We start from the raw sequence: 576,716 nt of genomic DNA, 5'->3' as shown, positions 1-576,716 counted from the left end.
GTACATATACACCATGGAATATTACTCAGCCATTAAAAAAGAATTCATTTGAATCAGTTCTAATGAGATGGATGAAACTGGAGCCCCTTATACAGAGTAAAGTAAGCCAGAAAGATAAAGAACATTACAGCATACTAACACATATATATGGAATTTAGAAAGATGGTAACGATAACCCTATATGCAAAACAGAAAAAGAGACACAGAAGTACAGAACAGACTTTTGAACCCTGTGGGAGAAGGTGAGGGTGGGATATTTCAAAAGAACAGCATGTATACTATCTATGGTGAAACAGATCACCAGCCCAGGTGGGATGCATGAGACAAGTGCTCGGGCCTGGTGCACTGGGAAGACCCAGGGGAATCGGGTGGAGAGGGAGGTGGGAGGGGGGATTGGGATGGGGAATACGTGTAAATCTATGGCTGATTCATATCAATGTATGACAAAACCCACTGAAATATTGTGAAGTAATTAGCCTCCAACTAATTAAAAAAAAAAAAAAAAAATGACGAAGAGAAGGTGGCAATAGCTTACAGGAAATGGTGTCAGATTCATGATTTCCAAAGAAGATTTAGCTTTGAGTCCAAAGACCAGGCTTGATCACTCAAGAGTTTTTGTGTAGCAGAGTTTTATTAAAGTGAAAAAGGGACAGAGAAAGCTTTTGACAAAGACATCAGAAGGGGGACAGAGAGTGACCCCCTCACTAGTGTTACTAAGGGAGTTACATACTTTTTAAATTAGTTATTACAATAAATCAAAAGAATGTCTCAAGATTGTAAAAATTTTACCAGACCCACATCCACAATTTACATTTTAGGATAAACAGGATTAAAACTTAACAATAGAAAGATCCTAGCAAATCCACTCCCATAATATACATTCTAAGATATCAAGGTTAGTCAAAATGTTTCCAGGAAGATATTCAGGAAGATATGCTTTTCATTATAGGGGACCGGAATGCAAAAGTAGGAAGTCAAGAAACCTGGACTAATAGGCAAATTTGGCCTTGGAGTACAGAATGAAGCAGGGAAAAGGCTAATAGAGTTTTGTCAAAAGAACAAACTGGTCATAGCAAACACCCTCTTCCAACACACAAGAGAAGACTCTACACATGGACATCACACTGGTGTGTCAATACCATGGTGATCAATACTGAAGTCAGATTGATTATATTCTTTGTAGCAAAAGATGGAGAAGCTCTATACAGTTGGCAAAAAAAAAAAAAAAAAAAAGACTGGGAGCTGACTGTGGCTCAGATCATGATTCCTTAATTGCTAAATTCAGACTTAAATTGAAGAAAGTAGGGAAAGCTACTAGACCATTCAGGTATGACCTGAATCAAATCCCTTACAATTATACAGTGAAAGTAAGAAATAGATTCAAGGGGTTAGATCTGATAGACAGAGTGCCTGAAGAACTATGGATGGAGGTTCTTGACATTGTAAAGGAGGCAGGGATCAACACCATCCCCAAGAAAAGGTACTGCAAAAAGGCAAAATGGTTGCCTGAGGAGGCCTTACAAATAGCTGTGAAAAGAAGAGAAGCAAAAGGCAACGGAGAATAGGAAAGATATACCCATTTGAATGTAGAGTTCCAAAGAATAGCAAGGAAAGATAAGAAAGCCTTCCTCAGGGATCAATGCAAAGAAATAGAGGAAAACAACAGAATGGGAAAGACTAGAGATTTCTTCAAGAAAATTAGATATACTAAGAGAACTTTTCATGGAAAACTGGGCACAGTAAAGGACAGAAATGATATGAAACTAACAGAAGCAAAAAAATATTAAGAAGAGGTGTCAAAAACACACAAGAAGAACTATATAAAAAAGATCTTCATGGCCCAGATAACCAGGATGGTGCGATCACTCACCTAGAACCAGACATCCTGGAGTGTGAACTCAAGTGGGCCTTAGGAAGCATCACTGTGAACAAAGCTTGTGGAGGTGATGGAATTCCAGTGAGCTATTTCAAATGCTAAAAGATGATGCTGTAAAAGTGCTACACTCAATATGCCAGCAAATTTGGAAAGTTCAGCAGTGGCCACAGGACTGGAAAAGGTCAGTTTTCATTCCAATCCCTAAGAAAGGCAATACCAAAGAATGCTCAAATTACCGCACAATTGCACTCATCTCACACACTTACAAAATGATGCTCAAAAGTCTCCAAGCCAGGCTTCAACAATATGTGAACCGTGAATTTCCAAATGTTCAGGCTGGTTTTAGAAAAGGCAGAGAAACCAAAGATCGAATTGCCAATATCTGCTGGATCATCGAAAAAGCAAGAGAGTTCTAGATAAACATCTATCTCTGCTTTATTGACTATGCCAAAGTCTTTGAGTGTCTCGATCACAACAAACTGTGGAAAATTCTAAAAGAGATGGGAATACCAGACCACCTGACTTGCCTCTTGAGAAACCTGTATGCAGGTCAGGAAGCAACAGTTCGAACTGGACATGGAACAAAAGACTGGTTCCAAATAGGAAAAGGAGTACGCCAAGGCTGTATATTGTCACCCTGCTTATTTAACTTATATGCAGAGTACATCATGAGAAATGCTGGGCTGGATGAAGCACAAACTGGAATCAAGATTGCCAGAAGAAATATCAATAACCTCAGATATTCAGATGACACCATGCTTATGGCAGAAAGTGAAGGACTGAAGAGCTTCTTGGTGAAAGTGAAAGAGGAGAGTGAAAAAGTTGGCTTAAAGCTCAGCATTCAGAAAAGTAAGATCATGGCATCCAATCCCATCACTTCATGGCAAAAAGATGGGGAAACAGTGGAAACAGTGACAAACTTTATTTTTTTTTTTGGACTGCAAAGTCACTGCAGATGGTGACTGTAGCCATGAAATTAAAAGATGCTTTTTCCTGGGAAGAAAAGTTATGACCAACCTAGACAACATATTAAAAAGCAGAGACATTACTTTGCTGACAAAGGTCCATCTAGTCAAAGCTATGGTTTTTCCAGTGGTCATGTATGGATGGATGTGAGAGTTGGACTATAAAGAAAGCTGAGTTCCAAAGAATTGATGCTTTTGAACGGTGGTGTTGGAGAAGTCTCTTGGGAGTCCCTTGGACTGCAAGGAGATCCAACCAGTCCATCCTAAAGGTGATCAGTCCTGAATATTCATTGGAAGGACTGACTGATGCTGAAGCTGAAAGTTCAATACTTTGGCCACCTGATGCAAAGAACTGACTCATTTGAAAAGACCATGATGCTGGGAAAGATTGAAGGTGGGAGGAGAAGGGGACAACAGAGGATGAGGTTGTTGGATGGCATCCCCGACCCAATAGACATGAGTTTAAGTAGACTCTGGGAGTTGGTGATGAACAGGAAGGCCTGACTTGCTGTGGTCCGTGGAGTCACAAAGAATTGGACACAACTGAGTGACTGAACTAAACTGAACTGAACTTTCAGAAAAAGGAAACTGTCCTCAAGCAGGATACATTGTTGTTATATAATCCTTAGTACAGAGTTTGAACTGAGCTGTTGGTTAGGTAATCATCAGTTTAGAAAAGAGTGTTCTATGTGACTAAGGCTAAGGAATGTAGAGGGAAAAAAAAATGTTTGTCCTTTCCTCCTCCTTGAGAATTCCAGACCCCTATCTCCACTTCCAGAGTACCAGACCCCTTTCTCCTTCTCAGGGGACCCGGACTTCTTATCAACCTGCCTAGGAATTGACTCTCTCAGTGGCAAACTTATGGTTTTGTTGGAAGTTTTTGACCTCTGATGTCTGGTGTAGTTTGGTATCTTAATAAATGGAATTTTGTTAGAGCATCAAGGAAAGCTCAAATTTAGAATTTTTCTTTTAAAGATATTTCTCAAGGAAAAGCAGCATACAAAAGTAATGATGATTGAAAAATACCACAGCAGGTCTATTAACTGAATAGTACCTCTTCCCACATCCAGGCTTTTTGATAAAACTTTTAATAGGTCTGAAGTCTCTTATTTCTTTGTCAACAATGTGGAAGGAGAAAGAAGAATGATACTATAACTATGTGCTTGAATGTTTAATGCAATATAGCTCCAACCACTGCTAAATGTGGCTAACTTACAGTTCTGAATTCTTTCCAAATATCAATAAATCCCTCTTGGATTGTCACAAGCAAGGCAGAAGGGTAAGCAAAAGAAAGTCTTTCTCTTTCTTCTAAAATATAATAAACTTTTTAAAAGAGTTCCAATGCTCACTCTTTATAATTAACCTCTCTTTTAAAACTCCTTCCTTTTAACTTAGGCTCTTTCTAGTTGCCACCAACTTGTTTATTATCACTATGACCTGTAGCCCCTTGACTTACTCCCTAGAAGATCCAGCCAATATTTCTCAATGTGTGATTAGCACGCTATTTCTCAATATGTGGTGCAGAGCACCTGTGTCAGAATCACCTGGGGGGTTCATTACAATGCAGAAACCTGGTTGCACCTCATTCTCACTGAATTAGCAAATCTACCATGGGGCCAGGGAAATCTTTATCAAACACAACAGGTTAGATTCATACCTGGTATGAGAAATGACAATGTGAGATCTAGGCCATTTCAGACTATAAGCAGCCTGGTACCTCACCCTGCCTCTAGAGTATACAGAAGATTGTGTCCACTATACCTCAAAAGCCCACAAATCACGCTGATTGCCAGCTCTGGGAAATCCTCATTTTCTGTATTCAGTACTCTCTCCTAAGTCACCTGGTATTGCTAGAATTTTGCAGAAATTCTGCTAATCTAACAGATGGCAAATACTTGCTTCCTAAACTTGGTTAGTTTGTGTGGCCTATTGATTACTTACTAATTGCCTCTCAGAATCCCCCAAAAATACTCTTCCAAACTCATCATCCTCATCTCAAATCTTCATGCTCATCCTTCATGTTCTTATTCTCATCACACAAAATTGGCTACTGATAGAATTGTATGAGAGCATTGGCCTTCCTCTGCCGCTCAGCTATCTCTGCTGTAAGCCCTCTCTCTGTCAACTCACAAATCTGAGAAACAAATTTCATTCTTTCTTGCCAAAGCCAGCACTTCTACCTTTTTCCTTGGATACCCTTCCCTTTTGATAGATGCTTCAGCTCCTTTTACCAGTCCCTTCCCCATCTTTCATGGCATGTCGTGTCCATTCCCTAGAGAAATTGTTGTTGCCATTCCTTATAAACATGTCTCCCTTCAACTAGCCCACTGTGCTCCTTTCATTGCCAAATATTGTTGTAGAATATTATGTCCTCACACCTAATTCCTCTTTCCTTCACGTACCTTTAGAAATTTGCAGTATTTTTCTCCATACTTCACCAGAGGGAAATTATTCTCAAGGAACCAGTGGTTTCCTGTGATCTTCAGTGGTGATTCTTTGCTTTCAAACTCTTTGTAGAATTTAATGCTGCTATAGCCCCTTCTTTCTTTCAACTTTTTAGTCCTTTGGTTCCATGGTACAGACACATCCCTAGTCCTTCTCTCTCATCTCTATTTGTTCTTCACTACACTCCTCATCTGAAATGTAAATGCTTCTCACTGTTCTGTCCTTAGCTCCCAAGCTGTCACTGAGGGAAGATGTTGACACAACAGGGAATCAAAATTCTCATATGTTAGGCGTTTTGCTGGGAATGAGCCCAGGGAGCTGCGTGCTCAGAGCATAATCATGTTCCCAAGACTTCGGAGAGTTCTTCTGCTGAACTTGAATGATGAACAGGAACTATGGAAGGATTTCCAGCAGACCAAACCAAAGGAAAGACAACAACATATAAGAGGATGGGTTCAATGTCTTAAAATTTTTTGGTTAACTTTTACTCTTTTAAAGCCCTAGATTACACGTTCTTCAATCTTTTGTAAAAATGAGCTTCTCCTAAAAAAAAAAAAAAAAAAAGAAGAAGAAGAAGAGGAAGGAAATGAAGGAGGAGGAGAAGCGGGGGAGAAGGGGAGAAAAATTGCAAAGCCAATCCTGACGCCTTCTTTGAAAAGGGTGGATAGTGTCTGAAGTAAATCAAAGTTCTTACCTGTATTTTCATTACTTTTTATTATGCTTAGGAAATTTTTTTTAAATTAATTTGTATTGGAGTATAGTTACTTTACAATGTTCTGTTAATTTTTATTGTCCAGCAAAGTGAATCAGTTTCCCATATACATATATCCCCTCTTGGTTGGATTTCCTTCCCATTTAGGTTACCACAGAGCATTGAGCACTTCTCATTGCTTTACATTAGGTTCTCATCAGTTCTGGGCTATCCAGTAGGTTCTCATTAGATCTCTGTTTTGTACATAGTAGTGTATATAGGTCAATCTCCACCTTCCAATTCATCCCATTCCCGCTTTCCATTACTTTCTATATGGGATCAAACCTTATGAAATAGCAATTACTCTCTTGTTTTCTTACATAGAAGAGATATTAAGAGGTTTAAATGCCATTTATCAAGGTAAACCAACATTTTTCCCCCTCATGGCATGAGAACTTATAAAAAATAAATTTCCAACAACATTCTCAGAGGTATTATTAGGTAGGTGTTTATTTGCTATTGAAATGACAAGCCGCAAATCTCTGATTCCCTTTTTCTTTTTCATCCAGGGTGAAATAAACGGAACACATCACTATTGATGGAAAAATGTTTTGGCGGACTCTTCTTTCTCATCTCTCTGTTAGCATTTTAATACCATTCAGACTGAGTTCAAGAGGGTCACTTTTTAATAAATGTAGGAACATGTAAAGGCTTTTATAAATAAAACTAAGCCATTTCGCTTTTTGATAGCTTGCTTATGTTTTACAAAGTTGTTTTTTTTTGTTTTTCTTCCTGTACTAATGACATTCTTTCCTTTTATTTTTCTCAGCCCCAACCTCACAACATAATAATGGATCAAGCTTATTCCATACCATGTAATACCTTGCACTATTTAGGATTTGTTTAAAAAAGCATTACCGTAAAATAGAGTGGAGGGAGAGGAAAGTACAAAAGACCAGTTCTGTCCCTTAATGTCATTAATGGAAAGATTTATGGTCACTGAAAATGGTCTATTGTCAACAATAGCCCTGGTGAAGCCACATCTGTTTATCCTAATGTGTAAGGAGCAGGATATGTGACAAGGAATGAGAATATGCCATTTGATTTGCAGCTATTACCTGACTACAAAGACAATGAGTAGGTGCATAAATAAAGACAAATCATTATTATAGTGCAGCAACTAGACCTCACTGCAAACAGCTGAAGCCTGAGTTCTGGCGAACTGAGGTGTCCTGCTCCATAGTAAACAATGTTTTAATACATCCTCTTAATGTCAGGATTTCTCGTTCTCAAACAAAATTACTTAAAAAAATTTTTTTGGAGATGGCTTTCAAATGTCATTTTTAGTGTGAATTTCCTTTTATCATTTTGTAAAATTGAATCATATAATAATGTCTTCTTTCTCAAGCAATTTTTAACACTTCTGTCCAAATAATTTATTGGTCAGTAATATAGCAGTGTATTTTAAATTTGCTCCATCTTGACAAACAAATAATGCATTTCAGGGGGTGGAAGGTAGATATACAAGGCTTCTGGATGTTGATTGAGATGAAAGAGAGTTCCTTTGAAGTTTAAAATTGGTTTTAATAGAAGGTATGCTGATTTCAAGAAATGGTATAGAGTTTTAGGAAAATTATAAGATTGTAAATATAACACAGGTTTGGAGATAAATTTGAATTCTGACAATCAGCAATTCTCAAAGCCAGGATTTGTTAATCTCACTTAATTTCATGAAGGAATTAGCCAAGACATATAAACATGTCTTTCTTAATGGTAGAGTGCTCCAGAAGTGATGCAGATAGAGAAATTGGAAAATAATACCTTTATATCACTCAGCTTATTCATGTGCAATCACTTGCATTCCTCAAATAACTGTTAAATATTTAGACTGGAAAAAATAATTCTAGGCATTTTAGTTAGACAGTAAAATTAAAATATAGAGAAAACAAGTCCATTATGAAGTTATTTTAATTAGTTCTTACCCAGAGTGATAGTGGATAGCTCAGACACCAAACTGTCACTTTTTAAATACTTGCCATGCTCCAGGCACTATGTTAGATGATATATTGGTTACTTGCATGAATATAAATGTGTTAGTTGCTCAGTCATGTCCAACTCTTCACAACTCTATTGACTGTAGCCTGCCAAGCTCCTCTGCCCATGGGATTCTCTAGGCAAGACTGCTGGAATGGGTTGCCATTTTCTTCTCCAGGGGATCTTCCTGAACCAGCGATTGAACCCAGGTCTCCTATATTGCAGGCAGATTCTTTACCATCTGAGGCACCAGGGAAACCCAGACATGGCTATGTGCAAAGAAGATCATTTATCCAGAAAAGAAAAATAAAAATTCAAACAAGTCACCTTAATTAAGCAATGGATATACTGTCAGAGGGTCATCCTGCTTGGGAGCAGAATAGAGAGCATTTAATTCTGCCCAGAAAGGGTAAAGGAATTCCAGGCCTTAGAGGATGAGTAATTGTTAAGCCATTCAAGAGAGGAGAGATAATTCAAATCAGAGGTCGTATCCAGAATGAAGGTACAAGAATGATACAGTATGGCATTTTCAGTAAAGTGTGATGAGTATTTGAAAGACAGAAGGTGAGGCAGGAGGCAGATGGCCCCACCTCCTCCACCCCTCAGTTCAGTTCAGTTCAGTCACTCAGTCGTGTCCCACTCTTTTTGACCCCATGAATCGCAGCACGCCAGGCCTCCCTGTCCATCACCAACTCCCGGAGATTACTCAAACTCATGTCCATCGAGTTGGTGATGCCATCCAGCCATCTCATCCTCTGTCATCCCCTTCTCTTCCTGTCCCCAATCCCTCCCAGCATCAGGGTCTGTTCCAATGAGTCAACTCTTCGCATGAGGTGGCCAAAGTATTGGAGTTTCAGCTTCAGCATCAGTCCATCCAATGAACACCCAGGACTGATCTCCTTTAGGATGGACTGGTTGGATCTCCTTGCAGTCCAAGGGACTCTCAAGCATCTTCTCCAACACCACAGTTCAAAAGCATCAATTTTTCAGTGCTCAGCTTTCTTCACAGTCCAACTCTCACATCCATATATGACCACTGGAAAATCCATAGCCTTGACCAGAAGGACCTTTGTTGGCAAAGTAATGTCTCTGCTTCTTAATATGCTATCTAGGTTGGTCATAACTTTCCTCCCAAGGAGTAAACGTCTTTTAATATCATGGCTGCAGTCAGCATCTGCAGTGATATTGGAGCCCCCAAAAATAAAGTCTGACACTGTTTCCATTGATTCCCCATTTATTTTCCATGAAGTGATGGGACCAGATGCCATGATCTTCATTTTCTGAATGTTGAGCTTTAAGCCAGCTTTTTCACTCTCCTCTTTCACTTTCATCAAAAGGCTTTTTAGTTCCTCTTCACTTTCTGCCATAAGGGTGGTGTCATCTGCATATTTGAGGTTATTGAAATTTCTCCCGGCAATCTTGATTCCAGCTTGTGCTTCTTCCAGCCCAGCGTTTCTCATGATGTACTCTGCATATAAGTTAAATAAGCAGGGTGACAATATACAGCCTTGATGTACTCCTTTTCCTGTTTGGAACGAGTCTGTTGCTCCATGTCCAGTTCTAACTGTTGCTTCCGACCTGCATACAGGTTTCTCAAGAGGCAGGTCAGGTGGTCTGGCGTGCCCATCTCTTTCAGAATTTTCCACAGTTTGTTGTGATCCACACAGTCAAAGGCTTTGGCATAGTCAATAAAGCAGAAATAGATGTTTCTCTGGAACTCTCTTGCTTTTTCGATGAACCAGTGGATGTTGGCAATTTGATTTCTGGTTCCTCTGTCTTTTCTAAAACCAGCCTGAACATCTGGAAATTCACAGTTTACGTATTGCTGAAGCCTTGCTTGGAGAATTTTGAGCACTACTTTACTAGCATGTGAGATGAGTGCAATTGTGTGCTAGTTTGAGCATTCTTTGGGATTGCCTTTCTTTGGAATTGGAATGAATACTGACCTTTTCCAGTCCTGTGGCCACTGCTGAGTTTTCCAAAATTGCTGGCATATTGAGTGTAGCACTTTCACAGCATCATCTTTCAGGATTAGAACCAGCTTAACTGGAATTCCATCACCTCCACTAGCTTTGTTCATAGTGATGATTTCTTTTCTCTTCGTTTTTTTTTTTTTTTTTTCCATTTATTTTTATTAGTTGGAGGCTAATTACTTTACAATATTGTAGTGGGTTTTGTCATACATTGACATGAATCAGCCATGGAGTTACATGTATTCCTGATCCCGATCCAAGGCGAGGGTGGGATGTTTTGAGAGAACAGCATCGAAACACGTATATTATCTATAGTGAAACAGATCACCAGCCCAGGTTGGATGCATGAGACAAGTGCTCAGGCCTGGTGCACTGGGAAGACCCAGAGGAATCGGGTGTAGTGATGATTTCTAAGGCCCACTTGACTTCACACACCAGGATGGCTGGCTCTAGGTGAGTGATCACACCATCGTGATTATCTGGGTCATGAAGATCTTTTTTGTACAGTTCCTCTGTGTATTCTTGCCACCTTTTCTTAATATCTTCTGCTTCTGTTAGATCCATACCATTTCTGTCCTTTATTGTGCCCATCTTTGCATGAAATGTTCCTTTGGTATCTCTAATTTTCTTGAAGAGATCTCTAGTCTTTCCCATTCTGTTGTTTTACTCTATTTCTTTGCATTGATCGCTGAGGAAGGCTTTCTTATCTCTCCTGGCTATTCTTTGGAAATCTGCATTCACATGGGAATATCTTCCCTTTTCTCCTTTGCTTTTCACTTCTCTTTTTTTCACAGCTATTTGTAAGGCCTCCTCAGACAATCATTTTGCCTTTTTGCATTTCTTTTTCTTGGGGATGGTCTTGATCCCTGTCTCCTGTACAATGTCACAAACCTCCATCCACAGTTCATCAGGCAATCTATCAGATCTAGTCCCTAAAATCTATTTCTCACTTCCACTGTATAGTCATAAGGGATTTGATTTAGGTCATACCTGAATGGTCTAGTGGTTTTCCCCACTTTCTTCAATTTAAGTCTGAATTTGGCAATAAGGAGATCATGATCTGAGCCACAGTCAGCTCCCACTCTTGTTTTTGCTGACTGTATAGAGCTTCTCCATCTTTGGCTGCAAAGAATATCATCAATCTGATTTTGGTGTTGACCATGATGTGATGTCCATGTGTAGAGTCTTCTCTTGTGTTGTTGGAAGATGGTGTTTGCTATGGTCAGTGTGTTCTCTTGGCATGATTCTATTAGCCTTTGCCCTGTTTCATCTGTACTCCAAGGCCAAATTTGCCTGTTACTCTAGGTATTTCTTGATTTCCTATTTTGCATTCTAGTCCCCTATAATGGAAAAGATATCTTTTTTTCCATGTTAGCTTTAGAAGATCTTGTATGTCTTCATAGAACTGTTCAACTTAAGAATGTAGTCCACCAGGCTCTATCCATGGGATTCTCCAGGCAAGAATATTGAAGTGGGTTGCCATGCCCTCCTCCAGGAGATCTTCCCAACCCAGGGATTGAACTCACATCTCTCACATCTTCTGCATTGGCAGGCAGGTTCTCAACCACTAGCACCATAGCAGGCCAAAAAAAGGAGGAGGATAGGCAAACCTGCCAGATCACCTATTTCTCATCCTCAAAGTCAGGAGACCTTCCTGACCACACATACACAACATGTATCCACACATACACAGAAAGGCTCCTTCTAAAAATGATGCTGAAGCTGAAGCTCCAATACTTTAGCCACCTGATATGAAGAGCTGACTCATTGGAAGAGACACTGATGCTGGGAAAGATTGAAGGTGGAAGCAGAAGGGGACAACAGAGGATGAGATGTTTGGATGGCATCAGGGACTCGAAGGGCATAAGTTTGAGCAAACTCCAGGAGATGGTGAAGGACAGGGAAGACAGGTGTGCTCCGGTTCATGGGGTCACAAACAGTTGGACACTACTGTGTGACTGAACAACAACAAAAAGAAAAGAAAAGTGATAATCTATTTAAAATGTATACACATCATCCCCATAAATTTTAAAACTCTGCAGCACTGTATTCCCTACTCTATGGAGAAATTTGAAATTCATGGAAACCAAGTAACTTGCTCAAGTTTCATGGTTTTAATGGTATCTGAATTGGAATCTAATAGTGGCTGCTTCCACTGAACATCTACGCAGTTGCTATATTTCTACCTGCCACTGTTTGGTTGAGTCTTATGGCTGCAGGGGTCAGGGACTGGGGTTGGAGGGTACTTCATAGAGGAGGTTCCAAGTAAATGAAGTTTTAAAGTTGAATAAGAACTGAAAATGCCAAAAAAAAAAAAAAAAAGTAGTCAAATGAAGGGAGAGTTTGCTAGGGAAAGTAAATATCCAGTACAAAGTTAACCCAAATAAAGACAATACACAGGGGGTAGAAAGCCCAGTTTTGAGGGTGATATTCATGGATGCTTTTGAGGAAATGGAGGGAGAAGGAGAGGAGGTCAACACATGCCCAACCTAGTAGGGCTTTTTGTGTCATCTCATCCTGTGGTATGATTTTTTCCTCCTCAGAGCCATGGGCCATCATTAAAACTTTTTGAGCTGGAGAAGGATACAGCTGATCCTTGCCTAACACAGGTTTGAACTACATGGATTTTTTACTTTGGCAGGGTTTGCTCCCTGAACCCCCTCATTCTTCCAGGGTGAACTGTAATATGATTGATTTTTATTTTATTTTTTTGCCACACCAGGCAACATGTGGGATCTTAGTTACCTGACCAAGGATCAAATTCATACCCTCTGCATTGAAAGCAAGGAGTCTTAACCACTGGACCACCAGGGACCTCCCAGCTTTGGATTTATAAGAGCTAACTCTGGGGACAGTATAGGAAGAACAAGGCCACAGACAGGCAGATCTATTAGGAGCAGTGGGATGAGTGAAAGAACCAGCACAGAATACTGAAGGACAGAGTGGGTGCACAGAAATATTTGGATCTAAACATTTCTTAATTTTTCCAAAGGTCAACACCACCCCCAGGACCTTCATGATCTCTGGTGCCCTCCTGTTGCCTTATAAGAGTAGTCATCATGTTCTAGCTAGAACTATCTTTCTGAACAGAGAATAACTTATTTCCTTTTAAAAATGTTTTCTTTAATTATATCAACTTACTTGTATCCCTTTTTACTATTTAACGTGATACTACTTTCAATTTGCATTTTATTAATAGCAAAAGCATTTTCTAAGCTATTCCTCAATTGAGAAATTTCTTCCTAAAGTTAGAACTTAATGGCACTGAATTTTGTTTTATGATAATTAAAGAAAACCAAACAAGTGAAGGGTGCCTCGTATTCTTGAATGATCTCACAGTTGAGCTTGGAAATTTTTGCCAAAAGTACTGTATTCAGATGTTCATCAAACAGCTTTAAATTCATGCTGTGTCTCAATAGTGGGCCATAATGTCTGTGGTTGCATTAATGATCTTATAAGTCCTCTAATGATATAAATTGCATCATTTTATTTCATTTTAACTTTAGCGTTAAATGTTCAGGAATTCAAAGTAAACGTTTCAACTTTCTAAAATTTTATGACTTTATTTGACATGTATTTATTTATATTACACCAGAAAACTCAAAATATAGAAGTGATTGGCCTCCAACTAATAAAAAAGAAAAAAAAAAAAAAAAGAAGTGTCCCAGGCCTCTTTTTCAAAATCTGGGAGACTTTCTCAACATGTTCATTCAATATCCAGGTATGAAATGCCATATAGTATTTCTAAGCACTAAATCTGCAGTCATTCTTTTTTTTTTTTTTATCTTATTTAGTGTGGGCCAATCTGTGTTTAATCATTGAGGATAAGTAGACATGGCTCATGATCAAATCAATTGGGGTGATCTATAATATATAATGGGGCTTCCCTGGTAGCTTAGCTGGTAAAGAATCTACCTGCAATGCAGGGGGCCCCAGTTAGATTCCTGGGTTGGGAAGATCCCTTGAAAAAGGGATAAGTTACCCACTCCAGTACTCTTGGGTTTCCCTCATGGCTCAGAGAGTACAGAATCCTCCTGCAATGTGGGAGACCTGAGTTTGATCCTTAGGTTGAGGAGATTCCCCAGGAGGAAGGCATGGCAACCCACTCTAGTATTCTTGCCTGGAGAATCCCATGGACAGAAGAGCCTGGCGGGTTATAGCCCACAAGGTAGCAAAGAGCCGTTCGTGATCGAGCAACCAAGCACAGCCAGTACATAATAAATAATGGATTTCAAAAATCAAAATACAATAAAATGGATTAGAAAATAAAAGAGTGTCTGAGTGAGTGAGTGAAAGTTGCTTACTCTTTGCGATCCCATGGACTATACAGTCCATGGCATTCTCCAGGCCACAATACTGGAGTGGGTAGCCTTTTCCTTCTCCAGGTGATCGTCCCAAACCAGGGATCAAACCCAGGTCTCCCACATTGCAGGAGGATTCTCTACCAGCTAAGCCACAAGGGAAGCCCAAAGATTAAATATAACGTTTACCCACAGAGTAAATATAATATTGTCTTTTAATAATATAGTTTCAGCTATATATGTGGGGGGAGGAGAGGGCACATTTGTTTGAACAGTAAAATATACCCTTTCTTGAACATCAGAATCTTAAGTTTGTAGAGCTCTTATCTAAGTTAGTGAATTAATCGATATACCTCTACATACATACATACATATGTGTATGTGTATATGTATATATACATATATATATATATATACCCACACACATCTATACACACACACACACATATATATATATAAGTATATATAATTTTATCCTCAAAAGAGCTTGGAACTTAATAGAGAAAAGACATGTAAACATAAATTATAGTGTAGAGCAATGTATGAAGATGTGGTGCAAAGAGCAGAGGAAGTATAGGATTTGGTTCAATTTCTCTGTGCCAGGAAAGAGCCTGACTTTGTTTTTCCTTTTTCTTTCCCCCCCTCCCTTCTCTCCCTCCCCTTCTTCCCTCTCCTTCCCTTTCTTCTTTTATTAAAAAAGAAAGGCCATCTTGCCCTAAATTTTGGAAAAATAAACTGCCTACACTTTATTCCTTGAGAGTGTCCTTACACATTTCAGCCTTCATTCCACTAAGGGCAATATTTTAAAAGAATTATCTTGCCCAGGAATGTAACCCGACAGATGAAAGTTCGGAAGGCAGATATCTCATACACACAATGAGAGCCCTTCTCCTCCAAGCTGATAATTGTCTCTGGCCAATTATCTTTAGCTCTACCCCATCTAGAGATTCCCCTGCTCCCTTTGTTATCTAGATCTTCACAAATTCCAGGGTTTCAAGGTGTTTCTAAATTATCATTTAAATAGTTCATGTACTTCAATTATTTCTTAGTTAATGCAAACATAGACTCCTTTTTTTGTATTCATTACTAGGTTTAGCACTTCATGCAAAATTGATCAACAAAAGAAACCGAATTCCTGCCATCAAGGGATTTACTCCCTAGTAGCCAATAATACTTTAAGTGCATACTATTATGCATAAATATATAATTATGTGCTATCTTATGAAATGGCAGAAGGCTAAAAGAATATTTCTGGGAAAATCAAACTTAAATTTGGGGTGGAATTCACATAGGCTCTTACCAAAACCATCATCCTTGACTGAAATTGAAGGCTGCATTAGGAGCAAATAGAAAGGTGGACGATGGAGGGAACAGTGAGGAGGAGGGTGTGAGTGATAGAGGAAAGGATATCTGTGACCTGTATGTGAAGACCCTGAGGTGGAAACTGGTGCATTTCAGGAGCTGCAAATCTGGCCATGGTAGGAAAAGGAAGAGACTAAGGAGAAAAACAGCACAAGATACAACCGGGGACGAAGGGACACAAAAGGTCTGACAGGACCTTTCGTATATATTCAAGATTTGGGATTTTTGTTCTGAGCAATGGGAAGTCATTGAAGAATTCTGAATAACCAGATTTGTGGAAACAAGTGCAAAATATGCGATGCACCTGACATCTTTTCTTTATAGTGACTCATTGCATAGACATTATTTGGCTTTTGGCAGCTATGCCCAGTCATATATTTATAGGTTCTTAGTTAAAAAATGCATGAAACTTCATGCACACATACCTTTTTTGAAGATATCATTTAAAGAGATTATTTGATGCCTCCCATAAACAGTAATAGCATACTTTGTAGTAAAGTAAATGGTGTTCACTTGAGAGTACTGTATTTGGTTTGTTTCTTTGTACTCATTGGCTCACTGATTATTATCACAAGATGATATATTGAACATGTCTTCCTTATCGCTGTCTCATTGTTTGTTTTTTTTTCTTACTCAAGGTGATTTCTAAATACCAAAGTGCACAACCAAAGAAAACAACTTCATTTCATTACCAACTCACACTTACTTTTTCTCCTTTCCTCAAAAGTGATTTCCCTAAAATTCTCCACAAAATAAATTTTAATTTTTCAACCGTCAACTGATATAAATAAATACCAGTTTTATCAAAATTAATGGAATATGGAAAACCCACTGAAATAAGACTATTTTAATTATTCTAATTTTAAAATTAAAACCTACCAAGTATACTTATCTCTGAAAGGTAGTTTGAGAAAAAAAAAAGAGAGACAAAGGAGAAAAGATTGAAAGGTTGAATGGTCCCCAAACTTTAGAGGAACAAATTTTTCCCAAAACAAAACTTAAATCGTAAATCAGAGTTGTAAAGATAACTGCAGTTATATAGTTTAAGTTTCCTCAAAACAGTCTCTAATGTTTTGGAGACTGAGTTTGGGAATAGAGACAAAAACAAAAGCTCACAGATATGTAGTCATAATTCTGCTGGAAGAAACATGTTTTATTACTTTGTTTTCATTTTGAGACATTTATACAAATTTCACAAGAAACATGTTATCTTTGATTTCAAATTCTCATTTATAAAAGAATAAAAACATTCTTCCACTAAACCAGCAGCTCATTGTATTATGTATAGCTGTGTTGTAAAGGAATGTGAATTGAAAACATGTTTCTGCAGGCTAAGTTGAGGTTGCCCTTTATGGATCTAGATTTCAGATATGTGGGTGCTGCATTTGTGAGCTGCAGTGAAAGCTCCAGTATTACTACGTCCAGAGAAAAGGAATTTGGCTGCTCTAGGGCTCGCCCGCAATGGCAGCTTTAAACCCAAGTTGACATTTAACAGAAACAACTAAGAGCCTGGAAAAGACCATCCTCTGAAACTGTTCTCATAAATACACGTTAAGTATGTGAATATTGTGAGGCTGAAATCCGTATTAAGCTCTATTATAGAAAAAGGACCTGATCTTGATATCTACCAGATTAAAAATGTGCTCTCAAGCTAATGAAAAACATCATTGCTACAGTGACATTTGCTTTCTCTTGCCTTCTCTCTTTCTTCTTCTAGCATGGTGAAAAAGCCTTGCTTCTTCATGGTCTTCACTTACCTGGAGGAATCTTTTCTCCTCCCTGTAAAGTGAACTGGAGGCAAAGATATTTTTTTTTCAAAAAATATATACATATATGTGCATATTCATGTACACACATACATGGGATTACCTGGTGGCTCAGTGGGTAAAGAATCCTTCTGTGATGCAGGAAACCCAGGTTCGATCCCTGGGTCGGGAAGATCCCCTGGATGAGGGCATGGCAACCCAGTCTAGTACTGTTGCCCAGAGAATCCCATGGACAGAAGAGCCTGGTTGGCTGCAGAACATAGGGTTACACAGAGTCAGACCGGAATGAAGTGAAATAAGTAGCATATATACACGTTGACTTTTTTATTTGTTTCTATTCAAAATCTTTCTAGAGGCACTCATAAAGTTCTACAAAGAATACTGTAGTGAGAGTCTAGAGATCCTCACTATGTCATAAGCTGGGTGTCCTCAGTGGCTCAGCCATAAAGAATTTGCCTGCAATACAGAAGAGACGGGTCCAGTCCTTGGGTTGGGAAGATTTCCTGCAGAAGGAAATGGCAACCCACTCCAGTATTCTTGCCCTGGAAATCCCATAGACAAAGGAGCCTCATGGACTACTCTCCATGGTGTTACAAAAGGATTTGGACATGACTAAACAAACAACTAAACAAAAACAGCATTTCACAAGCTAATTCCATGACTCTAACTTGACCAAGCCATTTAATTAAAATGCAACCAGGTAGTGTTAGCCCTGAGTTGGGTCTTGCTTCCCTGAAATTGACAATTGGACTCCACAATGAAGAATAAAAGACATTCAGTTTTCCACATACCAACTGCAAACAGAACAACTGTTATTAGAGTTTATACATTCCCTGTAATTGTGCAATTCCTCTTGATATAAGCAAGAGGAACACATGAAGACATAAGAAGATTTTGGGGAGGAGAGAAGGTTTAGCCTTCTCTGTGGCTCAAATGGTAAAGAAACCTCCTGCAATACAGGAGACCAAGATTCGATCCCAGGGTCAGGAAGATCCCCTGGAGAAGGGAATGGTTACCCACTCCAGTCTTCTTGTCTGGGAAATCCCCATGGACAGAGCAGCCTGGCGGGTAATGGTCCATGGGGTCGCAGGAAGTTGGACACGACTGAGTGACTAAGCACACACAACACGAAAGTTTACCAAAGTAAGCACAGACAGGTCATCCTGTTTCCTTATTTTCCTTTAGAAGAGGCAAGATTCTTTCTTTCTATAAAGTCTTGGGTCAAGGACTCAGGGAAAATTAAGTCTGCAGAACTGCAAACATTTTCCCTTTACTAGTGGGGGAGGAGTGATCATATCCCATCTGGTATTGAGCAGTAGAGGAAAACATCCTAAAATGATGTTAGGGACAGGGAGAGCAGGACAGTCCAGATCACTCCACTGTAAATGAGCAGGCCCTTAAAGTGACATCCAAACTGAATCCTCCATGAGAACACAGGTCGAGGGGTTCACGTGGAGAATAACACAACTGGTGGCCACAACCTTGTCTTGAATGAACACAGCAGGGGAGCAACATGATGGTGACATGGAGGAACGTGATGCAATGCCACTAACCAAAGCAAACTCCTGAAATTTAAGACTCCGACATTTATTGAGGTTTTGTACAGTGATTGAGTCAGTACTTAGTACATTTAGTCTTTGTACACATACACACACACGCACACACACAGACAAACCCACCTATTGAAACTGAATCGGTACCAATTATTTACAGATAGAAGTAGTGAGGCACAGAGAAATGATATAACTTGTCTATGGTCACACCGCCAGTACCTGCTAGAGGTGGGGTCTAACCTAGGCAGCATCTCTCCTGAAACATGGTTAAACTGTGCTAGGTAATGCCAATGTTTCTCTTCACTTGAAACCATCCACACAGCTAGATTGCAGTGAAAGGAGCATAGGAGGAGCATTTTCAGTTGATTAATTTTGAATTTTCCCAATGAGCAGAATAAATGCTTAGAAATAAAAGTCTGTTTTAATACCCAATGGTGTTTTAAAAGGTATAGAATTAGGATAAGATGCTGTCATACTTTTCCAGTAACTTGAAGAGAAATATAGATTTAATAGAGCACAAGTATTGGTGTTCATGGGGGAAAAAATGAATCCATTTCATATTTCTACTTTCCTAAATTGATATTCCTCAATAATCTGGTTACAATCAGCTGTCTCACTTATAAAATGAGGCAGCTTTGAACACAAATTTTGCAGTGAGCAAACTGGGTTTGAAATAGGGATGTTTGCACTTCTCTCTTAAATAATTCAGCCTCCTCATGGTAAAATGAATATATACCTAGTCATCAATATTGTCATAAGAAATAAATGAGACAGGGAACATAGATTATGCTACTTAAGTAATAAGGCCCCATTTCAGTGGCATAACAGACTACAACATTATTTCTTATTTATACGAAATTCTTAGATATTCAGGTTTAGTGAGTATCTCTCCATCATCAGAGAACTAGACTGACCATAGCTAAGTCAGTAGAGAACAAACAGAGAGAAAAGAAAAGAAGAATTGCACACGGCAGGTTTTGTTAGCAAGGCCCACAATGGTGAATTACATATGTTAAGTTCACAGTCACGTAACTGTACTCACCTCCAGGAAATACCGAGAGATATAATCTGTGTGCTTAAGAATGAAAAAAGGAGGCTGGGGATAGATGGCAGTTTTTGTCACATGTACATAAAATGCTTAGCAGACTGCCTGACACAAATTGCATTCAATTTAGCTGTTGCTGCTATCTCTCAAAGCCCTAATGGGTTTAAGTTCTAAGAAGTAAAATGGAAAATTATTTTAATTAAGCCACAGATAGCAACATTTCTTGTAAACAGGACACTGTGAGCACTGTGATAAATTTTACTCAAAGATAAGTACACACACATTGAAGGGAAGGATGATAATTATTTCCAGAAAAATATTAGTTTTAACATTGTATAATTCCTTCCTCCCAGAACTGGTGAAAATAGATATTAAAATTTGAAAACAGGAGAGAAACCAGAAAAAAAAAAAAACTTTCACGAGAAAAAAAAAAAAAATTGTTAGGCAGCAAGGACCTACTGTATAGCATTACAATATTATAATATCTTATAATCTATAATTGAAAATAATTTTTTAAAAATATATGTAAATATCTGTATCTATATTATATATGTATATATAACTGAATCACTCTGCTATACACCTGAAACTAACACAACATGGCAAGTTAACTGTACTTAAAAATGTTTTAAAAATTGTTAGGAAAACATAGCATCCACCCTATAAATCACTTGTAAATTTCTGCTAAATAACAGATCTATAATGGCATAATATCAACATACACCTTTTCCTCTTAAGTGGTGACTTTTCCACATTTCTATTTCTGGTCTCTTCAGGCTGCGATCTCTAAGGTGCTAACACTGACCTACATCCATTAACTCTCCAGTTTTTGATCTTATATGAAAGACCTAACATCATCCAAGTAAATGTTTAAAGGAATCAAGGGAAATTTACTTATAGTATTTGGTAGGTAACAGAGTGACGGGATAGACCTCATTATGCTCAAGAGTGAGTTAGTGGGGGAAAAACAAAGGGAAAAAATCAATACAAAAAAAATAAAAAAAATAATAAATAAATTTAAAAAAATAGCTGAGGTAACATAATAGGAGGAAAATAACATAGTTGCTGGGGAGAGAGAAATTTTCTGTAGTATCTCCTTAGAGATTCCCATGAAGTTAAATAAAACATACACTTTATGAAGCTGGAGATAAAAGGTAGGCTGATGATATACAGACTGAAATGGAAGGTTAGCTGTCAGATTTAGGGAAGAAACTTAAGGAAACAAATGATGCTTTAGCAGAATGTAAATGATAGAAGAAGCAAGATTTGAAAGAAAATATGCAAATGTAGATATGAATTCCCCTGGCTCTAGCTATGTGATGATTTTTCCCCTTCGTGGGACACAGAAAATGAGTATCATAAATATTTTTCTGTAGCAAGCTGGGCTTAAAGTTTCTATACCATATCTCACAAGGCGGGAGCTTCAAACTTTGATGACCACTATCTAGAAAGAAAATGACATTTTACATCATGATCTTAGGCCTTCACATGCATGCGCGCGCGCACACACACACACATACACAGTGACGGTTGTCTGAAGCAATACTATGTGTAATGCTGTCTGGCATTTTCTGTTTTCTTCTAATTCATTTTAAATAATGCTGATTGAGTTTCATCAATTTGATCTGACAACCAAATGAATCCTGACAACTGCTAAAAGTGTCTATGAATTTCCACTGAAAAAGAATGAATACTGATTCCAAGCTTGAAGTTTCTTTTTGTTTTATCCTTCTATGTGTACCTAATCTACTTAGGAGCAGCCCCATACCTTTCTTTAAGCACTCAGAGGATTCCCCTGAGCAATGCTTAATGGGAATTTACCTAGAAAATCTTATTAAGGAGACAGGGAGATGTGAGTAGATTCTACCTCATCTCAATCTGTATGCTCTTCAAACCCGGGGAACTCAATAACGGGAGAGGACTAATTAAAGTGGGAGACCAAAATCTCCTCTTGAGATGCAGCTGAAGGCTAGTGGCAGCCCCTTTTGTCCCTAACAAGAGTGAACATCACCAGCTCAGGTCTCAGACATTTTAACAATTATACTTTCTTAGAGTACTGACAACAATGCACTGTAACGTCATCCAGTGCATTTTAAACTGCAGGATACCTCTAAATATTGAATCTTGAAATGAATGTATTATGTCATGACAGCATTTTATAAAAATAGATTAAAGGGAATAGAACAAGAATATCTCATAACTTTGCAGATTTTATATGATAATTCAAATTTTTTTCATTTATGTAGCTATGTCTGTCTAAACATATATATCTATGTATTTGTACATGACATAAATTATCTTGCTTATAGTAAAAAGCACTGTAAACTGCTTTAAGTTATTTCATCACTGCATTTAAAGGAAAGTAAAAGGACATATGAAAACTGTTTTCTTTGTGTTGGGATTATAAAATTTCTATTTTTTTAAGTATCAAGACCCAAAAGAAATAAAAATAGGATAAGTCAGTCTAACCATTCTGAATCATCTCCTCAAAAATGGCAGCAAAACAAGAATATAGCCATGATAACTATGTTGCAAAAAAATCAAATTAGATTTATTATAAAAATGATATATAGCACTTTCATAACATATAATGACACTGCTATGAATTTTAAAATCAAAGAATTAAAAATACATAAAACTAATAACAGACATAAAATATAAAATATATCGGTAATTATTATTGTTGTGTGAACAAAAATTGGAATAAAAATAATATTTTTAAAGATTTTTTTGAAGTTCAAGTGAAGGAAGACTAGCATTTAGCTGTTTTGAAGGACCTTATTATAAGCCAAAAGAAATCAATACTGACCATCTACTAGACAGGTACTGGTGATTTAAAACCTTAAAAAAAATTTAAAACTGGTGTTTACATGGGAAAAGAAAATAGGTCAAATGACAAAGAAATGGAATTTTGCCAATATTTCCACTGAAACCAGAATCTAAAATGCAAAATATGCTTTTCAAATAATTAGAAAAAATAAACTCATTGAAAGAAAAATAATGGTCTTATTCAAAAAAATGGGAAACAATGGAAAAATATAGTCATAAATGTGCAATGCTGGCATAAATAAAAATGTATTATGCTCTGTATAGGTAGGTTTAATCTGTCAGTCGCATCTAACTTTTGTGACCCTATAGACTATAGACTATCAGGCTCCTCTGCTCATGGGTTTTTCCAGGTAAGAATACTGGAGTGGATTGTCATTTCCTTCTCCAACACTATGTATAAATGAGTTAAAATTTCCCGTTGAAAAAATCTAAAAGTCACTCACAGAAAAACTTAAAACAAATGAATAAAACCGTTCAAAGTGAAGATTCAGGAGGGAAAAATCAGATAGTTAACAATGAAAAGAAGAAAGCAGAGCTATTGATATTTATCAGATAAAAAATTAAGGTGAGAAAACTCATCATTACATGATAAGGGGACAACTTGCAATTCACAGTTTTGGAAACTGGAAGACATAATTTTCAGTTCGTACTTAACCTGAAATCTGTGTTCCTGGAAAACAGTAATGATCATTGCTAATTATTAGAGAAATGCAAATCAAAACCACAGTGAGATATCACCTCACAATGGTTCAAATAGCCATCATCAAAATATCTATGAATAATAAATGCTAGAGAGCATGTGAAGAAAAAGGAACCCTTCTACACTGTTGGGAATGTAAATTGGTGGGACGACTACAGAGAACAGTATGGAGGTTCCTTTAAAAACTAAAAATAGAACTATCATATGATCTGGTGATCCCACTCCTAGGTATATATCCAGAGAAAACTATAGCTCAAAAAGATCACGCACCCCAGTGTTTACTGTAGCATTATTTACAATGGCTAAGACACAGAAAAGTCTTCCTGGGTGGCTCAGATAGTAAAGAATCTGCCTGCAATACAAGAGACTGGGGTTTGATCCCTGGGTTGGGAAGATCCCCTGGAGAAGTAATGGCTACCCATGCCAACATTCTTGCCTGGTATATTCCATTGACAGAGGAGTATGGCGGGCTACAGTTCATGGTGTCGCAGAGTCCCACACGACTGAGTGACTAACACTTTCACTTTCTTTCACATGGAAGCAACCTAGATGTCCATTGACAGATGAATTAATAAATATATGGTACATATGTAACCAATGGACTACTACTCAGCCATAAAAAGAATAAAATATTATCATTTGAGGCAATATGGATGAACCTAGAGATTATCATACTAAGTGAAGTAAGCCAAAGATAGATATCATATATTTGCTTACGTGTTGTCACTTAGTCATATCCGACTCCTTGCAACCCTTTGGACTATAGTCTGCCCAAGGGGTTCCCTGTCCATGGGATTCTTCAGGCAAGAATACTGGAGGGGGTTAACATGCCCTGCTTCAGTGATATTGCTTATATGTGGAATCTAAAAAAAACGATATGAATAAACTGATTTATAAAAAGTGATAACAAACTCACAGACAAAGAAAACAAATTTAGGTTGCCAAAGGGAAAGGGTGGGGAGGAGGGATAAATTAGAAATTTGGTATTAAGTTATACACACTGCTGTATATAAAATAGGACCTCTTGTATAGCACAGGAAACTACTCAATATTGTATAATAACCTATAAAGAAGAGAATCTTAAAAATAATATATATATGCATATGTATAACTGAATCACTTTATTGTACAACTGAAACTAACACAACATTGTAAATCAACTATACTTCAGTAAAAAACAAGAAGATAGAATTTCTCCCAAAATTTATATTTTAGGAAACTGCTTCCTATACAGAACCATCCTTCCCATGTGACTTAAGAACTCACAGATGACCCAATTGTTTGCCTACAATAAGGCCAGACACAGACCTTAATTCCCATTTTTGGATTCGTAAATGATTAGTTGAACTGTTTGTTCCTACTGGCCAAACTGGACAAAATACTCAATAACTTGACTTAGCTAGTCTGGTTTCTCCCCTCCCCACAAGCCCTAGGAACTGAGCATGCCTTTGAACATTGAAATAATTTCTCTTTAACAGTCCCTCCAGAAATCAGCTGATGTTAGGAAAAACATTCCCCAGTCAACTGACTGATGATCTCCACCTGACTTTTTCACTCCTGTTCATCCCATTCTTTCTAGCCTTATTTATTCCTCCTTATAAAATGAGTGTGCTTTCTCCATGTTTCTATGAGTTTGATGATTTTTTTGAAGATTCCTCATGTAAGGATATAATGCAGTATTTATCTTTTCCTATCTGGTTTATTTCACTTAACATAATGCATTCACCTTCCACCCAAGTTGTTGAAAATAGCAGAATTTCCTTCTCATGGCTGAGTAACATTCTACTGTAAGCATGTATAGTATATATATATATTGCATTTTCTTTATTCATTCACCCATTAGTAGACACTTAAATTGTTACCATATCTGATTTTTGTGAATAATGTTGCAATGAATATTGGAATACAAATCACTTAAATTGTTTTCAATTACTTGAGATATACACCTGGAAGTGGAATTGCTGGATCATACTGTAGTTATCTTTTTAGTTTATTGAGAAACCTCCATACTGGTTTCCATAGTAGCTACCTTTTTCCTGCTTCTTTGATAGCACTTGTCACCTCTTGTCTTTTAACAATAGCAATTCTAAAAAATGCGAGATGATATCCAATTGTGGTTTTGATTTGCATTTTCCTGATAATTCTAAAAAATGCGAGATGATATCCAATTGTGGTTTTGATTTGCATTTTCCTAAAATGTTGAGCACATTTTACTGTACCTGTTGGCCATTTGTAAACCTTCTTTGGAAAAATGGGTATTCAGTTCCTCTTGCCAATTTTCAAAGCTTTTTTTTTTTTTTTCACCGTTAAGTGGTCTGAGTTCTTTGTATGTTCAGCTTATTGTTGTTGTCTTGTCTAGTCTAGTCACTAAATCATGTCAGAATCATTTGCAACCCCATGGACTGTAGCCAGCCAGACTCCTCTGTCCATGGGACTTTCTAGGCAAGAATACTGGAGTGGGTTGCCATTTCCTTCTCCAGGGTTCTTCTATCCAACCCAGGGATTAAACCTTCATCTTCTGCATTGGGAAGCAGATTCTTAACCACTGAGTCACCTCAAAAGCCTCATGTGTTCAGTTATAAGGTGATTACAACTTGAGGATTTGATGTATAACCTGGTGACTATAGTCGATAATGTTATGTTATATAATTGAAATTTGATGAGAGTAAAACTTTAATATGCATGCTCAGTTACGTCCAACTCTTTGCGAGCCTATGGACTGTAGCCCTCCAGGCTCTTCTGTCCATGGGAATCTCCAGGCAAGAATACTGCAGTTGATTGCCATGCCCTCCTCCAGGAAATCTTTCCAACCTGGGGGTAGAACTCCTGTCCTGCGACTCCTGTATTGCAGGCAAATTCTTTACCACTGAGCCACTGAGGATATATATATATGTGTGTGTGTGTGTGTGTGTGTGTGTGTGTGTATACATATATATATATATACACTCAGAGAAAAACATAAAAATAAACATATTTATAAAGACACAATGAGAGAGACTAAAACTTTCATGTCCACGTGAAAAAGATGAATTTTTCTATAATTCCTCTTAAGACTGCACCTGCAAATAAGGGAGGGGAGAAGGTATTTTTAACTTTATTTTCTTTTAAAATAAATTCAATTTTCACTAAAAAAGCCTAAATGACCTAGAAGGAAATTGCATACATATATTCATGGGTTATATAAAGTTTTTCTTTGTACTACACAGATAGGAAACTCCAAGAAAAGATTAATAGATCTGGTGCATGAAAAATATGTAGGTGTATATGCATGCCTATATATATACCATATATATATATATATATATATAGATATAGATATGTATATATATACATATATATCTCTAAGTCAATTTGGGCTGCTGTAACAAATTACCATTGACTAGGTGGCTTAAACAACAAGTATTTACTTATTTTTCATATTTCTGGGAGGATGGAAGTCCATGATCATGGTGTCAGCATGATTGCACAACTGTGTGATTGAGTTCTGGAGAGAGCCCTCTTCAGAATGGTCCAAAGCTGACTTCTCCCTGTTTTCTCACATGGTGGAAAAAGAGTGAGCTATCTCTCTGGCCTCTTCTTATGACAGCTGTCCCATTCGTGAGAACTCCACCCTCATAACCTAAATTGTTAGTAGCTCAGTCATGGTCTGACTTTTTGTGACACTATAGCCCACCAGGCTTCTCTGTCCATGGAATTCTCCAGGCAAGAATACTGGAGTGGGTTGCCATTTCCTTTCTCTAGGGGATCTTCCTGACCCAGAGATCAAACCCAGAGCTTTTGCATTCAGACAGATTCTTTACTGTTTGAGTCACCAGTGACATGAAGTCACTCAGTTTTGTCTGACTCTTTGCAACCCCATGGATGATACAGCCCATGAAATTCTCTAGGCCAGAATACTGGAGTGTGTAGCTGCTCCCTTCTCCAGAGGATTTTCCCAACCCAGGGTTCAAACCCAGGTCTCCCACATTGCAGGCAGATTCTTTACTAGTGGAGCCCAAGAATACTGGAATGGATAGCCTATCCATTCTCCAGGGGATCTTCCCAACCCAGGAATTGAACCAGAGTCTCCTGCATTGTAGGCAGATTCTTTACCAACTGAGCTACCAATAATGCTTCTGAGAAGAGTGTCTTCTTGCAAATTTCAGGCAGTCCAAGAACTCTGCATGTGTGCTAAGTCACTTCAGTCACGTCCAAGTCTTTGGCTCCTCTGTCCATGAGGATTCTCTAAGCCAGAATACTGGAGTGGGGTGCCATACTCTCTTCCAGGGGATCTTTCCAACCCAGGAATCAAACCCACATCACTTATGTCTCCTGCATTGGCATCTTTACCATGAATGCCACCTGGGAAGCCTCATAACCTAATTACCTTTCAAAGACCTCACCTACAAAATATCATCACATTAGGGACTGGATTTCAATTTAGGAATTTGGCAGGGGCAGGGGGATGAGCAACTCAAATATTCATTCAGTCTGTAACTATATACAAAATATAAATACACAAACATTTACACTGAATGTTTATACATGTGTGTATATATACAATACATATTTATACACACACACACATGGAAATAAATTTGATCAAAAGTCTCTGAAAATACTTTGAAACCCATGTTTTGGCCAAGTGCTAAACCTTTAATTGGTCCTTATATGAGTAAATTTGTATGACACCACTCCAAGGGACAAAATTTGCATTCATAGTGCTTGTAGATTTGTTGATGTAGATACTGTAGATTTGTAAATTGGACAGTTTGCTGGCAGATTGCAGACAGTGAGGTGTCCTAAAGAGGGGCTGTTTCTAATTCATACAGTGTGCTGTTTGGGGGAATGATTGTTGATCCTGCCAGAGGAGAGAACACACTTCAATTTTTATTATGTACTGCAGTTTTATATTCAGGTTTACATCATTTGTCAGTTGAAATTATGCAAACAATATAATGTGCTTCTGTTCAAGTGAATATTTGCAAACATCAGGCTCTGCTGGTTCCTGAATCAAGTTCTCCAGCAATAGCAAGGCTACATCCCAGACTTTAAACATCTCAGAAAGTTGCCTGCTATTTCACAGTTTAAATTATTTTTCATTTAAAAGGAAATACATATATATAAATTGAAATAAAAATAAAGCTCCATCTGATGAAATTGAATTCAATACCACTGTTACTAAAGTAATGAAAACAAAAATGAGATGCTATTTTATTACTATCAAAATGAAAAGTTAAAAGTAATGAAAATCCTAGTACTTTCATAAAGATAAGCAATTGCTTAATCTTTTCTTAAATAAAAAAAAAATTTAAAAAGAAATCTGGCAAAAATACTTTATGTTATGACATTGAAAACATTGAAATGTGAAGTTCATGTAAATCTTAGACTAAAGAGAATATGGCTGGGTAGTGAAAAAATAAAAGAATGTGTTCAGTGCCTTTCAAAAAAACCCAACTAATCCTTAACATCATTAATACTTGTATAAATTAATTTTTATCCTGAACCAAATTTTTAAAAATATTATCATTTACTTCTAGGAATTCATCATAAGGAAATATTCAGGGGTACAAATGAAGATGTATATACAACAATGTCAATATACTATTATTTTTAACAGCAAAAAATATATAAATCTCATGGTTAAAAGTGAAAATATTAAAATGGAATTTTAAAATGCATTTTCAAGCTTAATAGGGAGGTAAGAATATGTAAATATGATCATTATTATAATTTAATATATATATTTAAATAGAATAGACTGTATAAAATATAGTTTTACTGTATAATATCTAGGAGCTTCCTTGGTGGCTCAGATGGCAAAGAATTTGCCTACAATGTGGGAGACTCAGGTTTGATCCCTGGGTCAGGAAGATCCAGGTCAGGAGAAGGAAATGGCAACCCACTCCAGTATTCTCTCTCTCTTTTTTTTTTTGCAACAGTGAAATCCCACACAGTGAGTTGGTTTTTTTTTTTTACAGTGAGATTTTTAACTGATGAAAAGTTGATGGAAGAATCACAGAAATCTTCGTAAAGTGCAGACCAGCCAAGGCCTGTCTCCACTTCCATTTTCTCTTTAGGAGCTTCAGCAGAGGAAGCAGGAATTATGGCCCGCTGTTTTGTCGACCCTAAGGAAGTTTTTGTTTCATGTCTATGAATACAGAATTTTATATGGAATTATATAATATTTATTACTTTTGCCTGAGATAATATTTCCTAAAATAAATACCATTAGGTCAGTTCAATACCTTTGATTTTTCTACACAGCCTATTAAATCTATTTCCAACCTACCCATTTTCATTTAAATTGAGCTACAATTGGCTCTGTGGGAGAATGTATGGATGGGATGATTTGAGAGAATACCACTCCAGTATTCTTGCCTGGAGAATCCCATGGACAGAGGAGCCTGGCAGGCTACAGTCAGTCCACAGGGTCTCAAAGACTTGGACACAACTGATCGACTAACACACACATATGTAATACCTACATAGTATAACTATATATCATGTAAGTCTCAAAGAGTCAGACATGACTTAGCAACTGAACAACAACAAATGTAGTATATTGTAGACCTAAAATGTTGTTTATGTTGTGATTATATCATGCATATTATATTATCATTTGAAATATATTTCATATTATCTTAATATATTACATAATACATTTTATATCATATATTATATATTATACATAGTTTACCATATTTGACTATAAGTTTACCAAATATAGTATAATTAAATGCTATGTATTTTATATCGTATATTGAACACATTTGTATATTTAGCTTCTGCTATGGATTGAAGATTTGTGTCTTCCCCAAATTCATATATTTACACCTTAATTTACAAGGTGACTGTATTTAAAGATAAGGCCTTTAAGGAGATAATTAACATTAAATGAGGTCAGAAGAATAGGGCCCTGATCCTATAGATTTATTGTCCTTATAAAAAGCCATATCAGAAAGCTTACTCTTGCTCCAGGTGTCTGCACACAGAGGTAAGACCATGTTAGTGCACAGTGAGAAGTCTGACATCTGCAAACCAGGAGGTAAGCTCTCATAAGAAACCAAATCTGTCAGCACCTTGATCTTGAATTTCTGAGGCTCTGGAAGTGTAAGAAACAAATTTCTGTTTTTTAAGTCACCTAGTCTGTGGTATTTTGTTACGGCAGTGTGAGCTGACTAAGAGCTTCTTTCAGATTTTCAAATTTGCTGCATTTCAAATTCTTATAATGCTTTTGGTTGTTTTAAGTAGAACTCCCCAGCCCTTATTATACGTTGGCAGCAGCTTCAGAATATGAAATAAAAGTAGGTGGAACAATAAAGCCATTGATTCTCTCAGTCAATCAAGGAGTCAATTTAATGTAGTTCCAGTTTTGGTCCAGTGGTTCAGTGATATCATGAAGGCCCTTCTCATCTTTCCCCTTTCAATTCTCAGAAGATCACTCAGCCTTAAAGTAAGAAGATGATCTCTATGATCCGGTCCTTATTAGATATCACTCAAGATAGGAAGAAAAGAGATAGATGAAATAAATGGATTTCCATGGCCACAAACTGAGTCTTTTCCTCTCCTACAAGAAGGCAATTATTAGCAACAGAGTATGGGGTCAGCGGGCTTCCCAGGTGGCACTGGGGGTAAAGATCCCACCTGCCAATGCAAGAGACCTACGGGACCCAGGTTCAATCCCAGGGTTGGGAAGATCCCCTGGAGGAGATTATGGTACTCCTCTCCACTTGCTTGGAGAATCCCTTGGACAGAGAAGCCTGGTGGACTACAGTCCATTGGGTCGCAAAGAGTTGGACATGACTGAAGCTACGTAGCACACATGTATGCATGGGAGAGGCATGACTGTTTGACTAATAAACATTTATACCTTGGGTCTTGGTCCCAACATATATCTCTAAAAATTACATCCTATTGCTAAAGAACAAAATTAGGGTTTAGGGGATATCATTATTTGAAGTGTAATTTAATATTGTATCACATTTAACTCTAGCCCACTTTGGGGGTGGCTGTCAACCAAATAACATGAGCATTTCAACAACCATGACTTAGACTTATTCTTAAATGAGCATTAAAACCAAAAGAAGTTTTCCTTGTATTGTTGCAATTTCAAAATTCTGTAGAATATTCCATAAAAGGCTAGTTCCTATTCCCATCCATGTGACAAGGGACCTGGCAACTTGTCATGGGTGCTGTGGTCCCCATTTTCTCTTCAGGATAGAAGCATATATTCCCCAGCATCCAGCATTGTTTGTTCAAAATGATAGTCATATGAGACTAAACTTTTTCTCATGGTTTCTCTACAAGTTCCCATTTCCAAATTATTAAAGAAGTAAGAATATCTTTTTGCTCCCTTATGAGTTTAAAAAAAACAATATTTCCCAGTTGACATGATGCTATTTTGCTACAACAACGAAATTTGGTATCATATAGTTTGGCTTTATTCATGTAAACTGTCACTCTAAACATTCATAATTGTCTTTCATACCTATTCTTGCTTTGTGGAAATCAGGGACTGAGGTCCAGATAGGACAAAATTTAGCATAAGCAGAAGAAAACAGCCATGGAAAATGTGGTGGCAAAATAATAGTCCTTCAAAGATGTACATATCCTAATCCCTGGAACCTGTGACTATGTGATTTCCCATGGCAAAGAGGTGGTAGATAAAATAAAGGTTGCTAAATCATCTGACCTTAAAATAAGGAGAGTATCTTGATTATACAGGGCTTCCCAAGTGGCCCATTGGTTAAAGAATCTGCCTGCAACGCAGGAGACGCAGGTTTGATTCCTGACACATGTTTGAATTGGATATGACTAATGTGACAGAGCACACACACCTGATTATATGCACAAGCCCAGTGTGATCAGAATGGCCATTTAAAATCGAAGAGAAAGGCCAACGAATTCATCAGAGTAATGCAGTGTAAAGATTTCAAAGCACTCTTGCTGACTTTAAGATGGAGAAAGGAATCTAGGATGCAAAGAATATGGCCAGTTTCTAGAAACTGGAAAGTGCAAGAGGTCTCTCCCGTAGACCCTCCAGAAAGGAATGTGGTCCTGCTGATGCCTTGATTTTAGCTCTCTGACACTTCTAACCTCTAGAACTATTAGATAATAAACTTATGTTGTCTGCGATCACTATGTTTGTGGCAATTCGTTATGAGAGCAATAGCAAACTGACACAGAAGACTGAAATCAACTGGGTTAGGGATTGAACCCACAAGAATGCAAGGGCACAAGAATACACAGAAATTTGGGAGGAGCATGGAGATTGTCCAGAGAATGGAACTGAGAAAACAAAGTCAGCTACATACATACCTCAAGACAGTCTAACCTTACCTTAACACTAACTCAAGATTTAGCTCTAAAAGAAGTCCTTGCTGCTGCTTCTGTTACGACTGTTGCTCTTGCCACCACTGGTGCACTGGCTGACTTTGGATATTTATATTTGCATTTACCCAATTCGGGGTTTGGATTCATGATCCTATGTTCATCCTACCCTCTAAAACCAATCACAAGGCTATAATTTCTCTTTGACCACATATTCCGCAAAGACCACAGTCCAGCTCACCTTCTAAAGCTGTGGTTCTCAAACCAAAGTTTGCTAAAAACAGAGATAGCCAAAGACTAGCCTGGGGATCAGTGAGGCCATATAACCTCTAAAAATAATCTTCAGGAAATATCTTTGAGTTTTACTCAAAGAACTTAAATAATTTTTTATACTAAAACCAGATAAGAAAAACTACAGACCTAGCTTTCTGGCTTAGCCAATATAATCATATTTTTTTTCTTTCATGAATAAAACAGTATTTCTATGCAATCAGGTATTGGAATATTGGCTATTTTTGTGTGCTCATGTGACACAGTGGCTTTAATACTGTAGCCCTGGTTCAGTCAGTATGAACTTATTAAAATGAATTAGGGAAATTAGAAATCATTTTAAATTATTAAGCTTTAAAATAGACATGCTGTCACCTTTCAAGTGGAGGAATCAATGTTTGCAATGAATCTCTTAGCACTACACCAGTTATTGTTGGGCTTCCCAGATGGCACAGTTGGTAAAAATCTGACTACCAATGCAGGAGACACAAGAGATATGGGTACTATACCTGGGTCAGGAAGATTTCCTGGAAGAGAAAATGTCAACCCACTCCAGTATTCTTGCCTGGGAAATCCCACGGACAAAGAAGCCTGGTGGGCTGCAGTCCATGGTGTCTCAAAGTGTTAGACACAACCATATATATCACTATGCTTAGTAAATTCGTAGAAGCAGTAGTTTATCTAAATAGAATAATTTAGATGTTTACTTAATGTATATACTTTATTATCAAGGAGATACATCTTAGTTAATTTCAATAGACCTATTTTACAACTTCTAGAGTTTTGTCATCAAGAGATCTTACAACGTTTATTCTACCACTCTTAGAAATTTTTCTTGAGATTACCACATACAGAAGCCCTAATTTATCTAATGGTGAAGAAGCCACAGGAAGCAACCATCAGACAGCAAGCAACAACTTCAACATACATAAATAAGGCCATCTTAGATTACTGAGCCCCAGTGAATTTGCCAAATCCACAGTTGCTTGAATGAACCTAAGTAAAACCATGCCTTGCTTTGCTGAGCCCAAGCCAAGGTGACCTTCAGAATCTTGACCAAAAAGTTACTATTTTTGCTTCCAAGTTTGGGGCTTGTTTTGTTACACAGCAATTAACCTCTGATACAGTATGTTTATTACTAAGCATTCCTTCAAAATCTTGGAACATCAAAAGCTTATGAGAATACACTAAAATAAATCAGTTGACCTCTTTAATATTTGGCCTGAAACCTCCTTAGATCTGTATGTTCATTAGAATACTTTTTTACCTTCCATATCACTAGGATGATCATGTTAAGTTTTTTTTTTTTTTTTTTTTTTCCAGAACTATGGAATATGGATCACTAGTTTTTCGGCTTCAATTGGCATTTTTCTCACTATTTTTCAAGTGTCCAGAAATAATTCATTTGCCATTTCTCCAGCCTTGCCATTTTTCCAGCCTATCTTCACCGTCCTACCTCAAAGCCAATGACTTGTTTGGGATTTTTGTTATGGCACTATCTTACATCTAGGTCCTAATATCTGTACTAGTTATTTATCAACACTTAATAAAACTACCCCAAACTTGATGGATGAAAACAAACTAATTTTCTCAATATTCTGTCAGCAATTTTGGCTAGACCTAGATAGATGGTTCCTCTGCTTGTCTTGCCTGTATCCCCACATGCAGCTACAGTTACATGACAATTGTCTGGGCTCAGTGCTCTCCTATCTTCATTCACGCCTGGCAGTCTGGGCTGGGCGGAGACCAATGAGCTTCTATAGGAAGAGTCTGTCTTCCACGTGACTTTTTGTGACTTAATAGGCTAGACTGGACTTTTTTACATAATACTCTTAGGACTGCCTTCAAGGAAGATAAAGCAGAAGCTAGAAGCCACTCAAGCCCATGTTTATTCTGCCATAAACTGTCAATCAAAGCTCATCAAAAGACCAAAAGATTTAAAGGATGGTATAGTGTGTTGAATGGCAACCTTTCAAAAGATACATTTATGTCTGTATAATCAGATTGTGAATGTGATAGTGTTTGGGAAAAGGGTCTTTGCAGATGTAATTAAATTAAAAGATCTTGTGATGAGACCATCCTAGACAGCTTCAGGCAAAGCCCAACCCACTGATGAGGATCCATATTAAGGACAATAGAAGAGAAGATAGACTGAGAAGAGAAGAGAGCATGTGAGAATGGAGGTCCAGATCGGAGTGACGCAGCCACAGATGAATGCTGATAGCCACCAGAAGCTGGAAGACACAGGGAAAGGTTCGCCTCTACAGTCTTCAGAGTGTGATCCTGCTGACACCTTAATTTCAGATTTCTGGCAGCTAGAACAATGAGAGAATAATTTTTATTGCTTTAAGTCTCCAAATTTATGGTGATTTGTTACCATGACCAGAGAATATAGCCTGCAATTCCTGATGGGAGCTATGAATAACAAAGTTGCTTTTCTTAGGGGTTGATATGGGAATTTGGAGAAGGAAATGCGATTCACTCCAGTATTCTTGCCTGGGAAATCCCATGGTTAGAGGAGCCCGGCAGGCTACAGTCCATGGGGTCTCAAGAGACACCATCAGACATGGGAATTGCAGACATTTGAAAACAATCTACCACATGCATGAAATCATTGCTCTTGCTGCAACATGTGAAAGTTATTTCCATTAAAAATGAAAAATTGAATGGAAATAAGGGTTTTATTCAATTAAAATGAGAGAACCCTTGCCTAGAAACAATATTTACAAGTTCAAGTCAACAAGCTAATTTTTTAAAAGCTAAAATTGTCTTATTTATCAGTTTCATGAACTTCTAGGAAAAGCTTATGTAACAGGAGAAAGTTTGGTTAATTTTTTTACTTTTAATAGATGAATTAGTTTTGCATCAGAAAGAAGCATTACTGAAAAAAGATGACTTTATTTTGAAAAGCTAATGATGCATTTAAATAGTATACTTGAGCTGTAGATTGAAAGATAGTTTCTCAGTTCATAGTAGTTATTATATTTACATTTTGCTTATATTTACAATAGTCTCTCAGTTCAGTTCAGTTCAGTTGCTCAGTCGTGTCCAACTCTTTGCGACCCTGTGAATCACAGCACGCCAGGCCTCCCTGTCCATCACCAACTCCTGGAGTTTACTCAAACTCATGCCCATCGAGTTGGTGATGCCATCCAGCAATCTCATCCTCTGTCATCCCCTTCTCCTCCTGCCCCCAACCCCTCCCAGCATCAGGGTCTTTTCCAATGAATCAACTCTTCGCATGAGGTGGCCAAAATACTGGAGTTTTAGCTTCAGCATCAGTCCTTCCAATAAACACCCGGGACTCTACAGAACAATTAATTTGCAAATTGTTCTATTAAAAAGAAAAAGATGTGGAAGATATTTTAACAAGATATATGAATTTCCTTAGCAAGCAAAATTGAGAATAAAAAAATAATAATAAATGCTGGAACCAAAGCCAGATGGAGCTGAAACTATGTAGAGCTAAAGAATGTGAGTGGCATCTCTAAACAAAATTTTTGTAAACCCAGATTATTACCTGCATTAATCACCAGCGATGTCTCAAATGCATCATCTCTTAATTATCACAAGAGAGTCAATGGAATGATAAAATAGGAAGTTTTTTGCAAAGAAAAGCTAGCAGTTTTAATTCTTGTGTTTGAAACAAATGTATAATACAGTAGAAATAATTTTTGGAAAGGCACCTTGCTACACCCTGTCAGCACATGGAAAGTGTTGACAATTTTTGAACCCAGAGTTTAATTCTTGTTGCTGATCTTGTTTGTTCCTTATGAAAAGGAAAAATAAATAAATAAGAAGATGCAAAGGACTTTATTCAATTAATGAAATTAATTCAGTCTTCTCCTTAATGAGCAATACCCCATTCTGTAAGGTAGCTTTGTGGACATATTTCCAAGGTTAAATACTCCTAGAGAGCAACTTCAAGGCAAAAGTTAGAAATTTGCTTATGGTTTAAAGCAAAACTAAAGAATAAGGCAACAAAACTACAAAAACAATAAAGCATAGGAAGTGGATAAGGAGAAATGATTATGGGGACTATGATCTGTTTGGAACTCAATTCATTTGCATGTGGTTTAAATTGCAATTTCAATGGGAAGGTAAAGAATAGCATTGCCAATTATTTTTCTTCACCGAAAAATAAAACATTTTGGTAATTATTGACTTGATGCCCTCAAATACTGAGTGAGTTAAAAACTTGTTCAGTTTGGTCCAGAGCAAACAACTTTGTTTCCCTCCCCATTCTCCCACCACCCCCTAAAATAAAATTTCCACTAATGTTTTTATTTATTGGTTAGTTTCTTAGACAACACAACTTGGTTATTACCTGATCATAATGATTGAAAAAATGATTGTTATTACTTGCAATTATTTATTCATGTAAATTTATCAAAGTACTATGAAAACATAACAATGAAAAAACTTGCCAGAATGATGTAACCTATTATAATCCCAGGCCATTTCTTTTAACTGATGCATTCAATGTAACAAACAGATGTTCTTCCATTTACTATTAAGATAAGTAAGAAACTAAATCCTATCATTTATTGATAACTTACAATATTGTATATAAAACAAATATTATATATTTTTATGGATAACTTCAAACAGAACCATCTGGCTTTAGATATTCATATGAGATATTATGTCCCTAGATTCCTAATGCTTGAGTTCACCTCTCCCTCAGCTATTAGGTTTGAGAAGTTTGAGGCACACTGCTTCAATACATGTTTGTCAACACAGTTATATTGTGCCTTTTTCAGACACTATTTTGGGGGCACAATTCTGTCCTCATCTATTCTATGGATAGTTAACAATGTACTCTAAAGTTCTTTAGGATGCTGTATTTATATCAGCCCCACACATTTGGGAAGAAAAAAAAGTTTTCATTATTGCCACATGATGCCAGGAGGAGTTTCATTATTTCTAAAATTCTCCTAAATTTTCTTTAAACATTTGTTTTGACAACTTACTCATATGCTTACTCAATGTTGCCACTGCACATATTTACAATGGAGTTAAAAGCTCCCCATCTGGGAGCATCAAAAATGGATATATATATAAATGAAAACAATCGCATACACTTATTTCTCCATCCATACACACACACACACACACACACACACACACACACACACATACACTCTCACCTTTGGAAAGCATTTGCAGATCAAAATTAATTTAGAGTTAAAGCTGATGGTGTTATTTAAAGTTCACTGATGACCCTATGAAATCCAAGCTTTCTCCAGATTTCACGTGAGGACTTTTACTAGAAGTTCTTTTCCTAACTTAAAACTCCTTGAATTTGAGGTTTAACATTTATCAGTTAATATAATGACCTTTCTAAATTTTCATTAACTCTGAGAATGGCACTATCATACTTTTTACACAGTTCATAACTTTACCTAGATTATAAGTGTCTTTTATATCTTCAACAGACTCATGCTAAAATAAATGGTAGCTTAGTCCTTTGTGTGCTATTAAATTCCCCTTATGTAAATTGGAAGGAATTTATTTGCTGCATTTTGATAAATAAAGCCACAGTATACACCATATATCAGTTTAGTCTTTCACATTTTCCATTTAGTATTTCGAGAAATGTTGCAACTTTATAATATAAAGAGGCAAGACTCAGTTGGAAATGTTAAAACTATTTTTATTGAAGAGATGATCAGTTTCTGGTGGTATTGTTAGAAATTGACAAAAAGTTTGTTTTTAAATCAGCATATAACAAGTTCAACATATAATAGGCGACTTTCCAAATAATACATTATCCTGAAGAGCACTACATAATCAAAGGTATGCTGATCCCAGCTGCTGCCTTCTAAAAGTACACCAAAAAGAATAGAGAAATTGTTATATGCAGTAAAATTTCAATTTATTAGAATTGTTGTCTTGTTAACATACTACTTTTGTGGCTTGCATCTTGCTTCACATTATTCTAAATAAACTATTTTTAGCCTTATCAATTTCTTTACTCTTTTGAAGAACCTGAGGGTAAATGATATAAAATTCAAGTCACCCAACATGGTTTTAACATATCCATATGTGCATAACTGAGGTAAACATGACATTTAACATAAGCGGATAAAATTAACTTTGTTACTTGCTTATTATTGTCTCCCATAGTTTCCAAACTGGCTGTATGAATAATTAGGATTTATCTATTTTTAGATAATTGACATTATAATGTGAAGGATCCTTTGATTCTTGTAGATATGGTTCCATAATAATGGCATATTTGTTTCATGTTTTGACATGGTGCAAGCACCAAGGCATCTCCTTGCAAGAGATATTGTTATACTTTTGTAAAAATAAATCATATTAATAAACTGAAAGGAATTTTGGCACTTTGACATAATGTGTTCATTGTATAAGATTTCAGTATTTTCTTGGTAAGTGTAAAGACTTATTAAGTGAGCTATTGTAGGATAAAAAGAGTCGCAAAGTTTATTTTGCTTACATTTTTTAATTCAAATCAGACAATTTTGTAAGTTTGCTCAGTCATTAAGTAACAGAGACATCAGAGGATGAGACGGCTGGTTGGCATCACCGATGCAGTGGACATGAACTTGGACAAACTCCAGGAGCGGTCAGGGACAGGTAGGCTTGGCATGCTTTGGTTCATGGGGTTGCGAAGAGTCAGACATGATTGGGTGACTGAATAGCAACAACATCAGTAACATTTTGTGTCTGCCTTCCATAGTTCAAGCCCTCTTCAGGGGATTAAGGATCATAGTAAAGCAAACCAAAATCACTATTCTAATGGATTTTACACTTGTGTGTGTTGAAGAAAGAGTATTAGATAGAAAAAATAGATATGTGAATAATTTGATAATGTTTCAGTTGTTGATATAAAATATGGTATGATAAGGGAGATAGTGGTACTTGGGTGAGTGTTGCTAATTGACAGAGGATGTCAGGGAAGGGATACCTGTGTGATACAGTGACATTTCAGTAGAGATATAAAGCAAGAGAATGAGCCCTGCAGATTATCCTGTCAAAACAGCATGCCAGGCACAGCTGGTGCAGTAAGGCAAAGGCAAGAACAAGATCTTGCTTATTCTTGTCGAAGAATAGTAAGAGGACAATGAGCCTAGGTTGCTTTATGTTTTTATCACCAAAGTTTAAACTTTAGAATAATAATATTGATAAATCACTTAAGAATATTTTATAATTAAATAAGTATTTGCATACTTGTTAACTTATATTGTATGATTTATAAAATGTAAATTAAACATTTATATAGTGTTGATTGACACTATATGCCTGCAATATGACTGAGAATTGTTATCCCAATATTACGAAGGAAGAAATCAAAGTCCAAAGATATTAAGGGCCCTACCTCCATTGACAACTGCTGAGTGAACAAGCTGGGACTGTAATCAAATCTCCTCCTTCCTGGCCCATTTTCTTCCTGCTATTTTACATTTTGCATCAGAAGTTAGAATGGACTGAGCCTTGATTATTCTCTCATATACTCAGCCTGACTTAAGGATCTAGAAACAAAACCTACGTGGAAGTGCATACCTTGAAGCAAACATAATGCCCATCTATTTAAGTCTTCTTTCCCTGATGGCTCAACGGTGAAGAATCCTCCTGCAATGCAGGAGACACATATAGGAGATGCAGTTTCAACCCCTGGTTTAGGAAGATCCCCTGGAGAAGGAAATGGTAACCCATCCAGTATTCTTGTCAAGGAAATCACACCGACAGATGAGTCTGGCAGGTGACAGTTCTTGCGGTCTCAAAAGAATTGGACATACTTAGTGACTAAACAACTCCAATCTCTCTTTGGAAATATGAGAAGGAGGGAGTGGTAGAAAATTAAAAGTATAGTGCCTATTGTACAAATGCTTTTTTTTTTTTTCAAATCAACTTCTTTCAGGTTCTAAACTAATACATTAATATATTATTCTTTAAAAATTCAAGTATTAGAAATAAATCTATTCTCTTGTCTCACTACTACCACTACTATACTAACATCTCCCTGTTCCTCTACTACTAGCCCTTCTCCCTGAGATCTCCCTGAGGTCTCTCAACATTTATGCACATATCCATGTGCCCACAGAACAATATTCACTATCTTGGTTTGTGACAGAGAGATAGATGATAGATACATAGATAGACATTATATATATATATATGTATCTACATATATACATATATATATATATATATATAATGTTTGTATAATATAAAGGACATCACTTACATATTCTCTGCAACTTTTTATTTTTACTCACTATTTTTTGGAAGTACTTTATGCTTCTACCCCACGTCCAAGGTCAGGGGCGGTGGCTGAGAGTAGCTACCCCACGTCCAAGGTAAGGAGCAGGGGCTGTAATTGCTGGAGCAGCTGTGACGAGATACCCCACACCTAAGGTAAGAGAAACCCAAATAAGATGATAGCCACTGAGAGAAGGCATAAGAGGGCAGACAGATTGAAACCACAAACCCAGACAACTAGCCAATCTGATCACAGGACCACAGCCTTGTCTAGCTCAGTGAAACTAAGCCATGCCGTGTGGGGCCTCCCAAGACTGACGGGTCATGGTGGAGAGCTCTGACAGAATGTGGTCCACTGGAGAAGGGAATGGCAAACCTCTTCAGTATTCCTGCCTTGAGAACCCAATGAACAGTATGAGAAGGCAAAAAGAAAGGACACTGAGAGATGAACTCCTCAGGTCGGTAGGTGCCCAGTATGCTACTGGAGATGAGTGGAAAATAACTCCAGAAAGAATGAAGGGATGGAGCCAAAGAAAAAACAACACCCAGTTGTGGATGGCACCAGTGATAGAAGCAAGGTACAATGCTGTAAAGAGCAATATTGCATAGGAACCTGGAATGTTAGGTCCATGAATCAAGGCAAATTGTAAGTGGTCAAACAGGAGATGACAAGAGTGAACATCGACATTCTAGGAATCAGTGAACTAAGATGGACTGGAAAGGTGAATTTAACTCAGATGACCATTATATCTACTGCTGTGGGCAGGAATCCCTTAGAAGAAATGGAGTAGCCATCAGCGTCAACAAGAGAGTCCAAAATGCAGTACTTGGATGCAATCTCAAAAATGACAGAATGATCTCTGTTCATTTCCAAGGCAAACCATTCAATATCACTGTAACCAAGTCTATGCCCTGACCAGTAACGCTGAAGAAGCTGAAGTTGAACAGTCCTATGAAGACCTACAAGACCTTCTAGAACTAGCACCCAAAAACGATGTCTTTTTCATTATAGGGGACTGGATTGCAAAAGTAGGAAGTCAGGAAACACCTGGAATAACAGGCAAATTTGGCCTTGGAGTACAGAATGAAGCATGGCAAAGGCTAATAGAGTTCTTCCAAGAGAACACACTGGTCATAGCAAACACCCTCTTCCAACAACACAAGAGAAGACTCTACACATGGACATCACCAGATGGTCAACACCAAAATCAGATTGATTATATTCTTTGCAGTCAAAGATGGAGAAGCTCTATACAGTCAGCAAAAACAAGAGTGGGAGCTGACTGTGGCTCAGATCATGATCTCCTTATTGCCAAATTCAGACTTAAACTGAAGAAAGTGGGGAAAACCACTAGACCATTCAGGTATGACCTAAATCAAATCCCTTATGACTATACAGTGGAAGTGAGAAATAGATTTTAGGGACTAGATCTGACAGACAGAGTGCCTGATGAACTATGGATGGAGGTTCGTGACATTGTACAGGAGACAGGAATCAAGACCACTCCCAAGAAAAAGAAATGCAAAAAGGCAAAATGATTGTCTGAAGAGGGCTTACAAATAGCTGTGAAAAGAAGAGAAGCAAAAAGCTAGGGAGAAAAGGAAAGATATACCCATTTGAATGCAGAGTTCCAAAGAATAGCAAGGAGAGATAAGAAAGCCTTCCTCAGTGATCAATGCAAAGAAATAGAAGAAACAATACAATGGGAAAGACTAGAGATCTCTTCAAGAAAATTAGAGATACCAAGGGAACATTTCATGCAAAGATGGGTTCAGTAAAGGACAGAAATGGTATGGACCTAACAGAAGCAGAAGATATTAAGAAGAGGTGGTAAGCATATACAGAAGATCTACACAAAAGATCTTCACGACAGCTAATCACGATGGTGTGATCACTCACCTAGAGCCAGACATCCTGGAATGTGAAGTCAAGTGGGCCTTAGGAAGCATCACTATGAACAAAGCTAGTGGAGGTGATGAAATACCAGTTGAGCTATTTCAAATCCTGAACCATGATGCGGTGAAAGTGCTGCACTCTATATGTCAGCAAATTTGGAAAACTCAGCAGTGGCCACAGGACAGGAAAAGGTCAGTTTTCATTCCAATCTCAAAGAAAAGCAACTGCAAAGAATGCTCAAACTACTGTCTGATTGCACTCATCTCACACGTTAGTAAAGTAATGCTCAAAATTCTCCAAGCCAGGCTTCAGCAATACATGAACCATGAACTTCCAGATGCTCAAGATGGTTTTAGAAAAGGCACAGGAACCAGAGATCAAATTGCCCACATCTGCTGGATCATCAAAAGAGCAAAAGAGTTCCAGAAAAACATCTATTTCTACTTTATTGACGATGCCAAAGCCTTTCACTGTGTGGATCACAATAAACTGTGGAAAATTCTGAAAGAGATGGGCATACCAGACCACCTGACCTGCCTCTTGAGAAACCTGTATGCAGGTCAGGAAGAAACAGTTAGAACTGGGCATGGAGCATCAGACTGGTTCAAAATAGGAAAAGGAGTACATTAAGGCTGTATATTGTCACCATGCTTATTTATTTTATATGCAGAGTACATCATGAGAAATGCTGGACTGGATGAAGCACAAGCTGGAATCAAGATTGCCGGGAGAAATATCAATAACCTCAGATATGCAGATAACACCACCCTTATGGCAGAAAGTGAAGAAGAACTATTAGGCCTCTTGATGAAAGTGAAAGAGGAGAGTGGAAAAGCTGGCTTAAAGCTCAACATTCAGAAAACTAAGATCATGGCATCCGGTCCCATCACTTCATGGCAGATAGATAGGGAAACAGTGGAAACAGTGGCTGATTTTATTTTTTTGGGCTCCAAAATCACTGCAGATGGTGATTGCAGCCATGAAATTAAAAGATGCTTACTCCTTGGAGGGAAAGTTGTGACCAACCTAAACAGCATATTAAAAAGCAGGGACATTACTTTGCCAACAAAGGTCTGTCTAGTCAAGGCTATGGTTTTTCCTGTGGTCATGTATGAATGTGAGAGTTGGACTATAAAGAAAGCTGAGCGCCGAAGAACTGATGCTTTTGAACTGTGGTGTTGGAGAAGACCCTTGAGAATCCCTTGGACTGCAAGGAGATCCAACTGGGTGTTGGATCAGTCCTGGGTGTTTATTGGAAGAACTGATGCTAAAGTTGAAACTCCAGTACTATGGCCACCTCATGTGAAGAGTTGACTCATTGGAAAAGACCCTGATGCTGGGAAAGATTGAGGGCAGGAGGAGAAGGGGATGACAGAGGATGAGATGGCTGGATGGCATCACCGACTCAATGGACATGGGTTTGGGCGGACTCCGGGAGTTGGTGATGGACAGGGAGGCCTGGCGTTCTGCAGTTCATGCAGTCGCAAAGAGTCGGGGAGGACTTCGTGACTGAACTGAACTATGCTTCTGCGTCCTGATATATATACATGATTTTAAATAAATGCTGTACAGTGTCTCCACAATAAGGAGTACTACATTGAGTGTATTGAGTCATTCTCTGAAAGAAAAATATTAGGATATTCCAAGGACTTCCTTTATAGTAAGAATCAGAGAATTATTCTCCTTGAAGCTCTCTGAAAAATTTCCTTGTTAGTGAGCTAAGCATTAGCAGTTCCTTTACCAGCTGGACCCTTAGTCTCCCTAATTATGTCTCAAGGGTTTAATAACCTGGCAGACAGAGGAAAATAAGTTTCATACTTATTCCCCCCCAAAAAAAAGAATTAAAGAAAGGAGCTGTATATTGCTTTATGCATTCAAGGCAAGTCATCTCTTTAACCAAGTTTTTTTCTTGGAGGGGGGTGCGGGGAATTGGGAATGAATAGCATAATGGAAAACATAACCCAAACCAAGATGTTTACTAAAGAGAAGAAATTTTCTAATAGTATATGAAAGGGTCAAGGTGATAATTTAAAACACAAATGAACTCAGAAGATGTGAAAAACATAAGCAATCAGACAGTTATACTTTCCTATAATCAATGAGTCACAGAGAAATAATAATCCACCTTTTATTGAGGAGCTTCTTATTGATTTAAGTAACTCAATATGTGGGTATTAAACTAGAGTCAGATATTCAGATAAACAAAATGTTTTGGTTTCAAGTGTGGATACTGAAGACATATAATCAAGGAGAAAAACTAAATTTAATATTGTCCAAGATACTTCAGAGAAAGTAGATCTGAATCTGATTGCAGGGACAATTTTTTATGATTTAGAATGGTGATTGACAGAAATCTAAGACCATGGTTATCTCCTGCTAAAGTCTTTCATGATCCTACACCACACAGCACCACACACAAAACATGAAATGAAGAAGAAACCAATCAGCAAAGTAAAGCATTCATTGAGCTTTTTTATTTCAAAAGATAGATGAAACCAATGTAGTCCTAACTTGGGAAAATAGAACAGAAGCCTATAATGGGATGTGAGATTTGGATAGGTTGAGATGTAGCATAATAATCTTGAGAATTTCTAATTCCTAACTGAATTTATGGCTCCAAAGAGTGGTTTAGAGACATAGAATCTTTCAGCAAGTTGAATACAATTAAATACAAAGGATGAAATACAATTTTAAAGGAAAGTTAAAAGAGAGAGCAAGAGAGACAGAGAGAGAGAAAAAAAAATATTCAGGGGAGCAAAACAATGCCCTGGAGAAATTATAAACAAAATATTTTAAATAAAGCATAATATCTCCACTTTTGCACCTTAATTATGGTGGACAACCTGTAATTTGAAGATACTTTAAATCACAAGGACATCTCAAATAAGCTTGCTTTGGTGTGTAAATGAAAGTGAAAGTCACTCAGTTGTTTCTGACTCTTTGCAACCCCATGGAGTGTAGCCCAGAGGCTCCTCTGTTCGTGAAATTCTCCAGGCAAGAATACTGGAGTGGGTAGAAACTCCCTTCTCCAGGGGATCTCTCTGGACCAGGGATTGAACCCTGGTCACTTGCATTGTGGCAGATTCTTTACTGTCTGAACCCCCAAGGAAGACCCAAAAGTAATGACTATTCAGAAAGTCAGCAAACCCAGAAGATGGTAGACTAGTTTTTCAAAGAATGATCTTCCCGGACTTAGAATTCCAGGTTCGTTTATAAAAGGGGAGGGAGAGGTCCTGATTTAGTCAGACTCCAGAGGGGAATGTGTTATTTCCTTCCTGCAGCCATTCACAGATTCACAGGTGGGACTGGTCAGGATGTTTCCTGTAAGCTATACAAAGGTATTTTAGGTTAATGGCCATTACTTCAGAGACAGGGTTCCTAGAGATGGGCCATTATGTGTACTTTAAGCTTATAGGCAGCATACTTTTGGTGAGTAACTTGTTCTTCCCTACGACATACACATTTTACATAGTATAATATAGTTGACATTACATTGTAGGTAATAAACCTGGTATGTGCTAGATTAAAAGAATAATGGCAATAGATATTGTCTGAACATTTACTATGTATTAGGTAATGCATTAAGCATCATGCATAGATTTACTCATTTAATCATCACAACCACCACATGAGGAGATATTGTTATGCCCATTAATAAATGATAAAATTGTAGCTTAGAGGCAAAAAACAGGAGAGTAAAACAAGAAAGAATGTCAGAAAAAATGATACAGACTTATGGTCAAAGGCCCAGGAAAACTGAAATAAAAAATTTTAGCTATTTCTTCAGGGCTATACATTCCACTAAGAATTCCAAGATGATTGTCCCACTACCAAATGGTTCCTAAAATCTATCATTAAATAGAAAAAAAATTAATTAGTTCTAGAAAGACTTTCATTTAAAGTCATATACTGAAAAGTAAGCCAATTATTTCTGGAAAGAACTACTAGAAATCAAATATCTAGATCATAAAAGTAGTAACCAATGATTGTTAATAATATTTGTCAAAATATTTGTCAAAATATATTCATGAGGAGCATTGTGTTTTGTCAAAAGCTTATGTGGCTTTTTCCTGATGAGCACTAGATGAGTACTTCATCTTTTTCTGGTAATATATTTTATGCTTAATTTAAAGGAAGACAGATCTAAACCAGAGATCGAAGAGTTTCTTAAAATGGTGGCATGTTGCAATCTGATATTTAGGTTATATGTACAACTGGACTTTTTAAAATTAGGGCTACAAGGTATTGCTTTATATTTAGAAGAAAAAAAAATTTACTTGAAATATTTCCCATGATTCCTCCCCAATAATCATTTCCCTAGATTTCCTTTTCCTTTAACATTTTTTTGTGAAGAAAAGGTATAGTGGCACTTTCCCTAAGAAGGTCAAATTACGCCAATGGCATATGTTTCACATTAGAATTTTCTTCCCTTTTGTGAATAATGCAAGCATTAGTTAAAACCATAAATTCTAAATAGATGTTTAGTAACAGTTTGGCCAGCAAAGTATTCTAAATACACTACTAGTTTCAAGACACATTCCCCTAAGATTCTGCGCAATTTGAAGAAATCTTAAAGTATAGGAATTCTGCAATCATAAGACATTAAAGGGAAAAAACAGAACTGGTGATTAGGAAAACTGGCTATTCCATTATGGTGTAAAAATATTTCTCTTATTTAGGGTTCACTCTCACAAGGCTCCTTTCTTTCCTTTATCCCCTTACTTTAACTTCCAGAACTTTGTCACATGCTCTGCTCTTTTTAATTCTTAAAATTTGCTGCCAAACTTTGTTACTGTGGAATTGTTTGATTAAGGCACCTACCTATATTATTGTCCAATCATTGAGACACAAATTATTTTAATTTTCTGAATATTTTTCTTTATAACCAAAGTAATTATAGACTAAAAAGAAAATAGCTTAGAAATGCATTCTCACACTTGATTGAACAAACATTGCCAAATTATTTTCTACTTGCCCCATACAACTTTCCTTGTTCTTTGTTTTGTTTTTCCCTCTAAGCAACTCAATAAAAAAGCATTTTATTAATAAGGTAAGACAGAGAGGAGCCTTTTTCCTCACCATAGATGTTATGTTAATTATAACTGAGTCCACCCCAATGTACAATTCTTGTACATTGTCCAGTTAGTAATCATTAATGTATTAATGTATCTCTCTTTCTGGTTACATATGACCTTTGTCATGAATTAGCCTCTAAATACTTTTCATTATCCTATTCTACCATGTAGAGTCAGTTGGGATTCAAGATTTTCCCCCATTCAATGTCTCCCTCTCTTGGCTTTCATGAGCTACATTAATCAAAGAAATAGTTCTTTTATCTTAAGCAACAAATCTCAGGGAATAATTCTGGTATTTTTCTTTGATACCCCATAAAGTGTTCCGACAGGCAGTAAATTCTCAAAAAGTTAGAAAATAACAGACAGTTTCCCTGATTCATATTCAGTCACAAGGGTGCAATTTTCCATTTACCTGTTTTGTTATATAGTACACATATTGGAAACTCATTTTTGTTTAATGTGATGTAAACTGGTCTTGCTAGGAAGTATTTTCACTCAGATAACTCTACAGTCTTGTTTGTCTGCCTAGACAAGCTAATCTGATTGTAATCATGTTACTTATCTTTTAATTTCTTTTGAAGCTGATGTACATCAGAAGTGGCATTCAGCTGGGAATCACATAGGTAAAATTGATTTTATCAAGTTTAAATGTTTCAGGGCCTGGGCACGTGTTTTTATATATGCAATCTTGGAGCACCCTGGTGAGAGTCCAACAGAGAAACTGTAGGCATAAACTCAACAGTAAAATATCACAAGACTCTAATAATGCAAACATGGTCATAAGTAGGGTCCTGGTGATTCTGATCCCATTTATCCTTTTCGAGTGAATTGACCATAAATACTTGTCAAAAATGCACAATATTTTATTAAAGAGGGAGAGAAACTATTGTCATTCAAACAATGCTCAACTGGCATCTTCCTCCTGAATTGAATCCACCTACAATATCAAAAACAAATATTAGGGAAAACAACAAAAGTATCTTTCATTTCTAAGCTAGATTCATGAGAAAAATTGATGAGTATCAATTAATGGCCAAGTCATTTAAAATGAGGCACATAAACTGAAAATTTTACTTTGATACCCACTACTTGAACAGGAAAAACTAGAAACCATAAAATGATAATAATAATTTTGATTCATGATCTTGCACAAACTATTTGAGCTGAGAAAGAGCCAAGTAAGCTTCAGCTTCAGGATACTGAGTTATATTATCTCCCAAAGTCCCTTCTTCAGAAATTTATTGCTGAGAGCATTTACCATGGTGAGGGGGATCCAGGTAGGACGATGGGTGAATGCCCAGCCATGCAATTAGAAAGCAAATCAGAACCATGGTGAAAATCATCCAGTGGTTGAAATCACAGCAGATGGCTGAACTTCTGGAGAGTGATCAATCACAGCATTGTTTGTAGTCACTGAAAGTTGGAAATAACTAAATGCCCATCATTAGAGAAACAGATGAATAGAATGTGGAATACTAATGGAACAATTAACAATAATATATTAAATATATAATGAGACAGAGAGGTGCACACACATGGACACATACACAGAGAAAGTGAAAGAGACTTAAATAAAATAAATGAAAAATCAAGTCCCATCATCATCTGTATTTTTTTAATGTCACACTCCAAAGTAAAATTGTTACAAATAAAAATATATCTATGTAAAACACAGACTAGAACTATATACACTGCCCTCCTGATGATATTTTTTTCTCTGGAAACATGGGCAGGGATTGTTATAAAGGAAATAAGATTATAACTATTATTATTCTTGTGCCTTTCTGTTATTTGTACATATATTTAGGCAACAAAAAGGAAAGAAAGAAATATACGATGCCAAGAGAACACCAACAATGAAATACATGATACAAAAAGAAGCAGATATTTTGTATAAGGACTTCTGGAGCTTTACCATATAGAGCTAACATGCATATGTGTTACTGGGGAAATCACTTGCTGTAGATGATTGCATTACTCAGGACTCTTGGTTACAAATAACAAAAACCGTGCTTAAGTAATTAAATAAGGAGGCCATTAGACTGAGGTGGCTCCAAAGCACTGGTAGTCTCTATAAGCAAAACAAAACCTAAGCCAGGGTCAATGCACTTGAATTTGACAAAGTGAAATTTGAGAAAAGACAATCACAGTCAACTAGCCTTCCCAAATAAAGCAACTACTTAAGATATGACCAATCTTTTTTTTTTTTTTCCTTTGTTTCTGCATATAAACCTTTCCCCTACCTTCTCCTGCCAGTGGAGTCATTCCTAACCACTTTCAGCTTGGCACTGCCCTGCTGAAATTGACACATACCTGAATAAACTGAAATTTTGAATGGGTCTCAATTGATCTTTAGTATCCATTAATGCCAACTTAAATATGTGAAAAATATCTTTAAAATCCAAGCACATTGTACAGGTAGGCTCAGGACAGAGCTGGGTCATTAGAAGTAGCTTTAAACTCAGGTGGCATAAGAACTTGCTCAATTTTGCCTTTTCCTTTTTTCCCCCTCATTTTTCTCTTTCTCCCTGTAGGCTAGGTTCCTTCATCTCTCCACATTAGATATCTCTCAGTTCCAGCTCCAGTTTCTTTGTGAGCAAAATTCATGCAAACTGGGTCTTTTATTCACTTCTGGTTCAATTGAATCACATCTCAAATTAGAAAATAAGGAGGTGAAGAGGAGTCAGTGTTTGAAAAAGAATGAAAGGAAATGTAACTCTCCTGGTAAATATATATTGAAGGACAGAGGAACAGTTTTAAAGTAGTAGATTCTGAGAGTCCCTTGGACTGCAAAGAGATCCAACCAGTCCATCCTAAAGGAAATCAACCCTGAGTATTCATTGGAAGGACTGATGCTGAAGCTGAGTTCCAATACTTTGGCCACCTGATGTAAAAAGTGGACTCTGTGGAACAGATCCTGATGCTGGGAAAGATTGAAGGCAGGAGGAGAAGGGGACAACCGAGAATGAGATAGTTGGATGGCATTACGGACTCAATGGACGTGAGTTTGAGCAAGCTCCAGGAGATGGTGAAGGACAGGGAGATGTGGCATGTCTCAGTCCATGGGGTTAGAGAGAGTCAGACAGGGCTGAGACCGAACAACAGTATCACATTTAATGATTTTACACATGCCATTCTTTCCATTTTAAATAGGCATGTAGGTCTTGACACCTATTCTGTCATTACACCTATAAGGCTCTATATAAATTTTTTTTCTTTTTTTTAATTTATTTTTATTAGTTGGAGGCTAATTACTTTCCAATATTGTAGTGGGTTTTGCCATACATTGGCATGAATCAGCCATGGATTTACATGTGTTCCCCATCCTGATACCCCCTCCCACCTCCCTCCCCACCCCATCCCTCTGGGTCATCCCAGTGCACCAGCCCTGAGCACTTGTCTCATGCATCCAAACTGGACTGGCGATCTGTTTCACATTTGATAATATACATGTTTTGATGCTGTTCTTTCAGATCATCCCACCCTTGCGTTTTCCCATAGAGTCCAAAAGTCTGTTCTGTACATCTGTGTCTCTTTTTCTGTCTTGCATATAGGGTTATCGTTACCATCTTTCTAAATTCCATATATATGCGTTAGTATACTGTATTGGTGTTTATCTTTCCGGCTTACTTCACTCTGTATAATGGGCTCCAGTTTCAATAGAATTTAAAATTAGTTAAATTTTAGTTAGTATCTACTCTAATATTCAATTGTTAATTGACTATTATGTTCACATAATTCATATATTTTATAGATATAAGAATATTGCTCATAAAATTTAGTTCTTTATAGGATTATATATCTTACCCTTATTAAAACAGATGAATTATTTAGTGTAGTGATTTTGAGTATCCCACATGATATATTTGTTTTTATTTAAAATATGTGCTTGAGTTAATTTAATAATGGAGAATGCCTGTGTGCTCAGTCTCTCAGAGGTGTCTCTCGTTGAGACCCCATGGACTGTAGCCTGCCAGGCTTCTCTGTCCATGAAATTTCCCAGGCAAGAATATTGAAGTGGGTTGTCATTTCTGATTTCAGGGGATCTTCCCGACCGAGGCATCAAACCTGCCTCTCCCATCTCCTGCATTGACAGGTGGATTGTTTACCACTGAGCCACCTGGGAAGCCCATAAAAGAGGATAATGAATAGCAAACTCAGTCATTTGGGGACTTGTCATTCTATTTAGAGCAATTCCTTTATTGATTAGCCAAGTATTTTGTGCTTGACTGAGATGAAGGATCACTTAACCACCCCAGACAAGCATTACAAAATTTGTGTAACTGATGCTGAAGCTGAAACTCCAATCCTTTGGCCACCTCATGTGAAGAGTTGACTCATTGGAAAAGACCCTGATGCTGGGAGGGATTGGGGGCAGGAGGAGAAGGGGACGACAGAGGATGAGATGGCTGGATAGCATCACTGACTCAATGGGCATGGGTTTGAGTAAACTCCAGGAGTTGGTGATGGACAGGGAGGCCTGGCGTGCTGCGATTCATGGGCTCACAAAGAGTTAGACACGACTGAGCAACTGAACTGAACTGATAGAATCATTGAATTCCATGTACATTATCTTTTGTATCAATGCTCAGTTGCTCAGTAATATCTGACTCTTTGTGACCCCATGGACTGCAGTTCACCAGGCTCCTCTGTCCATGGGGTTTCCCAGGCAAGAATACTAAAATAGGTTGCTATTTCCTACTCCACATTATCTTTTACTCTGAGGTATTTTGATTAATATAAGCTAAAAAGCCCTCAGTGGAAACAGACAAAAAAGGTAATAGTTCATCAAAAAAGTGAAAACTTAACATGCTACAATGAATTCACATTAAATTTTCATTTTTGAATTTTTTGAACATGCATTTATGTTTAAAAATATAGCTACCTCATATTAACATGAGTTTGAGCAAGCTCTGGGAGTTCGTGATAGACAGGGAAGTCGGGCATGCTGCAGTCCATGGGGTCTCAAAGAGTTGGACACAACTGAGTGACTGAACTGAACTGAACATATGTCTTCTGCTTCTCTGAGCAGTCTCAAAGGTGTCAGACAAGACGTCAAGAGCTCATCAAGCTCACTTAGCCATTCCAATTTATTATTTGTTATTATTTTTTCCTTTTTTCCTTTTTAGATTTTCACTTTTGGCTACTGAAGGTATAATTTATCTTATTCTTATAACTGCTTAACTTCAGAAAGCGTATCCAAGACCTAAAAATTACAAATATAAGTATACATTTTCCAAGTAGGAAGGGAGAATAAATGAAAGATAGTGTGTATTACTGGATTATTATAGATCTGGGCATATTTAAAGATGTATGGAGAAATATGGATATAGACAGTGAAATGAAACTCTCAGAAGGAGATGAGAACAGGAACAAGGTAGAGCAATACTTTAAAAGATAAAAGGTTAAGAATTTTCTAAATTTAATGAAAATATTTTAACCTACGCATGCTATAACCAAGATGGTCAGTGAAGCTCACAAAGAATACATACAACAAAATCTATACCTAGGCACACATAGTTAAATGTCTATAAAGTAAAAATCAATCAAAAGTTTCATCACTGGATAAAGATGAAAAAGCACATACCATTTAGAATAATCCTGAGAGTTAAGGCAGACAGTTCATTAGAAACAGTTAAGATCAGAGGAAAATGATACAGAATTACCGCAGTGCTTAAAGTAAAGAAAATACCAAGCAAGAATTCTATATCCAGTGAAAATACTCTTCAAAAATGAAAATAAAATAAGAACATTTTTCAGACAAAAGCAGAAAATATATGCTTCTAGCAGAGATGTACTTAGTTCTTCATGCTGAAGGCAGGTGGAAAATAACAAAAACACAGAACTCTGGATGTTAAGAAAGAAATAACCAAGGTTATTCATACGTATAAATAAGCAGATTTTTGTTATGTTTATTTTTATAGATATATGTGTATGTGTGCATTCATATGTGTTGGTACACACCTATGTTTGTGTGTGGCTATAGATATACTTTATAAAAATTACTGTAAAATAATTTTAAAATATAGAAATAATAAAATAGCACAACTAAAGAGAGAAAAATATAAAACCACAATCCTGGTTGGATACATAATATTCTTAATGGAAACTGATATTTTTTAATGGAAAAAAATAGTATGGCATGGAAGATTTGAGTAGAATTATCCACTAACTTATTTGGTATGGAAAGGCTACTATGCTCAACAACAACAACAACATAATCATATTTTTTTCAAGTGCATATTGAGCATTCACCAAGACTGAGCATACACTAAGCCAAAGAACAAAACTGAATAAATTTCAAAGGACCAAAATATACAACATGTGTATAAATCAATGATGAAATACTATTTCATTTTCATTAGAATAGCTAAAATTTTAAAGTCTGACAGTACTGAATAGTGTCAAGAATGTAGAACACCACAAAGTTTCATCCTTGCTGACAGAGGATTGTAAAATGGCAAACTTTGGAGCATTGTTGTGATGTCATCAGTGTCCGCCAAAGTTAAATAGATATCTCCCTTAAATCAGCACCAGAGAACAAATAAATATTTTGTATTGTAATCATATCATGAGACACCACTAGTAATAAACATTTGGTTGAATGAAAGAAGTCAAAAGTAATTGGCTTCTCAGAGAATAAGAATTGATTGTTAGGAACAGAGGAAAACTTTTGGGGATGATGGAAATGTTTGGTATTTCATTTTGCATAGTGATTATGTTACTGCATAAATTCAAAAATGCATTCAAATGAATGTTTAAAACCTGTGAATTTTATTTTATGTAAATTACACCTCAAAGGAAAACTATAACAACAAAGAAAAAGTGAAATTACATATAATCCAATCAAGAAGTATTTACTGAGTGAATAAGAGCAGGGTCTCCAGGTGATGGAGGTGTAGTCTATGCCAGCAAAAAAAGATGCTTAAGCTCTTCTCAAGTAACTGATATTTTAACTACAGTGAAAGAGAACACACACAAGTTAAATAATAATTTTAAATACCAATATAAGTGATAGTACAATACATTTTATTGTTAACTCTAAGTTGAAGTCTTGCCTTTATCTTCAGGATAGAGAATAAGAACACTTTGAGAAATTAAAAAGGCTTCTTGTCAGTATTATGTTTGAGTCTGGCATTTCAATATTAGTTAAGACTTTGTTGAAGGAAACAAAATAAAGATGGTACAGTAGTAACCTCTTAAATTTTGCTACATTTTTTGGAAACATGAGTGAATTAGTTTCCAATCATTGCTGTAAAAAATTATCACAGACATAGTGTCTCAAGGCAAAACAAGCATATTATAACTATGGAGGTCAGCAGTCCATAATGGGTTTCACTGGGCTAAAATAAAAATGTAGAAAGTCAGTAATCTTTCTGAGGGTGCTAGAAAAGAATGTATCTTTTCTAGTTTCTAGAGTTGTCTGGCATATGACAAAAGTTGTAAACATCCCCATTCAAAAAGTAAGAAAATAAGAGGGGGAAAAAGGAAATCACCAGTACTAATATCAAAATCCAGCCTGGAAAATCCCACTTTGTTTCAGAGGTCTGGAAATAATCCTCTTGTGATTCTGGGCCCATGAACCCACATTTATTTGAATATCTGTAAAACTGGACTTCCCTGAAGCTCAAACAATAAAGAATCTGCCTGCAATTCAGGAGACCTGTGTTTAATCCCTGGGTCAAGAAGATCTTCTGGAGAAGGGAATGACAGTCTACTCCAGTATTCTTGCCTGGAGAATCCCATAGACAGAGAAGCCTAGCAGGCTACAATTCATGGGGTAACAAAGAATCTTAACTTCTATAAAATTGTGGGTGGGGGTGGTCTTATATCTGTCAAGTCCCTTTTACCATGAAAGGCAATATATTCACAAATTTCAAGAATTAGGATGTGGGTGTCTTTTGGAGACCATTTTTTTCTGCCTACGCTATTGGGCTTTAAAAAAATCCTATGATTTTCATTAGCATAATTTCTTCAATTGATTATAAGTTGTGTAAACATATTAATTGCCCATATTATAAACCTGAGACACACTTTTAAAAAAGAAGAGGAGGAAGTTGTTTTTTTTTTCCATTACAGCAGGGAAAATCGTTTTCACCCTTGAATGAATTATCCCATTGACCACAGCAGTGACTATTTGTATATTAAGATTTTCTTGAATCCTTAAAATATCACTCCTTCAAATCTTTCAGAGAGCAAAGTTTATTGGGCAGATGTTTTAATTACCTATTGCTATGTAATAACTTACATCAAAATTTAATTACTTTAGACAAAAATAAACATTTATTATTTCACGGTTTCTGTGGATTAGGAATTTGGGGATAGTTTTAGCTGGCTGGTTCTAGCATGGGGTGTCTCATGAATTTATGGTTAAGATGTCAGGGGCTGCAGTTATCTGCAAATTTGTGTATGCATGGCGGATCCCCCTCCATGATTTCTTACTCATGGCTGGCAACTAGATTCTTCCTCTTGGCAGGAGGTTATGGTTTCTTACCACAGTTTATCGCAATAGTGAAGCTTGACACGGTAGCTGGCTTCCTCCTAAGTGAATTATCTAGGAGAATAAGGTAGAAGTATAAATTTATTTAACCATTATAGATTCTACTGGTCACACAGAGCAATCCTGATACAATTTGCTGGAGACAACACAAGAGAATGAATATCAGAAAGCACGTTTTATTGGGGGCCATCTTGGACATGGCTGGGCTGCCCCATACACAGTACAGAAGTTACAAGGAAATATATCAGACAGAATCTCAACTTTGAAACAAGTTCCCACAGGCAGTGAGGGGAAAGCATCCGTGATCAATAAAGGATTTGAAATCAGTATTAAAAAATAATTTTGTTCTATCACCTCACTTATTCTTATATTTGCTTTTGGAGAAGAAGACTAAGATGAAGTATTCAGAAGACTTCATGAAAAATAGAATATTGTTAATAGGTAAAACATAAATATGGAAGTATATCTAAGTCACTGAAAATATTTGCTCCATATCTAGTATATGAGAACTAGATACAGCATCTATCAACTGGGTGTTTACGGAATTAATCTTGCAAAAGTAGGCACAGCTTCTAAAGACTCATTTTAACACATTTTCCAAAAATGCATTGTTTGAATGGAAATTTAGTCGGTATTCCATATATCCCCTTGGTTCTAAATTTTTCATTATGAAATAATTGTAATTGAAAGGAAAATAAGTCATCTAATCTTTTCTCTAAGCAAAACTGTTAAGGCAGTATTCAAAATTTATGGATAATTATTTGGACATCTGTTCCAAATCTTGTCTTCTGCTGGTGCTAACAGTGACCTAGGCTACGGCTAAAATTGCTCTTGTATTGCAGCAGGTATGTTTATTTAGCATTTTTGGAAAGATCAAGTAAAAGTAGGTTGAGAATGAGGACGAGAATATGGTTGAGTAAATAAAAACTCTATGCTCCGCTTCATCTACAGGCGTTATGGTCTGATTTTTGCAATATTCCTTTACAGAAAAAATCAAAATAACAAGACAATTGATGGCCTTAGTCAGAAGATAAAAACATCATAATCCTTTGTATACTCATTCAAAAAATATATATGCAGGACTTATTTTTTCTGATACGAGGCTGGACATTATAGAGAAAAGGTACTCGACAATGCAACATCCTTAACCTCAAGAAACTATGTAAAGTGTCCTGACACTTGTTTTGGAGACATCAATTAGTGACCTTCTTTCTCTCTAGATTCCACTTAGGAAAGCCTGAGCAAAAAGGAGTCAGAAGAGAATGAAAATATCAACTTTATTTAAGGCTACCCAAAATGTAGATGTGTCAGTAAAGGTGGGACAGGACAGCACTGGGGTGTACCACCAGGGTGTGGTGGACACCATCCTCTACTCTGAAAACTTACTTCTCTCAGCTCCAGCGCCCCTCCAATAATCCACCACTGATTTTTCTCCATTTTCCCACATTTAGGCTAAATCTGACAAAACAGATGCTTATCCAGGACAACAGCAAACACTGTTTATCCTTAGGGATTAAAATGCATTTTATCTCCCTGTCTGAATGTCTTAAGATAAACCTAGTGCTATAAGCAGTTTCTCCCTCTGTGACAGGCTCTTAGCCACCCTAAGTACTCCTGGGATGCATCAGCCATCTGACACCTAAGGTCTCTATTGTTCACATATCTCAGGCCCTGAGTCCTGCCAGTGATGTACATGGTGTGATTTTGCAGTTCACTGAAATTTACAGTCAAACTCAAACAGATGAATAGGAAGATTTTAGGAGGAGCCCAACACCTCATCTGGTATGACTACATCAATATAGATCTAGTTAGAAAAAGCAAGCAAATTACAACACAAAAGCTCCAGAAAATCCTTTGGAGTGTATATTAAAAAGTTGCTTTGAAACTTAGGAAACATGAAACGAGACTGAATTAAACTGATATGATTTCATTTCACTAATGAGCAAATATTTAAACAACTTTATTAGCCATCTAGATAGCTGCCAATATAAAAACTCCTTCAATAAAGAATTTCTATCCCCTTGTTTATTAGAGTCGTGTTTGTTACATAGCTGTTCTCTTGCGGGTCTTCAGTTTAAAAATAGGAATGCATTAATATAAAAAGTTCAGAGGTCAAAACCTTAAAATATTTTAGGTTACGCCATAGTCATATGAATTAATTACATTAATATATAATTATTGAAACCCAGATTAACAAGTAGGAAGAAAGTGATATAGATAAAGGGAAGCTGAAATAGTCTAATGACTTGAAGAATATTATTATGCACTAACTCTGTTTCTAACAATGCAGAGAACTAACAGACTCAGGTAATAATACCCTCACAGCAAGATTCTCTTTGTTTTTAATTTTACGATTGCCCACTATTAACCAAAACATAGCCTTGATAGTGAGTACATACACCAGCATACTATCAAGGATATGTTTGGCGCTAGTGGTTAAAGAATGCAGGAGACAAAACGACTAGGGTTTGTTCCCTGGGTCGAGAAGGTCCCCTGGAAGAGGGCATGGCAACCTACTCCAGTATGCTTGCCTGGAGAATGCCAGGGAGAGAGGAACCTGGTAGGCTACAGTCCCTGAGGTTACAAAAAGTCAGACATGACTGAAGCACCTTAGTGGAAAAGCACGAACACTAGAATGGATTTATTTTTTAAATCAGCTGTCTTTCATTCTGTATGTTGTGATCATTGTCTATGGAAAGAACAGGTGGCATGGATACTTAACACTTCTTAAAGTTATAATAAAGGATGTCAAATGTTAAGAAGTAAGTATTAAAATGAAGTCCTGATTTTCAATACTAGTGGGCCAACCATTTGGGGTCAAATGTAATAGTCACCATGAAGAGCAGACTCATCATGGCTTCACTGTTGGCACTGACTAAATATTATTGCTCTGCTCTTTCAACAGCAAGCGGCAGCCCTTTGGAGCCAGCAGGCTCTGCTCAAGGACTTGCTGATGTGTAGCAAAAATATTTTAGTGTGAAAAAAGTACTCCCTAGTGCATTTGTTTGCAAACTGCTGAATTTCTAGATAACTCTATGTTTGAGGACTATTTTTGATAGTGCAGATATGGTGCTGAGATGCCTCTAAAAGAATCAACACTTCTTTTTTATTTTTTTCCCTTTTTTTTTTCTTTTTCTTTTTTTTTTTTTTAATCACAGCATGACAAACCCAGTAGAAACACAAATCTGCTTGGGTAGCAATTTTTTATTTTATACAGTAATTTGTTGCATTGAACCCAGACCTCCCTGCTTCATGCTTGCAAAACAGCAAAAAGCAGGCAAGTGAAATGCAAATTAATATAAAACGCAAATACTCTGTTTAACAGCTTTCAACTTAGTAGACTCAATTGCCAAAAGAATGTAAAGCAAAGCTTTAACACTGCTGTTAATTATGCTTTTCTTGCCAGAAACACTTTAGCCATTACCTAGAAACTGTAAAGAATTGTTTTATTTCATACAGAAATTTCTGTGCAATTTAATTACTGTTTATTTGTTTCATCTTCATCTGCCTTTGGAAAATGCAATTTAGCAACTAAGCAAATACTTTTCTTAATGTTTCTAATGAGATGTACACTAAACTGAAGTCCACTTAATTACCTTGAAAAATTCTAAAGTAAGAGTAAATGTACTTTTCAATTGTTGTAATTTATACAGATTAAGTAAACTCTTAGTTTTGTGTTGTCTACCACTGGGAATATGATTTTTCATATCTAATTCTATTTGTTCTAATAAATTTCTAACACACCAAAATTTAAGTATGTTTAAGAAAATGAAATTAATATAGATAATTGAGACCATTATACAATCTTGTGTTTACATTAAAGCTATGCATTAGAAAAAATTTTATCATTTTTTTGCATGGGTTCTATATTTCATATTATGTTCTACTGTAGAAAAGACAAGAAAGACATTGTGTTCCTTTTTGTGGAATTCAGGATCTGGTGAGGTGATACACATTCTTAAATAAAAAATAGTAAGTATTACGAGTATCTTTTTTTATAAAATCAACATATTTTGTTCTATTATCAGACACTTACCCATATGCAGTGTGATTTTTTTTTAATTCCTCTGGATAACTGACCCAAATAAGTCAGGTGTCTGGTGAATGAGATTTTCTTACTTTATTTTTCTATCAAATTAGGTGCAGCATTATTTGCCCAATTCAATGCCATTTCCACCACCCCATATGTCATCTAGAAGGCCAGTATATCTCTTTGGTCACCAAAGTCATTTAAGTTTGAGACCCTGAAATGGCAGTGCCTTTAGTATATCGCATAAACCACCATGTTGATCGTCTAAACTTGACTGGGTTTGTAGCCCAAATATTCAACTACAATTGGATACCTGACAAATCTCCATTTTACTTTTCAAAATCAGAACACATGCCATCTTTTATATGCTAAAGTCACATTCCTGACCTACCATCTGGCTTAAGAATTTTTCCTATTGGTAAGAATAGATTTTCACTGATCCACATATACCAGGTCCCTTTTGTGATAAAGAACATGCATTCTGGAGACAGCTGGCCAAAGTTAGTGGCATGCTGTGTGGTTGCAGAAGAGGGCGCAGTTAACTGGCCCACATGGGGACTGGACTTTGGCCTCATTAGTTATATACAGTAATCAGGTGAACACAATAGTCACTTAACAGCTCTATTGAAAACCAGCAATATGCTCAACCATCCACAGTGAATATGCTCTTTAAATGTGTTAGACCAAAGAATCTCTATTTTAAATTTACTCTTTCATTTTCTCTTATTTCCAATGAAAGAAGGTCTCACTACTTACATTTTCTTCTATTTTTCTCTAATAATGTTTCTCTCCTTCAGTTTCCTTTCTGATGCCCATGTTTCTCTGGGTCCTTCCCTATTTCAAGCACTCATGTTGTACATGAGCAATTAGTGGTCTATCCTAATATGCACTGATGTTACACAGCTTCCAAGTGTGGGTCTTAAGTAATATCAGTCTCTTCATGGGGCCTGAAAAGAGAGGTAGACATTGAAATTGAACTTTTCTTACCAGACAATATTAATACAATTATCTCCCTAAATTAATTTGATCCTTCAGGCATTGTGAAGATGGGATGGTTATGGTAAGAGATACCAATGATTTCCTATATTCACACAAGCAGTTTTAGGTTCATGGACATTTCAAGGTGGAAAAATTATTCAGTTCAGTTCAATTCAGTCACTCATTCGTGTCTAATAGTTTGCAAATCCATGGACTGCTGCATGCCAGGCTTACCTATCCATCACTAACTCCTGGAGCTTGCTCAAACTCATGTCCATTGCATCGGTGATGCCATCCAACTGTCTCATCCTCTGTTGTCCCCTTCACCTCTTGTCTTCCTTCAGTCTTCCCTAGCATCAGGGTCTTTTCCAATTAGTCGATTCTTCGCATCAGGTGGCCAAAGTATTGGAGTTTCAGCTTCAGCATCTGTCCTTCCAGCGAATATTCAGGACTGATTTCCTTTAGGATTGACTGGTTTGACCTCCTTGCAGTCCAAGGGACTCTCAAGCATCTCCAACAACACAGTTTGAAAGCATTAACTCTTCAGCACTCAGCTTTATTTACGGTCCAACTCTCACATCCATACATGATACTGGAAAAAACATTTTTTTGACTAGACGGAACTTTGTTGGCAAAATAATGTCTCTGCTTTTTAATATGTTATCTAGGTTGGCTGTAACTTTTCTTCCAAGGAACAAGAATCTTTTAATTTCATGGCTGCAGTTACCATCTGCAGTGATTTTGGAGCCCAAGAAAATAAAGTCTCTCATGGTTTCCATTGTTACCCCATCTATTTGCCATGAAGTGATGGGACAGGAGGCCAAGATCTTAGTTTTTTGTATGTTGCATTTTAAGCCAGCTTTTTCATTCTCCTCTTTCACTTTCATCAAGAAGCCTTCTTCACTTTCTGCCATAAAGGTGGTAACATCTGCACATCTGGTTATTGATATTTCTCCAGGCAGTCTTGATTCCAGCTTGTGCTTCATCCACCCCGACATTTCTCATGATGTACTCTGCATATAAACACTTAGTTTTATTAGTTTTATATTCACATAAACACTTAGTTTTAGGATCATGGACATTTCAAGCTGGAAAAATTCTTAGAGCATGTCTAATCCACTGAAATCCAAAAAGACCAAATAATTTTTCAGCAGTAGAAAAGCTGCTAATGATAGAGTCTTTCATTAGTTAAAATATAGCTTAAGCTTCTGTTACAAAGAGACCAACATGGAATTAACTTTGCATTTCCCTTATCAAAAGGATGAAAAAACCAACAGTTATTATGGTACAAGTAATAGTAGATTTCTACTATTCTGCTATAGTATAATGCTAATGTCTTTATCACACATTAGGAGTCTTTATAGAAAAACAGACTTTCAACTTGAATAACATTTTATTATTAAAAACTTATTATGCTATTAAAATTTCATATCAGAAAATTATCTCTGTGGTCACCTTCAACAGTCTTTCCTCCTATATTTGTAATCTCTTTGTGCTACCATTTATATGGGAAAAAGTGAAAAATTTTATGTATATATAGTGTAAACAGTATAAAAAATATCATAAATATTCAAAAGTCCAGTGTTTGGACCTAATGAAGAAAATTAGATAGAGGTAAAGACTCACTGATGTGAATATTAAACCATCAATGTATCAACTTACAGTTTAATGACATTTAAACCGAGGCAAAGGAATTTCTACATTTTTGCAAAACTAACTTATGGTACCAAGTAGTATATGTAGAGACATGTAAAATCAAAGAAACTTTACATGTCTAACTGGGCAAATTCTACTGCCTGTGATATTTGAAACAATTTAATTACTCAAATAAATTTGTAAATAAGTGATTGACTGAACCCATGAGTGAATCAACCAAGAGAAACTTTGAGTGTCTCATCATTATAGTGATCTATACAGATAAAATACTTTAAAACTGCTTGTTGAATTAATAAGTTCCCTTTGAGATGGTTACCTACTGACATTCTCTCTTAAATTGTTAAAAACAACTTGCATTCTTTCTGACTTTGCATTAATAATTTGGTTATCAGAATGTGTGAATCTATACTAAATCCAAAATTTGGCTGATATTTTTGCCTACATATTTAAATGCCACCATTTTTCATATCAGGTGGCACTAGTAGTAAAGAATGCACCTACCAATGCAGGAAATGTAAGAGATGCTGGTTTGGCCCCTGGGTTGGGAAGATCTCCTGGAGTGGGAAATGGCAGCCTGTATTCTTGTCTGGAAAATTCCATGGACAAAGGAGCTCATAGAGCTGAAGAGTTGGGCATGACTGAGTGACTGAGCGCACACACACACAATTTTTCACATCAGAACCTTAGAGAGGGAGTGATATAAATGTCCTTCTATACTTATCAACAAAATATCCCAGGACACTTGCTATCTATACACCCAGAAGTAACAGCAGACTCCAATAACATTTGTCCTCTGCCTACTACTTGTATAACATAATGCAGTGCATTTGCTATATATTTTTTTCAAATCTCTAAAAGCCATCTCCTTCTAGTCCTTTCTTGTTTTTTTGTTTTGTTTTTTTTTTTTTTTTTTTTGATCCATGATCTTCGTATCATTTGTCTCCCTGGCTTATAAAAACTTATCCCAAAGATTTCCCAATGATATGCTGTGGGAGTTCTTTTAAGAGATTCTCATTTTCTTTCTTGGCTTTAGGGTGGGAATTGAAAAAAAGAAAAAAGACCACTGGAGACAGTGGGATGTACAGTACCACTGGCCTGATTATCAAGTCTAGTACTGTTCTTTTTTTCCTTTTCTCTTTGAAAAGCTCTGGCCTAGAGCCACAACCCATTCTTTTCCTTTATGCCTCCAACTCGGCTGCAGACCAGCTGACGAGCTGGCACCGCACCCTCTGGAGCAGGAATTCTTCCCTTTATAGGGTTTAACTGTCATTGCCCAGGCATTTCATGCAGTATGGTTGCTACTCTGCTTCCTACAAATACAATCTACTTTTAGAAGAACTATTGACTAAACTGTTGACCACTTTAAAATATTCTACACAAATATTTCAAAATATGGAAATTATTTTTGAAAACACATGCCATATAATCTAGTGGGAGCACTAAGAATGCATTAAAATATATAACAGATGGTTTTATTGTAAAATTTCCAATCAAATAATCAAATAAGTTACTTTGTGTCTTTTACAAATTCAATTTCAAGAGAATTTCAAGTCTGATTGTAATAAAATACCTCTTCATTAGTGTTTCGCTTCCTTTTAACTATATCTGGTGACATCAGTACTTTTCTATTTCTTGAGTTTATATTTTAAAGAAAATTTAGAACTATGGGGTTATTTTGCTTTCTATTTTGTTAATTCACTGCAAATTTCAAGCATGTAAGTAAAGAATAAACTACAAAGATATAATATTTCCAAATCTCTGTTCCTGGACATATATTGAAAGCATACAAACAGAAATTGGTTTTATTAAGAGGACATGCATAATTGCATTAGCGTTTTTCATGTAAACCAATTTTCATGACTCTATATAAAATTTCTCTGAAGCCAAATTAGCCAAAATAGAACCAATCAAATTTAATAAATCAAATTTAAGAGCATATATGTTCAAAAATTTGCAAAATTAATGAAACTTTTTTTTTCTGCAATTAAAAGACAAAGAAATAGAAGGAGAAAAATACACAAGATACCAGTTGGAAAAAAGAAAAGAGTTTATTAGAAAACATTACAACTTCCTTATAATATTTGAATAGCTGTACTATGGAGATGGCTTAAACTTTTAAGGACCAAAGTGTAGACATAACATTATTAGATTAAAAAAAAGGAACACACAGAAAATTTGACTGCATTTTATTATGGGAGTTTTTGATGAGTTATTAAGTAGGTAATCAGGTGCCTTATGAGGTTGTGAGGATCCTATCAGGTAAGTTCCATCTTAAGACAACAAAATGTCATCTCATTGAGTGTTGTACTGAACCAAACTTTAGCCACACAGGGTCTCCTTCACGGATCACAGCCGTGTCTGGAAAAGGGGCTTGTGTCATTCAATGAAGCTAGGAGTCACGTGTGCAGGGCCACCCAAGATGGATGAGTCATAGTGAAGAGTTCTGACAAAATGTGGTCCAGTGGAGAAGGAAATGACAACCCACTTCAGTATTCTTGCCTGAAGAACCCCATGGACAGTATGAAGAGGCAAAAAGATATGACACCAGAAGATGAGCCCCCCAGTTGGAAGGTTCCAATATGCTACTGAGGAAGCTGCTGCTGCTAAGTCGCTTCAGTCGTGTCCGACTCTGTGTGACCCCATAGACAGCAGTTCACCAGGCTCCCCGGTCCCTGAGATTCTCCAGGCAAGAACACTGGAGTGGGTTGTCATTTCCTTCTCCAATGCATGAAAGTGAAAAGTGAAAGTGAAGTCGCTCAGTCGTGTCCGATTCTTAGCGACCCCATGGACTGCAGCCTGCCAGGCTCCTCTGTCCATGGCATTTTCCAGGCAAGAGTACTGGAGTGGGGTGCCATTGCCTTCTCCTGCTACTGAGGAAGAATTGAGGGCAAATACTAGTAGCTCCAGTGAGATTGACGCAGCTGGGCCAAAGCTGGGATGATGCTCAGCTGTGGATGTGTTTAGTGGTGAAAGTAATGTCCCACACTATAAAGAACAACATTGACTAAGAGTCTGGAGGGCTAGATCCATGAATCAAGGTAAACCGGATGTGGTCAAGTAGGAGTTGGCAAGAGTGAACACCAACATCTTATGAATCAGTGAACTAAAATGGATGGGAATGAATGTGTACAAGCATGCTAAGCCTCTTCAGTCGCATTCAACTCTTTGCAACCCTATGGACTATACTCTGCCAGGCTCCTCTCTCCAAGGGATTATCCAGGTGAGAATACTGGAGTGGGTTGCATGCCCTCCTCCAGGGGATCTTCGCAGCCCATGGATTGAACCCAGTGTCTCTTAAGTCTCCTGCATTGACAAGTGGGTTCTTTACCACTAGTTCCACCTGGGAAACATGGATGGGAATGGAGGAATTTAATTCAGATAACCATTAAATTACTACCATGAGCAAGAAACCCTTGAAAGAAATGGAGTAGCTCTCATAGTTAACAACAACAACAACAAAAAAAAAATCTGAAATGCAGTACTTCAGTGCAATCTTGAAAACAACAGAGTGATCTCAGTCTGTTTCCAAAGTAAACCATTCAACATCATAGTAATCCAAGTCCATGCCCCAAACACTGATACCAAAGAAGCTGAAGCTGACCAGGTCAATGAAGACTTACAGCACCTTCTAGAACTAACACCAAAAAAAAAAAAAAAAATTAAAAAGATGCCATTTTCACCTTAGGAATGAATGCAAAAGTAGGAATTCATGAGATACCTGGAATAATAGGCATTGGAGTACAAAAAAATTTGGCATTGGAGTACAAAATGAAGCAGGGCAAAATCTAACAGTGTATTGTCAAGAGATCATGCTGGTCATAACAAACACCGTTTTCCAATAATCCAAGACACAACTCTATGCATGGATATCACTAGATGGTGAATCCAAATTTAGATTGATTACATTCTTTGCAGCCAAAAAGGGAACTCTATATAGTCAGTTAAAAACAAAACAAAACAAAACCTGGGCTGTAGCTCAGGAGCTCCTTTTTGAAAAATTCAGACAAATTGAAGAAAGTAAGGAAAGCTACTAGACCATTCATATATGACTTAAATCAAATCTCTTATGATTATACAGTGGAAATGCCAAATACATTCAAGAGATTAGATTTGGTAGACAGACTGTTTGAAGAACTATAGACAGAAGTTCATTATATTACACAGGAGGGAGTGACCTAAACCATTCCAAAGGAAAATAAATTCAAGAAGACAAAGCGGTTGCCTGAGGAGGCTTTACAAATACCTGAGGAGAGAAAAGAAGTGAAAGGCAAGGGAGAAGGGGAAAGATACATCCAACTGAATGAAAAGGTCCAGAGAGTAGCAAGGAGAAATAAGAAGGCCTTTTTAAATGAACAATGCAAAGAAATAGAGGAAAACAATAGAATGGGAAAGACTAGAGCTCTCTTCAAGGAAATTGGAGATACCAAGGGAATATTTCATGCAAAGATGGTAAAGAATTAACAGAAGCAGAGAGATTAAGAAGAGGTAGAAAGAATACAAAGAAGAACTATACAGAAAAGGTCATAATGACCTGGATGACCACAATGGTATAGTCACTCACCTAGAGTCAGAAATCATGTAGTGTGAAGTCAACTAGGCCTTAGAAAGCATTATTAGGAACAAAGTGAGTAGATGTGGCAGAATTCCAGCTTAGCTATTTAAAATCCTAAAAGATGCTGCTGCTAAAGTGCTGCTCTCAAGACACCAGAGATTAATCCTTTGTCTGTTTCTTCATTTGCTATTATTTTCTCCCAATCTGAGGGCTGTCTTTTCACCTTACTTATAGTTTCCTTTGTAGTGCAAAAGCTTTTAAGTTTCATTAGGTCCCATTTGTTTAGTTTTGCTTTTATTTCCAATATTCTGGGAGGTGGGTCATAGAGGATCTTGCTTTGATTTATGTCGGAGAGTGTTTTGCCTATGTTCTCCTCTAGGAGTTTTATAGTTTCTGGTCTTACATTTAGATCTTTAATCCATTTTGAGTTTATTTTTGTGTATGGTGTTAGAAAGTGTTCTAGTTTCATTCTTTTACAAGTGGTTGACCAGTTTTCCCAGCACCACTTGTTGAACAGACAAAGGATTAATCTCAAAAATATACAAGCAACTCCTGCAGCTCAATTCCAGAAAAATAAATGACCCAATCAAAAAATGGGCCAAAGAACTAAACAGACATTTCTCCAAAGAAGACATACAGATGGCTAACAAACACATGAAAAGATGCTCAACATCACTCATTATTAGAGAAATGCAAATCAAAACCACAATGAGGTACCATTACACGCCAGTCAGGATGGCTGCTATCCAAAAGTCTACAAGCAATAAATGCTGGAGAGGGTGTGGAGAAAAGGGAACCCTCTTACACTGTTGGTGGGAATGCAAACTAGTACAGCCGCTATGGAAAACAGTGTGGAGATTTCTTAAAAAACTGGACATAGAACTGCCATATGACCCAGCAATCCCACTTCTGGGCATACACACTGAGGAAACCAGATCTGAAAGAGACACGTGCACCCCAGTGTTCATCGCAGCACTGTTTATAATAGCCAGGACATGGAAGCAACCTAGATGCCCATCAGCAGATGAATGGATAAGGAAGATGTGGTACATATACACCATGGAATATTACTCAGCCGTTAAAAAGAATTCATTTGAACCAGTCCTAATGAGATGGATGAAGCTGGAGCCCATTATACAGAGTGAAGTAAGCCAGAAAGATAAAGAACATTATAGCATACTGACACATGTATATGGAATTTAGAAAGGTGATAACGATAACCCTATATGCAGAACAGAAAAAGAGACACAGAAATACAGAACAGACTTGTGAACTCTCTGGGAGAATGTGAGGGTGGGATATTTCAAAAGAACAGCATGTATACTAACTATGGTGAAACAGATCACCAGCCCAGGTGGGATGCACGAGACAAGTGCTCCGGCCTGGTGCACTGGGAAGACCCAGAGGAATCGGGTGGAGAGGGAGGTGGGAGGGGGGATCGGGATTGGGAATACATGTAAATCCATGGCTGATTCATAGCAATGTATGACAAAACCCACTGGAAAAAAAAAATAATAATAAAAATTAAAAAAAAAAAAAAAAAAAAAAAAAAAATTAAAAAAAAAAAAAAAAAAGACACCAGAGAATTTGGAAAACTCAGCAGTGGCCACAGGACTGGAAAAGGTCAGTTTTCATTCCAGTCTCAAAGAAGGGCAATGCCAAAGAACCTTCAAACTACAACAATTGCACTTATTTCACATGCTGGCAAGTTAATGCTCAAATCCTTCAACCTAGGCTTCAACAGTATGTGAACTGAGAACTTCCAGATGCACAAGCTGAATTTAGAAAAGGTAGAAGACCCAGAGATCAAATTACCAACATCAGCTGGATCATAGATAAAGCAAGAGAATTCCAGAAAAACATCTTATTCATTGACTATGCCAAAGCCTTCAACTGTGTGGATCATAATAAACTGTGGAAAATTCTTAAAGAGATAGGATTACCCAACCACCATACCTGTCTCCTGAGTAACCTGTATGTGGGTCAGGAATTAACAGAACCAGAGATGGAACAACAGACGTTTCAAAATTTGGAAAGGAGTACATCAAGGCTGTATATTGTCACCCTGCCTATTTAGTTTATATGCAGAGTATAATGCAAAATGCCAGGCTGGATGAATCACAAGCTGGAATCAAAATTGCCAGGAGAAAGAGCAACAACCTCAGATATGCAGATGATACCACCATAATGGCAGAAATCAAAGGGGAACTGAAGAGACTCCTGATGAGGTGAAAGGAGAGTGAAAAAGCTAGCTTGAAACTCATCATTCAAAAAACTAAAATCATGACATCTGGTCCATGACTTCATGGCAAATAGAAGTAGAAGCAGTGAAAATTTTCATTTTCTTGAGCTCCAAAATCACAATGGAAGGTGACTGCAGCCATGAATTTAAAAGATGTTTGCTCCATGGAAGGAAAAAATATGACAAACATAGACAACAGGTTAAAAAGCAGAGACATCACTTTGCCAGTTAAGGTCTGTCTAGTCAAAGCTCTGGTTTTCACAGTAGTCATGTATGGATGTGAGAGTTGGTCCATATAGAAAGATGAACATCAAGGAATTGATGCTTTCACAGTTTGCTTTTGGAGAAGACCTTTGAAATCTCTTGGACTGCAAGGAAATCAAACCAGTCAACCATAAAGGAAACCAACTGAATGTTCATTGGAAGGATTGTTGCTGACATTGAAGCTTCACTGCTTTGGTCATCTGATTCAAAGAACTGACTCATTGGAAAAGACCCTGATACTGGGAAAGATTGAAGGCACAAGCAAAAGAGGGTAATAGAGGATGAGATGGATTTCTGTCCACGGGATTTTGCTGACACTTGGAGTGGGTTGCCATTTCCTCTTCCAGGTTATCTTCCCCACTCAGGGACTGAATCCACATCCCCTAGGTCTCCTGTATTTCTGGTGAATTCTTTACCCGCTGAGCCATCCAGCAAGCCCTAATCTTTCTATATTAGTCCATAAAGAGCTTTCCTATTCATTTTAATAGCAACATAGTATTCCATCCTGTGGAACACTACAGTTTATATAGTCATATTTTAATAAACATTTGATCTATTTTTCATTATTTGTTAGGACAAATATTATTGAGTAAATAACACTTTTTCACATATTATTTCCACAGTGCAAGGGTACTTGTATAATATAATCCCTGAAACAGAATTATTTAATCAAAGTGGATTTGTGTTTGCAGTTTTGATTAATTTTGCTAAAGTGACCTGTGGGTTTCCCAGTTTGTACTAGTGGTATAGAGCCCATCTGCCAATGCAGGAGATGTAAGAAACTTGGCTTCAGTCCCTGGGTCAGGATGATCCCCTGGAAGCAGGCATGGCAACCCACTCTGGTACCCTTGCCCAAAGAATCCTATGGACAGAAGGGTCTGGCGGGCTACAGTCCATGGGGTCACAAAGAGTCAGACCCAACTGAAGTGATGTAGCACACACAGCACACAAAGTGGCCTGTACAGAGACTATATCAAATTATTCTCTTACATTGATTGTATAAAACTTGCCTTTTAGTTTAGGTGTTATGGTGATGAATTTTTAAAATTTTTGTCAATGTAGAATGTAAAAAATGGTATCTCAGGGTGATTTAGTTTGGATTCTTGCATGGTTAAAATTGTTTTCAGTAGTCTTCATTCTAGAAAGACCATAGAGCTAGATAGATAATCTCGGTTCACATTTTTTCTCCATAAGTATTACAGACATTGTTTCCCTGTCTTCACTGATTGAATTTGCTATAGGGAAATTCTAAGGTTTTAACTTTCCCCTGTAAGAGCTTCTGCCTTTAAATTCCTATATTTTTTATGTTGCATCTTGGTGTTAACCATGCCCCATCAATTTTTCCTCACTAACAACAACATTATTTTTTTTTTAATATTCTAGCAATGTAATTTTTGTCTCCTTTTCTTTTTCTTGAAATGTGTCATGAGTTTCATCTCCAAATATACTTTTGTACTTCAAATATGGTTATAATTAAATAATATATTTTCTGATTTTCTTCTTTAGGTACCAAACTCATTCTTATGTTGAACCTCCTTCATGCATCTTTTATAATTACTGCTTACCTTTCCTATATTTATTTCTGCTTTTCTCACTTTTATTCCTTTTACTTACACTGTAATTCTCCCTTATGCTCCTAAACCCTTGTTTATTTTATTTTTATAATGATATTGTTTATTTGTTCTCCTTCATTCTGTTCCCAATTTTTGTTCCTCTCATTATACTAGTATCACTTTCTTGAGATTTTGCATCTCTGTTGCTTGTTTTTCCTTCAAAGAGGTGATTGCTTCATTTCTTCTTAAAAAGTCTTGGTTAAATGTTAGTCTATAATTTTCATATGCTTTCTCAAAACAACACATTTTGGGTGCAATTTTTTAATCTTTTTTTAAAATTCTTCATCCTTTTTCCAACTTCTTGTATTTGTTTTAATGTTATCTTTGCTACTTTCCTTACTACCCCTTATTAAGTGACTAACCTTTTTCAGAAGAATCCCATGGAATATATAGAAAGTAGGGCACCAAGATCACCTTTCTGGTGACAAAATAAAGCTTCATTTCTTCAGTTTTGAAAGGGACCAACTTTCAAATACAACTTTGTTAAACTCTGTACGGCTCTGACTCTTTCCCTATCGTCTTCTGCCCAGGAGGGCTTCTCTTGCTATCCCTCTTTACTCCAAAATCACAATTATTACCACTCATAAGGGGCTTCCCAGGTGGCATTGGTAAAGAATCTGCCAGCTAATGCAGGAGACTCAGGAGATGCAAGTTCAATCCATGGGTTGGGAAGATCCCAGGAGGAGGTAATGGCAACCCTCTACAGTTTTCTTGCCTGGAAAATTCCATAGACCAAGGAGCTTGGAGGGCTATAGCCCATGGGGTTGCAAAGAATTGAATACTACTGAGTGACTAAGCACACATATGCACCCACACACCATTCATAAGAGATTCAATTTTTACACTTTATAATATTGCCCTCATCTGCAGGAAACATGTTTTTCTGGTCTTTTTGACATCTGCTACCACTTGGCCCTTTTTCCACTTTTTTTTTTTTTTAAGTTGGCTTCCTCCAATTCAGTTTTTTTTTTTTTTTTTTGGTCCCATTTTAGATATTTTTAATATAACTTATCCTTTTTTTTTTATCTCTGAAATAAGTCCTCAACTTTCTTTCAAAATCGAAACTTTTTCTTTTGAACTATTGGAAGGAAAGGGGCTAGATAAAAGTTTACACAGCTCTGCTCTTTCCAGAAGTCCCTACATTGACATTTTCATTTAAAAAATAAATAGTTAACTAGGGAAGATTGGAATGGGAGAGAAATGGATTTTATCTTTTGGGTCTCATATCTTCAAAATGGTAATAAGCAATAATCCAGATATCAAACTATTTTGTATTGATTTTTGTTATGATCAGATACAGAAAAACATTATTCTTGAGGAATTAAAATTTATTTGAAAGGCAAAGAATATGAAAAGCCTATGATTTTTATTAACAGCAGAAGTTTTCTTTACTACTACATGATAGATGCTATGAAAGCCAAATGTTAGCAAGTTTAATTTTTTAATACTGGAGAAAACTCTTAAGAGTCTCTTGGACAGCAAGGAGATCAAACCCATCAGTCCTAAAGAAAATGAACTCTGAATATTAATTGGAAGGACTGATATTGAAGCCGAAGCTCCAATACTTTGGCCAGCTGATGTGAATAGCAGACTCCATGGAAGACACTGATGCTAGGTAAGATTGAGGGCAGGAGGAGAAAGGGGAAACAAAAGATAAGGTGTTTGGATGGCATCACTGACTCATGGGACATGAGTTTGAGCAATCTCTGGAAGATAGTGAAAGACAGGGAAGCCTGGCATGTTGTGGTTCATGGGCTCACAAAGATTCATACACAACTTAGAGAATTAGCAATTGAACAACAACTGATAAAATTAAAAAAAAAAAAAAAAAAAAAATGGAAAGCAATCTTGAAAGTTCCCTGAGCAGACAAAACCAATTTAGTCATACAAGCAAAACTTAGTTTAGCCTATTTTGCAAGACTAACTTGATCTGGCTCATTTCTCATCTACACCTCTGGAAATTGTAAGCAAAGTTTTACTGTTTCCTAAGGTTGATACGAGGTAACCACTGATCAATTTTCTATCATTTAAGTAAAATTTAATATTATGATCAATCTCTGGGAAGAATAAACAGTCAGTTCCTTCTCACCATATAAATTGCTATATAGCAAATATGTCAATATCTCTGAGACTCATTCGTATTTTGGTTTGAGTGCTCCTAGGTTATCAACTGGTTTTATTTTGATATGTGCACTTTTACTAATTACTTCTTCAGTGTGTAAAACACTAATAAACAGAAACCTCAGTTAAAGAGTATCAGGAGAACAGAAAGGGGAACTTTTGCACCCAGCAATAACAGTAGAGTCCAACAGAAAACACCCCTCTTCTTGGAAAGGAAGCAGCCAATGAAACTGTAGCCCTCCAACTTCATTTTCCTCTCTATAAAAGTGTTCTTCCCTTGCCATGTAGATACTTGCATGTGACTCACCATGGTTGCATAAACTGAAATCCTTTGCTGATCACAAACAAACCCATCTTTTTTGGGGAGATATTTGGCAGTCTATTTCCTTTAGATTAACAATTGAGTCAGTGTCTTTGTTCCTATTATTTCTAAACTTTGACACTACCTTTTGTTTTTTTTTTTTTTACTTTATTTTTAATCAAAGGATAGTTGCTTTACAATATTGGTTTGATTTCTGCCATCCATCAACATGATTAACAATACTTTTTAACTTGATTGCAATGTAGTTTGAAAACCCATACAATTTGAGATTACATTTTTAACAGAACTCCACCATTCCTTCTTTATTCTGTTTCAATAATTGCACCCGCAATCAACCAATTTCCTGCTCAAGAGGTTAATTATTTATACCTGTGTTTTTTGCACATGCAATTATGTTGAACTTTTGCAATTAATGTGTATTTCTTTATTCATATTTCTAACTTGCTAGGCTTACCAGATAGAAGGTTTTTTGTGGATTTTTTTCCTGCCTAAGGTCTTCAAAAAAATTTTTGTGTGCTTCCAAGGTGAATCTAGAGGCAAACAATAGGTGAGGTGAAATTGATTTAGTGAAAAAGTTAAGTTCTTTTTATTATAAAATAATGATGACATTTTCCAAAAGGGCAGTCCTTACAAATACAACAAACTTAGAGATCATTTTAAAAGGGTTACATACAATTATTATATATTAAAAAAGTATCATTTTAAGAACAATAAGCTATCTATCTCCTAAATCTTATAAACATCTTATAAATTATGTCTATTTTTGTCTTTATGTGTGTCATGGAAAGTTAAAAGTTTACATTGAATACATGTCCTTTATGCAACCTAAATGGTCACCTCCATAACAGGGATTAATAATTGGGCTCCTGGACCCTTGAGATTTTTATCTTTTGCCAAATGATGTCTAAGTTCAAGTCCTGATAATTTGAAATGAAGTCAAATAGACAAACCACTTAACCTGAGATGAAAATTAATGGTTGGAAATGAATTAACTCCCTAAATATTTAATTACTTACAGATATAAAAGTCTGTGGTCAGGATCGAAGGCAATCTTTTGACACACTATTGCTCATCAGGGTCTTTTATGACTAAATCTTTATTTTTAGGAAATATTTATAAGTAAGTAAATTATTAAAAATAATAAGTCAAATGGTAACTCTAGCTTATTCTTAGAAATTACTTGAATCTAATGGTCTCTATTCTACTGCATTTTTTAAAGTGTTCTTAGTAATTGCTGAAATTCCACTAGCATAAACCTGAGAAGAAGCACTAGCTTTTGAGATCTTGATAACCTAAAGGTAATAAACTAACCAAAACTGACCAAATGTATTGTCAACTGTGAGGCCAGACATTTCCTGTGTCTGTTACTCTTTTATGAAGATAAATTTGCAAAAAGCCAGAAAGGAAGATAGATTTATTACATGTTTTTCTATTATCCTTCCTGTTTGGGGATTTGCCAGGTCTATGGTCCTTGACCAAAAATTGTGCTATCTGAATCATACTTAGGTAGTTTGCTATTGTTCAAATTGAAGGAGCTCATAAGAAATTGCCCCTGAGAAATGCTGCAATGTTTTTTCTGTAAAGAAGTTAGTGGAACCAGATTCACCGGGTTATACATTGTTCTTTTTATCAGAACCCTGGGGAAAATGCCTCTGGATTCTTCCAGATTAGCTGGGTTTCCTGTGAGTCTGGAGTTCATTTCTGTCTTACAGATACTATGAATATTTTGAGCTGATTGATTTTCCTCTTCTTATTGGCTGCCAAGAAATTTAAAACTAACATTATGGCTAACTTTTAAGAAGACATTGACATGCATTTTATGTATTCTCCATCTTATTTCCTTGCATGTATTTTCTTTTTAATCCTTATATTCCAGATTTATGAGATATGGAATGATATACCAGCTACCTCAAAAAATCAGTTATATTCTCTAATTAGAACTTCAGGTTCAGTTTGATTTGAACATTTGCTCAAACAATAATTAACTGATTATTAGCACTGTAAACATTTTTTTAACATTTTTAGAGCCAAAAGAAAAAACAGGAAATTAGTGAGAAGAGAGATGACAGCTGCTTTGTGACCCTCGTGGTTCCTCCTGTAGAGTACTACTGTGTGTATGTTTACGTGTGTGTACACCTATGTGACAGGAATAAAGGGTGCTCACACACCACTGCCTTGCTAACAGAGCCATCATTTTCTCAAGGCCTCAAGAAGAGATCCCTTGATCTCAGATAAAGCGGGCCTAAAATTCTTGTTTAGAGGATGGTCATTTTCCATTTCTCATGCAAGAGAGAATTCTGCCAAGGGTCTTTGGACAAAAATAATTTTACAAGCAGGAAAGCAACATGAGAAATTGTCTTACTGCTCTTCTTATATGCCCTGTTTTAGAATGAGATCTTGATATCTGGAGTTATAGTAGCCTTATTGAAACTAAAGAGCCAAAATTCTGGAGGCTCATAGAGAAGAAATATGGAAAAATCCTGAGTTCTTTGTGATACACTGAATAGTTGAGCTCACACTACCAACTTTTCATGTCTAAACTGTTATGTAGAAGAAAAAATATTTATTATATTTATAATTTTTTAATGTTACTAGCAATTGGATGTGTTCCTTATGATACAGTCTTACAAAAGTTATAAAGTCTGGCAAATTTTTCTTAGTGATTGATAAGAGAAAGAAGAATTATCTCTCCTATAGTCAGAATACTGAAGTTTATTATCATTTCTTATATGATAAGTAGTCTCATAACTTTCTCTGCTTTTATTAGTATCCATTACAAACAAAAATGATTGTCAAGGAAATCAAATCAAAAGATATTTTCAAATTGTTAAATGTTACATATATACATGTGTATATATATACATATATGTAAATATGTTTATGTTTATAATTTTTAGCAGTTAGTAATGAACCCCACTGGTTATCCTTCCAAAACAGATATTTTCAATGCAGGTGTCTTTTATATTTTTGAGGTAGATTTATCCAGTTTACATTGATTTGAAATAAACAGTGGGAGGCCATTTTTCATTGAACACATGCTAGATGTGTTTTCCAAGGAGAGTTTAGTGTGTTTTCCAAAGGAAAACCAGGTCAATGTCACAACACTTTTGATTAGAAATGGGACAATAAGCATAGACATAGACAGAAGTCAAAGAAAACATATAGAAGACTTCAGAACTTCTCCATAGGAATGAAAAGGAAAGTAAATTCATGGAAGTCAGTAACATTACAAAGAGTGAAAGCTATTCACGGAAAGGGTATGAAATAAAATGCAGAACTGTGAACAAGAATGTGACATTAAACAATGAAACAGAAAAAAAAAAAAAAACAAATACATGATGGATCATAGTGTTTAGAAAGCATTTATCATTTGCTAACATGATGCCAAGAAGCTTGCTTACAGAGTTGTATTTAAGACTTGCAACCACCCTACTAAGTTTATTAATTATCCCCATTTTACAAGTAAGAAAATTAAGCTCTGGATAGATTCACAGTTACACAGCTAACAATGAAAGCAAAGATTGACTCATGTTTGAGTGTAATTGTACAGTCTATACTCCTAACAGCCATATTATAGTGCTTTCCAGCAATACACTAGGACAGCAGTGAATATTCCTATACAGATCACATCTGCATCTTTGTCTAGCATACATTTGTATATTCATCTATGCCCAAAATTCTATTTTCCCACTAATGCTTCAGAGATTTTATAACTAAAGTCAAATGTTATAATTTGAGTATTCATGTAATACAAATTTTTACCATTGTACATATCAGCCAAACTGTTTTCAGCCACCATTTTCATTTCTGCTCCTCAATTAATGTTAATCACAGTGATTATGCTAATCTAGGTTGATACAGTATACAAGAAATAACAAGGAGAACCATTTTAGACTAAACAGCCAAAACAAGCTCCATAGTAGAAACAAATACTTGAATTGTAAATAATTTTAATCAGGTCATATGCTGAATAAATAGCAAACATTTTAAATATTGAAGTGTAAGCAGAATTTTCTCTTTATAATGGCACATCATAGTATTTATATTTTGATGTTTATATGTTCACATTATTTCTGCCCTTTATGTACTTTTATATTATTGTGAAACAATATATCAATCTAAAATATAACAACAGTTTTGTTTAAATAAATATTCAAGTTGATTTCCACCAACAGTACTTTTTCTCCGTTATGTAATATAACACAGGATGATGGTGAATTTCATGTACACAACCTCTGGGGAGCTAAAAAAGTGACTATCAGTGCTTGGTCAATGGACATAAACTTGAACAAACTCCGGGAGATAGTGGGAGGACAGAGGAGCCTGGCATGCTGCAGTCTACAGGGTCGAAAAGAGTCAGACGTGATTTAACGACTGAACAACCTCTGTGCTTGGCAGCAAAAGGCAAATGCAGTTGTGGGGGAAAAATGGAGCCTGTAGAAAATATGCTGTCTTACATACACTTAGATAATATTCTTACATGATATTATCTAATTTAGAATCAGTTGGAAAAATGTAATGGAAGTTCTACAATCAAAAAACATGACGATGCATTACAGTCTATATTATCCAATCTGTTCCCTCACTGATGTCGGCTCTCAAAATTAACCCAGTGGGACCATGACATCTACCCAGCATAGGAATTTCAAACTGATAGTTTTCTTTTTTTTTTTTTTCTTTTTTTGCAAAATTATGCAGGGTAGAGAATAAACAAATGCCATTTTATTTTTAAAAGTTAATATTATGGACAGCATGAAGTTTTGCATTGATTTTGATTTGCTTAATAACTTGCTTTATAATATTATTTATGTTGATGATTAAGTATTTTAGGCATCTTAAACTTTGTGCCTGCAGTAAATGCCTCACTCACCTCAACTAATCCCAGGCTTATGCTGTATGAATCTATTCTAATTTTATACGATCAGATTCATAGAAAAGTCCAGGCATGCCCAATGAGCATTCTCTGCAAATCTGATTTTCAAGGACACCTTGCCATATGTCTTTTGGAGAGTTGCAGATAAAGAAATAATGACAAGCAAAAACCTGAACTGAAGTTTTTCTTTAAAAATGGAATAGGACTAAGAGGAGGAAGATAATTATCCTATCCTCATGCCCTTGGAAACAACATGCGGGTAAAGGAGTAAAGCTATTTTACAGTTGTCTTTTGTAAGAAGCTAAGTCTTGTTTTTAAGTAAAGATGTGGCCACTAGAGGGTAAAAATTTAAGGAAATGTATTAGAACTATTAGCTCCAAATGTGTTTCTTGCAAAATGGTCATCATATTTATTTATTAGTTCCAGTGACATTCCCATCAGCAATTTGAAATTCATTCCCATGTCTTGCTCTCAGAGCTAGATTAGGAGCCTCAGGAATGAAGCAGCTTTGTAAATCTAGAGACACAGCACATTTTGTCTTAAAATAATTTTGCCAATTTAAGTGCCTAACACTTGCATGAGATGAATGTTGACTACTACTAGAAACCAAGTCTACTCGTTAAGAATGGCCATATGCCAAGATTAATTGAATTTAAATGATTTGAACAAGCTTCAAAGGATATTCCAAAAGAAGAAATTAGAAAATATATGAATATAAATGAATTCTGAAATAAGAGAATGGGTGCCAACTTTTAAGAAACTAGTTCACACTTGTCTATCAATGCCCAAATAGGTTTGTAAAAAATTAAGTTGACTAGCATATCATCATATCTTAGATGTTATGTTATTGGCATCTGATGTTCTTCAATAGTCTACACATTGTTAGTTACTCTGGTTTTCTACAGTAAACCATAGAGTTAAAAAACATCAACCAAGGAAAAGACATGCATATAGTCATATACAGTCAATAATACCCTTGAAGATTCCCAGACATTTTGTTCTCATTAAGTTCAAGTTAGCAGGCAGTTGAAGGTATAACTTTCATCCTTGGAGTAAATTGTGATTTCTTTAAGTTGAACACTGGGTGAAGTAGTTGGATTGTATTTAGGAGAATGCTGCCAAGAATGCATATCTCTAAATACTAGAAACCCACCCAGTATGGTGATCAGTTCACACTATGTAATATATATGGGAACCAAGGCCAAGTAATGGAAAAACATCTTTACATTCTAGTTTTTCATGGTAATTCTGGAACATTCGTTCTTGAGTAGAATATTGGGTAAAATAGCCTACACCATTTTAAAGGATATTTTTTCTCTATTTTGTACATGATATATGAATTAATTTTTGGCAGTAAAATGCAGCTGTGATGCATCCTCACTGTATTTAATTGAAGATTTTTTTTGAAGTTGCTTTGTAATGGATGAGCTAGACCCCACTAAAATTAAAAACATCTACTCTGGAAAAGACAATGTCAAGAGAATAAGTAGGTGAGCTACAGAGTGGGAGAAAATATTTGTAAAAGACACATTTGATAAAAGACTCATCCAAAATATATGAAGAGCTCAAAATTCAACAGCAAGAAAACAAACAACTTGATTAAAAATAAATGAACTGAAAACCTTAAGAGATACCTCACCAAGGAAGATATCCACATGGGAAATAAGCATTTGAAAAGATGCTCAACACTTTACAATATCATCAGAGAAATGCAAAGTAAAATATCAAGATGTCACTATATACCTATTAGAATGGCTACAAACTGGAACAATAATAACACCAAATGCTGGTGAGGATTTGGGACAACAGTAATTCTCATTCATTTGCTGATGAGAAGGCAAAATGGTACAGCTCCATTGAAAGAAAATTTGGCAGGTTTTTACACAACTAAATATACTCTTACCATACAACCCAGCAATCGTACTCCATGGTATTTACCCAAAGGAGCTGAAAACCTATATACACAGTAAAACCTGCACCTACATGTTTATGGTTACTTTATCCATAAATGCCAAAACTTGGAATCAACCAAGCTATCGTTTAGTACGTGAACAACTAATTGTAGTACAACTAGAGAATGGAATATTCTTCAGTGGTACAAAGAAATGAGCTATCAAACCATGAAAAGACATGGAGGAAATTTATGTGCATATTATTAAGTGAAAGAAGCCAATCTGAAAAAGTTTCACACTGTATGCATGTCCATCTTTTTACTGTATGTGTCCATTTATATGACATTCTGGAAAAGGCAAAGCTATACAGAAAGTAAAAAAAAAAAAAAAAATCAGTGGTTTCTAGGGATTATGGTGGGGAGAGGGATAAATAGGCAGAGCAAAGAGGATTTTTTTACGACAGCGAAAAATATTATGTATGATACCACATAATATTATACACCTATTCAAACAAATGGAATGTGCAATGGCAAGAGTGAAACCCAAGGTAAACCATGAACTTCCGATGATTATGATGTGTCAGTGTAGGTTCATCAATTGTAACAAATGTACCACTCTACAAAATACAAAGATTTTTGCATTGTTTTCAGCCATGAAGAACTTGGAGATGCTGACGATGTTTGTTATCTTGATGATGGTGATGTCAGTGTGAGTTTGTTAGTCTCTCAGTCATGTCCGACTCTTTGTGACCTCACAGACTGTAGCTCGTCAGGCTCCTCTGTCCATGGTATTGTCCAGGCAAGAATACTGGAGTGGGGTGTCATTTCCTCCTACAGGGGATCTTCCCAATCCTGAGGTTGAACTCTCATCTCCTATGTCTCCTGCACTGCAGGCAGATTCTTTACCACCGAGCCCCTGAAAATCCCCAATTATGGTGATGGGCAAAGCTTATCAAGCTCCACACTTTAAATATATCCAATTAAAGGTAACAATATAATTATGATTGGTCATTTCTTAGGCTGTCAATGTTTGGATGAGAGATAAAATAAAGTCATATATAATTCACTGCAAAAAAAAAAAAAGAACAGTAGACAAAGAACTGTGCCTTCAAAAAGTTCCAGTTCTGACTACTCTGGCAATTGTGACACTGTTTACCAGTTATGCTTAACAAATAAGGATATAGCACAATATTCAAGGTTGAGGGACACTGCCAACTTTTCAGTCAATTAAGCACTGGGTTAGGCTCCTCTGTCTATGGGATTTAATCAGCAAGAATACTGAGGTGGTCGCCATTTCTTTCTGCAAGGGATCTTCCCCGGGGATCAAACCCATGTCTCCTGCGTTGGCAGGCAGATTCTTTACCACTCAGCCACCTGGGAAGCCCCACCTGTAAATGCTTTTGCTCCTAAATGCCTAGAATGACTTCTATGAGCAGCCAGACTCATCAGTTTCATCAGAACCAAGTCTCCACCTGAGGCTTTGACCAGTGCACCAGGCAGATGATTCAAACTGAGTCAGAGTTCCTTTCTTCGGGATTTAGAACTGGTAAGAGGAGACACCAGCTGGGGTTTGAGAGAGAAATTTCGAATTCTAGAAAGCTCTTATTTCCTGTTATGATACCTGCACTGCTTCCTATGAGCTCCAAAAAAACACACCTATGTCCTTAGAACATATCCTCCCTTGTGCCAACCTAGCTCAAGTTTGTTTTTACTACTTGGAACAAAACTTTCTAATTTATGTAAACAGCTTTATTTATGTATTTGTTTTTATTGGAGTATAGTTGATTTATAAAGTTGTGTTAGTAGCAGTGATTCAGTTATACATACACATATATTCATCTTTTTTACTCTTGTCAAAGTTAAAAGTTTTATTTTATTTATTTTTATAGTAGGTCCTTGTTGGCTATCTATTTTAAATATAGCAGTGTGTACATGTGAATTCCAAACTCCCAATTATTGTACTAAGTGAAGTAAGCCAGAGAAAGATAAATGTATGATATCCCTTATATGCAGAGTCTAATAATAATGATAATACAAATGAACTTATCTACAAAACAAAAATAGACTCAGAGACTTAAAGAATGAACTTTCGGTTACCAGGAGGGAAGGGTGCGGGAAGGGACAGATAGGCATTGATTTAGTGTTTATTCATTCTTTTTTATATTTTTTTTTCTCATATAGGGTGTCACAGAATATTGAGTAGAGTTCCTTGTGCTATACAGGAGGCCCTTGTTGGTTATCTGTCTCATAGATGGTAGTGTGGATGATGAACACCTAATTTTAAATTGATAATACTTATCAAGTAAGTGGATATTTCCAAAATAAGAAAGACACTTAAGTAAGTGGTTAAAAACACATGACTGCCCATATACAAGCTCTCCACAATACCCAGATATATCCAGGATTAAGAGTACATTCCAGTCCAAAACCCCTTGGGGAGCACAGCTCCTTCTCTGACCCACTCTGAGTTAGAGATAACAAGTCTAGTTTCTTAGGGCAGTAGATTTGCCAGGTGATATTTTATAAAACTCAAGATTATTGGTCAGTTTATATGCACTTCCTGAGATTTTTTGTCTATGTCTAATAGACAAAAATTCATTCTATGTCTAATATAATAAATCAAAATAATACCTTTCTCCATGAGCAGAATTGGGAGAATGTCTTTTATTAAATTCCAATCCTGAGTGAACTAAGAAAAAACTTTAGATCAAAATTAAAAGCTGAGTAGATTTCATAAGGGAAAATATATACAAGGAAAAGCTTTGTTATTTGCTATTTTATCAACTGGATATCTCAAAAATGCTGCATTCCTGACATGCTCCTTGCATGTCTGGTCTCTGAAAAAATCAGAGAGATCGACAACACTGTTAAGATATTTTGAAGGATGCCTGACAAAAAGGCAAAATAAAAATGATGTATGGCTGCTTAAATTAAGTGACTAAAATTAGAGGGGATAATAAAATCTTGTAGGAAATGCCACACAGATGAGGCAGAGCACTTCAAAAGTCCAGTGAAAAGGGTTGTTTCTGTTGTTCAGTCCTAAGCTGTGTCTGATTCTTTTTGACCCCATGAACTACAGCACACCAGGCTTCCCTGTCCTTGACTGTCTGCCGGAGCTTGCTCAAACTCATGTCCATTGAGTCAATGACATCCAGCCATCTCATCCTCTGTCACCCTCCTCTCCTCCATCATCCAGTCTTTCCTGGCATCAGGGATTTTCCAATGAGTTGTCTCTTCGCATCAAGTGGCCAAAGTATGAAGCTTCAGCATCAGTCCTTCCAATGAATATTCATAGTTGATTTCCATTAGGATTGACTGGTTTGATCTCCTTGCTGTCCAAGGGACTCTCAAGAGTCCTTTCCAGCACCACAGTTGGAAAGCATCAATTCTTGGGTGCTCAGCCTTCTTTATGGTCCAACTCTAATGTCCATACATGACTAACGAAGAAAGTCATAGCTTTGACTATATGGATGCTTGTGAACAAACTGATGACTCTATTTTTTAATACACTGCCTAGGTTTGTCATAGCTTTTCTTCCAAGCAGCAAGTGTCTTTTAATTTTGTGACTGCAGTCACTGTCTGCAGTGACTTTGGAGCCCAAGAAAATAAAATCTGCCATTATTTCCACTTTTTTCCTATCTATTTGCCATGGAGTGATTGAACCAGAGGCTATGATCATCCTTTTTTGAATGTTGAGTTTTAAGCCAGCTTTCTCACTCTCCTCTTTCATCCTCATCAAGAAGCTCTTTAGTTCCTCTTCAATTTCTGCCATTAGAGTGATATCATCTGAATACCTGAGGTGGTTGATATTTCTCCTGGCAATTTTGATTGCAGCTTGTGATTCATCCAGCCTGGCATTTTGCATGATGTACTCAGTATATAAGATAAAATTACAGATTTAAATTGAAGAAAGTAGGTAAAACCACTAGACCACTGAGGTATGAGCTAGATCAAATCTCTTATGATTATACAGTGGAAGTGATAAATAGATTCAAGGGATTAAATCTGGTAGACAGAGTGCCTGAAGAACTGTGGATGGAGATTCATAACATTGTACAGGAGCCATTGACCAAAACTGTCCCAAAGAAAAAGAAATGCAAGAAATCAAAATGATTGTCTGATAAAGCCTTACAAATAGCTGTTAAAAGAAGGGAAGTGAAATGCAAAGGAGAAAAGGAAAGATATTCCCATTTGAATGCAGAGTTCCAAAGAATAGCAAGGAGAGATAAGAAAGCTTTCTTAAGATAATAATGCAAAGAAATAAAGAGGGAAAAGAAAAAAAAAAACAGAATGAGAAAGACTAAAGATCTCTTCAAGGAAGAGATACCAAGAGAACATTTCATGCAAAGATAGGCACAATAATGGACAGAAATGGCAAGGACCTAACAGAAGCAGAAAAGATTAAGAAGAGGTGGCAAGAATACAAAGAACTATACAGAAAATGTCTTACTGACCTGGATAACCACGATGGCATGGTCATTTACCTAGCGTAAGCCATACTAGGGTGTGAAGTCATGTAGACTTAGGAAGCATTACTAGGAGCAAAGCTAATGGAGGTGATGGAATTCCAGCTGAACTATTTCAAATCCTTAAAGGTGATGCTATTAATGTGCCACACTCAATATGCCAACAAATTTAGAAAACTCAGCAGTGGCCACACATCTTGAAAAGGTCAATTTTCAGTCCAATCACAAAGAAGGGCAATGCCAAAGATGGTTCAAACTACCACATGATTGCACTCATTTCATATGCTAGCAAGATAATGTCCAAAATTCTTTAAGCTGGGTTTCAACAGTATGTGAACTAAGAGCTTACACATGTACAAACTGGACTTGGAAAAGGCAGAAGAACCAGAGATTGAATTGCCAACATACATTGGGTCATAGATAAAGCAAGAGAATTCCAGGAAAACATCTGCTTCTTTTCCCTGACTACGCTAAAGCATTTGACTGTGTGGATCACAACACACTGTGGAAAATTCTGAAAGAGATGAGAATACCAGACCACCTGACCTGCCGCCTGAGAAATCTGCTTGCAGGTCAAGAAACAACAGTTAGAACTGGACATGGAACAACAGACTGGTTCAAAATTGGGAAAGGAGTACGTCAAGGCTGTACATTGTCACCCTGTTTATTTAACTTCTGTGCAGAGAACATTATGTGAAATGGCGGGCTAGATGAAGAACAAGCTGGAATAAAGACTATCAGGAGAAATAACAATAACCTGAGATAGGCAGATGATACCACCCTTATGACAGAAAGCAAGGAGGAACTAAACAGCTTGTTGATGAAAGTGAAAGAGGAGAGTGATAAAGCCAGCTTAAAACTCAACATTCAAGAAGTGAAGGCCACGGCCTCCAGTCCCATCACTTCATGGTGAATAGATGGGGAAAAACTGGAAGCAGTGACAGACTTTATTTTCTTGGGTCCAATATCACTGCAGACGGAGACTGCATCCATGAAATTAAAAGATGCTTGCTTCTTGGAAGGAAAACTATGACAAACCTCAGCAGCATATTAAAAAACAGATATATTACTTGGTCAAAAAAGGTCTGTATAGTCAAAGCTATGATTTTTCCAGTAGTTGTGTATGGATGTGAGAGTTGGACCATAAAGAAAGCTGAGTGCTGAAGAATTGATGCTTTCAAACTGTGATGTTGGAGAAGACTACTGAGAGTCCCTTGGACTGCAAGGAGATCAAACCAGTCAACTTTAAAGGATATCAACCCTGAATATTCATTTGAAGGACTGATGTTGAAGCTGAAGTGCCAATACTTTGGCCACCTGATGCAAACAGCCAATTCATTTGAAAAGACCCTGATGCTGGGAAAGATTGAAGGCAGGAGGAGGATGATAGAGGACAAGATGGTTGGGTGATATCACTGACTCAAAGGACATGAGTTTGAGCAAGCTCCAGGAGATGGTGAAGGACAGGGAAGACTGGTGTGCTGCAGTCCATGGGGCCACAAAGAGTCAGACATGACTGAGTGATGGGATAGCAACAAGGGCTTCAGCAGTCCATGAACTGCGAACTTCCATATGTTAAAGTTGGATTTAGAAAAGGTAGAAGAACCAGAGATCAAACTACCAGCATCCACTGGATTACAGAAAAAAAGGGGAATTACAGAAAAACATCTACTTCTGTTTTATTGACTACATGAGAGCTTTCGATGTATTGATTACAACAAACTGTGGAAAATTCTGGGACTACCAGACCACCTTATCTGTCTTCTGAGAAACCTGTATGCAAGTCAAGGAACAACAGTAATGACGTGGAACAACTGAGTGATTCAAAATTGGGAAAAGAAAGGGTGAGAATTTTTAATACATGGTGAAGTGAAGTGTAGTGTAGCTGCTCAGTCATGTCCCACTCTTCGAGACCCCAAGGACTGCAGCCTACCAGGTTCCTCCATCCATGGGATTTTCCAGACAAGAGTACTGGAGTGGGTTGCCATTTCCTAATCCAGGGGATCTTCCCGATCCAGGGATCAAACCCGGGTCTCCTGCATTGTAAGCAGACGCTTTACTGTTTGAGATACCAGGGAAGCCCTAGGGTGATTATAAATATAACAACTCATAAGTCTTTGTCAAAAGGAGAATGATGAGGAAATGTTTAAAGAAATCCTTTCTCATCAGGGCAAAGGTCTGGTGAATTAAGTGCTGGCTCCCCTGGAATACTCAGAGATTCTAGTCATTGGTTTGAAACACAAGATCAATCAATTGGACTTTGCGGTGACATCATCTCAAAAGTAGCATAATCAAGGGAGGAAAGAACAATGTGATTTCACCAAGTCTTGAAAGGGAAGAGGTTTGAATTTCAAAGTCCAGTTAAGTTTTCAGCTTACTTTCTGCGAAAGAACTGGGAGCAGTAGGTGAAGAATTATTATTTTATGAACTTTTAAACCTCTCTGTTAATTTTGTTATTACCTCTATTTTTCTCATGGGAAGAATATCAGATGCCTCTTCAAAGAAAAAGGTCCGCAGAGCTGTGTGGTTAATAAAGAATGAGGGAGGCTGTATCCCACAACAAGGGAAGTGCATTGAAAAGTCAAAGAACATAGTATACATGGAAGCGACTCTCAAAGGTGGTAGGAGGGAAGAGCCGAGTGAATCCCTACAAGTTATCTCTGCAACTTTCTGGGGAAAAAAAGCAACCATGATTTCCAGAAGGATCCACACATAGTAAAGAATACCAGTGTCTGGTTTGTGTGTGTGTCTATGTGTGTGTGTGTGTGTGTGTGCGCGTGCGACCACACAGACTATATCTCACCAGACTCCTCTGTCCATGGGACTTCCCAGGAAAGAATACTGGAGTGGGGTTGCCATTTTCTTTTCCAGGAGATCTTCCTGACCCAAGGATTGAGCCTGTGTCTCCTGCATTGACAGGCAGATTCTTTACCACTGAGCTACCAGGGAAGCCTTAAAGTACTTAATATAAGAAAGCTATTACAGGCATATAGGATAATTCTTTATGTGAATTAGATATCCACATTCACGGAAGAAGAAAGAAAAGGAACATATTCTCTGCTGACTTTGCAGCCTAGTTAAAATTTGTTTCAATTTAAGGGCCTCCATGAAACATGAAAGCTATGTTTTTCAGCTCCGTATGGACTCATTGCATTACATGAAATATTTGGCTTGGTTCTGTGTCTGAATCCAAAAATACCTCCTTATGTTATTATGGCTGCTGGTATCTCTAACAAAATTAGCTGAGCTGTGGAGATAAGAATGTTCTCATGTTTCACACATGGCATGCACACCCATAAATGTGTAGACATGGGAGAATAAAGGGAGGAAGCAGACACATGCAGATCTTTCCTAACATGGAGCACAAAAGTAAATTTGATCATAGATATTCTGTTCTTGAACAGTGGGCCGCAGTCAGAGGATTATATGGAAATTTACCCAATGCTGGTAGAATTGATTTATCCTTGCAGAACCTAAAAATACAAATAAAAAAAAATTTTAAATATGTAGGCTAAATGTATTAATATATTTAAGATCTTTTTGACCATTAAAAACCAGACATTTTGCTTTGCAGAATATCACTAGTTCTATGAGAAAATAGGGTTTGGCAACTCAATTTTGAGGGCATTGGCATTGAGGATGTAGTAAAGACTTTATGTAAAGTAAAATGGTTTAATTTGATCTTATACTGATTTCATGTAGTCAGAGACCCCTCTAATTAAATCCAGTTGCCTCAGTTATTAATGAGGGCTTGTGTACTCTTAAAAATAATATTACAGAACATAAACAGTCCCTAAAAGCACATATGTTTAGTTTATTTACAACTCAAAGGACTACTAGAAAAATGCAGCAAACTGTGATTTTACCTGAGCAAGGAACTCAGAAAAGTGTCCAGAGGACATTGGGGAAATTTTACCTGTTTTTTTTTTTTTTTCAGTAAATACTTATTTTGCAACTACAAGAGAGATGAAAACAACACATTTAATTTAGGAATTTGAACTAAATACCTCTATTTGCATGATGACTGAGCACTAACACTTTCACTTTCTTTACCACTAGCACCACTTGGGAAGTATGTTAGTCTATGAATTTCTGGATCAATTCTTAACTTATTACATAATTTTCCACAAAGACTACTTTGTAGAATTACCCTCGGAGGACAGGTTGCATATCAATGTTTAAGAGTAAGAAGACATCAAATTCTATAACATCTGCAAGTCTGATAAATATCCACAGAGGGGTTATTCTGCCCAGGTGCATTCCTGAGACAAGAAAAGAAAAGAACAATCACTTATAGGAGACTAAATTTAGCAAAACAGATACTTGCATACAATCACTAAAATGGGTTGTGCTATATATTTTAATCAAAATATGTAGACTGTACTACAGGGACTTGGATGAAACAGCAATTAATTCTGTACCACCAAGGACAGTCTCACAGAGCTGTCCCTTGAACCAGGCATAAAGAGAAGAAAGATGCTTTCTAAAACTGGTATAAAAAACATAATGTTTTCCCCTAGATAATACCTAGGGATTTTTTGGTCTCTCCAAATCATACCCTTCTTCATTCCTGATACACATGGAAACTTAAAAAAATAACCATTTTAACACTGATATATAATTGCCATATAACCTTGTGTATGTTTAAAGTGTATACTGTGTTGATGTGACTCATTTATGCATTACAATATGACTACCACCTTGGAAGAGAACTTTAGCCATGCATCAAAGAGGAGATGTCAAGAGTCTGAAATCTATCCTAATTTACTTAGGTTTTACATGGCTTTAGGGCCACATTTGCTTTTATTTGAACGCACTCAGTCATTCAGAGACACACTTTTCCCAAGAATAGAATTGTCTAAAGACACTAATCACAAAAAGATAAAATAGAATTGTCTAAAGACACATAGTCACAAAAAAATAATATGAAAAACTATTGTTGTTGCTAAGCCGTGTCTAACAGTTTTGTGACCCCATGGACTGTAGCCTGCCGGGCTCCTCTTTCCATGGAATTTCCCAGGCAAGAATACTGGAGTGGGTTGCCATTTCCTTCTCCAGGGGATCTTCTTCCCCAGGGATTGAACCTGTGTCTCCTGCAATGGCAGGTGAATTCTTTACCATTGAGCTACCAGGGAAGCCCAGTGTGAAAAATACTCTCACTCAAAAACACAAAAAAAGTTGATTTTCAAGATGCATTCAATAACAATTCTGAAAAAAATGAATAGAAATATAGATAATTTAAGTGAGTCCCCCCAGAAACATATGTAAATCTGGAGTTTAAGCATGTCTTTAAATGTATGGTAAAAGTTATTAAAGATAGTACTTTAACCTTAGCTCCATGTTGTGCATCTCAGATTAGCCACACAAAAAGGAACGATGAAGACAGTCTCAGATGATTCAAAATGACTCCCCTTGACTACTGTTAAAAAGAGCGAAAAGATGCTTTTGTATATTAAGTGTGAGCAATTGTCAATCACTGAGAGAGCTGAGGCTGAGACAGTGGAAATGAAAGAAAACAATAGAAGAGAAAGAGAAAGAAATGGTTGTGGAGCGAAGATGATAAACTGAGGATAACGCTTAATGAGGACTCATTTGACAACAGGCGCCTTTTGACACCCTGTGTGACTCTTCCAACAAGCAAAAGGTAGAGTCTCCAATGTGTGGATGAGAAAAATGGGTCTCTGATAGATCATATAATGGATCTTGGGGCCCCACCAATGAGGAGAAGAGCTGGACTTGACAATCATCACAGCCCCATTCAGAAGCTAGTGTTTGCTGTACCTGCACGATCGTTCAGGGTTTAAGTTCTGTGTGAGAAACAGCAAATATTAGTCGGTGGATTGCAGTGAAAACCACGTGGGAAACCCTGTGATTTGTATATTTCCAGACATTCTGACAAAAGCAAGGTGTACTGTGTCCAATTTTTTATTTTTATCTTTTCTCCTACCGTCATGCTCTAATTTTCAAGTTAAATAATACATAGTGACATGAAAAAAAAGAGTGACAGATATATTCCAGTGGAATGACAGGATGCTATCCCTCATTTTATCTCATAGAAAGCATGCAAACACACTTGCACTTTTTTTGTACTGAGTTTAAAAAGCAAGCGAACAAAGTAGACTCTAATTCAGGGCACTGGCATTAACCTAATAACTCTTTTTTTTTTTTTTTTTTTGTCATGTTGGAAAATTGCATCACACTTAACAAGTTGTGGTTTAACTTCATTACTTTCATGCACTTCATTAGCTTACAGAAATTTAAGATGAAATAATCTATGCATATATTATAGTCCAATGGAAAATATCTCAATCTCTTGAGTTGAAAATATATTCAAAAGATTTTACTGCCCTTATATTTAATGAAGAAGAAATCAAATTACTTTTATTTTCTGGGGGAAAAAGTCTCAGATGATGTATTTGGATATCTAATTAAAACACTTATGTACCTTGCCTAATTAAAACTAGACACTTATTCAAAATAACAGGACATCTAACATATCTATTTAAAAATAACTCAGAAGAAATGCATAAATTCTAGGAGAAGCAGAGTAACTGAACTCTGCTCATGCATTAACTTTCATTTCCCTCCACCCACTTCCTTTTCACAGGAAAAACTTCTGTAAAACAAGCCCTGTTCTGATCAAACTTTTAAAAACCTTCCACTGGTGGCAAACATAAAGGCAAAACATCTAAAGTTAAGAGTTTAATTTTTTTTTTTTTTTTTTTTTTCAGCCTCAAGTGTTTTGACCACAACCTAGAAATGCATTAGTCATGCTCGGATTAGAAGATGACTTTTCTTAAAGAACTTGAATGATCTCATGAATGCAAAATGAATCCAAAGAGTGTGTCTATTCTCCATTAGCTTAAATGTCCTTAATCATAGAAAGGGCTTCTATCTTAGAAGACAGAAACTATTTGTAAAAATCCTAGACAAATCTTGGATGAAGATCCAAGATCCAAGATCCATGCTGTAATATTCCTAAATGTTTGAATGAATAGAATATGACAATGGAATTTTGCCTGGAATAGGGAAGAACTCAAACTTGGTTTTAAGACTCTACATAAGAACACTCCCAGAACCTGGATCAAAATTCATTTTGTTGCAATCGATCTGCCGTCTTTGTTGCCTTTATAAACTCTTAGATATGATCCATGATATACCTTCAAGTTTTAAATATTAAGAGCTACAATTTGAGAGGCAACCAAAAGAGAAAGACAATGGTGTATTTAATTGTAATAATTTTGTATGTCCTACATGGAAATTATAGATGTCTATAGATTTTTGTGAGAGAAGTGCTTTTTCTACAACATAATTTGAACAAGTTTGGTGCAGGAAAGGACACTTGAGAGTCCCTTGGAAAGCAAGGAGATCAAACCAGTCAATCCTAAAGGAAATCAGCCCTGAATATTCATTGGAAGGACTGATGCTGAAGCTGAAGATCCAATACTTTGGCCACCTGATGTGAAGAGCTGACTCATTGGAACTGATGCTGGGAAAGATTGAAGGGAGGAGAAGAAGGTGGCGACAGAGGATGAGATGGTTGGATGGCATCACTGACTCAGTGGACATGAATTTGAGCAAAATCTGGAAGATAGTGTAGGGCAGAGAAGCCTGGAATGCTGTAGTCCATGGGTTGCTAATAGTCAGACATGACTTAGTGACTGAACAACAATAGATTTTTGTGAGAGAATTTCTTTTTCTGCAAGATAATTTGAACAACTTTAGAATGGAGAGGTAATTTTGGTGAATTCATCCTTTCTAAAGCAGGCTAACGCATCTGAAGATGTTCATAGTGAAAATTATAAGACCGTTCATCTGAGGAATTTTCCATTAGAGAGCAGGGGAAACTAGTTAAAAGATTGTCTTCTTTCCTCCCATTTTCTCCTTCCCTCCCTCTCTGCTTCCACCTTTCTTTTCATGCTCTCTTCTTCCTTCCTTTGTCACCTGATATTGGGCATCAACTATGTGCCATGAACTGGGTTAATTAAATGCTGAGTCATGTAGATATGCGACCTGACCTCTGGGAACTTAGAATCTGTTGTAGTTACTTATGTTGAAGTAAGGTCCTTATAAGTCTAAAGTTGACCATCTGAGACATATTTCTAAGATTTGAATAATCATATTATTGACTTGGATTTATGTCTTGTAAACCCTATATCTTGAATTTTTATTAATCTCACTTTTGAAGTTTGAGTTCTGTGAATTATAATCAAACATACATAGAAGTTATAATTCACAGAAATTCAGCAGTCTTATGTAGGCCAAAAACTGTGCTCATAGCACCTCCAGAATTATTTAAGTTCCTTTGCAAAGATGCTGTACCATAAAGCTGTGTACTCTGTCCACTTGGGACCACCTCTGAAGTCAGCTTTTCCCTGGCAACTGAAGCCCACTAGATTATTCAAGAGCATGAGATGCCTCTGATTTACAGGAAATATTTTTTGAAGGAGATATATATCCAGAGCCCAGAAAGTCTGTCTTGCTGCTGAGAAGCATGTGCAAATAGTCAGCTATCCTGTGTCTGAAGAGCTGGAGTGAATGTGACTTTACTTGTCAATGAGGTGGTAGTAGATAGTGGTGAAGGGCAGACTCTAGAGACCAATGGCCTGGGTTTGAATTGGGTGACCTTGGTCAACTTGCCGAAACTTTCTGTATCTCAGATTTCTTACCTGACAGTGGCATAATTACAAGCAACTTTCTCATAGGGTTTTTTCAAAGGTTAAATAAGTTACTATTAATAAAGCTCTCAGAATAGTATCAGATATATAGTAAGCCATGTTTATGTGTGTGTATGTGTATGTACGTACATGCTAGATTACTTTATGCTAATTTGAAAATGAGCTGTTGCTGACATGAACAAAGAAACCCAGAAATAATCAAATAACCACAGGTTTGAAACTTCCTTTTCTCTTATTACAGACAGATATACCTCCTGGATGAATGGAAACATCAAGAAAAGCAAGCTGAAAAAAAAAGTATGTAGTTCTAGGTCAAATAACCTGGAACAAGTGAAAGTGTTAGTTACTCAGTCACGTCCAACTCTTCAGCCCCATGGACTGTAGCCCACCAGGCTCCTCTGTCCATGAAATTCTCCAGGCAAGAATACTGGAATGGATAGCCATTTCTTTCTCCAGGGGATCTTCCCAACCCAGAGATCGAACCCAGGTTTCCTGCATCGCCAGCAGATTCTTTACCATCTGAGCAATCAGGGAAGCCCAGAACAAGAAAGAAGCCATACAGAAATGACACTGGAAATGTCATTTAAAACTCTCTCTCAGATTATTTCTTGTACTAGCTGTGGAAGACAGTGCTCACAATGCATCTCTCCCTCAAAAAAACATCTTAAGGGTAATAATTGCTTCTGGGTTTTTTTTGTTTGTTTATTTTTTCCCAAATACAGATCAGAGGAAATATTCTGTCCCCAGTCGCCCTAGTTAGCTCTGAAAGTGAAAGTTAGTCACACATTTGTGTCCAACTCTTTGCATTCCCATGGACTGTAGCCTGCCCATCTCCTCTGTCCATGGAATTTTCCAGACAAGAGTATTGGAGTGTGTTGCCATTCCCTTCTCCAGGGGAGTTAGCTCTAGGTAGAGGAAATCTTTCCAGATGTAATATTCTTACTGACCAGGCTTAAGACACAGAAGCAGTTAAGCAAAATTCACAAAGAATTTCAAGAAGGACTCTGTTGGTTATTTTAGTTAACCAACTAAAGCACAAAACCAAGCACAAAAATGATACTTCAAATAAACACAGTGTATGTTATCATTATTCTCACATGGAATCTAACCATGACTAATGATATGAAAAACCATCGTGGTCATTCAACTACAAGAACACTAATTCGAAAATCCCACCCACTAATAAAAAGTGTAAACAACGCATTCATTGGCCTCCCAGCTCCATCAAACATCTCATCATGATGAAACTTAGGCTCCCTGCTAGGAATCTGCTTAATCCTACAAATCCTAACAGGCCTATTCCTATCAATACACTATACATCCAACACAATAACAGCATTCTACTCCGTTACCCATATTTGCCGAGACATCAATTATGGCTGAATTATCCGATACATACATGCAAAAGGAGCAACAATATTCCTCATTTGCCTATTTATACATGTAGGACAAGGCCTATACTATGGGTCATATGCTTTCCTAGAAACATGAAACATCGGAGTAATTCTTCTATTCACAGTGACAGCCACAGCATTTGTAGGATATGTCCTACCATGAGGACAAATATCATTCTGAGGAGCAACAGTCATCAACAACCTCCTCTCAGCAATTCCATACATCAGCACAAACCTGGTCGAATGAATTTGAGGGGGCTTTTCAGTAGATAAAGCAACCCTAACTCGATTCTTTGCCTTCCACTTTATTCTCCCATTTATCATTGCAGCACTTGCCATAGTCCATTTACTCTTCCTCCATGAAACAGGATCCAATAATCCAACAGGAATCCCATCAGATGCAGACAAAATCCCATTCCACCCTTACTATACCATCAAAGATATTCTAGGTGTCCTACTTCTAATTCTTTTCCTAATACTATTAGTACTGTTCGCACCAGATTTGCTCGGAGACCCAGATAACTATACTCCAGCAAACCCACTCAATGTGCCCCCTCATATTAAGCCCGAATGGTACTTCCTATTTGCACATGCAATTCTACGATCAGTTCCCAATAAACTAGGAGGGGTTCTAGCCCTAATCTTCTCTATCTTAGTTCTAATTTGTATGCCCCTACTCCATACATCTAAACAACGAAGCATGATATTCCGATCATTCAGTCAATGCCTGTTCTGAATTTTAGTAGCAGACCTACTAACACTCACATGAATTGGAGGAAATTCTAACTAAAACCAACAAAATGGTGCCATTTAGAGATGGCACCATTCTCTACCGAGTTTAGAGATGTGAGTAACATTACCTTTAAACCTAAATTCACTAAAGAGGTAAGAAGTGGGCAGACTCCAAGAGAACAGAGAGATATGTGATCTTTTTACATGTCTGTAAGAAGCATGTTTTTTTCCCCTCAATAACTTGCTAAGATTTCAAATTAGTTTCAGAGAATAGCATATTTTCCTACAAGTTACTTATGTATTTCAATACTAGAGAGTCACATCTATATATATATATATTTTTTAAGATAATGGTAAGTAGCTAAGGTAATCCAAAGTGAGCAAAATACTCTTCTGACTTTAAATGTCATGTTTGTTGCCTAAACAGCTTAAGGTCTGCTGCATTTTATTTAACTCAAATTACTGCATAAAGAAGGATGACCACCGAAGAACTGATGCTTTCAAATTGTCATGCTGGAGAAGACTCTTGAGAGTCCCTTGGACAGCAAGGAGATCAAACCAGTCCATCCTAAAGGAAATCAACCCTGAGTATTCATTGGAAGGACTGATGCTGAAGTTGAAGCTCCAATACTTTGGCCCCCTGATGGGAAGAACCAATTCATTGGAAAAGACCCTAATGCTGGGAAAGACTGAGGGCAGGAGGAGAAGCAGATGACAGAGGATGAGATGATTGGGTGGCATCATTGACACATGGACATGAGTTTGAGCAAGCTCCAGGAGCTGTTGAAGGACAGGGAAGCCTGGCATGTTGCAGTCCACGGGGTTGTAGAGTCGAACACAGCTTAGCATATGGATTCTTCTTCTCACTTAAAAACTCTTAGTATCTTCATCAAATAAGAAAAGACAGCAAATATTTAAGAAAGAAACATTTACTCTCAATATAACCATCTTGTAGCTCCAATTGACTCAAAGGAATTGCATACAGAAAGAAGAAATGGCTTTTTAACTAGGTAGTAAATGACTCCAAATATACTTGGCTTACTGTGTTTAATAAGTACCATTTAAATTGCTGGACCCAGCACTCTCTATTGCATTTTATCTTGGTGAAAAAAGAAAAGAAAATATATCAGGAAACTGTTATCTACAGAAAATTAAGACCAGTACAGATAGATGTTGTAATTCAAGCATCATTTGTAGCAATTGATTTATTTCAATTCCAATGGTGGTATGTAATTTCCCATTAAAATAAAAGTCTTTTTCAAAACTATTTGTAGAAAATATGGTATGAGTCATTCTGGAGTCTAAATTCTCATGCAAATTCACAATCTCCCAATTATTTAGCTTTTTTTTTTTCTCTCCAATTGCTGAAGTGACTAGAACATTCAAGACTAAGATATGCATGTACTGCTGAAATGCACTTGTCATTGTGTTTCTTTTTAACCTGTTTCAGCAATGAAAGGAGAAACGAAGGGAAAAGGAAGAAATAGAAGGGGAAAAGAAGGAAAAAAGGAAGGAAGGGAAGGAGAGAGGAAGATAAAGAGAGGAATCAAGGGAAGGAGGAAAGAAAGAAGGGAAGGGAAAGGAAGAGTATAGAGACAGGATGAGTAAGGAGATACAGAAAAGGAAACAGTGACAGAAATAGAGATAGCTTTCTAACAATTTCTTTAATGTATGTTTATAAAATTGACTCCAATTCAGAACATTAATAATCTACTGTATTCACTTTCTCTTAAATGGCATACTGGTTTCAGAAAATATGTATTTAAAAATTCTACATTATGGGCACCATGTAAGATACTGCAGAGCAGGTATTTCTCAGTATTGTCCTGGAATTTGGCCTGATTAAAGAGAAAATGACCTCTATAACAGTGGTTTTCAACTAAGGGTAATTCTCTCATTCTGGGAAGAAGACATATTTGGTAAGGACTGGAGACATTTTAAAATTGTAATCACTGAGGAGGAGGTACTACTGGCATCTAGCAGGTAGAAGTCAGGGATGTTCCTAAACACCCTTGTGTGTGATTTATCTGAGCTGCAATATTCACAGTGTCACTGCTGAGAAATTCTGCTCTAGAAAGGACCTCTCATCCTGTCCTCACAGTGTGTGCTGTGCTAATTAGGAGAATTCTCTGCACAAAGCACAACTACTAAAGCAGTTTTGAAAGTCTGCATTGGAAGATGATGGGGGATGATATTAAGCACATGGAAGTATGAACCTTGAAGTCATTCTGATACTTTGTGGGATTCCCAGTTCTTTCAGTTAATAGCCAAGCAGTGTATTTTAACTTGATTGACACTCAATTTCTCCATCTGAAAATGGAGATAATAAAAACTCACTTATGTACTAAGATATGATGATGGGATGATATTAAATTCAGAGCCTGGAACACGGGTAGTTGACAAATAATGGTGGCTTTTAATGTTATTTTTATTGTTATCATTCTGAAAGCATAAAATTAAAAAAAAAAGAAAGAAAGAAACTTCTAAGCCTTCAGTAATTTTCCTCCTATCTCTACAAATTAACTGAAATTAACCTCAGTTATAACATAATATGGACTTCCCAGTTGGTGTTAGTGGTAAAGAACCAGCCTGCCAATGCTGCAGATATAAGAGACATGTGTTTGCTCCCTGGGTCAGGAAGATCTCCTGGAGTAGGAAATGGTAACCCATTCCAGTATTCTTACTTGGAAAACTCCATGGACAGAGGAGCCTGGTGGGCTACAGTCCAGGGATTGCAAACAGTCAGACACGACTGAGCATGTATGCAGGCATAATAGAGTCTATGAAATGTAAATGTAAATTAAAAATGCATTTTTTATTATAAGCACAGAATCTCCTGTTATCTCACTTCTTTCTAGTTTTTTATAAGTTTATCGATTTCTATCCCACTATTTCACCAAGACATGCTCTTTTGTATTATGAACTTCATAGTCATTCCCTAGGTTTAAAAATACATGTTACAGCTAAGCATGCAGATAGCTATTTGTCTTCAGTTGGAATTGACAGTATTAATGTATATTATATGTGTGTATTTGTGTATATATATATCTCTCTCTAGAAATTGAGATGCTGCATAAAAACATTAAAAAGAGCAGGCAGAGGATGTGTGTGTATATTGTACTAACAGATTATTAAATATAAAGCTCAGAACATATTAATCAGTAATGGGTCTAAGGGAGCTTAAAACAAAGAACATTTTGATATAATTAATTTACATTATTCTCAAAGCAACATTAGGGATGAATGCTATTTCTTGTATATTCCAGATTTTAAAACACATATTCAAAGTTTTGCCAAAGTGTATCATAAATAGTGAAGCTAATCTCAAAGAAAAGCATTATGACCCACTTTTTTGGCTCTTTGCCTTATTATAAATCACAGTCACTTTTCATGAACAATGAATAAAGATACCTATAATCAGCAATCAGTCACTCAAAATTAGTGCATTAGTGAATATTGAGACTGTTGAAATATGCTGAATGATTTAGCAGAAAATGTGCTCAATTACTTCCAAGAATATTGTTCCATAACTACATGTAATGTCACTCTTGAAATTCTTCAGAATCGGGACATGATTTTCCTTACTAAAAAGAGACCTCAAAAGCAAAGATGATATTATAGTAAGTATTTTACCAATTTGGGGAGCTTGAAATTTTTATCAGTCTTGGGAGTCTTAGGGAGACACTGTTTTCATTAGCATTCATGTAACAAGAAATCTGCAGAAGATGCTTAGAAATCTGTAGGTTATCTCTGTCTCCATCTCCAACCCCATTTTTATCTAACAGCCTTAGCTTTATAACAAAATCTATGGGATGGGGATGTAAATAAATGCAAGAAGCAAATGTTCTACCAGGGAAAGGAAAGAAAAATATAATCCCCTCTGATCAAATAATCCCCTGTGGGTTATTTTAATTGAAAAAGAAAAGCAAATTTCTTTGGATTCAAGAAAGAAAATGGGCAAATGTCTGTGTCTCATCCACAAATCAATTTACTTTGCTGCTGTGAGAAGGAGCGAGATGTGCGGCAAGAAGTCGAGGATTTTGTGAAGTTCTCTCCTATAGGAAATGAGAAATGATATTTATCTCCCAAATTGGTTTCGAGGAATTAGATGATTTTTGAGCTGAAACAATCAGAGAAAGTGGTGGGGAATCTAAGGCTGAGCCAGGCCTTGTACAGTGGGCAGGATTTGGGGGTACACAATTGGGGGTGGGGGAGAATGACCTAGAGCCTGAAATCTCCCAGGCAAATTCAGAAACAGTGAAGATGCTTAACTAGGGCACTGAGTGGTCATGAAGAGATTAAGGAAGATTCAACTCAAAAGGTAGAAAGATAAAACTGAATGAATAAAACACTGATAATATGCATCCATTTTCCAGTATTGATTTTTTCCTCAAAGAATATCATTAAGCACATATTGCAGGTATTAAGATTAAAATATTTGATAAAAGGTAAGTAGTAGGTAAACTCTAACAGGGCTCTTCAGAAACAGCCCTGGGGCTCTAGGCAGCAGTCACTAAGGAATAATCTTCAGCATGACACAATCAGAATCGATAAGCTAAATCATTTTCTGATTTTGGTTCTCCTCTGCATTGGAGAGAGGGTCAGATTAGCCCAACATGAGTTACCCAATATGTGACCAGAGAAAATGAAACCCTTTTAATGCAAACAACTGGTAAAGAAAAAGTGAGGTGATTTTTAACAAAAGAAGTTAGAAAGACTGCTTTGTTGATGAAAAGAGCCAATGAAAAGAGCCATTAGTGATGTATCAAAATAGTGTGGAAGAAAAATTAAATGATATACAGTGTGAGTATAAAAAATGGAACTAAAACATAGAGCTGGATGCTGGGCTATAAGGACACCTGCCTCTCTTCCACACTGTTCTCCTGGAGTGCTGGACCCTGGAAGGTACATCTGATTTCTCTGTTTTCTTACCTTTAACCTTTAGCATTGCTGTTCACTCTGCTTGGAATATCTATTTTCTTCTTACAGTCTAATTCCTCTTAATCTTTCCAGGTGAATCTTTAATGAGCCTCCTTTGTTAGCCTCCCCAGCCAGATCAGTCTTTTTATGCCCTAACAATCTTATATATGTATTTCCCTACTGTGGTATTTCTATTGCATTTAGTATTACCAGTGTTCCAACCAACACATTCTTTAAGTTCACAGAGCACGTCTTCTTCAATGTTGTATCTTTGGCATTAATCATAGCAAATATTTGTTGAAATATATATGATATGATGCCTGTAGCCTCCTTCTGCCACTAAAAGCAGCAGATTCAAGGATTTCCTTCTGGTTTGGTTATAATTTTTTCCTTCACCTCACCCCCTACTCAATCAATTGCAGCAGAATGACCTCAAAGGTCACTGCAGCAAGGTCACTGCTCATTGCAGCAGCCAATGAGCTCAATCATTCTGTCTTAGTCAGACTATAACAGAACTGAGACTGAGGAGTGTTAATTGAATTAAATTCATTTTTAAATAGCCATGTGTGGCTAGTGGCTACCATATTGAACAGAGTACATCTAAAAAACATAGCTATGGACCACAACAGCAAAAATGACAGCAGAAGAGATGAGTCAAGTCATAGCTGTGGCTAAGAATGGATAAGGTGATCCATGGCAGTCAGGTAAATGTAAGTGTTGAAACTGGATGGTTTAATGAATAAACATCCAATTCTCTGAGAGACAGAGATTCAGCTGCTAAGATGGATTCTGTATGTTCTTATTTGTCACAACTGGGACAATCTGAGAATGTCTCGGTTCTTTGAAATTGGACACTAAATAATTCAATCATAATATTCAGATTTTTCTCCAGAAAAGGAGAAGAGAGCAACCTCTGGGTGGTTCATCCTTTTCTTACCATTATCCCCATTATACTTACTCCCTGTCCTTCCATATTCTACCCCCAATTTGTGCATACCCGTCCTCCTCTGTCATTTCACTATCTTGAACCTCTTTCAGTTCTTCAAACTTTCCTGCTCTCTCTGAGCCCTGTTCTTTATACACAGTTATTTTTGCCTGTAAAACCTCTTCATCTCTCATTCTATCCATCTTCATTTCTGATCTTAGAATTCTCTGAGTGGTTATTCCTACTACAAAATTCTAAGGATAAATGTTGCACAAGTTATCCCAAGCAACTTCTATTTTCTCATCATTGACCATGACAAGTTCTTATCAGTTTCAATATTTGTTTTCCTCTGGATATATCCATCTATTTCACAGCACTACAAAAGATACAAACACCCTCTTCCAACAACACAAGACAAGAGTCTACACTTGGACATTATGAGATGGTCAATACTGTAATCAGATTGATTATATTCTTTGCAGCCAAATATAGAGAAGTTCTAAACAGTCAACAAAAATAAGACTGGGAGTTGACTGTGATCAGATCATGAATTCCCTATTGCCAAATTCAGACTTAAATGGAAGAAAATAGGGAAAATCACTAGACCATTCATGTACGACCTAAATCAAACCCCTTACAATTATACAGTGGAAATGAGAAATAGATTGGATGGATTACATCTGATAGAGTGCCTGAAGAACCATGGATGGAGCCTCATGACATTGTACAGGAGGCAGTGATCAAGAGCATCCCCAAGAAAAAGAAATGCAAAAAGGCAAAATGGTTGTCTGAGGAGGCCTTACAAATAGCTGATAAAAGAAAAAACATGAAAAGCAAAGGAGAAAAGAAAAGATATACTCATTGAATGCGGAATTCCAAAGAATAGCAAGGAGAGATAAGACAGCTTTCCTCAGTGATCAATGCAAAGAAATAGAAGAAAACAATAGGAGGGGAAAGACTAGAGATCTCTTCAAGAAAATTACAGATATCAAGGGAACATTTCATGCAAAGATGGGCACAATAAAGGACAGAAATGGCATGGACCTAACAGAAGCAGAAGAGGTGGCAAGAGAACTATACAAAAAAAGATATTCATGACCAAATGACCACAATGGTGTGATCACTCACCTACCAGACATCCTAGAACGCAAAGTCAAGTGGGCCTTAGGAAGTATCACTACGAATAAAGCTAGTGGAGGTGATGGAATTCCAGTTGAGCTATTTCAAATCCTAAAAGATGATGCTGTGAAAGTGCTACACTCAATGTGCCAGCAAATTTGGAAAACTCAGCAGTGGCCACAGGACTGGAAAAGGTCAGGTTTCATTCTAATCCCAAAGAAAGGCAATCCCAAAGAATGCTCAAACTACCACACAATTGCCCTCATCTCACATGCTGGCAAAGTAATGCTCAAAATTCTCCAAACCAGGCTTCAATGGTATGTGAACTGTGAACATCCAGATGTTCAAGCTGGAATTAGAAGAGGTAGAGGAACCAGAGAGCAAACTGCTGACATCTGTTAGATCATAGAAAAAGCGAGAGAGATCCAGAAAAACATCTACTTCTGCTTTATTGACTACACCAAAGTCTTTGACTGTGTGGGTCACAACAAACTGAGGAAAATTCTGAAAGAGATGGGGATACCAGACCACCTGACCTGCCTCTTGAAAAGTCTGTATGCAGGTCAGGAAGCAACAGTTAGAACTGGACATGGAACAACAGATGTTCCAAATTGAGAAAGGAGTATGTCAAGGCTGTATATTGTCAGCCTTATATGCAGAGTACATCATGAGAAATGATGGGCTGGATTAAGCACAAGCTGGGATCAAGATTTCCAGAAATGTCAATAACCTCAGATATGCAGATGACACCACACTTATGGCAGAAGTCCAAAAAGAGCTGAAGAGCCTCTTGCTTAAAGTGAAAGAGAAGAGTGAAAAAGTTGGCTTAAAACTCAACATTCAGAAAACTAAGATCGTGGCATCTGGGTCCACACAGCATCTGAGTCCATGCCATGTCCCCATCATGGCAAATAGATGGGGAAACAGTGGAAAAATTTAGAGACTTTATTTTGGGGGAGGAGGCTCCAAAATCACTGCAGATGGTAGCTTCAGCCATGAAAATAAAAGACGCTTGCTCCTTGGAAGAAAAGTTATGACCAACCTAGACAGCATAGTAAAAAGCAGAGACATTAATTTGCCAACAAAGGTCTGTCTAGTCAAAGCTATGGTTTTTCCAGTAGTCATGTATGGATGTGAGATTTGTACTATAAAGAAAGCTAAGCACCAAAGTATTTTTTTTTTTTTTTAGTTGTAAAAAGGGTTTTATTTTATTTTTTTATTTATTTATCTATTTTTTTAATTAGTTGGAGGCTAATTACTTCACAACATTTCAGTGGGTTTTGTCATACATTGACATGAATCAGCCATGGAGTTACATGAATTCGCCATCCTGATCCCCACTCCCACCTCCCTCTCCACCCGATTCCTCTGGGTCTTCCCAGTGCACCAGGCCCGAGGACTTGTCTCATGCATCCCACCTGGGCTGGTGATCTGTTTCACTATAGATAATATACATGCTGTTCTTTTGAAACATCCCATCCTCACCTTCTCCCACAGAGTTCAAAAGTCTGTTCTGTACTTCTGTGTCTCTTTTTCTGTTTTGCATACAGGGTTATCATTACCATCTTTCTAAATTCCATATACATGTGTTAATATGCTGTAATGTTCTTTATCTTTCTGGCTTACTTCACTCTGTATAATGGGCTCCAGTTTCATCCATCTCATTAGAACTGATTCAAATGAATTCTTTTTAATGGCTGAGTAATATTCCATGGTATATATGTACCACAGCTTACTTATCCATTCATCTGCTGATGGGCATCTAAGTTGCTTCCATGTCCTGCCTATTATAAACAGTGCTGCGATGAACATTGGGGTGCATGTGTCTCTTTCAGATCTGGTTTCCTCAGTGTGTATGCCCAGAAGTGGGATTGCTGGGTCATATGACAGTTCTATTTCCAGTCTTTTAAGAAATCTCCACACTGTTTTCCATAGCAGCTGTACTAGTTTGCATTCCCACTAACAGTGTAAGAGGGTTCCCTTTTCTCCACACCCTCTCCAGCATTTATTGCTTGTAGACTTTTGGATAGCAGCCATCCTGACTGGCGTGTAATGGTACCTCATTGTGGTTTTGATTTGCATTTCTCTGATAATGAGTGATGTTGAGCATCTTTTCATGTGTTTGTTAGCCATCTGTATGTCTTTTTTGGAGAAATGTCTGTTTAGTTCTTTGGCCCATTTTTTGATTGGGTCATTTATTTTTCTGGAATCGAGCTTCAGGAGTTGCTTGAGTATTTTTGAGATTAATCCTTTGCCTGTTGCTTCATTTACTATTATTTTCTCCCAATCTGAGGGCTGTCTTTTCACCTTACTTATAGTTTCCTTTGTTGTGCAAAAGCTTTTAAGTTTCATTAGGTCCCATTTGTTTATTTTTGCTTTTATTTCCAATTTTCTGGGAGGTGGGTCATGGAGGATCTTGCTGTGATTTATGTCGGAGAGTGTTTTGCCTATGTTCTCCTCTAGGAGTTTTATAGTTTCTGGTCTTACATTTAGATCTTTAATCCATTTTGAGTTTATTTTTGTGTATGGTGTTAGAAAGTGTTCTAGTTTCATTCTTTTACAAGTGGTTGACTAGTTTTCCCAGCACCACTTGTTAAAGAGGTTGTCTTTTTTCCATTGTATATCCTTGCCTCCTTTGTCAAAGATAAGGTGTCCATAGGTTCGTGGATTTATCTCTGGGCTTTCTATTCTGTTCCATTGGTCTATATTTCTGTCTTTGTGCCAGTAGCATACTGTCTTAATGACTGTGGCTTTGTAGTAGAGTCTGAAGTCAGGCAGGTTGATTCCTCCAGTTCCATTCTTCTTTCTCAAGATTACTTTGGCTATTCGAGGTTTTTTGTATTTCCATACAAATTGTGAAATTATTTGTTCTAGTTCTGTGAAAAATACCGTTGGTAGCTTGATAGGGATTGCATAGAATCTATAGATTGCTTTGGGTAGAATAGTCATTTTGACAATATTGATTCTTCCAATCCATGAACACGGTATGTTTCTCCATCTGTTTGTGTCCTCTTTGATTTCTTTCATCAAAGTTTTGTTGTTTTCTATGTATAGGTCTTTTGTTTCTTTAGGTAGATATACTCCTAAGTATTTTATTCTTTTTGTTGCAATGGTGAATGGTATTGTTTCCTTAATTTCTCTTTCTGTTTTTTCATTGTTAGTATATAGGAATGCAAGGGATTTCTGTGTGTTAATTTTATATCCTGCAACTTTACTATATTCATTGATTAGCTCTAGTAATTTTCTGGAAGAGTCTTTAGGGTTTTCTATGTAGAGGATCATGTCATCTGCAAACAGCGAGAGTTTCACTTCTTCTTTTCCTATCTGGATTCCTTTTACTTCTTTTTCTGCTCTGATTGCTGTGGCCAAAACTTCCAACACTATGTTGAATAGTAGTGGTGAGAGTGGGCACCCTTGTCTTGTTCCTGATTTCAGGGGAAATACTTTCAATTTTTCACCATTGAGGGTGATGCTTGCTATGGGTTTGTCATATATAGCTTTTATTATGTTGAGGTATGTTCCTTTTTTTCCTGCTTTTTGGAGAGTTTTAATCATAAATGAGTGTTGAATTTTGTCAAAGGCTTTCTCTGCATCTATTGAGATAATCATACGGTTTTTATCTTTCAATTTGTTAATGTGGTGTATTACATTGATTGATTTGTGGATATTAAAGAATCCTTGCATTCCTGGGATAAAGCCCACTTGGTCATGGTGTATGATTTTTTTAATATGTTGTTGGATTCTGTTTGCTAGAATTTTGTTAAGGATTTTTGCATCTATGTTCATCAGTGATATTGGCCTGTAGTTTTCTTTTTTTGTGGCATCTTTGTCTGGTTTTGGAATTAGGGTGATGGTGGCCTCATAGAATGAGTTTGGAAGTTTACCTTCTTCTGCAATTTTCTGGAAGAGTTTGAGTAAGATAGGTGTTAGCTCTTCTCTAAATTTTTGGTAGAATTCAGCTGTGAAGCCATCTGGTCCTGGGCTTTTGTTTGCTGGAAGATTTCTGATTACAGTTTCAATTTCCTTGCTTGTGATGGGTCTGTTAAGATCTTCTATTTCTTCCTGGTTCAGTTTTGGAAGGTTATACTTTTCTAAGAATTTGTCCATTTCATCCAAGTTGTCCATTTTATTGGCATAGAGCTACTGGTAGTAGTCTCTTATGATCCTTTGTATTTCAGTGTTGTCTGTTGTGATCTCTCCATTTTCATTTCTAATTTTGTTAATTTGGTTCTTCTCTCTTTGTTTCTTAATGAGTCTTGCTAATGGTTTGTCAATTTTGTTTATTTTTTCAAAAAACCAGCTTTTAGCTTTGTTGATTTTTGCTATGGTCTCTTTAGTTTCTATTGCATTTATTTCTGCCCTGATTTTTAAGATTTCTTTCCTTCGGCTAACCCTGGGGTTCTTCATTTCTTCCTTCTCTAATTGCTTTAGGTGTAGAGTTAGGTTATTTATTGGGCTTTTTTCTTCTTTCTTGATGTAAGCCTGTAATGCTATGAACCTTCCCCTTAGCACTGCTTTTACAGTGTCCCATAGGTTTTGGGTTGTTGAGTTTTCATTTTCATTCATTTCTATACATATTTTGATTTCTTTTTTGATTTCTTCTATGATTTGTTGGTTATTCAGAATCGTGTTATTTAGCCTCCATATGTTTGAATTTTTAACAATTTTTTTCCTGTAATTGAGATCTAATCTTACTGCACTGTGGTCAGAAAAGATGACTGGAATGATTTCAAGTTTTTTGAATTTTCCAAGACCAGATTTATGGCCCAGTATGTGATCTATTCTGGAGAAGGTTCCGTGTGCACTTGAGAAAAAGGTGAAGTTGATTGTTTTGGGGTGAAATGTCCTATAGATATCAATTAGGTCTAGCTGGTCCATTGTGTTATTTAGGGTTTGTGTTTCCTTGTTAATTTTCTGTTTAGTTGATCTATGCATAGTTTTGAGTGGGGTATTAAAGTCTCCCACTATTATTGTGTTACTATTAATTTCCTCTTTCATACTCATTAGCGTTTGCCATACATGTTGCGGTGCTCCTATATTGGGTGCATATATATTTATAATTGTTATATCTTCTTCTTGGATTGATCCTTCGATCATTATGTAGTGTCCTTCTTTGTCTTTTTTCACATCCTTTATTTGAAAGTCTATCTTATCTGATATGAGTATTGCGACTCCTGCTTTCTTTTGGTCTCCGTTTGCATGAAATATTTTTTTCCAGCCCTTCACTTTTAGTCTGTATGTGTCTCTTGTTTTGAGGTGGGTCTCCTGTAGACAGCATATATAGGGGTCTTGTTTTTGTATCCATTCATCCAATCTATGTCTTTTGGTTGGGGCATTCAACCCATTTACATTTAGGGTAATTATTGATAGGTGTGGTCCCGTTGCCATTTACTTTGTTGTTTTGGTTTCACGCTTATACAACCTTTCTGCTTTTCCTGTCTAGAGAAGATCCTTTAGCATTTGTTGAAGAGCTGGTTTGGTGGTGCTGAATTCTCTCAGCTTTTGCTTGTCTGTAAAGCTTTTGAATTCTCCTTCATATCTGAATGAGATCCTTGCTGGGTACAGTAATCTAGGTTGTAGTTTATTCTCTTTCATTACTTTAAGTATGTCCTGCCATTCCCTTCTGGCCTGAAGAGTTTCTATTGATAGATCAGCTGTTATCCTTATGGGAATCCCTTTGTGTATTATTTGTTGTTTCTCCCTTGCTGCTTTTAATATTTGTTCTTTGTGTTTGATCTTTGTTAATTTGATTAATATGTGTCTTGGGGTGTTTCGCCTTGGGTTTATCCTGTTTGGGACTCTCTGGGTTTCTTGGACTTGGGTGGCTATTTCCTTCCCCATTTTAGGGAAGTTTTCAGCTATTATCTCCTCGAGTATTTTCTCATGGCCTTTCTTTTTGTCTTCTTCTTCTGGGACTCCTATGATTTAAATGTTGGGGTGTTTCACATTGTCCCAGAGGTCCCTGAGGTTGTCCTCATTTCTTTTGATTCTTTTTTCTTTTTTCCTCTCTGCTTCATCTATTTCTACCATTTTATCTTCTACCTCACTTATCCTATCTTCTGTCTCTGTTATTCTACTCTTGGTTCCCTCCAGAGTGTTTTTGATCTCATTCCTTGCATTATTCATTTTTAATTGACTCTTTTTTATTTCTTCTAGGTCTTTATTAAACAGTTCTTGAATCTTTTCAATCTTTGTCTCCAGGCTTTTTATCTGTAACTCCATTTTGTTTTCAAGATTTTGGATCATTTTTATTATCATTATTCTAAATTCTTTTTCAGGTAGATTCCCTATCTCCTCCTCTTTTGTTTGACTTGGTGGGCATTTTTCATATTCTTTTACCTGTTGGGTATTTCTCTGCCTTTTCATCTTGTTTAGATTGTTGTGTCTGGAGTGGGCTTTCTGTATTCTGGAGGTCTGTGGTTCCTTTTTATTGTGGAGGTTTTACCCAGTGGTTGGGGTTGGACGATTGGCTTGTCAAGGTTTCCTGGTTAGGGAAGTTTGTGTCTGTGTTCTGGTGTGTGGAACTTGATTTCTTCTCTCTGGAGAGCAATGGAGTGCCCAGTAATGAGTTTTGAGATGGGTCTATGTGTTAGGTGTGACCTTGGGTAGCCTGTATGTTGACGTTCAGGGCTATGTTCCTGCATTGCTGGAGAATTTGCGTGGTATGTCTTGCCCTAAAATTCATTGGCTCTTGGGTGGTGGTTGGTTTCAGTGTAGGTATGGAGGCTTTTGGACAGTCTCTTATTACTTAAAGTTCCATGTAGTCAGGACTTTCCTGGTGTTCTTAAGTTTTGGGCTTAAGTCTCCTGCCTCTGGATTTCAGTTTTATTCTTCCAGTAGTCTCAGGACTTCTCCAACTATACAGCACTGATAATAAAACTTCTAGGTTAATGGCGAAAAGATTCTCCCCCATTAGGGACACCCAGAGAGGTTCACAGAGTTACATGAAGAAGAGGAGAGGGAGGAGGGAGATAGAGATGAGCAGGAGGAGAAAAAGGGGGACTCAAGAGGAGAGAGACAGATCTACACAGCTGTCTGTTCCCAGAGTGTTCTCCATAGCCCAGACACCCACCAAGATTCACAGAATTGGATTGGGAAGAGAAGGGGAAAGGAGGAAATAGAGATGTTCTGAGGTAGAAAACGGAGAGTCAAGATTTGGAGAGAATAATCAACACACTCCTGAATAAAAAAGGGAACTGAATATTGGATTCTTAAATGTTCACAATTTATATCATATACTGAAAAACAAAAATTAAAAATCTAGAGTAGAGGTTAGACTCTTAAAAATACTATATTAAAAACAAAAACCAAAACACACAAAAAAATTTTAGAAATATATATGAAGTTCAGTTTAAAATAGGACTTCTCTTCTTTTTTTTTTTTTTTTGTAAGGTTATAGTGTAATGAAAATGAAAATTAAGGAGCAGTAGAGGAGTAATAGAGGACTTTAAAAAGAAATAAGAGAAAAAGAAAAATAGAAAATAGAAGAGAAAAAGGAAAAAAAAAGAAGAAAAAAATGAAACAAAAATTTTCCTAATTAAAAAGATCATAAAAATCTATGAAAATGAAAGTTAAGGAGTAATGGGGGAATAATAGGGAATTTTAAAAGAAAATAAAAGAGAAAAAAGAAAAAAAAATTTTTTTTTCTTACTTAAAAAAAAAAAATTAAAAATATATCTAAGAATTTCTCTGGAGCTGTTGCAGTCAGTGTGGGTTCAGCTCAGTTTCAGATAGCTCCTCGTTCCAGCTTACGCTTCTCGATATCTACAGGCCCCTTCCGGTGTAGTCGGTGTTTTCTACAGAGATTTTAATCTGTTGCACCAGTCCCTTCTGAAGTGGTTCCCTTTTTTTATTTGGCTTCTGTTTGCAGGTCTCTTCAGAGCCTCATTTCCGCCCTGACACAGGCGGGCGGAGGTGGACTCTTATTCAGGTAGCTAGTTCCGTCGCGCTGCAGGGAGGGGCCGGCGCTGCGGGGCGGGGCTGGCGCTGCAGGGAGGGGCGGGCGCTGCGGGGAGGGGCCGGCACTGCGGGGGCGGCGCTGGCGCTGCCGGGAGGGGCTGACACTGCGGGGGCGGCGCTGGCACTGCGGGGAGGGGCTGGCGCTGCAGGGAGGGGCTGCCGCTGCTTTCTCCGTCTGCGCTGCTCAGACTCCCGGCTGCTCTATATGGAGCGCGCCCGGCGCTGCGCGCGGTTCCAGCCCTCAGATGTTCCACAAAAGTGCAGAATAAAAAGCTGCGCCTGCTCTTTGTGCCTTCCCCGTCAGAGCGGTCCAGGCAGCCAGAAGCTTGACGGGCGCACTCTCTCCGGGTGCGGTGCGCCCACTCCCTTCCGCGGTCCCAGTCTCAGTTTCTGCCCGGGTCAGTCAGGTGCGTTTGCCTTCTGCCCTCCGCGTCCCCAGCCCCAGTCCCCGCCTGCGCTGGTCGGGTGCCTGCACCCTGTGTCTCGCCGCGACCCTCCCGGCGGGTGTCAACCATCCAGAATCTCAGGAGGTCTTCTATTAGAAACTGGAGGCCTGTTTGCAGTGCCGCAGGGGATGCGGTCCTTGGGGCCGAGCCTGCCTCCTTCCCCTCCCCCCTGCCTCCTGCCTCCGGCGGGTCTGGGCCGGTCCGCAGCCTGCGAGCTCGTCTCTGGACTTGCTCGGTCCCTTTGTTCTGCGGACGGCTGGCAGTGTGTTCGGGCCGGTTAATTTTCTCTCTCTCTTTTGCTGTCCCACAGTTTAAGCTGGTAACTCACAAAAGCTCCCTTCGATTGTCCTCAGGGCACTCAGGCCCGGTCCTTACCCTAAGAAATGCCACCCGCTCCTCTCTGTTCTGCCCCCACTTGCTGGTGGCGGATGTGGGTTTCTGAGGTACTTTTCTGCTGGGAGTTGCTTTTAGGCTCATAATATGCGGGTTTTATTTATGTTCCCCTCCCAGTCAGGTTGCCGTCTGAGATTCAAACACTTCCCCCAGACCCACCAGTGCGAGGGTTTCCTGGTGTCTGGAAACTTCCTCTATTAAGACTCCCTTCCTGGGACGATCTCCATCCTTTGCTCTTTTGTCTCTCTTTTTATCTTTTATATTTTGTCCTACCTCCTTTCGAAGACAATGGGTTGCTTAGATGGCGGAGGAATAGGACGGGGAGACCACTTTCTCTCCTACAAATTCATCAACAGAATAACTGAATGCAGAGCAAACGTCACAAAACAACTTCTGATTGCTGGCTGAGGTCATCAGGTGCCCAGAAAAGCACCAAAGTATTGATGCTTTTGAATTGTGGTGTTGGAGAAGACTTTTGAGAGTCCCTTGGACTGCAAGGAGATCCAATCAGTCCATCCTCAAGCAAATCAGTCCTGAATATTCATTGGAAGGACTGATGTTGAAGTTGAAACTCCAATACTTTGACCCCCTGATGCAAGGAAATGACTCACTCGAAAAGACCCTGATGCTGGGAAAGATTGAAGGCAGGAGGAGAAGGGGATGACAGAGGATGAGATGGCTGGATGGCATCACCAACTGGATGGACATGAGTTTGAGTAAGCTCCGGGAGTTTGTGATGGACAGGGAAGCCTGGCATGCTGCAGTCCATGTGGTCACAAGGTTTAGGACATGACTGAGTGACTGAACTGGAAAAGAGAAGACACCTTTGTTTCTTGCTCTATGTACATCAAAATTCCATCACTGTGTTTTATATACCTCACATTATTTTAAGTTAATAAACTATACCAACATTTTCTGGAGGAAGTGCACAATGTTAAATACTTCAGAGGGAAAAAGATTTATTAGCAATTTTTCTGCAAGGATATGATACATATTAGAAATGTTATTCTGAGTTAAGTTACCTAACTTATATTTTGGAAAATGAACAGAAATATCTTTAAAAATCACAATGACAGAGACCATTTTAATAGTTAACTTTTCCCAAATGTTGTTTCCCTGAACAACTGGAGAAGGCTGAAAAGTGGCATCCCATTTTTAAGAAGAGGTTATTGGAATACACTTTCTGATTGGAATCTTAGCCTGGAAATTATGGTAGGCTTCACATAGTCATAGCTAAGACTTTCCCACTGATTAAAATTGCATCAATTTACAGCTAAAAATTAAGTTTAGGACTAAAAGGAACATATAGAGTTTCCTGTAGAAGTTGACCACAGTGTAAGTAGAATCAATATGTTCCATCTGACTCCTCTATGCTGGTTATTTTAAACCTGTGTGGAAAGAGGGACACCTCTGGGAACTCTTTGCCATGGTTTTGTGGGGTAACAAGTGGTATAGACATCAAGGCTTTTCTTCATGAGTCAGATGAAAGAAAGAAATGCAAATGATATTTCCAAGTTAATTTCTGGCAACAGCTTTAATCCACTATCCTGAAAAATTATTTTATATTTGTAATTCAGGTTGAAATTAAACCAGGGTATATGCTCCTGTTTACATATCTTTCTGCCCTTCTTGAAGAGTTAAAGTATAAATTGGTGCCTTCATCTCCACTGAAGCACTAGAGCAATGCATGATTCTTCTCAGTGTTGGGTCTAATTACAATAGGGTGAAGATTATTTTTCCACCTGCGACACTGGCATTATAACTGTCTGACTTATATTTACAGTCAAGTGGGAGTGTTTCTCTGATGACTTAAAGGCTTTAAACCTGAGGATAACAAAACACTGGCTGTGAAACACATATAAATCCTAAACAGAGAGAAAAATCAAATCACCTGTTATACTGTTTGTTTTCATCTAATAAAAAAATGAGCCTGGAGTATTCCAAGCAATTTAAAGAGAGAAGTCAATAGGCGGTACACTAAACATCTCACTACGCATCCCAGTATTTGACATAGCAGCAGCAAAGCATAAGTATTACAAAAAAGACAGTTCACTGAAAGATGAATTTCTCTGGATTAGGGCTATATTGCTTGTCCTGTTCATCTTCTCTTTGTCAATAACACCTATAGCTTTGAAGTGTTTCCCAGTATGCTAGCATTCTCAATTGCCCTTTCTATTTCTTAAACCATCTGTAGACTGGCACTACTCATTGTTATGACTGAAAATTTATCTTTTCTTTTCTTCAGTTACATTCACAGATTACTTGAATCAATGAGAACATCTATTGTTTCTAGACCAGGCATAGATTTTTATAGTAGTTTTTTTCAATAGCTTTGTTTCTCGAGGTTTAACAAAATCAACTAGTGCTGACGACTACACAGTAAAAGTTTTTCTACAATAATTCCCAGATTGAAACTTTAGGGATAGTCATATTAGGAAAGTATATATTGATATAATACAGTTTACTAGTTGAAGCACTCTGCACTCTCTATGTTTATCTAACCTTAGACAATAGGTTCATTGTAGCTTCTGATTTTTTTCTTTGTGGTTATATGTTCATTTTCTCAAAATGTAAACTTCATATTTAATTTACAGGTTTAGCAGTATATTAGTTCATATTTAGGATTTCTATAAGATTATTTCCTTTGCACTATCTCAGTAACAACAATTGCTGAAGTTATTTAGCATATCACATTTACTTTGCCGAGATAGGAAATAGCTAATGTCAAATGTCTCACAAGGATGATAATCTAATATTTTTTTTAAAAGCAGTTTTCTTTGGAGGTATTAACATATGAAAAGTATTTAATGTTTTAAAATTAAATTGTTTATCTTATTATTCTTTTCATTCAACTGCACATAACTTTAGGATACTTTGAAATGCTCACTTTGTTATATTGTTCATATAAAATATATTTACATATACAATTTGGAAAACATAAAAAAGAACTAAAAATAACACCTCACTCCAAAAATGCCTGTACATTGATCACAGTATTTATTTTTATGGTATATCTATTGTGTTCTAAATATAAAACTTCATATTATTTGTTACTCAACACAAATAAACTGCATAGACAAAATAATCAGCCCTGTCCATGGCATTTAAAAGGAAAAATGTTTAAAGCTTTTGATCTGATAAAATCCAAAGCAAAGCTCCCCACCTTTAAACCAAACTGGTAAATTCCAGGACTCTTAGTTTTTGTTTTTGTTTTTGTTTTTCTGAAGTGGACAGTGATAATCCCCTCATTGAGAAGATTAATGAGACATTTTCCTGATGCCTGAGGATGTCTCACACATCAACCTGTGTCTCTTAAGGAGATTACCTATTGTGATCTAAGGATGAGACTTTTATGTAGCTGATCAATGAGAAGAAATGATTCTGGTAACCAGGGTAATCACATAGTCTAACACCTAAGGTTGATTATTAGTGAGTTTGCAGGATAAAGCCATATACTAGCACAGTCCAGGTCAAACAGAGGAATCCTGAAGTAAGATGAAGAAGAGGAATTTTAGTAATGAATTCTAAAATTAATCTCAATTGCAGCAGTTTGGAGTATATCAGGGTGTGTGTGTGTGTGTGTGTGTGTGTGTGTCTGTGTGTGTTCAGTCTGGTCCAACTCTTTGAAACCCCCATGAACTGTAGCCCACCCGGCTCCCCTGTTCATGGAATTTTCCAGGCAAGAATACTGGAGAGGGTTGCCATTTCCTTTTCCAGGATGAACAAAGTAATTTCTTGATCAAATCCAACCCACTTCTTTTGTATGTCTCCTCACCTAAGAATGGTATTTATGCATTTAAATGGCTGAAAAAAATCTAGTCTCTTTTTTTCTACACAATATCCTTGATTTTGATTCTTGAATTGCAAAGTCTAAAATATTTGCTATCTTGCCCTTTATAGAAAGTTTGTGTTTGCTGGTATCTTCTAGGCCAATCCTTCACATTGTTTAAGACTTTGCTTCTTATCCAAATCTCTGATTTTGGTTTTTCTCACAACTGAACTAAAATATGGACCACTGTAAAGAGGAAAAAAAAATTTCCTTTGGACTCTAGAGAATATAATTGTTCACACAATCGATGGCTAAATACTGATTTGCAAAGTAAATATTTTATTTCATTAAATTTAGCTTCAACTGAAAATTATCACTGAAAACTGCTGAAAGATTACTCTAATCATCATATTAATAAAACTCAAAACTTTAAAAATTCTCATGAAATACCTGGATCTCTAAAACTCAGTGAGCCAAAACTTTCAGCTTAAGAAATATCATTTTAGTATATTCCAGCTGTACTACAGGGTCTGGAAAAGCACTCAGGTAAGTGTTTCTCTCTTAAAGGCAGGTTTTAAAACTGTAAGTAAATTTCCTAGGCATCTACTAACTTCATTTCTAGTATTTTTCTAGTATTTTTGCCATTACTTCCTTTTCATAAATGTATTATAAAATGATTTAAATACATGGCCAAATTTTTATAACAAGCCATAAAACTAATAAAAATATTCCATGTACTACTGCATAAAGCACATTTAGAAAAAACTTCATTGTCCTATCAATTTAGTACTTCTTTTACTAAGTCTGGGAAGTTGTACTGTACTTTCAATTAAATTGCCAGAATAAAACATCTTGTTTCTCTTTAGATTGATCATTCAGATGTTCATTTCAATGGACTATTTTTTTTTTTAATTAAGCACCTTGATTAGCATTTTTGTTTTTCAATGCCCATTCTAACTTCCGAGATTATATCTGCATTTCTCTGTCAACCTCATGCATCTATCATATAGCCTTTTTGGTGAGACATCATTTGAATCATACCTTTTAATAGAAAAAATAAAACTGAGTATCACAGGTGAACTATAATTCTTGTCTAGCATCATCTGAAGATGTTTGGGGTAAATTTTACATTTATGACCAATTGAGCATCTTCTACATCTTCCCACAGGAGGTCAAGTAAAAAAGACAAAATTATTTCTTTGTCACATATTAAATTCAATCAATGAAGAAAATTTATATTTAACAGCAGCAAGACAGGAAAAAATGAAGTTAGGGATAAAGGAGAGCATAAATTTTTAGCTTTTCACATTTACATTCATATCCTTTCCTCACTCCCTGCAGCTTAGGAAATTTATATATCTTGGTTAATCACTTTTCTCCACACAGTTTATAAACAAGTATTAAAGTAGGGATAAAGATGAAAGAAAATAAACTAATGTAAGTTCAGTCCCTGTTCACTCTGCCTCCTAAGAACTCAAATAGTGACATTGTAAGTTTCTATTAAAATAAAGCTGATTGTGTTGCAAATCCTCTAGTTCTTGGTTAGTTACCTAACATTCCTCCATCTCCAGGGAAAACTAGGTTTGTTTTTGAAAGAGGAAATAAACTCTTTTGAAAGAGAATAAATAAACTTCTGAGAATAGGGAAAAGGGCTTTGAGATGAGGACACAAAAAGGTGAAATGTAGAAAAGAAAGGTACAAAACAAAAATTCAATGAGCAGATTTCTTTGTGAAATCAGCTTATTGAAGCAAAAGTAAATTTGGGAATTCTATGATTATCTGATCTATTTTAACAGTGCTAATTGTTGGTTGTGATCATTCATTTCTCAGTCCTAGAATGACTATCCATCCAAGGTGCACTGAAACCTTATTGCCTCATAGATTAGGCTAGGGGTATTCAGCATAAAAGTTAGGCTATGATATTTTCAAGATTTATAGTTTGCTGCCAGAAATTCCATATAAGGTACATTACTACCAGGGTAGGTTGTCTGATGTCAAGTGATGAAAACTACTTGCCAATCAGAGTAATTGGTGCCCCCCCCCAACCCACCCCAGATGGTAAAGAATCTGTCTACAATGCAGGATATCCAGGTTTGATCCCCAGGTCAGTCGTGAAGATTCTCTTGAGAAGGGAATGGCAACCCACTCTAGTATTCTCGCCTGGGAATTCCCTGGACAGAGCAGCCTGACAAGCTATAGGCCATGGGTCTCAAAAAGAGTCAAACACAACTGAGTGACTATCACTTCCACGTTTTCACCCCTATTCCCACTTTACCAAATGCCTGTTTTTTCAGGTAAATTGAGAGAGTTCCTTTTCTTTGTCATTTGCTAAATTATGGAATATGTTTTCATTAGTACATAATCTAGTGGAGGGAAAATGTTAACTCTGGCAGAATTTTGTGTTCAATTTGCTTTTAATCTAAAAATAATTTAATACAAGTAAAATCTTTCATACATGACTGTTCTAATAGATCATTTGGGTTATGTCACAAGTATTATGCAAATAAACTTATTAAAATGTTTATAAACCATAATGTGTGTTATGTACGTGACATATTGTTGCACTGTCAAGCATCTAAGTAACCAGATGGAACTCTTTAAGGAATCAGAGGTGATGGAATAATCACACTTAAGTCAGAAGCAATACACACAACTTTTGTTGGCCTGCTTTATGTCTATCTTCTTTCTAAAATGTATCCCTGTATTTTTACATGTTCATGATTAAAAAAAAAAAAATAACCCAAGAATGCAATCTCAGGGTAAAGAGTAACATATATTTGTCAAATCTAAATTGAGAATTTAAAAGAAAAATAGTGGTTTTATGTTCTATCTTTGTACCGATGTTTGGGTCTCACCATTAGATGATCACAAAACAAATTAACACATTTATCATTTGTTCACCTTATTACAACCTGCATCAGACTTGCTAACCATAGTTCATCCTTAATTCCTTCTTTAGAGAAGGAAGGCTGCCAGGCAAAATCAGTTTACTAAGATATCTTTGGTTTAAGAATCAATGTGTCATTCCACATAAATTACTTTGAATTTTCAACCAAAAGAGAGGGAAAAACTGGTAGAGAAACTTGAAGGCAAGCATCTTCAGAATATTTATTTTTTTCACATCTGTAAATTTTAGGAGTTGGGAGATGTGGCAAACATTCCTTTCAATCTATTAGTTTATTTAGAAAGTATTTTCTTTCTCTTTTTTAAAACTATGTATTTATTTAGCTGCATCCTGTCTTGGTTTTAGCACATGGTCTTAGTTTCCCCATGGAACATGGGATCTTAAGTTTCCTGACCAGGAATCAAACCTGTGTCCCCTGCATTGCAAGGCTGATTCTTAACCACTGGACCACCAGGGAAGTCATTTTTTTTCTCTTTTCAAGTCTCTGAGTTAGATTGGAGAAAGCTGCTTGCTTGAATAAATACTAATTTAATGAACGAAATAAACACTATAGTTAGAGTTATAATCCGACAACAGAGAGTAAGTGCAACAGTTTATAATAAGATAGTAAATGATCGAAAAAATATAAAAAGTAGAGACAATTAACCTACAGAAAAATAAGTCAGGTAAAAATTCTATTGTTTGCTTCATGTCTTTCTATATCTCACATGATTAAAGGGTCTTTTTAAGTCTCTTTTTGTATACATCTTTACTGTAGATTAAAAAAAAAAATTCCTTAACATAGATATATTTTGACGTAGAATTAAGTTTATCTGAAATGTGAAATTTCTCTAGACAACACCTGAAAAAAGTCAATTTTTACATTACTGATGAGAAATTCTTCCACTGTAGACATAAGGTTTCAAAGACATCTAGGTAACTGTCTCAGGAATTACTTTGATGAAACTTAAAAATCCAAGTTCTATTTTATTACAAGCCAAAGTAATAAACAGTTATGCCCAGTGCCCTCCAGATCAACAATTACTGCAGCATTATCTTCCTCACTCAATCTTAATTTAGCAGAAATCAAACCATTTAAAATCCAAGAGGTATATGCATCCATTCACTTCTCCTCCAATCAAAACCGAATGGACCTGTCAACAGAGAGGCAGACTTACAAGTGTGAAACCATTTGACCATGTTATATTTTAATTTGCAGAGACAAAAAAGACAAGCAATTTATTTACATAAAACTGTACAAAAGCAAATTAAATTATGTAAAGTATTTCATAAATAGTTGGACGAGTGTTTAATACATTTCGCCATGTTTAGCATAGTTGCGTGCATAGTGACCCATAAGAAATGATGATAAATTGTTCTCTGCTTCACTATCAACATCCAAGTAGCAGAACAAGAGTCAATGATCAACATTACAAACGGATCGTACCACACTGAATGCAAGTGCTTTAAAATGTAGGAAAAATTGTCTGAAAGTAAACCCTAGGTAGCTGAAAAAATGATGCCTTCCTCCAGATATTATATATACCTCTGCCAGATCACAACGAACAACTTGACAATATTCATCATCATCTTCACTGTTTTGTTTTGCTTTGTTTTTCCCCCTTAAGTACTCCTCTTATATTTACTGCTGATACAATATATCTAAAGCTGTTGAGGTCTTCAGATTTCTCATGTCTGTTTTAGGATAGCTGTTTGATTCTTGGCAGTTTCTTCTGGTCTCTCTGTTTTATTTTCCTATAAGACAGCTTCCTAGGGTAACCTTTCAGCCAGACATCTTCAGTACCATCTTAGTTTCTCTTCCCATAAAAATAGTGCCTCTTTTGTTTTCTGAAACACAGGCAGCAGGCCAGTCAGAAACCATAATGATATCTGGAGGTTCAGAATGAGCCTCAGAGGTTCGGATTTTAGACTGAAGCTAAAGATGTTTTAATACACATAAATTTATATAGTTACTCAATTTATAAATGTGTCCTAATGTATAATGCATGCAAAGTTCACTTGAGCTTCTTGGGTACAGAAAACAAATATGGTTTATATAGTGCACAACCAAAATGAAACAGCAGCTAAAAGAAAAATAACAACAAAAGAAGAATAGAAATGGGAAATCAGTATTTTACCTTGCAAAATGGACTGATTTCATCCCTGATAATCTCTTTCTGTATTACTATTACAATAAATTCATTAGCCTTCTAGACCAAATTAAGCAGCCCATATAAATTTTGTTTTATGAATGAATGATATTTAAGACTGGTCCACTATCTGAGTTTGTCAGAAGGCAAATTTTTAATATATTATTTATTATTTTCAGAAAATAAGCATGGATAAATATACAGGATCAAAAAAGTTGGGAATAGCCCATTTCCCCTCATTGTCGAAACCCAACAACCGTTTTTTTACCATAACAACAGGTATAAAAGGCACAGTTGCTTATTTTGCATTCACTCATTTATTATTTTTTTGTTTCTTTTTATAGATTTTTTTCAAAAGCACTCTATATATGGAGTGGCACCAGATTTAACCTATTCAAAATAAAAGTCATACAAACACAAAATAGATTTCTGTGTCATGCCAGCTCATTATAATAATAAACATGTTATGATAGCTAATTCTACTAGAATTACTGCGAATACTTACAGTACACTGAATTTTATTCTTTCACACCCATTTTAGTTCTAAAGAGGCTCACGAGTTAAATGATGATGACATGGCTATCTTGTATGTGGTGCAAATGTCATTGGGGAATGTGGATCCAATTAATCCAAAGGTCCCATATGACCCGTATTAGCTTTATAGACAACAAAAGGGTTTTAAGATAGAGTGAAATGAGCTATCTAATGTTTCAAGTGTATCATGAAAGAAAAAAATGCATTAAAAAAAGTCTGTTGCACACCTGTGTTATGCAATTGAATATTTCCTTTGTAACGTGCAAGAAAAAATATGTATACATTTCATAAGTATCTTTAGAAGTATTTTGTCTTAATAGGTACTTACAGATTATACAAGGCAGAACTGCTTTAATGCAGTTTCCTAACAAAGTACTAGAATTGCATCTTTCCATAATGTAAATAATAATCAACCATAAACATTTTCAATTATTGATATTTTAGTCCAATGATTTTTTCTTCAATTACATATCTTCTTTCATCCTATTATACATAAACTAACATCAAAATGAAAATTCCATTTAAGAAAGAGTATAAGGAAATGACCCCAAAGAGTACCCCACCAAACAGAGAGGTGATTTTCAAAGATAAGCATTTTGATGACCTATAGTGAATTAGCAACCTGTATACCAGGCTGCTTCACTTTGTAGTCTAAGAAATACTGCAAAGCATGAAACTACCCAGAGCTACATGTTTCTACAGTCTGCTAAAGAGCCATCAAGGCTATGCCTTAACTAGGTTACAAACATTCAGTAATAGGAATGTTTGCTCTCTTCACCTGTTATCCCCTAGCCTGTCCCTGGATTGTCACTTTTTCTGAATGCCCCAGCTTAGTTTCCCATTGTACTAAATTCTCCTCTTGAGAGGAAGTGACCCTAAAATCTGCATATTCTCTTTCTTCATATTACACTGAAAAAAAAAAAAAAAGACTGCATATTTTTGAACTTTGAGATGCGTATACCATGAGACATGTCACTGCCCAGAACTCATTTCTTTCATGTTCAGTCTGGATTAGTTAAAGAGATATGTTAAACAATGCTCAAAATCACATTAGTGACAAAGTCAACTAGGGGTGTCACCTTGTTTCAAAGTTGTGAGTCTCGAGATAGTACTATATTGCACAGAATGCAAAATTAATGCACTTTTGTTACTTGGAAGTGTACACTGAACATGTAAAAAAATGCATTTGGTTATTTCAAATGGGGATGAGACCAGTAAGTACAAACTGATTCTCAAATGATCATAGTAAACTTAACTAAGACTGTTATGCCAATGTATCTTTCTCTTCCTACCTACCCATAAATATAATGTTAAAAAGTAGAATCTTCCCTGATAACATTTTAGAAACTAAACTTTAACCTCAATCAATTGCCTATTATAGTACCAAACATATGTCTCACTGGTTTTTCAGTTTCTGAACTTTCAAAGAAAATTCATGCTTTCTGGGTGCAGAGAAAATGTAAGATAAACTGGCTTTTGAGGGTTTCCTCTGTGTGCCCGCTTAATGGATTTCCACATCAAGACCAAATCTACTCCATGATTTCCCTGATCTGCCTTATGATCTTTGGCCTTTTAATGATACAATTGTTCCTGTTAGTTGATAATAGTGGTGCCGTTCCAATAACATATATAGTTTTTAAAAGTTATAACTAGTGTAATTCATGTGATCAAAGTAGCATGTATACTAAGAATATTCAGTAAATGTATGCTGACATTGATGCTCCCGACTTGAGAAAAACAACCTATGCCAATTTGGGACTGATGTCTCTGACTGGGTATTGTTTATTTTTTCAGGCTTTGTTAGAATGTTAAAGCTGTGATCTTCCCCCAAACACTTCTTCTGGAGTTCCCCTCTATAAGCACTGTGCCATTAGAGGGACTCTATCATGTTTGAGGGATTGCCCTCCATGGTTATTCATCATATTCTGATCGTATATCTGAAATACATTTCACCTGATCTGCTTTTTCTGATCAACCGGATGACATTCGAACTGAATCAAAGTGACTAAAATCATGTTTCAGCTTAGGGATAATGAGAGTATGTGTGTTCTGCTAATCAGGCTTTTTACCATGAAAGAAACTTGCAACCATCTTTTTTTGTTTGTTTGTTTTTCTGGTTTTTGGAGTGGGGTGGGGAAGAGAGAAAGAGGGTTTGGGGAATCAGTGAGGGGGTTAGACATGCAAGTAACAAGGATGGTTTCTACATTGTACATTTCAATCAGGCTGAACAGTGTCGCTCACTAAAGGCCTGATCTGGAGGCAGAAGTGGCAGGCAAAGCTTTGTCTCTTTGGTAGCCCCCTCTTTTTGATTACAAGGTTTCATTTTGTAAGGTTGTTCACCCCTTATTCTCCTTCTCATACATGAAAAGAACTTTGCTGTTGCTTCTGTATAGCCTACAGGTAAACTTCTCTTCTAGTGAGAGTATTGACAGGAGATGGCTTGTATTCCCCCGTTTTTGTAAGGGGAATATCCTCAGTGTTGGCATCCTCATTTTTGCTGAAACTAGCCGCACTGAAGGTCTCATAGGATGAGGTCAACTTTTTGTTCAGGAGGTTTCTGTTGCGGTCGCCCATGATGGCGGCCTCACCATTAGCCAGCTTTTCCTGGCTTCCTCGTTCATCAACAGGCATGAAAGTGGAGAGTTTGGGCTGGCTCTTCTTCCTCTCTGGAGACGTGCGGACGGGCATCCAGCAGGAGTCTGAATGGCCGTACTCGTCACACTCGCGGGTACACTTCCCAGTCAGGGCTACATCTGGAAGAGGTCTTGAATCTGAAATTCAAGGAGAAGGAGCCTTTAAAGCAGGCCATTTCTCAACAGCCTTTTCCAACCTATATGAAACTGGGGTGGGGGGGGCAGTTATGTATAATATTATATTACATATACATTCCCTTTACCATATCCCCTTTTTCAACACTCTGCAATTCATTATTCCAAAGAACTGTTTTTATTTCATATCCATTAAAGATAAGGTTTTGCAAAAACTCCAAATATTATAGAAAGAGAGAAGTGGACAAACGGATAAATTTAAGTGTGTGTTGAACAGACAACAGGTATATGGGTTTGTTACAGGACAGGTACGTGTGCATGTTCTCACATAGAAATAAAGCATGCAAGTATATTTGTACAGAAGTAAATTTTTCCATAGTCATAAGTTATTAAATCCAAAATATAATTTTCTGTATTTATAAATTATCCCAGAAATCATGTACTTTTGCCAATTGAATTGCTTTGCTTCTCGTTTATACATTATTCATAGAATGCAAATATGCAAAACCTTATATTTAAAATATATTATAAAACATCAGGGTGACTCAGAGGTAGAACCTAAATTGACAGCACATTGTGTGGTTAAAAAGTAAAAAAAAAAAAGAAAGTACCAGTGGGTTCAAGTGTGAGCATACTAGCAGAATTAGCACTTACCCGACCCGAGCCCACATCCCACCCCATCTCCCACCTTGTTAATGACCTTGTTAATGACCTTGTTAATGTGCTGTAGGATAGTCCCTTGAGTGTTCACATAGAAATATACCTGTCAGTGCATTTGCTGAATGGAAATACTATGTGAAATGCAATGTACTGGGTAAACTGAATCAAACTCCTAAAATTTTGATGAAATGACACGTATTCCTAATTAAAGATTGTTGCCTAATACCATGGGGAATATCTTCTATTTCTATAAAGCTGTACTATCATTGTATGTGTCTGTCTTTGGAGAATCGTTATATATTTTCTTACTATTACAAATATTTTTTAACGGATTTGTTTTTGTTTGAGAAAGAGAGTGAGAGAGAGAAAAACCTGCCTCACCTCAACAGATTCTAAGAAAACAACCTCTAGGGTTTTATTTAATATATTTGATAGTTTCTTTTACTGCCAAACAAAAGAACATAATATGACTGTGCTCCAATGTATATCGTTTGGTATCATTTTATTACAAGGCTTGGGACTTAAAAGACTGACAAATTTTAACCTCTGTAAATATTTTCACAACAGAGGAAATCCATGACATTTGCATATGCATCCTGGGTAGACTGGTTTAAAATAAAAGAAGGAGTTATTTAACTTATTCCCGATATATTTAAACCTACTGCTTTCGTCTCCGTACATCAACTCCTGTAGTGTAAAATGGTATTCTCATTTGGTTATCATTTGTATTAGGTTATTTCAGAAGTTTCACATCATTGAAACTCCTAAATCAAGTCAGTCCAATATTGCATGTCATTTTTTTTCACTTTAGTAATGGGTGGCTAACTGAAATATTGATATTTGTGAGCTTAATGATTTTTGAACCATTGTGACCTGAGATTTTTATGCTATGTGCTCAGAGTTCAGCAAGAAAATGCCATTGTTCACAGGAAATCCAGAATTGCTTTTCTCTTTTCCAAAGGCAAAATGCAAAGATAATTATTTATTGCGGTTGCAAATGCTGCTCTTTGATTTTAAGTGGACAGATCCTGTTAATTTTATCATCAAAAGAAAAAGCACATTCCTATTTTTGTGTATGTGCTAAACTCCCTCTGTGTCTCTCAAACACAAATTTTAGATGCATTTTTTTAAAAAAATCAAAGTATTGACAAATTTTATGAATGGTTTTTGTAATCTGGTTAGTTTAAATGAGCAAACTGAGTTATTGGAATATTTCCTGTCTTGGGATACTTTATTTGAAGCTGACCTAAGCGCTTTGAACAGGAAAAAAAAAAATCTTATAAAAATGCAAAGTGTGAGATCAGATCTACTTTTTACTCTAAACATTCCTTTTCTTCTTCACTGCCTTAATAAGTTCAAGTTTTTCCTTTTCTCTTATGAGAGTGCCTACCAAGGACACAAGACAGTAATCAGAAATTTAGCTACTGAAGTAGGAAAAGGTCTTTATAAATGTGTTTGTCATTCCCTGCAGGGATGATACAGAATTGTCTCTAAACATCTCTGCGTTTACTTAAGTATGATAATTTACTTAGACCATGACTTACACAGGTCGCTGCTTTTGGGGATTAATTTGTGTTTCCAGTCTGAAATTCATAGCACCTTGTGTATCCTTTGTTGGAGATGTACTTAGAGATAGCTCACAAAAATACCCTAACACTCTAACACCTCTTTCTACCTGTTATACTTAATTTGTGTACCTTGAACTCCCAGTAGCTCATAAAAAATTATATTCATTTAAATTGACTCAATTTCCAGTCAACTAGAAATGAGATGCTCTTCAGTTCATTCCTATCAGTCTTTACTTCATAGTCCGGATTATTTCCTGCTAAGATTGATTTCCTCTTTTTGCTTTTAAGGAAGGGCAGCTTATCTTCTCTGCCATAAGCCACATGTGGGCTGCCACATCTCTATCCCAGAAGGATGACTTTTAATAAGGATCTCCTGTCACTTCCAAAGTCAAACACTTGATTGGGGACCACAGTGGAAGTTTGACAAGCCTAATTGGCTGAGACATGTTGCAGTGTTTGTCATCAAATTTAGAAAATAATCAAGAAAGGCTATAAGAGATTCATCACAAGCAATCAAAACTTCTAATCTTGATGACTCAAATCCTCAAAAGAAATGCCAATGATTAACAAATGCAATTTGTATTACGATGCAGTTTATTAAGGGAAGGCATGAGTAGAATAGTATTTTTTTCTGTATTTCCTTATTTTATTTTTGCAAGTAGATACTATATATATTTTTAAAAGACAGGAGTTATATAGGGTCTTACAGAATTATTAAACACACTTTTTCTCCCTTTTCTTAGAAGATACACTCCTAAAATGTCTTCTTTTTGTGGGATTGTAGAGGCAGATCTTCCACAAATAGTAATCCTTCTTAGTCTTTCACTGAAGGAGGTGTTTTCTTATATCTAAGAACATTATTGCCCACTTCAGTTTAGCACTCTTCCCTTTCATTTTGACCAGAGTGAAGACGGAAAATAGTTAATCATGACTCTTTTTACACGGTACTGAGTAAATTAATTAAAAAAGCAAAATATTCTGTATCGAAATATTGTATTCTCTATCAGCATTTTCCGTAAGTAAGTGAGTTCCTCAGAGGTCCCCCCTTCACATGCACTTAATCATATTAAATCTTGAGATGACTGAAAGTCAAACTGGTATTCATTAGGTCTTGTTGCTTTAGCATTATATGCAGTTTTCCACTTTCAGCTAGCTATGCTATTTACTAGAAACATTATATATAATAACTTTGGAAAGTTAAAATCTGTTCTTAGGCATAAAGTTAATTATCCCCTCAAAAGTAAAGAGTTTCCAGCTATCATAATATCAAACAATGTATAACACATAAAAAAATTCCCTGAACTTCTTCCTTCTTACTTATCACCTCAATCCAACAGCAAGCAGGATGGAAGTAGCGAGGGGTTCAGACGATGGGAGAGCTGAAGCCAAAGAGCAAGTGTTTTGACTTTCACTTTAGTGTTTCCCATAACACCATATTGTTCCTTCTTAAAATGTAACAGCAGAGTTATTTAGAGGTCAATTACTGCTACCCATAGCCATAAGAAAAAGTTACAGTCTCCTAAGAAAGAGGAAAAAAAAATCTAAGCAGACAGGAATGAGATGTCATGAAGACAAAAATTTTAAAAATACTTTAAAAATAATTCAACCTTTTTAACAACTGTACATTTCCTAATGTGAAGGAAATTATAACTAATTTAAGAAATCAAGTTCTTTCTCTACCAAGAAATGTACTTCATCTTACTAGGCAGGACAGATGAGTAGGTGGTGAGAAGATACTGCTACACAATGACCTCAGCAAGAAGTGACAGATAATATGCAGCATCGTTAGAAATACAAAGGAAAGCCCAGATTTAAGGAGGCATTTAATGTTTCCAGAATCTGTCCTATGCAATTCGGAAACTTTTAGAGGAATCAGTTTTACAGGAGAGCAGTGGTATTGTTAAGGCTTTCAAAGACAGCTCTGTACCAGTGACGATTTGGATAGACTCAGTTATGCATTTTGCCAGAATCCTGATCACCCACTCCTATTCCAGGCCCTTGTCTTGGGGCTGAACATATAAAGATATTTCCATTTCCTAAAAGAATTGTGAAAATGTTTCATTTAGTTTTTAAACATTTCCAATGAGTTTTTTCTTTGTTTTGTTTTAACCTCAGATACCTAAAGCTATGTGCATCAATCACTTATTTGTTAAAAATACAAATCACTTAATTCTCTGATCGCATGAAATAAAGGGATTCTTAACAGACATGTAGACGTCTCAGACAGTCACACCCTTCCCATGCACTTAGCCCATTCTTAACATTACTTGACAAAATTTTGCAAATAAAAGACTGTGCTATTCTCGTCTTTGGGGGAGATAAAAAGCACACACAGGCACATTTTCCTTTTGCCTTTTTAAATAATTTATTTTTCTGTTCTTTGGCTTGACTTCCTATTATCTGAAGACTTCCTTTTCTAGAGACATACCTGATTCTGGTGGAATTTGGTGGACAAGGCACAGGTTTTACAAAAAAATTAACAACAGCAAAAACAGCAGATAAATTTTGTTGATTTTCCAACTAATATTTTAATATTAACTTTATTTTCTTTAATTCAAATAAAAGTATCATTTTTATTCCAGTGATTCAGTAGAGTATTTTAAAATAGCTGTCAGAACATGATTTATTCTTGCCTTATATAATAGATCTGCAAACAAATAACTACATAAACCTTTTATTGGAACATTATTATTATAGTCAGTGAAGTTTAGGAATGAGGTTATGAGATCAAAAAAGTGCATACTGAGTTAGACTTGGCTTTTTATATAAATGATCTAAAGATCAGGGTTTCCTCTAGTGGCGTTAGTGGTAAAGAGCCTATCTGCCAGGGCAGGGGACATAAGAGATAAGGGTGCTATCCTTGGGTCAGGAAGACTCCCCTGGAGGAAGGCATGGCAACCCACTCCAGTATTCTTGCCTGGAGAATCCCATGGACGTAAGAGTCTGGCCTGTTACAGTCCATAGGGTCACAAATAGTCAGCCACGCCTGAAGCAACTTAGCATGTACACTCAACTAAAGATCCTTGCCTTTTGTCTGTTTGGGGAATTTAGGAAGGTTAGAAAAGTGAGCACATTAAGAGATTATGGAGAAGGGAGAAATCATTGCCTCGGACAAGCAGTAGATGATCTTCTGAATATTCCAGAAGTTTCTGTAAGAAGGGGAAATTTGTAGCTATGCAAGTGTCTCCCAGATCTACTACTAGGTGGTTATAATTTTCTACACTGTGTTCTAATTCATCATGAAATCACTTGATTCTATTGAATTATAAGAGATAAGTGTCATCTATCCAACCAGCCCTTACTTCAGTCTCGTCTATACCTTTCCTGAGTGCTTGCTTCAAGGGACAATGGGACTCGTGGAGCAAACAGGAGGCTGTTTTCAGTGTCATTCTGGGTCCATCATGTGTAAGCTGTGTGACTTTGGATATAATTTCTCTGAGCCTCAAGTTCCTCATTTGTGAAGTAATAATACCTATTCTGCCATTTTTATGGGGATAAACGAGTAATGTATATAAAGTTTATAGCATAGTGTCTGATGCTGTATGTATTTTAGGTATATAGTATGTCACAGCCCCTGGAGAGATGTAAAAACATATATATATATTTTTTCTCTCTGCAGTCTTCCCTGAATGAAATGGGTGTTAAGGGAATAGGCACCACAACCAGGATCCCTGAATTCATATCCTAACTTTGTCACTTAGTCCATATGTAACTTTAAACCAGTTACTTGATTCATGTAAATTTCCTAATCTTTATAAAAGACATAAGAATGAATTAACTTCTCAGGATAATTATGAAGATTAAATGTATTAACACAGGTAAAGTTAATAGTAAGAATTCTTGACACACAATGGGCCCTCAATAAATATTAGATATTTCAAGTGTACAATCCCTTATCCACAATTCAGTTCTCAAAATAGCTTCAATAACCAAAAGTTTTTTTCCCTATATATTTACAATAAACCTGACTTTTAATACAATATTATGTTTCATCTTTATTTATCTCACATAGTGTGAATATATGTTTTGAAGGAGAAATAGTGTTTAATTAAAGGCTCTATCTCAGACTCTTAGATCTTCAAAATAATAGGAAAGTGAAAGTTCACTCAGTCATATACAACTTTTTGTGACCTCATGGATTATAGCCTGCCAGGCTCCTCTGTCCATGGAATTCTCCAGGCAAGAATACTGGAGTGGGTTGCCATGCCCTCCTCCGGGGGATCTTCCCAACCTAGGGATTGAACCAGGGTCTCCTGCATTGCAGGTGGATTCTTTACCAGCTGTGTTACCAGGGAAGCCCCCCAAATAATATAGATGCATGACATTACCTTTTCTGGTATATAAACAATTCTTATTTTAAAAATATGTTTGTTCTCAAGGGTTTCAGATAACTTACTGTGGATCTAGCAGCAATCATCAGTCAAACGGACATGTATTTGGAGTTATTTTTTTCAGTAGCACTCATGGACTTATGCTGATAGAGTCTGCAATATACCAGAGCTACCACCCACTGAGGAAAGTACAGTGGTCATGGGTTACTTCATATCAGATATTCCCCTTAACACATCTTTATTAAGATTTGGCCAGAGAAGATTTATTCAGGGTATGTCATAGTTGCTCAAAACTGAACAGCAAATTCTGTTAGTTGCAGTTATCTTTACAACATAAACAGATCAACCCCACGATTCCTCATTTTCATTTGAAAGAGACTTGCCCCTGAGATACTGGGTTGCTATTTTGCTTTGCCTGCACAGACCACAACATAAAAAAGAGAGAGTGAGTTTCATTTTAACATGTTAAAAATTAGTAATAAGCTAACCTCAGACAAAGAGTTTGAAAATCTAGAAAAGAGAATAAAAAGCAGGGAAAATACCTCACCTTCAATGCACCCTTCAGATATCAAAATTTATGAAACAAAAGCATTCAGGTTTTATGGATTTTATGACGTATGTATATGCTTGCTTTAAGTCACAAAATGAGGCCAGAAATTCCTCTCATCTTCCTATACACAGCCCTTTGGAGTGTGCTATCACTTCTGTCAAGCTTCTGTTTCTGCAGCCCTTGAAGCTGGACTAGCTTTGACAACTAGAAAGACACTGCACAATTTTCAGGATAGGTCTCAAGAGTCCTCACTGCTTCTGCTTTTGACCTTGAAAGACTGCCATCTCCATCCTGACAAAAAGCATGATCTAGCCTTTTTGAAGATAAAAGACTTTTTGAGAGAGAGAGAGACCCAGTTATTTCAGTTGGTCCAGCAGAGCCTACCCTCAGCCAGCCCCCTAGATGATGGCAGCCCCATGAGTGATCCAGACAAAACTTGCAGAAGAATCAATAGTCAAACCACAGAAACATGGAAAGCAATCACTTTTTGTTGTTTGAAGCTCCTAAGTTATGTTTGTTTTTGATTGTTTAGAGGGTGAGGAGAATTCCTTGATGTGTCAACAGATCTCTGAGGTCATGATCATGGATATATTGTATTATCTGTGATTAAAAAAAAAAAAACAGCCTGACATATAGAAATAATATATTCTACTTTTACGTCTTCTGATCATGGGCAACAAACTGAGCAAACAAACTTTTAGAAAGAATAAACATTTTCAAGGATGTAAGCACATTTAATTTGAAGTTCAAGTAGAGGGCTCCCATAGACATCTGGAAATTTTGATCCTGTGATTATAGGATTTTACTAGATTTTTCACCTAAGAGTGCTCTAGTTCAGGCTGGCATGCTAAGACAATATTAAAATGTTTAAACATGTTTGGAAGCATCAGCAACTTTTCTCTGGACCTTAGGCTAAACTCAGTTAAATAGCAATTGAATGTATCTCAAGAAGCATTTACTGCCCTGAGGCTTAGACCAATGTCATTCTGAATGTGGTATTATCATATACAGTGGAGACTGCAGGCCAGATTTCAAGCAGTCCTGCTGAATCAACTCAAATATGATTCTGCTGGTTGGCACATGAAAACTGCACTGCAGCAGAAAAATGTATGGTGACTGCTGGAGAGTGATCTATTTACACACTTCAAAGATGGGGCTTCACTTTGATTTCACTCTTCACGAATGCAAAATTTGAGGTGAGGTAGTGGAGGTTAAGCGAATATTAAGGGAAGAGAGTGAAAGGAAAGGAGTTGCTGGAAAATGCGGAGATGCTCTAATATTGATCAGAAGAGTTTATAAAACCCCAAAAAAGATTGAGGATATTTATTACACAAGTTGACAATTGATTATCCCACTGAAAATAGATGGAATTCTGGTCATTCAGGCCATTCATGTTTGCTTTTCCACTGCAACAATAAAAGTTTTCATGATTTTTTTTTTTTCCTAGTCTCTTGGGTTTCTTTAAGTTAGAAATTACTTGCTTTGGGTGTCAAAGACTAGTAATCTAATGAAAAGTAGAAGCATTGCCTCCCTCCATAAACTAAGATAAAATTTGTCCATAAAATTTGCATAAAAATTTGAGTGGAGTTCAAGATGCCAGTTAGGGCTGCAGCATGTTTATGGATGGAATTTTTACATTTGTACTTTTTTCCTTTGAGTTTAAATCAATGATTAAGAAATATTTAACAAATCATAATCTATCCTTGAAATTTAGAAATTTACATGTGGAAAATAAATTGGCCCTCAGTGACAGAAAGATTTAAAACAAACAAATAAAAACAAACAAATTCTGCAACACAGAAGTGAGGAAAACAATTTAGATTTGGTTATGTTAATATTGCAGGTAAGTCATTTAAATGCCTCTATCTAAAAACCCCCAATAATTTATAAAGCTTTGTGTTGATAGCAGATTAATAATTGCGGGTAGATTTTACTGGTTGCTGATCAACTTGATATGTATTTCTTTCCTAGAACGTACATCCAATTGCACCAGTGTCTTGAATCGTGAGCTGCAGGATCTTCACTCACCATGAGAAGGGAGATGAATTAACGAATCCTTGACATGAAAGAATTATATACAAAACAATAATGATCCAGATGAGTTGTTTAATTAATAAAACATGTTAGCCACTGCACATTAGTTTTATGGTAAAGCGAAAAGTGGGTACTTCTAAAAGAATTGAAAGTATCTATTTAGAATCACTTTCCTGTAATGACCTTAAATCTTTAATGTCTTCAATATTGATTGTAAAATTGTAAAATATATATCCTACAATAAATGTTAACTTTTGGAATGGATATTTATTCTAAAAATAATATATAAAGTTTCTATTAACTGTAAGAATATTATATTTAAATGGTAGTCTTAAAGGCAGTGCCCATTTTATCTTTGCTTCTACATATAACATATGATATCAATATTTCATTTTTTACAGCTGAGTAATATTCTATTGTATATATGCAGCAAAAATCACAATACCTTTTCATTTTCTCCTTCAGTGTAGTGATCCTGTGAAACTATACAATTATTGTTATGATATGACCATTTTAAAAATACATTCTCAAGTTATTTGCATGGAATTACTTATTGAAATGTATCATAATCATACAATGGCGTATCTATTGAAAACACTCCTGTAACAAGAAGTTGAGTGGTAACAGAATTCCATTAGTTATTGTGATTGAGGAGAAAGACAAAGAGTTCCTCCTTTGTGTTCTTTATGAGGACGGTTTCACAAAAGTCTTGAGTTCTGGAGTACTTTTGAGAGGTGAGATCCTGAAGGCTTTTAATAGGCGCTGAAATACCATTTATGAGGAGAGTTTTAAAACTTTTGGAATGCTGGCTCCTTACTCTCATCAGTAAGTTTATCAGTTAAAACTAAAATTGGCCATCACAGTTAGGACCAAAAGAGTGTTGAAGAGCTTGGGAGCTTAGAGCAGGTAAATCGAAGAAAAAAGAAGGAAATGATTTCTGATTACTAGCAAACAGGACTCAATGAGCAGCTCAAATGGGGGAAATCAATGAAGCAACACTGGATCAGTTTGCTTCATTGATTTTTGCTGCTCATTGAAATGTTTTCCTTTATTTACTTCCAATTTCTTCAGAGAGTGGTGAAGCCTCATTGCTGATCCTCCCTTGGAGCCTGTGATGGGAGGATGAGCAAGCTTTGGAGATCCTCTCATGCTTGCATTATACCTTTTCATGCGGCATGAATTCAGAAGCACTTCTAACGCCCCCTGGTATGCTGCAAATGCCATCCTTCGCCCACAACCTTACTATGGTAGGCAGAAAGATGGTTCCCTCCCAAAATATCCACATCCTGGTCCCCAGAATCTGTGAGCCTGTTAGATGACAGGACAAAGGAGAATTAGGGTGGCAAGGGGTATTAAGTTTCCTAATAACCTGTCCTTAAAATAGGGATTTTATAAGGTGGCAGGTTATAAAACAAAGATGTGAGCACACACTAATAATTGAAAAAGATAAGGAAACAGGCTGTCTCCTCCAGCTTCCAGAAAGGGAGGCAGCACTGCAGAGACTTTGATTTTAGCCCCCAGAGACCCAGGTCAGACTTCTCAGGTACAGAACTGTAAGAAGATACATTTTTGTTGTTTCAAAGCACTATGTTTTTAGTAATTTGTTAAGTTGCAATAGGCAACAGATATATACTCCCACCACTTCTCAGAGAGGAAGATCAGGGGACGATCAGGGTAGACTTGAAGCATTTGGTCCTTTCTACCCATATTTATCCATTAGAGGGAATGGAGTAGAAAAACTTTGATTTCTGAGTTATATTTACTCTGTTCAGGATTTTTTATACTTTTAAAAATTTTTCTATACCTTAGTATCTAATTGTCCAAATTATTTGTATCTGACCAATCAATAAAGTTCAGCAAAGTACTAACAGCTCACCTTTCTGAGTGATACCATGTTCTTCCTAGTTCCTCAGTGAGAGCTGTTTCGGGAATTATTAAGGCTTTCTCTCTCTGGGTAGTGTGATTCCCCAGAAGAGAAAAGAAAAAGAACTTGACATAACATACAGGAAGGAGAACCAGGTACCAGAGTACAATCTTAATGAGGTCTCTGTCAAATTATTATGATGCTTTTGTGATTTCCTGATATTTATTCCTTGTGTCATATTTGTCTCTTTGTTAAGCCTGTTCCCTCTTAGTAATTAGTAGGAGAGCTTCTAATAAAAAAAAAGGAACTTTATGATTATTTTAAGAACAGTAAGTAGAATAACTCTCTCCCTAGTTTAAAACTCTCTTCTGAAAATTTCAGTATAAGTTTCAAACTTTGTATTTCTACATAGAAATTCCTTCAAGATCTGAATCCTGCCTACTCTTGACCCTGATCTCTTTCTAGTCTTACATGTTCCCTTTTACCACTTCAACAGACCTACTGTAGTTGTCATTTCTAGAAAGTCCCTTGCTGTTCCATGCCTTCATGGCTCTGATGTGCTGCCTCTTCTGCTATTCCTTGGCTTGTCATCTGTCTCCCACAAATTCTTCAAAACCTAGCTTCAACATGTCAACTTTGAGATTTCGCCTAACCAGGCTGTCTAACTCTGACTTCTCTTTATGTCTCTAGTCCTCATCATGTGTCTCTCCCTTGGAGTTGTTCAGTCTCTAAGTTGTGTCCAACTCTTTTGTGACCTCACGGCCTGTAGCCCGTCAGGTTCCTTTCTCTGTGTCCATGGGATTTCCCAGGCAAAAATACTGGAGTGGGTTGTTGTTTCCTTTTCCAGATCCCCTTTTCCAGGGGACCTTCCCAACCCAGGAATCAAAACTAAGACTTCTGCGTTGGCAGACAGATTCTCTACTGCTGAGCCACCAGGGAAGCCCGTCTCTCTCTACCACAGCATTTAATATATTGCACTGAAATCTGCTACGCATTCATGTGACTTTTTCTGTAAAAGGATACTCCCCGTGGCTTGAATTCACTTCACAAGTTACTAAACTGTGTACTTGGGATGCTAGCACCAAGCTGGTAATATAATCAATATGTGCTTTTTGAATGATGGATGAAAAACGTGGTGGGGAAACAGATTGCATGTCGTCTCTGATGATTCTGTCTAACTCCACAATGGCCACGGGTAAAAAGAGGTAAAAGGAGGATAAGGACATATGCCAATCACAAACACAATGCAATTGGCCAAGCACAGAAGGTGAAGTAGATTCTATTTGTTTGTTCACTATATACAGATCTGAATAAACTTCTCTACCCTTAGATGGGGAAACAGTGGAAACAGCATCAGACTTTATTTTTGGGGGCTCCAAAATCACTGCAGGTAGTGACCTCAGCCATGAAATTAAAAGATGCTTACTCCTTGGAAGGAAAGTTATAACCAACCTAGACAGCATATCAAAAAGCAGAGACATTACTTTGCCAACAAATGTCCATCTAGTCAAGGCTATGGTTTTTCCAGTGGTCATGTATGGATGTGAGAGTTGGACTGTGAAGAAAGCTGAGCACCAAAAAATTGATGCTTTTGAACTGTGGTGTTGGAGAAGACTCTTGAGAGTCCCTTGGACTGCAAGGAGATCCAACCAGTCCATCCTAAATTATATCAGTCCTGGGTGTTCATGGGAAGGACTGATGCTGAAGCTGAAACTCCAATACTTTGGCCACCTGATGCAAACAGCTGTCTCATTGGAAAAGACCCTGATGTTGGGAGGGATTGGGGGCAGGACGAGAAGGGGATGACAGAGGATGAGATGGCTGGATGGCATCACCGACTTGAAGGACATGAATTTGAGTAAACTCCGGGAGTTGGTGATGGACAGGGAGGCCTGGCGTGCTGTGGTTCATGGGGTCGCAAAGAGTCGGACACGACTGAGTGACCGAACCGAACTGAACCCGCCCACTCTCCTTACCCCCTTTCAGAGCCTGTCCTATAATTTCTCTAGCTGAGATTTATTTTCCAGTAGAACAATGCAATTGATTGAAATAGCCCATGGATATATTTTAGAGAACAAAATGCAGTCCTCAGCCTGGGGCAGGCTAGTGGGATCACTAGAAGCAGTAGTGGGTGCAAAGTAAAGTCTAATGAGAAAAGCTTATACTTAGTAGTCACAAGATTACACATATGAACTAATTTGTTAAGCTTTTTTGCTCACAAGTGGTAGCTATTTTATAGTTACTTTAATGTTTTCAGGACCTCTAGTTGGCAGTTCTATGAATCTTTCAATAATAAACTTGGGAAATGAAATTTATTTCTGGCTTATACACAGCTTGTATCATAGAAGAGAAATTTCAAAGCATGAAGGAAAGGTATTCTATGTGATGGAAAATGAAAAGAAGAAAGCTCTCTTCTCTCATTCTTGTAATGTGGGTGTATTTTAATAGGAACTATTGTAGGCAATGTGCCAACCTATTTCAGTTCAACAAATTTTATTTGCCTTTTCATAGTGACTTTATGGGTACATGTTAAGTGAGTAGGATCATGGGCAGTTTAGATCAGTACTTTTCAAACAGAGAACCAAGATCACCTGGTTGGTGGCTGAAGCTATTTATAAGGTTATAACTGGCTCATACTATGTTCACATTATTTTGCAAATATTTTATTGTAGATTTTTCAATAAGGGTATGTAAATTTATATATATGTACTTGGTCCCCATATAAAGTAGACATATTTTTCTGGGCCACATTGAATCTATAATTCAAATAATACCATGTGGAAATCAGTATATTTGGCTATTTCTGAGGAAGTTATATATTCTATGATATCTAATATAAAACATAACTTTAATTTGCACACAATGTCAGGTTAATTTTCAATTGTACTTTTAGCTGTCATTTCAAATTGTACTTTAGAGACTAAAGTGCTATCCTTATTAAAAAGGATTTCAGATAACTTAAAGAATGAGTTAGCCACATCCTCAATAATCACTTCAGGAAGTCTACTGTAAATACAGTCTCTTATTTTGAGACATTCTGAATTTACAGTTAATTCTCCAGATCCCAATTTCCTAGAATTATATGTAATTGTGATGAGCCTTCTCATAATCCAGTTAAATCCTCTGATAGACTTTATTTCAATCAGCAAAATGGCAACAGACCCTTTAAAAAAGGAGGACTTAATGTGACTTCTTAAAAGTCATGTAGACATTAAGATGTAGGACACATTTAAGCTGTCTACTTGTACCACTGGTCTAACGCCTAAGTATTAATCTGTCACAATGTCAAATTACATACATTTAGGTTTCTTTTTTTTTTTTTAAGTAAAATGTGTCTGCGCTTAACAAACTCAGAGTGAAAAAAAAATCAGGACTGCAATTAGAATGTCATCTCTTCTGCAGATGACATGAGAAATGCATGAATCAGAGCTTAACAGTCAACATAATTTCACAGATAATCATTGCAAAATTATGGTAATGCAACAATGCAGAGTACAGTGAGATTAGCAGACAGTGATGATCAACTATTTATCTCTACCATCTGCCATGCATGCTTTTTATTTAAGTTTTTTTAATTTTCTGCCAATGTTGTCAGTTTGGAATTTGCCAGTAGTGGGCATCGCATAGGAAAAGAGGTTTCATGGTGTAAACAAATTTTTCCATGTGTTCAGTGAATTAGCTTCACTGGCTCTTAGGCAAAGAAGACTGGTTGGATGGAATTAACTTTAGCAAGCTTTGTTTTGCCCTGAGTCTTGTACGATTCAAATGTGTCAATCCTATACAAAAAAAAAAAAAAAAAAAATTAAGGAAAAAAAGGATAAAACTACAAATATTGCAATGAGAATCATCACTGAGGCATATGCTTTGGGAATTTCCTTTAAATGACATACTTAAAATTTACGTGTACTATATTAATCATTGGATTGTACCCCATGAGTACTTCAGTGAATTATTTGGTGAGAATGTTGCTAATTTGTCAATATTCTCTGTCTGCAAATAAGCCAAGGACTAATGGAATCAGGGCTTGCTATGGCAGGACAGGGGAACTCAGAGGAATTTCCACTATGCAGAGAAAATAAGAGATGAACTCTCCTTCACAAAGCTGGCATGAAGCTTTCAGGTTCAGGGAAGGTAGATAGCACTATGGTAACATAACCTGAAAAAGTATATTCATTCACTCAGGAAATATTGATATATCAGGCACTATTCTAAAAGATATATTAGTTCATTCAATTCTCACAGCAATCTTGTGAGACAGGTTGTATACTGATCCCATTTTACAGATGAAGAAAGTAAGACATACAGAAGTTAAACGAGTTTTTCACAAGTTTGCATCTAAAGAATGAAAGAATGAGGTTGCAAACGCAGACATTCTGACTTCAATGTTGTGCTGTTAACTGCTATACATACTCCCGTTCCATTAATAACACATTAACATACTGCAAACTCGTGTCATAAGCTTGAAAAGAATTATCTATTTCTAAGCTGAATTAAAGCAGAAAAGCATTTTCCTATCCATAGGAGAAGAAAGCTGGAAAAACAGTATCTTCAGGTATACTAAGAGTCTCAATAGACTTAGCTTGAAATAAGGGGAACATTTTTAGTTTGGACAGAAAGAAAGGTGAAAACTCAAGAAGCATGTGCGTAGAGGTTCCAGGACCAAAATGATTTTGGGAAACGACTGTTTTTCTTGGCTCCTTCTCTCACAGCTATCCCTCAGTTGGTCTCTGAATGGATGAAGAATTTTGTATCTAAGTCAAAATAAGGAGTCTAAATTACTATGTTGGTAAAAAGCCTCAAACTTCTCCTATTATTAAAGCCATATTCAGCTAAGAAAAGGTTGCATCTTCACAACATTGGTCTATTTTTAATTCTACATGGTAAAAAGACACCTCAATTATGAGGTTTGGATCACTGTCATCCCAGAGACAGAAAAGCCAAGTTTGGAAACCATAGCATGCTGGGCTGAACTTCTGAGAATAGGAGATGCCAAGCCACTCCTTGGTGAGGTGAATGTGAGAAATGGAAATAAATGCTTTAAGAATAGAAGAAAGAAGTATGATGGTTATTTCTAGCAAACAAAGCATCAGAGAGATTATGTAGGACATAATAATCACAATTGGGTTGGTTAAATTGGGAAAGAAAACCTGACTGTACTGATTTCTTAAGAGAAAATGAACACAAAGAGATATTTGAGCCATACTTATTTAACCCTGTATTAATCAGGTAATTGCATACATATTTTTAGATGACTTGAGACTATATAGATGCAATCCATGAGTCTGAGATTTAACCTGTAGGGATGAGGAAAATGCATGTATATTAAAAGAGAATGAGGTAAAAGTGGTGCCTTCAAGTATACTTAATACACGTCACACTTTTTCATGATAGTATCTTGGAGCCCAAACCAAGGAACCACACACAGTGCAAACTTTTACTTTCACTGTGGGAAAATCTTTACTTTCATTCCTACACTAGTGGGAATCAATGAATCAGTGTGATTAACACCCTGGGATCTAAGCTAAGGAAGTCCGATTGAGTCCACATTCTGCCACTTACCAGCAAAGTAACCTCGGGCAAGTTACTTAATGGCATCTATCTCATGGGTTGTTCTGAGGATTAAATGAGACAAGCATGTTTTGTGCTTTGCATAAGGATCTACATATAGAAACACTTGGTATATTTTCCTATTGCTATCATTACTGTTGTTCTAACTTCTATTCTATGTCTTATCCACACATATATTTAGATGGGAGAATACTGACTCCAAATTATCAAAAAAATACATATTTTTATAAATGTCCTCTTTTCTTGGTATAATTAAAGGTTACATTTTTAGAATATTTGCCAATTAATTATACAGAAATACATAAAATATTTCACATATGTGCGCTAAGTTGCTTCAGCCGTGTCCAACTCTGTATAACCCTATAGACTGGAGCCTGCCAGGCTCCTCTGTCCATGGGATTCTCCAGGCAAGAACACTGGAGTGGTTTGCCATGCCCACCTCCAGAGGATCTTCCTGACCCAGGGACCAAACCCTAATCTCGTGTCTTCTGCATTGGCAGGCACGTTCTTTACCAATAGCGCCACCTAAGAGGAAGCCCACTTTCACATATGAAAGATTATAAATTCATGTTTTTGCATTATCAGTTAGAGTGCCAAAAAATATCTTTTAAATAAAGTCCCAAAATAGTTTGTGAAAAAAGACATCTTTTAAGTTTCTTTTTAAATTATTTAAATCAATACATGTAAAAAATGCATATTATAGGAAACAGAAGAAGAAATACAGAGTAATTTAATTTCACAGATTACGCATACATAAGGTAGCGATTTTTCTGACAAACAGCATTATATTTTATAATTACCAGCTTTTCAATGCTAATTGAAACAATCTATTGTTACTTGCAAGAATACAATATTAAAGGCTGTAAATAATAATTAGTACTCTGTCATCTACTCAACTAGGTATAATCTCTCATTTCTCCCAAAGAAACAATTTTTACATAATTATTATTTTTCTCACTTTAAAATCACATTTTTACTGCTTAAATTCTAATTTGCTGCTTTAAAAAAATATAAGGCCATGGAACGATGGTAAAATTGAGAAAGTTAAAGAGATTATGTGCCTTCAACACAGTATAATCTTTAAATTATTACTTGAGTGGACTTTACAAGTGTATCAGCATTTAAAAGAAAAAAAAGAAGAGTTTAAAGAATCTTTAAACAGATCAGAAAGTATAAAAGGTGCAGAATCTCAGTTAATGTGAATTAAATTATCTTCAAAAGAGGGGGAAAAAGTTAAGAAACAGCTTTCTGTTCTGCATGTTAACTAGCCTAAATAATGCAGAGCTTAAGTGAAAAAGCAAGAGAATTTAAAAGGGAAAACAAATATCTTGAGACAACTTGTCTTTTAAAGTAACTGTCAAGGAGAACTTGCCTCTCTGAATAAAAGCTAGCAGTGACTTAAGGGATTCATTTCTCCTTTAGGCTGTATTAAGAAATGTCATTTAACTATTTAAAATGTTGTCCAGTCAAAATAAGGACTAATTATCTGCTCATGATATGCCTATATGGCTTCCAAAGAACACATGGGGATTTGGCATGATTAAATGCATTTAAGAATTGCAGTCAGGTTGAGGATTCAGAATTAAGATGATCTGAGAAGTATGACTAGTTATACATTATTCATGAATATGGGAAACTAGTAAAATAAAACATGCTCGTGCTTATGGTGTGTCCAGATAGTTAGGGCTAAACATTCCAAAATAGTCAGCATCAGACCTGCTTCTCCTTCTTTGCATTAAAAAACTTCTGGGTAAATAGTGATTCAGATGTAATAATGATGATGTTGAATATTTAACCCTGTGTATGTTAGTCGCTCAGTCCTGTCCGACTCTTTGTGACCCCATGGACTGTAGCCTGCCAGGTTCCTCTATCCATGGAATTCTCCAGGCAAGAATACTGGAGTGGGTTGCCATTGAACCTACCTGCCTATGCAAGAGACACTGGTTCGATCACCTGAAAGAGGAAATGGCAATCTGCTCCAGTAATCTTGCCTGGAAAATTCCATGGACAGGAAACTCCTGGAGGGCTATATAGTTCACGGTGTTGCAGAGTCGGACATGACTCAGCAACTGAGCACACACACACACACACACACACACACACACACACACACACACACTACCAACCAAGAAGAAGTACTGTAAATTTTTTCCTGTTAGGAAAGACCAATAAACCAGCTAGCTTGTGGATAAATGAAAAGATCCACATTTCTTTTGCTACAGATTGGACCTACAGAGGATCACCAAGCCACTATCATGATGCTAGATTTGACTATATCAAATGATAAGAAGTTTTAAGTAACTGAAAGCAAATAATTTTTGGTGTGTGATATGTCTTACCTCCTCACCTGGTAATTGTTCTAAAATGTTCAGTGTAGTTCCTATTTGGAGTTTGGGAATGTTTTTCTCAATAAGGAAAACTAACAACAACTACAATTTCTCAACTAGTAATCATGTTTGCCTGACTATACCTCAAGAGATATAGGGACATAAGAAGTCTGTAGAAATAAAATACCTTAAATAGCTAAGCATCCCCAGAATATTACAATGCTGTTTAGTACAAACCTAGCATATCAGCTCTAAATAACCAAGTTACTCTTTAATTAATTATTCTTGAATTTTTAAGTTATCATTTGCATGGTAGTCCTTCTGATTTGTTCCTCTACACTGAAGAAAACTCTCCATAGCTATTGGTATTTTCACTTTTCCTTCTTTTCTTATGCTTTTCTGTTATATTAAAAAAAAAAAATAGCCTGCCAATTCATATATATTGCTTCCTCTTCTCAAATTTGTCTTAAATCAACATTCTATTCAACTTAAATTGAGTTTGGTTGAAAATGTCCTTTTTTTTTTCCTTGCAGCACCTGGACATGGAAATAAGGACACAATTTGCACAAGTTGTAATAGCCTGGAGACATCTTTTTGTCTAAATATGGAATAGTGCACATGCTCAATCGCTCAGGTGTGTCTGACTCTTTGCAACCCCATGGATTGTAGCCTGATATGCTCCTCTGTCCATGGAATTTTCCAGGCAAGAATATTGGAGTGGGTTGCCATTTCCTCCTCCAGAGGGTCTTCCTGACCCAGGTATGGAAGCTGCATCTCCTGCATTGCAAGGGGATTCTTTACCACTGTGCCACCTTGGAAGCCCTGTGAATAGTGACCATGTGCTAATTATACTCAGTGCAGCAATGTTCATTAAGATGAATAGGTAAACTGCCACTCTGAATGGATTGAATGTATCAATATAAAGTGATAAGGACTGCTTTGGGTACACGCAAGGCTATGTAAGGGCAAGCAAGCATCATCATAATCACCTTCTAGAGACTAGGTCATCTCTTTGACTGAGAAGATAAAGAGGCAAATGTTGTGCCCATTTCCCAGAGGGCTAAAATTATGAAACAGTTGTCAAGTGATTTGCCTAAAAAAAGAAATCTATAAAGTGAAAAAGGTATAAAGAATTTGGCTCAGCTGGGATTCTGTAGTGGATGGTCACGTTCTAATCCAACCACTCATTGTATAAGCTTGTTGCAAGCTAATTAACTTTGTTTAATCACTGCTTCCCTAAATATTTCTAGGAATGTTGTGAAGAAAAACACAATTCTGTACCTCACATTACTAGACACGTACACATAACATGTTTTTAATAAACATGTTTAAGAAAGAACAGAATGAAGGGAATAAGGAAGCAGGCCAGGATCTTCATTTTATCATCTATTTTTTTTCCATTATGCCTACCTAGTCTTCAGCGAACATGTGGTAAATATAACATAGAGACTGAAAAATATACAAAGAAAGAAAAGTAATAGAAGAAAACTTTAAGGAAAATAGTGGGAAAGTCAGGGAAGACAAATTAATTAAAAGAAAAAGAATGAAAGAATACACAGGGGGAAGGAGAGAAGTAGGGAGGAAAGAACAGTAAAAGGCAGAGGAAAGGGGATGGCAACAAGGAAAAAAGGAAAGGAGAAAAGATTAGGAGGAAATTAAAGAAGAAAGAAATGAAAATAAAGCAAAAAAAACGGGGGGGGGGGGGGGTGGGCAGGCAACAAAATAGAGAAAGATAATGAGTCTCTCAGCTTGATGTGTGACCTGTGGAAGAATTTATATTTATCACTAGCTTTATATAGATTCTCAGCTTTGCTTTAAGATATAGTGTGTAGATTAACTACAAACATTGACTCTCAAGGGTTACAGATTTATGACAGATTAACCTAGGTTAAATCCATTAGAAGCTGTGCTGTAGCTAGCAGTCCCCTTCTTTGTTATGTGTATGGGAAGGCAGTAATGTAAGCCTAAAACATAACTTAAAAAATGACTCTACATTAGCCCATCAGCATGAAAAATAACAGAGAATGAGTGAGTTGATCAGTCATTTCCTATCATAAAGAAAGAAAATATATAAAAGCCTTTGAAATGAATCTAAAAGCAGCACGTGGTAGACAAGTTAATGAAAAACCACGGGTGAAATAAGAAACAAAAAACTGCATTAGGAAAAAAAAATGTGTAGATCCATGATACAAAAAACTTGCACATTTTACAGCATCTGTCTTTCATTTCAAAAAGTTTTAGCTGTGCTCTAGTGATTAAAAAAGGGGTAAGGCAAGAGGAGCTGTTAAATACATAATGAAATTTACAATTTTTCCTTTTATTTCTTTCAGTTGGATTTTCAAGTATCAAATCTCATCTAGCGTTTGCAGGATGTCTTAACCAGTCCCTTTGTTGTGTTAGAACATAAGTACTTTAAGCTTCTTCTAACTTTAGTGTTTTAAGTGTTTTCAATAAAAAATATCACTATTGGTCAGAAGGTCTTCCTGTGGCCCGTTTTTAGCTTTTGTTCATTTGCATGGTCAGTACTCAAATTACAGCTTTCCGTTGAGGGCAGAACATCCGAAAACAGGTTTTAAATTAGATACTAGTCAGGATGACATTCTCTCTCTCTTTTTTTTAGGAGTTTCTAAACACTAAGCATGTTTTGGACTAAAGCATGTTTTTTAACTGAAAATATGATGAATTAGCTTCTCAGAAAGGAAGAACTTCCAAATGACTTGTCTAGGCAGAGCATATATTTTAGAATAACATTAAAAAAAAGTGTTATTTGATAATGGTTTAACATTCCTAAAGGACAGCTAATGACCTAAAATTGGTAGAGGGTATAGAGTGTTCCCAGTGGCTGATTTCAGTTCCCTTTCATAGTAAATCTGAGCATTATAATGAAGGCAGAACTTTTGTCAATTTCCACAAGCTTTGCTACTATCTTATCATGGTGGATGTGGATTTCAAAGGGAATGGTGAGTTTTTATAAGACTTTGGAGAGGGTAGTCTCACTTAAGTATAAAACTTTACACTCAGTGATTTACTCAAGAAATAGTTACTTGCCTCCTCCTATCGAGTCATTGTGGGAATTACACTACTAATTTAAACATGGATTCTGTCTTAAGATCCAGAGAATCTAGGAAAGGAAGACAGTGTATGAAGAAAGTTAATCCAGTTAGAGAGCAATGACTTTCATAAGAGAAGTAAAATAAATTATGTGAATTGCTGATCTTTTTTGTATTTAGAAACTATCTATTGGGAATTTTTGAGTCATCATAGATCAAAATTTGTTAAAACTATGACTGTCTGTTTTGGGTCTAGTATTTCAGTAACATGTCTGGCATTGTCTTAAATATTTAGGAAATAAACAAACTCTATATATTCCATTTTATACAGACTGCTTGGTAATCACTGGGTATGTAGATATCAATTTCTTATTCAGAGTGAATCAATTGTATATCAGAAAAGTCAAATGGCTAGTTGAAGGAATCCTCCTTTTAATAAATAAATTTTAGTTTTTCACTGACCTTGTCATTAAAAATGTCTAGGTTAGTCCACAATAGTCCCCACCCACATTCGAAACACACATCATTAATAACATCTCCACTCAGCCTACCCAACACTAAGACTGACCTCTACTTCCAAGACCTTCCAAACATCATTACTCAGTATTGGATGAAAGACAAAACCATTTTTTCACCCTTGAATATGGTGAAAGAGATATTTTTTCTTGTAAATTTCAGCCAATTATCTCCATCTGTCATTTTATTCTATAGGGAAGCAGAGCCTCATCCAAGTTGGAAATCTTGCATTTTTAGCAGTATCATAATGATGCTAATATACTAGTAAGAAAAAAAAAATATTGGTTTGAGAAATATCCTTCCTAGAATATAACTTGGCACATTTAGATACATGATGAATAATTGTGGAATAAATGAATTAATGAATAATAAAATATTAACTACATCTCAGTATTATGATACTTATTGCTCAGTTGAATGTATCAAATATATACATGAGTTTTGAGTATTACCTGTTGAAAAGCTCAATGCCTTTAACAGAACTAAAGGAAATAAAGAGCTCTAACATATATCACTCATCGCTGGTTTGAGCTGGAACCTATGGTAGTATGGAAGAAGAGGATAGCCTAGGTAAATCAGTTAACTAACCTTTTACTCAAGACAGATTCCAAAGTGCCCTAAGTCTTTCTTTTTGGCCTAAAATTGCAAAACACAATCCAGCAAACATGATAATAAAATTCACAGAATTTCAGTCAGAATGTTCTAATTCAGTTAACAGCGGGGCTCACACTTAGCTTGATTTACATATTTTACAGTTGTAGTAAGGCTCACTGTTTTTTGTTTTGTTTTGCTTTTATTTTTTCATCCTACTCAGCCTCCTTTATTCATTTAGCATTTTAAACTATATGGAGAGAAAAAAGGAAGGAGCAAGAATTTTCTACAGATGACAAAGTCATCATGACCCGAATGGAGTTTTTCAAGCAGCCCCATAAACCACTTGTGCAAACCATAGTCAATACTGCTGAAAATGCCACATAAGAGGTCAAGACACAAATTCTATCCACCTCAGTTCTCCCAGATGAGAAGTGATAGTATCAGTGCTTGTGTGCTAAGGCACTTCAGTCGTGTCCGCCTCTTTGTGACCCTATGGACTGCAGGCTCTTCTGGCCATAAGATTCTCCAGGCAAGAATACTGGAGTGAGTTGCCATGCTCTCCTCCAGGGCTTCTTCCTGACCAGAGATTGAACCCATGTCTTTTGCATCTCCTGCATTGGCAGGCAGGTTCTTTAGCACGACCTGACAAGTCTGATGTCAGTACTGGGAGGTGAAGCCTTGGACAAATGCTGGTGGGCTTCCATGAGGTTACAGGTTTGTATTAAACTCAAAATGCTCATAAAAATAGCATTTGGTTACTGCCTTTAACAGTCAGAAAAGTGTAAAACAGTGTTAATGGACCTTTTCATAATCAAATTCATGTTAAACCAAAGATGTCTCATGCTTTTCCAGAGAATTACTATTCTAAGGGTATAAGATATGATGGTGCTTATAGAGACTCAACAAAGATGAAAAGACATTTCAAGATATTTTAAGTACAAGACAGACTTTGTCAGGGTCAGGAGTGCTTTCTTAGGGAGGAAGGCTCAGTCCTCTTAAGATAATTGTTTTCCCCTCCCCTGACCAGGCCTGATCTTGTAGGTATCTTTTAAAACTAAACCCAGAGGATTTTTTTTAATGTATTCTATAGCTCCCAGGAATAAGAGAATGAAGAGTTGTCACATCATTATCTTTTTTTCTAGGCTCATGTAAATAATATTATTTGGAGGGAGAGAAAAAGAGAGAAGCATTAAACCATACCTAAGGCATCTGGATACAATGGAGGTTTTTCTTATCCATTTTGCAAGAAAAGAATATATGTGAATTCAATAGCAATAACAGACTGAATTCTCTGAGCTAGCAAAATGTATATTTTAAAGTGATTTTCTGTTGTGTAAGACCCAATTACTTTTGTTAAACTGCTTTAAAATTCAATATCACTTTCTCCTGTCCATGATTATTAGAAGGAAGGAAAGCGCAGAATATGCATTTTTAAAGAATACTTTTCCTAGTTTTGTGAGTTATGATAAAGAATTCATTACCTTGTATTCATAGTATTACAGTAAAATTTAAGGAAAACAAAGAGTCCTACAGTTTTCTATATAATGAATGAATATAGCTTATATAATATACACATATGATAAGCTTTTAAAAATAAAATTTGTTAGATGATCATGCTAGTCACAGAAAATTAACAAACGAGCTGAAAATAAAGAATTCATACTAAATAGCTGCAAATAATTCACAAGGAAACTGTGAAGTTATCATATCAATCATCTTACCAAACTGCTTTTTCTTCCCCAATTGAATATATTAAGTGGAATAAAAAATATCCACTGTAATAACACAACAAAAATTCAAAGGAATGATAATAATACTGAGCACCGTTTAAAAAATTATTACATACAAAAAAATCATCAAATTATACTGTTTGTTCATCAGCTTCTGTGTTCTTTGTTCAACAGATGCAGTTCTGTTAAATTCAAGCTAAACATGACAACTTAATTTGTGATGTGCTATTTACTTTGTACTATATTATACTGTGTATGTTGTTTCTTTTATTTGTAGATTTTCAGTAAGTGAAAGTGGGGGAGGGAAGGAAAGAGGTCAGAACTGACAGCAAAACTGAATCAGTGCATCCCATGCCAATGAAGTAATGAAAACCCGCACTGTTCCTACAGCGGCAATAATGAATATAAATAGACAAAGAACGTTGAATAGCTACTGGGAGGAAAAGACTGAAGCATCCATTTTAAGAAAGAACCTTTTTCTGCCATCACAGATAGCTTTGTGGACTGGCTAAATTAGGATGCCATATAACAATTTCATGCTTTAAGAGAAGTCTTTGAAAGACAGCTCTCACATATTTTATTTAAGGGATCTGATTTAATAATAGGAGTTCTGCTTGTTGTAACAGTTGTACATGCCCAAGTCTCTCTCTCTCTCCCCACTCCCTCCCACTTTTTTATCCCCTTATCTCTCCCTTTCTCACAAAAGGAAAGTATTTTGAATACAGATTTGAAAGACTAATAGGATTATGATCATTTTACCTGGGAGGCAGTATCTCAAGGATTCTGGATGTTTCAAATGATATTAATGCATACATTTATTATGTATCCACAGATGCCACACAAATATGTAATAACCCATCAATTAAATGTCAGAAGTAGTAGCATAGCTGTAATTACATGAGGTGATTTCTTTGATTAGACAAGTTTTTAACTTAAAAATAAAGACAGAATGATATGAAAACCATTTAAAGATAGGCTTATGTACTTACAATGCTTAACTTTTAAATTTATAAAACTGTCTATAAATTGACAATGCTTTAAGGGTATGGCAGATTATCACTGAGTTATTTTGTGATTTGCAAAATTTCTCATAATCACATGGTCAAAATTCAATTTGTAAAATATCCTGTTTTATTTATGGGAACATGTTAAACATAATTCTTGAAACTACACAGAATAAAGTAAACGTCTGATTGTATTTAAGTAAACTTTTGGGTTGGCTTATGCAGTATGATACTATAAATGGATAATTTACAGAACAAGCCATAAAATTGCTTAATTTTAGCTCTCCTATGTCACAAAAGTCAGAGTTAATTTACCAGTGTAGAAGAGGAGGAAATAATATGCAACATGTTCTTGTAGATAAGGATTTATTCTGGTTAAGTTTTTCAGATATAAAATATAAATAGTTTATTATATTAAAACACAAAAAATATATTTAACTTTAATAATATAATTATTCCACGGTTGTCTCTTAATAGAAAGTCAAATGAATGATTCCTTCAGCTTGTCATTTGACCTGGCTGATATACATTCCATTCCATTTGAAGAAGGAATTTACATACATATATATACACACACATACATGCATAGGTAGTTACCGTGTGCTGTGCTGTGCTAAGCTGCTTAGTCATGTCTGAATCTTTGCGACCCCATGGACTGTAGCTCACCGGGCTTACCTGTCCATGAGATTCTCCAGGCAAGAATACTGGGTGGGTTGCCCTGCCCTCCTCCAAGGGGTCTTCCGTACCCAGGGGTTGAACTGTGTCTGTTGCATTAGCAGGGGGGTTCTTTGCCACTAGCACCACCTGGGAAGCCCTTAGAAGTTCATAAATGCTAGGCAAGAGATATTCTAGCAAAATACTGAACAAAAAAAAACAGTCAGACTTTGTACAGACTTGATCTATGACAATTCAAAATTTTCAATAGATGAATTCTAAGTACAGACAAAAGAAGGTCAATTTTAATATTAAATAGCACTTTTGCTTGCAATGCTAGACTTGTTTGCTTAAAAAATAACAATAAGGATAAAAAGGGAGCGTAAAGGAAAACCTGAAAAAATGAATCAGCTTTCATCTAAACAGGATCTGAATAATTATCCTGAAATTCATGTAGTGTAAAGAATAGCAGTCCTAGACAGTAAATCTAACTATTATCCCAAATAGCATAATTATCTCCTCTCTACTAAATACTCTGTGCTCTTTTCAAAAGGATGGGCAGAGGGACTAATTCTCTGTAGTTATGCAAATCCCGCCTAGAAAGAACACTATCGATAATAACCACAGGTCAGTTTATTTCAAGACAATATACCAGGTGCCTTCATTGTCAAAATACCTGCATTATGATTCCATTCCAGTTGCTGTTTTTAATTATGAGGTTCTTCTCAACAGGCAACAACCCCACAGAGAACTGAAACAATTTATTTTAAAAACTGTAAACAACAAAGAGGCTTTGCTTCATGGATTTGCGATTCCTCTTCATCCTAAGAACTCACAGCATGTTACGCCAACTGAACATATACTAATGATAAAGACAGATTCTCATTCCAAAATGCTTTGCCTCATGAAAGGCCTTAAGTAGAGATTCAAGTGGCTTTGATTCTTTATAGTAATTCTAAATATTGCATTTTCTTTGCTCTCCTAGTAATAACATTTATGGAGATACAAATCATTGTACAAATCAAATACACCAGTTCTACATAAATTCCAAGAAAAACATTTAGATAAGACAGCTCTGGACACAGGACTTCAAACCTATACATATCTAATTTTTGGAAGGATGACATGTCTATAGGGTTCTGGTATCACATTCTAGCAATTAAATCTTATCTGCTTAAAGAACGACACACAAAATCACTGAACCTGATCAGTTTAGTCAATTGAGGGAATGTTTCCATTGCTGTTGTAGGTGAGTAAATAAAAAGGCAGACAAATGGCATTCAAAGAAACTTCAAGAAAAATAGACATCTCAATTACCTAACATCTCTCCCCACACTAAACTCCTAGAATTTATAGCATTTATAGAATGCTTATAAACTGCTTATATACCTGAAGAATCCCATGGACAGAGGAGCTTGGCAGGCTACAGTCCTTGGGGACGCAAAGAGTCTGACATGACTGAGTGACTTTCACTTTCACTATTATATGCCAGCCATGGCTCTAAATGCTTATTTATTAACCCATTTAATTTTTTTCCTCACTTTTTGATACCAGTTTTGATGAGTCCCATAAAGGTTAAGTCACTTATCCACATCTCTGCATGTTAGTGCTCTCATTTGAATTCGAACTCAGTCTATCTCCTGAGTCCATGACATCCTAACAGTAAAGTTGAAGCCAATAGCTAGAGTATAAAAGAAAAATATATAAAAACTATAACTCTTTATGGGAATGATTCAACATAGGGGAAACTCCGAATTAATTACTATAAGGCACATTAGGGTTGGGAGATGCCTCATTTTCCACTACTTGTTCTTAGGGTGTCCATAACACAGAATGACTTATTATCATCAGAATATATGATGCTTGAACTTCTGTGCCTCTGAGTGGAGTTCCTGCTATTCTTGTTTATTTTATCATGAATGGAGAGGTCCACATATGAAAGCTGGGAATAAATATACATATTATTTATATTTAAGGTAGTAAATTACTAAAAATATTGAACTTCTTCTTAAATATTATTCTCTATTGCAAATAACAAAATATGCTTTAGGCCACATATAAGGGACATATAAGAAGGGGACAACAGAGGATGAGATGGTTGGATAGCATCACTGACTCTATGGACATGAGGAGATGGTGAAGGACACGGAAGCCTGGCATGCTGCAGTCCATGGGATCACAAAGAGTCAGACATGACTTAGCGACTGAACAACAACAAGAGGCATGGAGAAATTTGTAACTTGTGAGAATAATTCAGTTTTCAAGAATAAGTATGAACCACATATTTTAGAATTAAACCTTTATGAAATCACAAATATCCCGATCTCAACCAGAGTAGACCTCAAGGAGATTCTATTATATCTGTAATGTGAATCTCAATATGAATTTCTATTGATAAAAACAGACTTAAATAATTTTAAACAGGTCATGACAACATTTCCTATATGAATATTAACTTGACCCTTAGATGATATAGATTGCTTTTGGTGTTCTAAGTCTTAAGATTTGTTCTCTGATATCCAAAGTCATGAACTGTTTGGTGAAAACAACAGATTTCCCTCAGCAATATCTTTTGTGGTATACATGAGATGACAGACTCATTTTCAATCTTTCAGCTTAATCAGCACAACTCATTTTATGTCTAATGGAACGTCACATCTTTTAGTTTCCATAATGAACAAATAAAATATTTGCAGATGCTTTTCAGGAAAAAATGACAAAACATAAGGGTTGCCAGCAAGTCGTTAACATAATTCACATTGTAAGAAAGTATCAGATATTTGATGAGTCTTTTTTCCTCTTTCCACTAAACAGCTTAGTCAAATAAACATATTCCGTAGCTCATTGGAAAAGACCCTGATGCTGGGAAAGATTGAAGGCAAAAGGAGAAGAGGGTGGTAGACGGTGAGATGGTTAGATAGTGTCACCAACTCAGTGGACAAGAATTTGAGCAAACTCCATGGGAGATAGTGGAGGACAGAGGAGTCTGGTATGCTACAGTGCGTGAGGTTGCAAAGAGTCGGGCTCAAATTAGTGACTGAACAACAATAACATAGTCTATATTTCTTATTTAATTTTTCAGGCATGGTAAACTTTGCCAGTAGAGAGTCACTAATTGAACTTAATCTCAGCCACACGTTAAGTATCTGGCATCAATTTTCTTGGCAGGAAAATACTATATAATCAATAATAAATCATTGGTTTCATGGTGGTTGTTTGCATGAGGTGGCACATCCATTATCCAGGATGGTGAGTGTTGTAACTTTGCAGCCAATGTCTGTATTGGAATCGTAGCTCCAACAATAAGATATATGACCTTGGGAAAATTTTAATACTCTTTGCCTGAGTTTCCTTAGTCGCAAACTAGGCTAAAAATAGTTTAGCCCATATCTTGCATTGTTGCTTGAATATTTAATTCAATGACTAATACATAAAACAAACTTAGAGGGGACTCATGCAACCAAGCTGTTTTGAGTATTCAGTAAATGCTCTGATGGTGATTGTTCTATCCGTATTTTCTGGTGAACAACATTGAGCCTTCAGCTACACCACATATTCCCTTTGACACCAGTCAGTTCACACTAAAGCTAAAAATACCAGATAGCTTTCATAAGTCTAAGGCAAGATTCTTATGAAATCTTCCTAATTTATAGAAAAATGAAAGAATAATTTATGAATCTATCACTTAGATTATCAGTATCAGGTGAAACACTGCCTGTATCGATGGCAAGCCAGGGCAGAGTGCTCATATTGGGTATTCAGTAACACAATTTTGGGAAAGCAAACCATGTCTTTTATAGTTTCAAACAGGAGACTATCTGTGTGCTTAAAATTTCAAATAAGTCCCTGAAATTGTTATACTTATGAGAAGCCCATGGCAAGGAACATATTTTTGTCCTATCCTCTGTATACTAAAATTTAAATAAATGTGAAGATGAACAGTATGTGAGCCAGGAACTTCCAGATGTTCAAGTTGGTTTTAAAAAAGGCAGAGGAACCAGAGATCTAATTGCCAACATCCGCTGGATCATTGAAAATGCAAGAGAGTTCCAGAAAAACATCTATTTCTGCTTTATTGACTATGTCAAAGCCTTTGACTGGGTAATTCTTAAAGCAATGGGAATACCAGACCACCTGACCTGCCTCTTGAGAATGCTGTATGCAGGTCAGGAAGCAACAGTCATAACTGGACATGAAACAACAGACTGGATCCAAATAGGAAAAGGAGTACGTCAAGGCTGTATATTGTCACCCTGCTTATTTAACTTATATGCAGAGTACATCAGGAGAATACATTGGGTTGGATGAAGAACAAGCTGGAATCAAGATTGCTGGGAGATATATCAATAACCTCAGATATGCAGAAGACACCACCCTTATGGCAGAAAGCAAAGGAGAACTAAAGAGCCTCTGATGAAAGAGAAAGAGGAGAGTAAAAAGTTGGCTTAAAACTCAGCATTCAGAAAGCTAAGATTATGGCATCTGGTCCCGTCACTTCCTGGCAAATAGATAGGGAAACAGTAGAAACAGTGACAGACTTTAGTTTTTTAGGCTCCAAAATCACTGCAAATGGTGACTTCAGCCATGAAATTAAAAGATGCTTGCTCCTCGGAAGAAAAGTTATGACCAGCCTAGACAGCATATTAAAAAGCAGAGACATTGCTTTGGCAACAAAGGTCCATCTAGTCAAAGCTATGGTTTTTCCAGTAGTCATGTATGGATGTGAGAGTTGGACTATAAAGAAAGCTGAGAGTCGAAGAATTGGTACTTTTGAACTGTGGTGTCGGAGAAGACTCTTGAGAGTCGCTTGGACTGCAAGGAGATCCAACCAGTCCATCTAAAGGAAATCAGTCCTGGGTGTTCATTGGAAGGACTGATGCTAAAGCTGAAACCTCAATATTTTGGCCACCTAATAGGAAGAACTAACTCATCACCGACTCAATGGACATGAGTTTGAGTAAACTTCAGGATTTGGTGATGGACAGGGAGGCCTGGCATGCTGCAGTCCATGGGATCGCAAAGAACTGGACACGACTGAGCAACTGAACTGAACTGAACTCAACTGAAATGTGAAGAGTCAGCCTAAGTTCATTATGGTGTTTTAACTTCTGAATAAATTAATCTCCCTCATGGAGCAACTTAACAACAAATTTGATCCTATTATATCTATCAGTTTGTTTTATGGCTCAATTGTTTGGGTTTCTTGTTCTTGTTTGTTTGTGCTGTTCTATGTGGGAAAAGATAGGATGACAGCTTCACAGTAGTAAAAATTGTTATAGATATTCCAAAATTAGAGTTATCAATGATTCGTTAGTGTGATTTTCATAGAAATTTCCTAAAATGCTCACAATTTTCTCCCCTTTCCTGTACGATTTTCTGCCTATTTTGCTATTTAACTTTGCAGCTCCTCCCATCATGTGGAAGAGTGTGCCTTCCCCGACTAAATCAGGCCTGGCCTTGGGACTTGTTTTGGACAGTGGAATGAGGTAGAAGCAACACCGCAACACTTCCAGTGGTTGGGTACTCCTGGCTTTTGTTTTGTTTTGACCAAGCCATGAGAAAAATATAACCTTCTGAGGTAGAGTCACCCTGTTGCTCCAGCATAAGACAAGTGAGAGAGTCTAGCCAAGTAAAACAACCCCCAGACAACCCCCAGTAGACCAGAGGGGCAGAGAGAGCCCCGCCAGCAAGAGGTCACCATGGTCCAGATGAGAAGAAGCACCCAACCACTAATAAATGCATATTGTCTTAAGTCACTAAGTCTTGGAGTGTCCTCCGAACAGTTTCTTCTTTCTCATTATATGACTAATGCATGTAATTCTCATTGGGAGAAAAGTGAATGAATCAATCAATATTTGCTAATACATTATATCTATAATTTATCTCCAAGTCACTTTGTGCCAGGAATATTCCAAATATTTTACATAAATTGTCTCCATTCTTTTCCTCACCAATAAAAATAGCAATGGTGCGCCTTACTTTCTGGTTGTGAGCTAGGTGCCTATGGAATCACAAAAACAGAGTTTGTCTCTTCTTGTGGAATTCTCATTGAGAATGGGTGTCCAGGTTTCCACGTGTCACAAATACTGAATCACTGAATTAGTGGCTAACTTAATTAAGAGGATAATTAAATTGCTTTGAATCCTTTTCCCCTCTCTTTCTAATTAGACACTGTATTTTTTGCTGGATGCCTTATGTTACAGTTTACAATAATCTTAGATCTATTTTTAGACTGTTGGTATACAGTGGCTGAATTCTGCAAATTTCTCATTAGTAACTTTTTCAGGTATCTCTGTGCTGTGTTTTGTTTAGTCTCTCAGTCATTTCTGACTCTTTGTGACTCCATGGACTGTAGCTCTCCAGGCCCCTCTGTCCATGGGGATACTCCAGGCAAGAATAATACAGTGGGTTACCATGACCTCCTCCATGGGATCTTCCCAACCCAGGGATCGAACCCATGTCTCCCACATTGCAGGCAGAATCTTTACCGCCTGAACCACCAGGGAAGCCCAGATGTCTCTACTGTCATAAATTTCATATTTAAAAAAGAAAAGTTCAGGTTTTATAGTGGGAAGCATAGAAATAGAGTGAACATTTACCAATTCCATACTATAAACATGGCCTTGGTCTATTTTAGCCTTGGAGATTAAGGTAATTTCAAGATAAGCTTTTCTTCAGGCTGTCATCAGTGATACACACTTCTTACTCTGTAATTTTTTATAAATACAAGCTAAAAAGAAGCAAGTATATTAGGGTTTTAATTTAAGGTGGTTCATTTTGCTGGCATAAAATTACTCACTTTTTGCTCATTTCGTAAGTGAATTTAATCACAGCTACAAACAAAAAATATCTGCTAATCATGTTCTTTCATGCAAAGGCATTTTACATATATTTAATTATCAATGTCTATAAAATTACAGTGAGAAAGGTCATTTTGGGCCCATTATAAGGATTACAAATTCCTTATTCAAGATAACATAGGAAAAAAATTAGAAGTCCTGACTTTCACTGACTTCAAACAGTATTATTTCCCCACTAGACTATAAGCTCCTTTTATTTCTCCCAACTAAGAACTGCTAACTTTTTTAGATATATATTGATAATGGAATCTATTCCCAAAAAGCCCAAAATAAAACTGAAGTAAAGAAAAAGATTAGAAACGCTAGTCTCAGACGCCTAGCTCAGTGGTACCTGACTCAAAGGAATATTATACTGACATCTCTTATCATTTTGACTGATGTCCTGCTTCTATCTCAGAAGAAAAGAACATTTTCCTTCCCCGTCATCGGTACAAACTAAAGCAGGCAGGAGATTGCTTTTGACTCATTCTAATTATCAAAACTATTTTCTCACTCTCATTACACACCTCTGGTCTCTCCACTGAACTACGGTGCTTCAGCGATTTTGTATGCCAGCTAATGGGTCTTCTGTCACATACATTTGTATCACCCTTCCCCTTTTCATTGTGAAAATAAAAAAAAATGCAAATGTGAAATGCATTTCTATTGCCATTTAGCCTTCAATTTACATTCTATCACCCATGTATTCACATCATTACTTGTATAGTTTAGTGCTCAGCTATAACAAAAATTGTCTGGGTAATTTTATCGGATATATGCACACTGCTTTGGGAAAGTGTGAACATTGCAGATAAGGTTAAGTTTTACAACAAGGGGTATTATGGAAAAACAATTTGAAAACTAAAAATGACAAAAGAAAATGTAGATAATAAGTAAACAATATTAGGTTTTCATACTATGAGTAATTATCTTAAATAATTACCCAAAAGTTAGTAGAGATTACAAATATCAATTGGATGAAGAAGTTAAAAGGTTAGTGTTTAGAAAACCATATTGGATTACTAAGAGAAGCTAGAATGGCATCCTTATTAAACTTTTTAATGTACTGACTAATATCAAGGGTGAAACCCATGCTTTTTAATAAATCACACTGGATGCCACTTTCAGAAAATGAACACTATTCTAAATGACTCATATTTCTGACCTGAAAGGACAAGTCTACATAAGATCCTTTTAAAATAAGTGTGGCCATTTTATCCACTATCTTTTTAATTTTGCAAATAATTTATGCTAACTGATGTGAAATAAATAGTCAAATACTGGTTTTCTGGGGCCAGGAAGTATGGTTAATAATATTAAATAGAAACGATCATGGCATTTATGTTTCAGCCCAAAGGCAGATCCACTTTTAGCACAGAATCCAATCAGGAAGTGGTTCATCCATCTAAAAGAGCAGAGTATTAAACCTCCTTTTCATCTCCAGAGGACACAGGGAAATCTCACTTCATCAGACTCAGAGAGAGCCATGCACATAGCAAGAGAAGCTCTGTTCTATGCGTGACATGTATCTGGTGGCCAGCACACTGCAGAGACCAAAGGAAGAAAAGCAAATTCTTCACAGAAGCACATATAAAGATTCTGTATATTCAGAGGTTTTTTTTTTTTTTTTTTCTTGTATAAATGCCAGTATAGAGTTTGAACATTTCTGCAAATAACATTAAGGATTCAACTCAAGAAAGTCACTTCCCAGCATAGACACAAGGTCAGGGAAGGTGGAAAAAGAAAAGATATGGGAAAAACCTCAGGATGAAAAGGAATAAAAATTGGACTGAAACATACATGATTATCTTAAACATACCCTGCTAAGTATTTGTTTTAACTAGTTTCAGTCTTAAACAACATAAAATTAACATAATGCTCCTACTACATAACATTTAACATTTTAAAAATTATGCATCCCATGTTTGAGCTCAAATCACGTAGAATGAGCTCTACAATTATTTGTAATATGACAGCTCCAAGTTTAACACACACACGCACACACACACACACACACACATACCCTACAGGCAGTGTTATCAAAAATATTCTGTACTAGTGAGTCTTACTTCTTCATTGCAGTAAAGTTCCTATTCCCCAGAGTAACCAGAGCAAGTTTCTAGAACAGGCATTACCAAAGAATATAGTCCCAGTAGGAATATTCCAGTCAGGTTTTTTCTCACTCTTTACTTAAATTCTAATACACAGTTGATGATTTTCTAAATGTTCTTTTGATGTTTCCCTGACTTATATCCAGGCAGAATTTAACTTATGTCTGACTCTTTGCAACCCCATGGACTATACAGTCCTTGGAATTTTCCAGGCCAGAATACTAGAATGATTAGCCAGTTTCCTTCTCCAGGGGATTTTCCCAACCTAGGGATCAAACCCAGATATCCTGCATTGCAGGCAGATTCTTTACCAGCTGAGCCACCAGGGAAGCCCAAGAATATTGGAGTGGATAGCTTATCCCTTCTCCAGTGGATCTTCCTGACCCAGGAATTGAACCAGAGTCTCCCGCATTATAGGCAGATTCTTTACCAGCTGAGCTCCAGGGAAGCCCTAACACAGACATAATCCCCTTTTTTATGTGGACCATTTTTAAAGTCTTTTTGTTATAACATTGCTTCTGTTTATGTTCTGTTTTTTTGGCCACGAGGCATGTGGGATCTTAGCTACCTGACCAGGGATCGAACCCTCATCCCCTGCATTGGAAGGTGAGGTCTTAACCACTGGACCGCCAGGGAAGTCCCTAACAGACAACCTTGATTTTGTGAATCATCCACATGCATTATTTTAAAAATAATACTATTATTATAGTTGTTCATGAGCCAGATTTAACATATAACTTTACTGTTGCAATAGATATATTGGGCTTCCCTGTTGGCTCAGAGGTTAAAGCATCTGTCCGCAATACAGGAGACCTGGGTTTGATCCCTGGGTTGGGAAGATCCCCTGGAGAAGGAAATGGCAACCCATTCCAGTATTCTTGCCTGGAGAATCCCATGGACGGAGGAGCCTGGTGTGCTATAGTCCACGGGGTCACAAAGAGTCAGACACGACTGAGCCACTTAACTTCACTTCACTTTATTGTTGCAGAGCTCATAAAGTAATTGTTACGAAACTGGGTTAATAGCTTTATATTTAAAGCATCCTTTGTTTATGAAAAGTGAAAGAAAGTGAAAGTCGCTCAGTCGTGTCTGACTCTTTGCGACCCCATGGACTATACAGTTCATGGAATTCTCCAGGCCAGAATGCTGGTGTGGGTAGCCTTTCCCTTCTCCAGGGGATCTTCCCAACCCAGGGATTGAACCCAAGTCTCCTGCATTGCAGGTGGATTCTTTACCAGCTGAGCCACAAAGAAATAAGTGAATTATGGCAATTAGAGCAAAAATAGTTCCATTCAAAGCTAAGTTTTAGACTGGACTCTTTACACAAGCAACTTCATTCCCCATCTATATTACATATGAAAGCAAGTACCATGCTCTTGGTCAAAATTAATCTCTTTTCCACTTACTGCAAATGAAATGCTATCTTTGAAATATCATATACAAATTGTCATGCACTTCTTAAGGTATACTCATGCTTTCCTATCGAATAGTTTGTCCCAACCTCTTACCATCTATGCCAGCCAAATTTCACCAACATAGCTTTGCACACAACTCTGACTTTCCTTTAGGTTGGCATACTCCTTGTTTGAGCTGGCACTAATCGATCAATAGGCTCAGACTTCAGCTGTTCAGGCAGCAGCTAACCAGGCAGCCACAACAAACACAATCCTGGCAGCTCCTAATGTGTGTCTCTGCCTGCAATTCAGATGCTGTTTGCAAAGAGTTTAGATGTAGACCACGTAGCTCTCAGAACGCTCAGTGCTAGGATTTTAAACAGAAAGCTTATTAGGAACACAGTCCTGCAAATTAAATCATTACAAGTTGTTGCTCAAAATAGTTTAGGAAGACAGAGTGCATGGTTATATATTTTTATACACAAAACCTAACATTTTCTTGGACACGGCCACTGCTATAGCAAACGATAACATTCTGGCAAGAAGCACTGAGCACTGCTTCAATAAAGTACCATATTATTTACCTATAAGAACAAACTGATTTCTTCCCAATTTAAATCACAGAGGTGGAGAGGACAGAAGGGGTATTTATGAGACAAGTAGATTTTTTTTTTTTTTACTTGTTATAGATGTATTTGGTGGTGGGAAGTATAAATTGGTAATATTAGAGATGAATGAATCTACTTAGGACCTCACACAAATTTGTAGAAACTCTTTGAACAGACTAGACATTAAAATCACTATTCTGGGTGCTATAATGGTAGAAAAATAAATAGAATTTGGTGTCTGCACTGTAAGAAGTTACAGTATATGAGATAACACAAATACTGAGAAACTGTAAATGCACAAATTCTTGTACTATAGAAGCCTATATCTGAGGGAAGAAATTTGCCTGAGATTTAATCTAGATTGAGAGATGATTGACTTCTGCCTACCAAGGAATTGTGTAGGGGTTAATAGAACACTCCATTGACAGGGCAGCCAAAATGAATGCTTGGAGGCATGACGTGATATCAGGTACTGCGGGTTCCTAAACGGATTCAGAATGGATAGTCCAGGTTATATGAGGGGATAAGGTTAGAAAAGGAGGTAGGAAAGGTTCTTTAGTGCCATGCCAATCCCATCTCAAATACTTATTTATTTCTAAATAATATGTGGTATGATGAGATATGGGCTTCCCTGGTGGCTCATGGGTAAAGAATCCACCTGCCAATGCAGGAGACATGGGTTTGATCCCTGGGTTGGGGAGATCCCCTGGAAAAGAATACGGCAACCCACTCCAGTATTCTTGCATGGGAAATCCTATGTACAATCCTGGCGGGCGACAGGCCACGAGGTGGCAAATGAGTCAGACATGACTTAGCAACAGAACAATAACAACAATAATGAGATCTATTTTGAGAGGAGCATTATTACTTTGTAGAGATTGGACTGGAACAGATAAAATATTCTGGTAATCTCGGTAAACTAGCACCGGCAACTCAGTTGGAGAAGAGCAGAGAAACTGGAGAAATATTTTAAAGACAGTAATTTGAAACATAGGGAGTAACGTAGAATAAAGAATCAAAGACGACTAAATCAAACATACTTTTAAAAGTAAGTGAATAGTAAAATATTATTGCTGCTTATTTGATACAGAGTTGAAAGGACTATACAAAGTTATCTCCAAATTAAATAAATAAGTAAAATATCCTTCAACATCAGCTAAACTTTCTAATTATAGAAACATTGCCAGGAAATACAAGAAAACAGATGTATAAAATAATTTGATATCTCTCAAGCAATATAATTCTCAAATGATAATGGATTCTTGTCTGAAAATTAACAATATGGTTTCTAAACAGAACTTTATTATAGCTAATACTAAATATTCAACCATGAAGATAGTATAATGGACATTATTATTTTCTCTCTGCCACATGAGAATAGTAATGAAAGCATTAATTAAAAAAAACTTATTCCCAAACATTTATAACCCTTCAGTGATTATGCATTATACCAACTAAATCATATTTCTTTATATAGTTCTGTAAAATATAGCATGGAAAAGGTAGTTATTATCCAATGTGAATAATCTAGATCTTATGGTGACTCTAAATTACGGTCTCCAAAAGTAGATTATTATTACCACTTATAATATATACAATCCAATGAAGGCACAGGACTGGTGAAAACCACCTGTTTTTATTACATATCAGATACACTTACAGGGATCCCCTAGCATGATTCTTGACTGTCATCTTGACATCCCTTTCATGATTATTTTCATTTTTGTTTTCAAATACTTTTCCTCATTGTCCCACTTTCAGAGGAAATCTTCAATATTATAAACACTGATGCTCCCAGAAATGCTGCCTCTTTCTGTTAATCTCAATAGCCCTAGAGAGGCTAGCAAAATAAGACATTTCATTTCTACATTTTCACTTGACTTGGCTTAGACTGATACCAGGTGACACTATACTTTGGGTTGTGGATGTTGTTTGGGGAAGAAGAGAGTAAAATAAAAGATAAAATTATCATTTCAAAAGTGGCTACATTTTGGGACTACCTTATCTACCAGCTTTCATTTAAAGTAACAACTCTAAGAATGATTGCCTACTGCTGGAATTCTCAATATCTTATTTCATTTTAAATAATTCTCTGCTACTGGCAGATATGAAAACATTAATAGGGCTTGAAAAATGCTCCACAGGGGTAATATTTAAGTCATTAGGGTCAGAGCTATGTGAAGTTTTTCATGCATAAAGAGATGAGTTCGTTATGGCAAAGTATTCCTCCCATGTCTTTTCATTTGTAATATAGAATTATGCTTGGTTCGTCCATATTTTACTGTGAGACTGTACAGATTGCAACATACACACACAGGGACCATCTCATATATCTTTGAATCATTCAATATGCTTTGTGGTGCCTTGCATTTATAAAAAGTATGCTCAATGCATTTATGTAATATGCTCAGTTTTTTAACATTTCAGTTGAAGGGGAGATTTAAAGGTCAATGCTTACTCTGCTAAGATAAGACATTTCATACTTAGAAATAACACCCCACCATGCAGGACTTTCAACACACATAATGTTAGGAACCTAAAGAGTAACAAAGAATAGATTTTTCAGGACACTTGAATATATATAAGGCTTAAGGCACTTGAACTTTGACGGACTTGACGATTGTTAATTGCTTTTTCCCAAAGTATGCTTACTGTAAAAAAGAAAAAAAAAGCTGTGTTTGGTTACATCGCATATACACACCTACACACACAGCCTCCACCACCTCCAAATCTTCTCACCTAAATGCATGAATACCTGAATTATTTATACGTGTAATTTCAAGGGATGCCTAGAAAAAGTTCTCTAAAAACATCTCTAAAAAAATAAAATAAGATAAAAATTCCACTTTAGATATAGCAGTTCAAAACCCAGTAATAATTAAATATATATGATGGATCTTACTGAGTGCTTAATGCATGTAAAATTTCCTTCGACAATTCAAATTTAAACTCACTTTAGTTCTTATAAATCTTGCAAGAGTATAATCGACCTAACTTTTTTTTTCAAAACAGCTAATACATTACTTTCATTTCTATTTGGATTTTCATATAAATGAGAATAAGAAATGAGGAAAAAAATGCTACCTAGTAATAATCAACAGAGAAGCAGCTTGGGAAAACCTGGTGTATTTTTTTTTTTCTACTGTGCAGTCTTTTATATAAGTTTTTGGTGATTTTGAATATGATTCATTACAACCAACATAGTAAATAGGGTAAAATTAATTTTTGAGTTGCAAATGTTCTGATAGAAATCAGCAGAGAGAAGGCTCCAGGCAGAAATTAACAACCTTTCTCCTGAGATTATGAAACCAATTTTCCACATGCCAAAGATATTAGTAAATGCATGTGCAGAGCTATCTAGATAAAAGAATATTTTTCTATAACCTTAAGGACAATTTCTATCGGACCACAGTTCTATTTTCCTGACTCATCCACTGATAACTGGCACAGAAAATTGGACTGGAGTCAAAAAAGCACGGAAGAGGGAACCAGGTATTTTAGAATCCAGTTCTGTTTCTGCTCCATAAGATTGAATTAGCTCTGGCTAATTTCTCTATAAATCAGTCTTCTCTAAAAACAGAGGAAAAACCAGATGATCCCTAAAACAGCAAGAAACTCAAAAATTCTGCTTCTGGCTTCCAATGCTAACCAGGTGAGAAAGGGCAAGTATCTTGCCTAACCTGTTTTCTATCAAAATTTCTCCAGTTGTTATACTTCAGATATCAAGAGCAAGCATACCATACCCTCATGTAATAAAAATCATGCGATAGTACATTTCTTTTGGGACTGATTATCTCAGCTCAGTCTTACTAAAGGTCTTTGCCTATAGAAATACTTAGCCTTCTATTTACACTTTTGTTTGACACTGACTTCAATCACCTCCCATTATTTTTCTTCAAGCCCCTTTCAGCCCCATTGATCTCCTTACAACATTTATGTATATCAGCTAATCTACTTCTCTCTAACTAATCTATTTATCAATATCTACCACTCTTTGAACCCTCAGTTGCAATTTTTATCTTCTTGGGATATTTCCTGAACTAAAGAAACTAGAGCTATTAATTGAATAAGTGTCAAGCTACAATTTGTAAGAATTTGTATGCATTTGTATATGATGCTTGTTGGAGTTTCATGGCATAAGCGCAGAAGAATTGATGCTTTTGAACTGTGATGTGGGAGAAGACTCTTGAGAGTCCCTTGGACTGCAAGGAAATCCAACCAGACCATCCTAAAGGAGATCAGTCCTGGGTTTTCATTGGAAGGACTGATGTTGAAGCTGAAACTCCAATACTTTGGCCACCTGACGCGAAGAGCCGACTCATGGGAAAAGACCCGGATGATGAGAAAGATTGAGGGCAGGAGGGGAAGGGGATGACAGAGGGTGAGATGGTTGGATGGCATCACCGACTCAATGGACATGGGTTTGGGTGGACTCCGGAAGTTGGTGATGGACAGGGAGGCCTGGCGTGCTGCGATTCGTGGGGTCGCAAAGAGTCGGACATGACTGAGCGACTGAACTGAACTGAAGACAGAGAAGCAAGAATGAAAACCATACTCAGGTATGTGTTCAAACCTCCCTTTCATCCTTCACCCCTTCCTTCCTGGTCCACTCTTTACCTCAGCTTTACCATGGCATAGGCATGGTGCTAAACACTGTCAATGTAAGGAAGAATCAATCATATCCCCTTCTTGCAAGAAGGGACAGGAACATGTAGATATGAAAGACAAGACATTACTATGAAAGCTAATAGAAACACATACCAAGAAATCTTTTCATATTTTGGTTTGTTGGTCAGTATGGTTTAGAGACATGGACTGAGAAATGTAAGGGACATACCTACTCCACTGCCAGCTGTTTGGTCTTCAATAAGTTTCTTATCTTCTCAGGGGCTTAACTTTCCCATACGTGAAATAAGGAAAATAATATTTTGTTCTTCCTCTTTTAAAAGACTTAAGCAGATACATAACCCAGTCCCTGACACAGTAAGCAATAAGCAACTGCACATGATATATTTTTAAAGATATCAGTATGTGTACCACACAACTGTATGTATCTTGAGACAAAGCCTCTCATCCATTATCAAAAGCATTTCTTAATGTATATCTTGCATGTTGCAGATAATATTTGTAAATTCAAATACACTATAATAAATATATGTCTGCCCAGGTTTCCATAACATTTTTCTGAGTGTATGATATGTCCATCAGAGCAAAACAGTTTTAGGCAGATTCCTTCTGTAGACACACACTGCTTGTTTAAAGGAAATCCACGTTACTTAGCAGATTAAACCACACCCAGACCCACAATATAGGGTAATAGTGACTCCACCTTTGCTTCCTTTTTGGCTGCAGAACTAATGCAACATCCATAGTCTATACTTAAGTACTCCAGTGTTTCCCAGGCTCTGTCAATAACAAATCAAATTATATTCTCTCCCCTTGTGTTATGGACCAATTTGTATTACCTTCTAATTCCGATGTTGAAGCCCTAAGCCCCAATATTTGGAAATGTGGCCTTTAAAGAGGTGATTAGAGTTAGATGAGTCCAGGGCTGCTGTCCTTATAAGAAGAGAGACACGAGGAGCGTGCATGCAAGGGAAATAGCCATACAAGCGCACAGTCAGAAGGAGGGTATCCACAAGCCAGAGGAGAAGGTATCATGGAAAACCAAACATTTCAACCTCTTGGTCTTGGACCTCCAATCTCCTGAACTGTGAGAAACAAATGCCTATTGTTTAAGACCCACAGGTTTTTGTTATGGCAGTCCCAGCAAACAAATACACCCCACATTACAATACTGGTCAAGTGTAAACCCAGGGAGTGCATTCTATTTTAGAGGCAGCAGGAACTAGTAGAAACAAAGTTACCTTTCTAATAAATGAAGCAAGGAAGACAATCAATATTCATATTTACTTTTTGCTATTACTATCTACTGTCTTCCCAGGTGGTACTAGTGGTAAAGAACCCACTTGCCAATGTAGGGGACATAAGAGACATGGGTTCTATCCCTGGGTTGGGATGATCCCCTGGAGGAGGGCATGACAGCCCGCTCTAGTATTCTTGCCTGGGGATTCCCATGAACAGAGGAGCTTGGCAGGCTACAGTCCACAGGGTCGCAAAGAGGTGTATACAACTGAAGCAACTTAATATACATGCACACACTATTTACCAGTTAACTGGCTTTGAAATGATCCTAAAGTGACCAAACTAGTATGAACCCACATGGTCTGGTGGCAGACCCTGTACTATAACCTCAGTACTGTTCTTGCTATATTTCTGAAGTGAAGAGAAGTGAAGTCGCTCAGCCGTGTCTGATGCTTTGCGACCCCATGAACTGTGGCCTATCAGGCTCCGCCATCCATGGGATTTTCCAGGCGAGAGTACTGGAGTGGGTTGCCATTTCCTTCTCCAGGAGATTTTCCTGACCCAGGGGTTGAACCCAGGTTTCCCGCATTGTAGGCAGACGCTTTACCGTCTGAGCTACCAGGGAAGTGTACTTCTAGCAGTGGTTAATTTGGGGACTCTGCAACAAGTAGCCAGCCTCTTTGAGTCCTTGCAAATGGAGTGTAATAATATTTACGTTGCAAAGTTGTAAGGAAGACCAGAAGTACTGTATATAAACTGGTAAACACCAGGTGCTCAATATATGATAATTATTATCGCATAGTATTTTCTAAACACTAATTCAAATTGTACTAGAAATAACTTTCATAAAAATAGCTTTGATTAAGCCTGTGTTATTCCAGTGGTCAGCTGTAAGAACTAGAAACTAAAATAACCTCAGAGATGATAATACAGTTTAAATATGGGAACAGGAAAGCTAACTGGTGTCCCTGGCCTGCCTATGTGGGCAGTGACATCACTTTGTAGGGTAACTGGCAGCTGTGGGACATAAATCCAAGATTCTGGTCCATGTTTGTTCTTTCTGGGTGAAAAAACAAGCCTACGTTTGTCTAAATAGAAGTAGATGAAGAATTTTGGATTCCCTGATACTCCCAAATATAATGACTTAGGATAATCCATGGCCTGAAAGACTTTTCCTAGAAAATTACATATTTAGGTTAAGAATCATCTTAAAACATATAAATTTCTTCATGAGGATAAAATAGCAGCAGCCTACACTTTCAGCATGTCAGATCTTTGATAACTTTGCTTTCATTTAAAAGAAGTATTTTTAAGACAAGAGCAAGTACTTAATGGGACTTCCCTAGTGGCTACGCAGTAAAGAATCCACCTGCAATGCAGGAGACATGGGTTCAAACTGTAGGTCAGGAAGATCCCCTGGAGAAGGAAATGGCAACCTACTTCAGGATTCTTGCCTGGAAAATCCCAAAGACAGAAGAGCCTGGTGGGTTACAGTCCATGGTGTTGCAAAAGAGTCAGACAGGACTTAGTGACTAAACAAGTACCTAACAATTCACATCTGAATAGGGAAAAATATGCATATACATATAAAGGCCTGGCCTGCCTTTAAAGGAGGCCAGCTCTTTTTGCATTATACTTTCGTGATACTTGTTGGATTTATCAGGTACATAACAAATTGCATATAAAGTCATTAAGCCTCACTAGGGAATTACAGAAAAAAAAAATCCATGACATATTTTGGGGGAAAACTATAGCCCCATGTAAATAGTTCATGTGTGTTGAGAAAACAAGGTTTTTTTGTTTTTTTAAGATAGAAATATATCATCATGTCATATTCTAAATAAATAACAGGCACATGCCATCCATTTGTCATAGTTTAGTGGATGTCTAGATGAGACAACCTCGGAAAAACTTATTTCATCTGAAACAGAAGTTACATAATAGTGGTGAACAATTCTCTTTCTTTCTCCACACACACAGCCTAATGGAAAAGCAATATATACACATAGAAAGAAAAACCCATTGACAGTAAACATATAAAAACTCAAAAGAATGTATTTTTTTATCATCATTCTCAAGGTGATCAATTATGGATTTTAGAGAAAGTATACTTACGGGATTTTTCTTTTTTGCTTATTGATCTCTTCTAGGACATAAACTCAATAACAAATTTTGTGACGAGAGAGCAAGGATGACAGAATCTACTGCCCACCTGGATTGCTCTTTACCTCACACTGATAAATGTCTAAGGTTTGAACGTGTCCTCAGTTATATTTTACTTTGGGAAAAGGTTTTCCTTGTCCATATATCACTTTATGCCTGGAGGCATGAGATTTGATTATTCCTACACCATCACTTTTACAGCCATGAAATTATCTATTTGTTTTTAAACTCTAGACGTCAATTTAACATAACATCCGGAGGCTGTATATCCCACAGGTTGATTATATGCTACAAAAGGAAATTCTAAATTTGCTACCCTTTAATTGAGAATGTCTACTTTTACCCAGCATTTTGGAGCAAGGTAAAAAGGAGGTTCTTCTCTAGGTCCTTTATATCAGTTCAGTTCAGTCACTCAGTCATGTCCGACTCTTTGCAACTCCATGGACTGCAGCATGCCAGGCTTTCCTGTCCATCACCAACTCCTGGAGCTAACTCAAACTCATGTCCATCAAGTCCTTTTTATATCCTTCAAATACTTCCCGATTTTTCCCCTTCCAGATCCAGTGATTCAACTTTCTAGTTTCATGTAAGCTTAATTGTATTCTTTTTTTATATTGGAAAGGTGACTCAAATTTTGGAAAAAATATAAAATAGATATTCTTAAGTATTTAAGCAAAATACACTCTAAAGACTAGAAATAATTCTGCCAAATTTCTCACAACAAGCAAATAATTTTATATAATGCAAATAATTGAGAATACTTTGGGGCCTAGAGGATATCTTTTGCACACATGGTTTGGTATGTTTTAGACTATCATATGCATTGCCTGTGATGTTATATAATAATTCAGCACTTATTAAGTGCCTGAAATGTTAGGCAGTTTATTTCCACACAACAATTTTCTATTTACCCCGGATCACAGTGTGTTCAGTTGCTTAGTAGTGACTGACTCTTTGCGACCCCATGGACTGTAGCCTGTCTGGCTCTTCTGTCCATGGGATTTCCCAGGCAAGAACACTGGAGTAGGTTGCCATTTCCTTCTTCAGGGACTTTTCCCGACCCAGGGATTGAACCTGTGTTTCCTGCATCTTCTGTGTTGGCAGGCAGATTCTTTAAGACTAAGCTATCTGGGAGAACCACCTTAGGTCAGTAGCATTAAGGAAAATGAATCATCTGATGATGCGAGCACCAAGGCAAGACTACCTCAGGCTTAATGAGGTAAGAATTTATAATATCCTGCTCAATGTTAACAAAGGAACAATACATTGATGAAGGATCTATATATTATAGAATGAAACAACTATTCTGTAATAATTATCAGAAGAAACAGAGCTAGGTTACAATTTAGTATATGTGCTGCTGAATCGAGCACTGCAGCTAGGTTACAAATGAACAGAAAATTTCCTAAATTTATAGTGTATAGGGATTCTTAAATCTTTTTTCAAAAACGTATTATCTCCCATGCAGAAAACTTCAATTGATTGCTTTACTTCCAAGCCTCAATCTACCAGTACTTGGTGCTTTGTTGGGACCAGAAGCTTTTCTTTTATTAAAAAAGAAATATACTGAAAACATTTTTTGAAAAAATAAATATGAATAATTTCTCAAAATGCTTCATTGCAAACAGAGACCCAGACAAAAGATACCAACAGAAGTTATTTTGGAAGACAGAACAAATACAAGTGTCTGATAAGAAACAAGGCTTCCTTGTAGGGCACTCAAAGAACTGCTCTAGGCTCAGTTAGTCGATTCTCAGTAGGAATAGAAAAGTTATAAAATCCCCTGCCTGCGCCCCTGTTGAACGGCTCCACTGTCTTTGGTTCCCTATCCTTAATCATCCTCAGATTCAATACTCCAGGGTAAAGGTGAGTGTAGCAGAGAGGGACTCACTAGACCAAAGAAATGTAATTTAAACTAGGTACAAAATCTACCAGGGGACCAATCCTTACAACCACAATTAATAGCCTGAAATAAAAGGAAAGAAAATGGCACCAGCGATATTTAAAGCTAAGGTATCAACCATAAAAATACCCTGTCTAGTAGATCTACAATTCAGCTCTCTATTACATCTTTGGCTCTTATACAGGTAAAGATTTCTGTTTGTCTGTTTGTTTCTGAAAATATACACTCCACCTCTGTATTTGATTTTTCACCTATAGCTATACCTTTACTAGTTTGATGACTAGTTTGGCTATCAATATTTAAGCCCAAGGATCTTGTCTTTTCATATAACAAAAGAATCACATGGCAAATTGACATTTGATGCTAACTCTGAAGAACTGCCCTCAAGGCACAACACTTTTTGGTAATATTGATCAGAAAAATGAACTTGAAAGTATAAAGGATTTAAAGGAAAATGTGCATGGGCCTCAGGCACTGTTTGGAGAAGCAGCCCTTGGCTGAACCATCCGCCTTTCATTGTTGTTGTTGCTGAGTTCCCTATCAGCGGTGTCTGGACCCAGGGCAGGATTTTCTCTAAAGCTCTCCCCAGTTCCATTTGCCTCTAACAGATGCTGTGAAACTGCTCCCAGGACCTCTGCTGGATGTGCCTTGCTGCTTTACTTCTGTTTATCAGAAATACCTTCTCTTATCTCAGTATGACCTATGTGCGATTCTGCAGTATAAACTAAAACATTTCTTAGCAAGAAAATACATGTTTCTCCTTACAATCCATTGTGAAGGTTTTTCAGCCTTGAAGACACGCTTTGCCCATTTGGTAACTTTTTATTGATTGGTTTTAACGTGTACTTATATAATATCGGGTGAAGCAATGGTCCTACAGCTATCTCTATAATACAAAATCTAAATGGATTGGTTCAGCTTTGTGTCGGGAGGCCAGGGATATTTCTGTTCTAGAGATCATTGCACAGATTCAAATATTTGGTTCTGCAGACTGAATTAGTTTTGATGACTTTACTGAAAGATTTTTTAGATGGTGGAACTGTCACCTCATTTTTCTCTTTAGCAATAGTAACTGGCAAATGGTTTTCACCTATATTATTTCACTCAATTCTTCTTAGGACTCTCAACAGGCAGGTATTATAATCACTATTTGGAGAATGTGAAATTTGTTCAAAAGGAAGTTACAGAATATCCCCAAAGACAGTGACCAGTACCTTGAATTCACATCTTCCAACAAAGTGCCCATGGTAAACTAGAAAGGAAGAATTGGAATGTGAAGATCATTTTAGCGTCTAGCTATTCATTGATGATAGACTCAAATGACACATAAAAATTTCTCAATAGTTTCTGTACAATCTTGCAATGTTTTGTTTATAATAGGATTTTCCATATATTATCCCATTTAATATTCACAAACCATAAAGGAAAGAAGGAACTCTGGCTCATCTTGCTGCCTTTCACTGTCTTAGAAGATCACAGTTATAGGAGGAACTTGATTACAGGATTAAACAAAGACGAGTCATAATGTAGTAGATGCATCTGCAGTGACGCTTTAAGAAAAAAACTTATGTTTGATTTTTAAGTTTATCAATTTGTCTTCCAACTGATGTATAGACAGAAAGGTATCTCTACTTTGTGATTTCATTTCTATAACTTCCAAAGGAAGTGGTAGAAGAAAAATACACTTCCCACATTGCTCAAGAAAATCTCAGCTCCACACAATATTCCACTATCTCAAGAGATAAGCTCAGAGATATGTATTTTTAAGGAGTGGAAAGAAACCTGGAAGTCATTTTCTCCTTACCAAATTTCACAGAACATCTTTTCTAACAAGAGTAATACAAAAAATAGAACTTACCTTTTGACTGTCACTCAAAGCAAGTGATGCTGACATTGACATTCCCTTAAATTATAATTAAATGAAAATGGTAAAAGTGACTCCTGCTATTTTTTTAGTTGTTGCAAAGCTCTTACTCTAAGAGGTTCAGGATAAATCCTATTGTTTATAACAAAAGAACATCCTATCTTGTTTGAAAATCAGGTAATATCTGTGAAAAATAAGAATACCACATCCAAGTGCCTGCCACTGAATGACAAATTCCCTTTCCTACATTATTCTTTGGAGGACAGATGCAGAAATAAACACTTGAAAGAAAGATGGGACAACTTAGTTTAGGCACTGAAATGGTGATGGCCATGCATAAACACACATACATATACAAACACTTGTACGAAAGAGAAAGAACAGAACACCTTTTCCACCTATAAAGAAAAAATTAGGTGGTGAAGCTAGATTAGTCTCTAATGGAAAGTTGAAGTTACTTCCACATATTTTCATTTCTTTTGATTACAGAAATAGAAAAAAATGAGCATTAAGTGGAAGTCTGTTTGGAACATTATCACTGCAGATGGCTAGACAACTTGAGAGGTAGTAAAAGGTCAGTAGAATTGGAATTAAGGAGTGTTGTTTTTTTTTTTTCTCCTCTCTCTCTGGAACTGTAGTGAACTTTGAATAATCAGAGGCTCTTAAATCTTGTCTAAGGGTTGCCTGGATTAACTAGAATTCCTGGAAATGTACACATAATTGCGTGCAAAACTGTTTCTGGCAAGTGTGTAACCTTCCACTGAAAGGGTCTTAAACCATCACTGTATTTACAGAGCACATTAAAACTCAAGTTATTTAAGAACCACTGGGCTAGTTGACGTGCAAAAGTCCTTTCAGTAGTAATGTTTTATGAATTTAATACAACAGCTTCAGTGGAATGCAACCAACCTCTTTTGTGAACAGAAATGTTACCACTGCTGATAGATGAGAACTTATCTACTAGGTTGGATCCTACTTGGATCATTAGGTATGATCTGAAACATGCCATTTTTGTAGCTTTTTCTAATTCATCTTTTTCTTTCTTTAATGTCTATCCCTACAAAACTCTTTGAATTTCATTTATTATATAATCCTTATATCCAACATAGATAAAGATTTGGCATTTGCCTTTTTATATTTATTTGGAAAAGGATAATCTCATTTCTTAGAGATAAAGAAACATGTATATTTTAGAGTATGTATCTATGAAAAATATTTGTACATTACTTTCCTTATTTAAAGAGAAACCTTATTTCATATCAACATTGTACCAAACACTTCTCAGAACATGGAATTAGGCAGTTTCTTATAGTGTTAAGTATGCAGAAATTTGAACACGTGCATGGGGAAAGAATAGTAACTCCATCAGGCGAGAGATTACTGAAGCGACCACCGGAATGGAAATCACAGTACTTCAAATTGAGCCTGATTATAATTTCACAATTCAACCATTATAAATACTTGTAATTTTTCATTTCCTTTAATCACACAAGCATTTAGCTCCACTCTTTAATTATATACATCCAGAATCTCACTTTCTGTGTTTTTAAGTTGTGAAATTCTTCATGAGTTGAGTGAAAACTTTATTCATAAATGTGTAAGTGGAATGAGAATTATATTTTACATATAATTATATTTTTTTGGCTGAGCAAACCTTCCTTACAATAATTGTGAAAATCAATGAGTGTCAAACTAGGATATGAAGCTATCGTTTTTATCCAACTCATTTTTACTTTATCTTTTTCACTTTAATAATATTTACTACTATGATTTCATTCAAAATATAGAACATAAATTAATTACTGACTAACAAAATTTGAAAAATCAGTGTGAATCCACATGTTAAATAGGATAACAAAAAGTGAATAACTTTTAAAAAATCATCTATTTTCATATCCTTAATCTCATAATTCAAGTCCCTTTCTAAATTTAAAAATATTTTCCTTAATCATTTTTACATTTTGTTGTAGCAATCCACAAATAAATGAAGTCCATAAACATATATAAAGCAGATTTTAAAATATCAGCAAGCTCAGGAGACTGTCTTCAGATTTTGATGACAAAATGTAATAACATAGCCTGTCTAGAAATATTTTTCTGGAGAATAAGAGTTTAAAAAAAAAGGATCTAAACTAGAAATGAAAAAAGTTGAAAATAACTGATCAGAATATCAATAAAAATATTCATTATGTTAAGAGATAATCTGTAATTATGCTACATGTCAGGTTTGTTTTATAAAAGTTTTTTGACTGAACAAGTTTTGTATTCATGAAAATTCTGATATCTATTTAAAGGAATATTTTGGAGAAGCAAAAAAGAAAAAAAAAAGGATCTAGATAGCACCTTCCATAGATATTCTGTAAGGAGACAAGGGGTTACATTTTATTTAAACATTGATCAGTGAGTTCAGAACAGAAAACAGTAAAGAATGAGCATAAAAATAACATACTTCTCATCAATTTGTAGATCTCAAAGATTGAAAAACAATCTTCTCATGTGTAAAGTAGGTGTCCAGTTCTAGAGAAAAAAAAATCTTTTTTGGCATCCTTAGAGTAGTACACACCTACTTTACTGTAACTGCAAATATTCTTACTGTTTGAATTACAGTTTTAGTAATTGTTAGCATTTGTATGAAAGATTGCAGTAATTCCTTTCCTCCCCCATGAAGTCTTTCAGAACAACGCGTACATGTCATGTTTGCACACATCGAGGACTCTCTTCTCGTTAGGTATGTTTGGCATAAGTGCAATGACCTGAATAAACTCTAAACTGGCAGGTTACTCCTAAGGCCACTTCTCAGCCTGCTGACTTGGCTATTAGCCACTGAAATCAAAGGAGAGGAAGGGGTGATGACTCGTGGTTTGCATATGTACTGGACATCTGAGTCAGGTGTTTCTTAATCACATCTTGAGGGGTAATTATTAGGTCAAGTTACGGTTTGACAAGCAGCTCTAAAATCCTACTAAGTTATCTGAAGCCTGAAAAGGAAAATTAGCTCACTTTACTCAACAGAAATGTATGAAAGCTAAAATGCGGAGCTCATTAACACGGCCATTTTTTAGGATCTTTCCTTATTGTAAGACTCTGATAGTTGATGGTTCTCTGAGTATAATGTTACTTCTCCATTAGCTAAAATTGCTATTCAGAGAGCATCATTAAGTAGAATTATGGGGGAAAATGAAAACTTTTATAGGAAGCTTTTATAAATTGCTTTAAAGAGATCTTCAAGTCAGAAAACATCTCTAAATATGTAACTATTCTAAATTTAACCTTAATATTTCTAAACTGGGAGTTGAAAAGTGTAAAAACACAATTATGATTCCAGCCATTCCTGATATTTTACACACTGCATTTAATACAGCACCTATCAGCCTAGAGCTTTATTTACAATCTTACTCAACTTCATACATAAGGGATGCCAAGAAAATGAAAAAAATAAGAACAATTTTTCTTGGCATTTTATGTTTTGGTGAAGTAGCCAAAAAATCCTTAAGTTGTTAAAATAGCAGGGTGGCCTTTAAGAGGCATTTATTTTTTTTCTGTATTTATTACAAATTCTTTTTCTGTTCCTGAGATACATCATCTTATATGCCTTAGAAACCATAACATTTTACAGTTTAAACTACAGAAATAATGTTTTGAAGACATTGGCCAATTATCCTTACAGGTATAATTTTGCCAACTTTGCCAACAACACAATGTCACTGCAGTGTGGCCATTTTCAGCAGAGAGGTGATGAATGACCAGGAACTCATTTATCTAAAGCAAACAAGTAGTGCTCTTAGCTGTTTTCTGACTGAGTCAGAACTACAAGATAACGTGTCTGAAATAGTTTAAAAATGTAGTGTGCAAGTGCACCATATTAGGAAGTAAAAATGGGATACCTAAGAGTGTAAAATATTTTGGGTGTTACACATGCTATATCATGTAACTAAAATAAGTCTTGGAGCATAAAATCAGACTTTAGTAATACCATTGTTCCCTCTACTAGGTAGGTGTATAGAATTATGAAAGCCTATTTCTAAAAGTTGACTCTTTTGTAATAAGTTGATCACACTGAAAAAATTGCAGACCTGGTACAAAGTTTCTAAGAGAGCAGATGCACTTTTACCATCTCTATCTTTTACGCACTTTAAAGGATTCAGCAGTAATGTTTTAAGTCAAAATACAATGTAAAATGTTCTTTACATTGCTAACTGGGGGAATTATCACAGCTATCCTTGACTCATGTATTTTTTCACTAGCAATATTTGGAGTAATAAACACCATTAAATAATGACTCTTGCCTTCAAGAAGACTAGAAAGAGACATATACATTTATAACACAAAAGGTATGACATGTATGAGTTATAAAGACAGGCTTGGGGAAAATCAAGAGAAAGTCACAAAACTTTCTTTAGTTATTTATTTTACAAGTCTGAATTTACCTAAATAACCATGCGGCTGTTTGCCTTACTTGCAATCTGTTTATAGAAGTATTAATAGAAATTCTCTAAGTCATATACACCTCTCAAAATTATTGGAAGAAAATGAGCCTTTCTATTATATCCCTCTGCATGGATAATATCAGGGCACTGTCCCAATGGATGATCTACTGAAGTATAAGAGACAAACATCTTCATTATGAATACAGAGCAGTAGTATACTCTGGACCTAAAGACATCTATATCCAAATGGTACCTTGGCTCTTTTCATATATAATAGTTCAAGGTGGTTAGACGCACAGCATGTGGAAAAAGAGGGTTGGATTTAAATCAGTGTACTAAGTGACATTTGGCCTTTCGCTTCAAGTCTCTGCCTCAAGCGTTCTTATGGAAACAATTGGTGATAGTAATTGCATCTACTCCTTAGAATTCTTTTAAGAATTAAATAAATTAATACATATAAACTGCTTAAAAGAATGTTCTTATTATGTCATCACTCTAATCCCTTCATTAACTAATTATTGAACACCTACTATATGTTAAAATAATAGTCGTGTCCTAATAACAAAGTATGATGTTCCAGAAAATTGAATAACAATACAGAGATTTCCAAATTTCCAAGAAACCCAAATAAAACATTTGCATATAATTAGTTTGAATGAATAAAAAGATCACCAGACGTTGAATCAACCAACGTTTTAGTCCCCTCCACATTGGTTCCAACTCTTTTCAATGAGTTCAGTTAAAGGAATCAGAATAGTTTTATTAAAATTTGTACATCTATTATTACTTCTCTTACCATGCTCATTGCTCTTCCTACTTTCTGTTCTATGCCTTTCTCATTAGCAGAGGTCATTTCTACGTTACCAGTTGTTTATCCAGATATCAGACTGCTTCCCTAAAAAGGACGCAGAGTCAAACTTAGGCACATTCTAGTAAAGGCAATTATTTTTATTATATAGAAAAACACACCTTTTCTAAGAACACCAGATTCAAGCATAAAGTGTAGAATTGCGTCTGAGTTTCAATTTAGGGACAATTATCATTCATTTTTTTTTTTTTTTAAATCTCTCATTGAATAGCACACAGCCATCATTCTACTCTCTTTACAAAACATAGTAAGTGACAGAGAGCACAATGAATTCCGAGAGTGAATAAACAGACACCACACATGATAAAATTATTTTGATCTACCTACAGCTGGTAGTTGACATACTGATTTAGAAATTATTCAAACAGGGTGACTACATTTATTTACTACTGGCATCATGAACCATGCCATGTAATTAATCACATCCTGCACTAAAAGTGAAGTCTGCTCCCCACAATGCCATGAACAGTTATTTGCCACTATCTCACTTGGTGTCTCTGCATCCCTATTGTGATTTTGTTTCCAGAAAGACTCTGTCCCTGCTGTTTGGGGAAATGTATCTATAAAGTCTTGATCCAAGATTTTCATATTCAACAGATGGTATTCTTGGCTATGTATTCACTGTGGTTTCTCTGAGAAGAGCTAGGTGCTTAATATTGCTTGTTCTCTGCCAATCATCTCCTAGCCTGCAAGTGAATTTTGATCAAATATGTATTATTCCTTTTGCTTTGGCTCTGACCTTTTTGGAATTCTGACCTCTATCTAGCATGAGTTACAAAGATACCATGCTTGTTATTGTATGGTTCTGTCTTAAAAGAGATGCCCAAGACTGTATGTTTGTATGCACAGATAAATATAAAATAGCCTTCTACTAATAGAGAGAGAAACATATACATATGATTATTCCTACAAGGTCCAATTGTTTCCAGAAAGTGTAATTTTCTCTATATTATATTTCTCTGTGTATATCGTATACATTTACACCTGTCTTCAAATTTTGCAAACCAAAATAAGATGTTTATTATTCAAGGCAAGGTATATAGGATTAAGAATCTTTTTTAGCATATAAATACTAATGTATTTAGATAATACATCTGTATAAGAATGAGATGGGATCATGATGCAGATGTTTACATTGCATGCAAATACAGACTTCTTAAAATACATAAAGGAGACCATCATCTGAAAAGTCTTTTGAACACTGTAGATCAAGGATTAAACTTTTTAGAGCAATTTTAATTTATTTACTTAATAAAAGCAACTCTCCTCTACTTTCTTTTTACATAGGTCAAGACAACAAAAAGACAAATGGTAGGAAAGAGTAATAGGGATAGCACAGGCTTCACAGAGAACAGGAACTCAAATCTCATTCAGTTTTCTGCCTCATCTAACAAGCCTCTATAAGGCTACAAGAAAAAGATTCTACCTTTCCAAACAAAGCAAAACCAAGAGTGAACTACATTAAATGATTCAAAGTCTTCAGTTTCCTGATGCCTACCTAGCTGGAAAAAATCCACTCTTCATCTTTTTCAACTTACTTTTTTACTTTCTGGTATTCTTTAAAGAGAGTCTTCTGGAAGCATTAAATCTACCATCAACAGATTTGACAATGTCTTTTGTAGAAAAATAAGCCTGTGATATCGGAGTAAAGAAGAAAATATGAACAAAAGAATAGATAAGGAGGATGTCACAAAATGTTTGGACTTTATGATCAATTTTAGAAGTTTCCAAGTCAAGATACTTGTTTAACACTTCTAGCCATCAACTGCTGAATTAGTAAAGTTGACAAAAACACCCTACACTTGTTTAGATGAAACAAGTGATCGAATTCAACCACAATGCTAACTTCTCTATAACAGGACTCAACAGGCATACATTTAACTAAGTTCACATCTCAGGTTATTGATGCAGGGAAATTAAATTTCCATCCTTATAAATGAACTTATCATATATTTCTCAACCTTTAAATATTTCCCTGCAATCTGTCTATAAAATACATCCTCCCCATCCAACCCCATTTACCAACTCATGCTCAGTCATGTCCCACTCTTTTTGACCTTATGGACTGTAACTTGTCAGGCTCCTCTGCCCACAGGATTTTCCAGGCAAGAATACTGGAGTGGGTTGCCATTTCCTCCTCCAATGGATCTTCCTGACCCAGGGATCAACTCTTGTTTCCTGTGACTCCTGCACTGGCAGGCAGATTTTTTCAACCACTTGAGCCACCTTCAGTTCAGTTCAGTTCAGTTCAGTCGCTCAGTCGTGTCCGACTCTTTGCGACCCCATGAATGGCAGCACGCCAGGCCTCCCTGTCCATCACCAACTCCCAGAGTTTACTCAAACTCATGTCCGTCGAGTTGGTGATGCCATCCAGCCATCTCATCCTCTGTCGACCCCTTCTCCTCCTGCCCTCAATCCCTCCCGGCATCAGGATCTTTTCCAACGAGTCAACTCTTCGCATGAGGTGGCTAAAGTATTGGAGTTTCAGCTTCAGCAACAGTCCTTCCAATGAACACTCAGGACTGATCTCCTTTAGGATGGACTGGTTGGATCTCCTTGCAATCCAAGGGACTCTCAAGAGTCTTCTCCAACACCACAGTTCAAAAGCATCAATTCTTCGGTGCTCAGCTTTCTTCACAGTCCAACTCTCACGTCCATACATGACCTCTGGAAAAACCATAGCCTTGACCAGACTGACCTTTGTTGGCAAAGTAATGTCTCTGCTTCTTAATATGCTAGCTAGGTTGGTCATAACTTTCCCTCCAAGGAGTAAGCGTCTTTTAATTTCATGGCTGCAATCACCATCTGCAGTGATTCTGGAGCCCATAAAAATAAAGTCTGATACTGTTTCCACTGTTTCCCCATCTATTTCCCATGAAGTGATGGGACCAGTTGCCATGATCTTAGTTTTCTGAATGCTGAGCTTTAAGCCAACTTTTTCACTCTCCTCTTTCACTTTCATCAAGAGGCTCTTTAGTTCTTCTTCACTTTCTGCCATAAGGGTGGTGTCATCTGCCTATATTGAGCCACCTCACTGGAAAGCAAATGCAGCCTTACTTTTCAGTTAGTATTTAAATACCAATCATTTACGCAGTTTAGTTTCCGTCTTAATATACTTTTGTCAGAAAGTATAGAGGCATTTCTTAATCACCTGAATCAAAATTGTAAATCAAATCTCTGCATGGAATTCCTGGGTAATATTTATTCTTTGGATATAATAAGTATAACGAATAGAGTAAATGTCAGAAGTGTTGGCCAGGGGTTTCCCTGGTGGTCCAAGTGGCTAAGAATCTGCCTGGCAGTGCAGGGGACATGGCTTAGATCCCCGCTCCAGGACAATCCCACGTGCTACAGAGCAACGAACTCCACGTGCCACAACAGCTGAGCCAGCGCCCCAGAGCCCATGTGCGGATCTACTGAAGCCTTCATGCCTCAAGCCTGTGTTCCAACACAAGAGAATTCACGGCAACAGGAAGGTGCTGGGCACTGCAATGAAAAGGAACCCCTGCTCACCGCAGCCCGAGAAAGAGCAAGCACAGCAGTGAGGATCCAGCACAGCCCAAAATAAAATAAACTATACAAATAAATCTTTAGGAAAAAAGTATTGGCCAGAGTACCCTATACATAATATATGATTATGGATTTTTAAATTTAATTTTCATTTACACTTAAAAATATTTATGATGCTAGGCATTTTCTATTATTTCAACATCACTGATTAGGACTGGGGAGGAAAGTGTCACAAGCAAAAATTAATTACTGCATTAATTCCTTTGGCATTACATAATAAATTAAAGGTAGTCACACTTTGACACAGCTGACTTCTTTGAGGAGGTCAAGGATGTAGAAGTTCTGTTCCGCCCTGCCCCACCACTGAGAAATGAGCATATTGAAGATACATTGGAGTGCTCTCAGAGACACTGCAGTCTCTCTCCTTAATCCTGCTGGAACATTTACAACATCACGGGATGTCTCCTTTGAATGTCAAGAATAAGAACGTAATCCTTTAAAATTTGGCTCACACATACACAAAAGTGAAGTTAGGTTTTTCACTTTTAAAAAGGATGGCAGAAAGTTATCCTATAGGTAAGTTTCAGGGAAAAAATGATTTTGAAAACAAAACAACTCAGCAGGTGGGTGACAAAGATAAAAAGGACATGATTTTTAAAATCCATTCTTAAAATTGACTATGACAAGCTATAGCTCATATCTATATTGTGCAAAAGATATCACAAGATTGAGAATAATTTCTAAACACCAATAATATATTCTAATTACTACTGAAAATTAAAATAAAATCAAATTCTGATTTCAAGATTCATTTTAACCTTGCTGCTTTCTATTTGTTTTTCCTTGTGATCGAAGTGCTTAACTTTATTTTTATTTATTTTATTTTTCACTCCACCACCTGGCTTGCTGGATCTTAATCCCCTAACCAGAGATGGAACCCATGCCCTCTGGAGTGGAAGCATGGAGTCTTAACCACTGGACTGCCAGGGAATTTCCCCTTTGTGCTTTTTAAAAAGGTCTTTCTCATCAATATCTACTAACCGTTCAGACACTCAAACTTTCAGTTCAGTTCAGTTACATTTAAAAACTTGAAAATATCTGAATTGTGTTGTGTGGATGGATAAATCCTTATTTTACCATACTTTATTTTATGCAATTCAGAATAAAATGGGTTGCATGTTAGTTGCTCAGGTGGGTCTGACTGTGACCCCATGGATTGTAGCCCACCAGGCTTCTCTGGCCATGAAATTCTCCTGGCAAGATCACTCACCTAGAGCCAGACATTCTGGAATGCGAAGTCAAGTGTGCCTTAGAAAGCATCACTAAGAACAAAGCTAGTGCAGGTAATAGAATTCCAGTTGAACTATTTCCAATCCTAAAAGAAGATGCTGTGAAAGTGCTACACTCAATATGCCAGCAAATTTGGAAAACTCAGCAGTGGCCACAGGACTGGAAAAGGTCAGCTTTCATTCCAATCCCAAAGAAGGGCAATGTCAAAGATTATTCAAACTACTACACAATTGCATTCATCTCACATGCTAGCAAAGTAATACTCAAAATTCTCCAAGCCAGGCTTCAACAATATGTTAACCGTGAATTTCCAGATGTTCAAGCTGATTTTCGAAAAGGCAGAGAAACCAGAGATCAAATTCCCAACATCCGTTGGATCATCAAAAAAGCAAGAGAGTTCCAGAAAAACATCCATTCCTGCTTTATTGATTATGCCAAAGCCTTAGACTGTGTGGACCACAACAAACTGTGGAAAATTCTTAAAGGGATGGAAATACCAGACCACCTGATCTGCCTCTTGAGAAACCTGTATGCAGGTCAGGAAGCAACAGTTAGAACTGGACATGAAACAACAGACTGGTTCCAAATAGGAAAAGGAGTACGTCAAGGCTGTATATTGTCACCCTGATTATTTAACTTACATGCAGAATACATCATGAGAAACACGGGGCTGAATGAAGCACAAGCTGGTATCAAGACTGCTGAGAGAAGCAGCAATAACCCCAGATATGCAGATGATAGAACCATTATGACAGAAAGTGGAGAAGAACTAAGGAGCCTCTTGATGAAAGTGAAAGAGGAGAGTGAAACAGTTGGCTTAAAGCTCAACATTCAGAAAACTAAGATCATGGCATCTGGTCCCAGCCCTTCATGGCGAATAGATGGTAAAACAGTGGAAACAGTGAGAGACTCTATTTTTTTAGTTTCCAAAATCACTGCAGATGGTGACCTCAGCCATGAAATTAAAAGAGGCTTGCTCCTTGGAAGAAAAGTTATGACCAGCTTAGACAGCATATTAAAAAGCAGAGACATTACTTTGCCAACAAAGGTCCATCTAATCAAGGCTATAGCTTTTCCAGTGGTCATGTGTGGATGTGAGGATGAAGAAAGCTGAGCGCTGACCAATTGATGCTTTTGAACTGTGGTGTTGGAGAAGACTTGAGAGTCTCTTGGACAGCAAGGAGATCCAACCAGTCCTTCCGAAAGGAAATCAGTCTTGAATATTCATTGGAAAGACTGATGCTGAAACTGAAACTCCAATACTTTGGCCACCTGATGCCAAGAACTGACTCATTTGAAAAGACCCTGATGCTGGGAAAGATTAAAGGCAGGAGGAGAAGGGGACAACAGAGGATGAGATGTTTTGATGGCATCACCAACTCAATGGACATGAGTTTGAGTAAACTCTGGGAATTGGTGATGGACAGGGAAGCCTGGCATAATGTGGTCCATGGGGTTGCAAAGAGTCAGGCACAACTGAGGGGCTGAATTGAACTGAAGAATACTGGAATGGGTTGCTAGTCCCTTCTCCAGAGGATCTTCCTGACCCAGGGATCTCGGGTCTCCAACATTGTGGGCAGATTCTTTACCATCTGAGACACCAGGAAAGTCCCTATGTTTCATAGTTGGTGGAAAATAAATATAAAGTGCTTTGTATGCATATTTAATGTATGGTTCTCCATTTACACTAGTTTTAGAGTTGTCGCATTTTTTTCTGTGTTTGTTAGCTTAGGAATTCTGCTGTAAAATTGGACAGTTTGGCCTAGAAGCTATATGGAGTCATTTAGGATTTGTATCTACAGTCTTAAGACTTTCAAAGATAGTTAGTTTTATGTATTATTCTGTGTCTGTTTCCTCAAGTTCTCATAAATTAATTTTCAATTAGAAATAAGAATAAAGTAAAAGAAAAGTTCTTAAACAAGTTTGCTTTATATTTAAGAAATTTAAAAGACTATCTGATAGCTTTGACTTTTTTATTTTTAAATAAGAAGTTGTGGAATGACATAAATGAACTTTGGTAATGTTCCTGAGATAAACTCATGTAATCTCAGCTATCTTGGCCAAAAATCATAAAGGGAACCTAAAATAATAATGTTTCAATATCGAAAGAGAGAAATGTGACTTATTGTAGGGGTATATCACTGGGACTTATGGTGAAGTTCTAAGGAAAAGAAACCAAAGTATCATAAAGAGAAAATATTATACAGTGCTTCTAAATCAATCATATTTCCACTATAAAATTGCATATAAAATATCAAAATATACATATGATTATTTATAATTAACTGGGTAGATAATCTAAGAAATATACAATGTGGTCAGTTTTAGAAATACATGCTTAATATGAGAGGTAGCTTGGTATCTCCTTGATTAGAGTTTAATAATCTTCTTCAGAATCTTAAATATAAGAAAGGTTGCTTACTATTTAGTAATAGAATTTGAAAGCAGCTCTTTACTCTGAAATCTATAGTATGAAAAACTATTTTAACACCAGAAATCCTTTTAAGATTTTGCTTTATTATTCCAAAATACCACAAGTTATGTATGTATTACAGTTTAGCTTGGAACTGTTACTAAGGCTGGGGGTAAGTTTATAAAACACACAGGTTTTTGTGGCTTTGCCTCTTCAAAGAAAAATTTCCTATAGATGACTTTTAAAAACAGGGATAAGTGCAAAGAAGAAGAATTTTACTTTTCTTCTTGAGAACAGTCTTATGCCAATTGTCATTAACTAGTTATTTACTTAATAGTGAGTCCCAGTGGTTTATAATAAATCAAATGATTAAATATTACAGTTTTAATAAAATTTTTTAACTCACTAATACTTTTACACATCAATTTCTATACATGACAGTGAAAAGATATAATTAAGATCATTTTTAAATAATCCAGAAATTTTGACATTTTTATTATATTCATTGCACATATTATTATTTTAAAAAGTTAAATGATTCAATCAAGTCTGAGTCAAAGAATGCATATCCTATTATTTAAACATACCTTTCACAACAAGCTTAATAATATCTATAAACTTTTAGGAAAAATCAGTCAGGTGACATTTTATAACTCAAATATTTTATTAGTGTTTTTCAAGTAGTAGAGGAGCCTTTACCATTGATATTTAAATGTTTCTAATTATAGGATTTATGCAGAGCACTCTGAAGGATTTAGTAGCTAAATTAAAATATACATTCTAGGACCTTACTTTTATGCTCTCTGAAGCAAGGGCTTAGGTGGTAACAGATGGGGGGCGGAAATTATGTGCAGCTTAAGAAAGGACTTACTGAGTGTTTACTCTTATTACTGGCATTTTCTTGTATTATGTCCTTTTGCCCTCATCACTTTATCCTCCTTTATAACTATCCCTTTTTCTTCCAGTGTACACCATACTCTCCTCTATTTCTGGGTTCACTCATTTTAACTGCAGTAGAATATTACATTGTATGAATCCACCCAACTGTGTCAATCTAGAAGCCTGATAATGGACATTTGTGCTCTTTCCAAAGCTGCACTTCACATTCTGTACCAGGGCTCTTCCAAGGTCTCTAGGAGAAAAATTAATGTGCTGTAGGGTGTAGAAATCTTGAACTTTACTAGTTATTGTTACATTTAGCCCTAAAGTGATTCAACAAAACTTCACTCCAAGCTTTTGCTTGTCAAACAGTATATGAGAATTTCTATTTCTCCACCTTCTCACAATGCTCTTGGTGTTGCCAGAGGTTAACCTTGTTTGGAATCTGATAGTTGTGAAATTATATTTAAGTGTAATTTCAAGCAACTTTTTCTTTATTACTAGTGAGACTGAGCAGCTTTTCATATTTACTGGCCATTTGGCTATCTTCTCACATCAACTTCTATTTTGTCTATTTTTAAAAATTAATTTAAATGTCTTTTTGCACTATGTGGCATTCTTTTTTTCACTTTCATTTATGGAGTCTTCTATTGAACTGAACTTTCAAATGTTAATAAAGTCAAGTTTATTAAATATTTTATTTGGAGTTTGTAATTTTAGTTTCTTGTTTGGTGGGAAAAAAAAAAGCAAAGCCAAATCTGTCCTCACTCAGAAACCACTAAGTTTTCATAGTTGATCTATAAGTTATCCATTTCTATCCTTAAATTTTAGGTCTCCAATGTACACATAATTAATGTTTGCAGATAATTTATTTTGTGTATTTTGTGATGTAGAATTTTATCCATCCCAAACCTCAAGTTATCCCAAGATCATTTGTTTGTAAAACATTGTCTTCCCCTGATTCCCAATAGAGCTTTTGCAAATTAATTACCCACATATATGTGGATCTATTTTATAATTTCTAATTCTGTTCCATTTGTGTATTTTTTTGTGTATGTGCTAAGACCATACTCTTAGCTACTCTGGCTTTAAAATAAGGTTTAATGTCAGGTACAGAAAGTTTCTATCATCAGTTTTGTTCTTAAAACTTATCTTGGTAACTTTTGCACCTTTGAAGCCCAAAGAAATTTGGTAATCAAATTTTTTTACAAGATCAGCTTGTAAAATTGTCTGAAAAATGCATTTAAGTCTGGTAGATGTTCAAAGTTGACTCCATCGTGGGATCTTTCATAAGTTCCACACAAGCTCCTTTGCTGGCGTCTGTCCTTCTACCACTACCATGAAATGGGTGACACACCATTTTTTCCAGCTTCTACATCTGGCCTTGTCCCCCTAGTTTTCCAGGATGGTACAGATTCCTACTGTTAAATTCCACAAATGACTCCTAATAGACGGAAGTAAAAATTCTTGGGAAATACTTATGCTCTTAACCTAATAAATTTGGGGATAAGGCTGATCCTAAATAAGCTACCTCACTTTAATTCTTTCATCAAAGTATTTTATCCCCTCTCCTCTGTCATTCTGTATATTTCTGTTTAGGATTCAGTCAGTGGACCATGCACTTTCTACATATCAGGATCATATTTCAGATTTTCCAGGTAGTGTCCTTGAAGGCTTTCCTTTGGGGCATATTGATATGTAGAAGGTGCTGTCTTTATCAATTCCACTTTAGAGGGTAGGTTAGAAGGACATATATCATCAGGTCTAATGAAAACAAGCTTTTATGTGGTCTCTAACTACCTGCAATCCCCTTTTAAATCTTTCTCATAAGCATGTCATGATGAGGAATATTGAGACAGGATGTAAATTATTTTGAATGTTTCCTTTGAAAATTTGCAATTTGTGTATCTATCATTCTCTTTGGTGTCTGATGTCTCTTCAATTAATTGTAAACTTTCAGTTTAACATCTTTTTGCAAAAGCTTTTCATATGTTTCATTAGACTTTTACATATATATCATATCATCATATTAATGTGTATATAGATATAGATAGACAACATTTCCAGTCATTACATTTTCTTCTCTTCTTTTTCTGCCTATTGTACTAAAGATTTCTAGTAAGATGTATTGAAACAGTAATAATTAGTATTTTTGACTAGCTTCCAATTTTAAAGTCATTCTTCCAGTGTCCCATCACTAATTATCACAGTTCATGAGGTTTGAGGAAATTCCTTTTATTCTATTTGCTAAGGTATTGTTTGAAATGAATTAGTTGTTTCATTTGTTGATACGACCATTAGTTTATCCTTGTTTAATTTTTCAATGTGGTGAATTACATTAATTACATCTGTGTAATAATGTTCCATATATGATATAACTTTCTGTTGAGATCTTTCTAAAATTAACAGCTATAATCATATTAACTTTACTGACATGGTTAAAAAGTACAATCTTGGCTTTTTCCTTTGGCATATGAATAATTTGAGAAAATAAGAGTAAAATGTAGCTGACTCAATATTTGTTTGAATACAGTATAGGGAATTTTATAAATATAAAGATTTAAAAGCAATTTAGACGAGAAAACACCAACACTGGCAGTATATTTTAGTACTGTTACTTTAAATCAAAGTCTTATTTATGTTTTAGGAAAGTAGAAAGAAATAAGTTTCTATCTTTAAGATTTTCCTTTGGAACATTTGTATATGAAAGAAATGCATTTTTAAATGTTTTTTAAAATACTAACAGACTTCAAAAGTAAAGTATGAATTAAAATGATCCTTTTTAATAAAATATGCTACCACAAAAAGTGAACATGTTATATTCTGGATGTAGGTTTAATTGATATAATTTAACACACATTAAGAGTGTTGGTGACATAAACCTGATGATGAATAAGCCAGAGCTGGTCCCTCGGACATACTGTGTCATAACAGTCAACATTCATTCTATTCTAAGAGCTTTAAAAACAGCATGCTCTCAGGCTTCCCACAACATAGGGGAAGCAAAATAACTGCCTCACTAGAATAAAATTCATGTGCCAAATAGTATTTGCATGCTACTTAACCTTAAGAAGATTAAAGAGATACAAGCATCCAGAGATCAAAATGCACATTGGAACACACATGCCTGTTTATGCCTCCATGAGCTAGGCCAGGGCTTGCTGGTATAGTGTGCCCACCTTTGAATTTAAAGCTGTTTGAACTTTGCTTCTGAGATGTATGGAGGTAAAATGAAGAAAATTCTAGTAGAGAAAGTGAAACAGTGAAGCTGATTCAGAGAATAATGGAAGGAAGGAAAGAAGGAAATTTTGGTTTTAAAAATCTATGAACAATGCACATTTCTCATTGAATTTAATGTAGTCACAGATGTCATCACCCATGAGACAAAATAAGGCCCATATCCAGATAGACATTGACCTTTGCCTTCCATTGTGACAAGGCTAGTATTATGAGCCAGGAAGAAAGTTGGCCGGTTGCCTTGAGGTTCTCAAACCATAATCCAGACCTCTGGTTCTCAACGCCGTGTACTCAGTTGCTTAGTTGTGTTTGATTCGTTGTGACCCCATAGACTGCAGTCCCATAGGCTCCTCCGTCCGTGAGATTCTCCAGGCAAGAATACTGGAGTGGGTTTCCATTTCTCAAACCTGATCCATAGGTAAATTGTCTGTGAGTCTTCCGAAAAGCATACATATCTCGGGCATAAAGAATCAGAATCTTCGTTTAGGTTACAGATCTTTTTCTTGTGAGGGAAGATACCAGAAATGTAGGCTCTGGAGACTAAGAGACATACATGCTAGAGGTCCGAGCTGGGCAGGTAGCAGAAGCAGCCCTGTGATCTGTTATTTTCCCTTTTGATTTAGTCTCTGGCTGTTTCTATCCTGAGTACATTGCTAATCTACAAACAGCACTCTATCATCACTATGATTAGTATCATACCATGTAAAAGAAACACTTTCAGGCAAATGCAAAGGTCGTATGCATGATTACAGAACAGAGCTGAATAAATCAAAATAAGACAACAGGAACAACATATTAAAAAAAAAAAAAACGTTGAGGGTAAGGTAACATATTGTTACAAAGGATGCACATAACAAATACGATACCCTCACTTTTATCCACATCTGTCTCTGTTTGTAAGAAAGGGTGAGGTCCAGACAGTCATGTAATTTCGTTAATGCAGACTCCTTTTCAAACCCTTTTTCAGTAAAGCCTTAATAAGTACTCTGCAGATGAGAAGGACATGGTTGATTATATGCTAGAGTAGGAGGAGAAGAAGAAAGGCCACTAACATTTCCTCCTAATTCCTATTAATTTTCCTGGTACAAATGATGAGCAATGTATCAGCAGGAGTGAATCTTATATGTAAAGTGGCAGGCTAGGCTGCTCAAATAGATGAAACTTTCAACTGCACCAAGAACCTTTTTGCCTAGTGTACAAAGGACCAAGTGTTATACATTGTTCTTTTCAGCACACCCAGAAATAATTTGTACTCATTGTTAAGAACTATCTTTGGAAATAATGATATAAGTATATGAGAGCACCATTTTTTCGTTCATTCAGTTGAACACCTACTGTCCTAGCCCCACACGAAAACACTCATAACCTTAACAGGCAATTAATTATATTTTGCAATCATGTGTGTGTGTGTTTGTGTGTGTGTGTGTTAGGGAGCAATGCTGGGAGAATCAGAATAAATACATAAGCCAAGAGATAAATTGAATGATTTCAGGTAAGAGGGATATTATGCTTGAGTGGGACTGTGGCTTTGGGACTGGAGAATGTGTCTATCTAATTTAGAACAGATAGGGTGGTGACATTTGAGCTAGTATCTGAAAGACAAAATAGCTGTTTGCATCTTGGGAAAAAAGAAAGTGTGGAGTAGGAAGAGAAAGTGCAAAGCCCCTGGAGTATTAAGCTTGGTGTGTTGGAGGAAAAGACAGAAAAACAGCTTGTTGGACTATGAACCCAGAGCAGGACGACAAGAGATGAGGTCAGGATTATGCAGGATTCAGAGTACTGGAATATTTATAAGGCATGCCAAGGAATCTAGATTTTTCTCAGAAAAATGAGTTGGAGGATTTTTTAAACAAAAAATTGAATATCTATGTTGAGAGGGATTATGATTTACCTACCTAAATAAGATATTTTGTTCTATAATTATATATGAACATAGTCAGACACTCCTTCCATATAACCATTATATGTCACAAAGATGTATTGAGTCTTCATATGAAGTAAGGCAGAGGTCAGGGGAACTAATTTACTAACATGACATATAGCAGATGTGTTTATTTTCAGACTTATTCTATTTGTTGGCCTTATGTAGAAACAGCCATAACCTTGTTCTAAAATCTTCATGTGGCCATTGAGTTTCTTATGACACTTAATGAGTTATTTTCCCTTCATTTGCTCTGTTCTTCTTGAAATGCAGAAATTAGTATTAGTAAACTGGGATGAAGCAATTGAGCTAATCATTTATCAAATTGATTCTTCTTTTCATTCTTAATGATTGACCAAGTATAAACTCTACTTGGTCCAAGATATGGGTATAATTTATAAGGTACTAGATATTAGTGAGTTGAATGTGTTGCAACCCATTTTGTTTGTCTATGTAGGATATAAATTAAGGTCCAAAGAGTTGTGTTAACATTCAGCTCTTTCACTTCTTTACTCACATAATTGCAAAGTCCATAGGATGAAAGAATAAAGCCCTAGCTCCTAAGTAGAGCACTCAGTCAACTGCTCCTGAAAAATTATGCCTTTCTATACCTGCTTTTGGGTTTCCCAGGTGTTCAGTGGAAATGAATCTGCCTGAAAATTTAGGAGATGTGGGTTTGATCGCTGGGTCAGGAAGATACCCAGGAGAAAGAAATGGCAATTCACTCCAGTATTCTTGCCTGGGAAATCCCATGGAGCCTGGAGGGCTACAGTCCATAGAGTAGTAAAAGAGTCAGACATGACTTAGTAACTAAACAATAGTAACAAATACCTGCCTTTATTTACAAGTATTTATTTCATCTGTTTTGACAATTCATCTTCAGTTCAGTTCAGTCCAGTCACTCAGTCATGTCCTACTCTTTGTGACCCCATGAACTGCAGCATGCCAGGCTTCCCTGTCCATCACCAACTCCCAGAGTCTACTCAAACTCATGTCCATTGAGTCGGTGATGCCATCCAAACATCTCATCCTCTGTCGACCCCTTCTCCTCTTGCCTTTAATCTTTCCCAGTATCAGGGTCTTTTCAAATGAGGCAGTTCTTGGCATCAGGTGGCCAAATTATTGTAGTTTCAGCTTCAGCATCAATCCCTGTAATGAATATTCAGGACTGATTTCCTTTTGGAGGGACTGGTTAGATCTCCTTGCAGTCCAAGCGACTCTAAGAGTCTTCTCCAACACCAGAGTTCAAAAGCATCAATTCTTCAGTGCTCAGCTTTCTTTATAGTCCAACTCTCACATCCATACATGACTACTGGAAAAACCATAGCTTTGATTAGATGGACCTTTGTTGGCAAAGTAATGTCTCTGCTTTTTAATATGCTGTCTAGGCTGGTCATAAGTTTTCTTCCAAGGAGCAAGCCTCTAATTTAATGACTGAGGTCACCATCTGCAGTTATTTTGGAGTCCAAGATAATAGAGTTTCCCATTGTTTCCACTGTTTCCCCATCTATTTACCATGAAGGGCTGGGACCAGATGCCATGATCTTAGTTTTCTGAATGTTGAGCTTTAAGCCAACTGTTTCACTCTCCTCTTTCACTTTCATCAAGAGGCTATTTAGTTCTCCTTTGCTTTCTGCCATAAGGGTGGTGTCATCTGCATATCTGAGGTTATTGATTTTCTCCTGGCAATCTTGATTCTAGTTTGTGCTTCATCCAGTCCAGTATTTCTGCTGATGTACCCTGCATATAAGTTAAATAAGCAGGGTGACAATATACAGCCTTGATGTACTCCTTTCCCAATTTGGAACCAGTCTGTTGTTCCATGTCCAGTTCTAACTGTTGCTTCCTGACCTGCATACAGATTTCTCAAGAGGCAGGTCAGGTGGTCTGTATTCCCATTTCTTTAAGAATTTTCCACAGTTTGTTGTGATCCACACAGTTGAAGGCTTTGGCATAGTCAATAAAGCAGAAATAGATGCTTTTTTGGAACTTTCTTGCTTTTTCAGTGATCCAGCAGATGTTGGCAATTTGATCTCTGGTTCCTCTGCCTTTTCTAAATCCAGCTTGAACATCTGAAAGCTCACAGTTCATGTACTGTTGAAGCCTGGCTTGGAGAATTTTGAGCATTACTTTGGGGCTCTGCTGGTGGCTCAGATGGTAACGCGTCTGCCTGCAATGTCGAAGACCTGGGTTCGATCCCTGGGTAAGGAAGATACCCTGGAGAGGGAAATGGCAACCCTCTCCAGTACTCTTGCCTAGAAAAATCCCATAGATGGAGGAGCCTGGTAGGCTACAGTCCATGGAGTTACAAAGAGTCAGACATGACTGAGGGACTTCATTTTTCGCTAGTGTGTGAGATGAATGCAACTGTGTAGTAGTTTGAGCATTCTTTGGCATTGCCTTTCTTTGGGATTGGAATGAAAACTGACATTTTTCAGTCCTGTGGCCACTGAGGAGTTCTCCAAATTTGCTGGCATATTGAGTGCAGCACATTAACAGCATCATCTTTTGTGATTTGAAATAGCTCAACTGGAATTCCATCACCTCCACTAGCTTTGTTCATAGTGTTTACAATTCATCTTACACTTTCCCTATCCACTCTCATCTTTGCACACATTTCAGGATCCAGCTCAAATGTCAATTTCTCCATTAAGTTTTTCCTGATTTCCCAAGTAGATTTACCTTATGCCTGTGTTTTATTTCCAGAAAAGCAGTTTATTGAACTATGACCCAGAACAGGATGACAGGAAATGAGGTCAAGATTAAGCAGGGTTCAGAGTACTGGAATATATTTATAAGGCAAAGCAGGGAATTTAGATTTTTCTCAGAGAGATGGGTTGGAGGATTTTTAAACAAAAAAATGAATATCTATGTTTAAAGGAATTATGATTTACCCTCTTTTCCCTTTCATAAGACCTCTTTTTACTTCCATAGTCCACAATAAAGAATTATTTCCTCCTGGACAAGGGTTATATTTTATTCATTTTTTTCCCTGAACTTATCACTAGTTTATATCAAGGACTTACATTTCAGGAACTCAAGGACTGCATGAATGAGTGAATAAACAAGTTATTGTGCACAGCAATCATTCTCGCCTCATATTTGACTCATTCCCCTGATATGCTCTGTGTGATGTGATTGAGATAACATGGTTCTTGGAAATGCCTTCAGATTTTGGACTCTGTGTCTCCACTGCCTCTGGTCTCACAACTGCCTCTGTCTGCTAATGTGAGATCCTATCCAGCTTCCAAAACCTATCTAAAATAGTCACTCCTCCACAAAGTTTTCCTTGCTCCTAATCCAACAGCCTAGGACGACAGAGGATGAGATGGTTGGATGGCACCACCGACTCAATCGACATGGGTCTGAGCAAGCTCCAGGAGTTGGTGATGGACAGGGAAGCCTGGCGTGCTGCAGTCCATGAGGCAGCAAAGAGTCGGACACGACTGAGCGACTGAACTGAACTGAGTCCTATAGCCATCCGCTTGCCTCTGTACTCGTTCACACGTTGTCAGTGCTTCCCTTTTTCTCATTTCTTTCTACAGTGTGTCTGTTTATACTAAATCACAATTATTGGTGCTCAAGCCTTTATGCTTGCATGCAAATTACAAGCTCTTCAGATTTGATCATATATGGTTTTCTTGGTACTACTGTCTTATAGCTGCATACAGGAGCACATATTTCAGGGTGAGGTAACTGCCATGCTCAGGAGAATAACTGAGGGAGTTGTAAGTGCCATCCTGCTTGCATTTTTTAAAATAGAAATCGTATATTATTTCTGCCAAACATGACAAGACCCAGCAAAACTTTTCATTGAATTGGGCATTGTTATTTGCCCAAAAGATTTCTTTAGAGTTTTATACCAGTTTTGTTTTTATTTGGAAATGTGCTAATGTGCTTCTGTTGTGCGTTTTAGGGTGCTCCAATACTGTCTTCCAAAGAAAATTAGCTTTGTTACATGTCCATACTTAGAAAAACAAAGATAGTAAAAATGAGTCATAGCTCTGACACCAGTTTAGTACTAAAAGTAGTTATTTATATGAGCTAATCTAAAAGTAATAACAACTAAGGAGAGTGTTCTCACTCTTCAGAATACACAGGGATGCAGATATTCTATTGTTGGTATCTACTACCAATTACAGAATCCACTTAACACTGCAGGAAAGGTTCTTTCTAAATGCTGAACCTAAATGCTATATTTCTGCACTGCTGAAAGAGCAAAAGAAAAAGGGAATGGCTTACTTAATATTGCAAATCTAAGGGAAAGGTGAAGGTTTATACCAGGGAGGATGATGGGAATATTGTCTCACAAAACCAGAGCACCAGCTCTGCAGATGAGCTAAGGTGGGTGGGATAAATGCAATGAATTGAGCTCTCTCTGCAGACATACCCCATTATTTCATCTTTAATGAATTCGTTTGTCAAACATCAAAAGCAGAGAGAGTAGAACTAAAATTTACCTATCTTTGCTAAACCTTTAACTTTTTCTGTAATTCCAAAATACAGTTCTGTTAGAGTGATCTTGTGAAAGATGTATTTAACAGTACTCAGCTTATAAAAGATCACCTTCCAAAACACTCATTTTCTACCAACTTTTTTCCTTGGTGAATAACTGATTTTCTTTCATATGGATAAAAAATAAACATCCTTTGTTTGTAAATAAATAGGCACACATGTACACGTAAGTGTGTTAAGATGAATTTAAGCCAAACAGCTTCAGAGAGATGATGTGCTTTTGGTGTTTGGGAAAATAACAGCCTCACAGTGAATTAATACTATGCATTTTCTATGTATATTTTTTCCTCTTCCAGATACTTAAAAAAAAATCTATTGACGACTATTATACCTGTGAATGAGACTTGAATTACCCTCGCTTCTGTCAAAGTCCATTTATCATTCTGACAGCGTGAGTCTCTAAAAGCAAACACGAGCAGGAAGGGGCTCTGCACTCTTGCCTTGGCAGAATTAAGCTTCTTTCCCACAAGGGAAAGACATCCTAGAGACAGGTGCAGTATTTTACACAAACTCAGCAAAATACTACATAATGTCTTTTTTCGGAGGACCCTATATAAGCTGTATCTGAATAAGTCTAAATGTCCTTACCTTGCAACAGTGCATTAACAATCAGTTGTATTTGTTTACCCCTAGGAGTCTAATGTACTTAAAGTGCGGACGTTCAGAAGGAGAAAAAAATAAAATCTCCTCTGTAAAAGTAACTTCTGATTATGTATTTTGATATTTTTACACATGTTCTTATAGTCTTTGTAAAAAAACCTAAAGATAAAATGATTTGATGTCCCTTGAGAAATATTTTCTATAGCCTCCATTTAAAAAATATGATTACATCTACACAAGCTTAATAACAATGGTCATTCAATTCATACAACAAAGTGATTTGTTTAAGCAAATGTCTACCTGTAAACATTCAACGTATAGGCACAGATGTCTGTATTTTATTAATCTTGAGAACACATCTATGGAACTTGAACAATTCTCTTTATTACTAATGGAGTGGAACATTAGAGAAAGAAAGAATTCTATTAAAAAGTCAGTCTTATTACTGTTATCTTGATGGATCAATGATACTAAAAACGTTACACAATCAGTCTGAAAAGTATTCATTGTTAGATGTCCATCTAAATAATTACGGTCATTTTGTTTACATGAAACACGTTAAAAATTGTAACACTGAATAAGCATGTGTGTTGGTCAATCGATATATCATACTACAGGTGAAGTGAATGCTTTAGAACACCCTGAATACTATATTATGTCTGATGGATAGGTGATCTAATAAAAAAATTTCCTCACTTTTTATTTGTAGAAAGATTTCAATTTTTAAGAAAGTTTGGTATAATTACATCCAACTTGTATTATCATTTGCTCTGTAAGCTTTAAACAAAAACTAATGGTTATTCTAAAGGAATCCAATTAAAGTATCATTTTGAAGAAAAGGTATTGCAATCTCAGTTTTGCTTTCCTTAGCATTATTTTTAATATGTAAAGTGATATCCACTCCTTCTCCATGGGATTTATCTGATATATTTTTGTTGTTGTTATAAAATTCTTCAAATGATCACAGAGAATGCCCTAAATCCCTTGAGAAGGAAAGAAATTTTCTAAGGAAACTTGAGGCATGAGGGACCATGAAGACTTCCTTATTTCAGCAAAGTGAATGAATTGGATGAGGTTTTTGATGTTCTGATTGAACAGAATAAAGCAAGTCCTCCATGGATTAATGTTTCTGAAAGTCGAAAGGCCTCTTTTGCAACAGTTGGCAGAGGGCTGCCTTATAGTGGAAGTAAACTCCCTTTTAAAAACCCCCTTTTATCCCTAAAAATAAAGACAGAGAGGAGGAAATCATAGAGTTTTTTAAAAAAGCATTTATAGTGCCTATCAGTTTAGTACTGAGTTCAGATAAAACATCTATTTCAATGTGTAAATACACATATATTAAGAAATTACAGGTACCAACAAAGAGGTCATCTTTTCTGTTACCCCAACATTTCTAGGACAAAGTCAAGGGGAGTATTCGGAATCATATTTTAAAACAAACGTTATTCTCTGAATTATAGGTCTTATGTCTGTTCTGGAAATAGTTGCATGGCCAGTGTAATTATGGCTTATATGAGTCACAGAAGCTGCTCTAGGCACCGTTCATCCTATTTATACTCTAGCCCTGGAACAAATATTCAGAAGTTAAGGCTACAATGACAAAGAACGATGTCAGGAGAAGTTCAGTGGCCACAGCTTCCTTTCTTATAACTTGAACTAAACTTAAGGATCCCAGCAGACGGGTTAGGGAGACCTCCTACCTCCCTACAAGTCCTCCGTAGTTATGAGGGGACATGGAAGGAAGGTCACAGCTTTGTTTGAGGTCTGACCTTGCTGGGCCATTTCAAAGAATTGAATCCTACTGACAAATTTGGCCATAGCAATTTTCTCTACAGCAGAATAATGCACTTCACAAGAGAAGTGTCAGATTATTAAATTCTTTGTGCTGAAATGCTCTTTGTGCCAGCGTATGGATGCTGGACCCTACAAGCTAAATACAGTTCCGATACATTCTGCCCAGCTTCAGCTTACAAGTCATCTTGCTGTGTGGAAATTTTTATAGAGCAACAATGTGTTAGTTAAATACCATTGTGGTTTTTTTTCTATTTTTTTTCTGGAGTTAACAAAATCAAATGAAAAAAAGAAGACTAAAATTATGAGAATTGTCATTTCAAAAGTAGAAAAAAATGATATGGATTGACTTATTTGCAAAGCAGAAATAGAGACAAATGTGTAGAGACCAAGCATATGAATACCAAGAGGGGAAGCGGAGGGTGGGATGAACCGGGAGATTGAGACTGTCATACATACACTACCAGGTATAAAACAGGTAACCAATGAGACCACATCGCGTAGCAGAGAAATGTACTCAGTGCTTGTATGGTGACCTCAACGGGGAAGAACTCTGACCAAAGAGGGGTGCACGTGTACACATAGCTGATTAACCTTGCTGTAGAATAGAAACCAACACAGCGCTGTAATGCACCTACACTCCAATAAAAATTAATTTAAAAAAAGACACTAAAGGCAGACTACATTAATAAAATATACTGGAATGTTTTCAAAAAGTAGAAAAAAATATTAAACTCCCGTTTTCCCACAAGACAAAACTACCAATACATTTGAAATGTCTTATCCCCATGTACAATCTTCTCTAAAAGTAAATGTGTGTGTATTGTATCAAACCATGCATTAAGTCCATGGGTGAAAGAAACTATATATTTAAAAACAGTTACGAAGTGGATGAAACTAGAGCCTGTTTTACATAGTGAAAGTGAAGTCGCTCAGTCGTGTCTGACTCTTTGCAACACTGTGGACTGTAGTTCACCATGATCCTCCATCCATGGGATTTTCCAGGCAAGAATACTGGAGTGGGTTGCCATTTCCTTCTCCAAGGGATCTTCCTGACCCAGGGATTGAACCCGGGTCTCCCGCATTGCAGGCAGATGGTTTAACCTCTGAGCCACCAGGGAAGCCCCATTTTACATAGTGGAGTAAGTCAGAAAGAGAAACACCAATACAGTATATTAATGCATATATATGGAATTTAGAAAGACAGTGAGGACAACCGTATATGCAAGGGAGCAAAAGAGACACAGATGTAAAGAACAGACTTTTGGACTCAGTGGGAGAAGGTGAGGGTGGGGTGATTTGAGAGAATAGCATTGAAACATGTATATTACCATATGTAAAATAGATGACCAGTGCAAGTTCAATGCATGAAGCAGGGCATTCAAAGCCAGTGCTCTGGGACAACCCAGAGGGATGGGGTGGGGATGGGGGTGCACATGTACACCTGTGGCTGATTCATGTCAGTGTATGGCAAAAACCATCACAATATTATAAAGTAAGCATCCTCCAATTAAAATGAATTAATTTAAAAAATAAATAAAAGCACACACACAAAAATACACACAGTCAAGAACAATTTGATCCTTAAGGAATAGGTAGACTGAAAAAGTATCTTTCTCTATGAGAGAGATTGTGAGGGTTAAAATATACTTTCTTCAAGAATGGGGGGGTGCGGAAAAAAGAATGGGGGAGAAAGAATTTTTGCTGTTCTCAGTATTTCATTGCATGTATAATATTTCTTTCCCTGGACAATCTTCTACTATATCTTAGAATGAACTTATCAATATTCCCCACAGATCTTAAAATAAAGATGCCTATTTGATTCATTGAAAAAATGTAAAAAGGTGTTGTCAACTCATTAACAAATGAATTTAGTTGGTGACATAATGGAAGCTTACCAACATTATTTTACCTCACACTCACTTCATATATACTTATATTTCTTTCTGGTGCCTGATAATGTTTCATTCTGTGACCTGGTCACTTTTCTCTCTCATTGCCTCTAACCTTTCAGCCAAGATTTACTGACACTATACTAGGTACTATAATGCATGCAACAATCCAGGGCAATGTAGCTAATACTATTCTCATTTTTTGGAGAAAGAAATTGAGTCTTAACAATTTAAAGTCTTGCCTTATGAGGCAAGTTAACAGCAGAGCTCAGAGTCCAATCTTGGCCTTTCTAATCCCAATTAAGCATATTATAGCTCTTGGAGGAAATTTCTCTGAATTAGTCTTCATGGGTCATATGCAAGATGAATGGAAATAGATTTTAGGGATTACTGGAATAGTGGTTCCCAAATCTCATTGTGCATCAGAATAACTGTGGAGCAAAGAACACAGATTCCTGGGCACTGGTCCTAAATTCAGATTCTTCTGGACTAGGGTGGAGCTAAGATATTTGTATTTTGAACACGCTTCACAGCTGAATGTTGTGCAGTGGGTTTGGAAATCATGGAACATTTCCAGATCTCTTATTTTAGAAATGAAGACAGCTGAGACTTGGGTTTGTGATGAGAGGAATAAAGTTCAGGCTTCTCCTTTCATCAATCCTTTTTTCTACCCTACCATGATCAGCAACTAGTTCTTATGAGGACTGTACAATTATTGTTTATGTCTCTATTTTCTCTGTAACCAAGCAGGGCCCATGGGGCCTCCCGGGGACAGACTCCCTGTAACTCCTCTCTGAAGTCCCCGGATGATAGTATCATATGCCTGTTTCCTGAGTTTTTCACATGCTAAAACCACCACCAAATGGAAGATATAAACTACTTGATGATCTTGAACAAATAGCCCACAGAATTACTCACACCTATAAGGAAAGCTGAGAGCCGAAGAATTGATACTTTTGAACTGTGGTGTTTGAGAAGACTCTTGAGAGTCCCTTGGACTGCAAGGAGATACAACCAGTGCATCCTAAAGGAAATCAGTCCTGAATATTCATGGGAAGGACTGATGCTGAAGTTGAAACTCCAATACTTTGGCCACCTGATGCCTTCGAAGAACTGACTCATTTGAAAAGACCCTGATGCTGGGAAATATTGAAGGTGGGAGGAAAAGGGGATGACAGAGGATGAGATGGTTGGATGGCATCACCGACGCAATGGACATGAATTTGAGTAGGCTCCAGGAGTTGGTGATGGACATGGAAGCCTGGCGTGCTGCAGTCCATGGGGTCACAAAGAGGCGGACATGACTGAACGACTGAACTGAACTGAAGAATTGATAATGTCAACTGCCTGTTACCTCACCATCAACCAATCAGAGAATTGCACATTGGCTGATCACACACCCTGGGGCATCCTTCCCTCATCTGGTCTTTATAAATACTTTTCTGAAATCCATGGGGAAGTTCAGGGGCTTTTTGAGCACAAGCCAGCCATTCCTGTTGAATGGCCCTGCATAAACCTTTCTCTACCCAAACATTGATGTTTTGGTATTGTTTGGCCTCACTGTGCATTGGGCACAAAAATTTGCATTCTGTAACATCTCTAGTTATTTTTCTTTATGAAACTTTGAATGTAATGAATGCGTTTATTGAGAAAAATTTGCTTAAAATGCTCATGAAACACTATGCTTTGTCTATTATCATTCTGGTTAAAGGAAACAGAGGGAGCAATGGAATCTTTATGAAAAAAATATTTTATACCACGGATGATACCCTCCATATAGGAAAGCATATTTGGGTTGTTCAGTATTGTGTCTCTGGCCTGACCAAAGTACATTAAACCCCATTTAAAATCAAATTTCATGTCAAAGCACCTTTGAAAGAGAAATCCCATAGTGAAATTCCAAAGGGGGAAGGTGCACAGAACAGATTAATAAAACCCATTAGAAGGTATTTGAAGCACTGTTACATGTTGAGGATGTGACTTTGGGGAGTGAGACTGGCTAATAATGCCACTTGAACTAATTTGCCACTTGAATTCTTACTTTTTAAAATCTTACATTAAATATGAAGAGAAAAATTAAAGGTATATAATTTTTCTGAAAGCTTCTCAGTGTTTGGGCAGAGAAAACCAAACTATGTCTTTTTAAGGGGGATTGGTTTATGAGTACATTTATTCTTATGTTATAGACCATTAGTATTATAAAACTCATCATATTAAAACAATATTCAAGTTGAACTAACTCTAAGCCCTTCATTTAACATGGGAGAAATGGAGCATTTCCTTTTAATTATTTGCAGGTATTATCTCCAAATTAGATAGTGAATCTTAAAAAAAAAAAGTCTTATCTTTCACTGAATTGTAGTGTCACATAAACTCAAAAGACGCTTTACTTGAGTTAGATGTGAATATCTGTTGAATGAATGATGTGGCTGATGTGGAACTGGAGGATGATCCTGGTCACATGATGCTTCTGAGGGTATGACAAGGAATACCCACATAGGAGATTCGAGCTTTGAAGAACACTTCAGGGAAAATATGGTAATACTAACTAGGTCTATGCCTTAATCACACCATAGCATGTATCTTCCAGTTTCACCTCTATTACAAGTGGAACTCAATTTTTAACCCTGAAATTGTATTATACAATGAAAAGTGTCCTGATATAAAGTAATTTTTTCGCTGATTCTGACAGATTCTAGAGCCATAGGCAATTCTGTTAATATTACAATGAACTCTAGTGGATAATAACAGCTGTCAACTCTACTTTGATAGAATTCTTTTCAATTTTTTTAAGAGTTCAAAAGCTGAAGAAAGAAAATATCAGAGAAGATAAGGCAAAAACCATCCAGTCACAATGACAGGTCCTTAATACTTGCAATTCAGTGTCTGCTGATTCATTTAATAATTATTTGTTAAATGTCTACAGTACACATGACTCTTGCTCTAAGGCCACGTATTTTTCTAAAGCCCTAACCCATACACGAACCACATGTTATCTTTCCTCCTCCACTGCTGACTACATGCTCTGTAATTGGAGAAGCATTAATTTTATCTTGAATGTGATCTCTTAGCAACAGGTAAGTGAGGGAAAAGAAAGTTGAAAATTGCAACTCTGACTCCAAATTGCAAAGTGAAGACAATTTTCTGTAAAGTCCATTTAATTTAAAATCTCTTTTCTGCCTCTCAGACAGCCTTCCAACTAAGCACTGCTATTAAGCACTGCTCATTCCACCTCCCCAAGAATTGCTCTCCTGGTTGTTAAGATGACTCATTGCCAAGTACACTAGACTGAAGCTGCCACATGGATCTTATATTTATTGCCAATATGCAGGGAAAAGGATGAGAACAAATAAAATGTCTAGTGTCCCTGCATTGCCAGAGGAAAATAGTAACGTGTCAGGTTTACACAGCATCCCTCAAAGGAGTGTCTTAATTCTCATAAAAGCCCCAAGGGGTGATAAAATACATTACTATACTATCTGAGAAACGGAATTCTAAATTAAAGATCTTTAACCACATCCAGGATCAAAGTAAGTCAACTTGAGAACTATAATCAAAAGGTAACTATCTTCACTAATGACCATGTGAGTTAAAAGGCTCTGAAATAATATGTAAACAAAACTCTAATTTTATAAGTATTGTGTTTCTTATGGAATTAATTGTATCTCCAAAAGATATGCTGAAGTCCAAACTATCCCCGCCCATTATAGGATGTGAACTTATTCAGAAATCCAGTCTTTGCAGTGTAATTATGTTAAGATCTTCTCACACTGGGCCTTTAAGTCAATAGGCCTGGTATCCTTATAAGAACAGGGAAGACAATGTGAAGACAGACACACATGATGAACGTCACGTGATAGAGGTAGAGCTGGAGCAATGCAGCCATAAACCAAGGAAAGTCAAGGATTGCTCCCACCACCGGAAGTTAAAAAGAGGCAAGGAACGAGTCTGTATAGGGACGATGGAGGAATCGTGGCCCTGCTAAATCTTGATTCTGGGCTTTTATCCTCCAGAACTGCAAAAGAATAAATTTCTGCTGTTTTAAGCCACCACCCCCCCGACCCTACCCACAACATCCTCCACCCATACATATACCAAAATAAGAATACTACATGGATATGTGTCAGTTTTAAAAGTTGTTATCTCTAGATGATAGGAGAGAATGCGACGCTACGTGTATGTTGTTTCCAAACTTTCTAGATTAAATATGTCATTCTGTTGTATGTAATAAATAATCACACAAGGGCTTGTCTCTATCATGGCTAAGTGGACAGCAGCAAAATTTTATCTGATTTTCTTCTACTCATAATCTAAATTTCTTTGTACCTAAAATTCTAAGTTTTTATTTTGAAAGCAGTACTGATAGTTAAATATGGCCCAAAACATAATGCTGGGTCCATTTACCTGCTTTTTGATATGTAAAAGACCTGCTTTTACATTGTAAAAGACATGTAAAAAGTCCTAAACATTCAAATCATCTTAAGCTTTCAACACATTTTTATAGACTTTGCATCAGTACATCAAACTTAAAAATAGTACATACTTTTCAGTTGGAACTGGATTAAATCTCTTCTCCAAAGATTACTGGCTATATGATTTGGGGAGGATTGCTAAATCTCTCTTAATTTCAGATTCTTCATCTACAAAATGGCAATATTTATAAAAAATTTACATTCCCTGAGATGTCATAATATATTGAAGAGCTAACATATGAGAATTGCTTAGCTCAAGGTCTAGCACATGCATGCTCATTAAATATTAGATAGTATTAATAACACTATGGGCTTCCCTGATAGCTCAGTTCATAAAGAATCCGCCTGCAATACGGAAGACCTGGATTCGATTCATTGGGTTGGGAAGATCCCCTGGAGAAGGGAAAGGCTACCCACTCCAGTATTCTGGCTTAGAGAATTCCATGGACTGTATAATCCATGGGGTTGCAAAAAGTTGGACACGACTGAGCAACTTTCACTTTTAATAACATTATACCCTACATTCTGTGACAATTTAAAGAATGAATTACTGTGAGTATCTATCCCCTTGTTATAAAGAAGATACCATTCTTTAAAATCAATATCTATTGCTTCGAATGTAAGTACCACCATTTTATTTGTGCTTGTTTGTGGTTTAGTTGCTAAGTCATGTCTGACTCTTGCAACCTATGGACTGTAGCCCTCCAGGATCCTCTGACATGGGATTTTGCAGGCAAGAATACTGGAGTGGTTTGACATTTCCTTCTCCAGGGGATCTTCCTGACACAGGGATCGAACCCAGGTCTCCATCACTGCAGGCAGATTCTTAACCAACTGAGCTACCAGGGAAGCCCTTTTTTGTGCAGTCTCTTTTAAAAGTTACTTAACCTAAAAATCAGTTTGTTCCATTTTGAAATGGAAAAAATAATACATATCTCATTTGGAGAGTTTTAGAAAAATACTAATACTGATAATAACTACTATCATTTATTGAATCTGGTGATGTTCAGACCCTGGATTAAACACTGTGTGCTTAGTAGCATATGCAACCCTTGCAGAATCTTCATGAATTATTTTGAGGAATCAATCCATAAGAATTAAATGTAGGTGGACCACATATATCTAATAGAATAACTAGAAATGATGTATTGGTTACTTTGTATTAAAGTTATAGTATCATCTGGTTATTTACATAAGTTTTTGAAGGAAAAGATACACGTATATTCTCCCTGCCATTATGGCAATCCACATGGCCCACGGCTTTGATAAATGCTTTGAATAAATGAATACATGAATGAGTGAGGGAATTAATGAATCAATAATAACCTATCTGGAGGTATTTGAGTTTTCAGCTATGTTAAAGATTTGTGGGTTCAGCACAATCCTTTTAAAATTGCATTTTAATCTTAGTTCCATCAATATCTTCTCAGACATCCAATAAGGATTAACTCAGGATATATTACATTATACATACATATAATTGCATAAACACATATGCTCTCTATATGAATATACTACATATAGTATATATTAATAAATTGTATGCAGCATCAAATTGTATGTCAAAAATAACAACAAAACAGTGTTTCCCTCAATATTTTTAAAAATATGAAAACATGAAACAACTTTACTTTGCCTAAAGTCCCTGTTGCACTTCATACCAAATCAAATGCACACGTGAAAAATCAGGTTTCATGGGACATACACACAGAAACACAAAATTACATTTTGTATGGCCCTGTGGCATTTTGACAAAATGGCCCTGAAAAGAATATGAAGAAAGAGTATGAGGAGGGGATCATGAATGTAGTAGGAAATTGTTTTTATTGATTTTCATTGGCACTACAGTTCATAACACAGGAACTAAATTTATGAAATCAGTTGTAATTTTGGCTCTGAGAAGCAGGCTACCTTTAGCTTTCAGAAGGCTGCCTCTCATATCCTTCTGATTATTAATTTCTGGGTTTCATACCTTTTTCTGATGTTCAAATGATAAAAACCAGGACAAAATAAAGGAAATTAGATATTTTAAAAGAACAAGAAAACTATTATTTTTAGAACCATCCTCCAACAAGATCTTAGAATCTATATTGGTACTTCTATGTATTTAATTTCTTTTGCACACAAGGCTAACCTGTTACAACAGTAAAAATTTAACTTGGAAACACAGAGACAGAATGCAATAACCTTAGTGCATTCAGATTTATCCCATTGTTCTAGGAGGCTCTCTGAATTTTTTTAAATGTTGGAAATTATACACTTATAATAGATGGTTATCATACTGTCAATGGCTTTTGGTTTTCTGATAACTTTAGAGAAGCCAAATTTCATATACTGTCTTTAATATAGCAAATATGTGTAACATACAGACTATGTGAATCTGAAAGGATCTGTAAGGATCCTTTCTTTAGATGTTAAACAGTTACTGAATCCACTGTTCCTCTCCCTTGTGTATGGTTCTATTTCCATTTGCTTTCTGACACATTATTAAATGCAATCAAAAAGCAGAGTGTTTCCTGGAGCAGAAGAGAAGCAGAGGGAAATTATGTTGCTCAGAATATCCTAAATTCAATAAACAAAGTCTCTGTGTATATGCACAACCAATTTAACCATGTTGACTCAATTGGTCAATCAATTCTGATTTAAAACAAAGGTCAGCCCAGCCAAACTAGCAATCAATTAAAAAAAAAAAAGCACACAGTAAACCATTCACTTTCAATGTGCATGATTTGAATATTATAGGTGATGAAATTATTCCAGGAAAAAAAAAAACCTCTAATTATATAACACTGAGTTTAAAATTATTGAGATTTATGTGTTTTTTTTTCCTTTTTAATATTCTTTTTACTTTTTCTTGCCTCAGGATATTCTTTTAAGTACAAAAGAAAGAAATTAAGTTCAAGTAGACATGTTTTTCTTTGAGAAAATATAGATACGTTTTATAATGAAGGAAAACAAATATGATTTTATATTTTCTGATAGTTATAATCTCAGAGACTAAACAAATTAGGATCTGCTAGACAAAATAGGGCTTCTTAGGTGATGCTAGTGGTAAAGAATCCGCCTGCCAGTGCAGAAGACACAAGAGACGTGGATTCGATCCCTGGGTTGGGACAATCCATTTGAGTAGGAAATGGCAACCCACTCCAGTATTCTTGCCTGGAAAATTCCATGGACAGAGGAGCCTGTTGGGCTGCAGTCCATGGGGTCCCAAAGAGTTGGATATGACTAGAAAAAATAAAGATTCACTCTCTAGAAAACAATTAAAATTATAATCTTTGGATTTTGCATCATCATCATATCACTATCTGAACATCTTATACATTACATAACCAAAAAAGAAAAAAGGCAAATTAAACAAAAGTTTCATGAACCATGCAGTGTTGGGAGAAAACCTAGCATATCAATTATCACCTGATAACTTCTGCTAAAATAGATTTTACAATAAAATTACAAATATTCAGTCCATGGGACACCAAAAATGTGCAAAACACAAAGTAGTTAAAAAAAAAAAATACAGACTCTGTAATTCAAAGCCTTCTTAAAACCTATGCATGGTCTAGTATTTTATAGTCCATAGAAACCAACTTGACAATAAAGAGAAGTCAGTGAAGAGACCAGGCATGTTCTTTCAAAGAGAAGACTGTACTGTGAAATGGTTACAACCTGGATTCAGAGAGGTCTGGATAGAAACCAAGATTCCCTCTTACAAGTGAAATAAACTTGCACAAGTTACTTAACAGCCTGAGTCTTGTTTTATTGAGAATAACGAAAAAAAAATTCCCTAAATTTGTAATGATATTTAACCCAAATAATGTGTGCCATGTGCTTCCTACAGAGACTATTGAAAATTAGCATTTGATAAACAACAGCTATTATCAGTGTATCAATATTGCCTGTTAAGTAAGTTAGCTAAATCAACAATTTCGTCCATAGGCTGGGGGTTTCCTGCTCTTCTAAGGAAAATATAATGAAAAATCACCAATTTATAAATTTATAATCAAATTACAAGAAGAAATTGTACACTAACATTCAAATACACTGAAGTTGAATATTTTTAGACTTTGGAGGTGGTAGGAAATTATTGTTCTTGGGGAGTATTTAAAACTTAAGGCATATGGGCAGTATTAAAAATATACTCAGAAGTAGCCCAAGAAGACAGCAAAGGCTTGATAAAATGAGCCTTGGCGGATGTCCAATAACAAATAATAAAAACTATCCCCTTAAGGGGCTTTAATGAAATGTTTGGTCACTAAGGGCCATCCAAACAATACGGCAATACACAAGACAAAAGCATTTAAGAATCTAATGGTACTGGGAGCTCTTCGGAGATATAAAAATTAGGAGGGTCTCTCTCTCTCTCTCTCCCTCTCTCTTTTAAATTAAATGCTGGAAAATTACAATTAAGTAACCTTAAATAAATTAACTCTTACTGGGTGGGTTCTTAGCTATTTAAACATTAAGGGAAGTAATTTGTTACCATAGATAGGTATTTAGCCCCATAACCAAGACTGGGTACCATGTATCCACAAAGCATCTGCATTTTATCTGTATATACAAGCAAAGGAGAATGAACTAACTACCAGATGCAACTGATTTATTCTTCATAGAATTTAGCCAGACTAGTATAAAATTGTATGTAAAAATAAAAGTAACTTTTAATAGAAAACAACACAATCTCTACATTTTTTGGTCTGATATGCCTGACCAAGCATATATGCTGTTACAACCACAAAAAGGCAGGCTGATTCCAGCTTTCATTATGCCTGAATAATTGTGGAGTTTTCCAAGCCATTTTGCCTCTCTGTAGCTTAATCTCTTCAGCCTGTAGAAGGAATCTAGAGTAAATTATTTCTAAGGTACTTTCAACTCAATTATTTTACACATGTAAGAAAAGAATACTTCATATAGTAAATATATATAGAATATTTCAGTTATATAAATCATTGGAGATGAGACAATATAAGATTAATAAGAAAATACTACTTTTGATTATAATTCCTTTGGGTTATAAGAGCATAAATTTGAATTTAGATATTTAATTCAACTTCCCTGTCCTAAGTATAAATCACTGTTTACTTTAGTTAGTAGCTCAGTCCTGTCTGACTCTTTGCAACCCCATGGACTGTAATCCACCAGGCTCCTCTGTCCGTGGGATTCTGCAGGCAAGAATTCTGGAGTGGGTTGCCATTCCCTTCTCCAGAGGATCTTCCTGACCCAGGGATTGAATTCGGGTCTCCTGCATTGCAGGTAGATTCTTTATTGAGTGAGCTATAGGAAGACCCTTAGAATATTGTAAAAATGACAATGTATGGTTCCCTAAGTCAATTTAAGGAGTATATTATTTTGCTATATAGTCAAAACTAATTTGCATGATTTGGGGGGGCAAATAAAATAACACTGAAATGACATAGAGCTTAATAATTAGAAAAAATACTTATGTAAATGATAATGAATATTATGAATAAGTATGACAAATTATACAATTGTACTATCATGTTCTTAAAGAGTGTCAAAATAAAGCTGAAGGACCACACCTGAAATGATTTTAAAAATTAATAATTGCACAATGTAGTTAGAAATGTTATTAAGTAAAAAATATTTTGATTTGAATAAAATATATGTTTAAGAAGTTATGCAAGTCATATAGATACTAGATGTCATGAAGGACTCATGGGATGTTTCTTCTCAGACAGAAGATTTGCTTCATAATTGGTTGTTATTTCAAGTTAATTCAAATATAACTAGGCATAACTTCTAAAACAAAATTTAAAGCAAGCAAATATGAACATGATCTAAAGAAATAATGATGATTTATAAAATCAAGATAACTATCACCATTTTCAAATGTAAATTCTAAGAAACACAGTGGAAACGTTTATGAATCATTGGGTTTCTCTGAATAAAGGGGAAAGTTGCTTCAATTTCTATTGAGTCTTGTACTAGGGCCTGTGTTTTTGCCACATGAGAATGAAACAATAGGTTTTAGATCTACAGTCAGTTACATGAGGCAGTGAGTGTTAGCTGTAAATAGCCTCACAATTCTGTGCATCACTGCTTCTGTTGATTCTTCAACTTGGCTCTGCTTATTCTATTGTTCCCTGTTTGAATGAGTATCTAGAATGCCCTACTCAAAGACTCTATTATTATCTGAAGCATATTTGTCTATATGAGAGACTGTTTATTAGGTTTGCCACTAGATTGCCAGCACAGTTGGTGTGAAAGACTGCCAGACAATTAACTTTTTCATTCAATAATTTCCAAAAATATTACCTAGATTGTAAGAAGGTCTTTTACCTCTTTAATAAATCACTTGTCAAATTATATTTATTGTCCTCAGGAAGCTCATTAAAATAAAAGCAATAAAAGTTTAGAAAACTATCTTTATAACTAAAGGTCATATATATCATTTACATTTCAGCTAAATGAACTCTGAATAACTAGTTGATTACTATTTGTTAGGTTTATACGTTTTTGATTAAAATTAACTTTGACAGACTGGCATAAGTAAATGAATATTTAAGAAATCAGTTAATATTGCTTACACACCATCAACAATATTTAGACAGATTTCAAAGGAATTGACCATTAAGAATACCCTATCAAACAGAATGAATTGAAAGAAAGAATACAGTAGTAACTCTTTAAGTGAAAATGTGGGACACTTGATTCTTTGCATAGATATATGTCTGGCTGGGATTAACTAATGGAAGTTTCCTACTTATGTTTTTATTTTCTCTGTGTTTGTACTGATTGTGTTATATCAAGCCAAAAATTTCCCTAGTGCTTCTAATAAAAAATATTTCAGCATGCAAATTGTTATTTCATAGCAGTTTCTTGTTCAGAATGTCACTGCTTTCAGTTGTCAAAGTTCATTTCTACCTAATTAGATATTTAAATCCTAAGAATCTTTTGTGAATACCTAGTAAAATTTTTTTTTCAACTCTCTTAAGGCATTTAGAGTTGCAAATGTGACTTTTCCAGATAAGAACATTTTTAATGAAAAAAAAATTAAATCAAGTAAGATTTTTAAATGATGTATTTTATAAATGATTGCCCTTATCCTCTTTCCTAGCACATATACTGCTACTTTGGCAGTTGAATTCAGTAAGATTCCTATGTGCCAGTTAGCATGTGATCCTCATTATCAGGTGTATCATTAGAGTCCAACTCACTCACAGGCACAAACAGCAACATTTTATTTATTTTCTAATCACTGGAACAGACAAGCAAATATCTGTTTATGTATAGAAATTCACACAATTAACTATTGAAAGCCTGAGTTTTCTACCTGAATCATGACTGTGAAAACTGACAATGTTTATCTAACAGATTGTATTCTAGGAGCAAGTTCTCATTTTTTCTATTTTCCATAATGATTTTACTTTGAAGAAAATCAGAGACAAGATGACTATTTAAGTAGAATCAGAAAAATAATATCAATTTTTTCTGGTAGGTGCAGGAGAACAAGATAATATGACTAAGCTCTTTTACTTATGAAAAGCAAAATGTTTTTGTTGGCAAAACCAGAGAGTAAGATGGAAAAAATCTCACATGTTTATTTTAAATAAAGCACATCTAGGTGTGCTTTTATGAATGGAGTTAACTAAATACCAAATTTGTTAATAAATAAAAACATTTTCCTAAACACTGACATTTTCTAAAAATAAACAAATTATTAATATGTACATGATGTAACTGAAATATTCATCAACAACCATACATATGTATAAAATTTGACTTATTTGGTTGATTAATGGATGAAAACTTAAGACAATGTTATAGAGAGAAATGCAATTATCCAGTGTTTATAAAGATGAAAGTGACATTCTAGAATCTGTGCATAAAAATGATGTCTCCCTTACACTAGAACACAGTTATGTTCCAGGAGGGTGAGTATATCCAACTAGAGTCCTAGTGTTTAATGACATTAACAATTAGGTGAACATCTAACATTCCTTTATAAACAAGATTCAAAGCAAGAATTTGATGTTCTCTTTATCTTGGATTCAGATACCTTCAGTATAATGTGAAATTTGTAATTAACTGATTAAACACATTCTTTTGACTCATTATTTTTTAGCCCACTGCTAGGATATATTCTTAGCCTCAAGGAAAAACATTACTAACTACAAATAATTTAGTTATAAAATTTAAGAATTACTTATAATGCTGTGCCAATCATTGATCTAGTGCTTCTTTGACAAAGATAAAGGGGCATCTCCTGTGAAAGCACTTTAAGGAGATTACACTTATATTATACTATATTATAAGGCTCAACTCAATAACTTAATATGATGCCAGATGTTTACTGATGTGAATTAAATAGTTGTCATTTGAAGCATTCAAAGTCTGCTACTACCCAAAGTCATTAAAGTCTAGTGTTAGATTTACAAAGGCCTATTATCACTTGAATCTTTTACCTAATATATTTACCTACTACACAAGAAATCTTGAAAACCAGCATTTATAAATCTTAAAGTATTATTTAGGATCTACTAAATTTCTCTGAAATTTAAAAAGTTTAACAAAGAAAATGTTTTATAAACGTAAAAATATAATCTCAAAACATAACTAATTTTTTTTATTTTGGTAGGGGAAAATATTAAAATATAATATTTCACTTGAAGATGAATCATATAAAAGAAATTAAAGCATCAGTTAAGGAGAAAAGGAGCAAAGGCAATTAATTGCAAAGTTAAAATGAGTGGTTTTCCATGTCAAATCCGTACTTGCTATCATGAAACATAAATGCTTTGTTTTTCATATGTTCCCATAATGTCTAGGGACAAAACACATAGCTATAATGTCATATAGTAATATTAAAAAAGACAGCAAAAACAAGACATTGATAGCAGTTAGAAAATAAGATGAAATTGGATGAAACTAAAATTATGACAGGTTGATCAAAACATTTAATGAATATCCTACACTTCATCTTAAAAAACAGCAAAACATTAATTAACAAATCATTATCAGGAAAAATTCAAATAATCAACAGTTCTAAAGAGAAATCGGTGATTACATTAGCCTAACCAGAATCAATAAAAAGGCACTATGGATGTATCAGACCAGATGCACCCATCTGATACTTTTAACCATTTTGCCTTTCCCACATAATAGCACCATGTGGAGGAATCAAAATCTTTCTTCTGCCTGATAACAGCATTCAGATTACCATGGTTCAGCAGGTCAAAAATCTGCCTGCAATGCAAGAAACACAGGAGACAAGGTTTCCATCCCTGGGTCAGGAAGCTCCCCTGGAGAAGGGAATGGCAACCTACTGTGATTTTCTTGCCTGTATAATCCTATGAACAGAGGAGCCTCGTGGACCACAGTTCAAAATCTCTCACTGAGTCAGATATAACTGAATGACCAATCTCACACACACACACACATCATCATGAGGAAAAACCAGAATCTTTAGTCTTGCTAATCTAATGGCAATCAGATTACTTCTGTTAAGTGAGTCAAGTTAAACTATTCAATTCCTTATCTCCTTACAGAGAATGTAGGTTTTGAAAGAATTTTAAAATATGTTAGGTCCTACATAACTCAAGACAGCTCCTTACACAGTTGGTGTGGTTTAAACTCAAGACATCACTCACACAAATTCCTAACCATTGGAAAGTTCAGTCTGTATCTCCTTGCTTGTTGTAACTCCATCTGTAAGATTAATAATCATTAACTCTTTATGGACACTTTCACTTGGACATGTTATTAATCTTCAATATTTGTTACTGATGTGAAATATGTGATAGCTATTCTGATTTTACATGTTGTTCTCAGGAAATTCTACTTTGATGGTTGGATCAAAAGTTGTGCCGGAGTCCAAGCTTTGCACCTGTTTCCTGTGAGTATTTTATTATCAAAACTGCTGAAAATAAGTTTAAAAAAACAGGAAGTTTTAATTGAGTAACCTATTATTTTTTTAAATCACTTCAGTTCAGTTGCTCAGTCGTGTCCAAATCTGGTATCCCACGGAATGCAACATGCAAGGATTCCCTGTCCATCACTAACTCCTGGAGTTTACTCAAACTGATGTCCATCCAGTTGGTGATGCCATCCAACCATCTCATCCTCTGTCATCCCATCTTCCTCCTGCCTTTAATCTTTCCCAGCATCAGGGTCTTTTCAAATGAGTCAGTTCTTCACATCAGGTGGCCAAAGTATTGGAGTTTCAGCTTCAGCATCAGTCCTTCCCATGAGTATTCGGGGCTGATTTCCTTTAGGATGGACTGGTTGGATCTCCTTGCAGTCCAAGGGACTCTCAAGAGTCTTCTCCAACACCACAGTTCAAAAGCATCAATTCTTAGATGCTCAGCTTTCCTTATGGTCCAACTCTCACATCCATACATGACTACTGGAAAAACCATAGCCTTGACTAGACAGACCTTTGTTGGCAAAGTAATGTCTCTGCTTTCTAATGTGCTGTCTAGGCAGGTCATAACTTTTCTGCCAAGAAACAAGCGTCTTTTAATTTCATGGCTAAAGTCACCATCTGCAGTGATTTTGGAGCCTAAAAAAATAAAGTTCACCACTGTTTCCACTGTTTCCCTATCTACTTACCATGAAGTGATGGGACTAGATGCCATGACCTTACTTTTCCAAATGTTGAGTTTTAAGCCAACTTTTCACTCTCCTTTTTTACTTTCGTCAAGAGGCTCTTTAGTTCTTCACTTTCTGCCATAAGTGTGGTGTCATCTGCATATCTGAGGTTATTGATATCTCTCCCGGCATTCTTGATTCCAGCTTGTGCTTCTTCTAGCCCAGCGTTTCTCATGATGTACTGTGCATGTAAGTTAAATAGGCAGGGTGACAATATACAGCCTTGATGTACTCCTTTCCTGATTTGGAACCAGTCTGTTGTTCCACGTACAGTTCTAACTCTTGTTTCTTGTCCTGAATACATATTTCTCAGGAGACAGGTCAGGTGGTCTGATATTCCCATCTCTTTCAGAATTTTCCATAGTTTGTTGTGATCTACACAATCAAAGGCTTTGACACAGTCAATAAAGCAGAAATAGATTTGCTGAAACTCTCATGCGTTTTTGATGATCCAACGGATATTGGCAATTTGACGTCTGGTTCCTCTACCTTTCCTAAATCTAGCTTGAACATCTAGAATTTCACGCTTCACGTACTGTTGAAGCCTGGCTTGGAGAATGTTGAGCATTACTTTGCCAGCGTGTGAGATGAGTGCAACTGTACAGTAGATTGAGCATTCTTTGGCATTGCCTTTCTTTGGGATGAATGAAAACATACCCTTTCCAGTTCTGAGGCCACTGTTGAGTTTTCCAAATTTGCTGGCATATTGCGTGTGGCACTTTTACAGCATTATCTTTTAGGATTTGAAATAGCTGAACTGGAATTCCATCACCTCCACTAGCTTTGTTTGTAGGGATGCTTTCTGAGGCCCATTTGACTTCATATCCCAGGATATCTGGCTCTAGGTGAGTGATCACACCATCGTGGTTATCTGGGTCATGAGGTTCTTTTTTTTATAGTTCTTCTGTGTATTCTTACCGTCTCTTCTTAATATATTAGGTCCATACCATTTCTGCCCTTTATTGTGCCCATCTTTGCATGAAATATTCCTTTGGTATCTCTAATTTTCTTGAAGAGATCTCTAGTCTTTCCCATTCTATATCCTTTTCATTATAGGGGACTGGAATGCAAATGCTGGAAATCAAGAGATACCTGGAGTAATAGGCAAACTTGGCATTGGAGTACAAAATAAAGCAGGTCAAATATTAAGAGTTTTGCCAAGAGAACACACTGGTCATAGCAAATACCCTCTTCCGACAACACAAGAAAAGCCTCTACACATGGACATCACCATGGAATGTCAATACCATGGTGGTCAACACCAAAATCAGATTCATTATATTCTTTGCAGCCAAAGATGGAGAAGCTCTATACAGTCAGCATAAACAAGTCTAGGAGCTGGCTGTGGCTCAGATCATGAACTCCTTATTGCCAAATTCAGACTTAAATTGAAGAAAGTAGGGAAAACCACTAGACCATTCAGATATGAACTAAAGGAAAACCCTTACTATTATACAGTGGAAATGACAGATAGATTCAAGAGATTAGATCTGAGATACAGAGTGCCTGAAGAACTATGGGTGGAGGTTCTTGACATTGTACAAGAGGCAGGGATCAAGACCATCCCCAAGAAAAAGAGAGGCAAAAAGGCAAAATGGTTGTCTGAGGAGGCCTTACAAATAGCTGAGAAAAGAAAAGACGCAAAAGGCAAAGAAGAAAAGGAAAGATATACCCATTTGAATGTAGAGTTCCAAACAATAGCAAGGAGAGATAAGAAAGCCTTCCTCAGCGATCAGTTTTTTAAATACACTTTAATGGCATGGGAAAAATCAAAAGAATTATAAAATACATCTCTAACTCCTACAAAGTAAAATGTAGCTGACCAGACAGAGTGTGCATCCTTGACAGGAACAGTTTTTGGTGACAAAGAGCAATTCAGTGTTAAGTGCCAAGTGTCATAAAGTTACAACAAAAAAGAGAATGCAGTAACATGAGAAGTGCTGGCAAGACTCACCAAATGATTAAGAAATCAAACTGAGCTGTGACATGTGAAGAGGAAGCAAGTTGGTGGCCTTGTGAGAAGGATGATGTAGACGGAGGAAACAGAAAGGCCAAGTGTATGGAAGCAAGAGAAATTTGTTCTGTTTGGGGGGCACGATGTAAAGTTTGGAAAGACAGGTTGAAAAAAGTCTGAATGAGATTAGAATTTTGGGTAGGGCTGGGGGTGAAGAACTTTGAATGAGGATGGTGGCATTACTGAAACGGTGTTTTCACAGGCTTAGCCGGGTGATAGGTATGCTGAATTGTGGAAATGAGAAGGAAGGGAAGCAGAGAGATCAGCTGGGGAGACTGACAGATTTCATGTCAACAACGAGGGGAGTGAAAATAAAGGGGAGTAAGTAGCTTCACTTTTTGCCTTTATAAGTCGTATCTGCTTTTTAGCATCTATAAGAAACACATAAACTGCCAACAGAAAAGGTATCCTAACTGTTGTAAAGAGAGTGATCTGGAAAATGGTTTCTCAAAAAAAGCCATCAAAGCTCTGCTAAAAAAGTAATTCAGTTCCTGAAGGAGAGATAGCAGTCACAACATAACATTTAACTACTTAAAAGTAAAAAAAGTTGAGGGGGAAGAGAGGAAAAATTACTAAGTAAAAAAAAAAAACTATGAAATCTATCTTTATTCTGAAGGGATATGATTTGATGATATTATTTTCATTTGTTCTTTTCCTTAGATGAATCTGAAATTCAATCTAACATAAGCGATTACTAAGATAAGCCATGTGATTAGAGGCTGGAAGCATCAGCCTCATATTCAACAACACTTACAGTGTATCAGAAACAAAGGTCCTTTCATAATTGCATATGCAGATAAACTTTATAGAATCACTCGTGCTTGTTAGAATTTGCTGATTCCTGGTCACTTATTACATTTTTACTTACTAAAGAGTGACCTGAGGGCAAAGTCTAGATAACTGGAACTCTAATATCCCTTGAGAAAAGATATATTTTAAATCTTTTCTTCACAAAATGATCTTTGGGTCGAAATCATTGCATTATTGCTTACTACCTCTCAATAAAATTGAATAAAACATCCTTAAGCACATTGTAAACTCCAAGAGTCTATATGTTCTTGATGTTCAGTATAACAATGATAAAATCCTTTCTGTGGTTTTAAAATGCTTAATGGTGAAGATATTACCACTTAGACAGTACTTATAAAATTCCGTATTAGGTCAATAAAAACTCAAAACGTTGGTCCTGAGATCGTTATATAGAGAGGACATTCTAGGTTAAACCAAGGTTGATAGGCAGTTAGCATAAGATCCCATTTCTACATCAACTGAACCCATCCTTACACCTATCTTATACACAAAGCCAGCAGCTATATTCAGTACCAAGACACAAAAAATTCCAATAGATTTTTATTGGTATATAAAGAAATAATCTTAATATTTAGTTCAGATAATTGCCAAATTAACTATCATTTTTTTCTTCTGAAACAATAGACAAAATAATTTATTAGAATGCCACTGAATTGGTAAAGATAAGCAAATTAGTGCCATAAAATTCAAATATCAAGATCACAGGACTAATGGTCATCTATTTCTTGTAAAACTATATGAAATGATTGAAATATCATGAACCACTCCCCTCTACACACACACACACACACACACACAAATATGCTAAATTTAAAAAGATCAAGTCTGCTCCTATTTAAGACAAAGTGTAAGATTTTTCTTCAGAAGACTGCATACCTGTGAAGTGTCAACTCAAGATTGCTGTTTTTATTCTGGGAAGGTTTAAGTTCTGCTGCAACCCATGAAAAGCATGTGAATTAGTGCTGTTTTATTGTACTTGTTAAGAACTACTATTAAAACAAAGGGCATTATTGAAGTATTTTAATATATAGATTAAGAAGTTGAATTAAACTCTATTGTAATTCTAAGATGGCAACTTAACTATATGATAAAAAAAGAAGAAAAAAAAAAAAAAAAAACCTACGTAAAATTCAAATATATTACACCATGGCAGTAAATTACTTCTCTCTAACTTCAGCATGTTCTAGCAAGGCATTCTATCCATACAGCTCTGCAGTGGCTGTGTTTTCAGTATTTATGGTTCATTCATTCATTCATCAAACATTGATTGCTTAACTCAGATGCTTTTAGAGCACTAATGACTGGGGACACACAGATCCATGAAACATAATCTCCATCTTCAAAAACTCACTGTTCAGTTGGGTCTACAGTTGTGTAAACAGATCATTATAATAGATTGAGATGTGCTAACAGATGCCTGTACAATGGGACTGTGATGATAGACAAGGCATATTTGCTTGGGGATTCAAGGTCTTAAACAGAAAGTGGCTTGTGAACAATATTTTAAAGAAAGAATTGGAGTTGCCAAGGGAGGTTTTGTAGCAATCAATGAAAGAAAATGATAAATAGTTAAGTGAGATAAATGACAAAATTCAGGTACTTCTCAGAAATAACCCTCAGCTGGAAAGACATCAGTGGAACAGAGAACAGATGATGTGAGGCAGAGGGCCTGGCCATCAATGCAAGACAGTGAAGCGACCCTGGAAAATTTATGTAGCCCCAATTTCAATCTGCAATGTATAGATTTTAAAAATAAATTCAAAGGATTGTTAAGAAAATTATATAAATCTCTTCTGTATGTTTTAAATCATCTTACAAATATTATTTACCTGATTATCCCTATTTTTGTCCAGTGAGTATAGAAATAGAGGTCACTTAATTATAAAAACATACTTAGAAACGGCAAGGCCAAGGAGAAAACTTCATATTTCTTTTTAATATAAACTGTATTTCAGTAAAATATGAGGAACATACAGTAAGGTCTCTTCATAATACATATAGTCTTTAATTCCTATGAAGCATATTAACTCTTGAACAAGGGCATCCATGATAAAGCATGGATCATATTTAAGAGATGTCATTTACAACCAAATAGCACCTGAACAATTGTCCCTCCAATTTCAGAGTATATATATTTTAATTTCCTCCCAATTTTACTTCTGAGCTCATGCAAGTACAGTTATTATGTGATGTGGAAATATTTTTCATATTTACCTACATCCACATATAGTCAGCATAACAAATAATAGTGTCATAGTCATTCCAGCAGAGTGCACTTCCAATCCAAAATAAGAATACACTCATAAGCTATTACGGAGAAGGCAATGGCACCCCGCTCCAGTCCTCTTGCCTGGAAAATCCCATGGATGGAGGAGCCTGGTAGGCTGCAGTCCGTGGGGTCGCTAAGAATCGGACACGGCTGAGCGACTTCACTTTCACTTTTCACTTTCACGCATTGGAGAAGGAAATGGCAACCCACTCCAGTGTTCTCGCCTGGAGAATCCAAGGACGGGGGAGCCAGGTGGGCTGCCGTCTATGGGGTCGCACAGAGTCGGACGCGACTGAAGCGACTTAGCGGCGGCAGCAGCTGCTGCTGCTGCTGCTTGAGGGCCTTCTTCTCAGCCTACATCTTCCTGAAGCATATTTGAAGTCAAATTCTAGACTGAAGGCAGAAAGTTTCACAAGGAAGTGTTGAGCACCTTCTGTCACGGTCAGAGATGGATCCCTCTGAAACTATTGACATACTGGCCAATATAGTAGACATTTGTTGTATTTTTGACACCAGCATCCAACTTCCCTATTGTTAGTGCAAATACACTATTTCCTTTTGAAAAACTATCCCCTTTCAGCTTTTGGCTCATGCTGTTTCCATAAAGCTAGTTCTATCTCTAGTATTAACGTAGACACATGATACAGACCTAAACCAATCAGAATACCACTTTGTCCCATCCACATGGTTGGGTTTGGTATGTCCACGTGATGCCCTTGGAAACCTGAGACTGTGTTGAAATGGCCAAAAGACTCTATATTCTAGTCAAAGAGGGAATGATTATCTGAGGATGGAAAAGGGGGTCAAGAAGTGGGGAGAGTCAAACAGGGGCTTAGTGACTATGTTTGACCTTGTATACAGTCATGTCAGGTCAGAGTCCAAAATTTTCAGATCCCAAAGCTGATGAACTTCTCTGTGATTAAGGCTAATTTGGGTCAAGTTTCCTGTCACTTGCAATGTAATTAACAGACACAATCAATATTAATGATTTATGCCCTCTCCCTGTTACTAGCAAGAAAAAAAGTGTATCTTATTTTTTGCTTACTGCTTTCCTGGCTACCCTTCCTGGTCTGAGTTTCTCTGACATATCTATACTTGGCTCATACCAACCTATATACCCTTCATCTCTACGTCACACACTGTCAGAGACTTACTTTGTAAGGGATGGGTTATGCTTATCCATACTAAGTAGTCTTTATGTGACCTGATGCTCATAGTTACCCTATTCTCATTTTAGCTTTTATCTACTGTTAAGGCCCTTTCAAGTGGGAAATAAAAATGCACTTTTTAAAAATTATACCCACAGCATGCTTTCCTGTTTCTGGGTTATAGTTCAATTACACCATATCATCATAGCTGTCGTTTTCCTCACTTGTACTTTTATTCTCCAAGGGTATTTTGTCCTTTTACATTGTGGAGCCCTGTTAGGATAACATTCTGATGTGATGTTCTTACTGGATCCTTTGGAAGAAAGAACTTACACTGCACTGGGTTAAGTGCATTTCCTTTGTTGAGTTGAAACAGCAACCTCACTTAAGGAATTAAGCTTTCCCTTTCCTCTCTTTTTAATAGCACCATTTGGATGTTTTCTTCTGAAAATCTGAGTATCCGGCATATGGAAAAATCAACTATTTGTAGTAAAAGCTTGAGGCTTTTGAGGACTTCTGTGGACATCCCATATAAATTCACTGGGATGGAATTAACAGGACTGTCCTTGCATAAATGAACAGAAAGTCTGCAAAGCAATTCTCTGCTAATCAGAGCAAATTAGTCTTGGATTCTACTGACATGGAAAGATTCTAACTGGCATTGAGCCTAAGGACTAGCAATAATTATATCACCATGGATCATAAAGAGTCAACATTTATATTCCTCTGTAAAATGTAATCTTTATTCAAAATCAAATATCTGTGTCTTACCTAATAATTTGATACTCTGACTATTAACATGATTTTGGACTTGAGATATATATATATATATATACACTTTCTTGTCTGGAGACACTATAGTCATAGTCATAAGAAATATCTCCCATTAATCACTCAGTTTTCAAAACTTCTGAGATGTTCTTATCCTGTACCTGTCATTTAATAGTTTTCGTAATAGTGGTAGCTTTATGTTATAGATTTATTCAAGAAAGTGTTTCTTGAGTATCCATCACTGCATTTAACCTGAACTGAATAGTAGAAACATAATTATGTGAAAGAGGAAGAATAGACCCCTCTCCTTATGGAATTCGTGTTCTACTAATACTTGCACAATAATTGCTTAAAGTTTAGAACAGTGGGAATACTATGCAACTATAATATATATTAATCGTTGTTAAAATATATTCCAAGGCACAAGTTATGTATGCCTGTGGACCTTTAAAAATGATAACTGAAATAGCTTAAAAATCATGCAACTTTGTCAATTTTACCCCAATAGACCTGGGAGGGAAATGAAGGTCATCTGAATGCTTTTTAATGAGATAAAAATAAGTGGTGTTTCCTATCACATCAGGTATGATGGAATAGTTTTAATCAGATAAGCAGAAGGAAACTCAAATAAGCAAAGGAGAATGTCTAGAAGCAGAGAAAGACAAAGTATTATTTTCCTTTCCTTCAAGGTGTTGTATGGTCCTAAGATTTTAGAATACCTGGAAGAAAATGTAAAATAAACATGCAATTGTAATGTCACTCCTTTACAATATTCTAAAATGTAACTGATTGTTGAAATGTAAAATATGGACCAGAATTAAAACTGTGAAGTATTTTTAAAAAATTAGAGTTTAAAAAAAGTGTTAATTGAAAGAGTCACTACACAGATTAAATCAAACAGATTTGCCATCAGATAGGAACTTAACCACTTTTCTATGTCTCAAGTTAGCTCTCAGAACAGAAATGAAAACTAGCCTCAAGGAAGGAAATGATCAAAATGAATGAAGTATATGTAAAGACATCTGACATATTTGCCTTTGCAATTATGAGAGACATCTAATTAAGTAAGGTCATTAGAACTTGATAGAGCATCATTGGTTTTGAAATGTAGAAATGATGAACTCACAAAAGAAGCTCTGAAATCAATCAGCCATCCAATCAATCAATAAATGAACTGAACAGTCTCTTTCTTCACTCCTACTGTATTTCTCTTTCAATACAGATGTATTTCTCAATACAATACATTTTGAGGAGTACTTCTCGAGAAGGGAGAAATGACAATTGTTTGACTTTTATGGAGTAATAGTAATTAGATAATCAGGGAAAGGCAGAGACAGTGACTCTATCACAGTGAGCATTTGTCCAAACATGCAGCTGCACATGCTCCTCTGCTTACAATCTTGTGATTAAAAAAAGTGTACACATACTTATATTAAAATAGATCATCAACAAGGACTTATTGTATAGCACTAGAAACTCTTCTCAGTATTCTGTAATAACTTACAGGGGAAAATAAGTTGAAAAAGAATAGATACATGTATATGTATAATGGAATCACTTTGCTATATACCTGAAACTAACACAATATTGTTAATAAAATATACTCTAATATAAAATTTAAAAAAAATTAAATGAAAAGGATGACAAAGTTTGAGAGCATTGGTTTGCACTTTGAAGCTTATGAATGGACAATCATGTTATAGGATGGGGTACAAATGGAGGGGGATTTATTCTTGAATATTTGCTCTCAAAAATAGAGAAGAAATCCACATGAAGTTACTCATTAGTTATCTTCGAGAATATTTTGAGTCCATCTTATCTGTTTTTTAAACTGCTGTTATAAGGTATTTGTATATCCAGAGGACAAAGTTTCGAAATAAGTCTATTTGTTTAAATTATATTTTAACTCAAAACAAAATGTAACTGCCCACATATTATCAAACAATATAAATAAGCACCATTGTGTATAGAAAGTTATAGTAGCAACTGTGGCCTTTTCATTCTCTTTTACCCCTTTAAATAAATATTGAAGTAAACAATTCATATCTGTGTTTACAATTCTTGTGTTGAATTTATAACATAAATTTACAACTATTTCTGTGCAAAATTAAAAATCATGTCAGGTTTTTTCCTTTTATACAACACTTGAAAAGGAAATACTTTAATAGACATAAGTACCATTCAAACAAAAATAATTTATTTCAAATGGTTAATTCATTTTTGGAATACTTAATTCAAAATTCTTGAATTTGAATTAAGGTACGAATACTTAATTCATACCTCTTTGAATAATTCAATCTAAGTTACTTTAGAATAGAATTTCCACAAAACGATGTGTGTATGTATGAAATGTCCTTAAAACTTGAAGATATTTTAACTCTTTGCCTAAGTAACTAAAAGCATTATATACACTTTCAAATAATTAATTGAACATTTTGAAACATCAGAGACCAACTACACATTACACAAACTATAGATTAGATTATTTGAGTCATGGCAAGTGCAATGAAGAACTCTGAAAATGTGCAATATTAATAAAATTAACTTAATATTATCTATTTACCTACATAGATATATTACCTTCATAACAACCTAAGGAGAAGTCATTTGTCCATATTCACATTCTCTAAGTAATAGAGCTGCTATTTAAACTCAAGAAGTCCAACGCCCACTGTCAACCTTGGTGTGTGTATACATATTATTGAAAGTAAAATCATTTATAAGCTATAGCTTAATAGAAAAGTGAAAAGACTCAATGTTAAATGAAGATGTTCCAAAGTGCATTATTAAGCAGGTCTAGACGGGATTATTATCTCAGCCAAGCCTCACATTTAATTTCAGCCAAAATTTACCAACACATATCAACTGCACAAATAATAAGCACAAGGAGGTACTCAAAAAACACTTTTTATTAATTGATAGCTAGGATTTAAATAGCCTTAATTATCTTGGTAAGTGGAACAATCTATAAAATGTTACTGACATGTGCATGGTATGGTAAACACACTTAGTGGTGCAAAGCCAGTCAAAAGTTGCTATCTTATTGACACATGAGTTAACCCAAGCTCTGTAACAATAGACAGCTGGAGGTTGCTATAAACAGCAGGATTGTGTATGATATAAAGGATGCAACATTGCATTTCAGATAAATAGAGATCAAAATCACTCTTCAAGTATTGCAAGGAGTCTTATCAGTAAAAGACACAAATTATAAACTATATAAAACAGGTGACAGTGCCCTCTTGAGGATGCTATTAAAATTTGACACCAGTTACCTAAGAATTTTGCAGGTAAATTGATCTTCTTTTCCATATCCTGGAGTCAATGCCTTTTATTTTTATGATTTTAAGAAAATGTGATGCAATGAAAGAACTATTCACATTGATTCCTCAAACTTCTCCTCAAAAGGTAGCCTTTGTAATACAATGAAAATTCATGCAACAATACAGAATTAGCATAGTTTAGGTTTCCATAACTATAGGAAAGAGATGTGTCAATAACTGAATATAGAGAGAGCTTTATGGCTTGGTACTGAGGATTTAAACTAAAAAATGTTTTATGAATATGTATCCATACTAAACTATAATAAATTCAGAATTGTACTCAACAGAAGATTCTAAGTATGCTAAATTTGTGTTAGGTAACCATTCTGCTTATAATGCCATGACTTCGCTCAGGGCTGGTGCACTGGGATGACCCTGAGGGATGGGAAGGGTAGGGAGTGGGGAGGCGGGTTCAGGACGGGGAACACATGTGCACCCAGGCTGACTCATGTGAATGTTTGCCAAAAACCACCACAGTATTGTAAAGTCATTAGCCTCCAGTTAAAATAAATAAATAAATAAAAAATAATGCCATGACTTCTAACAGAAAGAATGTAATAGTCAGTCTGAATGTTTCATGGTAATCTTGGTTTAGTTCTCTGATCTAGAACCTTTATGCTCCTAGAAAGGAGAGTGCCCTCTGGCTCTCTATGTTGTCCCCTGTACACACATACACACAGATACACCAATACACTGCCACACACACACACACACACACACACACACACACACACACACACACACAAACATACATGCCTTCCTTAAGTTTAACATCATAGAGGGTTTGCCCTCACAATACAAATACTCATGAAACAACTTCAGTGTGATCTTAAAAAACCTGCCAAACAGAGAGAAGACCAAAAGAAAAGTAGCCTGAGTTTAATTAGAAAGACAGCAATTCAGGGATTCCATTTGAAAATCTTCTTAATCGAAAAATAAGAAAGCAAGAAGAGAGTTAAATGCATTAATGGATTTTCTTTCTTAAAATCAAAGTAATTCTTATGTGTTAGAACAAATTCATAAAATACTTGGAAATTACAAGTAATTCATTTAGAGACTACCTTACTTTCTGAAAAATATAGCTGGTTATTCAGATTTGATGTAGGCCATAAGAGAGATAAGAAGAAAAATAAAAAATAAAATTATATGCGTAGGGGTGATATACCTCCAAACCTTGGTAGCTGGATATTAACACTGAGAGTTTAAAATGCCATTGCAATTACTTTCTTTATTTGTGTTTCAGCTCTGGAAAATTGACAAATATATATAAGAAGTTAATCTTACAAAAAGAAAGGAAACTACAATGGATCTTATATTTATTTTCCCAAGAAACTACTCTAAGCTTTTTGAAAATAATCAATTAATTAACTTGGAGATTCTTTTGTAATTGTTTGTTAAAACCTAATTATGTTACTAAGATAACTAACATATTTTTGTTGTTTCATCCTTTAGTATTAATAGTAGAAATTAGTAGTTTATAAATATGGTAGCAATTTATTATCCTCTAGTAATTGATCATTATCTTTTAAAAATTCATATAAAATATATAAGATTCCGAATCTTTGGCCCTTAAGCATGAAGAAACAGAAATATCAATTAACAAAATATAAAGATGTGTCTTGCTGGTCTGTTTTATGTGTACATACTGTTGATAATTAAGAAAGAAAAGAAGAGCAAAGGAAGCCGAATATATTTTTTTTTGTCAGAATCATTGTCATCATAGAAATATGGGATATAAAACTACAATATATTGATGCAAAAAAAAAGGTATGGTTTTAAAATGTGTTGCAATAGTATTATACTGTCTGGTTCTTCTCTGCACAAACTTGAACAAAAATTCTGGAATCCACTTGGTTAATGCTGAGAACACTTGGCCTTCTGTACAAACTGCAGATTTCCTCCCACCTGCTAAAATGTGGAATCTGTTATATTCCATGAACCCTCTCATTATTTTGTCTTAATGGAAGGTGCTACTATCATTAATTATTTATCTAATTATTTCTTTAAACTGACAGAAATTCTGTTAAGAAGGTTGCTACTTTCAGCAAAGCAGCATTTGAAGCGTCCATTCCATTTGAAGCTTCCGTCTTCTCTCTTTTCTCTTATGATTATATATTCTTAGAGAAAGTTAAACCAAATCCGGCAATCTCCATTTTCTCTCTCCCATTCAATTTTAAGCTTCTCACACTTTGACCTATGCCTTTACCCCATCAAAGCTGCTCTCTTAAAGGTTTACAAGGATCTACTTTACAAACTCAATAGCCTGCACAGGCCTCTTAATCATCTGAAAATACCGAGCCAGCTGAACACTCCTTGGCCTTTGTAACTTCATACTTCTTTGATTTCCCTTCTATGAATTCTCCTGTTGTGTCAGACCTTAACCTCCACCCACCCCCACGCATCCCTTAAGCTTAATTGTTCCCCATAACATTTTTCTGTTCCTCTCTATAAAAGCTGTTTCAGCAATACTATAGATTTAAAACATCACCACCATAAAGATGATTTGTATATCACCAAATTTATCTTTGTCTTAGATTCTAATTCTTTATTCTCTCAATCTCCTTATTTTCCTGGTCATCTTTCTATGTTTACAATATTTTAAGTAGCTCAAATATTATTGTAACAATTCAATACACTCATCTTTCATAAAACATTCCTCTATTTTCTACTCCTTAAATGTTTTAAATGGCCTTCAAATCTCCAAGAATTTTCTTGTACACCTCCCTTTCTTTTGTCTTCTCATCAAATCTGTTATCATGTTTTATACATTTTCTTTATTATGTTTATGATTTATAACTTCTGCTACTACCACCTTGTTTCATAGTCTTTGTGCATTTCTAATGGAAATATTGTAACAGTCCTCTAAATAGCCATCCTCTTTCTGTCTTTCTTCACAATAGACAGAATGTCTGTTGCTGTCAGATTAGTCTTTCTAAAGCTGAAAAATGTACAATAACCTGCCATGGTGCATAAGTTAAAGTCTTTTTTTTTTTTTTTTTTCTAAACTGACATATAAATCCTTATATAATGTGGCCCCATTTTGCTTTTTTCCAATATTTTGTGTGCCCTATGATCATGCAATTGTAATATTAGTTGACACAAGTTTAGTGTTTTCACCTTTGTTCATCTTTTGAAGCTATTCTTGCCTATTGGGATGCCTTTTCTCAACGTTCATATTACCAAAATTCTCTCTTTTTCCCCCTCTGAATGTCACTTACTCTCTAAATGTCTGCTTAATCCTCTGCCATAAAGGCAATACCAGGAACTAACACTGCTTTAAGTCAAACATTTACACTAAGTTTTTTGTGTGTATTATTTTGCTGAAAGCAATCTCTTTTTTCTGTTATCAATCACTGAATATTAACTGTATTTTTCTTATGGCAGTTATTACACTTTGTTGAACATTATATGTATTCTTGTGTAGTTTTCTCCCCCAAAAGAGTACAATCTTTGAAATGAACATCCATACACACTCCTTTCTCAGGGCTTGTCATAATGCTTCAGAGAAACTAATCTAGGAGTCAATTTACAAATCTGTTTACTTGAGACCACCTGCATCGACTATTCATAAATATGATACACACATACATATGTATGCACTTTCATACACACACACATATGGTGGTTTTAGTGAATTACTACAGTGGAAACAAAGTGGAAAGGGTTAGTCGCTCAGTCGTGTCTAACTCTTTGCGACCTCATGGACTGTAGCCCATAAGGCTCCTCTGTCCATGGAATTCTCCAGGAAAGAAAACTGAAGTGGGTTGTCACTCTCTTCTCCAGGGGATCAAACCCAGGTTTCCTGTATTGTAGGCAGATTCGGAGCCTACTATTCATCAAATATTTTCCATGTCATTGTAATTAACAATCATCAATGCAACATACAAAGATCAGAAAGAGATGAGAGACTCCTGTAGAGAAGAGTCTTTGTGAAGAAAATATCTGACTCATTGCTTTTAGTGATTTGATTACCAAGAAAAGCATTGCTAGGCTTTGCTATTCTCTGTTCTTACCTATGTGGCTTCCCTGATAGTTCAGTTGGTAAAGAATCCACCTGCAATGCAGGAGACCCCGGTTTGATTCCTGGATCAGGAAGATCCCCTGGAGAAGGGCTAGGCTGCCCACTCTAGTATTCCCGGGCTTCCCTTGTGGCACATCTGGTAAGGAATCCACCCGCAATGTGGGAGACCTGGGTTTGATTGCTGGATTGGGATGATCCCCTGGAGATCCTAGAGATCCCACTCCAGTATTCTGCCCAGGAGAATTTCATGGACTGTAAAGTCCACCGGGTCTTGTGGAGTCAGAGATGACTGAGCCTCTTTCACTTTCACTTATATTCTTATCTATAAAATTAAACTCTTACCTATTTAAAAAAAAGATAGAAAGAAAATGACAATCACTCAAACAAGCATATGAATAGAAATTAAGCCTGAAACACTTGTGCATATTCAAATGATATGAATGACTGAGTGCTCTGCATTTCCCATCACTGAGAGAGTCTGCACACTCAGTTGGTAGAAACCTTAGAGCCCTGAGTCACCGAGCACTCTGTCAGTCAGGAACACTGGGGTCTAGTCTTGGAGGAAATGCTGCCTCGATTCACATGATTACCTTTTTGATTAACTTTCCTACTCCCATTTCTATCACTTGTCCCCTGTTGCACACAACTCTTTTGAAAGAAAAGGTACTCAGTTCCATAAACAGAAAACTTTTTAAAAATTCTTTTTTTTAATGTCCCTTAGCATTTATTTCTCCCTTGAAATATGAAAATGTGCTTTTTAAAACAAAATCACCTTTTGAAAAAATAAATCTGTGGCATTTCTACATCTTCTTCAATAGGAAGAAGCACACTGATTGGACTAAAAAAAAAAAAACATAAGCAAATGGGAAAAGTTTGTTTGAGGGGGAATTACCCTGCCCTAATGAAAATGCAAATAACTTGCAGAGCAATGCCAACTGAAGCTTGGTCTGCTGGGAGGAAATTCCCATCTCTAGAACCGCTCAATGCCAGTGCTGGCTGGACTTTAACTTGCATGCTATGCTGTGCTCCTTGAGGGATTTTCCCAGAATTGCATAGCTTCTGGCATGCAAGGGTCCATGATTTGATTTTCACTTGTGAAGTTGGAAACTGCAGGCACAATAATTAGCAGTGACCAGATTTCAACATGTTAAACAAGGAGCTTGCTCTTTAAAATGTACTGAGTGAAAAAATAAAATAAAATGTACTGAGTGGAAGAGAAGGAAATAAAGTACCGTCATCTGAACAGTAAGCCAGTGCTCCACTAAACCACTTCCGTATCTCATAAAGCATGCCTCGAAGAATAAGCAAGCAAACAATTCTAAGAGTAGGTAGAAACCAAGCACTAGGCAATTCCCTTGTGAAGAAACATTTTCCAGAAGAAAATGCATATTGCTCTCTTTTTTTCTTACTCAGCTGTAGAATTTCATCCTAGGTGTGAATCTCTGAAGAGTTGTTCAAAATTTGTTTAGCATTATGGAATTTTCTAAGATTAATAATGAGTATTACAATGCAAATCTTGTCAAATGGAAGTCAGTACTATCAAAACTCACTTGAACATGTTCTTTCTCAGAAATTTGAGAAAATTGTTTCACTCTCTCCTCCCAACTCTGTACCCCCACATGCTTTCCCAGTCCACGTATTTTCTCATCTCGCATGTCAGGTAAATAGACACTTGGGAAGAAAACACTTCATTACCAAGTGGCATATGACTTAGTTTTTCTTAGTCTGCCTTTCAGTTTCCAAACCAAAAAAAAAAAAAAAAATACAAGAGACCATTTATCTGGTCAATTTGAATCTTTAATGACAGTAAAGAATGTCATCAGTTTTAGCTGAAATGATCTAAATTATTAGAATATTAATAAATTTTGAGGACAGTTGAGCATACAATGAGTAAAAACCTACCTAACAGATTGCTCAAAGACTGAAATTTCCCCATCTTGGTTTGGCTAACCTAACCTAAAAGTGAGAAATGTTTCTAGTTTCTGATTCATGATAGATATGTTCTATGCACTCAAATGAATGCCTTCATCATTTATGGCAACTAGTTCAAAATACTAGAGTGATCTGAACTAAAGTGATTTAAATCACAATACATGTACACATTTTAAGTGAATATAATTTTATAGCAAAAAACAAATTAAAGGCATTCTTTCCTCTTATGAATGTCATACCCAAATTGTTGAGGAAAAAAATAACCAGATACAAAAGTTTACATCAGTGTGTGTCCATTTACATGGAGTTCTAGAACAGGTACAACAAATAGTAATACAAATCACAACAATGATTGTTAAGATGGGTTAAGATGTGGGAGGAGTAGAGGGAAGACTGAAAAGGAGCACAAGGAAATTTCTGGAGGTGATAAGAATATTTCATATCTTTATGGGGGGTGATGGATTTATCCATTTACATAAGTGTCAAAACTCACTGAAATATACATTGCAAAACAATCTGACATTTCATTGTATGTTAATTATTCAAAGTATATCTCAGTAAAGCTAATTTATTTAAAAAATGAACATTCAGCCCTGGTCATTTACTCTTCTGATATAAAGAAGGCAACACTAAATTATCTAGAATCCCTTTCAGAAACTCTGCTTATATCTAAGCTTATGATTTTTTTGAACTGAGTGCAGACTCTAGGTTAGGGAAGCATGACCCTATTCTGCAATCCCTAGCAGTTCTGTCTGTTGGCTTGGCATTAATGAAATCTATCTATCTTGCTTTGAGTATATAATCATCAGGCTGTTGATTCTAATTTATTCTCTTTGCTTACAAGGAAATGTGGCTGAGTTTTTTCAATTATAAAGTGTGCTTACATAAACACTCACCAAAAAATATGTTTGGACAAAATAAACCTTTTAATTGCTCTTCTAACAAAGTTAAAATGTACAGAGTTAAGGGATGCTTTTATGTTATTCCAGAGATAAGAATAAAGGGCAAGAAACAGAGAACATTAGGAGGAAATTTTTGGTCTATAAAAAAAGAGACTCCAAAACCATAAACTGTAGATAGCAGACTGTCCTACTTCAAAACATGTCCCCTCCTCTTGAGAAGTGCCTTCACTTGGCTTTCAGCCTTAGTGGCTCTAATGGTCACAAATGATGGTGGAGCAAGTTGTGATGAACATTATTACTGAAAATTTATATACAATATATGACTCTCATGTAAATATCCTCATACCTTCACAAAAGTATAGTGAATTCTAAAATACTACAGATAAATATCAAATTGAATCTATGATTGTGATGTTCCAAACCACACTTTGGAAGAAAGTGTGGATCTTCTTACTCTATGGAGTAAGAAAGCTCAGACCTTCGGATCTTTAGGGTCAACAATCAACATGGAAATGATTTCACTGTTTTGGGATGATACTAATAATGATAGTTCATATCTGTTTTGCACTTATGGGCAGGTGCTTTTCTAAACACATGGCATGTATCATCTAATATTTTATCTTTGCAAACACTCTATATAGTAAGTTAGTATGATCATTCCTTCATTGCTTATAAGAAATGTCTAACTCAAGAAATTAGGTAACTTTCTCAAGTTTAACAGATTTGTAGCGGCACTTGGATTTTAAAATACATATGCCATAGAATGGGCTTCCCAGGTGGCACTAGTGATAAAGAACCGGCTGGCCAGTGCAGGAAACACGAGATGTGGTTTTGATCCCAGAGTCAGGAAGATCCCCGGGAGGAAGGCATGGCAACCGCTTCCAGTATTCTTGCCTGGAGAAGCCCCATGGCCAGAGGAGCCTGGCAGGTACAGTTAATTGGGTGGCAAAGAGTCGCACATGACTGAGGCGAGTGAGCACATGTGCCATAGAATACTGCATATGTGCATACATAGAATTATTGATCTTTACAGCAAAGAACTTGAAATAATTCTACAGTCTATCAATAGAAGAAGTGATAGCTAAACTCTGTTACAAGATTTCAATAATATACTATATACAACGATGAAAATCAGCGAACCACAGCTTCCCACATCAACATGGATTAATCTCACAAACAAAATTTCTGATGCATAAGTCACAGAAGAATATATAAATTACAGTAACATTTATATGGTGGCTCAGTGGTAAAGAATCCACCTGCCAATGCAGGAGCCACAGGAGATGAGGTTTCCCTTCATGAGTCAGGAAGATCCCCTGGAGGAGGGCATGGCAACCCATTCCAGTATTCTTGCCTGAAAAATCCTATGGACAAAGGAGCCTAGCAGGCTACAGTCCATGGGGTCACAAAGAGTCAAACATGACTGAATGACTGAGCGCACACACACACACATGCACACACACACAATATTTATATACAAGTCATAAATGGAAAACATAAAGCAATATGTTTTTGGAGGGCATACATACCTATTTGTTAAAATCATAAAGAAAATAAATATTAATAAAACATTCCTTTTCTATAATTTCTTATTCTCTCTCAAATTGTTCTCCAGTTACTTTTGTGTTTAACTTGCTTATGTTTAAGCTTTTTACCACTAAGGAAGAAATTACATGTGTTTTCATCTCCTACCTTATGATTCTAACAGTATATTTTAATAAATGTTTAGGTCTAAGCATATAGAACAATATTTTAAAGTATGTGTGCTAACTTCCTTTGCTACTGATAAATGTCAGTCGAAGCCTGATTTAGACTTACTTACTAGACATCAGCTTACTCTAAAGTTTCCCCCAGGCTCAAGTAGGTTGGGAATATCATTGAGAATACTCTCCCATATCTTGTAATTTATTTTCTACATGTAGGTCTCTGCTGTGACCATACTTCTAGAATTGCAGGTCAGCCTTGCTCTCAGAAGTCTTGGCCTCGGCCCCAACCATCTACTGCCAGACATTATTGAATCCATTTACTTGCCTGCCTAAATTCTGAAAATTGCTTGTTTCCATCTTCCTTTGTTGATGAATTCTAACCAGCTGCCAGGAAATACACACATCACCTGTCATCTACCTGTTGTCTGATTGAGCCATTGTCTCCTTCTATCAACATACTTTTGTGATATTATAATTTGGTTTTCACCATTTAAAGCAAAATCCACACTGCAAATGCTGGCCCCATAGCAGGGAAGTGATGGATGAAATAAGAGTCACTTAAATACTCTCTGGAGTGCACCCTTCAGTCTTCTAGAAAAGAAGCAAGGTAGGAAAGATGATTGCATTCATCATAAGAAGGTGAAATATTCACCACTGATGTCTACTATAGGTATATTTTTTCAGAACATTTCTTCAATTGTTTAGTTGACCAATTTTTTGAGACTTTTGAATGTTTTAGCCACTAAAAATATAGAAATTAAGAACACATGGCCAATATCCTCAATGTGCTCACTAATTATTGTATGGGAAAAAGTATAGAACTTGCCTCAAATCGCAATAGAAGTGTAATTACAGCACAGTAGGACTAGAAGAACTCCATTCTAGGAGAGCTTGTGATATCTAAGCTAAATCTTGAATAAAATCAATCATTAGCAATAAAGTTAACACATTATTACTGTTTAACTTGTATTTGCCAATAATTAAATGAAATGATTTCCAAGTATAATTTAATTCTCAAACAATTGCTATGTTATATTGTTAGTCCCACACCCAGTTGCAGAAACTGAAATTCAAATCTGGTAAGAGTCTTCAATGATGGAGAATAGGTCTGGGAATGAGGCAGAGATGGAGTTGTGATGATGAAGAAAATTAAGTTATAAAATTAAGGATTACATGAAGTTAATTCAAAAATGAAGGGCATGATGGAGAGGTAAATGTGGTAATGAGGTATGGAAATTTTAGTTTTACTAATTTAGAGTTAGTAGTGCAATAGAGTGCCTTGCATGTAATAAATAGATTATGAAGAAATATTTTCTACGAGAGAACAATTACCACATGGTTTACTCTCTAACTTAATTTTGTCCACAATTTCACAATGTTGACCTCAAATATATGTTAAAATGTTGGTTTCAGAGTTTTTTGGAGATGGAATCTATTATTGCTACATATCCAAAACTATAAATTCTTAGCTTCTATCTTCAGTGAAAAAGATCAAATAATACTGAGTTAAATACTGAGTAAGCAATTATATTAATTAAAGTAATAAAAACACACAGCACATATTTATCCAAAGGCATCTGTAATACCTTATCAAGTGTCTATCTTAGTATTTCCTAATTTTTTTCAAGGAATAAAATGCATATAAATCCATACAACATATTTTCTGACAGTGAGAAATCAAAGGTTAAAGTCAACTTACAGCTCTTTTGAACATTGAACAATACATACCAAGAGAACATTTATCACTATCATAAATATTTTATTAAATGTGCCAAAAATTATACACAAACATTTTAAGATCACTTGAATGCCAAGAAAATCCTTCTACATCCTTAAGGAACTTTAAAGAAAGCACATTTTAAAATAATGAACTGCCTCCTATTTTCCTCTATTAAATGATTATCTGATGCCAGATACTCCTCACTTAGCTATAGTTTAATTACATGGTGGCACCACCATTTGGGGAATTATATTTTAATGCCATGTTCACCTAAAAGCAATTTACATGCCACCTGCTTGGTTGGTTCCATGGATGACATCAGCCACTGCAAATGCAGAGAGGGAATGTGCTATTAAGAAGCATAGATCTTCTCTGAGGTCATACTGAATTGATGCTGCAGAATAAGCTAAGAACAACTACATCCCTTACTGGAAGGGATGGCATCACCATGTTATATGCCACAAGAGACACAGATTCCTAAAGAATTTCATCTGTCACTCAGTGAAAAGTGACCTGAATTCTAATTTGCTTCTCCAAAATCTACTTTGAAATTTCAGAAAAGCTGTTGATTCTCTATGCCCCAGTCCCCCTGTCTCAGAGTTGAGGATACAATCTCCCACATGGCAAGGGTGTAATTAATTAAGGTGTAAGCATTTTCCAACCTGTGGATGAAGGTAACAGGTGCAAATTACCATTTGAAAGAGTGATTCATGTCACCAAAACTAACTGCTGACTAGGGAGACTTAAATCAACCCTATTTGAAGTTCTATTATTTCTTAAATGCTGACAGAGAACCCACACTTACATACAGCGTTGCACAGATAAGATATGCTCCCTGCCCTCTGGGTCTGCCATTTCAGTGAGGCAGATGGCAAGATTATAGAATGAATGTGGAAGCAGTGGGTAGAGAAATGATGATAGATTTTTACAACTCTAAAAGTTCTGAAATTGCATTACCTGTAGGTAAATGACACTTAGATAATGGCAATTTCTAAATTTAGATGTTTATACAAATTTTTGAAAAGGCACTGAGCAGCTAGGCTTCAGTTTTTTTCATTCTAACATGTATTTTTAAAATAGGCAGCATCAGTCATGCTAATATGTATGATGAAATGTGAAAATCAAATACCTAAATATTTTAATGCATGCAATTGCTGTTTACATGATAATGATGGTTAAAATGTATTCTGAGTAATGAACAATTATTTTCTTTTTTAATTAAATGAGACAAGGTAATTTTATGTGAACAGAAGTGTTTTAATGTAGTGCCTTTGGAGCCCAGGTTCAAGTTGGTGTGTTGTAGGGGAAGAGATAGTAGAAAAGGAAGGTGACAGATCGTCATGGTAAATGAGCAACTGATGAAAAAGAAAGAAGTATTTCCTTAAATTGTGAAGGTGTCACTTACCAAAAAGGAAAGAACATTCAAAAAGTTCTAAGCAGGAGCCTTGAAAACCCAACTGAAATGTAGAACAGATTTAACAGTCAGTGTCTGGAGCATGAGAAATTGATCAGGGTGAGGACAGTGAGGGCAAGATAGTGTTCAGTTGGGCTTTTACCTAACTGGATTAATCTAGAAAGGTTTCAACATAAAAAGCTACAGAAAAGCTAACAATCAACGATTGAATATTAAAAAGCAGGCAGGATCTTTGGGAAGCAGAGGAAGTGGGAACTAATTGGATAGAAAACATATAAAACTGGTGAAAATTATTTCCTGTGAGTATTAAATTGGCAATATAAGTAAGGGATTATGTCTAAATTTTTTTAAAATGTAGAAAATTTATTTGAATTCTTGAATTGAGTTTTTAAAGCCAATGTAGAATCCAACTGTATAACATGATGGGATTGGAGAATCTAGAGGCAAATTCTACAATAAAAATTATCCTCTCTGATGCCTCTCCTCATCCTGTATTCATTTTTGATACATTTCTGTTTTGTTTTTTTCTTTTTTCCCCACAAAATATGCTGAAACGCTACTTTTATTAAGTGAGTCAAGAATTCTCAATCTTAGTATCTTTTTCTCAGCAACACTGGAAAGGACATAATTCCAAACAATATTTTCTAATTTTCTTAAGTACTGCAGGTAGTCTGATGGATCTAAGTGGTGTATGTTGTTGCAAGTTATCATCAGTGAGCCCCACCGCTAATGGACTCTTAAAAACACATTTCTATTGGCTTTGCACAGTATTAAAAAAAAATAACAGAGTGGACTAATGAAACTTAAATATCATTCTTATTTCACATTTTATGTTTATGCTTTGTATTTTGGGGAAGCTATCTTTTGAAAGAAAGCATATAAGATTACTTTAAAATTACTCATTCTATAAACATTTTCTGAATGCCTCACTGGGCATTGAGTTAACCAGGATACCTATTCCTGAGTAACCTTCAATGGAAGACAGAAGAGAGGAATTACAAAAGAAAGTGATAAGCACTATTATGCCACTAAATACAAAAAAAAAAACCAAAACAGACATAGTCTTGAAGATAAGAAACAGCTATCTTATAAAATCTATTAAGATTTGTTACTATCCATTAACTAGATATTATGGTAAAACATCATTCTGTGGCAGAATTCAGATCTTTTAACTTCTTATGAAAAGTGGATTATTTTAGTATTTGAAATTCAGTTTTAAAATAATTTATTTTGGATTTACATTATGTATAAATATCAAATGTTCAAAATTATATGTATTTTTCCTAAACCAAATCATATTTGTATCTTGAGAAAACTTATCTTGGTTTTCGAAAGGGAATAGGTTATATGAGCATTCTTACATATATATGATGTTACCTATAATATACTTGTATGTAATTCTGTAATTAGAGGCTAAACCTTTTAAGAAGGGTGTATCATCTGATAAAAAAAACTTCTCTAATCTTAAGAAGTATTTTATCATAACTTGACATATACAGGTAATTATAAACAAATCATTTTACTAAAGCAGATATAGTAAAGCTTTTTAAAAAGTTAATTGAAAATGAAATAAGTGACTACACATTTTATCTTGATTCTTGAGGCTGAGCAACAAAACTAGTTAGCCCTGTGCAGATATTACACTCTACTTATGTGTAATTAAAATAATCATGAAAATGCCATGAAAATAATTAAATATGTAATGGATGGAAGCCATGCCAGAATCATGAGGCTTAAATTAGAATTTTAGAACTTATCTGAGGAAACTATCGTTTATTCTTTGTAAATAAGTTTGAAGGAACCTGGCACATGATAAGAACATTTTTCCAAGGAGTTATTTGACTGCTTCCAAATGCCCTGCTAATCCCTTACACTAAGAAAGGGAGAAATATTTTGAGAAGAATGAAGCTTATTGAATATTTGAAATAATATTATTTAAATAATCAAAGATATTCCTACATTCTATGATATCAGATGTGAAATATTTTATTAGGAGATATCAGGAAACCTAATTAAGAAGTTGAAATGCTTTAACCAGCACTGAGTTTATCATAGACTTTCTCCAGCCTTCACTTGTTTTACACTCCTTCATGAAATCTATATGATACCTCAAGCAACTGAGTCCAGTAGAATTTATCAAAGGTCCCAAGACTTGCTTTTGTGAGTATTCATCCTTCTACTTGGAATATTCTTTATTCCAAGGTTTTTCAACTTGGGCAGTATTGACAGTTTGGGCTGGATCATTCGTGTGGCTGGTTGTCTTTTTTTTTTTTTTCCCCTCTTTATTCCTACAACAATTTTTATTTTCATAATTGTACTAATAATAGATTTCTTTGGTATTTATTTTTAAACCCACTTCAACTGTATTTTTAGTTTGAAATCTATAAAACTATAAAGTATTAATTGCAGAATGTGAGCTATACACACATATTTTCTCAGAGAGAAAAACACATAAAGAATTAAGCAGACAATAAGGGGCCACATCTGGGGATTACACAACAATTTAGCTCTGTGGCAGCCACTCTAATATCTGGAAAAGCAGAAAGATGAGAAAATGATCCCCCCAGAAGAAACTGAATTCCATATGGCCATCACTTTCTAAGGACTGTGGCCAGTCCTCAGATACTTATTAGATTATGCTCATCCCATTTGACTGAATAGGCATGAGTTGCCACCAGTGATTCTGGGAACAGCTTCAGGAGGTGTAATTAGATTTCTGACACAAAGCCTGTATGGATTCAACACTACACAACAGTGTATTTGTGTGTGTGTGTGTGTGTGTGTGTGTTTATAGCATTTATTCATAAATTCATACAAGAAACCAATTTATTAAAAATAAAATAATACAAGTAATAAATTCTCCATGTTCTAAGGTCCTGAAATTGTTGCAATTTGTCCATCTTCTCTAGGTTCTCTAGAGTCATCCAAGAATGGTGCTAACTATTCAGAAAGGCTGGTGACTCAGAATTATATCCATTAGACAAGGCAGCAGAAACCGCCTTATCACTCCCAAGCTCATAACCTTTGGGTTTCTTGCGTCTGCTCTCTTAACTCTTCCAGATTTCTTATCTCTTAACTCTTTATCCCTTAGTTTTTGGGATCATGGTCAGCTTTTTGTTTTTCATTTTCCGTTAACAAAGTTTTTTCTTAAGAGTTCTAATTTAAAAGAGATATCTTTCGTTTTTCTTATTTATACCTAGATTGGGCTTCCCTGGTGGTTCAGATGGTAAAGATCCTGCTGCAGTGCGGGAGACCTGGGTTCAACCCCCGGGTTGGGAAGATTCCGGGCCAGAGGGCCTGGCGACTGACTCCAGTAGTCTTGTCTGGAGAATCCCCAAGGACTAAAGAGCCTGGCGGGCTATAGCCCTTGGGGTCACAAAGAGTTAGACATGACTGAGTAAGCACACACAGCACACACGCTTAGATTGGGGGAACATCTTCCTACAAAAACTTAACAACTTTAGAAAACAACGTCGATTTATCAAAAACATAATTTTATTCATCCAGGGAAAACAGCTGACGAATAAATAGTGAAATGAATATGTTCTCCCTACTACACTCTTCCAGTAGCCTTTTAGTATACTTCTCTTATGGGTTTTATGGATTATAGGATGTTTAGCAGCATCCGTCTCTACTCACCAAGAGCCAGTTTCATTTTCGGAATTGTGACAAATAAAAATGTCTCCAGACATTGCTGCATATCTCCAGGGAGTGGGAAGAAGGGATGTAAGTTAAAACTGCCTCCTGTTAAAAATCACTGCTTAATCTCTTCATACATACTTGATTAAATCTTAACCATCATTCACCTTTCAGATGTAGATCAAATATAATGTTTGTAGCCTCCTTATACTACTATTGTAACTACTAGTTGTTTGTATTATATTCAAACAACCCACTCTTTCTTATTATAAGTATTTGTGCTCAGTGCTTGCCTGCATCATTATGAAATCTAGTTTAATACTGGGATCATGCATTTTCTTCCCTGGTGTCTCCAAGAGAGCTTTATCCCAAGATATAGCTCTTATTTGCTCAGATAGTGTCTGATATTTGTTATATAACAGTCACTATTACCATCATCACCATGCTCTTAGCCTCCACATCATTGTTCTACATGTACTATATATTTTGAAAAAGCAAAACATGATTAATATTAATCAATCTGAAGGATGATACAGGCACGTTCCATTCCCTTTTATTGCTTAAAATTTGAGAGTAAGTCTTTGCTGTTGAATTCAGAAATGGTCTTATTTTTTTCTCTCTGCAGATAAAGTTCATTACTAAACAAATTAGCTTTTCAATTACTGCTGCTAAGCCCTAAGTAATTGGAATTCACTGAAACTTTCACAGTCACTTTTTCCTAGTTGTTCTTTTCTAAGCATCAACAATTTAAAAAAAGATGAAATTACGCTGCTTATGATTTTTTTTTAAATATATGAATTAAAAATGTAACTTGCCTCTCAGCCTGAAGACAGATAATTAAAATAACAAACTTCCAATGTTTTTCTTTTTTTTCTGTCTTTCTCTCTTTTTTCTTTCCAAGTCTGTGTCAAGCCTAGTTAGTGTTTGGATAGGATTCCTAACTATAAAACTTTGTGTTATTATAAGTAGGAGAGCAAATAACTACACATCTTGTTCTATTATTTGTGAGGAAGCAGAACATCCTAGAACTAGATTGCTAATTGAAGTCTGAAAGGGAAGACAATCAGAATGAAAGAAATTTTGAATCAAGTGGAAAATCAATGGTCAGGAAAGTCTTTGAAACAAATGAAGTGGACTGGAGGAGAGATACTTTTAGTCCCCTTCGTCTTAAAATTGACGCAAGTGAAGGATGAGTGCTCCCAGTCCTCTAGCTCCAGGGTGAGGCCATAAGGAAGGCAATGCAATTTGAGGGTACATGAAGGATGGCTGAGATGATGTGACAAAGTGGGACCTACAGGACAATCAAATAATACCAGCAACACTGACCACCCATCACACACACACACACGCACACAACCCAGACAGCTTATCCTCTCAATCATAGTCAGAGGTGCTGACTTCACAGGTGGCAGCTCAACACTGGGCTCTTAAGGGAGCTGATCCATTCATCATTAGACAACTGGACATTCTTTCAAGACTTAGTAGAACATAACCCTCTGTGGAATGAGTTTTTGGTCTGTTTCATTTTAAAACTACTTTTGCATTAGCGTTTGTTTCTCTTTCTTTATTCTCATAAACTACCTGGACACTAAGGTCTGTCTCTATTAATATATGACCTTTAAGGACTAAATTCTTAAACTTGAACGCCACCCTAGCGCTTAGGGTTCTATTATTTGATATCTGACCTTCATGACAAGGCCTATCTGCCTGCTTGGCATTTCCACATTTTACTCAGGTTCCTCATTCCAGCATTCTAGTCACTTGTTGGATTTCTGAACCACATCATCTGGGATATAATATAAATTAAGAGTGGCAGATCTACCTTGCAAACTCAAATATGTCTGAATTCAAAGTTCTCTATAAATTTCCTTCCTAGAACCAGGAGACCAGGCTTGCGACACCCAGGTACCGCTGTTTCCCCAATAAGGCTGGAGAACATTCCCTTAAGGCTCTCAGCAATGCTTGCAGATATCATGTCTTCATGCTTTACTCAGGATCTACCCCAAAAAACATTGCTCTAGATTCCATTGTCACCATCTGCGGAGACCTATCAAGATATCTGGATATCTAGGACATTTCTGATTCTGTTTTCATATTCGAGACACACAAACTTCAGAAGACAGCTACCATTTACACATTATGATTAGTTAGTCTTACGTTAATCAAAATAGGCATAATATATCTCTACACACACAAAAAATAGATTTATATGCTTTAAATGTGGATAAATTTGCTGATGATGCATTAATATGCTCTAGCATTTTTTTTTTTCTTTCTGGTTATATAACCACACCTGTGATTACAGCAAGATGAATTAACCAGCCCTCCAAAGTCAAAGATATGCTTAATATTTGCTATCCTCCAGGGGATAGGAAATAAAATTTTGTAATCATCTATAAAAAAATACTGCCACTTGCACCAATTGACAACATTTCTAGACCTCCTTTATTAGCTGTTCTGAGCGTAGTCACCTATCAATATAAATCAAAGCCACACAGTCAGTTGGGGTTGCTTTTGACTACTGGGGTAGTTATGTTTGTAACGTAAGAATTTGCTTAACTTTTTCCATACTTGTTACACTTCCCAAATCTTCAGATTATTCTACAATATGTGTACTTTCTTTTTACAAGATTAGTACATTGTTCAATGCTTTTAATCTCCTAGGTTATCCATCATAACTGCAGTTTAAGTAAAGCTAAAATTAAAACACCTAGTTAAATAACCGCAATATTAATCTTGATTTTTGGATAATTTTGTTCTCTTCTGTTTTAAAGAAGATTATCATATTTAAATAATCAAATTTGAGCCAAGTATATTGCATAAGCATCAAAACAGGAAACAAATGAAGTTATTAAAGATCAAATTTAAATAGTTTTATTCTAAGAATATCCCTATGTTTATAAAACTAATAACATATCAATTTTTAATATATCCTAATGTACTAAAACCTTGTTAGTGGGTATAATATTTAGCTGTTCAAAGTCAGTATCATATTAAATAAATAATTTCTCTCTACTAAGAAAACTTCTTAGATAACTTCTTTTATATTTTAAAAGAAAAAAAACTTAAATTACAGCTAAAAGTCATAAAAAGCATTAAATGATCATAGCTATTAATATATAAAAAGTTGCTAAATCTAAAATTCAATTGGTTAATTTAATTTCCACAGGAAATCCAAGTATTTCTGCAGTTAAATTGAATCAAGTTGATAAAATGCTAGTAAAAAATAAGCAGGAATGACACAAAGCAGGTTTGCTCACATTGTAAAAGATTACATACTACAATTTCAATGAGCTCACAGAGCCATATTTCCCTTACTAACACAATTCAATAAATATATACTTAGATACATACATATATTTGAGTATTGTTCATATATAAATGAATATATACACATACAAATATATAAATGTAAATCTAGGGTTTTTCCAGAATTTGGAAAATAATAGCATATTAATAGAATACAGTAAAGAATAGTGTAGGATACTATATCAACACTCAAACAACTAAGGTGTTTGATCAAATGCAAAACAGAATTTTCTTCACACAGAACATAATGCCTGTTTGTGAGAAGGTTCCAAGGAAGCTCAGCTGGCAATTTAAAGAGTCCTTGGAGGGATTAATTTAGCTTCTTCATCAAGACTTAGCAGAGAAGCACTGAGTGGAGTATGGAAAAGATAAATTTATCTTAACAGTCAGCAAAGCCTGGGCTGGGTTTCCTTATGGCAAATCATGAACATTCTGTGGGACTCGGGCAGAAGATTCTTGTGCAATAATTGCATTAGATTAGCTTTGTAAGAAAGCTTAGAAATAGTCGTTAGCTGCTTACTCTAACGTTTATTTAAAATGCAGGCATCGGAAACCCTTTTGAGAAGACTATCGAACAAATTACTTTTATTAGTTAATCAAATTACAAACCAACTAAGCCATTCGGCTCTGTGATATCACTGAATATATTTATTTTAATGTTGTAGACATTCAACATTAGGCCAAGATCTAAAAACACAGGTGTGTGTGCGTGTTTGTGTGTGTTTTACATTTTTTCTCCAAAGGAAAGCCAAACAATGCAACATATTTTTTCTATGGTGAAAATAAGAGGTGTTACAAATATCAGTGATGTGTAGAAACTTTTAATTCTGTGTATTGCCAAGGTGGCAGAATGTTGTATCCCAAAGAAAGTAAATGAGGCAGGCAGAATGGCATGTATGCTAATACATATTTGCTCACAGACACACACACTTACAGCTTTAAAGGGAATACATAAAAATTATGCTGCAGACAATGTCTTTATACAAATTTATCATAGCATCTGTGAGCTCCATAATATGTTCATAAAACTAGGAAACGTGTCTTCACAGCATGCTCATTTTGGTATGCCCACTGTTGTTATCTCACCTTCTTTTGCTGCTAGCCTGGCTGTTGTCTTTCAGATCATAGCCTCAGGAATTCGTGTTCCTTCACTTCCACATCAAAACGAGAAGTTTAAATGTAAATACATCAAAGGTACAACGTGTGGTACAAAAGGAAAGGGAAATAAAACCGTACTTAGACAATTCAAATAACATTTCTAGAATTGGAAGGAACTCAGGGAAAATCCCATAGATGACTGGGCACAAAGGGGGAAAGTCCAGGGGGATTAATGAGTCATTAATACAAGTCTAATCCTAAAAAGCATAGTGGTTACTCCAAAGTCAATGAAATTTCAGTGATGCTTGTAATTTCAGTTAATGGCAGCAAAGACACGCCACAAAGCAGTTATTGATAAATCACTTGATGTGTAATAGGAATGATCATCGTATGAAATTCCAAACATGTTTACCTCATAAGTGTTTCCTACAAATATTAGTATCTCACGTGCTAAACATCATTACTTTTTCAGTCTGTATATCCAGAAAACTTCCAACATTTTCCACAAAGATTTTAGTACAGATGTTTGTAATACTGACATTTTCAATGGGTGCAATAAAGCATATTCTGTTAAGTTTTACAAAACTTTACAAACACTTAACTTCCAAAATACAACCTTAATTAAAATTCACTAGACTTAGAATCTATGAAATAATGGAGAAACTGGACCTTGACACATTTGAGAAAGAACAACTTAAAACATAGTTGGGCTGTATAGTGTATAAATAGGCATTTTAGAGAAATTTTCTATTAAATAATAGGCAAATGGAAACATTTCTACTTTCATTCATCTGCAACTACCTACGATAATTAGGAAATAAATTATCCACTTCAAAACAAATCTCATAGATTTGCTTGGTACTTAAAGAACAATACAACACTGTGAATCCTGGCTAAGTGGGTTCAAAACATTTCAGTCAAATGACAAGCAAACAAAAATTCTTCCAAATCCTTATACTCTATGCCAGAGTTGGGATTTCTTCCAACTCTTATTAGAACTGCATTAAGAAACAAGTCACTCTCCTAATGCTGTTTGTACACTAATAGCCATTTCATTTAGCTTTTCAACGCTGAAAATTAAGGGCAGATGCTATTCAAGATGTTAAATGCAATGTGTCCTATATGTGAGGCAATTTCTCTGAAAATCTGTGAAATGTTTGTTAACCTTTTCCTTTCTTGGCTATCTCTTGGGAGAAAAATGACACAAAGTTGTGCTTTTCAATAAACTGCCCCCAAAAGAACAAGCTATTACCAGTCATGAATAGGATTAACATTTTTTAGTAAATTTATTTGTTATGTAACTTGAGTTATAAAATCACAGAAAGTTAATGGACTATTAGATTTTTTAAAAATAACTATGAATTAAGTAAAAATTCTTTTTCTGAGTATTATCGCTATAGTGTATGAGAGAAGTGAAATTGCTCAGTCGTGTGTGACTCTTTGCAGTCTCATTGACTGTCGCCTACCAGGCTCCTCCATCTATGGAATTTTCAAGTCAAGAGTACTGGAGTGGGTTGCCATTTTCTTCGCCAGGGGATCTTCCTGACCCGGGGAGCAAACCCAGGTCTCCCACATTGCAGGCAGACACTTCACTCTCTGAGCCACCAGGGAAGCTATAGTGTATAGTTTCAAGGAATAAATGCTTTGAGAAAAGTGAAAAATAAATGGCAAGTGTACAGATATAATCAAACAGATTTAAATTCTGGTACTGATTGATTTTTATTTATGCCATGATCTTAGATTAAGAAATCCTCCTGATCCTCAGAGTCTGTATTTCTTAAATAGCAATAACAAGAATAATGATAAGAGCTACCTATGTGGAAGAGAACCTAATATATTTCAGACACTGAATAAGGTGCTCTGTGTCATCAACTCTCTTTTTTTCCACCAATAATCCTGTTACATAGGTATCATAATCCTAGTTTTTAACAGATGTAGAAACTGAGGCTCAGGGGGAAAAAAGGAAATGAAAATATAAATAATATCTACCTTGCAAGTGTTTTCAAATATTAAAGAAAACCCTGTTTTATTCAATGACAAGTACAGTGCTCTGGGAAAAAAAGTGCATACTCTTCAAATATTATTTTCCACAGTTCTCCACCTCACCTCACTTTTCTGGAGAATATCTTTCTTGAAACACAGAACTCTTCAATCAAATGGCCATCGATATACACTGCAGAAATTAACATTTTAAAGTATTAATGCCCTTTTTCCTAAGCATCAATTCATGCTTCCACCCAAATGGATATCAAAGTTGCAAAGCTTCTATCCATGGTTCTCCTAAGCCATGCCTCATTGAATTCCCTGACCTTGATTTCTATGACATTGTCCTTCTTGGGTTAAGAAATTTATCTCTTTTGTTATCTCTGAGCATTCTTCTCTACCCAACTCCTCCTAAATCCTAAATACTATTCCTGGAAGCTTTATTATAGACTCACAGTCTTTCTTGCTATACTGTAATGTAAGGCAGAAAAATTGTGACATGTATTTTATACATAACTCTTTGTCTGTAATTTCAAATAAAAGGAAGGAAGAAAGAAAAGAAGGAAAAAACTGATCTTTACATGAAAGTAGGGAACAAGGGAATGAGTCATTATGCCAGACTTCCTTTGTGCTTATATTGTTTTTGGTTCTTACCTGCACACACATATATTATTTCACTTACTCCTAACAACAGGCTTGCAAATTAGGAATCCTCAGTTTTATTTAATAGCAATTTCAGGTTGAGAACAAAGAAATGTTGAAATTACACTGCTAATTTGTGATGGAGCTGGGATTTGATCCTGGTCTGACTCTAAAACTTTTGTTCCTCCTGCTAATTCTCCTAGAAGAGGGAGGCTTAGATGTCAGGATAAGAATAGGGAAAAGGAAACAGAAAATATGTGCAGAGCATCATCTGAGTTCCAGGGTCTGCTTTTACAGCCTCCAGCACATTTCAGGCTGTGGTCTGCTTCCAGACAAATAGCAGCTCTGGCCTTGCGAACAATCAAGTCTGAATGTGGAAGTCAAAGACTCTACTATTTCCAACTATATCATCCTTGTGAATTCATTCTCTGCTGTTGGACCTTGATCTCACCTGCCAGCCCATCACCTCCTTAAAGTCAGAACTGACATGCTAACATTTCCCTAAGTCTCATTCCAATGTCTTTGAAAATGTTTTCCAGTTTCCTTTTCTCATTTGCTTTACCTTACTAACTCAAGCCTCTTGTTCTAAGCAAAAATAATTGACATCATTTTCCTGATGACTTTACTTCCATTTCTGTCATCTCAAACTCACATTTCCTCTTGAATGTTTTTCCTTTATCTTCCCCATTCTTTTCCTTAATCTTAATTCCTGAACTTTTAGCTTCATTTTCCTTATGATCATATCTACAAAATCACATTGTCTTGAGGCCTAAAGTGATGGCTTACACATAAGAGTTTGTAATCAATACTCATCAAAATAGAGATACATCAAGTATTTACATGTTTCATTCCATGGAAAAACTAATCCCAGGCATGAGAGAGAACTTTAATTTACACTTATCACTAAAGATGATAAATACAATTTACAGTTTAAATATCTAGGTTGAAATCACTTTAAACATCTGGGTAGTATATCTTTGATCCAAGAGTATATTTTTTATTAAATAGATAAATAAGAAACATACAGAATATTCAATCATGCATTATTCTTAATATATTCTTCTACTTCCCCACCATGCTTCAGAAAATGTTTTGCCTCATTACCTAAATAGATTTAATGATACAGTAAGCAAAATTACATACAATAAAACTAAACACTAGGAATTTCAGAGCTTATAGTGTGAATTTTTAAAGTCATTACCTACTCTGCCATTAGAAATAATCAGACATCAACTATGCAAAATCACAAAAATCTCTGTACAGCCAAGAATACCTTTATCAGTAAACGTAGGAATTGTTTTGCATGTGGAACACATGAGATTTTTAAAAATCATTATTAATACACAAAGGGCACCTGCACACGATCAGCTGAAAGCAGAATCTGTTGCTACAGAAAATCAAAAGGCTATTACTATTAACTAATAAGGAGTCTGTGCAGTTTAAACACTCACTTCAAAAGAGCTCATTCGTATCTTTATATGAAAATAAGTCTTCCCTTCCCTGGTGGCTCAGATGGTAAAGCGTCTGTCTATTAATGCAGGAGACCTGGGTTCAATCCCTGGGTCAGGAAGATTCCCTGAAGAAGGAAATGGCAACCCACTCCAGTACTCCTGCCTAGAAAATCCCATGGACGGAGGACCCTGGTGCAGGCTACGGTCCATGGGGTTGCAAAGAGTCGGACACGACAGCGATTTCACTAAATATCACTTATGCAAAATAAGATGTGTAAATTTTCTAATCCAAGGCACGCGCATTTTATCATTTCAAAACAACTGAGGATATATTTGACAAAGATAAAAGGTGCTGTTTTGCTTTTGTTTTGTGCTTGTTAAGAAAATGGATAACTTTCTCAATGAAGTTTCTTAGTGATAGAAGCTTATTACATTCATCCAACATTTTTTTTCCTCTTCCAGGGCTCCAGACTAGACCACACTTCCCCACCTCCCTTGAAATTAAACATAGGCATGTGACCATCTGGCTAATGTGATGTGAGGCCTAGAGATACCTGCCATTTCCAGAACTAATTCATATTTTTTAATAGTGCTGTTTATTTTCCTTTCCTTATCTCCTTGAGGAATTGAAAGCATGCCAAGGTCTTAGGGGAAACTGGAACTGCAAGATGGAAAGAAACTGCGTCTCTGAATCCAATGGAAAGTCATCACCAGAACATCGCCAATCTATTATATAAGCAAAACATCAAGGTCTGTTGAGTTAAATCACTAAAATTCTGGGATTATTACAACACTTAGTCTATGCCAACCAATAAAACTTCAGAAATACCTTTTCAAAAGTATATGTGTGTGCTCAGTCATGTCCAACTCTTCATGATCCTATGGACTGTATCTCACCAGGCTCCTCTGTCTATGGAATTTTCCAGGCATGAATACTGGAGTAGGTAGCCATCGCCTTCCCCAAGAGATCTTCCCAACCCAGGGATCGAACCTGTGTCTCTTGCACCTCCTGCACTGGCAGGCAGATTCTTTACCACTGCCCCACCTGGGAAGCCCTTTTACAAGTGTATAGTTCTTTTAACTTGATTAAGGTTTTTCTTGCAGCCATTTTGATGAGATCCCTCAAAGACTGTCTGAAGGGAGAAGGAAATTAAGTCTTTGTCTGAGTTGTGATGGGTCTAGGGTATGTTAGTTATGCTAACTCCTAGGGGCTGCATGAGCTCACTTAGGAAAACAATTGAAAGTGTCTTAATGAATTAGAGGTCATACATCTAATTTCCTAGGCTTTTGCCATTGAAGGTCCCTAAGTCATACCCATTACTTGCCAAACAAAACTAGCCAATTTCCATAGAGATTTTTTTATTTTATCATGCATGATTTCATCATATAGCCTGATTAAATATGCATGAAATATCTGTTGTTCCCAACACTCCTCACAATCACTTTCTGAACAGGTCTTTTACTTTGAAATATGGTCTAGAAAAACAATGTTTTCCAAAGAATGCAAATATCTTCTTTTGAGTTCTACCATTCAGAACACAAAATAAAAAAGAGAGGAGGGGGGAAAAACAATCAATTTGGATGAGAATTTGCGCATAATCAGTGGGTAGAAATCAATGCAAATCCTAGTCAAAACTAGATTTCACAGTGGGAATATATACAGCCTTACACTACTCAAACAAATGGTTAGTATTATTGTGAACAATTGTAATGAGGCCTGGATTGAGTTTATATTGAAGCAGACAGGATCCTACTGATAATTTACTAAACCAAAACTGCTGGGTGTTAAAATTTATGCCACTTTAGAGCCAATGATTTAGCTTCTGAATCCACAACTTTTTTGCCAACCTGTGGTGGAGTATTTTCCTGTCCTTTCATTGTTTTCCTTGTTCTGAAAGACAGCACTGGATGCTGGAAAGAGCTTAAGAGGTCTTATTAAACAACTGCAGTGATTCCCAGGTTTACTGCTAAAGTGGAGCTTGATTTGTCCATTATATGTTAAAGGTTGCTTCAATATCTACTGTCTCTAAACTATTCATATCAGGCAAACACACAGAATCATACATTTTGAAACCAGAATTCAAATAATAAAAATGTCTTAATTTAGGAGGATTTGCTGGAATTAACCTTCTACATTTTCCCAAAGATAATATTTATTACTCTGACATTCTATTAAAAATCATCTTAGAATGCAAAAAAAAAAAAAATGCCCTATTTTTAAAAAATTTGGTCACTGCATGATAGAATCTTCAGTAAGAGATTCCATTCATTTCAACATGTGTTTGGATCTTCTGAGGATTGTTCATTGTTCACAATGATCTCTGGTCACTTTTTACAATGTTGAAATGGAAATGTAGATTAGAAATTAGGTTATTTTTGTTTGTATCAGTGGGGCTTGGGCAATCTATTTATATAGTTTTACACATAAAAAAGTTTCTTTTAAAAAAATTAACACTCAGCTGCAGCTATTTCTGAATTTATTAATAAGTGACTTCATTTTGTTTACCAAAGTGTCTATAAGATGAAAAACTGAATAAATGTGATATGTGCTCACGATAGAAATTCCTAAAACTACTGAACATATTTTCAAGAGAGATAATTACCAGAAATCCTACTGCCTAGAGAGAGTTACTATTAAAATCTAGATGAATATCCTTCCAAAATTCCTCCTGCTGTTCACATCTTCTTTCCTTCTCTCATGGGGACCTCCAGCTCCTGGTGCCCAGCAGAGCACACCACACGCTATGTACTATTCTTCCAGGGTCTCCCAGAGTTTCGCCTTTATGTAAGTGTGTGTGTGTGTGTGTGTGTGTGTGTGTGTGTGTGTGTGCTCAGTAAATGTTTCCTCCATTTACTATGCACTCCATGAAGGCAGGAATTCTCTATTTATCCTCTGGCATGGGCTATATGGCTTCACATACAAAGTATAATTCAATAAACATTTTTATAGATTACATGAATAAAATGTGATCATGCTTTTTTAAAATCGTTTAAACCTTCTGTCAATAAATACAACTCTAGCAAAATTTAAGATTATATATTTCATGTTATGGGTACAATTCCTTTAAAAATGCTTCCATGCAGGCATTTTTCTCTCTCTCTTTTTCAGCTTCTCATAGCAGTGCAATGGATACCAGTGTAGTATATATATTTGGGGCTTCCCTGGTGGTTCAGTGGTAAAAAATCAGCCTGCAATGCAGGAGATGCAGGAGAGATGGGTTTGATGGCAGGGTCGGGAAGATCCCCTGGAAGACGGCATGGAAACCCACACCAGTATTCTTGCCTGGATAATCCCATGGACAGAGAAGCATGGTGGACTAGAGTCCATAGCGTCCCAAGGAGTCGGCCATGACTGAAGTGACTAAGCACCTATACATTTGAGCACTTATCTCCTTCTTTGGATAAATAACCCAAGCTGGAATATTGGGGCATTAGTCATAAATATCTGTGTTACATATTTTTGAACTATCACTTAAAAGGTTGTATATAATCAGTTCAGTCGCTCAGTCATATACGAATCTTTGCAACCCCATGGACTGCAGCACGTCACCTTCCCTGTCCATCACCAATTCCCCGGGCTTACTCACTCATGTCCACAGAGTCGGTGATGCCATCCAATCATCTCATCCTCCGTTGTCCCCCTCTTCTCCCACCTTCAATCTTTCCCAGCATCAGGGTCTTTTCAAATGAGTCAGTTCTTCACATCAGGTGGCCAAATTATTGGAGTTTCAGCTTCAACATCAGTCCTTCCCATGAATATGCAGGACTAATCTCTTTTAGGCTGGACTGGTCGGATCTCCTTGCTGTCTAAGAGACTCTGAAGCATCTTCTCCAACAACACAGTTCAAAAGCATCAGTTCTTCGGTGCTCAGTTTTCTTTATAATCCAACTCTCACATCCATACATGACTACTGGAGAAACCATAGCTTTGACTAGATGGACCTTTGCTGGCAAAGTCAAGTCTCTGCTTTTTAATAAGCTGTCTAGTTTGGTCATAACTTTTCTTCCAAGGAGCAAGCATCTTTTAATTTCATGGCTGCAGTCACCATCTGCAATGATTTTGGAGCCCCCAAAAAAATAGTCTGTCACTGTTTCCATTGTTTCCCCATCTATTTTCCATGAAGTGATGGGACCAGATGCCATGATCTTAGTTTTCTGAATATTGAGTTTTAAGCCAACTTTTTCACTCTCCTCTTTCACTTTCATCAAGAGGTTCTTTAGTTCTTCTTCGCTTTCTGCCATAAGTGTGGTGTCATATCTGAGGTTATTGATATTTCTCCTGGCAATCTTGGCATCAAGCTTAGAATTTCTCACAATGTATTCTGTACATAATTTAAATAAAGAGGGTGACAATGTACAGCCTTGATATACTCCTTCCCCAATTTGGAACCAGTCTTTTACTCCATGTCCAGTTCTAACTGTTGCTTCTTGACCCGCATACAGATTTCTCAGGAAGCAGGTAAGGTGGTCAGGTATTCCCATCTCTAAGAATTTCCCACAGTTTGTTGTGATCCATGCAGTCAAAGGCTTTGGCATAGTCAATAAAGCACAAGTAGATGTTTTTCTGGAACTCTCTTGCTTTTTCGATGATCCAATTGATGTTGGCAATTTGATCTCTGGTTCCTCTGTCTTTCCTAAATCCTGCTTGAACATCTGGAAGTTCACGGTTCATGAACCGTAGAAGCCTGGCTTGGAGAATTTTGAGCATTAGTTTGCTAGCATGTGAGATGAGTGCAGTAGTTTGAGCATTCTTTGGCATTGCCTTTCTTTGGGATTGGAATGAAACCTGACATTTTTCAGTCCTGTGGCTACTGTTGAGTTTTCCAAATTTGGTGGCATATTGAGTGCAGCACTTTCACAGCCTCATCTGTTAGGATTTGAAATAGCTCAACTGGAATCCCATCACCTCCACTAGCTTTGTTCACAGTGATGCTTCCTAAGGGCCACTTGACTTTGCATTCAAAGATGTCTGGCTCTAGGCGAGTGATCATGATTATCTGGGTCATGAAGTTCTTTTTTGCATAGATCTTCTGCGTATTCTTGCCATCTCTTTTTAATATCTTCTGCTTCTGTAAGGTCCATACCACTTCTGACCTTTATTGTTCACATCTTTGCATGAAATGTTCCCTTAATATATCTAATTTCCTTGAAGGGATCTCTAGTCTTTCCACTTCTATGGTTTTCTGCTGTTTCTTTGCATTAATCTCTGAGGAAGACCTTCTTATCTCTCCTTGCTACTGTTTGGAACTTTGCATTCAAATGGGTATATCTTTCTTCTTCTCCTTTACTTTTTGCTTCTCTTCTTTTCACAGTTATTTGTAAGGCCTCCTCAGCCATTTGGCCTTTTGCATTTCTTTTTCTTGGGGATCGTCTTGATCACTGCCTCCTGTACAATGCCGTAAACCTCCATCAATAATTCTTCAGGCACTCTATCAGATGTAATACCTTGAATCTATTTGTCACTTCCACTGTATAATAATAAAGGTTTTCTTTTAGGTCATTCCTGAATGGTCTAGTGGCTTTCCCTACTTTCTTCAATTTAAGTCTGAATTTGACAATAAGGAATTCATGATCTGAGCCACAGTCAGCTCCCAGTCTTGTTTTTATTGCCTGTATATAGCTTGTCCATCTTTGGCTGCAAATAATATAATCAATCCGATTTAATTGTTGACAATCTGGTGATGTCCATGTGTACAGACTTTTCTTGTTGGAAGAGGGTTTTTGCTATAACCAGTGCATTCTCTCGGCAAAACTTTATTAGCCTTTGGCCTATTTCATTCTGTACTCCAAGGCCAAATTTGATTGTTACTCCTGGTATTTCTTGAGTTCCTACTTTTGCATTCCAGTCCCCTATAATATATAGTATAATATAATATAGATCTATGTAGTCTCACTAAATATAAGTATTTCTCCTCTGTTTTTTCATAAGTGGGCACTAAGCCTATATTTTCACCTTTACAAAAGTGAGGGAAGGAAAGTTATGACCAATCTAGACAGCATATTAAAAATCAGAGACATTACTTTGCCAAAAAGGTCCATCTAGTCAAAGCTATGGTTTTCCAGTAGTCATGAATAGATGTGAGAGTTGGACTATAAAGAAAGCTGAGCGCTGAAGAAGTGATGCTTTTGAACTGTGATGTTGGAGAAGATGCTTACAAGTCATGTAGGAGAAAAATCTAGAGATATTCAGACATCTATAGATTTCTCTATAACTTTTGGCCTTTTTCAGATGTATTTTTTAGAACAAGGATTTAACTTCAAAATATATCCTGATCATTTTATAAACTGAGTAGGAGATATGAAAAATCATGGAGAAATGAGCTGCAAAATTAAATTTCTGAGGAAACAATTGCCTCAATGTGTGTCAGGTGCTATAGATGAAATGCTGGAAGTTCTCAGTGGATTTAGAACCTTCATGTCAGGATCCCAGGTGATTGCAGATTTTGGCCCAAATTTCTAATTCTACCAAAATACACATAATTTGCAAAACCTGTATCTTAAATCTCATAAGTTCAGTCAGTGCAGTCACTCAGTCGTGTCTGACTCTTTGTGACCCCATGGACTGCAGCACACCAGGCCTCCCTGTCCATGACCAACTCCCGGAGTCCACCCAAACTCATGTCCATTGAGTCAGTGATGCTACCCAACCATCTCATTCTCTGTTGTCACCTTCTCCTTCTGCCCTCAATCTTTCCCAGCATCAAGGTCTTTTCCAATGAGTCATTTCTTCATATCAGGTGGCCAAAGTATTGAAGTTTCGGCTTCAACAACAGTCCTTCCAATGAACACCCAGGACTGATCTCCTTTAGGATGGACTGGTTGGATCTCCTTGCAGTCCAAGGGACTCTCAAGCATCTTCTCCAAGACCATAGTTCAAAAGCATCAATTCTTCAGCACTTAGCTTTCTTTATAGTCCAACTCTCACATCCATACATGACCACTGGAAAACCATAGCCTTGACTAGATGGAACGTTGTTGGCAAAGTAATGTCCCTGCTTTTTAATATGCTGTCTAGTTTGGTCATAACTTTGCTTCTAAGTAACTCTCATAGGAATGCAGAATACAATGTGTGACAACCTCAAGGCTTTGCTTGTATTTGTCAAACTGTAAATGACTAAAACAAGGAAAGACAAGGCTAGATATCATATTTAAGTTTTAAATTTAAAATTGCAAGGATGATGTCATTTTATGGAGAAAGGTGAATGACAGTGAAGATGCAGCTGATGGATAGCGAAGAAAACATTGGTACAGGGGAGAAAAAAATGTTGAACAGAATCATGAGTTTGTCAAAGTTTTCTTTGGCAAACTTAGTTTGCTTAACACTTGTAATTCTGTCTAGGTTCAGTGACCTTTGTTTTCTTACTGAACTTTTTTTAAACTACATTGATGAATATTTTACTTTTCTTCATTCGGCTAAACTAAAAATAAAACTGAGATAACTGATGATATAGGAAGAAACTCAAGTCAGGCTAAATATATCAGAATTTTGCAGAAGAAAATTTTCATTATCCTGTCAGTCATCACATGCTGATAATCTTCTTATCCAGCCTTTTCACGAAGTTAATTAAGATTTCCAAATATTCATAAATGCCAAAGGTTTAAAAAAATAAAGTTCCATGCTTTGATCTTATAAGTCAGGGAATTATTAAAACTGTCTAATTTCTAATTAAAACAAGGTTGGAATTGACTTTAAGTTACTAAGTTAAATGGAAAGTTGTATTGCTGTAATATTATTGGGTAAAAGGGTTATTGTATTTATTTGAGGTAAGAAATAAAAAGTGTCTTGTGTTAGTAACTACACTTTGTACTGCCATCATTGCAAGTCATATATTCTTCAAAACTCTACCTTATACTCAAGGATATAATCGAAGTATTCTCAACTCTGTAAGAGTTCCTTATTTGTTCCCAGTTTTGACTAAGCACTATTTTAATTTTCTCCTCTCTATATTGCTTTCACTACAGCAACTAATCAAAAAAAAACCACACTGCTTTATCTGATTGTGTGTGTTTGCTCAATTGCTCAGTCGTATCCGACTCTTTGCCATCCCGTGGATTACAGCTGGCCATATTACTCTATCCATGGAATTTTCTAGGCAATAATACTGGAGTGGGGTGCCATTTCCTACTCCAAGGGATCTACCTAACCCAGAGATCGTACCCACATCTCCTGCAATGAAAGGTTGATTCTTTTCCACTGAGCTACCTGGGAAGCCTTGTTTTAACTGTATAGCTATTGTTGTTTGGTGGTGCTGGTGGTGATGGTGTGTGTGTGTATCATATTGAATTTTAATGAATACATTTATATAAACTTTATGTGTGTGTATGCATGTATGAGTTCACACTACGGTATCTGCTGAGATGCATTTACATAGACATCCTTCACCACGGCTAACCGAGTATATCTAACTACCTGTCTACCTATTCATTTATCTATCTACATGGACATACATATACATATATACACAGGCACACATATGTGTTCATGTGTGTATATTATAAATATATATATATATGCTAAATGAATATTTTTACCATAGGTTTCAGGAAAGTAAAGATTACCCATTTATTCTCTTGCATCTTCATTCAGTTAATAATTGAAAGTGAGTGCCCATTACGTAGTATGTGCTTGGAATCTTTTATATGTTTCCATATATATATGTTACCTGCTATATAGGAATGAACACAGCTAACAAAGTCCTTGCCATCACTGAGCTTAAATTTTAGCTCTTACAAGTCTATGATCAGAATGCATTTAAATCATTTAAAAATAATAACTAGCAGTTAATTCAACTTTTCATTAGTCATATAAATTATCTCTCATGTCAAATTTAATCCAAAAGATAGAATTAAAAGTAGAATTTTGGAAGACAGCAGTATTCAGACTACACCTAGAAGGAGTAGGTACACGAGAACTCCTTCTTGGATAGCTTTTACAGTCTGTTCAGCAACTAGGCCTGCTCGTTCACACCACATGTCCACATTTCTCTAAATGAACTCTCACATTAACTAAGTAAAGTTATTAGCCATACATGGTCCATAAGACCACAAGATTGTAAATAAAAGGAATACAAAACTTAAACACAGACAAATACACACACACACCTCTACCCACACACTACAAAACAACCCTTATATTCAGCTATTCACCATGAGATATTGAATTAGGATAGTTCATGTGAGAGTTGCATCAACTGAATTATCCTAGGAAAAGTTGTTTTTAAAAATTTAATTTTATACAAACAAACCACAAAATATTAATTTCCTCAACAAATCCTCTACATCTTACAATGACAGTATTCTTGATAGCTGCCGCCTACCGAAGCCTTTACATTGCATGGATCCGATGGCACTATGTCCATTGTAGTTCATGTGAATGGCGCCCTTGGGGTTATTCAATGCACAAGCCATAGCAGAGCCGTAGGTTTAAATGATTACTTTTTCTCCTCTCCTGACTAACAAAACCAATAGTGCTTTTTTGTCAGCAAAATCTGTCTTTCCAGTTATTTGCTTTGCAAGCTTCTATAGTAAATCATGTGTTTGTAAAAATACCAAGAGTCAACTTTCAGGAAAAAACATTTAAAAAAAACTCAAAGAATGTTTCAAACCTGTTTCTTACTCAAAGCATTCTCTCTTTAAAGTGGTTTTAAAGACTCGTATTACCATGTAATCTAATATCAGTGAATGTGTAGTATTGCATTGCCAATTACAGATACACAAAGCATATATTTTCATTGGGTCATTTGAGAATTTAAACATGCTTTGCACATTAACTAGAAACTATAAAAAGAAAAAAAAAAAAACCTGAACATCAGCCTTTAATAGATGATACTTTAATATTCTTGGACATTTAGAAACCAATTCATTACATTTGGCAGGTGGAATGCTGGTCTTGAGTAGTTTAATTGCATAAAATATAATAGATTATATTACACCCACCATTCCAGGCCCATCCTTTTTGTTGCCAGAAGCTATGTATCTTGGTAACTGTAACCACATCACAAAATTAATCTGTGAAAATTAATGAATGCATATATGAGTATAATTAATAGATTTGATTCTAAAATAAATTTAAGTTAGATTTTGACATTTTATGTATTAACTAAAGTCTGTTCTTACACACGTGATCTATAATTCAATTAATTATTTCTAAATATCTTCCTATGGATGAGGCATTATACTGGGCAGCTTGAGAAAGGTAAAGATAAAACAAATGCTGTCATTACCTTTGAATATTTGTAGTATAGGAGAGGGGACTAGCTTTATTGAATACTCACACACTAATAGTTTTACTCTATTAGAAAAGAATGCGTTAAGTGAAAGAATGCAGACATGAATAAAGACTTTTGTATGAGTTGAGAGTTAGATTCTGGGTAGTGAAAGATTTCAGAAGAATTAATAGCAGACGTAGAATTAATGAATGCACAAGGATATTCCATGTTATGTTTGAAAAATATGTTATTAAATACATATTGGGAAGGCAATTCTTGATTGATAGTGACAAAATATTGTATGGTTTGTGTTACTTTTTCCATTTGACAGACATACCACTTTTGTCAACAATCTGTAAAATACTACCTGAGTATTCACAGTACCTCTTTGTAAAGGTGCATTATACAATTGTCATGGACTTGGCATTTCATCATAAAGTGCTGATTTGAAACCATGACATCCAGTTGTAATTGTGTGCACTAAAGAAACTGGTAGTTTGCTGAATTTATGCATTCTGATTTTCTGATAGAAAAAGGGCATGAAATGGAGATGGTGCCATTATGAAAAAGAATGATGAAACCTAAAAAACTTTCTTACTGCACATCTGGAGAGTTCAGCCATCAATGCATATTCAAGTACAGATATGGTGCCATGGCAAATTACACCTTCACTGACAAAGGACTTGGTCAAATTTTAAAATATACATTGATTTATTTTGTTCATTCATTCAATAAGTGTTGATTGTCTTCCATAGTCCAGGCAAGACAATCTCCCTTCTCATTAGTTTACATGCAGTAGTAGGACACTCATAAGAAACAAATAAACAAACAAGTACTTATCAGGTATTGATAAATCCAGTGCAGGAAATTAAACTAGTGTGACAAGACACAAAATGAACAGGGGGCCAAAGAGACTTCTTTAAAGTGACATTTACCTGCAAACTAAGTGATATTACAGTCCTAACAGGTTATTTTTCTGTGATATGATTTAAGGAAAGTCTATTACTAGCTTTTAAAGAAATTCATTATATATCTCAAGTTTTATGTTCTATGCATCTTTGGGAAGTGAAAAAAATGTATTCTTATTTAATATTTTGGCCATAACAATTCTTGTTAAGATAAAATTAATGTAGAATTGCAAAAGAATTGTATGATTCTTCAACTAGCTTATATGCTATTACATTTCCCTTTCTGATCCCTTCTTTTCCTGTCAGTCATTTCAATTCCTCCTTCCCCCCTTTCTCTTTATTTCTCTTCTTTTGTATTTTTTGTGTATTTTTTCTATTTCTTTGAGTTTTCTATCTGAAATCTCACTATGTGTAATACAAGCTGCTTGTAATACATTAACTATAGAAATAAATAATTCCAAAACACACTGATACAAGCCTTTTTTTAGGAAGTGGTACAGGGATGATTTTAGGTAACTTTCTGAGTAAGAATTCAGCAGATAACATTATGAAATGTCTCAATTTTTATGATTCTAAAGTTAAGCATATCTATACATATTTTACACCATAATAGCACCACTTCAAACATTTTTATAATTATGTTTTATTTTCCTCTTTTTTCACCTCTGGCTAGATTTTTGCTATAAAATTTAAATAGGCCACTTCCTCTCTTCTATAGCAATGCACGCTTCTTGTAAATCAAGATTTTAAATGAGTTTACACTACATTATGTGCTTTAAACTAAAAACAATCTTACTATTATCCAAATCATAATTAAAAATATTTTTTCAAAAGTCTTTATAAGTTTTTATTTGCTATGTTACTCCTTTATGAATATTAGCCCAAACTCCTGAGATAATTACTTGCAAATTGCAGCCTAACTGGAAATTGCCAAAAAAAAAAAAATTCCACTTACAAGGGGTGATAAACAACATGAATGTTAATGTATAGAATGGAATTCTATGTGACAGGAAAATTACAAGATATCTTACTTATTGTCCGTGTAAATCATTAAATTCCAGAATTATTTAATCATTTTCTCCAAGACAGGGTCGTCTTCATTGTTTAAGGGCCTTTCCCATCTCCAGGGATCTTCCCAACCCAGGTCTCGAACATTGTACGTGGATTCTTTACCAGCTGAGCCACAAGGGAAGCCCATCACATACCACTGGTGAATGTAAATGTGAACTAAGGAGCGCTGTGAGCTTAGTCACTCAGCCGTGTCTGACTTTTTGTGACCTCATGGACTGTAGCCCACCAGGCTCCTCTGTCCATGTGATTCTCCAAGCAAGAATCCTGGAGTGGGTTGCCATGCCCTCCTCCAGGGGATCTTCCCACCTCAGGGATCGAACCCAGGTCTCCTGCATTGCAGGCAGGCAGATTCCTTACCATCTGAGCCACCAAGGAAGCCCAGTAAACATACAGAATTTATGTCACAAATAACAAATAAACCATAACAGTTCTCTATGTATATTAGGGCCAGTCTCTTTTTCCAGAGAAAGAGCATGGCATGACTGTATACATACACACATATATACAATTGGGACCACTTGGGACTTCCCAAGTGGCTCAGTGATAAATAATTCGCCTGTCAATGTAGGAGATGTGAGTTTGATCCCTGTATCAGGAAGATCCCCTGGAGAAGGAAATGGCAACCCAGTCCACTATGCTTGTCTGGGAAGTCCAAAGGACAGAGGAGCCTGGAAAGCTATAGTCCGTAGAATTGCAAGAGTCGGACACAGTTAGCAACTAAACAGTGACAACAATATACGCATATCACAAAGAAAAAGTCTCTCTTACCTGAGACTATGTTTTTCAGCTTTTAATCCACTTACCAGAACATTAAATGAAAACTTTGAGATTTAAACTGCATCTATTTGTTTCTAAAAAGATGGCTTGGTGATAACTGAAATTTTGCTTATTCGATTGATGCATGAGTGAATAAATAGCAGGTTATTTTTAATAACTGTGTATATAATTAAAATACTTGACTAAAAAGCAAAAATGTTAAAATAAAAATAATATTTGTTTTGCATTAATTTAAATAACATTGTCAGGAGAAAAATAATTTAAAATCATTATATACTAAATCATTATATACTAGGGTTACTGTTTTCAAAATCTATTTTATTCCATTTTGTACATGGATTTGTAAATTTTTTTACTACTGTACTCTCAAACATTATAAGTAAATAAATTATGTCTAAAATTTTGAAACATGGTAGTTATTTGATAGCTAGCTGGGTGTTAACTAAATTGTACCTAATTATTCTTTTTTTTAAAAAATCAAATAATCCACTTATACCCCTGGTCCTTGTGGTTATCACATCATAATTCCAACCTCAGTTAGTTTCTGATATAAAATGAATACTAATTTCAGTTATATGTGGAATCTAAAATACAAAACCAACAGTACAAAACAGAAACAAATTTATAGATGCAAAGAGTTGAGTGAAATGGGGGAAGGGAAATAAGAGATACAAAGTACCAGTTATACAATAATGCAGGAATATAATACAGAGCATAAGGAAAATAGTCAATAGTAATGTAATAACTTTGCATGGTGACAGGTATTTACTGGACATGTGACCTTTTCATAATGTATTTGATTGGGGGACCATTAAGTTGCACACTTGAAACTAACATGATATTGTATGTCAAATATATTTCAATAACAAAATAAAATATATACAAATATATTCTAAAGTATCTTAAATGTGTGGAAGGGAGAAAAGAAGGAAAGAAGAGAAGGAGGAAAAGAGATGGTCCCAAAGCCTAGAACTGTATTAAAAGTATCATTTATCAGCTTTTAATTTAAGATACTTCACCAGGCACTTAACAGGCTTGGAAAGGAGCCAAATATCAAGAATAAAGATCCCTGTTGAATTTTACAAACAGACCAAGTTCCAAGAATAGCATCCATATTTCAATTGGCATACTGAATAAAAAAGCAATTTGATTCACTTTCTTATAGCACCATAGTTCTTTAATACCTTCTTGTAAAATGGCTTAATGCGTTTTTATCTTCCTATTTGATTCCTTTGATGAATAATCTATCAATACATTCCACATCTTCTACAAAACTGTGACCTTATGGTTGCCCTTGTCTGTGAAACCTATTGTCTGCTATTTACCTTGACTTATTTTGACCACAATTATTAAAAAAGAGCTATAAGAACCCATAAAGTGATAATGGGCTTGATTTTCTGTGTAGATCCAGAAGTAGAGGCCAGCTATTTGAATGAGAAAAAATATATATTTTAGCATATTTATCAGGAGACGAGAAAGAAATTGACATTTATTATCTATCATATTCATACTGTAATATGTTTGTTTCTAAACTGCTCTAAAGGTTGGAATTATCATCCTAATTGTTTTACTTATTTAAATCTACTTATTTAAATATTTTGCTTATTTAAATATTAAATTTAAATACTTATTTACTTATTTAAAACCGGTGAGAAAAATAAGGCTCAAAATTATCAAGTTCCTTTTGCCACACTTTTCCTTAGTTCTTCTATATTTGTGTGTATGTGACCTAAGTTGCTTCAGTCATGTCCGACTCTGCAACCCCATGGACTGTAACCCACCAGGCTCCTCTGTCCGTGAGGTTCCACAGGCAAGAATACTGGAGTGGGTTTCCATGCCCTCCAGGGTTTGAACTCAAGTCTCTTACATCTCCTATGTTGGCAGGCAGGTTTTTACCACTAGCACCAGCTGAGAAGCCTATATATGCATGACTGATTAAACATTCATCTAGATGCCTTTTCTATGAAACTACTCTATCTATTTAAATTATGTGACAAGAATTAAACATCGAAAGTTATTATATGGCCAAATGTTCTTGCTTTTACTTTAGGTGAAATGCAAATATGTTTTTAATGTAAAGAACAATCTCTGAGTTAGAGCACTTCTAAAAATGTAATTTTGACTTCTAATTCACAGTGTCCAGCAGCAGAGAATCAGATCAAGATAAGTTGATTCTTATTAATGTTCCTCAACTAATCTCACATTTTCCATTTTATTTAGGCCTGATCTAATCATTAGGTAAATGTTGCTTTAAATGACCTATTTTAACTTTGAAAAATAAAGAAGAAAAAGGTAAAGATTTACAAAAAGCACAAAACAAATAAACAAATGAAAAAGTCTGTTAAGCCTAAACAAAAAGAGGGTTTGTACAAATATGTTCTTTACATTTAAGCCTTTGATTTCCCTTAAGTTTCTTATTTTTAATACAGTCTAACAGTAGAAAGGAAAGGTCAGTTTGAGAAGCCAGAAAAATGCTTATATGATGCTTACCCAGGCGTGGATTTCAAAACTCTCTCAGCTTTGTAAATGTGAATTTGGATTGCTTTTGCTCTCAATGCATTTTTCTCAATACAATGAGGAGGACAATATTCTGAGTTTGAGGTTTATACCACAAGGCATTTTTGAATTTTGTAGGCAAAAGAAACTGTTGGAGTCTTATGGTCCAGTAGGGAACACATTTTCTCCCTCCTTTCTAGCATATAATTCAAAAGTGGCAAAGCTCGTTTTATCTAAACTCCCCCAAACATTCACCTTTGGCCTTATGTCAATTTAAAAAAAAAAAAAAAAAAAGTTTTAACTCCAAAGAATTGCTCCCTGGAGTTTTTACCAGAAAATTCATCTTTACCTCAGCAGTCAATGAATATCAACTATTCAATTCTGTCTTTATCACCTGCAGCAACATACTTCAGGCAAAACCAAAGATGGAGTTTGTTTCAGCATAGGGAAAATCTTCATGACTAGTTAACAGGGAAATCAGCCCAAATTAATTTTCTGAAAATATCCCCGTACAAAACTGCTGTTCAGAGTGGGGGTAGGGATGGTGAATATATTCAGACATAAAAATATGCTTTCTGATAACAATGTAATTAAATGAAAATTAATGACAAATCCCTAATTCTCAGAATATATCCAATTCAGTGACTTCAATTTTGCTCAATTAAAAGGTGCCAGAACTTTCTCCCACATTGAAAGTTGTTTCAGCTGTAACTCCTTAGCATGTTTTATGCAGAAATTGCGGGGTTTTGATACCAACAAAATATACAGTGTGTGTATGTGTGTATGTATGTGTGCGCACTTTCAATTTGCATCTGAGTCAGTTAGTTGCTTTCAACAAAAAATAAAAATACTTCTCTATGGACAGTGCAAACAGCTTCTTCACTATTTCCATTAAATGGAGAGGTTTTCCAATGCCAAAACATGAAGTAGGTTGACAAATGTATTAAAAGAAACATTATCCTGTTGAAGTGAAGTCTCACAATTGATTACTTGAGTAAAGCTAATCTGTCATTTTAAATTTATAAGCTATTAGAAATGACACACTATTTCAATGGTAATATTATTTTCTGTTTTAATTACACAGAGTATTATAAAAATTGGATTTGTTTTCAATGACTCTCACTTATATGTCACAGATTTTCCAAAATATCTCTTTATTTTGACCATCAAAGCACCCAGATTGAACTGTGTCATAGGTGCAAAGTGATTTGGTACATTATTTGATGGAATGTAAAGTGTGGCAACAGTAAGTAATGGGCACAGGACTTATCTAAAATTACATAACTCTGCAAATTTGAGAATACCGTGGAAAGGAGTTAAGAGTTGAAGCTGGAAATAGAAGAAATAAGAACTATGTTAGCTTAAGGGAAACTTTTTACTCAAAATTACTTTTTGAAAGGATTTCTCTTAATACAAACTTTACTGAACTGTAAGAAATAAAGATGCATAAAATAGCATGTCAATCTGTGAGGGCACGAGTTAGAATCATAAAACATTCACCTGGTTTCAGGAAATAGGACAAAGAGGTTAAATTGGAGTTTCAAAGGATATTTTACCGCTGTTATTCCTTAACAGGAAATCTTGTAAATTAGCAAGAGAAAATCAGGAAGAGGAATACTAACATGCATTTAAAAATTTTGTGGTACTTTTATTTTCACCATATTGCCCAGGAAATCTAGTTTAAGAAGTAAGAAAATACATTCTGAATGTTTTAATTCATGGATTTATAGAACAAATTTGGAAATGATCTGTGAAAATGTGATTTTTTAAAAATAAATCAATCAAGTTCACCAAGTTCAGATCATTTAAGTTTCATGAAACATGGCATTTCCTAAGTTGGTGATTTAAGTTCTATATTCCCCAAATGCTAAAATTCAAAAATTTCTCCCTAAGTAATACATTGGTGAAAAAGGAGAGGGGCAACTAAAGAATATATCTCAAAGTCTGAAAAAACCTAACAATACTAAGAAAATGGCAGCACCTCTCTGGAATTTGGTTTCATTTTTTTCCTAATCCATTTGACTAATGCACCTTTTCTCCTCTCCAGCTGCTGTGCAGAGCGCTTGCCTTCTGTCTCAGGATCTCTGATCATCTGCCATCTCCCACAGGTAATTTTCTGACTGTTTCTATTTATTGTCAACTTTTCATGACATTCTGCTTCTCTCCCCCTGCAACTCCCACCCCATATTGTCCTGCAGTGATGAAGTCCTGTACAAAAGTTGTGAGTAACCAGAAGTTTTTTTACAATGAGATTTCAAGGTAAAGCATGTTCAGGCAGCAAAAGAAAAGAAAGCTGATTCTGTAATTCACTTCTCAGTGAAGCTTCAAGGGTAATCACTCTGTGGTTGCCTTTGAGACCTGAGGTCATACACTAAAGCTATTACAAATGATTTAATAAATACATATTTAATTATTGAATCATGTTAAGTGCACTATTTAATTTCCTTACCACAGATGGCACACAATTACTAGATTTACTCAGGTTTCTCTAAGTAATTTCCATTAGCATATATTCTTGCTCTTATTTTTCCCCTAAAGTTGAAAATCTCTTTAGACAATTACCCCAGAGAGGGCCCAAATATTTTTAAAAAAGAAACAAGATGATAACAGCAGCACAAAAGGACACAAAACTATACCCTCTAGAAGGATCAGAATACATGAAAATACTGAGTAGCATTTTTTAGGAAAATCTGAAAATTAAATTTATTATATTTTATACTAAAATTTTATAATGCATTATTTTATACTGAGATCATCTTTGCAATACAACTGACAAGCCTGCTTCTGTACCAGATTTTCAGGAGGCAAATGAAGGAAGAGGGGAATTAGGAGAATTCTCCAAAATCACAGTTAGCCATTCCATGTTGTTGACTAACATCCAACACTGCTTGTATTGTATACGAACTAAGTATCAGGCAGTCTACTTGATAAGCACCAGCAATTTTATTGTCTTAAAAAAAACCCATGAGAGTGTTACAATTATCATCTCCATTTTACAGATGGGAAAATGAGACACAGGGGGATTAAGTAGTTTTCCAAGTTATTCAGCTTGAAATGTAGTCGAGAGATTAGGTCCAAGCAGTCAGACTTGACTTTCTTTGCTGTAACCACTGTGCTATACCAGTATTCTACTTCTAAGCTGGCATTTCACATACACTTAGCTAATTTCTGGGAGTTTTCTCCTAGATAATTAGCAGGGCGTATTGATTATATCTTTTTTTTTTTTTTAAATCTGCAAATAATAGTTGGCTATTAAAATAAATATATGTAACAGGACATTTTCTACCAGTTCTATGAGGTTGAGTTAGAGTCACATTGTATCTGAATGCAACTTTGAAACATTTCTTTTATCTATTTGGATTTAATCTAAATTAAGAAAAAAATTCTAAGCCTGTGCCTCAGCTAATATTTGCTACTGTTCAATTGCAATAGCTTCCTTTAACCAGGGTCTTCTATAAATTCCCACCCTCATCATCAATTTTGGATTTGTCATTCTAAAATTAGGTTAATCATTTTCAGTTCTGTTGTATTTGTCCTTTAAAAATTTAGTTAATAGCCTCAAATACATTCTGAAAATGAGCAAACATATATGAATATATGGAAGTGAAATATGTTACTTTTAAACTTTATAGGCTCCTATTAGCATATTGATTTTAATCTTGAAATGTGCAATCAATTGTTTTCTAACCAATGAATGATACTTAATTTAATGGCTAACCTCTAATAATAATAGCCAGCATTTATTAAGTCCTCTGTTTGTACAAAATACTGATCTAAATATTTTACATATATTATCTCATTTAGTACTCATGATAACCATATGAGATAGGTATCCGTACCATCCTCATTTTGCAAATGAAGAATGAAATGCAACATAAACTTGACCAAGCTCACACTTGTAGCAAATGAAGCCAGACTGAAAGACAGGAATCTACAGTCCAGCTTGATCTGTTAGCCACAACTGCACACTGGCATTATCAATAGAACATTCTGCAGTAATAGAGTATGCTATAAAATAGTGGCTAGTGTGACTGAGGAAGTGCATTTTTAATTTTAATTAATTTAAAATAATAGCCATATATGAGCGAATGGTTACCATGTTGGACACGACAGCTATACTGCCTGATACTTGCAATTGGTTCATTTTATGAAAATACATATGTTGGGCCTGTATGTGTATATATGTGTATGGCTGAGTCCCTTCACTGTTCACCTGAAACTATCACAACATTGTCAGTCAGCTATATCCCAATACAAAATAAAAAGTTCAAAATATATATATATTTATAGAAATCATATATATATAGAGAAATTATATATATATTTATATATATAATATATGTATATATATGTTGGGCTTGTTTCTGCTTCTACATGTAAAATGGTTAGAGTCTTTTATCAGATTTTCAACAAAATTACGTTAATAAGCACAGTGAGGAAAATCTTATATCTTCTTTTAAAATCTTATATCTTTGAAATTGTATTATCCTGCTAACCTAACAGAATATGTTACTGGGAAGAAAGTCCTTAATTTAACTTACTATGGAACCTATTTTGAACTTGTTTTTTTCCCTTTCAAAGTTGATGCCTTTGTGAAGAAAGGCCAGTGATACTGAATTTGTATTCAATTCAATTCAGTTATGAAGGAAGCTTCTTCACAAGGGCAGGGCAGACAGCTACGACTTCCTTACAGAGTGGCTCTGATCATAGCACCTCCATTCATGCTCATTTCCTTCTTTCATATCATTTTCAGTATTAAACCCTGTGATTAGAAGAGATTCATAGAAAATAAATGCAAAGAAGTGTGTCTCCCAGCCTCCCCAAACTTCCTGTTAGAAATATTTGAAGCAACACTTAGTTCCTCATTGGGAAAAAAAAAAAAAAAAGGAAAAGGAAACTTCAATAACAGATAAAAACACTAACATCTGCAGAGCAATTTTACCAAGTACTTTTACAAGATAAACCATTTGAAATTCAAGAAATCCTACAAGCTTTGGCCAAATACAATTAGTCACACACTTTTGAAAGAAAAGGCTAAACTCAGAAATTTGACTTGCCCAGTTTTCATAGAATTATTATTTCATACAGTGAAGTCACCAATGAAGATGTGGGGGGTGTTTGTTTTATATTGCTGTTTGGACTCTCATTTTGCCCTCTCCTTATAATAAGTCATACTATGTGCTCTGAAAACAGATACCTGTTTTTAGAGTTGTTCTGGCCACTTAACTGTGTGATGTTAGCAAAATTAATTAATCACTTTTTTTCATCTTTAAAATGAGAATGATATAGATCTGACTTCTTGAAATTACTGAAAAGATTTCGATAATAGAAAGTATATCAAACAGCACTTGGTATATAGTAAATGTTCAATAAATATTGTATACTATCATTACTTTATTATTCTTATGAATTAGTCTTACTCCTTATTTTAGTATTGCCCATACTTCATAGTCTAGTAAGCAAAGGATATTCTCCCTTGCATTGGGAATTAGTTATAGAAGGCGTGTATGGCTTCTTCATTCAGTCTTTTTTTCAGGCCAGGTCTCTATCCCATATTTATCTCTCTCTCTCCTTCCCTTACATAACTTACTGTAATGTGGCATATAGGCTTGGAGAAGGAGATGGCAACCCACTCCAGTATTCTTGCCTGGAAAATCCCACGGACGGATGAGTCTGGTGGGCCGCCGTCTATGGGGTCGCACAGAGTTGGACACAGGCTGAAGCGACTTAGCAGCAGCAGCATATAGGCTATAAACATAGATTGTATGTGGAATGAAATCAAATGTCTCTCTCCAATGTGCCAGTTTTTTATAGACAGGAAAGATTTTCCCCAACCACTAGGTTACGTGAAATGTGGCCCCAGTAGCTGTGAAGTAAATCTCTAAGGACAAAAATGAAGTTCATCTTCTTCGAAACCTTAGTGGGATTGTCTTCACCCTTCTGGGATTCAAATGAGTTTCAGGAAAATGGCTTTATTTTACCAATACAACCTGATAGGCTAGTGCTGATCTATGCAAAAGGAAAGAAAACCTATTTCATTTAATGTTACTTAAAGTGAAGAAACCTATTCAATATATTTCATGAGCAATGGAAAAAAAAAAATGGGGGAGGTGGGGAGGTTGGAACCCATTGAGGACAGTTGCAATTTCTAAAGAAATTTTTCTTTAACATTTTTTTTCCCTGTAAAATGTTTATAGTGTGGAAGCTTCCGACAGGGGAAAAAAAAATTATTGGTGAGTAAGTTACCACTACTACTACTTAAGATTCATTTTTTTATATTCATTGTCCTTTATGTAAAATCTTTCAGTTGAAAAGTCAGCAAAGAAGAAAGTACCGAAAATAAACACATTTAAATGAAAGTTTGCTTCTGGCAGGAAGGTTGTGAGGTGATCGGGAGGCTTAAACATATAAACACTTGGTAAGTTATTTTAAAAGAAATTTTAAACAAGCATGATTTATTTTTTTCCAAACCAACTGTGCCTTTTCAAAAAGCTGCATGTGAATGAATAATAACGTGGAAGCAGCATTTTTTCTCAAAGAGATGCATCTATCTATGGATGTGTTATGATTTAAGATAAAGTCATCGACTCAGAGCTAAAGTTTAGACTAATTAAAATATATAAATTACTTCTCTTCTGACCTCAAGGAGAGAGGCACAGGCTGGCATCAGCACAGCCATGCTCTCAGCAGGAGAATTATTATTATAAATGGAACAGAGCTTCAGATATTACAGGAATGCACATGTCAAAATATTTGGGGCTATAACTATAGACAGAATCAATATAGCAGACACAAGCATCATTCTCCCCTTTGATTTTTCTATTAAGTTGAGCTGAGAATACCTCAAAGAATAATTATTTCATGTCAAAATTGCAGGAAAATTTGCATTAATCAGTAAAGCAGTTTTATTTAAAGAAACATTCTACTTTAGTGACATTTTGTTATTGACTTCTAGTGCATTTTTTCATTTTCTCAGATTATATCTCTATTCCTATTTAAATCATGGATAAGAAACTAATTGGATTAGCATCATTGCAAAAATCCTGGCCTCTATTCTCTAGACCCATCTAAGTAGAGCCTAAAATTCTAGCAAGTTTTTGTTTGTTTGTTTTTAGGCCAATTTACTTTAAACAAGACAGTCTACATTAAATATCGGAGCACTTTCAATGGTGTGGTGAAACTGCTGGGCTATTAACAGTATTAAATAGTGCACGTTGCTTCAAAGAGCAATAGTCTGATTTGGAAGTGTGTGAACATGTTCTGGGGTAAAATGTGCATGGTGCCAGAATGCTTATCATTTTATTCCCCTGAGACACTAATATATACCTAGAGTTAAATTTTGACTCTAATCATGCCTGTCCTCCTTTGCCCCTATAAGTTAAATAAAGATTCTCTATTTTTCATTTAATATTTTTCAAGTATGTGACTTTATAAGTATGCTGGTGATTCTCCATTAAAGTGAAGAAAGCTAGATGAACAGAATTTGTAAGGGTGGAGAAGGTATTATTTGCTACGGTTGTTTATAAAAGCAAAGCAGCTTTCTCTACATATTAGAAGAAGCTATGTTCTATCATATTGACTCAGCAGCCCTGATTTTTTTTCTCAAGAGTTTATAATTAAAGTAGTACAGTCCAAATGATGCTTTTGTTGTTTGTTTTTTGTATACAATTCTTTAATTGGACTTCAATATTATACTTGTTAAGAAAATATTGTGTTAATCGTAGAAGAAAGGGTAAATATTTTTGTTCCCAACATCAAATATGAACATATTACTGGATTTTTCCTTTCATTTATGTAACTACTCCCAACAATAAAAAATAACACTGAAAGGTACTGGTCCAAACAGCTTCTCTATAATCAGATTTCAGTTCACGCTTCTTCACCTCATGATTTAATGGCTGTGTTAGTAGGCGTCCTTTTTAACTTCCTTTTAAAATGTAAATCCATGCTGGTAAATGTGTGTGTGAGCTGTGTTTCATTGAACAGAAGTTTGTGTGTCCATACAGATTTGAAAAAAAAATATATATATATATGATCATCAAACACATCAGATATATAACTATATACATAAAGACAATTACATTATTAACAAAATTTTACATCTAAGTGAAAGAACTCCTCATATGACTGTAATTTGTACAATGATTATAAATAATACGCTGTGCTATTCTTAATTGCTCTGCGACTCCATGGACTGTAGCCCGCCAGGCTCTTCTGTCCATGGATTCTCCAGGCAAGAATAGTGGAGTGCGTTGCAGTGCCCTCTTCATATCCCCTCAAACATAAAATATGTTCTGTTAATCTTATTCACTACATATGTAAAAGCATATGATTAATATTGTATTATGAAATGAACATGTAAATGATTTTAAAATATATGCTAAAGAAAATTTTGAACTCATATGGACAAATAGGCAATATTTGTCTTATTTTTTCTGTTTTTAGAAACAAAATATATTATCTGGTTTTGTCTAGTTTTAATGAGAACATAGGAGACAGTCTGTGTGATATTTCATGGACTTTTTATTTGCCCACAGTCTTTTGTTAAGGATGGCTATAGTTTTTGAAAGTAATAACTTATGTTGGATTTAACTTATATTGGACATTTTTATCATCAACTTGCTTTCATCTTCAATACTACCACTCACAGTCCTAGTTTCACCATCTAATTAATGCATTTCCTGAAGTTTCCCCATCTTTATACAAGTGTGTATATGGTGCACACATAGATTCCAAAATACATAAGACATACCATCATTAGTTAACACTGAAGACAATGATAATAGCACTTCCATTTTGTTACCATTTTATTAGATATAAGAGCTAATTTTTTGGACTACACCATTTTTTTGTTCCAAACTCAGTTTTACTAGATTTTATGTAGATGAACCTTATGCTGCCACTTCTTTTCTTTTATTTCTCTTTCATTCTTTTTGTCATGCATTTTGTTTGCAATGAGGAAGGAAGACAGGCAAGGAGAAGGAGAGGGAAAGAAAGATGGAACATATTCATAAAAGTAAATGAATGCTGTGTTCTGCCATTTAATCTACCTCAGACTTAATTGAGCCCTTTCCCCATTAAAAAGAGATTGGGTAGCTAAGTTTTACATAACGTGAGCCAAATTTAAGACCTCAGAAAATAATTTTCCAGGATCATAGCTATTTTAACTGCCTATCTTGATGAAATATAAGAATCAACAGGTTTGATGCATTTAAGATATAAGACTTTAAGAATACTGTAAGGGAAGGCCAATACATTTAGGTATGAGCCAGATGTCTATCTTTATATAAGGGCCTTCAGATAGTGAGAGTGCCTTTGTTCCAAATTGAAAGCACTTTTTGAGTCTGAAAAAAATACCCTCCTAGTTTGAACACCTACTGACATTATTTTCTAAATGTTAAAATTGACAGCAGAAAGCTACTGCTGTTTTCTGTAATTCTGTAAAAATCTTTGCCCACTTCAGCCTACTCAGTTGCAAAGCTAGTCCAGATGGGACCATGAAATTTTTGCAGCAAGTTCTACAGCACATAATTTTGTTCAATAAAGTTATTATGCCACACACAGCTGTATACTGCCATATAAATGAGCACATGTGCAACAGAATTTTTGTACTATAAGTTTTATAAGACTAAAATTGAGATTATATGGCCATACACAATAATTTATTTGAAACATCAACATGTGCCTTGCTCTAGGGTTACACAAATGGTGCCATTTCTTTTCCAAGGGAAAGAGTTTGTCATTTAATATTCGGTATTAACACAAATGTTTTCCTCAGAATTATAATCTAAATTAGGTGATTTAAAATACATCAATATATCATTAACTTTTACTTTAACATATTAGATCTATAGAAGAATCAATTCTCCTTAACAATGGTGAAAGAACCTAATCACTCTCTAAATTTGCTTTTAATTAGCATCATCTGCATTAATTGGTATAGCTGATAGCAAAACATTACAATGCACTGCTATTTTATATTTAAAATGTAATATGTCTTTTAGTCCCATGTCTCTCTGAAGGAACCTTAGCCATTTCTGCAATGCCTTAGTAAATATTTTCAGATGTATTGCTCAAGAATTTTCTCTAGGAAACTATGCAAGACTACATATGGGATGCAGTAAGTTTCCAGGTGACTATTTGGTCTTCTTTATGTTCCAGAATACTCTGAAAAATATTTTTCTCTCTCTTCCATCTTCATCCTCATAATTCACTAATTCTCAGTCACATTTTTGAGTATTGTAAAGAAAAAAAAGTATGTAATCAGTAAGAAGCTGAGAAGGAAATAAGGAATCTACCATTTATTCTATGTCATGTCTTGCCAAAAAAAGTCCATAGAGTCAAAGCTATGAGTTTTTAGTAGTCATGCATGGATATGGCATTTGGACCATAAAGAAGACTGAGTGCCAAAGAATTGATGTTTTCAAACTATGGTGCTGGAGAAGACTCTTGAGATTCCCCTGGACAGTAAGAGGTCAAACCTGTCAACCCTAAAAGAAATCAACCCTGAAATTCATTAGGACTGATACTGAAGCTGAAGCTCCAATACTTTGACCACCTAATGTGAAGAGCTGACTCATTGGAAAAGACCCTGATGCTGGGAAAAAGTGAGTATGGGAGGAGAAGGGGGTGACCAAGGATGAGATGGTTGGATGGCATCATCAACTCAATGGACATGAGTTTGAACTCTGGGAGATGGTGAAGGACAGGGAAGCCTGGTGTGCTTCAGTTCATGGGGACACAAAGAGTGGAACACAACAGCAACTGAACAACGAACAACACTTTCTTGTACACATTATGTTTCACAATAATTATGAAATATAGGCAATATTTCCTAGGGGAAAAAATGAAAAATAGAAGCAAACAAATAAAAACCTAGAGCTCTGAGAAGTTAAGTGACTTTCCATAGGTAACAGAGCTAGTGTTCACAGCCAAGTAGTGTTACAGATGTTCCAGGTCATGGCCATATTTCAGGTCCTCTGGTTCCAAGTCCAAAATGTTTTCCTCTATACCATAGATTCTAATGGTGTTTTTGCCCCTAGCCAGGATTTTTCTCTCTAAAGCAAAACTGTAAACAAATTAATAACATTCTCTGGTTCAATGAAGACCAAGATTGGTCTAATCAAAATCATTTCCTTATATTTGACCATAGACCTAGCCTTTTTTGTAATGACAGCTTCCTGGACAATTAAATATTTTTGAAAGTACCTTTTGAACTAACCTAACTCTCTTCTCATATATCCTATCTCATTTAATGGCGTCACTCATTACTTAGTTCGTACAATATAAATTTTAGCTCTTCCTGATTCTTCCATCTTCCTTACCCCCAAACCTAAAGAATTCCTCAATTCTATTTCAACTCTAGAAATCTGTCTTTAGGGAAGTTGTCTTCAAATATTAGTGTGCTTCAGATTCTCTGGTGAACTTGTTAAAACATAGGTAGCTGGAGGTCACAAATGCTTACTGCCTTGGTTCTGGTGATTCTGTTATGTCCAAACTTAGCAAGAGCTATACATTAAACATACGCAGTTTTTGATATATGAATTATATCTTAATTAAAGCAAAAATGGTTGCTGGACCCTGCATCAGAGGTTTTCATCCAATAGGTCTTGGATGGAGCCCCAGACAATTGGCATTCTTTGCAAATCTCCAGGTGATGTCAATGCATCTGATCAGAGGACCACATTTTGAGAGGCATTAGTCTAGTGCATCCTTTCATTCTTGTCAACTCCTTGTGCCAGGCTCTCCTCAAATCTTGACCAGACAACCACAAAAAAATTATCAACCATTGCCTTTCTCATTCCCATCCTCTGTCTATCCTGGACAATTTTAATAAGTGAAAACACAAATCTGATAAAATTACCCAACTAATATTTTTTGAATCTCTCCAATGGTATTCTACTGACCAGAAAGCAAGGTAATCACTTTCACCTTACAGTTTTCACCTACCACATTCTTCTGTTTTTCCAGGATGTCTCCCTTGCATAAAATGCTCATCTTAATCTCAATCTGTCCAACTCCTATTGAACTTTCAAAGTTTTTTTCAAAGCTCATATTTTTTTGTGTTAAATATAGCCAAATGCCTCCTAGCAAAGTTCATAATGTCCTATGGTGATTTCACATTGTGCCTAGTACTAACTCAATTGAATTTTTCACTATATTATATTTAATTATCACTTTTGATCCCTTTGGGGGGTTTATTTTTATGAGCCAAATTTTCCACTAAAATAAATAAATAAATAAATATCTTCAATGTTTCCCATCCCCCATTACAAATTAGGAGAAACAGACAACTTGTTTGGCCTGCTGACCAATACTTCATTAAGTATTATTTTAAAATGACTTGATTACAAATATATCATTCAGCATATATTATCACCTCCAACGTGCTTGTTAATGCAGAGCCGTACTGAAGAAAGAGTTCAACATTATCCGCACGAATTTAGAAAAACAACTTGTGTAGGCATGTGTCTCTGAGATACAAATGTCTAAATCAATAGACAGTTATTTTTGTGTGATTTAAGTTTTTGTCTTCAAATATACACAGACTGTATCTTAATAAATGCCTGAGGATTTGGCCTATCTTCATCATCAGTATTAAGGATCTTACCTGTCATGAATATTTGGAATTTACTACCTTCCACACTTATGCTTTCTAAACATAGACATAAATTCTAATTCCATCAAAGCATTATCTCTTATACTAAATGCATTTTAAAACCCAACAAAAGCTCCATCCAAACTGATACTGAAATTATTAAGGACTAAATGTACAGCCCAAATCCTTTCCTTCCATGACACAACTTATTACTAATATTATTATATAATTAAAAAATAACTTGTTATATAATGGAAAAGACAATGTTATAAATTTCAGAATTACAAAATAAATGTATTTTGTTCTCCTCAAGCACTTAATTTTACCATGTGTATCTTTAGCTGGTACCTTTCCCCGTAAATTACCTACATGGAAATAAGGTAAAACTTTCAGACTGACTGATTGATTTTAATTGCTCTGGTATGAACAATAACAACAAAAATATCCAGCATATGCTTAAATCATCATGTTTAGAGTTCACTGATTTTACTGTTATACTTCTGTGGAAACTGGTGGCCAATTTAGCTTTGTCGAATAAACAGGATAAATTGAGAGTTTTCTAAGTCTAGTTAAATCATTTTCATTACTGATAAGAAAGCAATGTGAATATTGCAATAGGGAGTGTAATATCTTGAAAGATGGGTTTCATTTAAAACCATGGATTATCACCTTTGGAAAAGCCTTTGAATCATTTTGTTTAAAAAAAAAAAAAAAAAGGCTGGGGCCAAATTCAGACTTCTAAGGACTACTCCATCCTCATCAATTATAAGTAAGTTTTGTTATCCCCCAATATTATACAAGCCATGATGAAACTGTCTATAATCAACTATACTTTAAAAATAAGATTGATTTTTCCCAGGTATCTGACTAGGTGAAGAGATGTTACCACGTCTCTGCCAAGTTTACACAGTTTCTTGAGGAACCCACTTGTCAATTCACAGAAGCATGTCCTAGGATAAGCTCAAAAGGTCTGAGCGGGTGTGCTAAACTAACAAAGTCTCTCAGAGAGACAGAGAAGTGCTTTGTCTCTTTACTTTATTTGGCTTTGTTTCAAAGCCTTTTCATTTTCATGAAAGTTTTACTCAGTCTGTCCGTGTTGAAAAATAGGCTTGTCTGCTGGAATTCACATTCCCTTCCTTCTCATGGGGCTGCAGTGTCAATTACTACCCTACCTGAGGATCCTAGCAAACAGTTCCACATTCTGCCGGCTTCCTCCCTAATTAGAACCACCAAAAGGAACAATGCAGTTGTTCTTTACGTCTTGGTCTTTAGCTATGAGTATTTGGGTGACACAAAAATTACCCTAAGCTTTTCCGAGACTTAAAATGATAAGAAGAAGTAGTGCCAAAAGGAAAACATTGGAAAAAATCTGAGGAAAATAAGGACTTTTTTGGTGTGAAATGGAGAGGAGAGGGAGAGGGAAGGAGGAAAGAAGGAAGATTTTATATATTTATCTATTGTGCTCAGTCATGTCTGATTCCTTGCAACACCATGAACTGTAGATGTCCATGGGATTTCCCATTCAACAATACTGGAGTGAGTTGCCATTTCCTCCTTCAGAGGGTCTTCCCGACCAGGGAACAAACCCACCTCTCTTGCATCTCCTGCATTGGCAGGTTACCACTTACCAGGTTACTTACTTACCACTAGCACCACCTAGGAAACCCCATATTTATCTGCTAGGCTAAATATAAATATATGTATACACATTGTGATAGGCAGAATGGCTGCCCAAAGATGTCTATGTCCAAATCCCAGGAACCTGTGATCCTTTTAGGTTAAGGGCAAAGGGAGGCTTAAAGTGGCACACCACTTGACTTTGAGATGGGGAGACTATCCTGAATTATCCATAGTCATAGGGTCCTTACAAGTAGAAGAATGAGGGAGGCAGAGAGAACTGGAGGGATGACAGCCTTAGAAGTACTTTCCCTGTGATGCTTTAAAGACGGAAGAATGGGGCCACTCGCAAAATGTGAAGTGGTAGCCTCTAGAAGCTGAAAAAGGCAAGAAAAAGAATTCTACCCTAGAACCCATCAAAGGAATGCAGTCTTCCTAATATTAATACTTTGATTTTAGTCCAGCGAGATCCACTATTGACTTCTGACCTCTAGAACTACAAGATACTAAATTTGTGTTGCTTTATACCACTAAGTTTGTGGTAAAATTAGTTCAAGCAACAATAGAAAATAAACATACATGTACATATACTTGCCTCATTGTTTAAATTAGAGAATTTCTCTTTTGTGTTTAAAGATAAACACCATCCACGTCAATGCCAGTGCACAAATATAATTCAAATCACACATAAGAGTCATAAACATAATGTAAAGATTCCTTGTGTCTCTGTAAAGATTCCTTGTGTCTCTGTTTAAAAAATAAAAGGAAACAAGTGGCATTAATTCTAATAACATGTTTTATTCAACCTCAAATATACAAGAATGTATCATATCTATATGTAATCAACATGCAATTATTGAGATATTTTGCATTCTTTTAATTGGCATCAGGTCTTCTAAATCTGATGTGTGTGTTATAGCACATCTCACTTTGGACTAATCACATAATGATTGCTCAATTATCACAACTGGCTAGTAGCTGCTGTATTGGGCAATATAAATCTAAATATTAAGACGTTTTAGTTTCTGAAGTCAATCTTGGTGATAGCTTTGAATATACTTATGTGGTTAAAAACTATAATATGAATTTATATCTGTTTTTAATAAAGAATAGTGATTTCTTTATATATTTTACAGGGAAAAAATTTGACTTAATCAAGACACTAAATATAAACACAGAAATGTAAATGCTGACAAGACCATATCAATCTATGAATTCTTTTAAAATAAGTAAGTAGAATATTTAAATACCATTCAAAAATTTAGGTGGGCATGTTGGAAAGCTGATCTTTGAGTCGCATATAAATTTGGGTTTTATCATCTATTTTTCCAATTTGAATTTCTTTCTACCTATTCTATTTTTATTCTTACAAGTGAGGCATAAAATGTTTAATGCAAAACAAACTAAAATAAAATGAGTTTGCTTCTTTACATCTACTCTGAAGAGCTGCTTATTCATATCACAGAACAGCTGCCGCAAAGCTATCATGGGTCATGGTGTCTGCTCAGGAATAGGAAGCTGAAATAGCCAAAGTATTACAGGTGAAAACACAGGTATATCAGAAGATCTTTTTCCAGCTCTGGTTAAATTCTACAGGATTCCAATTGCTTATAATTTGGGATAATCTATACAAAGATAAACTGCATAGTTTATTCTTAATATGATTTAAATAAGCATTTTAAATAGACATTTCACAGAAATATAAGCAAGTGTAGATTATGGGAATCAATAATCTTGAAGGTTTTTATTTCAACTTAAGCAGGTAGCAGGATTTTTCCCCATTATTCTTGTTTTCCTAAATAGAGCTGACACTTCAACCAGAATTTTAAGTAACTATACTGATATTTGAAAATCTCAACAAGGCAATGCAGTCCTTCTCACTGTCTACATATACATTCTATCTAAATAGCTATCGGCCTAGCATATTTTTTGTTCCCTTTCTAGTTTCCTAACTTACATCTTTAGGGATGTTATAAACTGAACATATGCCCGTACAGAAACACCCTCTTCTGAATATTTGGTGGCCACTGTAGTGAGTTTTGCTGTTGTTGTTGTTTTTAGTTTAACTCTATCCCAATCTTCTGTTTAATTTATAATGAGCTAAATCTTCCAACTTGAGACTTTTTTTTAAAGGATAGTCACTATTGGCAAAAAAAAAAAAAAAAAAAAAAAAACCCTTAAATTGATGGTGTTCTTCAAAGCTCTTAAAATATTTTCTTTATTATACATTATAAAAATAAAACTCCCACTTGTTTCCCCCACCTTCCCCGGCTTTAATTTACCTTTCCTCTAAGGCTGTAACAAAACCTAATACAGTCTAGCTGATGCCCAGATATGGGTATGCTATTTTTGACAATTGTCTAATACTTATATTAGGAATTAGCAAAGCCTTCCACTTTATGAATGAAGTTATTCATTATCAGTCTCCATAGTATCTTGCCACTCCGATGGCCCCTTCACTCTCTATTTTAATTCAGTCTAGGTCGTAGATGCATTAGCCCCACAGGCACCATGACTCACTTTGGAAAAGGAAAACACAACAACCTGATTTCAAAGTATATGAACACCTTGCTCCTTAGATTTACTCCAGAAAACTTGTCAACCGCAGTATTTACCCATGGAGGACCTTCTAATGGAAAACACAGAAACTAGACTCAGAAGAAACACAGGGTGGCACGCATCTCAGCTCCTCCAACTTTACATAGGGCGGAAGTGACAAGAAGTGAACATCTTAGGGAGGTCTGCTGCTGCTGCTGCTAAGTCACTTCAGTCGTGTCCGACTCTGTGCAACCCCATAGACGGCAGCCCACCAGGCTCCCCCATCCCTGGGATTCTCCAGGCAAGAACACTGGAGTGGGTTGCCATTTCCTTCTCCAATACATGAATGTGAAAAGTGAAAGTGAAGTCGTTCAGTCGTGCCCGACTCTTAGCGACCCCATGGACTGCAGCCTACCAGGCTCCTCCGTCCATGGGAGTTTCCAGGCGAGCGTACTGCAGTAGGTTGCCATTGCCTTATCCGAGGAAGGTCTGAGTGGCAGACAATTCCTGGAAATTGTTTGCCAAAAAGAGTAGGAGATAGCCTTCATTGCATATTGACATTATGATGCAGTTGGGGGAGAGAGAACTTACTATTGATATGTGTATTTTAGTGCTAGTCAATTTTTTCCATTCCAGTTTGTAATGTCAGCTCTTTCTCTTTCAGCTGATGTTGTTATTTATAAGATCACAGATTGAAAGCTTCTCAAATGGTGAAGACTATTCCCTAAGTTTGGCTGAAATTAGGAAATTGGCCCCAGTTGAATTGGCCCTCAGCCACCAGGTACATAGTTCCACAGTTTTACTACTAAAGCAAAAACTAGAAGTTTAAGAATAAAATTTATTCCTCCTTCCTTGGGACAATTCTTTAAGCACTTGAAAACAGTATCATTTTCTCCAAACTGTATAAGATTGTTGCTATGCTGAGGCACTCTGTAAGATCACCACATACCCTTAGTGGCTAGTGGAGGAGAAAATGCTAAAACCCACAGACCCTATTTATATTCATGTGGGTTGGGAATTATCCATTATTAGCCAGGCAGCAGAAAAGGAAAAAAAAAAAAATCCTTTTAAGGATACAAATCCTTCTAAGGATACACTATACTCAGAAGATCCCTTACATAGCATTTAGAATGATACTGGCTGACATTGCTAACATTTACAGAACACTAGAGAGACGTTCAATGCTATATGTTTGTAGTACTGGCTCATTTAATCTTCACCACAATTCTACAATGTACAGTATGAAGGTTTATTATTTCTTCCCACAGAGGCAAATAAGGACTTAAGAAGATCAGTCATTTCTCAAAGTCACTCAGGTAGTCACAGAACTAGAATTTGATCCCATGTCTATTTGACTCCAAAGCCATGACCTTAACAATCACAGTAGAGAAGTTTTAAGGACAACTCTATGGCTAATATCCATAAAATTTTATATGTGTTTATTGAAATCCCACTAATGAAATTTTATATAATATATATATATATATACACACACACACACATGCTTATGCATATATATACATGTGTGTAATCCTAATTTGGAAGATATATTTTAATTGTATTCAATGAAGAAGGAGATTAAAAGCACAGAAACTAAGATAAGTCATCTGATATTAACAAAAGGAGCAATGAATCTTCAAAAGAATGATGACTAGTTTTATTCTTTGGAATCTATTTCAAAGGCTAAATTGAAAACATTTAGTCTTTGTCTTTTAAAATGAAATGAGAACATGAGTATCTAAATCTGCTCTGTGCAACATGGTAACCACTAGCCAAATGCATCTATTGAAATTTAAATAAGGATTAAATAAAATTTTTAAAAACTAGTTCCTGTCACATGAGTACCAATCTAAATGGAACTAAGGATGAACTAAGCAATGTTTTTATCAAGGATGTTCTACACGAATTCTTTCCCCTTTTGTAGTCACTGTTCTCTTTCCCCTTCTCACAACCCTGCACTCTGAATGAGACAAATTGTGATTTTCACATTATCTTTAACAGGATCCACTGGACAAGTGGGCTGCTTAAATGAAAATGAAGATGGGCAAAATAAGAACTGACATGAAGACTTGAGGGTGAGGAGTAGAGCTCAGTTTTCTTTTAGCATGAGCTAGTGGTATATTTCAGGAGATAACAATTTAAGACACAGTTCATTGATGACTTGAGGGCTACCAGGAAGAGGAAGTATTCTAAAACGTTTTTTTTTTTTTTTGAAAAGCATGACTTTGAACAGAAAGAAATAGTGTGAGATAGAGATGAAGTGATAAGCAAGCATTGAACATTTATATCAATAAAATCTCATTTTAAAGTAAGGAAAATAAATTGTCATCTGTCCTTACTATAGTCAACCCTGATTATTTTCATTATATATATAAAGAATTTTAGATAGTTTTCTATAATCATTATGAAAACAAGGAGATGGGCTATTATTATGTTTAACAATTCCCGTAAGTGACTTATAAACGAGTTTACATTTTCAAAATGGGAGGTTGAACAAGACGGTAATTTCAATTGTGAACTCATTAAGAAGTGGGCTCAATTTATGCTTTCCCCCATTTTTAGCCCTTGAAAATAGTTTCAATGATAAAGACTAGTATCAATAGCATCATCATTTTTAATAGCACTAATGATCTTCACAATCACAGTAGCATTCACCAACTTTTATAAGGCTGTTGGAATTTATTAGTGGTTTGCTTGTCTATTTAATGCCTATTTGATAAGGCTTTGCCCATGGTAGAGTGACTGAAATTCTTTTGAAACTTTGCATTGCATATAAAGAACACATTCACAAAAGAAATTTCACAAAAGAAATTTGTGATTAATTTGAAAAAAGAAAATTGATTTTTCAGAGGCACTGATTGGAAAGAATCAGAATCTTTTTCTTTCATACATGGAGGTTAAGAATATTTATGCAAAACCATATTTTTTCCTCCTTAAGTATACAAGTTGTGAATGTCCACAGGTGTGGAACAGCAGAATGCTTGATCTTATTTAAAACTACATTACATAAAAAATTCTAGGTTTAAAAAGAATCAACCTAGTAGTGTTTAATATTTATTCTCAGTATAATTAATGTTATAATATTCAGCCTAGTAATCTCTATTTATCAACATTCTAACCTAGTTAATCACTGTATTATATGTTCACATACCACATACACTATTGAGAAACTTTTAAGAAAACTGACAGTATGTGCATACATTCTAAAATATTTTTTCTAGTCACATCCTAAAGAAAAACTCTTGATAATTTGATAAAGTAATGATTGTTCCATCTCTCTCAATCTCTCTCCATCTCTTTTTTTATATCAAACCTTTCCTTTTATAGTCAGAGGATGGGTAACATGTGGAAAATATACAGTGCCCTCATTCAGTCACTAGCTACTCCTTTTTTATTTCCTTAGCTTGGCCACAAATATCTAACTCATTGAATGGCCTCCAAAACATTGCCTGAGGGTAGGCAGGAGGAGAAGGTGGAGCTCAAAGTGTGCTGTGCCTTCAAGAATACTGCCCTTGTTTTAGTACCTGCAGTTCCTTGGAATGGTGCGGCACCTGTAAAAGGTTAATGAGCATAGAGACTTTCAGGCATAATGCAAATTACAGACAGACATACACAGACATTTCATTGATAAACAGACAAGCAACATGCACGCTGCAGGCACGCTACAGGTGGCAGATATTACTGCAGCTCCACCATCGGGTGATCTTGTAGATCACGTGTATAAATGCGTTTTGGTTTTTTCCCCCTGTGAGATAATACTTACAAGTACTATTTTAAAAAAAGGAAAAATCATTTTTCAACAGTTGTCGGGTATTCTTGTCTTATCTCGAGTTGTAATCAGATGTTTATGTCATCCTTTTTGTTACAGGTCATTAGAAATCTCAACTTTATCAGATAAGTCAATTAAATAGATCTTTTTAAAAAGGTTCATTCTTTCTTTTTTAAAAAAGCCTGATTCACTTCCATCCAAAAAGTACTGAATTCATAATTTAGTCACCTTGTCTTCACTATATTTGACGAACATCTTTACTGTTAAAAAGAAATCATGGTCTAAATAGTCTGCAATAAATATCTTAAATGGATTCAAACTCTCTGAGCTATTAAAAAGTTCAGTCAGGACTTTTTGATGAACTCAATAAAAAATCAAGCTGTCAGGTTTTTTTAAAAATCCTAAATTGTTTGTCTTTAAAATTAATATTCATGGCTGTATGAGAATCATCAAGCATTAATGTACATGCATTAATACTACCATCATTGCAGAGGGCCTGCAGAGAAAGAGTTCTTCCATTCCCAGTTTCATTTTTTAAACAATCTCTTGCTATTTTAGCAGCACTCAACACTAATACAGAAGTAATCAAATTAGCATTAGCGGTTCATGTTGCAAAATTCAATTTGTACTGCTACAACATCAAAGTAAAAATATTTGCATATCAAAAGTAAAAGAGGTGGGATTTAAATTAATTTAGTGTCTTAAACAAAATTAAGTAGGCCTTGATGGTAAATTAAATGATAAATAGTTCACAAATACCAAACTAGAATATATTTATATTTCTTTTTAAAAAATCCCAAGGCCTGTGTACTAAATGCTAATGAAATATGAATATTAGAAAAAGAATGGAATATGACAGTGCATATGGAAAATGTCGGGTTTCTCATATTCTGAGAATTCTGTTTAAATTTCATTCAGACTGTAGTGTTTACAACTGTTTATAACTCAGAGTATGTAGGTGAAAATTCTATTATCTATCCATCTAGCATAATACATTTTTCTAAATCTAATTATTACCAATATTTTACCATGTAAGAAAATGTAGTGGCTTTTATACACTTGTGGGCATAAACATGACAAAATACCTTGACTTCTAAGAAATATATTCCTTTTTTTAATCACCTGCTATTATCATGAAGTTTCCATCTGCTTATCACAATGAATAGTCCTTTCTCCCGTGGTGATTCATATGGCCAAATTGGGAGAAACACACTGTTTTTATGAGTGGATATTTTCATATAACCACAAGTATGTGCTTCTCAGGGAGGGGTAGGGGCAGATGATGTTTTCAAAGCAGCAAGTCAAGCCTTTAAAATAATTGATATTTCTGTTTTAGCTCAGTCTCCTCCTAACAGAGACCTAGTGAATGACCACTGTTTGCAATATAATGGACTCCCTGAACATTAAATAGTCCCTAATGTACCTGGGGCATTATGCTCCTTCCTCCCTGGCAACATAGTCCCAGCCTGCCTGTTATAAGTGCTTCCTAAGTCATTAGTAGGTAACTCTGCACTGATATTTTATTTTTTGTTTCCTATTCCAACTAATGTTTAAACTAAAACATGTTTCTATGGTACTACCATGCTTTCAGATATTTCCAAAATATAGAAATATTTAATGTATTCAGACTATTTTATCTTATATGACTACCTGGAAAAGAAAGAAAATGCTATTTTATGAACCAATCTCATGATTTTAAACAATGTGATCTAATTTGAGAAATATCAGTGACAAAATTTCCCAGAGATATTATAAGTAGTATCCACAACATTTTATAAGTACTAAATGGGCTTCATGGAGCTAATCTGATAGCTACCTATACTTAGAAACTTTTAAGTTATTAACCAGGTGCCCTTACAGAAAAGACATATCAGGAACAGATAAACAAGAAAAATAAAGCATTTTAAAGTGAAAACTTGGGAGGAAATAGATATAGTTTATTACCTTCACCTAACTTCTAAATTTCAAGTGGCTAATGACATGATATTCAATAAAGGTGAGCAGGTAAAATGACAAGTTTTGCATTTACTTATTAATTAAAGAATTCTTGTCCTTGGATTAAGTTTTGTTGCTGCTGTTTTTTGTTCACTTTACCCTGTGAGTTGGAAAAGCAGAAGATTTTGGAGTGTGGTACGAGAGTAGCACTGGTTAGCTTCCCCATCATAAAGGAATAGACTGATGAAAAAGTCATTCTTTGTAATGTATAACCTGTGAAATTGTAATTTCCATGTATGTGTGATATATCACAATATGCTATGGGATATTATGCCCAAAGATATTTTCAAATACATTATGAATATATTAGAGTACTTTTAAATTTTAGGTAAAAAAAAAAAAAAATTGAGTTGTACAAAGATCACGTTTGTCATTGTTCAACCATTTCTTCATAATGATACTATAGTCATTTTTTTGGCGGGGGGCAGGGATCATGTGAAATAGGGATTGTCTGTGCATTTCTCACAGATTTTGCTTTGCAGATTTGATATAACATCTACATAAAAGTGAATCATTTGATAATCTAATGTGGATACAGTATTTTGTTCATTTGCATGGTTTTAGAAAGGCCCTTCTAACTAAAATCTATTTTCATGGGTAATAATAATTCTCTTCTCAGGAATACAAGAGCTTAATTTTTTAAAAAGAGGAAAAAAGTGACCTTTTTGGGAAGACAGGACAGAGATCTGAATATTAATGTAATCAGTAGCTATCATTTAGAAGACAAGGCAAAATCATCTGCAGACCAAAAGAAACGTAAACCTAGATATGTATGACTCAATAGAAATTATTAATGGGAGGAAAATTTCAACTTAAGAAACATGTGGATTAAATTTTCCTTGTTTTTAAGAAAGATTAAAAATACCTATTTCAAGTCTCTTAGCTATTTCTGGTAAGAATTTAAGAAAGTTACAATAATTAGTATAATATACTCTTGGATTATGACATGTTGCATAGGAAACTATTCTACTTTATTGCATAATCAGGAAATGGTAGTTCATCTATTTTTTGTTGTCATTCATTTAAAACTACAAAGACCAAAAGAAATAAAATTAAATGAAAGGGTAGTGAAGTACTTAAAATTATATAGTTCAGATCGTCTTTTACAGATAAGAACACTGGAGTGCAAAAGGACAGTAGTCTGCTCAAGGTCCCACAGCTGGCAGCAAAGCCAGGAGCAAATCACTGATTTACAAATTTCAAAAATTAAGAAATGTGTTTATTTCAATATGAGAATGAGTAATTCAAAGGAAGATCAACTGAGAATTGATGAAGATCTGCTCTATGATAGGCACTATGATACATCCTTCATGTACATTGTTTTCATCTCACTCTAATTCAGGAGGTTATGGATTTTGTTAATTTTTTTAATGAGAATACTGAATATCCAAGAGACTAAGTAAATTGTCCAGGGTCACAAAGCTTGTAAGTTGTTTGCGTAGTTACCACTAAAATCCAAAGTGTTCCTCTTTCCTATCCCAGTTTACACATTAAAATAACTAACATTGATGGCCAGTTCTATAACCAAACTAATATAGAATAATATTTGTTGAAATAATGAGGGTGATGATTTATAAGCTTCCTGAAGAGGAATCAAATACAAATTCAATAAATACCTAACTGCACTTGAGGCTCAAAACAAAGACAAATGAAACTTTTTAGCAAGAGGACAAACAATGCAGAAATGTGGCCTTACTTTCCTTGAACGGTGTTACTAACCTAGCCTTTGCCCCACATGACTAATGTAGTTCAAGTCTGAGCGGAATTTCTTTTCATACATATTTAGCTTCCTAATGGCTGTTTTTTTTTTTTTTCTTTTCCAATATGAGAGTTTTGTTCGGATTTAACACGCCTTTGCCACATTTTACTTGGATTATTTTATTGCCCATGGAGATCTCTGTACTTGGAAATTTCATTGCCATAGAAAGGAGTAAGTTGGTTGCCTTCGATGCCTTTAGATGACTATAAAGGATCCACAAATAATTTTTCGAATTACACATTGACAGGCATTTTTTTCTCTTGAGTATAATTCAATTAACTTTGCTCTCATTGTATTCTTTACTTGGGAAGCCTATATTAATGATTCCAAAATCACAGTCTTTTAGAATTTGTTGAGAAGGCCTTAAACATTTGTGACTTCAGCTTCCTTATGTTTATGTATGAAGAAAATGAAGACCTGAGAAATAACGTTGGATGAAAAAAAATTTCCAAATAAGAGAAGATCCAAGACCACATCTAGAACTGATGAACCTATCTGCCAGTCAGGAATAGTGATACGGATGTAGAGAAAGGATTTACGGACACAGTGGCATAAGGAGAAGGCGGGCCAAATTGAGAGTACTGTTGGCATGGATATACTACCACGGATAAAACACATAGACGGGGGGAAGCCGCTGTCCAAGGTAAGAAGCTCAGTATGGCGCTCTGTGATGATGTAGGGGGTGGGATGGGTGAGTTGGAAGGGATGCTCAAGAGGGAGGAGATGTATGTACAGTTACAAATGATTCCACTGTTGTGCAGCAGAAACTAACACATTTTGAAACAATAAATCCTCCAACTAAAAAAAAAATCCTATGATAAAAAAAATAAAAATCTAGAATTCCTAATCCAGTACTCTTTCCATTCCAAACACAACTGCAGTGATAGACAAACACTCCCCTAGCCAAGATTCCTAGATATTTAATGATGAGAAATGAAGGCTGACCATTACCCAAGAGTGCCATTTTAAACAGACTTTTCTGTTTCATTGTAGTGCTATTTAAGAAGCAAAACCTTATATTAAAACTAACCCCTCCACATTGATCGCTCCCCTCAGCTCGCCTTTACTTCCTGCACAGATGAGCCATGTGATTGTTTTTTGTATTTCATATATTTTTAAAAATTAATGCATTTGAGTGTAGAATGTATTTTACTGATTCCTTTATTTCTCCAACTCTGTAAACAATGAAATAGTTGTTTTTTTCAAGTCCATCAATCTCAGTACTATAGACACTAGTGTAAGATCACTACCAGGTATAAGAAGTCTTAGAAGTGTAGGCAGTCTTATAAATTTACTACAAAACAATGTGGAATGCTTTTTGTTAAATCCACACAAAGACTTTCTTTGACTCAATGGTGTGAGGCACTATTACAGCACAGAATGTCAGCAGACAAACGGAAATACACTGTTACAATGCTATTATTAGTATTTAAAGAGCTCTAGTGCTCTTGATCAATGAAGCCACATTAATTAGTTTCAGGATCGTATTCTCACTTTGGCATATCCACTAGCACTTCCGAACATGCAATTAAAATATTTCAAAATGTCACTTATGTTTCCATTCTACAAGAAATGCATACTGATATGGCCACTTGATTTATACTAGGACACATACATTTAGAAACAAAATGTGTTAACATTTTAGGGTTAAGAAATCTCTCCTACACTGCTTGCAATAAAATCTGGTGAAAAACAAAACTATCAATGCTGATGCAAATGTATAATGATAGTATTTTTCTGAGTATGAAATATTTCCAGTTGTACATAAATGATCCAATCCTGATAAGTTTGCTTTGCTTTTATTTTGGAAAATGTAAATTCAGTGAGAATTTTGGGATAATCAGAGAAAGCAGACGGCTTTTTGGACTTCTCAAGTTAGCTCTCTGTTAAACAAACAGCGTCATTGATTTGAAAGTTAGTAACCCATGTATTGACTTTAAAACAAATTACCATTCTCTCTTAAATTATGGGAGATTGATTTTCATCTTTGCCCAATAAATACCAGAAATCCTTTGATTCATACTAAGAATGGTTTAAAACAAAGTTGATATATTTTCCGTTTTCTATTAAAAAGAAAATTACAGTATAGATTAGATAGATGAAGATACATGTATACATATAAATATAGATGTATGTGTATATAAGAACAACAGTATTTTCCAAATTCTTTGGCCAATGTAATATCAGCTTGATTTCTTGTACAGATGCAGTCAGAGAGCAAAGTAAAGCTACACAAGGGACCCCCTGCCCTACTTCCTTGACCTCAGGAAGAGGCAAGAGATGTCTGGACAAATGTAGAGGCATGTTGCCAATGGCTTTCTTACACATGATAAATTGAGTTTTGTGAGTAGAACAGGTTGTATATCTGGCAGATCCCAACTGCAATTAATGTTTAATGTTTAAACCACTGAAATATTTTTCTTCTAATCTTTAACTCCTCAAAAATCAATAATTCAGAAAATCTCTAAATTCCTCTTTAATTCTGCAGGAATGTTCTAGGTGCCATCAGACCTAGACTCAAGCGCCCCTCCTATCTTGTAGATATGAAGGACAGTAACAAGAAATGACACTCAAAAACAGAATGGACAGAGAAGTTACTGTTAAATGTGAAGGAGATCAGTAAAGTAGCTGAAAAGAATCCTCGATGGCATTTAACACATAACGTAGCAGTCCATACGTATATGAAAAGGGTTAAGGGTTATTTTATTAATTAATTTTAAAAGAAGGAATTTTGAAAAGGGAATCTCAAGTTAGGGATTTGGGTAGAGATGCTAGCTTTGTTCTGAAGATCAAATCAAACGTGGGTGTCAGGCTTGAGAGGCACCATGATTTTATCTCCTATGGGTGAGAAAATAGTGGAGGTTATCTTGAAAGAAAAAGCCAGAGCAGAGATAGATCCACCAGGAAAAGTGGGTGGAGGAGAAAGAAAGTGAAAGTGTTAATCGCTCAGTTGTGTCTGACTCTTTGGAGTCCCATGGACTAGAGCCTGCCAGGCTCCCCTGTCCATGGAATTCTCCAGGCAGGAATACTGGACTGGGTAACCATTCTCTTCTCCAGGGGATCTTCCTAACCCAGGGTTCGAGCCTGGATCTCCCACATTGCAGGCAGATTCTTTACCATCTGAGCCACCAGGGAAGCCCAGGGATGGAGAAGAGAAGTAGTAAAAACTAGGAAGGAAGTTGGAGATGGGAGAGTTCACTGGAAAGATTTGTGAACACTCCTAAGGAGAGTGGCACGTGAAAAGGGAAAAAGAACTAGAGAATGACACGTGTACCCAGTGTTCCCTCTTCTCCCTTCCTGCCCTCCCCTGCTCCACCACTGCAATTCTCCATTCTAATAGAGTCCATGTACCAGCAATAGAGTCAGAACAAAACCTGGCCACAAAGGGGAGTGAACAGTACTCTAAACTGTAAAAAATATGAATTCTGACTATCTCTATACTGGGAAAAAAAAAGAAGAAAAAGAGCAACATTAAAAAAAAAAAAAAAAACAACTCAGTGACATAGAGCACAAAGCATTTTCATATCAGTCAACACTGGCATCAGAAGACTCCACATAAAACAGCAAGGTTAAGAAGAAGGGTGAAAACTTAATCCTTTATTATTCCTGGATGCTATATACTAATACATGAACTGATACACTCTATTAATTTAAAAGAACAACTTTGAAGAGCTTGTACTTTACTCAGTGATGGAATATGGGCTTTTTATTGTCTGAAATTGATTTGATTTCTAATAAAATATTTGCTTCAACCTTGGGCAGCAAGGCAGCAGATAGCTCAATGTAAGACATTAATATTATGAAAAATTGTGATATTTTCCCATGCAGTTCAAAGACTCCGGTGTTATACATCAAATTCATGTCCCTTGTAACTAAATCTGTCATAAATCTAGGCATCCAAAAATGAAATGTGTTTCTCAACAATAATCTACTGTCAATATCAACTTAATAAGACTTCAAATGCTACAACACTTTCTGGTGGTTTTTAAATTCTTCATAAATTATTGATCTTGGTTTTTGATAATGATATTAATAGAATATACAAATAGGAAAATGAGTCATGGGAGGGACTACCATATCCCAATCATTGGAGCTATACTTTTCTTTTAATCTTTCATGATCATAAATAAATATGCAAACAGAACCAAAGGTAAATAAATATTCTGATAAATTTCATACTCTGTTTACACAAAATTAATCAAACCTGATTCCATTCTTAAGAATTTAAGAATTATTGAAAAATTTGAAACTTATAAGAATTAAAAAATAAGCAATTTAATTATAATCACTAGAAGTGTGTCTTCCCCTTGTTCAATATGAATGAATCACCTGTTTCTGAGTGATCATGATATCCCATTCATTTATTTCTTTACAAGCCCTATGTTTTCTTCTCTTCAGAATCCATTAGAGAAAAAAATATGAATTGTGAAGTCCTTAATGTCCATGTTTGGCTTCATTCTGTCTGTCAGTACTTCATGGGCAAGATTAAATTCTGCTAGGTATAAAAGGAAATCCCGTGCTTGTGCTAGTAGTTAAATATGCTCTTCAGAGGAAAAAAAAAATAGTTTGTAACATCTTAGTGCTAGATAATGATCTCGTGAGTTGCAGATTATTATGACTCTGAATTATTAATCTGATACTTATGGAAAAGTGTGTTTTTGTTACCAGAAAGCTATAATGTAAACAGTTCTCTTGAGTTCTTCTATGCCCAATATTATTTTTTTTTTATAGCTTATACTCCATTTATTTTTTTTTTTTAGAGTTTTTTTTTTTCCATTTATTTTTATTCGTTGGAGGCTAATTACTTTACAATATTGTAGTGGTTTTTGCCATACATTGACATGAATCAGCCATGGATTTACATGTGTCCCCATCCCATCCCCCTTCCTACCTCCCTCCCCATCCCATCCCTCTGGGTCTTCCCAGTGCACCAGCCCTGAGCACCCATCTCATGCATCCAACCTGGGCTGGTGATCTGTTTCACCCTTGATAGTATACTTGTTTCAATGCTGTTCTCTCTGAACGTCCCACCCTCACCTTCTCCCACAGAGTCTAAAAGTCTGTTCTGTACATCTGTGTCTCTTTTTCTGTTTTGCATATAGGGCTATATTATGTGAGACTGGTAAGAAATAGAGTGAATATTGATACCCCATAGGCTTCCCAGGTGGCTTAGTGGTAAAAAATCTGCCTGCCAATGCAGGAGACTCAAGAGGTGAAGATTTGATCCTAGGGTCAGGAAGATCCCATGGAGTAGGAAATGGCAACTCACTCTAGTACTATTGCCTGGAGAATTCCATGGAAAGAAGAGCCTGGTGGGTTACAGTCCATGCGATCACCAAGAGTCAGACACAACTGAGCATGCACACAACTTTATCTTTAACTTTTTTTTTTTTGTAATTATTTTAAAGCAGAAGCATCTTTAGCTTCTATGCAGTGAAAAAAAAAAAAAAAAGAAAGCAAAAGGCCCTTTATTTCCCAAAACTATCAATATTGTTGTTCTAATAGTTCAAAGAATGGAAAAGAAACGAGAAGTACAGTTGTTGAGACTTTAATATAACTATGACAAAAACTCTCTTTAATAATGTTCTAACGTATTCTCAGGGTGGAGGCCACGATGCCATATCAGTGTATAGGAAAATAAATACCATCAAACTGACCTCTGTGAAGAAAAACGTGCTAGCATGTAACATAGGAAGTAATTTATGAGGACTGTATATTCACTACTGAAAAATCTAATCCAATGGTGAGACTCAGAAATAATTCTACCATTAAATGCAATTCTTACCATGGAAAAAGTACTTGAAAAATACTTAGTGACATATAATCATTCTATTTTACAGATAAGAAAATCAAAGATCAGAAAGGTACAAGGCTTTGTACCTTAGGGATAGAAGGTATTCAAGGTCACACAGCGTGCTGGAGGCAGAGTCAGGATTGAAAACCAGTTCTCTTGGATATTGATAGGTCCTGACTAATGTATATTTTCTTATGCATCAATAACCGTAGGATAAGAGTCAGGCCCCTATGAACTTAGATTGGGCCACATATATGTATAATATCTAGTTCATTGCAGTATTATAATGGCCTTTTAAACTATATTCATGAAATATGGCCAAACAACAAAGAAAATTCAGAGTATGCAAGAAAAAAATAATCAGCTGGTAAGTTTTAGATTTACTTGAAGACAGGGCATGTACATCTTTACATCAGGATATATGCATCAACAAAAGTGCAACAGTCTCCACCATGTTACTTAAGTACCAAACAATTTTTATTTCAAAATGGTGTTTGAGAGGGGAAAAGATAGTCAGAGTCCTTAACACATTTAAAAGCACCAGATCAGAGATGACTGGGCTTTCCTGGTAGCTCAGAGGGCATGATTGGCCAGAGGAGAAGAGGGCTGGGGAGAGAAGAAGCCTGAGATTTAGGCTTTGTAATATGTGGCTCAGAATAGCAAAGAATCTGCCTGCACGGCAGGAGACCTGGGTTGGGAAGGTCCCCTGGAGGAGAGCATGGCAACTCACTCCAGTATTCTTGCCTGGAGAATCCCCATGGACAGAGGAGCCTGGCAGGCTACAGTCTATGGGGTCGCAAGAACTGGACACGAGTGAAGCGACTAACACTTTCACACTTTCACTCACAATAACGAGCCATGTGAAATTTCGATGCCTCTGACAGTATAAGGGAAAGGTGGGAAGAGTAATATGAATCCTGAAATGCAATTCAGATAATTTCTGAGAACAAAATCATGCTTGCAGATTTGCATTTGGTGATATCTCTCAACATTCTACACATTGCAAACTTTGCTTCCATACAAGTCCTCCAGAGACAGACGGCAAAGAGAAGCGGGAGCAGAAGAAAAATCGCATATTGGCTCCAAGAGAAAGTATTGGAAAAAGCAGGTCTTTGACTACAAAACACCTTATTGAGCCCTCATAGACAGAAATGGGACGAATTATCTGGGAAACAACGTTAGAGACAGAAAAAAATGAGAGGGGCTGAGAAGATTGAGGACAAATAGGTGCCACAGAGAAAAGAATCCAGTGCTACCTACCTAGAGAGTAGTTCTAAATCTTCCAAATAAGAAAACTGATCTAAATATTACTGTTTTTTTTTTCATATCTGTTGTACATAGAAAGCTTTTGAAGGATGATACTCTAAATGCCTGCTTATCAGTATTACATGTTTAAAATGGATTGAAGTCTTTAAATTAAAAGTTATTCAGATTAAAAAAATAACCACATATTTTCATTGGCGGCAACTATTCACAAATAATGAAAGCCATGAAATGAAAACACACTTGCTCTTGGAAGAAAAACTATGACCAACCTAGAAAGCATATTAAAAAGCAGAGACATTACTTTGCTGACAAAGGTCCATCTAGTCAAAGCTGTGGTTTTTCCAGTAGTCATCTACTGATATGAGAGTTGGACCATAAAGAAAGCTGAATGCAAAGAATTGATGCTTTTGAACTGTGGTGTTGGAGAAGACTCTTGAGAGTCCCTTGGACTGGAAGGAGATCCAATCAGTCAATCCTAAAGGAAATCAGTCCTGAATATTCATTGGAAGGACTGATGTTGAAGCTGAAGCTCCAATACTTTGGCCACCTGATTCAAAGAACTGACTCATTGGAAAAGACCCTGATGCTGGGAAAGATTGAAGGCAGGAGGAGAAGGGGACAACAGAGGATATGATGATTGGATGGCATTACTGGCACAATGGACATGAGTTTGAGCAAGCTCCCAGATTTGGTGATGGACTGCCTGGGGAGCACTCAAGTTCCTGTTTAGTTTAAATACTTAGACAAAGTTTTGTGGGAGGGAGGCCAGCTTCAACATTCAGAGATAATAGGCATTGATAAATTTTAAAGTAATTGTAACTTCAGGTCAAAGAGCATTTTTTCACTAGTGTAACATGAAAAGTGAATCAATTCTAAGATGCTTTCAGAGTACGAAAGGTGTTCAGGAGCTAAAAATGAATAGATGAATGAATAAACAAATAAATGCGGCAAGTAAAGCTGGGTTAAACTGGCATCATCTTGCTTTGTGAAGTAGAAGTACTTTAAAAACATAAAACAAACGGGCACAGGTAATATTATCTCTGGAAAATGCCCGCTGCTTGAATATTTAGTAGTCTTCCTCGGATATTAAAAAAAACACTAAGAATGTCAGCGTTTTTAATGTAAGTAAAACTATTCTTATATAACGATTTTCCCTGTGTGAGTGAGGGACATTCTGTATTATTTAAATAATGAGGGAGAAAAAAAGAATTGTAATGATTTTGGAGATATGATATTACACATTTTTAGAACATGCCAGAGTGATATGTCTTCTTTGGAAATCTGTTTCATGGCTGTCTTATAAGCCAACCTATGAGCGTTTTGAATCAAAGTTCAGTGAAACTTCAACTTTTCCCAGTTCCTGGTAGGAGAACCCAACACGCACGTATGCACGCGCGCATGCACACGCGCACACAGACACACACACACCCACACACATGAGAAATGAAAGGGAAGCAGAGTAGATTTGTAAAGTACTGCTTTGGCTCTATTTTTCTACGGGGTTATCTGCTCCCTGGACTCTCTCTGCTGGTTGTCAGCCAGCTGCCAGCTCCAAAATCAGTCACTGGCCAGAGAACTACATACGGTAGTTCCAAAGAGATATAACCCGTGTACTTAAATTAGGCTAGTAAGAGTGAGACAGAATAAGGGAAATACAAGCCAACTAAATAAAGGGTGTCCTTCCTCTATTGTTGTTACTAATTCCCACCCCACATCCAACTCTATTTTCTTCAAAATAGACCTCATAAAATATACTTTAAATAGAGTGAATAGAAGGCAAAAGAAGAGGGTGGCTGAGGGTGTGATGGTTACCCAGCATCACAGACTCAATGGACCTGAATTTGAGGAAACTCCCGGCAATAGTGGAGGACAGGGAAGCCTGGTGAGCTACAGTCCATGAGGTCACAAAAAGTCAGACATGACTTAGCGAGTGAACAACAAAAGCAACAGAGTGATATGCCAGCATTTTTTAAATGGTTGCCATGGCCATTAAATATGGCCACACAATAGGGACTCCTGAGCTGGGCTATCCTTTCCAAAGGTGGTTATAAAATACTACCTTATATGCTTAATATGTCTTGGCACTCCTGGATATTTTGGTTAATTATCAGAAATTAGCTTGAGGGAAAGATTAATCTTTTTAAGTACCCAACACACAACTGGTAATTTCCAGTTAGTCAACTCTCAAGACAGCTTCCACTATTTCTTATCATTATCATTATCAAGAAAAATGGTAGGCTTACACAGCGAAAGTCTCTATTAGCTAATTTAGTTCATTAAGCATCTGACTTCTGGTTATGAAATGAAGGATGCTTGAATTAAAAAAAAAAAAAAAAAAGAACTTTTATATTTTAGTAGGAAATCATTAAGTCTTTGTGAAGAATTTCTGTTTTGTTTTCCTCCCTAGGTCACCCAAAGCATTATAACTAGTAATCAAAGAGAGAAATTTACATTTAAGAATGAAAGGAAGGCAGGAACAAAGGGAGGAAGGAAGGAAGGGAGAAAAAAAATTGCTCTGATTGGAATTAATCTGCTGACACCAGAACTTAGGACTTGTCTTGAGAAACAGGAAGGCTTCTAGCAGTATTTGTTCTTTGGTGGAATTCTAGAAGACACTTGGGCTAGATCTGCCCCGAATCTAGGCTCCTACTCCTGCAGATCTTCCTTCTTGCCTTTGCTGTTTTGCTAGCAATTAAACAAGACTTGCTTTCTCTCAGTGACAGAAAATAAATTTGCATAAAATTCAACAAACATTTTCCAGCAAATTTCAGGTTATACTTTTTTAAGAAGTAAATTAACTCAATCCATTTGAGTAATTTGTTAAGGGAAATTTGAGAGTTATTACAACAGAAAGTAATAAAATTTCCACCCTTAACAACAAACTGGATACAATGGGATCTGAACTAAACTATAAAAAAATCTGGTGATTTGAACCTTAATAACACAGCAATCCTGGCATATCTTGTCCAGTGCAGTTTTACCCCCATATTCATCTCATTTCATCCACTATCCTTCTGCTATTACCATCAATATTGAATGCATTCAAGCATGCAGAAATGCTTGACTTTAGTCCCCATTCTCAGGACGACCTCAGTTATCACTTTTTCTATTGGAATGTTACTAGAACATCTTTCCTAAATTCCAGTAATGTAGTTTGTTGTTCAAGATCTGTAGGCAATCACTTATCACACTCAAGGGCTTCCCTGGTGGCTCTGATGATAAAGAATCTGCTTGTATTCTGAGAGACCTGGTTCAATCCCTGGGTGGAGAAGATCCCCTGGAGAAGGGAATGGCTACTCACTTCAGTATTCTTGCCTGGAAAATTCCATGAACAGATGAGCCTGGTGAGCTACTGTCCATGGGGTCGCAAAGGCTCAGATATGACTGAAGCTACTAACACTATCACACTCAAACTTAAACCACTTGATCTGGTAAACATGAGTCCATAATTTAAGTCTAACTGGTCTACCCAAATTTATCTTCCCAAATAATACTTTCTCCAAACCAATCTCCCCTCTTGTCCCCAAACATGTCATGGCATTTCTCAATCCCTGCTCATGCTGCATCCTCACTCTTTCTGGGTACATTTACGTAAGAGCAAATTTTTTATGAGTTCAATCTGTGCGCAACACCACAGTCCCATATATTTTAGGGAATTGTTTCTGGATATCTTAATTTCACAATCATGTCATCTTTTCAGAGGTCAGCAAAGTAATCTATCATTTCTTCATATCCCTTAATAATACTTATTTCTCATTTAGCAAGTTTTCTAGAAATATTTGTAAGAATTAAGCTGTCTAAACTAGAAGGAAAGAAACATGATAACACAAAAGATGGTGAGGAATATATTTTAGAATTTTTTCATTTGAGGATGAAAGTGAGTTTATGTTGTCAAGTGAGTCTGTGTTGTCAAGTGAGTCTATCTCTATGGGGTGAGGTCGGGTGGACCAAGCCTGATTTTACATAAGCAATTTTATGTCATCTTAGGTGGCATGATCTTAGCCTAGAATGTGGGATGATGTGGGTGAGGCCAGTGATTTCAAGAGCAAAATAAGATCTGTCAAGTGTAATTGAGTTTTGGAGATAATTCGTTTATGCTGTAGAGGACAATTACATAAAAAATAGGTTGGGCATTTTAATGGTCCTGATTACCTCACTCTGTGAGAGTGGTGCACTCATTGTGAGACCTGTTGAATGCACCTACATCAGAAAATGACTGAATTTTCAAGTTGGAAGGGACTTCGGTGGGTCATGTTACTAAACTTCTTTATTTCCTATATGGTAGTAGCCTCTCCTATTTACCTTTCATAATCTCCATCTTACTGTAGGGCAACTTGGAATTGAAATAACCTCTGGAAAAAAAAAAATCTACACACACACACACACACAAGTAATCTAACAAGTCAGCCGACTGACTCATATCAAAAGAAACATTGTGTTAAATTACCATAATAGCCTACAAATTTTAGCAACTGCAAATGAAATACTGGTGTTCAGAGTAAGGAAAATTGGAACACTTTTCATTTCCATAATAATAATTCTGACAATTAAAGAGAGAATTATTTTAATTATAGAAAGATTTTCCTTTTCATCTTACAAAAGTGATATGACTAACATTCATTATCACAAAGACTGGAACTTCTTAGATTTTCTATAAATGTTAAGCAAATTATAAATAGAGTCATCTTAATTTTTTGTTGTTGTTGTTCATATGATCTTTGTAGCTTTTGCTTTAGTCACATATGACCTTTTCTGGTTAGTGTAGCTACTAACACAAGCACTTTGTTAAAAGGAAACACTGACTTATATATATCATTCATTATGTACTTTGGTCAAAAATGTTTGAAAATCACTGACAAGAAAGCTTGTTTACAGAGACAGATTCTAATCCTGATTCAAAACTTTGGGAGGCCTGGGGATCTGCAGTTTTAATAGGGTAATTCTAATACAGATGGGTTGAGAACTACATTTTCAGAAATGCTGATCAAATTTACAGTAGTTACCAATAAAGCTGGAATTACTGAGCCACAATTACCTGGGACATTTTAGAGAAATAATCCTGCCTAAACTTGATTTACATAAACACACAGCAGGTGTTTGGGTTTATTTTCTTACTGCTTTGCTGCCAGAATTCAGAGAGTAATTGGAGCCCTGGTTTCAGTCTACTTAGAGATGTTGTTTTGTTTTGTCCTATTTTTCCTGGAGATTAAAAAACCTGATTATAAACTCTGTTTGCCCTTTCTTAAGGTTTCTCTAACTATATATACATTTAGTTTATACAGTCAAGTTAAGAAACTTGGGGTCAGAAACAAACTCTACGAACTAACATAGTTTAAGTTTCAACCTAACAGTTTGTAACTTCTAAATCACCTCTGGGAGGGAATTCTTTTGCATATTTATAATGACGTGGACCTGATTACTTTAAAAGGTAAATGATTCCATATTTGGATAACCTGAATTATCCTCTTGAAGTGTATGTAATATTCCTTCCTAGAACTTTAGCTACAAAATTACAGTATCATTGATCTTAGAGCTATGTGTCATTTGTATCTGAACTTACACTATACTTTACATATGAGGAGCCTGAAGCTTAGGCAGATGAAGAGATTTTCATCAAGTCATAGAACAGATTATGAAAACCTGGGCTCTTAAATACTTTATACTACAATAACACCATTTTACATATTGCTCTGCAGCTGCAGAAAATATAAAAAACCCCTCTTCCATCTGACAAATCTATTTAATAGTTAGCAATATCTTCTGTAAACCAGTATTGATTGCCTAGTTACATAGATGAAGCAAAGAAAACAATGTTTTCCTTTTCTGTCTTCCAAAAAGGAATAGGAGGGAAAAAAAGAAGTCTGATATTTAAAAGGTATCATTCAACTCATATGAAATATTATATGTGCTAGAAAGAAAGAAACTACCACTTTGTCACACTTCTATGCTGTAGTAATTTACAATAAAATACTGGGAACATAATAGGTCTATTTCAAAATTGTTATTAATAAAACACTATTTATATAGCACTTACTACATGCCAGGCATGGCACGCAGGAAGCAGGCGAGACACAGAGGTATGTACAGTTCACGGTGTTCAGACTCTGGTCTGATCACTGGGGTGAACATATCTGCTGGGTGAATGAGGCAAATGAGTAACTAACTCTATGTCTCAGTTTCCTCATATGTAAAATGAGGATAATAGAATTGTTGTTATTTTTGAATTAATTAACACAATTCAGAGAGAAAAGTCTAGTGCACAGGAAGTGATTGATCATCAAACTGGTTATCTCTTTAATTCGTGCAAAAATGATCTGCAGAAGGAGATCTTCAGTAAAGTCATGAAAGTGTCTGCAATCCTCAACTTCTAAGTAAAGATGAGATCTGAACATGAGTCCATTTTGACATTGACATTCATAATTTTAATCACTATTGTTACTGAAAATCAGAGAATAAAGCTTCAAATGTTGTTCTATACATTTTGATGAGAGATGAGATATCTTATAATCATGTATTTCAATCTGAGTTTTCAGTTGTAGGCATTCTCTTTTTATTTCTTCTCCTCTCTTAGCCTAATTTCCTTTCTTTCTTCCCAAGCAGTCTTGGATCTACGAGACTCAAAAATCACACGTGTCTAGATGTTTAAAGATGAGGCTTAAGAAATAGCTTGCAAATGTGCACAACCTCCTCCATCATTTCTTTTTTTTTTTTTTTTTTTTCACTTTCTTGGTCTTGTAGGTATAAGAACAAAACTCTCTGCTTCATTTGGGTTTGTCAACATGTTTCCTAAATTGTTTTTCTGATGTTGTCCTTCAGTTCCTGAAGGATTCATAGAAGAGGAATTAACACTTCCCTAGGGAACCTCTGAGAAAAATGTGAAACAAAACCAAACTTCTTTCTTATTGAGGAATTTGCCACATAGGTACAACAGTAAAGCTTCAAGGAAAGAAGCACAAATGGCACATCTTAAATGGCCAGGGGTTTTTTATGTGTTGCATAGGAGCAACATTCAAAATATTTAACCACTGGTAAAGCAAGGGCATGAGTCTTACAGAATGGACAGTGGCTGTAAATAACCAGTGAGTCTATGCTCTGCATTCTGGCCTAAAACAGCTCTGTCTGTGAAGCTGAAATGACTCTTTGTTCCCGGCACAGTGCTTTAAACAAAACAGGCTCTCAGTAAATATTCTCTGACCGAGATACATACCAAATGTTATAAAGGGAAGGAGAGATGATCATTTCATGCAGGATCCTAAAGCTGTGACATAAATTCATGGAAAGAAGTAATACCTGCGAACATTAATGCATGGATCAGGGTTGTCCAGGAAGAAAAGAGAGAAAAACTGTAATAAGGCAATGGAAACTCAGTATACAGGCACATGTATGCTTGAGAAACTTGGAGTTATCTGATGTCACTATAAACTATTATGAACCACTATCAGTTTTACAACATTTAATAAGAATTATTATAATGTTCAGGTAACATACATGTTCACAATGAGGCATGAAAACGAATCATTATTAGGCAGTTCTTTATTAAAGCTAGATTCAAAATAACTGTCAAGTAAAATCAACTATCTTTTCAAAATCCCTCATTTAAAAAAAAAATTGTTGTGAAAAAAACACCTGCACAATTTTGTGAACAGAAGGTAAAGTGTGAGCAGCATGGGTTTATAGGTTATTTTAGGAGACTAAAGCAGAAAAGAAGCAAAAAAAATCCTGCTCATGGGTTTCCTCCATCAAAGTCTCTAACCCTGACCTGAAAATGGGTTGCCCTATCACTTTTTCACTCTGCCATTGTTCTTCCTACACATTCTTGATCACATTTTTTCTGTTATCAATGTTTATGTTCTTTCCACTGAATCCTGAATTTGTCCAGGACAAGGATTCCAAATGGCTAATCTTTTTTCCTTCCTGAAAGCTAAATGATACTTGGAATGCAGTGTCCACTCAACAAATACTTGCAAAATAAACAAAGAGGAACAATGGAGATTTAGAGAGAATAGAGTTCTTGTGTCTGTTATTTGGCTTCTAAGGGCAAATTTTGATAAAATCAAGGAACTACCGCTACTCTACGAATGTATATTTGGACCTTCTAAAGACGAGACACTGAGTTGTGAGTGAAGCAGATGCAGTCACTGTCCTTTACTCACAGGACTGCCTTAGGGTTCAGTCTAGTGCAAGAGTCAGCCGCCCAGCCTAAGGCTCCTCTGTGCTGTGATATGGGCTCTGCCAGGAGCTGTGTAAAACGCAGCTGGGCCAGTTCACGTTACTGGATTCCAGGACAAAAGTCTCAATGGCGGGCTTTCACTGGGGAAAGGACTATCGAATGGAAGATAAAGTTCTGGATGCAGAGGGCATGGATGCTTCATTTCCAAAATTCTTTTGAGTCTTGTGTTTTGGGAAATGCTATTCAAAGCACTTGGTTCTGAAGACTATTATTTATTAATGTATTTATTTTTTGTGTCATTGTACAATGGCTCAGTTTGAACAAGTATAATCAATCAGTGCTTATGTTATATAAATACATACTTATATTTATATATTTTCTTGTCTCTCACATATATATTTGCATATATATGTATATACATCAGAGAAAAAAAATATATATATATAAGAATACCTCTCGGATCTTAGGAGTTTCTATATGACTTGGTGTTTCTACTGTTTAAAGTATTGCTATTGTTGAGTTGCTCAGTCATATCCGACTCCTTGCAACCCCATGAACTGCAGCACACCAGGCTTCCCTGTCCTTTACTCTCTCCCAGAATTTGCTCAAACATTCTGGTCTTGTAGGTATAAGAACAAAACTCTCTGCTTCATTTGGGTTTGTCAACTCCATTGAGTCAGTGATCCCATTAGTATACTTTGGTTTGTATGATTGTCTATATTTTCTGTCAATCAAAGACTGTGTAGTCTTCTTGCAAAATCATAAACTATCATTTTTAACAGAGAAAAGTCAGAAAGACATCACATTGTAGACTGTCCACCGATGATAACAATGTGATCTAAAAGAATTGCTTGATCATAAATGTGCAGGAAATTATATTTGGCCCAATTTTAGAAAATATCTATTGCTAACCTTTAGGCTCTTTTATGATGCATTTTAAAAGTACAATTCAAATAAAAACCAAAAAAGCAACAGGGTAAAAATGAATTGTGCTTATGACTTTGATTTTTTTCTTTTTATAATGTCAATCATAGCTTTCCCATCATGAATTCAACATTCTTCCTTAGCCACAATCTTTATATGACTTTCAAATAGTTTTAAAATTATTATAATTTTTATGATAAACTGTTTTTACTTGAAATATCTGTTATTTATATTGATATTGATATTTTATTAATTTTGTATTCATATTTTATTAATTTTTAAATATCCAGCACATAGAAAAAATTAAATTCAAAACTAGATGGAATTTTAAAAATCTTTAGCCCAATTCCATAATTTCACAATATGGAAATTAAGGGATAAAGAGGCTAGCAGATTATCTGGTTTATTTCCCAAGAAGTGTTTAGAAGAAAGTTCTTGGTCTTCATGCTTTTCAAACTGAAATATGTTCCCTCACAAGAATAATAGAATTTTGTCCTTAAAAGCAATTTTGATGACCTCAACTTTCACTTCAGCTTAACAGTAATATGATGCATAGTCTTGGAGGACCTTTTACTCCCTATTTGTAACATAGCCAATATCAACACAGGCGGCTTTTCTTCTTTTTTAGCTACAAATCCTACAAAAACTTTATGTAAAAGTTGAAGATTTTATAAGTGATTTCTTACATCTACTCTTAAAAGTTGGAGGCAAAAATGTATATGTATTAATATATACCTCCCTTAATTCATCTCCCACTCTTCTAAAAAATAATAATAAACAAAAGACTAAACCAAACCAAACTACTAAATGTATTGCTCTTCCTTTCTGCTCAGACCCAAAGGTTCGCAATTTCCAGTGTCCTTTGAGTTATATACTCAGCTAACATGAAACACTTTATGGATTTTAAATCCTGTTGCAAAAACAATTACAGTTTTCTTCAGTGTATAATTCAAGAACTCAAAAGACTGTATTTTTGTCCTGAACATCATTATATAAAGGGAAGAAGGTAACATGCCTTTAATCCAGTAGAGACATTTAAGTATATATGACGCACAGTTCAAATGACTGAGTTAAAACTTCAGTAGATATTCTGACAGTGTAGTTCTTGCTCTGCAATAATGTATGCTGATTGGATAACAGTACTTTACAATTACTTCCAAGCTCTGACATGTAGCCAGCAGCAGTCAGGGATCTGCAATGAAAATCCTTTGATTTAAACAGCTCTTGCTTTGGAAAGCCTGATGAGTTATAATGTTGATGGTCAGAAACAGCATACATGTTTAACAGGGCCAAGTTATCTACCTAAATCACCTGTGTGAACTTAAAATTAATTACCATGAAAGATTCCAAGAGAAAAATGTTCTTTCACTACACAGAAATGCTTTTGGATGAAAACGGTCATCCTGTTTAGATAGTGCATGAAAATTATCCATAATAACCTGGCTGTAGCTGCTTCTAAATTTAGGGAAACATTACTTTTTTTTTTTTTCTCCTTTAAAATTTTTTCTTCTTGAAGTTTCACAAAAAGATTATTTTGTTTTTGATGGAAGGATACAGATGCAAGAACACAAGAGGGCAAAATATTTAACACAACCATTTCCAGCTGGCAAGATTTTTACTTTCTTTTCTTTAATTTCTTTCAGTGTTGATGTATAACTAGGAATAAACCTAATTTGTATGGAAAGATTCAATAGCATGATGTAACATCTTTCATGAGAGATAAATGCTTAGAATTTTGAAGATCTGCTTTGCGTGACTGATGAAAGGTGATTTGATATATTATAATGTGATCTATAGAGGGAATAGTTTCAGGGAAAAGCAGAAGTTTGATAAAATATTTGAGTCAAATATATTTAAAGCAAAATTATTTTGATAACAGTGATTCAGTGCACACTAAAAGGTTGAAAAATTTAATGTTTTCCAAAAAAAATTAGCCAATAATTTTAAAGATGCTATCTTATAAATTAGAATTATTGAAATATGAACTATTTAACAATTTATGTATCCTAATGCATTGGCTGATTCAAATTGCTTCATTTCCCAATTATGAGTCAGGATCATCAAACATAAGTTTACATTGCAGAAAATACCTATCATATTTTATTCTACATAGACTTACATATAATTAAAATTTATAAATGACTGCATCTTAAAGACCATCTACCATATATACCACACAAGTATTGTAAATCACATTACAATACAAACCTATAGAAACTAAGAGTTATTGAATTTAAAATAATTTGATGTAAACTAATAAACACATGTGTGTGTGCTAAGTCACTTCGGTTGTGACCAACTCTTTGCGACTCTATGGACTGTAGCCCACCAGGCTCCTTAGTTCTTAGGCTTCTCCAGGCAAGATACTGGAGGAGGTTGCCATGCCCTCCTCCTGGGGATCTTCCTAACCCGGGGATTTGAACCTGCATCTCTTATGTCTCCTGCCTTGGCATGTGGGTTCTTTACCACTAGTGCCACTTGGGAAGCTCAGAAAATATTTATTATTTCTTATGGACTCCAAGGAATGCCTGGAGTCCTTTGTGTGAAAGCATATAATTATGAATTAAAAAATAAGCACTCAAGCAAAACTTACAGCAATAACTCTAAATATCTCTCATGTTCCTTGAAAGGGAATTTTAGGCAAAGGATGGAAAGCATCCCTTTACTCTCTACAATTGGGAATAGCATTAAAGAACAAATAAAAACTAAGCAGTTCACCCAAAAATGTGGGAAAGTGGAAAAGCTTTCTAGTTTGTGTGTGAACTGCCTGAGTGAGGAAAAATATGTATAGAACAATTTCACTTTGGTCTCTTGTGTGCTGGGTCTCTCAGTACTGCCCCTGCGTTGCCCAAAGCTCTGAAAGTCCACGTGTTCTTCTGCTACTTCTGCCTACCCAGGGAGTTAGGAAAAGGAGGATGTTTGAGATTCTCATATGCAAAGATATAAAAAGTGAAATGCAGTAAGTTCTCAAATAAATATAACTATTGCCACCAAAGGAGCTTAATTCAGCCTATCATTTCCCCTATGGCAAACTAAAGCTGTGAATGAGATGTTCTCCAAAGAAAGTGACCTCCGGGGCACAATCTAGACTCTGTTTAATAACATTATTGGGATAAGATAATGTGCACTTAATTTAACATTAGTTCAAAATGGAGTATTTCTTATAAAGCCAAAATGCATGCATTTATTGAAGATACATCAAGGGAGCAAGATAAAATATAAGTGTTTGAAATTGAAAGATAATGTGTTTGTACCTAATATGCTATAGAATTTATCTTGGAATGATTTATCCATGTAAATATATGGCTTCTCTGATATTATCATGATCCATAAGACTCAGGGTGATCTTCTGGATGAAGCCTGGTTCACAAAGCTGAGAAACATTGTAACTCATGTCAAAACTCCCCTAGATCTGAAAAACTTATTTTGGAGATGAGAAAAAGGAGTGGCTTGTTTGGTTCTGCTGGGTTTTTTTTCTCCTTTCTGATATTCCATTCAGATTTGCCAGGTATCATAAATTCTAAAAAGCACTGCATATTTATACATCACTTTACTGTCTGTGAAGTGTGAAAAATGCAGAAATACCCAAGTACTCAATTTAAAATGAAATAGAAAAAAGGGAGAAAAACAATATAAGTAACAGATTAAATTCTATAAATTCAATACAGCATCTAGCACAGGATTGGGCACAAAGAAGGTATTCTATATCATTCTTATTAGATGAAAATAATTGCCACTATTTTTGTAAAAGCACATATTGTTATACTGTAACAGTGCAAATGTATTATTTGGCTTTAAACAATCACCAAGAATTGGGAAATTTTCATTATTTAGAGATCCCCAATATCGAGGAAGCACATATACAAAAACAGAAAATATTATCCCGATAAAGCAACTTACCAAAGTTAGAAAGGAATATGAAATCTCCCATGACTTTTAAACCTCAAAACATATGCTTAGTCAACATATGGCATGCTATTTTATACTTGGAAACCTTATTTTTGATTGACGAGATTTAGGCCAAAAGCCAAAGGAATCAGTGAGTCAGTCCTTATCAGATCTTCCTGATTATAGCCACCATTAGCCAAGGTTTGATTTTCATATGAAAGTTTCAACAGTGGAACAAAGCATCTCTCTTCTGCATTTCTCACCCTGACAACAGCTGTAATACTTCCTATAATAGGAAACACATGAAATGTTAGTGGTAAGAGTACCTTGGCTGATTAGAACACAGATGATAATACAACTTGGTCTGCAGGCTTATTGCTTTCATGGTGGAAGCCCAGCTGAGCTGTTAGCGCTTCAGCAGAAATAAAGAGACAGATACTAATATTAAGCCAAGATTCTTATAGCAATCTCACAGCTCTTGAATGAATGATTTATATATAATGACTACACTTAACTGATCACTTTTCTAACTAAATTGGAAACATACATGTGTAAGTACACAAACACATGCACACACACAAACACACACACACATACACACATCTTACAGCTTTTTAACATTTGGGGGGTTAATATTTTAAGAACATAATGACTTAGGCTATCCAACCTGAACAAGAGTAGCTGGTATCTTTGGTGCTGTATAACTCTGTTATTACAATGTCAGAAAATTTCCCCAACATTTTTTCATGCATCCTGAATTTCAATCAATTACAGACACATCTGCTTATTAAATGTTTTTAAAGCTGCAAATATCCCTGTTTTAGGATCTTCATAATCTTTCATATATAAGAATGAATTTACATCAAATAGTCTGTTTCCTCCAAGACCAACTCCATTTGTTCATGAACAATGTGCATTTGTTCAATAGTATTTTGTTGTTCCTAATAAAAAGCTCAAACCAGTCAATGCTAAAGGAAATTAGTCATGAATATTCATTGGAGGGACTGATGCTGAAGCTGAAGCTCTAATATTTTGGCCACCTGATGTAAAGAACTGACTCATTGGAAAAGACCCTGATGCCAGGAAAGATTAAAGACAGGAAGAGAAGGGGATGACAGAGGATGAGATGGTTGCATGGCATCACTGACTCAATGGACATGAGTTTGAGTAAGCTCCAGGAGTTGATGATGGACAGGTAGGCCTGGTGTGCTGCAGTCCATGGGGTTGCAAAGAGTTGGACATGACTGACTGAACTGAGCTGAACTGATCATTTACCAAATTACTATGCCATTCTTTTCCTGACAAAGGTCTGTATAGTCCAAACTATATTTTCTTCAGCAGTCATGTATGGATGGTGAGAGCTGGACCATAAAGAAAGCTAAGTGACAAAGAACTGATGGTTTTGAACTATGGTGTTGGAGAAAACTCTTGAGAGTCCCTTGGACTGCAAGGAGATCCAACCAGTCAACCCCAAAACAAATCAATCCTGAATATTCATTGGAAGGACCGATAGTGAAACTCCAATACTTTGGCCACCTGATGGGAAGAACTGACTCATTAGAAAAGGCCCTGATGCTGGGAAAGATTGAAGGTGGGAGGAGAAGGGGACAACAGAGGATGAGATGGTTGGATGGCATCACCAGCTCAATGGATATGAGTTTGAGTAAACTCTGGGAATTGGTGATGGACAGGGAAGCCTGGTGTGCATGACTGAGCAACTGAACTGAAAATAAAGCTCAGAAGAGGAGTGGCTCAGATGGTAAAGAATCTGTCCGCAATGTGGGAGACCCAGGTTTGATCCGTGGATCAGGAATATCCCCTGGAGAAGGGAATGGCAACCCACTCCAAAATTCTTGCCTGGAAAATCACATGGATAGAGGAGCTTGGCAGGCTATAGTCCATGAGGTCATAGAGTCAGACACAATAGAGCAACTGACACTTTCATTTTCAATATAAAGTTCAGAACAGGTGCACTGAATAAATGTGGAGTATTGATTAAGAAAAGGGAAATGTAGATTGCCAACATTCCTCTGTGGGTAGAGAGGTGAGTGAGAGAGATTAGTTAGGTCACAGGAAATGCTCTGAAGTTATTAAAATGAAATGTAAAATAACAACACTCTATGGGCATGTTCTGTTTGAACAAGGCAGCAGCAGACAGCTTCTTCATATCCACGAGACAGATGAGATGGTTTGGTTCTCTTTGTGGCAGGAGGATGGCAGTAAAAACAATGAGATGGTACCAGGTCAAGACACCAACAGATAAGTTTCATGCCAGTATGGTTCATGCCAGTTGACAACACTCATGTGAGATGAGCAGTCACCAAGATGACATTTTCAAATAACAAGAACAGTAAGTGGAGGAGGTGAAGGGAGCTGTGGTTTTGGTAGACTTAGATACGTTTCAATCATAATAAGGTCATAATAAAACTATGACAAGTTGTCAAGGCTTTATAATACATTTTACAAGCCACTTTAAATCATTTTTGAAGGATAAAATGTGAATACAAATGCATTAACTTAAAAGTGTTATTAAGAATATAGTCAACATCTTATAAATGTTCCCAAGAAATGATAAGTGACGGTATTTATATGGCAAGCAAAGACCTTTGAGAGAAAAAAGTCCACCTACAACATCCATAAACCTATATATTTTCATTTCAATGTAAAATAACAACTATGCCTTCTTCTTCTCTTAATTCATATATTTTAGTCATCTAGACTCTTTAACAGAATCAACTGTAATTAAATTTTTCCATATTCAAAATGAGATCTAACTCAGTTTACTCAGATTAAAACATTTAAAAATAAATTCTTTCCTTTTTCAAATCAGTAGAGATATTTTTGGTCTCATATATGGCCCTACTTATTATTTTCTCATTTTACATTGTGTAAAAATCATGTGACTATAACTGAAATTCACATGAAAAATGAAGGAGGCCCCATTAGCATCCAAAATTGATTTTCAACAATAACAACTAGAAAATTCTGGGACAGGAAATAAAATGCACAGAAATAAGTGATACTTTAATAAACTCTTATTCCAGAATGAAGAGTTCTCACCTAATTTTCAGTCTCATGTTTATATTTTGTCTGTTCATCTCTATTTGCAAATTTTTTGTAGCCCAACCTTTTCTACACTTGATTCATCTTCTTTTATCCTTCAATAAACAATCATACGTGCAAGGATTGTTCCTCTAACATTTGGCATGAAACTTAACATTTCTTCACCATATTTTTACTGTGACCACCCGTGTAAGAATTTTCTAGAAGATTATGCCCCAAAGTAGCTATGTCTAAGGAGATCCACCTACAGTTAGCAGTAGGAAGTAGTGCTACAGGGAGCATTCTGCTCATTAATAAGCTGCCTGGCTTCCTAGTGTCTGCATGGTTCCCTGTTTCATCTCTTAGCTGCAGCCAATTCTCATTTTCCATTTCATTCCTAAGAGAATTTCTTTAAGTCTATCGACATTTAAATTCATTTTTTACTGTGAAGTGCTGTATTATATCCATACTCTATGCTTTCTCTGGGGCTTGCCAAATGACTCAGTGGTAAGGAATCTGCTGCCAAGCAGGAGATGAGGGCTCAGTCCCAGGATTGGGAAGATCCCCGGAGAAGGAAATGGCAACCCACTCCACTATTCTTGCCTGGGAAATTCCATGAACAGAAGAGCCTAGTGGGCTACAGTCCACGGGGCTGCAAAGAATCAGACACGACTTAGTAACTAAACAACATCAACAATGCTAATGCCCTGTCTGCGGGGATGCAGCATCTCCACATGCAGTGGGGCACTGACCCTCTTCTAAGACAGTAGAAAATGTTTCTTTCCTTCCTCCTTTACCCCTCCCTTTCTGTTTGAAAGCATCAGTAGAATATAATGCCTACAAAAGCTATTGGGAGCTTGATGTATGTTACTACGTTATCATCTTACAGGTGAGAAAATAGAACAAAGAGTGGTTAGACTGAATATCAAAATTTAATAGATGACAATTCAGTGTAAGTACTTTGCTCTGCCAGTCAATCACTCATTAAATCTCTGTTCCCTGTCAGTTAGGACTGTGCTAAATAAAATGGAAGCTCTCAATTCTTGATTCAAAATAAAAGGGAGAAATAAGTAAATAACAAAATAGCTTCACTAAAATAGATTCAAAGTAGAAGGGAGAAATATTAACAACTCACTAAAATAGATGAAGACATAATTTTTTGCACTGTACCACTTACTAAAGTAGATGAAGGCATACATTTTTTTGCACTATAAACTATCTCAGAAAAAAAGGATCTTTCATTTGCAGTTTAAGTATCTAAAAGTTTCATTGCCAACAAAGTCCTTATGTGCCAGGGTACTAGGCATGGCAAGTAACCCACAAACACTTGAAAACAGATTTAATGCCTTAAGACTTCTGGAAGAATATGTAATATATGCATTTTACTATAAATATAATTTTCATGCAACTACAAAAAACATTCTTTCATATACACTATAGCCAGGCCAAAGTATACTCTGCAACAGTTAATAAATATCATTTATGCTTTTCTTTCCCCCCAAATCTTCAGCAAGGAGCAATTTGATGTTTAATACTAGTTTTTCCTAAAATTATATAACTTGTCTAATAAGACCAATAATTTGTATCTTTGATATTTGGACTTTATGAGAGTCCTGAAAATAGTTAATCATTTTAATTAGTAATGGTGCTTTTATACAACAAATTTCCTTAGAGTAAACTACTCTGAAATCTCACAGTTATTTATAATAAATCCTTGGCTTAAAAAATCCTTATATTGCTAAAATGCTGCTTTTAGTGACTCTCAATTTATGAGCAAAGTTTTAAAACACTGTCATTTTCATTGTTGAATCTCATAAATAAACTACAATTGGAGGTAAAAGCTAAACATATATTATAGCATCACTGCAATGTCTAATAAATGACATTTTTGGAAAGTGACAGTGTTGCTTATATAAAGTCATAGATGATTCATTACTTTCTTAAATTTTCTCAATCATCTAATTTTGCTAATCTAGTGCTTCGAGTCTCACACTATTGAGACAATAAGCAGCATGATCCCATTATAAAGTGAGGCAAACATTTAAACAATTGATACATTCTTTAACTACTGTTAGCTTAATTTATTGGTTACATTAACATAAAATAGCTAACAAATATACACATTTGGAAAAATATATTATTACATTCTTAGTAAAATACTTTTATGTTTATCTGTTCAAGGTACTTTTTCTTTCCTTAAAAGAATTATTCTTAAAATAGGTAAGGAGATGATCTGAATTTTGGCTTTTACCAGTCACTATTTTAATTATACCAATGCTTTATATTGTGAAATTATTGGTCTAACTTTTATTGATTAAATTAGACAAATATTAAAATTCTCTCAAATTACAGGAGTATATACAAGGAAAAATATAGGAGTAGGAGAATAATAAGGTGTTATTATGGGATTATATGACATCTTGCATGTGGAACTTTGGAAAATTGCAAAGCACTAAGGAATTTAAAGAACCTCTCATGAAATTTTGACTTAAAGTGCTTGGACAAAAATACATAAAGATTTTTCTCCTCATAACTTACACAAACTCCTTAAACTAAAAGAGGCTTGTCAAAAGGGGAATCTTATTACATAAAATATATTTCGTTTTCTAAAGTTATTCTTTAAATCCAAAAGCAATGAATTACAAATTTACTCATTCAAAAATGTATTTCTTTTGTGATATATAATAGCCTGATACCACTATTAAGGCAACCTGATTGGTCATATACAGATTCTGTATTCTTTGATTTTCTTTTTATATGTTGCTTTATTTACATAACACTCATATATCCCTGACATATATTCTGGAAATATGAGAAGAGATTATAGTCAGGCCTCTTGAGCAGGCCTGGCAGGATATTATGAATTTCCTTCCTCCCTCACTTACTTTCCCACATTCCCAGTCCACCTGCTTGTCTTGTCACACAACAAACTAACTAAAAGATAAACATATGTAAAAACTGTAACCCCCTACTTCACTTATTCTTTCCACGCACATGTACTTTGCTCTGCCTAGTTTTGTCTGCCCTGTCTTTACTTTCTTCTAGAAGAACCGTCTACTCATCACAGTTCAGGATACATTCTCAGTCTCTGAGTCAAGAACACTGAATTCTTAAGTTCAAGCATGACAGAACATCACCAAATGATTTGATTCCTCATTCCTATTGAAGTGTAAACTATTTGGATATTTTCCCGTAACCTAATGTGATCCAGCAGAGTTTTCAGTAAAGCAAATTAATGGATTAAGCTGAAAGTTACCTTTCCATTGATTTTCATGATAAGATTAGAAATTTAGCTCCTTGTAAGAAAAGGTGTTATGGATATATACTAAAAGATACTTACTATGCAAAACTTATTTAATTTACATATTTAAAGACATATAATATACAATGTCTTATTGATAAGCAGTTCAGAAATAAGAAAAATGTCATTGATAGTATGGTGCTTATCAGAAAAAATAAATAAATAAATTTTAAAATAGGTGATTCAAAACACCTTTGGAAAACCACCAGTCTTTCCAATCTCATTTTTTAATTCTGAATTATAAATTCAGAAATCAGTAAACCCTTAGCACTATGGCCATTTTCCATTAGCCTCACAAAAGTGGCACAACTTCTAAATTAAATCTACATTTCTTCATTTTAAAAATATTTTCCTGCATTTTCTTCATTACTTAAACACATTGGCTTAACATGGTATTATACTGAAGAAAGATCACAAAGAATTAAAATCCTGAGCAATATGCACTATGGTGTCTAAGGACATTTCCCCCCCTGTCAGTTAGTTAATATCCTATTACAAGCAGCTAATGTGCCTGTGTTAACAATTCTCTTTATAATAGGATATTCTATTTATTTAATTGATTCCTGTTGTCCTGATGAGAGTGGACAGGCAAGCTTAAATAATGATGGTTGAGTCTGGTTAAGGCTTCTGATTGGAATCTATGGTAACTTGCTCTATTTGCTGTAAACTCTAGGGCTGCGGCAGTGTGGCGTCCCCAGCCACAAATGGTGGTGAATGGTTCCTATTAGGCAGCTCCTGGCTTTAAGTTGGAGGAGCGTATCTTTGAATGGTTTCACTTCTGGCAAAAACTATTAGTTGAATACAAAGAATGTTTGTAAAGTCAAGCTTTGCAAAAGGATGCCAACTTCCGTGCCTCTCCGAGAGCACAGCAGGCTACACTACTGAGTGTTTTTCTGTTTCTTATGAATAAAATTGTTTGCTTTCCTATTTCATCCTGCTGATTCCAGATAAACAGTGCATCCGAGGACATAAAAGGAAGTGTCAACTTCAACTCACCCAGATCTCTACTTTTAAGCAAGATACTTCAATAAATTTGGTAACCCCCAACTGGGATTCAAAAGTCTGGATCACAGCTCTCTCACTAATTCAATGACCTTGAAAAATTACTTTTTTTTATTAACTAGATTTCAAAATGAGGACTTTTCAGACAAAATAATTTCTTCCAGAGAAAATAATTTATGATTCGAAGTGAATGTTTTATATTCCATACCTTAATAAGTTGAAGATCATCAAATACTAAATTACTTTTGCAAGTTATTAGAACTCCGTTATAGTAAGTTCCACTATAATAGATAAACAGCATTCAAAACGAGGACAGACATATCTTCAGAAGCAAAAGAAGTGATGGTTCCAAAATGAAAATTAGTAACTTTGTCTTCAAAGGGTAGCTTTAACAAGATAAAAGCATGTCACCAGAACACTGTAGCACTGGCTGAAAATTAGATGACTTATGTTAAAAATTCTTAATCCAATGAAATCTTTGAGAATTATGTTATCCAGATTCTAGCACAGAATTATTGTTACTATATCTCATGATTATCATAGAATCATAGAGCATGAGTGTTGGAATCTGTGTTGTCTAATTTGTAATCTTATGAATGAAATCCTTTAATAATGATTTTGGGAAATTATTATGGAACCTTAGCCCTAATACATTCAATGACAAAGGTTTCAGAATACTGACTATTCTATGGAACAGAGTTTGTTGAGCATTTCTTAAGATAATACATTTTCTCCTTAGAAGGAAGTAATTTTCTACCATTTACACCTACTAGCATTTGTTCTTGCCTTCAGGAATCACTAAGAATAAGTTAAATCCTTTGTCTCTCTTCTGCATTAAAGTGCTCCAGATATCTTTTAAATGACTGTCATCTCCTCAACCTGTCTTCCTCAGTACATCAAACATTTCCTTGGATTCACATATTTTTAAAAGCACAAAAAGTACCTGTATATACATGCAAAAGGGAAAAAGTATAAAAACTTAAGTGATAACAATCATCAAACTCTTTTTAAATTAGAAGACTTCTTAGAAATTAAGAAGCCTGTAACATGAATTTTAATTGATCACATGATCATAGCAACCATGCCACAGAGTCAATGCAAATTCTCAGAATCCTTCTCAAGAGAAAGCTCCAGAAAGAAAAATAGGTCAACACATGCTATCACTAAAGATTACATCCCTCATCTACCTTGGTTTTCATATTTTACAGAGGAGGAAACCATGCTCCCCAGGAGGTTAAATACTGTTCACTGGCAAACCAAGACCAAAATCCCAATTTCAAAAATTCCTAGTCTTTTATATTCTGTAAAAATTTGAAAGATACTTTAAAGATCAGTTAGCTAAATTCCTTATTTTGGTGAAATAAGTGAGGTCTTGAAAGGTTAAATGATTAACATTGTATTTCCTATGTTTCACTACTCTCTTTCTAAAATATTAAAAGAAATTTTAAAATATTAAATTACATATATGCACATAGCAAACATCTTCAATAGCAGCGATAGACAGAGCAACCTTAAAACAAAGGTTGTTTTAAGAATTTTGCCTAAGACTCATGTGTAACCAAATATCAAAAGGGTATTATTTTGGGAACTGAATCCAAGAAAAGTAGAACTTTTCTGAGAACTTCCTTTGGTCATACAAAGCAACATTGAGTATGATAGAGGAAGAATTTATGTAGGCACTAGAGCTTTTGAAAATATAAAGTCAAGCACTATAATTACCATGTGGAAGACATTCATTAAGAATATGTAGGTTTATAATATATGAAGCGCATTGAAAATTGAAATCTTGGGTAGGGTCAGGGAAAAGTCATGTAGCATAAAAAGTATTCTCTGCCAGCAAATTAATTGAATCTCCCAGTTCTAGAAAAGGCCATATATTCTGTATAGACACTCATAGAAAGGCAGACGTGCAGTGCTTCTGAGACAGTGCTGTAATCTACTCATAAATAGGACTCACCAAAGGACACTGACAGCAATTTGGCATTAAAAAAGTGTTCACATGCATGGAGAATTTACTTTACATTAGCTTTTACTGAGCAAACTCCATATCTGACAAAGTATCCTTTACACATCTTTCAAACTTCTTTTGCTCTAGTTTGACGTCCATGTGTGAGCCCATATTTAGTCATTAAAGTCAATAATTTGCATTGAGAAAATAGTTTTTGCTTTCTTCTGCTTTTCTGTTTGTCTTTTATTTCCACTGATATTATCCATATAAAGCCATGTATTTTTTAGTGTCAAAAATGTTAGAATGATGAATGAGCATCTTAAGGGAAAACTCATTTCAGGCACCAACTCAAACCAAAATATTTAATCAATTAAGAAATAAAAAGTAGAGACTTCTGTGTGTGCACTTAGTTGCTTTAGTCATGTCTGACTCTTTGAGACCTCAGGGTTCCTCTGTCCACGGGATTCTTCAGACAAGAATGCTGGAATAGGCTGCCATGCCCTCTCCAGGAGATCTTCCCAGATCAGGGATTGAACATACATCTCTTAAATCTCCTGAACTGGCAGGTGGGTTCTTTATCACTGAGACATATAAACTCTTTCACTTTCATCAAATATTGTTTTTTATTTCATTTTTTTCTATTTTTTTCATTAATTTTTATGCATTTGTATTAGTTTTACTCATATATTATACTATATACTAGCCAAATCACACATTTATTGTATATAATTCAGATAAAAGGTATTAATATATGCAGCTTTAAACTGTACCTCTTTTTGTTTCCTGAAATATTTAAACAGATTTTTTTGGGTTCTTCATACTGCACAAATATAGACATGTAAACTGAAGGAGACCATCCTGCATTCCATCTTTTTTTTGACAAAGTATTTTGTACTCAATGAGAATAACCAGAATGCTAAAACAATTTGCAACCAACTAACAGAACAATTTGAAAGACTGGGGCTATACACTAGAAAAAAGAGAAACAGAGACATTATATAACTAGCCATTATGATGGAGTGTCTACCTGAATTTCAGTTGCTGGAAGTACTTTTGGAGTACATTTGGAGAAGGAATGGTACTTAAATTTTGTGTTTTCCCAAAGGAAAAATTCAGGATAAATGGAGTCAAGTTCTGGGAAGGCAAATTTTGGCTCAATATAAGAAAAAGCTGAAAAGTTAAGTTAAAGATGTCCCCAAATAGAGTGAGCTACCTCTAGATTTTTTGTCACCAGAATCATTCAAGCAGAGATTAGTGATTCTTATGATGGTGTTGAGGGATGCATGAATAATCTAAAACCAGATTGGCTGATGATAATCTCTTTACCAACTCTTAAAATTCCATGATTAATTCAGCAAACATTCATTCCATGCTCCAGGCACTCACACAAAAATAGAAATAAACTGATCCTTATATTCACAGAGCTAATGAATTGGTTAATTCTAGATCTTATTGGTTGAAAGTCTAAGAAAGGGTATTTTGACTTGTACCCTAATTTTCCATTAATTCCTGCCTCAATTGTGCCCTCTAGGCATAACCTTTTTAGTTCTAAGTACAAAGCTCCAAGTTAATGCTTAAGCCCTTATCTTGCTATCAAAAGCACTGTTTCCACAGAAAAAATCCTAGAAAAATACAGTGTACACAAAGCAATGTATCTTAACTCCCCTTTCTTTTTTCAGCCATTTTACCTCAAAGGCTTTTCTAAGAATAAAGGCAACATGAACTCATAAATAAAGTCCTTTTTCTCTACTTGCACTGATTTTTTTTTTCCCCTGCAAGTTTTCTTTCATATTTTTTTAAAGTCCTCTCAGTGTCTGTGGTTTTCAGTGATCTGTTTCCTTCAATTTTTTATTGCTTTTCAGCGTACTCACTTTCCCCAGATCTTTTTGTTTCTAAATTCTCAAAGATTTTTTCTTTTCTTTTTCAGTTTACCTTCTTTTTCTCATCTAATTTTACTCCCCTATTTCTTTCTTTTCTTGTATGTAACCTGTTAAGACTCTAGCTGTATGGTGCATATTTCTTTCATTTATCTATAAAATAACAACAACAAAAAAAGTTTCTCTGACAACCTTTTCTCAAAACTTCAAAATATTTTGGTTGAATTGTCTGCTTTCCATGTGAGAAAGAAGGATATCTATGCTTCTTTTGTTACTACTAGATTTGATAAATTTTATAAAATTTAAATGATCTTTTTGTCTATGTTTTCAATTATACTTACTTGGTTTTTAATTGTAGGTCCTAAACTTAGGGAGAAAAATGATTTATTTTTTATAATAAAATATATTAAGTCATCTGTGAAGCTAATAACAGTCAAGAGCTACAAATGAAGGGAAATAAAGAGGGTGGAGGTAAGCGTGGATGAAAAGGGTCCCTACAAAAGTGAAAAGAAGAATGACTGTGTTCGAAAAATTCATTCATCTGTTCAACCTTTAGTGAGTAGCAAACACTGTGGACAGAGTTCATAAAGGATAAGGTGGAATCATAGAAACCTAAGAGTTGAACATGAATGAGAAGCCCAGCTTCGCTGGGGAGGAAACAAGAGACTCTGCAAAAGACACAGTGCATTTTAGTCAATTCTGAGTAATCTTGGCCACTTTAGGTTTCTCCAAGTCTCACTGTTTATCATTTAAATATGAACATTAACAATTTTTAACTGTGTTCCTTTGTGTGGAATGAATTAAGAAAATAGGGATTATTAAGCTTACTTACACTGTGCTGGATGCACAGAAAACCCTCCACACATTTCCTGTTACTGCTTTTGGTGTGAATTTTCCAAGCAGACCTGGGGAAACAGCTCTCCAGATGGAAGGACCCAACATTGCAAAGGTCTGTGTGCAAGGAAGATTATAGCCTAGCCGTTGGGAAAGATGGGGTAGGCCAGAACAGTGTACATCCAGGGTAAGTGCATAAAGTAAGGACTAGAAATGTAGGTAGAATTGAGATCAAGAAGGCCAACCAATGATTTCAGAGCTTTTAGGGATAAGATTTATGTTCCAGCCTTTAATGGTCCATGGTTACATCAGTGAAAATTCCTGTAAAGAATTTGCTTCATTTATATACACAAACAAGTCTTACTTTGGCTACTATTCTAAGGAATACCATAAGTAGTGTTGCCACACACAGGCACGCCTATAGACACACTCACTGTTTTTCTTTAAAGACATTTACCAATAATCTTCCCAGCCCAAAGGCAGTATTCTAGTTCCTTGCCTCAAAGATCCTAATAGAGTCACAAAGGTGTAGTGCAAAGCCCAACATGCCCTCAAAACAAGCCTCTGCAGGAGCAAGGAGGACCAGTTCCCCCGGTGAAAAAGGAAATCAAGAAGGTGGGCGTTTCCCATAATGACTTAAGAGTTTGTGTTTTTATAGGTTAAGACTCCGCTGGAGTTTTTAGCCCTGAGGGCTTAGCTCCTTTCAAAATTATCACCCTGAAAGAGGTAAACTTGAGCTGGCTGGAGGACCAAGGCCCTCCCCCACCTCCCTCAAATGCCACCAGCTGAGCTGACAAAAGAAAGCTTTGCAAAAAAGCCATTAGCCTACACTCAGCTCCCACATCTGGATGACCTTGATTTGTGGAGTGTTTAGATTTAACTGAAATGGCTCATACCTAATTTTCTATAACCAGATGAATAAGCATTATAATTAAAGTACATACAGTTTTCTGTGATGCTTTTGAAAGTTCAAATGCTAAAATAATTGAGTTTTGAGTTAGAACTCACAAAATATTCTCATTTTACAATTTCCAAAGATATGTCATATAAAAAGTCTTTGTAAAACATTGAAAAGTCCATTTTTTTTTCTATACAATCAGTTGAGGAAACTGCATATCACCTTTCTCTCAAAATGATACAGGTTGTTTTTATGTAATCCTTTACATTTAAAAAAAATCATCTACAACTGTGCAGGGAATTCTGAAATAGCATGCTGAAATAGCTAAAGATTTACTCAAGTTGTGTAATTCTCCTGTATCAGTAGGCTCTATGTAGTGGACGCATGAGTTTTCTCGACATAAAAGAGATAGACTATTAACAGAGAATGCAGAAGAGGGGCAGCTGCACTGCTTCATGAGGACCACCATACCTGTTGGTTAATGGAGAGGCCTTAACAGCACTCTTCTTCCATGCGTCTTGCCATGAGGAAAGGGGAGGAAGGGAAAGGTAGTGATGGCAGCAACACCTGGGGAAGGGAGATGGGGAAATATGTAAAGGGAAAATCAGCAGCCTCTACACCACGGTGTCCATCCATTGCCTTGCCAATGAAACAACTTCCGAAAACCCTGAGCTTGTTTCTTTCTTTTTTAAAAAATCTAGATAAATGTCAAAGATAATTTAAACAAATTAGGTATTTTGAATGGCGTTAATCTCATCACTCTCCAATTACCAACTATCCTCTCCTGAGTCTGGGACATGGGGGCTGCTACATGTAATGAGCTACCGTCTTATTCTCACTTTTTGACTAGACAGGGTCGCTTAAGGCAGGACTAGGCAGGACTTTGATATGTGGGTATAGTGTTTTGTTTCTTTTTTGTTTTTCTTTTTTACAACAGATTTAAGGAAAAAACTGCAGGATAAATAGTACCAAATGGGTATGTATATTTTCCCCCAACACACAGTAGGATTATTACCATTTACTTGTTCTGCCTCCGTCTAATTGCCATACATCTAAATGCTCACAACACATCTTCCTTATTATATTCTCCTAAGGGTGTGTAGTTTTGATATCAAAACAACTTCAACTTGTTATTTTAACAAAAAAGAATTCGATTTAGTAGAATCCCTATATACTGCAAGAGACCAAACTAGTAAAAGTTGTAAAAAGGTTTATGTTTTAATTTTATTTTTGTAGACATGGTTTAATCTGAACTATATGTAATTTTTTAAAGCAAATAGAGTTATATGAAAAGAAGTACAATGAAAAACTTTCATAAAACATTGATGAAAATACTAAACTCTTTGAATTTTAGTAGTGATCAACTGGTTTAAGGAATCAATATAAAAGACAATACCACCTGAAAAACACATACTGCTACATATTTTGCTCTTGATATTTGTTTTCAGAGAAATCTTTGCCTTTGTATGTTTATATTGAAATATAAATTTCATATGAGAAATGACATTTTACAAGATTTAGGGAAGCTTTTATACATCCTGGAGATAAGCTTATTAAAAATATGTATATTTTTGAAGAAAAGAAGAGGTCATCCACTTGGGGTTATTAGTAATGGAGATGTTTATGCATGTGTAGAGGCAGGGAGTGTATGGGAAATTTCTGTACCATCCTCTCAGTGTTTTTGTGAACCTAAACTGTTTTTAAAAAAGCCTTAAGCATTGTAACGTAAAAGATAGGATAGAATTAATTTTGGGGGTTAAAAAAAATGGTTTTGACTCCTCACACCCATACATTTCTTAGTGTAATATCTACAGAAGGGCTGGGATATTCTTGAGTTTTTCTCTAAAGACAGGGATTTATGTGAATACCTTTGCATTCTTGCTTCTGAATGTGATTCTGACCACTAATCTAAATGTTTAGGAGAGCAGCTATCACAGAGATCTTTGAGGTTTGCAGCGTGATAATCCTTTTGGTCTTGCCTTAATCCTATTTAGACAGGATGTCTCAAAACTTTCCAGTTACTCAACTCTCTTGGTCTCTGACACACTGCTTACTATTAGGCATCATCTCTGTTTAAAATACATATCCATCTAATACTTAGGTAATGGTATTAGTCAGCCTTGAATTGACAAATTTGGAAACTAATTGGTTATCAGATAGATTGGCATTAAAGAATTCTGAAGGCACATTCATTAGCTAAGCCTGTTGAATTAAAATAAATAAACTCAAAGTAGTAAACTTAAATTTATTTTGATATGACTGAACATAATTTTTATAGCTTTGCTTTTTTCTTATAAATTTTAATTTTGTATTTAATTTTAAAAATATTAATTGCCATCACACATATTTTAAAATTTAAGCTCCCCTCCAAAATTAAAAGCCACATATTCCAGTAATATCAAAGTAACAAAGTTATAATTAATTATTCCTACATTTAAATATTCCTGATTGATTAGTTGGGGATCAGCTTTTTATCTTTGGAAGAATCAAGTGTGTGAATCTTCCAAGGCAGAATATAAAAGGGGCTCACATGTTCTTAATTTATGGCAAAAAACTTGAGTCTAGCATGAAATACAGCAGTTTTTGTACATGAATCCCTAATACCATAGGATTTTATATACACTAAGTTCTTCCTTTGATCTTAGGAAGGGTAGATTATCATGAGGTAATGTATTTGGAAATTTGCACCACACTGTGAAAGATACAAAAATAACCAAAGGTGTACTTATGAGAAACTTTGGAAAATAAATATACACACACAAAACAGAGATGAACGCTCACAGTACAACTTATCAAGGTGTAACAAGTAATATAAAATGATTTTATAAATATCTGAGTTTATAAATAACTAAAACAACTTAGAATGGTAATCAAAAAGATTAAACAGAAATTTTTGAGTCATAAATTCATAGAGTGGAGAACAGAGCTTCATGGATTAAGGGAAATAAAAATGAAAGCTATTTTTTTCCTATTTAAGAGGTAGGAGCCAGGATAACAAAATTATCCCTGGTACTAACGGGGTATTCCTTAGGAATATGCTTATAGGCAATCCTATGAGCTAGATTTTTACCTGGCTAGAAAAGGGAAAATATACAATATGATGCATGAAAATTAAAAGTAGATAGACAAGTGATTTGTGATCTTACTGAGTAGAATTGGCAATCGAGAATTTGTAAAGAGATTTTCCAAAAGGACAGGAATTCAGTCATGTAGATAAAATGAGAATATCATAGAGAATGCTATGGTTCAGCTGTCTGTGGTTCTGTTCTTAGAAAAATGTATGATAAAAGTAGAAATACCGATACTAACATATTGATACAGAGAACACAATGTCAAGCTGTAGGGCCCAAGAATAAGGCACAAGACTTGCTTCACATCCTCAAAAAAATATAATCATTATGTGGGGAACAAAAATAAGGTCAAATTTCTCAGTGTTTAGAAGCTAAAAGCAAAGACATAAAGGGATGAACTTTGAGAAAGAGACACAGAGCTACTTCTTCAAGACTGTGTCGGATGTGGATAAAGGATAAAAGAAAGAAAACAGTTTGTAGAAAAGGAAACTGACAGAGCCTAATGTAACGTGGTGAGAAGAAGGTTGGTTAGTGTTGGCAAGTCAGAAGTCAGTCAAACCAGGCAGGTTATATGGTGGGACCATATAATACAGTTGGGAACCAACATACCTTGATAAGTAGAAGAGACACATCAAACAACATATAAAGTGAGAGCTTAATTAGGCAATGAGACTGCTGTTCTCTGCTTGATGACCTTAAACCTTCATCAAAACATTGCTTGTCTGGTACAAGGATATATGAGAAAAGGCCATTACCATACAGCATAAATATTCCTGGTAACAGTATTGTTATCCTTATCCTATTTGTGAGGTCTATCTTAAAAATACATTTTCTCTAAGAGTTAGAAAATTGATATTTTAGCTCTGGTTTTGACCCTAAAATTTTCCCTGAGTCTCATATTCATGTGTGCTAAGACACTTCCATCCTGTTCGATTCTTTGAGACCCCATGAACTGCAGCCTGAATAGGAACAGTCTACCACATTCCAATGAACAGTTCAATTTTCCCTCATTCTCCTTCTTGCTAAGAGTGACTGGATAGTTATCAAAAGGAAATTTTATTCATCTTAATGCTGGGTGTGTCTGGGCTTCCCCCAAGGCTCAGTGGTAAAGAATCTGTCAGTAATGCAGGAGATGTGGGTTTGATCGCTAGGTCCAGAAGATCCCCTGAAGAAGGAAATGGCAACCCACTCCAGTATTCTTTCCTGGGGAGTCCCATGGATAGAGGAGCCTGGCAGGCTACAGTCCATGAAGTTGTAAAAAAGTAGGATATGACTTAGCAACTAACAACAATGGTGTTTCTAGGCAGGGCTGGAGCATGAAGAGGTCAGGTTGGTTGTTGCTGCTAGCTTCTGCAGGGTGGAGTTTGTTGGTACCCTGGTATATTTTTAAAATTTCTTAACTCAATAAAAACATAATTTTTTTGGTCTTTTTTTCTCTTTAACTGAAAATGTTCATTATTTTTATTTAATGAAATAAATTAAACACTACACAGTACATCCTAACAATAAATTTTCATGATGACAATTAGAGTATTGCCATACAGATCTCTACCTGTAATCCATTTTTCTGACAATTTCACTAAAATTTCAGTATTTTGTTGCACTGAAAACATTTTATAAATCTTCTAGCAAGTCTATAATATTCCACTTTATTATTTCAAATTCCTAACTTTTTACCAATCTGCTAGTAAGTTCTCGGTTTATAGCTATAATAGCATAACCCACTATGTCCTTCATACAAACTAACAAATCAGCTACCCTAGTATCTAAGATAGCAATAATATTCACTTAGAATTTTAATTAATATATGATTCACTCAATATAATTAATATTCTAAATTCAGTTTTCCCTACAAAATATATTTTAATGAGGATTTTGCTCTTTTTTTTCTTGACATAGAATTGTTTGAGTAAATTTATAAAACTATGGAAATCTTAAATTCTCACATACAACATTTTTAGTCTCTGCAACTAAAAGTTGTCATATCAATTTGATTATTTAGGTTTGTTCATCAAATATTTAAGGAGTGTTCAATTTGTGCTAGACACTGTTTTAATCAGTAGTACTTAAACATTTGGAGTTCAGGACTCCTCTAGCCTCTTAAAAGCTGTAAATGACCCAAAAGTGCTTTTGTTTTTATGTGAGATACATCATTTTATGTGAGATACATTGTTTTTATGTGATATATATACATTGAATATACTGGTAGTCAGTATATTCAAAAATAAAATTGACATTTTAAAAATTAATTGTAAATGCATTTGAAAATAGTCATAATAAAGTCATTTCTTTTCAAAATAAAATATTTTTATGAAAAATGATTACCATACTCTATAAAACCAAAAATAAGCTAGAAGAGTGACATTATGATATATCCTAATATAGATTGTGATAGGAAAAGAGCAAAGCTGGATAAGGTCAGTTTGGGCTTCACAGAATAGGTGATACTTGAAGTAAACTTTAAAGAAAGACTTGACTGGCTGGATGGAAACATTGGTGAAAGAGGTTAAGACCATTCTGGTAAAAGAAGGGCATGGCTAAACAGAGCATGTTGTAATAAAAAGAACATGGATTTTTTTTGTTTGTTTGTTTGACAAAGTTTCCTCAAACTCCATCTCAGCTATTTTAGCTATATGGCTTTGAGTAAATCACCTAAAGTCTGTGAGCCTCTCTTTGCTCTCTTGTGAACCTACAGATTAAGAATGTCATGAGAATTGAGATGAAAAATGAAAATATTTTCACATGTGGCAGTTAATTGGAACTCAGTAATATAATGTAGTTTGTTGCATATTTAAGGACAGTGAATTGGTTATCATGCTGAGAGCATAAAATACTATGAGATGTAGCGGGGATAATGGAAGCTATAAACAAGAGTGAAAAGGACAGCAGAAAAGAAGAGCTGGTGTGGAGGTTAAAGGTGGATATGAGTGACTTAAAAAAGACAGAAACACAGTAATATGAAATGAACTACCTTGGAAACTCCAATGAGAATCACTTCTCACACAGGCCTTAGCAAACCCATAGAAAATTTCAATTTCCACTTAATGCCCTCCTATCCTTTCCCAGGAATACATACAAATGAACAAACTCGAGTTTTAGAAAAATGAATTACTCCACTATCATCGTAAATATAGAATGAATATGTAAAAAATAAAATGGGTGATGAAAAACAAGACAAATTTAACCAACCACTTTGCCGCTTATAGAGGTTTAGTTGACCTGAATCTTCCATGTCTCTATGAAATTAGATTTCAATTAATCTTAGCAATGAATGAATGAGTGGATATAAATAAAAGTATATTTAAAGCCATATGAATAATGTATTAAGAATCTGAACTCACAACTGTGATGTTCTCAACTTGGAACTGAAAATTAGGAGACTCATAAAGTCTGCGAATTGATTTCAACTTTTCTAGAAAACACTTTTATTGAGTGTGGTACATAGATAATGTTATGACTTTTCCCCATGCTGGTATGTACCATCCAGATGCTATGTTTGATCTTCAAGACTACATCGATAGAATGTTAAAAACTATTTCCCAACAACAAAATATTTTCTGCTGATTCACCTTAGTTCTGACAATTATGGCACAGAAGAAAAAAATATACTTAGTAGAGAAGCACAGTTTTAAAATGTAAAATTAACTCTTCATCAAGGTCCAGGTTTAGAAATTTATAAAACACAATAAATATCCTGGCTCATTGTACAGGCACTGGCTGTAGTAATACGCCAATGACAGGTAAGAACAATGTGAGTTTTAGATAAGAACATTTGCAATAATCTATAAAGAGTTTAGAACAAGACCTATTCCTTCTTTTTACAAAGTATCTTTTACATTAACCTATCATTTTGTCTGATTTCTTCACTACCACAATTAAACCCAGCCTAACTTATCCGAAGAGAGAGTAAAGAAAATAAAGCATTAAAGCCAAGGTAATAATGGTAAAAATCAAGAGAGTTCCAGAAAAACATGTATTTCTGCTTTACTGACTATGCCAAAGCCTTTGATTGTGTGGATCACAATAAACTGTGGAAAATTATTCAAGAGATGGGAATACCAGACCACCTGACCTGCCTCTTGAGAAACCTGTATGCAGGTCAGCAAGCAACAGTTAGAACTGGACATGGAACAGCAGACTGGTTCCAAATAGGAAAAGGAGTACGTCAAGGCTGTATATTGCCACCCTGCTTATTTAACTTCTATGCAGAGTACATCATGAGAAACGCTGGGCTAGAAGAAGCACAACCTGGAATCAAGATTGCCGGGAGAAATATCAATAACCTCAGATATGCAGATGACACCACCCTTATGGCAGAAAGTGAAGAGGAACTAAAAAGCCTCTTGATGAAAGTGAAAGAGGAGAGTGAAAAAGTAGGCTTAAAGCTCAACATTCAGAAAACTAAGATCATGGCATCTGGTCCCATCACTTCATGGAAAATAGATGGGGAAACAATGGAAACAGTGTTAGACTTTATTTTGGGGCTCCAAAATCACTGCAAATGGTGACTGCAGCCATGAAATTAAAAGACGCTTACTCCTTGGAAGGAAAGTTATGACCAACCTAGATAGCATATTAAAAAGCAGAGACATTACTTTGCCAACAAAGGTCCGTCTGGTCAAGGCTATGGTTTTTCCAGTGGTCATGTATGGATATGAGAGTTGGATTGTGAAGAAAGCTGAGTGCCGAAGAATTAATGCTTTTGAACTGTGGTGCTGGAGAAGACTCTTGAGAGTCCCTTGGACTGCAAGTCCATCCTAAAGGAGATCATTCCTGGGTGTTCATTGGAAAGACTGATGCTGAAGCTGAAACTCCAATACTTTGGCCACCTCATGCGAAGAGTTGACTCATTGGAAAAGAACCTGATGCTGGGAGAGACTGGGGGCAGGAGGAGAAGGGGATGACAGAGGATGAGATGGCTGGATGGCATCACTGACTCGATGGACGTGAGTATGAATAAACTCCGGGCGTTTGTGATGGACAGGGAGGCCTGGCGTGCTGCGATTCATGGGGTCGCAAAGAGTCGGACACGACTGAGCGACTGAACTAACTAACTAATAATGGTAATTATGGTTGGACTTTGGATCCAGAGAATATTAATTTATTCTTTAATTCATTCAGCAAATATTTAGTTTATGTCAGGCACTGCCTTAGTAGCCTGAGATAAAAAGAGCATAAAAACATGATCTCAATCCTCTGGTAGCACAAGTAGGTAGGATATTTTATAAATAAGTAAATACAAATTTTATTCCACTCAGTGCACATACAAATAATTCTAAAAATTATTTTCAGGAGGATTTTGTTGTAAAAAACATATACTGTAAAAATGAGACCAAGCTCTTCACTTTATAACTTTTCACATTCTGACTTTGTAAATATGGATAGTAAAGCTCTATGTCCAAAAAGATAGGTGTCTAACTCCATGTAAGTAAGCACTCATCATCCAGGACTTACAAATGACTATACTAATGGCTGAAATTAAATATACATGATTAATTTTTACCTTCATTTTCAGGTCTCATGTGCATGTATGTGAAGGTAGGACATAAGCATAATCAACTGATGGTGATAACTTTGGTATAAAATATACCTGACAAAATATCCCTATTTAACCATTCTCCCCTATAGCACTATTTGCATACAGTTTCTTCATTGAAATTTCTCTTTTCTTTACATTTTTTTTCACTACCTCCCCTCTCTTGGTATCAACTACTATATTCTAACTTTGTCAAGTCAAACAACAGTTGTCAATTCTGTGTGAATTTAGCCATATAAATGTAGTTACCTACTCACAATTGAGAACCTTTTTTTTTTTTGATCAAGAATGCTTTAGTCTTGAATAAGTTTAGCAGAAGCTACGCTAAGTCATTGTGAGTTTACCTAAATGAAAATGAAAACAAAATGGATGATTTCCTTTGTAAAGTTGAAATAACTCCATTCTGCACTGTTATTTATAATTTTAAACCTCAAGGAATGATTATTCATAGATCTGTGGAATGGAAGGAAAGTAAAACAGTCTGTTCACTCTATCCTTCATTTGGAATACTTTGCCCACTGTGCAGTTAATGTATTTTAATTTATTTTTAAAACACAAGTTGTTCTTTGACTATAAAACATCTCAGATGCTTAGTAAAACTTTTTCTGTGTATTATTTTCTTCTCAGCATACTTGTGTACAACCTGAGAGGTAGGCAACACGTTCTAAGCTGGAATTCAGTGAATACATGAGAACACTTTTTTTCACTACTGTCATTTAAATTACATGAACTTAAATGCCAACTTTGGGCAATGCTATTCCCTTGAAGCATATATATTATTTCATTATGGATGTATTAATTCACAATGTTTTATTTCAAGCCTATAAAATATGGTATCTTCTTGAGAAATCTGACAGCTGATAAAACTGCATTAGAATGGTGCACGTGCACATGTTTTCGCATTTCCACTAAGTTGCTGATTTCTTATTTGAGTCAGCTGTCTGAATTAGTTGCACAGCATTAAATTTAATAAACAGCATATGGACCTGATAATGTATGAGAAGAACCTGTTCTTTCTCTCCCCTGCCACATATATGCTCTTTTATCTTTCAATTAAGTGATACATTTCCTGGCTAAGTTTAAGAGTATTGTGTAAAAAGAAACCAAATCTTTGAAATCTTTGTCTTAGTGTCCTTCTCTAGATGTACATAATACTCAAAATATGTCACATACTTTTCCATTTATAGAAATAAAATCTTTAAAATTTTTATATTGTATGCTTAAATTTCTCGTCTTTAAAATATTCAGTCAATTAATAGAAGTTCATTGTAAGAAGAAAGTGAAATCACCATTTTTTAAGTTAAAGTTTTACTGACAAAATACACTGAATTTCTCAATAGAGTTTCAGTCAAAAGCAGTTCAGGAAGTACGATGATAACAGTTTTCTGAAAGTTCAAGACAAAAGAAATATCTACTTTTTAAAATATGGACCAAAACTACTAAGTTTAATTCCTGGGAGATGAAGAAAGAGTTTGAACATATTTTAATATGTTAAATGCAGATTCAGAGAACTGGTTATAATCCTGAGTCCCTCTTGCCTGCTCACCAGAATTCTTCATTCTGGGGTAAACACTTACCTCAAACTCTAGGCATGTGCTATCAACCCTGATCTGATTTTCCTCTAACACGAACTCAATTAAACTTCCTACCTACTTGTAAAGGACCTTTCCATTTCTTGTCAGTAAAAGAAACAGGTAAGGAAATACATTGAGAGTAGACAGGTACATAGAAAGCTATATCCTGTGTAAGAGCAATAAGATACTATGTATTCTAAATTTTCCTACATCAAATGTAGATTTGCAAAGCCAGGCCATGTATGATTACAAATGCTGAAAGCAAACCTTTATAGTGGTTCATTCTTTTGAGACTTCAAATTATAACACCATCCCTTTTTTACAAGGCATTACTAGAATATTCCCCAATGTGTATATTAGATTCCTTTATAGAGACAGTCATGTTCCTACAAGCCATAAATTTAATAAATCACCAGATATATAACTTTCATTCTCACATTTACATTACCAAGTACTTTATGGAGCAATTTTCTTAGTCATAGCAGTGAGACTGTTCAGTGATATAAATAAATAAATACTATTTCAGCAAAAACCCTGAACTCTAAAGGAATGGAATCTCACAAGAATACAATTCACGATTAAAGAGAATTCAGTTATCAGTAGGGTCTGTCTTGGATTGCCTCTATGAAGGTTTATTATGAGTAGTGTCAGAAGGACTTTATTATAGCAAGCACTGAAGAAGCCAAGGACAGAGTTATGGCTGGGTTCCAGTGAAGAGAGAAAGAGCTTGAAAAGCCTAATATACCACAATACTGAAATTGTTATTATAAATAACTGGTACATTTACATCAGATTATCATATATTTTCAACAGAAATGTCAAATGCCAACTCTGTCAGTATCTATCTCTGGGCGCAGAGCTTCTTGTTGAGACCTGTTGTGCACTAGCAGAGTCAGGCCTAAGTGCTCCCAAAGGATTTTCATGTTTATATTATAAAACAAAATTCCTTGTAAGGAAAATTAGACTTTAAGGTGTAAAAAATATTTTGAAATGATGAAATATTTGACTGGTCCAATGAAATTACTTTAAAGCAATATTTTAAAATACTCTAACTCTAAAATACTCTAAAATACTTTAATACAGCTCTTTTAACTTATCCAGCACAATTCCCTAAGCGTATATTATAAAAACACAAGTATACATCTTATTCTTGGTGGGGGAAGGGAGTAACTGGGGGGCAGTGGGAAGCAGTAGAAGATATTAGAAAACTACAGCCTTAAGTTAAACTTATAGTCTTTTGTTGGTTTTTACCTAAAGGATTATATTGAATTCAAAATTCTCATGTTAAATAATCAGAGAAAATATTCCAAATTGTAAAGGCACTTGTTCTACATGTTTTCTATTTGCGATTTAATAAACTTACTTCAATACAGGAGTATTGCTTATTTTTATAATCAAAGTCTTATATGGTAGGAGGCTGTCAAATTTGCAAATGATGAAACTATTGACTTTAATAGAACAGTTCCAAAATAGAGTCTTTCTGGAGGCATAGTTTATTATTCAAATTATTTCCAAGAAGTGCTTTAGGCTTCTTAGCCCAGCCCATCAAGGATGGTGCGTCATGCATGTGTGTGTGTGTGTGAGCGCATCTGTTTCCTTGGTGAGCAATGCTGAGTCTTCTTAAAATTTGCTCATAAATTTCAGAATGAGTTTCCAAAAATTACAGTAACTAAGTCAAATTCTCCACATGTTGTGCCACCAAATAAAATATCTGTCCTCAAAATTGTTTAGGAAGGCATATCAGGTATACAAGTAGATAGTTCATAAAGTCCAATCAATAAGGACACTAGCTAAATGAAGTGCAAAAAATATTATAATGGACCCTTTTACTCTTTGGAATCAATGGCAATAACCTTTGTTTAGAAAGAATGTGTGTCTGAGCAATAACATGTACCAATATTTCTCAAACTGCTAAAACGAAAAGATCTCAGAGGCAGGCATCTCTCCATTTAGCTATATTACATTTTCTGTTCTTTTCTTCCCTATTTAGGCAGGAGAACTGCCTTAACCACTTCAGAAATGCCCTACCTTCATCCCAGGAAAGGAAATGAAGGCCTTAGCACTGATGCTAAAATATATATATAATAGATACAAATGAGCAGCAAGCACAGATGGGGGCTTTCAGTTACCTTATGACTAGGTCAATTATTAGCAAACTAAACATGCCAAATTCTCAGTGAAAACATATTATTTTCACTTAATCCCACACTGAAATATGCATTATCTTTTCTGCATGTTCCTAAATACATGAAGTGATTCTATATGTCAAATAAAAAAGCAATATTCTTTTTCAATATGAAAATAAAATTATAACAGCTTAAATGCTAGCACCAATTGTGTTATCAACCTATGTTTGTAAGGCATGTCTTCTAAATACTAAAAAAAAAAAAAATTAATTAACTATACTACTGGAGAAAAAGGGACTTGAAAAATCTTTTGTACAGATGACATATATGTCCTATTACTTATTTATGACAGTGGTTTTGAAATTATTTTTCAATTTATTTTAACTTGCTACTGTATCTAAGGAAGCTTCTTATTCTTAAGTACCTTTGAGCAAATTCAATCATTTAGATCAGCTGATAGGCATAATCAAAATAAATATCCCTAGAGAGGCAGGGGTTTAAGTTGCAGTTAAAGTGTGCCCCAGTCCTGAAATAGCTATTTTCTAATTCAATTATGTACTATAAAAATTCTATTATTTAACAGAGTCTGCTGCTGCTGCTGCTGCCAAGTCGCTTCAGTCGTGTCCGATTCTGTGCGACCCCATAGACGGCAGCCCACCAGGCTCCGCCGTCCCTGGGATTCTCCAGGCAAGAACACTGGGGTGGGTTGCCATTTCCTTCTCCAATGCATGAAAGGGAAAAGTGAAAGTGAAGTCACTCAGTCGTGTCCGACTCTTCGAGACAGCATGGACTGTAGCCTACCAGGCTCTCCTTCTATGGGATTTTCCAGGCAAGAATACTGGAGTGGGTTGCCATTGCCTTCTCCATTAACACAGTCTAGTAGTTCTGAATGTAGTGATATAGTGATATAAGTGTTTATCCTATATTTACCCTACAAAGAAGAATATTTGAAAGAAAATTTCTCTAAGAGTTTACAAATTTAGCTTGCTTTTTGCTTATTTTGAAAATTCCAACATTACTGAGACATTAAAGTATTAAATAAACTTTAAGTATCTTTTTAATGCTTGCTTTATTGAATGGTGTGCATAATTAAAAAGTTAATTGCTCTGTTCCCACAATCTTAGGGAGTCAAGGGACCAACTCCAGAAGCAGGCTTTTAGTGTTGTACTTTCTTATACACACTCATTATTCTACTCAGTGAATTACCTTCCCTACCTAGGCAGAAGGATCCAACAAAGACAAGTGTGTGTGTGTGTGTGTGTGTGTGTGTGTGTGTGTGTATAGAATGAACTACCAACGAAATATAGGCATAAAGAATATAACTCTCTAGTTTACTCAGTGAGTAAAGCACCTGGTATTAATTCTCACCCTATTTTGGACAGACTGTATTTCTTTAAGTAACTCATTATATTGAATCTATTATCTTAGTATTTTGAAGGGAAAAATGTATTAACATTTTAATTTTTGTGATATGAACATGATTATTTCACTTATGATCCTAGGTATCAACATTTATGCCAAGCCACAATGTAGAGTATTCTTGAAAATGGCATATACTACTACTTTTATGCCCTGTGATTACATAATTACAAAAGTACAGTTTTTATAATGCATGTAAATACAAAGGGGAAACCCCTTAATGTCCCTGAAAAGTAGGTAGTGCATGAATGAATTACTGGTTGCTTCAGATGAGACAAGATCAGTGATTTGGTCAAAACTGCATAATACAGTAATGCTTATATCATATATGTATCAAATGAAACCTAAATTTTTCCTTCTTAAATATGTTTTAAAATAGAAATAATTCTAATGGCTACAAAAGGTTTTCCTGAGCTTTGAATGTAGTAATATAAATATAGTCTTTGGGGCTAATAGTAACAAAGCAAGAATAATAAATGATAACAGTTGCTGTATATATTAAACACCTAGTATTATCAGGTATTAACCATAATTTTAGATCTCAGTTACATCACTTATAAAATGCATATATTACCTTCCTCAGGGTAATTCTATGGAGCAAATGAATATAGAGAACCTCAGGTCATCACTGCTGCTGCTGCTGCTAAGTCACTTCAGTCGTGTCCGACTCTGTGCGACCCCATAGGCAGCCCACCAGGCTCCCCCGTTCTCAGGGACGGCGGAGCCTGGTGGGCTGCTGTCTACTGCAAAAGCAGTCATTTATTATTTCAATTTTTCCTCACCCTTATTTATTTTTAGATACTTAATAAAGATATGAGTTCATCATTCTTTTTGATGGATAGATTGTCCTCTTTACGCTATATTTGCTCTCTTCTGGCGCTTCTCTCTCTGTGTGTGTAAGTGTGACAGGGAGCGAATGAATCTATAATTCATTTGTCTCTGACATTAGACATACTTTGTGATGACTTGGCCCCGTTAAAGTCCCTTCAGCCCTTTAAGTTTGAGTTGTATTGTAACTGGGGTGTTTCATACTGTGATCTGAAAATTATCTCCAAATACCCATAAAAGTTGATTTCTACATTTATAAATGTATTTGGTTTAATTAGCAGTTTAAAATGAGATGTGGATGAGTGTTATGAATTGCTACCTAATTGGCAGAGTCTATCTACATTCTGTGACTGGCAATCATTTTTACAAGGCTTTTCTCACTGCCATGAATTTTTGAGAATTGACTGTAATCTCAGTCTTTTAGGAACCACTTTGCTACTGGGCACTGAATGATTTTTAATAATTATTTGATGACTTCTCTGTGAGTTACTGGTTTCTGTTATTTACTTCTCCTTAACAGTAAATCCAGGAAAATATATGCAGGTCTCTTAAAGACAGAAGCCATATAGCCAAAGAAAATAAATGTGAAACTATTAATATGCTTTCTCTGTCTATGATTTTACAGAATTTTATTTGTTATAAACACTGGTATTTGTTCACAGTGGATAGAGAGACATGTGTTCCTAGCCTTGGAAACGAATAAGGAGTTCAAGAGAGGCCAGGAAACTACTTGCCTTAATGGCAAAATACCGGTGAGGCCAGTGAACACTTTTGTAAGCAAGAAAACATCATGTATTTAATAAATATAAACACTGTGGATCTGATTTGATTTGGAGGAAAAAAAGGACTATAGGACTAGAAATAAATTTTAAGGTATTTTTAAAAAAATCAACATAGTGAAGCAGTAATCTGATAGAATTTTTATTAAATGCTAACTGCCTAAACATATGTTTATGTATATCTGCACAATAACTCTTTAACATAGGGCTGTAATTATAATTGTTGTTTCCATTTTATAAGGGAAGGAGACATTATATGAACTGATCTCAATTCCCTTCTTGAAAATGTGATGGAGGTTGAACTAGGACCTAGACTTCTGGCAACAATTCCTTGCAAATGTACCTATTGTACTGCATACCACAACACAGCAGAATTAAGTTTAAAAAGGACATTTTAAAACTGAAAATTTATGGAACAGATGCTTCCAAAAAGCATCCCCCAAAGAATACAGAAACTTGATAGTCTGAAATGACTCAAATAATGCCATTTGGTAGAGAAAATGAATTACTTGATCCTCAAAAATGTCACAGGTAAAGTATTAGAAGGGAGAACGTGTGCACAGGATGGTGTGGTTGGGAGAGGCAAAGGAGTAAGGTTATTAGAAGGATAAAATAAAGAAAAATATTAAAATCTCAGAGTCAGTCTCTGGGACAGTCCTCTAATCCTCCTTCAGAAATGAAATGACTGTCAGAGGAGCTCAGAACTTTTCATTAAGGTAAAGAAGAGTAATGCATTTTCCCTGCTATTTTCAAAAACTTAAAACATAAAGACCAGAGGCTAAGTAATCAAGTCAGAAGTCGTACTTTGTGCTCTGAAATAAAATGTGGCTACTTGAGAAAAACACACATGGGAACTGCTAAGCCCAGAGACAATTGATAGAACTAATTTAATAGCTACTTGATTCTGGGGACATAGATAATACTCAGACATGGGCTGCAAAGGAAAAACATATGGGTTTGAATTCACAAAAGAGGATAAAAACAGACTGGGGCTGAGATAGGCAAGAATTAGATTTTAGATCTTCATTATTCTAGGAAAAAGAGATGAACCAATGTTGTCCAGGAAACTAGAAGTGCCTCTTAAAATTGAGTTCGTAAAGGCTGAGTACAACTGACCACACTGAATAAAGGGTAGTAAGCTTAAGAGGAAAAGAAAAAAACTCTGATAACACATGGTTCTATGTGAACATGTTGCTTTCTAATCACTTGCTCAAAGATATTGCATGATTAACATTGCCTTGACCAAAGTGCAGGGAAAGAATAAAGATTGAGCCCTAAATTCAATTTTCTCAAATACTCATATAATTGAAAATTGAGTTTATTTTAGGAAAGAATTATCTGAGAAATTGTGACTATATAAGTAATAATTTCAAAAATTACATATCAGTCTGTGAAATGTTTATGACACAGTTTGTTGAGAGTCAGGTATTACTTAAAGAGAACAGCAAGTAACTCTGCCCAGTATCCATCAATTTCATTGATGGATAATTAATTGAATGCTTAGATAATGCAACGATATCTTACAGAATGGACCAGAAGCAAGGAGGGAAGCAAAGTCTGGCCATTTAATCATGCCTATAGCTGATATTGAGAAAATCATTTGCATATTTTAAATAGAATTTTTCCCTAAGAAATAGCCCTAAAGAGAAGAGAAAAAAAAAAAACAACAAAAACAACTACAAGTTAGAGACACGGAATTGTAGTTAGTGCCTTATATTCTAAAAGAGCCCCTGAATCTAGGGCACCAAAGCAATTTTTTTCTCAGGAGATCTCAGTCAACTGCAGACAGGTTACGACACACCTTATCCACCTCATTGGGTCTGGACGCAAAAGTTCCTCTTCTGATTCCATCCTCGCCAGGCAATCTTTTAAGAGGTACACTGATTTTCCTTGGGTCACCTTAGTGATAAAGAATATTGTCTTGGAGACGAAGTGGGGCCTTTCCAATTTCTTCAATGGGATATTTTCCTGTTCAAAATTTAATAAACTAATACACCAGTTTGACATTAAGATCTTGCAATAATGTTTGGAATTTGCCTTGGCTCTGTTCAATTCTGCACACTAGTAAAACCAAAACTTGGATCTAGAAAAAATCTTCCAGGTGCCACGTAGAGACCACTCAGTCACCAGACAGGTCATCTTCTCTCGACACACACTAGACTTTCATACATTCTAGTCAATGCTACAGGACAGTGGGGAGCACATATGCCAGGCCCCCAAATGCACACTTCTAGAGGTTTTTGATGAGCTAAATAAATGTATGCATGATTAAATAGATGCTGAATTTTTATTGGGAAATTATTATGCAGCAATTACTTAGATGATCTTGGCATGGAAGACTAGTTTTATTAATGTAGTCCCTATGTATAATTCCTACTAAGCAATGATGAACACAGAGAAAGGAGAATACATTTATGTGACATTGATAGTTGTCCTTTCTTAGACAAAAAACAACATCAAAAGTGACACCTGCCTAGCAAATCATTGTTAGTTCACACATAATACATTTGAAGGCTGTTCTTCCCTTGCATGATGTACTAGCTGCGGTAAGCATCTTTGACATGGGATTTCTGTGACTGGAACTGAACAATCCTTTACTATACAATTTGAATTTATTCCTTGTGCAAATTCTATTTCATTATTTTCTGTTTTGAAGCTTATCTATTTGTGTAAGGCCACTAATAACTGATAGCACTAATACAGTGTCAGGAATTCTATAATCACAAATAAAAATGTTTGATGATGACTAAAAATGTTTGATATCAATTATTGGATCTCACCAAAAATGCAATTAGATATTATTTTAATTTCAAGCCAGTGAGATGGACAAATGGTGACCTAGTATAAAATAAAGCATAGAAGTTATATGAGAGGCCAAAATTCACTTAAAAGAGTAATTATTATATCTCAAGGAAAGATAACAAAAGCTATTATTACAGAAATTTCAGACTCTGTTGCACTTTCGGAAAATTTTGTAGAAACAGCGACAAAAATTACGAACATAGCATAAATTATAAGTTGGTTAGAAATTTATTAAGATTGCTATAGAAGGATGCAACCATACCCCTGTCTCTGACAAAGACTTTATAATGGACTTGCTGACCTGGGGAAATAATTGTCGAATGTGCTCTTACACGGCATCTCTTGGTCTTTGGCTTTCTCAATTGTCTCACTTCTGTTGAATCTCTATCAGCAACACTGGGCTCCAAGTCCATATAACAAAATTCAACAAAGTTTTTAAACATCTGTGTGTAGGATTCTAGATGTACAACCCTAATTCTAAATTTCTCCTTAGTTTGCCTTGCTTTGTTTGGTTTTACTTTTTTTTATTTTAAAATATCCTCAGTCACCTTTACTGAAACTTATTTCTCTATTATTCTCTTATATTTCAGTCTTTTTTTCAGATTCTGGGTATGATCTCTCTTATCTGGTGTCAGTTACTTGATGGTCACATCTATTCCCCAAGTTTCATAATCATTAGTGTGCCAATGAATCTTAAAGTTGTATTTCTGCTATTGATTTCTACTCCCAAGTTTCTGGAGTACATTTTCAATAGGCTGCTAGATATCATTTGAATTTTTCAAAGGTACCTTAAATCCAACATGTCTTAATCAAGCTTGTCCTCCTGGAAAGGTGCTATTTCTTCCATTTTTCCCAACTTGGGAAGTAGCACCCCTGTTTTCCCACAATCTCAGGATATATCCTTGGTGTCACTTACTATTCCCTATAACCTTACTCTATTGCCATTTATCAAATTCCTACTCACCCATCCTTTAAAGCTTGGCTAAAGTTTTTCATATCTCCAGTTCATACCCTCTAATTCTGGTAACATTTAGTCCTTTCACCTAGAGCTTCTCATGACTTTACTTTTAAAAAATATACTCTGTACATACAATTCTCCATCACAATATTTGACACGTAGAAGGCAAAGAGAATGTCTCATTCACCTTTGGATCTTTCATGGGAATTTGCATAGAGTAAATGTTCAAGAAATAATTATTGAACTTGAATTCTCATAATACTCTAAATTCCCTGTTCACTGTAAAAACTTTCAGCTATGGCTGTGATGACCTTTTACTGCAAAAACTGGGTTGGTGAAATGCAACTTCATTCTGAATAGAAACAATGTGCATAATTCAGTATAGGGCGCTATGGTTCCCAGGAATGCAACCTCGGAGAAGCAGACCAGTCAGATTATATGTGGGTCTACCAATGACCTCAACAATGGAAATGCTGAGCATTTCAGAGCAGAAATAAAGTCATAGAAGATATGTTTCTCAATGAAAATGAATGAATAGATGATTTTCAAACAATAGGCTACTGTTCTATTTTTTTATTAACAAAACATTTTTTTTTCACTCCTTGCAGATTTGTTTTAAATATACTATATCAAAACTTTGTTTCTCTTGTGATTATCACATTTTAGCAGCTATCTGTTTTAAAGGATTTAAATTTAAAAGTGCATGTATTTCATTTTTTTTTTTCACTTTGTAATGAACTTATCCTTTCTGGTTCAGTGATCAGAAGGCATACAAAATAATGAGACTGATGTCAAAAAAATATACATCTGCATAAATTAAGTAAAATTTAATCAGAAACAAGATTTTAATCAAGGCAGCCTATTATCTATATTTCAGATAGAAAGTGAATGTGACATAAAGACAAACATCCAGAAACTTAACTGGAACCTTGAGATAGCAATTACACAAACAATAGGCAGCCACAACTCAAGGAATGAATCTGGTTTTCAAAAAAATAAGCCTAATCTAATCGGTCTACTCTAACCTAATCATCTGATTTGAGTAATACAATTTGTTTTCTGAAAAAACATCCCAAGAACTTCAAAAGATTATTTACAGGATCTTATTAAGTTTGAAAAGCCTTATTTAAAGCACACATATTTTTAGTAACTGTCCACATTTATGAGTGGGGAAAGAAAAGAGACCTAAGAGTAATTTGTTCTATAGATGAGATCTAGATTTACCATATGCTGATAATTTCTACCAATGATAAATTCTGGAGTTTTGGAACTAATCATGGAGAGTTTAACTTCATGTGGCTTGACATTAAGCTTCCAGGCCAATAAAGTATTTATTTTTAAATTATGTAGAAGACAGGTAGGTAAAAAGAGAGGATACAATGCAAATAACTTTTGGCTTTCTTCCAGCCCAAAATATTATTTATAAAATGTAAAAATTTCAGTAAGTGCATTTATAATTGTTTCATCTGAATAATTTTCTACTCCATTCTCTGCTTCATACCACTCTGAGCTTCTCTGAGCTTTCTCCTTTCACATCATAGTGAAGCTACTGAAATCAGGGTTGTATATCCCCAACCTAAAGATGCCCGCCACAAAAGCAGAGATTCTCATTCACTTCTACTTCCTTAGAAAGTCTTGGCCATGTTTTATTTTTTATACATGTTTGTTGGATCAAAATGAATAACCACAGCTTTGTCACTATATAATTAACCCACTAAAAGACAAGAGACAAGGAGGATATTACTCTGTTTTACTTTACTTAATAAGAGAATGTTTTTCTTACCAAAAAAAAAAAATTAAAACCTGCAATAGAAGTAACAATAGTGACTTCTTTAACCTAACAGAGGAATATGAGATGAAACAAAGTCTCAATAAGTGGACTGACCTCTGAGGTTGAGAGCTAACTATACTTTAAGAGCCAGGTTCCAGAGTACCTTTAATCACACAGTGGATGCTTAAAGTGTCATGACATTTCAGCAACAAGTATTTTATACATAACTCAAGGGGAAAAAAAATCATAGGAAAAACAGAAATATACACAATGTATAAACAAAGACGAATACAAGAAATATGGGGTTATTTCTTAACTTAATAAGGAACTAAACCCAGAATTCATTATCTAACAAGTGTGCTGAAATTCAGATAAGCAAATGCTTTGAGAGTCTGGAGGCAATGAGCCCACTAACTGACCTCCAAAGTCACTTTGAGATTTGATGAGAGCTCATTCCCTCCTCAAATGTCATAAAGGTTCAGCAGAGTGATCCAGTTTTAAAAGACAAAATTAGAATAAAAAGGGTAATATAGCCACACATTTTATCAGTGTTAATTATTAATACTGAGATTAAAAAGAAAGGGTTGAAGTTCGGTAAGCATACTAATTGGACACTTTTCTGTTCGTTTTCTCTGTCAATTTGAATATTTTGAAGCAGTTCAAAAGGAAGTATATACCTGCAGAATAATGCATTCAACTGGAAAACTGGTTGTTTTACATTTCAAAATGTAAAAACATTAAAAAAGAGATTAGAGAATACAGGGAGATAATGACTTCTCACCTTGATTGACAGAGAGCACAAAAAATTGGATTGATTTGATACCAAAGGATAGACTTTCTTTCCCCTCTTTTAAGATCCTTGATATGTTTAAATGTTACTGCTCCTGGGTGTCATCCCTTGGTATCCCACAAAAATTAGAAATTAACTGGGAAATGTTAAAGGTGAGAATATCATTCTTACCAGTCATTTCAGAATGCTATCTTTGTGAGACTAAGTATTTTTGATGCTTTCATGATCAAGCCTTTGTGTCATGTCAAATCTACCTAAAGTTAATAATAACCATAATTATTTTATTATTACTATTTAAATAATAGTACTAAATAGTCCGATCACTAATATAGTAAAATTATTGGCACTCATTATTTATTTATACATTATTCAGTGCTACTATCTCACTTAGTGTCTTCCACTTCCCTATGATTTATTATTGGAGAAAGTGGGGCTATGAGATGTCAGAAAATTACACAGTAAAATGGGAAATCAGGATTTAAATCAATGTTAATTAGACTAATACTTTGGCCATCTGATGCGAAGATCTGACTCATTGGAAAAGACCCTGATGCTAGGAAGGATTGAGGTCAGGAGGAAAAGGAGGTGACAGAGGATGAGATGGTTAGATGGCATCACCGACTCGATGGACATGAGTTTGAGCAAACCCCCAGAGACAGTGAAGGACAGGGAAGTCTGGCAGGCTGCAGTCCACAGGGTTGCAAAGAGTCAGGCACAACTGAATGATTGAACAACAACAAATAGATCAATGTCATTTAATTAACATTGTTAATGTTAATTGTCCCTAGATTTCAAACCTGGTTTTTTAAGCCAGTACATTCTGTCTACTACATTACATACGTAATGTAGGACATTGTCTATAGGATAATGTCTTCTTTAGATTCTTTTAGATTGTGTTGCTCATCACTGGAAAGCTAGAAAGCTGCTGCAGCATACATCTTGACTGGCTGAGACTGCATAGAGATAATCTCTATTATCACTTTCCCTAATTACCATGAAGAAGGAGGAGTAAATAGGACCCTCCAGAAGTGAAAGGCATGTGGACTTGGGGATCCTTGGGAGGTACAGAATTTTACTGATGGCTAGAAATGTCAAAAATACAGTCAGATTAGTAATTAGGCAGGGTGAAATGCTAAACCAAGAAAATGAATCCTTTCCAAGATATATTAGTCTCTTTCCCACACACACACACACAAAAATTGCAGGGCATTTGTTTTGCGGTATTATGAATATGTTATTAACAAGAATATGAGTGTCTTTGGGAGACTGGAAGAGACAGCATTGTTAATTCAATTTAAATGAAAAAAGCAAAAATCAACAATTTCTAGAGTACAGTATCTTACCGATGAGTGCTGAAAATTGGGTAGGTAAAAGAAAAGTGGAAAGTAGAGGGTCCTTTAACTCACACAAGGGTATGAGTTTAGTGTCTATTCTCGTTGACCTTGGTCATAAAACTATGATGCTTCATTCCCAAATGACATTTCCGATATACTGTTATTTAGTTCTGAAACCAATGTGAAAAGTCCATGGCAGATACAGAAATGGTTCACAGTGAAATGCACCATGCTTCAACCCTCAAGAAAAATGTGCTCTAAACACTAAAGCATGTGGAGTGAGAAGAATGAATAAAACAATTATGCCTAACTTATACATAGATTATAAAAAGTGTGGAAGTGGGAAATTTAAAAAATTAATATATTAAAAACCAAAATTATATTTAAATATTTGAGAGAATCAAGAGTCATAAAATTAATTAGGCAGTTAGGATGGGCAAATTTCAGACCATTTAACTTTTAAAAATCTGACTTATGGATCAACAGCTATTTTCTTACTTTGATTTATTTCTACGTTATACTATCTGAAAGTTTAACTAGAGGAAAACACATACTGTTTTGTACCTTTTGTTCACTCTTACTCTGACCGAAGTTTACACTGTCAGATAAGAAAGTAAATGTGCCTATTCTATTATGAGATCACTTAGTCATAATTAATGGCTTTGGAGGCACTGTACTCAGAGCCAGATCAGACCTATAAATGCCTCTTGGATAGTACAATTTGGGGAGACTCCAAAATTGTCTCCCATATTGACATACTATTGGACCAACTTTTTCATGTACCTGGCCAGAAATCATGCCATTTGACCCTTTTCATTTATTTGATTTATGTAATACATTCATTATCTACTACTACAATGCACATGTGTTATATGGGTGTGAGGAAGGCCCTAGAATTACTTCTGATTGGCCAATATTATACTACATATTATCAAATTCACTCACCATCCCACTAAGAGATCCAAAGTTCTCTTTCTGTTCAGGAGAATAAAATATATAAGAAAAACTGGATGTAAGAAAATAATTGCAGTTTATTGGATCTATGTATGATTTTATAGTTAATGTAGCTATTTGCCTTATAGATGATAGAAACAGACCCTAAAGAAGTAAATGACCTACCCAATCCTAAATGGAAATCATGACTAGAGGTTAAGTTGGGTGTTTTCCATATCTGAGCTGTTAAACTCATCATGTGATCAGTGATACATAGTTAAACTAGCCTTGAAAATCTGATTCAGGAGGACTTTTGAAAGAATAAGTAGACCTTGGCACAAAGGCAGGGGTCAAAATAAATACTTACAGCATACTTAAATTCATTAGCCCCATTCTAAGAGAAAGTCTGAAGACTACTACTAATTAAGAGAAGAGCAAACCTTTGCATAATCAATGGTTGCCTTGAATGTGATTGTGCTTTTAGGCCTAATATCTGGTTTTCACTTGACTTATTAAATTATTTTATCAATAATGTTCTTCATTGTTACTTAACTTCTGACCATGGATTCTATATTTTAAAATATGTAATTCCAATAAGCACATTTTAATGAAATAACAACCAATTTCTCCAATCTTATCAAAGGATCAGCATGAAATAATAATAATAATAAGTTAAAAAATATGTTAGTGATATTTGTCATTAATTAATGCATAATTTATGATGGTTTTCTTAAAAAATATTTTATGTATAACTTTAATTATTCCTTTCCAGAAACTCATGTTTCCTCAGGTTTGAAATTATCAAAATGGGGCGTTTTATTTTAATGAATAAATTCTGGTTTCAAGAAATTATGTTTATTTTTACACTGGATTATTTTACCTAAGCTAATAAGAAAATAAAGCTTCATCATTTGGCACTAATGTGGTTTGGAATATAGTGTAAAGCTTGTTAAAAAGAGAACTAACCCATAAGCCCTTAATAAAATTTTGTTATGCTAAAGTATAGAAGGCAGAGATAAAAGCTTTTGTAAAACATGAGTGCATTTCACTATCCATGTACTGAAATTTTCCCCTATTTTGGTTATTTCCTTACTACAGCATCTATAACTATTTTTATCATTAGCTGTACCAACTTATTCCCAGTTTCCATCATCACACTGGAATATTATAAAGTTACTGCACTGGAAATTATCTCCTAAACTTTACAATGAAAGTTAATCCAAGGAATTAGTTATAAGAGCATTGTTTCTAAATAGGTTAAAATTCTTATAGGTTAAAATTCAAAATTCAAAATATTTGAGGTAATAATAGTTAGGAACTAGGACAACATCCAAAATGGTATTTTCATGTAAAATCCAATACAAATCCTGATTAAAACCTAACCAAGCAAAACACTGCAGATTACCTGGATTCCAATTAAATGTGACAAATGAATATTTGACAGGTTTCAATTCCAATTCTATTTATGTCAGAATGATCCATTAATATTGGAGATTAAACTACCAGAATTCAAGCAATACAACTACACTTTACGACTAGATAATAGTCTGAAAATGAACACAAACGGAACTCTTAAATGTCAACTGCTACATTTGGATCATGCAAAGTGAATCACATCTCCTCTGTCATTACCTATAGATCAGGGCTAACATGAATCACACTGAGCAGATGACAAGTGGTTATATAAACTCCAAATTTCAAGTGTCAGTCACATAAAATCAGGAAAAATCAGTTACATGATTATGTTCCTTGGCTGTTGACACGACTGAAAACATAAATAATAACTAAAAGTCTTTAAGAAATGCTTCTCAGTCAACTTGCTAGCCTCTTAACAAGCTCATCTTTTAAGTTTTCCAAGATATGTCTGTTTCCTAAAAAGTAACCACTGTGTATTTGTCATATATAATATGTTTATTATTCATTCTTTCTTATTTTAATGGCACTGAATTCCCTAAACTCAGAAAAGAGAAACTGACATTAAAATATGATTATAAAGCCAATGATAGTTGACACCCCCAAAATAAAGACTTAATTATACTGTATGTTGTTTATAGTGAGAAAGTCCTTTTAAAAATACATATAAAATTATACGATATCATAAAAAGGTAATACAAATATAGTAAAGCCCTTAAAGTAAATGAATCCTGCCTTCCTAGAGTGTGTGGGTGTATGTGTGTGTATATATAAAACATTTTGTGGCATTTTTACTTTAATTTTTATTTTTCTACAAAGATTTTGATCATATTTGCCTTAAATATACATTCATCAGCATTGCAGTTCATATATATCAAAATTGTATTTTAAATTGCATTTTAAAAAATCTAAAAAAAAAAAAAAGGAATTCTTAAAAACCATATCAAACTCCCATCCACATAAGCACACACCACCATACACACAGATAAGCATGCCTCTATAGCCATAAGGCAAAATGCCATTTAATATCTGGATAATTAATCAAGAAGGATTTCAATCAGCAGACCCTGATATCATTATCTACTTAGCCAGATAACAATGTGGAAAAATAACTATTTTACATGATTTAGTTTAACAATAATTTGATTTGGAGTTATGTATGATACATTACTCTCTAATGCTGGATTTTAATATTCATATGTAAGCTTCCAGAAGAAAAGACTTTCTCCCAAAGTAATAGGTTCTATTTACATATTGTCACTCAAGAAACTGGTATATAACAAAAAGTTAAAATTTGTTATTTCACTTGGGGGATGGGATGGTGAAAGACATAAATTCACTTCAAGGTTTCATTAGAGATAAAAATGTGTGTGATTCCTCTTCCTCTCTCTGCATATAACCAAGTTTCTTCTTACATATGAAATAGTAAAGTTAGCAAGAACTTTACCACTCCATTATTTGACATAAATCTATTCTTCAGGCATTTACTTACAACCTTTGGGAACAGAAACAAATGTGAAAAGTGTCATAAGCACTACTTGCGATCTAACATTGTAACTTAAAGGAAAGTGTACACGGGCCAATTGTGGTAATTATGAGAGCCATCTCACAATAGAATAAGAATATAGGGTGCTATAATCTTCCTTCCTCCCTTTCCCTTGCAAAAAAAAAGAGAGAGAGAGAGAGAGAGAAAAAAAAAACAACCTTATAATTAAATGAGAGGGGAGTTCTAATAGCATTTACAGTGTGTTTTGGAGAATAATATGATACTGTTCGCCTCCTTTGACTCCATTTCTGTTATCGCTTGAAAAGGAGAGGTTTGAAAATGCTTTTCTAATACCTAGGAGAAGAAAGAACAGAACCAAGTGTGTTTATTGTCATTCCCTTTTACCAAGACTGGACAGTTACAATTGAAGAAATAGTTGCATGACAAAAATGAAGAGAAAAAAACAGTGACACAAGCCCTTTCTCCGTGGCTATAGTTTAGCTATTATACTAGTTTAGTTTTTCCCATGACAGGTACTACTCTGATTTATTGGTCAAGGTGTTTATTTCTGACAGGCTGGTTTAAAATGATGGAGCAAGTTCAGTGAATTTAATCTGGAGAATTATGTTCCTTTATTTGGCATTTCTATACTTTAGCAAATATTGATTATTTCAGAGAAAACAGGTGTGGTGTCAGCTATTTGATTTTGATTTTAGACTGACCTTCCAGAGTCTACTTATTGCGGCTCGCTAGCGTGATTGTGTGTGTGGATGCTGTGTTTGCCCCTACCATTTTCCATATGCTCTGCCTCACCAACACTGCCATCCGGCGTGGTCCTCTCATAGTTGTCCTCTGGGAGTGGAAGGGCGCCCAGTCTCGGCCCTGAGGAGCTCTTACTGCTTGGGGTTTCTGACTCCTCCAGCCCGCTGTCATAGCAACTCTGCAGGGACCCCTGATGTGGGTCCTGGGGCTGACTCACAACAGAAAACGTCACTCTACGAAACGGCTGTAAGAGAAAAGATTCTGAATGTCACTAAGGTAGAAGGTGGCAAATGATCTTATTTTAAAAATACATCAATTGCATACATTAAGGTCGACGGAGAACTAATTCAATACAGAATAGTTAATATGACATGTGGAAATGTATTAGCTTAACTCTGTTTTCTGAGGCAACACATAGAGCTTTGATCTTATTATGGAAAAACTGAATATTCCTTTCTGTAATAGAGATAAGAAAACAGCAATGGTACCGAAACACACATAGAAATTTGCTATGGTACTTTCACATAGTCACCACTTTTCTATTCCGAAGTCTTCACTTCAAATATATTTTTCACCATCAGACTCATAAAAGCAAGGGTCAGTGATTTTGGAAAGCAATAAATATAGAACTAATCCATCACAAGAAGACCATTTTTAAATACTTTGTCCTTACAGGAGATGCTTTAAAATCAAGTGTTCTGGGAGTTGACTTCAACTGTTAAAGGTACAGCTGATAAATAAGAATTCAGATGAAGTGCTAACAGATTGGAATACATTTCTTACTTCATTCATATTAAAAATATTACCTATTGACCCTAAAAGTGTAAGGGTAGTATTGAAATAATAGACAAGGAATTGAATAGACAGGGAATTGAAAATAAACTAAAAAAGTTCAATTCTATGTGTTTTTACTACAACTAATTCACAGTTTGCTCAAAATAACATCATACACCATCTTTAAGTAGTATTTAAAGTACTGCAAATATGACCCATTGGACATCACAATATAATATGTTACTAATGTTGGCTGAATAGAATACTTACTATACATGGGATTTAAAGGTTATCGTAACTACATAATAAAACAGAAACATTTTAGGCTCATTAAGGGAACAAATTAATGCCATACATTGTCAAGGATATATGTACACATAATATTTTGGGGTAGAACCAATATAAAAGGTTCTATAATATCTCTTTCATATTATTCTTGGCAACATTGTATTCATTAACATCTTATATGACTTGAAAGTGGCATAAATGTACAGATCTTTGAACCTATAACTCAGATTTTTTTTCCTAATATAAAGATAAAACTAATATTGCCAGAATAGTGAGAAAGGTAAAGAACCTTTTCTGCACTTTTACATTTGCATACTAGTCTTACAAATCACCCATCACAACTGGAACCAGCAGACTTTTTAAAACGTTAAGTCTAATCTACATACCATAGGCTATTAATGGGAAAGCTAAGAACTGTGACATTTCCCCCAAAATTTATAAATTGGTCTTACTAGAGACAAACACATGCTTCCACAAAACTTCCCTTTATTTTGTCTCAGATAGAAGGCTGGCCAGGAATATTGTCTATTGTTCATATTTCTAACCAAGTACCTCTCCTTCAATGTACTTATTAGAGTGTATAGTCTTTATAAAATCTACTTTTCCATTTAATTCAAAATCAAACTTTAGGAAATTCTGAATTCTGTTGGAAATATTTAAAGGATGTTCTCTTCTTTATAATGTTTCCCTGAATTGGGACTGCAGTATTTTAAAATAATTACAAAATATTACTAGGATAAACATCACACACACCATGGGCCAAAATTTACTAGCAACAAAGTCTCTAGAACCATTTTCCTTTTTTCACTATTAATTCTCACATTGCTTTAGAGTAGTATAATTGTGATATTTTACCTTATTTCTTAATAAATATGAAATCAATTTGTATTTAGCATGCTTTATCTTATGTGTGCATATTTTTCTTTCTTTTTTCCCATTTATCACTCCCAATTGACTGCAAACCCTCTGTGAATTATGTTCAGTATCACCTCAGAAATGGAATCAATGACAGTCCCCTAAAACCACATTGCTTTGCACATAGAAGCCACTTAGCAGATAATATTGAACAATAAAATTTTAATGACAATGCTGAATTTAGAAAATAATGCTATGGGTCATGAAAACATATTATCACTTCAAGACATAGCAATGGATTAAGAAAATCACGTTAAAAATACAAGAGGGTCAAAGGCTTTTTAATTCTATTTTAATGATTCTCAAATCTTTTAGAATCAGTCCACTAATGCAAGGAGAAAGTTCAAAATGAATACAGAAATAGGTAAATTATGCTAATAGATTGATAAAGAGAAATAAGAAATTATGAGAGAAAACATTTCATTATGATATAAAAAAGAAAGTGATGTTTGAATGAAGGTGTTAATCTCATAATCTGTGCTTAAATGCTGGTTCTACTAAAAGTAATACTAAAATATCACAGACAGGAGATAGGCTATGTTTACAAGAAAAAAGTCAAAAAACCTTTTTCTATCACGCATTATATAATAACTGCTATGAATCTCTGCATTTTACTTTCTAGATTCTGTACCCTATTTTAATTGTGAATATTTTAATCCCCATGAATTACTGTAGGTTACATATTAACTTTAATGATAGAATGAAAATGCTGTAATTTTAAAATACTAAGATCAATATATACACTAGAAAATGCTCAGATCCATTAATACTTCCTTTTTGCATATAAAGCTTTTTCGTTTAAAATCATATCTAAATGAATGGAAAAATGACATAATAAAATGTGAAATAAAAAATATTACCCAATGGATCATAAAATGCCCTATCATTTTTATCTGCATTTAAAAAAATTCCAATAGAATTCTACATACAATATAAATACTACATTACTATCTCTCAAATTCTCCTTTGATCATTTTGAATAAATAAAAATCTGTGGCAAACTGTTTGTTGGTAATGTGAACCAAATTAGTACAGAATTCTGAATTCTGAAAAAGAACCCATTAATGCAAGAACTAAGTTTTAATTCAGTAATAAATCAGACATGTATTACAGATTTAGATAACAAGGTAGACAGATAGGCAGACAGTTAGGGAGACAGACAAGTATTTACACACCATCCTTCACCATGGGTTGGGTCTATTGAGAAGATAGGCTTTATGGCAGAAGTTATGACACAGACTATATAATATTTACATACCAGAGATATATTGAATAAACCAGAAATGTAAGCATTGTGTTAACTGTGACAGAGAGAATGAATTTGGTAATGACTAATACTCTGAAGCAGAGTGGCTTAAGTGGTGACTCCTAAATTTAGAAGTGTCTTAGAAACATCCAGAATACTTGTGAGAAAATACAGTGCCAATATCTGGCTTCAACTTAAACCCAGTGAATCAACATTCAGGGTGGAACTGGGTATCAGTAATTTCTAATATTTCTCAGGGTGATGCGAGGCACAGAGAGGAAGCTGAAATCCTACAATTAAATATTTGGTCAGAAAGTCAAACTGCTTCAGGAAGCCAGATGGTCCTTTAAGTATTCATAGACTTTCCCTGGAAAGTCACAGAAGCATGGTTCCATCTTGAGATGCAAAAGTATGGTATGAAGATATCTAGTGACCTGAGGTGTGTGAGCTTTTGACTTTTCTGTCTAGGGTGACAAATGACATGTCTTGCAAAGCCAAACTCACTGTCTATGCAAACAGGAAAAAGCAGAAGGGCTTGAGGAAGCATGTCAGTTTCCCAGCTTTTTGAAACAATGAAGATGTGCTTGAAAACTAAGTAAGTAATGCAAGAAAGAAGTCTCGAAGAGACTTTCCTGGCAGTCCAGGGGTTAAGACTTTGCCTTCCAACTCAGGGGCTGCGGGTTTGATCCCTGGTCAGGGTGCTAAGATCCCACATGCCTCGTGGCCAAAAAAACAGAACATAAAACAAAAACACATGTACACCCATGGTGGATTCAAGTCAATGTATGGCAAAACCAGTACAATGTTGTAAAGTAAAATAAATAAATTAATTACTTAAAAAAAAAAGGATTGCTAAAATACAAAAAAAAAAAAAAAGCAAAAAGCAATATTGTAACAAATTCAATAAAGACTTTAAAAATGGTCCACATTGAAAAAAAAAATCTTAAAAGATGAAGTCTCCAAGAAAGTTTGTCCAAAAATTGTGAGTGGTATGTGTGTGAGAATTATAAACAAGAGGGGGTGGAAATCAAAGATTTTTATTAGGCAAATAAATGACCTAATTAAAGGGGTGAGATTAAAGACATGGTCTGACCATTCCCTACAAAAGGGTAGGAGGAAGAAAGGTTGAAGGCAGAGGATTATGCTAAAAAAGAGAGGGGATTTTCTTTTTGTCTTGGTTATGGTTTCTTTTGCTGTGCGAAAGCTTTTAAGTTTAATTAGGTCCCTCTGTGGTGACCTAATTGGAAAGGAAGTCCAAAATAGAGGGGGTCTATGTATATGTAAAGCTGATTCACTTTGATGTACTGCAGAAACTAACAAAACATTGTAAAGCAACTATACTCCAATAAAAGTTTTTAAAAAGAATGAAAAAAAGAATGGGGAAACAGCAATAAGAATGCTCAGCAAGGCCATTACAGAGCAAACCTGTGTGGCTGACTGGGTCTAGTCATTATACCTACATTTGTTATGTCCCATTGTATCTCAGGGTTTCAAGGATGTTCCAACAATAATTCTATAGATTTAAGAAACTCAAAATCTCATAGGTATATAAAAACAGCCAAAAATATAACATGATTAAGTTTCCAACAACATAAAGGCACCTCCCCTCAAAATTCCATGAAACTTGCTTACGAATTCAGGCAGGCATTGCAAAGAAGGGGTTTCTGGGTTGAGATCTCTGAAATAATTTTGATAGATAATATATATTTGAGGACTGATTATAGACTTCAAATTTGAAAACAAGGGCAAAGAATAAAATATAGGACTAATAAGAAAGCCAAATCATTTTTGAGACTCAGAAACCAAGGAAGCTGGTAATTTCTGGAAAGCAAATAAAATCTTATGTGATCAAAGGCATCAGAGATGGTGAGAAGAATATTGATTATTATAAGTCCATTGGATTCATTCATTAGGAAGGCATTTTTGTTATAAAATCTCTAAACCCTGGGGAACAATTCTAGGAGATTAAGCCAGAGGAAGTAAAAGACCCACTTGTAAACATAAGAAGACATGGTGAAAAAGAGTGTAGGCTTCTAATTTTTAAAATGGTATGGTATAAGAGAGATGTCGGGTGGCAGTTAAAAGGAATAAGATTTATGTAAAACCTTTATCTATTTTTTTGTATTTCTTGTTATTGGGGGGAAAAAAAGTGCTTTAGGGTAAGTAGTTGAAGATGCCAGCAAAAATGGCAAGCAAAAAATATGTCTAATAATATAAAGTTGTCCAAAATGAAAGAAATCAGAGACTATAAGAAAATTAACTAGAATTAATAGAGAAATAAAATTAAAATCACAAAGGCAAGGCAAACAGTAAAACTTGTTGGGGAATTGCATGCATGGTCCATGTGTGTGTGTTTAATGAGAAAAAAAAAAATATATATATATATATATATATATATATATATATATATATGTTAGAAACAACAGAAAAATAAAAAAAAGATTCTATTCCAAGCAACCTTATGGATTCCCTATTGACCTCAGAAAAGTTGACTGACCTCTGGCTCTTGTGCCTTAGGCTCAGGGTCTGTAAAATGCAGAAAATAATACCTATCCCTTACTAACTTAAATTCTCTGAGAAATAATGAGATAGCTTCTACAAAGAGCCTTAAGCTCCCTCAAAGACATATACTATAAAAGGTATTATACCTCAGGCCACAGCTATATAATGAGAACTATCTCCCACTATGTTTTAAGTTTTTTTTTTTCCTCCCCCCCAGAAAGTAAAGAGCTGGTCCAATAATTTACAAAGTTTCTAAATATAATTTTAAAAAATCCATGTGAAATCTCAACCTAAGTCTCCTATTCATGCACTGATTTTTTTTTTCTAAATGCAGGTTATTTGTGAAACAAATAGGTACACAAATAACACCCAAATTTTTCAAAAAATATTTGAATCCAATCATTTACTGAGTATGAACATCTATAAGTTTAATTATTTAAGAGTGACATTCATGAATTAATTTTTGTTTCCATTATGACATAGTGGAGACTTTCACTTGAAAACACACATATATTCAAAGGTAACTCTGGGGCCTCCCTGATGGCTTAGTAGTAAAGAATCCGCCTGCCAATGCAGAAACATGGGTTCATCCCGATACAGGAAGATGCCACATGCTGCAAAGCGGCTAAGCCCGGGCACCACCGCTATAGAGCCCACGCTCTAGAGGACCGAGCCACAACTCCTGAAGCCTGAGTGCGCCAGGGCCCATGCTCTGCAACAAGAGAAGCCACCCCAATGGGAAGCCCACAGCAACTAGAGAGTAGTACCTGCTTGTCACAGCTAAAGAAAAAGCCTGCGCTGCAATAAAGACCAAGCACAGTCCAAAATAAATAAATAATTTTCTTAAAAGGTTACTTTGGGTAATATCCAATCCCCGGGGCAGGGGATGTACTTTGATACTCATGCCAGGCCCCAACTGATGGAAATGGATTAAAATTGACTTTGCTTTAAACTACTATAGACTGGTGAAGAGTTGACTCATTGGAAAAGACCCTGATGCTGGGAGGGATTGGGGGCAGGAGGAGAAGGAGATGACAGAGGATGAGATGGCTGGATGGCATCACCGACTCAATGGACATGAGTTTGAGTAAACTCCGGGAGTTGGTGATGGACAGGGAGGCCTGGCGTGCTGCGATTCATGGGGTTGTAAAGAGTCGGACACTTTACAGATTCAGACTGAGTGACTGAACTGAACTATAGACTGGGAATCAGTCTGTTTTTCATATTATCCTTATCCATTCTTTATATAATTTTATTCCCTTGCTATTTTGAAATCTAGAGGTCACGTGGGAAGTGGACACAGGCATGAAAGGAGAGCTCCTCTCCCTTCTGTCCTTGTCCTCACGCTGTGGAGTAGATAAATATGGCTGTCCTTTCTTACCCTCCTCTCCTCAGCGGGAATTCTGATACACCCAAGATGAGGGACATGTAATTGCCATGATCATTTCCACAAATAAAATTAACCTAGCTGAAGCTCCAATACATTTCCCGTCTGATGTGAAGAGCCAGCTCACTAGAAAAGACCCTGATGCCAGGAAAGACAGAAGGCAGAAGAAGGGGACAACAGAGATCGAGATGGCTGGATGGCATCACTGACTCAGTGGGCATGAGTTTGAGCAACCTCTTGGTGTCGGTAAAGGACAGGGAAGCCTGGCTTGCGGCAGTCCAAGGGACTGCAAAGAGTCGAACACAACTGAGTGACTGAACAACAACAAATAAACCTGGAAGGACAAAAAGAGCAAATAAGGATAAAGTTGGGTGCTGGGGGGATACACATTGTAACACATTTAGTACAAGCATTTGCCTATTAACATTTTGGATTTTTTTAAATTTGAAAAACATGAACAGTAGTTAAAATGGTATATAGGTAAACTTGGTATCAAGAAAAAGATACCTTGCTTAGATGAGGAGAGGATTTAGGATATGTGTGGATGACAGAAATAAGGCTTGCGTTCTAATGACAGTATCGCAAGGTGAGAGGCATTCATGACAGGAAAAGGTGATGAACACTTGATTCATTCTTCTTTTTTGTAAAATTTCATCTCCACAATTGCAAATGTGAATTACCAAACAGTAAATGTAAACCTAGGCAATCCAGCAGGTTTCTGGAGGTCACATAAGAAGTTATCACAATCCCTACTTTACTTCACATATGGAGTAGAAGCCAAGTCTCATCCTGCTTTATTCAGAGAGTTCCCAGAAAGTTAAGTTCATACATTTCAAATTCATTAGAGGACTGGGACAATTTTCTAAAAAGCTTTTTTTTTTTTTTTTAATATCTAGAAAGGGTAAGTATTAGTCGTTCAGTCATGTCCAACTTTTTGTGACCCCACAGACTCCTCTGTCCATGGCATTCTCTAGGCAAGAATACTGGAGAGGGTAGCCATTCCCTCTTCAGGAGATCTTCAGACCCAGAGATTGAACCAGGGTCTCAAGCACTGCAGGTGGATTCTCTACCATCTGAGTCACCAGGGAAGCCTAGAAAGTTGATGTCAAATTGTCCAACTGTCTTATTTGTCTATCTTGCAGATTCATTTTAATTTTTTTTTAATTTTAGAGAACCATATAACTGCCCTCCTTTTTTGAAAGTACTGACATAATAGCATACACTATAAATAATCTGCACTTTTAAGGAAATTCATTCTGAAATTAACAGTAATATGTTATTCTGTTTTCAGAATTCAGTCATTGGCATTACATCTCCAGATGCTACCTATTTTAAAAAAAATCTTTGTCACAAAGTTCATTTACAGTTTCGAAGAAAAGCAATAAAGACCAGATGCATATTCACAAAAATATGAAAATAATAGAAATTTATTTTTATCCATTCTTAATTGTTAGATTGCTTAAAACATAACCATCACACCATAAATAAATATTAAGTCTCACAATCAGATACAGTTAAAAATATTGACCTTCCACTTGCATTAACAAAATCCTCTAAGTTACAATCTGCACAACAATAATGGATTGTGTTCTCTAATAGGGCAGGGGCTAATTTTTGAAAAGGGAAAGAAAAGAGTTGAACTTTAGGAATATCCTATTATACATAATGCTTACAATAAAAAAGAAAACACAGCATCAGGTTAACAATGGAGAAACTTTCCCCTTGGAGTCCATCAACCTAGTGACAGGACCTTTTTGGGGATTTCATTTGCAAGAGGATAACACCCAAAAAATGACGCTGGAAAGAACTACAGGTTAAATTGCTTTCCCTGTTGGATGCTGTCCTGTGTCTTATAGACAACTTTATTGGGAACTTTAAATCTGTACCTTCCTTTTTAGTTTCAATAGTTTCTCCATAAATCTCTTCTTATCTGGAACTCACATACAACTGTCTCAGTCACATCAATTATTTCTGAATGGGCTGAAAAGGCTTTACTATTTTTTCCAATTCACTTAGTTATGTCCATCAAACAGACTTCTAATGACTCTCTTTGTCAGTCATTAAGTGCTGAAACAGTCATGGGGCAGAACATTGCTAAATTAAAAAGAGTACTGCTTTTGCTTTTTATTTTAAAAGGAACTAAAACTGTGAGATCTTTCCTTGCAAATGAACAGGTACTTGATTATCTGCAAACATTTTCAACAAGTGTCAGTGGCTACTGAACAAACATATCTGAGATTCCAGTGCATTAGTTGAAATATGTCTGGCAGAATCTTCAAACAAACTTTAATGAGGTCTTTTAACTTTTTAGGGGCATCTTCCCTTTGCTAACATCTTAAGCTTATTCTGTACTTCAAATCACTTTTCTTTCTTTCAAGTCAATAGCAGATGAAAGGGTATTAAAAAGAAACATGTTGAGACATTTGGATTGGTTAATTAAAACACTCATTTGGGGAAGGAGAAGTTAAATAATTGTATTTCTTCTGACATGCATGCAATTACATATTTGACATTGTTGTATATATTTGTTCTGCAGAAACTAAAAATGCAGGTTATACTTAATAGTTCTTAGTCCACTAGATCACAAACGTGAAGTGTTATTTGCTCAGTCATGTCCAACTCTGCGAAATCATGGACTGGGGCTTGCCAGGCTAGTCTGTCCATGTGATTCTCTAGGGAAGAATACTGGAGTGGGCTGCCATTTCCTTCTCCACAATATTGCAAAAGAACAATAATGATAATATTAAAAATAGTAGCTATTCATTTCACTTGTGTTGTCACTTTTCCTCATGTGTGGGTCATACTGATATTCTGATTTTGAAAATGAGAAAAAAATAATGAACTTAATATTCAAACTACAGCAAGAACTACTCTAAGCTAAAAATACAAGTTTGTCTCATATTTTTTCAGTGAAAAATATCAGAAAAAAAGATAAAAAGCCTAAAAGTTTAGTAGGCAAATATTATTTTCTGAAAACTTCTATATAAGATACTGTGCTCTAAAACACAAATTGTAAGTCCTTTGTATTATGGACACATTGTTTGATCTATTTATTCCTTTTGCTGACTTCCATAGAGCCTAGTTGAGAATTTGGCAAACTTTTTCTATGAAGGGACAGAAAATAAATATTTTAGGCTTTGTAGGTCATGGGTCTTTGTCACAACTACTCATTCTGACACTGTCCTGAAAAAACAACCTTTGAAGATATGTAAATGAATAAGAATGGCTAGGTTCAAATAATACTTTATTGATTAAAACAACAAATTGAATTTCATATAATTTTCCTGATTCATAAAATGCTGTTTTTAAATTTTTAATCATATTGAAATGTAAAAAATACAATTTTTTCTGTTGTATTAACATTTTACAAATTACTGTATATTTTTCAACCAGTGAGTAAAGTCCTCATAAACAGTGTGTATCAATTATATGTTTCAATGACAGTGTCTTGAAAATAGTTTATATTCAATTGTTGTTTGTTAGCTTGTTTTAATATTTATTGTCTTTTTCACATATAACTCTGAAGTAGAGAATCAGCAGACATGGAATCCAGTACTTGCTCTGATACTAAGTGTAAAATCTGGTGGAAAGATTAATCTTTCAGTTTTAGCATCTTCAATTTTAAAAGGAAAGAGTTTTAACAAATGATATTTAACATCCTTTCCAGTTCCTTAATTCTTTGAAACTATAAGAAGATAGGTTTGTTCAATAAGTCAATAAATGGCTGAAATGTGTGATTTTAAACTACTCTTTATCACCCTTTAAGAAATTCCTTAGTATACTGCATGGTCTTCAAAACATTAAAGCAACTTGGAATGTGTTTATTCATGAAGCGAGAATCATGAACAAACATATGTATAATAGCAAAACATTTAGTCATCTTAATGAAAAGCTACAAAAATGACTTAGCATCTTTGTGAAAGGTGTTTTTAAAAAGTAAAGACATTCTCTGGAATGTCAGTGCCATGAAAAAAGCTTGTCTAAATGTTCCTTATCCTCTGAAAACACCTCTTCTGTGAGTTCTTCTTTGACTCACTCCCCAAAAAATGTTCAAGTGAAAAAAAAAAACAAACTTGAGTTCCTACTGGGTGCTAGAGACTGGGAGATCTCATTCATCTCTTAAAGGCATGCTTTGAATAGCAGAGGTTAGCAAGGTTGGTATGAAATTGAGTGGTGAAAACATGCTGGGCTGTTGATTGGATTTCACCTCCCAATTCCTTTGAGACCCTACACAGTTCCTTGTAAGTTTCTATGTTTACATGTACAGAGAAACAGGAGGCAGAGGGAGTCCTATTTAGGAAAAGAGAATATTGACAGGCAGCTAATGAGAAAAAGACTATCTTTGCAATGATACTCAATTCAACAAAAGCTTATTAAGCACTTGCTTTGTGCCTGCCACTGCGCCGAAAAATCTCCATGCTGCAAATTTAGGCATTAAGCTCAGCTGGGAAAGTGTAGAATAATCATACAAAAGCACTCACAGAATATAAGCAAAGGTTTCTTTTTTCCTTTTTGCTATTGTGATAATCATCAAAAGCTCAGTTCACAAACCTCTCAGTTGCTTTGCATGACTATTCTACATACCCATGGAGTTCCACAAGTGCTGAATGAGGTTGATAAAAACCTGTGTCTTAAACTACACTGTTGGAGTTAGACCGCAGCAGTTCAAGGGAGCAATGCTGAAGAACCAACTGGAACTCCTAAAGAACTGCCCAGGTTTCCAACTACTAAAATACTAACACTGAACAAATAAACAACAGCAACAAGGAAAAAGGAAAAAAAAAAAAAAAAAAAAACCTTTTAAAAGCTACCTCCTAAAATACATAGGGGCTTTCCAGGTGGCGGTAGTGGTGAAGAATCCACCTGCAATTCAAGAGATGCAGATGTGGGTTTGATCCCTGGGTGGAGAAGATCCCCTGGAGGACGGCATGGCAACCCAATCCAGTATTTTTGCTTGGAGAATTCCATGGACAGAGAAGACTGGCAGGCTACAGTTCATAAGGTCACAAAGAGTTGGACACAACTGAAGTGACTTAACAGTCACACACACAAAACACATAGAAGTTTAGAAGCACAGACAGGAGCCTGCCTCATAAACACCTGAATCAATTTTCTCATCCTAAAATGAATGAAAATGAAACTTGCATTTTAGGATCCACTCAAACAGATGCTCCATATTTTTTTTCTCTTTTTTTTTCCTTTTCTATCTTAGACATTACATTGAAACTGCACCTGGTAAAACTTGTTTGGGAAGCTACATAGATTTTAAAAACATTATGTTTTCATATTGTACACAATGGAGGTCTGTGTCCTTAAGTAGCTTTTCCTGGTCTGAATGGATTCAGGTGTCTGACGGAAATCAAGATAGACAAATGGAATAAGGCTCTGAAGTTTTACTTAAGCATTTAATTAGTGAAAGGAGTTCAAACCTAACTCAAGCCGAATCTTCTGCTACCCACATGAAACTCCTGCTACCCACATGAATACATCCCTCTGCCATCTCTGCTGGTTTACTTGTTTCATTTCCTCTGTTCAGTTCAGTTCAGTCCAGTCGCTCAGTCGTGTCTGACTCTCTGAGACCCCATGAACTGCAGCACGCCAGGCCTCACTGTTTATCACCAACTCCCGGAGTCCATCCAAACCCATGTCCATTGAGTCGGTGATGCCATCAGCCATCTCATCCTCTGTCGTCCCCTTCTCCTCCTGCCCTCAATCTTTCCCAGCATCAGGGTCTTTTCCAATGAGTCAGCTCTTCCCATCAGGTGGCCAGAGTATTGGAGTTTCAGCTTCAGCATCAGTCCTTCCAATGAACACCCAGGACTGATATCCTTTAGGATGGACTGGTTGGATCTCCTTGCAGTCCAAGGGACTCTCAAGAGTCTCCTCCAACACCACAGTTCAAAAGCATCAATTCTTCAGTGCTCAGCTTTCTTTATAGTCCAACTCTCACATCCATACATGACCACTGGAAAAACGATAGCCTTGACTAGACGGACCTTTGTTGACAAAGTAATATCTCTGCTTTTTAAAATGCTGTCTAGATTGGTCATAACTTTCCTTCCAAGGAGTAAGTGTCTTTTAATTTCATGGCTGCAATCACCATCTGCAGTGATTTTGAAGCCCAGAAAAATAAAGCCAGCCACTGTTTCCCCATCTATTTGCACTTTGTTTAAAAGAAAAGTTACAAGGGTCCCTGAGGAAAAATGTATTCAATGGCCAGATATGCTTGTTTTCATTCCCTATTAGAATTCAAATAACTCCAGAAAAATGAGTGAAAGTGGACTTTGAAGGCAGAAAAGTGGACTCTGATGATACATACATCCTAATCCTTGGAACCTGTGAATTGGTGAATGTACATGCAAAAGGGGAATTTAAGATTGCAGATAGATTAAGTTCACTAATCAACCGATGTTAAAATAGGGATATTATTTTAGATTATCTAGGTGGGCCCAATGTAATCAGAGGTTTCTTTTTTTTTTAATTTATTTATTTTTAATTGAGGGCTTCCCTTGTGGCTCAGCTGGTAAAGAATCTGCCTTCAATGCAAGAGACCTGGGTTCAATCCCTGGGTTCGGAAGATGCCCTGGAGAAAAGAAAGGCTACCCACTCCAGTATTCTGACCTAGAGAATTCCATGGACTGTATAGTTCATGGGATTGAAAGGAGGCGGACACAACTGAGCAACTTTCACTTTCACATTTTTAATTGAAGGATACTTATTTTACAATGTTGTGTTGGTTTCTGCCATACATCAGCATAAATCAGCCATAGGTATACATATTCCCCCTCCGTCTTGAACCTCCCTCCCACCTCCCACCCCATCTCATCCCACCCCTCTAGGTGGCTACAGAGTACTGGTTTGAGCTCCCTGGGTCATATAGCAAATTCCCTTTGGTCATCTGTGTGCCTATGGTAGTATAAATGTTTCCATGCTACTCTCTCCACCTGTCCCACCCTCTCCTTCCATCACTGTGTCCATAAGTCTGTTCTCTATGTTTGTGTCTCCATTTCTGCCCTACAAATCTACAGACAATAAATGCTGGAGAGGGTGTGGAAAAAAGGGAGCCTTCTTGCACTGTTGTTGGGAATGTAAATTGATATAGCCACTATGGACAACAGTATGGAGATTCCTTGAAAAACTAGGAATAAAGCTACAATACGACCCAATAATCCCACTACTGGGCATATATCCTGAGAGAACCATAGTTGAAAAATACACATGTACTCCAGTGTTCACTGAAGCACTATTTACAATAATAGCTAGAACACGGAAGCAACCTAGATGTCCACTGACATATGAATAGATAAAGAAGGTGTAGTGTATACATGTGTGTGTATATATATATATATAGATATATAGATATATATAGTGGAACACTACTCAGCCATAGAAAGGAAAGCATTTCAGTCAGTTCTAATGAGGTGGATGAACCTGGAGCCTATTATAGAGTGAAGTAAGTCAGAAAGAGAAAAAATAAATATCATATATTAACATGTATATATACATGTATGTATATATATGGAATCTAGAAAGATGGTACTAATGAATCTGATCTTCCTTAAAAGAAGGGGAAGGTGGAAAAGGAAGTCACAGTTATGTAGTGTAAGATCTATACTTACCTTATCAAACTTTGAAGACAGAGGAAGGGGCCACAAGTCAAGGAATGCTGGTGGCCTCTAGAAGATATTAAAGGTAAGGAAGGGAGCATATTTTCCTCTAAAACTCCAGCATAAACACTGTCTCACTTTGATTTTAGCCCAGAGAGACCTATTTTGAATTTCTGTCATCAAAAATTGCTATAATTTTAAGCCATTAAATTTTAGTAATTTGTTATAGCAGCAATAAGAAACATGTAGTGGGCCATGGAGCCTGAAGTATGTTGGGAAAAAAAAAAGAAGTAAAGCAGTTGGGCCTACATTTCACATTTATAGAAAAACTTAGTCATCATTCAAATTTAATTTTGTATTCCATTCCTGTATCACTCCACCTGTAAAGCATAGAGAACCAGCATGTGATTCTAATAATTGTACTTATCTTATAAAGTATTCAAATATATTGTTATGTATTTTATGTTGGAAAGGTCTAAAAACTGTAAAAATGTTGAAAATAATCTTTATAGCCTTATTTTCACATTTATTATTCCTTTAATACAGTGAAAGTGCTAGTACCAAATAACACCAAACTGAAAGGATTAGGTCTTGGTTCACCATTCGTATGGGGAGAACTACTTCAAATTTGCATTTCAGTCTTCTCTCATCAGATTACTAATACTGTATTTGAAGAAATCCACAGACTTCCAAATCAGGAAGTCAGAATTTATTTTCCTGATGTCAACTAGAATTTGAACAGGTTTGGGCTATTGACTTAATTCTTCTGAGCTGGGATTCAACTTCTGTAAATATAAATGGTAATCTCTCCATTTAAAGGATACAATGGAAATCCAATCTGAGAGTACACTGTAGAGTGTCCTATACATTATAATGGTAAATTGAGCTCAAATTTTGTCCATAAGCCAAAAATGTATGGAGCTGATAAAAGATATTTTTTAAAAAATTCCATAAACTTGGAAGAAACATATTTTCCCCACTATGCTAGCATAAAGAAAGATAGGGAATGTCTTGATTTTTGAGAATAGCTTCATCTACACTGGAGAGAGTTAATAAATACTGAAGGTGCCTAATTGGAGTTACCATATTTGTAGATATTGTCTGTTGTCTACTACTTTCTTACTTCTTTGTTTTACACTTGTGTATTGAAAAAACTTTCTAGGAAGATGAATTCTTTCTATTAAAACTTTAACTTTTCAGAAGGAAAGTGGAAAATAAATTCAACAAATAAATAATAAGTAAGCATGTTTGTATTCCATCATTCTTTAGGGAAAAGAAGATACTTGTTACTTGACTCTAACATAGGGACTCAAAGGACACAGTGGGGGAAGGAGAGAGTGGGTTGAATGGAGAAAGTAGCATAGACATATATGCACTACCATGTGTTAAATAGATAGCTGGTGAGAAGTTGGTGTATAATACAGGGGCCCCAGCTTGGCACTCTGTGATGATCTAGAGGGGTAGGATGCGGAGAGGGGAAGGAGACTCAAGAGGGACATGATATATGTATAATTATGGCTGATTTGTATTGTTGCATGGCAGAAACCAGCATGACATTGTAAGGCAATTTTTCTCTGATTAAAAAAATAAATTTAAAAAATGTGATAATTATACAGTAGGGCAGATAGTCTGAAATACTGACTGGAGTTTAATTTTCAGCCATAATTTGAAAATATAATCAAGATTATCCAAACTTTGCCATATATTATTTCAATATTAAATGTCACAAGAACAACTTATTTCAATTACCACCTCCTTGAGAAAAATGGTCAAATTCTTAAGCTGCTAGCAAATGCACATTTTTAAGCATGAGGGAAAAACAAGTCCATAAGGCCATAACATCATAGGACCATCGTATTTTATTACTAGTATTCTTATTTGACTAAGTCTGTTTCCATTTCATATTTAGAAGATACATGGGGCACCATATCTAAAGACAAATATTTTATTCCTTTCTTTTTTTACCTTATGACCTTTTCCAAGTCTCTGATCTTTTTATTTTTTCACACTTCATATACATTGGCATTTTGTACACGTTGCTTCCCTGATATCTTAATTTTCACTTTAAAAGTGCTAAAATTATAACCCTCTGGCACTCATAGTTTGGGAAGTTCATTACATTCTGTGTATTAAGAAATAAAACTAATAATAAACCACATTAAGCTACCTCTTGTATTCTAGGGGAAACTTTTTTTTTTTAAATATTTAAGCTCAGTTTTTGTAACAACTGCTCATATTGGCAGATTGTGAATTAACTAGAGATAACATGTATTGTCTTCACCTAGTTTGACAGAAAGCCCTGAAGTAAGTCAGAGATACTTTACTGAGCAAGAAACTTACATATTGCAACTGTATAATGCAAAGAGAAATCTTTCTAGGGGGACAATCAGTAATTGGTAGCAGACATTTCCCAGAACACACTGGAAGAAGGCAAAGCCTCCTTAATGATATAGCTGATAACATGTCTGCATTTAAAACGCATAATGATATTCCCTAACACTCATTGATTTCTTACCATGTGTCCATTCAAAGCTTATTTAATTTTCACAATAGCACTATGAGGTAAATGCAGAAGCCAGTACCCATGGAAGTAACTTGCCTGTAGTCACATAGTGGCTAAATGATCCATAGTTTGGCTCTTGCTCACCAAGCAATAGCTTTGCCTTGATTAAACCCTGAGAAATTGATCAACAGACACTGAGGCTTGCTCATATAGTCACAAGAGTACTGGCTTAGTGAATTTGTATTCTAGCACAGATCAGCCTACTTAAAAGGATGATAGAACCTGGACTACATAAGAAAACAAGTGCTCAGGAGAAAAAAGTTGATTATCTCAGCCACTTCTGATAGGGGTTCCTTAGGCTGAAAATTAGACATTCAGATTTGAATTCTATTGGAGATTATGTGGTCTGTTGTTACATTTAAGCCAAGTATAAAGAAAAGGCACATACTTCACTTTCTATCATGTGGGACTTAAGTAATTTTCTTAAAGTCTAATAAACCTTTCAGCTTTGTTTTACACAAGTCAGCTGTTCTCTGCACTGCTTATATATTTGAATTACCCTCACCTAAAGGGTAATTCGGAGAAGGCAATGGCACCCCACTCCAGTACTCTTGCCTGGAATGGCCAGAGGAACCTGGTAGGCTGCAGTCCATGGGGAAGCGAAGAGTCGGCCATGATCGAGCGACTTCACTTTCACTTTTCGCTTTCATGCATTGGAAAAGGAAATGGCAACCCACTCCAGTGTTCTTGCCTGGAGACTCCCAGGGGTGGGGTCACACAAAGTTGGACACGACTGAAGTGACTTAGCAGTAGCAAAGGGTAATTCAATACTCCCACCTAAAGAGTATTGATACTTGGAACATATCCTAAAATTATTTTGGGATAGAGCTCAGCAAATCCACTCTAACCCTGAAATAAAATGGAAAAATCATTCTAAACTTCTATGTGCTTTGGCTATGAGGAATCTCAGCAATCAATCATCATCTATTTATAAGCCCAAGCAGGGTAGGTACATTTCCTTATTCTTCTATGTGGTTTTTGAGGTATTATTTCTATTTTAACATCTCATTATAAATTTGTTTTATCATAAAATATCCCAAATCCTTTTGGGAGCAGATGGCCTACATTTTGAAGATGATTACAAAAAAACTTAAAATGAGCATTTCTTATCATTCACTTTACTTTGGGAAAACAAATGACTTGGGTGTTATTTTTCTAAAAGCTGTAACACATTCTAGAGAAAGTAATTTGTAATTAAAATCAGCATATTTGGGGTTTTGTTCAAAAACAAGAAGACTAAGAGAGTTATTTATTAATTAGTATGGGAATGATCAATTCTCTGGGGTAGGAAATGGCTACCCACTCCAGTATCCTTGCCCAGAAAACTCCATGGATAGAGGAGCCTGGCAGGCTACAGTCCACGGGGTCACAAAGTGATGAACGTGACTGAGCACGCCCCTAGCCTGCCTAGGCACGGGAATGATCAACATGCCATGAAAAACACTAGAACATTCACCTCCATGAAGTTATCTAATGCCCATCATAAGACATGTATGACCTATTTTGCTCCTCAATTAACGATTAGTTTTCTATAACTAGTGATTACTCTATTTTTTATCATTATAGATGTGTATTGTTATTCATAACTTTATTTCTATACAATAGTTTGCTAGTTTTTCAAGAGTAGGAAATTCTCAGATATAATGCCATTAATGACAACATTATCAGGCACTTTTAAAATCATCTTTAGTATCACTTCTTCCTTTTAACATTTGTTGCACCATATTTTTTCACTTTCTTTTTCTCCTAAATATGTCATTCTCCTAACAATATTGCATCAACCGTCCATGGCAAATTATCTTGTCTGTCCTGTGACTTCTGTGCATTGATTTATGGATATTCATGGTAATGAGAGCCAGAGTTTTTATGTTTTGCCTTCTAGACAATGTGTTGCTCCCTCAGATAACATAGTAACACTGATTAAAATACTTGGTGTCTTAAGAAAATCTTCCATGAGTGATGTAAATTTTAAGAATTTCATACCAAAAGGATTAAGAGAAATTTGAGGAAGTAGATTAAACTCCTAAAGTGGTAAGTATTTTACCCATTCTTCCTTCAACTAGAAAAAACACTGGGCTTGAAGTTGATACCTAAGATTTCTCATATCAGAGCATTTCAAAAACATTTCTTGTATTCTTAACTTTGCTCATGTGAACTTTACTACTCACAAACTCCATGAATTAAGGCAAAACACTTAATTCCCATAAGCTTCAATTTCCTAATCTCTAATATGGGGGAAAGTGTGAGTGCTTTACAATATAGTATAACTAGTATTTAGGTTACACAATCCATGAATCCTAATCTCCAGAGTGCTTGGAAATTATCTGAAAAATTGTTCAAGACTCAAAAACCCTCTAGCCCCACATTCAGAAAATGTTTGCTGAGCAAAAAAAAAAAAAAAAAAAAAAAAGACATTATTGTGCTGCACACTAAATTTTGAGAATTGCTGGTATAAACCATGTAAAACCCTGAGCACATTATTTCCTTTATCAATATTACAACTGTCGCCACTCTCATTATTTTAACAGCTAACATGGTGATGCTCCTTATAGCAGGCAATAAAGTGGCAGTCAGACTCACCAGTTATCAGATTTAGATATCAATCTTGAATATTCACTGGAAGGACTGATGCTGAAGCTGAAACTCCAATACTTTGGCCACTTGATGTGAAAGGCCAACTCATTGGAAAAGATCCTGATGCTGAGAAAGTTTGAAGGCAAAAGGGAAAGCGGGTGGCAGAGGATGAGATGGTTAGAGAGCATCACCAACTCAATGGATATGAATTTGAGCAGACTCCAGGAGACAGTGGAGGACAGAGGAGCCTGGCTAGCTGTAGTCCATGGGGTTGAAAGAGTCAGATACAACTTACCAACAGAACAACCACAAGAATCAATACCAAGAATGTCGGTCATTCATTGCTTTTCCCAACCTCATATATAAACCAATGCATGTGGTGAAGAACTGTTGAAAGATGGCAGGGTAGAGTCATAATCAATTAGGTTCTATTCTAGAAAGATTCCAGGAAGGGTTAAGGACACATTTTGTAAGATGCAAGCAATAGAAGAGGGAAATCCAAAAAAAGGACATCTTAGAAACTTCCAGATGACAATTTTGTCCTGGCAGCTATGCTCCTACTTCCCCCATTGGCTGGAAGGCCTAACAGAGGGCAGTGGCAGATGAGAGAGACCCTAAGGGCCTGGAGATAAGACAGGCATGGACAATTAGGTGAGGGGAGATTATTTAAACAGAAGCAACACAATTTGACACTAGGAAATTCAAAGTAAGGGCAATTTTTATTATTTAGGATCTGAAATACTACTATACCCCAAGGACTTCTCCTTAACAAAGTGAGTTTATCTATGTTCAGATTGGAAGGGATAGGAACATATTAGAATTTGCATTGCTCTAGGTAGTCATTTTCCAAATCTATCAAGTAAGATAGGGTAGGGTTATTGGTCATTTCCAATCTGTCAACTAATATCTATCAAGTAAGATATTTCTGGGGTAGTCACCTTCAAAGTTGTTTTTCTTAAGTCACTAGCAATAGTAAGAAATAAATTTTGCATTCCTGTTCCATATGTATGTTAAATATATACACACATACACACACACAAAGGGAAACATGATAAAAAAAAATGCTTTTCTTCACTGCGTGCAACATATTTTAATATATGTTATACATATATGTATACTTTAATATGCATATATATATATATATATATTCCATCTCATTTCATTCTCTTCTTTAATTTAAAACTGTTCATTAAGATCCACTCAGTTAATTTTATGCCTCACTACTGGGTTTTAATTACAGTATGAGAAAAAAAATGGCATTTGTTAAAAACGAAGATTATAGTTCTACCTTCACCCCAAGATGTGCATTTAATAGTTCTAGGGGTGGGCATCAGGACTTTGGGTGATTCTGATCTCTCGAAATAGTGATCTCTAGAGTTAAAACTGCCTTCAGATACAGCTGATCTCACTTCCCTGATGCCTTCTTCCTTCCTGCTCCTGCCTGCTTCTCCTCTGCTAAACTCCAGAACTGAAGCCGACAATAAACCTGACTCAACTGCATGCCTAGAACCAAACTGAACGGGTGAAGAAACTGAGGCCCCAGAAGGGAAATGCCAGACATAAATTCACAACCATCTTCAGATTTCCCTGCTTTTAAATCCTTTCATGTTTTGTATAGATCTCACAGTTCAACTCAAGAAGAACCAAAAAACCAAAGCAAAACAACAAAAAACTTAAATGCAATTTACAGTTTATGTCATGCAGAGTTTTTCCCCCTTGAGGCTACTTTTATGGTTAGAAAACAGGAACACATTAAACCAATTTGACTGAACTCTACTTTTAATGCATAAATATCTTACTGCAAATTGGAAAACTTAGCTTTTCAATTTTCTTATTAGTGTTAAACTACTTATGTACCTTTGGGAGGAAAGAGAGAGCATTTATAATATACTCTGGAATTACATGAGTAAAGAAGACCATTACAGGGTTGAGAGCTGATTGTACCAAGTTGTAAAAATATTTCCTATTATTACCTAAGAATGTGATGCGTGTGTGCTAAGTCACTTCAGTCATGTTCGACTCTGTGCGACCCTATGTATGGACTGTAGTCTGCCAGGCTCTTCTGTCCAGGGGTTTCTCCAGGCAAGAATACTGAAAGGGGTTGTCATGCCTTCCTCCAGGGGATCTTGTTGACACAGGGATCAAACCTACAACTCTTAGGTCTCCTGCAATGGCAGACAAGTTCCTTATCACTAGCACCACCTGGGAAGAAGCTTATATATCATACAAATCAGCTAAAATTTGAAACGATTTCTCAATAAAATGAAAAGCAATTTTGTTATCAGTCACATGGTATCATCACAGAAATGTAAATACAACACATTTTATTTGTGTACAGTATTGACATATATGATTTATTTCAGAAAGATAAACAACTATTATGTGTTTTAATTAGCTTAGTCAGCCTGATTATGGGCTTCCCTGGTGACTTAGATGGTAAAGAATCTGCCTACAATGTCTCATTATGTTTATTCTCTATCATCAAGAACAAAATGAATAATTCACATAGCTTCTGTCATGGAATTTAAGAATCACAGAAGGCTACCCCTCTTTTAAAAGTCTGTAATCAATCGAAATATATACAACTAATATCCAAATTAAATACCTTTGTATGATCTTACTAAAACATGTTACTAATCACTTATTTTATACTAATAATTAAAGGAGACAACCATGCAGCTTAAGAAATATTTTACATTGGGAATTCCCTTCAAATAACCTTAAAAAACTTTCATAAATACTTTGGCCGGGATACAGAAAATATCTCAAGTTATTGAACTACTGTTATGATTTAGTGGACTATAACATTTATGAAATATTGTTATGAATGGAAGAAATTATTTTAAAATTGTGTATCTTCAAGTCCTCTAGATATTTGCGTTATCTCTTAAGAAGGAATTCCTGGAGAAGGAAATGGCAACCCAGTCCGGTCTTGCTTGGAAAATCCCATGGACAGAGGACCTAATGGGCCACCATCCATAGGGTTGCAGAGTTGGACATGACTGAAACAATTTAGCACAAGGCAATTTAGAGTTAAAAACAAAAAGACTGACAGAGGGCAGAGGAAAACAGGGAAGTGCTTGGCTAATGTTTCAGAAGCAGGCTGATGTGTGTGCAAAGACAAGGATAAACTGCAAATAGTTTACATGTTTCTGCTTCAAAAAGTGGTATATGAAGTTACTATCATGGCACAATTAGTTATTAGTATAAGATATAGTAAATATTTTGAAGGAAAAAAAAAACCTGCATTTAAAACTTCTTTATCAAATTTTTCACTTCTTCATTAAATTTACCACACAGTTAGTCTGAATTAGTGCAGTTTTACTATACCTAATTCATTAAATTGCTGTCTAAATAACTGATCATCTGTAAGACTAAAAAGGAAAGAAAATAATTCCTTGCTCCCATGATGAGGTTTGTGCTATATATTCAAAGTATTAGATAGTTCATAACATTTATAACAATAGAGCTTTATTGCTTTTAATCATCATGGTGGGTTAGAGTCCGGGGCAGGGATAACATTTATAGAAACAAACAATTGAGAATCAGTTCGGAATCAGAATAGCTGTCCAAATCCACAAAAGCAATTAAGCGGCATTGGAATAAATACAAATTTCAACACATAACATTTTATATTTTGTTTAGTTGCCAACTTCACAGCAAGAATTTAGTGACTGTTCAAATCCATATAACTAAATTGTAAATTAAATGCACTTTAGACAGATCAAATTTGCAGTCCAAAATGCAAATATAACTGGACTGAGCCAGAAGTTGTTTATGACGTGAGGAAAAGTAGAGGAGTAAAATGTCAGTGGAATATTTAGTTATGTTGCAAAGTTCAGAAAGAAACAACAACCTCTGCAACACATCATCACTTAGGTAGTGAAAAGCATTCTTGTTTGTAAGAGTGCATGGAACTCTTTGAATAGCCTTGACATTGAACCAGAGTTCTCTGTCTGGTGCACTAGATGAAACGGAAAAAATCAGGCATCAATAAAGAGTTTTGAATTATTGATATGTTCATTGCACCAGGCAGATATCTCCATGGCCCATCGCTCCATGCGCTGAGCCTCACTTTGTATGGGTTTACTGTCATTTGGATTTATTTGTCATATAAATTCAGGCTGAGTAAGGTGACATTAAATGAGAAGTCTGTCAGGCACTAGACCAGGACAAAGTCAAGTCCTCCAGGGCAACTGGCACCAGTGTTCTTACATTTTTTTTTTTTAAGTGAGATGCATTTTCCATAACCGTGGATTTGCTAGTAGCAAAGTAGGAAATGACTTCCTCAAACTTTTACCACTGGTTATTTGAAAAGAGAAGTGTTATTCTGTCTCCTTTTGGGAATAAGATAAATAGAGGAAAATAACTTTCATAGTAGGAGAGCAGGGGAAAAGAGTGAGATAGACACTATTGTAAGACAGCTATATGCTACTTCACATTAGAAATATATCATATGTTCCCGTTCTCAAAATGTTTGTAAGGTGTTCAGTTTTTAAACATCACTTGCATTTTCTGGTTATTTTACATAGGATACATAAGTTCTCCTATTGTTCAACATATCTGATGTCATGAACACTGTAGATGAATACTGCAGAATACTATATACATGAAAAGGTATGGTAAAACGCACTAAAACCTGTATGGATTATGCAATGCACATGCTCACACATTCAGTCGCTCAGTGGTGTCCAACTCTTTGCAACCCCATGGATTGTAGCCAGCTAGTCTCCTCTGTTCTTGGGATTTTCCAAGCAAGAATACTGGAATGGGTTGCCCTTTCCTATTCCAGTTATGCACTGAATATCTTTCTAAATAGACTGAAAGATTCCCCAGGACACTAGATTTTATCTTTCTTTGCCATTTCCACAGCTATGGTATAAAGTGGGTACTTGTTATTTTTGCTGAAATTATCATGTTCATATTGAAAATGGAACTGTTTAAAAATAAAAATATATATTGATTTAACATTCGCTGTAAAGAGGAAGGCTATATATATCCTTGGTATAAAAAGATGAAACTGATGCATGACATAATACTGTAATAAAAATAAAATAACAATGTAATAAAAATAAGTATAGTTTATTTAGCACCTACCAACTTGCTAAGTATAACGCTAGAGGTTTTACATATGTTGCTTCATTTATTTCTCACAAAAACCATATGGCATATGAATTATTACCTCCATTTTACAGAGAATGAAGCTGAGTTTCAGGGAGGTTGAGTAACCTTTCAATACTCAAACACAAAGGCGTAGAGCCAAAATGCAATGCCAGGGTCTGGATAACTCTGCTTGTAAAGTTGCTTTTTAATAGCTGTGCAGGATCCATATTACAGCATCTGTATTTTTTCATTAAATATTGCTTGTGACCAATGCTTATACCGTCAAGATCATATACTGGATAAAATAATAAATTTATGACCTCAAAATACAGAATCTTCACACCATATACAAAAATAGATTCAAAATGGATCAAAGACCTAAATATAAGATGAAAAACCACACAACTTCTAGAAGAAAGCATTGGCAAAACACTTTTTGACATAAATCCTAGCAATATTTTTTTGGATCTACCTCTTAAGGCAAAGGAAACAGAAGCAAAAATAAACAAATGGGACCCAATTAAGCTTAAAGGCTTTTGCACAGCAAAGGAAACCATCAATAAAATAAAAAAGACAGCCTATAGAATGGGAGAAAATATTTACTAATTTTATTACTGATAAGGGGTTAATATCTAAAATATGTATATGGACAGCTCATACAACTCAATATAAAAAAAACACATAACCCAGTTTAAAAATGAGTGGAAGACCTGAACAGACATTTTTCAAAAAAAATATACAGATGGCTGACTGCACAAGAAAAGATGCTCAATATAGCTAATCAGCAGATCAGTGTAAATCAACACCACAGTGAGATATCACCTCACACCTGTCAGAAAGGTTGTAATCAAATGTCTACAAATATCAAATGTTGGCAGGGACATGGAGAAAAGGGGCTGTGGTACACTACTGATGGGAATGCAAACTGGTGAAGACACTATGGAAAACAGTATGGAAGTTCCCTGAAATACTAAGATAGAAGACCATATGATCTAGCAGTTTCACTCCTGTATGTCTAAAGAAATCCCAAAACAATAACTTGAAAAGATACACACACCCAACGTTCATAGCAGCATTATTTACAATAGACAAGATATGGAAACAATGTAAGTATCCATCAACATGTGAATAGATAAAGAAGATATGGTATATATACAATGGAATATTATTCAGCTGTAAGAGGAATGAAATTTTGCCATCTGCAACAATATGAATGGACCTGGAGGATATTATGCTTAGTGAAATAAATCAGAGAAAGATAAATACTGTGTGTTATGACTGTATGTGGAATCTAAAAATAATAAAACAAAGAAGGATTAAACTAAACAGAAGACTCGAGATACAGAAAACAACTTGCGGGGAGGAAGGAAGGGCATGATAGAGGAAAGGGGTTAAGGCGCACAGGCACAAACTACTATGTAAAAAATAAATAAGCTGCAGGGATAATATTGCAAGTCAACTGTACTTCAGTAATATGTGTCCATATGTGTGTGTATACCATAGACCCTTCTTTTCCCAAGGGTAACTGGTCTCCAGATCATGGCTTTGGCCTCATTCATACCACATGTTCATCAACAGTGCTTGTCAGGGAAGCTAAATTTCCAGTGAGACTGAAAAACATCATTCACTAGTGCATACTTTGCCACAGACACTAAAAACTTGTTCTCCCTACAACTCACCTGACAGGACATTAATCCAGCACACTTGCTCTTGGAGAAAAGTTCAAGGGTTCACTTTAGGGCGCTGTTTGGTTTGATGGCAATGAAAGCCTGAGTGTAAAGCAAATCTTAAACATCTGAGATTCCATAACTTTCTCTGAAGCTGATTCTCTAGAATGTTAGGCTCATTTTCCTACAGGGATAATTTCTTAAAAGCAAAATAAAATAGCCCAGGCAGTGAATAGGTCATTATCAAGACTGAAAGATTCCATATCCAATTTTCCCAGAAAGCATACAGGTGTCTGTCTGGTATCCTGCACTGTCACCTGAAGGAAAATGACCGACTTCAGTCTTTAGTGGCCTCCTTCTACCATATTTATTACACAGCTGCTTAGTGGCAATGGCCTGAAATTTACTGCTCCCTAGACACTTACTCCTTGGAAGGAAAGTTATGACCAACCTCGACAGCATATTAAAAAGCAGAGACATTACATTGCCAACAAAGGTCCGTCTGGTCAAGGCTATGGTTTTTCCAGTGGTCATGTATGGATGTGAGAGTTGGACTATGAAGAAAGCTGAGCACCGAAGAATTGATGCTTTTGAACTGTGGTGTTGGAGAAGACTCTTGAGAGTCCCTTGGACTGCAAGGAGATCCAACCAGTCCATCCTAAAGGAAATCAGTCCTGGGTGTTCATTGGAAGGACTGATGCTGAAGCTGAAACTCCAATACTTTGGCCACCTCATGCGAAGAGTTGCCTCATTGGAAAAGACCCTGATGCTGGGAGGGATTGGGGGCAGGAGGAGAAGGGGATGACAGAGGAGGGGATGGCTGGATGGTATCACTGACTCGAAGGACATGAGTTTGAGTAAACTCTGGGAGTTGGTGATGGACAGGGAGGCCTGGTGTACTGCGATTCATGGGGTTGCAAAGAGTCGGACACGACTGAGCGACTGAACTGAACTGAGACACTTAATCTGGTATACTCAACCATGGTGATACATGCAGGTATGTGTATGTTAGCAGCAGAGACCATTTTTCATATGAAAAGCATTTGGTCCTTCAGTGAGAAATAATGTATTAAGGAACAATTAGTGTAATAAACAGCACATTTTGTTGCAAATGAAATTCACCTCTGGTTTAATTCACAAGTAGGATGGTAGTTTCTGAAAACATGATAATGTTTTTGGCCAGATACTCATATTCAACTAAATGAACCTTATCACCAGGAGATGAACCTTCCAGATTAAATATAGCACAGTCACACTTCTGCATGGTTATTAGCTCACATCTCTGCAAACCTGAATATGTACTAAATTGCTGAGTTTAAATCCAAAAGTGGAAATAGCCATAAGTATGTCCAGAAATAGGAAGACAGACTTGCTACTTTCATTGCAGTCCGCTGAATACTTACATATGGTATTTTGAAATGTAATAGTAATTCAAGAGGAATGCTAATTTACAGATATTTAATTTAGGTTAGATATGTTCCAGAAAGTAAAATTAAACCTACTCTTATTAAGTTACCACTGACTATGAAAAATAATCACAATAGTATTTTAATTTTAATTATTGAAAATAGTTTCATTTTAATACTTGGATAACTTATCCCCTGTTTCTTTTGTCATGGAAAACAATCTATTTGAAATTTCCATTTTTAAGATTATATAGTATGTGACACAAAATATGCAGAGTGTGACAGTAATTTCTTATGAAAAACACAAAAATTTATTGAGAAAAATGGCCCTACAATACTCATATAAATTTTGAAAAATAGTAATCACACTTCGACATAACTGTCAGACATGATAAGGATGCAGCTTCCATAGTGAGTTAGAGGGATTGGTTGTAGAAAGAATTATGACCTTTTTAATTGTGACAAGAAAAAGTGATCTAGGTAAACAGGAATATTAATTGGTGGGAGAAGTCAGTAATACTACTTATTTGACAATTGTCCAAGATCCTATTCCATGGAAAGGCTCATCAGATATATTTTCATTTTGGGAAACAGAATACAATAATACATATATACATACACATGCTTACTTTGTTCTTTTATTTTCTACATACATTATATTCAATACAGAAAGAGAAAAGTCATATGAATAACGTATTAGGATATGATTATTCATCTCACAAAAAAGTATCTTCATTTAACAATGATTCACTATTTAAATCCAGAGAGAAAAAGCACCTGGTGTATTTAACATACATGATTCTCACATATCTATGCAGTACAATATACTATATAAAAAGGCTCCAATTTAGAATTCTGTTTAGAATAACTATTTTTCTCTGCTAGTATTATTTGATTCAGTTTTTAATTCACTGTGAAATATTCCAGTGAGTTTTAATACCTTCTCAATTAATTTGGGAATAGCTGAATATGGAATCATTCTTCTTATTTTTCTTCCCTTTTCATATACATATGGTATATGCTGTTTAGAAAGTCTGTCTCTCCACATAGTATACTTTATAACTAACAGATAATAATATCTACCAATTTTCTTCCATATCTTACCCAGTAAAGATTTAGGGTGATACCATAAAAAAAAACTATTCACTTACTTTCATTCAGTCATACATTTTTGACAGAATATCCCTCTTTTCCTAACTATCCTATGTTAAATTAATATAAGTTCATGTAAATTCTTGGGAAAATGTTCCCCTTTAAAATTGGTAGAATGTCTGATGGGTCACATAAGTGAAAAATGATGTCACTGTAGTGCTTTCTGAAGTAATTTATATACTGTAAACTCTGGGAAGTGCAATTTAACTCTGAATAGAATAAAATAGCCAACTGAAAACTGAAGAAAACCAAACAAACAAAAATACACACACACAATAAACTAGCTGGTTGCAACATGCAATTAAGAGCTTTATATTAGTCAGTAAGTGATTTTTGGTCATCTTTCCTCCTTCTCTAATGGAATTTGTTGCTGCTGCTGTTGTATTTAGTTAATGTTTTAAAAGAATGGATTTGGATCAGACACAATAATATAGTCACTCACAGGGAGTAATCATTTCCTCAGCAAGAAGAGGAATTCTTTATGTTTGTGTGTGTGTGTTAGTCACTCAGTCATTTCCGACTCTTTGCGACCCCATGGACTGTAGCCCACCAGGCTTCTCTGTCCATGGAATTCTCCAGGCAAGAACAGTGGAGTGGACACCATTCCCTTCTCCAGAGGAACTTCCCAAACGGGGGCTCGAACCTTGGTCTCCTGCCTCGCAGGCAGATTCTTTACCATTTAAGCTACAGGGAAGTTTTTATGGGTACCTAGGTCCTAACCCAGTCACTTAATCCACATCTAACTTGGTGCTCTAATTATGTTATTCCACAAAAGTATGTGAAGTGAAAGTAGCTCAGTCATGTCCTACTCTTTGCGACCTTTTGGTCTGTATAGTCCATGGAATTCTCCAGACCAGAATACTGGAGTGGATAGCCTTTCCCTTCTCCAGGGGATCTTCCCAACCCGGGACTGAACCCAGGGCTCCTGCATTGCAGGCGGATTCTTTACCAGCTTAGCCACCAGGGAAGCCCACATATGTATACGCATATATAAGTGGCTCTCTGGATTAGGTGAAAATCATACTTAGTATTTCTATATTGCACTTCATGTTAAAAAGCAAAAAACTGAAATTACAGCACCAGAATCCAGATAATTTCCGGAGGAAAGCAACGCTTTCAGTCCATTTAGTAAAGAGCCTACTTTCATTCCTGGAGTGACTCAAATAGTTAATGTACCTCCAAAATATAATCAATGTATTCTATCTCTGGTAAGACAGATATAATTGTTCACTGTATCATGAGATTAAATGAACTTGGAAACCCAATTAACTATTTTAATGACTGGAGAGGGGTTAACAGATGATTTAAAATGACAGTTGGTAATTATAGACTGCTTCCCTCATTTAAACAGTTAAAGATGATTTTTTTTTTTTGTCCATGCCTCAAGGCATGAGGGGATCTCAGGACCCTGACCAGGGATGGAACTTGTGTCCCCTGCATTGACAGGGTGGAATCTTAACCACTAGACCACCAGGGAAGTCCCTAGAGAATGTGATTTTTTAAAAATGCAGGTAGAGAATGTATGAAACAAAACCTTACATGACCATAATGAGAGCTTTGAGTTTTCATCATGCATTTTTGGAGCACCTACTGTGAGCCTGTGCCTAACCTTGGGGAACTTTCTGTCTAGCTTCCCTATGTAGCTTCCCTATGACTAATAACAAAGAGAGTCCACTTAATTGAGTTGCTACACTACTTGTAAAGAAAACATTGCCTTTTTGAGTAATGTTAGTTCACTTTGGATATTATTAAAACATCACTGGCATCATTTATTACACTAGGTATGTATAAGATACCATTAGAAATTACATGATTTCTTTTCAAAAGAGTATTGGTACAATGCATCTCTACATAGGTATACCATACCTCCTTCTATCCCAAGAAATCTATCAGATTATTGATTTTTCCCTCTGACCTTGAAAACTATTAAGATAAACTAGTGGCTTGAACTCCCATTAATAATGCATCAAAACAGATTAACTCTTTGGAAAAATGCTCAAACTGCATAAAAAAGAAGTTGAACATACATTTAGATATGCTAGTTTTCAAAAAATTTAATACTCAACAGTTGATATTGAATACACAATGATCAAAAAATAACAAACGAAATCTAATGCAATTCCATCTTTTAGTAGGCCCATCGAACAAAGTGAACTATAAATAAAATGATGTATTAGTCTAAGGTATTTATGTTAAACATGCAATTAAAATGAAAGTATACTAAGTGTGTAAGACATTTTTTTCCTATCATCTCAGCTTCAGAATCCTTCAATTTAAACAAATATGAATTGCATTAAATGAAAATCAGACACACTTGGCATATAAATTATAATTCTCTGACAGTGATTTTCATTTTCTCTATTTTAAAAGAGATCCTTACATACACTGGTCAATGGCAAATTTTACTCCAAAGGTTTTATTCCTGAAAGTCTGCAAACAATATCTTCTTGGTCTATAATTTAAATCACCACACGGGAACACGGCATGTATCACATAACAAAAACACATAACTACGTTTTCTTTAATGTCAGTACTGATGCCCAACACAACTGAAGCGACTTAGCATGCATGCATGCACACGTTGATGCTCAAGCTGAACTGATCACCATCTTTCCATGTTCAATACACACCTCTAGTACTGTATTTATTCTGTTGTTTTGCAATTCTATATTTATGTATTTATCTGCCTACTAAGAATTTTCATTTAGTGAGGGCTAAACGTCTCTGTTGTTGAGCACAGAACATTTCTTTTGTAGTACTGTGAAATTTATTATAATATTATCCTCAAGTCTCATGCTATGGAACATGACTACAAAAGCACTCAGTGTTTTAGACTCTAAATATTATGCTATATAGCCTAAGGTCAATTTGCTGTAGCTTTGCAAAGAAGCCAGTAGTGAAATATATTGCCTTTATATATGGCAAATCATTTCTAATATTATCACTTGGTTACTTTTAAAATACTTTATAAATGTTTGATTAAGTACCTCCTCTTTTAAATGTATTAATTCAGTCTAATTTAATGGATAGAACTAAGGCAAATCCACAAGTCTCAAACTTGTTTTACTGTGGATACTTTAAAACATACACAAAATTCAACAAAATAATATGAGTTGCCATGTATAATCAGCAAGCCAGTCCTTACAACTGTCATCTCAAGAGCACAACTGCCCAAACCACTCTTCTGTCCTCTTTCTTCCCTCTCCAAATGCTAGTAAGAAAATTTCAGACACAATTCCTCATTCATATTTTAGTACTTATATCTATAAATTGTGGACTATCTTAACCAAGTTACTACCCCATTATCACCCTTAAATAATTAATATTAATACCTTAGTACTATCAAATATCCAGTGAGAGTTTACATGCTTAATTGCATTTTTTATGTTTTTAAAGTAGGATCAAAATGATTTCCATACATGACAGCACAGTAATTAAATTGCTGTCTCTCATGTATGTGTGTGTGTGTTCACATGCACACATGCACATGTGTGTGTGTTCAGCCATGTCCAACACTTTGCGACCCCACAGACTGTAGTCCACCAGGTTCCTCTGTCTGTGGAATTTTCCTGGCAGGAATATTGGAGCTAGTTGCCATTTCCTGCTCCAGAGGATCTTCCTGACTCATGGACTAAATCTGGGTCTCTTGCATCTCCTGCATGGGCAGGTGGATTCTTTTCCACTGCACAACATAGGAAGCCATCCCTCTCTTAATCTATAGGTATTCTATATTACTGTTTTTGTCTTACCACTTACTGGTTGACAAGGAGAATATTTATTTATTTATTGGCTACTGCATTATCTCAGTTTGGATTTTACTGACTCCATTCCTGTGGTCAAGTTCAACCTGTCACTTCTACCTATGGTTATATGTAGGCTTATCATATCCTGTTTGTGTTTTATAAGACTACTTCACAGAAGATGCCCACAGTATTTTCAATGTTTGCATTTTAAAATCATGATGGATCCATTATATGAATCCATTTATAAAAGAAAACGCTCACTTGCTTCTATTATGAAAATCAGATAAATGCCCCCTGGATACAAACTTATACATTTCATTGACTGCTAGTTAATTTGCCTACACAGTCTAGCATACAATCCTTCATAGGTAAGATTGAATTTCATGTTTTGTTTGAAACATACCTAAACTATTTAATATAAGATTAATGCAATTATATTAGATCAAATTTTAATAGCTTTTGTAATGTCTTATGAAAAAAATAAGTTCTAGAAAAAGAAAAGCATGGCTCTTGCATTTCATGGCTAAACTTTGTGTACTTTATATAATGAATGTGTGTTTAGATAGTGGATGCAGTTTACCTTTTGCTATAGCCCTAAAATGCATTTGGCACTTAAAAATGTGGTTAACTGTATTAAAAGCAGCACACTCATTTATTGAGTATTCCCTGTATTCTAGTGTTCTGGACTCCAGGGACTTGAGAAGTATTCAGTATAACTCAGCATGAAATGGAAGAGAGATACATACACATAGATGGCATCTGCTATAATCTTATTATGATATAAGCATGTTTATATCGACCTCAGCTTTAAAAATTCAAGTTGAAAAAAGACAAGGATAATTTCAAGAAATCTGATATCTTTACTATCAGTAGAGAATTATCTAGACATAGGTGCCTTAGCATCACACTGCTTTATTTGCCAAGATTAAGATTTTTGACCCTATTCACAGATCTTAAATCACACACACGCAAACACACATACAGACACCCACAGACACACATACACAGAGAGCTATCTTAAAAGAGGGTAGGGATTTTTGAAAGGGACTGAGGAAATGATACTAATATTTGCATATTTCTTCTCATGTGGCATGTGCTGCTTGCACCTATTAATTCATTTAACTGACTCAACACAAGTCATAATACAAATTACTATATCCGAGAGAACAGTTTCAGCAACTCGTGTGATGTCTCACAAAGAGTCAAGAATCACACTGGGCTGTGTGTATGACACCTGTATGGCGACTGCCTCTTTATCAAAACAAGCAGAGGAGAAACAAGGGAGAAGAAGCTAAGTGTGTTATCTGGACTGGAGTCAAGTTGCTTGGGTTGGGTTCATGACCTTGTGCAACGTGCTTTATGCCTCCTCTGTAAAAGGTGAAGATCCATAGCACCCACCTCGCGTGAATTCTGAAAGGATTCATGAAAATGGGTATGTACGATGTTTGGCAAGTAGTAATGTGCTCAAAATGTTAGCTATTATTTTATCATTATATGCCCAAAACAAAGGCAATGACGTTTGTATTTTGTTCTGAACAAGGGGATACACCATATCTACTAATATAATATTAACATTAGTAGATAATGAAGTGATCAGAGGAAACTATTTTTCCTCATGTCTCCCACAGAAATGAAAAGCTATAAAATGTGAAATAAACCAATTTGTCAAGGAAGATTAAAGAGCATCTGTTACTCTCATAGTTACCTTACCTAATACTCACTTCAAATCAAAAGAAAAGTGTTCTTATTCCCATACTACAGTCATGAAAGCCGAGTCTACACGATTACTCAAATTAACACAAAAAAAGGCAAAATCAGGAAGATTTGAAACTGTAACTCCTTGACATCATTTTCCCACTATACCAGTGCTTTTCACTGTAGGTCGTGATAGAGTTTAAAGAGTCATCACACATTTTTAGTAGATTGTGACCAGGGAATATTAGTGTACATCATATGGAGTGAAAGCCAATACTATTTGGTGAAAGTATTGCAGTTATATGTGCATGTGTTTATCCACGGGTCTACTGAGTTGCCGTATTTCTTAATGCCTGGAATGGTCAAAAAATTTAGATACTCACAGAACCATGAAACCTTCCTCATATTAGTGTAATAGCCAAACAAATACTGGGTTGGCCAAAAAGTTCCTTTGTATTTTCTGTAAGATGTTATGGAAAAACCCAGAGGAACTTTCTGGCCAACCCATTATTTATTGATACTTGAACTACTAGATTCATAATCCAATAATGCTTGGACCTACACATATTCTTAGAGTACCTCAAGAAAAAGAAAAAAAATCAAAATATGTAAGTACACCACACACACACATACACACACACATAGATGCATATAGATAGACTAGTGTACAGTTTATGCTCTGTCTCACATTTCCAGAGTACTAGGAGAATTTGGCTTGATGGTTATATCATCACTAACAAGTGAGTGGGTTGACACATCAATTAAATTTTATGTTCCTTGGGTTTTTGCTCTATAAAAAAGAAGATAACAATTCCTTCTCTCGAATTACCTCTGTGGGACCCTGAGCTATTTAGGCAGAATTCAGTGTAGTGATTTAGAGACATAGTTGAGGGAAAGGTGTGCATGTGTGTGACAGTGTGTGTGTGCATGTGTGTGTTTGCTTAATAGGAAGAAACCCATGCTAACAAAAAGAATGGCAAAGTGTGAGATAACAAGGCCAAGTATGTGACACAACGAGAAAGAAATCATGGCTTCTGAGATCACAGGCTCTTCCTATCACCTCGCTGGGTTTGTGGACAATAAAATGGGTGATAAAACGGAAAATATGAAGTGTTTGAGCAATGAGGTAGTTTCTGCAGATACAGAGAGATATTTGGTGTGCCAGCTAAGAAGCATTGCCTACTAACCTCTGGCATGGGTTCAATCCTCAGTAATTGCAGCTATTGCTGAGGCAGTGACTTCCATAAGCAAAAGTTTTACTTTGTTTTTATCTTCTTTCAGCTCTTCAAAGAGCAAGGCACGCAATGAAAGATTTATTTCCCCACATGACCAAAGCTCAGAGATGGTAGATTCACTGACTGTATATTTTATTTATTTTACCAACTGTTACAAAAAATATAAAAAAAAGGTTTCTAGCAAACATCCTCTGAAGCAGTAGAAAATAAGCATTCTCAGAGTTGCTGGCCTCAAAATGTGGCATCCAGAAGAAGATGTGTGTCCCCATGTGGTGGCCTGTAAGGCCCTCTGCTTTCTGGCCAGTTATATTACAAACGTTTAAAAAGTTTTGCATTTGTTACTTTATGTATAACCCATATTTATACCAAAATATAATAGATAAATAGGCAAAATAATGCACAAAATCCTAATACCATTCATGTAAGTACTATTTTGAAGGGTTAGTTTCAGATAACACTGCTTAAAAAAAAAAAGTGAGGGTGGAACCTACAAGTCACATTAATGAAGATTCAATTTTGGCCAGTTTTAAGTTAATATGACAGCAGCAGATGGCATGACTTATTGAAAGCATTTTTCAATTTTCTAGGCAAAGTAATTTCTTAAATGAAAGGACTCCTTTAGGCACACAAAACTCTCCTTCCAAAGCTGTTCAGACACCTACTTTAGTCACCAAACTAGAAATGGTGGTGGAAGACACTATAACTCAGCAAAATTGTCTCCTAAGTTGTAGGGAAACTAAGCCCTTCAATGATCTCTGGATGTGGTAAGCCACATATGCCTGTTTTTGAGCATGTGTGGAGAGTTGGGTAGTTGTTCCTTTGACTTGCACACATAGATCTTTCTTCTTCTGGGATAAGAACTATTGTTTCTGAGGGCACTCACTCTTTCCCTACTCCCTGGACTTGTGGTTATGCTCTACTGATCCCACCAAATACTCCAGGAGGGTAGTAGAACCTGCTCAAGGCTTTTCTCCCATCTATCTTACCACAGTGATTGGTCCACTTTGAAAGAATATCTGGGTAATCTATACTGATCCTGCTCAAAGAAACTGATTCAGAAAAGTTATGTGATCTGAATTGGTTCACAGAGAGCTAACCTGATAGTCTTGAGGTTGTGCGTGCCTACTACGTCGCTTCAGTGATATCCAACTCTTTGTGACCCTAGGGACTGTAGCCCACCAGGCTTCTCTGTCCATGGGATTCTCCAGGCAAGAATACTGGAGTGGGCTGCCATGCCCTCCTCCAGGGGCTCTTCTCAACCCATGGATGGAACCCGTGTCTCTATGTCTGCTGCATTGGTGGGTGGGTTTTTTTTTTTTTACCACTAGTGCCACCTAGTAAGCTCAGTCTTGCAGTTAAGAAGGTGTAAATCTGAGTTTATGGAGACCTCCATGGAAGACAGACAGTGATGTCGTACAGAGGAGAGTAAAGATATAAAGAAGCAACCAAATCTTGATGTTATTGCTTGCATCCCCAGACCCAGCCATAAGTGTTGGCAAGACAATGCCTCTGTACTTCCAGCTGAGTTTGTCAACCAGTTCAATTTTGCACCCTCTGTTTGTTTTACACAAATTCACTTTTCCCTCCTCTGATCATTGGTATTTTGTACAATTTTTTTTGTTATCCAAAAAGAAAACCATTTGCTTGCATTTTTTCTAATAAAAAAAAAAAAGGAGAAAGAGAGAGGTAGGCCTATGAGGCTTTAGGTAAGTTAAATAAATGGGGAGTATTTATTTTTCCTAAAAATATTTAAAAATATATATTAAATGTTGAAATAAATAAGAAAAAATAAACTTTTAAGGAGACAAAACTCCTGTTCCTGTGTATTTTTTTGTATGGCACAAAGCAGATGCTACTTCATGGATAAAGAACTTTGTTAGAAATTCTATGCAGAGATGTTTCTACTGAGCTATTCTAATAGTGATTTCACTGTTTTTCAGTGACTCACAACTATGATACCTCTGTGTCCTGTAACAGTTACATATTTTCTACATATTGCTTTAAAACTGCATGAAGATCTGGTTATTGAGACTATTATAATCAAGCTCTTTGTATGAAAAGTGCTTTGCAATGTAAACATTTTATAGAAAACTTAAAAGTTTAATTTCTTTCTCTTTCTTGTGTAGTTGATTTTCTATACGATTGTGGTTGAAGACAACTTCCACAGTACAGACCATCCCAGGAAACAATACATACCATCTCTTCTTTACTGGCTATTTTGCTGAAGTTAGTTAAAATTCTTAGATTTCTTCAACTATTCCTAGGTATTACATCTTGCTAAGAAGTTAAAAGCTATCCTAAACTATAATATGCTTAAGGACATTCCATTCAATATTTTATGAGTCAATCTACTATATTAAGATTGTGGGTTCCAAATATTAGGTTCTGAAATAGAAACTATGAACGGGCTTTTGGAAAACTGTTGACCACTGAAGTTGTATGAAAAATATTTCAGAAATATACATCTGAGTATATTTTTCCTCAGGGAAAAGATCCCAGCCCTTTCCAAATTCTCGAAAAGATCTATAATGCAAAAAAAAAAAAAAAGTTATTAAGCAGGAGTAAGCAGAGGGATTTTGATCTTTTGAAGGCAAAATTGAGGGTAAATGTTCACAGAATTTCCATTTTCTATTTATTTTGTTGAAAACCAGCTTTAGTACAATGTTAGCATCTGCAGGTGGTAGAGTTATGAATATGCAAAGTTAACCATGACATAATCTGTTAAATGTTGCATATCATCACAGTAATAATTGCTTTATTGTTCAGTGGTCAGGGTCCCTGCCAGGAAACGTAACCCAAGTAAGAATTAAATGCAAGAAGCGTATGTCCATGATATCACAATTAAGCTCAGTATAGACAGACCTGAGCATTAAAGGCAAATTAATAAACTTTCAAGAATACCATCAAATAAATGGTAAGAATTCAGTGCTCAAGTATAAAATGCTTCAAAAATACACTAGAATGACTTATGTGATCACAGTTCTGAAGTTTATTTTATATAAAGATTTTCCTCTTAATGGACATTCAATTATGTTAATCCTTGAGAATAATTGCCCTTGGTGCTTTTATATCTAGAAATTAGGGTTAGATCACAGTTTCAAGTCATTTACTGAAGGAGAAAGGAACTAAGACAGAAGGAAGGAGGGAAGAAGGGAGAAGGGTGGGAATAACGATGAAAGAGCACTTTTTACACTAACTGGTTATTTGCAGAGAAATTCGCATCTCCCTTTAAATTCAGTTTCTTTAATTGTACTCCATTTCTTAATTATCTTATAATATTCAAATATATTTTACCGATTACTGTTAAAGGATCTACTTTTGACATTTGCCCTCAACTAGCTACATTAGTTAGGAGACTGGTAGATAGGCAGCTGAAACAAAGAGATCAAAAGTAAAACAAAAACGCAGGGCATCTTAAAATGTCAGAAATCTGTTTCTTTTAAATCAAGGTCTAAAGGTAAGGGATCCAAGCTGGCAGTGACCTCTTCTTCAGATGGTTACTGGGATGCCCAGCTTCTTCCCGTCTTGTTTTGTCACACTATCCAAAAGCTCAGTTTTGTTCAGGGCCTCTGGCTACCCCTCAATATCCATTCTAGCCGTCTATTTCCCATTACATGAACCTCATGGAATGTCAGAAAGACCACATTTCCCAAGCTCTTTTGCAGGTAGGTAAGATTATTTGATTAATTTACAGGCAAATGCACGTGCACAAAAGTGATATACAAAACTTGGATTATGCTTTTAAAGGACCAGAGGTGACTTCCCTTGCCTTTTACTTTCTTCCAGACATCTTGGAGAGCCATAGCAATCCAATGAGTGTGGTGAAGGATGAAAACATAGAAGCCTATACCTAACACAGGGCTTCCCAGGTGGCACACTTGTAAAGAATCCACCTGCCAATATAGCAGACAAAAGAGATGTGGGTTGAGAAGACCCCCTGGAATAGGAAATGGCAACCCACTCCATTATTCTTGCCTGGAAAATTCAATGGACAGAGGAGCCTGGCAGGCTACAGTCTACTGGGTCCCAAAGAGTTGGACACGACTGAGCACATGAGCAAATACCTGACACCAGAGAGCCATTGTATCAGTAAATGGGTTTATGTGAGAAACAGCATATTCAACTTTTGTTTAAGTAAATGTTGTGTAAACAAATTTATGTCACAGCAATTGAGCCTAAATCCTAACTGTTGCATCAATACAATACTTTCTGTTCTTCTTCCCACTTTTCTTCCAATAAAACATAAGTTCCTTTCATCCACATTTTTTTCATATTGGTTTATTTGTTACAAGCAAAATAAATGAAGGGACCATAGAAATTTAGAGTTCCCATTACAAAAAAAAAAAAAATCACAAATAATTGTCTCCAAAACTTTTACTTATCTAACAAACCAAATTTCCATAACCAGGAAAGAATTGGCTATGACACCTTTCCATTTCTATCTATTGATTTCAACGTAACTTGTCTGAGAACAGAAATATTTGCTTAAAACCAAATGTACTAAAATTTCCACTGAATACCATGTAGCAAGCAGCATAAAAATAAGAATGAAATATTAGGAAAATAGATTATGTAAAAGATAATAGGGTAGAGTTGAAAGCAACATGTTGGAGATGTAATTTGTGTGTGGGAGCTAGAATGGGGGGGAGAGACGAATCTCCGAAGAAGCCAGAGGGATGGCTGATTTGCCTTTATCATTGGCTTGCTGCCTAGTTTCTTTCAGGTCAATCTTTTTATTTTATTTTATTTTTATTAAGCACAAGCCTTCTTGCCTTAGGCATGTTCTTCTTTGATAGCTACAACTTCCTCTTCCTACCACTCATCTCTCACTAATCAATACACAATGAGGTGCCAGAGTAATTTCCTTTTTATAAGACTCTTACCACTTCCTGACACTTTTCACATTTCTTCCCTAATTATTTTCTGATTTTGACACTAGAGAGAGAGTTCTCCTTCTCACTAACAGGCATTTGCTCTCCACACCTTGGTCCAACTTCTTTTGCTCAGCCCTGGCCTGTCAAGCATTTGTGGTGGGCTTTATTCCTATCACCCTCCCCAAAAAGCAACATGCCCTAGCCTAATTTTGTGCTTTCATCCTAAGTAGTCTTTTTTTTTAAATCTAATATTCATTATTATCCTCACAAAACATTTCTTAAAACTTTAATAACGCCCCTCAATTGTTACTTAGGAAACTTGATGGAGAAAAAAAAAAAAGATGAAAACAAGGACATGCTAATATCTGCCAGGGCAGGGGTAGAATGTATTATAAAATATATGTCGTAGGTAAAAGACTTACAACTTGTTTTTCAAGCAAATATATGCTTTGTGGGGTCTAAACTAAAATTTAATTTTAAACTAAAGCTCTTAACAAATGTACCTCAAAATTCAATTGGAATAGTACAATGCAAATGTACAGTATTGTAATAAAGTATCCCAGAATGTGTTAAGCACGCTGTATATACAATCCGATCTACACAAGCTTTACCTTAGAACATTTTGGATCTTCAATACAAAAAGGTAATAATAAGAACAGTTGTTTTAACTTCTCAGATCCTATGCACATTAAGCTCAAAATAAATATAAATTTAATATATCACATACTTGGTGCATGTTTACTGCAACTTTGCTTATAAATGTTTCACTCTGATGTACTTTCTATTACGTAGATAAAAAAAAGATAAGACTCTTGACACTATAGGATGATGTTAATGCATACTGCAATCTATTACCTTCACTGGCTGATACATGTGTGAGTGGCCCAAGGTGAAGTGGAGGGAAGGTAATTGAAATTTCTTAGGACTGATACTCTTCACTGGCATCATGGGAGCACCATCAGTACTCATGAATATTATAGAAATACTTGGTTGGAAGTCACAAATGCTCCTGGGAGAACAATAGACCTCAGAAACTACTTACCTAACTATTAGCATACTTCTAAAAAGTAGGGAAACTAATTTTCACCCTCCCTCACAGGACAGAAGACAACATTTGCAGGTCCTGTTGAAATTAACAGTCTCAGGTCTATCCAGCTGCAGGACTATAAGGCTCCTTAATAAATGTTTGCTGAATGAATAAATGAGAACTATGTGTACCAGATACATAGAAAATTTAATGAGCAAATTCATCGTTAAGTAAAAACCTTAATAAAAGAACCAACAAAACATGTATAGTTTCAGGTGAACCTCCATCACTTCCACATAAATTCAAAGAAAACCTGAGTGAGTCCAGTGCTGAGAAGCTTTCAGTCTATTTGTGTAGAATAGATTTATGTATTAATGCAGACAGAAGGGCAACTGATCACTCTGGAAAGTAGAAGAGAAATTAGAATCATTATTGAGATTCTGCCACAAAGGGAGTGGATAAGTTTAGACTAGTCACTTAGCCTCTCCAGCCTTTCTCTTAAAAGCCTGTGTTATGAATTGAATTATCTCCCTAAAATCTGTATGTTGAAGTCCTAACCCCCAGTGACCATATTTGGAGATAAGATCTTTACAGGGGTAATCAAGTTAAAGGAAGTACATAAGAGTAGACCCTTATTCAGTATGACTAGTGTCCTTATATAAGAAAGGGAAATTTGAACACAGAGAGCTATAATACAGGGAAACTACCACACATACAGGAAGATGACCATACAAGTCAAGGAGAAAGACCTGGAACAAGTCCTCCACTCATGGCCCTCAGAAGGAACTAACTCTTGAATGTGGACTTCTAGCCTCCTAAACTTTGACAGAATACATCTCTGTAGTTTAGGTCATATAGTGATCCAACCTGGGTCTTCCACATTGTGGGCAGATTCCACATCTAAGCCACCAGGGAAACCCATATTAAGTCTAAGAACAAGCAAATGCAATAGTATATATTCAGGAGATATGGTTAAAAAAGAGGAAGAAAGAATAATAATTTATTTATAAAAATCTTTGAAGGCTATAGCTGAGGAGGAAATGCTAAATGCTTTTAATGAAGCCAAAGTAGTCAAGGAATGGGACTGTTATGATAGAAAATGGGGCTTCCCTGGTGGCTTAGGTGGTGAAGGATCCGCCTGCGCTGGAGACCCAGGCTGGATCCCTGGGTTGGGAAAATTCCCTGGAGAAGGGAATGGCTACCCACTCCAGTGAAATGAAAAGATGCTTACTCCTTGGAAGGAAAGTTATGACCAACCTAAATAGCATATTAAAAAGCAGAGACATTACTTTGCCAACAAAGGTCCGTCTAGTCAAGGCTATGGTTTTTCCAATAGTCATGTATGGAGTATGTAAGAGTTGGACGGTGAGGAAAGCTGAGCACCAAAAAATTGATGCTTTTGAATTGTGATGTTGGAGAAGACTCTTGAGAGTCCCTTGGACTGCAAGGAGATCCAACCAGTCCATCCTAAAGGAGATCAGTCCTGAGTGTTCATTGGAAGGACTGATGCTGAAGCTGAAACTCCAGTACTTTGGCCACCTCATGCGAAGAGTTGACTCACTGGAAAAGACCCTGATGCTGGGAGGGATTGGGGGTAGGAGGAGAAGGGGACGACAGAGGAGGAGATGGTTGGATGGCATCACCGACTCGATGGACACGAGTTTGAGTAAACTCTGGGAGTTGGTGATGGACAGGGAGGCCTGGCGTGCTGTGATTAATGGGGTCGCAAAAAGTCGGACACGACTGAGTGACTAAACTGAACTGAACTGAACCCACTCCAGTTTTCTTGCCTAGAGTATTCCATGAACAAAGGAGCCTGGTGGGCTATGGTTCATGGGGCTGTAGGAGCCAGACACAACTGAACAACTAGCACATGGTAGAAAATGGAAAGGGAAGAACAAAAGAATCAACATGAGAATATGGCTAAAGATTCACAATGTCTTAACATGACATAAATGATAATGGCATCTTTTTTCCAAGTTCACTGTTTAATACAGTTCAACTGAAACAAATAAGAATTTTCTGGACCACTAAATTAAATAGCTTCAAAATACTAGTAAAATTATTCCCATTTGTATTCTTAAAAATTTAAAAAGTCTCCAAATATAAATAACAAAAACACAAAACCATATTTCTATAGATCTGAATTTATCCAAACCAATGGAATGTGGTATTTACAGTATGAACAGAGAGCATATCACATGACATATTCAACATACAGAAATTAGTTCAGTTCAGTCCCTCAGTCATGTCTGACTCTGTGTGACTTCATGAACTGCAGCATGCCAGGCTTTCCTGTCCATCACCAATTCCTGGAGCTTGCTCAAACTCTTGTCCATTGAGTCAGTGATGCCATCCAACCATCTCATCCTCTGTCGTCCTCTTCTCCTCTTGCCTTCAATCTTTCCCAGTATCAGGATCTTTCCTAATGAGTTAGTTTTTTACATCAGGTGGCCAAAGTATTGGAGTTTCAGCTTCAGCATCAGTCCTTCCAATGAATATTCAGGACTGATTTCCTTTAGGATTGACTGATTTGATCTCCTTGCCGTCCAAGGGACTCTCAAGAATCTTCTCTAAAGCCATAGTTCAAAAGCATCAATTCCTCAGCCCTCAGCTTTCTTAATAGTCCAACTCTCATATCCATACATGACTACTGGAAAAACCATAGCCTTGACTAGATAGACTTTTGTTGGCAAAGTAACGTCTTTGCTTTTTAGCATGTTGTCTAGGTTGGTCATGGCTTTCCTTCCAAGGAGCACCTGTCTTTTAATTTCATGACTGCAGTCACCATCTGCAGTGATTTTGGAGTCCAAAAAAATAAAGTCGGTCATTGTTTCTATTGTTTCCTCATCTATTTGCCATGAAGTGATGGGACTGAATGCCATGATCTTAGTTTTCTGAATGCTGAGTTTTAAGCCAACTTTTCACTCTTCTCTTTCACTTTCATCAGAAGGCTCTTTAGTTCTTCTCTGCTTTCTTTTAAGGGTGGTGTCATCTGCATACCTGAGATTATTGATATTTCTCCCGGCAATCTTGATTCCAGCTTGTGCTTCATCCAGTCTAGCATTTCGCATGATGTACTCTGCATATACGTTAAATAAGCAGGGTGAAAATATACAGCCTTGACATACTCTTTTCCCATTTTGGAACCAGTCTGTTTTTCCATGTCAAATTCTAACTGTGGTTTCTTGACCTGATTACAGATTTCTCAGGAGGCAGGTAAGGTGGTCTGGTATTCAGATCTCTTTAAGAATTTTCCACAGTTTAGTGTGATCCACACAGTCAAAGGCTTTAGAGTAGTTATTAAAGCAGAAGTAGATGTTTTCTGGAACTCTCTTTCTTTTTTGATGATCCAACGGATGCTGGTGATTTGATCTCTGGTTTCTCTGCCTTTTCTAAATCCAGCTTGAACATTGGCAGTTCACGGTTCACGTACTTTTGAAGCCTGGTTTGGAGAATTTTGAGTATTGCAAAATTCAAACTTAAATTAAAGAAAGTAGGGAAAACCACTAGACCATTCAGGTATGACTTAAATCAAATTCCTTAGAATTATACAGTGGAAGTGAGAAATAGATTAAATGGGCTAGATCTGATAGACAGAGTCCTGAAGAACTATGGACGGAGGTTCATGACATTGTACAGGAGGCAACGATCAAGACCATCCCCAGGAAAAAGAGAGGCAAAAAGGCAAAATGGTTGTCTGAGGAGAACTTACAAATAGCTGAGAAAAGAAGACAAGTGAAAGGCAAAGGAGAAAAGGGAAGATATACCCAGTTGAATGCAGAGTTCCAAAGATGAGCAAAGAGAGATAAGGAAGCTTTCTTCAGTTATCAATCAAAAGAAATAGAGGAAAACAATAGAATGGGAAAGACTAGAGATCTCTTCAAGAAAATTAGAGATACCAAGGGAACATTTCATGCAAAGATGGGCACAATAAAAGACAGAGATTGTATGGACCTAACAGAAAGATACTAAGATATCTAACGGATATCTTACCTAATAGAAGATACTAAGAAGAGGTGGCAAGAATACACAGAAGAACTGTACAAAAAAGATCTTCATGACCCAGATGACCACTATGGTGTGATCACACCTAGAGCCAGACATCCTGGAATGTGAAGTCAAGTAGGCCTTAGGAAGCCTCACTACAAACAAAGCTAGTGGAGATAATGGAATTCCAGTGGAGCTATTTCTAAAATCTTAAAAGATGATTCGGTGAAAGTGCTGCACTCAATATGCCAGCAAATCTGGAAAACTCAGCAGAGGCCATGGGACTGGAAAAGGTCAGTTTTCATTCCAATCCAAAGAAAGGTAATGCCAAAGATTGTTCAAACTACTGCACAATTACACTCATCTCACATGCTAGCAAAGTAATGCTCAAAATTCTCCAAGCCAGGCTTCAACAGTATGTGAACATAGAAATAGAAATTGCAATTTTAAACTGAAGCATATGACCCCATGAATATACTGCTAAACAATGAATTCCACAATATGACCCATATTTCCTATGGAAAGTGAGAAACTAGCTAAATGATCATCATTACAGGTTCTCTGCAAGGAGTTCTCATTATTTAGAAATACACATTTCTGAATTAAATTTACATGTTTAAGTTACTAATAACAAAAGTTTAAGTATTTTAATTTGTGGGCCTTCCCTGGTAGTCCAGTGGTTAAGAATCTGTGCTTCCACTACAGGGGACATTGGTTCAATCCCTCGTCAGGGAACTAAGTTCCCACAAGCCACTAGGCATGGCAATAAAAGTATTTTAGTTTGTAATTTTCTGTTTCACTACTCTGATTTTAATTGTATATTGATACACTATTTCTTCTGAAAATTAATCATCCTTATTTGTTTTTTTATAGAACAAGGCAAGTTTCTGAAAAATTATTAAGTTAATATAACCAAGAAAAAATACATCAGCCATGTAGTTTTCCTCTGCTGCGGATCTAAGAAAACTCAACTATACATTAGCAAAACATCCAATTTCATATATTCCTCAGTTGAAAGAATTTTTAAATAGGATTTGAATCCTCAGATGGAATAAGTAAATATTTTATACCAAAGTTGGCTCTAAAGAAATATTCCAATGATTATATTTCAATTTCCTTTAAATTCATATTGCAACATACATGAAAAACTTCAGGAGTAGTGTGACTGGAGGACAGAGTGGTTGTCTGAACACTCTGGTAGTTTTGTCATCCCTTCTTGAGCAGAAATAATATAGAGAATAAAAGAGAAACCAGCCTTCACCCTAATATAATATAACCAACAAATCCAAAATAGAAATTACTTAGACCTGAATAATCACCAGGTATTTGTTTAGTTCTCTCTTTGACATAAATTCAGAAGAAATAAATTTCAATAAAGCATGCTATTGTGTTGAGTAACAAGCAAAGCCAATTATAACAATGATGACCAATACAAGTAAGGCTACACTTACTGAGTGCTTAGTAAGTGCCAGGCACTGTCTAATTCCTTTACACATATTAACTCCTAAGCAAGCTAAAAGCTAGGCTATCATTGTATCTATTTTAATGACGAGAAACATGAAGCATACTGATCAACAAAAGAACCTACCCAAGATCAAACACTAGCAAAGGGTATTCTGGCTTCATAGTTTTTGCTTAGACCCGTTTTGCTACACTGCCTCTGCAAAAGAGACATATATAGAAAGCCTCATTTGAATGCCTCCAATGAGCTAAGCACTATGTGGATGATTTACGTGAAATGTAAATCATTCTGTGATGAGGCACTAGCACTTAGCAAGGCTAAGCTGTTCAAGGTCACTGCTACTTACCCATGGCTGGAATTTGAATTTATGCATGTCTGAATCCACAGCTGGGGTCCATTTTCCAGTGTTCACATCCAGATTATAATGGGCCATAGTCTTGCACAGCCATTTGAAAACTACTGCCTGCAGGCCAAATCCAGCCTGCTACCAGTTTTTGTAAATAAAGTTTTATTGGAGCTTATATGAGCCTGGTTCATTCATTTGCTATTGACTGTGGCTGCTTTTCTGCTATGGGGCAGAGTGGAGAAATCGTGACAGAGACCATATGGCCCACAAAGCAGAAATGATTCATTGTCTGGGCCTTTACAAAAAAATGTTTGCTGACCTCTGGTCTAGGATGTCCCTAGCTGAGATTCCTATAAGAATGATAAGAACTTTGTTATGGTTATAGTTGCCACCTTACTAAGAAGCAAAAATTGCTAAAGACATTTAAGAAAACAAAGGAACCCCAAATTCCTGTTATGGGCTGAACTGTTTCTCCCAAGAAGATGTCCGGAAGTCTTGATCTCTGGTACCATGAATGTGACACTGGAGGATAGGGTCTGTGCAAATGAAATCAAGTTGAAATGAGGTTGTTAGTATGTACCACAATCCAATACGACAGCTGTCCTCATAAGAGGAAAACACCAGGGAAGACTGAGGCATAGAAAGAGAACATCATGTGATGATGAAGGGAGAGACTAGGGAAATGCAGCTACAAGCCAAAGGATGGCAAAGGCTGGTGGCCACCACCAGAAGCCAGGAGAAGGCAGGGCAAGATTGCAAGCAGAGTCTCAGAGAGGGATCATGGTTCTGCTGACACCTTGACTCCAGACTTTCAGCCTCCTGAACTATAAGGGAATACATTTCTGTTGCTTGGTACAGCCATTTTTGGGGCACTTCCTTCTGGCAGCCATGGGAGATGACCATAGTGCCCTTCGGGATATGCAGAGACACAGGGCAGCAGGAAATGACTGACTTTGCATAGTTATCACAGGTTACCAGCTGACCATGAACAATTTGCTTTTCTTTAGTAGACTTATAACTGGGAGGCATCCATTCAGTCGGGGAAACGTTTCCCTGCCCCCACTGACTTTAGTCAGGGTCATGAGACTTGTACTCATCAACAGAATGTCACCAGAAGTATAATAACCAAAGTGACTAAGGAAGCAGTCTGTGTTCTTGAAGCCGGATGTAGAGACTCAAAAGTTTGAGGGGTGGTGGAACGCCAAGATGGAAGGGGCCCAGGCCCTGGAAATATGCATGGAATAAAACCCTCCCAACTGATCCCTATGTCGGCAAAAAGTAAATCTGTATTAGGTGAAGCCCTTGGAATGTTTTTATATGTTAAATCAGCTAATATTACATCAGTTTCATGAACTATTAAAACAAAAAATCAAGTTTCTCACTTCTCTGAAATTTGAACTCCTCAGAGGTGTTATATTATGAGGGCCCTATAAATATTTTGAAAACCAAATGGAGAAGGTCATCACCGATGTAAAGTTCAAAGATATAATAGCCCAAATTCAAGCAACACTTGCCATCAGCATAAAGGCCACAGAGAGCCATATAAAATTTTGGCAAAAGAACATCCAGACTACAGCTCCATGGTGAACAAAGGTGTAAACTCTCAAAATTTTGGCCACAGATGATGTTTATGGGTACCAGGAAGTATACAATCTAGCAATAAGACCTAGTTGGGGATATCCAGGAAAGAAACACAGCCAAAAAATCAGTGTGATACATACTAAGACTAAGCTTGAAGCAAAACGAGAGACAAGAGGTGAGAATACGTGAGTCACAAACTCTCCTTTCTGTGAACGATGGTTTCCAAGTGATGCCACAACGTGATCTTTCTGCGGGTGCAGTGGCAAATCAATTTGTGCTATTTTTGCACTTTCTGAATGGGATAACATATGTACAGAACACTGTTTGTCAGAGATGGGTCTTGAAACCTGCACTCCATGGAGGCTGTCTATGACTCAAAAGAACATTTATCTGCCGAGTAAAGGAAGATGAGACATTAAATGCAAAAGTTTCCAAACGATGCATTATATGATTTTCCTTTCTTTTTTTTTTAACTTCTTTCTTTTTTTGCTTACTTGATTATTTTTCTGAATTTGCATAAGCTAAACTTTGAATTGCTAGTTGATTTTTATTAATATCTCCCTTGCATGTGATTGCAAACCTCCTATTTTACAATAAGTCCTAAAGAGACTGCAGGTTTATCCTCCTGGAGCAGCACACTGCTGTACCATCGGTGGCTATGCCACCATCTTGGAACTGGTACTCTCCTGTGTAATATTTCTGTGCTATCTGACAGAAGGAATTCACGATTATCTTGTTCTCTATCACTAGCTGGGGTAAAAATAAAGGTTGGTAACATCTTTGGCTTCCTTTTGATTTTATATATTTTAATTCACTCTTTTTCATTTTACTAATTCTTTTTCATAGGGGTGAACTACTTCTGCAGATGAAAATTCATGAAGTAAAGTGAAAAATTTTGGAGTGCAAGTCACACTGTACATCAGAAAGCTAGAGTTACAGACAGAAACATCTGTCAACATATGGCAATGCAGATGCATCGTAATACTTTCGGGTTTGACAGCTTTGCACTGGATGCGCTCTTGAGTAAAAGAACAAATTGTTTTTGTTTCCTTGGGTTCTCAAACAATAGGCCTATGCTAGGGACCAAGAATTTTCGATACTAGATCCTGGCTTTCATCAGTCACACTTACATAAACATAGATCTTTCTTTTCTCCATCAGGGCTTTATCATTTAGTTATATGATATAAAGGCACCCGGGGAATAAAAAATAGAAAAAAAAAATTAAGCACTTGGAATTCCTGTTACACAAACAGAAGTCTTTAGATAAGCATCATCAAATGGAAAACACTGAAGATTCCTTGACAAAGTAGCTACATTAGAAAATATATAATGCCTGTTCCTAAGTGCTCAGAAAAAGGAAGAGACAATTCAGCAAGGAACTGAAGTCAACAGTGCAATGCTTAAAATTGGAGTTCTGCAAGCTGTACCATTTTGTATGATCCTAGCATGCAAATGAACCTAAATCACCATTTCTTCCTCTTTAAAATAGCATTATAATAGGGATTAAACGAGGTGATGTATGTAAAACACTTAGCACCATGCCTGGCATATAGGAATTTCGCCAGAAATGGTATCTTGAAAAAGTGAGTATTCATAACAGTTGGTATCATTAACTGAAGTCCTAGTTTGTCATGCATGAATTTTTATTTCTGTCAGAATACATTTCTGACAGCACTACTGTAAAGTAGTGAAAATGATGGATTATACAAGACATGTAATGATGGATAATAACTATTAATAATAACTAATGTGGCTTCAAATTTAGGCCTTTTTTAGGGAACGGTTTTATGGCATTCTCTTATAGAAACACCATGATTGACAGACCTAAGTGTTAACATATATTAAAAATACCATGAGATTTTTAGAGGGCATCTTAATCTGACACTATACATTAGTTTCGCAAAATAAGAATTTCGTCACCGATAATATTCAAACAGTTCTTTTGAATAGCTCTACCATCAGACTGAATAATGAATGCTATTTTCCCCTCAGTTGATCCATATGGGCGACAGGGCAAAATAGGCATATTCTACATCACCCCTGCAGTCTGTCTCCCCATTTATCACAAGGAAAATGGCAAAACCAGTGAATTACCAAAACTTCTGTGGGCCGCTACCAAGTAAAAGGCCTGTGCCAGGCTCTCAGATGGATTCTCAAATGTATAAAACCTTGCTTTTCTTTTCTCCAAGAAGCTGACAACTTTGCTGATGAGACACAGGAGAAAAACATGAAAATATGAATGTAAAAGTTATTGGGTATGTCATGTCCCATCTCAAAAGTGGTTATTTTCATTGCCTTTTTTGGCTCATCAATTATTTTATTATTAAGTGCCCTGAAGTGCATGACAAATGTTCTAACTTATCACACTGCACATCACAAACCATATGCATTTTCTTCCTGCTTGGAGTACATCCTTTAAAAATCATACAATTTCCTGGAGGGAGGCCCTTTGGGAAATTACTAAATTAGCCCCTCAACTCCAGCCCCACCTTTCTCTTACCTTCACACACAGAGGCTAATTCTACATGGAATAACCAAATCAAATCAGAACTGAAAGTTCAAACAAGCAATAATTCTCAATCTGTGGTTCGTGTTTCTGAAAAGCCACAGACAGCTCTGATCTATGGACCCTTACAGAAAACCTGGGCTGACATATTTATTTGATCTCATCACCCTAAGCAAACAGCATCTCTAACTCTAGATAGCAGCAAGTGAGGATGTTAGAAAGACATTTGCCCTTTCTAGCCCATGAATCTTAGTTTTAACTTAACACTTAAAGATAGTGCTATATTTCCTGGTCCCCTTTCTATCTTACTCTATGTTCTGGAGGGAAAAAAAAGAAAAAATTATTGCAGGTTTGCTGCCCTTTCAAATGAGAGCCACATACAGAAACTTCTTCATTAGCTGTTGCAGGGTTTCCTCTTTCCTTTTAAAGCCCTATTTCTCTATAAACCATTGTCTCATTGCAGTTTACCATGTAAGGATTTCAGAGGAGTTAAAAACTCATCAAAAAGAACAATACTTCTTTTTGGCCCAAGATACTATTTGTGGAAAGCATTTTCCATTTATGGTCATAGATAGAAAGCAAATGATTACTCAGCAAAGCTGTCCAAGCAAAATAGTCATTCACTTCATTTTGCAGAAATGCAACCTGAAAAACTGAACAGAAAAGTTAGAAATTGGAGTAAATCTGATCTAACATTATAGCCTGCTGGCCTAAAAATGCCTCTATTAAAAATGTCTGAGTCAAATAAGTGAGGCAGCAATGTATGACAGAAAAGCAAGTGGATTTTGGGGTCAACCTGATCCCAAGCTTTTTCTCAGTTTCAGCCTATGACCTTTACATTTACAATGTCAATAGTAACAGTAACAGTATAATGATAATAACAACAATAATACTTTCTTGGAGAAGTTTAGAGAATTTAATGAAATTGTATAGATTTGTTGTACAAAAGTGAACTTCTTAGGTAATGTGAAGGTTAACTTTTCAAGTCACCTCTAATTACCTGTGTATAATGAAGTTAAATGTCCTGATATGTTACTTTAGTGTGAAAATATCAGCTTCATTTATGTTACCAAGTAAAACAATGAGGGTAAAAAAGGAACTGGAAGGCGCAGTGTGACACTGAGCTATTTCTGAGCTCAAGATGATCAGTGAATAACAGAGCTTTAAAAAAGCAAGAGTGGACTCATATCATGTTCACTTAACAAATGAGAATTTAACTATGCGGCTTCAGGGGAAAAAAAATAAAACAACAGAGGGAGACCAGACTGTGTACAAAATTGTGTCCAATTTTCCACTCCATGAATATATGCCCCCAGATGTGAGATGATAGGAATGGATCTCAGCATGTAAGGATCTTTCTCTGCCAAGTGTGATTCAAGGGTCAAATAACACATAGTTTTCCTACAATATATTCTACTAGTATGCCAATTACTTTGGCTGGTAGCTAACTGAAGAGTCAATTAGTCATCACCAGAGAAAATAATGGCTGTGCTGGAAAGATACAAGGTATGTACATCTTTTATCTGTTCTTTTGTATGAGGTTTTCTAAGGTCATTCAACTCAAAATATGCCACTATAAATCACTAAGAATATGTACAAATGATCATTTACTTTCAATGATTGCCTCATGACCTAACTGTCACAGCTACAAGATGAGAAGTTGATGTTTAGCATGGTTAAAGTAAGCATTGCTCAGATCCCCTCTGTGAGACATAGAAGCATCTACCAAATGATGGCCCTGTTTAGGGTCATAGAAGGCAGGGCATTCACTGCTTTCCAGGTTTTCATTTTATTTCTGGACACGTCCACTTGAGTGTTCTAATACTGTTCAGAAGCTACCATGTCTGTAACTTTTCTTGACTGTCCTTTACTTTTCTTTACTACATCTTAATTATTCCTGAACATGACAAATCTGCAATGATTTTAGGTCTTAAAATGAAGCCTTATAAACATCCAAGTCAAATGTTATGAATATTGTCAACCGTTCTTTGCATGACATTCTCACCATCCTGACTTCCTACCTCTTAAAAATGATTCCAGTTTTTTTAGTGCTTTTTGTCCCTACCTGAGAGGCTAAAAGAAGCACAATTGTTGGTTTGAGATTTTCAGCGCTTTCCAGGTAAAATCTGAAACTGGACTCTGTACACAGAGAGCAAGGAGACACTAAAGAAAGAAGGAAATCATTTCACCTTAGATTAGAAGGAGATGAGTTTAAGAAGCAAGGGAACTTACCTATGAGGTTTCTACCCATGAGTAGATCTCCATGGCCCCTTGCCAGAATCTTAAAAGTCTGTATAGAGACCTTTATGGGTTCAGGCACAGATGCTGTCCTGATGGTCTCAACAACACCTCGCTCCCTCAAGACTGCATTCTTGAAAATAAAGCCTGCTGTGGAAATGGTGGATTTCCACATTTCAGTAGATTTCAAGGATGAAGGTGGGGCTGAGGAGCCTGTGATTGGCTGGGTCCAGCTTTCAGGTCAATCAGAAGTCTTACCCTCTCGGTGACCTTCTCCAACCACAATAAAACTAGCAGGGTCTGATCAGTGTGGGGCCCTCTCCACTCCATTTCTCATATGCTATAATCTTAATCAAGCATTCTAAAATCACAGGGGCTCATTTTGTTGCAAGAGCTACACTCAGTGCTAACTTATGTTAAACTTATAATCACATTCAATTCCTGAAGATTTTTTCACATGTGTTGCTCTCAAAGTGTAAGCCCCCTCATTCTTTATTTGACATTACCTTTTAAAAAAGTTTGAATTATCTGAATGAAATAGAATCTTGTAAGACCCCATCCTTTATCCAGCCTGTAGGAACCTTTTGCATTTGTTCACTTTGAGATGTTTACACATTGAACCAAGCCTTGGTATCCTGGTAACCAGGAATGTGAGACAGCATCAGGAGTTTCCTCAGCTGAACTTTGAACATACACACTTTTTCATTCACCGTATAAGATGACTGTTATGAAGAGAGTACAAAAGAACCTAATTTTTATGGACTTTATTGTACAATAAACGGGCTGTCATCCACTTAAGTATAATATAGAATCTATAGCCTGCAGATTCAGGAATGAAAAAAAATTTTTTTTTCCTTAGTAAACTAAACTGGCTCCCTTGAAAACAACATGATGTATGCTTATGTATGTGTATGTTTTCCAATAACTTATCATTCTAATATAAAAGTTAAAGGACTTTCTCATAGTAATTGCTTGCTAACTTTGAGTCTACAATTTCCTATTTTTATAAGAAAGGAAAAGAGTTAATATTGCACTTATGGGTTTATTTACATGTCTGTCTCTCACAATAAGTCTGGATGTCCTGTGAAGTGAGGGGCATGTTTTTATTGGTTTTTGTTTCAAATGTAATTAATACACTCCTGCTGTAATTAACACATTCCACTGAATGAATAAATATATTAATGAATGAATGAAAAGGTCATACAATTCAAAATCAATATGGTAACAAAGAGATGGTCTTGGAATAATTAACCAAACTTTCTCCCTGGTTGCAGAATTTGTCTGCCAGTCTTTTGTGCACTGTGCTGAGCCGATTACAGATTAAAGTAATTACAGTGAATTCTTGATTACTGGCATGCAGTCTAGCTATTTTGTGGATTACCTATCACAACTAATTCCGAACTTATCTGCTGCCACCCAGCATATGTCTGAGTAACAGTCAGCTTCAGTGATAGCAGCTGCATGCTTCAGGAAAGAACATTTATGTTGATATTTCTGTACAGAATACATAATTATGAAATTCATTCTGGTGAGGGCTGGAGAAAACCAACAAGCATTTCAAAACAAAATGTTAAGTTTGCTTTCTAAGTCTCAAAGTAGATGAGATGATTTGGATAAAGAAGTTCAAACAATTGACCTGTATCTTTCCACAATAGCTTGATGAATCATAATTAGTATGCAGTCTATTCCCCTCCTTGAAACTAGCTACCTGTCTCTATTACCATTGATAACTGATAATAATTGTGCTTTATGAATTCATTCTTTCATCTAAAAAATATTTATGAAATGCTACAGTGAACTGGGCAATGTAGCTGGCCTTGGAGATCAAGTGTCAGGCAAAGCATAAATATGGTTCCTGCCCTTAAGGAACTTAAAATGTATTTATTGAGAGAGAACTTGTGTTAGGCAAGAATGTCCCACAAAGATATCCACACCCTGATCACACCTGTAACTATGTTATGTTACATGTCAAAAAAGAACTGAGGTTTCAGATGGAAGTAACATTGCTAACCAGCTGACTTCAATAGAGGTGGATGATCCTGGATTATCTAGGTGAGTCCAATGTAATCACATGGGTCATTATGTGGGGAAGAAGGTGGCAGAAGAATCAGAACCAGAGAGATGGCATCAGGAAGAAGAATTGACTGGTCATCTCTGGCTCTGGAGAAGAAAGAGGGGGCCACAACAAGAAATGGAGGCAGCCTCTAGAAGCAGGAAAGGCATAAAGGGTATTCTCTCCTATAGTCTCCAGAAAGAAATGTAGACCTTCCTGGCCGCTTGATTTCAACCCCATGAGACATGTTTAGAACATCTGATCTGGAGAGTTGTAAAATATCAATCTGTGTTGCTCTGAGCCACTATGTTTGCAGTAGTTTTTTCTTTTACAGCAGCAATAGGAGACTAAGACAGACCTTCAAAAATTAACCAATCAGATTAGATTTTAACTGCAATTGTATAACATAGAATAAAAATTTTTAGAAAATGCTATGCATATGTACTTGTGAAAACCTACCTAAATTGAGGTGTTAGGAACAGCTTCCCTGAAATTTAAGCTGAGATTTCGGAGAAGGAAGAGATTTCAAATGAAGTGAAATGAAAATGGAAGATATTTGTAGGAACAGAGAATAGCATGTATGAATGATCTGAGGAGAGAAGAAAGCTGGTATTGCTTAAAACCTGAATAGCCACGGTAGATGATGCAAAGCAATTTTGTGAAGAAGGGGCCTAAGGCAATGCTAGGAAAATAGCTGGAGATCAGGCTACGCACAGTTTTATAGACCATAATACAGATTTTCACCTTTATCCTATGGGCAATGGAACTTTCTGAGGGCTTTACATAGGAGAGACATATAATCAGATTTGTATTTTAAGATCGTTTAGGCTCATTTTTTGGATTAAGAATTGAATTGGGAAAGAAAATGTAACCATAGAAAATTGTGTCGGACGCTATAGCAGTGCAGCTTGGAGGTAATGGAGGCTGGTGCTGCAAAACATGGAGAGAAAGAGATGATTTCAGGATCCTTTTGAGAGGTAGGCTCTATAGGACTTGATTATTTAGAGGTGAGATGAGAAAAGAAGAGCTGGCAGCGATGACTCCCAGTCACTGGTACTAACAATGGTTCCATATACTGAAATGAAAAATACGTTGGCAAAGCAGCCTAGGAAAAAAGATCAGGGGCTCCTTTACGAATCTGCTCAGTTTGAGATGCCTATGAGAAATCCACGCAGAGATGGTAAGAACGAAACTGGAACACTAGCCTTTTTAGTCTCCAGCAAGATGGCACATACTTGGCATGGTTGCTGTCACTCCTTAATAAATCTGCAGTTGGCCTCAGAAATCTTCCCAAAATAGTGTTCCCTGTAACAACCATGAAGTGAAGGAAGCTGGCATTGGTGAATAAACTTATTTTCTAACTCTCTTCTAGACTGTAAGAAGCAGCAAACATTAAATTGTTAGCGGAACTGCTATTTAAAAAAAAATGCTAGTACTCACAGTACGGGAAATTTGTAAATGCTTTTTCTACTTCTCTCCTTTTTGTGCTTCCTCCCACTTTTCTATTTGAATTTGATTTTAATGGTTTCCATTAGAGACTTCATCACAATGGGGTTCTAATTTGTTTGAATAGATATGTGTCAACATCACTCATTAAAAAAAAAACAAACTCTCATTATATCATCCTAGTGTACTTTACCAACTCCAGTACCATTCCCCTACACACACACAGACACACACACACACACACACTTTCCAAAATAGAAAAATCACTTCTATTTCTCTGTAAGAATTTCTTTCTTTGGTACCAATAAATTGTGCATGTGTTCTTTAAACCTGAATATATTTTGCACCAATAGTTGCTCAAAACAGTTAAGAATATCTATTTATATGTTTCTGTATGAAAAAGGCACATTTCCTATGACAAGTTTTTTCTGCCTACTAAAGATTATAGTCATCTCTAGTGTCCTCTAAAAAAATTGAGTAATTCCCTTATGCCATTTCCATCTCTTTTTACTGAGCAACATAATTCTTTGCTGGAAGGAGCCTATGACAATGAGTCTAAATCCCAGAGACCCGGAGCAGCCCCAGTCCTACTACCAAGTAGCCATTTTCTTTTCAACAAGTCACTTTAAATTTTCCCATGAGTTTCAAAAGTAAAATTAGAGTCTTGTACTAAATAATTCATAAGTTTTTTAAAGGCTTAAAATACTATAAGCTTAACACATTATACGATTTTAATGTTTTAAGTAATCACTATGAAATTACACACAGCATGTTAAATATAATTCCTCTCAAAGTGCCCAAGTAGATATCACATGTGATTAATATATGGTTGTAGAAGCATGGAGTTCAATTGGAGGAAAATTTATCATGATGAAATGGAATAAAGATGTTATGAATAAGGAAGATAAAAGAGGAAAAATGCAGCAGATACACATGTGGACAAAAGGTTCAAAATAAAGGGTCAGTAGGTAAGTGGAACATAGTGGAGATGTGTGTATTGTGGGGACGGTGGTTGACTTAATTCAAGTCATAAATATACCTTATTTAACACTGCTGCTGCTAAGTCGCTTCAGTCGTGTCCGACTCTGTGCAATCCCATAGACGGCAGCCCACCAGGCTCCGCCATCCCTGGGATTCTCCAGGCAAGAACACTGGAGTGGGTTGCCATTTCCTTCTCCAATGCATGAAAGTGAAAAGCGAAAGTGAAGTCGCTCAGTCGTGTCCAACTCTTAGCGACCCCATGGACTGCAGCCTACCAGGCTCCTCCTTCCATGGGATTCTCCAGGCAAGAGTACTGGAGTGGGTTGCCATTGCCTTCTCCATATTTAACATTAACTGTTGTAAAATCAAGTCATAGTGACTAAGCCTATATTATAGCAGAATCAGAAAGGCTTAAAATGATAGGAGACAATGAAGATAATAAAACAAAAACTCAAGGCTCTCATGCAATTAAGTTTCTGCCTCAGCCACTGATGTTAAAGGTTATTTTTAATACAACAAATTCCTTATAAACTATCCTATGCAGCAGTAGGAAAAATAATTATTTTGCTTATTTTTCCTATGATTGTGTCTTTTATATTTCAAGTTGAACATATACACTCCCCTATGATCCATTAATTTCATTTTTAGTATGTACTAAACAAAAACGTGTGTATACACACACCAACATACATGCATAAGAATATTTATAGTCTTATTAACAATAGTGGCTGGACATTGGAAATGACCAAAACATCCATCAATAATTAAATGAATAAAAAATATACTATATTAATCCAATGAAATACTATTCAACAATAAAAATGGACAACTTACAGCTATACAGAACTTGGATGAATCTCTTAAATATTCTGTGATTTTGAACCAGAAAACAATTTTAAAACAAGAAAATGTTGGAAGTCAAGATAGTAGTTACTATTGAAATGGTGGTAGGAAATGATGTTTGGAAAACACACAGTTTATTGCAGGCTGGCCAAATTTATTTGTTAATCTATGAGGTAGTTATATTAATGTGCTCATTTTCTGATGCCTTACTGACCAATGCATTTAAAGTTTGTACATTTTTTTTTGTACCAAACGTCGATACAAAATAAAAGCAACGATTTCTGAACCTCATCAATTGCATAAGTATAATTGTTAATAGATAGAAAAGTGTAATTATTAACAGATAGAAATCACTATTAGACTTATATTTGACAGTCATTCAACATTCAATATTCTCATTCATGTTGAGAATACTTTAGGAGGCAGAAGACTAGTCCTTGACCAACCAGTAAAAATCATATAAGCCAGTAAAGATGAGATACAAGTAAACAGATGATGATGATACAATGTGATAAACATTAGGCAAGGGTTCTCTGCTTGGGCCCTTCTGACACTTGGAGCTGGGACATTCTTTACTGCGAGAAACTGGCTCGTGACTGTAGACCGTTCATCAGCGTCCATGCCTTCTAGTGACTTGATATTAAGAGTACCACCCGGGCTGTGACAAACAAAAATGTCTCCAGACAATGCCAAATGTTCTGGGGGTCAAATAACCCCTGGTTAAGAACCACCATATTAGAGACACATCGGGCAGTTCAGGGTTACCAAAAATGGAGAATAGCTAACTGCTTAATCACAGAATGAAGAAGCATTTTCTGGGAAAGAAACCAATGTAGTATCTTCTTCATCCCATTAAATTTTGGAGCAAGGGAAAGTTATTCCATAACCATGGGGCAAAAGTCCAGTTTCCCTTTGTTGCACTCTAATGCCAGAACACAAATGAACCTGAAGAAAGCTTTAAAAATTTTAAAAGGGAGACATTTATTGGCAATGTTAAAACTTTCAAGTCAAAACATCTCCCTTAACTGGTCTTAATAAACATGAAAGAATTTATTTTTCTTTAGTGTATCTCTCTTGTATATGACCAGAAAATCATTTATTTACTTACTTTTTTATTTCTTTAACTCACTTTGGGCAATAATTTTTTATGATCAGAATTATGCTTCCAAAAGCATGGGTTTTGGAGCTATACTAAATCAACCTCATGGTACTTAAAAAATGTAGTGGTGCAGACATCAGAATGTATGAGAACAAATATTTTCATTTCAAGTAGAAAGACTAATATTAAGTGATCACCACCTGATCTGACTTCTGACCCTTTTGCTGTTTAGGTGAGAAATACTACTGAGAAAAGAATAAAAAGCAAGATTTTTCTCAGTATATTTATTTTAAACCTGCAGTAACTAAAGAATCAGCAGAGACATCAAACACTGGAAGGATATTTATAATTGGCATATGATATTATCTTGGTAAAAACAATGTGCAAAATACACTATCAATTCTGAAACATAATTCTGTGATATCTCACCATATGTGTATTTCAAAGAGGACTATTTCATTGACTAATTTCTATATTCCACAATGGCCAAGGCATTAGGATGCAAAGCTCTTCTCTCCTCATATGAATAAGAGTTACCCAATTCCTCAGCATTTTATACATTGTGAGATAGAGACTACTAATGACAAGAAAGTTTTCTGTGAAGAGAATAACATAAGTCTGACAATTTTGGGTCCTATAAAGGAAATATGCCAAGCTACAGAGAATTTCACACCATTGGCACTTCTCGCTGAAATTTCTGGAGAACACAGAACAATTTTTGGCCTGAATCACCTCTAGGAATTTCCACTGGGTTTATACACTAATCATCATCATCTTATTCCTAAATATTTTCCAGTTTAAAGAATGTATCATGGATAAGCTGGAAAACTAAGGGTTAGAAACTCAGGGAACCCTGGAAGCTAAATAGAGGCACAACATTGTTTTGACCTGTTTGTTCAACCATAAAGTAAGGTCTTACCAGCTGTCATTTCTATGGACCTTTTCAGTTTTCCTACAAGATAGACCAGACTCCTTTATGTACCCTTAATAGGATTATATCTTTGCATGCTTAGAATTTATACACAGCTTATAATTTGAAACTAATAAGGACCAAAGAGAATCAGAAGTTTAACTACGAAAAAAAAAGTCAAATGCAAAAAGCCAAAATACTCTACTTCTATGTTACTTAGACATAACACACAGCAGACTAAAAAATGATTATAATCTTGGTACAGTGAAGATATACCAACTATGAATAATCTGCATTATGTTATTTTGATATGTACATTATCTGAAGATAATAATAACATTTTGCTTATTTCCTAAATATAAACAATGAAAACAATGTTCCTAAAACTATTAAATAATATAGCACAATGTGAGGAATTAGTGCATGGAGATGTTTTGTTTAACTATATTGAATTTATGAACCATAAGTTTTCAGAACTAGAGAATAGCCAAAAAATCATCTAACCTAAATCCTTCCAATGGACATGAAATGAAATAAGGGCTACACAGCCGAAAATAGAAATATTTTTCATTGTCTACTTTGTCATTTTGTTGCTTTATAAACATAATGTGTACATATAGCTATTTTGCTCAAGTGGTTATTATAACATCATGTGGAGACAAAAAAAAAAATGCACTATTGCTCAGACCATTGTTAAGATAATTTAACAAGCACCTAGCCAGTCATTTTATAGGTACAAGCAGCCTATCACTAGAGAATCAGAATCAAGAGAGTGGGGGTGAATCAGAGAACCGTAATTACCTCCACCAGAAAGACAACTCAAGATCGTGTAATGCTGATGTTGACTCATTAGAGTCGTCATCCTCACATTCAAAGGACAGAACTGTAAATGGATAAGATGGGGCTGTAAGACAACAGATTCCATAGAAAACTCATGAATCTCTCTCTCTCTCTCTTTTGTTGCTCTGCAACCACATTTACTTGATAATCAGGAAATAAGGTCTAGCCACAAACTCCAAAGGTCTATCCAAAGCCAATATGTTTAATATGGTCAAGAGAACGCATTGGTAATAGCAAACACCCTCTTCGAACAACACAAGAGAAGACTCTACACATGGACATTACCAGATGGTCAATACCGAAATCACATTGATTATAGTCATTGCAGCTAAAGATGGAGAACCTCTATAAAGTCAGCAAAAACAAGACTGGGAGCTGACTGTGCATCAGATCATGAACTCCTTATTGCCAAATTCAGACTTAAATTGAAGAAAGTAGGGAAAACCACTAGACCATTCAGGTATGACTTAAATTCCTTAGACTTATACAGTGGGAGTGAGAAATAGATTAAATGGGTTAGATCTGATAGACAGAGTGCCTGAAGAACTATGGACAGAGGTACAAGATATTGTATAGGAGGCAGTGATCAAGACCATCCCCAAGAAAAAGAGAGGCAAAAAGGCAAAACGGTTGTCTGAGGAGGCCTTACAAATAGCTGAGAAAAGAAGACAAATGAAAGGAAAAGATATACCCATTTGAATGCAGAGTTCCAAAGAATAGCAAGGAAAGATAGGAAAGGCTTCCTCAGTGATCAATGCAAAGAAATAGAGCAAAACAATAGAATTGGAAAGACTAGCCATCTCGTCAAGAAAATTAGAGATACCAAGGGAACATCTCATGGAAAGAGGAACACAATAAAGGACAGTCATGGTAGGGACCTAACAGAAACAGAAGATATTAAGAAGAGGTGGCAAGAATATACAGAAAAACTATACAAAAAAGATCTTTATGACCCAGATAACCATGATGGTGTGATCACTCACCTAGAGACAGACATGCTGGTATGTGAAGTCAAGTGGGCCTTTGAAACATCACTATGAACAAAGCTAGTGGAGGTGATGGAATTCCAGTTAAGCTATTTCAAATCTTAAAATATGATGCTGTGAAAGTGCTGCACTCATTTTCTGCACTCAATATGCCAGAAAATCTGGAAAACTCAACAGTGGCCACAGAACTGGAAAAGGTCTGTTTTCATTCCAATCCCAAAGAAAGGGAATGCCAAAGAATGTTCAAACTACCACACGATGGCATTCATCTCACATGTTTACAAAGTAAGGCTCACAATTCTCCAAACCAGGCTTCAACAGTACCTGAACCATGAACTTTTAGATGTTCAAACTGGATATAGAAAAGGCAGAGGAACCAAATATCAAATTGCCAACATTCCCTGGATCATTGAAAAAGCAAGAGAGTTCCAGAAGAACATCTACTTCTGCTTTATTGACTATGCCAAAGCCTTTGACTGTGTGGGTCACAATAAACTGTGGAAAATTCTTGAAGAGAAGGGACTACCAGACCACCTTACTTGCCTCCTGAGAAATATGTATGCAGGTCAAGAAGCAACAGTTAGAACTGGACATGGAAAAACAGACTGGTTCCAAATCAGGAAAGAAGTTTGTCAAGGCTGTATGTTTTCACCCTGCTTATTTAACTTATATGTAGAGAACATCATGCAAAATGCCAGGCTGGATGAAGCACAAGTTAGAATCAAGATTGCTGGGAGAAATATTAATAACCTCAGATATGCAGATGACACCACCCTTATGGCAGAAAGCAAAGAACTAAAGAGCCTCTTGATGAAAGTGAAAGAGGAGAGTGAAAAAGTTGGCTTAAAGCTCAACATTCAGAAAACTAAGATCATGGCATCTGGTCTCATCACTTCATGGCAAATAGATAGGGAAACAAGGAAACAGTGATAGACTTTATTTTGGGGGGCTCCAAATCACTGCAGATGGTGACTTCAGCCATGAAATTAAAAGATGCTTGCTCCTTGGAAGAAAAGCTATGATCAACCTAGGTAGCATATTAAAAAGCAGAGACATTACTTTACCAACAAAGGTCTGTCTAGTCAAAACTATGGTTTTTCCAATAGTCATGGATCGATGTGAGAGTTGGACTATAAAGAAAGCTGAGCACAGAAAAATTGATGCTTTTGAACTGCAGTGTTGGAGAAGATTCTTGAGAGTCCCTTGGACACCAAGGAGAACCAACCAGTCAATCCTAAAGGAAATCAGTCCTAAATATTCATTGGAAGGAAAAAAAAAGAACCAACTCACTGGAAAAGACCCTGATGCTGGGAAAGATTTAAGGCAGGAAGAGAAGGGAATGACAGAGGATGAGATGGTTGGATGGCACCACCAACGCGATGGACATGAGTTTGAGTAGGCTCTGGGAATTGGTGGTGGACGGGGCAGCCTTGCATGCTACAGTCCATGGGGTCACAAAGAGTCAGACATGACTGAGCAACTGAACTGAAAGGAACTGAAAATATGTAGATCACAATGTTTCCTTTTAATGATTTTGATACAGAAAAATGTTCTAACTAAACAGCATTAAAACAATTGAATTCAAAAGCAGGTACAAACATACTAGATGCTATATTTAGACAAGTGAAAAAATGTTTTATTTCCTCCATTAACCTAGATTCTAATGAGCAAAACTGAAATTAGCCTGCATTTGTACAGTGAAAGAGTCACATGTTATATTATGAAAGATTAAAAAAGAATCCTCATATATTCATATTTACTTTTGCATAAAATTTTAAATAGATTTAATAACTTCAAAATTTGAACACTAAAAAAGAACAAACAATACTAGTTGAGGCCTGCAGCAGATTGAGTGGGAAGGTATCACTTGAGAAGAGAAGATTCCGAGCAGACAAACAGAAGAGCTGAGAACTGTACATGCTTGTTCACATAGACTCCCAACATGTATAAGGAATGATGCATAACCTGAAAATTATACTAAATAGACAAGCTGTAAAATCCCTGATAGCTCAGTTGGTAAAGATTCTGCCTGCAATGCAGGAGACTCCAGTTCGATTACTAGGTTGGGAAGATCTGCTAGAGAAGGGATAGGCTACCCACTCTAGTATTCTTGGGCTTCCCTTGTGGCTTAGCTGGTATCCGCCTGCAATGTGCGAGACCTGGGTCCAATCCCTGGGTTCAGAAGATTCTCCTGGAGAGGGAAAAGGCTACTCACTCCAGTATTCTGACCTGGAGAATTTAATGGACTGTATAGTCCACTGAGTCACAAAGAGTCAGACAAAACTGAGTGACTTTCAATTTGAGACAAATCATATTTGGAGAATATAACCTGAAATCTTCCAACTTGAAAATATAGATGATACTAGAACAAAGACATGAAAAACAAAACACTAAGTAGCCATTCATTTATATCTCCAACACCTACCAATATGCTTTTTCAAGGTAGCACAAAGAGATTATTCTTTTTCTGCTCAGTAGTGTGTTTTTTGACAATCTGAGAGTTCACCAAACTCTCACCAAACCAGAGTTGGTTTCCATCGAGATTTCCCTTCTAAGACCCCGAGGGGAGACAGAAATATCATGCCCTTGAAACCAAAGAGATTTGGGGCTCAACTATTAGCTAAAAACACTGCACATTGTTTGACTTCTTTGACCTGGGTTTTGACTTCAGCTTTCCCACCTGTGAGATGGGATTAGTGAAAGCCATCTTTATACAGAGAATCCAGTGCCTTATTGATGTCTGTTAGTAGGTGATCGACAAATGCTAGTTCTCATTTTGTTCACTAATTTTAGTATTTCAGTTCACTTCAGTCACTCAGTCGTGTCCAACTCTTTGCGACCCCATGAACCACAGCATGCCAGCATTCCCTGTCCATCACCAAATCCCAGAGTCCACCCAAACCCATGTCCGTTGAGTTGGTGATGCCATCCAACCATCTCATCCTCTGTTGTCCTCTTCTCCTCCTGCCCTCAATCTTTCCCAGCATCAGGGTCTTTTCAAATGAGTCAGCTCTTTGCATCAGGTGGCCAAAGATTTGGAGTTTCAGCTTCAGCATCAGTCCTACCAATGAACACCTAGGACCGATCTCCTTTAGGATGGACTGGTTGGATCTCCTTGCAGTCCAAGGGACTCTCAAGAGTCTTCTCCAACACCACAGTTCAAAAGCATCAATTCTCCTGTGCTCAGCTTTCTTTATAGTCCAACTCTCACATCCATCCAAGACTACTGGGTAAACCACAGTTTTGACTAGACAGACCTTTGTTGGTAAAGTAATGTCTCTACTTTTTAATATGCTATTTAGGTTGGTCATAACTTTCCTTCCAAGGAATAAGCATCTTTTAATTTCATGGCTGCAATCACCATCTGCAGTGATTTTGGAGCCTAGAAAAATAAATTCAGCCACTGTTTCCCCATCTATTTGCCATGAAGTGATGAGACCAGATGCCATGATCTTAGTTTTCCGAATGTTGAGCTTTAAGCCAACTTTTTCACTCTCCTCTTTCACTTTCATTAAGAGGCTCTTCAGTTATTCTTTGCTTTCTGCCATAAGGGTGGTGTCATCTGCATAGCTGAGGTTATTGATATTTCTCCTGGCAATCTTGATTCTAACTTGTGCTTCATCCAGCCCAGCGTTTCTCATGATGTACTCTGCATATAAGTTAAATAAGCAGGGTGACAATATACAGCCTTGGCGTGCTCCTTTTCCTATTTGTAACACGTTCGTTGTTCCATGTCCAGTTCTAACTGTTGCTTCCTGACCTGCATACAGGTTTCTCAAGAGGCAGGTCAGGTGGTCTGGTATTCCCATCTCTTTCACAATTTTCCACAGTTTATTGTGATCCACACAAAGTCTTTCGCATAGTCAATAAAGCAGAAATAGATGTATTTCTGGAACTCTCTTGCTCTTTTGATGATCCAGCAGATGTTGGAAATTTGATATCTGGTTCCTCTGCCTTTTCTTAATCCAGCTTGAACATCTGGAAGTTCACAGTTCATGTATTGCTGAAGCCTAGCTTGGAGAATTTTGAACATTACTTTAATAGCGTGTGAGTTGAGTGCAATTGTGCAGTAGTTTGAGCATTCTTTGGGATTGCCTTTCTTTGGGATTGGAATGAAAACTGACCTTTTCCAGTCCTGTGGCCACTGCTGAGTTTTCCAAATTTGCTGACATATTTAGTGTAGCACTTTCACAGCATCATCTTTTAGGATTTGAAATAGCTCAACTGGAATTTCATTACCTCTACTAGCTTTGTTTGTACTGACGCTTCCTAAGGCCCACTTGACTTCACATCCAGGATGTCTGGCTCTAGGTGAGTGATCACACCACTGTGACTATCTGGGTTGTGAAGATCTTTTTTGTACAGTTCTTCTGTGTATTCTTGCCACCTTTTCTTAATATTTTCTGCTTCTGTTAGGTTCATACCATTTCTAACCTTTATTGAGCCCATCTGCATGAAACATTCCCTTGGTACCTCTAATTTTCTTAAGGAGATTTCTAGTCTTTTCCATTCTGTTGTTTTCCTCTATTTCTTTGCATTGATCACTGAGGAAGGCTGTCTTATCTCCCCTTGCTGTCCTTTGGAACTCTGCATTCAAATGGGTATATCTTTCCTTTTCTCCTTTGCTTTTCGCTTCTCTTCTTCTCACACCTATTTGTAAGGCCTCTTCTGACAGCCATTTTGCTTTTTTGCATTTCTTTTTCTTGGAGATGATCTTGATCCCTATCTCTTGTACAATGTCATGAACCTCCATCCGTAGTTCCTCAGGCACTCTCTCTATCAGATCTAGTCCCTTAAATCTATTTCTCACTTTCACTGTATATACATAAGGGATTTAATTTAGATCATACCTGAATGGTCTAGTGGTTTTCCCCACTTTCTTCAGTTTAAGTCTGAATTTGGCAATAAGGAGTTCATGATCTGAGCCACAGTCAGCTCCTGCTCTTGTTTTTCTGACTGTATAGAGCGTCTCCATCTTTGGCTGCAAAGGATATAATCAATCTGATGTCAGTGTCTACCATCTGGTGATGTTCATGTGTAGAGTCTTCTCTTGTGTTGTTGGAAGAGGGTGTTTGTTATGACCAGTGCTTTCTCTTGGCAAAACTCTATTAGCCTTTGCCCTGCTTTATTCTGTACTCCAAGGCCAAATTTGCCTGCTACTCCAGGTGTTCTTGACTTCCTACTTTTGCATTCCAGTCCCCTATAATGAAAAGGACATCTTTTTGGGGTGTTAGTTCTAAAAGGTCCTGTAGGTCTTCATAGAACTGCTCAACTTCAGCTTCTTCAGCATTAGTGGTCAGGGCATAGACTTGGATTAAAATGATATTGAATGGTTTGCCTTGGAAATGAACAGAGATCATTCTGTCGTTTTTGAGATTGCATCCAAGTACTGCATTTCGGATTCTTTTGCTGACTATTATGGCTACTCTATTTCTTCTAAGGGATTCCTGCCCACAGTAGTAGATATAATGGTCATCTGAGTTAAATTCACCCATTCCAGTCCATCTTAGTTCTCTGATTCCTAGAATGTCAATGTTCACGCTTGCAATCTCTTGTTTGACCACTTCCAATTTGCCTTGAATTTTAGTATTTACCCTCCCCCAAAATGTAAGAGATTCCCAGCTTCAGTCACATTTTAGTTAAAAAGTTTTCTTTTTACTGTTTTCCCTCTGAACTAGTTGTTCCAAGCATCAACTCATCAAGAGACTTCTTTCTTGTTCTTCTCAGTGAGATTCACCCCGTCTATACTTTCCTATAACTGCTAGAAGCAAAATATTTGTGACTATTAATATCCTTCAGTCATCTCAATTCTCTTCTTTTCTAACCTGGAATGATTTTGCTCTGCAAAAATAACAGAGCCCTCACCACTGCATATACAAGGGAACAAAATTAATAGCTTTTATTTTAAAAAACATGGCATGAAAAGAGCACAGTATACAAGCATTAGGCGATACTGATAGGCTTTATCTGATGTCAATGTGATCTCCTAATTGTAACTCAAAAGGTGATAAAATCCTTAAATGCTGACTTGTCCTTACACATTGACCATGTCTTTGTTACCTAGCATTCAACTTGACTTCATTGGTGTCTGAAAGTGCCCAGAAAGAAAACAACAGAACTTTGAAGGGGCAAATGGAAAATCCTAAAAAAAGAGAAGGCACTGTATTAAAAACAAAATGAACAACTTGACTACAGCAAAAGCAGCAACAGGAAAGAACAAAAATAGAATAAAAGAACAGAAGGACGATAAACATCTGTAGAAAGTAAGTGTCAGATCATAAGCTGTGGGGCCCAACATGAGAGACAGAGATCACTAACTCTGTTGACCAAATAGATCTGTGGCAACAAGTCTTCAGACAACACAGAATTCTTCCAAGCAAATGATCTTATTTCCTATATTCCATGGGAAAATAGCATATGGAAAAATTCAAGGCAGAAATTTAATATATTCAGCTTAGAAGCTACTCTCACACAGGATACACAAGGTAAATATATATATATATATATATATATATATATATATATATATATATATCATGCTTCATGTGGAGTATCAAGACAATAACAAGATGAAGAACTAAAGGCCCAAGGGATACAAACACAATGGTAGGAAATCAGTAAACAGCTAATTAGCTTCGTTACATATACTTGGGCATTTGTTACTCTTGCCTAATAAAAGACCCTCTCCTTGCCACAGAGATGTTATCAACATTATTTACTTACACATAAGATATTATAAAATAATTTATGGTGTTAGTAACTATTGACATGCTTGTCTATAGGCCTACCTCTGATTATAATTCTTGCAATTAATTGCTTGCATGGTTTAGAATAATGTATCCTTACTCTGAAGGAAAACTTATGGTAGCAAACATCAGAAAACAACAAACAAAAACAAAAGAAGATATAACAAGTTGGAGCATTTTTTTTTAACTGAGAAAACTATTTGCAAAGTATCATATATAAAAAGTAAATGGCCAAACAGAGAAATTTAACAAATCAGTTAAACTAAAAGGATGTGGTTGTATGCATACAAATAAGAACAAAATACATGAAAAAGGTGATTTAAAGGCTTCATATGAACTAGAAAAATAAAAGAATTGTTTCTCATGAGTTCAGAATGGTAGATATTTTAAAAATTGGCAAGGATCTGTGTTAGCCATGTTAAAGGAAATGGCAGCCTCAGGCATTATTGGTGCTGAATCATGGTATAAATCAATGCAGGCAAAATTTCATACGTATATGAATAATAAATATTTGCACAAGTATATGATTGTTAGTATGTTTGCCAAAATATTAAACATGGGTTTGAGTGACTGGTGTAATTTCTGTTTATTTTTAGTATGTTATTTATTTATACCAGTATTATTTTAAATTTGTGCCCAAGTATATATTACTTTTACAAAAGCAATGATACTCCTTTCATAACAAACTGCATTTCAGTTCGTGTTAGAATTTGGCCCAAATAAATTATGGCATAAAGCAAAAGGCTCGAATCTGTGCTGTGGTTTAACAAAAATGAAGGAGAAATGATCCAGAACAAAAAGGCTAATACAAATTACTTGGTTTTCAGAGTCTCAAAATATTCTAACAAAGGTTAAGACTGGTGCAAAAGGGCAGGATGTAGAAGAGGGAAAACACATTTGATGAAGTGTCAGGATATCATAATAGAACTTGTCACGTTGATGCTGCTCGGCAGGACAACCTGAGTTTTCAGCTCCTTCATCTTGAAAATGAGGAGTCTGGGCTCAACTCTAATGTGCTAAGAAACTAAGATCCTGAGAACACCTATACATAACCCAGCCATGCTTTACTGACATGAAAAAGCCTTGTACGTTTTGCAGGAAGCACTGCAGACAGATATAAACTGAAATTAAAATGGAAAACAGCTCTACATAAAAAGTTAGCTTGGTGAAACCACATCCTTTAAAAAGGTTAAGGGGTTGTGTTCTTTAACAAATAAGATGCTCTGAGCAAGGGGAGATAACTTCCTTGTCACCCTCAATAATAATGTTAATGACTTGATGAAAACAGCATCCAGACAGTCTAAAATGGTTAGGTTTCTACAGCATCGCTGATCTGAAGCAGACAGTGAAATTAGATTTCTAAAATATGCCTATTAAATGAAAGGCATTCAGAAAACACACCCCAGAAGGGAAGTCGCTGTAAAAGGTAGCAAGGCTGCCATGAGAGTCAAACAAGAGGGGAAAGAAGTTGTGTTTTGACAGTGGGTTTGAAAAGGTTTCATTCAAACATCACCATTAACCTTGTTTTCTAATTTCAGATGTATTTTATTACCCCTCTATTTCAACCTTCACGTTGACTCACCACCACCACCGCTGTTCCTTAACTAAAAATCTGACAAAGTGGAGTCATTTGAAGATTAAAAAAGGAAAAAAAAAAGCTTTCCCATTTTTATAAGAGTTAGATGTACAATATCACAGTCAAATATTATAGAATTTGGTTTTCAGAAAGTAAATCTAATTATTTACCCTTTTTGCAGTAAAATGTGGATTTTGAAAGTAATTGAACTCATATTTTCAGTAAGTAACATATATACACCTCTTTTTAATCTTATATGTGAAAAAATTATAAATCAATGTAAATGCCATGGACAGAGGAGCTTGGCAGGCTTCAGTCCATTGGGTGGCAAAGAATTGGACACGACTGAAGCCACTTATGCACGCATACTCCCCTAAGCATTAATAGGATATATACACACGTGTGTGTAAAATTGTTATTTCTTATTTTATAAATATAAAACTGTGATCAAGCTTATATTGGTATATGACAAATGCAGAATATGGGTTCTATCTTTGCTATCTGACTTCTAAGCTTTAGGAATCTTATAATCTTGAATTATTTAAGAAGCTCTAAGGTTAATCTGTTGTTAATCTATATTTCCTGTTTTGCCTGCCTAAATTCTAGTCTAAAAGAGAAAGAGAACGTATTCTAGTATGAAAAGTAGGTTCAAGCAATATTAAGCATTAATACAATTCCTGTACATCCACAGAGAGGGAAGAAACCTTGTCCATTAAAAAATGAAAAGTAAGTACTCCAAAAGATTACTATAAAATAGTGACTTAGCACAAGCTAGAAAAATAGAGTTCTTTAATTCTTAGAAAATTACATTTTTTCTTTGTTTTTATTTTTTGGCAATGTGTTCATTCCTTTTGGCATAACCTCTCAGATAAACTAAATTTAGATGTAAGGGTGAGCAACATTCTGTGTAAAACCACCGTAGAAGTCACTGTATTTTCTAAAAATGTCCTCATTCCATCAAAAAGTAAGAAAATGGGTTCAAGGGAAAAAAATCAAGAGGGTTAAGTTCTCACTTGATCCTTCAATAAAATTACTTGTCACCACATTCAGCTGATGATCACCCAGACAGTGCCCCTCACATTAACAATGTGGACAGATCCGACATTTTACGGATGGCAGTGGCCATCCCGCAGATTAAACAACAATGTAGATTTAATCTCCCCAATGACTTGATGGCCTCAAATGAAGGATTCTCAAATTTCACGGTTCTGACCTATTCAGGGTGAATAAGAGTATAATAAATTGCCTGTCCCCTGGCTCTGCAACAAGAAAAAGCAGAACTGTACAATTTCTGGGTTAACTCCCATGCATTACCAAGTTTACCAACATAATCTGCATGCCACAGAGCAAAAGATCACCCTATCTAACAGATTTTAAGAAATTAACTTGCATTGATATATGACTCTGATGCCAATACGGTAAGGTGGTAGCAGCAGGTTAACGTGAAGCCAGATTTCAAGAGAGGCTCATTTGACTGGTGATTAAGGATAACTTCCAGTAAAAGTGATTTCTCATTAGGAAGGCAGGGAGAGGGGGGAGATACATTTGCTGCAAAGAGAAACAGTGCCTACTGGCCAGCCAAAGAGTCACACCAACTGTGCATGCTGCAGTCATGATGGCGAGGCGGCCCACTGATGTCTTAGGAAAGGGCAAGTGGTAAGAAATATACCAAAGCACAACCATAAACGAGGAAGGAGCAGGTGTGCCTTGATGCTTTGTTCTAAGTATGACAAACCAAACATCTTTAGAAAGCTTTCATTTATGTTGCTCTCCTTAACTCAGGCTGATTAAATTAAAATCTCCATTATCCATCGGTAGTGCTGCCCGTACATAGGCACTTTCACCAATGTGGAGCTTCCTGTCCTTGTCAGCAGACCCAGAAATACCACAACAGCAGATTTTGTGGACATTAAAAATTAACAGTGAACTTTCTGGCTTCAGAAGGCGAATGCTTGACCTCTACTCCTTGAGCAAAAAAGAAAAAAAAGATTCTTGAACCAGGGTAATAACTAGATCATGATTTTAGTTGAGTCACTTAGAACCACAGAGATATTAATCAGAAATATATAAATAATAATAGATGTTATCAGAAAATAGCTTTTAAAGTTGTGAGCATTACATCAAAGATAATCCTTTACTTCTTGAATGCCTCTCAAATTTATGGCCCCTCACCTATTCCCACAGCCTTCCAGCCTTCCCTTCCACCACTCTCAATCCTTTCATATAGATTTCCATGGTAACCAAGAACAACTATGAAAATTCAGACTCCTGGGTGACATTCATAAAGCATATGCATGACTCCAGTAATTTTGCTTTTGCTGTGCCAAATTTAACCCATGCTTAACATTCCTTTCAGCTTAATTCCCAAGGATCATCCTCAAGGACTTTCTGTCTCTGGAATATTGCTTTTTTTTTCTAATAGTGCTAAGTTACTATTTTATAGTAATCTTTTGGAGTACTTACTTTTCATTTTTTAATGGACAAGGTTTCCTCCCTCTCTGTGGATGTACAGGAATTGTATTAATGCTTAATATTGCTTGAACCTACTTTTCATACTAGAATATCTTCTCTTTCTCTTTTAGACTAGGGAGAATAGGGTACCACACAAAGTTTACACTGTTAGTGAGTATGAGAGCTAGTCAGTGGTAACCCAGTTCTCTTAATTCCCCAATCTATGCTGAGCATCTCGAGACATCTTTTGTATCACAACTGCTAAGGATGGGAGAGGGCAAGTTGCCACTGGCTTCTAGTATGCAGAAGCTAGGGGTTCTGCTAATGTCCTACAATACAAAGCACAGTCCCTAAAGAAAGAATTATACAGTCCAAAATGTCTACAATGCCAAGACTGAGAAACATATCTAGAATTATAAGGTAGGAAAATTGAAAAAAAAAAATTAATAGAAATTGTAATCAGGTTTAAATTATATTTGAAATGTCAAACCTAGGGTATTAATAATGGCTTTCCTTTCAAATTTCCATTCTCTGCCCAAATACACCATGAAACAGAATATGCTTCCAATTCTGCATGCAACTGGTATTTACTATCATCACATTTCATTTTACCTTGAAATGTTAATTGCTATACAGCAGGGTTCCATGGTTGATTTAAATTTACATTTGCTTTTAAATTTGATTAATCTAGTCTCTCAGGAGCCCATTCTTCCATAGTTATTCAGAGAGAAAATAGGCTTTTGAGTACACAATGGTATAAAAACTTCCTGGCTGATGTGGTAGTCATACTTTTATATTAAAGTCACATTTAACTTTAAATATAAAAAATAAGGGGTGCTAAAAGAAGAGTAAAATATATCCTCATTTACTCTGGTTGTCTTCTCAAATGTCCTAGGCATACTATAAAATGGTGATAAATAGAAGAGAAAATATAGCTTCAGCTTATTTCCCCTACTCAGAAAATATGCTACCTACCTTTTATGAATATCCTAATGTATTTAATTAAAATACATATAAATATATAAAACTTGAATGATTCCTCTTAGGAGCCAGCATGGTACCTTACACAGAATCACTTCCTGTACCTAGCTCATCTTGCCACCCTGCCTTCTAGGGCTCTCCAGATGGGCAGTACTAAGCCCATTGTAAAGTTCTTTCTGGCTACACCTAGAAGAAGAGGTTAATAATAAATGGAAGATAAATAACATTGCTTAAATACTTAATTCTCACCAAGTACTCCTAGATATTTTATTTCAATCTAGAAATGGTAAGTATTGGCAAGAATCCTCTCCATCCCATTCCAAGGCAAATCTCTCTAATCAATAATGTCACTTTCCCTGGTGGCTCAGATGGTAAAGAATCTGCCTGCAGTGCAGGAGACCGGGGTTCGATTCCTGGGCTAGGAAGATCCCCTGAGAAAAGAATGGCAAACCACTCCAGTATTCTTGCCTGGAGAATTCTACGGACAGAGGAGCCTAGCAAGCTATAGCCCACGGGATAGCAAAGAGTCAGACACAGCTGAGCAACTAACACTTTCCACTTTCCATAAAGTCCTTCTAAACGTAACATTCCAGCAAGCCATTACCAATTAATCCTTATAAAGCAACAGGTTGAATGAAATCCATTTGCCATCCCTGATAAACACTAAAAGCATAAGTAAGGAATGCCGTTATTCACTGAGGTTGGTCAACATTGTCGAACAGAAATTTTTCCCTTGAGATTGGTGGTGCATGCGTGTGTGCTTGCTCAGACGCTCAGTCCTGTCTTACTCTTTGCGATCCCATGGACTATAGCCTGCCAGGCTCCTCTGTCCAAGGGGTTTTTGAGGCAAGAATGCTGGAATAAGTCGTCATTTCCTCCTCCAGGGGATCTTCCTGACCCAGGGATCAAACCCTCCTCTCCTGTGTCTCCTGCATTGGCAGGCAGATTCTTTACTCTGAGCCACCTGGGAAGACATGAGGTTGGTGCACCTGAGTTAAGTTCTGATTCTGATAGTTTCACATCAATTTCTATGAATTTCTTCACCTTACTCCCACTACCTTAGACAAGAGCACCTGAATTCTGGGATGAAAGTATTGAAATTTGGAGGGCTCAATATTATTAAGTTTCACATGCAAAGTTTTAAAGTCTTTCCTCCTTCAAGGATTTTTCAGAAGGACTATTATGATTCAATAAAAATTGTCAAGTAGTGCTATTTGATTTGATCAGCAAGAGGTTTTCTACTCTACCATCGTTTTGGTTAACATATTAATAACTTGAGATTACTTCAAGGAGTCTCAAGAGATAGTTTAGGATTCTGGCTGATTAGATGAAGTAGTAGTGCTGAAGGACAAATTCTCCTCTGACACATCTGAAGCCCTCAGTAGCCTGGGCTACTGCCTAGGTCTAGAATAATTATTTCCCCTATTCTCGATTCTCCTTCACCCCTGTATCCATGCCTTCTCCTTACCTGACTCTAATGCAATTGCTAAATTGTATGCTACATGAATATGCATCTGATTCTTTATGACCCTATGAATTATAGACCACCAAGCTCCTGTGTCCTTGGGATTTTCCAAGCAAGAACACTGGAGTAGGTTGCCATTTCCTTCTCCAGGGGATCATCCCAACTCAGGGACTGAACATGCATCTCCTCCATCTCTTGCATTGGCAGGTGGATTCTTTACCACTGAGCCACCTGGGAAGACAAACAAATGGCCTTTATTGAATCTGATGTGACTCTGTAACTTGGTAACCAGTGCTTTAACAAGGTGTTATATATTTTGACATAGCCTCTTCAATATAAAATATTAAAATGACACAAAGAGACTCAACTCCCTAGCCAGAAACAGAAATGCTTACATCACAACTTTTTTTAAATAGGAAAACACTATTCTTAGGTGCTTTGTTGAAGTAAATACCATAAAATACCAGAGTATTAAATGATAACTTCTGTATATATTTTCTATTACTTTCCTTCAACAAATCTCTTTTCCTAGGTTATATTTTAGGTTTTCTTTTAGGGAAAAACACTAAATTTCACCACTTTCATCTAGCCATTACATATAAGCTGATTCTCTTCTGGATGTGTGCATTAGTTTTCAGGAGTAAATTATCAGACATTATCATTCCTATTTATCTCATTAGTGAAGTATTTGACAACAGTGGCTATCAAATTTACTGTCTAAACAATATACTTGAAAGTCAAATTAATGATTGTTTGTTGTGGCCTGAATGTTTGTGTCCCGTCCCCCCAAATTCACCTGTTCAAATGCTAACATGCAAAATGACGGTATTAGAAGACAGGGCCTTTGGAAAGTGATTAAGTCAGTGGGTCGCACCATCATGAACGGGATTAGTGCTCTTGTATATAAAACCCCACAGAGCTTCCTTCCCCTTGTGCCACGTGAGGATCAATGAGAAGTCTGTGACCCAGAAGAGGGCCTTCACCACGTTCTCAGACTTTCAGCTTCCAGAACAGTGATCAGTAAATTTCTGCTGTGTATAAGTTATCTAGTCTGTGGTATTTTGTTATAGTAGCCCAAACAGACTAAGTCATAATCACTACTTAAAAGAAAAGCTGTACCCTACTCAATTTCTTAGAATGGAGAGAAGGTAGAATAATAATTGAATAAACTGAAGCAACTAAGGCCCAGAGAAGTTCAATAATTTGGCCAATTGTTCAATTGGTGCTAGTGGTAAAGAACCCACCCGCCAATGCAGGAGATGCAAGAGATGACAGTCTAATCCCTGAATAGGGCCGATCCCCTGGAGAAGGAAATGACAATCCACTCCAGTATTCTTGCCTGGAGAATCCCATGGACAGAAGAGTCTGGCAGGCTACAGTCCACAGGATCGCAAACAACTGGACACAACTGAAGCAACTCAGCATGCACAAGTCAAAGTCCATTTGCCCTTCATGCTAAAGGCAAAAATTCATGAGTAGTCTTTTCTTCAGTTGTGTTAAATGAATGTTCCCAAGCAGAGTATGTCTGACATCATGGTGTGTGAAATACATAGGTATTTAGAGCTTGGTAAGGCTGTGTTTGAATTCCAACTCTGGCACTTAACATATAATTTTTTTCCAAGTAATTGGAAGAACTGGGTTCCAAATGAGGTGAATCTGATTCCCAGGACCAAACGTAACCCACTGTAACAATCTCTTCAAAGGAATCCCTCCAATTACATCATGTTTTTTTTTAATCACTTGTGTGGTACTTCAATAGAAAGACATATACATTTATTTTCTGTTTCATAACAACTGAAGGAAAGCTGCAAAGTCATGAAGAATATGTTCCTCACCCTAAACAAGGCTTCACACTTCAAAAAGCAATCTTTGGGTCACTTTATAAAAATCTCCAGGGAAACTGGCTTCCTTCAGTATCTCCATCAGTCAGAACTAATGATAAGTCAAAAATAGCAAACAAACATAACGCTGCTCTCAGGCAGACAACTGAAGAAAATGCAGAAAATTAAATTTAGTACAAAGCACGTTGGCAGGTAATATCAGACGAAAACCAAGATGGCCTCATGGAACCCACACAGAATTACCAAGCGATGAGTCAATCAACGAGGCAAAGGCTGGGTACTAGGGGTAAGAAGACAGTAAGCATGAGGCTAGTCTGGTATCTGGTGCTGGGGTAGGGCCCTAGCCATGGGATAGGGCCATGACATGGGTTCTCCGTCCCTCAGAAGCTTAGAAAGAGAAAAGTCATGCCTCAAGCATAGATACCAAAGGTAGCAACCTAGTTAAACAACTAGTTACAAGGCAAGGATGCAGCGATATTCTGGCAACAAAACCACAGAAGCCTGGTTTCTGGACCTGACTCTGAGTGGATTCAGCACAAATCATTCAGGTCTCTGAATCTCAGTTTTCTCACATATAATATGGGATGAGACTAAATTACCTCAAAGCTATTTCCAGCACAAACAGTCTATGGCTTGGTCAAAGGAATGAAAAGAGTAGTTCTTAAAATTGACAATAGAATGAAGGGAAAATCAATAACAATGTAGACTCAATGTTTAGCCATCAGATTGTAGTTTAAAAGCCCTTCCCATTTCTTCAATGAAGGCTGAGCACAGACATGGAGATCCAGAAAAATCAGGTCCTCCAACCACAGATAATATGTGTACATATCAAAAATAACTTCTCAGTTGAATTCTTCACAAAAATTGTAATTCAATTGAATTTGTAATAACATAGGATGACATTAGAAGATAAAATAGCTTGTGTCTGTGGAGAAAGACACTGTGGAGTTGTATGAAGACAAAGGTAAGAAAAGAATAAAGGATCTAGGAAGGCAGATGAAGCCCAAAGGAAGCGGAGGAGACTGGTTCCTTTGCAGAATAAAGGAGATAATGCTACAGGCAGAGTCATGTTACAAAGTCCAGGCACCTCATAGAATTTTAACTTTCCATAGAACAAATTAAATATAGACCTAGGTTTCAGACTAACAGAGACACATGAGTATTCACAGAAGAAGGAGAAACTTTTCTGCCTGGGATTCAAGAAACAGAGGTTAAAGAAAAAATAGAAAGGGAGAACAGGGACCCCAAGAATGTGGAACTTGAAGAGGAGGCCAATGTGGAAGAGGGTGGTGAGTGAAGGAAAACAATAAATGCTTTGAATTTAGTGAATTAGCTCTCTCAAAACAATCAGCAGGGTTATATTTGTATTTTACAGACAAAGAAAATGAAGTCCTAGAAGGCAAAATAAGTTAAGAAAATGACGTAGCTAGTTCATTTGAATGAGCAGAAGTTGAATCTTATCTGTAACTAGCCTTATCCAGAAACACACATGCACACATACACACACAGACACCCACACATATTATAGTATAAGTGAGTCATTACCATTAGTAAAACAGAACCCTCTAAACTGCTGAGAATCTGTCCTATGATACCTTGAGTCATCAGAGAAAAGAAGTCTGGAAATAACATGAAATGGACAAAAGCCCTAAATTACTGGCATCTAACTATACTGAGAGTCAGGAAAGCCATTTTGTGACTGGTATTTCATTATTCAGGTGATTTGAAGAAAATTGTCTCATCTTTAAAATAAGGAAGTTGAGCTACAATGAGTTTTCATTATAATAGCCTATGATTCTTCCCTTGGTTGGGGAGAGAGGGCCACACACACACATGACTGCCAAAAGGCCAAGTTTCATGTAACACTATGTTCTTTTGGATGGCAGTTTTCCATGTGACCACTTGATTGTAAAAACAGGAATCCGCGTGCTATTTTTCCGCATTCACAAACTATAAATAAATGAACGGTTTCAGTTGGAATTGAATGTTAAAGCCCAGTAAGTATTATTGACAAGGCAAAATAATGTTTAAACAGCTTCGTTTTTTGAATCTATATAGAACCTAACATGATTTCTCCAAAGAGTTTGATTTCAGCAATGTGCTTTTCCATTTTATAATTAGTAATAAGAAGAAATCTTGATGAAAGAAAATAGTATTCCCAAAGCAACATAGTGAGGGCCAGTTTGTCACCTAGCTAAAATAGGACAATTTTAATTGCATGTTTAGGTCATTGGGTATAACCACTGATAAGCTGTTACCAAGAAATATCCTAAAATCAATAAAGAAAATGTTAGAAGGGAGAGAAGTTGTAAATGGAAATGTTAAGAGATTCTTAACTATGCTGTCTTAAATGCTACTATTGGAACACAAACTGAACTTTAAGCATGATTTAGCAGAACTCAGAAAAGAAAGACCTCTGAACCACAGCTCTTATTTTCAATCGTACTGAGAGCTAGCAGGGCTGTGTTTATGCCAAGCTAATTTAGTCAAGAGTACAAGTATTCATTTAGGCACACAGCTCTCATTGCATCCGTCCTCATCTGAAAGAAGGAAAAATGAAAAAGGAAGGAATGAACTTTGCTACAGAAATCTTACAAAATGCCTAAAAATCACCATTAAATATGCCAGAACTACGATAAATGCACATTAAAAACATAATTATTCAGAGAACTACTGATGATATAGTATCTGTACTGTACTGTATTTTTTGGATCACATGGTCGTTTATACAAAACACTTCAAATTTTAAAGTATATTAAGAGATGCTACCTGCAAAGTTTTATGTTTAAGTAAAATTTCAGATTGCCACTGCTACCCTCACTGTAACTATTTTAGAATGCAGTTGATGTGAGAAGGTAATACGACCGCACGATTGCACAAGTTCACGTTTACAGGGTTTGTATACAATCCATTTATACACAGTTAACTAGATGCACATTTTATGGGAGTGAAGATAATACTGCTCACTAAAGGCAGAGCAGGCATAAGGCAAGGTACTTTATTAAATACATATTAACGGCAGCAAAATGGAAAGAGGGTTGCATTTTTTTCTTGAAAATTGTTTTAAAGTAATGTGGTACTTTCGTTGGTGTCGACTCTGAATCTCATGCTCCCATTGATATTTTACTCAATTTAGAGTTGCAATAGTAGTAGAAAATATGAACAAAGTAATACAGGAAAGGTGGAAGAGGAGTTTGAGTAAGGAGTCAGGGTTAAAATGGAAAAACTGTAAAATATATAATGTCATTCTCCAAAATGAAATAAAAATTGTACTATAATTAATTGCAAAACTCCTCTGTAGCATTAAAATCCACTATAAGAGCAACTTAGAATCATGATTCGCAGCAAAAATTATTTCCATCTAGTAATTTCTAATATTATTATTATGTATTATATAATTACTATAATTTCTTATTTTGCAATATGACATAATAAATATAATGAATGTGCGTGAGTATGTGTGCCCAGTTGCTCGGTCGTGTCTGACTCTTTGCGACCCACCAGGGTCCTCTGTCCATGAGATTTTCCAGGGAAGAAAACAGGAGCAGGTTGCCATTTCTTTCTCCGGGATATCTTACCGACCCAGGGATTGAACCCACATCTCTTATGTCTCCTGCATTGGCAAGTGGATTCTTTATCCCTACACCACCTCGGAAGTCCAATATAATGAATATATTATAATATATAAAAAATATATCAATTGTTATGATTAGAAATAATAATTCTAAATTATTTTCATCTAAATTTCAGCTAATAATTTCCCTCATACTTTAGAAAAAGGTTCACTAAACCATCTATGATATATACGGACACATTCCAAGGTCACTGGGTTGGCTGAAGGAATGATCATTTAACAGCATACTGTTCACATTTGCATTGTGTCTTTGTCTATGTGCAGACAAACAAAACACTTTGGAAAGTCATACATTAATGCACGTGGGTGTGGGCAATAGTTCCTTCACAGGACAGCTGGATGCATCCCATAAAGATGTTTCCGCCAAATGTTTATTCTAGAGCCTTCTGGTGTGAAGCACAGGGAGGCCTGCAGCACAGCTAGTTGGAAGCAGCCCCGAATGCAGAAAGGAGAGCTCAGTGTACTGGTAACAAGTTCTCACTCCGGCTCGCTCTTTGAGCAAGCGGGTAAAAGGCTACATACATCGTTTGCCATTCTACCACATGGAAAAGGGAGGCAAAAGCACAGTCTGATAGTAGCAGTGTAAATTATCAACAAGCTTAAATAGTATTCATTTGCCTCTGCATTCTTGTCTTTTTAAAACCTGATCTCTACACAAAGAACTGGGAGGTTAAACACACACACACTCATCCCACATATTTTGAATAATAAAATAGAGTTGTGCATATGTTCTTACCGAAAAAAAAAAAAAAATAGTTCTTGACCTAAGGCAATTTCTCCTCAGGTGACGTTTGGCAAAATCTGGAAGTATTTTTAATTTTCACAACTTGAGTGGTACTATTGGCATCTAATGGATGTGTAGCAAGGATGCTACTAAACATCCTACAATGCACAAGACAGTCACCCGCAAATGAATTATCTGGTCAAAAATGCCAATAGTGCCGAGGCTAAAAAACCCTTTTCCAGATATAATCAGACATGTTCAGTTCAGTTCAGGTCAGTTGCTCAGTCGTGTCCAACTCTTTGCGCCCCCATGGACTGCAGCACGTCAGGTTTCTAGGAGTCCATCACCAACCCTTGGAGCCTACTCAAACTCATGTTCATCACAGCGGTGATGCCATCCAACAATCTCATCCTCTGTCGTCCCCTTCTCCACCTACCTTCAGTCTTTCCTAGCATCAGGGTCTTTTCCAATGAGTCAGTTCTTCACATCAGGTGGCCAAAATATTGAGTTTCAGCTTCAGCATCAGTCCTTCAATGAATATTCAGGACTGATCTCCTTTAGGATGGACTGGTTGGATCTCCTTGCAGTCCAAGGGACTCTCAAGGGTCTTCTCCAGCACCACAGTTCAAAAGCATCAATTCTTCAAGGCTCAGCTTCCTTTATAGTCCAACTCTCACATCCATACATGATTATATAGCTATATATACAGACATGTAGCTATCACTATTTAAGTCAAAATTTAGTGTGTTGATAAATGTTATATCTGCAAATTAAAGATAATTCTAAGATGAAAATTCATTTTAAAAAATACAGCATTTCTAAAGCACTTTTTATAGCATGGAGTCAATTGCCCATTTTATGGTATTCAAATAAGAATAGATGGTAAATCATCCCAGTCCACTTTTAACTTTATGCAGAACTGGTTTTTCCCTTTAAAAAATAGATTTTTAGAGCGGTATTGGGTTCACTGAACAGAAAAATTGAAAAAAAAAACTGAACATAAATTACAGAGATTTTCCATGTACCTCGAGTCCTACACACAAACACACGTGTTGTGCATACACGCACATGTGCACACACTCACACACACCTCCCCCACAATCAACATCCCCCACCAAAGTGGTACTTTTGTTACAATCAATGACCATATATTAACACATCATTATTACTAGAATCAATAGGTTACCTTAATGTTTACTCTTGATGTTATATATTCCATGGGTTTGGACAAATTTATAATAGTATATTCATCACTAAAATATCACAAAGACTAGTTTCATTGCACTAAAAATCCTCTCTGCTCTACCTATTTGTAATTATTTCCTGTGTTTTTAACTTTTAAACACATCACAAAGTAAGTGGTATAGTTTCATAATGAATTTGTATATTGATTCAACGCATTGTAAGACTAGAATAGGGTTTACTGAAAGAACTGTAACTTCAACTCCACAAACGATAACAAATTAATAAACATTAAACAAGTATCCTACCAATTTTTGAAGTTACATTTCTGCATCAAAATAAACATCTTACACTAACATTCAAAGTAAATGTAAGACACAATATTTTCATCCATCTGAAAAGGCTTAACCTCCTGTTAAAAGAACCAATACGCTTTTAGTGTGTTTCACCTTTTGAGACCAATGTGTAATAAAACCCTCAAATTAAGTTGATTGCATTTTAGCTTAGATAAACTAATAGCACAATTAGAGCACCACATAATTTATTATTACTGCTCCAAGGGAAATCACTTAAGTATTTAAGCTCTTTAGAAGGACTTCACTGATAAAGCAATGACTATCTACAAAACTCCCCCGAAGATTAGTCGTACTGATGCCCATGGTAGGTGAAAAGATGGTTGGGGGTATGGCATGGATATTACACATCCTAAGATGTACTTTGGGATATCTGCTGTGTCTTTCCCCTCAATTCCCCTCAAAGTGTAGAAAAAGGGTGCCTTGACTAGTCCCACCTGACTTTAATTATATGCAACACAATTTGAATGACTATATCTTAGTCATTAGATATATTAATTTGCACTTTTTTTCAGTATTCCCCACCACATCCCAGAACTAGTTTGCTTATTTTGTTAATATGTAAATTGACATGTGCTCAAATTCTTTTTGAAACAATATTTACATACATATTATAGATTATACAATTTCTGTGAGTACTTGATTTTCTTTCCAAATACTTTAATTCAACATCTACCTTAGAACAACTATGAAAGGCTCTAAAAATGTTAGGAAAGGCCAAGTACGAAATAGAAAAGAGGCAATAAAAGTCCACACTTACATATCTGAACCTACAGAGTTCATAGATGGTTTTTAGAATGTAACTATTTGAAAAGCTTATTATTCTGGTAATTATAGCTAAGTATATATGAAAAGAATTAAATTGCTGATCATATTTTTTATTTAGTCCTATAGCAACAATTTAGCAATGATAAGGTAAGTTTTTCAGTTTTGGGTAATACTATAAGACTTTGGAAAACTCTATACAAATTGTTGATTTTTCAGAACATATTGTTCATGCTTAATTTATATGTGTTTATTTAGTAACAGTGAATAAACATGCTCACATCCTACCTATAAAACTCCAGTGCTTGGGAACCATCCACAATGTAGACTCAAAATGAGCCACATATGTAAATAAACTGATTTTCCCAACTTTTCAGCTGAGAAAATTCCTGGACATTGAAGACAAGAGAACCATATTTTAGTGGAAAATAGAATTTGGTTGTCAAGGTTATTTATTTGCTTCTGGACACTATGATTTCTTTTATAACAGACACCTGCAAGAAAATTATCACTGTGAATTTCTGCCTGAGGTTTTGAAAGAATTTTAAATGCTTAGGCACAGAGTTTGTCTTTTTTTTTTTTTTCCACTAAGAGAAAATGCAGTGGTAAACTTATTTAAATGGATTCTTGTGCTGATAAGAGGCTATTCTAATCTTGATGAAAAGGTAAATTGCAATCTCAGCCCAAATAAACCACAAATCTCTAAAGAAGAAAATCTAAGGGGCTGCAGAAGCAAGCCTCTTTAGATTATGTGTTAAAATTAGCTTGAGTAGGTTTTCCTTTGTTTGTTTGCCTCATGTCTAACAGAACACAGGATGAAAAAAGTGAAGATACAAATCAGAAAGCCTGACAGTCTTTGAAAATGATTGCTACATCCTCAATTGGAAGAATTATGTCTAGTTTATTTAAAGTCTCCAGTCCTCTCATAATGGTGGGTTTGGGTTCCCTTGTGGCTCAGTTAGTAAAGAATCCACCTGCAATGTAGGAGACCTGGCTTCAATCCCTGGGTTGGGAAGATTCCCTGGAGAAGGGAATGGCTACCCACTCCAGTATCCTGGCCTGGAGACTCCCAAAAGAGTTGAAAACAACTGAGTGACTTTCACTTTCACTTTTAAAAGGGTAGGTAGAAATAAGATACAGTATATAGCGAAGCAGACATTTACAAACTGTTTGCTAACTATGTTCAAGTTCTTTAAAAAACAAAAAACTATTCACTTATTTATTCAGTAAACATTACTTGAATCCCTAACTTATGCCAGTATTTAACATGTCCGGGCCTATAGCACTGAATGAGATGACATCATCTCTTCTCTCACAAAAGGATAAGCAGGATGTGATAGATAATAAATGTATAAGTAAGCAAATTATCAGGGAGAAGTGAGTACTGTGAAAATAAAAAAAATCAAGTACTATGGTAATTACTACAGGTACACTTCCAATGTCTCCATGCTGCCCTCTCTCATGATTCATCCTCTACATAACCTTCACAATCACCTGCTAAATCATCAATTTTACGTGTTACATTCCTGCTAAAATTCTTTAATCACCTCCTATAGGACATAGTCTAATATCTATGGTATTTCAGATCCTCAAAACCTGTCTTCCTCACCCCTTCCCCTTCCAACCTCACATTCCGTGCAAAGAGTACCATGTCACATTGCACATCACTTTCATTTATCCATTCATACATCCACCCATTCAAGAAGATAATCACTGGGATGCCTGTACGTGCTGTTGATACAAATCAATACCCATGGCCCCTTCCTTATAAGCTCTAAACTCTGGTATGGAAAACAGATCCCACAAAGAAACTACCAATTGCAAATGTGAAAAGTGTTTCAAAAGAGAAGAACGTGATATCATCAGAATTAATAAAAAGGGATATGATCCTCAAAAGAAATGACAATTGAGCACCTATTGGCATGTATCTTTATATGTTTTAATTAGGTGTTTTTATGTGTTCAGTAAACTTTTGCACTCCTCAAGGGCAGGTTATTTCTGGGTTTCCAATGGAGAAGGAAATGGCAATCCACTCCAGTATTCTTGCCTGGAGAATCCCATGGATGGAGGAGCCTGGTGGGCTACAGTCCACGGGGTCGCAAAGAGTCGGACACGACTGTGCGACTTCACTTTCACTCTATATTGGCTTCCCGGGTGGCGCTAGTGGTAAAGCACCTGCATGCCAATGCAGGAGACATAAGAAACGTGGGTTCGATTCCTGGGTCAGGAAAATCCCCTGGAGGGGGGCCTGGCAACCCACTCTGGGATCCTTGCCTGAAGAATCCCATGGACAGAGAAGCCTGGAGGGCTACAGCCCACAGGGTTGCAGAGTTGGACATGATGGAAGGGACTTAGCATAAATGCATACAAAATTACAAATGATACAAGAATTATTTTTAATGGGTCTATATCTTCTCCTAACCTATTTTAGATAGCTGAGATTATTGCAAAAGCAGAGGAAAAAACCCCTTTGTTTTTATTGTTGCTAAGTTTATTTTTCATATCTAACTCTCCTCTCATCCTCACTCCAATTCACATGACCAATGGCCTTTGCCTTTTTCCCTCCAAGCTTATGAAATTCTGATCTCAGGCTTTGCACACTTTAAAAAAAAAAAAAAAAAAAAAAGACATTTACTTGCTGACACCTCCCCTATGGTAAAGGTCTTAAATGTACAAATAGGAAGATTTTCTGTCTGGCAATAGAAAACTCTAGAGAATTTAACACTTGTTGCATCCTTTTTTGTGGGTAGTAACATCTCCTTTGTATGTGCTCTATTCATCCCCAGATGTTAGGCAAGATCCACTGAAAATTATAAGGAGACAAAGACAAGTCAGAGTTAGATAACTCTGACCTGGCCTAGTGTGGAATTTGTTTATATTTTTATATTTCTGGGTATATGTATCATTTTACATTTTCACCTATTCAGGAGGTAACTCCAAACACACATTTAGAGGTCAAACACTCAAGCTCTCACCCATTTCCATTTATTTGTGTTTAATGCTTAAGGCTGAAAATGTTTCAATAAGATCATAAAATCACATCATGTCAGAAAAACAACTTTCTTAGAATGGCTGGAGGGTAATGTTTTGGATAGATTAAACTAAAACATCATATCAAGAAAGTTGCTGGCCTGCAAAACATAATGTTCTTTTTAACTAGGAAGATAGAGCCCAGAGCTGCAGAACAAGAATGGCAGAGACATTTAATTTTTTCATGTATAAACAATTTAGCGCTCTGAACTCATTATATCATGATGAAATTTGAGAAATAATTTTTCCATACGTAAGCCTCTGGAAAAAAAATCTTGCTATGAAGAACGTTGTGAAATCTTAAAGTAAAATATATGACTTCTTTTATTGTCTTCATTTGTGCCTCTCAATCGAAGATCATTATCATGAAAAGAACCAAATTTTATCCAGAAATTTAATATTTCTGTCTCCGATTTAATTTTATCCTTTTTGGAGTATATTAGAGGTATTCTAAAGTATTCTTGACAGGTACAGAACTTCAGTATATACATATCAAGATCAGTTGCATTTATTTAAATACTATACACTTATGTTTTAAATATACTTTTTAGCTGTCATTTTAAATGCTTTAGCAAAGGAATTTGAATTTCCAAAAACTGGATCCTTATGCATGGCAGTGTTTCTCTGTATATGAGAAAGCAAACTCCTGATTTTGCAGATAAAAAGGCCCAAAGAAATTATATGAGAGCAACTGTATGTCCTTTTACAGCTAGAAGTTGGCTTTACACATTCCACGACTCATAAATAAACAGAAGAGTTCTGTGAACTATATGCAGATGGCTGGGTCTACACTGGGAGCCTTTTGTGATGACTTTGGTTTGATTCCCTGTTTTGCCATCTCTTAAAATATCTGCAAAAAAAAAATTTTTGCTCCGCTCCTTAGAAATAGGACAAGTAAAATCCTGTAACTTGAGAATTTGCTCTCTGCCTTGTTGGGGCTTTATAAAGCTTGGAGAAATCCATTTTTCCTCCTCATTATTGTTCACATAAAAATATTTGCCTCTATAAAAAGACTTTATGTTTTAAATATTCATTATTTTATTTGTAAAAGATAACAATAACAGAAGTACAATGAGAGAGGCGAATCTACAAGGTGGTAGAAGGAAATAATAAGCCAAAGAGTGGGAAAAAAATCCCACAAACCACATAAAGGAAGATGTGAGATCAGCCACTTAAGTAAGCAAGTTTAAGGTTACCACTCTGGCGCTGAGCAGAAGTGTGCCTGCCAAGCCCAAATGAAAAAAGGAGTGGGAAGAATAAGGGCATTTGACAGAGCAAGGCAGGGAGACAAGGTACCAAAGTCAAGTGGAAACACTAAGACAGCAGTTATGGATCTTTTTTTTTTTTTTTCACCTGATTATGACACAGAAATTCTAGTAGGCTGGTAAGAATATTGGATGTTAAAAAAAAGAACTAAAAAAATATGCATACAGTGCATTGTGCATGCTTGGTCGCTTTAGTTGTGTCCAACTCTTTGTGACCCATGGACTGTAGCCTACCGGGCTCCTCTGTCCATGAGAATCTCTAGGCAAGAATACTGGAGTGAGTTACCATGCCCTCCTCCAGGGGATCTTCCTTACCCAGGGATTGAACCCATGTCTCCTACATTGCAGGTGGATTCCTTACCCAATGAGCCACTTGGGAAGCTCATGCATACTAGTATTTATCGTTTAAATGTTGCAACTATCTCCATTCTCCAAACACACTTATAATATGTACACAAATACACACACACACAAATTCATCTCACCATTACTGCTATAGCAAGAATCATTTGCTTAGCTAATCACAAATCTTTCTCAACAGCAAAGCCTAAGGGCTTTGGCAATGTAAAAAGTATTGGCATTTCTCTGATGTACATTCAAAAATCTATATTACAGTTCAATTCAGCATGCATGAGTCAGCAATAGATATACTGTATCTTTAAAAAGACATGAAGGTTTCCAGTCAAACCTTTTAAAGCTTTACAAATAACATTTCAAGAGGGTTGAGAATGTGGACTTAGATAGCAGATGGCTTTTAGTACAATACTCCTCCAGGATCCTTTGATTTTATTACTTTTGCTTTTTGATGGTGCTCTTTTCTGGTTTGTTTTGATGACTTTGTGGCCTAATGGACTGAAATCAGACAGCGAAGCTGAAAACCCTTAAGTCCTAATGACAGAGAGTGACTTATTGGGTGACCTTGAGTAAGTGTTACATTTCCCTTATTGTAGTTTCTATGGCAGAAAATAAAAATTACTCGACTGCCTCTCCACCCACCAAGGATGGTCCAAGGAGACCAGAAAGTATTTAACTTGCATAATATGAAATAATAATACTACCTGCTATTTACTAAGCAAGTACGTGTGCCAAACACTATTTTAGGTACGTAGCATATTTTCTGGCTTTTAATATACACAATAGCCATATAAACTATGAATAGTTAATTTCATTTTACAGAAGAAGAAATGAGGCCCAAGAAGTGAGAGCACTTGAACTTACATCAGCTTGACCGAAATTTCCCTTTTCTTTCCTTTACATGACCTGATCTCTGCTAATGAACAATGATAATTAAAATTAAAATATCTACTAATTAATTTGTCATATTTTATATATAGCACTTATAATACCATATAATTTTGGTGGTGTTGTTGTTCAGTCACTGAGTTGTGTCTGACTCTTTTGCAACCTTATGGACTATAGCTTGCCAGTCTCCTCTGTCCATTGAATTTCCAAGGCAAGAATACTGGAGTGGGTTGCCGTTTCCTTCCCCAGGGAATCTTTCTAACCCAGAGATCGAACCTGCATCTCCTGTAATGGCAGGTGGGTTTTTTACCACTTAGCTACCAGGGAAGCCCATATTATATAATACACAGCAGTTATTACACATATACATAGCATGTACATAAAAGTTATTAATTGGTTATATATTATGGTATATATAACCATATATATATGAATTCATATATATATGAATATATATATATGAATATATGAATTCAATGCCATTCAGCACTAGCATTCCATTGTTACTTGATTTTATTCAGTCTGTGTCTATCAGTGTGGCTCAAACCCAGGTCTTCTGCATTGCAAGCAGACTCTTTACCATCTGAACCACCAGGGAAGCCATCAGTCTATTAATCGAAAACAAACACCCTAAAGAAAGGAAGGATGGAAAAACGGAATGAAAGAGAGAAGGCAGTGATGCTCTGTTCCCACAGTCCGCAAATTACTATCAGATTTCTGAATGTGAGTGGCGAATTGATTTGCAAGAAGTTTGGTCCCTGCTTTGAGAGTAAAATCCTGAGTGCTACACTTTGTTTATTTGGTGGTCTTTGGTGGAATTATTTTTCCTGTAAATCACTGTTCTGCAATAGAAAATAAGGTCTGCAGTGCTTTACAGTTCCAGGAAGCATATAGAGAGAAGGAATTTGAATTTTCATTAAAAGAGAAAAGGAAGGAAGGTAGGAAGATGGGGATGCAGGAAGGAAGGAAAGAGAAAAGAGAGAATTTGTGCACTGCTTTACCAAAGCCAGGGACTCATTTATTAAATGAGGGCTTTTTTCCAAATGAACCTGCTGATTGATCACTTCCATGTGGTTAAATGTATTTTTTGTTTTTATTTAAAACTGCAAAGAAAAGAAGACCTTTAAAATATGTTAAAAAAAAAAAAAAGATGGCAATAGGCTAAGATGATGTAAGGAGTTAGACTGGAATGATTACAGCCATCTCTGAAAGCTGAAGTAACAAAAAACTGCCTCATTTCTGTATATCTTCCAGGAGTTAATTCAAGAAAAGGAAGGATCAAATCCTTGACTCTCTTTAAACTCCTAATTCCAGTGCCTGGGGAGAACCACACCTCTATGATTTTTTTCAAAAAAATATGTTTTTCTTTTTTCTTTTTATTCAGCCTGTCATTCATTCAGCAAGGGCCTCAAAGCACATTAGAACATTAATTTATAATACTTATGCATATGTTGTGGAATCCCCTAAGATTTTAAGGACTAACTTGCCAATGGAAAATAGGCCATATGGCGCGCATGGGCGTTCTGAACACAACTGAAGTCCATTATCTCCCCTAGCCCCCAGCCCCAGCATGATGAGGAGGATATTTGGCTAAAATATTTTGGAACCGAAGATGCTCTTGTGGATTGTGGATGCCAAATTGGAACAGAATTGATCTCATATAAGACAGTAATGGATTCAAACATAATAATGTTATACATATTTCTAATCAATTATTTTTAAAGTACGAACTTTGTTTAGTTTCATTTATAGAGTCATTAACAATAGAGAATTAATTTATAGAAATGGGAGAAAGTAAGTTTTCAATTGGCAAGTATATTTGATTCTACTTATAAAAACAGTACCTTTTCAGGGAAGTCATGAAGCTTATCAGATTGTAAAAGAGAAATTGTGTAAACCCTCTTGAGTTTATCAATGTAAAGAACTGATATACATTGGTAAAATGAACCCTACCCTCACTTAAAGACTCTACAGACTCACATTTTTCTTTTTTAGCCTCAATTTTCCATTTTGCTATTTATTTCATTCTTTGAGTAACACCACCCCCTTGCATGTCACAGTATGCCATATTTTTTTATTGACTTAACACTCTCTGAGATAAAATGGTGGGCAATTATCTCCGGAATGTTGCAGAAAAGAATTCCTTAGGCCTCTGGCTAGTTGCAGAAGGGCTTACATTAATCACTCTCTCTGCACGCTTGTCTCCTCTTAGTAGTGTCCAATGTCAAGTCAGACAGTCCAGGCAGGGACCTTGATAGAACGTTAAAAGGGCATTACTACACACTGCAGGTGTCCAACAGGAACAAAGTCTTTGACCCTGAGTAATCTTAATAATTTTTGCTCAGGTCTAATCTAGTGCTTTGGGGCATGTTTGTTCCTGAAATTCCTGTTAGACTACTTACCATACAATTGCTGATCTAGTATTAAAAAAAAAAAGTAGTTCTTATATTCCAAGCCACTCTAGACTTGCGTCTGTCACTTGCTACTTTATTTTTGAAAACAGTGGCAGCCAAAAACTAGCTTCCTGTTGTAAAATGTTTTGTGTTTCAAGGAGGGGCCCGGAATGCCCTACTGCGCTAGCCTGTTTGGCTTAAAGTGAGTCAGCTGTAATGAACTCTATGACACTCTTCTCACTGAGTGAAGTTCAACAGTGAGTGAACGTGACAACCATTCAAAGTCCCAATAGTGGAAATTATTATACACACAGAATGGGTGTATTCTTCAGGAGACTTTACCTCTAGTATTTGAAACCTGCAGATACTGTAATAACATCGTTTGAAATGATCTGAACCAGTTAGAGCCAGACATTTTTTCTCCCCATTATCATAACCTCCAGGCTATAGGTTTTATCATAAAATTAATTTATTCCTCGATCTACTGATCATGTTTGCAAAACTATTACTCCTCACAATAAACCTTTCAGGAGAGAAATTTAAATTTTCATAAGCCACAATAAAAGTTGCTATGAAAAACTTCACCAACATGTACAGTCTCCCAGGCAGCTTTGGTTCGTCCTTATAAAATAGCAGGGGTTTTCAGTCAAATAATAATACCTTCCCCTACACTTCCTACTTCTCCCACAATGCTTGATTTTAACTGTTTTTTTCTTAGACAAACACACAAAATATATATACATATAAATCCAGGTGGTTAGTTATATAGTTTTTTATTTCTTATGCTCATTTCCTTTTGAGAATCTTCACAGTCATCCCATAGAACTTGTGCATCTGGCCCTGTATGCATGCATTTTATCCCTATTATCACTAGGAAACCATGCTTTCCATGAAAGTACAGATTATATCTTATTTATCTCCTTTATCTCCATATTATGTGCTGCTGCTAAGTCACTTCAGTCGTGTCTGACTCTGTGTGACCCCACAGATGGCAGCCCACCAGGCTCCCCCGTCCCTGGGATTCTCCAGGCAAGAACACTGGAGTGGGTTGCCATTTCCTTCTCCACCATATTATGTGCAACACCCTATAAATAATAAATGCCCAATAACATGATTAAATGAATAAAACAAGTTAGTTTCATGTTTTGGCTTCTCTATTAACTGAGTCAACCAAATATGAATTATAAATATAGGATTGTGAATTAAGGATTAGAGTAACTTAGCACTGCTAACATCTTCAATTTTTTTGTTTTGGTCCAATAACCATCTAAGTCAAGTGAACATGGCCAAAGTAAAGTAGTAAAATAGAGATTACAGTAAAGTAGCTGTACTTAATATGAAATAAGGCTTCTTTTTTTATACTTTGTGATTTATGGCTTATGTCTTCTTTGAAACTACTTAGTGCAAGAAAAACACCTAGTTTAATACCTTCCTCCTCCTCCTCCCTTTAAAAAAAAAAAAACATTAAGATGTCTTCACATTCATGGATCTATTTAGTACTTACATCACATCATGAAGTAGGTAGGAAAGATAATATTAGTGCCAGTCCTCAGAGGGTGAAATGGAGATACTGATTGTATTTGGGCTGTGAGCTGCCCAAAGTTACACATGATATCTGTTGGTAAAATAAACATTAAAATGTCCAAATGCTGGCCTCACGGTCTTACTATGAATCGTTTCCAGTCCTTGCCATAGAGTTTTTCTGATGAGACTCTCAAATAATTGGGTCTCTCAGCCCGTGGGACTCTGGGCTCCCTGAGGATGACATTTTATTGTTAATTAATAAAATTATTACTAAAAATTCCCTCATACAGCCTAGCATTAGCACATAGCAAACCCAAGAAAATGCATATTAAATTAATTTGAAGCCTAATAACCAACAAGCCCTCTCAACTGCTCTTCCCATCCTAATGGTTTATTATTAAATCTGGCTTTTCTATTCTCATTCTACATGAAATTATACTTCTTAGAGTAATTCTATCAATGGAAATATATAAAACCATTATTTCTAAAATTTAAGTTTTTTAAGAATAAATTAGGATGAAGGTATAAGATTGCTTTGTGTAGTTTTATCAGATCTCTCCAGAATATTTTGCTAATATGAACCTAACTAGTTATTAACTAATAACTAATATCAAATCTAACTAATAAATACTAAATAATGGACTTTTGAACAAGGTAATATCTCTAAGCTTAAGCTGAAGCTCCAATAATTTGGCCACCTGATATGAAGAACTTACTCACTGGAAAAGACCCTGATGCTGAGAAGAACTGAAGGCAAAAGAAGAGGGCTGCAGAGGATGAGCTGATTACATAGCATCACCAGCTCAGTGGATATGAATCTGAGCAAACTCCGGGAGACAGTGAAGGACAGGGAAGCCTGGCATGCTGCAGTCCATAGGGTCACAAAGAGCTGGACACGATGGAGCAGCTGAACTGAATATCCTTAGGCATGTGACTTAGTGAAGGGAAAAAAGCCAATTTTGGTCTGCTTGAACAAATGTCTTGGAAAAGATTCAGAATTATTTTTTTTTTTTACTTTCATCTCTCTTAGTTGAAAAATGAAGTGAATATTTTTACCTAAGACCATCAAATATGATTTAGTTCACCAAGAACTTAGCAAAGTTAACCATGTAGCAGAGAGTGGAGCATATTTGGGAAGAAGACATTATCTCGGCCTTCCAAGAAGTTGGAGGCAGGTATGGCTCAGGGCTCATTTTCCCCAGGTTCAAGTCCTGGCTCTCCTTCAAGCCATCAGGGTGATCTTAGCAAGTTAACCCTTCTCTATCTCATTTTCTCTTCTACAAAATTCTGGTAATAATTCTATTTAGCGTATAGCTTTGGTGTGATGAGCACAACCAACTACAGGCTTACAGGGCCTATGATCAAATGTAGGCCCCACTCATTTTAAAATAGTCAAAAACTTCAAGAGACTGACCACACAGGATTAAACTAGGTGTGGGGGTGAGGGTGCAGGAGGGGCTTCTTTGAGTGGGGACAGTGTAAGTATTTCGACTGATGCTCAAGAAGACAGCCCTGGTGATAAACAAATGATTAATATCTATAAAGCAATTTGAAGAGTGCTTGGCACATAGTAAGTGGTGTCATGTACTAATAGTGTTAGTTTGTTATTTTATTATAGCACAAGCTGGAATCAAGATTGCCAGGAGAAATATCAATAACCTCAGATATGCAGATGGCACCACCCTTATAGAAGAAAGCAAAGAAGAACTAAAGAGCCTCTTGATGAAAATGATAGAGGAGAGTGAAAAAGCTGGCTTAAAACTCAACATTCAAAAAACAAAGATCATGACATCTGGTCCCATCACCTCATGGTAAATAGATGGGGAAACAATGGAAACAGTGACAGACTTTATTTTCTTGGGCTCCAAAATCATTTCAGATGATTGCAACCATGAAATTAAGACACTTGTTCCTTGAAAGAAAATCTATGACCAACCTAGACAGCATATTAAAATGCAGAGACATTACTTTGCCAACAAAGGCCTATCTAATCAAAGCTATGGTTTTTCCAGTAGTCATGTATGCATATGAGAGTTGGACTATAAAGGAAGCTGAGTGCTGAAGAATTGATGCTTTTGACCTGTGGTGTTGGAGAAGACTCTTGAGAGTCCCTTGGACTGCAAAGAGATCCAACCAGTCCATCCTAAAGGAGATCAGTCCTGGGTGTTCATTGGAAGGACTGATGCTGAAGCTGAAACTCCAATACTTTGGCCACCTGATGTGAAGAACTGACTCATTGGAAAAGACCCTGATGCTGGGAAAGATTGAAGGAGGGAGGAGAAGGGGATGACAGAAGATGAGATGGTTAGGTGGCATCACCAACTCAATGGACATGAGTTTGAGCATGCTCCGGGAGTCGGTGATGGATAGGGAAGGCTGGTTTGCAGCCATCCATGAGGTCGCAAAGAGTTGGACATGACTGAGCGACTGAACTGAACTGATTATTATTATAGAGTTTACAATTTCACTTAAAGTGGAAGAAATATAAAGGAAAATGGCAGTTTTTTTAGATGCTGCCTAGATCTCAGTTTTGAACAAAGTCTCAAGTTTGTAACAATGTTCTTTGCATCTGCTCTTCATTTGGGGTCCATTACCAAAATGCAGGCTTCCCTGGTGGCTCAGTGGGTAGAATCTGCCTGCAATGCAGGTGACACATGCAAGAGACACAGGTTTGGTCCCTGGCTTGGGAAGATGCCCTGGAGGAGATCTTGGCAACCCTCTCCCATATTCTTGCCTGGAGAAGTCCATGGACAGAGATGCCTGGTGGGCTACAGTCTTTGGGGTTGCAAAGAATCAGACATGACTTCGTAACTAAACAACAACAACATCAAAATGCACCACCTCTTCTTCATTTCACAGAGATCATATTCTTCCACCTTTCCTTCACAGAAAATATGCAAAATGTGAGTTCTATCCTTTATATATATAGACATATAGCATTCATATGGTACTTTCCATTTGTTTACCTCTATAGTTATTGTCTCAATGTGGTACATGGTATATGAAACTGGAAAGTTCTTTAACAAAAGATTCAAGTCCTGGTCTTCTCTTTAATGTGCAGATGGGACAAGACTTTTAGTTTATTGTTTATTTCTTTTTACATTTTCTCTCTAATATCCAATTCTTAACTGGAAAAAATATACACTTCTGTGGTACCAAAACAAAGGCTCCCCTCAAAGATGTTCCCATCCTAATCCCTGGAATCCATGAATGTGTCATGTCAGTTGGCAGTGGTGGGTGGGTGACGCTAAGGTTGGAGATGGGATTATGTTTGTCAATCAGCTGATGATAAGATAGATTATCCTAGATGAACCAAGTAGGTCTATGTAATCACATTTGCGAATCCCTCTACTGGTCACTGCTGACTTTGAACATGGAAGATGGTACTATGAGCCAAGAAATCTAGCCAGCTCTTACTGCTGGGAAAGGAAAAACAGATCCTCCCCGAGAGCCTCCAGAACAGTATGCAACCCTGTTGGTGCCTTGATTTAGCCCACTGAGACTCATTGCAGACTTCTGAGCTCCAGAATTGTAAGATAACAAATTTGCGATGATTTAAGACACTCAGTTTGGGAAATTGTTACAGCAGCAATAGGAGAGTAAACAGTTATATATAGGTGTGTGGTGTGTGTGCCAGTGTGTGTGTGTATTCACACACACACATTCAAACACACTCATTCCAGATAAACTTTTGAACATTGCTGTTCCTAATATCGAGTAAATAACTCTCACAAAGGCAGGCTTATTCTTGTTTGAAGTCACTCCACAATGGAGCTCTCACCTCCGGCTAAAAAGATATTTCAGTAGAAATGCAGAGCCTGCCCTCTTTGACTTAGACAGAGAATTTCAACCCTTCACAGTGTTTCATTGCACTGAATCGACTCCTCTATTATTGTGTGGATTACATTAGTTGATAGTTAATATACCTATCTGTCTTATTCACTAGACAGGGACGGCCCGCAGGACAGCGACTGTGTCCTTATTCATATCTCCATATCCATGACATGATAGTGCATGACATATGGCAGATCCATCAATATTTCTTGATTTTTCTTGATTTAAATTAATGAATGAGAAAATTCTTTAAGCATGCACATGTGCACGCACACACACAAACACATACACACACACTGGGGTAAATTTATACTTCTATTTTATTCACTCTAGCAACAATGTTATGAGATAAGCGCTATATTACTTGGTGATATTAGTTGGAAATGGATAGTAAGAATTAGTTAGAAATGTAGATATTAGTTAGAAATGGATTTCTAATTCAGAAATCCAGGCTTGTGATTATGAATCCTTAGAGCTTTCTAATCCCAGTTTAAACGCTGACCAGTGAAAGCGCAACAGGTTTCATGGCTCTCAGTTACTGTAATACCACATTAACCAAGAATTGCTAACAAGTAGTTTCAGGGTTCACAGAATATATCCAGTAGCATAAAAGATAGTTAAAAAAACTCTTCAAGAGCCTAAAAGACACCATTCCTGTGCATGTGATGGATAGGTGAGATAAAATTCTTCAATAGTGGAGTCACAGAATCTATTTTTATGTTATCATAGGTTGTATCTTTTCTAGCTGAAACCCAGTTTTATTCACTGACAGCAAGAAAAAGCTCACCATTCTGTTTCAGCTTGTGATGTGGAGTTCACGTCTAGATGTGAATAAATCTGTACTTTTTTCAAAAGAAATTTAACAAATCCCATTTAGCCATGTGTGAGTTACTGTGCTATTTTAAATTGCCACTTTTAGGGATTTACTAAAACGACAAATCACTGAAGGACAGATTCATATGTGGCTAGATCTCAATAAAAGGGCATGCACTAAAAAATATAGATTCACGAAAATTATAAGACATCTGAAATATGAACCATCTATAATAATTTTAATTTTAGGAACAGAATTTATTAGCAGAAAGAACACTTGCCTAGCAGAGCATGACAAGGAAGTTCTATTGATGATTGTATCCACAGAAATAATAACCCTATGAGAAGGTAGTTCATGTCCATTTTACAGATGTAACTTTGTCTCCATAGCTAGGAAGGATAACAAGCCTTCCACAACTGGTTGAACAATGGCTAAGTTTACCTCCAATGTATCTCTTCTTGGTTTGGAACTAGTAACTGATGGGGGAGGGGAGAGCATGCAAAATGAGTAGGGGTTCCTTCTTCCTTTTATGTTTGTTTTTAGTTCTGTTTCTGTTTTAGTCAATCAATTAAGAAAAGTTTCATCAAATATTTAAATAATAGAAGAAAAAATGTTTTTATTTAATCTGTCAGCAGACTCATATCCACGACCTCATCATTGGTCATGACCAATGACCATGACCAATCACTAACAAATCGTGCCAAGAACTTTACAAATGCTGTCTCATTCAGGTTAAAACTTGTATTAATATATGGACAGTTCTTATACTCATTTTACAAATGAGATTTGTTACATTCCTACTCAAAGCCAGTATCAAGGTGTGAGCCCAGTTCCATAGTTAATCAAATCCATACTTTTTGTCTTTTCTAGAGTAGTTCTCAAGATGGTAGCAAACAACAGAAATATCTCATATGAATAAAATTCAATTATGATTGTGTTTGTCTTTTTAATTGCCCAGGCATAAATGAATGAAGATTATGAGGGATACGATCCGGTCAGTTGGAGAGGAAGCTGAAATATCACAGATAACAGGACGAATGCAGGAGAGAGCTAGCTCAAGTTCACAGGAGGATGTAGAAAAGTATAAACACTAACCTAAAGCCACTGGTGGGAAATGTCTAAATAGTGAGATGCCTGAGTATACACACTCTCAGAAAACTATTTTGATAAAGTACTCTCACTTTACTAAAAGTGATTAAACTTTTGATATATCTAACAGAGATCAGTCGAACAGGTTAGTAAAGAGAAAAAAAAAAAGAGTGAAATATGTTGAGGTAGATGGTAAGGAGTCCGCCTGCAATGTGGGAGAGTGGAGAAGATCCCCTGGAGAAGGAAATGGCAACCCACTCCAGTATTCTTTCCTGGAAAATCCCATGGACAGAGGAGCCTGGCAGGCTACAGTCCACAGGGTCACAAAGACTCCAAACACGACTGAGCGACTTCACAGAAGAAAGTAGTGAAAATGTGTAGCCCTTATGAGGAAATAAGGAGAGGTAATATTTTAACTATAACTATCAATGTTAGGATACATAAAACTTTTAGGAAATGCAAGAAATTTATTATGGTGATACTGAGAAGAGCACAGATAATTTTTTTCTGGAATGGCTAGAAAGCTAACTAAAAGCAGAGAAGTAACCTCAATGCCCTCTAAAATCCCCCAGATTTAGATGCAAGATTTCTATTGTTATTATAAGTGTTAGCACTACAGAGCAGGAAAGAGTAAAGATAAATGAAGAAAAACAAGTCCTATCTAAACTGGGGAAGTGAGGGCCAGACACGGAAGGAAAGCAAAAGAAGCGTGAAGGATGATTTAAAAAGGTTAGACTAAAATAAAGAAAACATGTTATTTTATTTTTATCTTTTTTAGTCAAAAATAATGAAATAGAAAATGTGTAAAATGTGGTACCTAAATCCATCAACAGCAGGATGTACAAAACTATAATGCTTCTATTACATCACTATATGTAGTACTTTTGATTGCTAATTACACTATCAGATGTATAGACATATATGATGTGAATAATTTATTTTCTGTTTCTTTTTAATCTAACTTTGGTTCTTGAATATATTGAAAAGATTCAAATCTATAACATACATAATGTGGGAATGCAGTTTTAAGCAATTATGATACAAGTATACATTTTTGAAAGCATTCATATTTAATTTAAATAGTATGCCTTTAAGTATCTTAGTTGAATTGGATTTGACATGTGGCACATTTTAAAATGTCTCCAGATTAAAGTCTATTAAAGAAAGGATTGTTGTAAAATAGAGACTAATAAAGAGAAAAATGAAAGCAAGCAGAATAAATAAGCTTAAAAAATTAGCACTCCACAAAACCAGGATTGATTCTGATTGGCTAGGAGTGAAACCACGATTTACTGGTCTATTTGCCCTACTATTCAATAAATAACTTGGTGTCAATGGAGCAACTGTTGTATCATAAAGAATGCAAGCCATAAAGTGGTCCACATGACAATATATCATCACTGTGTTTCCATTCCCCTTCTATTTTAGAGCAAACTGTCTGCAATAAGATGATAAAGCTTCCTACATTTTAGTAGCCATATTTCTAAAAATTATGCACCATGCAAATTATTTGGTTCTCCCCCCTGGACCAGTTTATTGAAAGCCAGAATAGATTGCATTGCAAAATTCTTATGTATTTCAAACAGTAGCATGTGATAAGGTTTCTATCTAGACACCTGGTGGGAGAAGAATTTCCCTTTATTGATGTTAAGAGAGTTCTGAGAATTTTTGTTAACAGTTGGCATTTGCAGAAGTACTTTATGGACATCAATTAGTTACTGCTGACAGTTGCTTCAAGAAATAGAACTGTAGCTGTGGACTTAGGCTGTTGCTTCTAAATACTGATATATTGATATCCTATCCACCAACCATTTTGCTTCTGAAGCACAAAATCTGATTTATTAATAGAGATTTTACTCTCCAGGTTTGATTATAATTTGGGAAATTTCTAAAACTGCCCCTCAACTTCCTCTCTGTTAATCCATATAATTTGCTTTCTCAATTTATTGTTGTACACATATGGATTTTACTGTTAGGTAACTAGAAAAATAGAAAAATATAATTACATTATAAAGTGTAATTTATATATAATATTTATGTGTGTGGAATGAAGTGCTGGATAATATAACTAGAACCATTCATTCTTCCTGCTTATCACATGATTCCTGGGTAGAGTCCCCTCTCTGTTTTATCACACACAAACCCCCATATCAGTTCCTCAATATCTCCTTCCCCTCTGGAACCAAACACAGAACACAATGGCATCTGGATGGACCGCTCCAGCTCAGAAAGATAAAGTAACAAAGTGCAGAGACATGGGCAGCTGCGCATGAGCTAGAATCCAGACTAAACTCAAGCATCTACCTCCATGTCCAGGTTAATTTACTTAAAGAAAAACAAGCCGCAGCAGCAACATTTAGAAAGTGCTCTCCAGGGCTTAGAGACCATCAGAAGCACTTACAAAACCGTCAAATGACTATTATGAATGAGTAAGAAATGTACTGATTAAACGTTATTTAGTAATATCTACGGTTAAAAAACAGCAACAACAACTCACGGTCAAGGAAAAGGTACACTGCTCAGAGTCCACAGGATGGCAAGCCAGCAAACATCTGGGCAGCCACAGGTTTACACACACCCCACAATGAATGTGCATATTGACTAGATAAAAGCAAACCACTGCGTTAAAGGAGAATCACTGTAACCAGAGAACCATGTCCTGGACTGTGGTCACCAGCTTTGTTTTCTGTTTTTTTTCTCACAAGAGGCAATTCCAAAAAAAAAAAAAAAAAAAAAGTATGTTTATTTATGAACCACATTTTTTACTTTTTTTTCATTACATTTTATCAGATCCCTGTAATAAAACTGTGATAAATATATGTATTCTCACTATGCAGACTGCCTACTCAACTAAAGAGAAAAATATTAATGAAATAATTACTACTTTTAAGCCACTAAAATGTGAATAACTGGGCATATCTCATAAGTTGACAATGGAAATTAAGAAGTTCGTAGTTCCACCTTCAACTGGAGAATGTCTCTTTATTGATCACCAGAACCAAATTTAGGCTTGTGACTTCAGCAAGCATATATTACGTATTTGCTCTTACCTCTAAAGATTATGCACCTATTTTCCTGCTTCCAATATATTTCCCTGCTTCTTTGCTCAGGATGATATTTATTAAGTTACATTTACTGCATACATATTTACTACGTGCCAGTCATTGCTCTAAATACTTTGTATGTACCAAATCTTTGTATTCTCTCAATACCAGCAATAATAGTACCTACCTAATTCTGCCGAGAATTCAATAATTTACTACTTCCAAAATGTTTAGGTCCCTGCCCAGCACATAGAAAGTACTACATAAGTGTTTTACCAAACAGTCCCATGAAATAGGTTGTATTTGTTATTCTCATTTTACCTATGAAGCAATTGAAGCAGAGGCTGATTAAGGAGCTCCCTGGGATCAAGAGCTAGTAAGTGATAGAGCTGGACTTCAAATACCAGCAGTTTAACATCAAAGCCTGCATTCTTTTTTCCCTTGTATTTATTTATTTATGCTTTTTAACATTTTTTTATTTTGTATTAGGGTATAGCTGACTAACTGTTGTGGCAGTTTCAGGTGAATAGTCAAGAGACTCAGCCATGTTCATGTGGCCATTCTTCTTCAAACTTCCCACCTATACAAAAACCTGCATTCTTAACAATGGGGCCCTGACACTTCACAAAAAAATGTGCATAGATTGTTCCTTCAACAACTTAATCCTTAACACTCCTCCAAGAACTTTCCAGAATTTATATCTCTACACACACCAGACTGCAGGCTTCTTGAAAATACACACCAAACTCTGTCTCCCAGTCTTCTCTTGCAGGCCACTTCTGCACTGATGTGCACGCAGCCAGTGTGCGGTAGATGCATGGATGCCTGCATAGATTAATGGCCTTGTGAGGATAATGTAAGTGATAACGTTTTAACTTTAAAAATTTAACAGATATGCATTGAATATTTTATGCTTCAAGACACAAATACCCATCCAGTTTAATTACCCTTTCATTTTTTATTTCTGAGTAGATGACACCCAGATACACATTCAATGACCTCTCTTTCTGCACTTATCATTCCCAAAACTCTTCTTTTAAAAATGCCCTGACAGTCCTGAATACACAAATTTTTACTTCTTGAAAACAATGAGAAATTCAGTCTTTACAGAGTACGGTTTGTGCCCCAATTCTACAACTGTGGGTAGTACTACCTATAAGAGCTAGACAAATTTAGTTAGCCTCCATGAGCCTCAGTTGCCTCAGCTCTCAAATGAGACTACATAAAAAAAAATAATAATAGTGGGCACAAAGTAAGCACAGTATAGTGAGTGTAAAAATTGTTTTTCAGACTTTCTCCAAGGAAGTGAGGTAAAATGAAAAACCAATAAACATATAAATGAAGTTTAGCCCTGACTTTATTTGGGTTCGATACATGGATATTCTTTGGTGTTTTTATCTTTCTAATCCTGAAGTAGAAGTGTATTTACATAATTTATATACAAATTGACAATAAGAAGTGGGGTACTTAAAAGTAAAATCTAGAGTAGCGCTGGGAAGTTAAGTTGAAAATTAAAGTTTGGCTATTGAGAATAATCAATAGCCAAATAATAGTATCTCTAAGCATTCTCAGATGACAGCCTCTTCTAAGTGTCATGGTCTGCAACATTTGGTGATTTAGAAATCTCCAGATGTTCTTAGGTGAGGTATATCCTTTTCTGGGTACAGGTCCAAAAAACAAAACTTCCTGGTTCATATTTCCTAGTGGGATACTATAAGTCAACATTCCCTAAAGTAGAGCATGCTGGGAAAAAGCCCCAGAATGGCTTTTAAAATACCAGATACCCTAGAAGCTCAGTTGCACTAATGATGGATTATTGACAAACTGTATTTCTGTTATTCATTTTTCAAAAGCATATGTTTGTTTTTACAAGGGTCTGTTCTAAGTTTGTCTCAATGTTCAGTGCATTTGTTTTATTTACATATATTATCCTTGTCCCAGAGAATCCTAACCACAATAAGACACAATACACTGAGTTTCCTTCAGTCGCTCTTCCCTTCCACAAAATTCGCAATGAATATTGATGATTCTAAACTCAGCACAGGTCCTTGAAATAAATAAAGAAATATGTTATAGTGCTTCCCTGGTTTTAATGAGGTTATCAAATGGAGAAGAGCTTAAGATTTGCCATTAGGTTTTAAAGAATGGTTAGCTAAGAGAGAAGCCTTCTTTGAGGCATGAATAATAAGAAAGACACTAATACTTGAAGGAAAGGAAGGAAAGAAGAAAGGGAGAAGGGAGGGAGAGAGGGTATAAAGAAGAAAGGATGGAAGAAGAAGGAGAAAAAAAAAAAAAAACTTTTCTAGCCAGATACAAACCAAAAGCCAAATTTACAAGAAAATTCTACATCTATCCAAGTCATGTTCCTGACTCTTTTAAGGTACTGGCAGCCACTCCATCTTTTTAAACATGAATCTAAAAAGCCAGTCAATGCTTGGCCTGGTCTGACCTGCCATTTTAGAATTTTTAAAAAGGGAAAAATAGCCATACAAAAGCATATTAATGTCTTCCGATATATTGAAAATGATCCAAAGGCTTAAGCACCTAAGCCATGGCAGCTCTTTCTCAAATCTCCCTAATGAAGTTTTGACTTTCCTTGTCTTGGCCGCATGTATTCTTCGTGCCTTTACAGAGAAGCAGCTACTAAGGACTACTATAATGGCAAGGCGGCAGTTAAGCAAGAAGCACCAATAACAATACAGAGCTGACATGTTTTCTTTCCCTTGGCTTGCTGACAATCCTCCGGAAATGAAGCATGTGGTTTTCATGAAGTCATTCCTTAAATTTTAATGTGGCATTGATCTATCTCAGGATTCCTAAAGGTTCACGGGCAGTACACTAAGGAAAGACAGCTAACAGCTGAAAAGAAAATGAAAGTTTAGTTATCTAAACACATTCTGTAAAGTGCAAATTAGAAATGGTACTGTGTTACACCCAAACATAATATCAGTGATAATCTTTTGGTTCCTGTCACAGATTCTCAAGGTCGACACTGAAAAATATTGACGTGGCATACTTTGTCCATAAACCAAGACACGGATCAACAAGGCTGAAGCTGGAGAGGGGGAAAGTAATATCTGGTGTCACCAGTCACACTGATGACATTTCCTAGTGTTCTGTGTGGTCCCTCATTTACTGGCATCGCCATCTGCCCCGTTGTATAAGACAGGGACCACAACGTAATCTTTACGCCTCCTCTTCATGAACACAGCCTATCCACACCTATTCAGCAAGCTGTATGCATCCATCTTTACACATTCCTTGTGTGCCTCTCCCTGGCCTTCCTTGACCGCTGTCACCTGATTTGCTCGGTTATTCATCATCTGTCTCCTAGACCCTTCTTCAGTCACTCTGCCACAGACTCTTGTCTTCCCAATCGATCTGCTCTCAGAATTGTTTTCCTATAATACAAATATCAAATAATTACTCTTTATAAACTACTGATGACTTCCTATTTCCTAAAGGATAAATTTGGAACACCTTTTCATGGTATTCAGCTGGCTCCAGGCTACCTGTCACATCCTGGTTATCTTTCCCTGTGGAGTAATATTCAGTCCTAGGCTTCTGCTTCCTCAACCACAACAGAATATTCACGGCTCAAAACCATTTCCCTGCTCTTCAACTCTTTGTGTTGTTTCCTCCTTCTCTGCCTAATACAATTTTACTCATAGTCATGGTCAAATACCCACTCTTCTCTGAAGCAGACCCTTCATGCAAGGCAAGGCAGTATCTCACTTCTCTGTCCTTCAGTAATTTCTGGCATATATCTCTATTAACTGGCCGAGACAGATTGTGGGAGCTTCATCTTTGAATTGCAAAGTCAAGGTATACCATCCATATGTGGAAGGTGTCAATATTAGCTTATTCATTTTTTTTTTAAGGAAAAATGTCTTTAAATTGTCTTCACTGTCCTCTCAGAAAAATACCACAATCACAAATCTGAAGTTTGCCAAATCAGATTTCAGAGCATGGAGTGTCATCTTGTCTGCTCTTTAGGATGGGGGTACCTAAGGGTCATACCTGATGGGCAATGACTTAAAAAGAAGATAATGAAAACTTCTAAAACTATCATGAAGAAGAGCTAAATGACAAATATTTCTCAGATGGTGGAGGAAGAAGCACGTATAAAAAGGAAGAAATAAAATAGAAATCTTGTTTTAATTACATACTATCAGACAGATAGCCATCAGGAGAGGTGCTGCCTTTGCTATGACTGATAGTTCTCTAAATTTTCCTGACTTACTGGCCTCTTTTGAGATTCTGGGTTCCTTACTTCAAATTTGCTGAAGAATAAAAGGAAACTGCTTTTGCTGAGCAGAATGAGAAAAATGCACTTTTAGAGTGAGATGTAAATTGTAACCCTAAAATTAGAGAAACTGGAAATTCTCATTTTGGGTTGGGTGTTTTTCATTCTGCAGAGGCAGCACTCCCAAACCTGCTCTGAGTTAACCTGTCCCATTCTGAGATCATTTAAGGATGGTAGATTTTCAACTACTCTAAACACCAAGATGCCAGCTCCTGATGTTATCAGTCTAATAAGAATCAGGAGTTTCATAATATGATTTCAAGGAGCCTCTATCACATTCTGCTCTCTGGAAGGCATTTCGTCAAATGGTTCTTGTTATCAAAGCCCCGTACACCCAGGAAGCATCCTATTTTAAATGTGCAGAGACTTCATTGTAATCTCAGCAGTATCTGGTTGTCAGCAAGAAGGTGGCATAACGGACTATAATCATTCTGCACAGAGTAAGGACAGGTCTAGCAGAAAATGTTTAATTCTAGGTGATGGCTCCTGCAGAGTCAGTAAAGGGCACATACTAATAAGGAACTGCAAAAAAGTGCCGGTGACGACATGCTCGCTTCAAAAAGCAAGCTCAGCACATCTGTGGAAGCTAATAGAACCATTACAGCTTCATGTCAGGCTATGAAATATACCAAAGGACAGGAGCACTGGAGTGGAAGGGATAAGAAGGGAGCAACAACAACACAGAGAGATAAATCAGAATATCCGGTCGTGCCTCCATATTTTTATCAGCTGAGAGTTAGGTGAACCATGTTATCAAATCTAGGAAATAAAAGTGTGCCAAAAAGCCTGCCTTGGACAATCTCCATGTTTTAATTTATGATAAACATCACACACTGTAACCGAACTCATCACTATATTAATATCAGCCCAAAGCTCATTTTATCTTTAGAAATGCCTATATTGTCATCTGCTACTACATCCAAGCTCTAAGGCTTTTATCTTCGCTATTTAATGCTCACTGTTCTCTTTTCTTCTTACCCAAATATAAAATGCGGAACTCTGCAAATGAAGGGAAAGATAATGCATGGAAAAGATCCCGTTGCTTTTTAAAGGGAATGAATTCTTCACATGATTTCTAAAGGCTTCTGTTACCTCCGGAAGACTGAAGGTCAAATGGGTTCTCTTGAAAACTGGGAGCTAGACCAGGAATAAGGCCAGGGTCCTAAAACCTGATGCAGTTTGTCCTTTGCTCACCAACATTCCCCATAGTTGCATTCTGTAATGAAGGACATTCCTTGTACAATGACCACAAGGAGTACTGATGCTTAAAAGCTGCATCCTTGAAACATCTAACAGAAAAATATAAATTTTTAATATAAAGAGGTGGAATCACAATATAAGTAAACCAAAATGGATGCATAAAGATGCACACAATATCCCCATAGGAATGCAAAGTAGCTATTTAAGGCTTATAGCACCATTTATCAGCCAGGAAAATAACACAAACAAAAGATGAAAACAGAACACCTACCCATTTACACAGCCCACTCTTAGTCCAGCCAGGTCGTGGCTGTTTAATGCAACGTGACAATGAGAGAACATTTTTGGATGTGGCATGTGACATTCCACACCTAGCCTGCACTGGCCAGCACTGTAAAACATTTACAGCATCCAGCCTTCCATTAGGCATGGCTTCAAGTCTATTCATTATTTTGAGTAAAAATGAAATGAAATAATAGAAGATTCTTGAAAATAAATTAAAAATAGGTGCACTTTGAAACTATTTGCTTAGGTTGGAGGTGGGCTGGGGGTGCTTCCATGACCTCACTACCAAGAAGTTTAATTAATCAGGGCTGGGAGATGGAAGGAATGTTAGGGTTTCCCGCCTGTCCTTTAAGAACTTTATCTATGTTATCACCCAGTGTCTGAGATACTGATCGTTTGCTCTCACCGGTTACCGTGCTGCTCTGTGATGGGGCTTAACTCAATTTATCTACCTCTTAATTTAACCGTTAATAAAAACTGAGCATCAGGGAACATAGCTCAGAAGGTTCTGAATAGTGCCTCTGGGATACACATTTTATCCTTCCCACTGTTTCTATTCTGGTTACATCAGTATGCAGAAGCCATTTCAACTGCATATTCCTAGACACAATACAATTGTATGCAGAAGGATGGGTCTGAGTTTAAATTAAAAGTTTCAAATGCTGGCAATTCCTACAGGCGGACAGAACCCGTGCAGGGAGATCCTGCCCCTCTGTGAACAGGGGCCATTTGTCACTGGAGATTATGAGGGAAACCCAGGAAGGAACAAAGGTATCGCTGTTTCAGTTTAAGAAGGCAAGAGCATTTGCAGCAGAGGAACGTCCCTTATGTTTATTTCAGACCGGCCTAAGTTGTGGGAAAACTTGAGTGGACACCACGATCTCGGCCCAGCATCTGAGACCCTGAGAAGGCCACGGTCCCTTGTTTTATCCCAGAACCGGTTTAGCCAGAAAATGTTTATTTTCTGGACACGGTGCCAAGCTAGAGACACACCACATATACTTAAGTCAACACTGGAACTTCACATCCCCTTTTCCTCCATATCTGAAAGGGGCTGACCTCTTTCCTCTGCTTGATAGCAGTTCTGCTGGAAGCCCTCAAATGCAAGAAATGGATGGAACTCATGTTTTGCACCAGTACTTGGCAAAGACTACATCTGCAGAGGTGACGCAGACAGGGAAGTAAAGATTGACCTAACTTTGAATCCATCACCACCATTTACTAGCTGCAAGACCACACAGCGGGTCATTTAATCTGTGTAAGCCTCAGTTTCTCTATTTGTGTATGCGTGTCTGCTAAGTCGCTTCAGGGATATCCGACTCTTCATGACCTCATGGACTGTAGTCCTCCAGGCTCCTCTGTTCATGGGATTCTCTAGGTAAGAATACTGGAGTGGGTTGCCATTACTTCCCCCAAGGATCTTTGAGACCCAGGGATTGAACCAGCATCTCTTCTGTCTCCTGCATTGGCAGGAGGGTTCTTTATCACTAGCACCACCTGGGAAGCCCTCTTCATCTGTAAAATGGGTTAAACAACAGCACTTATCTCACAAAGTCATTGTGGTAATTCAAAGTCCTTAGACCAATGGCTTGGCTTATGATAAGTGCTCAAGAAATGTGTTACGTTCATATTAAAATCTGTCACTACCCTCAACCCTATTCACTCGTAGACGAACTGTGCATTTTATATTCTGAGAGTCATTTTTATATAAGATGTTTTGGTGTGTTGGCTGTAACCTACATATTCTCAGAATTTCTTTATTCCTTAAAAAACAGCTGCTGCTGCTGCTGCTAAGTCACTTCAGTCGTAGTGTTTAATTAATGTGTGTTTTTTTCTCTGTACAATAATATGCTCAGTTTCTTATCAGAATAATATACTACTATTTTTAAATCCACTTGAATATTATCTATCATCTTTTACACTACACGTTGCTGCCCATATGGTTCTTCACAGGCCAATACTGATCAAATATACTACTCCTTTAGATTAATATGACACTTTTTACATATTCCTAGGGTGTGCAAAAAGTACTATTTTCATTTTTTTAAATGCCTGTATCAAAGGTGTGAAAACAAAGATAAACTAGGGACTCACAACTCTTCTGGGGCTTTTTGTACATACAGACATCTTCACAAACAAACAAAAAAATTATTTTATTATTTCTTTTGCAACTTTGGACCTGTTATAAAAGTGTTCATATTAGTTTCTCCCTTTTTCTGCATTCTGTAATTTTTTTTTAAATAGCAAAACTATTTTCCTATCATCCAGCTGTCTAAAACGTTTAACTGAAGAAAGTACAAGGTATTACCTGAAATGTTAAATCTTGATCTATATTAGAACTCTTCTACTCTCTTAATCATTCTGATCATTGCTTTTGACAATTAAAGATGCTATTAACATTTTTGGAGCACATTTAGAAGACAGAGCATGTTTCATATTTACTCTATGTGACTTCATCCAGGCTATATTCAGAACTTGTTTATGAGGAGCTATCGCCACTAGGCTCTCTTCATGACAGAAGACACCCCTCTGCTTATATTAGACCCCAACCCTTTCCAGAAACTTTTAAAATAATTTTCTAGAGAATTTACTTTCCAAAAAATAGATGAGCTCTTTGGTCAAGTCTAATTACAGGAATTTATTCATCATAGCTTGCTGGAGAAAAGTTCTACATATTGAAAATTATCAGAGCAAAATGTTCCAAACAAATTATTTCATAACCAACTTGAACTTAATTATTCAAGAAACTATCATAATATAACACCCTCAACAAAGGGATAGACAATCTGAAGATGAATCATTTAACTTTTCCTTAGCAAAACGGCAACAGAGTCTATTTTTACTTTATCTATTCAATTTCCCCATAACAAGGTAAATCCCAGTACAAGCATAAAGCCATTTGCAGTTAATTAATCACACAATCCAACTCCAATACTTTGGCCACCTCATGTGAAGAGGTGGCCATTGGAAAAGACCCTGATGCTGGGAGGGATTGGGGGCAAGAGGAGAAGGGGACGACGGAGGATGAGATGGCTGGATGGCATCACCAACTCGATGGGCATGAGTTTGAGTAAACTCTGGGAATTGGTAATGGACAGGAAGGCCTGGCATGCTGCGATTCATGAGGTTGCAAATAGTCGGACACGACTGAGCGACTGCACTGAACTGAACTGAACTGAATCACACAATCCACCCAAAGATTATAAAATCCCAAGAGTATATATATATATATATATATATATATATGTGTGTGTGTGTGTGTGTGTGTATATATATATATGTATGTATGTATATATACATACTTTTAAATATGTAGAATTAAAATAGAGTCTTCACATAATACATTTAGATCAGGGCACATCTAAATGCTCTAGATAAAGTGCCATTGTTCTGCCCAACTAGTGAAATCTCTTATTTCAAGAGTGGAGCACAGCCAGGCATAAGTTCCCATCAAAACTTTTTATCCTGTTGATACTGATTTTCTTCCCTAGAAGACACAGTTTACATTGCTGGTCTTAGTACAGAGATGGGAAATTTCTAAATGAGCTCATATAGGCATGGCTCCTATAGCCTCAACAGAGGACAAGGAAAAACATTACCTTAAGAAAAAAAACACTCATCAGTGTTCTGTTCTGTAGACCACAGTTCAAGACACCTCTGTCTCATCCTGTGGAACAGGAAGACTTACTCTACCCTTCCCAATCAGGAGATGGAAACCAGAAATGGCTAGAATTGGAATAATTACAGTGAAATCAATAAAATTAAGTTTTAGAACTGTAGGTATAGGGGAAAGAGAAAAGATTATGAATCTTAATGTTAGGCTTTATTTTGAAATCTTTTCTGCAAATAATCCTTTATTTTCCAGGTCTTGTCATGATTATTTGTTACGCATGTTATTCCTTCAGGGTTGGTTTCCTAGGATCATTACGCTGAATATTTTGAAAAGAAAATTGCCCTGGGAACCTGGTGTTAAAGATTCTAATTCAAACTCTCCCAAGAAAAGTGGATGAGTCTGAAACAGGGGCATTAGAGAGATGCTTCCTCAAGTCTTTATCAATAAAGAAGTCCTGATTTTCCAGTTCTGTGGAGCAAGTGTCAGGTTACTATGGTTATCTGGTTACATATACGTACATATGGAAATTATTACAATGATGAGATTTCCTGGGCTCTAAGCAAAGGGAAAGGACTGGTATTCATTGCAAAAAGAAATAACCTGGTATTTAGATCTTAACAACAGCTAGTCCCATATTATGGGAAAAAAATAAAGGCTTACTTTGTGGATCCCAAAGCTTCCTTTGAGCTGATATGGAAAGTGACGATATGGAAACTCAGTTCAGTTGAGTTCAGTCACTCAGTTGTGTCTGACTCTTTGCAATCCAATGGACTGCAGCATGCCAGGCCTCACTGTCCATCACCAACTCCCAAAGCTTGCTCAAACTCATGTCCATCGAGTCATTGATGACATCCAACGATCTCATCCTCTGTCGTCCACTTCTCCTCTTGCCTTCAATCTTTCCCAGCATCAGGGTCTTTTCAAATGAGTCAGTTCTTCTCATCAGGTGACCAAAATATTGGAGTTTCAGACTCAGGATCAGTCCCTTCAATGAATGCTCAAGATTGATTTCACTTAGGATGAATTGGTCAGATTTCCTTGCAGTCCAAGGGAATCTCAAGAGTTTTCTCCAACACCACAGTTCAAAAGCATCAGTTCTTTGGCACTCAGCTTTCTTTATGGTCCAACTCTCAATCCCATACATGACTATTGGAAAAACTACAGCTTTGACTAGATAGACCTTTGTTGGCAAAGTAATGTCTGCTTTTTAATATGCTGCCAAGGTTGGTCATAACTTTTCTTCCAAGGAGCAAATGTCTTTTCATTTCATGGCTGCAGTCACCAACTGCAGTGATTTTGGAGCCCCCCCAGAAAAGTCTGTCACTGTTTCCACTGTTTCCCCATCTATTTCCCATGAAGTGATGGGACCGGATGTCATGATCTTAGTTTTATGAATGCAGAGTTTTAATCCAACTTTTTCACTCTCCTCTTTTACTTTCATCAAGAGGCTCTTTAGTTCTTCTTCACTATCTGCCATAAGGGCGGTGCCATCTGCATATCTGAGGTTTGATATTGATATTTCTCCCGGCAATCTTGATTTCAGCTTGTGCTTCATCCAGCCCAGTGTTTCTCATTATGTATTCTGCATATTATTTAAATAAGCAGGGCTGACATAAATAACAGCCTTGACATACTCCCTTCCCGATTTGGAACCAGTCTGTTGTTCCATGTCCAGTTCTAACTGTTGCTTCCTGACCTGCATACACATTACTCAAGAGGCAGGTCAGGTGGTCTGGTATTCCCATCTCTTGAAGAATTTTCCACAGTTTGTTGTGGTCCACACAGTCAAAGGCTTTGGCATAGTCAATAAAGCAGAAGTAGATGTTTTTCTAGAACTCTCTTGCTTTTTTGATGATCCAGTGGATGTTGGCAATTTGATCTCTGGTTCCTCTGCCTTTTCTAAATCCAGCTTGAACATCTGGAAGTTCATGGTTCACATACTGTTGAAGCCTGGTTTGTAGAATTTTGGGCATTACTTTGCTAATGTGTAAGATGAGTGCAATTGTGAGGTAGTTTGACCATTCTTTGGCATTGCCTGTCTTTGGGATTTGAGTAAAAGCAGACACTTCCCAGTCCTGTGGCCACTGCTGAGTTTTCCAAACTTGCTGACATATGAGTGTAGCACTTTCACAGCATCATCTTTTAGAATTTGAAATAGCTCAACTGGAATTCCATCACCTGCACTAGCTTTGTTCATAGTGACGCTTCCTAAGGCCCACTTGACTTCACATTCCAGGATGTCTGGCCCTAGGTGAGTGATCACACCATCGTGATTATCTGGGTCGTGAAGATCTTTTTTGTACAGTTCTTCTATTTCTTGCCACCTCTTCTTACTATCTTCTGCTTCTGTTAGGTCCATACCATTCTGTCCTTTTTTGTGCCCATCTTTGCATGAAATGTTCCCTTGGCATCTCTAATTTTCTTGAAGAGATCTCTAGTCTTTCCCATTCTATTGTTTTCCTCTATATATTTGCATTGATCACTGAGGGAGTTCTTATCTTTCCTTGCTATTCTTTGGAACTCTGCATTCAAATGGGTATATCTTTCCTTTTCTCCTTTGCCTTTTGCTTGTCTTGTTTCCACAGCTATTTGTAAGACTTCCTCAGACAACCATTTTACCTTTTTGCATTTCTTTTTGTTGGGAATGACCTTGATCTTTGCTTCCTGTACAATGTCACAAATCTCCGTCCATAGTTCTTCAGGCACTCTGTCTATCAGATCTAATCCTTTGAATCTATTTGTCCCTTCCACTGTATAATCGTAAGGGATTTGATTTAGGTCATACCTGAATGGTCTAGTGGTTTTCCCTACTTTCTTTAATTTAAGTCTGAATTTGGCAATAAGGAGTTCATGGTCTGTGCCACGGTCAGCTCTCGGTCTTGTTTATGCTGACTGTATATATCTGGAGACTTAGAAACATTAAATACAATAATTTCCCCATTTAACATGATGCATATTAATGAGTATCTTCTCTTGGTTAGGCACTCTAATACATATAGTAGATACAGCAGTAGAAAAACATACAGACACAAATTCCCAAAATCACTGAATCTACATTCTAACTGGTGAAAAAGAAATAAGCCAAATAAATCTGTAAAGGTTATACACACACAATACATACACACATGTATACATACTTACATACATATCTCAAGGGGATTGAGGCAAAGGGGGAAAAAGTACAGAGTGTTTGGGATCTAAGAGGAAGATGCTATTTGAAATAGAATGGTCAGGAAGTTTTCATTGCTAAGATGACCAGAAGGAGGAAAAATGTGAGCTACGTGGAGACTGAAAGAAATGCCCCAGAAGGCAGGGCAGATTTAAAGATTCTGAGAGGGAAGTGGACCTGGCTTTGAACAGAAGAGATGAGTGTGGCTGGAGTGAAGGGATTATGGTTAGCGATGCCTTCAGAGATCTGAGGAAATCAGACTATGCAGAGTCTTAAAGATTTTGGCTTTAACTTTCTGTGAGATGGGAAGCCACTGGAGGCTTCTGAACAGAGGAGTAATTTGAATTATATTTTACAAGAATTACTCTGATTATAGTTTTAAAAATAGACTGCTGCAGGGGCCAGGGTTAGAAGCAGAGAGACTAATTAAGAGTCTTTTAGACACTCTTTGCCATGCAGAAGAGATAGCAGAAAATTAAACAAAACAATACTGAGGCATGCATGCCCCTGTATAAAAGCAAAACAAAACAATAAAAGAAAAGCCCTTAAACAGAAGTCCACAATGTCCTGAAAAAATGCAATTGCTGACCAGTTAATTTTTCCAAGATATGAATATAAATATTGGACAGGAAAAGCCAAAGAGGATGGAAAAAATGCATGTTCTTCAACAATTTACATAAATCCCTAATATTTCATTTGCTTTATATCATCCCTACAGACATTTTTCTACACCTACTTACTTAATGAAATTTATGGAACAGATATATGCAAACAAAAGGAAAAACTGAAACCCAAATATTTAATATATAATGCAGGCTTTTTTATGTTACAACACACTAGTAATTAACTAGGCCTAAAAACTAAATTTTAAAATATTAAGATAATATAACAAGTTAATACACTGAAACCAAGAGAAAGAAATGTAAAATTTTTGAGCACTATGAGGAGAGTGAAAAAATTGTCTTAAAACTCAACATTCAGAAAACTAATATCATGGCATCTGGTCCCATCACTTCATGGCAAATAGATGGGGAAAGAATGAAAACAGTGAGAGACTTTATTTTGGGGGGCTCCAAAATCACTGCAGATGGTGACTGCAGTCATGAAATTAAAAGACTCTTGCGCCTTGGAAGAAAAGCTATGATCCCCTTAGACAACATATTAAAAAGTAGAGACATTACTTTGCGAACAAAGGTCCATCTAGTCAAAGCTTTGGTTTTTCCAGTGGTCATGTATGGATGTGACAGTTGGACTATAAAGAAAGCTGAGTGCTGAAGAATTGATGCCTTTGAACTGTGGTGTTGGAGAAGACTCTTGAGAGTCCCTTGAACTGCAAGAAGATCCCACCAGTCTATCCTAAAAGAAATCAGTCCTGACTATTCATTGGAAAGACTGATGCTGAAGCTGAAGCTCCAATACTTTGGTCACCTGATGTGAAAAGCAGACTCACTAGAAAAGATCCTAATGCTGGGAAAGACTGAAGGCAGGAGGAGAAGGGGACGACAGAGGGTGAGATGGTTGGATGGCATCACTGATTCTATGGACAGGAGTTTGAGTAAACTCCGGGAGTTGGTGATGGACAGGGAGGCCTGGCATGCTGCAGTCCATGGGGTCACAAAGAGTTGGACATGACTGAGCGACTGAACTCAACTGATGAGTAAAAGCCTCAGAAACCATATTTCATTGAGCTCTCAAAACATCCTATAAAACAGAGGACGATGAAAAAACTGAGGCTTCAAGATGTTAGATGACCTATCCCAGGTCCATAGCAAATAAATATCAGGCATCAATTTGGATCCAGGTGTCTAATTCCAGATGCTGTTTTCTTTTATCTCAATTCCTCCAAATAGAGATTGAACACAAATAATCAAACACTGGTCAGTATCAAAGAATGGTCAGTATTATCAATAACTTCCCTTGATATGACTGATCTGTATTTTATTGGTTTGTTCACTGAATTTCTGCAAAGTGATATAGAAATAGAATGCAATGCTAACTCGTGAAAAATCCTTCTGATGTTCTTCTTTATTTGAATGAAAGCAAAATGTCTTTAATAGAAAGATTCCTAAAATATCCCTTTTCCCTAGTTCTTCCTGATAACTGCCCCACCCATCAGTATCTTTTTTCTCCACTAACTCTTTACAGAGAAACCTTGATTGAAATCCACTTAACAAAACTTATTTTGAAATGACAGTATATATTTTTGTATAATATGCAATCACTTTGTGGAGAACAGGTTTTGCCTTTCAATGCCTAAATGAAGAGATAGAAAAATGTTTCAAAAATCATTCTGAATCCCTATGGTAAAAAAAAAAAAAATGTACTTTCAACTTCTAAAATCTAGGAGAAGTAAAATAAATCTCATTCCAAAATTTTACCTTATTTTGTAAAGAATTACAATACAGATTTAATTTAAAAGAAGCAACATAATTAAAGAGGAAAGTCCCTGCTTACATGTTTTAAAAGGTCAGTGTCAAAACTTGACACAAGAAAATGTGTTTCAAATTGCACCTTTTAAATTTAAATTCCTCTTTAAACATTTCTCTACAAAGTCAATCACTGTAGGAGAGAAGTACTTCAGGGATTTTAGAACTGAAAATACATCTTAAATCAAAATATGCTACTAGCAGCTTTATACAAAAACTCGAGAAAACCTGGTATCATTTGAATTTCTTTAAATGTGTGCAATATATTTTAAAATACATTTAAAGCCAATTTGTTCAAATTTAACTAGATGTATTTTTCCAAATTTACCAAAAAGAAAGATAAAATTATATTTTAATACGATAAACAAAATCACTGATTCATCTACAAAATATTTCAAATTAATGATTGATCAAGAATCTCACAAGATAAGTATCCCTATATAATTTATAGATGCAGACAGCAATTTATTGAATGAATCCACTTGCATTGTTTCAAATACCTTTCCTCAAGGTTCTATCTGTAGTGAGATACTGGGTATACTTCCTTTTGATTTTTTAATCATATTTTGACTTCCCAAGTGGCACAGTGCTAAAGAATTCACCAGCCAATGCAGAAGACACAAGAGATGCAGGTTTAATATCTGGGTGGGGGAAGATCCCCTGGAATAGGAAACAGCAACTCACTCCAGTACTATTGCCTGGAGAATCCCACGGACAGAGAAGTCTAGTGGGCTACAGTCCATGGGGTTGCAGAATCAGACACAACTGAACCATTGAGCGCACACACACATACACACACTTATATATAATCCATACTCACAAATAAAAATGAACGTATACATTTATGTTCTCCATCACACAACTTACGTTTTAGTTTTATTTTCTTTTTTATTAATACAATATTATTTAACTTTGCTCGTTAATCTGTCTCAAAGCTTGTGCAGTTCATCTGTCTTTACTCTCTAAACCCACCCAGCACTGGAATAGAGTCTTATAATACTTTTTACATTCCCATCACATCAAACATAATATAGAGAAGCAGATGCTCAGTTCATGACTCTTCATTAACACATTTGCTTTAATAAAAATTTATGGGAAAAATGGACTCTAATCCACTCTTACATCCTTTTATTATGAGTTAAATGTGAAGAGCTACTAACTTATTCCCAAAGCTTAACATAACAAATTATGTAAAGTATATATCAATATTTCAACCCTTAGCCATCTTCCACAAGGGGAAAGAAACTGTGTGATTTGTTTCCATAGATCTTTGAACCAGCTCTTAAGCAGCAGTAAAATGAATGGTGAACAGAAGTCAACAGAGATTGCTAATACAAAGCGGCTTCCTCAGATAAAAAGAAAATTAGGAAGTTAAAGGAAATATGTTTTTAGGCCAGGACAAGAAGAAAAATATAAACAACAATAATGTTTAGAGGGGAAAGACTAAATAAAATAGAGTTGATGCAGCATTTCACATAGTTCAGATAACTCACTAAAGATTAAAATAAAGAAAATCACATGTAAGGTAGCTAACAATAGATATTCATATGATGAATGAAATGTTTACTATGGCTCTGTAAAGCCACATTAAAGCTACAGAAGCATTCAGAAAGGCATGATGAAAAAAACTTCCAAAATATGTTTACAGTGATATTCACTTTTTTCATATATATATATGTATTTTCCAAAAATATACATATTTTATATGCATAAAGTGTAGAAACAGGTAATATGAAATTGGGACATAAAGTATATTTGTTTAATCAAAATTAAAAAATAATATATAGAAGAGGTTAAAATTTCGTGATAATTTCAGATACAGATAAATCTATGTATATCACTTGAGTTACTTCATGAAGCCACCTCCCCAGGTCCCCGAGCTGAGTTCCCTGCCCTTCCTCTATACTTCAGGGTACAGTATTAGCAATACTGTACTGCGCTTCCATCGTGTTTCTGTTGCGTCCACTAGACTATAAACTTCTTGAATGCAGGGATTGTGTCTTATTCAGTCCTATAGTCCTGTTATTAGCATGATGTTTTGCTAGGTCAATGGTTTCTTGAATGAGTAAATGACATTTATTTGAAGGGATCCAGACAATGATGGAATCCTTGCAAAAATCACCTAGTGTATCACACTCCAAAGTGAACAGTTCAATTTTTACTAATGCCTATATCTACTTCCCCTTTGATATTTTCAGAGCTGCAAATATATAGGCAACAATGAAAACGTGTCTTTTAAAGGCCAGATTTTCCTCTATATTGAACAATATAGATTATGATATCCAACAGTGCAACGATTTATTTATAGGAGGTGCTGGTATCCCTTATGTTTGAAGATGATGCTATCACCTACCTTAAAAAGGCACACCCTTTTATTTCCAGTGGCTCTCCTGTATGCTCAGTATAATAGATTTGCAAAAGCTCAATTCAGAATAGAGCCACAGTGCGGCATTCTGATTGAGTTACCTCATATCCATAAATGTGTTAACCTCCAGAAGCTCAATATATCTTCATAATGCTTAGAATTATGTTTCCTTCATTTTCTAATTAAAGGCCTGATTATATTTATGACAGAGAATTTAATATGTGCATGTTTAGTTAGTTGAAAAATTAAATTCATCAGCTCACCTACTTTTCACTACAGCTATTATACTAACAAGAAAAATGTAAGTAGCCTTAATGTTATTCTCTCAAAATAAATTAGATAAATAATGTTTTCCCTTCATTATGTGAGGGAGGATGAAAAGAAGATAGTACTGACAATAGGATTTAGAAAATAGGGAGAGAACATATACTTTAAGAAATTGATTGAAGGTGGAGTGGAATGAAAGAAATAGTGTACACTAGAATGAAGTTTTACTTTACCCTCTAAAATTTTAAAAGTCGTTTAACAGAATTCATCAATATGGATTATAATATGACTCACTTCTTAAATCTGGATTTTGAATTTGTCCTAGAAAGAAAGTTTACTGCTTTGTCAGTGAACATTTGTACAAAATGTACTTAAGGATTCATATTTGACTAGAGTACTCAACCCTAACTGAATTTCTGAGGGAGAAGATGACTGTCCATTTTAATGTAATTTGGAGATGCTATCTTGCTAGTAATATTTTCAAAATGTATATAGAGAATAATAAAACAAATTGTGACAAATTCATAATTATTGCTATATCAAGATCTTAGGGCTTAATGATAGTCTCAAAACCATAGTACCACCTACCCTACACCCAAATATATTACACATCTCAGAAAATTGAAAATGTTACAATGGTAGACTTATTTAATCAATTTTATTTATTTAAGCTGTCTGGTTGTAAATCTTTACTTCTTAGGAATTTTAAAGATTTAGAAGCAGGTATCTTACTCCTCAATCTTGGAATAGGCACGTATCTTCTGTTATGGAATGGTACTCTGCATACATTTGCCTCTGTTCACTGAACTTTAATTTAGAGACCACGTCTTGTGCACTTCTGAATCATTCCACCCTATGCTTTCACAGGTCTGGGCCTTGCTTTTGATTAACCTTTCTTCCTACAAGGCCTTCCTGTCCTCTACCTAGTAAAATGGTACTAGTATTACAAAAGACTTCCCTGTGGCTCAGCAGTAAAAGAATCTGAGACACGATTTGATCCCTGGGTAGGGAAGATTCCCTGGAGGAGAAAATGGCAACCCACTCCAGTATTCTTTCTGGGAAAATCCCATGGACAGAGGAGCCTGGTGGGCTACAGTCCATAGGGAATCGGACGTGACTGAACACAGTACAGCATAGTATTTCAGAGCCCAATTCCAGTGTTCTGAATCTTTTCCTGATGCTTTCTAGCTTCCACCTGCCCTCAGTCAGGGTCACCTTACACCTTCCATGGACCCTAGTCTCCTCTGCCTTAACAGACACGTCCATCATGAAAAAAATCTTACCCATTATATGTAATGACTGTGTTGGTATAAAGATGGATGTAGTAATATGATACATTAAAACATTTTATTTGACTGAAAAGGTCCTTGTTTTTCTTCTGATTTTAAAAGAAACTGAAACATTGTCATGGGTCCCACATTAAAATGTACTGTGGATCCGAAGCATTGTTAACTATCGTGCCCAATGAGCAATCAGTTCTATTCCAGGATCCTTCTCCAATGCTAGAGTTTAAAGATTCTACATGACCTTGTTCCCATAGTGCTTATTAACACCCAGCACAGTGCCAAGCAAAGAGCAGCCCTTAAGAAATTTTGTTTAATGTTGCTAGTTAAATTTTCACCATTTCTTTATCAGTTATTGATTACATTTTACCTTCCTAAAACTTATTGTGAGTTCCTCGAAGAAAGGGCCAAAGCCTTATGCACTGTCATATATCAGAGACTCATAAATTATTTGGTATATAGTAAATATCTATCAAATTGAATGAAATTGTGCTTATCTTTGCCAACTCACATCAGATGCCACTGACTGCCACTTGGGAGAAAATATTCTTCCAATAGAGAGGACTAACTTTCCGCATGAGAGGAATGTTTGAAGCTTGGATTGTCAATGAAAAGTATCTAGTTGTCTGATCCTCAGTTCTGACCTGAAATACACAAATAGCTAGAAATCATTTGTAATGATAATGAGCTGTGTTCTCATATTGGCATAATGCCTCTCTTTGACTGTTAAGGTTTAGCCATACACCTCAAGATGAAAATACTTTATACAGTACAGAAAAGAAATGAATGAATGAGAAGTAACCTTAAAAATGATAGTTTATGAGTATACTTCATTTACTTATTATGATTTATTTGTTATTGTAATAAAATTTATCTTTCAACACTGATTTCCAGTGAGTATAAAAGCACAAAATAAAACTAAGAACTTGGAGCATATTAACTGCAAATCTAATCATTAGCTGTTTAATATCATCCAATATCTATTTACTAAATTAAAATGAACTACATGCATAAACTATTTGTTCATCCATTCAACTGATATGTGATAAATGCCTATTATAGACATTGTAGTAGATATAAATATGTTGACAGAAGATCTCAGTTTAGTGAGATAGATAAGCAGTCCATTATAAATATTATCCACTCAGATAATTATTAGGAGAGGTGAACGTTTGTGCTAATGAAAGGTAAGCAGAGCAACTGACCCTGATTTGGTTTGCAATGGAGGTGCTTCAGGTTTTTGTTCATGAAATCTTCAAATGGCATTTTAAATGGCAAAAGTCATGAAAGAGAACTAAAAACATGAATTATAAAGAACAAAATATTTTTGCAGGCAGATTCTTTTCCAGCTGAGCCACCAGGGAAGCCCAAAAATACTGGAGTGGGTAGCCTAACCCTTCTCCAGGGGCTCTTCCAGACCTAGGAATTGAACCAAGGTCTTCTGCCTTGCAGGCGGATTCTTTACCAGCTGAGCTACCAGGGAAGCCCATCTATAATCATACCACACAGAATTAAGCTACACATTGAAGAACAAGGAAAATGCAACCAGAAGGAAAAGAGAACTGGCATTCAGGCATGAACAAATGCAAACAGGAGTGAGATGGCATCACAAAATCAGAAAAGGTGCTAGAGCATTGGGATCAGGGATATAGCCTGCGTTATATACATAATGTAAACCAGACTAGAGAGGGACTCTGGGGTCATCAAAGGCAGAAAACAAGCAGGAAAATGGTTGTTTCCCTGTAGGTCTGTATAGGGCCCCCATTCAGCAGGAGATGCAAGGTGACTGAATATTCACGACACTCTTAGAGGTTGACGATCAGAATGGAGCCTTTATAATCAGGTCAAAGGTTTTCAAAAGAAGACAAGGACTAGTGTTTCCCTTTCTCTCTTTTGAACAGACAGACCAAGTTATTCAAGTCATAAATTCTCCAGTGGACAACATAGAGGGTTGGGGGCAAGGGAGAGTTGATACTGCTATCTAAATTATTAATTATGAATGCTTCTTTTTTGCCTCTATTTATTTAGATAATCAATTAATTTTCCATTTTGTTGAGTATATGCTGCTACATCATTAGTCCAATTTGATTCTTTAAGAGGTCATAGGCTTAATAGAAAATGAGAAAAAGAATGATAAACTATTTTTTCCAGATACATTTGTAAGCTTTTCAATAGTGACACCAATATGAATATTTCATAATTGCATATTTTCTTTTGGAGGACCAATAGCTGTTTTAATATAGAAACCATTAATAGAATTACCAGATGGGTGCTTTATTTACTTTTAAAGTGGGTTACAAATAGTAGCAATTAGTCATTGATGAAGACCTCTAAGTTGAGAGGTTTTTCATAATTCAGCATCATGATAATTTTTTATTTCATCTGCAAAACAATAAATACAAAATCGTTTGTAAAAGGCAACATATGTCTTGACAATTTTCTAATTATCTGAGTGTAAAATACTCAATTCTCCTGCAGAAACAGAACTTTTCACATGACACATTTGTACTCTAAAGCCTACAAAAGATTACTAGAAATTGGTGAATCCATATTTCTATGATTTGTTTTTATCTGATTCTATCCAGTCAGAGCCCAGAGTTATATTTATTTTTCCCACAAAATGAGGTAACTGCTTATATAAAAAACAAGGAGGGAGTATGGGTGTTGAGTTGAAAGCTGAATTTATTCAGAGATAGCATTAAAAACTAGACTCCACACTTTTCAGTGAAGGGAAGCATGCCAGATGGAAATTGGCCAAATGGTGTTCTTTTAGGAATTGCACTGAAGTTATTCTGAAGTGGGAATAAGAAAAGAGAGAAAATTTTCAACAAGATGCCCTGAAAAAGTTTTCTGGCTTTACTTGCCAATAAAGAAGCAGAAAACAATTATTATTATTCAAACATCTTAATCAATCTATAAGAAAGACTACCAAGTATTTTATCATAGGAGATGCAATTTTTAGTAGTATTTCTGTGATATTTGAAGTTTATCAATTGTATTCTCTCTCTAAAATAAATGATTGGTAATGGCATTTAATCCCTTTTCAATGTTTATTCCTTTAATCAGTCCTGGCATCTCTTCCAACCATCCCACGGTCTTTGTACATGTCTGAATCTCTCATCTTCTGCAAACACCAACCAGAGATATGTCTACATGCCCACCTCTCTCTCCTACACCAGCTAAGAAAAGAAGCCGCCTGTGTTACTGTAGGCACCCCCCAGAGAAACCACGGTCGCTGCACAAGCTTTGGCTCTTTCAGGAAAAAGGAACCTGGGTTGAAACTTCTCTTTCTTGAGAGCCTACAAAAATGTATGCTCTAATTAAACATTTGCTTTGAGATTTACAAAATATTTAACATCAGAAAGCCTCTCTCATCATCCATCAAACGGAATTTTCAAAGTGTGCCAGTAACCACCAAATTTTCTTTGTTACAAATAAACGATGACTGTTACCATCCATGCTGGGGTAGGCCTAGGAATGTAATAATATTTAGTTACTAACTCAGAACACTTGCTCCATCCTATCTTTAAAAATGCAACCAGAATCCAGAAATGTAATATTTGTGGTTTCAGACTACTTGTAGAAAGACTAATTTTATATTCAAATCTTAAGTGATTATAAAGAGTTACTTGGGACTGCAAAACATAGCATTATGTTTGATGAATAAGAATCTGTTCTATTTTTGTAGTGGAAAGCCCATGATTGCAGCTCATGATGCCTGACATCCTCATAGATCTACCTTAAAACAGTAATCCATGAACATGCCTTCGTGGTCATGTCTCAGTCCCAAGTGATATTTATAATCACAACACATGGATACCCAAGTAAATATGTATTCTTGCTTCAAAATAAGAAGCATGTTTTGCATTGCTTTCCTCAAAAGGAAAGTGAATGTAAGGAAAACAATATCTTGCTTTTGTTTGTATTTCATTGTTTACACTTTGGAGAATGACTGATATAACAATTAGAAACTTCTGATATGTTAACCCTATTAATAAAATAACTAATGAGCAAAGTATTTACATTTCAAGCAAAGGTTTAAATACTGGAGTGGGTTGCCATGCCCTCCTCCAGGGGACTTTCTGACTCCAGGATCAAACCTTCATCTCTTCACTCTCCTGCATTGGCAGGAAGGCAGGTTCTTTACCCTCAGTGCCACCTGGGATTTTAAACCTTGTATAAAAATCAAAAGGATAATAGCATATTTTCCAAAAATAGTAATTCTCCAAGAGAACTCCAGATCCAAAACAAATGCTATTCTGTTAACTTTTACAAATGTGATGAGAAAAACTAGAGATGCTTACAACATTCCAAATGCGTAAGGCACAGCAGACACCATTGTACCATCTAAAAATCACTTTACTTAAATAACCAAGTATATAAAAAATAAAACTTGATAACTCTGGTGATCAAAATGTAAACAAGTAAATCAAATAAAACTCTATGATAGCTTCTTTTATTTTTTCAGATTAAGTGTGATCAATTTGGGCAAACTAAGATTTGGGCAGAAGTTGCAGTTCCAATGAGTGCTACAAAAATTATATAACAGAGAAGTATGGTAAAGACAGTCAAGTCAACCACTGTGGGGACTTGATATCTGAAATGAGATTTAAATGATAAAGAGGAGACATGTATACAAAGACTGGAGGGGACAAAGAGTGTTCCAAAGAGCAAGCATAACAAGTTCAAAGGCTCTGAAGAAGGAAATCTTTCGGCATGTTTCAGTAACAGAAAAAAGGATCAGAGTGGCTTTGGTTTAGTGAATCATGCTGAGATTGAAAGAAATTGAGGTCCCAAAGGCAAGCTGGTACCCAATCAGGCCATGCTTGTAGACCATTTCGGAAGATTAGATATTATTCTCATTGTAATGGAAGGACACTGGAAGATTTGAAACAGGGGAAGGACATGTTTGCACTTGCACTTCAGAAATATCACTACAAGGATATTGTAGGGAGCGCAGGAGAATCAGAGACACAGCAGATGTTGGTGACTTGGATTAAGACTTAGAAGAGAAGGTGATGAAAAGTGGTCAGATTTGGTATACATTTGTGATGCACAGCTAATAGAAACTGCTGATTGACTAAGGTGGCTTATAAAGGAAAAAAGTAAAAGATGATCTCAGGGGTTTTCCTCTGAAAAAAAGTGGGTAGACATCCATACTATTCACTCACATGAGCAAGGTTTACAAAGAGGGAAAACTGACATATATGAGGGGAAAAAATCAATAGTTCTACTTTTACTCTCTTATGTTTGTGATAATATTAATAGGAGCAATTACTGAGCACTTATTCAGTGTCAAGTATACTTCTAAACACATATATTTTTATTTATTTATGTCTTTTACTTAATCCTTCCAAGAAGTCCATGAAGTAGTTCTTATTATCATCCTCCTTTTAGAGATAAGAACACTAAAGGACAGAGAGATTTGCCCTAGTCAGCCCCTGATAGAGTCAAGGAGAACCAGCTCCCAGAACCTACTGCATGACCACTGTGTAATGCTGCCTTTAGCTGTGGAAAAGTGGAATGGGTTATTGTATTGAGTATGGAGCCCAGGTGAGAAGCCTGGGATGATGATACATAAAAACAAAATCCTGGGGCACCATATGCCTTAGACATCTAGTAGAAGCAGCATAGGGGACTAAGAAGATGTAGTGATTAGTGGAGGAGGAAAACCAAGTGAATATAGAGATCAGAAGTGCTCCGGGGAGAGGGAGTGAACAACCAGCCAAGATTCAGACCAGGAGACAGAATTGAGCACTGAATTCAGCAAAAGGAATTCTAGTGACTTTGATAGAGACATATCAGTGGAATGGAAAGGACAAAAGACCCACAGGAGTGGATTAAAAAGGCTTAAGGTGTAAGCAAGTGGTGAATGACAATATGGACATTGACAGGTTTTGGTAAAGATCAGAAACTTGGTGCTATCACTGGAGATGGTAGCTAAGACAGAACTTTCTCTTTTTTTTCTTTTTTAGTAGTTAGGAACTTTGTGTTTACGTTAGGTTATATTACCACATGTTTAAATGAAAATTACATGGCCTAGTACAGAAAAAGAAATTCACTCACTAGAACATATCTAAGACTAAAAACAAAGTAAGTAAGTTACCATGCATGGGATCTGGGGGCTTCCCTGATGGCTAAGTGGGTAAAGAATCTGCCTGCCAATGCAGGAGACACAGAAGACGTGGGTTTAATCCCAGGGTCAGGAAGATCTCCTGGAGGAGGAAATGGCAACCCACTCCAGTATTCTTACCTGGAAAATCCCATGGACAGAGGAGCCTGGCAGGCTATAGTCCATGGGGTCGCAAAGAGTCAGACATGTCTGAGTACACATGCATGCATGGGAACTACTTGCAATGAGTTTTAAGTTTTATTCACATATATTTCACTACATGCTAGAACACTGTAAAAAACAGTAATCATCTTCCTATCTCAAGGCAAAGAGAAAGAGGGACATTCTCTTGAACTTCCCCTCCCAATTCTGAGACATTGTTCTATCATCTTAGTTCAATAAGCTCTATGTCTACAAAACCCAATCAATCAAACTGTTTTCTAAACTTTATCATCTACAAGTACTTCATCAATTCACTCCACCGATTTGGCAGTTAGCTTGTTTTACCTTGTTTGTTTTTTTCTTCTGTTGCTTGTTGCTATCCTAGATGGTTTGGATGACTCATTCATCTGTTTTAGCTTCAAAATTCTTTTGCCCCTATATTCAGTGACCTACACTCCCACACAGCTTTGGCAATCCACACCCATAGACACAAAATGGGTTGTTTCTAAACAAAAACACTCTACCGTACTATCTAGAATTGTGAAATTCTCTTCTCTCATCCTCTATCCCACTCATGCCCACAAAATTCCTCCTCAATGTCAAAGGCTAATGCTTTCCACTGCTTTGTCCTTCACATTTTAGCTGTCTCCAATCCTTCCTGGCTTGACTGTCATCTCTGCTTCATTTTGATCCCCCTGATAACACATTTTCATGGGTGCAATTGATTCTTCCATTCTTTGACCTTCTCTCACAGCTGCCTTGCCAATCCCACTACCAAATCAATCCTACCATCTGTTCACTCTCCTCCTCATCCTGGGCTGCCAAGAGTTACTGAGAAAATTGAATAACCACGCTGATTGACTCTGCTACAAATTTATGATTTCCGATGTCAGCTGAACTCTCAGAGCTGCTTAGCAGCCCTATTACTCATTCCTACTTGGCTGGTCTTCCCATTCCACACAGCAGCTGTTCCCACCACACCCTACTCAGATCTCCCACTCCCACCCTCACCCACCTAAACCCCAAAACATGATCTCACCTCCTCCTGCTGAGAATACTGAGGCTATCAGGCGTGACTCCCCTCTGCTTCCCTCCTCTACGTCTCCAAATTTATCAGTATTTTTACTCATAAGGACTTTATTTTGCATCTGAGAAGAAGAATCCTTATTCTCTTGTTCATCTGACCTTTTCATTCCATTCCTAGTTGACTTTGCCAAGACCTTGTTTCATCAATGGGGTTTCTATTTTCTGTTCAGTCCCTAAACTTCTTCCAACCCACAAACCTACCTTAAGTTCCCTATTTTGTAAAAAAAAAACAAACAAACAAACTTTTTTTCCTCCATTTTCCTCCTTTTCTACCAGCAAATTACTGTTTTCTCTTCTTCTCTGCAAAAATTCTTGGCGAAGGACCTTGGTTTCAATAGGTCTTTTTACTTAAAACTGATTCCATACAACCTGATGAAATCTTACTTGGCCATCATGCTGATGAAAATATTAGAAATGCTATAAGAAAGAGGTTTTTCTGGCTCTTCAGTTTTCTTGATCTGAATGCTGGGAGTTTGGCTTTAATACAAATTCATTTCTTTACTGTTTCTCCCCATTTTTGAAAGGCATTTAAATTACCTAGGATTTAGTTCCCTCATATTTCAGTTGCAGATGCATGGGTCAATTTTAAGGATATTCCAGGTTCCTCTGGGCTTCCCTGGTGGCTCAGATGGTAAAGATTCTGCCTGCAATGCAGGAGACCTGGGTTCTATCCCTGGGTCAAGAAGATTCCCTAGAGAGGGGAATGGCAACCTACTCCAATATTCTTGCCTGGAGAATTCTGACAGAGGAGCCTGGTGGACTATAGTCCACCAGGGTTGCAATGAGTCAGACATGACTGAAGCAATTTACATTACTATTACTACATGTTTCTTTGAGCAAATTACTTTCACCCACTGAATTTAGTGTGGCAAAACTGTTATTCAAAGTGTGGTCCCCTTCTTGTCAACCAGAAAGTTGACAAGCAACCCCAAAAGCATATTTCAACATTCCCTCTCGAGTCCAACAGTGAACTTGAAAGGAATAGTTTCCCAGTCACTACTGCCTTCTGAACTGACTTCTACCCTCTGGAGCTGGAATGGACCTTTCTCCTTCCTGAGCATCTTCACCTTCCACAAGAGCTGATCTCCACTTCTTGGTTCCCAAAGCCATCTTCAGTTTAAAATACTAAATTGCAAACTTGGTTTTTACTGCTTGAAAATAAATTTTATGACTAGGATTAAATGAGCTCTTCTGTGTAATATTTTTATTGTAAAGTCCAGTTCCTAGTAAAAGTTAAGTCAATTTTTGCTATTGTTATTATTACTATGTCTATGGACAGAAATGCTTTCCATTTTTTTTCCAGTTTTTCACCACATGATTTTAAGTTCTACATTTCTTCAAATTCTATCTGGTCATTCTTCCCATGTTCCCTCTACTCTAACCACACTTGGTGATGTGCCTTTTATCAAATAAATGATGAACTTTGATGCTTTCATTATTTTGCTTATGATTTCTTCTCCAGTTAAAATGCCTTTTTCTTCCCTCCTTAGTGTAAGTACATTTAATATAAGGCTCAATGCAAAAGCTGTTTGTATTATTCCCAAAAGTCTTTACTTTCTCTCTTTATTTCTGTTGTGCTGTAGAACCTGTAACACATTTGACACTTGGTAATGAGTTCCTTGAAAGCACAGATAGTATCTTTCCAATATTTATATTCCCAGACTCAAGCACAGTTTCTGGGATAAAGCAGGTATTCAATAATTATTTTTGAGTAGTTATGTTATTTCCCTCTAGTGATCTTCAGAATAGAAATATACAACCTGAAATTTATATATATATGTACATGAATATATATTAATAATATATATGGACATATACATGAATCTGTGAAACATACATACATGAGGAGAAAATAAATATTTAAAGTATTTGTTATATATTGAAACACATATGTGCATCCAAAATAATTCAGAATTTCTATACTTTTATGCTCCATTGGTTAATGCTTCAGCAATCAGTATATGATTCAACACTGACATTAGTATTCCTGATACACTTTACTTATGACGTCAAAGAAAGTTATATTCGGAATTGGCATATCAAGCATTGAGAAAATTCTAAATTATATCCAATGGTAAGACAGTCTGAAAATATGATACATCAGAGTTGTACCATTTCATAATAATATTAGTAAGACAATTTTGATTTCTAAGTAATTTTTAAAAGTAAAAATTTAATTCTTTCAATTGAAGAAGATATGGTAAATTGTCACTCCATGGGTAACAGTAACATTAAAGACAAGATGGTATTCCTTCTGAAACCTATCAAACCCAATATAAATTTCAAACAATACAATCATTTGATTTAAAATTATATTAAAAAGCATACAAAATGTGATTTATACAAGATTTTGCATAAATATTATGCTAAAATATAAAACAGGCATTTTGAAAATTGTTCATTGAGAATGTGGATATTTGTCTATAGAACGAGTTAAATATTTTGCATACATAGGATATGTGCAATATCTGCATTATATGGAATATTAAGAACAATCAGCAATGCAGAATAACTTTATAGGCCATCTTTGTTGGAAAATTTAACAATATGAGCAATACATATTAATCATTATTCACAGACCAGGGATTCTAAATTCTTGAAACACTGGATAGCCCGTGGCATGCTGTGGGCTCTTTCAGCTCTAACAGATTGAAGCTGAATTTCCTTGGTTGCAAGTCAAAGATCACACAGAAAACATCCAGGCAGAAGGCATCTAGTCTAATAGAATATGTATCTTTTAATTGGAATTAAAGATGAAAAAAGAAAGAGAAAAAAACAGTAACTTTGCAGGTCGTGCCTTCAATATTGATGATCTTTAAAAATTCCACTGTTACAGAACTGTCAGAACAGTCTCACTACAAATAAAATCCTATGAATTGTTTTTTTGTTTTTTTTCCCCAAAAGAAAACAGTAAGTCTTAAAAGGGGCAGGACTGTGAAAATCATATCCACATTATCTGTGGCATAAATTCTTTCTTTCTAAACCATGAAACACAGAAAGTAAGCAAAAATCACTGAAAATACTTTAATGATATGCTACAAGGTCAAAATAAAATACTTTTGGGTAAGTGTGAAATACTAATCAGCTTATAGCTTGAACAGTGAGCTCAGACAATGATAGGGGTAGAAATGAGATGGCATGGATTTGATGAGTGATAATTCTTCAGCCTTCAGCCTCAAGATAGCCTCTGAGGCATGACTGACCTGAGATCATAGCTTAACATCAAGGGAAGTCTTTTGTGACAGTCATTATTTCAGCGAGAAAATTTTTATATTTAAATGAGTCTTTCTATCTCTATGCAAACATCATATAGATTTGCCATAGCACCACACATAAACATTTTAAGTTGAACTGAACTCCAAGCTCAAAGAATAGTTTCAAGTCTATTGATTTTAGAAACATTTCTTTTGTTATTGTACTAAGTCCTCTACTAAGGAAATAAGTCTCTAGAGAGGAGCAGTGTACTGGTACCAAGAAATGACCAAAGAGAGCGACTGTCTCCACTACCTATTCCACATGAAGTGTGGTCACTAATAGCACAGCATTCCAAGTCTAAGAGAAATATCTCTGTTAAAGAACAATCCAGATCCCTTTCAGGATATTTGTTTCTTCCTTTTCTTCAAAAAGCTTTGAAAGTTATTCCCCTAACAAATCAAGGCCTCCACTCCCCTATACTTAAAGACCTCTGCCATCCGACTCCCATTTCTCTTAGAATCATGTTGAATCTCCTTAACATGAAATCTAATGCTGTTTATATCTTGATCTATTTCCTGGTTTCCTTTTAGACCATTCTGCCTTGGCATCTACTTGTATTCCACCAGACCCCTTACTTTTGGCACCAAGCAGTCATCACATCTGGTTAACATAGTTATCTTTGTAATAACAGGATTTCTGCACTAGAGTAGATCCTGAGTAATACAGAACACAAGCTCTAACAAAGCTTATATGATTTATGACGTATATGTATCTAAATAGGTGCGCATTACCTTAACTGTTACCCAACATTTAATTCCTTATAGGAATGTGACATCCTCCGCACCTAATCTATTGTAGAAATGCAATAAATATTTATTGAGGAACTACTTAAACATTTCAATGAATGACCTAGAATCACATAAAATTCCCATCTATATCATCAAATGAATTCAATCACTGTTTAATAAGCATTTACTAACTTAGAATTTATTAACCTACTATCGGCAGTCTTCCCAGGTAGAATCTGCCTACCAATTCAGGAGATGCAAAAGACATAGGTTCAATCCCTGGGTTGGGAAAATCCCCTGGAGAAGGAAATGGCAACCCATTCCAGTATTTTCACCTGGAGGATTCCATGGACAGAGGAGCCTGGGGGGATACAGTTTTTGGGGTCTTAAATAGTAGGACATGACTGAGCACACACACTTCAACCTACTATAAGCAAGGCACTTTGCTCACAACTGAGGGGAGATGGCAAATATGTGTCAGACTTGGGCCACTCTTGTGAAGAGATTATGATGTAACAATAAAATAAAATTTAATAGATATAGTCACCTACATGCACAAAAACTTTTCCATCATTAAAGGTAGGAAGCCCCAGCTAGCATAAAATCATGCAGATAAAGTAACTTTAAATTAGCACTCACGATCTGGTAATCAGAAACAGTTTAACAAAAGAAGAATCAAGGAAGGAAGGATTCACTCATGTAAAATAAGAAGACAGAGATTTGCTGGAGGAGATGAAAGTAAAGGTTAAGGCAAACTGGTAAGTAAGTGTGAAGCAGGCGAAGTCACTCAAAAGTTACCAGGCTTAACTGGAGCATAGAGTTCATTAAAAGAAGGATGAAAAGTAAAAATTTGAGAGCTCCCTCTCTTAATCAGAGGAATGAGATTCTAAATTAAGAAACTGGAAATTGATTAGAAATAAGCAGGCGCTAAATGTTCCTGAGCATGGCCTAAGAAGAAGCAAGTCGTTCTGTCCTTGCAATGTTTGGGATACTTCAGCCTTCAATGTAATATCTGATATCATACATATTTTGTACACAACTTTAATAGCAGTTCAAGCATGCTTTCCATGCCTAGCCATGATCTATTTTATCTTACAGTCTTGATCAGCTGTCAACAGCAAACAGAGAAAGCATTTATTATTTAACACATATTTTTATGATCCTGTATTGCTAGACGGCACAGTAAGTGAAGTAACTTCCAATAACAGTTATCAGGGCATATCAATTTCTAATTCAACTAAACACAAAGTAATGGTGACTACTGAAGGATGATGCTAGAGACATCTATGTGAAAAGCAATCAATCTAAAGATCTAACTGCAACATATATTTTAGAACAAGTTAACTGGAAAAATTACAGCAAACTATTTCAAGAAAACTGAATAAAACATTCCTCACAGTTAAACAAAACTGAATGGCAACAGAAATGATGTAGCAATAGCCAAAAAGAAAATACCACAGTGTAAAACATGTCCCCCACAATCATGACAGTGATTAACATAATTAATCACTTTATTTTTATTAATATAATTCCAAATATTCAAAGGAAGTGGAGGTAAGAATATGATCTCACCAAATTACCCTCCTGAAGTATACTTGAAATAAATAAATAAATCTGTTAGATATTTCACCAGTGTTTGTTTTAATCAGTAGTTTCTAAATGCTAAGAGATATTCCTGGAAACAGTTCAAACTATGTGTTAATAATTGATCATATTTTACTATAATCTCCTTTATAAATATAACTATGTTTTATAAGCATGTTTATATGCTAAACATAGAAATAATCTAAAGTAAAATAAAGTCACCCAGTCGTGTCCGATTCTTTGCGACCCCATGGACTATAGCCTACCAGGCTCCTCTGTCCATGGGATTTTCCAGGCAAGAGTACTGGAGTGGGTTGCCATTTCCTTCTCCAGGGGATCTTTCCGACACTATCCCCCAAATGCCTTTCTGAGACATACTAAATAGCAGGCTTATTTATAAAGTTTATGAAGTCTACACCAAAAAATAATTCCAAAATCAAGTTTAAATTCATGTAAGGGTTTAAGGAAACCACGGTTTAAAGTCAGGCACATCTGAAGTTTGAATCTCAAACTAAATCATGGCCAGTGTTTTGGTGTAAAACAAATCTGTTTGTTTTTAATAGTACTCGGACACACATATATTATGGTGGACACTATTGTGAATTGCATTCAGACTGTTTCTGGAATCTTAGTTCAACTAGTGAATGGCTACATGACTGGTGTAACATTTCTGAGCCTTTTTTTAATAATAGCTGTTATTTATACATTCTCACTTTATGCCAGGCATGGCCATAAGTGTTATATATCAACTTATACTTACTCATTATATGACATACAACTTCTACAGCATATCCATGCATGCACATTTGTTAATGCTACCGTAAGGCTACTAGTATCTTCATTTAAATACATGACAGGTTAAATAACTTGCCCAAAGTCTCAAAGACTAGTCCATAATCAATGCTGTAAACACTACATTTTTAATTCATGAATTATATATACCTTCAAGTTATATTTTCACAGGAACTCCAAGAGAGGACAAAATACAACAATTCAAATGTTCAGTAAATGTTTTTAAACTGAAAGATCACTCATAGATCCCATCATTATCAGGTAACAGATTAAAAATTAAATTGCAATTTTCTGATTATCTAAAGACATAATAACACCATTAAAAAGAAAGAAGCTTAAGAATAACTTATCTTTATGTTCATCCTAGCAAAAATGTTTACTGAATTATTTTTTTTTACCACAAGGTCAAATTAATCCTTATTTTAGAAAACTACTGTTTCTGTTCAGTCACTAAGTCGTGTCTGATGCTTTGTGACCCCATGGGCTGAAGCATGCTAGGCTTCCCTGTCCTTCATTATCTCCTGGAGTTTGCTCAGATTCACGTCCACTGGGTAAGTGAGGCTATCTAACAATCTCATCCCCTGCTGCCTACTCAGAAACTAAAACTTCCAATTGATTATGCACTATAATTAAAAATTCATAATTTTTATATATTTCTATTCCCTTTGCCAAAAATTTATGCTAAATGATAAGGGAGCAATTTGAACTGATGTGTTAGACAAAAGTCAAAGAGAAAAAAAAATTAAGTGTTTTTTTCCCTCTTTATAACGTTTTGCTTAACAGTGTCTTTAGATTTCCATAAATACTCAGTTCTGTGCACAATAACGTATCTGTGAGCAACATGATAAAAGTGACGTTCCAAATGGCATCCATACATTAACTGCCAAAGGAGGCTACATAATAATTTTTGAAAGTGAAAAAAAGGCCTCTGGACCTTCTATAGTATGCAAAGTCAAAGGAAATGGATAGCCTAATGATAGAGCCACGAGGAGGTGGCCAGCAGAGTTCAGTGATTGGGAGAGAAAGCTTGACAAAATCTAGGTACATTAGTCAGTTCCTTAAAATATTTTATTTCTCTGCAAGTTCTGAATTATCAGCAGTGTAAAAAGTACCTCCAGAGGATTCTATATTTTATACCTCTATATTCATAACTACTATAGCCATTCTTCATACTGTTGTAAAAAGGCAGAACCAATCAGCTGGCAGATGACTGTCTTTGGCTCAGCAGAAACTTCCATTTTGTGTAATAAAGACAAATACACACAATCTGAATACATTCTCACTGGGGAGGGGAGGAGGTGTGGGAGACTCCTTTCATGTCATTTACTTTATAAATTATTTCTAAGACGCATATTTTTTTTCCTCAGGCTGTCCAAAGGCAGAGTTCCATTGTGCCTTTCCAAAATGCAGTCCTTTGTAAGTGATTTCAATGGCCCTTAATAGAATCCTATGAATCACATTATACATTCAAAAATATGATCACCCTAATACATATCTTTTATGTTTTTTCTCTCAAAATTGTAAGCAGAACTTCTCTTTTACTGAAGTGTATCCTTTAGACATTTACTTGTGGTCATTTGGAATTTAAAATGTACTTCATTTAACACTATTGCACATTTAGTTATTAGATAGACTTTTAATTCATGGAAGGATTCATACCATAAATATGCTTTAAAAAATCTGTTCTAGATTCAGATAAAAAAAGTGTATGTATGTTCTCTTCTTTTAAAATGAAGAATTATTTTTAATTCTGGTAGCATATGATATGAAAAGTGAAAAAAAAAGTGAAAGTGTGAGTCGCTCAGTCGTGTCCGATTCTTTGTGACCCCATGCATGTGATAAAACCATCAACAATTCTAAAGCTCTCTTTCATTTTTTTTTCCTTGTCTCCATTAGACCCATTGGGAGTACAATGGCTTAGGTCACAACATGAAACATAATGCTAATTAATCTGCTAATTAACTGGTATAAGAAATATACTGCATGAAGCAGATTGCTGTATTACTTTGTTTCAACTTTTGTGTAACCACTCATTTAGAATCATCTAATCATGCTCTTTAATCCAAATGTTAATCTCAGATGGCAGTAACACATGATTGCTGAGGAGCTCCCATGTAAGACATGTACTGCATTTCTTCCCAGTACTAAAAATGGTTTATTGAAAGATGAAAAGATGCTTTGTTTACAGATCCTTGGTATTCATTTGAATATAATCTCTTTTAACACGGCACTAATAACAAGAAATCCTCAAAAACATTTGCTCAAACATCTTCATCTAAATAGTGAGACATCTGTTTGATAAGTTAACACAGGATTTTTATTAAAAAGGCTCATATAATCAATTGTTTCATCAATATTATCAGTATTTTCCTTAACACATTTTTTTTTTCAATTACATGACTTTACCAACCAAGTTTCAATCTGGGGTTCAAATAAATGGCAGATTTGTAACTAATAAATATTAAGGGGTTTTAAAAGTCAAGCAGCAGAATAGTTAGATTATGCTATACCTACTTGAAATCTACTATCAAGAGGCAGCCGGTTTCTGATCTTTCTGAAATGCATATACCAAATGCCTGCTGCTTTCATAAGCCTGACACATAGGGGAGAAAAAGTCCTTGCTGACCTACCTTTTAACTGCTAGACACAGAGAGAAGAAAGATTAGAGACCCAGATCCCCTTCAGTTGCTACTGAGACAGATTTTCACTGACACAACTGGGCAATAGCAATTTAAAAAAAAGGTTGAGCTGCACCTGATCTCAGAACACCGATCTCTTAAAGCAGCAAGTGTTCACTTTCCCTCCAACATCTAAGGATTGAGTCTAGAAAGATATTCATTTTTAATCACATTAATCTTAACTCCTCATCAGAAATTCACAAAAAGCAGCATAAGATAGGTTATTATAGGGGAATTAGCATCCACAAAAATACACAGTAGCCAGCTGTTTCATTAAAAACTGTAGAAATTAATAAAATGCATAGTTTAATAAAAATCTGTAGTTGGCTTTTTTTCTTTTCAGTTGCTAAACTGTGATCTAAACTTAAAAATAACTTTCTCCTGTTTTCACTAGCAATTCTATGAGTTTACAAGAACACAGAGCCACTTCTGAGGCCTATGTTTTCCAAAGTCACAGTTATCAATATATTTCATCTAGAAAGTAGTTTAAAACAGGCAAAACTGAGTATTTTCAGTGCTTATTTGTTTTCTTCTCTCCAATATGCTTACTGAACCAACTACTATGCTTAAAATGAAAGCCACTGCCTTCGCCGATACTAAATATGATCCAATTCAATTCAGCACGTATTCAGTTTGTATTTCATACATTCAAATCTTATCAGCCAATAAAAGCAGCACTGTCTTCTGCTTAATGAAGGACTTTGAAAATAAAGCCCTCATCATATTTAACAGATATTAAATATTTTCAAAGAACAACAACTGCCTGTTTATGGATTGACTGTCATAATCAGCATTACCCTTAGTTTTTATGATAAGCTGATATAGTTCCCATTCTTAAGTTTCACAATTTTTAAGCTATTAATAATGTGAGAGAATTGTATTCCCTTATGATTGTGGATAAGTCATCTCCAAAAATTGTTTCTTAACCTTTTAGAAACTTTCATCATGTAACACAGGCTTGATTTCAGCTTTCACAGTTTCCTTTCACTCGTCTATGACTGAAGAAATTACAGCTCGCAGAACTCCCAGATTTGAACAGTAGTGGATCAGAAACTGATGCATTCCCCTGGAGAACTTGGACCTGCACAATTTTTCTGAGTTTCACACCATAGCATACAGAATATAGTGAGGGCTTAGCATTACACTTTTCTGTGAGGTGCCTTTTATTTCACTTTTGCCAGTGATACTGAGTTTATTTTGGCCCATGAACGTCTCAGCCAACAATCACCTCATTCTATTCATGTCAATTATAAAAACAATAAGAAAATTAATAATACCATTGTTTATTGAGTTCTTGTTATGTCACACTCACTTTGCCTGGATGAATCTCATTTAATCATCACAACTAAATTATGAAGTAGATACTGTTTTAACTCCCTATTACATACAAAGCAATGGAGGTAGACAGATGTTATTTGCTCAAAAGTCACTCAAGTTATGTGCATGAACCATGTTTCAAACTCAGGCAGCCTAGATTCCAGACCCTGAACTCTTAACCACTGTGATATCCCATCATTTAGCACATGGCATTGTAACATTCAGCCTGCATGGCTGGAATTCCCATTAGACTGGGAGCTCTCCCTATTCAAAGAATGCAGTTGACATATTCCTCAGTCCACTCAGATTCCAGCAGCAAAGTCTTTATTTAAAAAGAAGTTGCAGCAAATAGTACATATTTATATTAATACACTTCAAGCATGCAAAACAAGCAACTTAGAGAAAAACTTTTCTCTTCTTCCCTTTATACAGTATTTAGAGCAGACCTTTCATCACAGATTCCATCTTTATCCAATATTTCAGTGAACTAGAACATCTGAACACCTTTCACATCTAAGTCATGCATTCTGAATCTGCCTCACACAGGTTAAAAATGTGTGATCTAGAGAACCACAAAATTTATCTCTGCACCCCCAAATAGTTTCAGAACCTATCTTGAACTCCTAACTGCAATAGTGTTTGTCATGAAAGCTGTGACCCACCTATTGAATGTGGCCTCTGAAACCAGACTGGCGGGGCTCAATGCTCAGCACCATCTCCTGCTAATTCTGTAGCTTTGCAAATTTACCAAAACTCTCTGTTCCTCATTTTCCTCATCTGTAAAATGGGTCTCATGCAATAATAGTATCTAACCTCATGAGGTTGATATAAATATTAAACAGAGCAATTACTATATCATCTGCACAGAGTAGGGTCTTGGGAACTTACGTTTAAAATATTATCAGAGGAATATGAAAATCTGTTTGACTATATATACCAAAACAGTGAAGTAGAATAATAGCAGCCCCCCCCCAAAAAAATAGCAATAACTAAAAACAAATTTTCATTCCCAATGATTTTTTTTTTTTTATCCATGCGTATTCAATCTGATGGATTCTGGACATAATTTCTCAAGTGGAATTCCCATTCACAATTATACTGCTCTGTGTAGCCATTTCCCTGAAGCCAAGTCTAGTCTCCTCTCCCTCCTTTCTTTTTTTTCCAAATGGATAGAGGCAAAGGACAAGTATAGAAGTTTTAAGTAGAGATACTAGGACTTGGGAGAGGCTTAACAGGTCCCCTTTAAATTTTTAATCTTGCAAAATAAAGACTAAATTAACAAAATTAAATTTTATTATCAATATCAGTTCCATAAATGGCTAGAAGTTCACCTAAATGAAAAAAAAAAAATTCAGAGTGATCAATCTCTGCATAAGGATCCCTGAAGATTATCCATGCCATCTTTGTGATATTGAAAGTGACAGTATTTTGCAAGTCAGTATGCTGCAATGAAAAAAAATCCACAAGATATATATGCTTTCATTTTGCTTCCCACTGTTTCTCTGACCTTTCTCAGTTGGAGTAGTAGCAGGAAACTAAAATAAAAGTACTGTTTTTCTGTGTGAGGCACTTTGTGAATAAACAATCATGAAATCAGAACAGTTGTAAGACTTCTCTGCTTGTTGCTTCTCCTAAACAGAGAATTACTATCAGACGAAGAGCCTGCGGCAATAAACATCAGGGGCTAGTGTTTCTCTTCTGAAACCAATCAGGCTGATCCAAGTCCAGAAATGCCTTTGAAGTTATAGAGACCTGCCTGTGTTGATCAATCCTTGAGTGGTAAAGAGCAAGAAAAACTGGTTCTAGATCTTTAATACATTCTGCCAGGGAATGCATTCAACTCAATGAAGTACAAAAAGGTTTCCTCTATTATAAATTGAGTGATTTTGTACTTGGGTGCCGCTTGGTTCAGTTAACTTAGAGGGAGCTATTGATTCCAGACGTGATTATTTGTATGTCAGTGCATATCTCTATTAAGTCAAGCTAAGGCTGGAACAGCAACAACTGTAAATTCATATTTTTTCTTGGTCCTAAGGCATAGGTTGAGATTTGGGTCAATTTAAGTGGAAAACAGCATGTGATTCTCTTAATAAGGATGATCACTATTGATTATTGATATAATCACTATTCTATAGCATGGTGTTAATATTTCTAAGATATCAAAACCTAAGAATTAAGTTAATTTATCAGGAGTTAAGAATGTAAACGATTTTAAAATTGATAGTTCAGTCCAAACCCATCATTTATGGGTGAGAGAGCTTAGCACCGGGTAATGCAAAAAATGTATCCTCAAGTCTGGCTACTTAGCACCAGAATAAAATTTGGCATCAAGACTCCTGACCCTGTTCAGGGTGCTATTCTCCAAACATTCTCAAATATCTCTCTGTCAAACCTTTTCTCTTTATCTTAAGTGGCTAAGCTCTTCACTTTCAAATTGTAAAGATGCAGAAAATATAGTTTAAAACCAGCAACATAAATACACTTTACATCTCATTTTGTTTTAAGAGACTATTAAAAATACAGACATTTTATAAAGTAGACTTCTTTATTATTTTGGCCACAGAAAAATATTCAATACAGTAGAATTATACAGCTTGTAGACTTATAATTTATTATAATAGCATAAAAACCAAAATCCCTGTAATAGTATAGACAGGGTACCAGCTTCAGTTGATTGTCACATAGAAAGAAGAGGTAAAAATTTCAACTCTAAAGTTAATCAGTAAGATAAAGAGAAATGAACATAAATACCAGAGTACAATAGTTTCAAAATTATTATGGCACATAGTGACCTCAAAAAATACATCAATCTGTTTGAAATACTATCAAATCTATGTTAATGCATGGTCACTTGTATAATTCAGATTGAAAAAAAGTGGGGAAAAAAACACATGTAACTTATTGGCATATTTAAAAGTTAGAACACAAATATTTCCCCAGTCTCATCTATAAGAGCATCCGTGATTCACATTCTCTGTCGCTGAGTAAAAAAATCTTAAGGAATATAGTAAGACTTTCCAACTGTTTTCAAACTGATTTCACAGGAGCCTACTCTCATTATTTTCAGACATCAGTACTATCTTAATTTAAATGGCTCAATTGCATTAAATATTATACTTAATTGGAGAGCCTTTGCAGTAGTCATTCTATCTTCAGAACTGCCTCTTTCGTGAATAATAATCTTTAATATGATCATGACACATAGGAAATGGCTTAAGACGGTTTACTCTACCTCTTTACATTCTAGGTAACAAACCAAAGTGCAAATGTCAATCGTTAAGTTTTACCTTCTCCCATTGATACATACAGGCACACACACAAATGCATACATATACACTCACACCCATACACAAATTAGACTTTATACAGATTCTTCAATTGAGTAAGTAACTATAATGCAAAGAGTTACTTCCCACATGCAATTCACCTTTAATAAAATCTTAAAAAGTCCTCCTCTGCATACCTAAATGCATAGGACCACAAATGTAAAAGACCAATTTCCTATTAAATAATGGCCGTACATTTCTATAACACTTAACAGGGTTTACCCTAAATTCAATCAGAAATTGTATCAAATGTCTGTGAGATATATCTTGATCTTCTGCTTTTACACCATAATAAACTCTGTTTCAACAAGTATCTGATTGACCTAAATTTTATTTTCTCGTATGTCCATTAGTTTCTGATTTTCCCTGATTGGCAGTAGTATTTCTTCTTAGCCTTGTGAAATAGTATGGAACAATCTAATTATCTCAGAATTCAGTCCTGAGGTATACGTTTCCATTTTCTTTGTTGGTCTAGCACAGGCTCAGGTGATTTCTACACAATGCATCCAATTAGTTCAAGCAAGGCAAATGAAATCACATCTATAATAATTTCCATCTTATTAACTATAAACAGTAAGTAAGAGGATATGTTTCTCCACTCTTTGCTTGAGTCCTTTCAAGTGCAAACCAAAGGAAAAGGATTTCCTGTTCTTTTCATACTCTTGAATGTGATGATATTTGATTCAGTTTCTCCATTGTAATTGATAAGATTGTAAAACCTCTCTCACATCCCTTCTTTATTCTATACTGAGAGCTTAATTTTCTTTTTCAACTGTTTGCAAATTATAGTTTGATTCCTTTTTTGCGGAGAATTTATTTTGTTTTCTTCCAAATCAGAGCTTCATTTTACTCAGCTAGTGGTCCTGCCCCTTGGGAATCGATTTCTTTTTACACAGGACTAATCCAGGTTTATTAGGATCCAACAACTTTAGTTGGAACATTCCATGGATTTCACTTACGAGCACATACATTCATTTTACACGATTCCTCAATGTGGCCAGGGGGTTTCGTGGTCTGCACTGTATCCACCTATAAAAAATACAAAAATATATGTCTGCTTTACAGGGATGTGAGTAGGGTTTTGCTAGCCTAGATCCAAAACTTGGATGCATATTTTGGCTGATAGTATTCTTTCCTTCTTTAAGATGTATTTGCAGTGGCCATAACCTCTTTTAGAAGTCATAGAGACATAACAGTTCCAGTTACAATTAACAACCCTAGGGCATCTAGATCAATGCTGTTGGCTAATTTCTTGGATTCTGTCTTTGACAAGAGATATTTGCATGGTAAAAGAAACATTGAATTATTGTTTTTCAGGCTTTGAGTATTTAAAGGAGAGGGGCTGTCAGGGAAGGAGGTGTTGTTGGCTTTATTTATATTATAAATACAAATAAGAATGAAATGGTAATTTTGTTATTAGTCCTTTTACAATTTACTGTCCCTAAAATCTCTGGGAGGTGAGCTTGATCTGAATGTTCACACCCATCAAAGTAGCTCTCTAGTCTCTAAATGCAATCATGGAAATCTGAGCATTTTACACATCATCAGTAAATGGTTCACTGATTTATGGTCAAGGATGAATTATTAAAACTATCCCCTTCAAAAACCTGACCATAAAAAGGTATTGTTTTTTACAAATGAAAGTAATGATAATACTCCTTTAAAATGTTTGGTGCCAATTTGAGTTTTAAATAGTGTTGAATACTTACTGCTTTGAATCTGAGCCTGACCAATAGTCTGATTTCTGCTCTCTGACAAAAAATGCACAGAATATTGTTTCTAGTTTAATGATGCAATTGATGTCAGTAAAAGCTTTAGTGAGTTTGAACACTGTCAAAAAGGATAATAAATCACTTCCATAAAATAAAAATGCTACAGTTCGCTACCAAAAGAATTAGAATGTTTTAAGAATTAAAAAAGAAAAAATTAGTACTGCACCTAATTTCCAATGTCACAATGCATCAGCACATGAGAATCAAGGTTAGAAAAGAAGTAAATGAATTCTTTCAATGAATAATCAACTAACTCACATTTGAGAGTAAATGGAACAAAAAAGTAATGGCTAATTTAAAAATTGCTTATATTCAAGAGCATAAGATGCTTAAAAAATTGTTCTGACTACAGATTATCCATATTAGCTGCATAAATTTAAGCAGCTTTAAAATGCCTTAATTTATTAAGTTAAATTTTATCTTTTCTTAGAAATAAAAAGAGTATATTTTCTTTCTCTAGCAAGTTTTAAAACTTAACAAAATTTAAGGTATTCTGGCCAATAACACACAGAAGACAAGTTTACCATGGAATCTGTGCTAAGTGAGTTTTCATGATTTAAATTTTAAGTTTAAGATGAACATGTGCTAAGTTGCCTCAGTCCTGTCCAACTCTTTGCAACCCCATGGACTGTAACTCACCAGGCTCCTCTGTCCATGGGGTTTTCCAGGCGAGAATACTGGAGTGGGTTGCCATTTCCTTCTCCAGAGGATCTTCCCCACCCAGGGATTGAACCTGCACCTCTTATGTTTCCTACATTGGCAGGCAGGTTCTTTACCACTAGTGCTATCTGGGAAGCCCTAAGATGAACATATATTATCTAATCAGAACACAAACCATACACTACACTTGTCATTTAAAAATGCTTTATACAAAAATGAAAACTATATATTTAAAAGTTTCAGATACGGTTTTTTATTTTCAAATCAATGAGAATGATGTAGCCATAATGCACAACTAGACTACATTAGATCATCCTGTTAGGTACTACCTATCATGGTCATGCTAAATTGCTCAGTCACGTCTGACTCTTTGCGATCCTATGGACTGTAGCCCACCAGGCTCCTCTGTCCATGGGATTCTTCAGGCAAGAATCCTGGAGTGGGTTGCCATTTCCTCCTCCAGGAGATCTTCCAGATCCAGGAATCAAACCCACATTCTCTGAGACTCCTATATTGGCAGGCAGCTTCTTTACCACTGAGCAACCTGGGAAGTCCATATCTTTGCCTGGAGAATCCTATGGACAGAGGAGCCTGGCGGGCTATAGTCCATGGGGTGACAAAGAGAGGAACACGACTTAGCGACTGAGCAGGAACACTACACACACACACACACACACACACACACAATTATCTTTGTGAAGTTATTCACTTAACTGTCTCATCCTGTCAAGGCTACAATGTAGTCTAGGAGAACAAACCTCATTTCCATTGTTTACTACTTTATTCTCAGTGTTGGTACATGGTTGTCTCTCAATAAAACTGCTCTAATGAATGAATACCTGTTGGAAATAGCTAGCTAAACAAATCACAATACTGGTCACATCATAGTACCCCTTTTGTCTAATTTTAATATTTTGAAATCATGTTTTTGACTTTCTATTATTTGTCATATGATAGATTATGAAACAGACATTTTTAAGCTGTAGTAAACATTCTTCATTTTATTATCATTTTATTTTACCCACTTTTTCTATTTTTTTCAACTTAGCCTGTCCATTTAAAATTTCATTAATTTTCTCTTTTTAACCTTTTCCATATAACAGCCATTCTTTTCTCTCCTTAAAGGGAATATTCTATTTAAAATGTTCTGCAAGGTTTTCAATAAGCGAATAAGTAAAACAATAAAAACATAGGAAATCAGAGGCATCAAAGTGTTTCATCTTCTATTTTCAAGACTTGACATACTTTTAAAAGCATACCCAAAAACACAGAATGCATTTACCACATTGCCATGAAACATAATGAAATCCTCTTATTAAAATATTCCTGAGGAATAGAGCTCTCTCATGTCATAAATTAACTATGGAAGGGCAGGTTTCACGTTTGTGGTTTCAAGCTTTGATGCACTGAACAAATGCCACTGTGCACTAATATTCACCTGTCACTAAAGCCAAGAAAGTGGATTCTTTCCTCACCATTAAAGATTCATGTTTAAAAACAAAAATGCATACCTCAAATCACTTATTGAGCTCACGGAGAACTACTTAGGAATCACCATTCTGCAAACAGTCATTGATGAGGGTCAGGGTAGAAATGGATGTTACCAGGATTGGTTTGTTTTGATTTGAATCAGCTAATTAAAATGGCCCTGGAAGCAATTTCTAGATCACTGCCACTGAGGAGATAGGCTCCAGTAAATCAGACCAAACCAATCTTTCAGTCAGGTCCAATTCTGCTGGAGTTGTATAGACGCAGCTTTTGTCTTCCCCTTCCAGCCATTCTCTTCAATTTTTTTTATCACCCAGGCAACAAGCCACACACACACAGACACACACACACACACACACACACACAAAGATGAAACCAAGCCATTCCTGGAGCACGTTTTACCAGGCCATCTCTATATCTCACTCAGTTTTCATTTCCTAATCAAAGAGACTGAAATAAGCTTGGAATTAATTATCAAAAATCATCACTAAATTGTAAAGCATTTTACCCTCCAATTAAAATAAATAAATTAATTGAAAAAATATCAATAAAAAGTTAAATGATAAAAGCTTTGTTCTTCTTTTCCAGATTTCTCTGGCCTTCTCCCTGACTAGTGCTTGGAAAACAAAGCTGAATTATGCAGAGAATAGGAATAAGATTCAGATTTAAGTACAAGAATACAATGAACACTCATACAAAGGAATAAACACTCTTAATAATTCTGAAAAAATTCCAATCATAAACAAGGAAATGTATATATTTTGAAAGGAACATGTATCTATTTTATACTTATTTTTATTAGGCATGCTTCAAAACTAAGTCACACACCTACGTAATTGGTGTAGTTTAAGTACAAGTGTCTGTTGAATGTGTTTGCATATAATTGGCAATATGTAAAAGGATTCTATGAATATTCATTATTTTTTTTCTCTGACTGATGTTAAGATCTAGGTGAAAGTGAAAAGCATCATATAAAAAGTAGAGTCTATTCCATGACACAGAAAATGCAATTGATGGTAGTTTCTGCAATCTAGGAACAGAAAGTGGATTTTCATATTTTAGAGCAAATGCATAATATCAGAGCTAAGTCAAGGGAGAGCCATCATCAAGACTGAAAGTTTATTATTTAAAAAAATAATGGAAAATCATTTGAAATAGAAAGTGGGACAGAAGGTTAACATGGGATTTGGTGAATGGAGGACAATGAGGATAATTCTGAATGATATGATGTTTTACACCATTTTGACATAAAATGAGGCACCAAAACTCATAAATTATAATTATTAGTTACTATATCATCTGCATAGATGTTTATTACAAGATTGCACTTAATTATTTAACTTTTCCTCACAAAGTCCTTGTGAAGTAGCAATTATAAGTTTGCTCGTTTTACATATGAGGGAATTAAAGATCAGAGAGCCTAATCTTCTTATATAAAAATCACATATATAATGGGAGAATCAGGGCCCCAAACCAAGACTTTGGTTATTAATCAAAGATTGTTTTTCCTCAGCATTATGTTTCTAGATAATTATTTTTTAAATTTGACTTTGAATCTTTTAAAAATATACATCTAAGTTATACCTGAAAATGTCTCTATTTTGTCATTGTTTCAGGAATAAAAAAAACTATGCAAGCTTTCTATACTATTATAAATGAGTGTGTTACAAAACTCAGTTCTAGAAGCCTGTGTATTTATCAGAGTCAGGATTCTATCATAATTACTTAAATTTGTGAATACATAAGAAGCAACTTCAACATATCTGAAGGTTGTCTAAACTGACAAAAAAAAAAAATAGGGAGGAAAGGAATAAATAAGACAAATTCCACCCAATCAAAGAAAGGGATGTTTATAACCATTTACATGTGTAAGAGTGCACACACACACACACACACACACACACACACACACACACAAAGGCCATTCATTAGCACTATTTAATCTACATTCTGTGGAAAAGAGGGCATTTAGATGGTGAGTCAATCTCTGAATTGGCCATGGAAGGAAAGGGATTGGATAATGTCATACCACTTCCATATCATAGGTAATTTGCTCTCACTACAGAATACGAATGATGTGGGCCCTAACAAAAGAATGCCCTGGGTTGGATAGCCAAGAAATCGATATTTATTGACTGGCTGGCTGTCAGAATCATGGAATCTCAGTGTTAGAAAGAATGCCAAAGGTTACAGAGTCGAATCATGTGAAAGACATTGTGGGAGGCATGGGGGAAATACAAAGAAACAAAAGTCACAGTCCTGCCTCTGAGGAAATTTTTATGTATACAAATATATACATATAAACTAATGATTAATCTTGAGGAGGAAAACACAAGAACCTAGGAGGTCAAACTATGAGAGCTCTGAAGAGTGAGAAGAGACTATGGTGAGAGGAAGAGAAAGAAGGCTCCTGGGTCTTAAAAGTCAGATAAGCTTGACATCTGTGGAAAGGAGGGAAAACTGCATTCCAAGAAGAAACCTGTGAGGGAGATGGGTGGTGAAGTCAGGAGGCAGTAAGTGGATTTCCCTGCCTAAATCAGAGATTTCTGTAATTCCATTCAACCTCACCCCAAGCTGTTTTCTCTACTTAGCTGTTTTCTCTACTTAGCTGTTTTCTCTACTTAGCTGTTTTCTCTACTTAGATCAAGTCTACATATTAGATGCAATGTAATAATTAAAAGCAATGATAACAAACTCCCGAATATCCTAAATTAGAAACACAGACAAATTAAAGTAACTGTCAAAAGTCAGAGAGAGCAAAAGTCAACTGTTTGTTAAAACTAACACAATCAAGTGTTTGAGGATTCCTGCTCTAGAACCACCTATTCCTAAAGGTTAAAATGTGTACAACTAAATTCACAATTTTATTTTTTCTTGTTTTATTTCTAAATACCATTTTAAAGGAACACTCTTTCTAAACAAGGGAGGGACAGGGATCAATTCAAACAGGCTGAAAGTGAAAGTAGGTCAGTCTTGTTCAACACTTTGGGACTCCATGGACTAGACAGTCCATGGGATTCTCCAGGCCAGAATACTGGAATAGGTAGCCTTTCCCTTCTTAAGGGATCTTCCCAACACAGGGGTCAAGCCCAGGTCTCGCACATTGAGGGCATATTCTTTACCAGCTGAGCCACAAGGGAAGCCAAAGAATACTGGACTGGGTAGCCTATCCATTCTCCAGCTGATCTTCCTGACCCAGGAATTGAACCAGGGTCTCCTGCATTGCAGGCAGATTCTTTACCAACTGAGCTATCAGGGAAGTCCTCAAACAGACTGCTAGGCATTAAGGAAGCAAAAACACAAGACTGAACCTCAGCTTCAGTCTACTGACAAAACGTGCTCCACCAGAGAGTGAAAGTGAAGTCACTCAGTCGGGTCCGACTCTTTGCGACCTAATGGACTGTAGCCCGCCAGGCTCCTCTGACCATGGGATTCTCCAGGCAAGAATACTGGAGAAGGGAATGACAAACCACTTCAGTATTCTTGCCTTGAGAACCCCATGAACAGTATGAAAAGGCAAAAAGATAGGACACTGAAAGATGAACTCCACAGGTTGGTAGGTGCCCAATATGCTACTGGAGATCAGTGGAGAAATAACTCCAGAAAGAATGAAGAGATGGGGCCAAAGCAAAAGCAACACTCAATTGGGGAAGCAAAGTCTGATGCTGTAAAGAGCAATATTGCATAGGAACCTGGAATGTTAGGTCCATGAATCAAGGCAAATCGGAAGTGGTCAAACAGGAGATGGCGATAGTGAAAATTGACATTTTAGGAATCAGCAAATTAAAATGAACTGGAATGAGTAAATTTAACTCAGATGATCATTAAATCTACTACTGCGGGCAAGAATCCTTTAGCAGAAATGGAGTAGCCATCATAGTCAACAAAAAAGTCCGAAATGCAGTACTTGGATGCGATCTAAAAAATGACAGAATGATCTCTGTTTGTTTCCAAGGCAAACCATTCAATATCACGGTAATCCAAGTCTATGCCCTGACCAGTAATGCTGAAGTTGAATGGTTCTATGAAGACCTACAAGTCCTTCTAGAACTAACACCCAAAAAATTGCCCTTTTCATTATAGGGGATTGGAGCACAAAAGTAGGAAGTCAAGAAATACCTGGAGTAACAGGCAAATTTGGCCTTGGAGCACAGAATGAAGCAGGGCAAAGGGTAATAGAGTTTTGCGAAGAGAACGCACTGGTCACAGCAAACACCCTCTTCCAACAACACAAGAGAAGACTCTACACATGAACATCACCAGACGGTCAATACCAAAATCAGATTGATTATATTCTTTGCAGCCAAAGATGGAAAAGCTCTATACAGTCAGCAAAAACAAGACCGGGAGCTGACAGTGGCTCAGATCATAAAATCTTTATTGCCAAATTCAGACTTAAATTGAAGAAAGTAGGGAAAACCACTAGATCATTCAGGTATGACCTAAATCAAATCCCTTACAATTATACCGTGGAAGTGAGAAATAGATTCAAGGGACTAGACCTGATAGACAGAGAGCCTGAAGAACTATGGACAGAGGTTCATGACATTGTACAGGAGACAGGGAGCAAGACCATCCCCAAGAAAAAGAAATGAAAAAAATAAATAAATAAACAAACAAAGTGGCTGTCTGAGAGGCCTTACAAATAGCTATGAAAAGAAGAGAAGAGAAAGGCAAAAGAGAAAAGGAAGGACATTCCCATTTGAATGCAGAGTTCCAAAGAATAGTAAGGAGAGATGAGACAGCCTTCCTCAGTGATCGATGCAAAGAAATAGAGGAAAACAATAGAATGGGAAAGACTAGAGATCTCTTCAAGAAAATTGGAGATACCAAGGGAACATTTCATGCAGAGATGGACAAAATAAAGGACAGAATATTATGGACCTAACAAAAGCAGAAGATATTAAGCAGAGGTAGCAAGAATACACAGAAGAACAATACAAAAAAGATCTTCACAACCCAGATAATCATAATGGTGTGATCACTCACCTAGAGCCAGACATCCTAGAATGTGAAGTCAAGTGGGCCTTAGGAAGCATCACTACAAACAAAGCTAGTGAAGGCGATGGAATTCCAGTTGAGCTATTTCAAATCCTAAAAGATGATGCTGTGAAAGTGCTGCACTCAATATGCCAGCAAATTTGGAAAACTCAGCAGTGGCCACAGGACTGGAAAAGGTCAGTTTTCATTCCAATCCCAAAGAAAGGCAATGCCAAAGAATGCTCAAACTACTGCACAATTGCACTCATCTCACATGCTAGGAAATTAACGCTCAAAATTCTCCAAGTCAGGCTTCAACAGTACATGAACTGTGAACTTCCAGATGTTCAAGCTGTATTTAGAGATGGTAGAGGAACCAGAGATCAAATCGCCAACATCCGTTGGATCATCGAAAAAGCAAGAGAGTTCCAGAAAAACATCTGCTTCTGCTTTATTGACTATGCCAAAGCCTTGGATTGTGTGGATCACAACAAACTGTGGAAAATTCTTCAAGAGATGGGAATACCAGGCCACCTGACCTGCCTTCTGAGAAATCTGTATGCAGGTCAGGAAGCAACAGGTTAGAACTGGACATGGAACAACAGACTGGTTCCAAATTGGGAAAGGAGTACGTCAAGGCTGTGTATTGTCACCCTGCTTATTTAACTTCTATGCAGAGCACATCACGTGAAATGCTGGGCTGGATGAATCAGGCTGAAATCAAGATTGCCGGGAGAAATATCAATAATCTCAGATAAGCAGATGACACCACCCTTGTGGTAAAAAGCAAAGAAGAACTAAAGAGCCTCGTGATGAAAGTGAAAGAGGAAAGTGAAAAAGTTGGCTTAAAACTAAACATTCAGAAAACTAAGATCTTGGCATACAGCCCCATCACTTCATGGCAAATAAATGGGGAAACAATGAGAATAGTGAGAGACTTTATTTTTTGAGGCTCCAAAATCACTGCAGATGGTGACTGCAGCCATGAAATTAAAAGATGCTTGCTCCTTGGAAGAAAAGTTATGACTAATCTAGACAGCTTATTAAAAAGCAGAGACACTGCTTTAACAACAGTTGTCCATCTAGTCAAAGCTCTGGTTTTCCTGTAGTCATGTATGGATGTGAGAGTTGGACTATAAAGAAAACTGAGGGCTGAAGAATTGATGCTTTTGAACTGTGGTGTTGGAGAAGACTCTTGAGAGTCCCTTGGACTGCAAGGAAATCCAACTAGTCCACCCTGAAGGAAACCAGTCCTAAATATTCATTGGAAGGACTGATGCTGAAGCTGAAACTCCAATACTTTGGCCACCTCATGCGAAGAACTGACTCATTGGAAAAAACCCTGATGCTGTGAAAGATTGAAGGCTGGAGGAAAAGGGAAACAGAGGATGAAATGGTTGGATGACATCACCAACTCAATGAACATGAGTTTGAGTAAACTCCGGGAGTTGGTGATGGACAGGGAGGCCTGGCGTGCTGCAGGCCATGGGGTTGCAAAGAGTCGGACACTACTGACCAACTGAACTGAAACGACTGAACCTTAGCTTACAGTGCCAATTACATGTGGTCAAAGTTGACCATTCATGCATCTCCATTCTTAAAGCTCAGAATAAAATGTAAAATGATGTTACCTTAAGGTGTCACCATTATCCTCCTAAGAGAATGGTATTGACCACTTTTGAAACAAAAGCAGAACTGGCTAGTATTCATGTGCCAAAGCAATAAGTTGCTGGAGAAAAGAGAGACTAGATATTAACGAAAAGGTGAAGTGAATGGCAATCTCGACTGTTCTTAAAAGCCACTGAAATTGCAATTGTGTGCCCCAAATATTGAGATCTACTTTGCGAGTCTTAAACACTCACAGAGGGGAGTAGAAAGCAGCCAAAGTGTTTTTAGATAATGAAAAGACTTACTAAGAGTCTGATACACTACCAGGGAAGTGAAGGTAATGTCCAATGAGTTTTAACTGTCTTGAAAAAGTAAATGTGTGATAGGACAAAATTACAAAATCCAACCAACCAGCTTCTTGCTCATGAAAGATAATGTTAAAAGTGTAAGAACTGGCACCACGAGTGTGTTTGTAGTTCAGTTCAGTTCAGTCGCTCGGTTGTGTCTGACTCTTTGAGACCCCATGGACTGTAGCACGCTAGGCTTTCCTGCCCATCACCAACTCCCAGAGCTTTCTAAGTTGAATATACTTCTCTTTTAATGTGATTTGTGGTCGATCAGCTCTAAAAAAATCTATGCTCTCTGATCATTAGAAATTTCTAGGAATGTTTTTTACAAGTACTTTCAGAAATACTAAGTGGCACTGATTTAAGGACTGACATGAGCATATTAACATAATGACTTTTAGGACATAGAAAGATATTATATCTGCAACTAATACAGAAATACAATTTCAGAGATAAGGAACTCACCTGAAACCACCCTCTACCAAATTATTCACTTTACCAGTGGTAACAATGAGTCCCAGGGGGATGACACGACAGGACTAAAACTAAATGCTCTTGCTCCCAAATCAGTAGTTTATTTCCACTTAATTTATGAGAATTACTTCTCAAAGAAATGTAAAACTGGGAGATGAGATGATCTAAAGACCAAGTAGCTCTCATTTCAGGACAGTTCAGTTGTGAAATGCAGGGAAGGCATACAAGTTGGATAGACTTCTTTTTAATTTACAGTGGACTTTGCACTAATAATGTCAGTGGGTTCATCAAAAACAACCAATGGCAATTATATGATAAATACGAAAATGAGATTCTTTGTAACAAAAATGTTTCTGTGTGGGCTAAGTTACAGAATCTCTTTTTATTTTGAAACATTTGAAAAATCTTAAGAAATTAATAAAAATTACTTTAAGTCAAGCTTCTTTATAGCTTCACTTCAAATTTTTTGGGGGATGGTTCCAATCAATATTGCATAGAATTTTTTAATATGCTTTGTATGAAAAGGACTGCAAATCTTACACTTTAAAATAGGTCACAAGTCTTAAGGAACTTAATCAAAAAGCAATATGGTGTTTTTAACATAGAAAAGATTATTTGCTTCTTTTTTGCTCCTTTGTCTTATACGTGCAGTGTGATGTATTAGTTTAATTAAAGTCTACCAAATTATCATAAGGATTTTATGTGCTGCAAATAATTGGCTTTGTTCTCGTCTCACTTTTTCTTAATGGGAGCAGAACATTCTTTTTTTTTTTTTTTTTTTTATGATACTTAGTATAAGATACCAGAAAATTACAGGGAGGAAAAGTTAAATGAGGTGCCTAATGAAGTGACCTTTGTCATCTTGGACATGAAATAAAATTAAGCCTACACTAATGCAATGAACATAAGTCAATGTTTTCAAAGAGTTAAGAGGATAGGTAATATTATGGCTCAGGGCCAAACCATACCAAAAATCCTTCCATACATAAAAATGACAATCCTATTAATATGAAAAGCTGATGGGCCCTAAAATGAAGTAAAATGTATAAATAGATCATGTTATAAGATTTTTTTATGGAAGCCATAATGAATCAATCTTTTTCATGGGACAGATTTAGGTGATAATCCAAATAAAGCATATTATCAGGTACCTCTTTGATAAGAGACAATTTAAGCATGTGAGTGAACAGAAAACTAACAAATGTGGCATATTAAATCAAAGCTGTTTCAGAGAGGAACAATACTAACATAACCACTCTTGCCACAGTTGAGTGCGAAGAAATTGTAGTTAAAACATACAGTCATTTACAAGACTGCTATCTCTAACAGCAGCAAAACAAAAAACAGAATAACCTATGAACATGAAATCAGTTAACTAACTATTGTATGAAATCTGAAAGGTGGAGATTACCAGTGACTTTCTTATAGTATAATTCTTAAAGTATGTTAAAGAATGCGTGTAAGATATAAAGGATAATCAGCAGTGCTTCTTTTGTTAGAAGAAAAAATTGTGATCACTATTCATTTACTATTGTCTTTAAAGAAACATAATCTATATATTAGGGACTTTCTGAAAAATTTTGAGCTTTTAATTTGTCTTCTGAATTAATTAAAAAAAATATGCTTCTATCCCTGGCTTCATAATATGATAAGTGTTTTCAATTGCTAATAATAACTAACACTCTATTGAGTGTTTACGAGAGCTCAGGCTAATGCATGCAGTCCCTAGGAAGTAGATAATATTATTAACCTCACTTAACAAAGAAGGGACTCAAGAACAGAGAAATTAACTTGCTTAAAACACAATTCTAAAAATGGCAGTGTTGGAATTTTAAGCCCAAGAAGTCTCATCTTTGTGTCTCTGCTTTTAACTGACTACTCTCTACTGCCTCTCTAGTGATACAATTGTTCTGAAAAGCAGGTTTTATCAAATTTGCTATACCTTTTCAAATATACTCAACAACATTTTTTCAGGTAGAGTATTATTGTATTTTTAATAGAACCAGAAAATGTTTAGCGTATGATTTTAGGTTTATTAAAACTCTCTCTCTCTTTCTCTCTCACACACACAGACATGCAAACAAACACATAATAATAATTACTTTATTACATTTCTGAAGAACATACAATAGGTGTACATAATGTTATACTCAGATGGTGTTAAGTCAGGAGATTTCTTTTTTCCTTTCTTCATAAAGCCACACTATGAACTTGTGAAATCCCATGACCTCACAATGTGCCTAACTAAGAATGAAGCAAAGAAAATGATAGTCTACCCACCCTGTGATACATGTTTTTAAAGTAATTCTCTACTTGGTTGTCTCGGAAGGAACATTGCTAGGAAGGAGTGCTTCCTCAGAGAGTGCACATGCATATTTTGAACAGATATACCTGATTTACTCCATTTGTTTTAAGCCAAAGAGTGAAAGGGAATCTTTGACAAAACTGTCATCTTTAAAATACAGTGATATTTCATTTTCCCCTTCTGCACTATTTAGATTGTCTGGAACTGAAATGCTTCCAGCAGCTCCTGTGTCCAATTTTTCAAAGCTGTCACTTTCTAGAAAATCTGCTTAAGCAAAATACTTATGTTGGTAGAAAACAGAACAAACATACATTATAAAACACATTCTATTCTTCTTTGCAGGTCAAAGTCTTCTTCAAGAATGCAAACTTGGAAGAAAATGTGAAAATAAAAGATGACTATGATGGATTAGTGAAAGTCAATGAATCTGGTGCACTTCTGATTAGCTTCTAGAAATACACCTGGACTTAGCTCAGTAAAGTTTTTCCACACAATAATCATATAATCAAAATGTTATTTTCAATGCATACATGAAAGGTCATTAAACTGAAAAAGAATAAATACAGAGGAAAATGGGACATTGAAAGATGACCATGGTTACTCTTCCTCAGATCATGTCTATATCAAGCTACTATAATGTTCTTGTCAACCTTCCATGTCCCAGCAGTTAACAAAAAATTCTCAAGCATTATACTTGGTAGACCTCTGGCCTCTCTGAATTGTGAGCATCATAATTCACGTCCTCTAGTACCTGACTATGTGAAAGCACAATGTAACAACATGCAAAATAATGATGATAAGAATGGTGTGAAAGACAATAAAAGTTTTGTTATCAGCAACGGACTTCCAAAATGTGAGACGAAACATGTTTTGAAAAGGTTCAGTCATGCTGACTTGAATATTACTCAATATTCTTAGCACAGAGTACACTTCCTTTATTCACACATATGTACATACTTTAAATTGTCTATATATAGATATGCAGAGTATATGTTTATCACACGTGGATCTTTGTCTCCTGAATGCATGATTACACACTTCTGGCTTAATTAATCTTTCCAAGTTTATGCAGTAAAAATTATATAAGACTTACAATTCTTTCCATTGCTTTAAAAAGCGAGTCCTCAGCAAAAGCCAGGACTGCTTATGGTGTACAATCTGAAACCCAATTCTCTCTCGGCACTTTAACACTAGATCTGTCACCCTTTAACACCACAAAATCAATACGCTGGAATGTCATGGTTCTCTGATGGCCCACAAAGTCAAGGCATGATCAATTTCAACTTCCTTACTAGACAGAAATAGACTTAGACAAATAAAAAAGATTTCATTCAAGTTAAATTCAATAAAACAAAGGAATAAAGGTAGAGAGAGTCAATGTTGTTCAAATTCAGTCCAATAAATTTTCACTTAAATTTAGATTTATTTTAAAACCAACTAAATTGCACACTCAGCCAAAAGATATGTATCAGAAACTAAAAGAAGCTTAGAATTTACTGCATTCCCTAGATTAAGAAATGCTATCAGTTAAATGTTAAATGTGTGTGGGTGCATGTGTTTCTTTTACTGTATTGGTTAATAAACAGGAGGGAAAGGATGGGGTCCGAGATTTTTATTGTGTAACCCTAGAAAACAGGGTAAATTTTGGCTTCAGTGGCTCAGTAAGAATAAGAACCTTGTCTTTCTTGTTATAAACTGTATACCCTGTATTGAGAACAGTCCAAGACACGGAGTAAACCTTTAGTAAATATTTGATTAGAATATGAAAATCTATGCATACATAAAATATAATCTGATATATAAACTTAACTGAGGGCAAAACTTCCTCTTTCTCGTTCACTGCCATATCCCTGGCCTCTGTAGTGCTTAGGGCCTAACAGGCACTGAATAAACATCTGCTTATTTGAAAGACTAGAGAATGCCTCCTGTTTTACTGGTCAATTTCTAGCACTTGAACTGAGATTTTAGAGTCATCATTTCAGGATCATTTTCATTTTCCTGTAACAAACAGTTTATATGTCAGCAGTTTTACTTTTCTTCTAAATTTTAACATACAAAACACAAAGATATTATTTAGAAATGCTTAGAAAAGGCCAGGCCTGAAAGTCAGGGACATGGAGTGCATTTTAGGTTCACTCACTTACCAGGCATCTCTGCCTTCCCAGGCTTCTGAGTCTCATCTATAAAATGTAAAAGAGGGACAGAGGGAGAACAGGATGATTCTCAGGTGACCTCCTGGGAATATGTAGGAATGTAAACTCGTGGGTATTTGTAGAGCTATGGATTAAAAAAAAAAAATCAATGAAAGGGGCTCTACAGGTCAGAGCAAAGCAGGAAAGTGATCCTATTAAGAAAGTTAAAAGAAACTGGAGTCATTCAGTTGCTCAAAGAAAATGCTGAAAATGCCCAAGTGAGGCAGACCAATATGCAAGGACTCACAGCATGTGGAACCCAGAACTGAGTTACTGCTTTCTGGCCCCTTAAAGCATAGGGTGTCGTTTGGCTCACTCTCTTGTCTTCCTGCACCATCAAAACTAGAAAGAAAAACATTCACTCCCATCTAGCTTTCTTCTAGGGGAAGCCATGTGACAAAACGTTGGCCAATAAAATACAGAACGAAGTTCTTGGGGAGGGACTCATTCTTAGGAGAGAAAGCAAATGGAATCAAGGGAAGTTTTCCTTTTTCCCTTTTCCTTTTGGCCCCTCTTTCTTCTCCTAATCTGAAACAGGGGCAGAGTGCCAGGAAAAGCAGCAATCACCTTGGGAATATGAAAAGGAAAACAAAAACTAAGGATGATGGCACAGGAGAACAGCTGTACCATGATTCCTCAGGAAAACCTGCTGACCCACAGCTTCCTGAAACTTGTTACAGGGAAAATAAACCCTTCACTTAACCATGATTAATTTATTACTTGCAGCTAAATGCAATCTTAAGTGATGTATTTGCTAAAGGGAAAATCAGAGAGGATTATCCAACAAAAGGGGGGAGGGAATAAGAAAGAAGAAAATAAGCTATAAGGGCTCCTGTGATTACACACCATATACTGGCATCTGATCGACTGCCATGTTTCACAAAATTTTATATCACTGACACCCTGTAAAAAGGAGGCAACTTTTATGTTTAAAAGGCTCTAGAGCAGGAATCAGAAGACACAGGCTTGAACTCTGACTCTGTCATATAATAACTCAAGTTTTAGCGAAAGTGTTTTAGTATAAAATGGAAATCACAACATTTCATTGATGAAGTGATTCTTAGGATTAATATAATGCATGCAAAGACACTTTAAAGGCACAGTGTTTTACTAATAACTATTTTCATGGGATGATGCAAGTGAAACACTTAGACACAGGTTCTGGCATAGAATGGACTTCCCTGGTAGCTCAGATGGTAAAGCGTCTGCCTACAACGTGGGAGACCCGGGTTCAACCCTGGGTTGGGAAGATCTCCTGGAGAAGGAAATGGCAACCCACTCCAGTATTCTTGCCTAGAAAATCCCATGGACGGAGGAGCCTGTTAGGCTACAGTCCATGGGGTTGCAAAGAGTCGGACACAACTGAGAGACTTCACTTCTAGCATAGAGTAAGTGCTTATTTATTATGATCATTCTTATTATTTCATATAATCTACTCATATCTTCTCTAGAATATCTTGCTCATGACCTTCTCCCTCAGGCATGGCTGATTGAAAAAGTCAGATCTTGAGCTAGGCACAGCCAGAGTTTCTCTAGCAGGCATTTGGAATTGGTACCCAGAAAAGTTACTAGTCTTGTGGCAGGTGGGCAAGTAGCATGCAAATTAAATAACTATAGAACTGTCAGCCATGGTTTATCATCTAGGGTAGAAAAATATAAAAGGATCATCTCCAATGAAAGAAGAAACATGTGGATGTGCAGAAAAGACAGATGGAGAAAGAGAGAAAAGGAGAGAGGGAAGGAAGAGAAGAGGGAGGGAGGAAGGGAGGGGAAGAGAGGAAGAGGGTGAGAGAGAGCATGAGCACAGATGCTGGTGGTATTGAACTTTGAATACATTTATGAAGATTGAGATCCATGTACTTCTATTTTAGCATGATATATTTTAAGCTGGTTTCTCTTACTGAAAACCGAAGAAAGTGAAAGTGTCAGTTGCTCAGTCCTGCCCAGGGACTGTAGCCCACTAGGCACTTCTGTCCATGGAATTCTCCAGGCAAGAATACTGGAGTGGGTAGCCGTCCTTCTCCCGGGGATCGTCTAGACCCAGGGACTGAACCCAGGTCTCCTGCATTGCAGACAGACTACTGTCTGATCCACAAGGGAAGCCCCGTCAACCAAAGAGTGCTAACTAAATAAAGATATTTGTTTTAGTTTTAGCATTGAAACGTATTACCAAGTTAGTTGTATAAAATCTGAATCTATAAAAGCCGTATAAGAAAAGGTCACACATAATCCCCTTCTGTTTCTATGGTTTAATGTTAGCTCTATGATTCTATGATAAAATTTCATGAAGAATTTTATAAAATAAAATTTTATACGATTCAAAACAAAAAATAGTTTCTATTTATTTCTGATTCCTGATAGCTGCAATCATTAAAGAAAATATGAAACTAGTTAAAGTCTCAAGGCTATACAATATTTTCTTGAAATTTTTAATCTAGGTGTCTTCTTGCAAAATAAAGTCAAATGAAAAATCACATTTATGTATACAAGAAGCTTTCCACTTCTCTCTCCTGTGAACAGCAAACAGCCAGAATAAGAAACTGCAGGTTTTAGGTGCCAGGAAAACACAACTGACAACTTCTAAACCCTCCCTGACAATTTAGAGAATGTTGGGATCCTCTGAGTATATCAGGGATCCAGACCCTAGAATGGGTTTTCTGAAGGTACGTACAACCAAATTGCTAAATGCTTTTGGATGGAGTCCCAGAATGCAAGAGCTTATGTGTACAGTTTGTTTTGTTTTGTTGACAATAAAGGAAAACTCTTGGGTTTCACTATAATCCTGGTTTAACAATAGTCATTTTTCAGATGTAGGGCTGTTCAAATATGGTCAGCTCCACGTAGTTAGGACAACATTTTGAATTTGCTCAAAGTAAGAAGAGATTAGGTATGAGAAATACAGGAAAATATTTCCATCTGGTAGTAATAAATAGATCAAATGTGTCCTGTTTAAGACATTCAGGTACCTGGTTTTGTCAGTGAAATCTTAGCTGTCAATGGAGTGAAGTTTAATGACATATCCTTTCCAGAACAGAGAAGACCCATATTTAGTATGCTGATACTTTAAATTGTCACAGCTCAGATCTAAGCCACCTGCTCACTAGTGGGATTCAGTGGCAAAAATAATAGTGATATAGAGTAAGCCTATAAGCTTATAGCATACATAGTTTCTTTAATAATAGACATTGAAGTGTATACTGATTTTCTAAAGACACGTTAAAGACAATTTATATTTCCCCCTTACAATGTTTTTCATTGTATAATCTCAACAATAAACAATGAGATTTTTTTGATAATTATTAAATGAAGTTTTCATTCAGCTTTACAGTTTTTCAGTGAGGAAGCTGCATTTTATTCCTACTTTTTTAAATAGGAATTTTGACGGGCTTCTAATCATCTGGAGCACAGTTTATAACTTTAATTATAACTTCTACACTACAAGAGATGTTAGCGTGATGTAGACACTCAATTAGTACTTACAGGCTGAATGAATCTATAAAAAAAGAAGAGTATATGCTATAACTAAGCACTCTATTCCCACCTGAGTTTCATATTTCTCTTTCCATTTACCTTACCTGAAACAGTTTCCATAACAAATGCATTGGGTAACAGGGCTAAGATACTCAACACTATTTTTTTTTATTGTTAAGAAGCAGGAAATCATAAACCAATTTCAAACCACAGTCCCATAAGGAAGGAAATCTGCCAAAAGACGTGAAAGCCATAATGATTTATTTCTTGAAGGGAAAGAAAACCTGATGGGCTATTTCAAGCAAGGGCAACTGGAACTTGCTGCATTAACAGCTATCTGTGGGATCTACTTTTAGAACAGATATTCCTTGTTTGAAAACAGAGTATAAAATGACGTTAATCTGTAAGTGGAGGAAGCTGTTCATGGCCCTTTAATCAGAGCATGGTGTACTCAAATTATCTGCCCTTCCATTTTCAACTCAGAATACCCACCAAGTCTGCACTAGTGGCCATCAGGAGTACTCCATTCTCAATAAATTCATTGGAGTTTTGCGAGTACAAAGCCTACAGGATTGAACACTTCAGAGTAAATTTTAGCTGCATAATCAAGAACATGGCTGAAATTGCCAATTAATGGCGCAAAGCACAAATAATCAAACTTTAGATATAGAAAAGCCCTTTATGGACTAAATATATCCACTATGCAATTTACCCCTGACTTTGCAGGGAGACTCACCTGAATACTAACAATCAAAGCTATCCAAATAAACTCCTGCTGAAAAGCGACCTCTCGGCTAAAGAGAATTATGTAAGATAAAAATGAAGAGGGGAAAAATGTCATTATATATTTAAATAATCTCATTTTGCTGTCATTTAAACTTGAAAGCAAACAAAACTCACGCTATGGGAGATCTTCACGGATTAAGACGTTCAAAACGGGATGGGCAACATGTAAAAGGACCCGAATAAGCTTAACAAAGTGTACCTTAAGACAGAAACATCTCAAAGTTAAGAATTATGTAACAATAAGAAGTGCAACTAAAGGGAAAAACATACCCAGGAAAAAACTTCATTTTGAGCCACGACCTGAGAAGGCAAGTCTTAAAGCCAAATTGAGGCTTATCAGACAAATATATGCATGCCAGGCAAGCAGTGAAAAAAACCCACGAAAGAATATCAACACAGATGGGAACGAGATAGCTGACTTGCAGGAAACCATGCGGAGTGACAGCTCGGCAGTATCTCCACACCTGAGCTGGCAGCAGGGCCTGGGGGGCTGTGCCTTAGCCAAGCCCGCGGGGGCCTTAGGCAGATGTGGCTTGGCGCTGGGGGCAGCGTGCACAAAGTCCTGACCCTACAAGCCTGCAACTCCGCGAGTGGGGTCTCAAAAAATACGCAGAAACAAAACTCACGAGGGGACTCATCAATACTTAACTAGAAGCAAATTATACTTCTATTCAGGGGAAACATTAGAAGGGAAAAGGCTGCCAATAATTGCTATGAAAACATTTATCTGACCCTGATCCATGTTGCTCACCAGATTCAATTATTTTAAATAATGTATGAAAGTGGAAACAAAATCATTGCTAATCAATATTAGATTGATTTTGTTGTAAACAATTTATATTTTTGAAAGTTACCTGAAACTATCATTATCTCCTAAATTTGATTTAAGAATCTGATTTAAACAAACTTAATTTAAGAAATGTATTTTAAAAATAATGCATTATTTCTATTTGTTTTTACAGCAAATATCATCACCTGTTTGCCCGTAGTTGTGTTGCTAAACACAAGTCCTTCTAAGAGAGGTTTCTAGTTAATTTTAAAAACACAGGGGAAAGAGCAGAATAAGAGAAACTGGAAATCAAGTCAGAAGTAAGATGGAAAATGTATGATATACCCATCAGCATCTGGTTAAATAAATTTACTGACATCAGAAACAGCAAAATCATTTGCACAAAGAACTTTTCTCTTACGTGAAAACTTCCTACTCTAAAACTTTCACTCCATTATGATATTTATTGAGTGCAATTTCCTGCTTTAGGATGACTGAATTGCAGGGAGTTAATCTCTATTCAGGCTGAGGTCTTCCTGTTCACATCTCCTTTGCAAGTGGAGCTTCCTGGGGAAGCCTAAAAGGAATCAAATGTATCACAGCTGAAGCTCTTCACCTGACTTTCTTTTTACGACACAATTTATTTATTTTTTAAAGTTCTGAGATTTCCAGTATTAAGCTAATGAAAGATGAAGATGTAAACATACTACTTAGAATATTCTGTATCTAGTAAAGATATTTTTAACTGTGGAATTAATAAATTCAGAGAGTGTATAAGTTACAATTGCTAGGCCTTTAAAAGTTCCATTAGATTCCATTATATGGCAATAGCAGCCATATATTTATATCTACTAAGAATCTTTTATCCCAAAATAGCACAAAAACTATTTTTAAAAAATTATTCTCAGTATCATATTGTTAAGGCCCAATGATGATTAAAAGCTTGTTAAACAATCTTCTCCAATGAAATGGATATCATTTTCAACTGATAAAATTATAACAATGTAGGATGGAAGGTAAGTTACCTAGATTATAATTTTGCCAGCTACTTTAATGGTTTCAGTGTAGTAGGGCTTGAATTTTCCCTTCTGCTGTTTTTCATTTCAGTGCAATAAGGAATAAGGATTAATGGGCAATACAAAGGTTTTTCTGAGAACTTTAATTTTCTCAAGGTTCCAGTTCAAAGTTGCAAAATACATACCAAATTCTACTTTACCAGTAAGATTTGACACGGCTGTTTTATTACATTCTAAAATCGTTTTCTTACTCAGTACCTCTTGGAGACTAAGGGTTTCCTGATTGTTAGCTGAGCTACTGAATATTCACATGTGTGTGTGTGTGTGTGTGTGTGTGTGTGTGCAGTTGTGTCCAACTCTTTGCAACCCCATGAACTATAGTCTGCCAGGCTCCTCTGTCCATGGAATTTTCCAGGCAAGAATACTGGAGTGGGTTCCCATTCCCTACTCCAGGGGATCTTCCTGACCCAGGGATCGAAACTGTGTCTCTTGTGCCTACTGCATTGGTGGGTTGATTCCTTACCATTAGCACCACCTGGGAAGCCCTGAAGATTCTCAGTCCACTCAGTGAAAGGAAGATTTTCATGAGTCCACGATTTTTTTACTAATAAACTTTCACATTTTTTACTGTGATCTCTTTCTCTTTTAAAAATGTACCTTAGACTTCCGCTAGCAAGAGGTCACCAATTGGCTGGAATATCCAACAGATACTACCCTGTTCTGTGAAGGTCACTGTTCAGTATTTTCTCAGAGGCAAGATTACCACTGAATAAATCATCAGCAATCACTTCCTGTTCCACTGAAGTTTTCCCTAGGGGTTCCTCCTAACTAAAGGCTAATCATCCATGTTCTTATTTAGCTCTTGAGTTCCGATTAGATCATAGTTTATAAAGTGGATGACTGCAGACTGCTAATTCTTACCTGACAACACAGTGAACAAACACAACATAGTCAGGAAATACGTCTTATTTTTCATTTTAACAAGTCTATACCTGACTATTGTATCATCAAATGTAAAATCATGCTAAGTTTGGCTGCTCAGGAAAGAGATCCTGATAAGATTTCAGTTAGTCACATGTTATTCCCAATACTGTGGGGATTTGTACTGGCTCAGAGGTTAAAGCGTCTGCCTGCAATGTGGGAGACCTTGGTTCGATCCCTGGGTTGGGAAGATCTCCTGGAGAAGGAAATGGCAACCCACTCCAGTGTTCTTACCTGGAGAATCCCATGGATGGAGGAGCCTGGTGGGCTACAGTCCACGGGGTCGCAAAGTGTCGGACACGACTGAGCAACTTAACTAATGGGACTAAGTTATTTACAACCAATTATGTTTTGGCTTCCCTAGTGACTCAGTTGGTAAAGAACCTGCCTGCAATGCAGGAGACCCCGGTTCAGTTCCTGGGTTGGGAAGATCTGCTGGAGAAAAGACAGGCTACCCTCTCCAGTATTCTTGGGCTTCCCTGGTGGCTCAGCTGGTAAAGAATCCACCTGCAACTCAGGAGACCTGGGTTCGATCCCTGGGTTGGGAAGATCCCCTGGAGAAGAGAAAGGCTACCCATGCCAGTATTCTGGCCTGGAGAATTCCATGGACTGTACAGTCCATGGGGTCACAGTCAGACAGGACAGTGACTTTCACTGTCACTAATTTTAAAATTTGATATGACATTATGAAAATGTATCAGATGCAGGCTAATGTCAGTAACAATGTATTATAGGTCAAACTCACCCAACAAACATTGAAAAATAATTTAACAAAATATTTGAGATTATTAAATATTTTTATACATATTTCTTTTCCCCTGGTGCACCATCTCTTCTTAATATATATTTATGCATCTGTTTATAATGGAAATAAAATAGGATTGAATAGTTCCAAACTATTGCAATTTGAAGAGAATGTAATGAAAATGGCAATAATATAATAAAAATGAATCAGATATAATATTCTATAAAATCACTTTTTGCTAATTTTTTACCATAAAATATTAATAAAATACAAAAGAGAGGTTTTTTTCTCCTAAATAAGCCATTGGTTTACTATTTTATATATAATTGTTCCTCTACATTTGAGATTTTATATAATAAATTTTTCAACAAATAACACATTATTATATAATATCTGTAAAAACAGCCATTTCTCAGTTAAGTAAATTTAAACACATGTGCACATGTGTTTTCCCTTGACACAATGAAGCAGTTATCATAAAACTTAAATTCCAAATCACATAATGTTATCACTTAGCACATCACAAGTCTTATCAGGTCAAATCCCTTGGCAAGTGAAATATTACAAAAGAATAAAATAGCAACCAAAATTTGAATTTTAGTTGCCCTTTTAAAAAGTGTATATAAAATTCTCTAAAATTTCTGCTACTTGCAAAACTTACAATACACACAGCATTTAATAATTAAGGAGGGGCTTTTCAGTTTCTTTTTTTTTTCCTGCATGTAAAGGCAAAGATCCCACTGGTATGGAGTCCCCAGTCACTCTTTCCTGTGACGTCTTTTCTAAGCCCACTAGTGTCTCTAAACAGGCGTCACTGGGTTCCCTTCCAGTCTCAAGGGAGTTTGGCTCCTCCCAACTCCCTCCCAATTATAAATATGCAGGCTAGATAATTGACCGACCCTTTTGACGGCTGCATTGTCTAAACGGAACTGACTGCCTCCTACTAAACCACTAACAACAGGTAAGAGAGGAAGTACTAATTAATCAACTTGAATATCTGAAGTCATTATTGACTCAAATCCCTTGATACCTTCTTTAACTCTCCCAACTTTTAAACTCTCCCACTCTCCATGGCACCTGCACACCTCACATTCTCCTTAAACAGCAAAGCATTTAAAAAATAAATAGAATTTGCCAAAAAAAAAAAAATATATATATATATGTGTGTGTGTGTGTGTGTGCGCACATATGCATATTTAAGTTCCTTTTTTTTGGCATCCTAGTTTTACCAATCAGATCCTAAAATTTAAAGAATTGTAAAGTCTAGAAAATACAATAGTGAAAACAAAGAAAACTTATCCCCTTGGTCCACAGAGCATCTGTCCATGCCAATGTTTCCATTAGAAGTATAAAAGAAGCTCATGAAAGTGCAAAATCAGAAAAAGCAGAAACTTGGAGAAGAAATTCTAAAGTTACCTAAAGTTACCAAGTCCTAAAGATACATTCCAGAATGTAAAAACATAGAAAAAAATTAGTGTGTTAAAAATGATAAAGAAAAATCTCTGTGAGGATAACTTATAGCCTCTATTCCAGGTTAGAAGGTTATGACCATTAGATATAAAGCCACCAGATATCATGGAAAAGAGGCCTTTCTTGCTCTTAGATTTCAGGTTGTAAAATGGGATTTGTATATCAAAATAGAAGGGTTTTCAAGTTGGCTATCTAATACCATGGCTTTATCATTCCACGTAGTTTTCAGGAACAATGTCCAGGAAATGAGACACCTGAATACATAATTGTCACTTAACTTTCCATCTTACTTAGACTCAGGTACCTGAGTCCATTCTAAGTGTCTGCAGACCTACTCCCCTTCCCCTTACCTGGCCTCTTAGTTACAAAGAAATTCCCCAAGCAGATCATGTATGTAAGTATACAGATAAGAGACCAAACAGTTAATCAGGTCAATTGTGTGCATTTTAGTAGAATTAGGACTGCAATCTTCATCTCACAAAACAACAAAGATTTGGTGAAATTTAAGGCCAGTATTTGAACACATTTTATTGGCATACTTGATTTCTTTCAATGTCATATAAAAAATTTAACAGTAATATTTACTTTGATGTCTTTAAAAAAATCTACAGTTATGAACTGATTGGACATTTTTGCATAGACAAACATGTTACGGTCAATTGTAAACTATAAACACTTTATGATATGAAATTCTTGAGTCATTACTTAAAATTACATACAAATATGGTTTACTTATGTTCATGAAAATTAAATCTATATAGTAATGTACCCATTAAACACACATTCAATCATTTGGGGTGGAAAATTTCCAAAATGTGTTCCATAATGACCTGAATTCTTAAACAAAGGATACATGAAGAGACTGAGATCATTATAAATACTAATCAGGCTGCCTAAGCTAGTGTCATCTGAAGTTACTGAAGTATGTGTAACTTTATGGATCCAGAAAAAGATTTTCTCTTAGATACATATGTTTCCCTCACATTTGAGAAATATTTCTTGATACCTCTGATATCAGAATACATATGTAGTGTTAATAACTTCTCATTTAGATTCTAGTCAGCTGTTTCAACTGAACTAGGAGTGGCAAATAAGCACATTGGTACAATCTTGGATGAACGAGAAGCAGCAGGTTCTGAGTAGGGACTTAGCAGTGACTTATGTGAGGTTTCCCAAGTACATTTGGGAGCATCTTTTTTTAGTTACTTGGTGCTCTTTTTCACTGTTTCTAAGTTTCATTTTTATTCCAAATAGAAAAGGTTATTCAGTGAATTATGCTTAAAATGTGTAAATTTATCAAAATGCAAGTAAGTATTTATAGTAAAGCAAAAAAGAAACTTAGATACCAAATGACTAGGATGTGAGCAGCATAATCTTCCTTTTTTCTTTCCAAGTGGCAGCTGAGGATATTGAGACCCTATTTCATCATTAATGAAAAGGGATTTGAGAAATAGTGGGATCAAAAACAAAACTGATCCTGAAATCCCAGGCTAACAGAGCACCCTGGGATTATATCTCCTACTTGTGACTAGACAGCTATTCCCATGAGGAAACAGCTGTACTTGATGTAACACTGTGATTTACCCCCTTGGTAATGAATGTAGCCTCTACATCAGGAGAAGTTTCTAAGCCTCGATGTTTATCTTATACATGGGTAGATAATTTTACATAAACAATTTAAGAGAGCCATTGATATTCAAATAATTTACACTGAAATGTCTATACATGAGAGATCCCAATGGTGACTCATCTACACAAAACTTTTAACTCTAATTTAACTTTATATCAGGATGTTTCTAAAAAATCTTATTCATTGACATATCACTTTACACTTAGGATCAGAAAAATAAAGATTTAAAAGTTATATACCCATTTTAGGCCAAACATAACATATTTAACTTGCTATTTGCCATTTATCTATGCCCTTCTCATTTGAGTGAGTAATCAAGTTGAGAACATTATGACTGTGTGTAGATTCATTCTATTGATAGATAAAAACAAATCCAACAAGTTGATTCTGCTTACAAAGACCAAGGTAAATAACATGTTTGTTTGATTTTATGCTTCATTCTACACAGTACCACTGGCTTTACATCTTCAAAGCACTTGGAGCCTTAATGTGAAGATCTAATGCAATCTAGTCCAAGATAGTAACAATAGAAGACTAATGTTCTCCATTTAAAATAATATTTTCTTTGGTCTTAGAAAGTCCTCGAGGGGTAAACTATTTTAATTTAATAGCTGCAATTGATCCTCAAATATTCAGCAATATTAAAAGCAAAGGGAGTCCTTTTTCTTTAATCAACCAACTTAAAATTAAAACAAATGAAGATGTTCATAGCATGTGCTCAGGAAGCAAGGGGAAAGAAGAGTAAATAACTTTTGACAAATAACCTTCTTTGAACAAATGCTGATATGGTGACAGTCTCACCCTTGAAAAACTGTAGCTTTTATAGTTTTATTATACATTGGCCCACTTTACGTCTTTATTTGTTGTTGTTCAGTCATTAAATCATGTCCAACTCTTTGTGATCCCATGGACAGCAGCACGCCAGGCTTTCCTGTGCTTCATTATCTGCTGGAGTTTATTCAAACACGTCCATTGACTGGTGATGCCATCGAACCATTTCACCCTCTGCTGCTCCCTTATCCTCCTGCCCTCAATCCTTCACAGCATCAGAGTTTTTTTCCAATGAGTCAGCTCTTTGCATCAGGTGGCCAAAGTACTGGATCTTCAGCTTCAGCATCAGCATTTCTTTATTTATTCATTCATATTTAAGATAATTAATAGTCACCAGTAAATGGCATTTTTATGTTATTGTTTATAATTTTTCCTATTGCCTCAGAGGAGGAAAACACTAATCTTAAGAAAATATAAAATTGTTTTAAAAAAGTTACTCATAATATTTTGGCATTTTTATAATAAACAGTTTTTATGTCCAGTCCTCCCAACCAGCTCATGCCAAGGATGCTTATTCCAGTTCTGAAAGGTTAAGTGGCATGAGGGATTGATATATAAATATAATAAGTTACCTCTGCATTCTATTTTATGATATATTTATATGACACAATTCCTCAACATGTATAAGACTTTAAACTAGAAAGAAGGCCATGTCTCATTTAATTGTTTGAGAAATGAGCATGGTATTTTTCTTACCAAGTAGGTAAAATACCATACCTGCTTTCTATTATTATTGCTTGGATTTAATATGATGCGTTTTAAGAACTTAGCTTGGTGCAAACCACATGATAAGCACACAAGAAAGCATGCTTTTACTTAGCATCAAAAGCTTATATACCAATTTGAAAGCAATTCTCTAAAGCTGCGTTGTCCGATAACGGTAGTCACTAGCTCCATGTGGCTGCTGAGAACTTGCAGTGAGGTTAGTCCCAAATGAGTTGATATGCTGTCATTGTAAAACACACACCACATTCTGCAGACAATTTTTATGAAAGGAATGGCAAATATCTCATTAATAATTACATATTGATTAAATCCCCTGGAGGAGGAAACGGCAACCCACTCCAGTATTCTTGCCTGGAATATCCCACGGGAAGAGGAGCCTAGCAGGCTGCAGTCCTTGGGGTCACAAAGAGTTGGACACAACTGAGCAACTGATGTGACTGAATACACACACAGTGATTAAATATTGAATTAAAATGTTGTGGATACTGGGAGTTAAGTAAAATATATAATTAAAATTAATTTTATAGGATTCTTTCTTACTGTATTATTGTGCCTACTAGAAAATGTAGAACTACATACATGGCTTCTATTGATATTTTATTAGATACTGCTGCTCTAGTGGATTTTCCACAAGAATAACCCAGGGTGCTTTTTAAAAATGTAGGCATCTTGCCCATGCCTGAGGTGAAGAGAAGCAGAACTGTACTTCTAAAAGCTCCTCTGGTGAAACTTTTGTAGGCAAAAATTTTAAAACCATTTCCCTATGTAACATACGTTAGATGCTGCCAAGCATCCAGCCTCATCCTGTCCTGTCTAGAAGTCCTGAAAGATTTGACCATTGCTACTTAGTGTCCGGTGAGAATATAGTTTGACATAAGTAAGAGATGCCAATTAAAAAGCCAGCAGTTACTTTAGGAGGGCTTCCCTGCTGGCTCAGATGCTAAAGAATTTGCCTGCAATGCAGGAGGCCCGGGTTTGAGCCCTGGATCAGGAAGATACTCTGGAGAAAGAATGGCCACCCTCTCCAGTATTGTTGCCTGGAGAATTCCACGGACAGAGGAGCCTGGCGGGCTACAGTCCATGGGGTTGTAAAGTGTCAGACACGACTGAGCAACTAACAGTTTCCCTTAGGAAGGCTGACCAAACGGTCAACCTCAGGATTGAGGGGAATTCGCAGACACCTGATTTGAGAAGTAGAAGTGGATTTGAAGCAAGTGGGTCTTTCTTAATAATGTAGGATGCAGACAGAACTACTTAGAGGATGAAGAGGAAGAAGGAACTCTTCTGTGATTCATTTTTGGACACCTCTCCCTAAGACACACAGTTGAGATGCTTCAGAAGGAGGAGGAAAGAGTCAAAACCAAGGGATGCTGTACTGAGTTGTGCTTCTCACATGTACTTTGAGGAGGGTTCATCAGTGTCATTTGTACTTTGAGGACTATCATGGTAAAGTGAAGCATTTAATAAATTCAATCAAATTTAGAATAACGACAGTTTACATTGAGGAAAATTAATACATGATACTCGTTTAATATAAAATCATACAACAAGTATAACTGCATCTGAAAAAGTGGCCCATTTTTTTCTGATAATATTATACTAAAAGTTTCCTGGTTGTTTATTCAATTTGAACATTTTTATTCTGTCATGTGACAGAACTATCAAAGAAGTGATAACAGGCAGCAGAAGTAGAAGCTAAATGTATACAAGAAAATCCAAACAGAAAAAAAAATACATGATTATTTTTCCTATAACTAAAAGAAAAATAATAATTCACTTTAGAAATAGAACGTTTTAGTCTAATTTCCAAATACTATCACAGAACTATGAGACATCAACGAGAAGAGACAATCATTGATCAAATAAACCAGCAGATTCTCTGTGATATAGCTTAATGGTAGCCAACACTTTTCAGAGCCCTGGAAAGGGAGAGAAGAATTGGGACATGGAAATAAGAATTTTGGGAAAAAAGCAAGTTCATAACTCCAAGGAGGCTGTGAGGAGGAAGGAGGAAGGAGGAAGGCTGGCAGGAAGCCAGTGTTGAGGAGTGTTTGGAGCAATAGAAGACCCTCTTCTCCCATTTCTCTCTTCTTCCCTTATAACATCTTCAGTAACAGTTAGGAAACAGACATCACTGGAGGAATTTTGGCAAGGGAATACCCACTAACATGCAGAAACACTGGGAATACTGTCCTTGAGAAAAAATAATGGAACTTGAAGCTTACCTCTCATACTTCTGGAAACTTTAAAATCTGATTTTTCTTTTCAGTAATAAAAATTGCATGCATGTGTACATGAACACTCTATTTCCAGTCTACAGAGGTAATGCCAATATTTTAAAGGAAGAGTCTGATGAAAAGATAGGACTAAGTTTCATTACTGAGGATGAAGATGGCTGAAGTGTAGAAATCAAATTAAAAGAAATAAAGAGAGAAACATAACCCTAGCTTTTAGAGCCACATTTGTTTTTAACCAAAAAAATAACATGTAGGATACATCTGTACTTAGAATGCAGATTTGTGTGTGAAAATTAAATGATGGTATTTTCCGATGTAAAGTAGCATTTATTTCATAATTTAAAATATTTCAATTAAATTAGGTCATAATATTGTAGAAAAATCCTTTGATTCTATTACATATATATATATATATATATATATATATATATATAGTGAGTGCTTAGTCGCTCAGTTGTGTCCGACTCTCTGTGACCCCATGGACTGTAGCCGGTCAGGCTATTCTGTCCATGGTGATTCTCCATGCAGGAATACTAGAGTGGGTTTCCATGCCTCCTCCAGGGGATCTTCCTGACCCAGAGATCAAACCCAGGTCTCTGGCATTGCAGGCAGATGCTTTGGTGTCTGAACCACCAGGGAAGCCACATATATATAGATATACACAGTATATATGTATATATTGTAATGTATTTATTTGTATTTCAATAAAATTGTAGTTAAGATAAAGAAATATTTCTAGAATTTATTTTATTTTTGTATAATGATAAACCTGTGGCCGGAGAAGGCAATGGCACCCCACTCCAGTACTCTCGCCTGGAAAATCCCATGGACGGAGCAGCCTGGTAGGCTGCAGTCCATGGGGTCGCTAAGAGTCAGACACAACTGAGCAACTTCACTTTCACTTTCATGCATTGGAGAAGGAAATGGCAACCCACTCCAGTGTTCTTGCCTGGAGAATCCCAGGGACGGGGGAGCCTGGTGGGCTGCCGTCTATGGGGTCGCACAGGGTCGGACACGACTGAAGTGACTTAGCAGCAGCAGCAGCAGCAAACCTGTGGCATCCAATAATTTAGTATTCAATCTCCATTTTTTCACTCTTCCTAGAAAATAGGAGTTTTTTTTCTTTCTCTATACAACACAGCTCAACATAAACTTGGCTGTTTGATAGGGTTTCTTTTGACTATCAAAGAACCTTTACTTTCAGAATTTCCTAAAAGCTGATCAACCAATTCTAGGAAACTCAATATCCTCTGTTTTACCATAAAAAGTATAAAAACAACAAGGAATCAGGACAGAAAATAAACAGAGTGATTGCTATATCTGTCCAAGAAGAAGGATGGCATGCTTGACACCTCTTGTCCCAGCATAATTTTCATAGCAATTGCCAACATCTAATCATAATACTTTACATACTTATATCATTAATTACCATTTCATCCCTCCAGCAGATACGATAGCAGTGATTTTTCTCAATGCTGTTCTTTGCCATATCCCATTGCCTGGAGCACTGTCTGGCATACAACATATTAAATATGTCCTAAATAAAATTTGGTTGCTTACATTCATTAGTTTGACCACTGAAACTGTTCTATAAGCTTTTATTCAGAGCCTACTATGTATAGGACCCCAGGTATTCAGTGATTAATCAGATATAATCCTATTTCCTGAGCAAGTCCTATCATTGTGGGAACCAGTTCAGTTCAGGAGGTCAGTTGTGTTCGGCACTGTGTGACCTCATGGTCTGCAGCTCACCAGGCCTCCCTGTCCATCACCAAATGCTGGAGCTTACTCAAACTCATGTCCATTGAGTAGGTGATGCCATAAAACCATCTCATCCTCTGTCGTCCCCTTCTCCTCCTGCCGTCAATCTTTCCCAGCATCAGGGTCTTTTCCAATGAGTCAGTTCTTCACATTAGGTGGCCAAAATATTGGAGTTTCAGTTTCAGCATAAGTCCTTCCAATGAATATTCAGAACTGATTTCCTTTAGGATGGACTGAATGGATCTCCTAGCTGGCCAACGGACTCTCAAGAGTCTTCTCCAACACCACAGCTCAAAAGCATAAATTCTTTGGTGCTCAGCTTTGTTTATAGTCCAGCTCTCACATCTATACATGACTACAGGAAAAGCCATAGCTTTGACTAGATGGGCCTTTGTTGGCAAAGTAATGTCTCTGCTTTTTAATGTGCGGTCTAGGTTGGTCATAGCTTTTCTTCCAAAGAGCAAGCATCTTTTAATTTCATGGCTGCAGGCCACATCTGCAGTGATTATGGAGCCCCAAAATATAAAGTCTGACACTCTTTCCACTGTTTCCCCATATATTTGCTATGAAGTGATGGGACTGTATGCCATGATCTTAGTTTTCTGAATGTTGAGTTTTAAGCCAACTTTTCCATTCTCCTCTTTTACTTTCATCAAGAGGCTCTTTAGTTCTTCACTTTCTGCCATAAGGGTGGTGCCATCTGCATATCTGAGGTTATTGATATTTCCCCTGGAAATCTTGATTCCAGCTTGTACTTCATCCAGCCCAGCGTTTCTCATGATGTACTCTGCATAGAAGTTAAATAAGCAGGGTGACAATATACAGTCTTGACGTACTCCTTTTCCTATTTGGAACCAGCCTGTTGTTCCATGTCCAGTTCTAACTGTTGCTTCCTGATCTGCATATAGATTTCCAAAGAGGCAGGTCAGGTAGTCTGGTATTCCCATCTCTTGAAGTATTTTCCACTGTTTGTTGTGATCCACACAGTCCAAGGCTTTGGCATGGTCAATAAAGCAGAAGTAGATGTTTTTCTGGAACTCTCTTGCTTTTTTGATGATCCAACGGATGTTGGCAATTTGACTTCTGGTTCCTCTGCCTTTTCTAAATCCAGCTTGAACATCTAGAAGTTCATGCTTGATGTACTATTGAAGCCTGACTTGGAGAATTTTGAGCATTACTTTGCTATCATGTGAGATGAGTGCAATTGTGCGGTAGTTTGAGCATTTTTTGGCATTACCTTTCTTTGGGATTGGAATGAAAACTGACCTTTTCCAGTCCTGTGGCCACTGCTGAGTTTTCCAGATTTGCTGGCATATTGAGTGCAGCACTTTCACAGCATCATCTTTAAGGATTTGAAATAGCTCAACTGGAATTCCGTCACCTCCAGCAGCTTTATCATAGTGGTGCTTCATAAGGCCCACTTCACATTCCAGGATGTCTGGTTCAAGGTAAGTGATCACACCATTGTGATTATCTGAGTCATGAAGATCTTTTTGTATAGTACTTCTGTGTATTCTTGCCACCTCTTCTTAATATCTTCTGCTTCTATTAGGTCCATACCATTTCTGTCCTCTCTTGTGCTCGTCTTTGCATGAAAATTTCCCTTGGTATCTCTGATTTTCTTGAAGAGATCTCTAGTCTTTCCCATTCTATTGTTTTCCTCTATTTCTTTGCATTGATCACTGAAAAGCCTTTTTTATCTCTCCTTGCTATTCTTTGAATCTCTGCACTCAAACGGATTTACCTTTCTTTTTCTCCTTTGCCTTTGCTTCTCTTCTTTTCACAGTTATTTGTAAGGCCTCCTCAAACAACCATTTCACTTTTTTGCATTTCTTTTTCTTGGGGATGGTCTTGATCACTGCCTCCTGTACAATGTCATGAACCTCCGTCCATAGTTCTCAGGCACTCTGTCTATCAGATCTAATCCCTTGAATCTATTTGTCACTTCCACTGTATAATCACAAGGGATTTGAATTAGGTCATACCTGAATGATCTAGTAGTTTTACCTAGAATTCCCTACAATTCAAGTCTGCATTTGGCAATAAGGAGTTCATGATCTGAGCCACAGTCAGCTCCCGGTCTGGTTTTTGCTGACTGTATAGAGCTACTCCATCTTGGCTGCAAAGAATCAAAGAATATAATCAATCTGATTTCAGTATTGACCATCTGGTAATGTCCATGTGTAGAGTCTTCTCTTGTGTTGTTGGAATAGACATATAAAAATTAATTAGAACACAGTGTGATTACTGTATGTTGAATAAAGACCAAAAGCGGGAGAATAACTCATTCACTTGGGAGCTAGGGAAAACGCTGCATAGGAAGCGACACCGAGCTGAGACCCTAAGTCATGAAATATATGTCTGTTGCTGAGTAATGGAGAAGGATCAAAGGACATTTCAGACGGAAGAAAAACAATGTACAAAAAGCATGGAGCTGATGAAGCAAATGTTCCACAGAGCAAGAAGCAAATAGTTCAGTGTGGCTAGAGCAGAGCATACTTGGGAAATAAATCAAGAAGTACAGATTACTTAATTCACTTGCTAAAACTTTTCCTCTGCTCATCAGTCTTCTCTTTATCCTATGGGAAGCTACTGAAGACTTCACTTGCTGAGAAAATAACTTAGGAGGACAAAGATATTTTGAGGGTTCAGGCCTAAGGCCTCACTTTTTATTGTGAGCAGCAGTGAGGAAGGAGTACATGGAGGTAGAAGATTTCAGGGCCCAACAAGAAACTTGTCTGTAAACTTCCCTGGTAGTTCAGGTGGTAAGTAGCCTGCGTGCAATGCGGGAGACCTAGCTTCGATCTCTGGGTTGGAAAGATCCCCAGGAGAGGGAAATGGCAACCCACTCCAGTATTCTTGCCTGGAAAATCCCATGGATGGAGGAGCCTGGCAGGCTACAATCCACAGGTTCGCAGAGTCAGACATGACTGAGAGACTTCACTTTCTTTCATGTAAACTTCTCTAGATATAAACAATTATGATAACCAGAACTGTGCATCACTTAAAACCACCACCAAGAGATGAAAAAAGCAGTAGTTTTAAAATTTTAGAAAATGAATTTTTACATGCAGTTTATTTATTTTAAAACAGAGATGCATATACAATTTTGAACAATAAAGTTGTACAACTTTCTAAGGTAAAGCACATTTGAGTTTTTGCCCCAGTTAGTATTACAGAAATGCATGAATATTATGAGATGTTAAGTGAGCCTGGTGTTATTAAATCAACTTCTTAGAGTTGAATCCATGAAGTCACAGAGCCTTGGGTTTCAGTCTAGCTATATCCCTTATTAACGAAACAATCTTGGGCAAGTTGTTCAAGACTGAGCCTCAGTTTCTTTACCTGAGAAAACCAACACAAAAACAATATCCTTCAGCACTGTAAGAATGAAATGACCTAATCAGCCTAAACACACCTTGCACAGTGTCTGATATATAACAGATCCTCTGTCAATGTGGATGTCCTTAAGCCTCCTTATAAATATAATTGTTGAAGTTATCTGAACACCACCAAATAGCTATGGAAACTCATCAGAAGTCTTGACCACCCATTCACTTGTTAAACTATGCAATTAGATAATGTCAAAAAAATACATATGGGTTTCTCAAGGGTTCACTTAAAATATTTAAATACCAAATCAAATTGAAGATAAAATACTGAAATCTTTTAAAAGGGTATCTGTATGTCATATGATAAATGATGAATCTCTTTAAATGTCTTACATACTTCCTTGAATAGTATTATCTTGTGACCTTCACTTTTGTACAGCAATAAAAGTACCTTGAGCCTGACAAGATTTATTGTTTCCAACTAATATCTCCTGCATTGGGTGTGAATTTCATTCCCATTAACACTGTACAATTTAAGACCTTTAATTCATAACCTTTGCAAACCTGAAATACCTCAGACCCTAAACAACCTAAAATAAATCAATATATAATGTTTTCTAAAGAAGAAAGGAAAAATAATACAGTGATACATTTTTGCTCATATCACTAGGTCTGCTTGAATATGACAACCTCCTTCCTTTTCACTTGATAAATGGCTTGGGAATGCTTTGCTGCTTGCCTGATATGGAACTGAACTTACTTCAGGACATGTTCTAATGAGTCATGGGAGAGGCTAAGCGTAAACCATTCTACTACTGCCCGGTCCTTCCAGAAAAACCTAGAGAGTGTTTGCAGCATATCTTTTTGTTGTTGTTATTAAATTAATTTATTTTAATTGGAGGTTAATTACAATATCGTGGTGGTTTTGGTCACACATCGACATGAATCAGCCACAGGTGTACATGTGTCCTCACATCCTGAACCACCATCCCCCAACTCCCTCCCCACCCCATCCCTCTAGGTTTGCAGCATATCTTGACGGCTGAGTAGATAAGACAATGGTGGTGCTAACTGATAAAGGAGGCTTAAGTTATTATTGACAGTCCAACCTGACTCCAATTTGACAAGTGGAGTGAAAGTCGCTCAGTCATATCCAACTCTTTGAGACCCCATGGACTATACAGTCCAGGAAACTCTCCAGGCCAGAATACTGGAGTGGGTAACTTTTCGCTTCTCCAGGGGATCTTCCCAACCCAGGGATTGAACCCAGGTCTCCTGCATTGCAGGTGGACTCTTTACCAGTTGAGCCACAAGAGAAGCCCAATTTGACAAGGGGGTGTATAGAGATTCAGTGTATCTTATGAAAATGTATTTCAGAGGCACATGCATGCATGCTAAGTCATTACAGTCATGTCCAACTCTTTGTGATCCTATGGATGTCTCTTCTGTCTTTGAAGATTCACCAGGCAAGAATACAGGAGTGGGTTGCCATTCCCTTATCCAAGGGATCTTTCTGACCCAGAGGTCACACCTGATTCAGAAACACACTCTGAAATATATTTTGTTGTTCAGTTGCTAAGCCATGCCTGACTCTTTGCAACCCCATGAACTGAAGCATGCTAGGCTTCCCTGTCCTTCACTATCTCCTAGAGTATGCTCAAATGCATGTCCATTGAGTCAATGATGCAATCCAATCATCTCATCCTCTGCCACCCTTTTCTCCTCCTGCCTTCTATCTTTCCCAGGATCAGGGTCTTTTCCAAACACTCAGCTGTTCACATCAGGTAGCCAAAGTATTGGAGCTTCAGCTTCAGCATCAGTCCTTCCAATGAAAATTCAGAGTTGATTTCCTTTAGGACTGACTGCTATCCAAAAGACTCTCAAGTGTCTTCTCCAGCACCACAGTTTGAAAGCATCAGTTCTTCAGCTCTCAGCCTTCTCTTATGGTCCAACTCTCACATCTGTATATATGACTACTGGAAAAACCATAGCTTTGACTAGACAGAATCTGTATATATGACTACTGGAAAAACCATAGCTTTGACTAGACAGACCTTTGTCCACAAAGTGATGTCTCTGCTTTTTAATACGCTGTCTAGTTTTGTCATAGCTTTTCTTCCAAGGAGTGTCTTTTAATTTTGTGCTGTTATGTTTAGTGGTTTCTATTGCCAGTAACACTTTGAATAAAATGAAGATTTTAACAGTAAATTTCATAGTAGTCAAATATTTTAAATTATAATTATTTATTTTCTGTATTTATGTGTGCAATGAAGTTACAAAGCACTGGTAACTACTCCTTTGAGACTAATACTTCGAATGGGCTACTTTGCAATTTTTAAAAATTCATCACATATATAACAATTTTTATAGCTTCATTTTAAATGAGAATGTAAGCACCATGAGAACAACAGAGTCCAACAGAATGTAGGTGTTTAATAAATATTTGCTGAATGATAACAGAATCAATCTGTTCTCTAACATAGCCTAAAAACGGTCCTAGCCATGAAATCCAGGCTCAAACTCAGTCTGAGCCCTGTGCCAAAAATCCATAGATTACATGGAATACCACCTTACATGGTGAGCTCTTGGTAGTCTCCTAAGGCTCAGGGCCTACTTCAAGAAGTGTCTCAAGTTTGTTGACAATATATCTTCATACATCAACTGAGCAAAATTTGTAATTTATGTGAAAATATACTTCTTATGAGATTTCTGCTAACGTAACATTACCACTCGGAAAATATGCTGTTCACAGATTACAGCAACTGCATATAAACTGAGAGACTTTCATTCTGTTTCTTATCAATAAAAGAGTTGTAAAGGTTATCTCTCTCTTTGCAGTTAAAGATACATGAAGGGAAATGAGATACGTACCAGGAACAAAAAGATTTGGTACGAAAAAGTTAAGAGAAAGGCTTTGACCTTGTCTTTTATAGTGCCCGTGATTGTTTATAGTGACTTAAAGAGTTGCCCAGGCATGATGCTGACATTTATGGTATTTTATCTTCCATACCAGCCCACTGAGAACTCTTCCACTTTCATTAATATAATTTAATCAGAGATTCCTGGAATCTAAGCACTTATTCCTTTCAGAACTTCCCCAAATCCGTGACACCAAGTTCAAATGCTCCCATTTTGAAGTCTAATATTTTTAACTGGGTTACAGTAACATATCATTTACCAACACCATTGCAAACTGAATTACCATTTATTTAAATAGTAACAGTGTATGTGGGGTCAAACACCTTTATTCACAGATTTTGTCCCATTTATTTTCAGGCATCTACACCCCAAAACAAGAATGCTAAAGGGAAGAGAAACACAAGAGACTGTGTGTAGAAGAATCTGGGTCAAAGTTCCATCACCAGCTTCTGTGGCCACCAGTGACCACAAGATTCACTGAAAGACAAGGACTTAGGAAGGTTTAAAAAAGGGTCAGCAGAAGAAGAGCCCGCATCTTCTAATATTTTCTTGCATTGTTAACATTGGTCACATTCAGACCAAAAGATAGCTTTGGACATTCATTATTTTAAGAAGTGGAAATATTGAGGCTAATTACTTAATTATAGTGAAATTTTCCTTCAAACTTCAGGTTCAAAACTAAAGAGAAGAGACAGCAGGTAGCTGCTGATACCCCTTACTCCTGGCATTATTCTCTTGGTTTGGAAATATGTTCTGAGAACAAAAAGAGTAATAAATTTTATACAGGTTAAGAAAAAAATATATACATTTATATTTGTACTCTGCTCCACTTAGTCATCTTTGCGACCCCATTTAAAGAGTATCAAATTTAAGTGCATCCACATTGTAAGGGCTTACTTCCCCGGTGGCTCAAATGGTAAAGAATCCACCCACAATGCAGGAAACCCAGATTCGATCCATGAGTTGGGAAGACTCCCTGGAGGGGGCAATGGCAACCCACTTCAGTACTCTTGCCTGAGAATTCCATGAATAGAGGAGCCTGGCAGGCTACATTCTATGGGATCACAGAAAGTTGGACACAAACTGAGCAACTGACGCTCTCACTTTTACATAATACAAAACTTGAGTTCCAATTATGTAGCTGAAAAACTTTCAATACAACTATCCCCCAACTATGATTACTTCACAGCTTTCTAAAAGATAATGATATAAGAAATATTTCCTAGTGTGCCTGTGAGGATTTAAGAAACATTTTTTAGTTGAGAAGCAGAAGAGGGACTCTTATTCTCAAAATGTTTCTGAGATCTTTGATCCTCTAACACTTTAATCAGAATAACCCAGCAAAGGACATTTATTAAGTACTATCACTTTTGAACTTCCAAATGCCTCTGTAAAATCTTCACTATATTAAGCTCACTCAGAAATAATTGAATTGGTACAGCATCACGTTTAAGACATCTTAAAAGGTTTTAAAGACAAAATTCTGATTGGCTAATACTATACAAGGGTATAGAGGTTAGAAAATTTTAAAAAATTAAGTCAGTTTGCACTAGCATTACCCACACAGCTAATGATTCTCAGCTACTTTGTAGTACCAGTTCCAGTATCTTAGTATGGCACACAAAATCCTTAGAAACCGGAACTCCACTTATTTCATCACTCACCATTTCCACTCTGTGACAAAGGACACCTCGAAGTCTTGCCCTAAGTATTTCTATTTGCCTGTCCAGAAAACACCTACTTGACCTTGAAGGCTCCATGAAGGTCACTTTCTACATTCCAGGAAAAGTTAGTATCTTTTTTTCCTCTCCCATACTACTTCATACATATGAAGTCCGAGTGCTTTCAGTCCAGTTCAGTTCAGTCGCTCAGTCGTGTCCAACTCTTTGTGACCCCATGGACTGCAGCATGCCAGGCTGCTCAGTCCATCACCAACTCCTGGCGCTTGCTCAAACTCATGTCCATCGCATCGGTGATGCCATCCAACCATCTCATGCTCTATCATCCCCTTCCCCTCCTGCCTTCAATCTTTCCCAGCATCAGCGTCTTTTCCAAAGAGTCAGTTCTTCACATCAGGTGGCCAAAGTATTGGAGTTTCAGCTTCAGCATAAGTCTTTCCAATGAATATCCAGGGTTGACTTCCTTTAGGATTGGCTGGTTGGATGTCCTTGCAGTCAAGGGAATCTCAAGAGTTTTCTCCAGCACCACAGTTCAAAAGCATTGATTCTTCGGCGCTCAGCTTTCTTTATAGTCCAACTCTCACATCCATACGTGACTACTGGAAAAACCATAGCTTTGACTAGACGGACCTTTTTTGGCAAAGTAATGTCTCTGCTTTTTAATATGCTGCCTAGGTTGGGCGTGGCTTTTTTCCCAAGGAGCAAGTGTCTTAATTTCATAGCTGCAGTCACCATCTGCAGTGATTATATAGAGTCCCCAAAAAGAAATTCTGTCACTGTTTCCATTGTTTCCCCATCTATTTGCCACGAGGTGATGGAACCAGATGTCATGATCTTTGTTTTTTGAATGTTGAGTTTTAAGCCAACTTTTTCACTCTCCTCTTTCACTTTCATCAAGAGGCTCTTTAGTTCTTCGCTTTTGCCATAAGTGAGGTGTCACCTGCATATCTGAGGTTACTGATATTTCTCCCAGCAATTTTGATTCCAGCTTGTGCTTCATCCAGCCTGGCATTTCATATGATGTACTCTGGATGGCATCACCGACTCGATGGACATCTGTTTGAGTAAACTCCAGGAGTTGGTGATGGACAGGGAGGCCTGGCGTGCTGCGATTCATGGGGTCACAAAGAGTCGGACACGACTAGCGACTGAACTGAACTGAACTGAACTCTGAACCTAAATTAAATAAGAAGGGTGACAATATACAGCCTTGATGTACTCCTTTCCCAATTTGGAATCACTCTGTTGTTCCATGTCTGGTTCTAACTGTCGCTTCTTGACCAGCATACAGATTTCTGAGGAAGGAGGTCAGGTGATCTGGTATCCCCATCTCTTGAAGAATTTTCCAGTTTGTTGTGATTGAGGGCAGGAGAAGAAGGGGACGAGAGAGGATGAGATGGTTGGATGGCATCACCGACTCGATGGACATGGGTTTGGGTGGACTCCGGGAGTTGGTGATGGACAGGGAGGCCTGGCGTGCTGCAGTTCATGGGGTTGCAAAGAGTCAGACATGACTGAGCGACTGAACTGAACTGAACTGACACAGTCAAAGACTTTGGTGTAATCAATAAAGCAGAAGTTGATTTTTTTTTTTGGTATTCTTTTCCTTTTTTGATGATCCAGTGGATGTTGGCAGTTTGATCTCTGGTTCCTCTGCCTTTTCTAAATCCAGCTTGAACATCTGGAAGTTCATGGTTCATGTACTGTTGAAGCCTGGGTTGGAGAATTTTGAGCATTACTTTGCTAGCATGTGAGCTGAGTGCAATTGTGCCGTAGTTAGAACATTCTTTGGCATTGCCTTTCTTTGGAATTGGAATGAAAGCTGACCTTTTTCAGTCCTGTGGCCACTGCTGCATTTTGCAGATTTGCTGGCATATTGAGTGCAGCGCTTTCACAGCATCATCTTTAAGGATTTGAAATAGGTCAACTGAATTCCATCACTTCCACTAGCTTTCTTCATAGTGATGCTTCCTAAGGCCAAGTGCTTTAGTAATTTGTTTATATAGCTGTCTCTCCTACTACATCAAAGATGCTTCCAGAGTGGGCCATTTTATGTTCATTTTTTGTGTCTTCTGCACTTGGATCAGTACCTAGTACTCAACATAATTTCAATAACTTGGTAAATTAAATCACTGAGTAAGCACAAATAGACAACATTATACCATTGAACAAAGCACATGAAAATGTTTTAATGTGTTTTAATATGATGAACAAACTATCTGGGGAAGAATTAATTTACAGATGGATTTCTGAATTTTCCTTCTCTTCAGATTTGTACCCATGGGTGACTCTTATCTCTGCATATACGTGAACCAAGCCACAGACATCATTTCCTCATGGACTCACAGAGTTGAATATTAACTAGAGAGAGTGATTTGTGAATGGGGTTAAATATTCCAACCCCCCCAACATACACTCTTCTGGCCAATCTCATCTTTATCCATATGATCAGGCTCTACACCCAAGATGTTGACCAGTGTAGATTGTGTGTTAATCACTCAGTTGTGTCCAACTCTTTGTGACCCCATGGACTGTAGTCTTCCAGGCTCCTCTGTTCATGGAATTTTCAGGCAAGAATACTAGAGTGGGCTGCCATTCCCTTCTCCACAGGATCTTCCCAGCCCAGGCATCGAACCCCCAATATAGATTACATGCCCAGAATCCCTTTCTTTCTGGCTTATAGCCAGGTTTAGTCAGTGGAAATTCTTGACTCAGGCTAAAAAGAGAGAGAAGATAAAGGTCAGAGTATTTATTCCCTGACTCCTAGTCTCCAAGGCCAGTTTGGGCAGCCCTGTCTAAATATTTACCTTATTCTATTAACTTCTCTCTCTCCTTTTCCCCTGAAGCATAGAGGTGGGACTCAGTGGGCAGGGTCTCTCTACCTTGTCACTGTTGACATTTTAAGCATCATATTTCCATGTCATGAGTAGCTTCCCTGTGCCCTATATGATGTTTAGTAACATTCCTGGACTCTATCCAATAGATATAAATCATCTTTTTAGAGCAATATACAATTTATAGATTACTTTCACCTATTTAATCTCATTTGAACTGCATAAGTCTATAAATAGACATTATTAGAACACTTACCTTCACAGATGAGGAAATGAAACTCATAATAACTAAAAAACATGTACTGGGAAAAATCCTACAGAGTGTAATAATAGGTACAAAATGTTTTTATATCAAAGTCATAATTTCATTTCATACTGTAAACATATATTGACTAGATTTCCTTATATTATCATTTGCCTAAATTACAGGGTTTCATCACCAGGGCCATTGAGTTTCCTATGAAATGCAAAAGTCATGATGGAATTTTTTGGATGTTATAGTAAATGTGAGTGATATAGTTAGTCATCTATTATATATATTTCTAACCCTTAGAAGAAAAATGTTGCAAGTATGTTGTATTGACAGTTGAAATCCTCTTCAAAGATAATATATTCTGAACCCCTTCTACAAAAATGCCCACCAGAATTACAGTAGAAAAATAGAGTAATTCCAGGCATGCTTAAGTATTTGATCATTTTACATTAAAGTAAGAAAGATGTTTAATGCATTTCAGATTTCTAGGGACTGCTTCTATCATTCTGCTCCTCTTATAGAAAACCCAGTCCTATTGAAACTTGCTCATTCGGCCAAAGAGATACAAACTGCCATCAGACTTTAAGGAACCAAGAGATGTTGGCATATACGTGTCCTGCAAAGTTCAGAAATCAAAGAGGCCGCAGGTAATGTCTCCACTTGGATCTCAGGGAACAATAATTGATGAGAATTGATGAAACTGCATCTTTTCTCCAGGGTCTACATTTATTTTTTTCTTTCCCAGGGGACATTATTTTGGTTCCATAGTCTCCAATGGAAATACATGTGGGACTAAACTGAATGCATATCAGTAAGCTATGAATGAATGGCCTTTCTAACCCAAGCACAGCGTTTCCTCTTTTGACAACTACTAGTCCAACCATAGTATGGGCTCCTGCAATCAAACAAATCATCAGCCACAGCAGTTAGAAAGAGAGGAATTACGTCTAGTGCCAGATATAATTACCTTTTACTGCCCTCGAGATAGCCCTGACATCATGTCATTCCTCTAGCTGCATCACTGTTAGGCCAAGTCCGAGAGAGTAAAGACACTATCCTTTGCTGAGTTTCTGTTACGTCCCAGGATCTGTGCTCCATTATCCCATTAACCCTCATAATATCCCTACTTGGCACACAATGTTATTCTCAAATTACGGATGAGGATATCGAAGACTCAAAGAGGAATCAAATTTACTCTGTTTTAAAGCTAATCTCACCTCTTTACTGCCTCTTGTTGATCAAGTCAGTCAGACCCTATCTAACTACAATCATAGTATTTTACTTAATTAGTACTTAATTAGTAAGTTCAATAAATAAACAGTGTGAAAAGTTGCTGCAGTCAGAAATGGTTATTAAAGTTAAGAGTAAATCACTAAATCATATTACATCTCAAAACATTTGACAGCTTATCTTACAGAAAAAATCATTGCAGCTTTTTCTATCCTTAAGCTTTTTCAAATACAAATAAATTCTTTTGAGGGAAAAGTGAGATACAGAAGTAATAATGAAATAATTATTTGATGATTTCATGGGGAAAAGGCAGACTGGAGACTGCCCAAATAATATTTTGTGGTTTATCAACTGTACTTATCAAGTTTTTAGAATGTTTGCCTATCAGACCTACAGTGAACAGAATGATTCCCCCTCAAGATGTCCATATCCTAATCCCTGGAATTTATGAATACATTACCCTACATGGCACAAGGAATTAAAAATGCAGATGGAATTAGCTTATAATCAATTGATCATAAAATAAGAATATTTTTCTGTATCATCCAAGTGAGTCTAATGTAACCACAATATCCTTAAATGATTAAGAGAGAAACAGAAGACAGCCAGGGTGATATATGAAAAAGACTCTTTACCAGCCACTGCTGGCTTTGAAGATGGACGAGAGACAAGAGATAAAGAATACAGGCAGCTTTCAGAAACTGGAAAAGGCAAGAAAATAGATCCCCCTCTTGATCTTCCAAAAAGAAACACATGGCAGCCAATACATTGATAATAGCCTAGGGAGACCCATTTCTGACTTCTGACCATCAGATATATAACAAATAAATAATCGTTGTTTAAGTTATTATGCTATTAATAATTGGTTACAAAGACAATAGAAAACTAATTCAAGACTAGAGTAAGGCCTGGAAGATACCTGGAAAATGGTGATTAGTTGCATTAGCCAACATCTCATAGGACATAAATTAAAGTCTCTGGTTGTATAGTAGGAAATGCCTCCATTTTCTTAGATATGATTCAACATTAACTATATAAAGTGTATTAAAACATTTTATCATTACACAAATGGTTTTAGCCAACACCTTTTTAAAAACCATGATGTAAACTGCCATGATGGAGAATAATTCAAAAATGCATTAAAATACTTAAAGTGTTAAGACACATCATACATCTTGTTCAAATGATTAATTATACTGCTATATTCTGATTCATGAAGTAATTCACCATGATACCAATGATATAAAAGACCCAGTGATAAAGGCAAACTTTATTACTAAATGTTCAAAAGCCTACTGCAACAAAAATCTATCTATGGTTTACTAGACTCTTCTCAATTAAAAAAAATTTTTAAAAAGAAAAACAAAAGGAAAAGAAAAAAGAATGAAGGGAAAATAAAGAAAATTCTCTTACATTAGCCAGACTTAGATAGTTGAAATAACCATTGCTAGCTGGAATGTTGTAGCATTAAGGTAAGTTCCAGTTCCTACAAGCAGGTGCTAGTGATATTAACATATCAAACCACTAACATTCACCAGTGTAAATATACTTTCAATAGAATATCCCAACTTAAGGATAGGCTTAAACTGTTGCCCTGAGAGAATTATACAGAGATTCTGTTAATTCTGTAGAAAGTGAATGGGGTGGGTTTCAGGAATAGTTGTTGAAAATAAGGCCTCAGGAGACTGGAAAAGTTGGTAGCACAAAAACAAGGAAACAGAGATGCCAAAATATGAAGGGGAAGATTGCAGCCAAGGCTAATTACACAGTGAAGCCCATTCCAGAGCATCCAGCCCTCTGCTCTCCTTTCACGTTGCAGGCCTTGTACCTGGTATGGTGCAGTCCATGAGGTTGCAAAGAATCAAAAACAACTGAGTGACTGAACAACAAGAACAGTTTCTAGAAAATCAATTCAGTTTGTTCTTCCAAAAAGTCACATTTTCCAAGTCTTTTTTTTTTTTTTACCATAAGCCTCGACAAGAGCATTTAAAATATGTGACCTTTCTGCGTGCTGCTTCTCTTTAATTTTTCAAAAATAATATGAATAGAATTTCTAATTTTAAAAAATTACCATCTAAATTAGAGTTATCAGCTTCTGCTATCTCTGGGGGATGAGAGACTTCCAGACCAAAATTTACCCCAGAATTTAAAATATAATGTTACCTTTTATCTACATTACTTTGCTAGCATGTGAGATGAGTGCAATTGTGCAATAGTTTGAACATTCTTTGGCATTGCCTTTCTTTGGGACTGGAATGAAAACTGACCTTTTCCAGTCCTGTGGCCCCCTGCTGAGTTTTCCAGATTTGCTGGCATACTGAGTGCAGCACTTTCACAGCATCATCTTTTAGGATTTGAAATAGCTCAACTGGAATTCCATCACCTTTGGAACTAGCTTTGCTCGTAGTGATGCTTCCTAAGGCCCACTTGATTTCACATTCCAGTATGTCTGGTTCTAGATGAGGGATCACACCATTGTGGTTATCTGGGTCATGAAGATCTTTTTGTATAGTTCTTCTGTGTATTCTTGCCACCTCTTCTTAATATCTTCTGCTTCTGTTAGGTCCATACCATTTCTGTCATTTATTGGGCTCATCTTCGCATGAAATGTTCCGTTGGTATCTCTAATTTTCTTGAAGAGATCTCTAGTCTTTCCCATTCTATTGTTTTCCTCCATTTCATTGCATTGATCACTGAGGAAGGCTTTCTTATCTCTCCTTGCTATTCTTTGGAACTCTGCATTCAAATGGATATACCTTTCCTTTTCTCCTTTGCTTTCTCCTTTGTCTTCTTTTCTCAGCTATTTTAAGGCCTCCTCAGACAACCATTTTGCCTTTTTGCATTTCTTTCTCTTGGGGATGGTCCTGACTCCTGCCTCCGTCCAATGTTCTTGTACAATGTCACAAACCTCCGTCCATAGTTCTTCAGGCACTCTCTATCGTATCTAATCCCTTGAATCTATTTGCCACTTCCACTGTATAATCATTAAGGGATTTGATTTAGGTCATAACTGAATGGTCTACTGGTTTTCCCTACTTTCTTTAAGTCTGAATTTGGCAATAAGGAGTTCATGGTCTGTAGAAAATTCTTAAAGAAATGGGAATACCAAACCAACTGGCCTGCCTCCTCAGAAATCTGTATGCAGGTAAAAAACAACAGTTAGAACTGGACATGGAACAACAGTCTGGTTTCAAATTGAGAAAGGAGTATGTCAAGGCTGTATACTGTCACCCTGCTTATTTAACTTATATGCAGAGCACATCATGCAAAATACCAGGCTGGATGAAGCACAAGCTGGAATCAAGATTGCCAGGAGAAATACCAATAACCTCAGATACACACATGACACCACCCTTATGGCAGAAAATGAAGAACTCAAGAGCCTCTTGAGGAAAGTGAAAGAAGAGAGTGAAAGCGTTGGCTTAAAACTCAACATTCAGAAAACTAAGATCATGGCATCTGGTCCCATTCATGGCAAATATATGGGGAAACAATGGAAATAGTGAGAGATTTTATTTTGGGGGGGCTCCAAAATCACTGCAGATGGTGTCTGCAGCCATGAAATGAAAAGTCGCTTGTTCCTTGGAGGAAAAGCTATGACCAACCTAAATAGCATATTAAAAAGCAGAGACATTACTTTGCCAACTAAGGCCCATCTAGTCAAAGCTATGGTTTTTCCAGAAGTCATGTATGAATGTGAGAGTTGGACTATAAAGAAAGCTGAGCACTGAAGAATTGATGCTTTTGAACTGTGGTGTTGAAGACTCTTGAGAGTCCCTTGGACTGTGCAGAGATCCAACCTGTCTATCCTAAAGGAAGCTGAAACTCCAATACTTTGGCCACTTGATGAGAAGAACTGACTCCTTGGAAAAGACCCTGATGCTGGGAAAGATTGAAGGCAGGAGGAGAAGGGGACAACGGAGGATGAGATGGTTGGATGGCATCATTGATATGATGGACACGAGTTTGAGTAGGCTCCGGGAACTGGTGATGGACAGGGAAGCCTGGCGTGCTGCAGTCCCTGGGGTTGCAAAGAGTTGGACACGACTGAGCAACTGAACTGACTGAATATATATATATGTATGCTTAGTCGCTAAGTCGTAGTCAACTCTTTGCGACCCTTTGGTCTGCAGCCTGCCAGGCTCCTCTGTCCATGGGATTTCCCAGGTAAAAACACTGGAGTGGGTTGCCATTTCCTTCTTCAGGGGATCTTCCGGACCCAGCGACCAAACCCGTCTCCTACGTATACATACATATTATACTACATATTTATTTATATAGGACTTCCCTCATAGCTCAGTCAGTAATTCAACTGCCTGCAATGCAAGAGACCTGGGTTCGATTCCTAGGTCAGGAAGATTATATGTATATATGTATATAATATATATATATATATTATATACATATATATAATGAACTAAGAAATTAGACGCTGGGTGGCACTGGCATTAAATAAGGAATATCTTACTCCTTTCTGCCACCTGAACAAAAAACTAAAAATCTTTTGTGAAGTGACCCCTTTAAGAGATCAAGGGACCAAGTATGATAGAAGAAAGATCAACTAGGATTGTTTTATCTCCAAATGTTTTTCTCTGTATTCTGGATAATGACTTATATAAATCCCTTTGTTAGAAAGCTTCACATCAGGGCTTTTTGTTCTTCCAGAATCCTCCATGAATAGAATATAACTTGGAGAGGCAATATTTTAAAAGCTATCATCAACCAGTCACTTAAGCAGGATTATCTGGAAGTCAGCTGATAACAAGTACCAGTGTTAATAGAACACATGAAAGGTGCTAGGCTAAAAGAGAGAACACTAGGAGAAATGAAAAGGCATCTAAAATAATTAGAAATTTAAGAAAAAAAATCATTAAGGTTTTTCTTAGGATCTCCCAGGCTATAACACTTTTGATAATCAAGGCATAAATAAATACAAGGTATGAAAATACAAGATTACATGGCTGTTTTTAGAAAAACACAATTTATGATTCAGATGAGTTGTTCTATTTTTCAAAGAAGTTGCCTCAAGAGGGTGTAAACATTCCAGCAATGTTGATTAAAAGCATCTATAGGACTCCTCTCTTGGAAATCGCTTTTCACATGTGTCTTTTTTTTCAGTCTCTTCAATGAGAGTAATAGTTCCCACTTAAAGGTAGTTTGATATGAGAATTCAGAGCAAACAGTTACAGTGAGCAAGTTTAGTTTTTGGTCAACGGGACAGAGAATAACAAAGCAATGAGGCTAACTGAATTGCTCATGAACGGGTTCTAATTTTAACAATCAAAGAAAAAATCCATTAGAAATGCATAAATAGCAAACACCTGTTGAAATGTAAAGGAGGATGAGGTTCCAATTCAGCTCTCATGAGAACAGTTAAGGCCTATGTACAATAATGCAAGACTGGTGCAGGGCTGATGCAGAAGAAAGAAATTAAAGCCATATTATAACTTGTGTGAAGTCATTAACCAGTACCAACCTTCCTAGGAATCAGTTATGGCCTTCCCAAAATACCTATAAATCCCATGATAGCCATTACCATACTATATTAAAATGATATCTTTACAAGGCTGTCTTTCATGAGACTGTGACCTCCTGTTTTAAATGCCTACTTCCATGAGACATCAATAATTGGGGGTTAGATAGATGAATAAACAACACTCATTTGGGCATGTAACTTCCGGCAATCTTACTTAACATCCCTCCTCAATTAGGTTGATGGAGACCCATCTGAGGCAAACTTCGAGATCTACCTTTATTCTTATACTATTTTTTAGTTATGTGATCGAGGAATATTGGAAACTTGCTGATAAAAGAGAAAACCCTAAATCTAATAGTCCTTCATAGCTTTCTCAATGCAGCTGGGATCCTGAAAACGTCAAAAACATTCAGTGTTTAAAATATTCTTATCACTTGGCTGCGTGGTACTTACTGACATCTGACTTCCTCTGAGACAGTGAGAAAACTCAGTCTGCTTGGTGGGAAAAATGAAGCTAGAGCAAGTGTAAAAGCTTACAGAATGCCACAGGGGAAGAAAAGAGCAGCACCTCAGACTATCACAAACTGAGGCTGCTGCAGAGGATGCCGCGGGTCTGAGAAACACAGATTGCCGACAATCTGATGTCCTGCAGAAGGCTGCCAAGCGCAGAATGTCCACTTTGCTGAAGCCATTATTCCAGCAATCTTCCTCCACAACTTGAAATCTACTGAGAGGATTAATGATCATTTTTCTGAAAGCAGCTTTCAAAAATGCCAGCATGCCCCCAAATTTCAACGCTCCCTAAACTGATTTGTTTGGGAGGGGGGTTGCAAAGATAAATGCATGACTGTGTTAAAACTTAATGTCATTTGAGTTTGTGGGAGTATGGACATGTGTGTGTGTGTGTGTGTGTGTATGTGTGTGTGTGTGTGTGTGAGAGAGGGAGAGAGAGAGTAGAAATGAGCATGAACATGGGAAGTAGAAGGTACATAGAATGTTATGTTTTATTCTCCAACACTTTGCTCGGGGCTTGATATTTTTTCAGACCTTTTCAACTATAATTTTGGGGGGAAAATGTAGGCAATCATTAAAGTACAGAAAGATACAACTTCCTACCTGTATTCCCTTAGTTCTTTTATTTTTTTACTATCTTTTGCCTTTGCTGAAAAAGTTCCTCCCCCACCCCTTTTTTTCTCTTTTTTTTTCAATTATTCAATAAAAAGGCCCAGCAAGAAACCAGCTTAAATGATTAAAAAAAAAAAAAAGAAAGAAAGAAAGAAAGAAGCCAAACATATTTGGGGCCTCTGAACAAAATCCTGCATTTTTTTTTTCTGTAAATTGAGACTTTCCTCTTTGGTTCTGAAGCATATTCTTTTTCTCCTTTCTTCAATAAGACATTTCTGTTTTTACTCAGAGTGACAAAATAATACGTCTTCAATTCTCCTCCACAGATGAGTGCTAGGAATAAAATGACAACACCTATTTTTGGTAACAAGGAATTCTTTATTTTTAAAAACTGACTCTTCTAGGAAAATATGTAGCTTCAGCTTTGGCATCATTACTTCATTTTTGCCTAATCTTCCTCCATCCTCCTTGAAGATAGCTTGTTTACTACCATAGAAATGACATTCATCAATACCCAAAGTTTCACTGTTTGATTTTTACAGTTTCTTATTTCCCATGGAGTTTTGAATACATTGGGAAAATGAGATAAAGAAAAACTGAGTGATCTGTTCAACTTCAGAGATCAAGACCAAAATAAACCTTATAAAAGCTGCATCTGCCTCTCAGCCAGGATTGTACTCACTAATGCGGAGGCATATTATATGGGAAAGTCATGCTTTTAGATGTGAGCATCTGTCTGCATTTCAACATCTTTTTATATGAAATAGATTATGATGAATAATTTCTTTCTTTCTGATACTATTAAATATCAAAACAAAATTCACAGCTCAAGTGGCAGTCCTCTTTTAGTCCTTACTGATGCTAGAGATCAAAAGAGCAGCATGCAGGTCATCTCTGAACACGAGATAAGTTGCACAAGAGTGTATGACACAGTTAATTAAAGGCTAGAAGCGTGGCTGGATTTCCTTTGTTTAGGCTTCATGCAAATCGCTCTCATTTTCTTCGCATGACACCTCTGTAGCCTAAAATGTAGAACTGAGCATTTCTGATGTAGAGAAATGTATACAGACATGCAAAGATTACAGAAGTACTGTGTATGGATTGATTTTATATTTACAAGCCATGTCTGTCCTTCCTTCACAATAGGCATATACTATCCCATTAACTATAATGTGACATAGTGGGGATATCAAGCACTTTAAGTCCCTCAAGGTTCACATTATCTAGTGATGGGTAAACAGTATGATAGATATTTGAAAGCATAAGCATACAATAAAGTAAATTCTTCACTGAACCACTTCTTGGGTGAAACAGGGCAGTTACACAATTGTAACTTACTTGCCATTAGGAGTTTCCGACCTGTGCTCTGAAAAAAATTGTTCTTGCTTTACAAAAAAAACAATCAAAAAGTTCAAAAATAATAGAGATGCATTCTCAAGAACACATATGCATGTATTTTTATTACTTGCATACTGTCAAAGGTAGGTATTCATACTATTATCTCTGGGGACTGAAAACAATTCCCTCCCCTAAGTGGATTAAAAAATAAAAGACACAGACTACAAGGTGTATCCAGGAAACATTTTGCTAGACTGACAAAAATACATACAGACTGAATTGTGGATTTCATCAGGTCCTTACAATTTGGTTATGCCGAACACATGGCATTCTTTGTCTTTTCTTCTCTTCCTTTTTCTGAAAGTGCACCAATAGCTACATTGAAGTTTACAGATTCATCACTAATTATCCATCTTCATACACTAAATTTGAATGATCTTTCCAACTCAAACCAAACTGTTCCATCCTCTACTTTGCTTATACTCTTAAGACTCACTGATGTTAAGACGTACATGTGATGCTCACACTTATAAGGCCAATGGCTGTGCTGTGCTGTGCTTAGTCGCTCAGCTGTAGCTCAATCTTTTTGACCCCATGGACTCCTCTGTCCTGCCAGGCTCCTCTGTCCATGGGAATTCTCCAGGCAAGAATATTGGAGTGGGTTGCCATGCGCTATTCCTGGGGATCTTCCCAACCCAGAGATTGAACCCAAGTCTCCTGCATTGCAGGCAAATTCTTTACCAGCTGAGCTACCAGGGAAGCCCAGGCCAATGACTAACACTGATTAATTTCCAGAATTCTTTGGCTTTAAGTCAGTTGTTTTCAAGTGGGAGTTCAACTTTTAACCAAATGGTAAAGAAGTGATCTGCTGGGCTCTGCAAGAATTCATGTGAGGTCTGGCTGGGATTATTAATTGGGTTCTTTACCAGTTAATCATATTTTCTTCTTAGTAGGGAATAACAGCAAGGATGGCGATACTTGTAATACTTATTTTTAAACACACAAAATTCTACGAATTATTAGGCGGAGTGTGAAAATAACAGCCTCAAACATTTGATTCACTAATTCTGAAACTTAAAAAATTTAAATCATATTAAACATATACTAAGATCAGTCCAGATCACAAGTGTATAGAGACATATAGCTGAATCCAGAGTTATATTACAAAGATTTATATTTTGAGACATATACCTGTTGAATAAGCATCCTATAATAAAGTATCATCAATACATTAGGAAGACACTGTCATGGCAGAAATGGGTACATCATTATTGTCACAAAGAAGCAATTTCAGATGGGCTTCAGTGATACCCCTCTGAATTTTAGGTGATTAAATTTGCCTCCAATTCTGCAAAGAAATTACCCTTCAATTAAAAAATAAATTTAAAAGAAAAAAGAAAAAATGTGTCTCATAAAGAAACATATATGAAGTTTAAGTAAGGAAATAGACTGATAAAATGTTTTAAGAGAAAAAAACTGAAAATGACATAGGTCATATTTTAATCAAATGTTTAATAATCAGTACTAGTTTAAAGAAAGGGCTTTCCCTGGTGGCTCAGGGGTAAAGAATCTGACAGCCAAGCAGAAGATGTAAGTTCCATCCCTGGGTCAGGAAGATTCCTTAGAGAAGGAAATGGCAATCCACTCCAGTATTCTTGCCTGGAAAATCCCATATACAGAGGAGCCTGGCGGGCGACAGTCAGTGGGGATCGCAAAGAGGCAGACATGACTAAGGGACTAAACAACAAAAACAAACACAAAGTAGGTTTTTAATTCTTTCTAAATAAAATTTTATTCTCATATAAAGGCATTTCCCATCCTAATCAAATGGCAATTCACAAAAATTAATAAATTTGTTTTTTCCTAGTTGTATTAATAACTTACAGAACAGACTATGTGTGAAATACTTAATGAAACAAAGAACATTAAAACAAAATAACAAAAAAAGGGAAAATATATCTATGAGGTGTTCCCCAAAGAACAGAATGGGTAGAAAGAAAGTGGGAAGTGTGGACTAGTCTAATATCTATCTTCCCATTTTTTGATTTGAACTTTAAGGTTTAAGGTAGTACCATTAAAAAAAATTGGCCTGAGTGACCTAATTTCAAGAACACAGTAAAAGGTATTGAAATAGGAAGGCTGAAATATTACTGAAGCCTTTAAGAGAAGTCGGTGAATTCAATTTCATTCTACGGAACTAGTTGGCTATAAAATAGATGTGTTCCCTGTACTTGGCATATGCACATCTGGCCTCTGCAGCCAGACTGTCTGCACTTGAACCTCAGCTCGGACACTTTGCAAATTGTGGGATGATGAGCAAGTTACTCAGCTCACTCTGTGTATCACTTTCCTCATCTACAGAATGAAGACAATTACAGGTGTTCTTTGTAGGGCTGTTGTACTTATTTAATGAGATAATATATGTAAAATATGTTGACCAGTGTGTAGAACACAGCAAGTTTAGCTATTATTTTTTAATTTTTCCACTGTAATTGAATCTCCGTGGGGGAAGGGATGTTTGTCTATGTTCATTAGTGCCATTTCTCCAGTGCCTAAAACAGTACCTGCATATAATCACCTAATTGGCATAAGATAAGTATTTTCTCTCTGCAACGTTAACTGTATTACTTTTCTTTTGTAGGATATATTTATATGTATATATGCATATACATGGGCTTCCCAGGTGGCACTAGGGGTAAAGAGCCCACCTGCCAATGCAGGTAGATGTAAGAGACACAGGTTCGATCCCTGGGTCAGGAAGATGCCCTGGAGGAGGGCAGGGCAACCCACTCCAGTATTCTTGCCAGGAGAATCCCATGGACAGAGGAGCCTGGCAGGCTGCAGTCCATGGGGTCACAAAGAGTCGGACACGACTGAAGTGACTTAGCACGCACATATTCATGCATATACATATCATACATACAGATACATACATACATACATACACACAGTAGTTTCTTATGAAAGGTAAAATACTAAAAAAAAAAAGTAAGACTTTTTTGTAATGAAGTAAATTTTAATACTCCTGACCTAATAGCATTTGCACTGGTTTGGAAAAAATAGGCATTACCATCTTTTGTCCCTAATGCCCTATAGAAATGCCATCTCTGTATCTAAAACTGGTCCTTGTGTTCAACAGTTAAATACGTTGAAAAGCAGATTTAGACATGGTTTTTTAAAAATTCAGATTTAGGCTACACTTATTGCCATTTCTCTGAACAAAACAACTGTTTAACTTGCCATTTTTAATATTGGGGGTCAAATGTAAAGTTAGCTCAGAAAGTTTGTACTTCTTAGGAAAGATCTTTTCAGCTGTTATGCTCCATCGCCTAGAAATTCTGACTAAAGGACAGAAAAGAGCTTCCTTTTTCTGACGTTGATGGGTTTATCCCGTGTTATACCTAAAATATCACCATTTCATACAGCCCAATGGAGATATATATATATATACACACACATATATATATATATAGTTCCCAGGCTACTCATTATGTGTTTTATCACATGAAATTTTAATTTTATTAAGAAAATGAAAAGACACAATGGGGGTAAAAAAAATAACTTGAAGTGTCCATGGATTTGCACTGATGTACCGTGTTGCATGCACACATAATAATAGTTTGTGAAGAGTCACTCAGAGCATGGGATCGGCCTCGGTTACACGTTTGGCCATCACCAAATACTAGGGGGAATCAGACTCACTGGATCATTGTCAGACCAATTACGCCACTATGCATGAAAATCCACTGAAACTGTCCTTTGAAAGCATTATTAAGCCTATATGATTGCTGTTTCAACCGACCCCCTCCACCCCTTAACTCCTACTACTTTTTATTCGAACTTTAATGCTAATAATATACTAGATATTTTAGACTAAATATTAACATCATCATTTTAAAAAATTCTGTTACATTTGTGGAACAATTTTTGGACTATTTTATACAAATATTGATTTTACATAACTACTATACCTGCATGAACTCATACCAGTTGGCAAAATTGAAATAACTAAGATGGTATTTAATATCACCATCTGAGTCACCAGGAAAGCCCCATTTAATATCACAAATCCCTGTAAAACTGAAAACTGCAAAAAGCACTCAATGATGTGCATAAAAAGTTAGACATAATGAGCTAAAAAATGAACTTCAAATTTTATGCACATGCATACCCATTACACGTTCATATTTTTTCACAAAAGCTATAGTAATTTTTCATCAATGCCAAGAACATCTATAGGTCTGCTTTCGGAAATTGATAGGAAAAAAAGGTTCTTGTAAAATGGAAAGGTTTTAAATGGAAGGTTCTTTTAACTTCTTTACTATCAAAGTACAGACTGTATGTGGTGAATGACAAGCTCACGAAGAAACAGTGGTCCAGTCCAACGTGTTCTGCTCCAGTCAAGAATACATTCTGGTGTTCTGGCAGGACAAGATGAGCGCACATCCTTTAAGAATACATTCTGTTTCGGAGTGAATTGTGTGCCCCCAAAATTTCTATGTTGAAGACCTGACCTCCAATGTGATTTACCCGAAATTAGAATCTTTCTGAGGCTAATTTATGGTTAAATGACATCAGAAGGGTTAAGGCCTTAATCTGATAGAACTGGTTTCCTTAGAAGTAGAGAAAGGAACACTAGAGCTCTCTCTCTCTGTGAATCTGCTGGCACCTTGATCTGGGACTTCTAGCCTCTGGAACTGTGAAAATACAGATTACTGTGGTTTAAGGCACATAGTCTATGGTATTTTGTTATGGCAGCCCTTGCAGACTAACACAGACTCTGTCTTGTAAGACTGCTGGGGATACACAGCAGGTATTGTGGACTAGAACAAAATGCACACAAAAGCCTAAATAAAGAAGCACACAGATTAAAATCTATCAGGACTACTGTGTTAATGATAACTCTCAGGTTTGGAGAGAGAATTATTTTGGAGGAGAGTTGACTGCAAGTAGCTGAATGCACCTGCTTTAAATAGAGAGGATGGGACCTATGAGTTTCTGTTTTCTTTTTCCCAGGTTACATGTGTCACAAGGAGCAAATAATGGAACCTGTCTCCTGGAACTGTTAGGAGGAGTCGATGTTATAATGTGGTATAGACACCATTGCAGAGTGATTGACACAGAACTAAAGCTCAATAAATGATCATTCAGTGTTAGAGACTGTACGTGAGGAATGGAAGAAAAACTTCTAGGAAATACCGAATGGAAGAGGAAAGGACTGTTAAAAAGTAGTAAATTTATTTTAAAAGTATCAAAATGGATACAAACTATTGTGAGTCTTTCCTAAGCTACTTGCTTTGCTCCAATAAACTATTTCTTTTCCCTTTTCCCATTTAGATGTCATAGGCTCTGTAATGACTTTGGACAAAACCCAGTGTCTCCTGGTCTATGGATAGGTACACACCCTAGTTGCACCTTGATCAACATTACTTCAAAGAAATCAACCAGGATAAGAGAACATCAGAGGCTTCAAATAAGTGATTATGACAAAATAAACAAAAAGAGCCAAGAAACTGAAACCAAAAAAAAAAAAACCCTTTTCATATAATATTATAAATAGTGAAAATACTCCAAAAGCGCAAGTGCAGTTTAAGTAGGGCTTAGAGAAATTCATAGATATGGAGAAATACTATCTCAAGTTACACTAGTGTTTTATAAGTCCCAAACAGTTTATGCGACCTGCATAAACCCTGTCACATAATCAGAGCAAGGGTTATTATGTAAAATGACAGAAGATGCGTTTGAGAAGCTTTAGGACTTGATAGGACTTATACAAGGGTGCACTGGCCAGTCAGCGACAGAGTCAGGGCAAAAGGCAGATTTTCCTATCACCTTATCAGGCTTCAGTTTTCTATTTTGTCAGAGGCTGTCAAAAACCAAACCAATAAGCAGAAGTGAGGAATTTCAGGGACTCTAAACTTCAAGTCTTTCATAGCCCGACCTCCCCTCTGCAGTCAGAATTGAGAAGGGGGAAGTGTTAAAAATTCAGGTTTCTGGCACATAGTAAAGACCTTTGTCACTGCTGTTTAGTTTCTAAGTCCTGTCTGACTCTTTGTGACCCCATGGACTGTAACCCACCAGACTCCTCCTCTGTCCATGGGATTCTCCAGGCAAGAATACTGGAATGGGTTGCCATTTCCTTCTCCAGGGGATCTTCCCCACCCAGGGATCAAACCTGTGTCTCCTGCTTGGCTGGCAGATTCCCTGTCACTGAGCCACCTGAGAAGCCCTCAGTAAAGACCTGAAGTGAAAGTCAAAGTGTCAGTTGCTCAGTTGTGTCCGACTCTTTGCGACCCTAAGGACTGTAGCCCACCAGGCTCCTCTGTCCATGGGATTCTCCAGGCAAAAGCCCTAGTAAAGACCTAATAGCACTCAATTTCTGAGAATTTAATTAAATTAGGATAAGCAACAGCTACATGGCAACTATTTTGATTACAGTAGTCTAATAATAATAACAGGGAGAAGGTGAGTGTATAGCCATGCAGTGGTTGCCTTTTCCCCCCTTCTTTTCTCCTTCTTTGTTCCTCTTCTTCTCACGAAAGTACAGGGGTAGAAAGTGAATGAAGATAGAGAGCACTGATACAGCAGGCTGAAAACCAAAACCAAAACCAAACAAAACAACTAGTAGAAATGGGAGAAAATAAACACTTGACTACTTTTTAACACCAGTCTTACAGTCATATAAAACCTAGACATCTAGTGTCAGCCCTCCGGTCACAAAATCAAGGACACAAACATTTGCTTTTATCAGGACTGAATACCCTTTTTGGCTATAATCTCACCTTACTTCCTGACTCCCAGCTGGAGTCCCAGACACATGGTGCCTTAACAGAGGTCTCAGTCTTCTAAACTGGGGAAGGCTGTTCACCCTTCCTCAGGATTCTCATCAAAATCCCCATTTCTTAAGAACTATTGATCTTTGGGAGGTGCTGACCTCATTATCCGCTTAGAGCAATTGACACCCAGGTGTGCCAAAGACGGAATCAACTCCTTCAGAGGTCATTTGCAATTTAAAAGAGGCACTTCTTAGAATCTCAGGACTTCTAAGGAGTGCTTTGGAGTTGTAAGGCATTTCTCAGCTTTGCTGCCCATCAGTCTACAGGAAGGACATATCCCCTCTCCTAGACTTCTTTCCTGAGTACATCAAGTACATCTTTCTCTTTACAGATATGCTAGACTCTCATCTTTAAAAACAACTGCTCCCCAGGGAGAGTCAGAATGAAAAAGGAAAAAAATAATACATTATCAGTGAGCATAGGTTGACACAGTGAATGAATAATACTTGCAGGGATATATAAATTGATGAATACAGAGACCCATGCATTTGCATGGGCGTGCATGTATCCATATTTCCTCACAGATGAGGATCTCCCAAAAAATCCTGAAAACCCATATGTCTACACACCTCTTCACAGCCCCTCAAAATATATCAGAAGTCTACCGTGTGACCAGTGCCTCCCTCCCACATGTGCTTTAGTTTAATCTTTTTGAAGGGTTTGGTGTTTATAACACCACTAAGAAGAAGCCAGGAGGGGGAATCAGAGAATTGCTCATTTGGTACAGAAACAAGAGAGACATCCTGCAGAGAAGGCAGGGACTCGAGCCAACCCGGCAGGTAGTCCTTTATCCTGGAGACATCACCCAGCAGGGAAAGAAAATAACAACTAGGATGTTCTCAGAGTTTGAAATCAAAGAGGCCATACCACAGTTCAGTGACCTGATGTCGACGGATTTTCAGGCTCCTTAGCACTAAAGCCCAGGCCCTTTGATCTTTTGTTTGTTTCACAAATATTTAGGGGTATCTCTGGTATGCTGAGCACTCTAGCAGGCACTGGGAATCTCTTGATGGACAAGACAAACTTGGGGGCAGTCTCTCTGAGCTTCACCTACCCCTTGCCTTAAGTAGTAGTGTATTATTTTTGCACTAAAGAGTTTTGTTTTGGCCATCATTTTAATTACAAAGCCTTGCATAGTGTATAGAAGAGAAAGCAAAGCAACCCATTCTCTAGAAAATAAATGGATTACAAAAGTTATACACAACCAAGATAAGTGTTTTGCAAAATTACAGATAGAAATTCCCAGAGACATTTCAAACTGTGGAATTACTTCTGGAGGATATTGGTAGTTTTTCTAGAGAGAGCCTCAAAAATAAATGATAATCTTGGTTGCTTACTTAATTCTTGAGGTTTGTCTGTTTTTAATCTCATATGGGGCTGTTGTTTACAAAATAGGGTAGTTGATTAGATTTCACATTATCCCCACAACAGTTTTTTTGATAGTATAAAGTGTAGGTTGTGACTAGAAAAAGTTCGAAAAACTGGGCTTGTTCTAATTCTTTTGAGAAGAGTCTACCCAAGTAAGTCTAAAAATATACTGTATTCAAAAGCACAAATTTCACCACTTCCACCAACTGTTTTCAGTACTTTTGAATTCTGATTGGCTATTTCTTCTGAGACTTGATCAAGTTCTTTGCTAGTTCCATCAGGGTCCTGAAAAAGCTGTTCATTACTCCAGTTTCCTTACCTCAGAAATAATAATGGTGCTTTTCCTCAAAGATTGCTCTGAGGAGCAAACATGCATTCAATGATTTGAAACTTTAGAAGCATAGGGCAAACACAATCTATCATTTTTCTGCTCTGTAATCTTCTTTATAATACATCAATTCCATGAAGACAAAGACTTATTTTTCTTTGCATACTCAGTATCAGCTGATATTGGATGTGTTAAAGTAAATAAACTTTACTTAAATCAGTCTCTAACACCCTCATATTCCATTGCAGTGTATTGCATTGTCATTTAAAATAAAATGTCCAAATGCTAAAAGATATAAGGTGGTGGATTGCTCTGAGTCTATTTCCATTTGTCCATAGGTACCTCCCTAAATGGTAAATTCCAGTAACTGAAAAGGAGAGTGGTCAAGAGATCTGATGTAGAGAACATTTGGGAGCAGGGGGTTAGGGTAGAGGGGAAGTCTGTGCAGGGACAAGAACCAATGACAAAATGTTCAAAGCTGAAAAAAAAAAACAACAAGAAAACACCAGAGGGATGATAATAGACATCTCATAGCTTGCTGCTGTTGATTATTCTGATTCAGCTTCTAAGCACACTAAAATCCTTGGGATTATTAGTACTTTTTTGTTTTGATTTATTATGTTTTCTAACCATAACAGTAAATAGCCACTGTTTCCCATTTGGAACAATCTAAAGGGGTGGTTCTCATTCCTTTTGGGCTACTTCCAGAAGAAGACAAATTTTGTACATAGCAACCAAAAGCAGGGGCTAATGCAGGCATACAAACACAACTGAAATAAGGATTGCACAAGAAAATATTTAGCCTCACTGTATGAATGGTCTACTTGAAATTTTTCTGCTTTATTTTGCGTCTTTCGGATTATGGTAGAAATTCATAAATTGAATCACATACCCAAGTTTGCAAAATTGTGCCTCAGAATGTTCTTTGTGAAGGTATTCATAAATGTTCCCTCCATGTGGTTACACATTAGTTTATCCCAAAATTCTGGACATTTTTTTGTTGTTGTTTTTTGTCTGTAACTTGTCTTTGAGTTGATGTGATTCAGTCCAGGATTTTAAGTATACATCTAAGGAAGTTTATTACTTTAGGATGAAAAAACATAATATTTCCAAGAAGCCAAAAGTGGTAAGAAGTTTTTGTTTTTTACCAGTTTCTTACACTGGTCCTGTGCTCAAAACAAAATGAGAGATTAATGATAATTAGGTTTTATTGAAGAATTTCACTATAGTCTCAGTGATATTTCTGAAAATTTCCTTTTTGCAAAGTTAAATAACCAGCTAATAAAATAAACAACTTGAAATACATGCATTAGTGATTAAGTGTTAGTGAGCATTTCCTATCACTCTGTATATTTATGTTGTCCCAATATTTTTTTTCCTTTAAAGGCTTTTATATTGACAATAATTCACCAAAAAATTCTCAAGAATCTGGAATTCTTGGTCAGTATCTCAAAACTTGGGGAAACTTTAATAGGGCAGATGGTATGATAAATATATTACAAAATTATCAAAGTTTATATATGGAACACTTATTTTAGGCACACAAACACATACAACATGACAAATAGAGACATAAATATATAAACAGAGAGTTAGAGGGAACATGCAGAGAATTCTTGACTTACCTAGAAAATTACTATTTGTATAGCTAAAATTCAGCTACTTGCTTTCTCAAAAATTTATAACATGCTGAATTCTCAGAAGCTGCTTGAACTTATGTTACCTGACATCAAATAGAATAGTCTTCTGATAAACGAAAGCTACTTCCTTCTGAATATGATCATGGTGACTTCTGTGAATCTAACTCAAAGGTTCTAAATTTTCTTAAGAAATTTAACAACAACAACAAAGTCGTGAAAATTCTACAGATATTTTGGTCAATATTTCAAGATTAGGGAAAAAACAACCCATTGGCAGTGCCTGTGGTAAGCACAAAATAAATCTCTCAAATTTGTCTTGGAGAAAATATTTGTTAGAAATGTTGCTCAAAGTCTTTGCATATAACCTGTGGGAGCACATACAAATACACACAGTGGCATTTAGAAATATACACCCAGAATGCGCAAGAGACACTATCCTTCACTCTAGCAGAACTATCTCCCTGGGCTGGAAAAGGCTTTGAATATGTAACACTTTAAAACTATTGAGTAATTTAGGATTTTATTCATAGTCATTATTTAATATATTATAGACAGAGACTTCATAGACTTAATTTTCCTTGGTTTACACAAAGCCAAAGTCTTAAAATCATTGCTGAAATACACTTTTAGATTTTTTCTTAAAGACTTCATTATTAAATTCTGCTAACTACCTCTCTGAGAATGTAGTTCCTGGTAACTGACACTCACTAATAGCATATTTCTTTATTAATACTCTTTCTTTTTTACGTTTATTTATTTCAATACTATTTTTCCTTAAATGAGAAAAAAAATTAAAAATCAAATGCATAACAAATGGAACAAGCAGTGATTGGCTGACACCCCACGGCCAAGGGCAGGCTCCAGCAGCTTTCGAAGTAGCAAGGTCATCAGAGTATGGTGCATAATGGAGCATCATATTTGAGTGGAATTCAGCCAAACACAGTAATGTATGGATGTAGACGCATCTGAAAGAAGGAAAATAAAGATTTATGCAGGTAAAAAAAAAAAAAAAAAAGAAAAAACTCTGAAGAAATTTCCCCAATGGCTTATGCCCCAAACTGGAATGTTATGGTGGAGGTTTTGGAGCAGAGAATTTTTATTTGCAAATTATGCATTTGTAAATAATAAATACATTCAGGTGGGAAAAAGTCAACTCAGATGAATCCTACTTGGAAGCTGTAATCGTTTTAAGTTGTTGTTGTTTATAAACAGCATTAGAGTTCAATACAAACATCACTAAATTCCTGAAAATAACCCTTTATCTGCCTTTAGAACATTAATTCACCAGAAGTGATAATTAAGATTAGTTTTAGTGGTTTCAGCTCAATTCTTCTTGGAATGTGATTTCTCTCACAACACTAATGCTAAATAAAGCACTGTGTAATGTTCCGAAACAGAGTCGCTGCTTTAGGAAAGATTCTAAGGGCTTTTAAAATAAATAAGATAGAAAAGCAAAGCTGACTCTCTCTCTATGTATGTGCGTATATATATACACACACACACACACATATATATGTATATATATATATATATATATGCACAAAGATTCTACTATTTGTATAGAGTCATACATGTAAATAAATGGATGATGAGCTTTGCTATAGCCTAGAATTCAGTTATATACAAGTTAAAAATAAAACTCTTAACAATTATCATACTAAATTTTCTATATATAACCTCTACTACCATCCTCTTCTAGGAAAAGGAATGATGTTAAAATATTTGAAAGCATTGGTGGCTATGATAAAGCAATGGTTTTGTTACATTTTATTTAGATTTCAAAACAGTATGGGTTTTACTTTTGAAATTAATAAATTGACCAATTTATATTTTACCGATAGGTTAAATTTAGAATAGAAAAAGCTAGATTGGTAAACTGCCTATCAAGGAAGCAATTCAATTGAAAAATAACAAAATGGCACTTTCTTTAAAAAATTAGAGGAAAAAAATAGTTCACAATTGTGTGTTAAGGAGTAACAAGTAAAGTGCATCTGCAAAGTTGGCAAAATGAAACAGTGTAGAAGCCAAAAGAATCATCACTATTGATGGAAAAAGTAAAAGATCATCCCAGTTAGAATGCATAGAAAGTTTTTTTCATAAACAATGTATAGAAAGCTTTATTCATTTCCATTACAAATATGTTTTTATTGAGGATATACTAAATGCTATATAGGAGCTTATGTCTACTGTCATTGTTCTGCTAAAATGAAAAATTCTCTCAACTTATTGAATATATGTTCTAAACCATGTTAAGTTACTTTAATGAATGCCATTAATTGCTATCTTATTTAAGGGGGAAAAACTATGAATTTGTTAAAAATCTATAAAATTTGGAATACAATTTCCCCAATAATTTTACAGACAAAAACTAGAACCCAAAGCAGAATTATATACTAGTGTAAAAAAACATGTTTTGATAGCCAAATATATAGTTATACCTACATAAGAAAACCTCAAGAGATTTCTGTCACTATTGAAATACATACAGAAAAAGTTACAGAAATTTAATTTTTTTTTCCTACTGGTAGAATAATTTAAAAAAAAGAACCCTGGACTCTGCATTCCATGAGTTGGACTCTAGTCCACATTATATCCCTGATAATCTTACGATCTCAGTCAAACTAACTTTCAAACTAAGCCTCAGTTTCTCCTACAAAGTGAGGAGATTGGTTTGGTTAATATCTTTTAATGGTAAAATGTGACATCTCTAGAAATTTTGACATTAAATATTTGATAATGATATATTTTATGTCAGCTTTGTGTGTGTTTAAAGTTTAAGTCTTTTCTACATACCAATGTATGAATATCACAGTAAATAAGAGCCTAATGGCACCATAGTTAGTTTACATGAATATATCTGTGTGTGTGTCTGTATGGGTGTGTGTGAGAGAGCAAGAGAGAGAGAGAGATTATGATACATATTTATCACAGGAGCATGCTTTTCCACATGAGGTATGTACTTACTCAAAGATAAAAGAAAATAAGAAAGAATGCTTTTGTTACAGTTGTCCAGCTGCATGATTTACTTACAATTATTAAATTGACTTTGTGGTCTTAAGTCAAAGTCATTAATTGACTTAGGAGAAGTTTGGGATAAGGTTCAAATGGTCATACCTGGACTTCAAAAAAAACTGTATATTCACTGCAGGTCAAATCAGTAAATGACCCTTTCCTTGATTCACAGACATCCAGAAAGCCAAGAACTGTTTAGTAGATAGCTCCTGACTAAAGACACTGTCTAACTTTCATCAGTCACTAGCCTCTTGTCTATGATTTCAGGCCATATGTAACAGAAATCCCACCATATGCAGATTCATTCTGCCTCTTCAAAGTGTCCTTGGTCATAGATAGCAGAACCATATTGTAGAAGTAATGCTTATGGAGTTAAAGCAGAAAGCTGTGGGTTGGCATCACCATGCAAATGCATTTCTACTATAATACATATGGTATAATATACATTCACAAATAAATCGATACTCAGGTTTCTTATGCTTAGAACTGTAATAGATGATGGCAAGTCATTTCTTGCTTCCAAAATCTAAGTAATTAAAAAAAATAATGTCCGCCATATCTTTAAAAGTATACAATGGATATATTGAACACAAATTGATCAATTAAAGGGAACATTATTCTGACTATATTCAGCAGTTCTTTTAGGCAAAGGAAACTGTCATTGCAGTCAATATGAATTTTTCTTGACTATTTCAGGATCAGCTACAAATAGAGTTTTAAGTTAATGTTTATTCAAGCTGTATCCTCTATCTGCTTGCCAAAAATAAAGTACATTACCTTCCATTTACTAAATAAAATAAAATTTTTACTTGCCAGTGCATTATCTAAATAACATCATGGCAAAGATAAGCTCAACAGGAGTTGAAAATAATATGCAAAGTAGGAACTATAGCTCTATACTGTCTATTAATCTTTTGAAATTATATTATTTTTAAGACAATTGAAAAATACTTAACACATAGTAAAATGAATAGAAAACAGAATGCTTCTGCTTTCATTTTACAAATCAAAAGCACAGTTGAACTTCCAGGTCACAAAACTTTAACAACCACCAAGGCCAGATTTACCAAGTAAAGGAAGAATGGAATGAAAAGGTGGATACTTAATGCTGTCAGTGATCCCCATTTTTCTCAATTAGACACATTATTTAGTTGAGAACAAGGGCTCTTGTTTGACTTGCAAAGGCCTGAACTATGAAAACCTGGGCTACATCATCAAATGTGCGGATTTCTGAAATAATTCCAGTATCTCTGCAACACATTATCTCCCAGATTCTGTCCAAGAGTAACTATAGGAGATTGATTTGACTGTCTCTAGAACCCATGAAAACAAACAAAAGAGAGGAGGGGACATTTTTTACAAACTTTCATTTCTACAAAGCTGTTTATCTCATTATAACCTAACCATTAAGAGAACTTAAGAGCAACACTTATTCTCATGAAGATAATAACACTGGAATAGACATCATTTTCATTGTATCACAAATAAGGAACTATAATAAGGCAATTCAGAAAAATTATAAATTAAAAAAGGCTTTATGTCAGATAAAATCTTCTATTTTTTAATTAATCCCTACCATATTAAATTTAAAAACGGCAACTCTCAAGATTTTCTTTACATAAATTCAGCATTAAAGGGGAGAAATTATAAGAAAACTCTGAATTAAAAAAAAAAGTTCCGGTTTAATCAAAGAAAATACATTTTGGTTATATTTAAAAAGGCAATATCTTTTTAAAATAAATATAGAAAATCATCTATCTACAGCACAAACAAAAATGAGAACAAAAAAGATCTCATTATGCCAGATGTCAAAACAGAATGTAAATTTGTAAATGGATCCCTTGTCTCCTGACAGCAATACTGAGTAGATGAAGCATATCAATTACTATCACTAATTACATTAAGGGGAATGTATTTCATTTGCCTTTATTTCATTTTAGATCAGTTGTTTATTGTGGTTAAAACTTTATACATATTTCAAGTGCTTAACAACATACACGTTTTTCAAAGTTACTTTTGGCAAACAGCATGGTTTATTTGAATGGCTTTGTAGGTGTTCTCTTCTGATGTATGGACTTCCTTGTTCAGTTAAGAGACTAACACCATACATTAGTTTATTTATAAGCATATCACTTTGCCTTTTAGACAGGATGCCACCACACTCTTGATATTGGCTGTTTTAAATATTCAAGAATATAGAGCTAACCCTATTTGCTGAGTCAAACAGAACATAGGAGGTAGTTGTATAAAATATCTATAAATCTGCCACTTGATATGTCCACTCAAAAGTTTAAGATTACATAATTTAGAATGCAAATGTTAGTCAACCACAGGAGACAAAGTCCTTTTAAGATCACAGTAAAGTACGTATTCTGCATAAAGATCTTTTCACATGCTTTCTCAATTTGTTAAGACAAATTACCATTTTCTAAAGAAATCTCTACAAATCTCTATTTGTGGGTTCTATAACTAATGTTATAAAAGTGCTGTTACTTTTAACTGGAATCTTCCTTGTTTATAAAACAGATAAAAGCACCAAAAACAAAATAGAAATCTGCCTCTAATTCTAGGTAAAGCGATAACAAACATACTTTCCACTTAGCATATTTCAGTTTAAAGGAAATAAGACTCCAGTACTTGAAAAGACATCTTTTTAAAAGTCATTTAATTCAATGTAGTTCAAACCTGTGTTTTCTTGGATTGCATTGGTAACTGGATATAAAAGTATAATGTCTATTTCTCCTTATCCAAATAGCTACAATAAAGGACTATACATCAAAAACAGTTCTTTATAAAGCTTATTTTTAAAATTATAGAAAACAATAAGAAATTAATATTTATCTCTTTTCTATACCTTTAATGAGCCCATCAATAACATCTTCAGTGAGGCTATAAAATAAACTTTTTACATTGCCTTAATTATTTTAAGATCACACATTCCACATGCAAAACATACTTAATAGAACACTCTTTATCAGAGATTGCTTGACAGACATAAATGTTTCCTGAAATGTTCTGGCGGTAAGAAATATGTGACATTTTATTAGCAGAGTTGCTACAGCTTTAGATACAGAAGTTTCCAAACGGTGTTCATTTGTTGTATGTCAAATGTTGATGGGTGAGAAAAGTAAACTTTGGGAGTTATACACTCACACACGCATTACACAAAACAAAACTTTCAAAAATAAATTATATATTTTCTGAAGTTCACCTCAGAATATACTTTGCCTTTTTTTTTAGTTTCCACATTTCACTGAGAAACAACTGTGTCAAATATTCCATATAACCTTTATAGTCGCAATATATCACAATGCATACCAAAATATTCTCACACACACTACACCAAACATGAACATTTTTGTTACTTGGCTTAAATAATACATGATTCATGCAATTTACTTTTGCTTATGAACTTTTCATACCAAATACATATACTACAAATGCCAACTGCATATCTTCATAAAAACCTAACTGTATAGATACTGAAATATTAAAATGTAGTTTTTTATGGCATTTACATATCATTAAATATTTTTAAGTCAGCATTTTTGTCAAAGTAGTCAGCATTTCAATATCTCAGACTTGGTACTTCATTTGCATGAATCAGCATCTGCTTATCTGTAAAATTCTGCATAATATATAACGTAGCTAAAACTTTTTTAGTGTCCAATTTGCATAGACAACAGTAGTAACCTTAGAAATTTTGCCTTTGGATAAAATTATCCACTTAGTAGTACAAAAGAAAAGAATTTTAGGTTAAAACCAGCCATCCAGACAATTCACACATATTTATCTGGAAACAAAAAAATGTAGGATGAATTAGAATTGTCAGATACCAAGAGAAGCGTAAAACACCACTTACAGTGTTTTCTTCTGTAGCTTAGTAAACTCTGGTATAAGGTGCAAACTATAGTGGTGTACCTTTTGTAAATGGCCTCTACTAAATAAGTGGTATTAGAATTACACCAACATCAATTTCCTGCTATTAAAATTTTAACTAATAGCTTGAAGAGAGAAGACAAGACTTTGCAGAAGATGCCCTGTCTTAGATATTTAAATATATGTGGGATGCATCTTACCTGTTTGCTGTATTTGTTATTGGTTTGACAGCTGTACTCAGAACAGTGATCTGATCCAATTGAAATGTTGTCTCCTGCTCCCACAAATGTATTAGCTGGTGGTAAATCTTGTACGGCCTGGTGTTTTTTTCCTGCAGTTGGTGACTGGGGGTGAAGCTGGACAGTAGGCAAGGGGGAACTAGATTTGTAATGCCTGGCCAGGTCAGGACTGCCAGGCCCACCATTAACAGATCGGTATCGGCCCATGCTTGGGCTGTCTGACAGCTTCTCATTGACACTATCATACCTCTGTCCATTTGGTTTAGAAGCTTCTACAGTGACAATGCTGCTGTAGAGTGGCTGCTTAGATTTTTTGTTTTTCTTGTCCTTTTTAGGCTTTTTAGATTTGTCATGCTGTTGGGGTGTAAAAAAGTCTTCATGATCTTTCTTGCCAGCTTCATAGCCATTTTTATTTTTGGACCGGCAATATCTTGCCATCACTACAATTAGGATGATTAGAATCACAGTCATAATTCCAGCAACCACCCCAATGACAATACTGAGTCTCTGTTTGCTAATTTCATAGCTTGGGTCACCAGCTATATCCTGGGTGAGGGGGGTGTGCAAACTTCTGGCTATCTGGGAGTCAATCACAGTTGCATTAGAAACACTTTCATTGACAAACACATGCACCAGAGTCGTGGTAGACTGGGAAGGCTGCCCACTGTCATTCACTTGCACCACCAACCTGTGCAAACCATAATGCTTTTGGGTGAGTTTTCCCACTAAGGAAACCACACCACTGGTGGAATCAATCTCAAACAGCTTGAAGGGATTCCCTCCCACAATGCTGTAGTTAAGGTCTGCATTGATGCCATCATCACTGTCTGTTGCCAACACTGTAGCAACTACTGTCCTGACGTTACTTGAAGGTGGCAGTAAAGTGTAGGAAATATTTCTGGGGAGGGTGACAGTGGGAGCATTGTCATTCTCATCCATCACAAAGAGAGAGACCGTGGCTGTTGCAGATCTGGGAGGCTCTCCCCCATCCACAGCTTTGACTCTGAAAGTGTATGTGGTCTGATGTTCTCTGTCAAAAGACATCGTGGAGTAAATAGTCCCCGTGTCATTTTCAATGGAAAAAATGTTACTGTTCTCCTCTATGTACAGGCTCATCTCTGCATTGCGCCCCTTGTCAGCATCCATCACTGTGACCATTCCCACGGGGCTGTTGGGCTGTAAATTTTCCTTCACATAAAAGGTAAAGACGTCCTGCATGAACTTAGGGTCATTGTCATTCTTGTCAGCCACCTGAACAATCACTGTCGTGCTACCCTGCAGCACGGGGACGCCTTTGTCTCTGGCGTTAACTTTAAACTCATACCTGTCAGTCTGCTCGCGGTCCAGCACGGTATTGACGAGGATGTCCCCAGAATCGGGATCGATGGCAAAGATCCCCATCACGGAAGAGTCCAGCGAGTAGGCGATTTCCGCGTTTTTCCCACTGTCCGCGTCTGTAGCCAGCACCGTGGCTACCCTCTCTCCGGGGATGTTGTTCTCAGGAAAGTACACCTCCACCACCGACTGCCCAAAGACAGGCGGGTTGTCGTTGGTGTCTCCCACCTTGACAATCAGGGAGTTGTTGCTGGAGAGACTGGGGCTGCCCGAGTCCACCGCCACTATGACCACGTTGAACTCCTTGGTGGTCTCATAGTCCAAAGGGGCCGAGGTGTGCAGGAAGTACTTTTTCTTGTTCTGGTCGCCCTCCGTGTCACTGGCCGGCTTGAGCTGGAAGGGCACGTCGCCCACCACGGTGCAGGTGACCACTCCATTCTCGCCTTGGTCTCGATCAGACACCTGTACCAGGGCGATGGGGGTGTCCACCAGAACGTCCTCGGCCACGTTGGCCACCCCGTCCTTGAGTGGGATACGCCCGATCTTGCGGATTTCAATGGACGGCACGTTGTCGTTCTCGTCCTTGATATTAAGGACCACCGTGGCTTTGTCTGTTTTGGGGGGCTGCCCGCGATCGCGGGCCATGACCGTGAAGCGCAGCTGGTTCACTTCCTCGCGGTCTATACGGTGTAGGACACTGAGCCAGCCGGACGTCTCGTCTAGGCGCAGCAGCCGCCGCACGGACTCGGTAGCCGCCCCGAACACGTACTCGATCTGCCCGTTGACCCCCACGTCCAGGTCGGCGGCACGCAGCTGCAGGATGGGGGTCCCCGGGGCGCTATTCTCGGCCAGGTCAGCCTCGTACACGCTCTTCTCGAAGCGGGGGCTGTTGTCGTTCACGTCGGTGATGAGCACCCGCAGGATGGCCTGGGAGGAGCGAGGCGGGTCGCCACCGTCGCGCACCCTCAGGGTCAGCTCGTAGGAGTCGCGCTGTTCGCGGTCCAGCGCCCCCTTCACGATCAGCTGCGGCTGCTTTTCGCCATCCGGGGTGTCGGCCACCTGCAGTTCGAACACGCTGCTGCGTCCGCCCGGGCTGGTCCCGCCGCCGCCTTCTGGCGCGTCCAGCCGCCGCTTGGAGCCCCCGGGGCCGCCGCCGCTCCCGCCGTTCCCGCCGCCCCCGGGGTAGGGGGCGCTGTCGGCAGGCCCGGCGCGCCGGCCCTCGCCGCCGCCGCCGCCGCCGCCGCCGCCCCCGGGCTCCTGCAGCAGCTCGTAGCGCTCAATGCCGTTGCGGCCGAAGTCCCGGTCGGTGGCCGTAGGCAGCAGGTAGAGAGTGCCCACCGGCCGGTTCTCCTCCACCGTGAGCGTGAGCACGGGTGACGGGAAGGTGGGCGTATTGTCGTTGATGTCGAGCACGATGACCCGACCCTCGAACAGGTCCACCCAGCTCTGCGAGGGCCCGATCACCGACACCTCGAAGTCCAGGAAGCACTCGTTCTCGTCGAAGATCATCTGACACTGGGGCAGTTTCTCGCGGTCGATGCGCCGCTCGCTGGTACTCAGCTCGCCGGTGAGGTTGTCGATCTTCAGGTACTCTGAGCCCGACTCGAGGCTGAAAGTCACCTCACCGGAGCCGGTCACGATGCCCAAGTCTGAGGCGACGTTGCCGATGCGGACGTCTGCTGGGCCCTCCTCCGCCAGTCGGTACCGGAGGAGTTGCTTGGCCGCCGCTAGGCTAAGCGAGAGCGGAAAGAGGAGACAGCAGCCCAGACACCAGGCGCGCGCCCATCCCATGGTCCGCATCCTCAGCATCTTCTCCTGCTGCTGCTGCTATTGCTCCTTCTAATTACGGCCCCTCGGCGCCCCCCTCCTCTGGGGCCCCTGGCCTGCCCTCCTCCCAGTCCTCTCCCCTCTCCGGGAAGGGAAGAAGCAAGAGGGAACGTAGGGAGGGGGCAAGAGCGGCGTCCAGAGTCGGCCAGGGGGGACCAGCGATAGATCCTTCTTTTTTTTTTTTTTTTTTTTTCTCCTCTTGCTTCTTCCGAAAGTTATTGTTTCATAATTTATGCAATGGGTGCTAATCGCCCGCTAGCCAGCCGCCTTTCAGTCGCAGTACTCACAGTTCACGGGACACTGCGCGCCGCGGGCTCGGCGCCCCCCCCAGAGTCATCCCCGCAACCGGCAGAGGAACCCGGGCTCCCGTCACCGCTCAGTCGGATGGGGCTGGAACCGCTCCGGCAGGCGGGCGGTGGAGCCGGGAAGCGGCCGGGAGCGAGCCTGCAGCCTCCCCCGCCTGCCAACCCCGCTCGTCTTTGCTGCTACTCGAGTTGAGTCCAATTCCCGTTCCAACCACTCACTCCAGACCCAGCTTCTGCGCCGGCTGCCCAGGCAAACGTGAGTCGCTTCCTGCAAGAGGTGCTAGGGCCAGCAACAAGCCAATCTCAACTCCGTCTCCGCTCAGGCAGCGGGGGAGCCAGTCAACAGATTGGGAATGAAAAATCCCGGCAGGTCGCTTCGGGCACCGTGCAGTGGAGACGTCTCGAGTCACACGGCCGTTCGCGTCCGGGTCCCCTCCGTGCGCGGAAAAGCAGCCCGAGCCATCTTCAGAGACGCCCTGAGTGTCGGTCCCGTCTCACCCAGAGAGCTCGGGTTTCTCTTTTTTCTTAACAACTCTGCGCAAGGTCATTAGTCTCGAAGCCGCCGCCTGAAACCGCAGCAGCCGTTCGCCCGCGGGGGTGAAGGCTGAGCCGTGCGCACCGCGCGGTGCCCAAGTTTGGGTTCGCAGCCGCAGAGTCCGTGTCTTTCCTCACCTGCATTCGGCCCGCATGTCAGAGCACTGGGATCTGCAGCGCTGTGCGCGATTCAGGGAGGAGATTGCAGCCTCTCTCTCTCCCCGCTCTCTCTCCCTCTCGATCCCTCCCCTCCCTCTCTCCTCCTCCTCTCTCCTCCCTCCTCCCGTTTCCCCTTTCCCCTTCTCCCACTCCTCTCTCCCTCACGCTCCCTCTCCTTTCTCCCAGTCCCAATACTGGCTACTCGAGCTGAACTTGATCCCTTTGCAGTTCAAAGGTGAGCAAACCAGGCTCCGTGCGCAGGCGACGCTGGCCTGGCCAAAGACCCCAGCCGGGCTCCCCCAACGGCAATTAACAAAGATGCCCAATTCTGTCCGGATTTCCGAAGAAAAGCACAAGGCACGGGGTGGGGGGAGGTGGAGTCAGAGACAGCTGCCAAGTAGCTTAAAAAAAAAAAAACAGTTTGCCAAGGGGAGAAAAAGTGCCAGTCGGTTGTTGCCTCGGAAGTGCCCTGGCACGGCGGGTGAATTCCGCAGTTGTCTCGTCCCCTCTGGTGTCTGGGAGAGTCTGGTGCTCGCGCTCCCGCCGCCCCTTTGGCTGCCGCGGCTCTAAGACACTGAATGGCAAGTGGGAAGCTCCAGCTCACCCGCCGCGAGCCGGAAACCCCCAAGTTTGCCCAAAGTGATGGTTGCTGCTGGGCGCTCTCTGCCTTGCTTGCGGCTCAAGCTTGTCCCCGACGCTACTGCGGCGGCCGTAGCAGTGGAGCCGTGGAAACTACACACTCTCAGAAAAGGAGGGAGGAGGGCAGGGGGGGGAGGGAGACAGGAGGGAGCACTAGCCGACCGCCCCGCTCCGGAAAGCCCAGCTTCAGCTCCGGGGCCCACTCCAAGTGTGCGCAATCCTAACAAGTCCCCCTTAAGCCAAAGCTTGTCCCTCTCCCTCCCCAGCGAGTGCAGCCGCTGCCTTCTGGGGGAACTTGCTTTCCCTCCCCGAGGCTGGTAAATTTCCTTCTCGCTCTGGCTAACGCCGAGAGCGTGTGTGAGAGCGCCGAACATGTGTCAGCAAACGTTTCTCCTTCCCCTTCTCAGAGTATGTTCTTCATCCCTGCCCCCCACCCACTGTCTCTGCTTCGCGAATTAGCTTCTTGGTTAAAGCTTGGTCAGCTGTGGCTTCGGGGACCCAGCGTGTGGCCAGGGATCTACGCGGGTGTTCTGAGAAACCATGATGGGCTGCAGTCGTTAAGAAAGAACAGCGAACTCCTGGGAGAGTGGGAGAGCGATCCTTTTTTGGGAGCGCAGAGTTCGGAGGGCTGAGGTTTGGGGAGGGGGAGGGTGCTCTGTCTTTGTTTAAATGCTTGGCATTCCTGTCGCTGTGCTTGCTTACGGGGTAGACCGTGTGTGCGCGCGCCTGGGGAATAAACACATGTTGGAAGCCTCGATATTATTTTCTGAGCAGAAACCTGCAGCTTTTAGTAACTGGCAAAGTGTAGCGTCACCTATCTGGATAAAAGGGAAATAAACTTTAATGTCAACTTTGTGTACCAAACTGTCCCTAGCTCCTTTTCTCTCCTTCTTTTGACTTTGTGCCACTGGAACGTAGATGGTGTTCCCCCAAGCGAGGCTTCCCCAGTTTTCAGACAAGGCCACCGCAGCTCGCCTCATCGAATTTCAAGTCTGGTCGCGTTTTCCGAACTATAGACATTTACTCTTCATTTATTTCAGCGGCAGTTAAACAAGGGGGCCTAGCCAGGATTAGGGGGGCTTGAGGTGGGTACTTGGAGGGAATTCTTACCATCTCAAAAAAAGAACGGGGGCTGCTACTAGGTTTTGGTTAGTCCTCAGCCGGTTTGCTCAATTTAAAGGCATTAAAGGTCCTCCACTTAAAGGAAAATTTAAAGCGAAAAGAAGAAAAGAGAAAGAAATACGTCCAGAGTAGGTACTCTGCCTTTACGATACCTCTGTGAGGCGGCGGAATGATTTAAAGACAAACACCAATAAAGTCTTTGAGCGGACATAGCGCGCGGTTATTTAGGCGGGCGCAGCCAGCAGGAATGCGGGGAGAGGCGGCAGAGATTTCCAAGCATTCCCGATGGGGGATCGTAGAGGTGCGGAGGATGGAGCAATCGTGGTGTGTGCCAGGGGGATGGCGAGTATTTTCCAGACTGCTAAAACATCAGCGCTCCGGAGGTAGTGGCTCCTCCTCTGAGGCCAGGCCGGGAATCCGGCCTTTCCACCCGCCTCCCCACCCCCGGTCCCTCCACCTCCTACCCCTCGCAGGCACCGGAGCCTCTCAGCTCTATATCTGCAGCATCAGCGAGAACTGCTCGGCGCGCAGACTCAGTGCGCACCGCCGCAGTCTCGAGCCGGGGGGCGGGGGCGGGCGCCGCAGCGCAGAAGCGGCAGGCTAAGTGTCAATAAAGCCGAATTCCCCTTCTATTAAGCAAACTCTGGTTTATCAGAACGCTGCCTCCCTGAGACACCCGGTCCCGTTTTTTCCAGGGTCCAAGGCGGAAGCCCGCGCATTCCCATAACGCGGCAATATGGTGCAGGACACTCAGTCCTCTCGCCGCCTTTCCGAAGATTTTGCAAACTTCGGGCAGCCGCGTAGGCAGAGACACAGTACACTCCCTCTCGCCTCGCCAGACTGTAAACTTGAACAAGCCCGTGCGCCCACCGCTCCGACGCGCGATCTTTAGGCGCACACCAGCGGGGGGGGCGAAGAGAGTAGGCGGCTTTTCCCTGGAGCGCTGAAATTTCCTTCCAGATGACCCGGAGGTGGGGTGGAGTGGGGAGGGGGGCGGCGTCCTTCACAGTGGAGTGGTTCCCTCATTGCGAGTCACCAGCCTGCCCTCCCCACTCTCATCCCTACCAACTCCGCCGCGCAGCCAAACCGGCGTGGGAAATGGGTCCGACGTGCCCTGCATGGAGAAGAGCGCGGCCAGACTGCCGAGGCCTTGAAGCCTTCTGGCTTCTCCCTTCCCCCACCTTCCCCGGCGCCGACCTTTCCGCCAGAGCAGCCCAGGAGTGTTGGCAGATCTGCCCGGTCGTGCGTTGGGTTCCCGGGAAAGCGAGCTGAATGGGCGGGGTAGGGCTGTGGGCGAGGCGAGGAGAGCTCTCGGAGCGCCCCGGCCGCGCTCGGAGCTCGCGTCCTCTTCCGCCCCCTGTCTAGGGACTGACACTCCAACTCCAGCCTCCAGCCGGCGCGAAGGATGAATGGAGGCGAGAAGCCGATTCCCCCACCCCCGCCCCATTTCCGCAGTCTCAGAGCCAGTGTCACAAGTGCTCAGCAATTTCATTAAATGCAGCCGGGGGGCTAAATCCCCCGCGGTACAAGACCTCACCGAAGGAAGATGATGTCCGGGTTCGCTCCCACCCACAAACCCCGCCCGGGCTTCAATCCCGAGGCTGCATTTATCTTCTCAACCTGAGAGGAAAGGGTTCAGAAGGAAATGGAATCGAAAGTGTAACCGGCTGCAATAAATTAAAGAGCCCGCTGCCGCTGCTGTTGCTTTGGCGTCCAGAATTAGAGAAAACGAGATCAGTGTCCTAAAACCCGCCCTGATCAGATACAACGTCATCCCTTGTATGAACCAAAGTATGAGAGAATGTTGAATTGTTGGTTTTTTTTAAAGGACAAGAAAAAGAAATGTCCTTTTGAAAGAAGGTTAAAAAGGACAATTTATTATAGACATATCACTCCATTCTAACAGACACTTAATAAAAGCTCGGCCAACGATTTATTTTCTATGCCAATATCTTTCAATACTCGGTACTTTTTGGGTTTCGTTTTTAAATTTATCGACTAACCTTGCTTACTTAAAACTGCTTTGCAGTTAAAAAAAAAAAAAAATTCAATGACTGAGCTGAAAAATAGCATCCAGGGTCCGTGTTGTAGTTTAAGCCTTAAGAAAAGACAGGAAGAGGAAAAACAACAAAAGTTTATGGTTAGAATGAATACAAAGACGTAGGTGCCAGAGATATGATCTCTGGGGGGCTTTCATTCATTATAGACGCTGTATTTACGATAATACAAGAAAAAAAGGTTAAATACAGTAAATATGATAGCCAGTTCTGGAAAGAAATATAAAGCAGTTTGACGGGAAGGGAGAAAGTGACTCAAGAACGCCACCAAGGGACAAACTGAGGAAATGACACCCGTACATCTCCAAATCCGTTGACCTTTTATCTTTTTCGAACCGGTCATCTGTATCCACTTACATATGTGTAAACACGTTTTTGAGGTCTTTACGATCAATCATTTCTCCAACTACTTCTGGTAAACTTGATACTTTAGTTTTCTTTATCTAAATAATCAAAAATGACTGTCCCTTAAACCTCTGTTATTTTAAATAGTAAGTATAACCCGACTTAGAGCAAGTATGATTCTGATTCCTGGGACTGCGAGTAACTACAGGAATCTTTTGTAGTCTTAAATTCATGCTTGTAGTGTTAAAATGTGCAGTATACGTAAATGGCTAAATTATTCATTGAAATAACAGACTTTTCGATGGACATTAAAACTCAGCAGTTTAAATAAGGAAACCACAGATTTCCTTTTAAGCAGGTAATAACTGCTTGCATCAGTGGTTATTTAATTGGTCTCCAGCCAAGAAATAGAACAAGTTGTACCGTTTAAATCATGAGATCATGTAATGTAAAGCCATAAAATGCAATATATCAGTAGTAGAAGAACACAAGCTAAGAACTAAACTAAGTTGATTCATACTGCCTATTTGAATAACTATTAAGCATTTCCATAAGTCTAGTACAAAAACTTAAGAGAAAAAGAAATTCATGAAAATAATTTTAAGAGTTTACTTAAATATTAGTTTACAGTCTGTGTGATTTGCCAGTTTAAATGTAGTGTTTTTGTTTAAAAATGACAGCTGATAGAAATATTTCACCTTAAGCACAGAACAAATTGAGGGATTATTTTTCTAGAGTTTTAAATGCCAAAATATATTCAGTTTAACATAGATTTAAAATTTATGTGAAATATATCTAATCAGATACTGTAACTGACAAATGCATTTTTTATTTACAAGATAATTTATGGATTTTTTCCAACTTTACGGTAATTTTTATATATTTGCAAATATCTATGCTTGAGAGAAAAACAGTATTTTGCAAAATCTGGGTGAGTTTTTTGGAGAAAGACACTTGATAGGTCAAAACAGTATATCCTATTATTTTTGACCATCTGCGGCTGTCCCCTGTCTTTACCTATGGTAAAATTGAACATTCCAATGCCCTTTCCAGGAAACTGAGACATTTGGCATTTCTTTACTATCATGACAGGATATGTCGAATGCTACTGTAACTAATGACCTCTAAGCCTAGATAATATATTAAGGGTTTGGAGAAAAAATATCTTATAATGGATTGTATTAATATAATACTCAAATGACCTTGCATGTACTAAGTACGGTTGAAAATTATGAATTAGCTTTATAAATTTTATTCCCTATGTTGACCTATGCTAACTAGATCACTTATGTTAATTACCAATACCAGGTAATATAAAACATTACTCAATCAAATTTAACCCATTAAAATTTAGAAAATACAAAATGTAGAATGTTTCTAGGATGGATAATATAGTAAGTTTGATTAACTACTTTACCAGCAATGAATTTTTCAGTGATATTTGCTCATCTTTATATGGTAATCCTTGGGATCTTTCTCCAAATACAATATTGCTGGCTAACTTCTGGACCTAGGATAGGATTACTCTTCTCAGCCCCCTTGTGGCTAGATGATGCCATTGACTAGGTCTGGGTAACCATGAGTGGAAGTGGAAGTTCACCTCCAAAAGGAACAGGGATGGCTAAAATGAAATCACTATTCAGCTCTGTCAGTTATACTGATTATTATTAACCTGACCTAGGACCAATACCTGGAAACTGTCAATACATTTCAGACCCACATTGACTTTGAAAGCAGTAATATGTTCTAAGTGACTGTTTCAGCACTTATTTAATGAATTATAGAAGTGAAGCTGGGTTAAAAGCCCTACCAAATAGATGATATGGGTTTCAACTATAATCCCTGTAAAACAGCAGTTGTTCTATTTAGTCACAGGTGGAAATACAAGTTCCAATGGCAAGGCAAGTACTTGCTATATACATAAAGCTATATAAATTTGTATCTGGTGATTTTCAACAGTAGCAGACACATTTCACTGTAGTTTATTTTTTTACTTTTTTAAATTTTATTTAGTTTATTTTTTATTTAATAACTGGTGTGGCATTTTAACACTTTGAATAAGACTGTGATAAAGTATTGTTGACATACCATGAGATGGAAAGATAATATTGATTTTTGTATTTATGATTATTCTTTTTAATTCTTGTTTTGCCTGTGTAACTGATTTTCAATTGTGTCTCCAAAAGACTATATTTTTTTAAAAAAACTATATGGATGTAATTAGAAGCTTTTGATTTGGCTAATCAATGAATAAAATATCAAGTGCTTTGATGAATTATTAAACTAACAGCTGGGGTTAGTAAGAGTATATATCATCAACAGTATATATCTGAATTCAGCACTGAGAGGTTTACTACATCTTTCTGTTTCTGATCATGTCTGTCTGTTTGGAGGAAAGAAATTGTACCTGTCCTTGTCTTTTTGATGACATTTGATATAAAACTTCTCTTTTTCATCTAACAAACTGGAAGGTTTGCTTCTTTCTTGTAAAACAGAATTAAAACATATGAGAGAGGATGAGAGAAAAATACAATTAAAAAAAGATGTAACTAAAACAAAGGTAGCATCTCAGTTTCTGTTTTATCTTGCCCTACAGAATCATGCTTTGCAAAGGTCTCTAAACCAATGACTATGATGGCTACTCCATTTCTTCTAAGGGATTCTTGCTCACAGTAGTAGATGTAATGGTCATCTGAGTTAAATTCACCCATTCTAGTCCATTTTAGTTCGCTGATTCCTAAAATGTCGACGTTCACTCTTGACATCTCCTGTTTGACCACTTCCAATTTGTCTTGATTCATGGACTTAACATTCCAGTTTCCTATGCAATATTGCTCTTTATAGCATCGGACTTTACTTCCCTCACCAGTAACATCCACAACTGGGTGTTGTTTTTGCTTTGACTCTGTCTCTTCATTCTTTCTGAAGTTATTTCTCTGATGATCTCCAGTAGCATGTTGGGGACCTACCAACCTGCGGAGTCCATCTTTCAGTGTCCTATCTTTTTGCCTTTTCATACTGTTCATGGGGTTCTCAAGGCAGGAGTACTGAAGTGGTTTGCCATTCCCTTCTCCAGTGGACCACATTTTGTCAGAACTCTCCACCATGACCTGTCCGTCTTGGGTGACCCCACATGGCATGGCTCATAGTTTCATTGAGTTAGACAAGACTGTGGTCCATGTGGCCAGAGTGGTTAGTTTTCTGTGACTGTGGTTGATCAGAGTGGTTAGTTTTCTGTGACTGTGGTTTTTAGGCTGTCTGCCCTCTGATGGAGAAGGATAAGAGGCTTATGGAAGCTTCCTATTGTGAGAGACTGACTAAGGAAACTGTAATCCAAGCCTATGCCCTGACCAGTAAAGCTGAAGAAGCTGAAGTTGAATGGTTCTATGAAGACCTACAAGACCTTTTGAACTAACACCCAAAAAAAGATGTCCTTTTCATTACTGGAGACTGGATGACAAAAGTAAGAAATCAAGAAACACCTGGAGTAACAGACAAATTTGGCCTTGGGCAAAGGCTAACAGAGTTTTGCCAAAAGAACACACTGGTCATAGCAAACACCCTCTTCCAAAACACAAGAGAAGACTCTACACATGGACATCACCAGATGGTAAACACCAAATCAGATTATATTCTTCACAGAAAATATGGAGAAGCTCTATACAGTCAGCAAAAACAAGACTGGGAGGTGACTGTGGCTCAGATCATGAACTCCTTATTGCCAAATTCAGACAAATTGAAGAAAGTAGGGAAAACCACTAGGCCACTCAGTTTTGACCTAAATCAAAGCCCTTGCAATTATACAGTGGAAATGAGAAATAGTTTCAAGGAATTAGATCTGATACACAAAGAATGCCTGAAGAACTATGGACAGAGGTTCATGACATTTTACAGGAGGCAGGGGTCAAGAGCATCACCAAGAAAAAGAAATGAGAAAAGGCAAAAGAGTTGTCTGAGGTGGCGTTACAAATAGCTGTGAAAAGAAGAGAGGTGAAAGGCAAAGGAGAAAAGGAAAGATATACCTATTTTAATGCAGATTTCCAAAGAATACCAAGGAGAGATAAGAATGCCTTCCTCAGTGATCAATGCAAAGAAATAGAGGAAAACAACAGAATGGGAAAGACTAGAGATCTCTTCAAGAAAATTGGAGATACCAAGGGAACATCATGCAAAGGGAACACAATAAAGGACAGAAATGGTATGGACCTAACAGAATCAGAAGATATTAAAAAGTGGCAAGAATACACAGAACTGTACAAAAAAGACCTTCATGACCCAGATAATCACGATGGTGTGATCACTCACCTAGAGCCAGGCATTCTGGAATGTGAAGTCAAGTGGGCCTTAGGAAGCATCATTATGAACAAAGCTAGTGGAGGTGATGGAATTCCAGTTTAGCTACTTCAAATCCTGAAAGATGATGCTGTGAAAGTGCTGCATTCAATATACCAGCAAATTAGGAAAACTCAGCAGTGGCCACAGGCCTGGAAAAGGTCAGTTTTCATTCCAATCCCAAAGAAAGGCAATGCCAAAGAATGTTCAAACTACTGCACAATCACACTCATCTCACACTCTAGTAAAGTAATGCTCAAAATTCTCCAAGCCATGCTTCAACAGTACGTGAACTGTGATCCAACTTTCAGATGTTCAAGTTGGATTTAGAAAAGGCAGAGGAACCAGAGATCAAATTGCCAACATCTGTTGGATCATTGAAAAAGCAAGAGAGTTCCAGAAAAACATGTACTTCTGCTTTATTGAATATGCCAAAGCCTTTGACTGCATGGATCACAACAAACTGTGGAAAATTCTTCAAGAGATGGGAATACCAGACCACCTGACCTGCCTCTTGAGAAATCTATATGCAGGTCAAGAAGCAACAGTTAGAACTGGAAATGGAAAAACAAACTGGTTCCAAATTGGGAAAGGAGTACATCAAGGCTATGTATTGTCACCCTGCTTATTTAACTTATATGCAGAGTACATCATAGAAACACTGGACTGGATGAAGCACAAGCTAGAATTAAGATTGCTTGGAGAAATATCAGTAACTTCAGATATACAGATGACACCACCTTTATGGCATAAAGCGAAGAATAACTAAACAGCCTCTTGATGAAAATGAAAGAGGAGAGTGAAAAAGCTGGCTTAAAACTCAACATTCAAAAAACTAAGA

At 36.3% G+C, this 576,716-nt stretch overlaps 1 protein-coding gene across 7 annotated transcripts; it reads right to left on the bottom strand.

Annotated features, from left to right (window-relative positions):
• Positions 1-120,249: 120,249 nt before the first annotated feature.
• PCDH7 (protocadherin 7) lies at positions 120,250-567,453 on the bottom strand. Of its 7 annotated transcripts, XM_061164519.1 has the most exons (5): positions 563,182-567,452; positions 494,453-494,512; positions 350,564-350,780; positions 323,426-323,521; positions 124,370-124,505 (listed from the first exon to the last, which is right to left on the bottom strand). In XM_061164519.1, the coding sequence occupies exons 1-4, from the start codon at positions 566,362-566,364 to the stop codon at positions 323,433-323,435; spliced, it is 3,549 nt and encodes a 1,182-aa protein (XP_061020502.1). In that variant the 5' UTR covers positions 566,365-567,452; the 3' UTR covers positions 124,370-124,505; positions 323,426-323,432. The 7 variants fall into 7 exon arrangements, with proteins under 7 accessions (XP_061020497.1, XP_061020498.1, XP_061020500.1 ...); XM_061164514.1 differs by lacking the exon at positions 323,426-323,521 and having other exon boundaries at positions 120,250-124,505; positions 563,182-567,453; XM_061164515.1 differs by lacking the exons at positions 323,426-323,521; positions 494,453-494,512 and having other exon boundaries at positions 120,250-124,505.
• Between the last annotated feature and the right edge of the window lie 9,263 nt (positions 567,454-576,716).

Source organism: Dama dama, chromosome 17, assembly GCF_033118175.1.
Source record: "Dama dama isolate Ldn47 chromosome 17, ASM3311817v1, whole genome shotgun sequence".
In the NCBI taxonomy this organism is placed as follows: domain Eukaryota; kingdom Metazoa; phylum Chordata; class Mammalia; order Artiodactyla; family Cervidae; genus Dama; species Dama dama.
Note: the sequence above shows the minus strand (reverse complement) of the source record. Positions and strands in the feature narration are given on the sequence as shown.

Excerpts from the sequence above, each read along its gene's own strand:
- PCDH7 (XM_061164514.1), bottom strand. The coding sequence starts at position 566,364 with ATGCTGAGGATGCGGACCATGGGATGGGCGCGCGCCTGGTGTCTGGGC. Across the intron at positions 494,513-563,181 it reads ATAACAAATACAGCAAACAG|GTGGATACAGTGCAGACCAC; the intron begins GTAAGATGCATC and ends TATTTTTTATAG. Across the intron at positions 124,506-350,563 it reads GGCAGAGCATATGGAAAATG|ATTCAAGACCTCTTCCAGAT; the intron begins GTAGGGGCAAAC and ends CTTGAATTTCAG.